This window comes from Heteronotia binoei, chromosome 4 (assembly GCF_032191835.1).
Source record: "Heteronotia binoei isolate CCM8104 ecotype False Entrance Well chromosome 4, APGP_CSIRO_Hbin_v1, whole genome shotgun sequence".
Classification (NCBI taxonomy): Eukaryota; Metazoa; Chordata; class Lepidosauria; order Squamata; family Gekkonidae; genus Heteronotia; species Heteronotia binoei.
The window spans coordinates 87,803,356-88,344,988 of NC_083226.1; the positions used below are offsets into that span (position 1 = coordinate 87,803,356).

Genomic DNA, 541,633 nt, shown 5'->3' on the forward strand with positions numbered 1-541,633 from the left:
CAAAATATTGAAAGATTGGCAAAAGATAGATAAACACATTTATATGAAATGGCAAGAAACCAAGGGTCAGATTCAAAGTTCTACAAGATGAGAAAAAAGAGGAGGATTCCCAAACAGGCTTTATGTTAGCTCTCTCATAGATCATAATTCTCTTATGAGGTGGCCAAACAGAGCTCTCCCATTGGCTCAGGGGTGCATTCCATATACTCCATAAACCATTGGCCCATCATGACTCAGTCAGCATCTCTGGCCTCCCATTGGCTGACTCCCCTGACCCTGCCTACTGCAGGCCCAGAAATATTGAACAAACCACAAAACAGTCTTACCTCAAAGACAGACACATCTCCAACTCTTCTTTGTGTCCTCTCTGACAACCAGCCTCATCAAAAGTGTTACCGGCAACAGACCCCTGCCACTCCATCAACGGCTCACACAGATGGCCTCCCAGCACACACAACCTCTGAAGGCCATAGGAATAGCCAGCGAGCCACCACCATCGTAATGCGGCTAGGCAGTGAGGACTGTCCCCACTGGGAGCATTTCCTCATAGGCCATGGCTCTTTCCTGTCACTCCCTCTTCCCCTCAGCCTTGACCCTAACCAGAGGCTGCTGCTAGGCAACCAGCTTCTGTCAGTAAAGGGAGAAGCCTCAGTGAATAGAATGACATACAGTTTACCCTCCAAAGCAGTTCCCTTCTCCAGGATGGGGAGAGAGATCTGTTGTCTGGAGTTCGGTTGTGATCCCAGGAGATATTCAGGCTCCACCTGGAGATTGGTTACCCTAGGCCTGGCAGCACACTCTGGGTGATTTCATGCCACATGACTGTCATGACATAACTAGGCCTGGCTGCTTGCTCCTGTTCAGCAGCAGCAGCACCCCTATGACAGCCAGTGTGACTCCAAGTTGGCAAATTCCTGGAGATTTGAGGGGTGCAGCCTGAATAAGGTGGATTTAAAGAGGGGTGGGACCTCAGACAGTTATAATGCCATACACTTGACTCTCCAAAACAGTCATTTTCTCCTGGCGGACCATTGTAGTCAATCTTCACCTGGAGATCATTCAGAATTACAACTGCTGTCAAGATGGCAGAGATCAGCTCCCTTTGAGGTGCCTTCACTTGAGTGGGTGGGAAGGCAAGGAGGGGTGCACTTGCCCAGAGCCACTTTCTAGAGCCTATTGCATTTTTCATCACAAAGGCCTTATTCCTAGTTGATAATAATTCCCAAGAACCTTTCTAGATCAACTGACCATCCTGGGTATAAACAGAAATGAAACATGAAGCCACAGTTTACTGCAGTTTCATTTCTCCTGAAACATTTGTATTCTTTTGTATTTACCTTTATATTTCATTGCATACTACTGTATGACTCCTGCCACTGTGAGAGCTACTCTTTTCAATGCAGAACAAATATTTTGCTATAGTTGTATAGTATGATAAATCCAATTCTAGTACTATATGACATAATTGACAAGTGAATGTTCTGGTTTTCTCAAAAGGTAGACATAATTTCAACAAAGAATTTGATATACCAGAAGTATACCAGAAGTCCTCTCGCTTCATGACATTATATCAATGGGTCTGTCCTTGGACAAACACCCAGTATGATATGCAATATTCTTAGACCTCAAAGAGAAAGAGTGGGGTGCTAGTCTAAAAACATCCTGGAATAAAATTTTCTGCACCTTTAAAAAGATGAGCTTCTTATACCCTGCTTTTCTCTACACTGAACAGTCTCAAAGTGGTTTACAACTGCTTTCTCTTCCTACAACAGGCACCTTTTGAGGTAGGTGGGACTGTGAATTTTCTAGTGTATCTGTTTATTTGTATGTATTACTTTGCTTTTACTGCACAATTTTTCTACTTCTCTAATTGCATACTTTGCATTGTTTTTTCATAACCTGTCAGACAATTTTTGAATTGCTTATAAATTCTGTAATTGTGTTCTGTTGCACTCTTTCACATGGCATTGTTTCACATGGTGTAATGCATCTCGGGTATTAATGAGAAAGACAGGCTATAAATAAATAAAATAAAGCATCCTACTGCCCAGCAACAGCACAGAATGGAATCCAGCTCAGGAATTCCAGAGCCAAAAGAGAAGTTATGATCCTAGTTTTGGAAGCAGGAGTAGAATACAATTCCTGTGCTGTGTATGCCTTGGCCACTGATGTAATGGGAGGAAAGCAGCCATGATATTTTGCATAAATACCTTACAAAGGATACTTTCAGATGAGCCAGTAGGATGCCTCTTCAGTTGCTGAGGTATAAAGCAGATGCTCATACTTCAATAATTAAAATGTTAAATCTTTTACAGTGCAATCCTAAACCAAGTTTCAGTCTTCTAAGCCTGCTGACTTCAATGACCTCAGAAGGGTGTAACTCTGTTTAGGGCTACACTGCTAATTGTTACAGTGTCAGGAAAACTGATAAACATCATGATCAATATGAGTAGTTGCAAGAAAACTGAATTTAACATGTCTAGAGTACATTCAAAACAGACCTGTTCTATGTTAAAGATCTATAAATATAATAAAGCGGGGGTGCGGGGAGATTCAGATGGCTTCAGTTGACAAACAGTCCAGAGCTCTGAACTAAAAGAAAAAAGAACCCAGACAGGAGAAATTTGTACTGTGAACAAGCGTCTTTTGGATCATTGCTAGAGGAGCTCAGACAAGTCTGCCCTGCTTGAAGGGGAAGAATTTCAGCAGTATTTGCTCAAATAAACAGAACATTGAAGGAGAGCCAAGAGCTCCTGTGGTGATGAGTCATAGCAGCCATTTCTTCCCTTGCACGTGTGTGTGTGTCCTGTGTTGCTAATGTTTGTGAATTACCCATAAAACAAACTTTCAAAACATTATATTTCCAATTCCACAATGGAAAATAACCTCATATAGAATTTCTGAAATTAAATGAAATTCAGTTTCCAAAGATTCCTGAAATTGTATTTCCTTCACCCTGTCCACAGATGTCTCGAAACATGGAAAGGAGTACCTCATGAGTGCAAGTTTACACTGGTTAAGTTCTAGATGTGACACACTTTCCCCCTTTTTGCTATAAATGTTCATTAAAAGATGCTCACAGTAAAAACAAACGATGTTAAGATATGGCCACAAGTAGAGCAGTTTCCCCCCAAAAGACTTGAAGTCTTCTGAGTGAACAAAGATCCTTGTATCTCACTGTAACCGGGGGGGGGGGGGGGGAGTGGAGTAAGCAGCCAAGAAAGCAAACATTCTAACTTAACTTTTACAGTAAATCACATAATTTCACAGTTACAGATTCATCTGAGAATACATCATAGTTCTGAATGGGTGCTTACAGACTACCTTGTGATAGCACCAATAGGTCTTTACCCACTGGAACGTCACAGTTCATGATTTAAGACACAAACTCAGGCAGTAAAAAAATATTATTTTTTAGCCATAAATAAGTGGAAATTTTTAACAAAGTAGAGATGATTAATAATGCCATTTTTAAGGTTTAATATTGGTGACATTTGAATGTGAGAATACTTTTATGTAGTCAGAAATTGTGGTCTGTGGCTATGAGATTTTGTATATTGTTATTGCTGGTCAACTGACTGTAATAAATTGGATTTAAGACACAAAAAGCAGAATGAACGCTTCATTTTCCCCAGGACAACAGGCTGCACATCAGTAAGGTTTAAAGAATCTGAAAATGAATGTTGATTTTACAATAAACAAGTTATGAACAAACTGGAATGCCATTAAAACTTTTCTCTAATTTTGAAGGCAAAAAAGGCAACTGAACTATATTCAGTTCTAAGGTAGTCTTTTATGGACACCTTATAGGAAATATTGTTCTACAAGTGTTCAGTTGCATACATAATTTGCATGGAAGAAGTTAAGGGAGTGATGATTTACAGTTTATTAGAATCATGTGTTATTGAAAGAACATCATTTAGTGATGTATAGAACAGATTAGACTGCAATTCAGCATGCATTTTACAGCTCTAATTAGTCCATTCAAGTGGCCCAATTCTAAATTATCAAAAGGAATGTCTTCTTGCATCCATTCTGATTACATCACTACTTCTATTCATAATCTGTATGTCATGGTCTCTATGACAAAATAAGGATGCACAATCTAAGCCTATACAGAACTTTTAACAAACAGCCAGTTTGAAATGAATGGAAATGCACAAAGGAAACTTCTACCGAAAAAACATATAAGTAAACTTTTTATGGGCTTCTAGAAGTTAACAATATCAATATGGGTTAAATACTTATTTAAGGGGGAAAATTTTCACTTAGTAGGTACCCCCAAAAGCTTACAATATAAAAGCACAATGTAAACAAACAGGGAAAAGCTACCCACAAATTGTGAAGTAGGCTTCCCGATCCCCAGGTCCCAGCAGGGGATCCCCCGTTTTTACAGGCTTCTTGCCACCCGCAGCCAGCTGACCGGTGGGGGAAGCCCCACCCTCCACAATCTCCATGTAGTTTTAGAGCTCCTGCAGGTCCGTTTTTAAAATATGTGCCTTTAAGGCTGAGCAGGAAACAGGAAGGGCTTCAGAGAATGGCCCCTCCCTTTGTTTTGCTTTGTTTTCAGATCAAGTAAAGTTCTGCAGGAACAAGACCCAGTAAGTATTTGTGTGTGAGAGAGAGGAAGGGGGCAGGGGATTCCCTGGTTTGGAGGCCCTCCCCGTGCTTTAAAAAGCGGGGGGGGGAGGGAAATGTCTACTGGGCACTCTATTATTCCCTATGGAGAACGATTCCCATAGGAAATAATGGGGAATTGATCCGCGGGTATTTGGGGCTCTGGGGGGGCTATGTTTTGAGGTAGAGGCACCGAATTTTTAGTATAGCATCTAGTGCCTCTTCCCAAAATACCCCCCAAATTTCAAAATGATTGGACCAGGGGGTCCAATTCTATAAGCCCCAAAAGATGGTGCCCCTATCCTTCATTATTTCCTATGGAAGAAAGGCATTTAAAAAGGTGTGCTGTCCCTTTAAATGTGATGGCCAGAACTCCCTTGGAGTTCAATTATGCTTGCCACACCCTTGTTTCTGGCTCCACCCCCAATGTCTCCTGGCTCCACCCCCAAGATCTCCTGGCTCCGCCCCCAATGTCCCCAGATATTTCTTGAATTAGACTTGGCAACCCTATTGTGAAGTCTGACAATAGTGTGACAGAGTACTGAATAGATACTCTAAAGGAGACCACTCTGAAACAAAATAAACTAATGTGTAAATGATGAAACATACACACAAATTTGAAAGATCACCTTTCTTCATGCCTCACAGAAAACAGCCAATAAGGTCATATCACAACTGGTATCATTACTGTTTTCCCCATTTCATAATTATTGTAATTAATAGTTACAATAATAGTTAAAATGTTTAGTTTAGTTTAGTTACAATAATAGTTAAAATGTCTCAGTTCATGAAAGAAGGGCTCATGTTAAGGGGAAGCCAAGAGAAGCATTTTTTTTTTTTTGCTTAAGAGCTTTAGGTATGTTTTGTACATAAGCAAGATTTTTTTTTTAAATTAATTTTAAAAGCCATCTTGTTAAACTGAGCTTCTGCCTGAAATGTTGAAAACCTACTATCAGAATTATACCTCATTCCCTGACATTTTGTGCTTGGCTCTACCTCTCATGGAAATCAGCAGCAGATCATCAATTCAACTCATGGCAACACCAATCAGATTAAGCTTTAATTTGAAAAATAAATAAATTTGTAATTTTTTTATTTTGCTTATTTCATTCATATCCCAAATTTCCTTTCAATGAGGGTCCAAAGCAATTTGCGTTGTGTTTTCTTCCATTTTACCTTTACAATAATCTTGTGAAGTATATTAGGCTGCTATTCTGTTACTGGCTAAAGGTAACCTAGCAAGTTTTCATGGCAGAGTAAGGTTTTGAACCTGGGTCTAACAAATCTTAGTCTGACTCTCTAACCACTAGTCTGCATTGTCTTGAAATAATTTTAGAGACATGATTCTTAAGAGACATTAACTGTATTATTCATTCAAATTCATGATTAATGATGACTTCACCTTTAAGACTTCAAACTGAGAGTTTACAAAAAACAAACTGACAATTTGGCATAGAATTAGAGAGTTAAAGCCTGAAACCACAGTGAAATATTGAAAAATCTGAAATAAGAAATTAGAAAGATCTGATAACATTTTTGGACTTTTTTTTTGCCAGGTTTCTGCATATAAAAGGGAGGTGATTTCAATAACCATTCAGAGTAGCACCGTTTCATCACCACTGCAAAAGGGTGAAGAATATACTGTAATTATTCAACAGTACGGCAACAGGCATATGAAAAGAAACATGACATTTTACTATCAACAGCAATACTGATATGTGTATTAAACAACTCACTATGAACATATAGCACATAGGGTTGCCAATCCCCAGGTGGGGGCAATCGTTTTGAAACTTGGGGGGTACTTTGGAGAGAGGCACTAGATACTATAATGAAAAATAGGTGCCTCTACATCAAAAAACAGCTCCCCCAGAGCCCCCGAAACCTCCAGAACAATTCCCCATTATACCCTATGGGAATCGATTACATAGGGAATAATGAAGACGTTTCCCTCTCCCCCCCCTTTCTAGCGAGTCTGAAGCAGCGGATTGGCCCCTCTACTCACCAGTTGCTGCCAGCTTCTTCACAGAAACACAGAAACACCATCCTAAATTGAAGCCTTTCAAGTCAAGCCTCCGGAGGTGCAAAGGCACATGGTCCTTTGTGGGTGGGGCTCCCTCTCCCCCCCTCCAGCCAGCTGATTGGGGGCGGGAAGCAGCCTGGGAAAACTGAAGAAAGGCTGCTGCGATCGGGGCTGGGTGGGAAGGGAAGGGCAAGGAGAAGCTGCTGGGATCAGGGCTGGGTGGGAAGGGCCGCCATTCCCCCCCCCCCCACTTTCCAGATTTTTGGCGAGCGGGGGGAGAAGGCTTCAAATCGGAGGTCCCCCAGCTAGGCAGGGGATTTGGGAAGCCTAGTCAGGACTAGGAGATGCAGCATCGGGAGGCCTCAGAAGAGACAGTGACCTCTGCAGCAGCAAGGAAAAACAGAGGCAGGCCACTGACAGAGGCAGGTCACAAGAATGACTTCACCCCATGCCAAGAGTAGGGGTGAGGGGGTGATGCCAATAGGGGCCAGAGGCTGCCCATTGATGTTGCTGTCACATTATTTATTTTTAATTATTTTTATTTATCATATTTATATCCTGCCCTCCCCTGACAGGCTCATGGCAGGGAGGGATGGAATTGGTGGGCTTGGGGGTGAGCCAGAGGGAAATTTAAGAATTCAGGATTCAGGCAGGCTGGGAAGGAAGAGAGTGGGACTCTCAGAGGAATACGTGGCAGTCCAAAGAGACACACTCTGAGAGCCCATTAGCAGGACACAGGTACAAAGGTGCTACAGCCCCCCATCTCCTGCAATGTCTGATGCCCAGCCAGACTCTACCTCCCAGAAAATGAGCCTTGGAGGAGCATGCCCTCCATAAACTAAGACCCAGGAGCCCCGGATCTCAACATCCAGGTTCCAACTCCCAAAGAGCTATAAAGCTCCTGAGGGTGAGCACATCTCACAGAGGTCTGAGAGGAGCAGAGCAGAGCAGCTCTCATAGCTGGGACAGCTGGAGAAGTTAATGAGAATTTCTGAGTTTTGAAAGACTTCATTCTGAGGTTTGTGGGGCTGCCTAAATTCTGAGGTGTGATAGCTGGGGAACTGCTGTTTGTTTGGTCTTTGTTTGCTCTTTGGTTGGTTGAGTGGGCTAAAGGAGAAAGAGATTGAGAGTGACTGAGAGTGATTGCTGCTGATTGCTGAGGAGTGCCTCTGCTCCACCCACTTTGCATTTTAAGCTGCGCCTTGCCAAAAGCGCAAGCCTTTGGCACGAACCGAAGGGTGAGAGCTAAAGGGCTCTTGGCCTGTGGCTCTTCGCCTAGGGGCTCCCTAAGGACCAGGAACCCAGATCCCTGATTTCCTTGTTCTCCCAATAAGGTAAGTTGACCCTCCAGAAGCAGAGCCACTTTTTTTTTAATTTGATTTATATCCCACCCTACCCCAAGGAAGCGGGCTCAGGGCGGCTCACAACACAAAAGTTCTAACAATGAAATTCAAAATTATAAATACAATAACAATTTACATAATTAAAACATTAGAAACATTAAAAAACATTAAAATCAGTACATCAACTTAAACAAACAGCATTTAAAGAGGACTGTATATTTTTATATATATATATATATATATATATATATATATATATACACACACACATAATGAAGATAGAATGCCAGCAGGGGGTTGGGGGCTTTCCAGTGTTCTGCACTGAGTGTCACATGCACGACTATCTGCCCAAAGGACAGAAGTCTCGGGTGTGTGCTCGATGCAAGGAGCTCCTGGTCCTCAGGGAACGAGTTTGTACCTTTGAGGCCGAGGTAACTGCCCTGGAGAAGCAGAGACGGTCAGTTAGGCACTTGGGGAAGACTCTCGGGGGCGTATTAGATGAGCCCCGCTCTGAACGTAGCAGCCCCGTTACTGCCAGAGAGCATGAGGGTCGAGAGGGAACAGGCACCGTGCTGAAGATAAGGGGAATGCGCCCTCAGAAGGGACCTCTTCTTCGGTTGGTGAGCGGGAATCCTTTCGCACCAAGGAACCATCCCTGGGCAGGGGGAGAGGGAGGGTTTTGGTAGTTGGTGATTCGATCCTTAGGCAAGTAGACAGCTGGGTGGCGAAACCGCGTACTGACTGTATGGTGACTTGCCTGCCTGGTGCGAAGGTAGCGGACATTACGCGTGTAGTAGATAGGCTGATAGACAGTTCTGGGGAGGAGCCTGTGGTCGTGGTGCATGTTAGCACCAACGATGTCGGGAAATGCAGTCGTGAGGTCCTGGAGGAAAAATTTAGGCTGCTAGGTGGGAGACTTAAGGCCAGGACCTCCAAGGTAGCCTTCTCAGAAGTGCTACCTGTTCCACTTAAAGGGCAGGAGAGACAGGCACAAATTAGAAGTCCCAATGTGTGGATGAGACGATGGTGTAAGGAGGAAGGGTTAAAGTTTGTTAGGCGCTGGGATGCTTTCTGGAACAAGCGAGAGGTGTACAAAAGAGACGGTCTCCACTTGTCCCCGGATGGAACCAAGCTGCTGGCGCTTAAAATCAAAAAGGTGGCAGAGCAGTTTTTAAACTAAATCTTGGGGGAAAGCCGACAGGAGATGAAATGTCACTGGTTCGGGAGGACTCGTCACAAAGAGATGAAGGGTTGGCTGCTATTTTTCTACCGGGTGAAAGACCAGAGTTGTCCACTGTGATGGTGACAAACAGTATGGACTGTCTGCCAGAGTCTCAAGGCGGCAGGAGGAAGGTGGCGGGCCTAGCTTGCCTGGGAAATTATAGATGTTTGTATGCAAATGCTAGAAGTGTTCGAAGTAAAATTGGTGAATTGGAATGTTTAGTGTTGGGAGAAAACATAGACATTGTGGGAATTTCAGAAACTTGGTGGAATGAGGAGAATCAGTGGGACACGGTGATTCCTGGATATAAGTTATATCGGAAGGATAGGGAGGGAAGGGTTGGAGGTGGGGTGGCTTTGTATGTCAGAGAGGATATACGGTCCAGTAAGACTGAGGTCAGAGAATTAGATTCACTTTTAGAAATGCTTTGGGTTGAAATAGAGGGCCCAAAAGGAAATTTAACTATGGGAGTTTGTTATCGCCCACCAAATCAAAAGAGAGAGGACGATTATAATATGATGGAAGTCTTAAAGATAGTGGCTAAACGTAAAAACTGTGTCGTAATAGGTGATTTTAACTACCCGCAGATTGATTGGGTCAATATGTGTTCTGGTCGAGAGAAAGAGATTGAGTTTCTTAATGCTCTCAATGACTGTGCTATGGAGCAGATGGTCTCAGAACCTACCAGGGGTGGGGCGATCCTGGATTTGGTCCTAAGTAATGCCCAAGACTTGGTGAGAGATGTAAAAGTGATTGCACCGCTTGGGAGCAGTGACCATAATGTTATTGATTTCACCGTTTGTATAAATAGGGAGTTGCCCAAAAAGACCTCCACAACCACGTTTAACTTTAAAAGGGGTAAATACACTGAGATGAGAAGGTATGTGAGGAGGAAACTGAAAGGAAAGGTAAATACGGTCAAAACCCTTGGGGAAGCTTGGAGACTATTTAAAACTATAATCCTAGAAGCTCAGATAAAATACATACCACAAGTTAGGAAAGGCACAAACAGGCATAAGAAAAGGCCTGCATGGTTAACAAACAAAGTAATGGAAGCTGTAAAACGTAAGAAGGACTCCTTTAAGCGGTGGAAACCAGTCCAAGTGAAATTAGTAAAAGGGAACACAGGCTGTGGCAAATCAAATGCAAGACTGTGATCAGACAGGCAAAAAGGGACTGTGAGGAGGATATTGCAAAAAACATAAAGACCAACAATAAAAATTTCTTCAAATATATTAGAAGTAGGAAACCAGCCAGGGAGGCAGTGGGGCCCTTGGATGACAATGGGGTAAAAGGATTACTGAAGGAGGACAGGGAAATGGCTGAGAAGCTGAATGAATTTTTTGTCTCCATTTTCACTGTGGAAGATGAGAACTTTTTGCCCACCCCAGAACCACTAATTTTGGAAGGGGTGTTGAAAGACGTGAGTCAGATAGAAGTGACAAAAGAGGAGGTCCTACAACTGATAGACAAATTAAAAACTAATAAGTCACAGGGTCCGGATGACATACATCCGAGACGTTGAAGTTGTGGATCTTCTAAAAAAAATCTGTAATCTTTCATTGAAATCTGCCTCCGTTCCTGAGGACTGGAAGGTAGCAAATGTCACGCCCATCTTTCAAAAGGGTTTCAGAGGAGATCCGGGAAATTACAGGCCAGTCAATCTGACTTCAATACCAGGAAAGTTGGTAGAAAATATTATCAAGGACAGAATGAGTAGGCACATTGATGAACATGGGTTATTGAGGAAGACTCAGCATGGGTTCTGTAAGGGAAGATCTTGCCTCACTAACCTGTTACATTTCTTTGAGGGGGTGAACAAACATGTGGACAAAGGAGACCCGATAGATGTTGTTTACCTTGACTTCCAGAAAGCTTTTGATAAAGTTCCTCATCAAAGGCTCCTTAGAAAGCTTGAGAGTCATGGAGTAAAAGGACAGGTCCTCTTTTGGATCAAAAACTGGCTGAGTAATAGGAAGCAGAGAGTGAGTATAAATGGGCAGTCTTCGCAGTGGAGGATGGTAAGCAGTGGGGTACCGCAGGGCTCGGTACTGGGTCCCATGCTCTTTAACTTGTTCATAAATGATTTAGAGTTGGGAGTGAGCAGTGAAGTGGCCAAGTTTGCAGATGACACTAAATTGTTCAGGGTGGTGAGAAGCAGAGAGGATTGTAAGGAACTCCAAAGGGATCTGTTGAGGCTGGGTGAGTGGGCGTCAACGGAGCAGATGCAGGTCAATGTGGCCAAGTGCAAAGTAATGCACATTGGGGCCAAGAATCCCAGCTACAAATACAAGTTGATGGGGTGTGAACTGGCAGAGACTGACCAAGAGAGAGATCTTGGGGTCATGGTAGATAACTCATTGAAAATGTCAAGACAGTGTGTGTTTGCAATAAAAAAGGCCAACACCATGCTGGGAATTATTAGGAAGGGAATTTAAAACAAATCAGCTAGTATCATAATGCCCCTGTATAAATTGATGGTGCAGTCTCATTTGGAGTACTGTGTGCAGTTCTGGTCGCCGCACAGAACTGCACACAGCATTATATTATAGCATTGGAGAAAGTCCAGAAAAGGGGCAACTAGAATGATTAAAGGGCTGGAACACTTTCCCTATGAAGAAAGGTTGAAACGCTTGGGACTCTTTAGCTTGGAGAAACATCGACAGCGGGGTGACATGATAGAGGTTTACAAGATAATGCATGGGATGGAGAAAGTAGAGAAATAAGTACTTTTCTCCCTTTCTCACAATACAAGAACTCGTGGGCATTCGATGAAATTGCTGAGGTTAAAACAGATAAAAGAAGGTACTTCTGCACCCAAAGGGTGATTAACATGTGGAATTCACTGCCACAGGAGGTGGCGGCGGCCACAAGCATAGCCACCTTCAAGAGGAGTTTAGATAAAAATATGGAGCAGAGGTCCACCAGTGGCTATTAGCCACAGTGTGTGTGTGTGTGTGATGATGATAGGTCCTTCTGACCCAGTTATCTTGAAGTCATGACGTTCAGATTTAAGGAGGGATTAAAATTTTCCAGAGGTTTGTGCCTTCCATTTTTAAATCTCAAGAAAGTATTAACTCAGTTGCTAAAACTGTAATTGCTGGAGAAGAGGCAGACGTGATCTGGAACAAGTAGTGCTTTTCAATTCATTATTGCAACTTGAAACACCAGTCAAAGTCTTTTTGCTGCCAAAAGCTTTTAAACAGATTGTGATGTACCTCAGTTTTAATAAGCCTACTTTTATAACATTTGATCAAGCCTTTTTTTTAAAAAAAAAAAATTGCAACGCCAGAAAATGTACATACTATTACTAATAGCCATGCTCAACACTATCAAGCAATGGGATACAGAACAAGCCAAGAACAATGATTGAAAATTATATTGGTTAATGGTAATAGAAGTAAGAGAAAATACAGTAAAATTAATTACATTCAGAGCTTTTTTGTAGCAGGAACTCTTTTGCATATTAGGCCACACACCCCTGATATAGCCAATCTTCCAAGAACCTACAGGACTCTTAGCACAGGGCATCCTGTAAGCTCCAGGAGGATTGGCTACATCACAGAGGTTTGACCTAATATACAAAGGAGTTCCTGGTACAAAAAAATTACATTATTTAATGGATCATATGGTCTACTAGCCCAATTTTGCACACAATCTAGTCTACAATTCAGATAACTAAGTACACATATCTAACAGGGTTTTTGACTTCTGAATTCCACTTTCCCATCTCTCATGGCAAGCACACTGATTTGCCATTCCGGCTTAGAAAAAAGAATAAAAATTATATACTTCTTCCCCAGCTCTCCCTCTACCTTAGCCACAGCATTCTCCTCTTCAGAACCTCGTACCACTGAACCTGAACATCCCTTACCAGTCTTGATCTGTCCACCCCCCGCACCAAAAAAAAAAAAAAATCTGGAGTTTTTGTGTTATTGTCATGGATGTACTTCAACAAAATTAGCTGTGGGTGGGACTCATTTAGGTATTACTGCTGCTTGTTGAATATTTTAAAATATCTCCTTTATTGCTTTTTCTATTTCTTTGAAGTAAATGTTCTATCTAGAATGTCTGCTCACAGACTTAAAAGATCCCAACCCCAATGCTGAAAGTGGCAAGTGTGGACAGCACTTGTAGCTGTTGTTTTCTGGGTAATATAAGGAATAAAACACAGACCTGTCAACTGATATTCCAATCAATCTATCATTACAAGGGTGTCAAACTCATTTGTTATGAGGGACAGATCCTGGCATAAATGAGACTTTGTCGGGCAGGGTCATGTGTGTGCCTATTTAAGATTAGGGAGCAGTGATATAAACTTTTTAAATGATATAGACAAACATGATTAACGATTTTTTTTTTAAAAAAAAAAACACCTTAAAGCATGCTTAAAACATTAGCACTTGTTGATCTTAAAGGTGCTTTCTTTGTATTTCTCCCATGGGATCCAGGGAACTGGACAAAGGAAGCTCTGACTCTTTTCCCAAGGGACCAGGTGGAGGAGGAGCCTCAACCAATGGAGAAAACTGAGGTTTTGCTCTGTAGCTCCTGTGCAATTGAGCAAGCCTTGAAAAGCAAGCTGAGATGCAGAAGGAAGCAAGAGAGAGGGAGAAGGAAGCAGACCTGATTGGGGACCTGATAGGAGTCCTCCAGGGACCTGATTCAGCCCCTGGGCAGCATGTTTGACACCCCTGATATATTAGGTTTAAAAGCTCATAAGCCATAACCCATAAAATTTACAAATTTAAAATTACTGTAAAACAGAAATTTGCCACAACTACTATATAGTCATGACAGAAGCTATTTAACAAGAGTTTCAGGCTTGTAGGTTCAGAAAAGGGTGAAAATTTTGATAACCATTTCATCAGAAATGTTTCTCTTCCTGATTTAAATTTGGAGCAATGAAAAAAGATACGTGCAAGAAAATCTAGTCTTTAGTGGGCAGTCACAGAAATGCTGAGTTGCAGGAATACCCAGGATACGGCCCTTCATCTGCGCAGTCAGAAGTGCATTACAACAGGCCATCATATAAGCTCTTCTTAATTTGGGGATAGTCAACACATAGAATGGTTCACATTTTGCTGGAAATTGGATCCCTAGGTGAATTGGCAAGAATGTCCGCTTTGTATCACCTAAAGAGTGTTTTCCAGTCTTGATCTGTAAGTTTCTGGGTAAGTGCCACTCTGTTTTTCGGTGTTAATTTCTTCAATGGTATCCAATCAATCAGCTGGAAAGATTTCAACAAACTTTTTTCTGGAAAATCTTGTGCTTGCCACCATCTGTAGCTTCTGCTGTGATTTGTCTGGGAAAATGTCATCAATTATAAATATAGACTGTTAACAGAAATAATCTTCCAAATTTCATTATTTTACTAGTAAAGAAGCAAATTAGGCTTAGAAACATCAACTGATATTGTGAGTGGTTTTTGTTTGTTTCTCTCCACACAGGGCAAGGTATTAACAATACTGAGGTAAAATTACCCCATTTGCTTTTCTAAAAAACAATAATCTAAGAAAACACTGTTAAGTGTTCTGGACAGATGCAGCCACTTCCTCTTTACACATTATCTTGAATGTAAATGGACTAAATTCACCTCAATAAAGAAAAGCAACATTTCAGTGGATTACAAAGGAAAAATGCAACATAATTTGTTTACAAGTTCATATTAAACAAATGGATTATAATTTTTTATGGAATAAGCAATTGGGTCTGGAATTTTATTCACTGGCTAAACAAAAAAAGAGAAGTATACTTTTTTATATTAAACAGGAATTGGAACCAAAAGAAATTTTTAAAGATAATGATGGGAGATATTTAGCAGTGGAAGTAACATTAAATACAAAAAAAAAACAACACTGCTGCTGGGACTATATGCACCAAATGGTGTGAAAGACTCTTTTTTCAAAGAAATAATGCAACAGCTTGATCAAGTGTCATATGAACAAATTATGATAATGGGAGATTTTAATGGTAAAATTAAAAATACATTGGATAGATCGGGGAGGAAAAAAAATAATAAGGAAGGGAAATTGCCAAAATCTTTTTTTGAATTAGTTAAACAAGACAACTTGGAGGATTTATGGAGAAAGTTCAACTCTGAGGTATGGGACTATACCTTTTTCTCAGCAAGACATAATACTTTTTCAAGAATCGATATGATATGGTGTACAAAAGACTTAGGACTTATAACTAAAAACATAGAGATTCTTCCTAAAGTAAGAGCACACCACAACCCATTAATGTGGTCAAATAAGTCGATTAAAAAAAAACAGAAGGTGGAGGTTAAATGAAGATTTACTACAAAACTAACAAATAGGGATATCTCTAGAAAAAGAAACTAAAGCTTTTTTTCAAATAAATGAAACTGAGGACATGGAATTTCAGATGGTATGGGATGCATATAAAGCAGTGATGAGAGATATTTTAATTACATTGAATAATAAAGATAAAAAACAAAAGAAAAACAAATGCTAGACATTCAAAATGAAATAAAGAAAAAGGAAATGGAAAAGACCCGGGACGAAGAAAATTATTAGAGAGATTACAATGTTGCAGACACAACTGGGACTTTTGTTGAATAAAGAAGTAGAGTGGAACCTGAAAAGACTGCAACAGAAAGATTTTGAAGGAGCAAATAAACCTGGTAAATATTTGGCTTGGCAATTGAAAAAAAAGAAAATAGAAGCTAAAATTATAAGTAAAATAAAGGTTGGTGCGAAAAAAATTGTAGATCAGGAAGGAATAAAAAGTACATTTTTTAAAATATTACGCCAAATTGTTTAAAAAATCGAAACTAAGTAAAGAAAAGTTGGAGGTATATGTGCAAAGAATTAATGTGGCTCCATTGACAGAAAATATGGAAAGTCTTAAAAGAACTGATAGAAAAAATGGAAATTGAAGCAGCAATAAATGTAATGAAAATGGGAAAAGCACCTGGTCCAGATGGATTTACAGTAAAATTTTATAAAGTCCTCAGAGAAGGGTTAATACCCAAACTGCACAAATTGATGAATATTGTAAGAATAGAGGGGAAAGTACCGAATACGTGGAAAGAAGCAGTGATTTCTTTGATTCCAAAAGAAGATAGAGATGTCACAGATGTAAAAAATTATAGACCAATTTCATTGTTAAACATGGATTACAAAATATACACGAGAATACTAGCAGAAAGACTTAAACAATTTTATCGTAGTTACATTGAGAGCATTCTATCTTATTGCCTCTGCGTGTGGTTTGGGAGCTGCACGGAAGCAGAGAGAAGGGTGCTCCAAAGAGTGATGGTAAGAGCACAGAAGATTTGTGGATGCTCTCTCCCCTCATTGGTGGATCTGTATAATATGGATGTAAAAGGAAGATACAAATGATCTTAAAGGACCCTTCACATCCGGGCCACTTGCTATTTGAGATCTTACCGTCGGGCAGACGATATAGAGTGTTGAAGGCTAAGACAAATAGATTTAAGGGCAGCTTCTATCCAAGTGCTGTGGTTAGGCTAAATGCAGGGCTATGAATGGTTATTTGTTTTAGATGTAGGCTAAATGTAGGGTTATGAATGGTTATTTGTTTTAGATGTATTTTAAATGGTTTATGTATATGTTTTTTTTCTTTAGTGTTGATGTGTTGGTATGTTTGTGGAAGAGCACCTCATTTCGTTGCTCTCATTTTCCTTTTTTGAGAACAATGACAATAAATTTATCATATCATATCATCAAATTCAGGAGATATATAGAAAAAGAATGGAAAGTAAAAGGACATTGGGTGATTTTTGAGAATACCACTTAGGTTTTTAGAAGAAGAAAGAAGATGAACTATAATAACTGGGTGGGACTTTATAAAGTATAAGAAATGTGCTTTTTATTTCTCTGCAAAATGATATATATATATTTCTTTTTTTCTTCTTATTAAGATTCTTTTAAAGTTAAAAATACCTTTTGATATTAGAATATTAGGCAATTGGCACCGGCGGAAGAAAAGATTTGGGGGGAGGGGAGGAGGGGAAAGTGTAATGTATGGGGAAGGTAGTAAGTGTTTATTAATATTTTATTAGTATTGGATATAATTACTATATTACCAAATAAAATTGTTTAATCACTAATACATTCCACAGTGTGAATTATTAAATATGCAAAGGGCAATAGTGAAGTAATAAAATTACCCCATGAGTCTAAACAAAAGAAACTATCCACCTCATGTGAAAGTGCATTAAACTGACTGGTCACCAAACCCAGATTTTTTGTTCCTGTGAGACCTTTAATACCTTCAGATACAATGGAATTGGGCTGAGGAAAGTCAATACAACTTAATAATATTGTGTAAGTTCACAAAGTTCTCCGAGGGTAGAGAACAAAGCTTCTGCACTCTAAAACTAGTAAGCTTGGAAAACACACATTAACAACAAACACACATTTTATTTAGATTGACAGAATATTCTTCTTAAGGAAGGGGAGGTCAAATCTGAACACTTCCAATCAGGGTTGAACATGGGAGTAGGCCAACTAGGTGGCCACCTGGGGCGCCACCTCCCAGCGCCTGCTGCCTTCCCATCCCTGTCCGCCTCTCTACGCTCACCGCAGCCACCTCCCCACACCCGCCTTACCTCGCCTGCTGCCGCTCGCCTCCTCCCCCCGCTGCCTCCTGCCACCATCCCTTGCCTGCTGCTGCCTCCCCACCGCCGCCTTCCCTCACCTGCCACTGCCTGTCTCCTCCCCTGCCACTTCCTCCCCTCGCCCGTTGCCACCTCCCTGTGCCTGCCACTGCACACCTAGGCCCCGAGAGGAGCCTGGCATACAAACAGGGCCAAATCCGGCCCCATTTCGCCTCCTTGTGCTGCGGGGAGGGGGAACAGGGTCGGGGATCTGGCCTTGCAGCATTCAGAATTAGTGTGTGCTTGTGGTGCAATCTGGGGGGTTTTTTGGTCTGGCATGACTGTGTTATGGTATATTGTAGAGTATGTGCCTCAAGACAGCCATTTTCTGTGGTGGAAGTGATCTGACTTTAGTTTTCCATTTCCTCCCCCTTCCCTGCACAATCTTTCTCCACAGTGGGGACCAAACAATGAGGGAAGCAATCTCAGCAGAGCATAATGATACAGAGTCCACCCTGCAAAGCAGCTATTTTCCTCCAGGGGAGCTGATTTATGCCATCTGGAGAGCAGTTGTAATTCGGAGTGTTCTCCAGCCCTCACCTGGAGATTGGCAACAATGGTTCCCCAGGAGAAAATGTTTTGAAGGTGGAGTCTATGGCATTGTACTCATCTGAGGTTCCACCCCTCTTCAAATCCACACTTTCCAGGCTCCACCCCTCAAGTCTCCAGGAATTTCCCAACATGGAATTGCCAACTGACATGTCACACTGGCTGTCATGGGGGGGGGGGGCTGCTGTTGAACAGGAGCAAGCAGCCAGGCCTAGTCAAGTCATGCCAGTCTGGTAGCATCAAGTCACCCAGAGGGTGCTGCCAGGCCTCAGTTAGCCAACTTCCAGATGGAGCCTGAAGATCTCTTGGTAGCACAACTGAACTCCAGACAACAGTTCTGTCTCCCCCTGGAGAAAATAACTGTCTTGGAGGGAGGGCAGTGGCATTATATTCAGATAAGGCCTCTCCCCTCCCCAAATTCTGGCTTCCTTAAACTCTACCACAAAATCCTCAGTAATTTCCCACCAACTTGGAGCTGGCAACAGTAGTCAAGATTGGGCCCAATGAATTCTCCCTCAAAGGCTAAAACAGGCCAGGAAAGAGCCTCCTCCCCTCCCCTTTTACTAACACTTAGTTGCCATTTACCCCATTTTTGCCTCTATTTTTGATGGTGCAACTTTGCCCCTGCTATGGTGGGGGGGGGGGTGCTCCCCAACTGGACATGCTTGGTGAGTCAACTAGCTACTTGTCCACCCTCTGGCACACTCACATTTCTGCCAGTACAGGGGGTTGTGCGGCTCAGCTGCCAGTGTGATTGTGCGGTGTAGCACTCCTCATGGCCAACGATGCTGTAAGCCCCCCTTACACCGGTGTATCTCCAACTTAGATTGGGTCAGTTGGCTCACTGTTCTTATTCTGTCTCCCCTAAGGGTCGCTTTGTTAGTTTTTTTTTTAATCCTGGAAATCAAAGAATGCAGTGTTGTAACTAAAATTTTATTTTCAATTTCCCTGCCTTTTTGTCACGACTCAGGGGGATCTTACCAATTGCTGCCACCACTCTAGGTTAAGGGTTCCCCTTGAGAAGGCCCAGAGCTCCCTCTCAAGCCCTTCAGGCAGAGTGAACAACAACAAAAAGGTTTATTTTAAAGTCAGTGCAATATAAACAAACACGGTGCATAAAACAGTAAAAGGGTTGAAGGGAAAAATAACCAAATGTCCAACGCATCTGAACTTACTGTCCCTACTTGTCAGTCAGACCTGGGCCTACTCACCTTTCCTCACAGGGCAAGGGTCTCTTCCTGGCAGCAGCTCTTCCTCAGCTCTGCCTCCTAGGAAAAGAACACCCACTTCCTGGGCTTGGCCCTTTTATCTCCTCCTCCCAGGCCCCATCCCTCTCTGGGCCAGTTTCCCTCCAAAACCTGGCCATCCAATCAGAGGGACAGGAGGGATCCTGGGAAATGTAGGCTCTTCCCAGTAACTCCTAAGTAGGTTTCCTTGGGGCCTGCAGGCCTTGCTAGGCCCAGGATCATGACACTTTCCCTGACTGAGTTTTGTTGATTCCCCTGACCACTGCTCCAAAATAGCCCCAAGTTAAAATATGCATAGGTTATATTACATTAAATAAAGACTTTGTTAAACAGTTTAAAAGTACACAAGTGTTGAAATGCAAGCATTCATTAAGTTAAGAGCTTCAATATGAACTTCTTAAAACACTGTTAACTATACAAATCTGTTTTCAAAATGCACTAAGTTACACAAAGATGGAACTTCAATACACGTAATTTCTAAATGTTATCAAATGATAGAACATGTTGGTCCTTGTTTTAAAGCTACACTAAAATATATTAAATAAATTCCAATGGATATTCTAAAATGGCTTAACTGAAGTTGCAATGTGAATAAAATTAGAAATTAGAGTTGAGAAGGATAAATTTTTCTCCCTCTCCCAAAATACTAGAACTTGAGGGCATCAAATGAGGCTGATAGCCAGTAGATTCTGGACAGGCAAAAGGAAATACTTATTTACACAGAGAGTGATTAAAATGTTGAATTTACTGCCAGAAGATGTAGTGATGGCCACAGAAATATACAGCTTTAAAAGGGGATTAGATAGATTCATGGAAGATAGGTCTATCAGTGGCTATGAGCCACGATGACTGAGAGGAACTTCCACATTCAGAGACACAAAACCTCTGAATCCCACCTTCCTGTTGAGATAGACTCCCAGGTCGGCAGGAAAGAGCGGAGGTGGATGGAAGAAGAAAGGATAGGGATGGTGACGCGTGCTACCGAAAAGTCAAAGGCCCTGCTTTTGAGGGCGAGTGCCCTTGGACTTGCCAGTGCTTTGCGAAGTGTAACAGTTTCTATTGTTCCCCCTGTATGGAGACCTGCTCTCCTGTTGAGTAGAGCGAGGTCGCCACTGTTGTTCTGGGGAGAACTTCTGGTAGGGTTTCTTGACCCAGGGTTTGTGCCACTGCTTGGATTTGGGAGCTCTAGAAGGGGCCGGGACTCCCAGGTTTCTAGATGTTTTTAAGCTCTTGTCAATCTCTTGAAGAGCAGTATCAGTCGTGGTACTGAAGAGGCCTTCTCCCTCAAATGGCAAATCCTCCACGAAGGCCCTGGTGTCTTGTTGGAGGGCTGTTGACCTCAACCAGGAGTGGCGACGAAGGCAGATGGCCGACGTAATAGTTTTTGCAGAGACGTCCACCATATGTTTTGCTGCAGCCAATTGCTGCTTGGCTACAGCAAAACCCTCCTTCTGCAACTTCTTAGCCGCCGTTCTTTTCTCCTTGCTCAGGGAGGACAGAAGAGGGGTAAGTTGATCCCATACTGAGTATTGGTATCTAGCCATGCATGCGGCATAGTTAGATACCTTTACTCCCAGAGCCCCTGCAGAATAAAATTTCCTCCCTACATTGTCCAGCTTCTTCCCTTCCTTATCTGGTGGAGAAGAGTGAACCTATGAGTGTGAAGCAAAGAGACCACGAAGAAGATGCAGCCATACTGGTTTGTATAGCGGGTACTTCTTTGCATTTTTCATAACCCTGAACATGGTTTTCAGAGCTTCTCTCTTCCTCCTCTGTGCTTTTACTGCCTGATCTTGTGCTTGGTTTTGAACCAAAACACATTGCAATGGATTCTGGCTTTTTAATTTTCATGTTTTTCTGGTGTGATGGTCCTTACGCAGGAGACTGCACAGCTCCAATTCTTATATTACTTAGTCCAAAAGTTTTGTAGTACACCTTTGTATTTACCTCCAGTGACTGATGATAGCCATGGAATGAGCTCAGTTGTTGCATATTAACAACTATCCTCTTAAAAGCCATATTCATAATGTAGTTCCCAAGGAAGCCTTCCACAGAAACGATTGCTTGTCTGGCAAGTAGGAGTTTTCTGAGGCTGGAACTTTCTATGTTCCAGACTGTGTAATTAGTAAATCAGCAGCAAGGAAGGAGGTGGAGGCAGTGGACATCTGATACGATCTGCTCCTCCTGCCATACATTGCCCAGACCTGTGTTTTTGGCTGTGTCATGTGTCAAATGCCCATGACTAGGGATGTGCAAAAAAAAAAAAAATCGGTATTACACGGATTTGGAAGTATACAGGGGGAGAAAATTCGGAATCCCCGTTTACTGTCGAATACCACATTCGGAATAGCCGCATATACGGTAGATGCGCGGCTATTTCCAAATATACGGCCCTATTATACCGTATGGGCCATTGAAATCAATGGCAAATAGGGTATATTTGAAGCCGCCTGGAGGTGAGGGGGTTTGAGGGAGAGCCCCCAAATTTGCAGGGGACCTGCAGGGGACTCTCCCCTCCAACCCCCCCCCCCAAGTCCCAAAAAGTTTGGGCCAGGGGATCCCATTCTAGGGGCACCCAAAGAGGGTGCCCCTATTCCATCATTATACCCTATGGGCCATTGACATCAATGGCAACATAGGGCATAATTAGAGGCTACTGGGGGGCAGGGGGGTTGAGGGAGAGCCCCAAAAACTGCAGGGAACCCGCAGAGGACTCTCCCCTACAAAACCCCCAAGTCCCAAAAAGATTGGGCCAGGGGGTCCCTGTCTTTGGGCTCCCCAAAAGGCCCATTGCCAACAATGATGCGGAAAGCCCAATTAGCCACTTCCTCACTGTAATGGTTGTGGGAAAAGTGGCTCTGGGGAGCAGGGGGTTTTGAGGAGAGCCCCCCAAACTGCTGTGCAGCTTCAGGGCACTGTCCCACACAAAACCCACAAGGCCAAAAAAAAATTGGACCAGGGGGTCCAATTCTTGGGGCACCCAAAGCCAAACCTAACTTCACACCAGAGAATCTCTATAGGACCCAAAAGCACTACATCCCTCTATCTACTCTATGAACCCTGCAGGCCTGGAACCAATATAAACTCAGTTGCCAACATCACTGCCACAGAAAAAAAACAATCGGCTCAAGGTCTGCTCTGCAGACCTGGCTGCAGCAAACCCAGATGCCAGCTCTCCAGCCCTGCCCCAAACAACACGGGGAGAGCTGGCCAACCACAACAAGCCTGCTGGTTCTGGGTCTCTCACCCAGGTGCCAGCTTCCCTGCAACAGAACACACAATCTACAGATGCCAGCTCTCCAGCCCTGCCCCGAACAACACGGGGAGAGCTGGCCAACCACAACAAGCCTCCTGGTTCTGGGTCTCTCACCCAGGTGCCAGCTTCCCTGCCACAGAACACACAATCTACTCTATAAAAACAGGAAAGTGACCCAGCCCACACACACCCTCACCAACCCCCACACCAACCAGAGGTAATTTAAAAAAACCAAAACAAAACCAGCAGAATCACAAAAGGCCAAGTGAAAAAAGTGGCCTTTTCATCAACAAGAAAGCTCAGGCCAAATAAGTCAACAACACCCCCCCCCCTAAAACCTGAGCCAGGAAAAGGGGGACAAAAGTGGCCTTTTAAACAATGGAAATTAGGCCAAACAGCACCCCCCCAAGAACCAGAAGAGAAGAGTAACAGCAGCAGCACAATACAGCAGCAACAAATCAAACAGTAAACAAATCAAACAAATCAAACAGTAAACAAATCAAACAGTACTTTTAAAACAGTAAAAAAAAATTAACTTTTAACAATCCAGGAACTTAGGAAATTAGGCCAAACAGTAAACCCCCCCCCCCCCCCCAAGAACCAGAAGAGATGAGTAACAGCAGCAGCACAACACAGCAGCAACAAATCCAACACTGAATACTTTTAAAACAGTAATAAATTCAACTTTTAACAATACAGGAACTTTGCCAACCCCCCCCCCCAAAAAAAACCCCTTCACCCTAACCCCAAGAAATCCAAGCCACCCAAATCAGGAGAAGTTAAAGGACACTGCACTTTTAAAAGTCCTCTCACTAAATTAAGATATGGGCAAATTAGCAAACCCCACCCCACCCCAGGCCCCCACCCCCAGCAGAACCTAACCCCAACCCCAAATAGGCTACCCACCCAGTACTCACCCACCCAAATCTGGATAAGTAAAGGGACTCTAGTCCTTTTGCCAACAAAAACTAAAACAAGAAGAACCCCAAAACTGTCTTACCTTGTCTTCTCTACTCCAGGGAAGTCTGGTAAGGCTGAGTGAGAGAGCAGCAGGCAGCAGCTGAAGCCAAGGGCCAGCCAGCAGCAGCACAATCTCTCACACCAACCAACATACACCAACGCAGCAGCAATGGAGGAGTCCAGCCAGGAAGACTCCTTAAAAAGGTTCTCTGGCCCTACAGAGAGCAATTTCAAAAAATAGCACTGCTCTCTGATTGGCCAGACAACAGTGCTTACTTGGATACCCAAGTAAGCAAAAGATCAAAATAACAACAATGTAGCACAACAGCCCTGCAAAGCATGCATTTCCAATGCATTTTGCAAATGCATGCTTTGGATTGGCTGCTGGGGCTCCTCTTCCCCCTCCCCCCTCCCTGATCCCAGGGAGGCTATGGGAGAGGCGGGAAGAGGCTACTAAAGGCGGCAAAATAGGCAAGCAGCTCCCCTGAGGCTGCAGAAGCTACTTTCCCGCCTTTTGCATTGGCAGCCGTATACTTCCGAATAGCTATTCGGCAGTATCTCTCTCTCGGCTTGGCTTCGCGAACGAAGATTTAAGAAGGGTGCAATAGTCCACGTTTGCTGCAGGCTCGCTGGTGGCTGACAAGACCAATGTGGGACAGGCAGGTCCGGCCACAGCGGCTGCAGGGAAAAGTCTGATTTAGGGTTGGTCCTGTAGCAGTGCGATTCTTCCTCAATCTCCTTTTGTCCTCAAGACCAGCTATGCGTGTGTTCTCAAAGGAAGAGACAGCCTGGTGGATGGTGTGCCTCCATGCTTTGCGATCTGAGGCTAGGTCAGACCACTGGTGATGGTTGATGTGACAGGTGCTAAGGGATTTCTTCAAGGAGTCCTTGTACCTCTTCTTTGGTGCCCCTCTATTTCGATGGCCGGTGGAGAGTTCACCATACAGGGCAATCTTGGGAAGGCGGTGGTTTTCCATCCTAGAAATATGCCCTGCCCAGCGCAGCTGCGTCTTCAACAGCAGTGCCTCGATGCTGGTAACCTCTGCCCGCTTGAGGACTTCAGTGTTGGTCACAAAGTCACTCCAGTGGATGTTGAGGATGGTGCGAAGGCAGCGCTGATGAAAGCGCTCAAGGAGTCGCAGGTGATGACGGTATAAAACCCACGATTCGGAGCCATAGATGAGGGTTGTCATCACAACCGCTTTGTAAACATTGATCTGTGTGCCTTTTTTCAGATGCTTGTTGCTCCACACTCTTTTGTGCAGTCGGCCAAATGCACGGTTTGCCTTTGCCAGCCTGTTGTCAATCTCCTTGTCGATCTTGGCATCTGAGGAGATGATGCACCCCAGGTAGCTGAACTGCTGGACTGTCTTCAGAACTGATTCACCCACAGTGATGCAGGGAGGGTGATAATCTTCCTGGGGTGCAGGCTGGTGGAGAACTTCTGTCTTCTTCAGACTAACTTCTAGGCCGAATAGCTTGGCAGCCTCTGCAAAGCAGGACGTCATATGCTGCAGAGCTGATACCGAGTGGGAGACGAGTGCAGCATCATCAGCAAACAGTAGCTCTCGGATGAGTTTTTCCATTGTCTTGGAGTGTGCCTTTAGTCGCCTCAGGTTGAACAGGCTGCCATCGGTGCGATAGCGGATGTAGACACCATCGTCCTCATCTAGATCTACTGCGGCTCTTTGAAGCATCATGCTAAAGAAGATCGTAAAGAGAGTTGGCGCGAGAACGCAGCCTTGCTTTACACCTGTGCCTATTGGGAAGGGCTCCGAGAGGTCGTTGCAGTGTCTGACTTGGCCTCGCTGGTCTTCGTGTAGCTGGATGATCATGCTGAGGAACCTTGGGGGACATCCTAAACGTTCCAAGATTTGCCACAGGCCTTTCCTGCTAACGGTATCGAAAGCTTTGGTAAGGTCGACAAAAGTCACATACAGACCCTTGTTCTGTTCCCTGCATTTCTCTTGGAGCTGCCTGAGAACAAATACCATGTCGGTGGTGCTCCTGTTAGCTCTGAAGCCGCACTGGCTCTCTGGGAGGAGTTCTTCTGCAATGGTGGGCACCAGTCTGTTCAGGAGTATTCTGGCAAGGATTTTGCCTGCGATGGAGAGCAGGGTTATCCCCCGGTAGTTGGAGCAGTCTGACTTTTCCCCTTTGTTCTTGTATAGGGTGATGATGATTGCATCGCGAAAGTCCTGTGGTAATTTGCCTTGTTCCCAGCAGGTGACAAGTACTTTGTGAAGTGAGCTATGTAGTACTGTGCCCCCATGCTTCCAGATCTCTGGTGGAATTCCATCAACTCCTGCTGCCTTGCCACTTTTCAGTTGCTTGATGGCTTTAACAGTCTCTTCTAGGGTGGGGATCTCATCCAACTCTGTTTTCACCGGTTGAAGTGGGGTGAGGTGGATTGCTGAATCTTGAACTACGCGGTTGGCACTGAAGAGAACCTGAAAATACTCTGACCACCGGTTCAGTATGGATGCCTTGTCTGTGAGGAGCACTTGGCCGTCTGCACTATGCAAGGGACTCTGAGCCTGATATGATGGACCATATACTGCCTTCAGGGCTTCGTAGAACCCTCTTAAATCACCAGTGTCTGCACACAGCTGGGTTCTCTCTGCAAGCTTGGTCCACCACTCGTTCTGAATGTCTCGAAGCTTGCGCTGGAGGTTGCTACATGCAGCGCGAAAGGTTGCTTTTTTCCCAGGACAGGAGGGCTGAGCAAGATGTGCTTGGTAGGCAGATCTCTTTTTTGCCAGTAATTCTTGGATCTCTTGATTGTTCTCATCAAACCAGTCCTTGTTCTTCCTTGTGGAGAACCCGAGGACTTCTTCAGAGATCTGCAGGACGGTAGTTTTTAGGTGTTCCCAGAGTGCTTCTGGAGAAGGGTCTGTGGGGCAACTGAGGTCCTCAATTCTTGACTGGAGTTTTGCCTGGAAGGCAGCTTTAACTTCGGCTGACTGGAGGCTGCCAACCTGAAACTTCCTCCGAGGGATACCTCCTCTCCTGGGTGTGGGTTTAAAGTGAAGACGGAGATTGCAGCGTACAAGACGATGATCCGTATGACATTCTGCGCTGGGCATTACTCGGGTGTGTAAGACATCTCGAAGGTCTCTCTGGCGCACCAGAATGTAGTCGATAAGGTGCCAATGCTTGGACCGTGGGTGCATCCAGGTTGTCTTCAGACTGTTCTTCTGCTGGAAGATAGTGTTGGTGATGGTGAGCTGGTGCTCCATGCAGAATTCTAGCAGGAGGCGCCCGTTGTCATTGCAGTTGCCAATGCCGTGTTTGCCAAGTACTCCTTTCCAGGCTTCCGAGTCTTTACCTACTCTGGCATTGAAGTCGCCAAGGATGATCACCTTGTCCTCTGTAGGGGTTTTCCGTACGAGGTTGCGTAGATCAGCATAGAACTTGTTCTTTTCTGCAGGATCTGCTTGAAGGGTTGGGGCATACACACTGAAGAGTGTTGCATGCTGCTTGTTTTGAAGTGGGAGGCGCATGGACATGATGCGATCTGAGTGACCTGTTGGAAGGTTTTCGAGTTTGGAGGCAATGGAGTTCCTGACCATGAAGCCAACGCCAGAAAGGCGGCTCTCAGCCTTTGACTTACCCGACCAGTAGAGGGTATAGCCAGCACCGTGTTCTTGAAGACTACCTTCCTCAGGGAAACGGACCTCACTGAGAGCTGCTATGTCGATATTCAACCTGAGAAGTTCGTGGGCAACTAGAGCAGAGCGTCGTTCAGGGCGACCACTGCCTACTGTGTCAAGCATGGTTCTGATGTTCCAACACGCAAGCTTTAGTCTTTGCACACTTTGTGAGGCAGGTGCATGCCTTTTCTTTGTTGTTATTTTTCGACCGCAAGTAAGGATGCCCGTTGACCGCGGCTAGCCAACTGGGGTGGGGGAGACGAGCTTTGTTTAGGCCACCTTTTCTAGGCCCCTCTCCGTGTGGAGCAAGCAGTGCTGTCCCTAGATAAGGCTGCTTGGTCGATCAGGGTGCTGCCGAAAGATGCTTTCGTCTCCGGGTTAGCATCAGGCGACCAATATCCTGAACCGCCTACATGCAGGATCGGGACTGCGGCTTCCAGTGGCACCTTCCACCTGCCGTTTCGCCCCTTGCCTATCGCTGCAGGACTTGATGCGTTGTGAGTTGTGTGTGTGGATATGCCCTTCAGGCCTGCGCAGAGGAATTTTTTAGGTGAAGCGCAGTGTGCGCGGTACTGGCTCCACCCTTTCACCTGGGGGTCATCTGCCATGGCCCAGTAAGCCGGGACGCCGGCAGTGAGTCCTCCAGGTGGTAGGTGTTACATTAACGAGCTCTATCTGCCCGGGTTTGATGTTAGAGTTTTCCTTCTCTTAGGCTGACGAGGTTGGTGGGCCCAGCCTGCCCATCCGGTTATACCGCCGGACAATTCGGTCGCACCATGACGTAGCAAACTCTGTGAAAACGGGGGGGACCAGCGAGAAGGTGTTGCTACGGATGCAGTAATGCAGGAGAGGCCATTGCAGTGACCATCTGCCAGGCATAGCCAGACAGTGACCACGCGGCGTTCACTACACCGGGAGAGGAGAGGCTATGTATTGCGCATGCACTTTCCCTGGGGGGGTAGGATTCCCAGAGGGAGCCCACCCCCCACCACCCCCCGGCAGTATACTGCGAGCCGTATTTGGCTGCCGCATAATAGGCTTCAATGGGAATCGGCTACAGCAGATTCCGTATACAGCCGAATCAGTGGTGATTCGGCTGTATATACGGTTCGGCTGAACCGAATGCACACCCCTACCCATGACTTGAAACTGATTATTAGAATGCACTGTGCAGATTCAAGAATTACCACCATCTTGTGTTTTAATTAACTGTTGTTGTTTTCATTATTAAACACTGTTAATTGACGATGTTGTGATTTTATTGAAATCTTGTATATGTATTCATGTTGTAACCCGCCCTGAGCCTGCCTTGGTGGGACAGAAATCCTAGAAATAAATAAATGTTTGAAGACCATTTCTGCAATCCATCAGAAGCAGACAAAGCCATCTGCAACCTTTATATTTGGGAGATGTCAGGGGAGTGGGAGTGAGAGCAAGAGCTTGTTCTCTGTAAATTTCAACAGGAACAGACAAACCCTATTTGCAAACTTTACTTTGCCTAATGCCCCGTGGAAGCTGTTTGTTCACTGCAAAATTCAAAACCAGTAAAATTTTCAAGCTTTTAATTTAACTCAACTCTGAGTTTAGCAGAAGCAAAAGCTCCATCTCATATATATCATTCCCCTTCACAATCCCAACACATGGAGTAGCGTGCTGTCTGAGTTTTGTTTTTGGTTTTTTGTGTGGAGGGCTAGGAAATTGTTAACCAGGGCTTTTCTTCCTGGGGGAATGCAGTGGAACAGAGCTCTGGAAGCTCTTTGTAGAAACAATTTTTTTAAAAAAAATGTTTAAAAGTTCATGAGGGGCACCCATGTGTTTCTCCTTCATTTCCTTCTTAAGAGTTCTGGCACTTCTTTTTCCAGAAAAAAAGCTGTGCTGTTAACACATGCATAACACTTTCTTTGAACCTTGTATATAAGGTAAATGTAGTACTACCAAGAATGTTCTGTTACCATGAATAATTTGCAGGTTACACTGAGTTGTTTAAATGTCTTGTGCTGCAGCTAGTGGGTGTTCTTAATAAGGGCCAGAAACACATTTTACAATTGAATTTGTGGCAACTCTCAGTCCGAAGTCCACTTTACATTAACATAAAATACTTCTATCAGCTTTAGGCTAAGACCCTCAAGTGGCCAACAAGAAACATGCTTAGATACAATGCTCTGTAAACTGGAAATTATTGCTTTCTTCAACATCAGGAAAAATAGCTTGATGCTTTTTTTCTGTTGACTATTTTTGTCATCATCTTTATGTAAACTGATTGTCTAATGTCTGTTTCTTGACAGAAATGCTGTAATCTCCTTTCTGTAGAAGTAGAAAAGAGTTCTGCATGCTAAACAGTATATTATAGAGTGTTTAAATTACAATTTAAAATTAACATTTTAGAAACAGTATTTCTTTTATTAACATAGTTCTGTATTATAAAGTCTGATTTCTATGTTGAGAGTAGTATTGTGACATGCATAGACTTTACAACTGGACAGAAGAAATAAAGTACAAGTGGCCAACTTGACAAAATAGTTCCATCTTCAAATCAATTGAAAGAGATTCCAGTTTGTTTAAATACAAAGAAATTGAAAGAAGTCATTCAGCTTATCCATATACTCAGGGCCTTTTTTGTAGAAAAAGCCCAGCAGGAGCTCATTTTCATATTAGGCCACACCCACAGACATCACCATTGTTTAGCATAGGGCATTTTTGTAGAAAAAGCCCAGCAGAAGCTCATTTGCATATTAAGCCACTCCCACTGATGCCAAGCCAGCCAGAACTGCGTTCCTGTGCATTCTGGCTCAAAAAAAAAGCCCTGCATATACTTGAGGTGAGGGCAAGATGGCGGCGCATGATGAGCTTTGGCGTTAGGGCTCCCGCCTTTACACTATTTATACCTAGAATTGCAAAGCAAGTGACTTACTACTGTACATCTGTAAACAAGATGAATGTGGGCAATTGCTGTGGCATTATTACATCTCTGCCTCTGCTGCTATACAGACCCTTGAGGTCCTCTGAGGACATGAGAGACAATGGGTAGCCGTGCTGAGAACGCTGTTGCCGCCACCGCAAATACTGGCACTGTGATCGTGGCACAGCATGTTATTACGGTCCTTGTCGAGCGAAGAAAGTTGGGGCTCGTTGTTGTACCCCTGAGACGTGAGTCTGATGCTGATGGGAAGAGCTGCTGCCCAGCATAGTAGCAGCATGGGTGAGGAGACTCGAGGCATTACCAAGCATTGCCAAGCAGACAGAGACAGTCAGGGTGCAGGGGCACTGTGTAGCTTTGGCAGTGATGCCAAGGAGAGTCAGGGCACAATGATGCCAGCGAGGAGAGCTGCAACTACTGTGTGAGGGTAAACTGTCTTCAGGAACTGCCCAGACCATTGTGGGCAAACCGATCCTGTTTGGGACTGATGCCTTCTTACCTGCTATCATCTGGACTGGCTGGGATGTGTTGTCATCTGGCTGCATCTGAGAACTCGAATATACAGCTTTCCTTAGAATCCAGTGGCGAACTGAGAAGAACGCAACTCTGGAGCCATTGGTTGACGTTATCATAGAATCATAGAGTTGGAAGGGATCATCTAGTCCAACCCTCTGCATAATGCAGGAAACTCACAAGCACCTCCCTCCTAAATTCACAGGATCTTCATTGCTGTCAGATGGCCATCTAGCCTCTGTTTAAAAACCTCCAAGGAAGGAGAGCCCACCACCTCCCGAGGAAGCCTGTTCCACTGAGGAATCGCTCTAACGGTCAGGAAGTTCTTCCTGATGTTGAGTCGGAAACTCTTTTGATTTAATTTCAACCCACTGGTTCTGGTCCTACCTTCCAGGGCCACAGAAAATAATTCCACACCATCCTCTATATGACAGCCATTCAAGTGCTTGAAGATGGTGATCAAATCACCTCTCATCCATCTCCTCTCCAGGCTAAACATCCCCAGCTCCTTCAGCCTTTCCTCATAGGACTTGATGTCCAGACCCCTCACCATCTTCGTCGCCCTCCTCTAGACTCGTTCCAGCTTGTCTATATCCTTCTTAAAAATGTGGTGCCCAAAACTGAACACAATACTCCAGGTGAGGTCTGAGCAGAGTAAAACAATACCATCATATCACATGATCTGGACACTATACTTCTGTTGATACAGCCCAAAATTGCATTTGCCTTTTTAGCCACCACATCACACTGTTGACTCATGTTCAGCGTATGGTCCACTAAGACCCCTAGATCCTTTTCGCACATACTAATGCTAAGACAAGTCTCCCCCATCCTATAACCATGCATTGGATTTTTCCTACCTAAATGCAGAATTTTACATTTATCCCCGTTAAAATTAATTTTATTGATTTTATTGATTTTATCACAGTTTTCCAGCCTGTCAAGGTCCTGTATCCTGTTTCTATCTTCTTCTGTGTTTGCAACCACTCCCAATTTAGTATCATCTGCAAATTTAATAAGCGTTCTCTCTATACCTTCATTCAAATCACTGATAAAGATGTTGAACAAAACAGGTCCCAGAACAGATCCTTGAGGCACTCCACTTGTCATTCCTCTCCAAGAGGATGAGGAACCATTCACAAGAACACTTTGGGTGCGATCTGTCAACCAGTTACAGATCCACTTAATGGTAACAGAATCCAAACCACATTTTACCAACTTGTCAAGAAGGATAGTATGGGAAACCTTATCAATGAAATCAAGATAAACGATGTCTATAGCATTCCCCTTATCCAGCAAGGTAGTCACTTTCTCAAAAAAAAAGAGATAAGGTTAGTCTGACATGACTTGTTCCTGAGAAAATCATTCTGGCTCGTAGTAATCACATCCATTCTTTCTAAATGTTTCAGGACCAACTGTTTGATGATTTGTTCTAAAACTTTTCCAGGTATAGACATCAAGCTGACGAGTCGGTAGTTCCTGGATCGTCTTTTTCCCCCTTCTTGAAGATAGGGACAACATTCCCCCACCTCCAATCTTCCGGCACCTTTCCTGTTCTCCAAGAATTCTCAAAAATAATAGCCAGGGGCTTAGAAATTACATCCACAAGCTCTTTTAGAACCCTTGGATGCAATTCATCTGGCCCTGAGGACTTAGTTTCATTTAAAGAAACTAGGTGTTTATGTACTACCACTATGCGGATCCTAGGTTGGAACTTCATATCCTCCTTATATGTTCTGTTTTTGCCATGTTGATCACCGTTCCCCTCAGAAGAGAAGACTGAGGAAAAGTAGGAATTGAGCAGTTCCACCCTCTCTTCATTACCTGCTACAATTTCCACCATGTCCTTGCTCTTTTTTCTTACTCTGAACATAAGAAAAGAACCCTTTTTTGTTGTTTTTAGCAACTTTGGCCAGCCTAAGCTCATACGGAGCTTTAGCTTTCCTAATTTTTTCTCTACAAGCACTGGTGATTTGTTTATATTCATCCTTGTTTATAAGAACTTTCAACTTATACCTTCCCCTGTTTGGTTACTGCATCTATCATGTGTTTTTTGGACCATACTTAAGCCACTTGCACTTTACTGAATAGCTGTTATTATCACTAGAGGACTGAGTTGTTATTGGATTTTAGCAGTTACTCTCTGTTTTTGGAATTATTGATTATTAATGTGTGCTCTTTGATTGGTAATGTGTGTTTTTGTTGGTTCCTGTTTTAGATATTGATCAGTGATTTGAAATTGTGAGTCTGTACTAATATTTTGTAGTAACATTGAATATATATATATACCGATGGATAAAGAGCTAGATGGTAAGGTTGGGAAGGTGGGTACTTTTACTTTAGTGTCTAGGGTTTAGCTGCCTCCATTCTTGTACAATTTTTAGGGCCTGTTACCCCTGGTTGGCTGAGAGGGCATGTGGACCAATAGGCTAAATGGGGGAAGCAACATTTGGCCCAGGGATCCCAGTCTTCATGGGGCATGGGAGATATGGCGGTGGGAGAAGGCATAATATGGGAAAGGGGCAGAGATATGGACATGCTTGGTCACGTTCCCCCGAGCACTGAGGTCGGTGACACAACATCTTCTTGTGATCCCCAGTCTTAAGGATGCCCAGCTGGCTTCAACAAGGCCGGGGCTTTTTCAGTCTGGGCCCCTATCCGGTGGAATGAGCTCCTGCTGGAGATCTGGGTCCTGCAGGAATTATCTAAGTTTCGCAGGGCCTGCAAGACAGAGCTCTTCCACCAGGCTTTTAATTGATCCAGCAAGTGTCCTCTGAAGTCTTCGCTTCCCTGATCACCCCACTTCTCAGAGATGTGAAAGCCTGGGAAAAAACAAAAAAAATGGGAAAAAAACATTTTCCCCTTTTTTTTCCTGAAGCCTTTTTTGTTTTTTTCCAAAAAATTTGACAAATTGAAGAAAAGAAAAGAAATTGATTACGGAACATTTTATTTTAATATGATAAATAAAATATTTTAAGACAAGTTGTTCAAATATTTTTCAAAACATTTCTAAAAAATATGCATGGTATCAGATTATTCTAATTTCTGTGCATGGAGAAAAAGCAAGTCCTAGGTCATGCCCATTCATTGAAAATTAGTCCTACACTCCCTTCCGCCCCCTCTTCAATTTTTTTTTATGAGAATGAGGGTTTTTTTTAATTTAATGTGGAGAGGAAATATGAATAATTGTTAGTTCTGGATTTTTAAAAATTTTGTGGAGGTTTTTTGTCTGTTCCACATAAACGAATAAACAGTTCAGGAGATTGTTGTTCCATTTGTTACAATTACAAATAAATATTATTTAAAAAGTAAATTCTGTTTGTAACAATTCTTTGCATACACTATATTTTTAATATGCTAGTTGTGATAATTTCATGCCAAGTAAAATTGTCCATTGTCATATTTTATGTTCCTAAATTAACAGAATGACTTTCAATCTGGAAAAGAAAAAAGAAGTACTAATGCAGAATTGTTTTTCATTTTTTTCCAGAAATTTCCATTCTCCCACCCCCACCAAAAAAAAAAAAAAAAAAAAAAAACGGAAAAAGAAAATGGTTTTTTTTTCTGAGCTTCAAAATTTCAGGAAATTTTACATCTCTACTACCTCTAGGTGCTAAAGTTGAGCCAATTGTGTGGATTATGGTCTTTTGATTAATTTGACTCCTCTGTATTTATGATATTGCTTAAATTTGATGTGCTTTATTTAATGTTGTGATGTTCTAATGTTGTAAGCCGCCCTGAGCTCATTTGCAGGATAGGGCAGGGTATAAATAAAAATTAAATTAAATTTAAATTAAATTAAAATAATGCTATCTCTTACAGATTTATTTTATTTTGTTTCAAAATCATATAATCAAATTATGGAATTATTACATTACATTATATGGAATCTTTATATTGATATGTGATCTAAAAGAGGTAAACAAATTTTACAACAGAGAGAGACCACTGGTAAATGAATAAACACAAAACCACAAATGGTTATAGTGACCAACAATTACTAAGACTATATAGCAACACAATAATGTGATAATGGTGAGAACACGGAAATACATAGAGACATAGATAAAGCTCTCAAAGAGTGCCTTCATGGAAGATAGTAGAGCACCAAAGTACAAGGAGTCGACTTGTAGCTGTCAACAACCTCTTCGATATAACACTAAAGTAATCTCACAATGTTTCATCACAGAACATGTAGTCTCAACTAACTTCAAACAGGCACCAGTTCAGAAATGGCTCAAGGCTGTGATGAAACATTGTAAGATTACTTTGGTGTTATATGGAAGAGGTTGTTGATACTGATTAACTGTGAAGCTGTATGAATTGTGGTTCGTGGATTATTTGATTTGAAGGAAAATGGAGTAGAGCTTTCCACTGCTTGAAGATTTGTCAAAACAGGAGCTACAAGTCAACTCCCTGTACTTTGGTGCTCTACTATCTTTCATGAATACTCTTTGAGAGTTTTGTTTATGTCTCTATGAATTTGTGAATTCTCACCATTCTCACATTATTGTATTGATATATAGTTTTAGTAACTGTTAGTCACTATAATCATTTGTGGTTGTGTGTTTATTCAACCTCCAGATGGGGCCTGGAAAACTCATGGAATCACTGCAAAACCCCAGACCACAGAGACCAATTTTCCTGGGGAAAATGGCTGCCTTGGAGGATGGTTGTCATGGCATTATACCCTGATGAGGCATCTCCCTTCCCCAAAACCTGCCCACCCCCAAAATACTAGAACTTGAGAGTCTCCAATGAAGCTGATGGGCAATAGATTCAGGATGGACGAAAGGAAATACTTCTTTACACAGAGAGCGATTAAAATGTGGGGTTTCCTACCAAAGGAGTAGTGATGGTCACAGGAACAAACAGTTTTAAAAGGGGTTAAATAGATTCATGGAGGATAAGTTAATAAATGGCTACTAGCCATGGTGGCCGAGGGGAACCCCCACATTCAGAGACATGAAACCTCTGAATCCTAGTACCAGGAGACAACATCAGGGAAGGCCTCTGCCTCTATGCCCTGTTGTTGGCTGTCCAAAGGGACTGGTTGGCCACTACGTGTGACAGGATGCTGGTTTAAATGGATCACTGGCCTGATCCAGAAGAGTTCTTATGTTCTTATTTTAACTCCAATAATGTGTTTGCCTCCCCCTTTTCCTTCCCCTTTGGGAAGTTGTTAATAGTTGTCAACATATACATATCCAGGGAGTTCCCAAAATGTGAAAAAACTGATTTTGTTCCATTGTCTTGATAAGCACTCAGACCATGATGCTATTCAAGGGAATGAGCTAGGGATCTGAAAAGATTTGGGGAGGTGGTGTTAGTTAATTATACTCTCCCACACATACATTTCTCTCCTCTCTTCAGGATTCTATAAAATCTCAGAGATGTGAACAAACTAAATTTCCTCCCTTTAATCCCCTCCTCCTCAATTGGTTTCTAACTACTGTCAACATTCTTTACTTTTTGTTGGGGGTTTTGATCCCTCCACCTTTTCTTTTGGTTAATTTATGAAGTCAGAGGTTTTCTTTTCTTTTGCATTTCTCAGAAGTCCTCCAAGTATGCAGAAACCCTTTCATTTGTGAGTGGCCAGCTATATTTGCTACTTCAGTGACCAACAGAAACTGCCTACTCCCCTTGTTATAGTAATTATAACATATGTGACAACTAGATATCAAACATATATTATTGTTTTATGCATTAGTCTGATTTTTAAAAGTAAAATATTCCTTACAAATCAATGTTTGTTTACTTAATAGATTGCTGAAACTGTTAGGTGCACAGGAAATCCCTACAATGATGTTGCGCAAAAATGTATTTTCTCAGAGGTACAAGATAATGCTGATACAGAGTCGTGTGATAGATACACTTTCCAGTGCCTCCTTTTCTAAAACACAAAAGTTAATTTGTAAGTTTTTATTAAATATAATTAATCAAACACAGAGGAAAGTTAGTTTATGATTAATACGTTCTCCAATAAAATCAGCCATCCAGACAGAGAGTAAACTATATGTCAACAGGAGAAAACATATACATATATAATAAACTTTATGGAACAACTTAACTATTATTTGTGAATATGCCTTTTGTACCACAGTATCAGGAAAAAATGGTTGAACTATTTGATAACAATGAGGGCCGGATTTAGATGAAGAGAGGCCCTAGGCTACTCCACTTGTGAGGTCCCTCCCAATCCCCCACCCTCACGACTAGAAGAAAATGGAAAAGTGTTATAAACAAAATTGAGTGAAGCCAAGGATGATGACGGGTATTTAAAATTCTGCAATTCACAATGTATCCTCTAAGGACATAAGAAGTTATTGTTAAATACCATAGTGACTGAAAAAAATGCATAAATGTTAAAATTGACACTGAAAAACTTTGCAGTAACTGAACTTTGTAAACCTTTTGAGGAAAAAGCTTTTTTTTTTTTAGGAAAATGAAGTGGTAATGTTATTCTTAAAAACAAACAAACTTGAGTTTACAAATTATTTTGCCTGGGAAGTGTAAATAACATGATCATGATTACCTGACAGTGTGGCACTTTTAGAATTTACTTTATGTTGTCATTAAGCAGTCAGTTTTAAAATACATATTAAGAAGTAAACTACAACCATCAAATACTTTAAGACTAAAATGTTTTTTTCTAGCCTTCCTCATAGCAAAATCATCCAAAACCTCAACAAAATTTGTTTGTCTAAGTTTGTCACTTTCAATGTACAGAATGCTCAGTGCGGACAACCTCTCTTGAGACATCATGGCCCTTAATTCATTTTTAATTCCTTTGAGTCTTGAAAAACTCCTCTCTCCTGAGCAGTTAGTGACCTTAAAGCTAAGAAATAGCCGCAGGATTGCTTCCACATTAGGAAAGGCCATCTGAATTTATTCCTTGTATATAATTTGATAAAGGTCTGTATGAGACAGAGAGTGCTCTTCTGTAAGCCTATGGTTTTGTCTCATGCACAGGTAAAAGTGCAAAAGTCCATCAGTAAGTTTCAGGTCAATATCTTCTGGGTATGCTTCCATCAACAGTTCAACACCTTGCTGAATTTCTTGCTTAGATGTTGTCAGATTAGCAAGAATGGAAAACAACTGTGCAACACTGCACTTCTTTTTAAATTGGCTTCTAGTGCATCTAATATAGGAATAGAGGATTTTATCCTAAACTTATCTCTTGAAAAAAGTGCATCTAAGGCATCAGGTGCACTTCTGTCATTTCTTTTCCATTCCCTTACTCTTTGTCTCCCTGTTTTGTAGTTAGCATTTGGCAAGGTGGCTTTTGCTTGTTTCTCAAGCTCATCGAAATCTTCTCTAATTTTCTTTTAAAAATCCAGAAGTGAACTGTACAAACATGCACAAGAACGCAATAAAAGGTCTGATTGCTGAAGGACTTTGCTGACCTTGAAGAACTTTGGTTTTCTCCTGGAGGGTTGGCACCTGCACATTTTTGGCACCTGCACATTTTTGGGCTTTTTCCTTCCCAGGACCCATTTTAAGGCACTGGTAATGGGCAAAGTGGGAGGCACTTTGTGTTCAGAACATCAGACTGGGATTTTAAACAAAGAACAAAGATTTTATTGACTATTTACAAGTAAGGATTTTAAACACAAAAATTTACAAGTAAGGATTTTAAACCACCGGGCACAAATAAAACAAAACAAAATGCAGTTCCTCTGTTCCTGAACTGATCCCTATACTTATTTTCCCTCAAGATGAGGTTTAGTTACCAACCTGCAGCCTGGCCTCCTGCCTTCTACAGGTAGTTCTGGATTCCTCCAAGGATCCCTTCCCACTGCTGCCTTCCCTGATCCCCAAGGCCTCTCTCTGCCTGTGGGCAATTTGCAGCAAGAGCCTCCTGGCCTCTCTGAGGGTTACAGGACAACTCCCCCCTCCCAGGCTGGCTGGAGCATTTATATCTTCTGACTCTGCCCCCTGGCTTTCCTGCACTTTTTGGCCATAAAGGCATCTGGAATTTGTAGGCCTACCCTGGAGTTTTGCCCTAATTCCCAGGGTGGGTGGCCATTTTAACTAAACTAAATAACCTAAACTGAAGCAAACACAAGATGGAGTATATTCTGTCACACCCAACAAGCCAACCCTATAGCACAACATCATTTTCCAATCTAAACATTTTCAAAAGTTTAAACTCCCAAAATTGCCAAAAGGATTCAAAATATTTTTTTCCAAGACACATACAATTAGGAGGCTTGAAAATGATGCAAAAACATAGGTTAATAATTAACTATAATTTCTCATCTAATAATTCCAGCAGCAGCAAACATCCAACAATCAATACTAACCATTTAAAAGAGCCAAATGCCAAAAAATGTTACATAAAATAAATATGTAAAACTTTGATTAGATTCTGCAATGGCTTTAGAACAATTAATCTACTATTAATGTATGAAGCAGTATTATTTGGATTTATTGCCATGACAATTGACACCTTCAATATTTCTTTTCATAGCCAAGAAGTTCTGTGAAAGCAGGTTGCAAGTGCATGCTGCAGGCACCGACAGGGCTCTGTGAAGTTTGAAAGATAGATTTCCCTGCCCGGGAGGGGTGAGGTTGGTGCCAGTCACATGTGCTTGCTCTGTTCAAGCCAAGGAGGAGGGAAGGAATGGAAGGGACTTGAGAGAGCTTGCTTGTCTGGTTTATCTGCCCCAGTCAGCCCCCCACTTGCACTCTCCCACTGATTAAATTGCAGCATGTACCACTACTGTCCTAACCCTTGAGCTGGGGAAGGCTGTGCAGCTGGTTGTTGGCTCTGGCTGCTGGCTCTGGAGTCCTGGAGACTGTACTCTGAATACAGGGGAGACTGCCCGCTTGGGGGAGGGCAGGGCTGTGGAGGCCCCCTAGATTTAGAGGCCCTAGGCTTCAGCCTACTTAGCCTATACATAAATCCGGCACTGATAACAACACTGAATGATCAAAGGTTTTTAAAAAACAGCAACCTGATTTTAGTATCTTTAGGGTGCAACTAGGTTACCACATGCAACAAAATCATGATGTTTGCCTTTGTTAAAAGCGAAGCCATTTTGCTCCCTGCCAGCTACATTACTATTGCAACTTCCCCAGTAGGCTAGCAGACACACATTTTCCTTAGCAAATATGTCTCTGGAATCCTATAAAAGAAAGAAATGTCCTGGTTATGTACTCTGTTTCAAAATGGATTGCTATGAATAGACTGAATTTTTATACAGACTAGCCAAATCTCCAAACTTATTCCATTAGCTCAAATGCCAGAGAGATGGATTTACAACTTGCAGAAAGGAAAAAAAGCATTTGATATCTGCCACTAAAGACAAAATGAACCAATGTTATAGTCTGTCATTTTTATTTGTAAAGTTTGGATTTTTAAAAATAAAAAATAGGTCAACTACTTCTGTTATTTTACCAACAAAATATACTCACTAAAAGAGGTAGACACATCACTAGGCAAATAACAGCACAAAAGGAATGCAGTTGAAATCTGAGGAGCTTTAAAATTCCTCTAGTACCTTTTAGTTTCAGAAACCACTTGAAAACATGTTTGAAATAAGATAAAAATATCACGAAATGAACTCTTCACGCAGACACTTTTCCAACCCTTTATGGCTGTTTTCAATTACCAAACTTGCTGCTGGAATAGAGAAATCAAATGACACTGCTAGCAGAAGGGCCAAGAACAGCTCTCTCTTTGCTATTCATGAAGCAGCCATACAATAATTACTATCAGCAAATTATAGAAAAGAGTAAGAGTCTAATAGGCTGGGGCTAGACTGGCATTTTGTGGCACAAGTGGAACAACCCTCGGATGGGTTGGGGACAGGAGCAAGATGGGTGGCAGATGTGTGTGTTTGGTTGCGTTTTGGTCTGCCCACGTCCCGTCCGTGTGCTGGCTCAAAATGCTGGTCTGAACCCAGCCATAGATTCTTTTTTCTAGTGAGACAGGAACACAGCCTATAGACTTCTTGCCTATCTCTGAGCATCTGGCTACCCAACCCTTGGCTTTACTTTGGATTCTTCCATCCAGCCAGCCTGACAATACATTGACTGTTCTTGATATAAACTATACAAGTATTTATAGGTATTTATACCCTGCTCCCAGTTCTCCAGCTTTCATTTAATTTTCATTTCATTTTATTTAGTTTATATCCCGCCCTTCCCACTAAAGCAGCTCAAGGCGGCTCACAACACAAAAGTTCTAACATAGGATTAAGTTTTAAAATACATCAATTTACAACATTCAAACAACAAACCAGTAAAAACAGTAAAACAGTAAAACAAATCCATTTACCAAAGTACCATACTACAGCCTTCTATTCGAAATTTTCAAGTACCGATCAGTTGTATGCCAACCGGAAGAGGACTGTCTTACAGGCCCTGCAGAACTGCCCAAGGTCCCGCAGGGCCCTCACCTCTTTCGGTAGCTGGTTCCACCAGCAAGGAACTGTGATTGAAAAGGCCCTGTCTCTGGCCGACTTAAGTTAGGCCTCCTTTGGCCCAGGGATTGCAAGCAGGTTTTGAGAACTCGATCTAAGCACTCTCTGGGTAACATGTGGGGAGAGATGGTGCCTGAGGTAGGCAGGTCCTAGGCCATATAGGGATTTAAAGGTAATAACCAGTACCTTGTACCGAACTCGATATATTATTGGCAGCCAGTGCAGTCCCCGGAGCCCTAGATGGATGTTAAGGTGGCCATAATTTCTGCAGGCCAGCCAGGGACACCTTGAGGGGGGAAGGAATGTGTGTGCGCACGCGCAGAGCGCATGCGCTGCAGGAAACAGGAAATGACGTCACTTTCGGTGATGTCATGCCACCGCCGGAAACAAGAAGTGATGTCACTTCCGGTGATGTCATGCCACCGCCGGAAACAGGAAGTGACATCACTTCCTTTGACATCATTTCCCCCGCGCCACCTGCCGGAAACCGGAAGTGACATCACTTCCTGTGACATCATTTTCCCCCGCGCCACCTGCCAGAAGCAGGAAGTGACATCACTTCCTGTGACATCATTTCCCCCAAATATCACCGCCGGAAACACCAAGATTATTTATAGAGAGGGAAAGGGGGAAATAAAGTTAAATAAAACACTTTTTTTACTTTTTTCTAAGTGAGAAGACTAGAGAGAACGGGTTCCACGCTGAGAAGCCAGTCGGATTCCAGTGAGATTCCAGTGAGACTGTGCTGTATAATGCAGCCTATTTATTTTGTCCTGTTTGCTCTGTTGGCTCTATCTGCGCCACCTTCATCACTTTCGGGGTGTGGATCCCCCAGTGGGGTGGTCTCCCGACTCCCTCTGCCGGCTTTCTGATAGCCCTGCGCCCCCTCTTTCATTTGATATGTGTCCCGTGCGGGTGCCACCCTCCCGCCGGGAGATACCGCAAAATGAGCCCCCTTGAGGCTTATGGTGGCAGGGCTCAGGGGAAGCGAGCTAGACTGCTGTTCTTTTGAGGGGTTATAGAGTGTTTCGAGCCCGTCCCTGTGGCATCGGTCCCATCGTTGTGGGGCCCAGGGGGCCGGCGCAGCAGCATGCCGAAGCAGCCTGTCACTAATAACACAGGTCAAGATGCAGGACAGGAACCCGGAAGTGACCGACAGGCTGCTTCAGCGGGCCGCTGCGCCGGCCCCCTGGGCCCCACAATGATGGGACCGATGCCACAGGGACGGGCTCGAAACACTCTATAACCCCTCAAAAGAACAGCAGTCTAGCTCGCTTCCCCCGAGCCCTGCCGCCATAAGCCTCAAGGGGGCTCATTTTGCGGCATCTCCCGGCGGGAGGGTGGCACCCGCACGGGACACATATCAAATGAAAGAGGGGGCTCAGGGCTATCAGAAACAGCCGGTGGGGGGAGTCGGGAGACCACCCCACTGGGGGATCCACACCCCGAAAGTGATGAAGGTGGCGCAGATAGAGCCAACAGAGCAAACAGGACAAAATAAATAGGCTGCATTATGCAGCACAGTTGAGAAAGTGCCTTATCCCATATACTGATGAAGTAAATACAGGATCTGAGAACAAAATTGCACCAGAAGACACAAACACAAAGCTCCCTTACACTGAATCAGTGCTTGGGTCCACCAAAGTCAGTATTGTCTACTCCAGTCACAAGAGCAACACAGAATAAAGGTCAGATGTTTGAGAGCCGCAAGACATGAACATCGGATATTTGAGAGCCAAGGAAGGAAGGAAGGGAGGGAGGGAGGGAAGGGAGGGAGGGAGGGAAGGAAGGAAGAAAGAAAGGAAGGAAGAAGGAAGGAAGGAGGGAGGGAGGGAAGGGAGGGAGGAGGGAGGGAGGGAAGGAAGGAAGAAAGGAATGAAGGAGGGAGGGAGGAAGGAGGGAGGGAAGGAAGGAAGGAAGGAAGGAAGGAAGGAAGGAAGGAAGGAAGGAAGGAAGGAAGGAAGGAAGGAAGGAAGGAAGGAGGGAGGGAGGGAGGGAAGGAAGGAAGGAAGAAAGGAAGAAAGGAAGAAGGAAGGAAGGAGGGAGGGAGGGAAGGAAGGGAGGAGGGAGGGAAGGAAGGAAGAAAGGAAGAAAGGAATGAAGGAGGGAGGGGGAAGGAAGGGAGGAGGGAGGGAGGGAGGGAAGGAAGAAAGGAAGGAAGGAAGCAAGGAGGGAGGGAGGGAAGGAAGGAGGAAGAAAGGAAGGAAGGAGGGAGGAAGGAGGGAGGGAGGGAAGGAAGGGAGGAGGGAAGGAAGGAGGGAGGGAGGGAGGAAGGGAGGAAGGAGGGAGGGAAGGGAGGGAGGGAGGGAAGGAAGGAAGGCCGGCCACCCCCTCCCGCCAGCCGCCCCCCTCCCGCTTTCGGCCCTCTCTGGAGGCCCTCCAGGGGACCAGCGCCGGCCTCTCCGCGGCCTCTACTGGTCTCTAGAGGGCCTCCAGGGACCAGCGGTGGCCTCTCCGTGGCCTCCGCTGATCTCTGGAGGCCCTCCAGGGACCAGCGGCGGCCTCTCCGCGGCCTCCCCGGCCTCTGCCACCGCCGCCGAGCCCCGCGCGAGTAAGGGAGCCAGCGTCCCTGAGCGTGCGCACGCGCAGGGACGCTGGCTCCCTCACTCACCGCCTTCCCCACGCGCGCGGCCCGCCGGCTCTCCGCTGGCTATACCGGGACTTCTAATGGTCCCGGTATAGCCAGCCCGGGAGCCGGGAATTGGGGGCCAGAACTGGGACTTTCCCAGGAGACCAGGACGGTCTGGCCACCCTAATGGATGTGCTCCCATCTAGGAAGCCCTAATAGTAGCCAGGCAGTGGCAGTCTGCACTAGCTGCAACTTCCAGGTTCGGCACAGAGGCAGCCCCATGTAGAGGGCATTACAGTAGTCCAACCTCGAGGTGACTGTTGCGTGGATCACTGTTGCCAGATCGTCATGCTCCAGGAAAAGGGCCAACTGCCTTGCCCGCCAAAGATGAAAGAATGCAGACTTGGCAGTGGCTGCTATTTGAGCCTCCATTGTCAAGGAAGGCTCCAATAGTACCCCCAAGCTCCTGACCTTGTGTGCCGTTGTCAGTGGCGCACTGTCAAAGGCTGGTAAGGGGAATTCCCTTCCCGGGCCACAACGACCCAGGCAAAGGACCTCTGCCTTGGCTGGGTTTAGCTTCAATCCACTCAGTCTGAGCCATTTAGCCACGGCTTGCAATGCCAGGTCCAAGTTTTCTGGGACAAAGGCAAACTGGCCATCCATAAGTAGATAGAGCTGGGTGTCATCAGCATATTGATGGCAACCCAACCCATACCTTCAGGCAATCTGGGCAAGGGGGCGCATATAGATGTTGAACAACATCAGGGAGAGCACCACTCCCTGAGGCACCCCACAATCAAGCGTGTGTCTCTGGGACAGTTCACTCCCAATTGCCACCCTTTGTCCCTGACCTTCAAGGAAAAAGGAAAACCATTGTAAAGCCAGCCCCCGAATCCCCACGTCGGCGAGATGGCAAGTCAGCAACCGATGGTCGACCGTATTAAACACTGCCGATAGGCCTAACAACATCAGTACCGTTGAGCCGCTTCGATCCAGATGCCGTTGAAGATCATCCACCAGGGCAACCAACACTGTCTCCCTCCCATGACCCGGGCGAAAGCCGGACTGATGGGGATCAAGAACGGAAGCATCCTCCAGGATACTCTGTAGCTGCAATGCCACTGCCCTCTCAATGAGTTTACCCAAAAAGAGTTTACCCAAAATTCAAGACCGGCCGGTAATGTGCCAATTCGGCCGGATCTAATGTTTATTTTTTCAAGAGAGGGAGGATCACCGCCTCTTTGAGGGGTGCTGGAAAATGCCCTTCCATCAGGGATAAGTTTATGATATCCCGTACAGGATATCTAAGCTCCCTCTGGCAGGTTTTAATTAGCCAGGAGGGGCACGGGTCCAGATTACAAGTTGTAGGGTGTGCAGATAGGAGGATCCTCTCAACTTCCTCCAGGCTGAGAGCACTGAAACCATCCAGAATATAATCCAAAGACAGGCACGAGGCCTCGGGTTCACATACTGTCTCCAATATGGCAGGGGTGTCGTGGCGGAGCAATGCGATCTTATCTGCAAAAAAATTCGCAAAAGCCTCACAGCCAATCTCCAATTCCTTAGAATTTGGTCTGCCTTGTGGCAGCGTTGTAAGAGTCCGAATTGTATTGAACAATTGTGCTGGGCACGAAATTGCAGATGCAATCTTAGCTGAAAAGTATGTCTTCTTTGTGGCTTTGATTGGCATCTCATAGGACCTCATAAACTCTCTATAAGATGTTCTAGTCGCTTCGTCTCGAGTACGCCACTATTGCCTCTCTTGTCATCTGAGCCCTTGCTTTAATTGCCGCAAGTCCTGGTTATACCAAGGTGTTGGCTTTGGACGAGGGTGCAGAGAACACCTAGGTGCGATCTCGTCAATGGCTCTGGAGAGTCTATCATTTCAAGACTCCACCAGATCATCTAAAGAGTCGCCAGGAGGCCAGGGATCCCGTAGAGCCATCAGGAACCATTCCGGATCCATCAGACTCCGCGCTCACCGCCTAAACAGGCTTGGGGTGGGACATCCACACGAGCCTTGAGGGCATAGTGGTCCGACCATGGCACTGCTTCAGCAGTAATATCGTCCACTGAAACTCCCACCGTGAAGACCAAGTCTAACATGTGCCCTGCCTGGTGAGTGGGCATTGTAACAATTTGGGAGAGTCCTAGTGTCGCCATGGATGACACTAGGTCCATCGCCTGATTGGAGGCTGCGTCGTCGGCATGGACATTGAAGTCACCCAGGATCAGAAGCCTTGGGTACTCCAATGCCCAGCCTGTTGCAGCCTCCATCAGGGATGGTAAGGCACCAATTGGTGCGTTAGGCGGTCTGTACACCAGCCAGATCGCCAACCCCTCCCCAACGTCCCACGCCAGACCGGCATATTCAATGCCCTTGATCTCCGGGGCCGGGAGAGCCCGAAAGGAGTAAGCCTCTCGTATGAATAGGGCCACCCCTCCCCCCGCCCGCTAGTCCGCAACTGGTGAAAGATCGAGTATCCTGGGGGGGGGGTCATCTGGGAGAGAGCTACAGTCCCCCATCACGCACCCAGGTCTCGGTCACGCATGCCAGGTCCATATCCTGCTCAAGCAGGAATTCTTGAAGGGTAGAGGTCTTATTATTTATGGACCTGGCATTGCATAACACCAGTGATGGAGGTGAGTAATTTAACCCGGCCCCACTACCTGCCACTGTCGGGATGGGACACAGGCTGGAAGGGGGTCGAGCACCGCCATGTCTCGGCCTCCTTCCCTTGTGATTCCGCCTGTTCCCACCATCATATCTTCCCCTCCCCAGTAGTACTGGAATCCCCAGGCCAGTCATCTCCTGCTGGTGTCCACCAGCCCTTCAGACTGGTGAATAGCTGGATCTACTTCCTCCTCAACCTTTCTCCAGCTGATCTATTCAATATTCTAATCTGCCAATATATCTAATAGTTATTTAATTTACAACCATACCCTATCAACCCCTTAATTCATTAGCTAACATTAATTAATTAATTAATCTACAGGCTCCTTAAATATAAAAACCCTCCCAAACAATTTCTCTTCCCTAATTAATTTGCCACAAATACGCTTCCTCAAATTAGCTAATCATTAAAACAATCTAACTTAAATAATCAATAAATTATCAACTACAATCTAATTCTCATAAAATTGGCAGTTAAGATCCCCTAGAGATAAATAGGGTTAAAAAGGGATTTAAAACTGAATAAAAAATGCTGCTGTTTTTTAAAGTGTCGGTGACCGTAAAGTGCAAATGTTCTTGTTCTTGGGGAGCGCCGGCATCCGTAAAAGTTCAGATGTTCTTACTTCTGAGGCGATAATCATGGAGTGCATGTGTTCTTATTCCGTGGGGGCGTGATCGTGTCCAGGGGTATGGTAAGCTATCGTACTATCTGGCAAACCTGAAGCCACCCACCATGCAACCTAGGGGGCCCAGGGAGGCACCAACCCCCCTGTGTCCCTCCAGGTGCGCAGTTGATGCCCTCAGGGACCCAGAAAATCATGCACGTGCCTGCCGATGTCTCATCCCCCCCATCAGGCGGTCTTCCAGCCACACTACTCGCTGCTGTTCTTCACGGCCTGCTCCGGCTTCCCCAGCTCTTTGTCCACAACCCCCCAATCACAACAACACGGGGGGGGGGAGAAGATAGGGGCCGTCGTCCCGTTGGTAATCCAAGCTAACCTCAGTACTTCGCACTGTCAACTCTCTCACAGCTCGGCCAGCACCGCCTCCGGCCTCTCACTGACGTCCTCTGGCTTCCCAACCCCGGCTTCGTACACTCCACTCTCCCCCGTCCTCCTCTGCACCAGCCCATCTGGTAAGCGTTCTTACTTCTCTCTCCTTAATGGTGGTGGGACAAGTTGCTACAAAAGTTATTCATCAAATGGTCTAAAGAAAAAACAATCACATTGTGGCAAACATTTGTTCTGAGCTAATTACATCTGTTGCTGCAACAGAAGCAAAAAATGGGCTTTTGCCAAACTAAAGAGTTACAGAATAAGTGATCTGTTCCCACCATCTGAAGCAAATAAATAAGAAATTAAGAGGAAGAAAACAACCTAGCTAACCATTTATTTTAGTTCTGTAAAATGGAAAGCATATCCTTGGTTACCCACAGTAGCTGCTGCCAACCATAGATTCTACTGTTTAAATACAGGGAGGCCCAAGATTTATTTATTTATTTTGAGGTAGAACAACAAATTATGTTCCACAATCCACAGTTTGTGGGAAGCTCCTGATATCTTTGTGAAGCCAAAAGATAAGTCTTTACAACCTGAACAATTTTTGCTGGACTTTTGTCAATTTCTCTATGATTTTTCCATGACAAAAACTAGTTTCCCTGGGAGAAACGTCTGTCCCCAAACCCCATATATCACTGTTTTTCTCCAATGGGTTAATACTAGGGTTGCCAGGTCCGACTCAAGAAATATCTGGAGACTTCAGGGGTGGAGCCAGGAGACTTTGGGGGTGGAGCCAGGAGCAAGGGTGTGACAAACACGATTGAACTCTGAAGAGAATTCTTGCAACCACATTTAAAGGGACCACACTGCTTTTAAAGGCTTTCCATCCATTCAGAAATAATGAAGGATAGGGGCACCTTCTTTTGGGGCTCATAGAATTGGACCCCCTGGTCCAATCTTTTTGAATCTTTTAGGTGGTTGTTTTGAGGAAAGGCACCAAATGCTATGCTAAAAATTTAGTGCCTCTACCTTAAAAAAACAGCCACCCTGCAATGTTCCCTTTAAGTTGCAGAGTCTTGTGAGCAAAAAGTCTACTTTGTGAGCTATTGGTGTTAAAGTTGTGAGCTACTGGCATGAAAGTTGTGAGCTGCTGCATAAATCATTGTGCTCTGGGATCATCTTTCTTGAGCTAAGACAAAAATCTGTGAACTGGAGGCTAAAAATCTGTGAGCTAGTTCATGCAACTCAGCTTAGAGGGAACACTGCCCCAGAGTCCCCAATACCCACAGATCAAATCTCCATTATACCCTATGGAAACTGGTCTCCACAGGGTATAATGGAGTCCCCAGCAGATATCCCCCCCACACACACACTTTCTGATGACCCTGAAGTGGGGGAGGACCTCCAATCCAGAGAATCCCCTGCCCTCAACTGGGGATTGGCAACCCTAGTTAATACTTCCCCATTCATCTGGTGTTCACATACTGACCCTCCTTCCTACTCTTATGTTTTGCTTAATTGCTGCGGCCCATCTGGCTTCAACCAGAGTCCAAGCTTTTTCTGTTGTGGTTTTGGCTCTTTGGAATAGGCTCCCAGAAGAAGAAGTGGAGGTGGGCCTTCCTGGAGATCTTCAGGAGGTTCTGCAGGGCCTGCTTGTTTGCTAGTGTTTTTGATGGGGCCTAAACAGCAAGCACCTGTTATAGAGGGAAGGCAGAGAGATCTAGGATTTGCTATTTTATTTTGGTTTTAACTGAAAATGTGTTTAACTATTACTGTAGGCCACCCTGAACCATGAGGAAAGATGGGATATCAGTTTTAATAAATATTTTTTCTGTATATACACATACATACTGACCCATGACAATATTAAAGTAAATTTTAATATTTTGATGGTTTGCTGTCTTGACGCACTAAATTGAATGGAAAGGCAATAATAAAAATGTTTTAAATAAATAAAAGTTTAAAATTCCAGTGAAAATTTTTCAACTTAACAACAGCCTAGCTATATTTATTGTCTTACTAGAGCCAAAAGAATATGTTATTTGCATGGGGAAGAAACAAAAAATGACATTGAACTCATATGAAATATAAAGGGCTGGATACTACCAATCCATTCGGCTAGCTCTAGCATGCTACTCCAGCACAAGATACCTTTCACCAATGTAAAAGGATCTTCCAGCAGCAGAGGGGACTCTTGCATCAGTGCAGTGCATCAGTGCAATATGTCTTCAGTGCATCAGTGCCCTGAAGACATATTTTGGTGCCAACAGCGCAGACTGGTAGGATCCAACCCATTATTTTTTAAGGGAACACGATTCAAATCTAGATCGATATCTACTGTGATAACATGAAAAATATACTGAAAATAGCAGAACTGCTGCACCTATGAGCACAATGAAGGAGGCTTTTTCATTTGTAGAAGGAAGTTTCACTGACTTCCATAAGTCACTCCCTAGAATTCCTTTAAAAATGAAGCACTGGTCAGAGACAGAGGTTGATGAAAAATCATTTTCACAAAAAGTGGACTGTATTTGTCAAGAAATGTGTTTGATTTATTTAAAATTCATCATTATGTCTTTTAATATTTTATATCTATGAACTGTTAGAATTTAAACATCATAAATATATATTACTAGGGATAAGGTCCATTGTGAATAAAAATACAATGGGTTCTAGAAAGAGGCTGCCATCTGGAAAGCAGTTGTAATTCTGAGTGATCTCTAGCCCTCACCTGGAGATTGGCAACAGTGGTTATCCTGGAGAACATGGCTGGTTTGGAGGGTGGTGTGTATGGCATTGTACCTATCTGAGGTCCCACCCCTCCTCAAATCCCACTCTCTCTAGGATCTACCCTTACATCTCCAGGAATTTCTTAACCTGGAGTTGGCAACCCTATCTCCTTTATCTGCCCCTTTGACTTCAGATTTCTATCACCTCCCTCCTTCCTGCAGCCTCTACATAGGAAAAGGACAGTCTTTCTCCACAGTGGGAGGGGACCAAAGCAACTTACATCACTCTCCTCTTTGATCTGCACCACAGCCCTGTAAGGTAGGTGAGGATGGAAGTGTGTGACTGGTCTGAAATCACCCAGTCAGCTTCCACAGCAAGAACCTGGTGTCAAGAAATGAACATCCCATGCTCAATGTATAAGTGTTTGCATCAGTTAGTATCATCATGTCTAAGTAGTGTAAAGATTTGTACCTTTAAGTGTGCTGTGCCAGAAGGTAATTACCTAATCAGGTACAAGGTTGATTAGTCTCACCTGTGTAGTATCTAGATCTTAATTTTGACAGCAAGGCATCTAGAAGCGAGACAACTCTAATTAGATCCTGTTTGGGATTGGCTAATGAGTTAAGCCTGTTAATGTAAGAACTAGAATATAGTCAGTTCAGAAGCCACACCAAGGGAGAGTTTCTTTATCATCTGAACGATGAGAGGGAGCTATGTCTGACCCACATCATGGTGTCTGACCAAAGAGCATCAAGTGAGTTAGGGTAAGCAGCCAGGAGATACTGCACAGTTAAGTGCAGGAGGTAGTTGGCCAGCTGCCAATAGTCTTTTGTTTGAGTGTTTCTCTTCTGTGTACACTGTTCTATCTTGTGTTTGTTTTATGTCCTTTTATGTTTTCCCTTACCCTTTTGTAAAAAAAATCCATTTATATTTTTGTATAATTTGACTTAGTGTCTTGCAGACCAGTAACCATTTAAATGCCCATCAGACCATAAGAGCCCTTAAGCAAACGTTTGTAAATTATAAGTTATTTTCTGGGGGGGTTTTCCTCCCCTCCCTTCCTAAGTCTAAGGTGGCATAGCCCAAACCCCCTCGACCTGTTTGACACCTGGGTCTGACAGAACCACTCTGAAGCCCTAACTCCTATGCCATCCTCAAATTCTACCACAGAATCTCCAGGCATTTCCCACCAACCTGGAACTGGCAGCCCCAGTCAGGACTGGCCCCAATGAGTTCTCCCTCAGAGGCCTTTAGTGATACCTTTCAGAACAACACTCTGTCTAATAATGTTGATGTCAATCTCTCTCACTTTCCCTCCCTATCGGTCTCTTTCTGAATGTAGCTTACTGTGACAGGACCATTTCCCCCCTTTCACTGGGTGTTTCCTTTCCAGAGGGGGATAGGAACAAATCCTTAGCCAATCAAGGGAGTCCTCAGCCAATCGAGAGAAAGCCTTCCCTTCTCTTCCTTCCCTCAGCCAATCATGGGAAGACTTTCTCTATGGCTCTTTCCCTCCTCCTTCATCCCTCAGCAAGTCAAGGGAAGGCTTTCTTTCCCTCATCTGCAAAGTAGAGTGACAGGCAGCTTAGTCAATGGGAGTGTAGGTAGAAGCAGTAACTGCCAGAATTAAGTTTGGTTGTCTTTTACTGACAGAATCAGCTTGGCTGGCTTGCAACACTCAGGTGGGAGAGAAGAGTAGAGTCAGCCAATGAGTTCTCCCTCAAAGGCCAAAATAGGACTTGAAAGGGCCTCCCCCACTGCCTTTTACTGAGAGAACCAAGTTTGGTTGTTTTTTATTGACAAAAGCAAGGTAAATTGTCTTGCAGCAGCCACTGCCTAGTAGTTTCCCCAATGGATCAATCCTTGTCTGCCTGGGGCCAGTAGTGGGTGGGAGAGAGCAGAGTCTGCCAATGCAATGCAAGAGCAGGTGATTGATGGTTTGATGGGGCAACGGTTGATGCACCACAGTCCCGCCTTGTTCCAGCCAATGAGGGAGCTTGGATTTGCCAAGACAAAAGGGGAATTATATATAAAAGATGATAAAATGTTTAAAAGTTGAATAATTTCTCATACAATTATGAAGAGTTTGGTGTATATATATTTCAGGAAAAGGACACTATTCAAGTACTTAAAAGAGCAAACAAGCATTGGAGTATGTACCAATTAAAAGAGCAAACAAGCACTGGCGTATGTAACAATTAAAATTAGTCTTACTATAAATGAATTGTAACCCAGCTAGGGTTGCCTGGTGTGTGTGAGAGGTTCTCCACTTCAGGCTCACATCACAGTAGGAGAAAAAAAATAAAAATGGTCAGACAATGGTGTGATGTCAGTTCCAGCAAAAATTTGTAAATAATATCAGTCCTCTCTCTAGGAATTTCCAGAAAAACTGCTTTACCGCAGAGTTTCTAGTGGTTCCTAGAGACAAGATGTCACGCCATTGCTGACAGGCCCCCTGGCCCCTCTGGTTTCCTGCTGGTAGCCACACTACATCTGGCAACTGTAAATTCAATTCATCACAGATTTGCATCCTACACCTACCCTGTTGTTGTTGTTGTTGTTGTTATTATTATTATTATTATTACAGTGCCATCATTCAATGATAATTGTGTTTATTATTTCAGGGGTGGAAAACACTCCTGAAGAAATGGTAAAAATAATCAGATTCCTATCCAAGCTCAGAAATCAAGTTATACTTGCATAACATATTTTTCAAGAACAAGTTTTGCCATTGGAAGCTAAAAGAGAAATAATGCACATTACATATTAATGAGGTATTACAGTGAAACTTTGTCAGTTTACAGGACTTTTCAGTTTGCAACTATTTTGGTTAAATACAACTTCAATATAACTTCAATGCTAGAGCACAAACTTCAAAAAAATGACACAGAGAGGGAGAGACAGAGACAGAATAAAAAGAACACATACACACATTCAAAAAACTGAGAACATTTAGGGTTGCATGGATGTTGTGTCATATTTTCCCTTGCACTTATTCTTGTTAGGATACAATTATTAACTCGTGGAGCCAGATAGTTTGCTTTAAATGCCCAACAGAGATATATTCTGGATAACGAGACTGCATCCACCATGAAAATGTATATAAAATATGCACAGAAATGAATCTGTAGTGCAACATTTTCAAGAATGAGAGCACAGTTCAATATAAAAGTGGTAATATAAGGGATAAAACAAAACAAACTGATACTGTTTATCAAAGAGGTAATAGTGTTTGTTGGTTAAAGTTCTCCATAACTCCGTTATCTTTGAGACTACAGATAATTTTATTTACTTACATTATTTACAGTCTGCCTTTCTCACTTGGACTCAAGGTAGATTTCACAGAGTAATTCAATACAAGCAACATGATGGGATATTCAATAAACTATGCAATTGGATTGGGGTTGTAGAACCAACCAAAAGTCTAAAAACAAAACTGAAGCAAAGTATTATATGATGTGTGAAATTATACAGAACTCCACAGGATCTATGTGAGCTCTGTGAGGTAGCACACTCTACTCCAGTGTCTGGAACAAGAGAATTAAAAAGGCATGTTTAGAAGACAAGTTAGTTCAGCAGTAGGGTAAGGAAGCCAGGGCACCCAAAAGGGTAAGTGCACTTTCCACAAACAGATCTACATTAATAGGAAATCCATAAAAAATTATGAAGGTAGAATGCAAGCAAGGGATTAGGGGCTATCCAGTGTAATGCACTGAGTGCAACTTGCATGACTACCTGCCAGATGGGCAGAAGTCATGAGTGTGTATTCATTGCAAGGAGCTCCTGGTTCTCAATGAATGAGTTTGCATGCTTAAGGCCAAGGTGGCTGAACTGGAGAAGCAAAGACAGTCAGGCATATGGATACAACTCTCAAGAACTTGTTTGATGTGTCCCACTGAGAATGATAGCCCCACTGAAGAGGGACCCCTGAATAATTAATGAATACCCCTATAATAATGAATGGAAATGTTTTTTTGGCCTTCAGAAAAGAATATCTGATGCAACGTTTAAAGTAACTGTTAGAGGCCACACAGCCCAAATGGATAGTGGTGTGGATAGAAGGTTGTAAAAAGTAGATAAAAGAGGCCCCTCTGAGAAGCATCTTGCTAAACTGATAACACAGAGGGAAAAGGAATGGAAAAATACTAGAAATTATGGGAAGGAGGGGCATGTGGAGTAGATAAGGCTGAAGGCTTGGCTGCTTGTTTTGGAGTTGAATAAAAGTCTGTTGGAGAAGAACTCTAACTTAGTCATTTCGAAGGCTTATGCCTTGCTAAGTTCTGCTTTGGTGCCAGAGTAAAAAAATCATTTCAACACAGCAATGTGCGGACCTCGTTATTTTCCTGCTACACCACCACTGTCAGAGAGCATGAGCATCAAGGGGAAACAGGGAACCATGCTGAAGAAAGAGACCCCTTGGTGATCAGTTATACTTTTGCACAAAGGAACCATCCCTGGGCAGGGAGGGAGTGGGGCTCTTGAAAGGCGGTGATTCAAGTCTTAGGCATGTAGATAGATGAGTTGTGAATCTATGTACTGACTGCATGGTAACTAACCTGCCTGCTACAAAGGTAGCAGTTGCTACACATGATCTAGGCAGGCTGGTAGACAGTGCTGGGGAGGAGTCAGTGGTCATGGTACATGTTGGCAACAATGTGGAGAAATGTAGTTGTTTTGGTGGGGGGGGGGGTTTGCATAGGAACTACCTACTGCAGTTGCTGATCATTACCCTATTCTCCCTGTGTCTCTCTCAATTTTTTAATATAGAGCTGTCATTGGCATGCAGCAATCACTAAGAGAGTCCAAGGAGATACTCAATCTCTGTCTCTTGTCCACACACTGGCTATTTGAGCACCAGCAAAAGTAAAGAAGTAGAACTCCAAAACTCACAATTTGCCAGGATACTGCTGGCATGATAAATCATGCAGTTGAGCTGCAGGAAACAGCAATAAGCGTGTAGTGAGCCTGCTGGGATAACAGCCAGAAAACACTAATAGAACAGGTGAATGCACTACTTTAATAGTGTAACAAAGCTGCTGTGGAACCATAAGCAGTGGCAACCAGTTGGCAGCTCTTCATTATAAGCACATAGTGGAAAAGTGAATTTACTTGTAATTTTACAATTGCAAGTGACTGAATAAAACTGTTCTTCCCTTACATAAGCATGACACTTCAGCAGGATGAGCAAGAATTTTTATTTTATTCTGGATCATTAATTCTGAAAAAAGATAAAGTGTACAATTACTCATACTCTGATAAACAATTCCATATATGTAGCGAAATGTCAGCACCAATTTGCTAGCCTCTATACTTCAAATTGGGAGGGATGGTGGCTCAGTGGTAAAGTATCTGCTTGGTAAGCAGAAGATCCCAGGTTCAATCCCTGGAATCTCCAAAAAAAGGGTCCAGACAAATAGGTGTGAAAAACCTCAGCTTGAGACCCTGGAGAGCTGCTGCCAGTCTGAGAAGACAATACTGACTTTGATGGACCAAGGGTCTGATTCAGTATAAGGCAACTTCATATGTTCAAATCACTGAAATTCTTAATTGTTTCTGAAATATCTGCTGTGTTAAAGTATTCTAGTAACCAAGACCCCTCTTTATAAATCTCTCTACCATATCAATGTAAAACGTTTTCCTTGCATTTCATTAGCAATTATGATTTTACCATGTTAAAAAGGCTATAGATTTATAAAAAGCCATGCATGCATAATTAAATCATGCATTAAAACTAAACTGTTAATCACTGATTTAATCTTCTCACAGATTATTTGCTGCTTTTTCTACTTGTCCATTGGTGAAGAAATTTATCTAAAAAATTATCTAGGAATACAGAATATAATCAAAAGGCAAAGCATTAATGTTTTAGTTTGTATTTAACCTAAGCATGTCTTCCCTTGTTTGGATAGGATTGCCAAGTCCCCTGCTTCCCAATGAAGTGCACAACACAATGACTTCACCCAGAATATTAGGGATATGGACTAATATGCTAGTGAGTTCCTGCTGGGCTTTTTTTACTAATAATAATAATAATAATAATAATAATAATAATAATAATAATAATAATAATAATAATAATAATAATAAATTTTATTTATATCCTGCCGTCCCCGCTGAAGCAGGCTCAGGGTGGCTAACAGGACATGGTATATACCATGATTATTATACAAAACAATTGTAAAACATGGTTAATAAATACATTTAAAACAGTTACATAAAATTTTTAAAACTACAATAAGTTAAGGTGCTACATTCAATAAGGTATATTCCGATGGCTAGTTGTCGCTTTCAGGGTTCCTTATAAACTTGCAGAAAGAGGGAGGTTTTGCAAGCTCTGCGAAACTGGTTAAAGTCCCGCAGGGCTCGCACTTCCTCTGGTAGCTGATTCCACCAGTGGGGGGCCATTATAGAGAAGGCCTGCTCCCTCGTTGCTTTCATTTTGGCCTCCTTTGGTCCAGGGATCTTTAGAAGACTTTGGGAGCTAGATCTTAATGCTCTCTGGGGAACATGTGGGGAGAGGCGGTCCCTAAGGTAGGCAGGTCCTCGGCCATATAGGGCTTTAAAGGTAATAACCAGCACCTTGTAGCGAACTCGAAATATAATTGGAAGCCAGTGCAGTTCCTTCTGCCCAGGCCGCATGTGTTCCCACCGAGGTAGTCCCACTAGCAGCCTGGCCGCCGCATTCTGCACTAGCTGCAACTTCCGAGTTCGGCGCAGGGGCAGCCCCATGTAGAGGGCATTACAGTAGTCTAATCTCGAGGTGACCGTTGCATGGATCACTGTTGCTAGGTCGCTACGTTCTAGGAAGGGGGCCAACTGCCTCGCCCTTCTAAGATGAAAGAAGGTGGATTTAGCAGTGGCTGCTATCTGTGCCTCCATTGTCAGGGAGGGCTCCAGTAGCACTCTCAGGATCTTAACCCTGCGCACTGGTATCAGTGACACACCGTCAAAGGCCGGTAGGGAGATCTCCCCCCCCCCAGCCTGCCGCGACCCACGCAAAGGACCTCTGTCTTCGCTGGGTTCAGTTTCAGCCCACTCAGCCTGATCCAATCCGCCACAGCCTGCAACGCCTGGTCCAAATTTATAGGGGTGTCGGCGGTCCGGCCGCCCATCAATAGATAGAGCTGAGTGTCATCAGCGTACTGATGGCAACCCAGCCCATGTCTCCGGGCAATCTGGGCAAGGGGGCGCATAAAGATATTAAACAACACTGGGGAGAGAACTGCCCCTTGAGGCACCCCACAATTAAGTAGGTGTCTCCAGGACATCTCTCCTCCAACCGCCACCCTTTGTCCCCGACCTTCAAGGAAGGAGGAAAGTCACTGTAAGGCTAACCCCCGGATTCCTGCGTCGGCAAGGCGGCGGGTCAGCAGCCGATGATCGACCATATCGAACGCAGCCGATAGGTCTAACAGCAGCAATACCGCCGAGCCGCCTCGATCCAGATGTCGCCGGAGATCATCCATGAGGGCGACCAACACCGTCTCCACCCCGTGGCCCGGACGGAAGCCAGACTGATATGGATCTAGGGTGGAAGTGTCATCCAGAAAGCTCTGCAACTGCAACACCACAGCCCTCTCGATAATTTTGTCCAAAAAGGGCAAATTTGAGACTGGCCGGTAGTGAGCCAATTCGGCCAGATCTGATGTAACCTTTTTCAGGAGAGGGCGGACCACTGCCTACTTCAGGGGCGTTGGAAAATAGCCCTCCAAAAGAGATCTATTTATGATGTCCCGTATAGGACATCTTAACTCCTCCCGGCAGGCCTTAATTAACCAGGAGGGGCATGGGTCCAGATCGCACGTAGTTGGGCGTGCAGTTACAAGGATTCTGTCAACCTCCTCCAAGCTGAGTGGGGCAAAGCAGTCCAGAGTCAAATTAGAAGACACGACGGAGCCTCGAGTTCACTCGCTGTATCTAATAAGGCCGGGCAGTCATGGAGGAGTGATTGGACCTGTCTGCAAAAAATTTCGCAAAAGCCTCACAGCCCATTTCCAATTCCTTAACATTTGGCTTGCCTTGTGGCAGTGTAGTAAAATTCTGAATTATCCTAAATAATTGTGCCGGGCGCGAATTTGCAGACGCAATCTTGGTCGCAAAGTATGTTTTCTTTGCGGCCTTGATTGCCATCTCATAGGACCTCATAAACTCCCTATAAGATGTTCTAGTCACTTCGTCACGGGTGCGTCGCCATTGCCTCTCTAGCCGTCTGAGGCCTTGTTTCAGCTGACGCAACTCCGGGGTATACCATGGAGCCAGCCTACTCCGAGGCCGTAGAGGGCATCGAGGTGCGATCTCGTCAATGGCCCTAGATAGTTGAGTGTTCCATATCTCAACCAGGCCATTGAGGGAATCGCCAGTGGGCCAGGGATCCCGCAGGGCCAATTGGAACCGTTCTGGATCCATCTGGCTCGGCGGGTGAGCCATAATAGGCTCATCGCCTAAACAGGTTTGGGGTGGCATATCTATACGAGCCCTAAGGGCGAGGTGGTCCGACCATGGCACCACTTCAGTGGTTATATTGTCCACCGTAACCCCGGCCGCAAAGATCAGGTCTAACATGTGACCGGCCTGGTGAGTGAGGGCTGCAACAAACTGAGAGAGTCCTAGTGTTGTCATGGATGACACCAGGACCGTCGCCTGACTAGAGGCCGGGTCATCAGCATGGACGTTGAAGTCACCCAGGATCACCAGCCTTGGGTGCTCCAGCGCCCAGCCTGTCGCCGCCTCGAGTAGGGACGGTAAGGCGCCGGCTGGTGCGTTAGGCGTACGGTATACCAGCCAGATCGCCAACCCCTCTCCAGCCTCCAATGCCAAGCCAGCACATTCAATGCCTTTGATCTTTGGGGCCGGGAGCGCCCTAAAGGAGTAAGCCTCATGTACAAATAATGCCACTCCTCCCCCCCGCCCGCTAGTCCGTGATTGGTGAAAGACCGAATAACCTGGTGGAGCTGTTTGTGAGAGGGCTATTGTATCTCCCTCTCGAACCCAAGTTTCGGTCACGCATGCCAGGTCCATGTCCTGTTCGATTAGGAATTCTCGAAGGACAGAGGTCTTATTGTTAATGGACCTGGCATTGCATAACACCAATGACGGAGGCGGGTTATTCTTCCTGGCCCTACTCCCTGTCACCATTGGGATGGGACACAGATTGGAGGGAGAGCGAGCACTGACTTGTCTCGGTCTCCCTCCCTTATATCGTTTGATCCCACTGCCATACCTCCCCCTCCCCAGGAGCATTGGAATTCCTAGACCAGCTGGTGGTTACCGCTGTCCTAGCCAACACTGGTGCACAGAAGTCACAACGCTCTACAAGTCACACCGCCCTACTAGATCCCAATATTCGAATTAACCCAATAAACCTACCCCCCAATTCCCTTGTATATAATTGGTCAAATACATAATCTAAATCTGATGGCTAAAATTAATTGTAAATCCCACCCCATAGGTTATCCTCAATTTAATCTGCCAGTAAAATTCATAAATTCAAATCCAATACATACAATAAATATCTAATAAATTAATCAAATGAGCTAATTCCAAATCAATTTTTAAACTAGTAGTTCATGAGTGAGGTAGAACGTTACTAAAGTGCAATATGAGTTCTTCCTGGTCGAGGTAGTACGATGTGGTATGAGGTGGTAAGCAGAGTGTGATAAAGTGACAAAGTGATAAAGTGCGGGTAGGCGCAAAGCCAGCGTTAATGGAGGGGGCAGTGCCGAGCCAGCCGTAGCGCCGGGTAGCGATCGTCGTGCCGAGTGAAGATCTAATGTCTTCTACGCAGCCAAGTGAGCCTGGGGGGAGGGGGGTAGAGACCCCCCTCGCATTCCCCGCCACACTGCGAAGCTCCGCTGCTCTCCCCGCAGAAAGACCAGTCCACTCAGTACCCGGCAATGTCGGGACCGTCGTTACAGCTCTCCTTGGTGGCGGCGGCACCCACGGCCCTGACTGCCGTCACCCCCAAGCCTCCCCCGGTGATACTCTCCTCTTGGCGCTCGGCCCCGCTAGTCACTCGGTGCCTCCGCACTCCACCGGCAGCTCGTGCAAACAGCAAACGGCACTCCACCTCGCTTGTGCAGGCGTCTCCAGCCTCGCGTCCTGCAGGTGTCCCCGACCTTGCGTTGGCTCCGCTTGTCGGCCCCGCGTCCTGCAGGCGTCCCTGACCTCGCGTTGGCTCCGCTCACCACTCACTGCTCGTCACTGACTCAGCCGCCTCACTCCACTCATTCCATCCAGCGATACCGGCCCTGCTCGTCATTCGGCCGGTCGCCTCTCACTCCACCCCGCCACCTCAGCCGTCTCCGCGTTAGCTGCAGGCCGCACCCGGCTTGTCCAGAACAGCACTCCGCCGGCCCTCCAATGGCTCACCTCCCTCTCCAGGGTGAAAGATCGGCCTGGTTGGTTTTCCTGTCAGTCTCCACCAAACTGGGGTGACTGGTGGGCAGGTAAGGCTCCCCGGTTTAGGATTTTTCCAGGATTTTCCAGGAGCTCTAGCACATCCTGTTCTATCATTCAGTAGGATTTTCTTTCTTGCTGGTGTAAATATTGCTACGCCAGCCCAATCCTACATTCTGAAAAACTCAGCCACAGTATAGTGCACGGGTGGCCAAACTGTGGCTCGAGAGCCACATGTGGCTCTTTCACACATATTGTGTGGCTCTTGAAGCCCCCGCCCTCTACTGACCCATTACACATTACTTTTTCTATTTGGATCACAGAAGTTATCCCACATTTCCACAACTTAGACCTCATATAACTTGCTAAAATACTGCTTTATTTAATGCCAGAAACATATGAAGATGCATTATTTTATATGCAATACAATACATAAATGGTTTTTAAAAGCTCAATACAGTCTTATAGTTGAGGTAATTTAAGTAATGAAGGAATTTCAGAGATGAAACTGAAAACAGGAATGTCACAACCCAGTTGTTCATTGTCAGTTATTGACTATACAGTAGACTATCCATTGTGAGAAGGAAGAAAGCAGGAAGGATTTGAACTTCTGTTCCCTGAGCTTCGTGGTGTCATTTGAGAGCGCTGCAAACTTTGATGTTGCAAACATTAACCAATTTCGCACTCACCCAAGCCGCTCTGACATTCCTCTTTTCAACGCAGCATCCTTCCAATTTCCCACTATCAGCCCTAGGACTTCAGCTTATGTTGCCACTTTTGCGCGGCAAAGAGAAACTGCTAAAAACCAGTTTCTCTTTGCTGCCCAAAAATGCTGATCTTTGCTGAAGCCCCAGGGCAGATAGTGGGATATCAAAAGGACGCCCCGCTGACAAGAGGAATGTCAGAGCAGTGTAGGGTGAGTGGGAAATCAGTCATTATCTACAGCAGAATCTATCCCAATGATGGAGCTCCTTGCTTAACTGTAAATTGAGACCATAGTCAAATTGCCTTAATGTTGCTGCTGGATGTCCAAACTGAACCTGAGCAAGAAACTTTGTGAACACAAAGCAGTAATTTGTGCTACAGGCAACCTTGGTAGATAAATTTCATTTATTCCTACAGAGGTCTAAGGAGATTAAAAATTGGGAAATATTATTCTCAGGTATGGGTTAATATTGTTGCTGGTCTGATTGTATTGAGATAATATTTGATTACATTATATGTAGTTTTTAAATCAGCCTTCTTCAAGCTAGCTGACAAGTGGTGCAAGCTTTGAGAGCCACATAATATGTGTGAAAGAGCCACAATTTGGCCACCCCTGCTCTATATACTCCCAAAGGTTGGGGATCCCTTGACAACCACAAATTCAACTACAGATATTGCTTTACAATGAACTAGCACAGAGCCCCACTCTATTTTTTAACTACTCAGTAGAATCATGTCATCAATATATTCTGAAAATATGAAGTGCTTGATATAATTTACTGTATTAGGCTAAAGGCACACAGCCAATGAAAATCAAGGTGGACTGAACAGTGCAATCAATAGGATAAGGCATCCGATAAGCAATGCAATAGGATTAGGATGAGGACATTAAAAACAATATCTTGACAAGGCTGAAACAAAGCATCAGTATAAACATGGCATATTAAAGCAATGCAAGTATTACCTAATAGGATAATACATACAGCAACAGAAGAGTACATACAGCAACACCATAGTAGTATAGTCCACCCCCTTTATCCCTTTACTAAAATTTAAAAGTTAGGTTTTTATCCCACTTTTCTCTACTCTAGAGAGTCTCAAAGCAGCTTACAGTTGCCTTCACTTCCTCTTCTCACAACAGGCACCTTGGGTGGGGCTGAGAGAGCTCTGAGATAATTGTGATCAGCCCAAAGCTTTATGAGGAGGAGTGGGGAATCAAACCCAATTCTCAAGTTCATAGTTTGCTGGTCTTAACCACTACACCACACTGGCTCTCACAGTCTAAAGCATTCTTCTCGAATCATTCCATTAAAATGGAACATTACCTATGTAAAAATGCTCTCCTAAAATGCACTGTTTGCGAAATGTCAGTAGAGTGAGAGAGTTCCAGACATCATCAGAAAGACCAGAGAATTCATGTTTATGGGCAGTTGTTGATCTTTTTCACAATGTTAAGGCTGGGGAAGGGGCCATGAAATGCCTTCCGGACTCTGTAAGGGCCGACCCCCCCACAATCAGCTGATTGGCAGGGAAATGGAGTGAAACCATGGCAGCAGGGGCCAGTGGCCCACAGAAAAAGCCTTGCTGCCCTTGCCTCCTTCCCACTTCCTTCCTGGGCGGGGAAAGAAAGTGGGAAGGAAGCAAGGGCAGCGCAGCTTTTTCAGTGGGCCACTGCTGCCACAGTTTTGCCTGGTTTCCCTGCTGATCAGCTGATCGGTGGGGGAGCGGTCAGCCTTTACAAAGCCCAGAAGGCACTTCACAGCCCCTTCCCCAGCCCCCATCGTGAAAATGGAGGGAGGAGGTGCCATGGGGGGCGGGGGAAGGGGCGAGGTGAGGCTTTGCACCACCGAGGGGGGGGGTGTGGAGAGGCCAAATTCAGTGCCCCCAACTCGCTGGCCCTGGGGCCATGGTGGGCCAGCCAGCCCTGGGGCCATAAAGGTTGGGGATCACTGCAATAAAGCACACAGTGGCTGGATTCAGATGGGCAATTTGGGGCAACGCAACCACACCCCACATTCAGACTAAAATGGCATGTTTAAACATGCATATCTGGGTCCCATCACACACTCGCCCTCACCTCGCCTCCTGATGCCTTTCTGCCATCTCAAAAAACCAACCAGTACTTCCTGGTGGCAAATTGTGGAAATGCTTCTCTGTCACCTTTCCTGGCTGTCTGAATGGCCTGGGCGCACCAGGGAAGCACCTGCCATGTACATGAATGGTGTGACTACTCCTCCGGGCCGCGTGCAGCCCGTGCTTGTCTTGGCAGCTGAGTGTGCACCGTTTGAGTGCCCTGGGGAACCTCAAACTGTGCTGGCTTTTTTCTGAGCTGGAAAGCTGCCGCTGCAAGCTACGGGTCTGAATGCAGCCAGTCATTGGCTTTTCATTCCACCCATGCTTCCTGAGCCTCTATGCGGACTCTTGCCCGGATTGCCTGAAGGTATGGGCTGGGGTGTCACCAGTACGCTGATGACACCCAGCTCTATTTACTGATGGATGGCCAGCCGGTCTGCGCCCCGGAAAATCTTGATCGGGCACTACAGGCCATGGCTGAGTGGCTCAGACTGAGTGGACTGAGACTAAATCCTGCGAAGACAGAAGTCCTTTGCTTGGGTCGCCGGGGGCCGGGAAGGGGAATCCCCCTACCAGTTTTTGACGGTGCGCCGCTGACAGCGGCGGACAGGGTCAAGAGCTTGGGGGTACTATTGGAGCCTTCTCTAAAGATGGAGGCTCAGATAGCAGCCGCTGCCAAGTCCGCATTCTTTCACCTTAGGCGGGCAAGGCAGTTGGCCCCCTTCCTGGAGCGCGACGACCTAGCAACAGTGATCCATGCTACAGACACCTCGAGGTTAGACTACTGCAATGCCCTCTACATGGGGCTGCCCTTGTCCCGAACTCGGAAATTGCAGCTGGTGCAGAATGCCGCGGCCCGGCTGTTACTGGGTCTTCCAAAATGGGGACACCTTCGGCCGGGTCTTCGGACCCTGCACTGGCTTCCAGTGATATACCGAGTTCGGTACAAGGTGCTGGTTATTACCTTTAAAGCCCTATATAGCCTGGGACCTGCCTACCTGAAGGACCGTCTCTCCCCACATGTTCCCCAGAGAGTACTGAGGTCGGGAACTCAAAATCTTCTCGCCATCCCTGGGCCAAAAGAAGCCCGCTTAAAATCCACCAGAGATAGGGCTTTCTCTGTTATGGCCCCTACATGGTGGAATCAGCTGCCGGAGGAGGTGAGGGCCCTGCGGGACCTTGTTCAGTTCCGCAGGGCCTGTAAGACGGCCCTCTTCCGGCTAGCTTACACCTAGCTAAGATGAAAAACTCAATGTAGCTTGCCAGACTCCTGTTTTATATGTATATTTTTGGAATGTTTACTGGTTTTTAAGGTTTTAACTGTTTTAAATGTTTAACTGTTTATATATTTAAATATTGACTAATCTTATGTTTGACTAATTGTTGGGAGCCGCCCTGAGCCACTTGTGGGAAGGGCGGGATATAAATCTTAAATAAATAAATAAATAAATAAGCCATTTTCCTACCAGCTGAGGTCACTTAAAATTTCAAAGATCCATCAGGAGGGGAGAAGAGTTGGGCAAAAAGAAACTTCAGCAAAGAAATTGTAGCTATGAAGAGTCTCAGATTCCCATTCCTGTCTGCCTATCCATGCTCTAGTTAAAAGGCCTCCACCCTGTCCTGTATGAATTTAGCAGTGATCTGACACTTGGTCCTCAAGAAATGAGCAAGCCTTTTGCAAGCATTCTTTACAAAGCTTTGAGCATTGACTCACACCTTGCACCTTAACAAGATTATCTTGTTGAGACTACTTTAAATTTTCAGCATTTCACCTGAAGTTATAAAAGGAGTCTAATATTAGAAATAGAAAAATATCAAAGGCAAAACTGAAGCATATTTTCACTACTTAGAGGTTCTTGGAAACTACATATTTATGCTCAGTTGAATCCAAAAACATGGCAAAGAATTATTTAAAACAACGGTAGTACACAGGAACAAACATTCCAAGGAGTACAAGATCTGTCATATGAGGCAGGAAAGGTGGAAGCACAACTGTTTGAGAATGGGCTGCCTAAACCTAAAATGGAAGAGGAAAATACATTTTTGCAAGATGAAGAGAAATCACAAGCCATCAAGACAGAGAACTGGGAGAGGTCCTCTTGTGGATCAAAAACTGGCTGAGTAATAGGAAGCAGAGGGTGAGTATAAATGGGCAGTCTTCGCAGTGGAGGACGGTAAGCAGTGGGGTGCCACAAGGTTCGGTACTGGGTCCCATGCTCTTTAACTTGTTCATAAATGATTTAGAGTTGGGAGTGAGCAGTGAAGTGGCCAAGTTTGCGGATGACACTAAATTGTTCAGGGTGGTGAGAACCAGAGAGGATTGTGAGGAACTCCAAAGGGATCTGTTGAGGCTGGGTGAATGGGCATCAACGTGGCAGAAGCGGTTCTATGTGGCCAACTGCAAAGTAATGCACATTGGGGCCAAGAATCCCAGCTACAAATACAAGTTGATGGGGTGTGAACAGGCAGAGACTGACCAAGAGAGAGATCTTAGGGTCGTGGTTGGTAACTCACTGAAATGCCAAGACAGTGTGCGTTTGCAAAAAAAAAAAGGCCAACGCCATGCTGGGAATTATTAGGAAGGGAACTGAAAACAAATCAGCCAGTATCATAATGCCCCTGTATAAATCGATGGTGCGGTCTCATTTGGAGTACTGTGTGCAGTTCTGGTCGCCGCACCTCAAAAAGGATATTATAGCATTGGAGAAAGTCCAGAAAAGGGCAACTAGAATGATTAAAAGGCTGGAACACTTTCCCTATGAAGAAAGGTTGAAACGCTTGGGGCTCTTTAGCTTGGAGAAATGTTGACTGCGGGGTGACATGATAGAGGTTTACAAGATAATGCATGGGATGGAGAAAGTAGAGAAAGAAGTACTTTTCTCCCTTTCTCACAATACAAGAACTCGTGGGCATTCGATGAAATTGCTGAGCAGACAGGTTAAAACAGATAAAAGGAAGTACTTCTTCACCCAAAGGGTGATTAACATGTGGAATTCACTGCCACAGGAGGTGGTAGCGGCCACAAGCATAGCCACCTTCAAGAGGGGTTTAGATAAAAATATGGAGCAGAGGTCCATCAGTGGCTATCAGCCACAGTTTGTGTGTGTGTGTGTGTGTGTATATAGCCACTGTGTGACCCAGCGTGTTGGACTGGATGGGCCATTGGCCTGATCTCACATGGCTTCTCTTAGTGAGCTTGACATGGTTCCCATCCTTTCTGTGGAGCTAATGAGAAATAGAAGGGAGAAGTTTGCCAACTCAATACAAATCTGCAACACTATTGCAAGAATCAAGAGAATTAAAACCTGGAAGACCTTCAAAAAGAAGAGATAATAAGACTGTGCCATCTAATCAGCATAAAATTTTGGGATTAATATTTTTCAAACTGAATTGGATTTTTGATTTTTAAGGGATTTATGATTTTTAAATTCAAAATTAAGGTTTAGAAAACTAGGTGATATGAAGAAAATTAAATCTGACAAGGTCTTAAAAAGTCTTGTTAAAAGGGGTATTGTGATTTGCTATTTAAAAATTTTTTTGATGGTGATGTTAGAAATGGGAGAATATAAAGGTTTAATTGTAAAAGATTATGGGATTTTTCATTATATTCATATTTGTACTTTTATTATCAATTGAATCAGAATCTTGACCCTTTAGGGATCTATAAAGTTTAAATTCAAAATGCAAGTCTAATAACTATGTGGCATAAGATAATTTAAATTTGATAAAATGAAATTGCAAGGAATTTTAAAAAAGAGGTTTTATGGTTATTATGGTTTATCTTAAAGGTAAAGCTTTATGGTGTCACCAAATAAGATGGTAAAACATTAAAAGTAATATTATAAAAGTAAATGATCCATGGGTAGAAGTATTGGATGGATAAAATAATACTTAACTATAAATGAACATGGAAATTTAAAAATCTGTTTTGGATATGGATATCTACTAGTTTATATTCCTAATGAATTTGAAAGCTTGTATTATTGGATATAAACTCTCTAATTGATAACAAGGTTAGGTATATGCACATGACTAAATTATGCTATAAGTACTTAAGATGCTGGTTACTAGTAATTTTAGATTGAGATCTTAACATATTTAATTATGTATGAGACTGTTTAAGTCTTTCCTAAATTTTTAAAAGTATGTGTGTGTATACATACAATATGACAGAAGTGACTACACCCGCTCACATTTTAAGTACCGTATATCTTTTTATGTGACAAGAAATGTAATGAAGAAATGACACTTGGCTGCAATGTAAAGTAGTGAGTCTACAGCTTGTATAACAGTGTAAATGTGCTGTCCCCTCAAAATTACGCAAAACAAAGCCATTAATGTCTAAACTGCTGGCAACAAAAGTGAGTACACCCCTAAGTGATAATGTCCAAATGGGGCCCAAGTAGCCATTTTCCCTCCCTGGTGTCATGTGACTCGTTAGTGGTACAAGGTATCAGGTGTGAAGGGGGAGCAGATAATCGCTCTCACTTCCTCATACTGGTCAGTGGAAGTTCCACATGGCACCTCATGGCAATGAACTCTCTGAGGATCTGAAAAAATGAATTGTTGCTCTACATAAAGATGGCCTAGGCTATAAGAAGATTGCCAAGACCCTGAAACTGAGCTGCAGCATGGTGGCCAAGACCATACAGTGGTTTAACAGGACAGGTTCCACTCAGAACAGGCCTCGTCATGGTTGACCGAAGAAGTTGAGTGCCCGTGCTCAGCATCATATCCAGAGTTTGGCTTTGGAAATAGACGTATGAGTGCTGCCAGCATTTTTACAGAGGTTAAAGGGGTGGGGGTCAGCCTGTCAGTGTTCAGACCATACGCTGTATGCTGCATCAAATTGGTTTGCAGGGCTGTCATCCCATAAGGAAGCCTCTTCTAAATATGATGCACAAGAAAGCCCGCAAACGGTTTGCTACAGACAAGCAGACTAAGGACATGGATTTCTGGAACCATGTCCTGTGGTCTGATGAGACCAAGATAAACTTATTTGGTTCAGATGGTGTCAAGCGTGTGTGACGGCAACCAGGTGAGGAGTACAAAGACAAGTGTGCCTTGCCTACAGTCAAGCATGGTAGTGGGAATGTCATGGTCTGGGGCTGCATAAGTGCTGTCGGCACTGGGGAGCTACAGTTTACTGAGGGAACCATTAATTCCAACATGTACTGTGACATACTAAAGCAGAGCATGATCCCCTCCCTTTGGAGACTGGGCCGCAGGGCAGTATTCCAACATGATAACGACCTCAAACACACCTCCAAAACGACCACTGCCTTGCTAAAGAAGCTGAGGGTAAAGGTTATGAACTGGCCAAGCATGTCTCCAGACCTAAACCCTATTGAGCATCTGTGGGGCATCCTGAAATGGAAGGTGGAGGTGCGCAAGGTCTCTAACATCCACCAGCTACGTGATGTCGTCATGAGGAGTGGTGTCAGGCTCTGTAACTCTAATATAAAACAAATGTAGAATACTAACCATATGGACTCTTTCTACTAACCCAAAGCTCTTTGTTTTGATGTAGTTAATGTGCATATCAAAAGGAACATCGAGTGATGTGTAAACTTTGTTGATGTTACCAAAGAACAAAAGAATGCAGCCGTTGGTAGATAACACGGCCGCAAGGCATCTTCTCAAGGCAAGAAGATAAGCTGAAGCCCTTGTGTGAAAGTTTGCACCTTCACCCCCTTGATGTTATGAGAATGGGAGCTTTGTTTAGAAAGTCTTTGATGTAGAATCTTTAAGAATAGTAACCGCCTGATTCCAGGCATTAGTTTTAATCTTTGTATCCAGCTATGAGTTTCCAATAAAGTATACATTGTTTCAAATGAATACTGCCTTGAGATTCCATCGCCTGACAAGTGGAAGAGGACTCCAGTGGTAACCTCTGAAGCTCTGGTGAACTCTATGCCCAAGAGGGTTAAGGCAGTGCTGGAAAATAATGGTGGCCACACAAAATATTGACACTTTGGGTCCCATTTGGACACTATCACTTAGGGGTGTACTCACTTTTGTTGGCTGTGTGTTGTTTAATTTTAAGGGACAGCACATTTACACTGATACAAGCTGTAGACTCACTACATTGTAGCCAACTATCATTTCTTCAGTGTTGTCACATGAAAATATATACTTAAATATTTACAAAATGTGAGGGGGTGTACTCACTTCTGTGACAAACTGTGTGTGTGTATATATATATATATATATACACACACACACACATTGATATATATTAGACTAATGACCAGGTTTACCTTGCTAAGAAGATGAAGATGTAAGAACTTGGTAATGAAAAATGATTTATGAGTTATAGAAACTTGGTAATTTAGAATGATGAAGTTGTGATATGGAAGTTGTATTTAAATATCTGGTAAAACCACAGGATTTCGTATTATTAATATAGAATGCCTACAGAAAGTTAAGGTACCAATTTTATATTGCTTAACTATTTGCAGGTATTGTGAAGCAATTGTTTTTTTCTTTTCTTTCTGTTCTGTTTTTTTTCTTGTATGTAATTATGAAGCTATTTTAAGTAGAAAAATTATATTGTAAACTGTATTTTACTCCTTTTGCCACTTTCCCCATGTCCTTCCTTTCCTTATAAATTTAATAAAACTTTGAAAATGCAAGCGTGGGGGGAGAGACAGTGTTTTTATACTAACTCAGAAAGGAACAGTGGAATTTAACCAGGGCTGTCTTGGTAGTCAGCATGTTTTAAACTCTTGATCAGCAAAACCAGCTAGCTTTCACTAGATAGAAATCCAAAATGTTGCCCTTTAGATATAGCTCAGTGATTTGAAAATACATTAACCTGAGGAAACAGAGACTTAAGATCAAGTTGTAGGCACTCTTATGCCAGTTCTAATATTCTTCAGAAAACCTTTAATTTTAAGATAGTATACCAATAATGCCAAAAATACTCATTTTAAAACTTTTTAATAAAAAATGTCCCCTTTATATCTCAGTTGCATGGTGCTGGCCACAAGTCTCAAGCCCAGATGAACCTCTGTCCCCCCCTTTCTAATCCGACACTCAGGGCCGGCAATCCCCCTAGGCAGCCATAGGCGGTCGCGTGAGGCACAGCACTGGGGTCACCAAATTGTGTGCCCCCTGGGAGTGTGGGGGCCACCCCGGCTGATCAGTGGATCCTTTCCTGGACACCCTCCCCATGTGATTTAAATCACTACGGAGGGAGGGGGCAGCCCCCACCCTCCAGCCTAGGGCACCAGCAAGCCTGGTACTAGTCCTGCTGACACTCTAACCGTTATACTACATTGGCTTTCATGCAGTGGCTGCTGTGGAAAACTAATAAGCAAAAAGGGCAGTGTGAGTCATGGAACCAAGGTGTTAGCAAGTCACCTGGTGGCTGCTGCTCAATCTGGTCCCAATAAGTCTGCTCCCACAAAGGCCAAAACAGCCCAGGAAAGGGCCCTGGCTCTTCCCCCTGTCTTCTATTGACAAGATTTGAACACCGGCAATACAGTTGCAGTTGCCTAGTAATGGCCACAGTGGGCTTTGTTTCTTAAAGCTACAGAAGTTGTTTTTGTTACCGGGGGGGGGGGGTCGGGGGGAGTTAAAATTCAATTTTTAAAAACATTTCTAATCTTTGTGCAAACTTGAGTTTTCTCAGTTTTACAGACAGATCTGTCTTATCTGTTTATGGCTCTATGTGCCAGATTTGTATCCACAGATGGCACCATGTTGAGAATTAGATATATTAATTACACAACATCAAGTAATAATAATTCATTACGTTTCTGAAAAAAAGTTAATTGTATTGTTTAATGACAACGATTAAATTTGTTTCGGTAAACACTTACCATGAAGTTTCCTTCTCGGTGGTTGTGGAATGGGACAGTCCAACACATTTGGGAAGCAGGCTCCTCCTTCGAAACAAGGTCAGTTCACCAGTCAATCCAGGCAGTGTTACTGAAAGGCACTGCCTGATAAAAATGGAGTTCCCCAGTGCAAATAAAGAGAGAGGGTCTCCTACTTCTGTTAAACAAAATAGAGTCTGACCAAAAACAGGCCAAGAAAACATTCCATCTAAACAGGTGGAGTGGATCCAGTAAAGAGCTTGTTTTGGTTGGCACCTGGAGCCTGTCTCTCAGTATGGTTTCACTCATTCCCCCTCCAGAACCTCTGCCCAAACGGGATGCATAATAACATGGGAACTGCAGGTAAGTACTACTCTCACTCTGATCTTCTGCTACTTGCCAATTGTCTCTTCCTCCAGCCTATCACTTCTACCTTGCTAACACCAATCAAATGCATAATTTGATTGATCCTACCCTTAAAGGTCTTTGATCCCTTTCTGAGTGTCAGCCAAAAACCGGTAACAAATTATTCAATTGCCCCAAGCTTAACATCCTAGCAAAAGGTGCAAAGTTTCCCAACATAGCGATTCAAGATAGCCATCAATGGAACATCAAAGCCCCTTTGTAACTAACAACCCCATCCATCGAACCCCTATATAGTGAGGTTGAACCCACCTTGGTGTGCGTTCTGTAGGGCGCCATTTGCAGTCTGTACCACCTGTTAATTGGGTCTATAGAGCACGTTACGCTGGTCATTTGCATTCCTCTCCGTGTACTTCCCATTGAACGGACGACTCCTCTTCTGGATCAGGTGAATATTACCCGCTTCAACAACCCTTGAATTCCCCTATCAATAACCTCTGTTTTCTTAGTCTCTTGGTTGCTTGTACATGGATCTGTGTGTGTGTAAATCCTCTTGCTACATAACCTAAGTAAACATTATAAAAGTACAATTGCTTAGACTACTCTTTGCTAAAAACCCGAACTCCGTATCATTGAAAGAAAAGATCTTTGCTCCTAAACTCGCTCTACTTAGTTTCTTAGCTAATTTCCCCATCAGAATTAAGAGACTTAAAAGCATTGCCTGTAACAAATTCATGTTCGAACGCAGGCATTTCCTGAATGTCTGAATTACATGAGTGCACGCGTGTCTTTCAGCGCTCAGAATGTAGAGGGAAGATTCTCAGTGGAATAGCTCCAGAATTTGGCTGTAAAGACTGATATTAAAACAGTGTGAGTGGCTCTAGTTGAGCAAATCTGTCTTGTGGGTTGGCTTCCCCATTCATCTCTTGCAAGGATCTTTAGCAAGACGCCCCGACTATTCCACAAGGATTGTGGTCTGCCCCAATCCGTGAGTATAGTTCAAACGCAAGTGGCTAAAGATCCCCAAGTCCCTGGCTGCCCCGAGACCTTCTAAACGCAGCTATTTTGTGGGTGGAAACAGACTAGGAAAACCTGCACCAACACATGAAGGCATATATAAAAGACTGTAAAAGAAGCACTATAGCCCCCTTCCCCTGCCCACAGTTTTAAAAGAAAAGAGAAAAGGAAAAGCTTGCAAGAAGTATAGCATTAAGTCCTCCTAGGGTTGCTCCCACAGAGGAAAGAGGCCAGAATTATTAGCTCGCCCTCTTTTTGGTGTTGTTAGGGTTAGACATTTTCCCCTGGACTGTGGAGACTGGTACCCCTCCCAGCTGAAAAACCTTCCAAGCTCTCTGAGTAGTGTTTAGAAATTGCATAGCACACACCTGAGCTGGCGCACAAGTCAAAATGGTATGACTGCGGTTGGATATGAGGTTAGATTGTTGCTAGACTGCTCCCATGGATTCTTCCTCCCCACCCTCTTCCCAGCACCTGAGCTGACGCGCAAGTTGGAAAGGTGTAGTTTTAAGATTGAGAGTTATTTCCATATCCCCCCCTTGCTCCCCCCTTGGAGCTGACATGAGGTCAGAAAAAGGTGGACCCTCCCTTAGAAGTAAGAAGCAAAGTATTGTCTAGAGCAAAATTGTAAGCTTTGTGAAACCCCTGCTGGAAGTTAGCATGCAAAGTGGAAAAACAGTGAAAGGTTTTGTTTGAACTGTCTCCTTCGCACTGGAGCTGGAACAGGGCCGGAAAAGAGTGGAGAGCAAGACTTTGTACAGTAGTTTACTGGATTATGTTTGAATTAAAGTATAAGGATAGAACTGTAAACCTTGGGTTTTGGGAGTAAATTGGGTACAGTAGATTGGAACATAGTGATCGTGATTGAAGTGTGGAAAGATAAGTCAGAAACCAGAGCTAGATAAGTTTGGAAAGCGGATGGCAAAGCAAGGAAAGAACACTTGGGAGGCTGGGTCCTTCAAGAGTCCCGACCCCCTCCAGACTTTTAGGGAAGCTTTCCAAAAGTCTTATGAGAAAAGAAAAATTAGACAAAGAGACAGGAGTTGGCCACCTGGGGAATGTTTATTGCACTCCAGGATGCCACCTCCTTTATCGCAGGCATGCTTGCACGAAATGAGGAATTAAGTTCCAAGCTTACCAAGATAGAGAAGGAGATGACTGTGCTAAAGGAGGAAAAGGATAGAGAGATGGCCATAAAGGAGGAGAAACACACGGCTGAAATAGAAAGGAGAGACAAGAAATTAACTATAAGGAATTTAGAAATGGAGTCGCTCAGGTCCAGCTGTAATGCTCGACTTGAGGCCATGCAACGCCATGCAACGCCAGGATCTGAATGCGGAGCTAGGGGCACGGCTAGATGCTACCCAGAGGGATCTGGAAGTAGATTTTGATTATCAAAGGGGAGCCCTAATACAGAAGCTGGAGCAACTCAGAGGTGCTGAAATTAATAACCAGATGGAGCGAAGAGTCCTTAACTTGACCCTCCTGGCTCATCAACAGAAGAATGAAGAGCTATTTATGCAGCACAGCAAGGCTAAGGAACACACAGAAGGATTGCAGAGGAAACTGGAGGATGCAGAGAGGCTGGCAAAGCACATAGCTCAGAAAAAGATCAATGTCTACGATGAGGTCAATCTCGATAAGTGCAAAGCCGAAAAGGAGGAACTGGAGGGAAAACTTAAAAGGCAAGCGGCCTTCATTTCAGTTATCAAACCTAAACATATGTCATCAAAGGGTATAATGGAACTAATGTCAGAAGATGTGATATCCCAAGATGCCCAAACGATCTCCCCTTTCAATCCCGATTGGAAGCCCAGGAATTATGAGGTCCCCCAGTCTGCCCCCATGGAAAGTGAAGAGGAAGCAGGAGTGCCCTTGAGGCCAATTCATACAAAGATAGTGAACACTCAAGTGGGACAGGGGAGAGTCACAACTCAAGAAATCACTGAATATGCCCCTTGGAAACCACATGAAGCGAAGGCTATAGCCGACTCCGTGGGCTCCTTTAATAGAGAGAAATGGAGTTTAGTTATGGCTTATCCTACGGCTACAGGGGCAGACCTAACACAACTAGCGCGCATCTATATAAATGGGGCTAATGCTACTATTTTTAATGCAGGGGTCAATGCCCATAATTTAACTACACAAGACCAAGTGGGATGGATACAGGCTGTCATCCCCCTAATGTGGCCCAGAATGGATACCATGGCAATCTATTTTGAAGACAAGCAACACCCCAGGGAGAGTCCAGAGAGCTACCTAGGCAGGAAAAAAATGCTAGCTATCCTAGCCGATAGAATCCTGGCTGTAAATGGAGTGTATAATTTTGATCAGCCAGACTTTAAGGCAGCAATATAAAGGGGGACTGGATCAAAAAACCAGAGCAGCTATGGGGCATATCCAGCACAATTTAATGAGAGGAAGCAGGAGTGCCCTTGAGGCCAATTCATACAAAGATAGTGAACACGCAAGTGGGACAGGGGAGAGTCATAACTCAAGAAATCACTGAATATGCCCCTTGGAAACCACATGAGAAAAATCCGATATGTGTCAGACTTAATGAGGGAACGTGCACCCAAAACCGGCTGCAAATCCTCCCATAGAATACAAGAGACTAAGCAGGCTGAGCTCATACAGGCTATAACATATGCCAACAACAGACCACATTCTAAGCCAAGGCATGAAAGAAATAGAGTTCATCCAGCCCGAGCAGAATGGAACAAGGACCAAGGAGAAAATAGAGGATAACAAGACTTTAGACAAAACCACAAAGTAGGACCGTCAGCCCCGCATATGCCAGCTCCCCCTTCTCTTCAAGCAAACCAGCACAGCCACCCCAGCCAGAATGGATGATATGGGCCGTCTCCAATCCAGGGTTAATACATGCAGCAGCCGAACCCATATAATCCTCATGTTCCTTCAGCCCCGACATCTCCTCCCCAAGTAATGTATGCACCTCAGCAACCCTCAGCAGCTCCAGCGGTGCCCTTGCCTCCCCATCCTCCTCCCTCCCTGCCTCAACCAAGCGGAAGTACAGGCTTCCAGGAGTACACTCCAGACACCTCTAGCATAAGGAATGACACATGGAGATGGCTTAAGGATATGGGAGAGGACATGAGCCTATATGATACGAAGCCCACCCACGTTCTCCTGGCAGGAATGGGAAAAGAAGCTCGGTATGCAGCGGGCCCATGCGAATGCCCCTCCCGTGGTTGCCATTACCACTTCTTCCCCTTCTCAGTAGCTGTACCCTGATCTGTCAGTATAAATAGAGGTTCCCCAGGTCCCATCCTCTTCCCACTGGAGTCGTGGCATGTTTTAAGCCTGACAACTGGGGAAGACCAATGGTACGAGCGGGCGTAGGGACCCTGGGGAATATTCAAATTGCAGATCTTTTAATAGACACTGGTGCTGCCTTAAATGTACTTCACCCAGATCTTCTTGTAGCTGGAAACCCTGCCCATGTGCCTGTGACCCTTTCAGGCTTTGCTGGAGAATGTTCTCCCAAGCTCTGGGAGAACATTCCCATTAGTGTTGAGATACTGCATACAAGAATACAAGCTTGTGAGGACGAGAAAGAGCCTGGAATTCTGGGAATGCCTTTTCTGGGAATAAATAGGCTCACCATAGATTTAGCTAATGGACTGCGGTGGCAGCTGGAAGATGATCCTCCTCTCATTAATGCTGTGCATAGATGCGCCACCCTTAAGGCACCATTCCCATTGGCGCCTATCACTTCAGACCCATGGACAATCGAGTTTCCCAGTGTTTGGACTAAAGACAAAATGGCATAGTGTGGCTGGGCGTGTTCTAACCAGGACCGGCCAAACCTGGATTACCCATGTCAAGGGACATCAGATGGACTCATCCCCCACCAAGCCAGTGGAACAACAGGGTAGATGAGTTAGCAAAGGCAGCCGCTTATGCAGACCTGGACACAGAGGTAGTGGAAGAATTCTTCCTAGTTTGTGCAGTTACCACTAGGCAAGCTTCCCGATTTTTCCCGTACCTGGACCTGGCCATCCTTCAAGACAGAGACCCCATGATAACGCAGCTAGCTGATGCAAGGAAGGATCCCACTGGCTGGTATGTGAAAGAAAAAAAGGAAAGTGTGTATTGGGCCATAGACAGTGAAGGGAATCCTCATTGGATAGTCCCTGCTGAAACGCAGGGAGATCTGATCCAATTTGTCCATGAACAAGGCCACAAAGGCAAAGATGCCACCCTAGAAAGAATAAGAGAAACTGGATAGTGGCCGGGCATACACAAGGACGTAGAACAATGGGTCTATAATTGCCTCTCCTGTGCTATGGTATGTGCAGACTCAGCCGGCACAAAAGCCCCCATTCAGCATCAAAGGGCCATGGGCTCGGATCCAAATTGATTTCATTGGCCCTCTTCCTGGCACTCCACGAGGATACAAATACTTCCTGACTGTAATAGATCCATTTAGCAAATGGGTCGAGGCATTTCCCTGCTGCAACACGGCAGCGACCACGGCCAAAGTTTTGTTTAACAACATCTTTAGCAAATTCGGTATCACGCGTGTAATTGACCAATTTGGGTTCACACTTCGTTGGGGAAGTTACCAGAGAACTATGTAAGTCTCTGGGAATAAAACAGAGATTTCACATTGTTGCACACCCGCAGTCATCCGGAGCCATAGAGAGAACAAATCGCACCTTAAAGGAAGCTCTCAGGAAAATGGTGCGATCCACTGGGAAGGACTGGGACGAGAAGTTGCCCATCATCCTCATGGTCCTTAGAGGGACAAAGGCTGTACATGGTTTCTCCCCACACCTGGTTATGACGGGGCAGAAAATGCTGCTGCCAGAAGCATTCTGGATAAACACACAAATCCCTTCTAAACTAGAGCCTGCCTTGGTCATGGATCAATGGGTGCACACATTGATCAGTGAGCTAAGCAAGGTCCACTGCCAAGTAGCCTGCCAGTTAGGAATTGCCCAACAGAGAGTGGATAAGAGATTGGGCTGGGTTCGAAATCCCCAGCAATGGAAAGTGGACAACTGGTTATGTATCGCAAACTGTTTCAACAAGAATACTCTCTGGCTGCTAAATATCAGGGGCCAGTAAAAATCACACAGAGGATAACCCCTGCTGTCTATCAAGTAGCCATCCCTAGAAGGGGAGTGGAGCCAAAACGCAAGTATTTCCATTGTTCCCAGTTGAAGGAGTGGAAAGGGAAGGCACCGGAGGCAACCGCTCCTAGCAATCCTGCTGCCCCTATAGCCACGAGGAGATCTATACCTGAGATAAATGTAAAACAGATCTCCTTAAGCGCACAAGTGCAGCCCAACCAAGTGTGCCTAGCCGATACTTTCATGACCCTTTCAGAAGACGCCCCCACCCTCCCAAGCCAGCCAAGGGGGGAGGATGCCGTCACATAAATAAAAGCTGTGGGAAAAATGTGTCTGGAAAAACATAATTCCTTTTGCAGGTTGTGCCCCAGTTGAACAGATCGCTGAATATGATGGCAAGTATATTTTATTTTGTGCTGCTTACAGTAAGGATAGGCGCACCCTTAGTACAAGCAGAGCAATTTGGGACACAGCTGCAAATTTGGGACTGTTATGGACGCTCAGAGTCTCTAGAGAATCCCCCGTGTTCAGGAACTAGACACGGAAAGTTCACTAATGTGTACAAATGTGATGGAAAACAGGATCCCGGAGAGGCCATGACATGTTATTTAGCCTGGAGCCCAGAAACGCTTGCAGTTTTGAAGAGGAACACAGTCCTAAGAATGACCAAGGCTCTGCAAGTCTGCCCCTCAGAAAGGATTGTAAATTGTATTTTTAAGATGTCTGGAAAGATTGAACAGTTCTGTCACCAGCCTAAGCTAACGTCAAAACTAACTATCCCCATAGTTTGCCAGCTCAGGCCCAAACTCTCCAAGGTTCCAAGCACAGAATCCCCCAGTACACAGATAGCGCCCTGCTCGATAGCCATTGCATCTGCCGCTATTTGGAACATCGGCAACCCACTAAAAATCATTGTATCAATTGGAACAGACCATTTCCTCCCCCCATACTACTGAATTTCCTATTACGCTGACAGACCCAAATGGGGAAAAGCACCAATTTGCCTCTATAGAATGCAATCCGCTAAACTGGGCCGTGGAAAGTAAAGCGATGTCAAGGCAAGGACCCCTTGATTGGATCGTTAATTTAAACAAGATGAAATGCAGCAATACGACGAGTGATCTAAAGTTTATTATGCTTGGCACTCTCGTTATTGTTACCATCCATGTTGAAGGAAATTACTCATTAGCACTAAGTGACCTGGCCACCTTAGTCTTCTACCCATTGATAGATAAGGTAGAATGCCTCAGAACTCTCCAATATCCAGTGGTAGGGTCCCATGTTTTGAGACGGTCTTAATTAAACAGCAAATGTCAGCCAAAGAAGCCAAAATTGACCTAAAGGGACTAGATACCTCACTCCATCTTGAGCAATGTGCTTCCTATATTAGGTCTGGTGAGATAGGCGTGGAAAAATGGATAGATATGTTACAGTTCAAAACGACACCCACAAGGTCAAAACGGGGCTTTGCTGACTGAGTAGCACCCATGGGAGCTAATAAATTGTCTAGGAAATTTATTGTCTAATAAATAGCAGTCCTAGATGCAGCCAATCTGGAAGTATTGTCTAATAAATTGTCACGATCTGTCGCAGACACATCCAAATTAGGAGAGCCTATCAAACAATCTATGCATTCTTTGGCTGGCGTACAACATGCTATCAGTTCAATGTTAATTACTTGGGAGCAAGTAATGGAAGGAGACTTTCACCTCTTAACGGACAACCGTCTTTCCTTCCAGGAAAATGTCTCCAGGAAAATGTCTCGTTGGACCCAAGCACAAACTCTTGACTCAGCGACTGCTATGGGTGTAATTAGGCAAACCATGAACAGTCATATCCCTTGAGAAATTTGGCACCTCCTCAAGGTGCACATGACCAAAAGAGAAATGCAATTAGAAAGCTGGTGGTTCCTAGAGAAAACTGTTTTTGATAGGGCTCTGCAGCAGCTAACTCTGTTAATTACTACTGTGGATACCAGCAACATTTTTATCGCATATCCAGTTGTCCCTCTTAGTCTTCAAATGAACTCAGATACAGTACTCTATGCCCCGGATAGTAACCGATGGGCTAGAGATACCCCTTTTGGTTGGAAGACCATTAATTTCCAAGACATAAGGAAAAGTTAGGATTTATATGTGAAGATGATGGATTCGAGGAGCACCACCCCTGACTAAACTGGGAAATAAAAGTTTCAGGACAGTGCCAATATGACTCCATGAACGAGTCCCAGTCAGCTTTGGTGTATGTGGGACAAGCGTGCATGTGCCTGAGGACGAGTTGCAATTATGCTATTCTAAATTCTCTTTATGTGCAACCTATGCTCCCCAAGATCAATCCATGTTTTTGCAATATTTCCACTATACATGGCTGCGACTTTAATTTTTCCACCCCAATATGGACGAAGAAAGAAATGTTTTTGTTCCCTGCATTATATCAGTCTATTTCTTCCGTCTCCGTTGGTCTTGGTTTAGAACTCATTTGCAGCCTGCTCACTCACCCCCTCTTGAGTCAAGCATTGCAAAAGGTAAAAGAAGCAGGGGAAGATGCTGTCAAGTAGATGGATTCAACAAGGAGTCAACGTTGAAACAAGGACTTCATTTATTGATTAACCGTTACTGTGGCTCAAGCCGACAGCTTGAGTGGAATGAAACCAATACATTGATACAGGAGTTATAAGATACACTTCAAATAAATTCCTACGGGAAGGGTAGTGAGGGAACATTCACACGTAACTACAAAGATATATTCCCAGGCTAGTTATCACAATGTAACTACAAAGATACATTCCCAGGCCAGCTATCACACCGTTTGGCCTTGTTTTCTTTGGAAGGCTTTCACTCCCTCACACCACTGTCTGGGAAGGAACAATTTACTTGATTCACAACAGTTGCCAGTCATAAAGGAGCGAGGGGTCATTACATGGAAATAAACTAGCAGCATTTGGTCCAGGATGATTTTAACCAGGCCTGCTCTGACAGGCTGGACCCATCAGTCTTTGAGCAGAATCAGTCTATCTTGACAGATGCCGCACTCACTGTTTTGCATAATGGAGCCCAAATAGCAAAAATCTCCGCCAACATCATTTCTGATGCAAAACATTCTTGGTGGAAGATATTTCTTGGATGCAGCCCAACGGCCAGGGGCATTCTTAATGTTATGCTGCACCCCATTATCGTAATCTTAATTTTTCAGATCGTGGTAGTGGGAGCATTCATAGCCATGGTCTGCTGGGTTCGTAAGTAAATCAAACGCATTGAACGCTTCTCATACTCCCCAGTCCTGGAACTGCTGCAAACAAGGAAATGATACTGTGGGGAAAATAACCCACCAGTTTCATCCCCCCCCCCTTTTTATGTTTATGTTCAAAACCTTTTCTTTACTATATTGGGTGGTTGGGATCCCAACCTGAAGACTGAGTCTTTGACAAAAACTGGGATCATTGTGATTGACCCAGTGCAGTTTCTGTATTGTAGTGGCTCCACATTATAGAATCTGTAATCTCTGACCTTCAAGTGGTCTATGCAGAAAACTTAGACTGCTCATATGCATGGCCACACAAGAAAAAAGTCACCGGTTCGACAGGCACTCCTGCTTTCCTGTTGGGCAAGCCCAGGTCAGGATAGACTCACTGGAGGCCATGGCCCCAGATACCAAAACATCGCTGATGCTCAGAGCCTACATTGCAGAGACCTACTTTCATAATAACATGCTAATGTGAATCTGCATAATGCTGCTACCAATCAATAATGAAACAGCGCACCTTCACATATTCAATATATATGTATTGTAACAGTACCTGATAATAAGGATTACCGCCAGAATAAACCTGGAACATATTCCCCATGATGCCTTTAGACAACTGTTTCACATATGCACAGCCCCTGTAAAAGATGGAGCATGCTCCGAAGAGATAAGGAAAGACACTGAGGGATTGTGGGAGTAAGGTCAGGAGGCTCGGTTATGCAAGGAACCTCCAACCCCCTCCCGAAGTCATGTAGATGGGACTGCCTAAAGCACATTTTCTTTTACAATTTGAAGGGAGGAGAGCCTGATGTCAGGGTCTCCTGGGAACAAAAGGGGGGAGAAGCGGGCCTTCCCTGGCCTGTTACTGGTTAGGATTCGGTCCGCGTTGGTTTTGGAAGCCCCTGTCAAATTGAGACCCAACCGATGGCGGGGAAAAGTGAAAAGGTGCAGGCTTGCATTGCCGAGACTCAGCCTTACAGTGTTAAGTCCCTTTTGGTTTATAATGAATATGGATATGTTGCACCAGCACCAAAAGAGGGTTGGGAACCAAGGGAACCTTGTAAAATTGGATTTAGTTGTTGTGTCTTTCAATGAATAAGCTAGGGGTAAATTTCTTGTGCTCTTCCAACAATGTCCCCATGATGCTCTTGTCCATTTTAGCATATTAGGGGTCTCTCGCCCTATCAAAGTTTTCTCTCATATCTGTGTATTATTGCTGAGCAAGACTCCGTGCTGTTGGGGAAAGAATGCAGCACAGCTTTACTGATGGGCCCTGCAGCCTTAAAAACTGGGTTTCCCCTAAAAGCTATGCTTTCTCTGAAGATGAGCTAACCTCTGAGTTTGCTTTATGTTTCCAAGTGCCTTTATGCAGGGTCGTGATTGTTCTCCCAGGAACCCGGGGATCCGCATGTGCTCGCTCCCCATACTGATCATGAGGCCTTAATATTCTTCTAAGAGAAAGAGCAATTAGTCACCGGGGCAAATGTTCCAAATCACTGGGCCTGAGCCTCTCACCCCAGTGCAAAGACAATGTATTATGGAAAAAGAGAAAGACGTCGCTGTGCCAACAGGCACAAAGGAGTATGTAAAGAATGAAGAACCGCAGATATAGGTAGAAAAAAACAATGTTAGATAGAAGAGAGAGACAGTCTGTGACTTTGATAAAGAAATGTATAGTTGAGTGTAACCCATACCCAAACACAAAGCTTCAGATGATGTCATTCAATGGCTATATACACAGATTAAACAGCACAGAAGGCACAAAACTGTGTGAAACAGCACAGGATAAGTCCCAAAGTGCAGAGACAAAACGACCATTATCCATAATTATACTACAGTAGTACATTCCATAATTTCCTGTAATTTTCATATGACAATTAAGAGACTATGTTCAGCAAGAAGAAATTAATTGTGCCTTTTGTTGTTGTTTTTAAATTTATGCTAAGACCAAGTCAACTACAGCAGGTCATGTATGATAAAAGTAAAAAGTCAGGAAATGATAACAAAGAGATATGTCTATTATGTAAGCCATTTTTCTTGTCCAGTAAGTGTTCTCCTGATAGCAAGTATCAACACATTCAAACTCCTCCACAAGGTCACAAGAAAGGCCATACAAGCTACTTTAAATGTAACTTTTCTATACATGAAATGCAAATTATCAAGGCCTAGTTGTTACCAAGGTGGTAACACTTTTGTGAGAGGCTAGTCTTCTCAAAATTATTCTATATAGAAAATTTAAATGGCATAATCCCAATACTGATTTGTTATCTCAGTGACAACTAGGCTTAATATACTTATAAGATATACTTTTAAATTTAGGAGTGCACTATATCAGCCAAAAACCTTGCTTAACAGTTTGTATATTATCCCTAACAAACTGATAGAGTGCACTGGCTCTAAAAGACAGCTGCTTACTATTGAATCAGTGATGCAGTAGTGAAAACTCATCCAGAACATTTTCTGTTTTTTTCTGTTTATGAAAACTGCAATTTTTACCTCTCTGCCCCTTTCTAAAACTAAGGTGATAATGAGAAATGCTTCTCAGCATTTTTAGACTTTAGCTGCCACTCAGTGAACAGCAAGCTAAAAAAAAAAAAAAAAGGCCAACACTTTTTCAGAACACTGTGAATTAGGGCACATATAATGTCGTAAGTGGTTGTATAATTAATCCTTATTTACAGTCATGGAAGTTAGCAGTAACCCTGAAAATGCACTACAAACAAGAATCTGAATATTTTTATATAAATAATGAAGTGTAAATAGACATGCATACAAACAATCAAGCTGAACTCTAATAATCCCCACGGTGTATGGAAGGCGAATCCATCTTCATGACTCTTTACTCTGACTGGTTGTTAGCACAATTCTATTTTTTAAAAGTTGTTATTTAAACCATTTATAAGCCTACTTTACAATACCATTGTCTGCTACACAGAAGACTTGTTCACATATTAAACCAGGTGTGTCACTCATGTGTTATGAGGGCCAGATTTGACATAAATGAGATCTTGTCAGGCTGGGCCATGTGTGTCATAAAATGCAATGCCAGGTAGCAGAAACGTAAACTTTATAAAAGACACAAACACAAAGATTTTTTTTTTAAATTACAAACAGGCTTAAAACATTAGCACTCTTGCAATATTTTGCAGAGGTCCATCAGTGGCTATTAGCCACAGCATATTATTGAAACTGTCTGGAGCAGTGATGCTCTGTATCCTTGGTGCTTGTGGGGGGGGGGGGGCAAAGTGGAAGGGCTTCTAGCCCCACTTGTGAACCACCTGATGGCACTTGGGGGTTTTTTGGCCACTGTGTGACACAGGGTGTTGGACTGGATGGGCCATTGGCTTGATCCAACATGGCTTCTCTTATGTTCTTATGTTATGTTTGTTTATTTAACAGTCTTTGATAACTGACACCTCTTGCTCTGAATTATTGCATCAAAAACTGAAGACAATGATTGTGCTGTAGCAATCTTGAGTATGCTGTTCAGGTGTATATCTGTAAGCTGCAAGCCTACTTTTGATTTACTGACATTAATTACAAAAATCTCATGGTCATTCTCTGAGCCTAGGACCTTGGGAAAAACATGAAATAGCAGGGCATTGTGAGCCTTCATACATAAATTGCTTTGTGTGCTGGTCAAGAACATGTGAAGGCATCATGACACAGAATGAAGGCTATGTGTTTGTCTACAAAGATATAGTTTCCCCCATAAAACTAACTACAACTCCTATAAGGCAGTGCAAGATTAGAGAGACTGCAATGTATACTGATCTGGATCAGCTTACTATCTGGGAAGCTTAGGTTCAAAATCCCCAGTCTGTCAGCTCCTGAGCAGTCCTCAATAATCAAGCCTCTCTGGTGTTCAGAAAAGGTTCATTTTATTGTTAGACACTACACAGCAGTATGACTCGCTGTGTCAGATCTGGCTTTTACCACTGGGGCCAGATCTATATACCCCCTCCCAGGCTGTTATGAGCCCAACAAAATTCAGAGTAAAAAGCCTACACAAGGCAAAGGTGTATGTTTCTGCCCCAGCCCCCATTGTGTGTTAGCAGGTGCCAAAATAGTCTGGGAAGAGAAGATAGTATGTTCTTGCAAACCAGATACAAGCATCTCTGCCATGGCAGAATTACTACTTTGTAAGGACAGAAAAAAAACAAAGCAAGCAAGGCACAGTAGAATACACCTCCCCCAAACATTCCCAATACACTTACAGAGAATATAGAAACCAGCAATATTCATGACAAGGACCCTTGACATAGTCTACAAAGTTAATGTTTTGGGTGAACTTGGTCTGGACACACACTCTCAGCCTAATCCACTTCACTGGCTTGTTGTTATTCCTCATCTAAACAGTTCACATTGCTTTTTTACTGAGAAAGACTAGATCATGAGAGCATGAATAAGTTAAAAGGAGAGGTGAAGGGAAGGCAAACCCAACTGCACCTGGGAGAGTCAGGGCATAACAAGCCCAACAAAACATGCACATACAGACACAGCAGCAGTAATGCACATGAAAGCTCATACCATGAATAAAACTTTGTTGGCCTTAAGGTTACACTGGACTCAAACTTTTGTTTAACATACACATGCCCATGGTAGCAAGGGGAGGAGAAGTCAGAGCCTCAACCAGTGCATGAAAGAGAGGACTGCCTTTGTATCCTGCATTATTGAGAGAGCCAACCAAAGCAAGCTACAATTCAGCAGTAGCCCCAAATTAGGAAGCAGAAGAGAGTCAGTTGCTTGTAGGAGGGATCTGAGCCCTGCAGGGGCTGGTTCCAGCCTGCAGGCCATATGTTTGACACACACACACACACACACACACACACTTTAAAAAAAAATCAAGGGAGCAAGCATAGAACTCAGCATTGCAGTTATATTTGCTTCAGCACTACTCAGACATATTTTAACTTCTCAGCATAACAAATTTAGTTTTCCAAATATTTAGTACCTTTCACATAAAACATTTATATTACGTCTTTAATCTTTATTTAATTATTAATACTTAAGCACATTTTGAGCCCCGTGGCGCAGAGTGGCTTGTTCTTATTCCTCAGTACTGCAGGTCTGAGCTCTCTGCTCATGACTTGAGTTTGATCCCAGTGGAAGCTAGGTTCAGGTAGCCTGTTCAAGGTTTACTTGGTAGTCAACCTTCCGTCCTTCCAAAGTCGGTAAAATGAGTATCCAGCTTGCTTGGGGGAAAGTGTAAATGACTGGGGAAGGCAATGGCAAACCATCCCGTTAAAAAGTCTGCCATGAAAACGTCATGATGCGACGTCACCCCAGAGTCAGAAATGACTGGTGCTTGCACAGGGGACTACCTTTACCTTTTTAAGTATACTTCATATATCAGTACCGGTTATTTAATGAGATATATAAATATTATCATATTTGGGTAAATACTTATATTGGGCTTCATTTACTTAACTACCAAGACAAAAGCAGTAGTTTTTACACAAGCAAATACATGCAGCAACAGAAACAAGTTGTTATTTTAATTCATGTATCCTCTTTTTCACTGAAAATAACCCAACAGCTTTTGACCTAAAACAGCTTAGAAAGTTTCCTCACTGCATATTGTTTCTCTAATATATGAATAAAGCATAAGCCTGCTTAAGCTGTTTCCATCTGAGAAATGTAGCACATTTGACAGGAAAGGCAAAAATTGGCATTAACAAGCATTCTAAAGATGGAACAACTTCTGCAGTGTTTCATCTGATAACAACCCTTCTGACAGATGATATTACCAACTAGGCCACTCTTATTTGAAATAAAACATCACAGGATCCATCTGAACTCATTTGTTGGGAGAACAACTTTCCTCCATGAAATAAGATAGAAATTATTGTTTATTTCTGTTTTCAAATGTATGTTTAAGAAGAAGACGACATTGGATTTATATTCCGCCCTCCACTCAAGAGTCTCAGAGCGGCTCACAATCTCCTTTATCTCCCCCCCACACAACAGACACCCTGTGAGGTGGGTGGGGCTGAGAGGGCTCTCACAGCAGTTGCCCTTTCAAGGACAACCTCTGCCAGAGCTATGGCTGACCCAAGGCCATGCCAGCAAGTGCAAGTGGAGGAGTAGGGAATCAAACCTGGTTCTCCCAGATAAGAGTCCACTACACCAAACTGTCTCTCCACCAAACTGACTGTCCACCCAAATACCAGTGCCTAAATTAACAAAAAACAAAACAAAACAGAAAAACCCAGGAATTCTCATTTGTACTTTCTAATTTCTTTTATTTTTTGAAAATCACTTCCATGCTAAGTAGGCAATAACATAATACTGGAGCTTAAGCAAAAATGAAAATGAAAAATGCAATGTTTCTTAGTGCTTAGTTGATGAAAAATGCTTCTATTTAGCAACTCTTATCTGATTTTAATGCCCTTACCTGGATGGCCAAGGCTATCTTGTCAGATCCCAGAAGGTAAGTAGGGCTGGCCCAGGTTAGTACTTGGATAGCAGGCAATGGGAAACCATCTCTGTTCATCTCGTGCCTTGAAAATCCTAGAGGGTCCCCATAAGTCAGCTGTAAGGTTCTGCTAGTTATTGACCCAACTCACCAATTCTCATATTAAAATAGTAAAAGGTTTATTAGATTCAAATACAGAGCATTTGCCTTGTGCTATGAATAGCCAAAGCCAGGAATGCTGAAAGCAGGAACAAAGTATACAGTTATAGTAAAAAAAATGCATGCAAAAAGTCTCCTGCCAACTCAGGGCTAGTTCCTACAAGTGGCACTGCATAGAGCTATTTGGAGGATCAAGGTCAATGGCCGAGTTCTCCTTAAGTGTTACCAAGCAACATGATAAGTACCAGTTCTGTCTGGACTACAATGGATTACACACATATCTTCCTCCCTCTTCCACCTGCACATTTAATAGTGGTTACATAGATATGTCCGTTACGAGCGGCCAGGATTAAAAGTTAGAGTCTGTTAGACAAGCATTGTAATCAGGTTTCTCATGAACCAGGAGTCATGTCAGAATACATATAGAATAACACATTACAGAAACAGCATATCAAGACTCATTCTGACATCAGTTGCGATGCCATTTTACACACACACACCTGATTTCATATCAGCCCTTTATACATTAAATTCAGTACCAGGCATTCCACCACATACATACAGAAGAAAAGTAAAGGAATCTGTTTCCAAATAATACATGAGATAAAAATTAAGTGTAAACCAAATTTTGACATTACACTTATAGATGCAAGACTGTCAATGGCATTTGCACAAAATATGTCAAAACATGGATAATGCTGCTTTGGAAACAAATGGTGATGCATGTACATATGATTACACAATCAAATCTGGGTAGCTATTCAGGCATTGCACTTTTACTGGATATAATAGAAATCAAGAATCATTCCTGTATCTGCGGTATTTGTTATAGAATATAATGGAACAAAACCGGGTTTCCTGAATATTTGCCAAATCCAAATATCATACTGGTATTGGGATTTGGGAATATTGGAAAATACTGATTTTGGGGGGTTCAGCATACCCAAACCAGAAAAACATCTTTTTTTTCCAAATCCCTATACATAAAGACAGCAAAAAGAACTCCTCTGGGGACTGAATACATATAGGCAAAATGAGCAACATCCGCATCGTGATCTAAAGTACTATGGCCTGCCTGGAAACCAATTTGCTCTGGACCAAAAATATTAGACTGCTGTACCCAGTCTTGCAATTTGTCCAGCAAAAGGTAGGCATAAAGTTTCCCTAATACAGACAGCAAATAATTTGCTGTCTCAACCCTAAAGTCAGTTTTATAAACTAGGACAATGATGCCCTCTCACCATGATGTAGGGATGTGCCCTAGGCAGTTACTTCTGTTTTGTACAGAAGCTGAACAATAGATAATACAGTAGTTGGCTTTTGGCTTCAATCTCCTCCGACTATTTCTGTTCAATAAGCAACTCAACTTTATTGCCTTTATTAATCACTTTAAAACATGACTAAACATGCCTCATCTCACTTGGCATTTGATACTTGTTTACTACAGAATCAAATATCATCTAGTTCACCTTCATTTCTTTTTTGAAAAGCAGTATATTTCAGGTTTTTCTTCCCAATCTTCAAATACCATCTGCTGTGCTGCGGCTTTTTGTAAGTACACAGGATAATTCCTTTAATTCCTTAAAGGCTAGCTACTCTCAAGATCAGCTAAGCAGTTAATATGCAGTTTACCCCATATATCTTTAAATATCTTTCTTTTCAAACAATTTTTTAGCATCATTCCTCATTTGTGCTCTTTAAATCCACTTTTAATCAAATTTAAAAGAAGTTATTTCAGTACAATCCTAAACAGATTTTCATTTTTCTGAATCCACTGACTTCAATTACTCTGTTCAGGATTGTGCAGCAAGTAAATTTTCTGCAAAAGCTCCCTTGTTCTATATACATATATGCCTATATACATAACAGTTTTTTTAAAAAAATTACACAACTTATTCATAGCTATTTCACAGTTATACACTGAGGGGCAATGAGGTATTGTGTGTATGTATGTGGAAGGGAACTGGTAACACCAAAATTCTGGACTTACTCCTGACTAGGGTTGCCAAGTCCAATTCAAGTAATATTTGGAGACTTTGGGGATGGAGCCAGGAGACATTGGAGATGGAGCCATAAGCAAAGTTGTGACAAGCACAACTGAACTACAAAGGGAGTTCTGGCCATCACATTTAAAGGAACCACACACCTTTTAAATGCCTTCCCTACATTAGAAATAATGAAGGATAGGGGCACCTTCTTTTGGGGCTCATAGAATTGGACCCCTTGGTCCAATCTTTTTGAAACTTTGAGAGCATTTTGAGGAGAGTCATCAGATGCTATGCTGAAAATACGGTGCCTCTACCTAAAAAAACAGCCCCTCCAGAGCACCAGATAACCCCAGATTATACCCTATGAGAATCGATCTCCATAGGGAATAACAAAGTGCCCAGCAGACATTCCCCTCCCACACCCCGCATTTATGATGACTCTGAAGCAGGGGACTGGCATCTCTACTCATGAGTTGCTGAACTTCCAACATCTTCAAAGTAACACAGAGCAGCCAAAGGTTCAAGTTTACCTTTTCTATGCAAATGACTCTGAAAAGATTGTGCAACCAACAGAGGGGCTGGGCTGCTTTCACAGTCACTGGGAGCAGCCATGTTCTTCTGCATGCTCCCCCTGTCCCCATTCAGCCTTAAAGACACAGACACACCATCCCAAGAGGAAGCCTTTCCAAGTGGAGTCTGAAGCCTCCAGAGGTGGAAAGGCACATGGTGGCTGTGGGGGTGGGGCTTCCCCCTTCTGGCCAGCTGACTGGGAGCAGGAGCGAGCCTGAGAAAGTGGGAGAACCCCCGCTGGGACATGGGAATTGGCAAGCCTACTCCTGACCACAGAGATAAATTCTCCTGAAGGAAACAGTAACTACAAAAGGCAACAAACTCTATAGCCCTCCCTTCCTCAAACCTCACCCTCCTAAGGCACCACCCTCAAACCTCCAAGAATTTCCCAAGCCAGAGTTGGCAACTCTATTCTTTACACCAACTTCTGTTCTGTCCTTTCATTCACATAAGCATATGATGGCTATGGAACATACATATATTTTTTCCAATGACAGCCCCCATTCTGTGGAAGAGATTTTCCAAAATGCATAGAAGTCCCCCTTGCTCTTTGTTTTTAGAAAGGCTCACAAAACTGAGCTCTTAGGCTTCAGGGAAGGTTTGCTACTGGGACACAGCATTTAATGCAGGCATTATTATTTTTCTTGTTTTCTTGTGTAATTATGTATTTATAGTTTGGGGTTTACCTGCCTTGAGTCTCCAGGGAATAAAGTTTACATATTTTAAATAATAACAGCTTGCTCTGTATTTGAATTTGAATTTCCTTGAATAAAGTTTGTAAATTGACACTCTAGAGTACATAGTGAATCATGACAATCTAAATTTCAAAAATATTTCATAAATATTGATACTCTTGTTTGGTACTTAGCTCAGCTGTATGACACAATCAAAAATACAGTTTCTAATAACAATTCATCCTATTACCCTATCAAAATAGGTAAAAAACAGCTGTGCCCTATCAGTGATACAAATACACTTTTTACACTGTTCAGGTTAAGAGAAACTGTCACTTAATTACTGCATATTGTTCTTTATGTGCAGTTTTGTTCTCAAGTTAATGTGTTCAGTAGGACTGTGCACGGTTACTTTATCACAGGACTGGAAGGTCCAATGCTTTTATCATTGCTACTTTCAGATTTTTTGGGTCCACACAGTATATAGCTTTGGTGCTGCCAGCAACTGCAATTCGTCTCTTATAGGATATTTTAATTTAATATCACATTTTGACATACTGGAATTTGAACTTTATTGAAAGCGCTGACACTAACAGACTTTCCTATTTTGTTATATGATTACTAGCTGATACACTGTCAATTTGATAGGTGGTGTGTGGGTTGTATTTTGAGTAGAGGGAGGAAACTGCCACATAAGGCATGTGCATTTTATACCTAAATACAGTATGTGTGCCAGAGTAAGAAATAGCTATTAAAAGTTATCATGTGACAAAGAACTCAACTTCTCAAAACTGCAGGTACTTTCCTTGGTTTCTCACCAAGGAAAAATCCAAATCAAGGAAAATAAATCTTAGTCCCCAATTGAGAGATAATAACCAGGCCTAACATAGCAATGAATATACAAAGCACATGATGGACAGCACTCTAGTATAGGGTTGCTTAAACATGTGCCAGTGTGCTACTTCCAGTCACTGGAACTGATCAACCAACAGGCTGTTAAGGTGTTTGCAACTTGTTTGTGCCATTTGGCAGCAACAGACTAGCTGCAGCAGGGGATCTGAAATCTGTTAGCTGTGAGTCAGTTTCTGACATCCCGCTGAGGAAACTCAGCTGGATGCTAGTGTTGCTACAACCCATGGAAGTTAGAGGAGAGGATTAGAAGCTGACTCACAGTGGATTGCAAGTATCAGCTGAGAGTCTGCTTCTGATGTCCTAGACCCAGAAACTTTACAGTCTACTAACCTGCTGTTAGGACATAGCAAAAACAGTTTTATGGGGGAGGGGAATCAGAAGCTCACTTCTGACCACCACTCCAATCACTGCTGCAAAGTTTTCAGGGCTAAGAGATCAGAAGCCAACTCTTAGCTGATCAGCTGGTGGTCAGTTTCTATCCCCCCCCCCCCAACAGATTCCTTGCTGTCTCCTAGCATATCTAGGACAAACTGCAAGCCAATTCAGAGTTGACTTCTGAACAATCCTGTTCAGCAACTGTTCTTTGCTGAGCTGGAGGAAATATCTGTATTTGGCTCAAAATCTGACAGTGTCAAAACCATATGCTCTGCTGCCGAACAGATTCACTGTCAGTCAAGTTTAATACGGTCATAGACCAGTCAAATTAAATACAAATAACTTAATAAAATACAATCAGGTAAAACAATAATCAGAATAAAACATACACAGTATGATATAATTTTCCTCCAGAACACTAGTTAGGTTCCATCGCCAAGGCATTCAGTTGGATATTTCCCTTAGGAATTGCTTCCGGAGACTTATAGCTTGAGAAGCAAATTTTGCCACACATAAAGTGGTTCTTTTATTCCTGTCCGCCAATAATTTGTCTAACTGATATCTAATATTTCTCCCAGGGACACTGGAACAGATCGGGAGTATATAGTCGGCCCTAATACACTGATATAATTTACATTGGAATAATACATGTTCCCTATCTTCCGGTTTCTTGTCCCCACAAATACACAATCTCTCCTCGTATGGTTGTCCTGCGTATCTGCCTTCAATAATAGCTGACGGTAACATAACAAGTCTGAGAAGGGTAAGCTGACGGTAACATAACAAGTCTGAGAATGCTCTCCTATACTCAACTTTATCAAGATTATGCAAGTATGGCATTGGTGTTATTTTTTGTAGCTCCTCTATTCCTGGTAAATAACCTTTAAGCTGATTCAAATCATGCTGTCTTTCGACATCCAAGATTCTTTGTTTAAGAAAGGGTTTAACCAGATTGTACTCCATGTTGAGCAAATATTGTTTAGATAGTCCATAATAACCCAACTTGGACTCCGTTTCTCTAATCCACGGAGGCATAAACGCGTCTCTTGCTATCAGCCCCACCAAACTGGTGGGCTGAGTCATTAGTTTATACCAGTAAAGAATAGCAGCAATCCACAGTCTTGCTTTCACAGTGACCATACCCGTTTCTACTCTGATAAATGAGTTGGGAGCACATGGAGGGACTTGTAGTATATGCCTAAGGAACTTTGATTGCACTTTCTCCGCTAAATACCAGAGATGCTGATATGATGTTATACTCAAGGGTGCCCCATATAGAATTTGGGCGAGGGCCTTGGCCTTAAAGACCTTAACTGCAGCCGCCACGTTCTGCCCCCCGGAGGTCAAATAGAATTTCTCTATTGATCCTGAACTTTTTGCTGCACTTGTTGTAACATATTCTACATGTGCCTTCCTGGCCCCTGAGGCCTGAAAGACTACCCCTAGGTACTTAAAGCAGCGTGTCTGTTCAATGGCCCTATCGTTTATCTTCCAATGATGTACCTTGGGTCTATTTGCAAAGGCTAAAATTTTAGATTTTGAATAATTTATTTCAACCTGATTAGCTTGGCAGTAAAGCGCAAGAATTTTCATTGCTCTCTTTAGCCCAATTGGGGTCCTAGAGACCAGCACTGCATCATCCGCATATAGCAGGAGCGGGATATGCCTATCTGCAACCTTTGGAGCATGCACCTCTGGACCACTTAATGTTCCCCCAGATCGTTTATAAAGAGGTTGAACAAAAGTGGCGCCAAGATGCAACCTTGCTTAACTCCCTTCCCTACTTTAATGGCTGAGAAATCTACAATAACCCTACTCTAGCAGACTGGGTTATTGAAAGTCACTACACAAAAGTCACTAAACAAAAGTGAGTGTAATTATCAGGGATGGGCAAAGACCCGAACACTGAACAAAATCTGGCCCGGACTTTACCTTGTTCGAGGTTTGGACAGTTTGGTTCAAAAGTCACATGTTTGGTCCAGGAAGTCTTCAAACTTTCTGCCCGGTTCAGAACCTCTTGAGCACTCTTGGCAAAGAAACCACCCATGGAATTTTGTGCTGAAAAGTGGGTATGGGTGGGATATTTCCTGCCATCAAGGGACCAATAGTGACAGTCTGAAGCTGACAGGCAAGTCTGATTTTCAATGACAGGCATTGATCTGACTTCCTTAGGATGGGGGGTGGGATGTATATAATCACTGGAGGCGCATTCCTGTCCTCTGTTTGCATCTGGTTTTTGCAAGTCTTGTTCTCCTTGTGTGTGAAATAATATCTTTTGGTGGACTGAGGGGGGGGGGAGAAATTCCTGGGGTGGGTGGAGAAACCTGTTGAATCTCCTGGCCTCTATACAATCTGTCAGAGTAAAAGCATCACACCTCTTTTTTCTCCTTTCCTTGCATTCAGAGCTACATTTCTTCCCCCCCCCCCCCCGCCCAGCCTTTTTCTTTGCTGTGAGGAGTGGGAAACATGGATAGATTTTTTTTCTTTTAAAAAATGTTTTTGATTTGATTTGGGGGTGGACTGTTCACTTTTGGGGGTTCTGAACACCACCCTTTCTCTGCATGCTGGCTGTGGTGTCCCCTTTCTGCTCCTGCAAAAGGCACTCCGTTTCTTCTTGCATTGCTTGAGTCTCTGCCTGGGGGGGTTTCTCTCTCCCCTTCCACTCAGGCACCCAAACTGTCCACAGATTTCAGGGGGGCTTGGCTAACTGCCCTTTTCCCCAGCTGTGGGGTACCCTTTCTGCTCCTCCAAAAAAGCATCCTTTCTCCTCTGCCACATATTCCAACACATTCCCTTAGCTAGTCCACGAGTGCCCCCTCCCACAGCTGTGCAATGAGTCCCAGTTGCCAGGCTTGGTTGCCCCTGTCACCTTCCCAGGTAGGATGGAAGGTTTGGCCCTAATCAGTTAACATGTCGCCAGGGCTGGTTGGCTAGTCCCAGGAAGACACAGCTACCTGCAGCCATGTGGGTAGTCCCTGGGGAGGTACTCTGGGAGTCTGATGCCTGTAGCTCAACCAGGTCCACGCTGTAGTGTCTCAAAACAGCACAGGACAACTCTCCCAAAAACAGTTTCTTGGAAACATCTTGCTTGGTGGTCTGCTACTTGGATCCCCCCAAAATGACATGCATGTAACATGTGGGCCATGTGGAGGGTCACCCCAGGGAGGAATTGTGTGCGTTGAAGGCCTCTAGCTCACCTAGATCAGTTTTTGTCACTACTGAACCAGCAGAGGTGACATCCCTTTGTAAAGCATTGCAATGAATTACCTTTTTTTAGGGGTCTGCAACTCAGCCCCCCGAAGTCCAATGTGGACCAAACTTGGTGGGTACACTGAAGAGAGTGATCTGGAGACAACCTGTCATTTTGGAGCCTCGAAGCCCTGCATGGGACTTTTTAAAAACTGGACCAATTTGCGAACCAAGCTGTGGTTCGGTTCACAAACTGGTCTGGGAACCGGTCCAGTTCTGTTTGTGAACCAAACCAGCATTTTCTGGTCTGTGTCCATTCCTAGTAGTTATAGATGCTTACTAGAACATATGAAAACAGAAGCAAGAAGACTGAGATAAGACAAACAAACATTGTGGAAATCAATCTGAGCCTGGGATGAAAAGTACACAGAAATACTAGCCAGGTTTGGCAGCTATATATTTTAAAAGTCAGGAATAGCTGTAGCTCAGTAGTACAGCATCTGCTTTACATGCACAAAGTCCAGGCCCTGGCATCTCTAGTTAAAGAATCAGGCAGTAATAATACTTGAGAGCTTCTGGCAGTCTGATTAGGCAATACTGACTTTGATGGGCCAAGGGACTGAATCAGTATAAGGCAGCTTCACATTGTCCACCTGACTGATCAACTGCAGGGCACTCAACCAACGTTCCCTCTAAACTGCAGAGTCTTGCGAGCAAAAAAATTACTTTGTGAGCTACTGGCATTAAAGTTGTGAACTACTGGGGTCTGGGGTCATCCTTTCTGAGTTAAGACAAAAAATGTGTGAGCTGGCGTCTAAAAATCTGTGAGCTAGCTTACGCTAACTCAGCTTAGAGGGAACACTGCACTGAACACACATACATATGATAGCACACACTGTGGAAGAAAAGAAGGAAACAGTGTGCAAACACTGCGTGAAACATCTCTTCCATTTCCAGACAGAACACCCCTGGAACTATCTATGTGACATGAAAAACGAATTTAAATTTAGCATTTCCACATGCTTTGTAAAATAACTCTAATTTTACTGACTCACCACATTTTATTAAAGTAATTAATTGTATTAATTCACCAAGACAATTATAGAAAGCAGTATATTCTTAAAGAAAATATACTCTGACATCTAAAGACACCAAATTTCTCTGCTTAATCCCAATTCTACAATGGTCAAACCACACAGATTCAGTTGTTCTCCACCCACAGACAGATTTCTCTCAGATGTGATTATTAATACTTGAGATATAAAAGCACTATTCACGCTGCTCAAATAAAACCGCAATACAAGAAAGGAAACTTTGCCTTAATGTGTATTTCTTGCCTTCCATATTTCATACAGCTGTCTCTTAGACAGACACACAAACAGATAATAAAGCGATAAAATAGCCACACATGCTTTTTGGTTTTCATTATCCTCACAATAGTTGTTTTCATACTATTTCCAAGTTACATATATTTGATCAACATAAAAGAAATTATTTTGTAAATTCAGAAGTATCTGAGACGAAAGATCTCAATCCTAAAGAAAAATTGAATTCTCACCTCTTCCCCAATTCTTAATCATGGGAAGCATCATCAAATGAATAAATTGCTATAAATTTGTGTGAAAACCAATGTTCCCTCTAAGCTGTGGAGTCTTGTGAGCAAAAATTCTACTTTGTGAGCTACTGGCATTAAAGTTGTGAGCTACTGCATAAATTGGTTTGCTCTAGGGCCATTTTTCCTGAGTTAAGACAAAAATGTGTGAGCTGGAGGCTATAAAATTGTGAGCTAACTCACACTAACTCCTTAGGGGAAACACTGGTAAAACCTAACAAATGCTTGTTTTCAATGCTTGGCGATTAGAACATCCCAACAATAACAGTTTGGTTACGGCTACACCTGCTTCATATCTACACACAATCTGCTTTTCACAAAGCAGACAACTGCTACTAACCCAGGTAGCGTGCCCTAGCTAGTTAGTATTATCTTTAATGAAGGGGGGGGGGGGGAGACACAACATTTATTGGCATCTTTACAATTATCACATATGCTCTTCAAACTCTTCATGGTTGAAAATAACACTGGCCTTCAAGGTGGATAGACCGTCAACAGCCAAGTTGTGCTAGATTGGAGAAGGAGCTCTCTTCACCCTGTCCAAATGTACATACAGCAATTTCAGCAACATATTCTGTGTAATGTGCTTAGCAGCAAACTCCCATACTGCTCTTGGCTTAGCAACCCAAGATGAAGTAGACAAGGAGAGGACTTTCATGGACTCTTGCACCATATCTCTACAACTTTCCCCCCCTCTCCATAATGTCACAGTTGACTTATGGCAACTCCTGATGGGGTTTTCAAAGCAAGAAACAATTAGTTGGCTTTCCAATGTCTGTCTCTGCAAGGCAGCCTTGGTATTCCTTGGTGGTCTCCCATCCAAATATTGATAAAGGCTGATCCTGCTTAGCTTCCAAGATCTGACAAGATTGGGCTAGTCTGGACTATCCAGGTAAACCCAAGAACAGGGGAGGGCTCCTATCAGGCCTGCAAGCAACTCACTGTCATTTGCTCCCTTTTTTTTCTCTCTCTCTCTTGTTTCCTTCTGCATCACAGCTTGCTTTGCCAGGCTTGCTCAGTTGCACAGGATCTACAGAGCAAAGCCTTTATTTGCTCCATTGGCTGACCAGCACATGAAACAACTTATGTACAAAAACTCAGAATGCCCAGCCATTTCATGTTTTCCCCTGGGTCTTAGGCTCAAAGCATTGACCATGAGATTTCTGTAATGAATGCCAATAAATCAAAAGTAGGTTTGCAATTTACAGACACACACCTGAACAGCCTACGCAAGACTGCTACTGTCTCCAGATTTTGATGCAATAAATTCAGAGCAAGAGGTGTCAGTTATCAGAAACTGTTAAATAAACAAAATATTGCAAGAGTGCTAATCTTTTAAGTTTAAAATAAAAATTGTAATTGTGTTTGTCTGTGTTCTTTATAAAGTTTGCATCTCTGCTACATGGCATTACATTTTATGACACATATGGTCCAGCAGGCCTTGTAGTTACAGTGGGGCCTGTGAGGGGCCAGGCCCATCCTTTCAACCCCCCCCCCTTCCGATTATATGGCTCCTCCACTGGAGGGCCCCCAATCTGTCCCCTTTGCTCACTGCCCCTCTGAACAAGTAGTAGCATTGCTGCTGGGCTTTTCACCTTTTCTCCTCCCTTCCCTAACACCTTGCAAAGCAAACAGGGAGGGCAGGGAAGAGTCAAGAGATCTCTGCCTCTCTGAGAGATGGGCACATAAGAATGGGGTGGGGGGAGAAGAGCTGCAGTGACTGCCCAGGCGAAGGGGGTTTAGCTTGTGGAACTCAAGGCATCTTACAGTGCCAAGAGCCCTGGGCTGCCAAACCGGGTGACCCTCCTCCCAAACAACAAATTCTGCTGCGGGCCCCACCAAACATGAAATCCTGGCTATGGCCCTGTAGCCCAGCTCAAAAAGGTCTCATTTATGTCAGATGTGGTCCTCATAACACACTTCTTTGACACCCCTGCCCTAGAATGTATCATTATTGGAATTCCACTGATCACCTCCTCTTCACAGAGTATTTAGAACTCTAAAGTGTGTTCTAATCCCCTCTTTCCTGAGTGCAAACAGGCATCTATTAGAAAGGGAAGCTTAAAAGTCAAATTTAATAATAAATATTATCAGGAACTGTAGTCATTAAAAACATTAAGACATAGATTTCATCACATAGTTTGAATCCATCCATGATCTGCAGAATGTGGAGATTAGGATGACTAATTTTCAAAAGCTATTTGTCAATCTAGATAAGAACAAATCTATAAAAGTGGGTTTAAGAACAAAAGAGAAGCCATGTTGGATCAGGCCAATGGCCCCTGCAGTCCAACACTCTGTGTCACCCAGTGGCCAAAAAAGCCCAAGTGCCATCAGGAGGTCCACCAGTGGGGCCAGGACACTAGAAGCCCTCCCACTATGCCCCCCCAAGCACCAAGAATACAGAGCATCACTGCCCCAGACAGAGAGTTCCAACAATAAACTGTGGCTAATAGCCACTGATGGACCTCTGCTCCATATGTTTATCCAATACCCTCTTGAAGCTGTCTATGCTTGTAGCCGCCACCACCTCCTGTGGCAGTGATTTCCATGTGTTAATCATCCCTTGGGTGAAGAAGGGTTTCCTTTTATCCGTTCTAACCTGACTGCTCAGCAATTTCATTGAATGTCCACGAGTTCTCGTATTGTGAGAAAGGGAGAAAAGTACTTCTTTCTCTACCTTCTCTATCCCATGCATAATTTTGTAAACCTCTATCATGTCACCTCCCTGTAATGTACTGAGAACCAAGACGGTTTGAAGGCAACATAGTTTATTCAGTAGCACATTACAAGACAGCGAACACACGGGCCGGGCCCCGCTTATAGAAATTACCCGGAACAGCCCCCTCATCCGACCAGGCCAATCCTGGTAGGTCAAACTTCCCGCAACAGATCTTGATGGGCGGGGCGACAGGCAAGCTCCATCCAGGGACCCGGGGGTCACCTTCAGTAGCGAACGCCATGCGGCCTGGTCCCTTATGTTCAATACATAACACTCCTCCCCCCTAGCTCAGGACACATAGTCCCGCAAGTATGCGGGGGCCATGCGCTCCAGGATAGACCACCTCGGGATGGCCAGTGGAGTCGGAGCGGTCACCGGAGCTGCCGGGGCCACGGCTACTGCCTCAGACGGGCGACTGTTTCCCCTCGTGGGAGAGACGCCGGTCTAGGGTTGTTTGCACCTAGCAACTCGTCCGGTGACCCTGTTTCCTGGGAGTCGCCCTCACTATGATTGGGCTTTACCTCCTGATTGGGTGGAGCCGTCAGTGGTGTTGGGGTAGATCTCTGTGGGGGCACGGCTGTGAGCTCCTCTTCGCTCCTCTTCGCGTATTGCGGTCGGTTCTTCCGGCAAGGTGCGGTAACGTATCTGGTCTATATGCCTCCGCAACACACTGCCTCCCACTGTGGACACCTCGTAATGGCGGGACCCTATTACTCGCAACACCCAGCCTTCTACCCACTCGGGGCCGCACCCATAGTTCCTAGCGTATACTGGATCCCCTGGGAAAAATCCTCAGGCTGCTTCTCTGATCTCCGTGGAATTGCGGACGTCGGTGGCTCGGTCGGGGTGCAGTCTATCTAACCTAGTGATTAGCTTCTGCCCCATTAGAAGCTCGGCTGGGCTGACCCCCGTGACTGGGTTGGGAGTTATCCAGGGCTTCCTTCGTGGTGCGCACCATCCGCTCGGCTTGGCCGTTGGTGGCCGGATGGCCGGATGGAAGGGGGCGAACCTGATGTGTTGTATCAGGTATCTCTGCATGAACTCCCGAAATTCCCGGGAGGTGAAGGCGATCCCGTTGTCCGAGACTATGGTGTCCGGGATGCCATGTGTGCTCAGGGCACTTCATAGCGCCTGGATAGCTGCCGCCGTCGAGGTTGAAGCTACCGGGATGACTTCCAACCACTTGGTGTATGCATCCACCAAGATGAAGAATATTTGGCCCTGGAAGGGCCCTGCAAAGTCTATGTGTAGTCTTGACCACAGCTTCCTGTGTGCTTCCCAGCGTTGCGCGGGGGCGCTGGGCGGTTCGGGTCGTGACTCCTGGCACGTTTTGCACCTCCAGACCCACCCCTCTATTTCCTTGTCCATCTCCCGGCCACCATACATAGCTGTGTGCTAAGGCCTTCATTCGTACAATTCCTGGATGTGTTTCATAAAGGGCCCCCAGCACTTGCTTTCGCAGCAGGGGGGGGAACCACTACCCTGCTCCCCCATAACAGACACCCCTTGTGAGCGGATAGTTCTTCCTTGCGTGTTGTGTATGCCCTGAACTCTTCGTCCTGTTTTCCCTCTGGCTAGCCCCTCACCACCCAGTCGAGGACCCACGCGAGTACTCTGTCTCGCCCCGTGGCTTTCGCTACCTCTGTTGCGTGTAGGGGTCTCTCTGGTAGTGTTTCGATGAGCATCACATGGTGGGCTAGGGCAGGGTCGGGGTCTATCGAGGGCAGCAGTAGGCAGCTGAGGGCGTCTGCGTGTCCCATCGCCTTGCCCGGCCTGTGGACCAGGGCATATGTGTAAGAACTGAGGAACTGATTCCACCGCAAAACGCGCTGTGAAAGAATCTGGGGCAGTCCGGGGCTAGGAGGCCCAAGAGCGGTTTGTGGTCTGTGGCTATGGTGAAACGTCTCCCATACAGGTAATCGTTAAACTTATGCACCCCTGCCACGATTGCTAAGGCCTCCTTATCTATTTGGGCATAATCCCGCTCCGCTGGGGTCAGGGTCCTCGAGTAGTAGGCTACCGGGACCTCCCTCCCGTCCGGGAGTTGGTGACCCGGGACCGCGCCCACCCCGTACGGTGACGAGTCGCATGCTAAGATCACCGGTAGGCTCTCATCAAAATGGTGGAGCACATTGTTGGATACGAGCAGCCTTTTGACTGCTTGGAACACTGCGTCCTGCTTCTTTCCCCAGACCCACGGGGCATTTTTGTCTAGGAGTCTGTGGTGGGGTTCAGCTAGGGCGGCTTTGTGGGGTAAGAATGAATGATAGAAATTTAATAACCCCAAGAAACTTTGTAGCTCCGCCTTGCTCTTGGGGGTGGGGGCTTCCACTATGGCCCTGGTTTTGTCCGGCGTTGGGTGGATTCCCGCAGCGTCCACTGCGAACCCCAAAGACTCCACCCTCGGTACACCCAGGGAACACTTTTCACGCTTGACTTTCAGACCGGCCTCTTGGAAACGGCGGAGGACTTCTCGCAGCCGGTTGCTAAATTCCTCCGCATCCGGTGCAGCAATCAAACGTCGTCGAAAAACAGTTGCACCCCAGGAATCCCTTTGAGGAGAGAATCCATCAGACTCTGAAACACCCCCGGGGCCACACTCATCCCGAACTGCAACCGCCACACTTTAAACGCCCCCCTGTGGGTTACCATGGTCTGCGCTTCTGCCGTGGCGGCGTCCACAGGCAGCTGCTGGTACGCCTAGGCCAAGTCAAGTTTCCCAAAGATCTTGGACCCCGCTAGTGCTGCCAGAACGTGGCTGATTACTGGAACAAGGTAGGGGTTGTCCTGTAGCGCCCTGTTAATGGTGCATTTGTAATCGGTGCATATGCGCACCTCCCTGTTCGGCTTCACCGGGGTTACTATTGGAGTCTCCCACGTGGTGTAGGCCACAGGCTCCAGCACTCCCTGGGCTGTGAGGCGGTCCAGCTCTGCTTCGATTTTGGGTTTCAGAGCGAATGGAACCCGCCAGGCCTTCAGCCTCACGGGTCGCACATGGGGATCTAGAGGTAGGGATATGGGAGGCCCCTTGTAGCATCTCAGGGCCCCGTCAAACACCTCCAGGAACTCCCGGCACACGTTTTCAAATCCCCTCATCCCCAGCTGTTGTACCCCCACAATCTTTATTCCCAGCGGTCGGAACCAGGCCAGGCCCAACAAGGTGGTGAGCTGACTCCTTTTAACCACCAAGATGTCGAGTTTATCCCTAAACCCGTTGTACTCCACCCCCACCGTCGCCCACCCCAGGATTTCCACGGGATTTTTTTGAAAGTCCCGAAGCACGAAGCTTACCGGTCACAGTCTAGGCAGGCCATGTGGGCACAGCTTCCTTAAGAATTCCTCCGAAATTATGGAGTTGGAGGAACCCAAGTCCAGTTCCATCAGGCAGGGGTTGCCCTCGATCCTGACCGAAACCTTGACCTTTTGGGGGGTATCGTTGGGCAAGTTCATTACCTGCACGGAGGTTGAGGCAATCGAGTGGTCCTCGGTAGATTCCTGGTGGGTGGCCTGGCAGTGGCGGGTGCTCTTGGCCCTTCAGTCCCTTGCGATGTGGCCCATCTTGCCGCAGCTTCTGCAGACCACATTGCGGTAGGGGCAGTCCCATCGCTTATGTTGGTCTCCACAGCTGGCGCACTTGGTGGCGGCTGGTCTGTCGGTCGCTCGGGGTCGCTGGGGTGCTCGTGGACCCATCCCCATCTGGCGGCATAGCTGGAGTGCCTCTTCCTCATCTCGTTGGCTGGGGCCCATCTCTTCCTGATGGACGGCCTCAGCCCTCATTTTGGGGAAGGTCTTTGTGGTCCGCTTGAACGCAACGGCCTCTTTGAAGGCACTCTGGAGGGTGAGCTCTTCCCTCGCGAAGAGCTTCTGTTGCAGTCTTTCGTCCCTCAGCCCCCAGGCAAAACGGTCCCTCAGGGTCTCTTCCAGCTTTTCATAGCTGCAGTTGCCCGCGATTTGGTGGAGGGCGGCCAGGTAGTTTGCTGCCGATTCTCCCGCCTCTTGATCCCTCTTACGGAAGAGGAACCTGCGGGCGACAAGTGAGGGTTGGGGCAAGAAGTGGCCGGTGAGGAGTCTGATTATCTCCTCGTAGGTCTTCTTCGTGATCCTCGCGGGGGCCGAGAGACCCTTGGCGATCTCGAACGTGGCCTCTCCACAGACGCTCAGGAGGACATCCCTCTTCAGGCTGTCCTCCGTTATCCTGTTTGCTCGCAGGTAGCACACAACCCGCTCCGTGTAGGTCTTCCACCTCTCCAGGGTAGCGGGGTTGAATTCTTTGAGCCGGCCCATGGTTCCGCTCCGGTTAGCCATGGTGGCTGTGGCGACGGGCGCGGTGGTCTACAACCGCTTGCCTTCGACGTCTCCGGCTGGATCTGTGAAGCCCCTCTGGAATGGGCTCGCTAGTATCCCATCCTCGTCGCCACTGTAATGTACTGAGAACTGAGACGGTTTGAAGGCAACATAGTTTATTCAGTAGCACATTACAAGAGAGCGAACACGCGGGCCGGGCCCCGCTTATATACATTACCCGTAACAGCCCCCTCATCCGACCAGGCCAATCCTGGTCGGTCAAACTTCCCGCCACAGATCTTGATGGGTGGGGCGACAGGCGAGCTCCATCCGGGGACCCGGGGGTCGCCTTCAGTAGCGAACGCCATGCGGCCTGATCCCTTATGTTCAATACAGAACACCCCCAGTCGACATTTTTCCAAGCTAAAGAGCCCCAAGCATTTTAACCTTTCTTCAAAGGGAAAGTGTTCCAACCCTTTAATCATTCTAGTTGCCCTTTTCTGTAGTTTTTTCCAATGCTATAAGATCTTTTTTGAGGTTTTGTACAGAATTGTACACAGTATTCCAAATGAGGTCGCAGCATCAATTTATACAGTGGCATTATGATACTGGCTGATTTGTTTTCAATTCCCTTCCTAATAATTCCCAGCATGGCATTGGCCTTTTTTTAATGCAGTCACACACTGTCTCACCATTTTCAGTGAGTTATCTACCATGACCACAAGATCTCTCTCCTGGTTAGACACTGCCAGTTCACATCCCATCAACTTGTATTTATAGTTAGAATTTTTGGCCTCAATGTGCATTACCTTGCACTTGGCCACCTTGAACCTCATTTGCCATGTTGATATCTCCTCTGGAACCCTTTTTAAAGATGAGGGTGACATTTGCTACCTTCCAGTCCTCAGGAACGAAGGCAGATTTCAATGAAAGATTACATTTTTTTTCAGGAGACTGACAAAAATATGTAATCTTAATTAAGGAAAGAAAGCAAGAAATTGCACCAACATATTTCGCACTGATATTTTGAGTTGTATATGAAATGTTACAATGAAACCTATAGGTCCTTTTCAACTTCATTTTTAAAAAATTCAAATCTCTTTTAAAAAAAAAAAGCAAAAGCTAAAATCTGTATTTCCATTTTTCTAAAATCGAACAAGCCTCATCCACAATGAGCATCACAGATGAAGCTATACAACCACACAACTTTTCTTCTTCAATTCTCAGTAGTTACCTGTAGAGGTAAAATGTGGACTCTCATTCAAAGGAAAATTATATCTCAGGTGTTCTTTCAGACTTTCATATCTATATATCTAATTCCCAATTGTGTCCCCTATGTGTGGACACCTTCCACAGACAGGGGGCACGTGAAGAGTAAAGAGATTTTTCTGTACATTTGGGTAACCTCCTAGGTTTGCAAAAAAATCTGAAAACTTAAGCAAATACATAGAGGGGGTTAAATTCCCCCCTCCCAATAAAAAGTGTTCTCTGCACATGTGTACACAATGCAACTTAACATTGAGGGCCAGGCTGCTCCTGCTCCTGTGGAACCAAACCAGGCTGAGCTGCAGGGGTGGGGAATGCTGGGAGCCACTCTGGGCCCAGCCATAGTGGTGAGGAATGCTAGGAGAGGCTCCAAACCCAGCCACAGCAGCAAGGGATACTTGGAGCAACTCAAGGCTCAGCTGCAGCAGTGGGGAATGCCAGAAGAGGCTCCGGGCCCAGTTGCAGTGGTGCAGAACACCAGCAGATACTCTGGGCAGAGCAGCCATGACAGCAAAGAATGCTGGCAAAGACTCCAGGCCTGACCACAGCAGACATCAGAAGCTACTCTGGACCTGCTGCCCCAGGCTTGGAGCAACTCCCAGGCACTGCAACCACCACCAGGCTCAAAGTAGGGGAAAGGAGGAGGGAGAAAGAAGGGGGGAATTGGCTTGGGGGGAAGACAGAAAGGGAAAGATGGAAGTATTGGCTTGGGGGGGTGAGAGAAAAAGAAGGGGAATTGGCTTGGAGAGAGAGAGAAAAAAAGAAAGAGAAAGGAGAGGTAGGCTTGGTGGAGGGTTGGAAAGAAAAAGAAGGGGGAATGGCTTGAGAACAGAAAGCCGAAGATGAGAGGGAAGAAAGCATAGGGGGGTTATGTTCCTTCCCCACAGGTATCTTGCAGGTCCCCACTTGTAATTAGCCTAATATTAATAACTGAATCAATTACTAGTACTGCCCAATAATCCAGGTATCTTGCTATGGATGCATATTTTTGAGCAATATTTAAGACATTACATGTATAATTAGAAGAACAAGCTACAGTACAACAACACAAAATTCAGCCCCCACTCTCAATAGATACCAGCTGCCTACCAATCTGGTTTAAGCTATTTCTGAAACCTTAGTTACTGTGGCAACTATACAGCTTATTTGAAACATATCAGTGTTGCCAACAGTGGGAGAAGCCTGCCAACATTCATGAATAACGCTTTATTTTCCATTAAAGACCTTATAGCTTCTTTTAAAAATGTATTTCATGTTGCATAAAGGCACTGATTCACTATAAAAATCCACACGTGTGGAAATATTTACTATTTTAAATAAAGTAGTTAACTGTAGTACAATCAATGCCTGAGCAAAAACACAAAATCCAATCGCACAGACATTGCTATTTTCATCAGATTGATTGCACAATCAATAGGATGCTTTTTCTAAACCAAATGAAAGACTTGTACAATTTCACTAGCAAAATCAGTATCAAGATATTTACCTTTAGTCAGAGATAGGAGTTAGAAAATGTTCTAGTGCTTTATTTTTCAACGGAAGAGTGATCGGGAGTGAGTGTAAAATCAAAACTAAAGCTAACGATTTTATTTATATATTTCTTCTCACATGAAGGAAGGACAACTGTAAACACCAAATCATCATACCAAGAGTGACATGAAACTGATGTACCACAGTGACTTCTGTGAAACAGAGTTAAATTCTGGAAAAATAGTTGAGTGAACCATTCTTTGGGTATGCAAAAATGAGTGCTGACCACAATTAGGGATGGGCAAAGACCCAAACACTGAACAAAATCGGGCCCGGACTTTACCTTGTTCAAGGTTCGGACAGTTTGATTTGAAAGTCACATGTACGGACCAGGAAGTCTCCGGACTTTCTGCCCGGTTCAGAACCTCTTGTGAACTCTTGGCAAAGAAACTCCACCCATGGAGTTTCACGCTGAAAAGTGGGATATTTCCAGCCATCGAGGGACCAATAGTGACAGTCTGAAGCTAACAGGCAAGTCTGATTTCCAATGACAGGCATCAATCTGACTTCCTCAGGATGGGGGGTGGAATGTATATAATCACTGGAGGCACATTCCTGACCTCTGTTTGCATCTGGTTTTCGCAAGTCTTGTTCTCCTTGCACATGAAAGAATATCTTTTGGTGGACTGAGGGGTGGGGGATTACTGGGGTGGGTGGAGAAACCTGTTGAATCTCCTGGCCTCTATACAATCTGTCAGAGTAAAACCATCACCTCTCTCTTTTTTCTCCTTTCCTTGCATTCAGAGCTACATTGCTCCCCCCTTCCCACCACCTTTTTCTTTGCTGTGAGGAGTGGGAAACATGGATAGATTTGTTTTCTTTTAAAACATGTTTTTGATTTGATTTGGGGGTGGACTGTTCACTTTTGGGGGTTCTGAAAACTGCCCTTTCTCTGCATGCTGGCTGTAGGGTCCCCTTTCTGCTCCTCCACACCCCATTTCTTCTTCCTACCTTGCCTGAGTCTCTGCCTGGGGGGTATCCTCTCTCCTCTTCCATTCAGGCACCCAAACTACCTACAGATTTCTGGGGGCTTGGCTAACTGCCATCTTCCCTGGCTGTGGGATCCCCTTTCTGCTCCTCCAAAAAGCACCTCATTTCTTCCTGCGCTGCTTGAGTTTCTGCCTGGGGGATTTTCTCCCTCCTGTCCCACTCAGGCACCCAAACTATCTACAGATTTCTGGGGGGCTTGGCTAACTGCCCTCTTCCCCGGCTGTGGGGTCTCCTTTCTGCTCCTGCAAAAAGCACCTCGTTTCTTCCTGTGCTGCTTGAATCTCTAATCTTGCAAACTGAGGACCATGGCTTCCTTGATTGAGTCAATCCATCTCATATTGGAACAAAGCAGTAGACAAGTGCATCTTTATGACCAACTAAGTTTTATTCAGAATGTAAGCTTTCGTATGCTCTTAAGCAGACTTCATCGGACAAAATTTTGCTTCAGACCAATACAGCTGCCTACTGGGATCCATCTCATATTGGGTCTTCCTCTTTTCTGCTGCATTCAGCTTTTCCTGACATTGCTATCTTTTTTGAGTATGTCTTCTCATAAAGTGACAAATAACCTCAGTTCTAGGCTTGCTTTGCTCTAGAACCCACCTGTCTTCTTGGCAGGCCACAGTATCTGTGAAACTCTCCTCCAACACCACACTTCAAATGAATTCACTTTCTCACTTTTGATTTTTTTTTTTCACATCCATACATAATAATGGGGAATACCATGGTATGAATTATATTGATCTTAGTCGCCGACAACACATCCTTCTTACATTTAAGGATTTCTTTGAGCTCGTTCATGTCTCTCCTTTCACTCTCAGTATCCTGATTTCTTCACGGCAGTCGCCCTTTTGGCTGATGATTAAATCAAGGGATAGAAAATGTTTAGCAATTTTAATTTCTTCATCTTCAACTTTAAAGTTGTCTAATTTCATGGTAGTCACTGCTTTTGTCTTCTTGATCTTAAGCCATGAAATCACTTTGACATATTCTGCTTTAACCCTCACCAATAGTCATTTCATGTCTTCTCTATTTTCTGTCAGTAATATGTCATCTAGGAAGCCCTGTGGTGCAGAATGGTAAGCTGTAGTACTGCAGTCCAAGCTCTGCTCATGACCTGAATTCTATCCTGGCAGAAGCTGGGTTCATGTTCAGCCAGCTCAAGGTTAACTTAGCCTTCCATCCTTCTGAGGTTGGTAAAATGAGTACCCAAGCTTGCTGGAGGGAAAGTGTAGATGACTGGGGAAGGCAATGATAAACCACCCCATAAAAAAGTCTGCCATGAAAACGTCATGATGCAACATCACCCCAGAGTCGGAAACGATTGGTGCTTGCACAAGGGACTACTTTTACCTTTAAAAAAAATGCCATCTGCATATCTCAAATGGTTAATGTTCCTTTCACTAATTTTCACTCCACCTTCATCTAAATCCAATCCTGCTTCAGATAGAATACATCCTTGTCTGACACCTTTGCCAACTTTAAACCATTCTGTTTCACCATATTGTGTGAAACATCCGAACAGTAGTCTCTTGTCCAGGGTACAGGATCAAAGCAAGAGCAGCCACCCCATTTCTCAGAGAGGCATTAACCATCTCCCATTGTACCCCTCCCCTGATTTAAGCGGCCAGGAGGCGGCAAGGGGTTATACAAACAGGTAACTGATCTCAAACTGCCAAGAGTCCTGTCCACAGACTCAGAAGATACAGGCTAAAAGGTATCCCACACAATTAAGCAAATTGGCATTCTGGGACTATTTGAACCTCCTACTGCTAAGCCAGGTCCCAGCTGGAAGGATGAAGCAGATTTTACCCACAGTGTCCTTAGCAAAATGATCACTGTAGTTTGCAGAGCAGACTGCTCTGCCAGAACTCAACAGGCCCTTGACCACTCAGAAGAGTTCTGCTGGTCTATATTGTGCAGATGCAATAATGGTGAAGAATTATTGCTTCTTTGCCGCCATCTCTGCCATCATGTAGGCTTTTAAATGAGCTCTAGCCCATACCTTGCCAGATTCATATTGAGTCTGTCTTTATTGTCACTGTAGCCATCTTTTGTGTCTTTTCATTGCCTACAGCCCCTCAATAAACAAAGGGTGCTTTGACATGACACAGGGTGCTCAGGTGCAATCCTGTCAATTGCCAAGGCTATTTCCCCTTCCAGAATCAACCAGGGAAATGACAGAAGCACCAACCATATCCACAGGAATATCCCCCAAAGCCACCTGAGAACTTACTGAAACTTGGTAATTCCTTCTGAGTTGGCTATGGGTGTGCCAACCAAATGAAAGTACACAACTACTCTTAAGCACACATTCTAAAATATTTTTTATCTAACTGTAACTGGCAACTACATAGGTCCTATTGCACAGGAGGACTGGATGTAAACATTTGAAAGATTCCAATAAAGTAATTTGTGCTAGAAAGTCTGACATTCTAGTCATTCATTCGGGCCACAAGTAAAATCCTCCCTGTGCTATAACTGGATAAATTTTAGCTTTTATTACTAAAAAGATGTTAATCTAAGAGTGACTTAAGATATCAAAGTAAAAATAAACATGTTCAATTAACCAAATATTCCAATCACCAGAAGAGAACCTAACAAATTGACAAGTTGGCATATACCAGCACATTCCTTTTTGCCTCTAAAGGGAAAGAAAAAAATTACAGTTGAAGTTTATAAAATCCTAGCTATGCTCAAGGACTAGTGATCTGTAACAATCATCTGCCCTAATTATTTTAGCTTTCAAATACCTCATCTCAGACTTAAAATCCAAAGGTGCCAATCTACACTAATGTATTTATTTATTTATTTTTAACAGAACAGACCTTCTCCCTCTTTCACAACACACTTTTTTCAAATTATATATGTTATTTAAATCAAACATTTAAGCAATTTTATATTTTACAAGACATAGGGCCTTTTCACACTTACCGGTGGAAACCGGAAGGGAGTCGGTATTGTGCAGCCTTGCAGTAATCCAAGACAGGGATGGGAGTTTTCAGACATGTTTTTTTTCCCGGTAGGGTTCCGTGATTGAAGTGAGCCATTTCACACTGTTCCGCTTTTATCTCGCTTTCACCAGTGCCAGCCGTTTTCACCTGCCGGCGCACAATCTCCGGTTTTGTTTTGTTTTTGGAACGTCGGCAAAGATCGCTATAGTGATGTTTCACAACAGCAACACTAGAGCAGCAATAGAGATGGCTAGGCTCCATTGAGATGCCAGAGATCGCCGCCGCTGAAACTTGGTAACAGGTGTTCCATTGGATACACAGTTCATAGGGAGATCAGGGCACCAGGCATTGGTCTGTCACCTGTTGCTATCACTTCCATGCCCACACGGGAGTCAGGGGGCTGCGATTGGTTTGTAGGTGACTGTGAGGCACATTTTTTGGGGAGGGGGGCTGTTGCCACCTGGAGAGAGGTTTCGGCGGGAGAGCAGACCAACAGTGATTGGTGAGACAGATGTTGCTAACCCAGCCTGATGTGCACCCATCCATGCCCACAGGCTATTGGCTGGAAAGTGACTTGTGCCAAGCTGCAGCAGGTATAAATGTCAGGGGGGGAAGCCACAGATTTCTGTGGGTTGTAGTTGGTGAGTAGATTGTCTGGTTTAATAGGTTGGTGAGTGGTTTGTCAGGAATTGTGAGGAGGATGAGTGGGTCAAGAGGTGTAGCTTGGAGTAAGCAGGAGATTCTGGATCTCCTAGTAGTATGAGGAGATGATGGAATCCAAGCAGCTCTGCAGACATCCCATAGAAATTATGCTTGCTATCAAAAAGTCTCATCATAGATGGCGAAACGTGGCCATGACAGGACAGCAGAGGAATGTAGGAGTAAAACGAAAAGTCTGAGAGCAGAATACAGGCAGGTAATTGCACATAATTCCAGTCCTGGAAATAAAAAAGTCACATGCCCCTTTTATAAGGAGCTTCATAGAATATTGAAGGGGGAAGGAAGCGTTAAGTCAAGAAGGCTGTCTTCCATCACCTTCTGGGTGATCAGCCATCAGACCATGGCAGGACTGTGGGCATGGATGGGTGCACATCAGGCTGGGTTAGCAACATCTGTCTCACCAATCACTGTTGGTCTGTTCTCCCGCCGAAACCTGCTGCCCTATGGGCAACCCCTCTCCAGGTGGCAACAGCCCCCCTCCCAAAAAAAATGTGCCTCAGAGTCACCTACAAACCAATTGCATTCCCCTGACTCCTGTGTGGGCATGGAAGTGATAGCAACAGGTGACAGACCAACACCTAGTGCCCTGATCTCCCGCTTGAACTGTGTATCCAATGGGGCACCTGTTACCAAGTTTCAGCGGTGGCGAGCTCTGGCATCTTACTGGAACCCAGGCATCCTATGATGATGCTTTTGTGATACGTCGCTATAGCGCTTAGCCAGATGTTCAAAAAAAAAAAAAAGCCGGAGATTGCGTGCTGGCCGGTGAAAAAGGGCGCGAAAACTGCTCCCAGATTAGATACTGGACATTTCACACAGCGCCCCATACCAATTTCAACCCGGAAGGAGGGGTTAAAAACTAGAAGAAGCTGCTCTTTGTTAGTAACGACTCAGGCATGCCTCACTACCGGGACAGCCGCGGGACTGTGTGAAAAGGTGGCAGTACTCCTGTAGCAGCCAGTTACTGAGTCGGGTCTGTCTGAAATGCCAGCAGGAACCCGTTACTGTTCAGTAACTGACCACCTTCCATACCGGAATACATAGGCTGTGTGAAAAAGTCCTTTATATCAGAGTGAACCACTGGTTATTTAGACCTAGAATGCCTCAAAGCAGAGGAGTTCATAATTTTACATCACATATTTCTTCATGGAATGAGCTAGATTCTTCCAATTTGGCTTACATTTAGAACAAGCAAGCAGAGCACCTGCAAAGACTTGTAAAGGCATCTCATTTTCCCTTCCCCCACTGTTCCTTCTTTCCTTTCCCTGAAAGCTCCAATAGCCTCTTCCCTTTTCCTGCTTCCTTCTTTCCTTCTCAGCACCAGTCAATCTGTCTTTTATCTGCCCCCCATCTTCAGCTACATTTATTATTTACTTCATTTGTATTCCTCTGTCTGCCACAAATGGCAACCCAGAGCAGCTTGTATCATCCTCCTCTCCTGCATTTTATCCTCACAACAATCCCACAAACCAGGTTACATTGAGAACATGTAACCAGCCCAAAGTCACCCAGTTACCTTCCATGGTGAAGCAGGGATTCAAACTTGGGCCTCATGAATCCTAGTTTGAAATTCTAACCATTACACCACACTGGTTTTTGCTGGGTGGCTACTGTTTAACAAAAGCTAGCAGCCAGGTCTGGGAGAGTCATGCATGTTGAACAGCATCAAGTTGTGCTCAGTGACTGTTGCTAGGCCTGCTCCCATGAGCCATTCCTCAAAGGCCTAAAAGGGCCCTGCCCCTCACTCTACTTTATACAGATAGGATCCAAAGCTGTTCTGGTTGCCTGGCAATGGCCACTTAGGGTGTTCATTTCTTAAAGCTACAAAGTGCTGTTTTTATTATTGGAGGGGGGGTTACAATCCAGCCCCCATATATTTTATTTTTTCTTTTCAGATTTTTTCCACACATCTGGTTTTTGTCTCAGGTTGGGGGGGGAAATCTGTCTTGTCGATTCAAGGCTCCAGATTTAAGTATACATAGTTTTTGCCTCTTTGAGAATTAGATATATTGATTAAAGATTCCATTTTTGGTGTTTTTTTTCTGATAAAATGATAGCACATTTTGGTTTTCTGATGGGAAAGTCCACCACCCCACCCCCTCTGGCTGCTGTGTCTGATTAATCAAGGACAGGGTGAAAGCACATTGAAATAGGTTAAGGGGATACGTCTGATCAGAACTCTACATTACAAAAAATACAAAATAAAACCCTGAATCAATTAGAAACAGGCCACACTGGATCAATCTGCACATCTGATCACAACTTATATTTAGTCCACTGGAATGACAACATACTGTTTCATTCTGAGTCTTAAGCCATAGATGAGTGTAGCTACACTACAATGGTTGCACTTGGACCTCTGCATCACAAATTTTGAAACAGCAGCCTGAAATGAAGCTTCCCAAGTATGACAAGGCCCTCACACAGCTACTTCCCACAGAAGTAATGTTATCCTGTCTGAAATGTCAGGCAGCCCAGATTGGGCAAAATGTACCTACGCACTGTCCCTATGACATCACAACATTTCTATTAATTTGTGCCATTTTTACTACAACTAATTTTTTAAAAAACATTTAATTTAATTTAAATTACGAAGCAGGGAAGACAATTAAGGCTACAATCCAAAATATATTCACTTACTTGGAAGTACACTGTATTAATTTTAGTTGGCCTCATTTCTGGTAATCAGCATCAGGATTGTGCTGTTCCTATATAAACTGATGTCCTGTTAGGACCTCTTCCCACCAGCAAGGAACAAACATGTTAGGACTCCAAGGATTTTTAAAAAAAAAACATGAAGTATTTACTACACCACTGCATAAAAGCTGCACAGATCTAGGCCTGGCAAGTTCACAAAGACAAAACTGCCTGGGAACTCCATGTACATCACTCTCAGACCTCAGAATAAGAGAAAGACATAAATAAAATACACTACCTCAGCATCTGTACAACCTTCCATAATAGTGGCAATATCAGGTTGTACCTGGACATTTTGTCATTTTCTCCTTTTCTCCAACAGTTCAAAGTAGTGCATATAGACAAAGCCAAGATTTAAATTTGATTACACATCTTAAGAAAGCAATAACAATTTTTGTTTTAAAAGTATTTCAACGTATTTGAACATGGAACATATGAAGCTGCCTTATACTGAATCAGACCCTTGGTCCATCAAAGTCAGTATTGTCTACTCAGACTGGCAGCGGCTCTCCAGGGTCTCAAGCTGAGGTTTTTCACACCTATTTGCCTGGACCCTTTCTTGGAGATGCCGGGGATTGAACCTGGGACCTTCTGCTTACCAAGCAGATGCTCTACCACTTTGAACTATACCCACTGTATTCCAAACCTACATTAAACTGAGTATGTGACACTGATATTTTTTAGAGATGAAACACAACTGTTTTCAGTCACAGAGAACAGAACAAGGCCCACCTTCACTTCTTGTTGCTTCTACATGACACAATCAGAAACAATCCCTAGAGCAAGCAATATCACCACAATATATTCTTGCTCTAGTGGGAGAAGCTAGCAAGGCACACTGCGCATCAAGCATAGGCTTAAGATTCTTATGCCAAGTTCATTGCTAGAACTCACAGTGCTGTCATTTGCTTTGTTAATAAACAAGTTATTTTGAATGAAATGCTTAGAAACCATGTTCATCAATACAATTCAATACAAAAACTATCACCCAAAATACAACAAGATGTGTTCTTGTCTGAAGCCTTCTAGGTAATAATTAATTATATTTTAATAGTGAAGTCAGCCAAATCTTTGGATACTTAAATCTGGTGACTGGAGCTGTTGAAGGGGGATCCCTGAATAATTAATGAATACCCCTATAATAATGAATAAAAGCATGCTTATGCCTTCAAAAAGAGAGTGTCTGATGCAACCCTTCGTTAGAAGCACAGACAGCCCCAAGTGGGTGTAAATTCAAGGTTTTATATTAGATAAAGAGACAGTGACCTCACTGAGGCCTCTGGATGTGTATTAGATAACAAAGGGGCCTCAGAGAAGCTTCTTGCTGGAGCTGATAACGCATGGAGACAGGTGGTATGGAAAAGTACTAGAAGTTACAGGGGGGTGAAGAATGTTGAATCGGATAAGCCTGGGGGGGGCTGCCTGCTTGTTTTGGGTGTGGATAAAACTGGCTGTATGTGGAATAATTTTAACTTAGTCATTTTCGGGGCCCATGGCCGGCTAAGTTCTGCTCTTGGTGCCAAAAGTAAACCTCATTTCATACCAGTAATGTGTGCAGACTTCATTATTTCTCTGCTTCACTGTGAACAGGCAAGAGAGATCTTTCAACAAACCTGAAAAGGGCCCCAGGTTTGCAGAAAAGTGTGAAATCTAAAAATACACTGGGAAGTTTTTAAAAACCTAAAAATGGTAAATAGAGTGCCTGTAGTTAGCAAGCAACAACAGCATTCCAGACGTCTGTTTTTGTGAGAAAAAGTAAGGGGAAGGGCCATTTCCAGGCATATTTTGGTCTTTGATGCAGGATTCATTGAAGCCAGGCCTGGCTAGAGTTGCCAGCTCCAGCTTGGGAAATAAGGGATATAAGGATGCTTATAAGTGTCTGGTGGCTACAGTTATAACTAACTTTCAACAGCAACCTTGTAATCTTTCCTGTACATTAATTTATTACAGGGCCCAGAATTCCCTATAAAGTGAACAAATGTGTCAATTAGTGGATATTTTAACCTTGTTCATTTGGAATTCAATTCCCAACCTGGAGCTGGCATGCAAATCCCAGGCCATATGGGACTTTAAAGATCAACAACAGAAGCAGACTGGAAACCAGTGCAGATGGAACATGACTAGAGCAATATGATCCTTACACCTTACTCCAGACAGCATTTTGGCTGCAGCATTCTGTACCAACTGTAGTTTCTGGTCACTCTTCAAGGGCAGCCCCATGTGGAAAGCACTGCAATAATGTAATCTCAACATTACCAAAGCAGGTACCACAGTGCTAAGTTCTTTCCAACTCAGGAAAGGCTACCTCTAGCTCACCAGTGAAAGCTGGTGAAAAGACTGCTGACCACTGCTACCATCTGGCCAAGCCACTGCTACTAAAAGATGGCCCTATTCCAGCACTACCCCCAGACTGTGAATCTGCTCTTTTAGTAGGAGTTCAACCTCATACAGAACAGGTGACACATCAAAGCCAGAAGTAACCTTGTTGGTCTTGTCAGGATAAAGCTTCAGTTTATTGGCCCTCATACATCCCAGATCACACCAAACCATAGTTGGCACAAGCTATGTTTTACAAAATCATTTTAAACCATGGGTCTTGATTCTATTTTGCAAGCAGATCACAAATCAGGGTCTGTCAGTCCAAAGAAGGCATAAAACCAGATAACAAGTTTTCAGGATATTCGAATTGACTGAATTCCCTGCTACAGATTAGTTTTCACAGCATGTTGATTAGAGTAGACATAAAGGCATTTTTAAACCTCTAAAAGCCATTTTCAGAAGAAAAGGAAGATCAATACTACTATCCGGTGAGGGGCATCTGAAGCCCCATGAAGAAAAAGTGATATTGACAGGTCTCCCCTCTTCTGTTACCAATGTGATGGCTTAATGAAACTTTTAATTATGAACCCATATAAACACAGCTTACATATTTCTGGATACCAAAACAATGGCGATACCAAATGGGCATTTAAAGCCACCCTGGGGACAGGAGGCAGGAGGATCAAAAAAGCGCATCCACATGTGCACATCTGCCTGCTGGCCCTGTCCGTCCCCAGTCCCACCCCAGGCTTGCCAGGAGCCAGCTCAAAAAGATACCACTTGCAAAGTGATACCTTTTCGCTGGGGCACCTCTGAGGCGCCTCTCCAGCCATCCGGAAAGCCAGGAAGTGCCTGGAGAGCACCCAGGGAGCCACTGATGGGATGTGAGAGCCTTCCAGATGCTCCCTGCATGCCCACAGCCCGCCCCTTTTCTGAGCGCCATCAGGAAGCTCCAAGGTGCTCTATTTCCAGCTGGTTTTCTTTGGGGCGGCTTCAAGCTGCCCCGAACCAGCTGTCTGGTATCAGCCAATGTTTCCAGTTCATAAGAATCAGACTATGGGTTAGATTTCCACACTATGGGCTGGATTTCCAAAATCAAACTATGGGTTGGATTTCCTCAATTTCTGCCATTTCCTCCCGTGTCTTGTTGCAGACCAACAACTTGTTCCTGGGAACAGCAGCAGTGCTTCAGAGGGCAGTTTTGGTTGCAGCGGGGGGGGGGGGGGAGAGCAAAGAATAATAGAATAGAAACATAGAATCATAGAGTTGGAATGGGCCTCTAGGGTCATCTAGTCCAACCCCCTGCACAATGCAGAAAACTCACAAACTCCTCCCCCTAAATTCACAGGATCTTCATCGCTGTCAGATGGCCATCCAGCCTCTGTTTAAAAACCTCCAAGGAAGGAGAGCCCACCACCTCCTGTGGAAGCCTGTTCCACTGAGGAATCACTCTAACTGTCGGGATGTTTTTCCTAATGTTGAGCTGGAAACTCTTTTGATTTAATTTCAACCCATTGGTTCTGGGCCTACCTTCCAGGGCCACATGTCATGCTTCATGGAAAGAAAAACCCTTCTGCCCACCGAAATTTTTGAAATCTTCCATGATATCTAATCATATGGTTATATCCATTCAAATGTAACATCAGTTTGGCTGAAGACTTGTACATTTATATTACAATTCTAACACTTACTGTAATTTTTTAAAAATTGATGGGGTTTATCAACTTTTAAAAAACAATTTTGTATCTCAATAACATGATGTTGTAGAATAGATGCAGATTTCTAGATCATGGTACAAAATTAAATATTAAAAAAAAACACTGAAAAGAAAACATATTGTAATGAGGGGGAAAACTAGAATCCTAAAACAACTACTTCAAGTTAAAGGCAGCTAATTTATCCCTTCACAGTTCATTGAAATCCTGTTGTTTGAAAGGGAAAGAAAAATCAGTTTCTGAAATTAAAATAAACAGAGGGTTGCAAAAACTAAGAGAATACATCTTGCCCCTCAGATATTAACATGCATCCCCCAGAAATTTCCTGTGACAGGAAACAACCATCTCAGGATGAAGGCAAAGCTAGGCAATTTTTAAAACAGATCATAATCTAATGCAATACCTCAGCCTTATTTTTGGAGAAGGCACAGATCACACTAAGATGAGAAAGGACTTACTTTCTCTTGATATTAAAATATTCAGCCCTTGAGGGAAGGTCACAAACAGAACAATAAGTACTTTCATCAAAGCTATCACTTCAAACCTGATTTTGTGAGACCAATAAGATAGACTTTTGCACATGGGTGATAGTCCATGTGGCAGGTTTCTCACCTCCTGGCTGTATCATTAATCATTCCCACAATTAATCCATGTCATTGTAGTAAGTTCTGCTTAATGACACAACTGGGGGATAGAAAACTCAGTACAATAATGCCAAACACAATGGCAAAAATAACATCCACACTGTCATAGAAATCACATTACAGAGAAAGGTACAAATGAAGAAGTATCATGATCCAAGGAAATAATACAGGACAGAAGTCTTGGGTGTGTGCTCGATGCAAGTAGCTCCTGGTACTCAGGGAGCGAGTTCGTACCCTTGAGGCCGAGGTGACTGAACTGGAGAAGCAGACAGTCAGTTAGGCACTCGGAGAAGACTCTCGGGGATGTATTAGATGAGCCCCACTCTGAACGTGGCAGCCCCGTTGCTGCCAGGAAGCATGAGGGTCAAGAGGGAACAGGGCACTGTGCTGAAGATAAGGGGAATGCGCCCTCATAGGGACCTCTTCTTCAGTAAGTGAGCGGGTATCCTTTTGTGCCAAGGAACCATCCCTGGGCAGGGAGAGAGGGGGGATCTTGGTAGTTGGCGATTCGATCCTTAGGCAAGTAGAAAGCTGGGTGGCAAAACCGCGTACTTGAGGTGACAAGAGATGAGGTCCTACAACTGACTGATGAATTAATAACTAATAAGTCACCAGGTCCGGATGGCATACATCCAAGAGTTCTGAAAGAACTCAAAGTTGAACTTGTGGATCTCCTGGCAAAAATATGTAATCTTTCATTGAAATCTGCCTTCATTCCTGAGGACTGGAAGGTAGCAAATGTTACCCCCATCTTTAAAAAGGGTTCCAGAGGAGATCCGGGAAATTACAGGCCAGTCAGTCTGACTTCAATACCAGGAAAGTTGGTAGAAACCATTATCAAGGACAGAATGAGTAGGCACATTGATGAACACAAGTTATTGAGGAAGACTCAGCATGGGTTCTGTAAGGGAAGATCTTGCCTCACTAAACTGTTACATTTCTTTGAGGGGGTGAACAAACATGTGGACAAAGGGGACCCAATAGATGTTGTTTACCTTGACTTCCAGAGAGCTTTGATAAAGTTCCTCATCAAAGGCTCCTTAGTAAGCTCAAGAGTCATGGAGTAAAAGTACAGGTCCTCTTGTGGATCAAAAACTGGCTAATTAATAGGAAGCAGAGAGTGAGTATAAATGGGCAGTCTTCACAGTGGAGGACGGTAAGCAGTGGGGTGCCGCAGGGCTCAGTACTGGGTCCCATGCTCTTTAACTTGTTCATTAATGATCTGGAGTTGGGAGTGAGCAGTGAAGTGGCCAAGTTTCCAAATGACACTAAATTGTTCAGGGTGGTGAGAACCAGAGAGGATTGTGAGGCAATCCAAAGGGATCTGTCAAGGCTGGGTGAGTGGGCGTCAATGTAGCAGATGAGGTTCAATGTGGCCAACTGCAAAGTAATGCACATTGGAGCCAAGAATCCCAGCTACAAATACAAGTTGTTGGGTTGTGAACTGACAGAGACTGACCAAGAGAGAGATCTTGGGGTCATGGTAGATAACTCACTGAAAATGTCAAGACAGTGTGCGATTGCAATAAAAAAGGCCAACACCATGCTGGGAATTGTTAGGAAGGGAATTGAAAACAAATCAGTCAGTATAATGCCCCTGTATAAATCTATGGTGTTGTCTCATTTGGACAGTGTACAATTCTGGTCACTGCACGTCAAAAAGGATATTATAGCATTGGAGAAAGTCCAGAAAAAGGCAACTAGAATGATTAAAGGTTTGGAACACTTTCCCTATAAAGAAAGGTTAAAACGCTTGAGGCTCTTTAGCTTGGAGAAATGTCGACTGCGGGGTGACATGATAGAGGTTTACAAGATTATGCATGGGATGGAGAAAGTAGAGAAAGAAGTACTTTTCTCCCTTTATCACAATACAAGAACTCGTGGGCATTCAATGAAATTGCTGAGCAGTCAGGTTAAAAAGGATAAAAGGAAGTACTTCTTCACCCAAAGGGTGATTAACATATGGAATTCACTGCCACAGGAGGTGGTGGTGGCTACAAGCATAGTCAGCTTTAAGAGGGGATTGGATAAAAATATGGAGTAGAGGTCCATCAGTGGCTATTAGCCACAGTGTGTGAGTGTGTGTGTGTGTGTGTGTGTGTATACACACACACACATATTGGCCACTGTGTGACACAGAGTGTTGGACTGGATGGGCCATTGGCCTGATCCAATATGGCTTCTCTTATGTTCTTAATACATGTATTCATATTTATCATCACAATCCAAGATTTTTTGACAGTGGAAGCTGATGCCTTGAAAAAGTGGTAATATTATTCCACCCACACTGTCAAGCTACCATCAATAGAAACTGGTGGATCAATACATATGGCCTGGCAGGCCACAAGACAAAGCCAACCCCCACTGTTCTTCTAAGTTATTGCTATTATTTATTTATTTATTTATTTATTTATTTATTTATTTATTTATTTATTTATTTATTTCTATTCCAGCCACAGCCAAACCTCTGTTAGCAGTTTACAACAAATATAAAACAGTAGAAATACAGTAAATATATAAATACAGTAAATATATAAAAATAAATACAATAAATATATAATATATAGGAAATTTTTGGCCTCTGTAAAAAGGCTGCCTTAACCTGGTACCAAAAAGATGTCATATAGGCACTAGGCAGGCCACAATGGGGACATTGTTCCAGAGACAGGGAACCACTGTGAGACCAAGACACCCTACTCCGTCTTTTTAAAGTTTGATTGCTTGGGCCTAAGTTCACAAAACCCTATTCCTTGGTTTTGGAATGGAAGGCACTGAACCGCATCCTCCACAGCTGTGCCACCTTCCAACACAAGCCACCCAAGCACACCCCAATAACAAGGACGCTCAGTCTGTCACCGCAGCCATGCAGTTCTTCTCGTGGAATAGAAGTGTGAATCATGTGGCAACCATGAGCTGTCCAGCAGTCGCACTTCAACCCTACTGTTCCCAATGGGAAGCCATGCCAAAGATTGTTCCAGGGACACTGTCTTCGGATTTCTTCTGCTATTCCTGGATGCCATTAGAGCGAAGCGAGAACCCCATGTACATCGGGTGTGACTAGGGTGTTGCTATTGATTAAACAATGTTATCTTGAGACTGATCTGGCCAGCCATCGAAAACCAAACTTCACTCAAAGACTCTGCCATACAAGTTGAGTGGCTCATCCGGATTTATGAACAGCACGGGGACTGTCACCTTTGTGTAATTTTGAGTCACTTTAGATAACAATTTGGCCCTAAAGCATCCCATCTGTTAGTATTGTTAGGTGATTTAATTCTACCAACACCCTTAATCCTTTCCAAATGTCACCAAGGAGCCTCCACCTTTTTGATTACATATACCACGTGTACTAGCATCAGAACACACCTGAACACAGTGTCACAGGTAACCTGATCTCACAGCCTGAGGGTGTATGGTCATCCTTAAAAGGTCTGACACATGGATCTACAGGTATGTGTCATACAGTACCCCTACCTTGCTGTACCTACCACCCTCAAAACCTGATCAGTTTCGGGTTCCCATAGTAAGATACACAGGCCGTGTCTTGCTCCCCCTTCCTTTTTGCTGCTATTGGATGCTTCACCTGAAGACTACGATATAGTATCACCTTGTCTATGTGTTATCCTTGTGTCACCCCTATCAACTTCATCTCTATTTTTCCTAGGAACTGTGTGTTTGATGAATGAATTTGTTATGCTTGTATGTTTGAATATATTTTCTTAATAAAATAATCTTTTAGATTACCAAAAGAATATCGCTGCTTTATTAAGCGGGAAATTCTTGGGAGATTGCCTTCTGTATACACAGGTTTTGATCCTGCTTCAGTTGGTCATCTTTGCCCACCACACTAATTCCCCCACACCTTTTTTGAGGGCAATTTGACTAACACCACCACTGAAAAGGTCCTCCCCTTAGTTGCCCCCCCTCTTAATCTCTTAAAGAGTTGGCATCCAGATGAAAACCCCAGAAGTTTTGCATAGCATCTGGGCAGATTGAGGCTGGAAGAGGCACTCCGACAAGTGTCATGGTCCCAAGCCATAGACGCCTTTCGAGGTTAAAACCAGCACCTTGAATTGGGATTCTAATAGGAATCTATAAGATACATATAACCAAGCAATACTATCCTCAAATGATATCAAGCCATTACAGATCAGCCTAATACAATCTACATCTAGTTCCATTATCAAAAAGCAGCAAACAAATCTGCAGAACAGATTCTTCAGAAAAAACAACTATAATCAAAGACTCTAATACATTATTTTACAAAACAATGAACTTTCTATCAATTCTAGAAATGGAAAATTTTACACCAAATACTGAGAAATGGAAATACTGAGAGCTCTCTCTCTCTTCTACATGCACATAGACAGAGCTCATACAACCCGCACATATCATGCATTCCTCCACACACGAGGATGCAGGAGTTAAGGAAGAAGAATGCTTTTGTCGTTGTGGCCTGCTTGAAAGGTTCCCAGAAGCACCTGGCTGGCCACTGTTGCAAATCAAGTATTCAATAAGATAGAACCAAATACAGCATATTTAATAAAAGACATATATAAACTTATCCTATTCAGAATTTGCATCTTTTGAAGCCAGTGGCATCAACACATAAACATATTTGATTCCCTGCATAATTTATTCCTAGGATTATGAAAAAAACTGTGAAAGTGAGAGAAATGAAACAAACCAACAAAAACAAATACAAAGACTCTCACATTAGTACAATAAAGGGTTTAGGGAAAAGGGCTTCGAAACTATTCTTTGTTACCCCCCAGTCCTAGGAACAATCAAATGCATCTCCCAGTGGCACAACTAGCTACCCAACCAAAATCTGTGACACACTTGCATCCCAATCAAGTCTTTGTTCTTTGACTCTCTAGATCTCCTCACACTAAAGTCAAAATGAAAGATTAGTATTCACAGAACAATAGCCTTATAAGCCACTCCACTTACGAGTGTTCTTATGTGATGAACTGCCAAGGGTTAATGCCTAACACAGTCTGAGAACCTTTGAATGGCAGGCTGTTCAAACAAAATTCTGTTGAGTCATTTTAGGAATGAAAGCTGGGAAATGACAGTTGAAGAAGAGACAGTTAGGCACTGACTGTGGACTGGCAAGGAGGTTAAGAAAGTGAGTGACTGAGGAGGGTCATCATTCAAGCCAAAAGAAGGAAAAGGCTTATAGTAAAGAGAATTGATCCCTGCCCAGTTAAGAAGGGACATAGCTTCTAGAAAAGAAGAGTGATCCCTAGTCTGTATATAAAGAAGGATTTTGGGAACCTGCTTGTATATTCTGCCTTCTAAATTTTATCTGTTGGTGAAAACCTATGCTTGAGTGTTTTAACCACTTTGTTGAATAGCAGAAACATTTAATTGTGGGCAACAAATTATCTGGTGTTTACATGAATACAAAGCTATCTCACTTTTATTATCTGCTCAGCTCATACATCTTACACCTGATCCCACCTGACTTTTTCTCATCCAAGTTAAATAAAACATTTTGTTTATTCTGAACTTTCAAAAGCTTGTGTGCCATTTCAAAAACAGAAGATAATACAGTGGTGGTGACTCTTCCCTCAGTTCCCTGGGCTGAGCCAGCATCTCTCTCTCTCTTTCTCTCTGAGAGCCATAAACAAATGAATAAAAAGAAAATAAATGAATTTCTAAGCAAGAAAGAAAATCCTGCGTGTGAGGGAGGGAAGAGGGCGAGATCCTAAGCAAGGGAAAATCCTGTGTGCGAAGGAAGGAAGAGGCGAGATTATCATACTTTACAATTAGGGTTGCCTGGTCTGTGCTGGAAATACTTGGATGGTATTTAGGGGTGGATCCAGGAGAGAGCAGATTTTGGGGAGGGGAGGGACCTCAGCATGGTACAATGTCATTGGCTAGGTCCAGACCGACAGCTTGGAGTGGAAGCATCCTGGCTCAGAAGAAAGCCAGCACAGTGGAAAGCAACCCCAGGGCAGTCAGATGGTGTGCGCCCAGCTGTTGGGAGAAGGATGGTGTGTGTGTGCTCTGAAGGAGTCATCAGACTGCTCAAGCGCTTGAGTGCGGCTTCCCAGGTGCTCCCCGGCTGTTCAGACGGTTGGAAAAGGCAGCAGGGAAGTGCTTGGGAGACCTGCTATTCCACTAACAATTGTATTTCAACAAATGCACTGAATCTTGTGATCTAATTAATTATTATGCAATTATCATAGGTGATCTGGAAATGTCAGGATAACTGGCATTCCACAACAGTAAATATATAACCTATTTATCTGAAAGACCATTTTTAAGATGACTGATAAATAACTGCAAATGCTTAATGTAAATTAGCTTCAGTGAGTTCACTGAGGAAAATGGAACATCATTAGAGTATGTTTGTGGCAAATCCAAATATAAAATCTAAAACATTTATTTTAGAGATGCTTTAAATCTAATGTTTAAAATCATCTCTAAAATAAATGAAATTTACTAGTTACAAGAAAGTTTTTAGAATCAAGGCATAATACATTAATTGCTTCTAAGGCTCACAACAGATCCCTTGTTAGTGCTCTGCACAGCAGCCAGCTATGGCAGAGCAGAATATAGGGTAAGTAACTAAAATTAGCATTGTTCTCCCAAATGACAGAACCCCAATTAAGAGGTATCACAACAATAATTATAAATGAGTTATTTTTCCGTATTACATTTTAATACATGCTGCTGTTTTATTAACTTTTAATGAATTAAGATATTTAAAGCTAGATACAATTTCTTACTTTTTACATAAAATATTTTATTTCAAAATAACATAGCACCTTCAGTCAGAGCTTGATGTATAATGTATACAATCTAATTACTCTTCTACATTTTTCTTTAATGGAACATAACCTCTTTCATTGGCCTATTTAAATTGATTTTCCTGCTTAATGAGATGGTGATATTAGGGCAAGCATATTTTACTATTAAACCACCAGCAACAATAATTAGGATCATATTCCTAGCAACAATTATAACCTTTTATGCTATTAATGAAGTCTAAGAGTGTCACATACTTGAAAAGCAATGGGAGGTTAGTTTTTAGTCCTAAACACATTCATGTTTCCAATTTTAAAAAAAATGCCTGAAAAGAAAATTAATGACTGCAGGCTTGGGACTGATTTTTACAACCATCCGGAGGTGATGATATGTGGTAGGATTTTACTTGCAGTCATACAATTATATCATCACACCACAGATTCATCTCATTACTACAACACTGAAAAGTGGACTAACAGTGTAGATGGAAGGGTGGGTGACTGGAAAGCAAGTCTGGAATGAAGCAGTCATGCAACCACTGTGCTGTTCTCCCAGTGCACAGTGGAGGGGAAGACTCAAGTGATGTTTGCTCAAAATTTACCATACCACTTTTAAACACTTATGAAAATATAAATCTTATTTCTGTTAACAATGCTTATACTGCTAACCTATTACATACCATATAGTTCATTAGCACAAAGTGTTCCCAAGCAGTAAATATGCAGAGTATTTTTACACCAAGTTAATTTAATTCTGTAACAATTCAACTGGCTATTTAAAATTTACTACATTTCAGTGGCAATGCTAATAAGCCAAGTAGGGCCCGGATATCTGTAGGAAGCTGATTCCACCAGCTGATTCCACTATCTTATTGACAGGTGTGTGCACATCTTCCTTTCCTGAATGATCTACCTGAATGTGCATCCTTACCTAAATTGCAAAATCAGGATCACATGGTGGGAGACGAGAAGGAAACCTTTTGTGATTATTGCTATGCTGTTACTCCTTAAGCCAAAGCACCTGGATGTAAAAGAACTTGCACAGTGATTTCCTACAATATATAGATCACTTCCTGGGAAAGCAATAGAACTTAAACAACAAAGTATTTTGTGGTACCAATGGAACTTAATGTCAAATAACTATACTTATGAGGTTTCACATGCTAGTCTCATTCTGATCCCAGCTGTGGTGTATTCACTTCTGTCCTAACCAATCCCTGCAGTATTGGCACAACATCAAGTTCTGTAATACTGTTCTAGAGCAGCAGCTAATGTATCTTGTTCTATGCATTCATGTTCATGAGCGTAAAACAAATATGAGCTTAAAACAAATATGCTTAAAAACATCTGGATACCATTAACAGAAGTTTCATCAAGATAAGAGGAGCAGTACAAAATCATATCTCTATCCAATTTAACAGAATAACATGCACTTAGCTGAGTTAACCCAGAATGTTTCCTATTACAAAAAGTAAAGAATACAATGATCCAAAACCTAATTAAGTATCTGGTGGTGATGGTTATAACTTGAATAAATACACCAAAATTATTAATAAACAGATTAATTAAGGCAAAGCATATACTAGAATAACAAAAATATTATATACAGTAACCATAAGCTCTGTCTTCTATCAAAGCATATTATAGGCTGTATTATCCAGGAATAATATTCCATCATTATTTTTTTCTTGCATCATTAGTATGTATGTCCTGATGGAAATACTTTACATCTTAGTTATATAATTATGTTGACGGAGTTTGGGTGGGGGGAATTTTTTATTGGTAGTCTCTACAAAGTTCCAGCCTCCAAAATGTATTCTGAGGCTACACTTTTGCTTTTAGCATGTACTAAGCTCAATGAAGATTATCTATCAGTATTCTGCCACAAAAGTCCAATTATGTTTGATTAGCACAGTAAAAGCCAAAGAACAAAGACAGAATATTTCTAACAGTAGCCTGTAATTAATGGATTGCAAGACCTTTATTAAATAGTTAATATTTTTGCATACAAAATCCTTCCTATTTCTTACCTCATATGACCAAACACACTGAGTTCCACCAAACCGGCGAACACATCGACCCACTTCTACATCTTCATGAGTAGTATACATTTCTTGAAGACATTCACCTATGTGTGGCACCATCCTCCTAAGAACTTCACGACTGAAGATCATTCCAGGTCCTCCCATGCAGAAATTCTCTCCTGGCTCAAGAGCCAGTTTTCCAAGTTCTTCAATGTTTCCCAGTCCTGTCTGCCCCAAATAGAGAGGCTTACTGCTGTTCAGTGGCCTTAGGAATTCCTCTAATTTTTCTCCTAAAAGAAAAAAATTATTATTAATACCATATTATGTACATTTTGTTTTTCCACAGTACAACTACAATTCAAACCATAACTCTACAAATCACTTTCTCTAATATAGCCATTACCTCTCTCTGCTCAACAAACAGCAAAAAAAAAAGCATGCAAAGGAATGTGCTTATAAGCCTTGCAATCTTTTCTGTACATTAACATATTACAGGGCCCAGAATTCCCTATAAAGTGAACAAATGTCAATTAGTGGATATGCCCATCTTTTAACCTCATTCACTTGGAATTCAATTCCATTGATTTCAGTGGAATTTACTTTGAGGTGAGTATGCTGCATTTTAATTAACACTTGCATTTTCCAGACTGAGGCTTATAACAATGAAACATGCAAGAAATTAAACAGCAGCTGCATATTTATCTCCAAGTAGAAATAAAATTTAATTCCAAATGAAGGACTCTAAAAATGGGACATGCTAAATTTAAAAAGAAGATAAACATTATATTGGGGGATTAACTTTATAGACCTTTTGATTCTATTCAAGACCTCTGTACACATACTGTTGCATTGCAGAACACTATTTTTAAGATTTAAGATATTTAAATCTGGCCAGTATGGACAGATAGCAATTTAAACTCTCAATGAATCCCTGCATTTTCATAAATAAATGTATTTTACTATTGGCATTTACAAGCAAAATGAAATAAAGTTATAATTAGGGATGATTAAGAAATCTCTAATTACTTTATCTCATTTTGGGTGGATTTCTAGCATGGCCCTCAATCCACCCATCCCAGACTGCACTTCTGATCTAAACCAATTTACAGGACATCCAATGAGTGGAAGGCCAGTTTGTGTTTAAGGGATTTTCCCTAATTTTGTTGGGGCTGTTGAAGTTGGAGCTTTAGAACCATTATTACCAAAGGCAATGAGAAATGAGGAGTGTTTTCTCTTTACTCTTCAGCTACTACACTTCAAATTGAAACGAAATTCAATAAAAGATCATCACATTGAATCCTCAGCAGCAAAGATAGACTGAACCCCATTCTCTCTTAGGACACAACTAGAAGAATCCACTCTTCCCTAATCAGAGCATTATATACAAAAGTCACCTCATCCCAAGGATAGGGGAGTATTGACCATTATGGGCTACAATAATATGTAAAAAAACACACACAGAAATTCTGTACATCAGAATTTTGATTTACATTAAGCAATATTTTATTCATTATTTTCATTTTTATCTGACCAACCATGGTTCAGTTGCTGTCTCAAGCAACTGGTCAAGTTTATCTATTCCTTCAAATGAAACAGACTTTGACTCATGAAAGGTTATGCTATGATAAATGAAGGTGTCACAAGACTCCTTGTTGTTTCAACTGAACATAACAACTGGTGTCTTGATATGGATGCACATTCACATCAAAAGCTATCCAGCAAACTCAACTGGGCTCAGATGAGCAGATAGGAATGTATACCATAAATGCACATACAAGGGTGCTTATATACAGGGATTTCTCAGGATGGACAGGGAAGAACATTTTCAAAAATATCATGCAAGTTCATGTAAAGGGTATGTCTGGGGGTGGGCAAGAATTTAATTGCATTCTTAAACTCAAAAGGAAGGTAAGAATACAGATAAAACTGCCATTAAACAATCAAAGTTTTACATTACTATTTATAAGCCAAATTCTATATTAACATAATGTGGGAAGATAATATATAAGGATACCTGTATGCATAGAAAGGGTAAAATAAGGACGGACTGCCACCACTAGATTGGAGAGCTGAGTAATGCAAGAAATTAAACTGTAGCATATGGTACATTACAGTAGAATTCCCACAAAATGTAAGTGAATATCTATAACTTAAATTGTACTAATGGGTAAGATATGGTAAGATAATTTTCTTCTAGTGGTAAGGCCAAATAGTCCACAATCTTGCTAAGTGAACTCAGACAACATTCTAGTTTACAACACTTTGTTAAACCTGCTTTAGCTCTTGGCTTTTTCTGCTCCACACTTACAGCTCTACTGCTAAAATATGAAATATGCAACATTTCATAAAAGTATATTTATTAAAGTGTTTATTACTTTAATTTATTAAAGTATATAGTTCTAATCTTGCACTTTAGTTATACAGTGAGTGGATCTAAGAAGAACCAGAAGTCAAACCCTCTGCCCTAAAGACCTCAGATATGATGAACTGACTGTGATTACTTAACAGCTGCATTCACTAAATACTCAGTGCTGCTAAGCCTCCTCTTAGAATCCATTTCTTGGACTAAAAGTGTGGCTCAAATAAGACAGGGTTCACTGAGGTCATCACCAATCTTCATAAAACAAGAAATATAAAATTTAAAATTAACAAATTATTCAACTGAAATAAACCCTTATTTACATTGACTGCATGCCTTGTTTTCTTTTAAAATGACCTATAAAACTTTTAGAGTTTGACAAACATCAATAAAAGTATATTTTAAAAATTGCTGAGAATGCAGTAGTTGTCCACTAGTTGTCCACTTATATCCAACCCTTCCATTTGGTCTCAGATACCACAAATGAGTAGAATCATCATTCTTTCAATTATAAAAATATAAAAAATATATGATGTATAATACTTTTGCCATGTATCTGAAGGTAATGCCAAATAAAGAAATGTAATCACCAAAACACACAAACATGAAGATCAGTGAGAATAAACAAACTCTGATATTCTGCTAAAATGCCATCCTAAACACAGTTACATCTTTCTAAACACACTAGACCATTAGGAAACTATCACTGTTTCCCTTGTTACCATTATCCCTATCAAGCTTACTATCCCTATCAAGAAGAAAAGTACCAGTGTTTGATGCTCCTAAAGTATTGAAGGAATGGGTTATATTAATTAGTATGTTACTTCTGAAGCAGTAATTCTGTACCGTAATCTAATGCAACCTTTTTTGTTGGCATTATACTCATTTATTTCTGTATTGTCACAATCCTAACATTGCTCTGACATTACTATAATAGTTTATGCAGTTATACATACAAGTGACATGAGTACCACTGCCTGTGTAACCTGTTGGTCATTGGGCAAGGGCAGATGAAAATTAGAAAAAAATAATAAATAAAGCCTACACTAAGTTCTTTTATTAATCAATACCAAGGACAAAAATTCTTATACAGGATGGAGAAAAAAAAGAACCTCACCTCAAACAGGTACACAGAAAGTTCTTAGCAGTACCCTAAAAAAAAGCTTGTCTACTGAGGAGGGGGAATGCTCTCAAAAGGGGCAGAGGAGATGAATAGTGCAAACTCTCATTCTTCCTTAACTTGGCAGGCAGACAAAAGCATATTTATTGGTGTAACTTTCCAATAAACTGTGCCTAGGCAGACAGGCACAGAAGGCTGAAAGAAACAGGTGAGATTTTAAATTCCTTACTCAGAGACCCCATTTTGTCAGTGCTTTGACAGCCTTCCAAAGTAGACAACACCGATAGGACAGATTCTAGTTTTCCCCACGTGAAGCATGCATGAAGTTGACAGTCCATTACAGTGAGCCCAAAGGGGCTTGATGCCTGCACCTGATGAATGAGATTTCCATAGGCCCGCCCTGGGACAACACTGAGAATGCAGTGCCAATCCTGCCTCCTGCTCACCAGGTCCCTTTCATCACAAAGCCCTTTAATTCACTGGCCAAATACCCTCTATTCCTGTTCCGAACTGATTTCTTTTATTAGTACTTTGCCCACTGCGAAGATGAACCTCAGCAACAACAGGTGCTGGGGCCAAGCGCATCTCAACGCTGCCACCACCACTCCTCACCTTTGATATAGACATCGTCGTCCGCCCGCATGAACCACTCGTAGGTGTCCAAGTAGTGATCGTGCATATACTTGAGCATCATAAAGGACTTCTTCTGCGGCGGGTACGAGTCGTCCACTCCAGGCAAAGCGATGACGGGCAGCGGCTGCTCTCCTGGCAAAGCGGGCGGCGGGACTGAGCCCTGGCTGGAAAAGAACTCCACGCGGCCGGAGATGGAGCGCGCCCAGGTCCGCTGCGCCGCCAGCGCTCGACTGCTGAGGTACTTCTGGGCAGTCATGACCCCCACGTAAAGGAAGTGGCGAGTCTTGGCGCAGCCCGGGGCGCCCGCATCGTCCCCGCTCCCATTGTGGCTGCTGCCGTGGCGGCCGGCGCCTTCTTCCTCCTCCTCCTCCTCCTCCGGGTCTCCTTCTGCAGCAGCAGCAATTGGAGGACTGGGCACAGGCTGGTCCTCCGCGGCGGGAGGCGGCGGCGGCGGCTCCTGTTCCCACAAGCTGGCGCCCCCCAGCCCTCCAGCTGCGGCTGCCGCCCTGGCCTCGGGTTGCAGCTGCTGCCTCTTGCCCCCGGGCAGCCCAGCCGCTCGGCCGTAGTAAGAACAGAGACTGCTGCCGCCGCCGCCAGCAAAGCCGCCGCTGCCTCGGCGCCTCTTCCTCTCGCTCAGTTCGGCCACTTTGGGGGCAATTAGCCAGGAGGCGACGGTGAAGCCAAGCACCAGCCCCAACATGACGCTGAGCCAGGGGCGCCGAGCCCGCGCTGCCATGGTGGTGGTGAGCCCGGGACGGGGCGGCGGGCGAGCGAGCGAGCGAGCAGGCTCTGCTGACCAGGAGACGCCCACCGAGCTGCTGGTCCCCCCGCCTCCTCCCCCTTCGTCACTCTTCCAGGCGGCAAGCGCGCGAGGCGTGGGCGCCGCAGCCGCTCCGGGCTGTTGCTCCGAGTGAAACTTCTCACCCCGCGGCGGTGGCAGCGGCTTCTGGAAGAGGATTGGCCCGTGCACTCTCTCCCACTCTCAGGGTTTCCTGGCAGCACCTTGTCGGCGCCGCGCCGCTGGTCCCTCCCCGTCCCTCCCACTGCACAGGCTCCTCCATGCAAGGGCGGCAGAAGGGAGAAGCAGCAGCTGCGGGAACCTGGGAAGCAGCCTTCGCCCGCTGCTCATCCCGCTCCCTTAGGGCCGCCGGTGGCTTCCGAGCGCCTCATTCCGGAGAGAGTGGCAGCAGCAACCCCTACCGGGACCGCTGCAGGAAGGCGGAGGGAGCCGAGGAGCGGCAGACTCCGCCTGAACAGCCTCTCCGGAAGGAAACTCTTTTTTTCCACGGGCCGCCCCCTTTTGCCCCCACCAAGTCTTGCTTTCTTCGAGATCGTCCGCTGCGCGCAGCGCTGGGTTCCCCAATGCTTTCTTTCGCACCCTCTTTCTGGCCGCCTCTGCGTTTTACCAGTAACTTCTGGCAGGAAAGAATGTTCTCCTGTTTAGAACTACAGAAGTGGGGAGGAACTATGATGGGAGCAGAGCTATAAATTTATACAACCAGAGTATCAGAACAATATTACATTTACTCCTAAAGATGTCCAGGAGCAAGGGAAAAGTTGGCACCCTGACAACAAAAGAAAAGGCTGGAATTCTAATCTTATAAGTTTACACTTGGGAAGGTAGAAAGGCATAATTAAGGTACAATCAGCTATCTTTCTGGTACATCAACACTACTCACTTATATTAGGAAGGTGGTAAGTAAAATGTTATTGTGTGTGTCCAAAGGCCAAAAACAACTGTCCAAACAAAAATCAAAAACACAACAAAATTTTTAAAAAGAGTTTAAAATTTTTCTGAACCAGAACATGGATTGCAGACATACGCCAGGATGATAGTTTTGCGCTAACCTTGGTAGCCAATGCATCCACTGACATCATACAGGTGATGTGATGAACTTCAGCTAAAAAGAAAAACAATTTTACCTGTCACAGTGCAGGGCTAGCCTAGCTAGAATAGCTGCAAGAAGCTTGGCCCTGGATCACAAGACAGGACATAATGAGGAAGATCCTCCAATTCCAGGGCTCCACAGACACATACTCACTGGACAACTGGTGTATGCTGATAACGGCCAACTAGAATGGCAGTTGTCATTGCTTGAAATCTAAGGGCTTTAAAAGCTTCTCTGTGGGAAGTAATACTGGACAAGTAGGAGACTCTGTTGTGATCCCATTGTCAAGCAATGTGGATCTTTCTTTCAATAATATAATGCTAATAGTATGATGCTAACTGAATGTATCTGTAAAACTCCATGAATGTTACTAACCATAAACCAAGCCAGGCACATCAAAGCAAGAAATATCTAGAGTGTAGTTCACGCCTCTTTTGCCTCTCTCACTTTCACTAACAAATGCAGGAATTTGCTCTTTGAAGATAAGCGCCTCCAGGGACTGGTTCTCAGGCCTGATCCCAGGGAAGGAAACCACAGGGGAGATAAGGGGTTGCTGTGTGAAGATTCACACGTGAATACAGCATTGTTTAGAGAATGTAGCTTTGTTTAGAAACCCTTTGATGTGCCACCTTTAAGTATGCCTTCCACTGTTACTATGTATCAGTTCCAATACCTGGCTCAATAGAAGCATCTTGGATTATCAATAAATCATACTTTGTTTCAAATCAAGGACTGATTTCTTTGAGATCTAATTGCTTGACACCCATTTGAGTAGTGTTATGTATGTGGACTCAATTGAAGACTAATGGGTGTTCCTGCCTGGCTCATTGGAGCCATATGGACTGAGCGTTGGGACTTGGGAACAATAGGCAGCATGATCCAAATCTCTGCTACCCTACACCAATCACAAGCCCCCACCAGTTGGAATGATCCAATAACGTGCTTGCGTGGGACCCGGAGTTGTATATAAGTTTGGCCCTATTGGCTCAGTCTTTACTGTGCAGCCATCTACAATGCTGTACCAAATAAAGTGCTGTTGTTCATTACTACCTTGCCTCTTCAGTGCCTAAGAACCCACTATATTATAAGTAGCTTAAATCATGGAGAAAATCTGGAGCTAATAATGGCACCCCAATCTAAGGCAGCATCTATATTAAATATTAGACCTTTAGTTTTAAGTCCTTCCAGAGGGAAGCCCTAAGAGTCAACTGATATTGGATAGAGGTGGAATAGCCTGTGACAACTGGTGACCAAAAGGTATATTTCTGGAGTTGGATAAAGTACCACCTGGCAAGATGTCTAGAGGGAGAGTTCTTCAACTTTCCCCCAGTAATTAATTGGCAACGTAGACTCAAGCCCTAATGGAAAGCAAGCCAGTTTCAGCTTGCAGCTGGAGTACCCTGAGGCAAGGTCAAGATTCTTCTTAGAAAGGAGTTTTGTGTTGTCTCCAGGCTTGATACTATGTTGTTGTCCTGACCCTAGATCTCATCCCTGTACAGGAGCTGAAAAAGGCAAATAAATAAATAAATGGGGTCAGAGTATAAATACATACTAAATACAAAGCATAATCACTGTGATATATATGCTACTATACTTTATTTGGTACAACTACATCTGAATTTCACAATAATCATTATCATAAAGAAATAACACTAACAACCATTAAAGTTATCTTAAATCACCATTCTCAACAGGGCTCGTCCTTATGTTATTATAAAACAAAACAAGTTGAGTAATTAGCTGTAGACTTGTTTAGTGTGATAACTTCTTCAGATATTTTCATTTCTTTTTGTTGCTCTGTGGTTATTTTCCTATTGTAGTATTTCAGCTTTTACAAGGAGTAAGTCAGTCCCTTTTGATAAGCAAGTACAAAACCTCCTATTCCTTCTGACAAAATGCTCTCCCAAAGTGCAAGCTACTGAACCTTCATGAAGAAACCTCCTGTAGTTGCAATTAAACTTTTATATTAGGAGCAAGTCAGTCCCTTTTCTCAAACAGGTACTAAACAAGTCCCTTTTCTCAAACAGGTACTTCTGTTCCATAGCTGGCAAAACACTTACCAGATAAGTCTTCACAAAGGAAAATGTTTCTGTAATTTTTAAAGAGCACTCAAATCTAATTTCTTAAGCAGCAGCAAATACTTTTGTTCTACAGCTGGCAAATAATGCTACAATAGCAAGATAACTGCAGAACAGGAAGAAATGAAAACATCTGAAAAAGTTCTCACACAGAACAAGTCTACAGCTAGTTACTCATCTTGTTTTATATTCTTTTATATTAACGTAAGGATGAGCCCTGTTGAAAATGGTGATATAAGATTATTTTAAGAGTTGTTATTGTCAGGGCTCTTTTTCTAGCAGGAGCTCCTCTGCATATTAGACCACGCCCCCCTGATGTAGCCAGTCCTCCTGGAGCGTACAGTAGGCCCTGTAATCAGAGTCCTCTAAGCTCTTGGATAATTGGCTACATCAGGGGGGGCATGGCCTAATATGTAGAGGAGCTCCTGCTAAAAAAAAGAGCCCTGGTTATTGTTATTTCTTTATGTTAATGATAAAAGTGATATTGAGATGTAGCTGTACAGGAGCTATTGGAACAATTTAAGGGGTGGATCTATCAAGAAGCCACCTTTTGAGTGATCAAATTTAGGATTGGCTTCATTCAATTGGCAACTGAGGACTTTATTGTTGCCTCGTGAGCCTTCCAGGAAAGATTTTCAATAGATTACCCCAAGGTATTTCAGCACTTTCAGACAAGCTGTATAATGTATTTTCAATCCACTTTCAATGCATTTTCATTATTTCACACTGTAAAATCCAGTTGCAAAGTGTATTGAAAGTGCCTTATTCAGTATGTGTGAAAACACCACCCAGAAGACTGATCTACTGGAGTGTTGTCTATATGCCACTGGAACTTGCAGGACTTCTTTCCAAAAATGATCACCTTGGTCTTAGAGCGATTAATATATAAAGAGTCTTTTTTGCAGAAGTTACTAAGCCTGTGCAGCATCCTCTTAAGGCCAAGTTGTATAAGAAAAAGTAGAACCATGTCATCTGCATACAGAATCATAGATATTTTCTGTTGGCCAAATGAAGGTGAGATAAACCCTTGGCTTATAAGTCTCTCCACTATATCACTGATGAATAGGTATAGGTTGAAGAGCAGGGGAACTAGAATTCACTCCTGTTTTACCCCTCTAAGAATTTGAATTTCCTTAGTTAATGATCCAAAATTCTTATTTTGGCTGTTAGGTTATTCTGGAGTTCACATATCAAGACTACTAGCTATTTATTGATGTTAGTAATAGCCAGCTTCAATCAAAGCCAGTTCCTATCCACTGAATCAAAAGCAGTTTTTAGGTCCACAAATGCTGTAAACAAATGTTTGGTAAGGCCTGTGGCAGAATGTGCCTGCTCTGGCCTGCAGGATCTATTCCCTGCCCTCCTAGGGGTACCCATCTCTCTGGAGGGCCTGCTGCCACCACTTGACCGTTGTTGGAATTTCCTGCTGGGAGGGTCAGGACTACCAGTTTCTTTTCCACATTCTGAGACATTGCCTCTGTGACTCCTGCTGCCCAGTGCCTGGTCACCACAGATACAGTTTACAGCCTTGCACAACCCTGGAGGAATAGCCGCTTGCCAACTGACTGCCTTCCTCCCTGGCACCTCTTTTAAAATAGCATGTCCAAGATAATGGAAGTCTATGTTGCACAAAGAACCACTGCCAGCATCAAAAGTGTTTATTAAAAAGAAAATTTTATAAGCATACTTTGAGCCCAGCACCTGATTGAGTAAGGCATCCAAGAGAACTTGGCAAAGAAGCCAGTCTTCTGTCCTTTTCTCTATACATGCCCTATCAGCTATAAAAATATAGGGTGGACTCTTCAGCTTAGATGTTCTAGATCTCTACAGAGGGCCATTACCATAAAGCTGGCTCCAACTTTTCCAGGTGAACACATGGTCAATGGTTGCCTGCTTGCAAACCATAGCATAGTTTGATTAAAGAAAGAGAGCTCCTTCCTGCACCAAGGGTATTTTTTTAATCATCTCTGTTTCTCCCTCCCACTTGACCTGGTCAGGCCAGGTCAGAGAAGTGTTTCTTCCAGCCCCTTCCTGAGGATTATCCCTGGAGCTTTTGTAGCCTGAAGTCCTCCAAACTCTGTTCTCTGCCTGAAAAGGGGGGAGGGAGAATGGGGAAGTTTAGCTATCCCATTGTAAACACTTATTAGCATTTGAATCAAGATGGGCTGAGGTAAAAGCAAACTGATTTTCTCCTCTGCCTAGAGAAAAGAGAACTGTTAAAATGCGCAGTGAAGGCTTATATTCTTGCCAGCCTTCCAGGAGAAAATCTGTTTCTTCACAGGGCCCCAGTGCATTTTAGGGTGAGATGGCATAGGATCAAGCAATGATCAATTGTACTTTGCCCTTTGCTGAAGCCTGCTTACTCTGGACAGATAATTTGATTGGAGGCTTCCCAATCCTCCAATTTACCCAAGAGATGTTTACTGTACATTAAGGAGATTATATCCAGCAGATTAATTGGACAATAATTGCTGGGCACCCATTTTTCCTTATTTTTAAAAATTGGGATTACAATGCTGTGTTTCCACCCTAAGGGGAAAACCCCTCTTGTGTTTCCTTGAAAAGTTCCAGGGTATCTGAACCATCCTTGTTTCTTGGGGCTGAGATTGCAAGCAAATAGCAAATAGCAAGCCTTTATTGGTATAAAACAGATTTAGCAGTAAAATAGCAATATAAATAATATAAAATCCTAGATTATAGAGTACATAGGGAGCTAAAATACATAAAATAAGTAAAATATATATGAGTCGAGTTTAGCCAAATTAAATAATTAAAACAAATAAAATGTGGTCATTCCAGAACCATTCTCTGTCGTATTTCCATGGCCTGTTGGAGAAATCTAGCCATCATTAAAGTTACCTCAGAGCAAGTGTCATTTAAAAGTTTGTGGACTTTGCCTGAATCAGCACAGCCCAACATATTTGCTAAGATATCTTTCAAGTATATACAACGAATATCATCATAAAGAGGACAGTTCAGTAATACATGGGAAAGAGTTTCAATACACTTGGAATTACAAAGACAGTGTCTATTAGAGTACTCAATCCTGTTAAATTTGCCAAATAGGATAGCAGATGGTAATACATTACATCTCGTTAACGAGAATGCACGCCGTTGCTGTGGAGCTTGCAAAGAGGAGAAATACGACGCTAGTTTCCCTACTGAAAGAGGAAGTTCAAAATTCAGCGGGGAGCAAGACTTGTTGGCCAGGCTATATAATGTTTGCATTTCAATATCTAGAATTCTGAGCTTAAGTTTCAAAAAAGCTTCTTTTAAGGATAGCATAAGAAGTGAATCCAAATCAATGCCCATAGATTTTATTTCCCTCTCAATAAATACTAGCCAATTTGACAAATTAGATTCTGAGAGCAGTTGATATAAAAGGCTCTCTGAGTCAGAGTGGAAATGTAGCCGTAGCCAGTATTTAAGTGACATTAGCCATGCTTGTGTTTCCATAAGATTCGTCCTTGTTTCTAAACACAAAACTGCATATGGTACACACTTTGGGAATCCCAGAATTTTCCATAGGAATTTTGATTGGACACCTTCAATGTTATTATCCAAGGCTGTGATCCACACTGGAACCCCATATAAAAGCTGCGGTATCACTTTAGCCTTAAAGATTTTTAGCACGGCTGGGATAAACTGATTGCCTCTGCTGTAAAAGAAGCTCTGGATAGCTGCAACACTAACATTGACTGACTTAATTATACAGTTACGATGATTAGTCCAAAGTGTGTTATATTGAAAATGAATTCCTAGGTATTTGTAGTATTTTACTTGTTCTATCTCTTTGCCGCCTATTGACCATTTAGTTGGTTTCCAAGATTTGGAAAAAACAACAATTTTAGATTTGTCATAGTTCAATAGGAGCTTATTGTTGTTAAGGAAGGTGATACAGCGAACAAGCAAACGCTTTAATCCAATTCTGGAACAAGATAGTAAGACTGTATCGTCCGCATATAATAGTAAGGGAACATGTCTGGCACCAAGTTTTGGATTATGATGGTCAGTATCTGACAAAAAGGGAGCAAGATCATTAAGAAAGACGTTAAACAAAAAGAGGACCAACACACAACCTTGTTTAACCCCCTTTCTTAACGGGATTTTTGACATAAGATTGCCTGATAAAGAGCATTTGACTTGACAAAAGTTGAAAGTATATAATTTTTTAAATGAGCATAAGAAGTCTTTTATCAATACTTGTTTGTTCCAGTTTATCCCACAACAGGTCTCTGTCAATTGAATCAAATGCTCCCTTTAAGTCTAGAAAGGCTACATACAATTTCATCTTTTTCCCAATAGTGTATTTGGAAATTAGATGGGACAAAGTATTACAATGATCGAGAGTAGTTTTGCCTTTACAAAAACCCATCTGTTCCGGACCAAGAATTTTTTCTCGTGTCATCCATTGTTCAAGTTTTCTCAGCAGATACTTAGAATATAATTTACCATTGGTGGATAGGAGACTAATCGGCCTGTAATTATTTGGAATGGCGGGATCTCCTTTTTTATAAATTGGAACCACTATTGAATTAAGCCAGGCTTTAGGAATTATGCCAGTTCTGTCAATGCTAGTAAAGAGAGATGCGAGCGGAGTAGCCCACCAATCTGGATCTAACTTTAGGATTTCAGAGGGAATAACATCTGGTCCTGCTGCTTTACCTGATTTCAATTGCAAAATTATATCTTTAACTTCATCAGAAGTCACAGAGGGCCACTCCAGAAGATCTACCTGAGAAAGTTCGAAAGGTCTAGAAGTGTATAGTTTTCTTTGGGCTGAGATTGAAAAATACCATCTTCCCAAATATGTACAATTTTAAAAAGCAGGCAAGCAAACCACCTGATTCTCCTTGCTCCTTGTTGGACCTATTCAGGAAGGTCCTGAAATCTATAAAGAAAAATTGTGTCTGAGAAGCTAAGTGACACACTTAAGAAGCAATGCTCACTCTCAGCCCTTTTACCTACCTCCAAATGGTGGATATATTGTAGCAACAATGATGAGACCAAGATGTAATCTACTGTGCTATAAGTGCCATGAGAGGAGTCATACATGGTTCCAAGGAGGCAATGCAGATGATGGGAGGATAGTATTTCAAGAAACTTCAAACAAGGCTTTGTTCAGGAGCATGTCCTAAGATGATCCAGCCAAATAACAGGCTTGTAAAGCAACCTGGTTATTTGAGGCACCATTCCTTGTATTAAAATCACCCCATAGGATAATGTGGGATCTGAGAAACTGGGAGTCTAGAACATCCAGGGTAGTGGACAGATTAGCCCAGATAGGATCTATGTTCAAGGGCTTCGAACTTTTAGGTGGAATGTATGTATTCACACAGAGAAGAGATCTGATGTGTTTGACTCTAATTTCCAGTACCTGAATGATTCTGGGCGCTACTGTTCAGGGCCTGGATATCAACCTTGAGATCAACTGAGACAAAGATTACTAGATTCCCACTGGCACAACCTTTAGTGTGCGTTTTAACAGCAGGGACAGCAGATACTTGAAGCCCTGTAGAAATGGAAGGCTATTCTCCTGGGACCATATTTCCTGCAGACACAAGTATGGACAATATGGGGTTTACTTGAGGCCATCTTTGTACTGGCTGTTATTGAGGCAGAGATAGAGAGGCTGGAGGTAAAAATGTCCTTCTTATCCAAGAGCCTGGTCTTCAGTTGTTCCAACCTGTCAGTGAAGGACTTTTGCTCATAAACTGGAAAAGCTTTGAAAGGGTTAATTAAATTTGCCTCAGTAGAATCACTGAGTGAGATTTTACTAGTTAAAATGTTGCATGTCTTGATCTCCATGTAAGTGGGGGGGGGCTTCCCAGCTTATCACCCAATCAGATCACTGTGACACTGGTTGTATCATATTTCCTGCCATTAGTCCTGGCATTAGTTTTGGGACATGATATCCCTGGGTTCAGGAGAGGTATGATACATTGCTGAAGACACTATATGGAAAGATTCCCTTAAAGTTCATGAGATTTTTCTGTTGCATTATCAGAAATGGAATAGAACCAAACGTTAACAGCAACCTGATTGACCTATGAGAGCCGTTTAGATTCTCAGCTGACTTTAGATAAATAGGGAGATTTCAAATATTTAACAGGGCTTTCAGGTGTTGCACCACACAAAATTCAGAGTTCCAGGAGGGAGTTTTGTCACCCAAAAGGATGTTCAAACAAATCTGATGGTTCTGAAGAACTGATTGATACAAGTTGTTTTCTCTACTGGAGACTGAGGGCTTTGGGGCATTTTGGCACCACTGCTTGGTAGAAACATCAACAGGGAGTTTTGCCTGTGATGGGGTTGTGTAAAAAACTTAGGCATCAAGGCACTACTGTTATTAAGAAGAAGACCATAGATTTATACCCCGCCCTTCTCTCTGAATCAGCGTCTCAGAGTGGCTTACAATCTCCTTTATCTTCTTCCCCCACAACAGACACCCCGTGAGGTGGGTTGGGGCTGAGAGAGCTCTCCCAGAAACTGCCCTTTCAAGGACAGCTCTGCAAGAGCTATAGCTGACCCAAGGCCATTCCAGCAGCTGCAAGTGAATCAAAACCAGTTCTCTCAGATAAGAGTCCGCACACTTAACCGCTACACCTAACTGGCTCTCTTTAGAGTCCACTGTTAAATTAATGAAGTGATCCAGTCATTTATATGACATTTATTGTATATCATTTTAATTGTAATACTTCTACTGCTTCAAGAATTCTGAAAAAATTTGTTGGATAAGAAGATGAGATTTTTTTTTTAAATAGATCTCCTCTGCATCCCTTAAGTTAGTATAATTCACAGGCTTCCAGATAACTAGCTTAAGATACTGCTGTAAACATGCCTTCTGGGTCTGCTCATGGCACATATTTTGCACAAGGCTTAATATGAACCAGCAGTCGGCCCCAGAATCATTTGCAAGGCCAAGGACTAGCTTTGGTGTGCATGAAGTAACAATAACAAAGCAAGGAAGAATCTTGCAGCACCTTAAAGAGAATGAATGCATCATGGCAAAAGCTTTTGTGAGACAGATACCTGTTTGTCAAATGCAACCATAATAAAGTATTTCTGACACATACCTTTTGGTTGATTGCTGAGTAATCACACCTATTGGGGTGTGCATTGGGGGAACATGCCAGCCTGCCCAAACATTCCAGGATATCAGTTTAAACCAGAGGCTTTGGCTTCCAGTTTCTTTCTCCAGTCACTCAATGGACTTGCAGTAGAAATAACATAAGGGGTTGGACCCCACACAAGATTGCTACTGATGGAAGTGACCCCCTCCCACTAGAGCCCAAAATGACTCCCCAGTGCTGCTCCTGAGGAACAGGGAACTGCCCCCCACAGGGGGGAGCTGGAGGTCTGTGGCAGGAGAAGGCAACTGATTAAAATCCATACCTTAATGTCAGTGGAAATTACTACTGGATCCAAACAAAGAGCCACCGGTATTTCACTAGGAAATGTACACACACTGACAATCTGTTCTTTAACTACGGAGCACTGCACTCAAAACTCTCTCTCGTGCGCCCACTAGCCTTACATAGGTTCACAGAGCAGGGCAATGCTGGCAGACTTCAAGTACTGTGTTGCTTTATATGGATGGAAGAAATCCTTATTTCCCAACACTTTTTGTTTCTTCACACCTGATTTTTCCTACTAAATTTATGCAAGTTTTAAACATTTATGTCAATTCCATATAGAGAGAACACCAGCACTAGGGATGTGCATTCGGTTCGGCCGAACCGTATATACAGCCGAATCAACACTGATTCGGCTGTATACGGAATTGGCCGTAGCCGATTCCCATTGCCGCCTATTATGCGGCAGCCGAATACGGCTTGCCGTATACTGCCGAATAGCTATTCGGAAGTATACGGCTGTCAATGGAAAAGGCGGGAAAGTAGCTTCTGCAGCCTCAGTGGAGCTGCTTGCCTACTTTCCCACCTTTAGTGGCCTCTTCCCGCCTCTCCCATAGCCTCCCTGGGATCAGGGGGGGGAGAGGGAAGAGGAGCCCCAGCAGCCAATCCAAAGCATGCATTTGCAAAATGCATTGCAAATGCATACTTTGCAGGGCTGTTGTGTAGCTGATGGCCCAGCCATCAGCTACATTGTTGTTATTTTGATCTTTTGCTTACTTGTCTGTTGTCTGGCCAATCAGAGAGCAGTGCTATTTTTTGAAATTGCTCTCTGTAGGGCCAGAGAACCTTTTTAAGGAGTCTTCCTGGCTGGACTCCTCCATTGCTGTGTTGGTGTATGTGGGTTGGTGTGAGAGAGATTGTGCTGCTGCTGGCTGGCCCTTGGCTTCAGCTGCTGCCTGCTGCTCTCTCACTCAGCCTTACCAGACTTCCCTGGACTCAGAGAAGACAAAGTAAGACAGTTTTGGGGTTCTTGTTTTAGTTTTTGGTAAAAGGACTAGAGTCCCTTTACTTGTCCAGATTTGGGTGGCTGAGTACTGGGTGGGTAGCCTATTTGGGGTTGGGGTTAGGTTCTGCTGAGGGTGGGGGCCTGGGGTGGGGGGGTTGCTAATTTGCCCATATCTTACTTCTCCTGATTTGGGTGGCTTGGATTTCTTGGGGTTAGGGTGAAGGGGTTTTTTTGCGGGGGGGGGGGGGGAAGTTCCTGTATTGTTAAAAGTTGAGTTTTTTACTGTTTCAGTGTTTGATTTGTTGCTGCTGTGTTACTTTTCTCTTCAGGTTATTGGGTGGTGGTGGTGCTGTTTGGCCTAATTTTCATTGTTTAAAAGGCCAGTTTTGTCCCCCTTTTCCTGGTTCTGGTTTTAGGGGTGGGGGTGTTGTTGTTGACTGATTTGGCCTGAGTTTTCTTATTGGTGAAAGGCCACTTTTTAAACACTTGAGTTGCTTGGCCTTTTGTGATTCTGCTGGTTTTGTTTTGGTTTTTTTAAATTACCTCTGGTTGGTGTGGGGGTTGGCGAGGGTGTGTGTGGGCTGGGTCACTTTCTTGTTTTTATAGAGTAGATTGTGTGTTCTGTGGCAGGGAAGCTGGCACCTGGGTGAGAGACACAAAGCCAGCAGGCTTGTTGTGGTTGGCCAGCTCTCCCCGTGTTGTTTGGGGCAGGGCTGGAGAGCTGGCATCTGTAGATTGTGTGTTCTGTGGCAGGGAAGCTGGCACCTGGGTGAGAGACCCAGAACCAGCAGGCTTGTTGTGGTTGGCCAGCTCTCCCCGTGTTGTTTGGGGCAGGGCTGGAGAGCTGGCATCTGGGTTTGCTGCAGACAGGTCTGCCTCAAACCCCCTGCCCCCCAGTAGCCTCTAATTATGCCCTATGTTGCCATTGATGTCAATGGCCCATAGGGTATAATGATGGAATAGGGGCACCCTCTTTGGGTGCCCCTGGAATGGGATCCCCTGGCCCAATCTTTTTGGGACTTGGGGGGTTGGAGGGGAGAGTCCCCTGCAGGTCCCCTGCAAATTTGGGGGCTCTCCCTCAAACCCCCTCCCCTCCAGGCGGCTTCAAATATACCCTATTTGCCATTGATTTCAATGGCCCATAGGGTATAATAGGACTGTATATTCGGAAATAGCCACGCATCTACCGTATATGCGGCTATTCTGAATACGGTATTTAGTAGTATACGGGGATTCCAAATTTTTTTTCCCCGTATACTTCTGAATCCGTGTAATACCGAATTTTTTTTTTTGCACATCCCTAACCAGCACTGAAACCAGAATGAAAGACTCACAGCAGTAACATATGAAAACAAGAACATATGAAATATACATTAGTATATCCCCCCCATTTTCTCTATAAACAGCTGCAGTTGGTAAACTAACCTGAGTACTACTAGCTACTTGGTAATCAGCTTATCAACCAGAAGTAGATCCAGAGGCTTCAAAATCAGGGACACAATCCCTCAAAGAGAACAACTGCTTCCAGAATAGGGTGTCAGCAACAAAATAGCCCAATAGGGGAGGGTGGGATATAAATATAATAAAATAAATATATAAAATAAATAAATAAAATGATAATTTATATAAGGAAAAGGAAAGCTCCCCTTGCAAGCACCAGTTGTTTTCGACTCTGGGGTGACATTGCTTTCACAATGTTTTCACAGCAGACTTTTTTATGGGATGGTTTGCCATTGCCTTCCCCAGTCATCTACACTTCCCCCCCCCCCAAAAAAAACAAGCTGGGTATGCATTTTATCAACCTCGGTAGGATGGAAGGCTGTGTCAACCTCAAGCCGGCTACCTGAAAACCCAGCTACCACCAGGGATTGAACTCAGGTCGTGAGCAGAGGTTAGAACTGCAGTACAGCAGCTTTACCACTCTGCGCCACTGGGCTCTTAATTTATATAAAGATAACTACAAAAAAGTCCAGGCAAGCATAACTGAAAATTTGCAAATGTGGAAAAGACTGAAAATTTCATAGCTGCGAAGAATTTGTGCTATTAAAATGAACATTTTTCTAGAAAGTGGAGAAGAAAACAAAGGGATTTGCAATCTTGGACTGCATTCTCACCATCAGGGAAGAACTGGTTGATGAAGTGGTAGTAGTGGGCACCCTGGGTAGTAGTGACCATGTGATTTTGAAATTATGTATGTAGTCAGACATATAGGCTGGACTTCATGAAAGCAAATTTTGACAAACTTAGAGTTATCCTGGATAAAATGTCATGGTTACAAGTGAAATTGTAACAGGTGATGAAGGGCAGAACTGCTCAATTCCTACTTTTCCTCAGTCTTCTCTTGTGAAGGAAACAGTGCTCAACATGTCAAAAACAGATGATGAGGGAAGGGATTTGCAGCCTAGGATCAGAATAGGGTTAGTACATAAATACCTAGTTTCTTTAAATCAAATGAAGTCCTTGGGGCCAGATGAACTGCATCCAAAGGTATTAAAAAAAATTGTGGACAAAATTTCTGAGTCTCTGTCCATTATTTCCTAGAGAACAGATGAGGTGCCAGAAGACTTGAGGCGGGCAAATGTTGTCCCCATCTTCAAGAAGGGGGAAAGGAGGATCCGGGTAACTAGTGACCAATCAGCTTGACATCTAAACCTGGAAAAGTTTTAGAACATATAATAGTCAGTCCTGGAACATTTAGAAAGGATGGCTGTGAGCCAGCATGAGTTTCTCAAGAGCAAGTCATGTCAGACTAACCTGATCTCTCTTTAAAAAAAAGTTACTACCTTGCTTGATCAGGGGATTTGCTGTAGACAGAATTTATCTTGATTTCAGTAAGGCTTTTGATAAGGTTCCATATAGTATTCTTGTGGACATTGGTAAATATATATTGGTGTGTATATATATATATATATATATATATATATATATATATATATATATATATATACACACACACACACACACACACACACACACATACTGTGGCTAATAGCCCCTGATGGACCTCTGCTCCATATTTTTATCCAATCCCCTCTTAAAGCATGTTAATCACCCTTTGGGTGAAGAAGTACTTCCTTTTATCCGTTTTAACCTGACTGCTCAGCAATTTCATTGAATGCCCACGAGTTCTTGTATTGTGAGAAAGGGAGAAAAGTACTTCTTTCTCTACTTTCTCCATCCCATGCATAATCTTATAAACCTCTATCATGTCACCCCACAGTCGATGTTTCTCCAAGCTAAAGAGCCTCAAGCATTTTAACCTTTCTTCATAGGGAAAGTGTTCCAAACCTTTAATCATTCTAGTTGCCCTTTTCTGGACTTTTTCCAATGCTGTAATATCCTTTTTGAGGTGCGGTGACCAGAATTGTACACAGTATTCCAAATGAGACCACACGATAGATTTATACGGGGGCATTATGATACTGGCTGATTTGTTTTCAATTCCCTTCCTAATAATTCCATTACCATTAGGTGGATCTGTAACTAGTTGACAGATTGCACCCAAAGAGTGCTTGTGAATGGTTTCTCATCCTCTCAGAGAGGTGACAAGTGAAGTGCCTCAATAATCTCTCCTGGAACTTGTTTTATTCAACTTCTTTATCAATGATTTGTATGAAGGAATAGAAGGAATGCTTATTAAGTTTGCAGATGATACTAAATTGGGAGAGATCACAAATACAATAGAAGACAGAGACAGGATACAGGCTGGAAAACTGGGCTAAAACAAATAAAATGAATTTTAATGGGAATAAATGTACTGCATTTAGGTAGGAAAAATCCAGTGCATAATTATAGGATGGGGGAGACTTGTCTTGGCAGTAGTATGTGCAAAAATGAGCAACCAGCTATCACCCACACTGCATCAAGGGTGGGAAGGAGGGCCGAGCACGAGTGAAAACTGAGAGGAGCTCGCAGAGCTCACCTCTAAGCGTGCCTGCTCCTCCCCAACTCATCTGCTGCCCAATCCGCTCCTCCTCCTTGCGAGGAGGCAAAACGGCCCCCAGAAGCAAGGCTGGGCAGCCTGCTTCTGGACGGGAGCTGCAATATGTCCAGATGACGGCAATGAAGATGATGAGGGGTCTGGAGACCAAGTTCTATGAGGAAAGGTTGAAGGAGCTGGGTATGTTTAGCCTGGAGAGGAGACGACTGAGAGGTGATATGATCACCATCAAGTACTTGAAGGGCTGTCATATAGAGGGTGGCACAGAACTGTTTTATGCTGCCCCAGAAGGCCAGAACAGAACCAACAAGTTGAAATTAAATCAAAAGAGTTTCCAGCAAAACATTAAGAAGAACTTCCTGACAGTTAGAGTGGTTCATCAGTGGAACAGGCTTCCTCAGGAGCTCTCCTTCCTTGGAGGTTTTTAAATAGAGGCTGGGTGGCCAAATGACAGAATTAGGCAGATCATGAGAAGGCGGGCAGGAAGGATTGCATCAGTGATTAGTCCTTGTGGCCCTTTCTTACACAACCAGGGAAATGTTGATAAATACTTTGGGATCAGTCAGCAGTTTTTCTCCATACCAGTTTGGCCAGGGATCCTAGAGGTTTTTACCAGTTTCTGGGCATGGAGCAAGGGTCACTGGGGATGAATGTGCAGGGGGCAGGTATTTGTGAAGTTCCTGCATTGTGCAGAGAGTTAGGCTAGACGACTCTGGAGATCCCTTCCAACTCTATGATTGTATGATATTACTAAAGTTGACTTTTCTGTTTCAAATGTAACCAATCTGTATAGATGAAAAATACTCTCCTTCCTTGGAGGTTTTTAAACAGAGGCTAGATGGCCATCTGACAGCAATGCTGATCCTGTGAATTTAGGGGGGGAGATATGTGTTAGTTTTCCTGCATTGTGCAGGGGGATGGTCTAGATGACCCTGAGATCTCTATGATTCTACTTTTTTAAAATGGCAGAAAATGATAAATAATTACATATGGAATGGGAAGAAGCCAAGAATAAAATTAAAAATATTTCAGAAAAAAAAGGAATTTTGGTGGTACCACATGTTAAATTGTACTGCCAAACAGCTGCATTGGTTTGGATTTCAAATTGAATTATAAATCCAAATAGAAGGAACATCAAACCGGAAACAACAGACATCAAAGAGGCAATCCACTATTATTTATGCACTAAGAATAATTTAAAACTATTCAAAGATAAGGTGGTAACCATATTCTGAGGAGTGGAGTATTAAGAATATGATTTCAATGCAAAAATAGAATAAATCCATCAATCTGACAATTGACATCTCCAGCTGATGCCAACTGCGACACTAGTACAAGAAAAAACTGACCATATAATTTATGAATATATGATGAGACAAGTAGAAATTAAACCCTGGCAAGAAGTATAAAATGAAGGAAAAATGTTTTGTGGTTGTTATATTACCAAATGGCATCCAAATACAAAGAACAAATAGCAAATGAATGGGGTCTGTTAAGAGTGGAAATGGTCTTTAAACAATTAATCACTGAAGATTCAAAACACTTATTGGGGAAATCTTTACAGTCTTACTGCAATATGATAGAGAAACAGAGCAAGTAAAAATGTATGATAAAATGGATGCAAAATTTCAGAGAGAATATATGTGTGAACCAAAGGGAAAACTTATGGACTCAAGAAAGCAGATTTACTAAATCCCAATTATTAAGGGAGAATTGGTATAAAATGTTTTTTAAGATGGTATATCAAGCCGAAAGACATTGCAAAAACGAATAAAGGATAGTATTGGAAATGTCAGAACATAGACACAACATTCTATCATGTGTGGTGGACATGCAAGGAAGTAAGAAAATATTGGATAGAGATGCATGAAGCAATGCAAAATATACTAAAATGTAAGTTTGTGGGACCCTAAAAATATGTTATGGCATATTCTGCCAAGCAATATCACAAGAATATACAGTGGATTGTTTAACTACATGGTGACAGTGGCAAGGGTAACATCTGCAGCAAAATGAAAGGCAGAGAAATGCCCAGAACTGAAGGAATGGAAAAATAAATTAAACAAATATGTGACAATGGCAATTATATGCATAATAGACCAATTTAAGAATTTCAAGAAGAAAATTATTTTTCAATTATATAGTTGAAAATCAGGACTAATTTGTTAAAGCAGAAAATGATAAAAAGATAGAGTCAGGCAAAAAGATAGAGTCAGGCCGCTGCCAGTCTGAGAAGACAATACTGACTCTGATGGACCGAGGGTCTGATTCAGTAGAAGGCAGCTTCATTTGTTCATATGTTCAATGTATGTTTGTAAAAATAAATTGTCAGATATGAAGTTATTTGGAAAAGACAGAGCAAAGTTTTCCAGTGGGAAAAGTTAGAGTATATATAAGTTTTAGGCAAAAAAGCTTTGATTGACAAATGTATGAAATATATTATTGTAGTTTATTTTTTGTGTATGTAGGTTATGTACTGTGTATGTATGATTTAGATATTATAGAAGATAATTTGTGACTATATTTATTCAAGAAGACTATGTCATATGCATGTCTGTAGTTGATCATTGTATTATTGTACATGTTAATGCCTATTTTTGTGTTTGTAAATTAATAAAAATATTAAATTAAAAAAAAACAAAATAGGGTGTCATCTTGTTGTCAAATCAACTGCATCCCTAATCCCAAAGACTTCCATTTTGTCTGGATTAAGTTTCTGTTTGCCTATATCCACTTTCTTAACTGCTTCCAAACGCCAGTCCTAGTATACCACTACTGTCCTGAAATTAGAGCAAAAAGCAAGAGCAGGACATAATTAATGTTCTGGTGACCCTGTACTCCAGTTGATTTTTTTCTAGTGGTAGATGTGAAGTATAAAGCTATTTTTAATTGTTTGTTTGTTTATCTATTATTTATTAACATGTTTGTTTGTTTATTATCTATTTATATCTCATTTTTCTTTTAAAAAAGAACACGTATTTTTATTCATAAAGCATCCTAACAAAATTAAAAAAGATTATTAACAAAATAGTATCTAAACTATTTATTCATTTATATCCTGCTTTTATTCCCAATTGGTACCCAAAACAGCTTACATTATTCTCTTTTCCATTTTATCCTCACAACAACCCTCTGAGGAACATTAGGTTTAGATTTTATGTCCAGCCCAAGGTCAACCAACAAGCTTTCATGACAGAAGGGGAATTCAAAACTGGTTCCCCAGATCCCATTCTGACACTAGCTCTCAAGGATTTCAAGTCAAGCACTGAATCAGACCATTGGTTTATCAAGGTTAGTACTGTCTATTCAGGCTGGCAGTAGGTGGCTCTCTAGAGTCTCAGGTTGAAGTCACCTCCTGCCTGATCCTTTTCACTGGAAATGCTGAGGGATTAAAACTGGGGCCTTCTGCTTGCCAAGCAGATGCTCTACCATTGAACCACTGGCCACTTCCCATTGTCCTTTTTACAGGTAAATAGGTAGGGTTGAGCAAACAGAAAAGCTCAGCCCTAGTTAGCAAATTCTCCCCCAAGCCGAGAGAGAGAGCTTTGTTTTCCCCCTCTTTTTATGGACAGGATGGGAAAAGCAATAATACCTCTTTGAGAGTTGGACACTAGCAGTTCAGAGAAGGAGGCTAGGATTGGACAATTATGACTGCCTCTCTTTCCTGCAGCAGTGTCCATGACAGCACAAGTGGTCAGTAGGCAGTCTCCATAATTCTGTATGTTCCTTTAAAGAAAAACAAAACAACAAAACACCATGATTTCATCAAGGTATTGGTTCCCAAAGTGGTTTTCAGCAATTAAAAATCCAGAAATAAATAAAATGTAATTTAAAAAGTTCTCAGGAAAGCTGTGAGGTCTGATCTACTTTTACAAATTATTTTAAAGTATCTATATCCCACCTATACCTAGAGGATTCACAGCTTCAGACATAGTAAAAAAGTGCCTCATTTCTTCTTCTCTCACTTGTCCCAAGGAGGAAGGAACTTCTTTAGCAGTGAGAGAAATCATATTGTGGGGTAAGTGAACATGACATGCTGTTGCCTATAAAACTACAATTGGTCAAGCCTGTTGTGGGCAGAGTATTCTGAAGGGCATTGAAGGGCACTGAAGAGCTTGTGATGGTAATACTTCCGCCCTGGCACTTGACAGGTAGGAATCCAGCCAGTCTTTTTATATCTTAAATGTGAGCTTTATTCTCTTAGCATAATAGTAGAAAGTGCAAGCGGGAACCCATGAGGATTTGCGGGAGGCATCTCACTTCCCCATCTCCCACTATTTCTTTTTCCCTCTCCTGAAAGTCCTCATAGCATCTCCCTTTTTCCTGCTTCCTTCTCTCCTTCTAGGCTTGTCAACCTCCATGTGGGAGCTTGAGATCTTCTGGAATCACAACAGATATCCCAACTACAGCGATCAGTTTCTCTTAGGGTTGCCAGATCTAGGTTGGGAAATCCCTGGAGATTTGGGGGAGGAGCCTTAGGAGGCCAAGGTTTGGGGAGGCAAGGTATAATGCCATAAAGTCCACCCTCCAAAGCAAATATTTTCTCCATGGGAACTGATTTCTGTCATTTTGAAAGCAGTTGTACTTGGGGGTGATCACCAGCCCCACCTGGAGTTTGGCAACTCTAGTTCCCCTGGAGGAAATGGCTGCCTTGGAGGGTGGAGATGATGGCATTATACCCCTCTGAGATCCCTCCCCTCCTAAAACCTACCCAGGCTCCCCCCAAAATTGGGAATTTCCTGATCTCTTTCCCTCCACTAGGCAATCCCAATATTATTTCCCTGCCTCATTCTCACCAACCTACCTTTTATATGCCTCCCATCTTTAGCTCTATTTATTCTTTATTCATTTCACTTAAGCCTTACCTTTCTTCACAGTGAGGATCAAAGCAGGTTATATTATTCTCCTCTCCTTTTAGCCACACAACAACTTTGTGAGATAGGTTAGACTAAAAGTATGTGACTGGCACAACATCATCTACTGAGCAAGATGGGGATTTGAACCTGGGTCTAGCAGACCCTAATCTGAAGCTCTAACTCAGGGGTGTCAGAGGGGTCCTATCAGACCCCCAAGCAACTGGCTGTCATCTGCTTCCTTCTCCCTCTCTTGCTTCCTTCAGCATAACAGCTTGCTTTGCAAGACTTGCTCAATTGCTCAAGAGCTATAGACCCAAGTCTCTATTTTCTCCATTGGCTGAGGCTCGTCCCTTGTAGGGGAGGGGGAGCTTGCTTTGCCAGAATCTCTCAATTGCACAGCAGAGCTTCTGAGCCAAGTCTCTCTTCCTTTTATGAACTGAGGTTCTTCCCCCTCCTGGTCCCTGGGGAAGGGAGGAAAGAGCCAGAGTTTTCTTTGCCCAGTTCCCTGGATCCATGGGAGAAATACAAAGAAAGCACCTTTAAGACCAATGAGTGCTCTTTTAATCATGTTTTAAGGTTTTTTAAAAAATAAATTAATTGTGTTTGTCTGTGTCCTTTATAAAGTTTATATCTCTGCTACCTAATCTTAAATAGGTACACACATGGCCCGGCCCAGCATGGCCTGGCTCAACAGGGTCTCATTTATGTCAGATCTGGCCCTCATAACAAATGAGTTTGACATCCCTAACTGCTACCACAGACTGGCTTTCATAAGACAGTTTTTGTTGAACAGTAGCAAGCAGCCAGTTCTACTTGATTCATGCAACTCAGATGACATCAAGTCACCCAGACGCTGCTGCCAACTAGTGTTGCCAACCTCCGGATGGGAAGGCAAAATATGTAACCCAAAGGTTCTGTAATAAACCAGTCTCAAAACTACTCAAATGTAATAAAATCTCATGAACAATTCTTATTACAGATTTTCTGCTTGTGCACTTGAGAGCTGATTGTGCTTTGAAACATTCTTGCCATGTCCTAATTATGTGGATGTCAAGCTGAATAAAGCTCATGTGAAATGAGGAAATTAAGAGCACCACCTTATCGCATTAAGGATTTTTTGTGTATAACTTTGCACCAAGAATTTTGTGCTAAGCTGCATATTTGGAGGACTGAATCTTACTACGACATATTCTGAATATATACTTTGAAGATATATTCTGGGTGTATATTTTGAACTTTTCCTTATGAAATAGGTTTCTGAGTCATCATTTATATGCCTGGTTTGCTTTGTAGTATTTATTCTAACTTATTTTGTATATTTATTTCATTATCTTTAATAATTGTTCATTATATTTGAGTTGTTTTGAGGTTGGCTTATAATAGAACCTTTGGGTTACATCTTTGCCATCTCATCTGTGTGGAGATCCCCTAGAATTACAACTGAACTCCAGGCATCTATTCCCTTGGAGAACATAGTTGCTTTGGAGAATGGATTATGTGGCATTATACCATGCTAAGTCCTCTGCCCCAAACCCTGACCTCCTCAGGCTTCACAAAATCTCCAGGAATTTTCCAACCTGGAACTGGCAATCTTAGCCAGGACTGACCCCAGTGAGTTCTCCCTCAAAGGCCAAAATACAGTTGTAAGCACTCCTTTTATTATTTTCACATTTTTCTGCAAATCTAGGGCCTTTTTCAGGTTTGTAGAATGGTCTGCCTTGCCAATTCACAGTTCCAGTCACCATATTTAAGTATCCAAAGATAACCTGACTTCACTATTAGAATATAAGATACAAGCTACAGAACATGTAAGTTTCAGTAAATGAACATTTGCTCTCCTCCACTTAGGCTTCCCAACCCCCTGATTAGCAGCCTCATCCCCCACTCTCAAAAAATCTGGAAGCGGTAGGGGGGGAGGGGGAGGGAGGAGAATGCAGGCTCTCCAGGCAGGCTTCACTTTGCTGTCGGAGTTTGGGGGTGGAGGATACTATCAGGCTCGCTGCTTCACTGAGGCTGGGAGGCTTGGGAGCTTTTATTTTGAGCTATGTGCTCACTCGTGGGTGGCTAAGTACAATCGGGAAGAGTTGGGACTTGCCTGCCTAGTGCGGCTTTTGGAGCAATAAATTTCCCCTGCTCCTTTAAACAGGTTCCCTAGCTTTCTCCCCCCACCACCACCACCTCAGCTCCTCCCTTCCCAACTCAGTTTCACTTTGGCACTTGCTCCTCCCAGACTCAGCTTTTCCTCCTCCTTCCTCGGCTTCCTTCCACATGGTCTCCCAAACAAACTTTTCTTCTTCTCTCCCAACTGCACTGTAAGTTGTAATTTTTTTTCTGAGTGTAAAGGTGGGTGTGGGGGAGAGGTTTGGACCTGGACAAAACAGGGCTCCAGCAACAGGATTTCAGGGCCAGTTTTGAATTTAAAAATAAAATAAAATAAAAGGCACAGAAGAGGATTTTCCAGGGGGACAGTGGAGGGGTGGAGAATAGAAAGAAGCAAAAAAGCAAGGAGCTAAAAAACCAAGAACAGAAGCCTTTCTGCAGCATATCCTGGAAAGATGCCAGCCTCCAGGTGGGAGCTGGGGTTCCCCTAAAATTACAGGTCATCTCCAACCTACAAAGATCAGAAGTGGACAAGAGCTATTCTGTGCTAATCTCCAGGGGAACTGAAAGGATAAGGTATTTCTCTGTTTTAGAACCAGTTTGCTAAGTACAGTCATGCAACATATCAGAGCCACGCATAGTTACAAATGTTTTAAAACAGCCTGTTGTGAAGAATATTTTCCAGCTATGCAAATATGTCGGGGTTTGGTCCTTGATGGCCCACAAGCCTGTTTAAAAGGTAGACATGAGACATATGCAAAGAAATAGTTTTTCATCTTGGATTTGGCTGACAGAGGTGCTAAGAGATTTCTTTATGCCAGTTATGGGATTGCTTTGGGACTGTTGTTGTTGCGAATCTAGTTGTGCCTTCCTTCTTTGGCAGCCTGTAATAATTCCTAGCAGGGGTCATTTTGTAGAAAAATAGGTGATGGAGCTCATCCAGGGATTGTTATGTAGCTGCACCTACTATTCAATGGACAAGGAATGTAGGTGGGGAGGAGGAAGGGGAACCCTCAGAAAGGTTCAAAAGCTGTGCTCCTGTGAGCTCCTGCTGAATTCAAGGCCTGATTCCTAGACATTTGTGAACTGATTACAAAGCAAAATAATATCCAGTGGATGCTAGTTGTTCAAACCAGCAGCTGGCACTGTAAAGAAGAGGGGCTGGAACGCCCTATGACAGGAGTGGCGAACGGTAGCTCTCCAGATGTTTTTTTTGCCTACAACTCCCATCAGCCCCAGCCAGCAAGGCCAATGACTGGGGCTGATGGGGGTTGTAGGCAAAAACACCTGGAGAGCTACTGTTGGCCACTCCTGCCTATGACTCAGGGAAGGAGATGTGTGAAACACAGTTATACCCTCAAGTTTTCAGTTGACAGACTTAATTTGCAAAGTAAACAAATTCAGTAGTACTTTTAGTTATATATCATAGTTAAGATGCAGGCAGTTTCTGCTAGGAGAATAAAAGTATCAAAAGGCTACCTTCCACAGAAAAGAAATATAGGAACTCCTGGCCACTGGCAGGGAATGGGGGAGTTGGGTTGCCATATCCAGATGAGAAACTTGTGGAGATTTGGGGACATAACCTGGAGAGGAAAGGCACCTCAGCAGGGTATAATGTCATACGGTTCTCCCTCTGAAGCAGCAGTTTTCTCCAGTGTGTAGTCTAAAAATGAGCTGTAATTCCAGGGGATTCCCCAGGTCCCACCTGGAGGCTGGCATCCCTAGGTTCATACAGTTTTCTGTTGTGCATTTTGCATAGTGTGAAGTGTGCAGTTCAGTGCACAGAATCATTGAACCTTAGAGCTGGAAGGGCCTTCAGGGTCACCTAGTCCAACCCCCTACACAATGCAGGAAATTCACGAAGAAGTTAACAGAATCAACATTGCATGCGTCTCTTTCCTACTAAAGTCAGTGTAAACGGCTTCATTTTTGGCAGAACTTTTATGCCATGCTCTAGACAAGGGGTGGCCAAACTTGTGTAATGTAAGAGCCACATAGAATAGATGTCACATGTTTGAGAGCCACAAGACATGAATGTCAGATGTTTGAGAGCAGGAAGGCAGGCAAGCAAATAGCTGAGGAAAGGGAGAGGTGGAAAGAAAGCAACTTTAAATGCATTCCTCAAGCCACTGGTTGACTAGGCTTGATTTAAAGAGAGAAATACCTTCTCCAAGTCAGCTGACAGGGTGGTGTGGGCTTTGACAGCCACACAATATGTGTGAAAGAGCTACATGTGGCTCCTGAGCCACAGTTTAGCCACCCCTGCACTATACTGTTTTTGAATATTTTACCAAGTAATTCATTTGAATTGTTCTCCACTTCAGTAATTGTAGTCCTAATACATTGTTTATTAAAGGCTCTTGCTGTCTGCTTGAATTGCTTTTCATTTTTTGTATTCTGTCCTGAGTCTCAGTGAGGAAGGTGGGCTATAAATGAACCTGATAACAATACTAATGTTATATGTTGGATAGCCTCTGTGTGTTGTATATATCTTCTTAAATTAGTTGTGGAGTCAGGGAAAGTGTATGCGCAATACATAGCCTCTCCTTTCCCGGTGTAGTGAACGCCGCGTGGTCACTGTCTGGCTATGCCTGGCAGATGGTCACTGCAATGGCCTCTCCTGCATTACTGCATCCGTGGCAGCACCTTCCCGCTGGTCCCCCCCCCCATTTCTCACAGAGTTTGCCACGTCATGGTGCGACCGAATGTCTGGCGGTATAACCGAATGGGCAGGCTGGGCTCACCAACCTCGCCAGCCAAGAGAAGGAAAACTCTAACATCAAACCCGGGCAGATAGAGCTTGTTAATGTAACACCTACCACCTGGAGGACTCGCTGCCGGCGTCCCGGCTTACTGGGCCATGGCAGATGACCCCAAGGTGAAAGGGTGGAGCCAGTACAGCGCACACTGTGCTTCACCTAAAAATTCCTCTGCGCAGGCCTGAAGGGCATATCCACATCCACAACCCACAACACACCAAGTCCTGCAGCGATGGGCAAGGGGCGAAACGGCAGGTGGAAGATGCCACTGGAAGCCGCAGTCCCGATCCTGCATGTAGGCGGTTCAGGGTATTGGTCGCCTGATGCTGACCCGGAGACGAAAGCATTTTTCGGCAGCACCCTGAATGACCAAGCAGCCTTATCTAGGGACAGCACTGCTTGCTCCACACGGAGAGGGGCCTAGAAAAGGTGGCCTAAACAAAGCTCGTCTCCCCCACCCCAGTTGGCTAGCCGCAGTCAACGGGCATCCTTACTTGCGGTCAAAAAATAACAACAAAGAAAAGGCATGCACCGGCCTCACAAAGTGTGCAAAGACTAAAGCTTGCGTGTTGGAACATCAGAACCATGCTTGACACAGTAGACAGTGGTTGCCCTGAACGACGCTCTGCTCTAGTTGCCCACCAACTTCTCAGGTTGAATATTGACATAGCAGCTCTCAGTGAGGTCCGTTTCACTGAGGAAGGTAGTCTACAAGAACATGGTGCTGGCTATATCCTCTACTGGTCGGGTAAGTCAAAGGCTGAGAGCCGCCTTTCTGGCATTGGCTTCATGGTCAGGAACTCCATTGCCTCCAAACTCGAAAACCTGCCAACAGGTCACTCAGATCGCATCATGTCCATGCGCTTCCCACTTCAAAACAAGCAGCATGCAACACTCTTCAGTGTGTATGCCCCAACCCTTCAAGCAGATCCTGCAGAAAAGAACAAGTTCTATGCTGATCTACGCAACCTCGTACGGAAGACCCCTACAGAGGACAAGGTGATCATCCTTGGTGACTTCAATGCCAGAGTAGGTAAAGACTCGGAAGCCTGGAAAGGAGTACTTGGCAAACACGGCATTGGCAACTGCATTGATAACGGGCGCCTCCTGCTAGAATTCTGCATGGAGCACCAGCTCACCATCACCAACACTATCTTTCAGCAGAAGAATAGCCTGAAGACAACCTGGATGCACCCACGGTCCAAGCACTGGCACCTTATCGACTACATTCTGGTGCACCAGAGAGACCTTCGAGATGTCTTACACACCCGAGTAATGCCCAGTGCGGAATGTCATATGGATCGTCTTGTACGCTGCAATCTCCGTCTTCACTTTAAACCCACACCCAGGAGAGGAGGTATCCCTCGGAGGAAGCTTCAGGTTGGCAGCCTTCAGTCAGCCGAAGTTAAAGCTGCCTTCCAGGCAAAACTCCAGTCAAGAATTGAGGACCCCAGTTGCCCCACAGACCCTTCTCCAGAAGCACTCTGAGAACACCTAAAAACTACCATCCTGTTGATCTCTGAAGAAGTCCTCGGGTTCTCCACAAGGAAGAACAAGGACTGGTTTGACAAGAACAATCAAGAGATCCAAGAATTACTAGCGAAAAAGAGATCTGCCTACCAAGCACATCTTGCTCAGCCCTCCTGTCCCGGGAAAATAGAAATCTTTCGCGCTGCATGTAGCAACCTCCAGCGCAAGCTTCGAGACATTCAGAACGAGTGGTGGACCAAGCTTGCAGAGAGAACCCAGCTGTGTGCAGACACTGGTGATTTAAGAGGGTTCTACGAAGCCCTGAAGGCAGTATATGGCCCATCATATCAGGCTCAGAGTCCCTTGCATAGTGCAGATGGCCAAGTGCTCCTCACAGACAAGGCATCCATACTGAACCGATGGTCGGAGTATTTTCAGGTTCTGTTCAGTGCCAACCGCATAGTTCAAGATTCAGCAATCCACCTCACCCCACTTCAACCAGTGAAAACAGAGTTGGATGAGATCCCCACCCTAGAAGAGACTGTTAAAGCCATCAAGCAACTGAAAAGTGGCAAGGCAGCGGGAGTTGATGGAATCCCACCAGAGATTTGGAAGCATGGGGGCACAGTACTACATAGCACACTTCACAAAGTATTTGTCACCTGCTGGGAACAAGGCAAACTACCACAGGACTTTCGCGATGCAATCATCATCACTCTACACAAGAACAAAGGGGAAAAGTCAGACTGCTCCAACTACCGGGGGATAACCCTGCTCTCCATCACAGGCAAAATCCTTGCCAGAATACTCCTGAACAGACTGGTACCCACCATTGCAGAAGAACTCCTCCCAGAGAGCCAGTGTGGCTTCAGAGCTAACAGGAGCACCACCGACATGGTATTTGTTCTCAGGCAGCTCCAAGAGAAATGCAGGGAACAGAACAAGGGTCTATATGTGACTTTTGTCGACCTTACCAAAGCTTTCGATACCGTTAGCAGGAAAGGCCTATGGCAAATCTTGGAATGTTTAAGATGTCCCCCAAGGTTCTTCAGCATGATCATCCAGCTACATGAAGACCAGCGAGGCCAAGTCAGACACTGCAACGACCTCTCGGAGCCCTTCCCAATAGGCACAGGTGTACAGCACGGCTGCGTTCTCGCACCAACTCTCTTTACAATCTTCTTTAGCATGATGCTTCAAAGAGCCGCAGTAGATCTAGATGATGACGATGGTGTCTACATCCGCTATCGCACCGATGGCAGCCTGTTCAACCTGAGGTGACTAAAGGCTCACTCCAAGACAATGGAAAAACTTATCCGAGAGCTACTGTTCGCTGATGATGCTGCACTCGTCTCCCACTCGGTATCAGCTCTGCAGCATATGACGTCCTGCTTTGCAGAGGCTGCCAAGCTATTTGGCCTAGAAGTTAGTCTGAAGAAGACAGAAGTTATCCACCAGCCTGCACCCCAGGAAGATTATCACCCTCCCTGCATCACTGTGGGTGAATCAGTTCTGAAGACAGTCCAGCAGTTCAGCTACCTGGGGTGCATCATCTCCTCAGATGCCAAGATCGACAAGGAGATTGACAACAGGCTGGCAAAGGCAAACCGTGCATTTGGCCGACTGCACAAAAGAGTGTGGAGCAACAAGCATCTGAAAAAAGGCACAAAGATCAATGTTTACAAAGCAGTTGTGATGACAACCCTCATCTACGGCTCCGAATCGTGGGTTTTATACCGTCATCACCTGCGACTCCTTGAGCGCTTTCATCAGCGCTGCCTTCGCACCATCCTCAACATCCACTGGAGTGACTTTGTGACCAACATTGAAGTCCTCAAGAGGGCGGAGGTTACAAGCATCGAGGCACTGCTGTTGAAGACGCAGCTGCGCTGGGCAGGGCATATTTCTAGGATGGAAAACCACCGCCTTCCCAAGATTGCCCTGTATGGCGAACTTTCCACAGGCCATCGAAATAGAGGGGCACCAAAGAAGAGGTACAAGGACTCCTTGAAGAAATCCCTTGGCACGTGTCGCATCAACCATCACCAGTGGTCTGACCTAGCCTCAGATCGCAAAGCATGGAGGCACACCATCCACCAGGCTGTCTCTTCCTTTGAGAAGGCACGCATAGCTGGTCTTGAGGACAAAAGGAGATTGAGGAAGAATCGCACTGCTACAGCACCAACCCCAAATCAGACTTTTCCCTGCAGCCACTGTGGCCGGACCTGCCTGTCCCGCATTGGTCTCGTCAGCCACCAGCGAGCCTGCAGCAGACATGGACTACTGCACCCTTCTTAAATCTTCGTTCGCGAAGTCAAGCCGAGAGAGAGTTGTAGAGTATATGCAGAAAGTATTCTGTTGGTATTATTTCTTATTGTTAAAGTACAATCTGATGGCAGTATAATTTTCAAATTAACACTGCATTTTTGTGGTGGTGAGGGGTTTTTTGGTCTGTTTTGAAGCTATGAATTATGCTTGGTATGTGTGCTGAGTGAAATGTATCTGCTGGAGTTCCCTATTGGTGCTTAAGTCAAACTCTCTTCTTTTGGCCTTCTTTGTTTTCTGCTGAAATTTGACCTTCTTTAAAAACAAACCAATCCAGAGTGCTTTGGTTAGGTTATTTATTTTGGTACAAGTAAATATATGTTTTGCTTTTTCGTCTATAACTCTCCCCATCAGTAAGGTTCTACAGCATCCTTGATGCTTTATGCAAAATTTTTGTTCTTTTTGCACAGTCAGGAGGCCTAAAAGTCTAGGGCAAGGGCGGCCAAACTGAGGCTCAGGAGCCACATGTAGCTCTTTCACACATACTGTGTGGCTCCCGAAGCTTCCACTGCTGCCCCATTGGCCAGCTTGGAGAAGGCATTTCTCTCTCTCAATCATTTTTCCAAGCCAGCTGGCAGCTTGGAGAATGCATTTAAAGTTAACGTTGCTTTCTTTCCACCTCTCCCTCCCTCCTCCCCCATCCAGGGGCTATTTTGTAGGAAAAAAGGTGTGGGAGCTCAGTAGTATATCTCATTTGTGTGTGCCCTGGAATCTGTGTGCAGTGGGGAGAGAACTGCCCACTGCATACAGACCCTGACTGGAAATTCAGGTGCTGTGTTCCTGTGAGCTCCTACCAAATTCAAGCCCTGCCCCCATCTATTTGCCTATGTGCCTGTTTCAAACAGCTGATGTTCATGTCTTGTGGCTCCCAAACATCTGATGTTTATTCTATGTGATTCTTAGCATTAAGCAATTTTGACCACCCCTGGCCTAGAGGTAATGTAAAATGGGGAAAAGGTGGGGGTGCGAAGTTATATACGACAGTATGCTTGAAGTTTGGGGGTGGGAAGAAGTTTCTTCAGAGGAAAAGGCAGGTTTGGGAGAGTGCCCAGAAAGTGATGTCAAAGGAGGAAGTGGGGTTTTAGTGGAGTGTGCTGGAGGTGACATCATCGAATGAGTGAAAGTGACATCACTTGATCTTTGACCTGGAAGTGTCATCACAGAAAATGACATCACAGAAGTCTCCTGGCTCCACCCCCAAAGTCTCCTGGCTCCACCCCCAAAGTCCCCAGATATTTGTTGAGTTGGACTTGGCAACCCTACCCCCACTCCCCCTTTGGAAGGTTCAAATGGGGGTAGAAAGATGCTGTTCTTGCCATAATCACAGTCCCCACACAGGAAGGAAGGAATTTTTTTTTTATTTCTCCCTAAGTGTAAAAAGGTCTTGGCCAGTTTAGGTCTGGGTTTCTGACAGCCTAGGCCACCAAAACTCATCCAGCCAATAGACAGGTGCTAGTATAGGGGCCTGCTAGTACAGGCTGTGTTGGAGGACTGTTGCTCAGCCCTGTGGCATTTACATCTTATCCTCCGTGCTATTTAACATCTCTATGAAACCAATAGGAGAAATAATTTGGAGTGTGGTGCCATAAACATGTAAATGATGCTTCTGTTTTATGCTGCTTACGTTCTATATCTTGGTTTTTAGTTGTAAGCTGCCTCAAGCAGAGCTCTGAAAAGGTGGAATAGAAATAATCTAAGTAAATACATACATAAATCTCTGTAAGGCAAACACAGTCTAAGTAACAACTTGAAACTTAGATGATCTGCTGGTTAGAGGAAATGGGAAAAACAGCTTTGTTTCCATCAAACAACCTATCTCTAACATATCCGCTTTCCCTTTTGACACACCATAATTCAGCCACCAAAGGACTGAGCTGTGTCTAAGGAGACCTGTACGCAAACAGGAAGGGACAAACAACAAGCATCCTTCTCTCCCAAACTGATTTCCAAACTCAGTGAGTGAGCCTCATATACATATAGACAGAACAAAGTTGAACATTTAAAACCTCATACCCTGCTTCTGTATTCCAGTGGATGACCTCCCAAATCAAGCAAAATATATGCAATATTTGTCTGCAGAGTAGGTGGCTAACGGGCTGACTCACTCTACAAAATTCAGCAAGCCCTTTACTTCTTGAAACAGCTGCATCAAATGACACTTTGCAAATGCAATGGCAGCAGAAAACAATATTGTTCATCACTGCCACTCCTACTCTTTTTAGAACTGTATGTCAGCATCTGTTAGCTTTAGCACACTCCTGTTCTCGAGCCCAATGTGCGTTTTCATTTACTTATTTCACTGTCAGTATAACTCAGAAGGATGTGGAATGATATAGTACCGCTTGATCTCATCAGATCTCAGAAAGTACGCAGGGTTGGTAATTTGGTGGGAGACTATTGAGGAAGACCCTGCAGAGGAAGGCAATGACAAACTACCTCTGATTCCCAGTTGCCTTGAAAACTCTGAGAGCCAGTTTGGTGTAGTGGTTAAGTGTGCAGACTCTTATCTAGGAGAACCGGGTTTGATTCCCCACTCCTCCACTTGTACATGCTGGAATGGCCTTGGGTCAACCATAGTTCTGGCAGAGGTTGTCCTTGAAGGGCAGCTGCTGTGAGAGCTCTCTCAGCCCCACCCACTTCACAGAGTGTCTGCTGTAGGGGAGGACGATAAAGGAGATTGTGAGCTGCTCCAAGATTCGGAGTGGAGAGCAGGATATAAATCCAATATCATCTTCATCATCTTCATCTTCTTCTTCTATGACTGGATACAGATAGGGAGCTTGGGGTGGCAGCCACTCATCACAGAAGTAAGCTGACACAATGTAAAGTGCTCCGGGGTGGCCAGATGGCATGCAGCCCACTGCCAGAATGGGGACAGCCTGTGCCAGTTTATGTGTGTGTGTTTGGGGACAGCCTGTGCACGCCCTGGAGAAGCAGTCACACTGCTCGTACACTGGAACACTGCTTTCCTGGTGCTCCCCAGGTATTCAGATGGCTAGAAAGGTGCCTGGGAAGTGCTTTGGTGATTTCCAAAGTGGTAGCTTTTTGGAGCAGCATGGTGACAGTGAGGAATGAGGTAAGGGTAGGAGCAAGGTGGGACCCAGATGTGCACATTTGGACACCTTTTTGATCTGGATGTGGGCCATCCCTGTAGCAGCTTATACTGGCTATCTGTACACAGCCTATGTGATCACCATGAGTTCGCTGTGACTTGATGGCACTTTAAACACAAACACACACACATAAACTGGCACTAATGGAACAGTGGACAAAAATGAAACTTTCTTGAGAGTCAAGATCAAGACTATATTCCATGGACCAACCAGGCTATTGACTGAGAGATGATATTCTCAATCAAAGAACCAGCTTGGCACAGTCTTTTTGAGATTTTTTTTTAAAGAGCTTTGTGCACTTGGAAAACTAGTATATATGGTGGAGGAAGTTCTCTCTCAGGTTTCTACCTGTTGTGCTCATTTCTGTATATGAGTTGTCTTTTTAAGCAAAACTGTGCTGTACTGCATAATTATTCTGAGAAGGCATGAACATCAATGCATAATATCTTCCAGAAAGGTCTGTTATTCAGTTGGCTGCCCAAGACTCTTGCAGTTTATTCTCAGGATCCATGGGTGAGGCTGCTAGAAGCATTTGCATGGCTGTGGCTCCACTGAGAGACTTTGAAAACAGTTTCTCATGCTATATTCTTTGCTTGTGCAAAGACTCTCCAAGGGGCACTCTGGCTATTCACAGTGAGCAGCTTTCAAACTTACAATACCTCAGAGGATGCCACAATCATTCTGATCAAGCATTTCAGAAGTCCACTGAAATTTTGAATAAAACAGAAATTTGTACATGTTTGCTATAACTGAACCAAGACAAAATAGTTCAGAAGCAGCTCACATGCCTCAGACTCTTTTGCTCTCCAGTCTTCTACTCTGTGCCGTCTTCCACCATGGCCAGTCCTGCTTTTACCCTCTCAAGCCAACTGATTATCCTCTTTTTTAATCATTTCTTAAAATTACTTTGGACAACTCTATTTGCAGTGCATTATATTTAAGCAGCTCACTTGCACCGATCCCCATTAATGTTTCAAACCTTGTCTGTATATATATCCTGTTCCTCTTACTACCAGGTCCGTAGCTATGAGGGGGCCTGTGGGGGCACAGCCCCCCGACTGCTAGGCAGGGCCCCCTAACCAGCCTCCAGTGCCTCGGCTTCATCCTTCTCCATTCTGCTGTCATCATACACTGTTGCTTCTGCTTGCTTAGGAACCGGAAGAATTCTCTGACCCCTCAGCAAGCAGAAACAATGGGGCACTTTCGGAGCCCAGGACTGAAAGTTAAGTTCCCTGTTGCTTCTGCTTGCTTAGGGGCCGGAAGAAATCTCTGACCCCCCAGCAAGCAGAAACATCTGGGCACTTTCAGTGCCGAAGACTGAAAGTTAAGCTCCATGTTGCTTCTGCTTGCTTACGGGCTGGAAGAAATCTCTGACCCCTCAACAAGCAGAAACAACAGGGCATTTTCAGCTCCCAGGACTGAAAGTTAAGCTCCACATTGGGCTGACATTGGGCTAGATGGTGCCTGCAAGAAGAGGCCGTTCTGGCCCTCAAGTGGGGCGGCGGGGGTGGGGGGCGAATGGCTCCATTGCAGACAGGGCAGGGCAGGCTGGCGCACACAAGTGGAGGCCCCAGCTACAGTCCGGGGCTGGGGATCAGTGGAGAGGAGATGTTCACCTGCAGGGGGTTTCTGACCTGGTTTCGCTGGCCACCTGAGCGAGGGTGGGAACTGCGCTTGGGCAGCCTCAGCTCGCCTTCCGACAGGAAGAAATCCGAATTGGAGGTCTTGTAGCCCCAGAAGTCAGTTGGGACTTGGTGGCACCTTCCACCACCACCCCACTTTGACCCGCCGGGCTTGCCTAGCTGGATCATGTTACAGGTAAGGCAGGAGACTATGCGGCACATATCTAAATCTCTGAGTGGCTCCCCACCAGAGCTGCTGGAAGAAGGGTGGAAAGGGGCAGCTGTGGGGAAGGGGGAGGCTGTATGGCAGCGAGCTGGCATCTTTCATCCTCAGTGGTAGTATGAGAGAAGGCCATGGAGGTTGGGGCCACTATGTGCCTCCTGAAAAAAATCAGGGCCCCCCAATTCTTCAAATCCTGGCTACGGGGCTGCTTACCACTATATTTAGCAATGCAACCAACATACATTTCAGCCCTTTGTTTAAGACATTGAGTACTGCTGATGCTTGCTTTTCAATATAGTAATCAAGCTGGGTTTGGCCATCAAGCATTAATGGGTAATGGAATGGCCAACTTCAGCATTAGACCTGTGTTAGGCCTGGTAGCTTTGGCCCTAGCCTACCTCCTGCCTGATTTCTCAAACTGTCAGCTTGTGTTCAATTGCCTGCTATTGATACTAACCAGGCTGCCTATATTGTTTGTTTGTTTAAAGACTAACACCACTGCACCTCTGTAGAATGTTAGACATGTTGGGGGGGGGCAAAGGAGGAAGGGAGGGTAGCCCTGGGCACCAAGAGCAATAAACGGCTGGCAGAACAGAGAGAGACAACGATGCTGTTTCCCAGGCCCCCCAAGGCCACTGGCCAAAGGGAGGAGAACGAATGGTTCAGGAAGATAGATAACAGATGTGTGAAGCTCGTACCTCAGTGAGAGAAAAGTAACTTTGTTTTGAGAATGATTTAAAGCCCCCTTTGATGTACTCCCATATATGCCCCAAGCTATTCAATGTATGTTATCACTCTCAAAGCTCTTCAACTGCAGAGACATTGTATTTCTAATAAAGAAACTTATTTCATAAAGAAAAAGTTCTATTATTCTGGAATTTCGATGAACCCTGCGCTGACATTTTGAGAGTGATCCCTTAAAAGGGGCTTATCGGCGTAAGTTACTTCTAGCGAATGGCTACAGAGGCACCAGACGACCGAGAGCCTTATCTTCCTGACCTCCCGGGATCCCTGGCGTGGTATGTTACCGAGAAACGCAAACCAAAGAAAGTGAGCAGTCAGGTGCTCTTTATCACCCCGAAGGAGTGGAAGCACCGCATGTCCACCACCCTGATGGACGAGGCCATGCAATGCCACGCCAACATCCTCCGCAACCCCGGGGACCCGGAGGCGCCACCATGCTCGCCCGAGCCGGCGGACGAGCCGACGGGTGAAGAGGGTCCCAGGGGGAGCCCGGGGCCGAGCAGAGGGAGAGACCGCTGCGGAGACTCCCTGGACGATGACGACGGGGACTCGCGAGCCTCCAGCCCGAAGGCGGCCACCCTGGACGAGCTCCGGAGAAAGGTGGAGATCCTGGGGTGCGGCCTCCGCTGGGAGATGAATCTCACCATGACCCTCACTCTGAAGGAAGTGCAACGGCAGGTCGACCGTGCGATCGCGGAGAGAGCACCCGGAGCGCCGGCCCCGATCCCAGCCCCGCCGGCTGCTCTGGCTGCGCTGGCGGCACCAGCAGCACCAGCGGCACCAGCAGCACCAGCGGCGCCGCCTGCCCCGGCGGCCCCAGCCACCCCCCCAGCTTCGGCGGCCAGGGTGAAGACCCGGGAACTACTCGTCACCTTCGACGGCAGCTCGGACAAAGTGGAGTACTTCATCATCCAAGCCAATAGCTACATGCACTACTGGGGAGCGTCCTTCCACGATGAACGCAGCCGAGTAGCCTACCTGGGGTTGAAACTCGAAGGGGAGGCCCAGCTGTGGTACGTGACCCTCTTCGAAGCCAACGGACCGGAAATCGCCACCATAGCCGGGTTCCTGCAAGTGCTCCTGTCCCAGTTCGAAGACCCCTTGAGGGAGACCGTCGCCATCGCAGCGATTGAGGGGCTGTGCCAGGGGGGAAAGTCGATCCGGGAGTACTCCCTGGAGTTCCGGAACCACAGCCGCAAAATATGGGGATGGAGCGAGGCGATGAAGATCCGGGCGTACAAGAAAGGGCTCAACCCCGCCATCCTGGATCGGGCCCTGGGGCAAGTCCGCCCCGACACTCTGGTGGGCTGGATCCAGTTGGCCAGGGAGATCGAGAACAACCTGAAGGAGGTGGCCATCCAGCGTCAGGGGCTCCAGCCGTGTCCTAGCCGGGATGGGCGACCAGCAGCTAAAGCCGAGCCCAAGAAGACCGGAGGGGGGGCGAGCCCCAAAACGACGCCGGGACCCCGCAAGTGCTACCAGTGCGGGGACCCGAGCCACTTGGCGGCCAACTGCCCGGAGAGGATGCGAGCCAGCACCCCAGCGACGAAGGGGCCAGCCAGCGGCGTCAAGAAGCCGGGCAAACCAAAGGAGTCGGGCCGCAGCAGCACCGCCCTGTCGATGGTGCTTGACGAGGATTCTATAATGATGGAGGAGCTAGGGGACGACACCTGGGAAGCCGAGCCGGCGGGAAACGAGGATGACCTGCACTAGAGGGTGCCCAGCGGCAGGTCCCAGAGAGAGCGGCACCACTACGGGTGAGAATTGTGGGGGAACTGATGTTCATCCCATTGACTTTACTAAATGTCAAGCTTAAGCGCTTTGTATATGCTCGGGCACTCATAGACTCGGGGTGTACGCGGGAGCTAATAACCCCGCGCTTTGTGGACATGCTGGAAACGGGGCGCGAACGGCTGCCCCGACCCCTTGAGCTCGAGCAGATGGACGGGACACGAATGAGGGGGGAGCCCTGCGTCGAGCGAACGCAGGAGATTCTCATGGGGGTAGAGGACCACTGGGACCTGGAGGTGTTCGTGATTGCCCCCTCCTGCTCCTTCGACATCGTCCTGGGAGTGGGGTGGCTGGCCAGGCACCAGCCGGACATTCAGTGGGGGGAGCACACCATTGACTTCCTCGACCGGTGGTGCACGTCACATCTGTGGTGGGAATCCTGGGGCCCCCAGCCACCCCCTAAAAACAAAAAGATATGCGTGACAATAGAAGAGGTCAGGTCCATCCCAAGAGAATACAGGGACCTAAAAGGGGCCTTTAGCGAGACTGAAGCGGATGAGCTGCCACCCCATCGGGCCACTGACTGCGCCATAGAGCTCATCCCTGGGCAGCCGCTCCCAAAGGCTAAGCTGTACTCCATGGGCTGGGCGGAGAAGGAGGAACTGCGGAAGTTCCTCGACAAGAACCTCCACCGGGGATTCATCCGCCCAGCCACGGCACCCCACGCTGCCCCCATTTTATTCCGCAAGAAGAAGGATGGCAATCTTAGACTTTGCACAGATTTTCGCGGGATTAATGGGATTTCAATGTCCAACGCCTATCCCATCCCCCTCATCAAGGACCTACTGAGCACGGTCTCGGAGGGGTTGATATTCACCAAGCTGGATCTGTGCGATGCCTACTTTAGAGTTTGAATCAAGGAAGGGGATGAGTGGAAGACGGCGTTCAACACGCTGATGGGGCAATTTGAGTATTTGGTGATGCCGTTCGGCTTGCAGCGGGCCCCGGGAGTGTTCATGAACTTTATAAATGAGGTGTTGCGGAAGTACCTGTACCGGGGGGTGGTGGTTTACCTTGATGACATCATTATTTACTCGAAAGACCTGCCCTCCCATGTCAAATTGGTCCGGGAGGTGTTGACCACCCTCTACGAAAACAAACTCTATGCCAAACTGTCCAAGTGTGAGTTCCATAAGGAAGAATTGGACTACTTAGGGTTCCGGGTCTCGGGGAAGGGACTAGCCATGGACCCCGCCAAAATTCAGGCCGTGCTAGAGTGGGAACCCTTGAGGACATGTAGACAGCTCCAATCTTTCCTCGGGTTCGCGAATTTTTACAGAACGTTCATCCAGGGGTTCGCCAAGGTGGCCCTCTCCCTCACCAATCTACTACAGACGAAGGGGAAGGGGCCGGAGGCAAAAAAACCGGGGGCGAAACTAAACTGGACTAGCCAGTGCCAGGAGGTGTTCGATACCCTCAAGCGCCTCTTCACGAGCGAGCCGGTGCTAGTGCACCCGGACGAGCTCAAGCCCTTCGTGGTTCAATGCGACGCCTCCGACACGGCCGTGGGAGCTATACTCATGCAGAAGGATGAGGGGGGCTGCTTGAGACCCTGTGCCTACATTTCCAAAAAGTTCTCAGGCGAGCAGAGAAATTGGTCCGTGTGGGACAAAGAAGCCTACGCCGTCACTTTCGCTTTAAAAACATGGCGGTCGTGGCTGGAAGGGGCTAGAGTCCCCTTCGAAATTTGGACTGACCACAAAACCCTAGAAGCCCTAACCGGGCGCCGAAAATTGACTGGCAAGCAGATTCGATGGGCTGGGTTCTTCGCCAAGTTCGATTTCACCCTCCGCCACATTCCCGGTCCAAAGAACTTTTTAGCCGACGCGCTCTCGAGGCTCCCACAACATGAGAGCAAGCGAGAGGAAGTCATAGACTCTCATCCCCCCCCGAAGCGGTGGCAGGAGCAGTAAAGACGCGCTCACAGGTGGCCACCCCCCCGAGCGGGCCGTGGGGGGGAAGCAAGCTGATCTCAGAAGCCGAGGCGGAAGGGAAAGACCACCCGGAGGGAGTGGAGAAGGGGGAAGGAGGGTTCTGGTTCCACGAAGGGAAACTCCACGTCCCTAAATCTCTGCGGGTGGAGGTGCTCCAGCATTGCCACACGAATAAACCCTCCACATGGTGCATAGGCAGTTTTGGTGGCCCCAAATGAAAAAGGACATTTCGGAATTTGTACAAACGTGCCCAACGTGCTTGATGGCTAAGCGGAGGGGTGGGAAAGTGCCGGGCTTGCTCCAACCACTCCCCTCCGCTGAACGGCCCTGGTCGGTGATATCAATGGACTTCATTGTAGAACTACCTCCCTCGCAGGGGCGAACAGTGATCCTAGTGGTCGTAGACACGTTTTCTAAGCAGGCCCACTTCATTCCCTGCCGTAAACTCCCCACCGCCAAAGAGCTGGCCCATCTATTCTTTGTGCACGTGGCCCGGATCCACTCGTTCCCCGACAAGGTCATTAGCGACCACGGGCCACAGTTCGTTGCCAACTTTTGGCGGGAGTTTTGTAAACTACTCGGGATGGAACAGGGTTTAAGCTCTGCCTACCACCCGCAAACGGACGGCCAAAGCGAGCGGGTGAACGGGCTTCTCGAGCAATACTTAAGGTGCTATATAAACTTCCAGCAGTCTAACTGGGTGGAACTGCTGCCCTTTGCAGAATACAGCTACAACAACAGCCTGCACGGGTCCATCAAGGTTTCCCCCTTCCAAGCAGTGCACGGCTACAAGGGAAAACCTCTTCCAACCCTCCCAGGGGGTGACCGCCCTGCCCTTTCACCGGAATGCCAGCAGTGGTGGAAATCTCTAGAGAGCTCCTGGAAAGTCATCCAGGAAAATTTGGAAGAGGCAAAGAGAGACTATAAAGCCCAGTTCGATAAGAAACACAGCCCGGGGTGGGACTTCAAAGTTGGGGACACGGTGTTTCTATCAACGAAGAACCTCCCGCTTCCCCAGACCTCCCGGAAGCAGTTTCATATGTTCACATGTTCCCTGACTTGCTTAACTATGTATGCATTCTTTTAGACTTGACAATGCTTTTCCTAACCTGAGGAATGCATTCCATAGGATAAATGTATAAATAGGGTATAGTATAGTATATAATAAAAATAGCAATAAAAGAGCCAATGACATTATCATAGTTTTAATTAGGGTTATTAAATATATGATTATTTGTTTAGTTAGAAGAATAATTCCACATGCTTTCAGAGTCATTAATGAAAATCATTACAGAAGATGTCCAAAGAAGAGGTTTTATATCAAAACGGGGGGGGGGGGGGTGAGATGCCAAATGCCCATGGCATTTGTATAATAATTGCAAACAATTTTGTAACTTTGACACTTATTCTGCATAATTACTGATACTTGAGAATAGATTTGGTATGTTATTTTGCATTGTGTAACTGAGCTTTGGTTGATATTACTATGGACAATGTGTCTGGAAGTTTAGTTCTATGTTTACTGTTTTTTGTTTTCATTTTAACTTGAAAAATTGCGGTGGCTATTAATTTCATTTGTCTCCATGTTAGCTGGAATTGTGCAACAGAAAATATTGTGGTCCTCTCAATAGCTGTGATCAGACGTGCAGCTTGATCCAGTTTGGCCTTGCTTCTAATTGATCCGGGGGTGGGGGGGGGAGGTTGTAACAGAGTTCTGATCAGACTTATCCCACTTTCACCTTGTCCTTGATTGATCAGGTGCAGCAGACAGGGAGTGGGGCAGTGGACTTTATTTATTCATTTGTCTTCTGAGCATGTGCAAACTCCTGGCAGAATGGTGGTAGCTGGTGGCCAGTGGGATCACTGGAGCAAGCCACTGGAATATGTAGTCCAGTCAGCATGAGGAAAGTGTTTTCTAATGATGTGTTTGAAAACTTCAACGTTTTAAACATTTCAGAGCTGGGGGAAGAAAATAGAGATGCATCATCCTGGTTCTGTGGGCTGCTGGCATTTTTATTTAAAAGCTTGGAGCAAAGCTGGAGTCATAGGCAATACTCCCTCTAAGCTGTGGAGTCTTGTGAGCAAAAATTCTACTTAGTAAGCTACTGCATAAGTTAGTTTGCTCTGGGGCCATTATTCCTGAGCTAAGACAAAAAATGTGAGCCAGAGGATAAAAAAGCTCACACTAACTCAGCTTAGAGGGAACACTGGTCACAGGCATTGTCCTCAAACTGCTCCCTTCCCTCCATCTCTGGAAAAAACTCTTCTCTCTCCAAGTAACCCCTTTCTCCCATCCTGTGTGCTGCAAAGCACAGAAAAAAGCTGCAATACACAGAGGTCTTTCTTTGGAAGTTATTTTTAAAGAAAACAAGCTCCTGTGTGTGAGAGACCTAGAGAAAGAGAGCAATGTGGGAATATGCAGTTTTGCACAGATCGCTAACTAGTAAAAAAAAGGCAGACAAAAAGCAGACGCTTGAGGCTTTGAAAGCAACATTCACACCTTGAAGGAGTTCAGATATCTGGAAGTGGCTTGACATTGTGTCAGGAGGGTTCAGACAGAGAAAACTGCAGCGTGAAAATGCACATTTCAGAAAACACCACAATGAAACAGATACCAAATTAATCCAATTTGAAGAGGGATTAGACCAGGATCATAATGACTCAGCCGCCCTGAGCCTGATTCGGTGGGGAGGGTGGGATATAAATCTAAATCTAAATATTATTGTTATTGTTGTTATTATTGTTATTGTTAATAACAATAATAATAGGCAGATATTGCTATCTGGTAGGAAACAGCAATGACACCTGATCAAACTGCATGTCTGATCAGCACCTTTACATATTCAGGATCTTCAATCATATTCCTTATTTTATAGGGTGGCCCAAAATTGGCATGGTGGAGGTAGTACACCTTATGGCTCCTTTTAGCAGCTAGCCTGGGCACATCAATCCATATCAGTGGAATCTGGGTCACAGCCATAGTAAATATTCATAATTTAATAACTGCCAGTGCACAAATAGCTCATTGGCAATTCTTGAGTAGACAGCATCAGTGCAGCAGCTTCCATTTTCTCATTTTCTAAAGTGCCATCCACCTTGATTAGAACTGTGTAAACTGACATAAGCAATGCTAAATAAATCAAATATTCTGATTGTATTTCTGCATGAAATGGGTTGCCTATACATTCATTAATGCATTATAGTGTTTGGAGTGGCTTTAACAGACATATGAATACCTAGGCATTCTTTCTGCTTGGTTTGGTGGTTGCAAAAGAGCAGCTGAAAAGGCCAGTCACCAGAGAAGGAAGAGCAACTGCACCACCTTGTGAAGCAAGACCATGGCTGCAGCTGTTGTTTTCCAGCTGCAACGAGACTGGCTGTCTTTCTCATCCTAAAGGTGAATATATTCCCAACACCATTCAGGGAAGGAGACCTGGTTAAAATGGTCTCCCCATGGAGGATCATCAATTCTACTAGATAAAGGAATGCTTTGGGGGATTTTAGTATTTCAAACATGTGCTCTGATGAATCAGCAATGTTTAAAATGTGGCTCCTTGAAGCAATTGACAAGGTTACCCCTTGTTGACCTGATCTGCCCTTTGGATAGAAAACAACCCCTTGGTTTATCATGGAATTGGTTAACCTGAAAAAAGCTGGGAGATGTCTAAAATGGCATTGGTGGAAAACTGAATCTAACAGAACATGCTATAGAGCCAGGGCTTTTTTTTGTAGCAGGAACTCCTTTGCATGTTAGGCCACACACCCCTGATGTAGCCAATCCTCCAAGAGCTTATAGGGTTCTTAGTACAGGTCCTATTGTAAGCTCTGGGAGGAATGGCTACATCAGGGTGTGTGTGGCCTAATATGCAAAGGAGTTCCTGCAACCAAAAAAAAGCTCTGTATAAAGCCCATGATGTCAAGGCTAACCTACCTTGGTCTGAGAGAGCTGTTCCCTTGTCTCCAACCTGTGAGCCCACAGCAAGCCTCTCTGTAATAGCATAACCAAGCTTATCCTGTGTTTGGACCAGAAGTCACTGCAACATACCATAAAACAAAATAAAACTTTATTGGAAAGAAAATAAAGAAAACAATATAATTAAAAACAATATAATTCCAGTGGATAGTTTAAGCACACAAAAATTATAAAATTAAGTTTCTTAAATGCACTTACTGGAAAGGTTTTCTGCAGCACAGGTCTCAACTTCTTAAAGCTCTGGATCGAGGCGGTGTAGCGGTGCTGATGTTATTAGATCTGTCGGCTGCATTTGATACGGTCGACCATCAGCTACTAATCCACTGCCTCGCCGACATTGGGGTTAAGGGGTCTGCTTTACAATGGCTCTCCTCCTTCCTCATGGGTCGGGGACAAAGGGTGGCGATTGGGGGAGAACGATCCCAGAGGCGCACACTAGATTGTGGGGTGCCTCAGGGAGCAGTCCTCTCCCCGATGTTATTTAACATCTATATGCGCCCCCTTGCCCAGATTGCCAGGAGGTTTGGGCTGGGTTGCCATCAATATGCTGATGACACCCAGCTCTATCTGCTAATGGACGGCCGGCCCGCCTCCGCCCCGAGAGACCTGGATCGGGCGTTACGGGCTATCGCAACGTGGCTTAGACTGAGTGGGCTGAAGTTAAATCCGGCAACGACAGAGGTTCTCTGTGTGGGTCGCGGTGCTCCAGGAGGGGAAATATCCCTCCTGACCTTCGACGGTGTGCAGCTAAAGGCGGCGCAGCGGGTGAAGAGTCTGGGTGTCCTGCTGGAGCCTTCATTATCAATGGAGGCCCAGATAACAGCCACTGCCAAGTCAGCATTCTTCCATCTGAGGCGGGCGAAGCAGTTGGCCCCTTTCCTGGAGCGTCGGGACCTAGCGACGGTGATCCATGCGACGGTCACCTCACGACTGGACTACTGTAACGCCCTCTACATGGGGCTGCCTCTGTGCCGGACCCGGAAACTACAACTAGTGCAGAACGCGGCGGCCAGGCTGCTGCTTGGTCTCCCAAGATGGGAACATGTACGGCCGGGGCTACGCGAACTGCACTGGTTGCCGATTGTATACCGGGTCCAGTACAAAGTGCTGGTTATTACCTTTAAAGCCCTATATGGTCGAGGACCGGCCTACCTGAAGGACCGCCTCTCCCCGTACGAGCCCCAGAGAGCACTGAGGTCAGTAGGAAAAAACAGACTGACTACCCCTGGGCCAAGAGAAGTTAAACTACAGAACACCCGCTCACGGGCCTTCTCGGCTGCGGCCCCATATCTCTGGAACCAACTCCCAGAGGAGGTGCGGGCCCTGCGGAACCTTGATCAGTTCCGCAGGGCCTGCAAGACCACTCTTTTTAAATTAGCTTTTATGAACAGCTGAAGTACATTTTACAACGAAGAAAATCCGCCATTAGCACTAACTAGAATAGCGTCAATGATAATGTTATAGTTTGTTTTAATTAATGTTCTACTGGTTTTTAAGGTTATATTAATGCTTAATTTAATGTTCTTAATGTAATTGTTTTATTAATGCACCATTGGTTACTATGTTGTTTATTAATGTTTTATTTATTAATGTACCATTGGTCACTGTGTTGTTAGCCGCCCTGAGCCTGCTTCGGCGGGGGAGGGCGGGGTACAAATAAAATTTATTATTATTATTATTATTATTATTACAAACTCAGTCTAAAGCAAGCAGTAAAATCCATTTGAGATGTAGTATAAGGTAGTGGTGGCCAATGGTAGCTCTCTAGATGTTTTTTTGCCTACAACTCCCATCAGCCCCAGCCATTGGACATGCCAGCTGGGGCTGATGGGAGTTGTAGGCAAAAAACATCTGGAGAGCTACTGTTGGCCACCCCTGGTATAAGGCAAAAGCAGGTAGCAAAGATGGGGAAGGGAAACTGGAGTGGGATGGGATATGACCACTTATGTAACCTCATTTTATACAAAATATACCTCTTAGTAAACTACATATGACCACTTAGTAAACTACATTTTATACAAAATATACCTCCTGACCTCCTTCAGCATATTGCCATGCTATTTCAATGGAATCTCTTGGAAAATGAGCAAATTCATCCTTCTCATCTTATCCAGCTGAGCTAGTAAGCTAATTTACACTGTTTCTGGGCAAAGTCTAGAAACCATCTCCAGGTTTTCTTCAGAAACAGTCCCTGCGAGCTTGGGATGATGACATCTGTTTAAACATAGACAAAAGCCGTGCTTCTTTGTTGCTCTTAGTGGAGTTTTCTGTAGCCTTTGATATAGTTGCTCATGCCATCTTGTTGATCCATTTGAAGAGATAGAGATAGGTATTCTGGACTGGTTCAAATCATTCCTCATAGACTCAAAAGGCTGCTGTCAGAAACCAGTTGTCATCAATGTGGGACCTGTCTTGTGGGGCACAGTCCTATTTCCTCATTCTATTCAACCTATATGTAAACTCCTTAGGACATATATGTAGTTTTGGGGTTGATTGTCATTAATAAGCTGATAACACTCAACTATACTTTGCCGGATATGGTAGAGTTCCTGAACCACTGTCTGATTGCAGTAGTTAAGTGGCTAAGAGTGAACAAATCTGAAATAAATCCTGAAAATACAGAGTTAATGCTTGTGTGGAAGGCAGAGATCTTGAAGGACATTGTGGTTCTTACCTTTGATGGGGTTCTTCTGGCCCAGTCAAGAGTTTAGGGGTTATACTGGACCCAGCATCAATGAACATAAGAACATAAGAGAAGCCATGTTGGATCAGGCCAGTGAATTGCAGATTTATACCCCACCCTTCTCTCTGAATCAGAGACTCAAAGCGACTTACAATCTCCTATATCTTCTCGCCCCACAACAGACACCCTGTGAGGTGGATGGGACTGAGAGGGCTCTCACAGCAGCTGCCTTTTTAAGGACAACCTCTGCCAGAGCTATGGCTGACCCAAAGTCATTCCAGCATGTGCAAGTGGAGGAGTGGGGAATCAAACCTGGTTCTCCCAGATAAGAGTCCACACACTTAATCACTACCCCAGACTAGCTCTCCACTTAGCCACTATACCACTACACCAAAATAGCTCTCAATGGCCCATCCAGTCCAACACTCTGTGTCACACAGTGGCCAAAAAATCCAGGTACCATCAGGAGGTCCATCAATGGGGCCAGGACACCAGAAGCCCTCTCACTCAACCTCCCCTAGCACCAAGAATACAGATCATCATTGCTCCAGACAGAGTTCCAACAATATGCTGTGGCTAATAGCCACTGATGAACCTCTGCTCCATATGTTTATTCAATCCTCTCTTGAAGCAGTATATGCTTGCAGCTGCTACCACCTCCCGTGGCAGTGAATTCCATGTGTTAATCACCCTTTGGGTGAAGAAGTACTTCCTTTTATCAGTTCTAACCCAACTGCTCAGCAATTTCATTGAATGTGCACAACTTTTCATATTGTAAGAAAGGGAGAAAAGTACTTCTTTACCTACCTTCTCTATCCCACGCACAATCTTGTAAGCCTCTATCATGTCATCCCTCAGTTGATGTTTCTCCAAGGTAAAGAGCCCCAAGCTTTTTAACCTTTCTTCATAGGGAAAGTGTTTCAACCCCTTTAATCATTCTAGTTGCCCTTTTCTGCACTTTTCCCAATGCTATAATATTTTTTTTGAGGTGTGGTGACCAGAATTGTACACAGTATTCCAAATGAGGCCACACCATCAATTTATACAGGGGCATTATGATACTGGCTGATTTGTTTTCAATTCCCATCCTAATAATTCCCAGCATAGCGTTGGCCTTTTTAAAACTGCAGTCGCACACTGTCTTGACATTTTCAGTGAGTTATCTACCATGACCCCAAGCTCCCTCTCTTGGTCAGTTTCTGCCAGTTCACACCCCATCAACTTGTATGCTAGAGAAGCAAGTTATAATGCAGCTGCAAAAAAAACTTTCTACCAATTTAGATGGTTCCCTATTTTTACTTGACTGTTATGGCTATGTAGATTCATGCCACAGTAACACTGGGACTTGACTAGTGCAACAAAATCTACATAATGTAACCTGCCCTGAGCTTGTTCTACTGGAAGGGCAGGCTAAAAATGAATAAAATAAAAGTAATAAATAAGTCTCCCCTCCCAGTCAACTCAGAGACTTCAGCTGGTGCAGAATGCCATAGTTTGGTTGTTGCCAGAAGCTAGGTGAAACATTCATAGTAGCCCATCAGTTTCCAGCTTTATCACTATCACTATCACTTTCACACTATCACTAGTGTGAAAATATCAAGCAGTTGCTGTCATTGCATTAACATATTTACTACTTGCTGCCACATCCGAGCCCCAGCAGCTACTGATATAGAAACAGGACCTTTCCCAGTCCTGGAGAGTTGCCTAATTTACCCTTTGACCAACCCACAAAAGGATAAATAAAACTGGGTAAATAAACTAAGTAACTGCGTTCGTTTGTTTGGTGATATATTTAATATCAGGTAGCTAAACTTTCTTCCAGTACTTAAGGACAAAAGGAGAGATCCCAATTAAAATAGAAAAGCAGTTTATTTACAGAAATAGTTTAGGGGTTAAAAGAACAGGTATAGATGTACAAACAAAACACAGAAAACACAAAAACAATAAACATGTCTAAGCTAGCCTGGGCTACACTTGGCACAATACTTGCTTGCTCAAAGGTTGCTCCTGAGAGGAGTATTCTTACAGCTGCACAGCTTTGTGGGAATGAATGGAGAGTTCTGAGGTAAATTATACAGACCTTTAAACAAAGAAAATTGGCTCCTTATTTTTGGAGTAAACTGGAACAAATTGCCTCTCTCTGACAGCCTTCTAGAAGCATTCTCTTATTACATCAGTGGTTATCCCCTTCCTAAAGATTATGACATCTCTTCTTGAATCACTATGCTAACTCGTAGCTTACTTATTCTTGGTTAGCTGTCACACAATTAGCCACTAGCAATTGGCTTGCAATTTAGCCCCCAGGATCTAGATCTTTCTGATCTAAGCTGTCACCCTGGCTGGCTAGATGGAGTACTGTCAATGGGGTTTTGACAGCACGAGGTGTTGCTATTTAGCCAGGTGGTCACCCTTAACCCAGAAATCTCATTGGCATAGGGGTAAAAACTGACCCAACAAAGACTCACAGACCAGGTTTAAGACATTACAACACAGATTCTGCCAAGACTTATGTCTTGGGACCTCAATTTCCTGACAACTAGGCCACACACCCCTGATGTAGCCAGTCCTGCTGGAGCTTATAGTAGGCCCTGTACTAAGAACCCTGTAAGCTCTTGGAGGATTGGCTACACAGGGGTGTGTGGCCTAATATGCTAAGAAGTTCCTGCTACAAAAAAAGTCCTGGCTATCACATAGAAAGGCCTCCGACTTTCATACCTATGGGACTGCTTTTCCCTCCACCACAAGAGCTTTGTTCATCTGATCAGGGCCTTCTGCAGGTGCCAGCCTGGAAATGGGCAAGATCAACTACGGCTTTTACGTATGCATTCTCTGTTGCAGCCCTTACCTTATGGAATGACCTGCTTGATGAGGTCAGAAGGCTCCCAGTCTTCCAGTAATTCATAAACTATGCAAAACTGAATTATCCAGGAAGCATTTTTACAATGATAACAGGATTTTCTTGGAATGATAGAAGAATGCTTTGATAAAGGGAAAGAAACCATAGACTATACTAATGTGTATGATATGTACTGTCTGTTGCTGTGTTTTATCCCCTTTTATAATTTATGCTTTTTTATGTGCCATGTTAATACTTACTGTTTCAGCTTTTTTCAGGATTTTTACTTGGTTTTAATTTCTTCATTTTAATCCTACTGCATTGCTTTTTGGATTGACTGTATTAACTTACACTGTATCCTATTGACTGTATTGATTTACACCGTGCAATCTGCCTTGAGTCTCAGTAAAAGACATGTGGACTACAAGTAATTAAAAAAAAGTAATAAAAATAAATACCCTTGCCTTTTGACATTGGTGGGTAGCTTTTGTTTCCACAGGATCATTTCAAATGAGGAAAAAACCTCCAAGACCACTGTTGAGGTTTATGTGCTTGTGAGATTGGACCAGGAGGGAGGGGGTTATACAACTATAGATACTAGTCTTGCTTTAGCTTAGCTCTTTTTTTCTGCACATCACAACACAAATACTTTCTTAGGAGTTAACCCAACATCAAAAAAGTGAATATGAGACAATTGCTAGATGAATAAACAGGAGATTTTCAGATTAATCATTTGCAAAAATAGTAACTTCAAACTCCAAACTTAGTAGTGCCACTAGGTGGCAGAAGAGTAATGCAGATTGGAGCTAGCTAAAAACAAAAAAAAATCAGAGTCTTCTTGCCCTCATACTGAAAGCACTGTTAAGAAATGCTCATTATTGGCTACTTTCCTGGAAACTACAGAACTTTTGCTTTTAGGACCCCACCCACCAACCTCAGTAATGTACACAAATACATTTCTTTTTGTGTAGCTTGCAGTCCACTTTAAAATAAAGGTACTAGGGCCAAGGCGGCGGGGGGGGGGGGAGCAGTTTAAATAGCTCCTTTTTAAGGGAAAATTAATGCTCCAAGGTATGAGATACTTACTTTATAACATTTTTAAAAACACTGTCATGGAGTGTGATCTTTCTACATTGCTGTAATAGATAGCAGCTGCATTATTGCTTGTCATCAAGCATGTTACTTATAAATTATTATTAAATTTCCTTCATGTGGATCCATTCCAGATTCTTGCTGTGGAATTCCAATTTCTGTGTCATGTTTTTGCTCAACTCAGTTTGATGAGATAGAATACAGTGGCAAACAAAAGACTCCCACCTAACTGTTAGCAACCCAAAAGACGTTGATGATATGACGAGAAAGAATGGATTTAGAATGTACTGTGGCAAACTGGGATATTATCACAACATTTGCCTCAAAAAAATGCCCTGTTAATGAAGTCCATACTTGGATCAATGGTATTTTCATACAACACAATATCAATCAGAGTTCAATGTCACTGAAAAACCTCAAGTGCCACAGGTGTGTTGTATTCCAAAGACACAGGTCACCTATCCAAGGGTTGCCTAAATAGATATTATATAATTATTAGATTTATTCAGTAGACATCAAACAAATGTTCCCTGCAAACAGAAGCATTATATCACTCATGCCAACAGAATCACTGACAGAAAAATACTAGGGAGAATTGCAACCTTCTAGGCTATTGACTTCAAGCGACTTCTAAGTATAACTTTTTAAAAAGGATTGCAGTGTAATATATGTTCCTGATAAGACAACTTAATCCATGTTAAGGTATCTTGAACAACTTTATCCCCAAGTACAGATTTTCCATTCTAAGTTTTATTACAAATATCAGAATTTACAAACTACACAGTGAATGAATAATCAAATATTTTGGTAATAATGATAACTATCTATATCCAGTTCTAGGAAGAACCTGAAAGAAATTCTATCCATAGCAATTATTATATCTTCAGAACAGAGTAATATTAAATAGTCCCAACAAATTTCATTTGTATCTCAACATTGCTATTTGGGTCATCTCCTTCCATTTTAATTCTTATGAGCAACCTAGTAGCAAGAGGTAACATTTTAGCTAAATGAATATGGAATAAAAGGAATACCTATTAATTGCAGATAGATAAATTTCAGGCCACCACTTCCACACAAATTCTCAAATTGTAGCACTGAGCATAAATGTCAGTTCTCACCTGGGCATGAATGCAATCTTCCACCAGTGGCAGCTCCCATGTCTTAAGAAGCAGTTAAGTAGAGATGCCTGTAAATGGGAACCACCTCAGTGTGAACTGAAGCTAGTTATTTTAAGGGAGTGGGGGGGGGAGGGGAGGATGGAAATCCCTAATGTGGTGCAGTAATATAAAAGGTTTTGAGAATTTCTGTAAGAACATATTTTTAGATTATTTTTAAAGGCACGTGGTTGACTGACATTTAACACTGCAGTCTAGGCTCCAGTCTGAGCCACCACTGAGTGAAACAAGTCAACTAGCTGAGTAATCACTATGAAATCTGTGTTAAACAGGTTCACTCAGGAAGGTGCTGTAGCTATCACTCTGGATATCTTCTTAAATTAAATAGGTTTGACACTTTCTACCTAAGAGCTGCCACACTTGAGTATTTATATCTTTCAAAGAGGAAACAAATATTTTAACAAACATTAAATGAAACATAGGGATGCAGTGGGAATTCTCCACATCTAAATGGAACTCTGGAACTTATACTGAGTACTGTGTGTGTTCTGTTTGCCAGCTTTCAGTACCTTCAGTCCATACAGGCTTTTCCCATACAGGCTTTTCTCTTCTACACTGTGATAAAACAAGCTTGATGTGGGTTTTACACACAGTTGGATCAAGGTTTCTTTAGTGCTGTGTTTTACCCATGTGCAAGAGCATCAGTTTAAAACAGTTTTGTAAAATAATCTTTTTATTTCAACAATCAATTTACAATAATGATGACGATTAATAAGTAACAACTATAATATCAGCTTGCTGGTGAGTAACAAAAGTGAAGAAATATCAGTACAATAACTATATTGAATACATCAAATGATTTAAGAATATCATTACAAGACTGACAACTCTAACAAAATAAAAAGTAAGCATCTATTTCTAAAGTTCAAGATACAACAACTACAGAAGTACATTATAGGCATAACACATGTTTTGTGTGATAGAGATGGAAAACTGATTCATTATTTGTGCTGAAATCTATGACTGGGTACCAGATTTCAGCTAAAGTCTCTGAAGAAAGACCAGGGAACACATAAATCTTTCAAGTTTTGTATTACAATTAACCTTGGGATTGGGCAAGCTCTACAGTATTTTATTCTGGTTCTGGCAACAGGGAAGTCAGCAATTATGTCTTGTAAAATGAGGGTTGTTTACAAAGCTGATTCTGTATGCTTTATTAATGAGAGGTGCAACACCATTGTCCAGATTAAATAAAGAAGATAGCTAGGATGCCAGAAAAATGGGTAAGTCATACTAGCTTTCTTTGCCCTCTGCCATTTTAAATGGGATTATTTTGTTTTATTTTTCAAAATCATTACTTTTTCTGTCAGCCAAAGCTCTCATTCTTGAAGTTGAGGGATATCTTTCTGCATTGTGATTTCCATTTCTAATGCCATTTCACCATTCTGGTCAACTTGTTTAGAGAAGTAGTAATGTCAGCTAACCAATCTGAAAGTGGTTTTATTAAAGAAGACAGGAGATGGGAGATTGGACTTCAGATGTCCATCATTCTAGAGATCAATGCTGGAACTCCAGTTTAAAACAAGTCTGGACAATTCCTTGCAGGGAGGGGCAAAATATTTTAAGCATTTGTTTATTCATTTATACCCTACCTCCCCCCACAGTGAGGGCCCATGGTGGCTTACCTTGTACTTTTTCTCCTCCATTTTCTCTTCACAATAATCCTGTGAGAGAGGTTAGACTAAGAGTGTGTAATTAGGGATGGATATGAACCAGGAAAATGCAGGTAGGTTTATGGTTTGGGACATGCCTGGTTCACAAACCATCACAAATTTTTAGGGGCCAAACAAACAGATTTGGCTTGTGAGGTTCATGAGGCAGTAGAACAGGCCCTGGCATGTTAGAGGCACCAAACTCAAAGGACATTTCTAGCCTACTTTCCTCTACCAGCCTTCCAAGTTTGATGAGGATTGGATTTATGGAATCTGAGTTATGAAGGTGCCCCCAGGTGAATACTTTCTGAGAAAATGGCAGGAGTATATAGAATGGATCCTGTGCAAGTTAGAGACATCAAACTCACAGGGGACTTTTCCAAGATGTTCCTCTACATTTCCTCCAAGTTCTGCCCCATCTCTGTTAGTTTAAAGTTTGACAAACATTTAGAATGTGCAAAGACAGGCTGTCTAGAAATGTATCATTTCACAAACTGCCATATAACTCCATGAACAGCTTGCAAGTTTGTGGAAGGTTTATGCTGGCTGACTTGCCATGAACTTCAGTTTGAATTTGAACTTCAAAATGAATTTTAGTTCATGAGCTAGTTCGTGCCCTATGTGTAACTAGCCAAAGGTCACCCAACAAATTTTCATGACAAAGTGATGATTCAAAGCTGGGTCTCCCAGATCCTCGTCCGACAATCTGACTACTACACCATGCTGGCTTTCATTTCACATGAACACTATGGATGCATGCATTTTTTTTCTTTTCTATTTGATTTTCTTTTTTAAAAACTTGATTTGGTTTTATCACTTTCATTAATAATGCAATTTGGTGGTTGTTCTTTGATTGATTTTTCATTTCCCTAGCTTTAAATAGGAAATTTCCCTGCTGTGTCCCATTAGGATGAAGTTTTCAGGGGTTGTTGCTTTCCCTAAGAGATGCTCCCTAAGAAATTTTAAACAGGTTGTAGAAAAATATTCCTGTTCTATAAGCAATTAAAAAGAGAATTTGGCAATACAAGAAAACAGAAGTTGGTACAAATTGTGTGTGTGTGTATTAAAAACAAAATATTATTTGACACTATGTTCACATGAGCATTGTGCCCAGGGGTCATTTTGTAGAAAAAGAGGTGCTGGAGCTCATTATCACAACTCATTTGCATAATTCATTTGCATATGCCACACACTCCTAACATCACTGGAAGATGTACTAAATTATATTAGCTCAGCATCTACTTTAAAATGCTTCTTGAATTGTAATTGCCATAGTAAAACCTTACTCTCATCATACTTTTAAAATTAATGTCTCCCATTTGGCTACAGTGGCATGGTAAAGACTTCCATCTGTCTGCTTTATATATTTTGGTTATGTTCCCATTTTTTGTGGGGGGAAATATTAGAAAGTTTGTCAAATCTTAGAGTTCAACAACATTCTTACAGGGAGTTTGAACTATGGAGCCCAGAAGCAAGTATTGCTGGGAGGGTGGTGATAGAAAGAAAGAGCACAATAAAATTTAGAGGTTCAAGAGCTCTGCTCCTATGAGCTCCTGCCCAAAATGAGGCCTGATTGTGCCATTTCTGACATGGGTGTGGAGAGCAGTTTGCAGAGCTACCACTTAACCCCTCAGACCACTCTCTGGTTAACCCTGGGGTGATGTTTGTGTAATCATCTGAGTGTCCTCCCATTCACTTTTAACGGGCAGGGGGAGGTCTGATTTTAAACAAAATGGAACATAGAAGGTCAACTCCAATGAGAAACATGCTGAATGAAATGGAGTACAGGTACAGGAGAAGGGAGAATCTCCATCACCTGCACATTCCATTATTGTTTAAAAACAGCTCCCCCATATTCACCAACCATTTGAATAAATAATATGGAGTCTCCTGTCATGTGTAGTTTGTCCATAAGTTTAATTAACTAGAAAGGCTGTCTATTTTGTTTTTCATAGCAGGAGTGGAGGGATTTCTCTATGAGAAATGACCCTACTGCTGCAGCACCATTTCCCTGATCCAAATTGGGAAGAGGAGCTGGAGTTGCTTTCAAGGAACAGGAAAGACATCATAAAATTTGTTCTTATCTATCATGATCTAACTGACCTGGCTCTAACTCTGTATTCCTCTCTGTTGTATTACTGATTGCAATATGAATGCATGTATTATTAAGATGATGTTGTCTACCAGGCATCACCATCAGGAGGTGCAAGAAAGCTGTTTACCTTTCTGCCCCTGTTTGCAAGTACACTGCCTATCATCAAGGAGGCAAGCATAGCAATGATCGATTCCCTGATAATTGTCTTATTCCTGCCGGCAGAATACCTGAAAACAGACAAGTCAAAGAAACAGGTGCCACACTGTGTTTTATCTATTTGTTTAGAGCATCTTTTATCCTGCTGTTCCTCTAAGGAGTTCAGGGTGGCATACAGTGTTCTCCATTTCTTCATGTTATCTTTACAACAATCCTGTGAGATTGTTAGATTAAGAAAGAGTGACTAGCCCAGAATCGCACAGTAGGTGGGAATGTGAACCGAGGTCTCCCTGGCCCTAAGTATCTTTATATTACACTCGTTCTCTTCTTGTATAGAAATATTGTTTTCCCCAGCCAATGATTTATTCGTGCTAATGGAGGATTCACTCTGCAAGCAAATATTCACCAGGAAACTTCTGTTATACATAATTCTAGCTATTAGTAAAATCCCTGTTACTTTTATGTCTGCTGACTCATGCTCCATCCTCTGACCTCTGAAAAGTCTAAGTCCACAGAACCAGGTTTCAAAATGATGCACATATTAAAATATTTCTGAATGTCACCATCATTTTTGCCTCAGTTCAAAATAGATATTTATTTATAATTTAGATGTAATAACAACCCTTTTCTGAGTACACATTGCTCATGGCAGTGAACAACATTAATATATATGTGTGTGTATATATATATATATATATATATATATATATATATATATATATATATATATATATATATATATACACACACACACACACACACACACATACATACATTAATTAAAAAACAATTCCAGTGAATAAAATAAAAAATAACTAAAACATTCTTAGATGGTGTTGAAACTTCAAAGTTCCAAATTGTGTCACTGTCTCATGGAAGAGAAGCAGGATGAATGGGGTGGGGAGGAGAGGGAGTGCCCGATAAGATGGTCCCTGTTGCTGTCTTCAATCAAAAGCCTGGTGGAACATTTCTGCCTTGCAAGCCCTATGGAACTGCATTACATCCTGCAGGGCATGGATGCTATTCAACAGAGTGTTCCACCAGGCGGGAGCCAGGGTCAAAAAGGCTCTGGCTCTGGTAGAGAGCAGATGGATGTCTTTTGGGCTGGGGATCACCAATAAGTTGTTCTCTGCAGAGCTTAAAGCTCTTTGAGGGATGCAGCACAGATTGAATATGTGCTGTCTGTGACATTCCAGTCAGGACCTGTACCACCACATTCCGGACCAGTTGAAGTTTCCAGTTTCAAGGGTAGGCCAGCATAAAGTGAGTTACACTAGTACACTTTGGAAGTGACCATTGCATCGATTACTGTGGCTAGTTTGGGCTGAGACTGGAAGAGGGTCAGTTGGTGCAGCTGAAAAAAATGCCTCCATTGATAAGGAGGCTTCCAGAACCACACCCAAATTCCTGACAGTTTGTACTGGTGTTAAGGGCACACCATCAATAGTAGGAAGTTGGCATCCCAACCTTGAGTCCCTACGCCCCCAGCCACAGAACCTCCATCTTGGTTGGATTCAGTCTCAGCCAGCTCTTTTTCAACCATCTCACCATGGCCTTCAAGCACTTTGGGATGGTGTCCAGATGCCCATCAACAGATACAGCTGGGTGTCATCATCATACTGAGACATCCCAGTTCAAAACTCCACATTAGCTGGACAAGGGGGCACATGTAGATTTTAAACAACATTGGAGAGTGGATTGTTCCCTGAAGGACCCTGCATATTAAAGGGTGTCTAGTTGACACCCTTTCCCCTACTGCCACCATCTGTCTCTGACCATGGAAAAATGAGGTAAGTCACTTTAAGACTATGTCACAGACTCCTGTGTCAACAAGGTGGCGAGTCAGAAGGTCATGATCAACTGTGTTGAACACAGTTGTAAGATCAAGCAGTAGCAACAGTGCCTTGATCCAGCTCATCCATGAGGGTAACCACTCTCCTTCCAATGGGTAGAAACTAGCCTGGTACAGGTCCCGTGCTAATGTGTCATGCAGGGAACTCTGGAGCTGTTGGGTTACTGCTCTCTCAATTACATTACCCACAGATGAAAAATTTGAGAGTGGGACTCTGGGAGTACTTGAAAGGATCTGTAGGATCCAAAGCTGGCTTTTTCAAGATTGGTATATAGCATACAGTATAGTAACTATATCAAATTACAGGGCATTTAGTGCTTGTTTTTCAAATAATTCATATCTTAAAGTACATTTTGATTTCCATAAAGTATACAGAACTGTGTGTGTGTGTGTGTGTGTGCATGTGTGCACATGCAAATGAACTGAAGACACTAAAACCTGCACATGTCCCATACCAGAATTAATTTTAGACATTTCCTCGTTAAAACAGAATGAATAAGCACTATGCAGCACACACTTCCAAAACAAAAGAACAGAAATCCACTCACCTCTACAGTCATAGCATTTGAAACTTAAATAATACAAAAAGGAATTGGTCAAAAGTATCTATGGCTGAATTTGGCTGTATCAGATAAATAGAATGCAAAGAGTCACTGTAGCTATCAAGATACAAAGAAGCAACACTAGAAGCAGTCCAATGCGGCAGTATCTGGAGCGTTTTCTTTCTCTCTCTTTCTTTTTCAACAAGGTGTCATATCCTGGAGTGTAAAGATCCTCCAACCAGTAGTGTAAATCATTTGGATTTTCCTACAAGAAAATTAGTTTGATTCCTGAATTTCATAGAAATAATAACCATTCTTTACTGAAGAATAAATAGAAAGAACAAAAACAGGAGTGCATCAGCCTGTAACTGTTTCTGTGCTGGGGGATATGGTAAACTGCACACATCATCCACAGAGAAGTTTTCCGGAGTGTGAGGAGTTCGTTCCCTCCCAATGAACTTTTTAAATCTTTCTGTAATGTGATCAGTTCCTTCCCTCAGTTTTCCCTTGCCTCTGCAGAAGTTTCTGAGGAAGAACTCACAGCAGGAAGTGGCAGGTGCACAGAAGATAAGTCCTTGTACAAAAGCGACAAGTAAGCACAGCCTGTTTTCATTGTCATGATGACTTCTGTACAGTTTCACATTGGAAAGAACTGCAGACTGAGTTACTGAGGAGACAGGTGTGAAACTTTCAGGTGAGTAAACTGTGGAAAACTGCCTGCAGCTGATCTTAAGAACATAAGAGAAGCCATGTTGGATCAGGCCAACGGCCCATCAAGTCCAACACTCTGTGTCACACAGTGGCAAAAAATTTTATATACACACATACACTGTGGCTAATAGCCACTAATGGACCTGTGCTCCATATTTTTATCTAAACCCCTCTTGAAGGTGGCTATACTTGTGGCCGCCACCACCTCCTGTGGCAGTGAATTCCACATGTTAATTACCCTTTGGGTGAAGAAGTACTTCCTTTTATCCGTTTTAACCTTTCTGCTCAGCAATTTCATCGAATGCCCACGAGTTCTTGTATTGTGAGAAAGGGAGAAAAGTACTTCTTTCTCTACTTTCTCCATCCCATGCATTATCTTGTAAACCTCTATCATGTCACCCCGCAGTCGACGTTTCTCCAAGCTAAAGAGTCCCAAGCGTTTCAACCTTTCTTCATAGGGAAAGTGCTCCAGCCCTTTAATCATTCTAGTTGCCCTTCTCTGGACTTTCTCCAATACTATAATATCCTTTTTGAGGTGCGGCGACCAGAACTGCACACAGTACTCCAAATGAGACCGCACCATCGATTTATACAGGGGCATTATGATACTGGCTGATTTGTTTTCAATTCCCTTCCTAATAATTCCCAGCATGGCGTTGGCCTTTTTTATTACAGACGCACACTGTCTTGACATTTTCAGTGAGTTATCTACCACGACCCCAAGATCTCTCTCTTGGTCAGTCTCTGCCAGTTCACACCCCATCAACTTGTATTTGTAGCTGGGATTCTTGGCCCCAATGTGCATGACTTTGCACTTGGCCACATTGAACCGCATCTGCCACGTTGACGCCCACTCACCCAGCCTCAACAGATCCCTTTGGAGTTCCTCACAATCTTCTCTGGTTCTCACCACCCTGAACAATTTAGTGTCATCCGCAAACTTGGCCACTTCACTGCTCACTCCCAACTCTAAATCATTTATGAACAAGTTAAAGAGCATGGGACCCAGTACCGAGCCCTGCGGCACCCCACTGCTTACCGTCCTCCACTGCGAAGACTGCCCATTTATACTGACTCTCTGCTTCCTATTACTAAGCCAGTTTTTGATCCACAAGAGGACCTGTCCTTTTACTCCATGACTCTCAAGTTTTCTAAGGAGCCTTTGATGAGGAACTTTATCAAAAGCTTTCTGGAAGTCAAGGTAAACAACATCTATCGGGTCGCCTTTGTCCACATGTTTGTTCACCCCCTCAAAGAAATCTAACAGGTTAGTGAGGCAAGATCTTCCCTTGCAGAACCCATGCTGAGTCTTCCTCAATAACCCGTGTTATCTTTCCTTCATGGAATTTGCATCCACCAAACAGTGTTTAATAAATATGGAAGTGAAAGACCAAGCAGTCACTCTGCAGATATTAGAGATGTGCAGCTCAAAAAAGATCAGATTTGTTCAGATATGGATATCAGCAGGCCTCAGATTCAGTGGGAGGTCACAGGAGCACAGCTCCTGAACCTTTCTGAGAGTTCCACCTCCTCCTTCTGAGAGTTTCTCTTCCTTGTCCATTGAATGGTATATGTAGCTGCATAACAATCCCTGGATGAGCTCCACCACCTATTTTTCTATAAAACAACCCCTGGATATCAGGGAACCAAAAATATCAGTATTCCTGTTTTCAAAGGTTCCATATACTGGTTTGGTATTTGGATCTGGGGGGGGGCGGGTTGAGGGGGGGAGATTACTAAACTCCTATATTCCCTATAGCAGGGGTGGGGAACATCCATCCTGAGGGCCATTTCCAGCCCTTGAGATCACTTGGTCTGGCCCTTGGGGATTGCTGGGTTGAGCCAAGCCACATGGTGGCCTCACTGGGGCCTGGGTGACTGGCCAAGGTCGCTGTGGGGCCTGGAAAAGTCACTGTCACAGATCAGATAAGTTTCTCCCTCATTTTTCATTTCCCTTTCTTTCTTCCCCCCATTTCTTTATTTTCTTTATTTCCCTTTCTTCCCCCCTTCTCCCTCCCTCTCTTCCTCTGTCTCTGTTTCTCTCTCTCTCTGGAGCCTGTGTGGTGGGCATTGTGAAGGACTGCTGCTGGAGTATGTGGGTGCCTTTAAAGATCTGCTGGGAGCAGCTGCAATTTCCGCATGAAGGGAGGGAGGGGTGGCAAGAATGGGAGTGGGAGCCAGCTACCACCAGTTCAATTTGCACTTCATTATCCCAGATGGTGTAGCCTAATATGCTAATGAGTGTGTGATATGGTCTAATATGCTAATGAATTCCTGCTTGGCTTTTTCCTACATAAAAAAGCCCTGGATTTAGGCAATTGTCTAGGGGGACGGGCTGGTGTGTGTGTGTTTGTGTGTGCCAAATTACACTCTCCCCACATGACTTCAAATAGAAAAACAATTATTTGCATTAATTTTGCCGCTCTGAATTGTTCTCCCTTGACGGAGCACTGTTTTTTAAGCTGATAATTTTGTATGGTCTGCAAATGATGTTATAAATATCCAAATGGCCCTTGGCAGAAAAAAGTTTTCCCACCCCTTCCCTATGGGGAATATTTCTGGAGAGATTGTCTTCCAAGCAAATTGGACCAAAATGTTTAGCAGAGCTGATACCTTTAATAACCCCAAAATTTCAAGGGGATTTCAAGAGGTACTCTTCTATGGACCCCTGAACAAGGTGCCCCAAGCCACCCTCCATTTTTTACTATGGTGGGGGGAATTCTGTACCTTATCCAGGGCAAAAAATACCCAAAGACAAAAGTACAAGCAAAGCAACTCCTGACCAAAATCTTCTTAAAGCAGACAGAACCAGCAAATGCAAAGAATCAGTGCAGGACCAGGGAATCCCAGCAGAATCATGGGCCAATATGGTAAGCCTAACACAAAAAATGTAAAACCCCTGACTCCAATTTAATGTCAAAACAAAGAATCATCCATGCCAATCATTCACTCTGTGTGGCAGAGTGCCAGATATGCCATACCCATGTCCAGAAGGGTGCAAACCTTCACCACTTGTCTCCCTCCATCTTCCACAGGCATTTGCAAAGGGTGCACCCCAATATGTTGCCATTGGAGAAAAGAGTGCAGCCAGTGGGCGGAAGAGGAGGCCCACTCCTTCTTAGCAGGGAGAAGCAGAGGGGGAACAGGAGGCCCATTTAAAAAAGGCTCCCTGCATTCAGGACGCTGCGGGTGGTGGAACATCAAGGCAGGTCAGCCTCCAAGAGGTGCTTCCCCTGGGGATACCAACAATGCCATAGAGAAAAACTATGTGGAGGGCCCAGGTAGCAGTCACTCACCTCATTGGTAAAATGATTGCTATAAATGACCAACTCTTCTATCTCATAGAGAATTTTGCTGGCTGCTGCAAGATCTGGCTACCTGATGTTCCATCCCTTAATGGAGGACCATGAGCTGACAAGAGCCAGTTTGGTGTGGAGAGCCAGTTTGTTGTAGTGGCTTAGTGTGCAGACTCTTATCTGGGAGAATCGGGTTTGATTCCCCACTCCTCCACTTGCAGCTGCTGGAATAGCCTTGGGTCAGCCATAGCTCTGGCAGAGGTTGTCCTTAAAAAGGCAGCTGCTGTGAGAGCCCTCTCAGTCCCATCCACCTCACAGGGTGTCTGTTGTGGGGCGAGAAGATATAGGAGATTGTAAGTCGCTTTGAGTCTCTGATTCAGAGAGAAAAGCGGGGTATAAATCTGAAGTCTTTTTCTTCTTCCTCAACATGCACTGCTCCACAGTAGCAATGGTCAAGGGTGAGTTCTCCTGAGAGCATGGCAGAACGGTGAACTTCTCAGTAGACCTCTGGAGCAGGTAGCAGCAAGGCTAGATTTCCTTTATCACCCACTGGTGACAACCAGAGAACCTCGCTGTCCAGACTGTTGGGGCATGGCTAGGACCCAGGAGGGGACAGTCCTGCCACCAGGCTACAGAGTGATTCTGCTCAATGTATGAGAGATGGGTGTGGACCACACAGCACAAAACATAGCCATCATGATATAGAGTAGCCTGACGGGGTGCGTGTGTGTTGGAAACCTCATCTGTGACTACATAGTCATGGACATCAGCACCAACATGCTGGCAGCAGTGAAGGCTGCCCATCTCAAGGGTATAATCTGCCTGACACACATGCTTCAGCTGGTGGTGAAGGATGCTCTGGGGCTGAGGAGCATTCTCAGGGCTACCTGGGATACTGCCACCCTTGAGGTGTGGGCCTTGCTGGTGCCTTGCCACCCACTTATCACTCATCATCAGATCTGCTTCTTTGCTGCACAAGAGGCAGGGGGACAGGGATGACCCTGAACACCAGTTTATGCCAATCGTATACCGGATCCAGTACAAAGTGCTGGTCATAACCTTTAAAGCCCTATATGGCCAAGGACCGACCTACCTGAGGGACCGTCTCTCCCCATATGAGCCCCAGAGAGCACTGAGGTCAGTGGGGAAAAGCAGACTGAATATCCCTGGGCCAAAAGAAGTTAAACTTCAAAGCACCCGCACTCGGGCCTTTTCCGTTGCGGCCCCACAACTCTGGAACCAACTCCCAGAGGAGGTGCGGGCCCTGCGGAACTTAGACCAGTTCCGCAGGGCCTGCAAGACCGCCCTCTTCAAACAGGCGTTCACCAATAACTGAATTAATGTTTACCGCCAGATTAATAACGTTTACCGCCAGTGTTGATTTAGGAATGTTTTAATTAATTATTGATTATTGACTGATTTTAATGTGAATTTTAATGTGAATTTAATGTTTTTATTACTGTATTGTTTACTTGAAATGCTGTTAGCCACCCTGAGCCTGCTTCGGCAGGGGAGGGCGGGATATAAATAAAATTTTACATTACATTACATTATCCTGGACTTACGTGCTGGAACTCCACCTATGCCATAATTGCATGTTTGGTGGAACAGAATAGTGCAGTGAAGGATATCATCACCTCAATTGTAATCCTGCATGGAGAAGAGTTGCTCAGCATAGAACTAGGAGGTCCACAGTGGTGGGGGTGTCAGCCATGCAATGGCAGAGGATTTGCCAGAGGTGAGGGAGTACCTCACAGGGTCTCCTAAGCCCACTGACACTATTCCCCTGGAGTACTGATCATGCAAGGTTGCCATCTGGCCCAACGTCTTTTGAGTGGTCTTGCATCTCCTCCTTTGCCCTCCCATCAGTGTCCAGAGTGAGCAGGTTTTCTTCCACTAAGCCCCCAATGCTCCTGCCTGTACCCAGCCAAGGTTGACTAGTTGGCCTTCTTCAAAGTCAACCTCCCCCTGCTGGGCTACTCCTCTCTGGACCTCATGGGGTAAGATTCAGATCTCATGTTGTCCCCCTATATGTCCACACATTCCTTCTCCTCTATGGGTGATCCAGCATGTGACTTGCGGGTTGTGCTCTTGAGTTTGGGTGGGAGGATGGCTACCTCTGCCAGATGGGATGGGCTCCCTCACCAAACACCTACTTCATGAAACAACATCTATCTTATAATACAACTTCCCCTTCACAGGGGGGGGGGGAAATCTGAATTCCATTGATCTGGTGGGGCCCTGTCCATTAAACTGTGAAATTGCTTCAGAAAGCCCCTATCCTGTTGGATGTCTGCCATTCTGTCATGGCTGGCATCACTAATTACTTTAAGTGGAAAACTCTGGTTTCCACTGTTCTGGTGCAGCTGAGGTGCCCACCAAGCTGTTGTGGCACAACTTCAAGGAGCCCCTTGTTGCCGTAGGCAATTAGATATAGAATTTATTAATAAGAATTGATATGCAATTTCAAAAGTGTAAGAGATTTTAAAGATGGAAAAGTTTTTAAAAAATGTTATACAAATATATAGTTAATTTGGATCAATTGTTAAGAAGGCAGACACCGCAATTATTTTCTAATTTAGTAGATTTGCTTCTAGTATTTTTGTTTGAAGATATCGCCTATAATGAGATAGATAAATTATTGTGTCCTATTTTTAGCTTGTTAAGGATAAAGATATTTGTCTTAGATTGTATTAAGGAGAGAGAAGGTGCATCTTAGCCATAAATTAGGAGATAGAATTTTTTAGGAAGAAGGGTTTTTGAATTGTCTCTCCCTCTCTTTGTGAGTAGTTGGATATGGAACACTTAATAAGAATTGATATGTGACTTTTAAAGGCTAAGTGAGATTTTTGGGTTATATTAAGTTGCTTTTCCTAGAGCACGGGTGGCCAGCGGTGGCTCTCCAGATGTTTTTTGCCTGCAGCTCCCATCAGCCCCAGCCAGCATGATTGATGGCTGGGGCTGATGGGAGTTGTGGGCGGAGGGCATCTGGGGAGCTGCCGATGGCCATCCCTGTCCTAGAACTATAAGGATATAAGAGTTAGATCGAATATTAAGAAGGCAGACAGCACAATTACTTTGCAATCTGGCAGATCTGCTTTTAGTACACTTTTCTGGAGAAACTGTCTATACTGAGATAAACAAATTACTATGTTGTTTTTCTATTTGCTTGTTAAGGATAAAGATATGAATTTTATACACTTATTTTAAAGATGATATTGTTAAACTAACAAGTTAGTCTGTGCTTTCAATATGGTTAATCTCAGCCAGCAAGTTTTGTGTTGAGATTGCTCTGACTCTTTTTATACTTATTGTCAAGCATGGCTAATTCTGATCAATAACTGATGGGTTTATGGTCTGACAAAAGCAGGCCTGGGTAAGATCATATAGAACCAAATGCTGCTAGTTTATTATCTTTTCCTGTCTCCTCTTTGTTTTATGACTGCTACTTAGTGGGAACAAAGCAATCAGCACCTTCCCATGAATCCTCCTGCGGGAGGAAGCGCCATCTGGGCAATGCAAGGCCGAATGCCCGATAACGCCCTGGGAATTTATGTAGTTTTGATATTCTATGTGTGAACGCTCCCCTGCTTCCCCTCCCCATAGGAATCCCTTTGAAGTGTATCTTAAAACTTGTGTATCAATGTATTGGTTTCATTCTTCTCAAGCCACGGCTTGAGCCAAAGTATCGGTCTATCAATAAACGTAGTCTTTGTAGCAACCCAGACTCATCATTGAACCTGCATGCTTGACACTTATATGTGTTGAAGAAGAATTGTTTAGACTTGTATTTCAAGTAATAGTCTAGTAAAAAAAATATTATGAAAGACTAAGATGGTAAAATATATGGAGAACTTCATACTTGCCGGTAGAAAGAATTGGGTATTTTATTTTGAGGTAGAATTACAACTGATATATTTGTATTCTTCTTTGTTTCTGTTTCTCCCATTCTGTACACAACCCTTCCCCTCTTTATGTATCTATGTTTGTGCTTCTTTTTGTAGTTAAAATCAATTAAATTATAAAAACTCAAGGTCACATCAGCAAGTGCATGTGGAAAAGTGAGGAATCAAACCTGGTTCGCCAAGATTAGAGTCTGTGCTCTTAACCACTACAGTTTGGTGTAGTGGTTAAGTGTGCAGACTCTTATCTGGGAGAACTGGGTTTGATTCCCCACTCCTCCACTTGCACCTGCTGGAATGGCCTTGGGTCGGCCATAGCTCTCATAGGAGTTGTTCTTGAAAGGGAAGCTGTGTGAGAGCTCTCTCAGTCCCACCCACCTCACAGGGTGTCTGTTGTGGGGGAGGAAGATAAAGGAAATTGTGAGTCGCTCTGAGACTCTGAGTGGAGGGTGGAATATAAATCCAATGTCGTCTTCTTCTTCTACACCAAACTACACCAAAATGAATCAGGCATTGGAGTAGACTGCACCCAAGAAGTAGCTGGCTCCCATCTTGGAACTAACAGAAGCAAAATGTGTCTGGAACATTGCTCTGAGGCCTTGTCAGAATGTTGCTCAGAACAAGCATTCATAGCAGTGAGAGCTTACTTCCCAGAAAGTTGCTTTGGGTTAGAAATTCTATCATTTGATGACTTGGTGGTAAACTGTTTGCAGATCAGGCAAGCAGTAACATTGTGAACTTCCCCAGTCCCAACTCAGAGGATGAAGCATAGTGAGTTGCCATATGTCTGCACCATTTTTATGCCACAATTTGCACTCTTTAAAAATGCCTCCTGAGTCATTTTGGTGAGGTCACAACAACAAATTATATTTTTAATGTTCACAAATACATGTTTATTTTTAAAGGGGGGGGGGGACAGAACATGTTCTTTTCTTCACAACAGCAAAAAGAACTGAGGGAAGGACCACTCCTCCCTGATCACGTGACAAAAATGTTGAGAAATTCTGTTGGGAGAGGGAGTACTCTTCACATTATTCAAACTTTGGAATACTACTTCATGGCTGACTTGTGTCATTGACAGGATGGGATTGCACCTAGTCATGATGATGAGCTGGAGCTGTCTTGGATACACTTAACATACAGAGACAGAACCAGATGTTCTCTACATGGCACAAATCAGGCCCTCTCCCTCACCTACTGCTTCCATGTGCTACCACAGAATGCCAGTGGGTAGCAGGAAGGGTCCACATCATGCCAGGACAGACCCATTGTGGCATAATGGTTCAAGCATCAGATCACAACAGGGGACACCCCAGTTTAAATCCACCACCTGCCAGGAAGCTCAGTGGTTGACCCTGGAGTAATCACTTTCTCTAAAACTACCCTGTCTCACAAGCTTGTCATAGAATCAAATAGAGCATGGGAAAGCCAAGTGTGTCACTTTGAACTCATCGGAGGAAGGGCAGGATTTTAAAATGTAGGGGAAAGTTGCAGGTTTCATTGAAGTATTTGCATATTGTATTAGAAACAGGCAGGCAAAAGGCCTGAGACCCTTTGTCTCCATTTCAGACATTCTGTTATCAAACCAGTTATCCAAAATACATCCAGAATCTCCCAAACAGAGCAATCTGGAAAATCAAGATGTGTAGCAGATTTGCTTCTCTAATGAGCCTTCCTTCTCTGCTTATATTTTAAGTTCTTATCTTAATGTATTCCTATTCTTTGGACATTTATAAAAATGTAGAGTAAATAATAATTTCTAATGGCTTGTTTCTAGTGAGGTAGTCCAGAATAGCTGATACTATTTGAACGAAACCATAGGAGAAATGACTGGGAACATAATACTTCCAGGGCTTGTTTGGGTTTTTTTTGGTAGCAGGAACTCTTTTGCATGCTAGGCCACACACCCCTGATGTAGCCAATCCTCCTGGAGTTTACAGGGCTCTTAGTACAAGGCCTATTGTAAGCTCCAGGAGGATTGGCTACATCAGGGGTACGTGGCTTAATATGCAAAGGAGTTCCTGTTACAAAAAAAGCCCTGAATACTTCCATATTGGTTATAGTCTTAAAGAGCAGATAATTTCCTCATCAATGAGAATATTAATGTTAGAACCGACATTGAGTAATAGTGTTACATCCCCTCACTGGCAGATCTATTGGCCATTTCTGAGGAAAGATGGCAGTAGTATGGTAACTGTAATCTTTGGTAGAAGTGGCCAGTGTTGTGTTTCTTGTCTATGCCTGACGTTTTTTCTTCCCCTTGCTATCACCTCCTCTGATGTACACATCCTTGGATATTACTCACCTTGATGTCAATAGGCAAGATTTACTTACAATAGTAAAATAATGAGTGAATTTAGAAAAGTTAGTAACTGTTTCCAGCACAAGCCCAAAATTGCTGTATTTAGGCAAGTGTGATCTTATGGAATGGTACCTTCAGATAGTGAGCCAGGGTACAGTTTAGGAAATGTCTGTCATAGTCCTGAACTGTCCAAGAGGGACGATTTCTCCTTTCTTCCCAGTTTTCCTCACTGAAGCTATCATTGTACAGAGGATTACTCTTGATGGTGGTTTTCAAGGTAAGAGGTGTAATGTGTTTTCCAAGGGCTTTTTCAATCACTGCCGGCTGGACCACATTCTGTTTTATGACAGGGCAGTTGCTCACATTTCTCTTTTCTCTCTAGAAAATAAACATAATGTGGCTCTCATCAACTTTTAGCTTAGAAAATTGGCACTTCCTTACAGATTGTGCCTTGTGTATAAAACCATTTATAGTAATTAACAGCTAATACTTGTAGCTTGAAGTGCTCATTCAAAGAATCCAACATAACCAGTGCAATATACTATTCCAGTAAAAAGAAATAAATAAGTGGATCTCTACTATGGTGTAATTATTATGAGGATTCTGAGTAAAGTGCTGCTGAAGATAAAGCAAACTGATACCCAAAGAAATATGTTAAAGCATTAATTTGATGTAAAATAAAGGTAGTCCCCTGTGCAAGCACCAGTCATTTCTGACTCTGGGGTGACATCGCATCACAATGTTTTCACAGCAGACTTTTTACGCGGTGGTTTGCCATTGCCTTCCCCAGTCATCTACACTTCCCCCCCAGCAAGCTGGGTAATCATTTTACCAACCTTGGAAGGATGGCAGGCTGAGTCAACCTGGAGCTGGCTACCTGAACCCAGCTTCCACCAGGATCGAACTCAGGTCATGAGCAGAGCTTGGACTGCAGTACTGCAGCTTTAACCCAGAGCAGGCAGAAAACTTCTTTATGCATCACCTCTTTGACAGCACGAGGTGGTTTGCGGCCATTGTTCACACAGCAGATTAGAAACTGAGACAGCAGAAGTAATGAAACAGGTGGTTCAGCTTATAGATCTTTGTAAGCAATTTTTTAACAGAATGTTCAATTATTTCAGTGATTTCCCCCCTTTTCCACTTCAAGATAAGGATCCTCTCCTGACTTCTAGCCTCAATTCTAATGCATTGCATGTGAGAAGAATTCTTTTCGAAGGACCCTAGTTTATATTATCTGAATGTCTAGGTTTCTGGGTGAATGCTTGTGCAAAAGTTGAAAAATGTCCAAATGTTTACAGATATTTATACTGGTAAAAGATAAGAGCCCCGTGGCACAGAGTTGTAAAGCTGCAGTACTGCAGTCAAACTATCTGCTCACAACCTGAGTTTGATCCCAGAGGAAGCTAGGTTCAGGTAGCTGGTCAAAGTTGACTCAGCCTTCCATCCTGTTAAGCAAATTGCCCTAAAAATAGGATTATGGGGAATTTAGAGTAGAGGGCAATCAGTCTTCCAGTGAGATCTAAAACCTATTTATACAGAAGGTGTCTGCTTTGGAAGTTACCCAGTAATGAGACAATATAATGTAATAATAAAAGGGGTTTATTATGAAATAAAGGCAAACATAAAGGGTATAAAGTCACACAACACAAATACAGTCCTAATAAAAATACGGTAGAAATAGACAGGGGTAATCAAAAGGATTGACGAACAGGGTAATAATTACCCATTGTAGTCTTCAAGGAAGGCTCCAATGCTGACGAAAAAAGAGATGGGGGATGGACCCTCAACTGATCAGGTATTGGGGGCGTATCTAACAGCGGAGTATGTAGTACTGTCAGATGCACACGTGTGGTATGTAGGGTCAGAGCTTATAAAGTCTACCTTGACCCCTAAGGGGGTAGGAGGTGCAGGGGTGGATGACAAGTGGTCAGATGGTACATGATGCTGGCCCACATGGTACATTACCTCAGAAAAGGGGAGGCTCCGAAGTGACCATAGGGGTTTGACTTGTGTGGTGGGCAGTGGCCAGTCTATTCTGGGTACCTGATTGGATGCCCATATCCAGCCAATGAGCGGACCTGGCCCTGGTTACCTGATTGGGTTTCCAGGTAACAATGGGAAAGGGGGAGGCTCCAGTGTGACAGTTAGGGCAAGGCATGGGTGGAGGTAATTAAACAAGCTATCCAAACTTATCTAAAAGTGACAATAGAGGGCCTAAGGAGACACCCGATTTATACAACAACTATGGCTCTGAGTGAAGCTGTTCTTTCTCTTCTTTACTTCTCTGCTGGCACCATCTTTTGTCTTGGGTTCCATTGGACAAAAGCTTAGGCAGTCTGGCAGGATACATGCCTAAGATAAGCTTGATTGCCTTATGCAGAAGTAACAGCTGTTGAGTACGTGAGCCTCTTGCTTCACTGTCATGGAGTCTGGCACTGCAGGAAGATGGTCACTGATGATGTTAGCCTACCAACATGGCTTTCATGGTCAAGGCTGGAAACCGCTTGCCTGGACAATTCCTGGCGGTGCAACTTCTTCCACTGCAACGGCTGAGATGGTGCATGCACGGAGCAGTTGGAAACCCATCTGTACTTCTGGCTGTTAGTACTCACATAAGTCTCTTATAAAATGGTAGATAAACCCACATTTTCACAGCACATTTAGTTAGTACTCACATAAGTCTGTTAGTACTCACATAAGGCTGTTAGTACTCACATAAGTTTCTTATAAAATGGTAGATAAAACCCACATTTTCATGTGTGTGAGCTGAATCTCCAGGCACCCTGGCAACCAAATGGGTGATTACGATGTCCATATATAACTGAAATTAGGGGTCTCTTGCTCACAATCCTTCTGAGGTCAGTAAAATGAGCACCTAGCTTGCTGGGGAGAAAGTGTAGATGAATGGGGAAGAAAATGGCAAACCACCCTGTAAAAAGTCTGCCATGAAAATGTTGTGAAAGCAATGTCACCTCAGAGTCGGAAATGACTGGTGCTTCCACAGAAGACTACCTTTACACTTTTTTAAAAAGATATACTTCCACATGATGAATTTAATTTTTAGTCTGCCTTTCTCACTGAGACTGAAGGTGCGGATTATACAGTGTATGACAATGCAATGAACAACATGAGATAAGCAATGTGATAGGAATAGTATTATAGAAATCGGAAGCAAAGCTTGAATTATTAGACAAAACACAGGAAATGATTTAAATTAATATAAAACAATGCAAAGAGAGCAGGGTAATAATAGCAAACAGATAATATGCTACACAGTGCAACCAAAAGAAAGAAATATCTTACTAACAATGTATAAAGCAATATGGTAAGAGCAGGATGACTCATATAGCAATCTGATAAAATCTTCTATACACTGTTCATACTATAGTTCATACTTCTGTTCCATTTATAAAAAGCATCTTTCTCTAAGATGCCATAAATTGACAACAATAAAATATACACTTAAAAAGTTATTCAAAATTGATTAAACCTTCTTGGAGGCAACATATACCCAAATGCCGTAGTTCTTATAGAAAGGAAAGAAAGAACAAGAAATCCTAATCTGCCATATAGGTTTATTTACTTCCCAAGGAAGAGAGAATACAAACTCCACTAAATTATTTTACCCAAACTGAATAAGGAAAATCTCTAAAAAAAATTCTTCACATGATTAAAAGTTCCTCTAAATTACTGAATACTAATAAAGGTGAGATATATATTTTTAAAACTATTCAAATTGATTTGAATTATTAGGGACAATACCTACCCAATTTTCATACCATATGTAGAAGAAGAGGGTAAAAAAGAAAACACATTCAAAAATATACAGAAACAAAAATACTTCCAAATTATGAGCTTGGCTTCTAATTTGTGAGATTGTAAATAACTTTACACTTCTAGGTTCAATGAGGATTTAGCCTATAAAAAGTTAAATATAAAATATCCCTTATTTACCTATTTAAAATATTTAATTATCCGTAGTTTATTATTAAATATTGTTTTGTCCTTTTAATATTTTCTCTCCAGTGTACCTTAAGTTTTAAAAGCTCCCATCTTTCTAAAAATGCTTATAAACCTTTCCTGTATCTTTAAAATTACCAATTCCTAAACTCCAACCAATTTGCCATTCAATTCCCTGTTTTAAATTTACTGTCCATATAAAACTACAAATCCCCTGATTTAAGCCTTTATTTATACCATCCAATTGAAAAAAATGTAAAAAAAAAAAATGAGAGAGAGAATCCTAAAGGTCCAAATAAAGAAACCAGAGTTCATGGTCCTTTCTTCTTAAAAGCCTTCCAAGTTTTAATTCTCTTGAAGTTTGCCATAGAACTGTGAGTTTTTGTTGAATCTGCAAGTTCTCTCCTTAAGTGACACCTTATATACTGAAAATCTTATATACTGAACGCCATCAGAAATGTAATATTGTCAATTGATATTAGCATCAGACTGTTTTACCTTTTTAAATTGTTTATTTTAATGTATTATGCAATGTATATGAACTGTTCTGATTTTACTGATTGTGAGCCTGCTCTGGTGGGGAGGGTGGGATATAAGTCTAATAAACTCAAACTCTAAGTCGCTCAGCAGTTCAGCAAGAAACGTTGAAGCCAAAACAAAGTCACTCCCCTTTGTATTAATCTTGATAAGTTGTGGTTTCCATTTCTCCTGCAAAACTATGTATGTCACCTCCATTTTGAATTCACACAAGTCATTTTCAGACACTTGTTTATTCACTTTTCCCAGCTCATTAGAAAAATCTTGAATGCCTTGATCTGTTTGCTCCTGTATAGCTTCAACTTCGTTACATTTCACCAGAAGCTTTTGCACCTGATCTATTATCAACTCCTTTAAGATACCGATTTCTTGTTTTATAAAAGATATGGTAGCCATAAAGTCCTTTAGATCATCCATTTTTGCTTGCTGTGCCATCTTCCTCACAAAATAATTCAGTCCAATAGTAAAAGCTGAGTAATAGCACAAAATCCCAAATTAACAAATCCTTCCAGATCTCCACATAAAAGATATTTCTCTCTTACATTACAGTTTAAATCAGTTCAATCCCGATAAATCATCAAGCACACTTTTCTCACTTATGTTTATGTTTAATTAAATTTATATCCCACCCTACCCGCCAAGGCGAGCTCAGGGCGGTTTACGTCAAAGTCATAGCGTGCTATGATCACAGGCATAAAACAATAAAACCACTTAAATATATAAGTTAAAACACATAGATCAAAACAATATACAGCTTGGTGCTAACACATTAGATGTTCCTCATAGTTCCAGGATGGCGGTTATTCCAGAATTCTCCTAAAGTCACAGTCCGCCTTTATTCAAGTTGTAATATAATCTGTCCATAATCCAATTAATATTTGTTTATTTTAAACCAAATCTATCCAAATATGTATGTTCTTTTCTCCTCCTCCCCCTCTTTTGGAACAGTCAAATTTGGCTTTTCTCCTTTCTCCAGTGCCAGGGACAGAGAGTGGTGATTGGGAAGAAACTGTCCCAATGGCACCCACTTATGTATGGTGTGCCACAGGGGGCAGTTCTCTCTCTGATGTTATTTAATGTCTATATGTGTCCCCTTGCCCAGATTGCTCAGAGGTTTGGGCTGGGCTGTTATCAATATGCAGATGACACCCAGCTCTATCTGATGATGGGTGTCCGACTCCTCTCCAGAAGATCTGTCCATGGCCCTACAAGCTGTGGCAGAGTGGCTCAGGCTGAGTCAACTGAAATTGAATCCAACGAAGATGGAGATCCTGTATCTTGGTTGCTGTGGTCTGGGACTGGAGGTCCTTTTACCAACCTTTGATGGAGTGCAACTCACGCTTGCACCTAAGGTTAAAAGCTTGTGAATGCTCCTGGATCCCTCCTTAAAAATGGAGGCCCAGGCAGCAACCACTGCCAAATCAGTCTTCTATCACCTTCGACTGATAAAGTAGTTGCTTCCCTTTCTCAAATGCGACAACTTGGCAACCTCGAGGTTGGATTACTGTAATGTCCTCTGCATGGGGCTGCCCTTGTCCCAAATCCAGAGGCTTCAACTAGTTCAGAATGTTGCAGCCAGGTAGTTAGTGGGGCTTCCTTCACAGGAACACATTCAACCTGTGTTGAAAGCACTGCACTGGTTACCTATTGCTTACCGGATTCACTTCAAGGTGCTGGTTATTACCTTTAAAGCCCTATATGGTCAGGGACCTGCATACCTTAGGGTCCACCTTTCCCCACATGTACCCCAGAGAGCACTTCAGTCAGGGTCAAAGAATCTGCTTTCAATCCCTCGCATCAAAGAGGCCAGGCTCAAGATGACCAGAGCCAGGGCCTTTTCTGTTGCGGCTCCTGCCTGGTGGAATGAGTTGCTGGAGGAGGTTAGGGCCCTGTGAGAGTTTTCACAGTTCCATAGGGCCTGTAAAACAGTGCTCTTCCACCAGACATTCTTAATGATCAAGGTGTCTCCCCTGCCAGGTAAGTATTTCCACCAGACATTCTTGAATTAAAATTGATAACAGGAAAGCAGAAATTAATCCACTTGGCCCACCTCGATTCTTCTGCTGTGGTGGCAGTTGCTGCCAAAGCAGGTTTTAGAAAAAATATGTACAGCCAGTTTGGTGTAGTGGTTAAGTGTGTGGACTCTTATCTGGGAGAACCGGGTTTGATTCCCCACTCCTCCACTTGCACCTGCTAGCATGGCCTTGGGTCAGCCATAGCTCTGGCAGAGGTTGTCCTTGAAAGGGCAGCTGCTGTGAGAGCCTTCTCCAGCCCCACCCACCTCACAGGGTGTCTGTTGTGGGGGAGGAAGGTAAAGGAGATTGTGAGCTGCTCTGAGACTCTTCGGAGTGGAGGGCGGGATATAAATCCAATATCTTCTTCTTCTTCAGCCAATAAAATCTCCAAAATCAGAGGCCTTACTGGGTAAAAGCTCTACGTGACCCCACCCACAACCTAGAAATACTTGGCAGGCACCAGAAAATATATTGGCAAGTGTCATATGCACCACACTGGGGACATATGATGTAGACCTTCTATTTGGTGACAGGTTCCAGGTGGGATATGGTGTCCTCTTGAAGCAACATCTGCATATCCTTTGTATTATTTTGGAAGCCTAACAAAAGCCTGTTTGGGAAAGGGGCTGACTTAACCCTAAGCTTTAATTCATGTTGTGTGTGTTTTTAAATATATAAACTCTCTGTTGTTGTTTTTTTTTAATTTGGCTGTCAAGTCACAGTTGACATATGGTGACCCTGTAGGGTTTTTAAGGCAAGAGACATTCAGAGTCAGTTTACTATTGTCTTTCTCTATGTCAGATCCCTGGTATTGCTTGATGATCTCCCTTCCAAATACTAGCCAGGGCTGACCCTGCTTAGATTCTGAGACCTGACAAGATTGGACTAGCCTGGACTATCCAGCTCTGGGCCATTTACAGTTATTTGCTATTTATTTATTTATATATTTATCCCGCCCTCTCCACAAGCGGACTCAGGACGGTTAACGGTCAGTTCAATCGGAACATCTACAATTACCGATTAAAAGCAACAAAATACAATTAGAACAGTTTAAAACATTTTATGGTGCTGTTTAAATACAATATATAATATACAGTAAGGCGGGTTCTTCCTTCCTAACAGTGATCCCATAGTGGTCGTTATTCCTCAGCAATGTAAGGTGGCAGTCCTCTCCCAGTTTAGATGTTAAAGGCCTGTCAAAATAATTCAGTTTTGCAGACCCTGCAGAATTCGGAAAGATCCCGCAGGGCCCTTATGACCTCTGGGAGTGTGCTCAACAATTCTGGTGCTGCACTGAGATGGCTCTGGCCTGTGTAGAACACAGCCTGGCCTTCCTTAGCCCAGGGATAGATAGTAGATGTTGTGTCCTTGAACGCAATGCTCTCTGGGGAATGTGCGGGGAGAGAGGCAGTCCCCTTAGATAGGTGGGACCTCAATCATATAGGGCTTTAAAGGTCAATACCAGGTTTATTAAAACCTAGCTGAAATTTAATTAAGAGCAATTAGATATTTCAAAACCATCAGGATACCCAAACCCCACAAAATCACTCCCTCCAAAACCCAACACAGATTTTTAAAACTACTATAGAGGAAAAACTGTAAAACCAGAACCAGAACAATGCTAAAACAGTTTTAAAAAACCCCTAGAAAATCCACCCTGAAGCACAACTCCTTTAAAAGTTAAAATTCAAAGTAGTTAAATGTGATGTGAACTGGCAGAGACTGACAGAGAGAGATCTTGGGGTCGTGGTATATAACTCACTGAAAATGTCAAGACAGTGTGCGTTAGCAAAAAAAAAGGCCAATGCCATGCTGGGAATTATTAGGAAGGGAATTGAAAACAAATCAGCCAGTATCATAATGCCCCTGTATAAATCGATGGTGCGGTCTCATTTGGAGTACTGTGTGCAGTTCTGGTCGCCGCACCTCAAAAAGGATATTATAGCATTGGAGAAAGTTCAGAAAAGGGCAACTAGAATGATTAAAGGGCTGGAACACTTTCCCTATGAAGAAAGGTTGAAACGCTTGGGACTCTTTAGCTTGGAGAAATGTTGACTGTGGGGTGACATGATAGAGGTTTACAAGATAATGCATGGTATGGAGAAAGTAGAGAAAGAAGTACTTTTCTTCCTTTCTCACAATACAAGAACTTGTGGGCATTCAATGAAATTGCTGAGCAGACAGGTTAAAACGGATAGAAGGAAGTACTTTTTCACCCAAAGGGTAATTAATATGTGGAATTCACTGCCATAGGAGGTGGTGGCAGCCACAAGCATAGCCACCTTCAAGAGGGATTTAGATAAAAATATGGAGCAGAGGTCAATCAGTGGCTATTAGCCACAGTGTGTGTGTGTGTATATATATATATATATAATTTTTTTTGGCCACTGTGTGACACAGAGTGTTGGACTGGATGGGCCTTTGACCTGATCCAACATGGCTTCTCTTATGTTCTTAAAAATTCTAAAACAAGCCAAAAGAAGAGATCCCCAACAAAATAGTGCAAGACTTTTAAACCTTAAACAGTACAAAAGAAAACCAAAGAACCAGAAAGAAACAAAGGTTCCCTTCTGTCTTACTCTTGCTACAACCCACTAGGCAAAAACAAAACACATAGGAAAAACTTGGAATAATATTTTAAATATTATTTAACAAAGTGTATGTTTGATATTATAACTGCATGCTAGAGAATCTGGGAGATAAAAGGGTTAAAAGAATTCTCTCACTGAGGTACACTTGGCAGATGCTGAGCCTCTTTGGTCCTTGCTTGCCTTCTGTTTCATCTTATATAGGATCTCTCTTCTCACCCACCGCTGAGGCCAGGCAGTCCCTAGCAGTGGCAGTGGCAATGGAGCTATGCCAGGCAAGCCCTGGCAAAGGAGGAGATCTCTTCTCTCTCTGTAGCAAGTTAACCTTTTTGAAGTTCATAAAAAGTTAAATGCACCTACATAAATATGTCATCTAAGATGTGCTTCTATTTTTGTATATAACATTTCTCTTATCACCATTGGGGTCAGATCATCTTTGCAATTTGTTTGAACAACATTTTCTCCTTAATCTTAAATGTGGAGAATCAGTGATGCTGTGAAAAAATGATAACTTTTTTTTTTACATTTAACCCAATAGTGTAAACCACTTCTGGAACAAAAAAAGAGGGTCTTTCCAGGTGGGCAAGAGAAGAATTAACCCAAGTAGGGGCACAGCCATGATTTCTGAAGTTGGAGGGGGCATTATAAAAAGTCAGGGGACACGACAAGAAAAACTGACACCTTTCAAAGAAAATAAAGAAAACACTGCCCAAAAAAGCAACCCTTCCTCTGGGCAGTTTTGGAAGAGGAGAGGGGGATACCCAGACCAATTCCTTGCTGGGCTTGTCCTAGTGTTGTAATTCCCCCCCCCCCTCCCGGCGCTTCCATCCGATTTCACACAAGCTGCTTTGGGGCTGCGACTTGCCTTGCCTCTTTTCCATGGCAAGCAGAAACTGGTATTCAGAGGATCTTGCTTGCTGTGGGAAAGAGGTGGGGCAAGTCGCAGCCCTGCCACAGCTTGTGCAAAATCGGATAGAAGTGCCAGGGGAAAAAGAGCTCTGACACCGGAACAAGCCTAGTGGGGAATCAATCCCAAAGAAAAGCTCTGCTCCCTGGGGAAGCCCCACCCAAAGCTGAGGTCCCTAGCAGTGGTGGTGGCAATGAAGCTGTGCGAGACAAGCCCTGGCAAGGGAGGAGATCTTCACTTCTGAGGCAGGAGTCGAGGAAAGTGCTTCTCCTGTGCCCAGAGACAGGAGTGCCAGCTCAGTGGTGCTTCCTTTCCCTGATGTTTCAGGGCCCCATCCTGCCCAATGCTGTTGAGCTATGTTCCAGGTCCGGTGAGGCTTGGGCGGGTGGTAGTACATCTGCCATCAGCATTCCAGGTGATCAATGGAGCTGAGCTGCATCCAGGAGGTGGCTCAGGCAACAGTGGCATCAGGAGCAACCCCAAGTGCCACTACAGGAACTGCTGGCCATTATGGGGGTCTAGCAGGCAGGGAGGCAGCAACAACATGCAGAGTGCCTGGCCACTGCCACCTCCCTCCTGCATCAGGAGAAGCTGCTAGCCTCCCCTCACAATTTAAAGGGGTCTGCTGATCAGCTTGTCTATGGACCCTTTAATGGCACAGGGTGGCTGCCAGTTGCTTCTGCACACCCCTTCTGTCAGAACTTGTAACTTTCCTGTGTGCTGAACTTAGTGCTGTTAGCCTGACTGACTCCATATTGGAAATGTTTACTAACCAAGTGCTTTCGCCTTTATGCCTACTAACCAAATGCCTTTGCATTTCAAATGAACTCAAATCACTGGAGGGTGACTGAGAGACTCTGGGAAGCATCTGCAGGTGTCCTTTGAAGCCGGCTTGCCAGAGCCAAGCAGCAGGGTTCCTTCCTCCGCTTTGGAGATAAGGGGCCTGGGAACAGACAACTGTCTCCCTGAGTGTGAGAAAAGGTTTTATTGTTTCTGTTACCCCTGTATAAAGAATGCGCCAATAGCCGTACCGGTTATCAGAGTCAATTTGTTTCATTGCTGCATGTAGTTCTCAATAAACGCCTTAACTTTTGAAACAAAGTAGCGCGTCTCATTTGAAGTTCCCCAGTTCTGACATTTTGACTCTGATCCCTTGGAGCTTATCCGAACTGGCAACTTGGCTGGATGGCAGCGAAGGCTCCAGATAACGGAGAGCCCAACACCCCACCTAAAGAGCAGCCGGTCGACCCGGGGGTAACGGTGGTGAGGTGCAAGGTGAAGGACCCGACGCACTTCTCCACGCTCCTCCATACCCTGAAGAGCTACGCCCCGTGCAAGTCGACTGTACTCATGGATCAGGCAGCTGACCAGTACGTGGCACTGATACCGGGCACCGGAGTGGAGGCCGGGGCGGCCCCAACGGCCCTAGACCGTGAGAGGAAGGAGGCCCCAATCCCCATTGGAGGCGAAGATGTCCGCATGCTGCGAGACGAGATGTTCCTGTGGGCGAGGGAGCTCCATGATGAGGTCCAGGCGAGCCACACGCAACTCGCCGGGGAGATGCACCGCCAAATGGACGCCATCCGGGAGCAGATTCAGACGCTACAGGGGGCCGGGATCCGCGGAGGGGGGTCAGTGGTCAGACCTCCAGGCGGAGCGCTGGACCAGCCGGCGGCGCCACCCGGAGAGATACCGGGCCAACCAGCGGCGCCACCCAGAGGAGGGGAAGGACCGGCCGGCCCACCGGCGGGGCCACCCGACGGGGCCGCCGCCGGGGCAACCGGGGGTCCCGCCGCTGGGGCCGGGCCCCATTCCTGCGGGCCCGCCTGGAGGCCCCGTGGGACCACCCGCCCCGGCCGCCCCAGGCCAGTGGGAGGGGGCCCGGAGCAGAGAGCTACAGATCACCTTCGACGGGAACCCGGAGGAGGTGGAATACTTCACCATCCAATGTAGCAGCTTCATGACCCACTGGGGAGTGGGTTTCCCATCCGAGGCGAGCCGAGTGGACTACCTCGCGTCTAAGCTAAAGGGGGCCGCCCGAAAATGGTTCATAGGCTTGTACGCCGGGAGGAGACTGGAGCTGACGACCGTGGTGGGGTTCCTCCAGGCGATGCTACGACAGTATGGCGACCCCCTGCAAGAAGTGAAGGCGGTCAAGGCCCTCAGGGGCATCGAGCAAGGGACCCGCACCATCCGAGAGTATGCCACCGAATTCATGACACACTGCTTGAGAATGCAGTGCTGGAGCGAGCTGATGAAGTACTCCGCATTCAAGAACGGGCTGAATGCCAACATTCTCGACTGATGTTACCACCAAGGGAGACCCGACATCCTGGTGGGTTGGATCCAGCTAGCGGGCGAGGTGGAGACGAACCTGCAGCACGTGGGGATCCGCCGCCAGCAACAACTGACGAAGAAAGGGGGAAAACCAAGCACGACCCCCGCGAAGGCCGAAGGGAAGCGAGCCCCAGCACCCGCGGCGGCCCCGGGCACAATGGGGGGGAAGGAGGTGCTTCCGATGCGGAGACACGGGGCACCTGGCGGCCAACTGCCCGGAAAAGCCACAGATCGCCACCCCGCCACCCAAACCCGTGGCCACGGCCCCGAAGAAAGCCTGGGGGAGAGCCAAGGAGCCCAGTCGGGGCGCCGTCGCCACTTCCATGGCGAGTGACGAGGATATTATAACCATCGAGGAATCAAGCGAGGAGTCTTGGGACCCCGAGCTGACGGGCAACGACAGCGACCTGCTCTGATGGGTGCCGCGAGGCAGGTCAAAGAAGCGACAGCACCAATGACGGTGAGAATAACCGGGAAACTTTTATTTATGGCCGTGACTCTACTAAACCCCAAATTAAAGAGATTCATGCACGTCCGGGCCCTAATAGACTCAAGGTGCACCAGAGATATCATCACCCCCCGCCTAGTAGAGGCACTAGGGTTAGCCAAGGCACCACTACCCCTCCCGATTCAATTCAAACAAATGGACGGGTCGGTGATGAAGGGGGAACCCTGCATGGAAGAAACACAGGCAGTGCCAGTAGGGACGAAAGAGCACTGGGGGGTAGAGGTGTTCGTGGTAGCCCCCTCTTCCTCGTTTGATGTGGTGGTGGGAGCGGGGTGGCTGGCAAGGCACCAACCAGACATACAGTGGGAGGCGCAGATTGTTAACTTCCTCGACTGGAGGTTTGAGCATCACCACTGGCGAGGGGAGTGGGGCCCCAACCCGCCGCCGCAAAACGAGAGACTGTGTCTGACAATAGAGGAGGTCAAGTCAATCCCCAAGGAGTATCGGGATTTGAGACGGGCGTTCAGTGAGGAGGAGGCCAATGAGCTGCCGCCCCACCGCCCCACTGACTGTGCGATTGAGCTCATACCCGGGCAAGAGCTACCGAAAGCCAAACTCTATTCCATGGGGTGGGCAGAGAAGGAGGAGTTGAGAAAGTTCATAGACAAGAACTTAAAATGGGGCTTCATTCGCCCCGCCACCGCACCCCACGCGGCCCCGGTCCTTTTCCGGAAGAAGAAGGACGGGAGCTTGAGACTTTGTACCGATTTTCGCGGGATAAACAGGATTTCTATGTCCAACGCCTACCCGATCCTGCTGATAAAAGACCTGTTGAGCACTTTGGCCGAGGGCAAGGTGTTCACGAAGCTCGACCTCCGAGATGCGTACTTTAGGGTGCGGATTAAGGAAGAGGACGAGTGGAAAACGGCGTTCAACACCCCCATGGGACAATTTGAATACCTAGTGATGCCATTTGGGCTTCAGGGGGCTCCGGGGGTGTTCATGAACTTTATAAATGAAGTGTTGAGGGAATACTTGTACAAGGGGGTGGTGGTGTACCTGGATGACGTCATTATTTATTCTAAAGACTTAAAGTCACATGTCCCCCTGGTCAGGAAAGTGTTGACCATCCTGTACCAAAACAAGCTGTATGCAAAACTGAGCAAATGCGAGTTCCATCAGACGGAACTAGATTACCTCGGGTTTCGAGTATCCGGGGAGAGATTGGCGATGGACCCTGCCAAAATACAAGCGGTACTGGATTGGGAAGCCCCCCGAACCCGACGGCAGCTACAATCTTTCTTGGGGTTCGCAAATTTTTACAGAGGCTTCATACAGGGGTTCGCCCGGGTGATGCTGCCGCTCACGGAACTACTCAAAACCAAAGGGAAAGGGGAGGAGGCGAAAAAGCCCGGTGCGCGCCTAGACTGGACGCCCCAGTGCCAAGAGGCGTTCGATGAGTTGAAAAGACTGTTTACCAGTGAACCCGTGCTAGCCCACCCAAATGAACTCAAACCGTTCGTGGTGCAATGCGACGCCTCCGACGTCGCAGTGGGGGCAATATTAATGCAGAAAGACGAGGGGGGAGGGTTAAGACCCTGCGCATACATCTCTTGAAAATTCTCAAATGAACAAAGGAATTGGTCGGTGTGGGACAAGGAGGCGTTCGCCGTAACGTACGCCCTCAAAACATGGCGCTCCTGGCTGGAGGGGGCGCGGGTCCCCTTCGAGATCTGGATGGACCACAAAAACCTAGAGGCACTGACCGGCCGACGTAAACTAATGTCCAAGCAAATCCGGTGGGTGGGATTCTTCGCCAAATTCGATTTCGTGCTGAAGCACGTCCCCGGAACTAAAAACTTTTTAGCCGACGCCCTCTCGCGCATGCCCCAGCATGAGAGCCAGCGGGAGGATGTTGTAGACTTGCTTATACCCCCATCACAGATCGCGGGGGGGGGGGTCACGACTCGATCCGGGAAGAGCACCGGCCTCCCAGACCCAGAAGAGAAAAGGCGCTTAGAGATAGAAACTGATAGGGAAGTGGGGGAGAGGCCGGATGGTGTGGAAAAAGGGGAAGGAGGGCTGTGGTATTACAATGGGAAAATATACGTACCGAAGTGCCTGATGGGGGAGATTCTTGAGCAGTGCCACTCAAGCCGATTGGCCGGGCACTTCGGGTATGTAAAGACATTGCACCTAGTAGCACGCCAATTTTGGTGGCCGCAGATGAAGAAAGACATTTTCGAGTTTGTGAATTCCTGCCCCACCTGCATCATGGCCAAGCGGAGGGGGGGGGGGGAAACCTCCCGGACTATTACAGCCACCGCCCACCGCCGCGAGGCCATGGGCGGTAGTGTCTATGGACTTCATAGTAGAACTGCCACCTTCTCAAGGGAAAACCGTGATCTTGGTGGTAGTCGATACTTTTTCAAAGCAAGCCCATTTCATCCCTTGCAAAAAACTACCCACAGCCAAAAAACTGGCCCATTTGTTCTTCCATCACGTGGTCCGCCTTCACTCGTTCCCAGACAAGGTGATTAGTGACCGCGGGCCACAGTTCGTTGCCAACTTTTGGCGGGAGTTTTGTAAGATCACTGGCATGGAGCAAGGATTAAGCTCCGCCTACCAACCCCAGACAGACGGACAGACGGAGAGAGTGAACAGGCTGTTAGAGCAATATTTAAGGTGCTACGTCAATTATCAGCAAACCAATTGGGTGGAGCTACTGTCCTTTGCCGAGTATGGATACAACAACAGCCTGCATAGCTCCACCAAAGCATCCCCCTTCCAAATTGTCAATGGCTATGAAGGAAAGCCTTTTCCCCTACTGCCGACCTCACAAGGGGGGCCAGCACCAACCTCGTGTCAACAATGGTGGGAGGGGATCAGAGAGGGATGAAAGGTGATACAAGAAAACATGGAGAGTGCCAAAGAGGACTATAAAAAACATTTTGACTGGAAGCACTCTCCCCAGTGGACATTCAAGGAGGGGGAGAGAGTGTTCCTGTCAACTAAGAACCTTCCTCTTCCTCAGGCGTGTCGCAAACTGACATACAAGTATCTGGGCCCGTTCAGAATAAAGAGAGTGATCAATGAGGTTACTGTAGAGTTGGAGCTACCTAAGATGTTTAGTAAGATCCACCCTGTTTTTCATTGCAGCCTTCTTCGCAAAGATCCTGGGGCTACATCTTGGCACCCTCGCCCTCCAGAGCCACCACCTATTCAAGTGAAGGGCCAGAGCCACCAGGAGGTGCAGGAGATTTTGGACTCTAGGGTCCAACGGGGGGTATTGTACTACCTCATAAGATGGAAGTACTTTCCCCCTAGCTGTGACGAATGGGTTAAGGCCAGTGATGTGTCTGCTCCTCAATTGCTCAAGGAATTCCACCTGCTGTACCCGCACAAGCCCAGGGCGAAAGCTTAGGGGGGGCAGTATGTCAGAACTTGTAACTTTCCTGTGTGCTGAACTTAGTGCTTTTAGCCTGACTGACTCCATATTGGAAATGTTTACTAACCAAGTGCTTTCGCCTTTATGCCTACTAACCAAATGCCTTTGCATTTCAAACAAACTCAAATCACTGGAGGGTGACTGAGAGACTCTGGAAAGCATCTGCAGGTGTCCTTTGAAGCCGGCTTGCCAGAGCCAAGCAGCAGGGTTCCTTCCTCTGCCTTGGAGATAAGGGGCCTGGGAACAGACAACTGTCTCCCTGAGTGTGAGAAAAGGTTTTATTGTTTCTGTTACCCCTGTATAAAGAATGCGCCGATAGCCGTACCGGTTATCAGAGTCAACTTGTTTCATTGCTGCATGTAGTTCTCAATAAACGCCTTAACTTTTGAAACAAAGTAGCACGTCTCATTTGAAGTTCCCCAGTTCTGACACCTTCCCATTATTTGAATTGTGTGTGTGTGGGGGGGAGGCTGTGGAAGGCTGCTGTGGCCAGCAGGAGGAAATGCCAAAAGTTGGGGGTCCTGGATTGGAGGATCTGCCAGGAAGTCAGGGGGCAGGACCCCCACAGGTCATCCCTGTAGCTATGGACCTGAACCCAAGGGACAGATCAAAGTCGAGATTTGAGCACTTCAAAAAATCTCACCCTGAAACGAATTCAAGCAGCTGACAGGCCTGCTTTTTATTCTCTTTGTCCATGCTTAGAAAACTATGGACTATGAAAGAACTGTTGTGATTGGATAGACCAGGGGTGGCCAACGATAGCTCTGCAGATTTTTTTTGCCTACAACTCCCATCAGCCCCAGCCATTGGCCATGCTGGCTGGGGCTGATGGGAGTTGTAGGCAAAAATCATCTGGAGAGCTACCGTTGGCCACCCCTGGGGTAGACAGTTAGAGCTCCCCTAACTTGAAATCCCATTTGCCTGAGAGAGCTGCCTCTCTCCCTGTTAAATGGAAATAAACTGTTATAACAGCGTGCCTCGCGGTCTCACTGGATCGCTTCTATATGCGGCTTATGGCTACCCCAGCCCCTCTTCCGCCTCAGTTCTTCCTTTTGAATTTTACCTCATGACTAGGAAACTCAAGGGGTGGGTGTAATATGGATTTCTCACTACTAGTCTCTTCAGGGGTTTTTGTTTTGCTTACAGATGGATATAAACTCAGTTTGTGGGTAGGGGACCACAGCGGCTTTGATAGCTTTCCCAATATACTGGCACCAGAGAACTTTAAAGTAAACCACAGAAATTTATTAACGTCCACACACCATCTTCAACTGGGGAATGGGAAATATATACATGGGCTATATTGTATCTCAAGCAGTTAACAGTTTCTTTGTAGTTCAGGCTTTATAATATCAAGTTCACTTAGGTCTCTCAGGTTTCACAGATCATACAGCTTTCACTCTCCAACACTATTCTGGGTTGACCTCTTGGGTATAATGTGCCAAGTCCCTTAAGTCGACTGGTGTCTCTTCTCCCAGCCCTTCAGACTTCTAGACCCACATCTTTCCCTCAACCACCTCTTTAGCTCTTAAGAGAAGTGTATCTGTGTCTGTGACCTCTCAGGTCTTTTACTGTGACTCTTCTCTAGTCACACACAGCCCCGTGGCTGTCTTTATAGAGTGAACAGTGAGCTTTGCTTCTCTCGAAGACTCCTCAGCTCCTGTCTCAGCTCCTTCTCAGACCAACTGCTCTCTTCAGCAGTCTCCCTCAGACTCTGTCTGACAGCCGTTAGCTGTCAATCACCTCTGAGAGTTCTGAGCACTCTGGCCCCCACCCTCAGGTCACCTGACGCAGGCTCTATGCGTCCTTAGTTTTCTTATTAACCCGTTTATTACCATCACAACTGTCCTGGAATTATTAACATACCAACCCCATATGTTCCAAAATATTTCCAAATATTTCCAGAAATAGTTGGGATAGAGAAATATTATTACCAAGAATCCCAAATATCACCTGAATATATCCAGAAAATACCACAATATGGGGATATATATTAAGACCTGATATATTCAAATACACATCTCTATAGGTGTTAGTATCTACAGGGCCAATATGCAAAACAGCTGATGCATGCCTTCTGTCACACACCTTCCCCAGCACACCAGAAGCAGGGCCCGTGCTAGGAATTCTGCCACTAAAGACAGACTCCTGCACAGTGCCCACCCCCACTTCCTCCACTTCCTCCTGGAAATTGATGTGTGACATGATCAAGCAGGCCAGGGACAAGGAGAGCTGAGGCTTGCATATTGCAGTCCTGCAAGGAGCACGGTACGTAAGCCTCTTCCTCCCTCCCAGGCTTCTTGCTTAGCTAGAAGCCTGATCAGGGAGGGGAAGCCGAGGCTTGCATATCACGCTCAGGAGCGAGTGTGGTATGCAAGCCCTCCCCCCCCCCCCACTCAGGCTTCTTGCTTAGCTTTTTGCAGTGGGAAAAGATGAGGCTAGCTTACATATTGCACTCAGGAGTGAGTGCAGCATGCAAGCTCCCCCCCCCCCCCCGCAGCCTGATGGGGCAGGGAAAGCCAAGGCTTGTGTATCGCACTCAGGAGCAAGCACGGTATGCAAGCCCCCCCCCCCCCAGGCTTCAAGCCTGACTGGTTGGAGGACGCTGAGGCTAGCTTGCATACTGCATTCAGGAGTGAGTGTGGCACGCAAGCCCCCCCCCCCCACAAGCCTGATGGAGCAGGGAAAGCTGAGGCTTGCACCCCACCAAGAACTGGCATCCAAGGCAACTGTCAAATGTTGCCTAATGGACATACCGGTTCTGACAAGAAGAGTTGAAACAGCATGTCTAATGGAATTTATTTATTTATTTATGTTCAGTTTCTATCCTGCCCTTCCTGTGAGCAGCTTAAGCTATTTCCATGGTGTTCCAATGGTATTCAGTTAAGAGAAAAGATGGTAAGTGCTCTACTCTCAGCGGTAGTTACAAGTTCCAGAGTGGTGACTGACTATGATGTTGATTTTCACAACTTTCTTAGTTTTAAAGGTGCCACTGGACTCAAAGTCAAATTTTGATCCATGACTCCCTCCAATTTCCCTCACAGCTTCCAGATCTCTAAAAAACAAGAGCAGGGAGCCATAAGGGAAATTGGAGGGAGTCAAAATGTGCCCACCAAGCAACTGGTGGTGAATTGATTGCTTGAATTGGGGAAAGCAGAAGCCCGAGGTGGAGCAACTGCTTGTGAGGAACTGGAGCCTGTTTTTTTAGTGTGTAACAAAACAAAGTTTGAGTCCAGTGGCATCTTTAAGACCAACAAAGTTGTGAAAATTGGCATCACAGTCAGTCACCACTGTGGAATTAGCTTACCAGACAGACAAATCACATAAGCAACTATTTTAGAGGGCAAAGTCCAAATCAGGAGATCAAGCATAAAAAAAAGAGGAAGTTTGTTCTCATCATATATCCATTCTCCTGGCATTCTTATTACAAGAAGAACTTCCAGGAAATTATTCCTCTGGATCTGAGAATCAGGGTTGAATACACATTGCAGGTATCCCTAAGGGTCCTGCCCCCAGCAGGTGTAAACAGCTTAAGGGTAGCATTTACAATAAAAAATGATGGGGGAGGAAAGGGTTAAAAGGTCTCCTCCTCCTCCTCCTCCTCCTCCTTCCCACCATTGAGAAGCACCCTTAGTGGCTGCATTTGAAAAAGAAATTAAAAAAACCCCTGTCACAGAGCTAAATACAGTACTGCCCTCATATCATACAGTGGTGGGACGTTTGGGTCTGCCTTATGCAGTGCATCTAAGGGCTCATCTCCTTGACACTTATAGCCAGATCCTCAGAACATTTTTGAAAGTAAGCCTTCCTATGTTTAATGGGGACTGCTGCTGAGAAAGTGTGTCTAGGAGTTAAAGCCTTATTTGGACAATCTTAAAAGCTTTTTTATTGCTTCTATTCCCTACAATCCAGATGTGCAGCCTTCAGCCATTCCAGTCCTTTCCAGCCAGCCCACATGGCCTAACTTTCTGTATTCACCAGAACTATGACCTGTAGAAGAATCTGTACTCTCAGCTATTTGCTATCAGGCAAGCTAAACTCATCTTGAACCACTTAGGACCTGTCCTATATTAGATTTAAAGGGATTTCATTGATGACTGCAAGATAAACAAATTTGGATCACAAACTAAAGAGAGAGTGAAACAAAGTGGAGGTTTTACAGCACTCCATATAAGTGACATTAAGAGCCAGATGAAACATTGTGAGATTGTCACCTCTTTCAATCCACTTTCAATGCATTCTGGAGATTGTTGCCAAATGCATCTTGTTATTTCACAAAGTAAAATCCAGTCAAAAAGTACACTTAAAGTGGCCTGAAAGTGAATTATTCAGTGTGTGTGAAAACTTCTGTAATTGCTGTTGGATATCATGCAAACAACATGTTTCGCTTCATAGGATAAACAGCAGTATGAGAGGAGGACTTCTGTCATACCCCCTCCCCAGCATGGTAAGGAAAATGAATAGGGAGTTTTAAAAAAAATGATTTCCCTGTTGGCATTGTCATGATTCAAGATCTCTCTCTAGGTGCTATTTACCAATAGAAACAACAGAAGGTCCATTCATGGATCTTCCATATCTGTGTCTACACTTTTGGCTCCAAGCAGCTGAAGATTCACTGCCAAAAATGTTATCTTCTGGTCCTCTCAACAAAAAACCCCCAAAACACCATAGGGATAGTTAACCGCCATCTCCTTTGTTCCCTGCTGCTTTTAGAAAATATGCCAAGGAACTGTCAGCATGAAGGGAAAATCCAGAACCATCTGCTTTCACCTAACCATTATCCTTTGCCAAGAACAAAGAATTCCTGAAAAAGTCAAAGGCTGCAATGATAAAAGTGCCAGGTCTAGAGTGATGCCAATTATTTCATCTTAAAAGTTCTTTGACAGCTACAGTAACAGATTGCAGTCTTAATGAATAGATTCTCCTGAGGCCAACACTGTGACATAGTTCTTTTGTTGTTGAGATATGAGGTGCCCCTAAGTAAAATTATCTCCCAGCAAGTTTGCAATCTAGAAAATTACGATAGCACAGTAGCAGCTGGTGAAGTTTGGAGTTGGTAGGCCAATTCCTTTTGCTCATGAATAGCACACACCACTACAACAGTTATAGCAGTTGCATAGTGCATGTGTTCAACATACATGTACGGGGAGGGGGTTTGTTTATGTGTATGCACACATTTGGATAACCACTGTATGCCAAACAAAAGCCCTTCACTGAAACTTCCCTCTGTAATATATTTTGAAAAACATTACCTGGGAAATGGCAACTGATATATATGATGGTTATTCCTTATTCATTTACATTTTTGTAAATTACGTTAGGCATCCTGAGACAAGGCTACAATATACCTCTGGGACTGCCAGCTCCCCTCTAAAATAAAGAAAATATGTCCACTTACATTAAAGATTCAAAACAACAATGATTGTTTGAAGAACCTAACATGCAGCTAACCTGATATTGTTTAACTCAATTTTCAAGAGTAACTTATGTATGTACATAAGTGCTATCAATTTGCTGCCGACTTATGGCAACCCCAGCAAGGGGCTTTGAAGGCTAATGAGAAACAGAAGTGGCTTACTGTTGCCCTCCTCTGCAGAGTCTTCCTTGGTGGGCTCCCATCCAAGTACAGATCTCAGAATTTGTTTAGCTTCTGAGATCTGATATTAGGCTATATCATGCTGCCTTCCCTCCCATTCTATGTTATACTACTCTCATCATGGTTAATGAAATCATACCAATTAAGTACTTCATTATTAATGCATTATTAAATATTATTATTATTCTTTGTACTCAGTACCAATTTCCATGGCTCTCATATACGAAGCTACCCTACAAAATAAATATAAGAACATACAAACACATTTCTACTATACCATGGCCAGGTCTACTGTTCTCTGCAGCTGAGTGTCAAACTACACAATACATTTGTTTATTCATTTACATTAGTTTGGGTTGTGTTCCTTGCAGCCACAGGGCAGCTGCTGGGAACTGCTTTTAAAAAACAAACAAACAAAAAGAAGTCCATTTTAAATGGGCTTGGATGGAATGGTGCTGGGGGGGTGGGCTCCTGCCTCTCTCTGCAAGCAGTATTCTCATGTGAAAACCATGGTGTGGAGAGGGTTGGTTCACCGATTTTGCTGTTCTATGTGAAGCAGATATTCCATGTGGAGCAACAATCCCCCCACCTGTACAGTTTTCATGCAAGAAAACACTTGGGAGGGAAGCAGAAGCCCCCCCTCCTGGTGCTGTTCCAAGCCCATTTCGGCTCTCATTTTTGTGGCTGAGGAAAACACACTGGAAATGGGCAAGCAAATGCATTGTGTAGTTTGCCCTTGAGGATTTCTGTGAGATGAGGAACCAGGCCTTCTGCAAAGAGGGTGGGAGGAATATGGTCTTCAGAATTTGCCTTTTCTTCCTAATATGGCAAATCTGAAAGAAAAGGGGGGGGGGTTGTCTGAAATGCACATTAGTTGTTGGCATAGGGCTTCTAATATAATGGAAATAAATGAAAACTTTTCTAGGTGGAGGGACCTGTCACCTGAGCACACAAGGACACATGAGTCTGGATGATCTTTCAATAAAGATCTTGACAAGGTCACAAACACTTCTCTCATGTAGCAAGCCCTAAGAAGCAACTGTTTGTTAAAAGAAAATGAGTTCCAGGACTGGGAATTTAGGCTAGTCTCAAGGTTTAATGACTTCAGGAACCCAGAGGTCACTCACATCTCTTCTGAAAAGGAACACACACCCTACTCCTGTTCCAGTATTAACTAACCCTTAACCTCATTAGCTCTCTTGTCCTAAAACAAAACACACCATTCATTCACTCCACACTGTTTATTTTATTGCCTGGAAGTTGTCACCTTTCCAGCTTCTCTCTCTTTATTGTAGGGTTGCCAATCCCCAGGTGGGGGCAGGGGATCTCCCGGTTTGGAGACCCTCCCCCCGCTTCAGGGTCATCAGAAAGCGGGGGAGGGGAGGGAAATGTCTGCTGGGAACTCTATTATTCCCTATGGAGATTTATTCCCATAGGAAATCATGGAGAATTGATCTGCGGGTATCTGGGGCTCTAGGGGGGCTGTTTTTTGGGGTAGAGGCATCAAATTTTCAGTATAGCATCTAGTGCCTCTCCCCAAAATACCCCACAAGTTTCAAAAAGATTGGACCAGGGGGTCCAATTCTATGAGCCCCAAAAGAAGGTGCCCGTATCCTTCATTATTTCTTATGGAAGGAAGGCATTGAAAAGGTGTGCGGTCCCTTTAAATGTGACGGCCAGAACTCCCTTTGGAGTTCAATTATGCTTGTCACAGCCTTGATCTTGGCTCCACCCCTAATGTCTTCTGGCTCCACCCCCAAAGTCCCCAGATATTTCTTGAATTGGACTTGACAACCCTACTTTATTGATAATTTAAAACATACAATAAGACTGAAATCTTAAACATGATTTGAATGTAAATTGTACTGAAATTAATCCATCTTACTTCTGAGTAAATATAATTTAGGATGAGGCTGTATGCTTCACTGCTGTATCAGAACATATTGGGGCCATGAGAGAGTAATTTCTTTTAAAATGGACCCAACTGGGTAGCCATTTTGGTTTGAAGCAGCAGAACAAATTTTGAATCCAGGGGCACCTTTAAGGCTGACAAAGTTTTATTCAAGCTATAAGCTTTTGTGAGCATGCACACTTCTTCAGATACAATGGAATGGAATGACCAGGTGTCACTGGACTCGAACTTTGTTCTTCTTTTAAAAGCATTTATGAGGATTTTATAATGTGATGGATTGGGGGATACAAGGTTGTTTTAAAAGAGGAAACTTCTTGGAGGAAATAGAGATGTGACAGATAGATTTAATACACCATTGCTCCCTAGTGACTGTGAGACACAAAATAATGTAATGCAGGTATTACCATATCTGCTCTGGTGTTCCTGTATTTGTTTGTTTATGGATGAGTGAGGAATGTCAAGATCCAAAGAAGGTATCTAAGGGATCGATTTTGAGGCCAGGCTATGGACTGTTAACTATGAACAGCTACGCTCCTATACCAGCATTGGTGTATCTGAGATGCACTTAGAATAATAAAATCATAGAGTTGGAAGGGACCTCCAGGGTCATCTAGTCCATCAGTAGCTATTAGCTACAGGGTATTGATGAAACTGTCTGGGGCAGTGATACTCTGTATTCTTGATGCTTGGAGGGAGCAACCGTGGGAGGGCTTCTAGTATCCTGGCCCCACTGATGGACCACCTAACGGCACCTGGATTTTTTGGCCACTGTGGCACAGAATGTTGGACTGGATGGGCCTTTGGCCTGATCCGACATGGATTTTCTTATGTTCTTAACCCTCAGCACAATGCAGGAAACCCAGAAGTACCTCTCCCCACACCCCCAGTGACCCCTGCTCCATGCCCAGAAGATGGCAAAAAAACAAACAAAAAAACCCGACCCAAGTGTATTGCTAATATCATCATAAAAATGATAGATATGCTTATTCATAGTTGATAACCAACTCTTAAAACACAAGTAATCATTTTAAAAAATGTGTTGCACAGGAATTCCAGGGGCAGAGCAGTCATCTATAGATACCCTAAGCTTCTCAAACCTGTGTCCCACCCCTGGCAACAGTGTAAACTTACTGTATTAAGAATCCTGATGGATATAAACATTCTAAACTCCCCAGAGGGAGGTTTAAGAGTTGGGAGAGGACTCCGTGCAGAATGCCTAAGGCTGGGTACAGATGGGTAGCTTGGGGCGGCAGCCTCCCATCTCAGAAAAAAGCCAGTTTAGTGTAATGCACCCTTGGGGTGGTCAGACAGCCTACAGCCTACTGCTGGAACAGGAATGGGCTGTGTGCCCCCCAGAGGAGGGGTCACACCACTCAAGCACATGAGCAATGCTTCCTTAGTGCTCCCTGGCCGTTTAGATGGCTGGAAAAGGTGCCCCGGAAGCGCTTCAGCAATTTGCTACCACTTACTACCTGGTGGCAGAGTGATGGCAGAGATGTTCATATTTGAATGTGCCATTTAAATCCGGATGTGGGCTGTTTCTGTGTTGGCTCAAATTGGCCATCTGAATTCAGCCTAAGTCCACCTGCTCTTTGTCTTTTCTGGTTCTTTGTAGGCAGCCATCCTATTAGTGTAGAGAGCCCCGTGGCGCAGAGTAGTATGCTGCAGTATTGCAGCCCAAGCTCTGCTCACGACCTGAGTTCAATCCCAGCAGAAGTTAGGTTCAGGTAGCCGGCTCAAGGTTGACTCAGCCTTCTGTCCTTCTGAGGTTGGTAAAATGAGTACCCAGCTTGCTTCAGGATAAAGTGTAGGTGACTGGGGAAGGCAATGGCAAACCACCCCATAAAAAGTCTGTCATGAAAATGTTGTGATGTGACCACCCCAGAGTCGGAAATGACTGGTGCTTGCACAGGGGACTACCTTTACCTTTTGTCTATTAGCCAACTCCTGGCAGGAGCCAAGATGGACTCCATTCCTAGTGCATTTGCCAGCCTCCTGCTAACTCTGCAACATGAGCAACAGGCACTGTGACCAACAGACAACTAATTGCTCTGCTGTTAAGCTCCCAATTCCAGGGCCGGCACTGGGGTTTTGCTGCCCCAGGCAAGGCTCCAGCCGCCACCTCCAGTGGGGGAGGCCCCCCAGCACCAGCCCAAATTGGGCCCTCTTGAGGAGCCCTCCGTGCAAATGCCCCCTCGCTTGACCTTCCTGCAGCACAGGAAGGCCAAGCAGGGCCAGATGGCCTCATTTGCATGGAGGGCTCCCCCCCCACTCGACCCTCCCGCAGTGTGAAAAGGCCAAGCAGGGTCAAATCGTCCTGTTTGCATGGAGGGCTGCTCTTGAGGAGCCCTCTTTGCAAACACCCCCCCCAACCCTTCTGCGGTGTGGGAAAGACGAGTAGGGCCAGATCACTTGGTCTTTCCCTTCCCCGGCACCCTTGAAGGATGCTGGGGAAGGGAAATACCACTCTTTTGGCTCTGAGGGATTGTGGGAGCTCCTCTGATACCTCAGAACTGAAAGAATACTCAGCCCTTCACTTCCCCAACACCCTCGGAGGACACTGGGGAAGGAAAACACAGCTCTTTCTTGACTCTGAGGGATCAGGGGAGCTCCTCTGATCCCTCAGAGCCAGGAAAAAATGAGCAGAAGGCTCAGGGACAGTGTGAGCAGGGGGGGGGGCGCTACCCCCACCCCTGTCAGGAGTTGGTGCCCTAGGAGTTTGCCTAGTTTGCTGACTCCCACACATTGGCCCTGCCCAACTCTTTTGTTCTAGTCTGGTCCCTGCATTACTGCAAGCTGTTTAGTTGCTGAACCATCCCAGTTGAACCTGTGTAGAAATGCAGTCATAGCTCTGCAGTTTGTCAGTGCAGCTGTCAAAGGCTCAGAATTCTTGCTAGAATTCATATGTTTTGCATTAGAAATTTATTCTGAATTCCATTCAAGACATGTAGGTTGTTGGTAGCTATGTCTATTTTACAGGTGTTGGACACAGCAACTGATCCCCAACTTCAGCTGTCTTCACAATGGGAGGAGGCTGAGAAGGCACAGGTATGCTCTTGCAAGGAGGAGGGGCAAGGTCCTCCATGTTCACAACCCCCCAATCACTGCTGGTATATTATAAACTATGGCAGATTATGTGATGGGGGAGAGGAGATGGAGAGCAAAGGTTGGTGAGATGAACAGAGGCAGGTGGCAGCTATACATTTCATGAATGCAGTAGATGGATGCATCCATGGGGAAGTGCAAACCCGCAAATGGTATGTGGGGCAGCCATTCAGCATGAGTGTCCTCTCCCCAATCATAGGGAATAGTGCAAAATGTCAGCTGTCTCTGGGAGTCTTAGAACAAATGTTGAGTCCAGTGGCACTTTTGTTCTACTCCTTCAGACCAACACGGCTGCCCACCTGGAACTATCTTCCTGGGAGTCTTGACAGAGCTATGCAGTACGTGGCTATCTGTACGACTTGAACAGGAGGCCGCAGGCATAAGAAGCCCATGCTGTTCTGCAACACTGTGCCATCTTTCCTGTTCTGATATATACAGTGTGAGCACTAGGAACTCTGGTGGATTCCAAGCATATCCAGATGTGTGTTTGTGGCTGGCTTCATCTCTAATGTGCAAAGTGCAGATTCTACTCCTGCTTTTTTCATTTTTGTTGCTGATTGGCTTGTAGCTGACAAATGGGTTTTATTTTATTCCCCCCTTCCCCTTGGTGAGATCTGAACTAATTCACTCCTGTTTCTCATACCAGTTCTTATTCCTAGTGAGTTATTGGGAAGCTGACAGATATGGTTTTCATAAATGTGTAGTGACTGTGTGTCCTCTTGCTGCTGCCCTTGTGCTTTTATACCCTTTGCTTCGCAAAAAGTTGTTCTTAGGGGCATTTCACATGTACCTAAAACTAGAACTCTTTCTTTGGAAAGGCCATGACCTTTCTGTGGGAAATCTCTCATCAAGAGTTCCTCATCAAAGGCTCCTTAGAAAGCTTGAGAGTCATGGAGTAAAAGGACAGGTCCTCTTGTGGATCAAAAACTGGCTGAGTAATAGGAAGCAGAGAGTGAGTATAAATGGGCAGTCTTCGCAGTGGAGGACGGTAAGCAGTGGGGTGCCGCAGGGCTTGGTACTGGGTCCCATGCTCTTTAACTTGTTCATAAATGATTTAGAGTTGGGAGTGAGCAGTGAAGTGGCCAGATTTGCGGATGACACTAAATTGTTCAGGGTGGTGAGAACCAGAGAGGATTGTGAGGAACTCCAAAGGGATCTGTTGAGGCTGGGTGAGTGGGTGTCAACGTGGCAGATGCGGTTCAATGTGGCCAAGTGCAAAGTAATGCACATTGGGGCCAAGAATCCCAGCTACAAATACAAGTTGATGGGGTGTGAACTGGCAGAGACTGACCATGAGAGAGATCTTGGGGTCATGGTAGATAATTCACTGAAAATGTCAGGACAGTGTGCGTTTGCAATAAAAAAGGCCAACGCCATGCTGGGAATTATTAGGAAGGGAATTGAAAACAAATCAGCCAGTATCATAATGCCCCTGTATAAATCGATGGTGCAGTCTCATTTGGAGTACTGTGTGCAGTTCTGGTCGCCGGACCTCAAAAAGGATATTATAGCATTGGAGAAAGTTCAGAAAAGGGCAACTAGAATGATTAAAGGGCTGGAACACCTTCCCTATGAAGAAAGGTTGAAACGCTTAGGGCTCTTTAGCTTGGAGAAACGTCGACTGCGGGGTGACATGATAGAGGTTTACAAGATAATGCATGGGATGGAGAAAGTAGAGAAATAAGTACTTTTCTCCCTTTCTCACAATACAAGAACTCATGGGCATTCGATGAAATTGCTGAGCAGACAGGTTAAAACGGATAAAAGGAGGTACTTCTTCACCGAAAGGGTGATTAACATGTGGAATTTACTGCCACAGGAGGTGGTGGCGGCCACAAGCATAGCCACCTTCAAGAGGGGTTTAGATAAAAATATGGAACACAGGTCCATCAGTGGCTATTAGCCACAGTGTGTATATATATGTGTGTGTGTGTGTATATTTGGCCGCTGTGTGACACAGAATGTTGGACTGGATGGGCCATTGGCCTGATCTAACATGGCTTCTCTTATGTTCTTATGTTCTCTGCCAGATGAACTGTGGTGGTGTTTGGGTGGAGTGACAATACTCTCTCCCTGTGTGTTGGTTTGTATCATACAACAAGGAATTCAAATCCCATCTTCCGATCTCTCAGAACTGGGGATTTCTGCTGGGGATGCCTCAGTCCTGCCTGCAGAGTGGTGCTTTTCCTATGTTCTTTTGTTATGTTCCATGTGTGGGTGAAGTATGGTGATATCAGAAGCATGCCACCATCAGTGTGCATTGGTTGGCTGCTTCCACATGTGGTCGAGATGGCATATTAGCATGCCACACTGTGATTGGTTAGACTTGACAGAATCACTGTAAAATTAACTGCAGTTGCAAATGCTCTCACCTGCCTGGAGACCTTTTTATAAGTGTTTTTATAACATCAGGACCTTTTTTAAGTGTTTGTGCCCTCATGAAACAACATCAGCTTCACTTTTGTGTAATCTGTACTGTTTTTAGGATTTCTTTGTCCATCTCTGTAGTTTAGGTTTTCAAATGATGACAGATAACAGTGAAGATTAGTTTTATTGTGTTGTAACTAAAGTAACTGAATGGGGAATAAGATCTAAACTATCAGTGAAAGTAGTGGGGAATGCCTATGTATATATTTGCTTTTACCTGGGACTGGGGATTTAAATTGCTGATGCATTATCTTTCAGCCGGATGTTAAACTTGCAATGTCTACAAATAAATGCTTAGAAGTGGGTAGTCTAACAGTTGGAAGGCATGCATCATAATTATGCTTTTGCAGAAGAATGCGGAAGTTTAGAATGTATGCCATCAGTATTTTCAGTACACGAAAGACAGCAGTGTGGGGTGAGGTGGGTGTGGGAGGAAGTTATTTATGTAGATTTCCTTTTTATTTGCCAGTCAGCATTGGAGAGAGTTACTGGAAATCCACATATACAAATAAAAGTTTAAGAATTTGATATTTTTGTTGCAAAGACAACTACATGAAACCACATGGCCTGCAAGACCATCCTTTTCAGGATGGCCTTTGAGGATTGCTGATTGAAGGACTGCTGGATTCGCCTAAGTGACTTTCGCCTAAGTGACTTTCGCCATCATGTTAACTGACAGAATAGCACCAGAAATGCCTACTGTTATTGTTAATTTATTGTTAACTGTAAATTAGAATGGTTTTAAGACTAATGTTGATTTTAAAAGTTTTGTATAATTATTATATGGACATGTTGTTAGCCACCCTGAGCCTGCCTAGGCAGGGAGGGCGGGATATAAATAAATTATTATTATTATTATTATTATTATTATTATTATTATTATTATTATTATTATTATTATTATTATTATTATTATTATGCCTGAATCAGATCAGAATGATAGTAAATACCTAATAATGCATGTGTTGAGAGAGGGGAAGCGAAGACCAATGTCTAAAACCCACTGAGCTTACTAGCAGGGGAAAAGGATGCCTGTATATCTTGGAGGGAAAAATAGAAAGCTAAGCTTTAACATAGGTTTCCCTGTGTATGGATAGAATCATAGACTCACAGAGTTGGAAGGGGTCATAGAAGTCATCTAGTCCATCTCCTTGCTCAATGTGGGATCAGCCTAGAACATCCCTGACAAGTGTTTGTCCGGACTCTGCGTAAAGACTTCCAGTGATGGTAGCTACAGGGTAAAGGCTTAGAAAAACTGTACTCTACTTCCTTTTTCAGGCTTCAGCATATATTGGCATGTGTTGGAAAAACAACACTTGCTGATGTGAGCTGAATGGTGGTAGCTGTGCACAAGCTATCTGTGGAATTATTAAATTCAAGTATTTCCTAAAGGCATCATAGACTGAGATATCAGTCTGATAAGGCTTCAAGTGTTGCTCTGGGAACCAAAATACACACATAACTCAAATGGACTGAACATACCGGTAATCATTCAAATAATCTCTGCTTTTAAAAACATTTATTTTATCCCTTAAGAAGATACGCTGGATCTGACCCATGGTCCAGCATCCTGTTTCACACCAATGAGATGCCATCAGAAAGTCTAAAACAAGGGCAGAAATGCTAAAGTTTTCCCTTGCTAATGCCTCCCAGCACAGCTTTTTAGAGAATTAATCCCTCAAAACATGGAGATTCCATTTAGTCTTTGTGGCTAATAGCAGTTGATTATCCTGTTCTGCATGAACTTGTCTAATCCCTTTTTAAAGTCTACTAAACTAGTGGCTATCACCACATCCTATGGCAACGAATTCCACAAACCAGTTACACATTGAGTGAAGAATTTCCTTTTGTATTTCGAAAGCTATGTCCCATCAACTTCTCTTGGTTTCTGAAAGTTCTAGTGTTATGGGAGGGGAGGGGGAAATCGCCATCTACTTTCTCCATTCATACTTAATTTTGTAAACATTTTCATGCCCTCCTAGTCACTTTTTTCTAAAGTAAATTGCTGCAAACTATTTAACTTTTCCTTCATAGATCTAAGAAGGGAATTACAATTCTGGCTGTCTTGATTCAGTCCCTTTCATACCAATCCCTAGTATGTATTTTATGGGCAGCAACCACCAGGTCGGAGATCCTATATCCCAGCAGCATGTATTTAAAAGCAACCTATGGCCTCAGTGTCTATCATTTTACATTCAACCTCATTCACCATGGTATCAGCCAGTAATCCAGTTTAAAGGATTTTTTTGAGTACCCTTCTTTTGTTCTCTTGAATAATTTGGCATTATCCATATACTTGGCTGCTTCAGTTTACTCCCAATTCATAGTTTGAGAGGTGGCAGCAACTAACCACAGCCATCTTTGAAGGTTCATTTTCTTTATTCCTCAATTTTAAGATGCATTGCTGATAAAATTTTCTGTGGAGTGTTCCAGATGGCAATGTCCTCCTCCCCCTAGTATGCTATCATTACCACATAAACACAGTGAAATACTGACAGTACAATTCTAAACATAGTTGCACTCTTCTAATCCCATTGACTTCAATGGCTTTAGTATCATTCTGCTAAGGACTGCACTGAACAAAGTTAGTCAAAAGCAAAGGAGCAATAGCAAGCAAAGGAATCATATAATGGATTTCCAAGATGAGATATAAAGCATCACACTTTTTAGTTCTATAGTAGCTTAGTAAAGAAATAAGTCTGCTCCTGCAGCTACTCACTTGTGAATAGACTCTGTTGTGCCATTGTTGTTCCCCTGGAAAATGTGTTTCTGGGAAATTTGTTAGCCAGGTTTGTAAAAATATTGATTTTTTTGCTAAAGATTTCACATCTAGCTGTAGGAATTTATCAGGATGGTTGTTGTTTGGCAAGGCAGAGAGATCCATGTTTCCTGAACACACTAGTGAGAGGAAGCTGTTGTTCCCCAGAGCAGCTACTTGGCTTTTCTATAATTAATTAGATGAACAAGGATACCTCCATTCTCTACCTGACACTATATCTCACCCTATTTTGTGCCAGGTAGGCTCATTAGCTAGTGTCTGCACATCAGGAAGGATTAACTCTGTTGCTGCCTTGCCTTTAGAAACCTAGGTTTTGTTTTCAAACACGTTTGAAGGGTAAGGAAAGTTCCCATTAAACACAAACAATTGGTTTAATATCTACGAATCCTTGCATATACTAAAGCAGACACATTTTATGTGTCTGGTATTTTAATGAAGGTTACAGGAAATGGGAACAAGAATTTCCTGTAGCAAGCAGGCACAAAAGTGCCAGTGGTATTTACAATGTGAAATTTAGTAATTTTTATTGCAGTTTTATTGCTAGTACCGTATATCTCAGATGTTCATTGAAAATATCCTTGTGGTGATTCAGGTTCAACTCTTTTCATCTCTTGAGAAAAGGATCTTGTTTAACGGTGATGAGAAATACCTTCCTTTTCCATGAATCCTAGAATCATCCAATTTAACAGTTTCATATATTCAGTTTGATGCTGTCCATTTCATTTGATTTGTGGGAGTCAAGGGTATATAAAAATGAAGACAATTGTATATATTTTATTGATGTTATAAAATCACGTGACTCATGTACAATATTTTCTCATAAGGAAAATGTTAGCCGTCTTGTTCACATTTCACAAAACTGTAAACAGTATCTTTATAGAGATCTTAAAAAAATAGAACTTTGTCACAAAATTAACTTCTATTTTTTTTTCTAACCTGAAAATTTAATCCAATTCATATTAAGTAATACGATGTTTCCCATTTGTAAAATGCCATGAGGACACTCACAAGCACCGAGAGCTAGGTATGGATTTCTTATTTGAAACATTTATGACATATTAAAACAGTACAGACTTCTTTCATCAGTTGTTATGAACTCTAGAATGGTGTTTCTCTACACTACATCAAACAGTGCAACAGAGATTCAGTGTAAATCTTTACAGTGTTTAATTGATTCAACACTTGTGTTCAAGTATGTGTTCATGTACATGACTAAAATTCCCATTTTGTTATTTTTGTCTGCTTTTGATTATTAAGTAGATTACAGTAGATCATTTCCTACAGTATATTTCTAAGGACATAGCTAGTCCCACCCCTGTGAGATGTCCTAGCAGTCCCCAGGTGCGTTTATCTAGAGAATGTATAGTATCTACACCAGAGGTCCCCATCCTTTTTCAGCCTGTCAGCACCTTTTGAATTCTGACACAGGGTGGTGGATGCAACCATAAAATAGCTGCTACAAGAAATAAAGCCAATCATAAATGTCAGGGAGTGAGGTCATACATAATTCTAACAGTAACTCTTCAACATTTCAGACAGAAGCTCTGTTTAACAGGATGCCTTTTTAAATGAGCGTATTATTTTAAAATATTTTCTTACCTACACACAGCTTACCTTCAGTCACATTAAGACCCATGTGCTGTGGTGGCAAATGCTGCCAGCAACTTTTTAAAAATTTGCACACCCAATCAGATTTCTAATGGCTAATCAGAAGCCCTGATGGACAAAGCCCCACACATGTTCTAAAAACACTTAGCAAGCACCAGAAAAAAAGTGTTGGTGGGTGCCATAGTGCCTACATGCATTCCTGATCTATACAAAACATGAACACTGATGGAACCTTCCCAGGAGCAATTCCCATTATTGTGATGGCTAAAAAAATGGTTGTCAGGTAGCTGTGCATAAATGTTCTGGATCACATTTTTCATTTGCCATATGAACACATTCCTGGGAAGAGTTAAGCTACATTGCATGGTAGAGTCTGGATATCAGAGAAACCCCTTAGTAAAACTTTCTATTCCATGTTGATAGCTCACCCCAAAATCTGTTGCAAAATTATCAGTCATTGAGCACCAATAGTTATAATAAAATAAAGCAGTCATTTTCTGCATACAGCAAAATTATTCACTTCAATAAAAAAAAGTTCATGATTACATGATGGCTTGTTTTTGGAACAATGCAACGGACAGTTAAGCATGCTCATCCCAGTGATTTCAAGTTATCAGGATTAGCACATTTAACTACACACAGTACTGTACTTTCTGTTTTGGTGTGGGTGGGGGAAAGGCATATTACCCTACTGAATATAAACATTTAAAATAGTATTTTTTTAAAATCTGATAAATGTATCCAAAATAATTCATATAAAATTAATTATGGAAACTCTGGAATAAAACAAAAAAATGCTATTTAACCAAAATAAAAATGTTTTGGCAGGCAAAAATAAATTAATTTGATTAAATTACATGTAATCTGATGATATTTGGTCTGAAGAAGCGTGCTTGTTTGTGTGTTTATAAATAATGTGACTGTGATGAGCTCAGTGCTAGTCAGGCTGCTTGCCAGTGGTCAACTCTTTTGTTGCATTTTCTGCGCATAGAAGTCTCTGCATGTCTCACAGCACCGCTGATACCACCTCATGTCCTGACAAAGGTTCTTCTCTCGTATTACTCTGCAATATACAGGCCACTGGTCTCCGAGGCACTTGAATGTTAAAGCAGCTGTAAAGAAATACAAAAGCGAAAGGCTACATTAGTATGCATATATATGTTAAAGATTCCAAAGTGATACACATTCTCAACCATATGATGGATATATAATTTGATTTATGAAAAGGGTGTAACTCTTTCCTATACGCATAGTTAAAGCACAGTTTTTAGCAGTGTGTAGTGTGTATACTAGTGCTGAAAAGAGCTGCCAAATGATAGAGATTAATTGGTTAATTGTTGTATGAATTTTGATAAGCAACAATATCTGAAAAAATATACAGTGTATTCCAGAAAGTCCCAGATCAAATCCTTATGTGAAAGTATATCTCATTAATTCTATATAATATACATATCTCAATAGAACAGATAATTCTCCTTCACTCTAATCTCTTTGAGCATAGGTCAAGAAAGAAGTCTTTTGACAAGCATTTACAACTTGAGTCTGCTGAACATTACTACCGATTTTATACTGTATTTTCTTTGACATATTTTGAGATGTTTTATGACACTTCTGTAATGAATGTTTGAACTACTATAAACTGCTATGAAAGCACTGTTGTACAGCAGTCTATAAATTATAGTAAATACATGTAGTTCCATGAAGTGTAAAATTCCAAGAGTTTCTCATTGTAACTTCAGGATAGTTCTGCAGCCCACAGAGCTGAAGCTTCACAGTGTCTATGGGACAACTACATGAGGTCACATAAATACTGGACATAAGGAGGAAGTGACAACCCATAGCATGAAATGAAAGAATTCTGGTGGGTCCAGAGTTTTGTTTCTTTGGAAAACTGAGGGAACAGAATGCATGAATATGGCTTAGTGTATATTACAGTACCAGAATAGAACAGGTGTTACTCCTGTAACTTTAGTTATAGAAACATCACCTCCATATGCTATTGCTGTTACTTACCTAAGCGAGGAGATGTAATTGTGTTCACATTAATTTTTTCATTGCACGGCTGCAGGTGACAAGGTCTGTAAGCTGCAGGCTTTTCAGATGAAAAACATTCATTGCCATGCCTTCCTGTGATCTTGTGCATGCATTGGATTACCCGTGACTGCATTCCTTTGCCACAGGTGATGGAACACTGCAAGGAATATAAAAAATCAAGATATAATCCTTTCTTGTCCACAAGACCATATTTAATTCAAGCTGGTTATTAATGGATTTTTAAATAAAACAAGTTTAAGTCCTTTTGTTCTTATGCTTTGTTTTAGTTTTTTTGTTAAATATTGAAGAACAGAACTGGTAGATGGGGGCTAGAAGAGCAGGTATATACTACAATTGTCATTGAGCTTTCCTTGGATCCCTATTTTTATGGCTACAGTAGTAGATTAAAGTAGAATGGGATTTACTACTTTGTAGGTAGGGGCTTATATTTTTGGCTGTTCATCTAAGTAACAGACTCACCACATGTACAACATTTACACAGCAGGGAGCAGACTGGATTAGACAGAAGGAAGCAGACTGCATTTATCCCTGATTTGCTGATTTGTTTTTATTCACAGAAATATTTTTACACCTGGAAGCATTAAAAAGTGATACTTTCTACTTGCAGTCTAAAATGGTACCATCTATTCTATCACTTTAAAATTCTGTCACCTGATTCCATGTGTAGACATGGCCCAGCTATGTAGAAGAGTGTATAGACAGAAATACAATGTACATGTTTTCACTTCCAAAACATATTAATATGTTTGCCTCCAGTTTTCAGAGCAAAAGAATGATTTTCAGGAGTGCAGAGTACTTGTCATACCCCATAGCCTTTAAAAAAATTAGTACCTGTTCACCTGAAAGGAGATCAGTTTTTTCCCCTATATATGCCATTTTAAATTCTCATACAAGTTATAGATCTGTAAAGTAATTTTTAAAAAGCCTTCTGTGTATAAACCTTTTTAGGGACATTGTTTTATATTCATTGTAATCATTTCACGAAAATATGGCACCAACTTACTGGTTGCTGTACATTGTGGTTCCAGAAGGGGGCAAAGCAAAGGAAGTGTGGTTTTGCAGCCTCAAGCTACCTGCAGACTCTGAGGGGTGGGACTGGCCGCATTGGCTGGCCAGCAGCATCAGCAGAGGTAGCCTGGAGTGGTGTGTGCTGTGATGCCCCATGGCTATCTAAGCCCAGCACTGCAGCTGGCTTGTCTTCAGTTTGGCATCATCAGCTTGAGTTTGGAGCATACTAGGAGTGCCTCCAGAAGGTGACCACATGCTCCAGCCCAGCAAAAGGAAAAGCAGCTGTTCTTTGTCAGTTTACTTTGTTCCTGATTGGACCTTAAAGGGAGCTCCAGCTGACCCACATGCTCATGTGCATCAGCTGTTCAGCAGCAAGCCAGCTTGCTTTTTCAATCTAGCAGAACATGCAGCTCTTTTACCTTTACTCACAGTTTACCACAGTTCCAGACGTTTTCCAGTATGAACAGCCCTCATTTTGATCTGTCCAGATTCTGAGTGTCCAGATTTGCACCATCAGCAACTTTTCCTTCAATATGTTTACAGCATCTGGGATGCTGCACTGGCAGGGCCTGAGAGTACCAGGCTTCAAGGTGTGGTAGCTGGGTCCTTGGGCACATTGCTTTCCAGGGCCTCTTAACACCAGTTGATTTTTGCCATACCACGTGACAATACAGGGTTTTGATGGAAGAAGCATCTAGCAGGCCTGAGGCAATCCTGCTTTTGCTGCCTGGCACCCCCAGCCTTATTTAGCAGATCCCCTACAGGGTGGCTGTTTTTTAAAAAAAATTGGGCTGCAACAACCACACTCCCCACCCTTGACTTGGCTTTCAATGCCAGGCTGCATCCTTGGTTTTGTTACAGAGTTTATTTAGTCTGTTGCAACACAAGATGTGTGTGTGGAGTACAAACAAAATCAATAAACAAGCTTAGCAAATGAAATTAAAGGTAAAGGTAGTCCCCTGTGCAAGCACTGAGTCGTTGCTGACCCATGGGGTGATGTCACATCATGATGTTTTCTTGGCAGACTTTTTATGGGGTGGTTTGCCATTGCCTTCCCCAGTCATCTACAAATAATACTTACCAAATGAATGAATGAATGAGATATATAAAGTGCTGGTGCATGATTATTAAGTCATAGTAATTTTAAGAACTGATGTTTGTTAGTAGCATTTAATAATATTAATAATTCCATAATTAGCTAGCAGTGGTTTTTTTAAATAAATGCAAATTTAATGGCTGAGGCTATTGAGGGTCTGCATTTCTCCAGGGGCTGCTCTGTCTGCAGTTAATTCATAAGTGGGGAGAGAGACATACTAGTTTTGGACTCTTACTCAGACCATCTTCTGTCCACTGCCACAGATACATTTGTGTTTTTGGCCATGTCTCCAAAGTTGTCCACTGCTATCAGGAAGCTCAAGACTGGGCTCTAGTCATGGGAGCCAAACACAGCAAGGCCACTGCTATAAGGCAACCCCATGGGGTCACATGGCAGTAGTTGTGCCCCCAAGGATGCCCTCTATGGCACTCAGGCACCTCTCACCAGGCCAGGACCCTGGGCACTACCTCCAGGGGAAAAGGCGAAGAGCCTCCACACCTCCTGTTCACTATAAGGTGCTGGTCATTACCTTTAAAGCCCTATATGGCCGAGGACCTGCCTACCTTAGGGACCGCCTCTCCCCGTATGTCCCCCAGAGAGCACTGAGATCTAGCTCTCAAAATCTTTTAAAAATCCCTGGGCCAAGAGAAGTTAGACTGAAGACAACCAGGGAGCAAGCCTTTTCAGCAATGGCCCCTCGATGGTGGAATCAACTTCCAGAGATGATGCGAGCCCTGCGGGACCTGAATCAGTTCCGCAGGGCTTGCAAAACCTTTCTCTTTCAGCTTGCCTTTAAGACAGAATCTGGCTAAATTGAAATTGACCTGTAGCCATCTAGCCATCTTAGGTATGATTGTGACCTATAGCACCTTATAGCACCTGTTTATCTATGTCAATTAATTTATATAATTGAATTGTATTTTAAACTCTTGTTTACATTATATTTTATTCTAATCATGGTGTTCCATGTCTGTGAGCCGCCCTGAGCCCGCCTTTGGCGGGGGAGGGTGGGATATAAAAATAAATTTACTTTACTTTACTTTACTGTCCCTATGGCTAATAAGCCTTTTTTGCAAGGCATATCACAAACATTAATACAGCTATGAGAATGTCTGGGGTCTTGCATTATGTCACCAGATCCTTCCACTGCTCCTGCTCCCACGGGGTGAAGATGATCTCATTTCCCAGCAGAGTCCAGATCATCCAGCAACTGTCATGGCAAGCCCCCTCCCCCCATGGAAACCGTGTGGTTGGCATATTGACAATCACATGGGGAATGTCTTCAAGGCTCATTCATTGGCAGGTGATGCCCTTTTGAAGTTCTCTACCCTCTGCCAGCTCTAATAGCAAAACAAGATGAAAGGTTGGGTGCTGCTGGAACCTCAGGCTCTTCTTCAACTGAACAGTTCTAAAATTACTCAGATTTTGGACATGCGCCTGGCACTAACCCATTTCTTTTAAGGCACTGGCATTCCTGCTGACAATGTACTCTAACATGGCCACTGCCAAATATCTTCAGCATGGGTTTGCAAAGCATTCTGCACACCATTTATGGGCCCTTGTGTCCCAATGGACTGTGGTAACCTCAAGTCCACAAAGGACCTGCCAGACATAGTTGTCTTCAAGATAGCCAAGGAGTGCAAAGCAGCTAGGGTGGCTCACCCATTTACTGCTCCACCACTTCCTAACCTCCGAGTTTCTGATTTCAATGTGGTACCTAAGAAGGCTTCAGGTGAATTCTGCCTAATTCATCACCTGCCCCATCCCAAAGGCTTCTGTAAATGACACCATTGCTCCTGAGTTATGTCCTGTGTTGTATGCCTCCTTTGATCAAGCAGTTAGCTTAATCAGGTCTTGTGGCCCTCTTAGCCAAGTGTGATATCCTGTTGGCTTTCCACCTGTTGCTTGTTTACCCTGGGGATTTCTGCCTGCTGGGTTTCAAATCTGGCAGCAGTTTGTGCATTGATGCTGATGGGGTGCTCAATAGCTTTTGCCACATTGTAAACCTTCAGTATCTTCCTGGAATGGGTGGTTAAGGATTGCGTGGGCTGCCTGCACATCACTCACTGCCTGGATGATTTATTTGTAGCCCCCACTGGCACATCAGCATGCACAGAATGCCTAGCTGTTTTACAGACCCTTTGTAAGGAAAAGCCCCCTACTTTTCATACACATGGACATCGTGATCACCAGTATGGTTGCCAGGGTGCTTGGAGTTTTGACTCGCACACATCTGCTCTAAGAAGTGGACTTTGCCCACGGTTGCTAAGGCTTATGTGGATACTATAAGCCTTAGCTTTGCAGCAGCATTCTACATCTCTGGATGGGTGTTAGCCAGAACTACAGACGAGCTTCCAGCTGTTCCTTGTGTGCCCAGTCTTGGACCGCTGCAGTAGAAGAAGCCACGCCACCATGAACTGTAAAGGCAAACAGTTTCCAGCCTGTTTCCATGAACCAAAGGCTAACACCACCAGAATCCATCTTGTTTTCCTGACTCCATATCCAACAGCTGCTTCAACTTCTGCATAAGGCAATCAAGCATATCTTAGGCATGGATCCTGCCAGACCACTCAAGCCTTTGTCCAACAGAACTCAGGACAAAGACTGGTGCCAGAAAGAAGACTAAAGAAGAGGAAGACCATCTTCAGCCAGAGCCAAGTTCCTTTGTGTAAACTGGGTGTTACCTAGGCCATGATTTGACTCTCTATTGTCACCCTTTCAGATAAGTCTAATAGTTCTAAGCATCTCCCCACCCAAGTAATCTCTCTATTCTTCTCCCCAACTGTCATTTTGGAGCCTCCCCCTGGTCCATTTCAACCTGAAAGTTCACTCAGGTATCCAGAATCCAGGCAAGTCCATTGGTCAAGAGCAAGCACCCAATTAGGTGCCACCAATGAACTTTCTATTGGTTGTCGCAGTAGTCCAGCCCTTATGGTCACTGCAAAACCTCCCCTTTTCATGAGGTCTCATACCAGCTGACCACCTGTCATCCACCCCTGTACCACCCATCCCCTAAGGGCTCAAGAAAGTCCTTATAATCTGTGGACTAGCTACCCACAGGTGTGCATCTAGTAGTACCCCAGTTCCGCTGTCTAGAACCATCCCTGATTCTGGCCACAGTTTTGGGTCCATTTCCCCCATCCTCTTACATCGCCATTGGAGCCTTCTTGAAGACTACAATAGGTAAATATCGCCCTGTTTGTCTACCCATGTGTTCCCCTATCTCTCTATGTTTCCTAGGACTGTATGTATGTTTCATGAGCACATTGTCTTGTATGTATGCCTATATTTTCTAGAATAAATTTAAATTGTTTTACTTAATTAGAGTCCCTAATATTATTTAAGCATTACCTTTCTGGAAGGTTAATCCTGTATACTCAGGTAAAACGATCCTGAGTGAGCCAGGTACCCACCTGACAATTCCCAAACCTCGTTTTGAGGGCATTTTGGCTTACAGATATTGGTGGAGTAAGCATTGGGCAACCCTGACTGTGTGAATACATGCGTGTCTTCAGACAGCCAGACGTGGGATTTGATCATTCAGAAATTCTTGCTAGTTAGGCTGTTGTGTGAATGAATGAGTGATTGTGATCTGTGTGAACGGCTCTAGAGAGCATTTCTATATTTTGGGTTGGGCTGCTCCCACTCTATCATTCAGCGCAGACTCTCCAGCCGCACCTAGAGAGCCAGAAACCTTGCAAAAGGACTGAGCCTGGCTAGAACGCAAGGGGAGAGTCTCGTGAAGTCCGGCCGTCGTCCCGAGGCCTTTCTAAATGCGTCTGTCTGGGGAGGGAACGTCAGGATAGGTCAGGACTGTTTAAGATCGGATAGAGAACCCTTCCCCTTTTTTTCTCTTTACTTGGACCTTAGTGCACACACGCACACTCACTGTACATGCACCCACACACATAGAAGACCGTAGAGCTGGGCAGTTAACGGATCATTCTGGGCAGCACATACATTAAGTCCTTATACTGTCTAGGACAAGACCAGTTTAAGGCACTCATATAAGTCCCGAGGATCTGCTTTCATGCGCAAGAGTCCTCAACATAGGGCAGTGAAAAAAGTCCAGGAGGAGACCCAACAAGAGTTGGCTCCCCAGGCACCAAGCAAAGTCCTAGGCTAGCCACGGTTGTTTTCCTAGGCACCAAAAGTCCCGGGGTCCGCGATTAGCTACTGCAAGTGACCTTAGTATCGGGCACAAAAAGTCCCTGGGTCTGCTAAGCACATTGGAAAGTGACCTTAGTGTTACGGCACAATTTTCCCCCAAGAAACCAACCCAGAGCCAGAGAACACCAGGAAATATGCTGCTAGTTCTTTCTCTTGGCTGTGCCTTTAAGAGAATTTAGTGACAGGAGTGAGAAGCTCTCCCTTAGGGTTAATAATGTGTCTCGGGTCTGAGGAGATAGTTACTCTTCCCAGCTGAAAAATTTCCTTTTTGCTTAGGGCCAACTGAGGAAAAGCTCAGGCTCTGAGACTTTTAAAACCTTTTGGTGAACTCAGGACTACCCCACTAAGGAAAGGTGCAGGGGCAGTGACTTTTGATTGGTTTGGAGGCAGAGGCTAGAGAAAAACCCCTCCTGAGGAGCCCAGCAATGTGTGGAAGGCCATAAGCCCATGCCACACACATTTGTTAGTGTTGCAGAGGACTAAGAAAGGTCCTGCAACTCCCTCCTTCACTTGTGAGACACACAGAGGTGTCCTGCAAGTTCTTTGCTCCCCAATAGGCAGGAAAGTGCCAGGGAAAGCTCCTGCATCAGTTAATTTTGGTGGACTGTGGCTAGGCACCTAACAGTGCAGGAAAACCAGCCCTGCAAGTAAAGTAACAACTTTGAGAGGAACTAAAGTGTAAACCATGACATTCCATGTTAAGAAAGAACAGGAGCTTCCCAAGCTAGAGAAGTGGCTTGTGAAGAAGGGTCACAACCCTTGGAAGTCGGGGTCTTTCACAGATCCCAACCCCCTCCAATTCTTCCGGGACACGTTCCAGGACCACTGTGCTAATAAAAAGATCAGCTCAGGCAAGAGAGATCTTGCATCGTGAGGGTTGTTTATATCCTTGCTGGACAGGCTATAATTAAGCAGCCCAGGGAACAAGTTAAGCAGCAAAAACAAGAAAAAGAGCAATTCCATAAAGGACATGAAATATATGTTAAGGAGATTATGGAGGAAAATAATATTCTGAAATGGGAGATCAAGGAATTAAAGGACAAGGTGGAAGAGCTTAAGCTTGAAAAACACACCTTAACCTTGGCCCACAAAATACACTGCCAGCCTTACAACAGGAACAAACGCAGGTGGCCACATTAGAACAAGAATTGGAAGGAAGCCAGGCACAAGTCAGCAAACTGCAGTACGCTGCCAAGTACCTGTCTGAGAAAAATCGGAAGGTCCGTGATGCGGTCAGTCACGAGGCTTGCCAAAAAGAAATAGCTATGCTTAGGAAAAAGTTGGAAGTTAAAAAGATCATGATAGCAACCATCTCCGCCCCTGCCCTCTATGACTTTTTGTCAGACAAAGAAAGCGAGGACGAAAAAGTTGTAAATAAAAGCAAAACAAGCCAAGCCCCAGTCTGTCTGGTAGTCACTAAAAAGACCACTACCAGGGCAGGAGACGGATCTGAGACTGTTAAAATAGTTAAGGAGACTAGAGGATGGAAGATGGAGGATGTTAAAATGGCCCATCAGATTCTTGGCCCATACACCTGAGACACCTCCATTATGTGGATGGCACAAGTCCGCAAGGAGTATCCGGGTATATCGATCAAGGAACTGAATCAGGTCTTGAAAATGGCCGCAACCGGCCAAGACCTGAAAAAGATAGTCCAGGTGATACAGCACTGACGTCCTCATCACCACTCTAGAATGGATGGCTGAGGTAATATCCTACACGTGGGATGGGGATACCATAAGGCACATCTACTACCACCATGTGCAGAGCCCAGATGAGGCCCCTACTGCATATTTAACCAGGAAGAAATTCCTAGCAGCAGCATCTAAAATAATATTACCCAAAGACAGTGGGGAACCAGATTATGAGAATCAAGATTTCATATCTGATGTGATCACAGGTCTCAATATATGCACCTTGGAGTTGTTAGGCATAGCAGCCATGAGAAAAACCACCTGGAAAGATCTAGAGGCTAATCTCTACCAAGTTGACAAATTTATGTTAAAAAGAGTCGAATGAAAGCTGACTACGCAAGAAGGGAAATATTTCATGAAGACGACACAGCTAGATTAAGTAATTATGAGAAGGAGATAGAAAGGTTCAGGGCTGAGAAACATGAGTACCTAAAAGACAAACAAAATCTAACCCACACTCTCCATGAGGTCAAATGCAGACTGGAGAATGCTTTAAAGCATGTCCAAGTCTCTGAACAGAAAGTCGCTGTTTTAGAAACACAGCTCACTCAGGCACAATATAAGAATAGCAGAGGTAGGCACCCTGCTTACTGGGATCAAGAACAAGATGGGCATGGAGAAGAAAGCCAGAACTGGAACTTCCAAAACAATGGCCTTGGTTCCAGCTCTTCTTGCCATCCCCAACTTGCCCCAAGGGTTCCCCTCCACAGGCAGGCTTATGCTCCAAGGCAGACACAGTCAGCCTCAGAGCAACCCTGTCCTCACTCGGCCCAGCGGACCCCTCGAGACAAAGTCAGAATGGCAGCTTGGTCCCAGCTTAAAGCCACTGGAGCAGAACTGAGGCAGTTTGATAAGCAGCCCACACGTGCTATTTACTGCCCTTTCAGATGCCATGAAGCCACCAGGGCACATGGCTCCCAAAGCCACAGGGTTTGCAGAAAATGGATGTAGCTTCCCCAAGGCTACTGCTTAGGGGCCACCCTTGACATAGTGCATCAGCCTACAGGACAACCACTTAAGCATATTCCCACTCCCCCCCCCCCCACAACCTAGGGGTAGGGACTGCTTTTCAGGGGCATTAAATGTTTGTGAAATTTCCCCCCTCCCTCTTTGATCACCTGCCATCGCCCCAGATATTAAAGGTGTGCACTTGGTATAAACCCAATAAATACCTTATTGGAATTTATTGAGTATTTTCTCAGTCAGTTGCCAAGTGGGCTACTGATCCAGCTATCTGAAAATGGCTCCCCATAATATCTCAAAAATGTTCAGGATTCTTTGGGACCACCAGAAAGCCACAGTTAAGGGGCACTTAAAGGGCTCTCAGTCCCTTTAAAAGTCTTCACAGTGAACTCTCAGCCTGGAGAAAACATTGAAAGGGACTGTGAACCCTTTAAATGCCTCCCCCTCTCCACTGGAAACAATGGAGGATGGGGGCAATTTTGTTGGGCAGTCCAGTTTAAACCTGGCTGCCCAGCAGAGCCCCAACACAGCCTGTGGGGAGAAGTCTCCTTGCAGGATCAGCTTTTGGATTTATCAGCCAGGGAGATATGGAGCTAACATCCTCATGCTGCCTTGGCTGGGGCTGGATCCTTTTTGCTTTAAACTAAGCTGCAAAGAGCAGCCAGCCCAGCATCAATAGCTGGCATCTCTCTGGTGCCTCAGCTCTCAGCTCCCACATCCCCAGCTGATGCTTTTTAAAAAATCTTTCTTGGGTCCACTGGATTTGAAGAAAATTGGGAATCCAGAATATTTACTAAATACAAATACCATGCCAGTACTGAGATTCAGGAATATCGGGAAATACTGATATTTTTCAATATACCACTCTCCCTCAAATACCTTTTTCAATATACCAAGCCCCCAAATACCTTTTTTGCACATCCCCAGCTATTATCATTTTCAGTCCTTCAGATCTGAAAACCTATTACTAACTTATGATCCCCACTAGTTTTATTATTTACAAAGCTCCACTTGAAATCTTTATCTTTCAGTTTCTTCTCTCTATTTTTAAAAGTCTATTAAAAGTGGAAAACTAGCACTTTCCTTAATAAAACACTGATATGTAAGAAGAATGCACCCCAGCTATTAGCATCTTAATGTTGTTGGTTGCTATTTCCTCATTCTGTTAAGTGGTTGTACTTAACCAAAACCAATATAACCAAAAGCAGAATGTGGGAGGTCCTCATAGAATATCTATAAGGACCAAATCACTGGATTTCTGTTCTTGCATTGATCATTCATTATATAATCCTTGGACTTTCCACATGGATCTGTATGCATGCAGGTACTTCCAAGCATCCCCATACATGGATATATATGAAATGTATACAGCTCTGTTGATGGAAAACTAAGCTGATTCTAATTTGATGCATGATAGAAAAACCAGATCAAATCTAAGCTTGAATTTACAAACTGAAAAACAGCCCTAATGTTAACATGCCTCTTGTGTATTCTTGGACATAAGACTGGTGATGTTAACTCAATTTTCCGTCCATGTGAAACTGGATGACTATTTATACACACACAATTCTTTACTGCTGTTTCTGAGATGATTTTTTTTTAAAAAAATCCTCTATAAAAACAGTTTTAAACAGAGATTAAATGTTCTAATATTTCAAAGAGGTTTTGGTTTTTTTTAAACACAATTACTTTCTGTCCTCAATGCAGACCTAAAAATACTGCAAAATTGTTCAAGTGCCAAATCAAGCATACTATTCTTGTCAAAGACACTCCCCAAATGAATCCTGGTTGAAGATAGCTGAAAGCATTTTTCTTAAAGATGGGAGGTTTTCTACAAAATATCTATATTACATGGTGATGTATTATGAACCCCTTGTCTGCTTAATTCAGTAATTTATATTGCATACAATCTTTAACTTGGCATATATATCTTTACCCAAGATCTTCATTCCTTTGCCTGTCAGAGGCATATATTCTGAAGCAAACACAGAATTTGTAGACCAACAGCTGAAGAAGGTTCTGTAATGCTCTAGTTACTTCCAGCTGGACTCAGTAAGAATTCCTAAATTAAGGGGAAATTGTTGCTGGCAGACAGCAATATTTAAACTGTGTACTTCAGCCAAGATAATAGGCAATCACTGCTGAGCTTGATAAAAACTGCAATTGGAAGTGCCAATCTGTAACAGTGTTAACAACACAGACTTGAACAATTTCTTCCAAGAACAAACAACCACTCCAGTTGCAATCCACAAATTACATTTTCCAGAATTATTACACAAAGAACACAAGAATTGCCTTGCTGGATTACACCAAATGCATCTTGAACACAAACCAGAACACAACCTTAAAAATACTGGAAGTTACTGGTTTAATATTAAGGGTTTGCCTAAAACCAGAACTGATATGGTGTATACTCACTGGACCATATTTCTGACATGGATTATTTTTTTTAAATTCCCCTATTACTTAATTATATGCTTTTTCAAAGACAACTACTGCCTGAGAGGGATTAATTTATTTAATTTTAATACCACTTTTTCTCACAACTTAGGACTTTTAAAGTGGTGAACAATCAAAAATATTAAAAACACCATTAAAATAGACACACACATAAAACGACTAAAGCAACAAATAACACATATACAGGAAGTAGTGAGATTTGATTGGAGAAGTACTGAGAATAATAAAGGAGCTGAGATGTAACAATGAAGAGGGAGAAAATATGGAGCTCTTGGGAGGCAGTTACAGGTTTGGGGCAGGATGACAAATAGGGATAGGTCTTCTGTCCCTCTTTCTGATATTTTTTTCACCTATAAATCAGTAACTCTACCTGTTTTTAATTATCTTCATTTTGTCACTTCAGTTTGTCAAAGGCTGTGGCTTAGTAAGGAAAAGAAGAATACTGCAAATAAATCACTGGCTATGTAGATGGTATCATTGGGAAAGGTTTGGGTTTTTGGATCATGGTGTACACTTTTGAGACGAAGCTCTTCTATCGGGATATGATTTGCACCTCACAAAGGTGGGAAAACATGTATTTGGTGCCTTACAAACCTAATAATGAAGGCTTTAAACTAAATCCTGTGGAGTGAGTGAGACAAAAAAATCAAAGCCTAGTATAATGCCAGTAACTGTCAAGAACACTAAAGATTTGTGGGGAGTGACACATATGCTAGGATATGATAACTTGCAGTAAAGTACACAAATGAAAACCTCAGGGCACATAAACCATGGACTCTGATGTCTCTACAATGATGTCTCGCAGAGTGTGGGAAACAAGCAGGAGGAAATTGAAGTTCTAATACAGGAAGGGGACTATGACCTAATAGGAATTACTGAAACCTGGTGGGATGACACTCACAATTGGAATATTAAAACTGAGGTACAACTTGTTCAAAAGGGATAGACAAATAAGGAAGGTGGAGGAGTAGCTTTATATGTAAAGGAAGTATATGCTTGTGAGGAGATATGTGAATCTGAACATGGAAGTTCAGTTAAGAATGTCCAGGAAAAATAAAAGAATAAGAATAATAGTGATATTATGGTGGGGGTCTACTATAGACCACCAAGCCAAGCAAAGAACTTGGATGAGACACTCCTAGAACAGATTCAAATGTGCTCAAAGAGACAGGACACAATGGTTATGGTAGATTTCAATTTTCTGGATATCTGTTGGAAGTCCAACTCTACTAAAAATGAAAGGTCAAATAAATTCCTAACTTGTCTTGCTGACAACTTCATCTTCCAGAAACTGGAGAGGGCAACAAGGGTCTAGGTAAGGTCTAATCAGAGCAGACTTGGACTTGATTCTCATCAAAAAGGAAGAACTGGTTGACAAGGTGAAAGTAGTGGGCACCCTTGGTAGTAGTGACCATGTGATTTTGGAATTTGCAGATTTGGGGAAGGGAAAAGCTTTACATAGTCAGACATATATGTTGGGCTTCAGGAAAACAAATTTCAATGAAGTTATGCTAGGTAGAATCTCATGGTCAGAAATACTTTAGGAGAAGGGAGCTGAAGAGGGATGGAAGCTTTTTAAAAGCAGAATATTGAAGTCACAATCACAAATGATTCCTATGAGAAGGAAAAATGGGAGGAGCCTACAGAAGCCAAGGTGGGTCCATAAACAGTTTTCTAAAGACTTAAGATTGCTTGTGAATGGTTTCTCATCCTCTTGCACAGGAGTGACAAGTGGAGTGCCTTAGGGATCTGTCCCGGGACCTGTTTTGTTTATAATCATCTTTATAAATTATCTGGATGAAGGAACAGAGGGAATGCTTATTAACAAAGATTTCAGGTTTTCATGGCTGGTAACATCATTAGGGTTTGTAGAATCTTTCGGGCTCAAGTGCCGTGTTCTACTGGAGAAAGTTTTTCTTCCAGATGTTTCGTTCTCGGCTGCGGAGATCATCCTCAGTGGCGTTGCAGCCGGAGCAGGCGCTCTGACCTTCTTGGCTGCTGTGCATTGAGTGAGGCCAGGGCTGCTGGAGAGCTGCTATTTCTAGGCTGGAGGGGGTGTGGTGAAAGGGCAATAGGTTTGTAGATGTGCCCATTGTTTGGTGGGGCTTCCTGGAAGGGTAGTGATAAGGAAACTGGCTGTTGAATGTGACCATTGTTCTGTGTTAATTCCTGGGAGGGTTGGAAGGGGTGTGAAGAAAAGGAAGATGGTTGTTGACTGTGCTGATTGTTCTGTGGAAAGTGCTGGTTGTTCTGTGAATTTCTGCAATTTATAGTCTGTAGGGTGTTTTGCAGAGCTGGATACCAAGATTGGTGGATGGAAATGCCTTCTTCCTTTCTGTTAAAGTTGTGCTGGTGTTTGTAAATCTCAATAGCTTCTCTGTTCAGGCGGGTATGATAATGTGAGGCCGTAGAAAGGACTTCAGTTCTTTCAAAGTGGATGATGTGGTCTCCTTCTTGAAGTGCATGTTCAGCTACAGCTGATTTTTCTGGCTGAAACAAGCGACAGTGTCTCTTGTGTTCGGTGAGGCGGGTGTTGAGGCAGGCACTTGAGCCTGAAAGATTCTACAAACCCTAATGCTTATTAAGTTTGCAGATGATACTAAATTGGGAGGGGTAGTAAATAGGGTAGAAAACAGAGTCAAGATACAGAGTGATCTTGACAGGCTGGAAAACTGGGCTAAAACCAATAAAATGAATTTTAACAATAAATGTAAAGTTATGCATTTAGTAGGAAAAATCAAATGCATAATTATAGGATAGGAGAGACTTATCCTGGCAGTAGTTTGTGCGAGAAGGATCTAGGGATCTTAGAAGACCATACACTAAGCATGAGTCAGCAATGTGATATAGTGGCTAAAAAGGGAAATGTAATTTTGGGCTGTATCAACAGAAGTATAATGTCCAGATCATGTGAAATGATGGTATTGCTTTACTCTGCTCTGGTTAGACCTCACCTAGAGTACTGTGTTCAGTTTTGGGCACCACAATTTAAGGATACAGAGGAGGGCAACAAAGATGGCAAGGGGTCTGGAGACCAAATCCTGCAAGAAAAAGTTGAAGGAACTGGGTATGTTCAGCCTGGAAAGGAGATGACTGAGAGGCGATATTATCACCATCTTCAAGTACTTGAAGGGCTGTCATATAGAGGATGGTGCAGAATTGTTTTCTGTTGCTCCAGAAGGCTAGACCAGAACCAACAGGTTGAAATTAAATTAAAAGAGTTTTTTGCTAGACATTAGCAAGAACTTCCTGACAGTTAGAGCAGTTCCTTATTGGAGCAGGCTTCCTCAGGAAGTGGTGGGCTTTCCTTTTTTGGAGGTTCTTGAAGAGAGGCAAGATTGCCATCTGACAGCAATGCTGATTCCATGAACTTAGGCAGATCATGAGAGGCAGGAAAGGAAGGGTTGCATCAGTGCTAAGGGTTTGTGTTTTTTTTCTATCTTCTGGGCATGGAGCAGGAGTGTGAGGGGACTTTCTGTGTGAATTTATCTGTGAATTTCCTGCATTGTGCAGGGGGTTGGACTAGATGACCCTGAAGGTCCCTTCCACCTTTATGATTCTTTGATTCCGTGCTGCTGCACCCAGTCTCTGTAGCCCTATTATTCCCCCTGACATCCTCTTGCCATTTCACTCCAATGACACAATTATACTTTATTCTTTTACATCCACTTAAAGCAACCTGTAGATACTGATACTAGCTTTGGTGTTGTCATCCTCCTCCAGAGGAGAAGGACCAGAACTTAAAGTACTTAAGCAAATTATGCTTTGTTGCCAACAGGTTCCCTCTATATCATTTACAGGAGCTTTAAATTCCAATTTCCATATGTTTAAATGTGTAACTATTAGCTCTTTACTTAAACAAAAAACAAATAGGGGACCCTAAAGGACTCACTTGGGGCGATCTCACTTTCCAGCTCCCTCTCTTTCTTTTGTTTTTATTTTTTGCCTCTCCATGGCAATGCCTGCAGCCTTTCTTCCACCCACCCACCTACCTTTTTATTTTTCTTCTCCTGGCAGCCTGTGACCCCATTCTAAACCTACTTTTTCTGTTCTCCTCTCCTATACTCAGCTTTTAAAAAACTTTGCTGTTCCTCCACCTTCCAGCTTTACCTTCCCTCCATCTCACTTTTCAAAATCTTCTTAATGCTGCATCTCCATCCCCCCCACACACAAACTAAATGAGGTTTGGAATCCATGCTAATGTTGATTGTGGGTTGCCTAGCAACTGCCAAAATGGCACTGAGATTTTATGATGTAGTCTTGGTCCCACTGTGTTGATTTTTTAATTCATGCTGTATGGTCCAGTTCAGAATGAAATATAATGATTATCTTCATTTTAATATGCTAATCTGTACTACGCTCCAATTTCCTTTTGTCCTTCCTAAATTATATAGCACTTATCCAGGTGGGCAACTGTGTTGGTCTGAAGCAGTAGAACAAATTTGAGTCCAGTAGCACTTTTAAGACCAAAAAAGTTTTATTCAAGGAATGAGCTTTTGTGTGCATGCACACTTCCTCACACTTCAATATATCTGAGAGAGATGGATCTGCATCATTATCTTCCCCACATACACATTCACGTGAGTGATCTTGGTTACAATTAAAGAAATTTTCTAGCTTCTTCATGCCTTACCTTTCCAGGATCAGTCTCATTTTGATTTCTAATTTGCAGTCTCTCTTTTGGTTGAGCCTGGAGCAGCCTGTCACTCAAGGCTTTCTGGCTCTGTAAAGAATTAACCCTTCACAGTCCTTTAGTTGTTGGTACAGCACTTCTAAGCCTCTCAAAAAGTGCAGTCTGTCACAGCAACACTGGGACAAGCTCAGATATTTTTCTTCCTTGCTTTCCTCTGTATCACTAAATCTAATCTTAACGACAGATACAGAACATGGATACATTAATTTCTACCATTTATTGTTTAGAGCCAATTTATTCACCATTAAATCTATGAAATACTACAAATAAAGTTCTAAGGTTTTGATGAAACTGATGGGCTAATTGAGCTTGATGAACTAATCATTTTATCACTGTTTCAAATTTTATATTCCTGTTTTTGTTGTAATAACAACCAATGAAAAAAAATATAGGCTTCTATGGATTGTTTTGATTTAAAACATTTCAGCTTTGTTATGATTACTTCTATTTTCTTTCAGCAATTCCTGCTTCAGATCAAAACTAATGACTGAGATGTGCACAGTGAACAGAAACCCAAGAAAGTTCATATTAATACTCCAACAAGGCTTAATATGACTGATAATTGTATTTACATTCTGAAGACATTATTTAGCAGTAGTTTGAAAATTACTGGACAGTTCAAAAGAACAGCCTCCTATCAATGGCAAGATATTTAGTAAAGATCAACAATAGTGAACGCCAAAGTGATGAATGGCAGCACTAATTACTCTGCATCCCAGACATCAGCAATGAGTAAGAGCTGTGTTTACAAGCTCCTTGCCTAATTACAAATACATCACTTAGTAGCCCATTAGAGGTGTGCAATTTTTTCCCATTTTTTTTGTTTGAGTCTGTTGGACCCCCCAATATTTTGGTATTTTCAGCTCTTTTCTACAGCTTCAAATCAAGGTGCAGAAGCACTTATACTGAAGGTGGGCATTACAAATCACTAAGGTTTATATTCCAAGCCAAGGAATTATAAATATTGGAAGTATCACAAATAAAATATAATAAATGATATCTTTATTTTAAAAAAACTATATTTGACCCAAAGAAGAGAAAAAGTAAGAACAAGTAGCAATCACAATTAAAACTCTTTTGGAAAGTCTCATCTGAAAAGAGTAAAATGTATGTGTCTTTTAAATAGCATTAGGACTGCTTAAGGTGATAACTGTATGAGCAGTACTAGATGACAGACAGACGATAGATAGATAGATAGATAGATAGATAGATAGATAGATAGATAGATAGATAGATAGATAGATAGATAGATAGATAGATAGATAGATAGATAGAACGAGCTAGCGTTAGGCTCTTACAAGATTCCTGTTTTGTTTAAACTCAAGATTTCAAATTACAGGAGTAACTGTAGCTTGTCTATCATGCTGTAACTTTTAGCATACAGTCTTTTCCTTGGTTTATCCCCATCACATAGGGCTGCATCATAGCTCCTAGCTGTTTCACAAATACTCAAAGTTCATTCTGTGACATAACAGGTAGATTCTATGGCATTCTTTTGGTTCAGTTTGTGAAATAATTTGTGCCAATGGTTGTGTATTTGGAAGAAGATTTCTGGATTTAGTTTTTCTCTAAAGCAATATTCAAGGATGAGGTCCTTCTGTGAGTGGAAGTTAACTTCCACATGGAGAAGGGCAACTTTTCATTCATCTTAGAATACTATCTGCACTTCTTTATTGAAATAAAATGAGGGATATTAAAAAAAAAAAACCCTGAGTATCATTAGTAGAAAGCATGCTATACCTTAGACCAGTCTCCCATTCTCCAGATATAGCATTTGGAATAGTCTTCACAGTCTTCTGCTTCTTTGGGTCTTGTAGATAAGACACACTTCTTTCGGGGATTGGTACACCTAACAGTTCGATGCCGTACTCCTTTGCCACATTTTACAGAGCACTATAGAAATATGTTAAACATTAAACAAAATTCACACAAATATAAATACTAATGTTTCACAAAGGGACCCACACCTACTGCCTCTACATTGCACAGATTATGTAAAAAGACAGTAAAATGAACAAAGTTATTTTTTAAAGCTTACAAAAGAACACAGTGAAGATATAAAGAACTGTACACACCAAGCAGGATAGCGAAAGAGTGGCTTCATGATGCTCCTGTTTGCTCTCAAATCTCATATAAAAATAACCAGTATTTTACAGTTCTAGTTCAGGAACCTGAAATAGTTTAGGCTGTGGACTAAGGAAAACCCCTAAGTCCTGGCTGAATTGCTAAGGAACACTGCTAACCTTCCTAGCTATTACACCATGCCACAGCTGTAGTGTTGCTGATCTCCCACCAGCAACTCTCCCTTTCTGAGTGGCGATGGGAGAACAACAAAGAAAGAAATAGCTGTCAGGCAACTGGCATGATATCACTTCCAGGGAAAACCGAGAAATGACATACCAGCCCTCTCTAGAGATTGTCTTAAATTCTAGAGAGGCATGATGTCACTTCTGGGTTTTCCCTGGAAATGAGAAAATGTCATTGCTTCCCCCTCTGGGTTCCCCCTAGACTGGCAATTCTACTCAGCTGTGAAGGAGAAGATGAGGTGAAAGTGGAATTGCTGGACTACAGGGGACAGGATAGCATCAGGAGGGAGTGCTGAGGTCATCTCCACTTGCTTCCACTGTACTTGTTATTGCTTCTATACCAGGAGTACCTGTATGGAAGCGGCCTCAGTCACAGAAAAACCACAAATTGAGGCTTTATGTCCCCCCTCCCCTATTTAAGCCCTGACCTGGATGATCCAGGCAGCCCAATCTTGTCAGACCTCAGAAGCTAAGCAAAGGTGACTTTGATTAGTACTTGGGATGAGAGACCAACAAGAAAAGCCAGGGTTACTATGAAGAGGCAGGTAATGGCAAACCACTACTGTTCATCCCTTGCCTTGAAAACCACATGGGGTTAGTATAAATTGGCTATGACTTGATGGTACTTTCTATCACCCTTGATTTTATGTCAATGAATCCCCTGAATTTGGATCAGTTGAATAAATAGTAAAGAATTGGTACAAATACCGCACCTCAGACCACACTCCAGCTTCCCACACTGTCATGCAATCTTGGCCTTCACAGCGCTGAGACGAAGTAGGTTTTGGTCCAAGACAGTCTTTCTCACGTGCTCTGATTAAGGTTCCATTTCTGAGTTGCTGAGTACAGGCTACTTGTCGGTTCTGGGTTCCCTTTCCACATGTCCTTGAACATGGAGTCCATTCTGTCATCATCCATCTACATTTTAAAACACCGGAAAATACATATTACGTACTTACTACCTGTACCTGCCAAAGCAGATTATTTTCTAAACAGTTTTTTCTTGTATAGTTTGTTTTAAAGAACATTTTAAAACTGCTCTTATTAATGTGACTTTCTTAACAATTTCCGGAGCATTCTCATTGAAGTAATCGTTCCATTGAGGCATTGCAAACTTAGCTTGGATGCCAGAGCTTTAATTCAGTTTACAATTAACTGCAACTGTATATTTTATAAAATATTTAGGCTAAGTAGGAATCAAAAGATTTTCATGTATTATGTGTTTCTTAAGATAATTATTTAAATCCTGAAATTACAAGCAAGCATTTAATTTACAAATTATAAGTACACTAGGAGTAAGGCCCATTGTAAAGAAAAACAGGCTCTAGAAGGAGATTCTTGAATGCCCTCCACCCCTGCTGTCTTCCCACCCACACAAGTGAAGGCAAAGAGGAACTTGACGAAAGCAAAGAGGAACTTGACGAAAAAGCAAAGAGGAACTTGACGAAAAGGAAAAAGAGAAACTCAAGCGGCGTAGAGTTGACAGAACCTGGGCCAACTGGCTGCCGGGTTTTCTTATTTACGCCGGGGTTATAGCCAGGGCACAGCCCAGTAGGGCCGCCACCTTATTCCAGTACTGCGACATTATCTACCGGGCATACACTGATTTTGGGGGTTCTGCCTGGTTGCAGTATGACGAAACGTTTCGAATGAGGGCGGCTATTAACCCCCTACTGCCGTGGGACCAAATCAACCAACAGTTGTGGTTGCAATTGATGGCCCCCGCTAAACCCAATCTGGGGGATAGGGCTGATAGTGGGCATTTGGTCCATAGGCAAGCAAGCACTTCAACAGCCCGCTCTACGGCGGGCCAGCCGGTTCAACCCCGGCTGTTGTGTTGGGAATACACCTCCCAAGGTGTCTGCTCAAGGAAGGCTTGCAAATTTAAACACGAGTGCCTGCTGTGTGGAGGTCCTCACACCTTTTCAGCATGTAGCAAGGCGAAACCAAAAGGCGGACCCAAACGTCCTGGGGGCAGTGGCGGTTCCCAGTCAATGGGAAAAGGGCCCCAGCCCCATTCGGCTGAGGGCCCTTGAGCACTTCATTCGGAATTACCCGCGGGTTGTGGACAAGTTGTATTTGTTAGAGGGTTTCACGTTCGGTTTTCGCATCCTGTACATTGGACCCAGGGTCCCTTGCGTTGCTGCCAATTTGCGTTCTGTTATTGGTTTGGAGCACGTGGTCAGGGAAAAGATTGCTAAGGAATGTGCTGAAGGGCGAGTCATCGGCCCATTCCCTGCCCCTCCCGTTCCCAATTTGAGGGTATCCCCTTTGGGGGTAGTCCCTAAGAAGGTGGTTGGTGAGTTCCGGCTTATCCACCATTTATCTTACCCTGCGGGCGGGTATTTGTGTTCTGTCCGTTATACGTCATTTGACCAAGAAGTTAAGGTCATACGGAGCTGCGGGCCCGGCGTGGAAATGGCGAAATGTGATATAAAATCTGCATTTCGACTATTGCCGGTTCACCCGGAGGACTTCGAATTGTTGGGTTTCCAGTTTGAAGGTAACTTTTACCTAGATAGGGCATTACCCATGGGATGCTCAGTATCCTGTGCCGCCTTTGAGCATTTCAGCTCCTTTTTGGAGTGGCTGGTCAAACACAGGTCGGGCTGCCGCGAGGTGGTGCACTATTTGGATGATTTTCTGTTCGCAGGCGCATCCGGTTCTGGCAATTGCGCCCGTTTACTAGACCTTTTTACGAGGTTAGCGGCGGAGTTGGGCGTGCCACTCGCTCACGAGAAGACTGAGGGCCCTGTCACCTGTATCACTTTCCTGGGTATCGAATTGGATACTGTGCAACAGTCCTCCCGGTTGCCGGATGACAAGGTTGGCCAGATTAGGGCCAGACTCCGGGCAATGATGGGCAGGCGCAAGGTGTCACTAATCGAGCTGCAGCCTGAGGAGTGGCTCCACAGTGGCCTTTGTAGAAACTTGACTTTGTTGGAATTCTTCCCCATAGTTGCAGCAGTTTTTATTTGGGGCGCACAGATGGCGGATAAGGTTGTGCACTTTTGGTGTGACAACCTAGCTGTAGTGCACGTGGTTAACTCTTTGACATCCAAATCCAAGCCAGTTATGTCGTTTGTTCGAGTTTTTGTCCTGCGCTGTCTACAGTTAAACATTATATTCGTCGCCAAGCACATGCCAGGCATTAATAATGGGGTGGCGGGCGCCCTGTCTCGCCGACAGATGGAGCGGTTCCACCTTCTCGCCCTGGAGGCCAATGCCCATCCGACTCGGATGCCACCCCACCTTTGGCACCTTGGCTGGCCGAAGCAGGTAGGGCAATCCTTCTAGCGCTGGCCCCGAGTACGCGGAGGGCTTACGATCGTGTGTCATCGCTGTTCAAGGTATTCCGCCGATCCGCCGGGTTGGGCGAGGTATGGCCCATCCCGGTGGCCCATTTGATGCAGTTTTGTGTATATCAGAAGTCTAAGGGTATGAAAGTTAAAACCATCAAGGGCCATTTGGCAGCGTTGTCCTTTCTCAGCAAAGCCCAAGGCTTCCCTGCCGTTGGGGAGGATTTTAGGATTAAGAAGATGCTCGAGGGTTGGTCCAGGGAACAGGGGCAGAGAGTTGATACCAGGGAGCCCATATCTCCCTCCATTCTACAAGGTTTGGGAGGGGAGTGGCCCAAGGTTTGTAGCTCGGACTATGAGATTGTGTTGTTCCATGCTGCAGCCCTTTCCGCCTTTTTCGGAGCCCTGTGTGTTAGCGAGCTAGTCCAGTCCTCGTGGAGGGACACAGCTGACACCGCTTTGCAGATGGGTGATGTGTCATTTAAGCATGGGCAGGTACTGTTGCAAGTACGGCGGTCCAAAACGGACCAGCGAGGCAAAGGCACTACCATCAAGTTGGGTCCCTGCTCTGTGCCTGGGCTCTGTCCGGTCCAGGCGTTACGTGCATACTGTCAAGTACGGGGTTCTGAAACGGGCCCCTTTTTCCGGCACGAGGGAGGTTCTCCCCTTACGAAGTACCAGTTTTGGGCGGTTACCACCCGGGCCTTGGGTAATCTTGGCCTGAGGGGTTTCTGCTTTGGGACTCACTCTTTTCGGATTGGCGCAGCTTCAACGGCCACAGCCATGGGATACCCTGGACCGGCTATTCAACAGGTCGGGCGTTGGAGGTCCCCGGCCTATCAGTCTTATGTTCGCCCATTGTTGCTCCCCTGAGTGCATAGGGGGAAGGTTGAGTGTTGTTTTCTGACTTTATTTTCTTGTTTCAGGTGCTGTGGCTCAACATGGGAGGCTGAGGATCCTCGTATGCGGTCACAGCATGGTCTTTTGGGCGGCCCATTTCGCAAGAAGTTCATCGCTCGGGTTACAGCTCGGACTGAGCGAGTGGGCCACGGTTGAATGGTTGGGGCGACGGGGGCTTCGATGGGCCCAGTTGTTGTCGCTGTTGTTCGACAATCGGCCTCGTTCCCCTCCCCATCTGTTGGTCATTCACCTGGGTGGGAATGACCTAGGTTTGTTACAAGGCAGGGCACTTTCCCTGCAGGCGATCTCGGACTTGTGGGTCATTGCGAGTAGGTGGCCCGGAGTCCGGATCATATGGTCAGCCATTTTGCCTCGGAGGAGGTGGCAGTCTGCCTGGAACCCCGCTGGGCTCGAGCGGGCCAGGAGAAAGGCAAATCGGGCCCTGCAGCTGGCTCTTGAAGGAGGTCTGGGCACCTTCCTCCCGCATCCTAGCATTAATGTGCATAATGCTGAGCTTTATCGGCCAGATGGGGTACATCTGTCTGATGCTGGGAATTGGGCCTTCTTGACAGAGCTGAGGCAAGGTCTTCAGGAGGCTTTGGGCCTCCCGGGGGTCGCTAATGCCTAAGCAGAGGCTTGGCATTGCGGTTGGCGGAATTTCCAAGGGATTCTGACCTTGCCGGCGAGCACCCAGGCCTCTGCTCCTGTGGTTGTGCGTACGATCCGTATGGAAGGCAGATGGGCTTTACGGCTCAATGTACTGAAATGCGGATCGGGTCCATGTATCCCCTTTTGGCGCCCCTTTCTGGTGATCGGGGTGGGCACTAGGGGATGACATGTTTGGTCTGCCGCCCGGTTACAGCCATGGGGGCATGGCTGTGACTGGGGGTTGGGTGGCTCGCCCTTACAGGACTTGGCGGGGTCATGAGTGACCCCAGGGCTCGTCCTCTCAGTTCTCCTTGCCTAGTTGTTTTCTGTTAAATAAAGTGGCCTATTTCCCAACAACTGTTGTCTGCCTCTTTATTCCGTTTGGGGGTGCAATAAAGTTTTGTGTAGAATGAAACCTCAGTCTCTCCCTTGTCAGTGGAAACCTCTGTGTTCCTGAAATTCAACTCGTAGGGATCAGTGGCCAAATGAAGAACAAAAAGGAATCTTAGAGTCCAACCAATGCATTACTTTCACATTCCTGTTATTATTTATTTCTTATTATTCCTTTATTTTGACTATCAAGTCACAGCTGACTTATGACAACCCAATAGGATTTTCAGGGCAAGAGACATTCAGATGTGGTTTGCCATTGCCTGCCTCCTTGCCACGACCCTATTATTCCCTAGAAGTCTCCCATTCAAATACTAGCCAGGGCTGGCTCTACTGAGCTTCCAAGAACTGACGAGATCAAACTAGCCTGGGCTATCCAGGTCTATACATGTGGGAGCTTTAACATCTTGTGTATACCTAATTTTTGTTTTTTTGATGCCAGTTTTTTTCTGATACTTTTTCTTTTTTGAGAAGTATCTTTTTAATAGGATAATTTAGGCATATCACATTCTATAACCTTTAAGGCCCTTAATGGTCAGGGACCCATGTACCATTACATAATATTATGTACCATTACATAATACATGACTGAATTCATGTATGTCATGCATATGAGTCTATCTTACTTCTTTGTTTTCTTAGTCTTCGCCATGTATAAGCAAATGTTGCCCCCAAATCCCAAGACTATTCAGCAATTTAGGGAGCAATACTAAGCAGTTCTACTTTGAAGTATGTTGTATGTTATTTACTAGGGATTATTACCAGGACAGTGTCTTTTGGATTGCAATATAAGCATTTTAACTGAAAATTGAGGCTCACACAGACAAGATAAATATTCAGGCAGGGTAAAATCCATTTTAATGTTCTCCCATCAATGGTGCTATATAGGATATTTAAGAAAATTCCATATTCAGACAGGATGTATCCAAGTGGGAGATTGAAGATAATGATCATGTTCTCTTGCATTGTAAATTTATGGTGATCTTTGTGCTGTTTTTAAAAAGACTTTTCTGCAGCCTTTAGAGAGTCGATCTGATGATCACAAGACCTTCCTACTTTTAGCCTCAAATAAGTGCAAAATCATTGAATCTGTAGCAAAATTCCTCTACTATGCTTGTAGGAGGAGAATCTGAAATGTGTGTGCCATGTCATAGGTCAGAGTGTAGTTTAATTGTTAGAGATATCCCAGTGATGTCAGGGATTTGTGGCATACGCAAATGAGTTGTGCTAATGAGCTCTGACACCTCTTTTTCTACAAAATCATCCCTGATAGTAGTGGTAGTCAACTGGTTTTTGGGTCACAGCTTCCCCATCCCAAATTTCTGCAGCCCTCATGTCAATGACCTACATATTCTTAAATGTTGGGACATTTCATATATTCCTGCAGAAGCCTCTATGATATATTGTAATGTAAGGAATCTTATAGATGAGAACCAGGACCTTGAGGGATGTTCCTTTTCAATCTAAGCAGAAATTAAAATGGTAATTGTTTGACTCGCTATCACCTTGTCTGGCACGGCTGTTCATTGCACTTTCGGATTTGTGGTTCAGGTTTTGTTAGATATTTGCATTTCTTGTTGTCCACAAAACTGATATTCTTATTCATAATCTTTGTGCAGGATACTGTTGTCTTTCTTTCTCCTGATAAGACACAAAACAGAAGTGTGTGGAACTGCAAGATACTCTGATTTAAAAGGTGGTTTCTCAAACAGCTGTTTTCATTAAAATTTTGGCTATAATCAAGTTATATCCACTGGGAGAGTTAAATAAATAAATAAATAATTTTAAAAATTGTTTCAGGCATGCCAATGAACTTATTCCTTTGACCAGCAGAGCCCTTGCCAGTCCACAAAATGCTTTTATTTTATTTTTCAGATTTATATTCCACCCTCTCCACAAGCGGGCTCAGGGCAGATCACAGAAAGTTCATCCAGTTTTAAAACTGGTGTGGAAGGCTGCCATTTGAGAAACATCAGCATAATGCTTCCTTGAACACAGGAAAACAATTTTGTGATTCTTTAGATCCAGTCAGTATTGTTTATGTCTTGTCAACTGAAAGTAGGAAAATAAAACACAAAAAGATACAGTAACTGAAAATTCAGTTCCCACAAGTAAAAGTTGAACAAATCTACAAACATGTGAATTGTTGAAAGAAAACCTGGTGTCTTCGATAGAAAAACAGTGAAGCATGCTTTTTCATGCAATCAAATTTTCAAAACTAAGAATCAATCTAAGTTGGAAATATACTCAATGTACATTGTAGCCAACTATGCACATGAAAAATGGTTTCTCCTCTTGGTTTCTCCTCTCCATTGCAATATATTGTTCTACACCTTTGAAAGCTTTCCTGGCATGACTACAATGAATCAAAAATTTGTTTAAAATGTCTTTAAGATGACGTGAAAATATTCAAAAAATATTATTTTCCCTAAATATATCAATTATAAAGATGGGAAATTATGACAAAATCTTTGCTAATTATTAATCTGTGTTATACATTATAATTTTTGTCTACTGAGTCATTTATAATAGAAATATATGGCACAGTTTTCATGTGCCACAGTAGATGATGCCCTGGCTCTTCTAAAGTAGCTGATCCAAACAGTAGTATGTCAAAAGGAACATCAGTGGCTCTGTTCAGACAAAGGAGATCACTAAAAGCAGAATGCAGTTATAGAACAGAATGATAATTTAAAACTATTGAGTTTAACCAGGTCACACTGGAATGACACTGTGTGCTGATTGTACTGTGCATTGACTCATTACCTGGAGTGCCCATGAAAAGAAATGCAAAAATAATTTTAACGAACAATAAATCAATAAACAATAAAAATCTATGTATACAAAAATTGTTAGTCACTCCAAATCAATATGTGAAATTCAGCATCTCTGCCCTCATTGACTCTTAAGACCACAATGCTACAGAAGAGGGTAGAAGAATCACTGCTTAACTGTCCAATCCCATTTCTCCACTGAATTTAACAGGGTATAACTTTGCTTAGCATTACACTGCAATTATCCCATTTATGTAATTCTTAAAAACAGGGGGCTTTCAATTGACACCATGTTGATTCACTTGTCCATCATTCTCAGGCCTTTTCTTCAAGCCTCTGTCTCTCTCACTTGCTTTTTCCTTACACTGATGTCCAGCTACTTTCTGGAGACTCTTCCAGTTCCTATTCCGATCCCTAGCCTGCCCCACACACCTCCTCCAATATGAATTAGTCCAATTCACAGAAATTGTATTGTGAATCTTTGTTGTTTACATAGCTAGTCCTGGAGCAGAAGGAATATACATGGATATTCTGTGATCATATATTAACTAATCAGCAAAGGCTTCACTGCAGCAAACAAAATACAATATTGACTATGAACTGTGCAGGAACAGTGTGTAGTGCAGGATTCATATCAAGTGAAGAAGTGCACAAGTATATGTTTTCCAAATCCACTGAAGAATCCACATATGCTCTGATATGAAACCATATGATCTGACATGAAACCAAAGAAATACATTGGTCATGGTAAAAGCTTAAAGGCTGTAAGTATAACTATTATAACAGACATTCTGAAACTGAAAATTTGGTTTTGTCCTTCCTGCAGCAAGGCTCTTGCTCAAGTGGCATTGACAGCACTAATATAACAAGAAACATTAACTCACCAAATAGTTACCATACTACAGATTTTAGAAAACCATTACCTCCTCCACAGATAGCACCACAATCCTCCCAGCCTGAATGAGTCCACATAAAAAGTGGCTCAGATACTTTTGAGCTCTGATTATCAGGTAGGGGGTCCAAGGGAATAGTGTATTCATAGTGTAGACCATAATTTTGATCTTGAAAAAGCAGGACCTGTAACACAGAATTGAGATTTGAAAACCTAGTTATTACAGATTTTAAAAATGAAGTTGATATGCAAAATCAGTGACGTATAGCTCTATGGCAAAGCACATAATGTGTATGGATATGGCCCCAAGTTAAAAACCCTTAGTTGAAAGGATGCCAGGTAGTAGAAATTAGCAAAATCTTTTTCTGAGGCCTTAGACAAAAGCAGGAATCTCCAATGTTGTGGGTCCTTCGGAACTGAGGACAGTGTGCTCTATCACAAAATGTTCTAGGATGAGGGGATCACAAAATAGCTATGATGGAGACCGTCTGCAAGCAAAGCAACTTCTATGGTGTTGGCAGCTGTTTCTGAACAGGAACTTTCTGCAGCCTCCTATCTTCTTACTGTATTTAAATAATTTACCCAGCTTAGATTTCTATTGACAAATCAGGACCCAATACAGGTAAAAGCTATGTAATAAAATGCATTTCCAACTTCAATGAGGTAGAGAGAAAAAACTAGAATTGACTCTCTGTCTTGGAGAAAAGACACTATTGTTAAAGCAACCAAGAAATCTACTGGTGTGCACTATGGAACACACTGGTATCATGCTGGGGATTTACAGAGCAACTACTAATTACTGTTGACAGTACTGGTCAACAGTACGAACTTCTCAGGTTGAATATCGACATAGCAGCTCTCAGTGAGGTCCGTTTCCCTGAGGAAGGTAGTCTTCAAGAACACGGTGCTGGCTATACCCTCTACTGGTCGGGTAAGTCAAAGGCTGAGAGCCGCCTTTCTGGCGTTGGCTTCATGGTCAGGAACTCCATTGCCTCCAAACTCGAAAACCTGCCAACAGGTCACTCAGATCGCATCATGTCCATGCGCCTCCCACTTCAAAACAAGCAGCATGCAACACTCTTCAGTGTGTATGCCCCAACCCTTCAAGCAGATCCTGCAGAAAAGAACAAGTTCTATGCTGATCTACGCAACCTCGTACGGAAGACCCCTACAGAGGACAAGGTGATCATCCTTGGCGACTTCAATGCCAGAGTAGGTAAAGACTCGGAAGCCTGGAAAGGAGTACTTGGCAAACACGGCATTGGCAACTGCAATGACAACGGGCGCCTCCTACTAGAATTCTGCATGGAGCACCAGCTCACCATCACCAACACTATCTTCCAGCAGAAGAACAGTCTGAAGACAACCTGGATGCACCCACGGTCCAAGCATTGGCACCTTATCGACTACATTCTGGTGCGCCAGAGAGACCTTCGAGATGTCTTACACACCCGAGTAATGCCCAGCACAGAATGTCATACGGATCATCGTCTTGTACGCTGCAATCTCCGTCTTCACTTTAAACCCACACCCAGGAGAGGAGGTATCCCTCGGAGGAAGTTTCAGGTTGGCAGCCTCCAGTCAGCCGAAGTTAAAGCTGCCTTCCAGGCAAAACTCCAGTCAAGAATTGAGGACCCCAGTTGCCCCACAGACCCTTCTCCAGAAGCACTCTGGGAACACCTAAAAACTACTGTCCTGCAGATCTCTGAAGAAGTCCTCGGGTTCTCCACAAGGAAGAACAAGGACTGGTTTGATGAGAACAATCAAGAGATCCAAGAATTACTGGCAAAAAGAGATCTGCCTACCAAGCACATCTTGCTCAGCCCTCCTGTCCTGGGAAAAAAGCAACCTTTCGCGCTGCATGTAGCAACCTCCAGCGCAAGCTTCGAGACATTCAGAACGAGTGGTGGACCAAGCTTGCAGAGAGAACCCAGCTGTGTGCAGACACTGGTGATTTAAGAGGGTTCTACGAAGCCCTGAAGGCAGTATATGGTCCATCATATCAGGCTCAGAGTCCCTTGCATAGTGCAGACGGCCAAGTGCTCCTCACAGACAAGGCATCCATACTGAACCGGTGGTCGGAGTATTTTCAGGTTCTCTTCAGTGCCAACCGCGTAGTTCAAGATTCAGCAATCCACCTCACACCACTTCAACCGGTGAAAACAGAGTTGGATGAGATCCCCACCCTAGAAGAGACTGTTAAAGCCATCAAGCAACTGAAAAATGGCAAGGCAGCGGGAGTTGATGGAATTCCACCAGAGATCTAGAAGCATGGGGGCACAGTACTACATAGCTCACTTCACAAAGTACTTGTCACCTGCTGGGAACAAGGCAAATTACCACAGGACTTTCGCGATGCAATCATCATCACCCTATACAAGAACAAAGGGGAAAAGTCAGACTGCTCCAACTACCGGGGGATAACCCTGCTCTCCATCGCAGGCAAAATCCTTGCCAGAATACTCCTGAACAGACTGGTGCCCGCCATTGCAGAAGAACTCCTCCCAGAGAGCCAGTGCGGCTTCAGAGCTAACAGGAGCACCATCGACATGGTATTTGTTCTCAGGCAGCTCCAAGAGAAATGCAGGGAACAGAACAAGGCTCTGTATGTGACTTTTGTCGACCTTACCAAAGCTTTCGATACCGTTAGCAGGAAAGGCCTGTGGCAAATCTTGGAACGTTTAGGATGTCCCCCAAGGTTCCTCAGCATGATCATCCAGCTACACGAAGACCAGCGAGGCCAAGTCAGACACTGCAACGACCTCTCAGAGCCCTTCCCAATAGGCACAGGTGTAAAGTAAGGCTGCGTTCTCGCTCCAACTCTCTTTACGATCTTCTTTAGCATGATGCTTCAAAGAGCCGCAGTAGATCTAGATGATGACGATGGTGTATACATCCGCTATCGCACCGATGGCAGCCTGTTCAACCTGAGGCAACTAAAGGCCCACTCCAAGACAATGGAAAAACTCATCCGAGAGCTACTGTTTGCTGATGATGCTGCACTTGTCTCCCACTCGGTATCAGCTCTGCAGCATATGACGTCCTGCTTTGCAGAGGCTGCCAAGATATTCGGCCTAGAAGTTAGTCTGAAGAAGACAGAAGTTCTCCACCAGCCTGCACCCCAGGAAGATTATCACCCCCCCTGCATCACTGTGGGTGAATCAGTTCTGAAGACAGTCCAGCAGTTCAGCTACCTGGGGTACATCATCTCCTCAGATGCCAAGATCGACAAGGAGATTGACAACAGGCTGGCAAAGGTAAACCGTGCATTTGGCCGACTGCACAAAAGAGTGTGGAGCAACAAGCATCTGAAAAAAGGCACAAAGATCAATGTTTACAAAGCAGTTGTGATGACAACCCTCATCTACGGCTCCGAATCGTGGGTTTTATACCGTCATCACCTGCGACTCCTTGAGCGCTTTCATCAGCGCTGCCTTCGCACCATCCTCAACATCCACTGGAGTGACTTTGTGACCAACACTGAAGTCCTCAAGCGGGCGGAGGTTACCAGCATTGAGGCACTGCTGCTGAAGACGCAGCTGCGCTGGGCAGGGCATATTTCTAGGATGGAAAACCACCGCCTTCCCAAGATTGCCCTGTATGGCGAACTCTCCACCGGTCATCGAAATAGAGGGGCACCGAAGAAGAGGTACAAGGACTCCTTGAAGAAATCCCTTAGCACCTGTCACATCAACCATCACCAGTGGTCTGACCTAGCCTCAGATCGCAAAGCATGGAGGCACACCATCCACCAGGCTGTCTCTTCCTTTGAGAACGCACGCATAGCTGGTCTTGAGGACAAAAGGAGATTGAGGAAGAATCGCACTGCTACAGGACCAACCCTAAATCAGACTTTTCCCTGCAGCCGCTGTGGCCGGACCTGCCTGTCCCACATTGGTCTTGTCAGCCACCAGCGAGCCTGCAGCAAACGTGGACTATTGCACCCTTCTTAAATCTTCGTTCGCGAAGCCAAGCCGAGAGACTAATTACTGTTGACAGTACTGGTCTAGATGGACCAGCAGTCTGACTCAGGCAATCAATGACAGAGTTGCTATTCTGATACCCACAGAATATGTTTAAGAGTAAACACAAAAGATATTTCAAAACTTTACATGCAAAATCATAACGAAATCAGAAACTTATTTCTAGATAAAACTATGAATCTATTCCAATGATACTCATTCAGTGGCTTAGGAGTTACATGGGGTTCTCTGACATTCCACCTGTAGCTCTTCAGAGTACTGTTCCTGAATGTGGGACTGATCCCATGTTCCAGGAAATTGGAACAGGCCATTAGTGCTTCTTACTTATTAGCAAATGGCTTCCACTTTGAAAAAGCCACTGCTGGGAAGATAGCTAGCTTTCCCGAGTGATGTACCTCATGCCAAGGATAGAAGTAAAAGCCAATCTTCTTCAACAACCCCCACTCTGCAGTCTCTGACTATAGTAATATATTTAATATTAGTAGTTATATTATTGTATGTATGTGTTGGTAGGGTGGTGAACAGGGCATGCCATAGGCTTGTGGTTCTTTTGGTTAATGGCAATTACAAAAGTGGCTCTTTGTGATCCATTAAATGAGGGCCATTCATCTATATACATAGTTTATCCTGACCCAAAACCTTATTTTTGCTTGCAAGCTTCAATTGAAATGGTCACAATAAACCTGATAGTTCTTATAAGAAATTCCTCTTCAAATTAAAAAACTTTTAAACAGAAAACATGGTCACCATGCTACATACAACACAAAAGAACTGTAATTCCTAGGGCATACTGATGTAAATAAATTAAATTACTTGTGTCAATTAAGTAAATAATTAAAAGTTTTTCTGAGATCATCTACCTATACACTGTATTATTTATTACTTTTACTTGTGTCTCCTTCCAATCTGCTGGAGTAATTCTGTCATGTGTCTGTGAAAAATCAGATCAGCACCACCTAATGTACCTCTGCTGAGCCATGACTCTGGGCTTGCCTGCTTTCAATCAGGATAAATGTGAAAAATAGTGAATCAGAAACTCAGAGTTGTCTGAGAATAGATAATTCTCTTTCATAATTTAAAAACAATTCATCTTGCATATAAGAAAGAAGTATAATTTTTTTAAAAGTGTGCCTGGGTTGTCAGAATGAAAGTAAGTTTAATTTTCATTAAAAGGAATTTTCTGAGGAAGTGATTTGTATTAAACACCAACTGTTAGAGGAAAAAAAGAGCCACTCCAAAGCAATCCAACATGACTTTGTTAAAAATAAAAATGTATGTGTATGTGTGTTACACCACGTGTACACATGTCAGGAGACTGATAGTCACTGGAATGTTCTCTGCAATAGTCATTATACAAATGTAATAGTATAACAGATATATATTGTGGTTACTGCTGGCTCAGCTATTTAAAGCATCCGGTAAGTCTATATTGTTATAAATAAATTTAAATCATAAGATGATTCTGCTTGAAGACTACAAATCCTTGGAAAAGACCATCAAAATAATGATCAACATTATTCTTCAATTTCTCAACTGTTTTGCAGACTTCATCCCATCCAAGAGAGATGTCCAGCTGCTGACGTGCACAGAGAGATTTCCTCTATGTGAACTGGTTCCCATTCACTTAAATGGAGGGTGTTTATTTGCATGGATAAGTCTCCTCCATGAAATGACAGGGAATTTGTTTTAGAAGGAAAAATTTCCTGATTCTCTATGCATACTTCTCAAACCTAGCACAGATCACTGAATCAGGTTGATAACAAACAGCTACTTTTATGTGCTATCGTAATTACATTTTTCGCCAAATGAAGGAATTTCACATGTATCTAAGAGTCACAATAGGAAACACCTTTCATTTATTAATGTGGCCTGGAGCATATCTAGATTTATTATGGAATTACTTTATAGATTCAAAAGGGATTACTTTATGGATTCATAATCAGTCCTTAAATTTTCAAGTTCCTCCGTAAATATAAACTGAGGTTAATTTGTTATATGAAAATTTCAAAAATTTCTTTCTTGTAGGTAGCTTTTTCCAAAAATACATTTGTCTTCACAATATCACCCATTTGGAGAACATATGTCCATATTTTAAGTGTATATAAGTACACCATCTTAGATTTAACATGCTTTATACTTTGAACCAGTTCTAATTATTATCCATGTTACCATACCAATAAATGTAATGGTGATGTGGTGGGACCTTTAGCAGAGATTTTCTCCCACAGTCCTCTCCTAACATAATGGACAGTGGTACCAGCAATGTTGAATGATCCAGAATGTTCTATCTTCCAGTCACTATTAATAGACTGTTTGCTGGCATCTCGAAGAGCTGCAGATATATTGGAAAACAGTATAGAAAGATTTTGTCATTTTTTACATTTCCTCGTTGTCCAGTCAGAATATTTTTGTTCATGTTGCTAGAGCCACCAATCCAAGCAATAAAGTTACCTATGATTAAGAAATAAAGTCTCAACAACCCAATCTTTTAGCCATTTCCTATTTGGGAAATGTTTAAATATTATTTGAATTCCTAGCACATTCAAGACAGATTTTAGTAAAACAGAGAAGGATTAGGGGAAAAATGTTGCATGTACATATCCATACTTTATTATATAATTAATATGACATACACAACATGAATTCATTGTTTGTGTTAAATGAAAGAATTTGAACATGATTTCTTTATAATCTAACAATACTCAGGTGAATATAATGACTTATTTCCAAAACTCAATGCAAACCTCTCAATCTAGTTTTGAGAATCCTCTCAGTCTGAAATCTGTTACAGGAAATACTAGACCTCTGAATTTATTAACTTCTATGAGACCTACTGAGGGCAAACAGTACAATGGTTTAAATGTCTCATACCAAGTAATGCCAATCAATATAAGTTCAGTGCACCAACCACCGCATCTTAGCTTATATCGCCTGCTCAGGAACTCCATGTTATACTACTCCATTAAAAGCCAAAGCTACAACTGACAGAACTCCCATTCTATGCAGCTCTTAAACACATAACAAAACTGTCTATAAGCTATCTATACCTGACAACTTTATATCCCTAGCTCACAATCAGAAGCTTTCCACAACCCCCACACTTATCTGTTTTTTTCTAGGTCATTAGCTTCTCCTTTCTTACATTTTCTTTCCTTTTACTTCAAACCTTCTTTAATTCACTTGCCTTCCATCTGTTTCTTGATTTACACTCCATTGCCACATCTGCATCCTTTCTTTAACCACCTGAACTCTGTTCCTTTTTCCAGCTTTTCTACTTCATGAAATCTCAGCTTGCTCTTTTTCAGTGAGGTTGTATTGTAGACAAGAGGGCATTCTTTGCTTCCTAAATATTTAATCATAGTTTTAGAAGCTCCTCTCTCCACAGATATGAGAGGAGAAACAACACAAAAAATCACAGAGGACAGGGCTATCAACAGCTATTAGCCATGAACTCCTGCCCCATGGCACAGAGTGGTAAAGCTGCACTACTGCAGTCCAAGCTCTGCTCACGACTAGAGTTCGATCCTGGTGGAAGCTGGGTTTAGGTAGCTGTCTCAAGGTTGACTCAGCCTTTCAAGGTCAGTAAAATGAGTACCCAGCTTGCTGAGGGTAAAGTGTAAGTGACTGGGGAGGGCAATGGCAAACCACCCCGTAAAAAGTCTGCCATGAAAATGTCATGAAAGTGTCACCCCAGAGTCAGAAATGACTGGTCCTTGCACAAGGGGATTACCTTTACCTTTACTTACGTTTACAATATACTTCATAGAATTAGGAAATATTTGTTAGGGGACTAAGAAGAGCCATGCTTTGATGCTTCCTAGAAGCCTAAGACGTTCTTGTTTGAAATAGGTTTCACTAGATGAATGTTGGTCAGATTTAGCAAGGCAGCTATTATCAGAGCTGCAAGAAAAAAGGAACTGTTAGTCTTGTCCCACAGCCATTTAAAGTTATTCATTTATATGGGGGGAAACTAATAAAACTACAATTCAATTAAAATAACTTGTTCTCCATTATCTTTGTTTTCAGACTGGCATTTTTACCAGGAATCTGTGCCATATAAAGTACCTGTGAGAGCTGCATTTCTCAGTGTAAGTATGCTTATGCATATCTGAGCTACTCTTGTCTCATGCGTTAAATATTCCCACTGTTTTCTTCAAGTTCTTAAACTATGACTTTGCAAATAGGCAATAATGTGGTCAACTTTTCCAAATATATATTTTTGTCTTACTGGGTGCTATCAATCCCCATAAGATTGAATGAGATCAAGGAACTGAGGTTACATAACAATGTCATTAAAGGAAAGAAAGGAAAGGTTCCCTATGCAAGCACCAGTCGTTTCTGACTCTGGGCTGATGTTGCTTTCACAACGTTTTCACAGCAGACTTTTTACGGGGTGGTTTGCCATTGCCTTCCCCAATCTTTTACACTCCCCCCCCCCAGCAAGCTGGGTACTCATTTTACCAACCTCGAAAAGATGGAAGGCTGAGTCAACCTTGGGCCGGCTACCTGAATCCAGCTTCCACCGGAATCGAACTAAGGTCGTGAGCAGAGAGTTCAGACCTCAGTACTGCAGTACTGCTGCTTTACCACTCTGCACTACGGGGCCACTAACAATGTCATTACTGATACATAAATTCTTCCTTCCCCCTAATGTGAAGTTTGAATGCGGCAGTGCCTTAATCAAATATATAAAGTCAAATAGGCTTGAAGTCATCTTCTGGACAAGTCTGCCCTAAACATTCTTTCTCACTGAAATTCCATGCTTGGCATCAGTGATGTGAAAGGCCTCATTCTCCCAGTCCTTGCCCAAATCTCTTCATAAAGTTGTATGTTAATGTGAGTCATTTCTGGCAATCAACTGCACTCCCAACCATACTTGTAATGTTTTGTTATGTTTCTATGGGAAACAATGGCAATAGCACCATCAATAGGCAATAATATAATTGTATTATCCAGCAATCATGCATGCCACAAAAGCACAGTATAATGAATGCAAATAGTGCACACATCATTTCTAAGAGGTAACCAACAGTTCTGGTTTGTTTGTTTTTTTGCTGTCAACAGTTCTAAGAGGTATTGTAATATCTCAGCATTTGAAATTATTCTATTTAAAAGTTTAATGAAAATGGTAATCCTCTATTCAATGAACAAATATAATAAGAACACTCATTAGACTACATGAAACAACAGCAGAATGCTTGCTTTATAGTCACTATAACTTAAACTGCCTGGGTTTCTAACCAGTTATCAAGAGCACATTCAGTAGGTGTGTTACCACTGCAAAGTCCTGTTACTAACATAAAGAAACACCAGGAAAACCAGATCCCATGGTATGTCAGTCAACAAACCTGACATTTCAAAGGATACACAGACTCTTCCTTAACAGGTACTTTTAGAGCACATTTACGACTTATTTATTAAGAAATGTGTACCCCATAATTCTAAACAGATTCTTAAAGCAGCTTTCAACATAGGAATAAAAAATAAAATTACAGAATAAAGCAATTTAAACAGCAACAATATAATAAAATAGCCATAAAATTAAATAACTTCAGTACCTATTATAAAAGCAATCACTGTATTGTAGACACCCTGATCTGGATAGTCCTGGTTACCCTGATTTTGTTAGATCTTAAAAATAAGCAGGTTAACCCTGGTTAGTACTTGGATAGAAGTTGAGAGTTGCTGCACAGAGACAGGCAGTGGCAAATCACCTCTGAATGTCTCTTGCCTTGAAAACCCTATGGGGTTGTCATGAAGTTGGCTGTGACTTGACAGCAAAAAAACAAACAAACCAGTTGTGGACAGAAGGTAAGAACACAACTAACATGTGCATGAACACTGTACATGAGCAATACAAACAGCATAAGCAAAACCAACTAAAAGCTTGAGAAGGAACATTTTCATCTGGTACCTAGTATCATACAGACTAATTGCCCTATGAAAATTTGCGGGCAATGAGTTTTATAATTAAATAAATATAAATAAATATCTTTATTGCATTACCAAATATTGCCATAGCAACCAACCAAATACAACAATAAGATAAAAGGGAACGAAGAGAAAACACAAGGCAGCATCCAGTACCTCATTCCATACTACGATAAGAAATCATACAATCCTAAAGTATCTAGAATAAAATGTCAATAAAAATTTTAAAACCTAAAAATCTATACATTCTAAACTTTTAGAACCTTAACAATCTAAATTTAAAATTTAAAACATCAACAAAATTTAACCAGGACTACACTAGAAAAGAACAGAGAGTGATAATAGGGGGCGATCAATGAGGCGCGGTCTTCTTTTTCTTTTTCTTTTCCATGACGGCAGTTCATAATTAAAGCAGTACTAGAGAAGGCTCTCTCCCTCACCCTAATGCTCACCTACTGTTGTGTCCTAGGTTCAAATGGAGAACTGTTGCTTTTGGAGGGAACTGTTACTTTTGGAGGGAAGCTGAACAAGCCAAGCTTGTACTCCACACCAGGGTTCCAGAGAAGGCCTAAGCGTGCCCAATCAGGGGAAGGATTGAAACATAAGTAGCCAATCAACATCTAGGCTCACACTGTACCCTGATAGGCCCTTAGGCCTCTGTAAATAGCCAATCCATGTACATAGTTAAGGTCCAATCAGAAGGGGGCAAGAATTGTATAAAGGAGCGGGAGGTTTGAATAGAGCTCAGTCTGTGTTGGTGTTCCTGAAGTAAAGCTTGCTGAAATCACTCTCCGACTCTGGTCTCTTACTGCGCCGACCCCAGTACTTTACACCTACTTTACTTCCGAAAATGGGTGTGATGGAGAGGGCCAAATCCATCTTCTTTTCCAGTAACTGCTAATTCCTTTTGCACTTTGGTTGTCTGGACAGAAAGCTAGAAATGACCAATCAAGGCCCTTGCAACACACAGAGGGAAGGGGAAGAAGAGACTCAAGCAATTTGAGGAAGCTTGAGTCAGTTTTCAAGCAAGGTCTCCAGTCTCTTAAGGTGAAAGTGGATTGTTTAGTGTGGTGGCAAGCACTGGTATTTGGATCTCATATAGATGATTGGGACAGGCTAAGGTCTGTGTTTTAAAAAAGAGATATATATCCAGAGGTACAAAATTGTTCTTCAACATCCCCTGTTTACGTCCCTCTACAGTAAATAAAGATTTCTCTTGTGTTTTATTTCTGTTATCCTTCTTGATATTAAAGGCAGAAAAGGTTATAATCATGTTTACCAAGGCAGGAGAATAGTGTACCTCATCACAATTTACATTCAGGGTGGCTAGAAGTAAACAGCAAAGCACTGGCAGACAGTAAATGAACATTGCTTTCACAGTTATGCTCAGTGTGACTGGGAAATGTAGCAGATATTCTTCAATTAATCCCCAAATCAATATATGCTACTACTGTGAGAACACTGGCACTGCTCTGTTTGTGCGTGTGTGTGTGTGTGTGTGTGTTTGGGGGTGGGGGTCCCACCAAAAATATTTTAGTGCCAATCCTGCTGTCCTAAGAGATCACAGTGGGAAGCACATGGAGAACAGTCATTCATGAAGATCCTAACTGTTAAGCAGGTATATGAGAGAAGACAGCCCTTAGAGAATTCTCGTCCCAAATCTATCAGGGAATTTAAATATAATAATCAGCTCTATGATCAGCCTGGAAGGGGATATGTAACCAGTGAAGCTCTTTTAAATAGTCTCTGCAACTAGCATTAGATACATGGACTGCAGTCACCAACACTGCTGTTTCTAGCTTCACCTTGAGTTTGACTGATTCTTCACTAGCAGTTGCTCTGCCCTGGGCTTCTGCTTTCCCTGGCTCAAGTGATTAGTTTCCTACCAATTGCTGCACGGGTGCATTTTGATCCATAGCTCTCTTCATTTTCTCTTGCAGTTTCTTGCTCTCCAAAAAATAAGAGCAAGAAACTATTAAGGAAATCTCAGCGAGAGCTGTGGATCAAAATGCACCCATGCACCAACTGGTAGTGAATCAGTTTTTTTTTTTTTTTAGCAGGAACGCACAGGAATGCAGTTTCAGCTGGTTTGGTGTCAGGGTGTGTGACCTAATATGCAAATGAGTTCCTCCTGGGCTTTTTCCTACAAAAAGCCCTGAGTGAGGAATTGATCACTTGAGCTGGGGAAAGCAGAAGCCCAGGGGCAGAACAACTGCTAGTGTGGAATTGGTCTTTGTTTACCATATTCGAAACTTATGCATGATTTCTCATTGTGACTTCACACAGTTTTTACACAAAGCAGGAAATAAAACTGAAACGTATTACAACCTGAGAGCTGGTACAGTCTTCAGATACCAAACTCTGAGACCACAAAATGAGGCATAAGAATGCAAAAAGCCCTACTAGATCAGACTAGTCATACATCTAAACTGATTCCCATTCGTCTTGTTCTGGTCTCATTGCTCCTTTTCCCACAGCGCTTCTGCTGGATTTTGCACAAGCTGCCCCAGGGCGGAGAGTTGCACCAACCCTTTCAAGTTTCCTCCATGGCAGGCAGAAGAAGCCTGTTTTCAGAGGATCCTGCCTGCTGTGGAGGGAACTTGAAGAGAGGTGGAGCAACTCACCACCCCAGGGCAACTTGTGCGAAATCCAGTAGAAGCGCTGTGAGAAAAAGAACAATGAGACCGGAACAAAGTGAGTGGGGAATCGGTCCTAGTCTAATAAATGCACTTGATTCACTACTATTCCTTTAGCAGTGACACACAATACTTAGCAAGTTGTTTTAGTCTTACAAATTGTAGTACCATCATAGAAGAACCCCTCAAGGAAGAGTAGGTAATGATGTTGACAGGGAACCTTATCTGAGCTTGGAACATACTGGAAAGGTTCCATTCAAGTGCCTGCAACATCAAGAGAGCCAGTTCAATGTAGCTGGAGAACTGGGTTTGATTCCCCACCCCTCCATGTACACCTGCCGATGTGACCTTGGGTCAGCCACAAGTTCTCTCAGAGCTGTTCTGCTCAAGAGCAGTTCTGGAAGAGCTCTCTCAGCCCCACCTGCCTCACAGAGTGTCTGTTGTGGGGAGGGAAAGGGAAAAGAGGTTGTAAGCTGCTCTGAGACTCCTTTGGGTAGAGAAGTGTTGGGGTATAAATCCAATTTCCTCTTCCTCCTCCTCCTCTTCTTCTACTACTACTACTCTCTTCCTAATAAGGGAATGTCAGATGCTAGTACTGGAACTTGACTCATCATGCCTGCCAGGTGATACCCATGCTAGGAGGCCATACCTAAGCAGGCTATAAAAAGGGAAGAGGAACAGTAACAAGTGGGCTTCACTGGAGACCTGGAGCTGCTCAGTACTGTTTTGCTGTAAGATGTGCCCAGCGACTGAAGGGATGAGAGAACTTTATGTATATTGTGTTTGTTTTATTTTCTGCAATTAAAATATTTATGTTACCTTACCACAGATCTTGCCTTATTGAGCATCCTTTGATTACCCAAATCCATTAGAAAGAATCCTTGCCTCAGGCAAGAAAATGGCCCCTGGCAAAACAGCAGCTTGATCTTATTGATGTTTACTTAAAATTAAGATCCACTGGCAACCATAGGCTACCAGTCTTTATGACCAGAAAGAAGCCTCCTGAAGGGGAAATTTTGCCCCCCCTTGGAGGGAGAGCGGAACCTTCGGCGCGCTTTTGAGTGCGTCCTGAGTGGGCGGGGCTTCAGCGCTGTTGCTGAAGCCCCGCTGGACGCCGCAGCAGTCTTCCCGGCGTTTTCGGAGGGCTCGGAGCGTGTGCGTGCGCTCTGGTTGCGTCTGGGCTGTCTGGCAGTCAGTGGAGCGTCGGGTGGATCGGCTCTGAGCTGAGCGCGTCGAGGGACCCTTCCTTTAAAGTTTGATAGTCAGGGCTTGTGTGTGCCCTGGAGCACGCTGGTTTGCGGGCTGTGGGCTGTTGCAGGGTTCTCCTGGGGCCATAGGAACATCGCCTTTAGGGAGACAGAATGGTCCATTTCGATCCCCCTCCCCCCCCCTATTTTCCTCTGGCTGACTTACTACCCCTTTTTGGAAGCTGGGCAGGGTCAGCCCTGGTTGGCACTTGGAGGGGAGAAAACGAAAGGTTTCCTCTGTAAGCATCAATTGTTTCTGACTCTGGGGTGACGTTGTTTTCGCAACATTTTCACAGAAGCCTTTTTGGGTGCCTTATTCTCGACCGGGTGGTCATTTTGGCCAAGGCTGTGGGGAACAGCTGGGCAGGGCGGCCGTTTTTGAGCGGCTGAAGTTCAGGGGTGTTGTAGGAGTCCTTATCCCTGAGGCTGGGTGGCCATTTTTTGCTTTGCTTCTTCTTCCTCAAGCCGTGTGCTGGGGCGGCCATTTTGAGGTGCTGCACTTATCCCGGGTGCTGGCGGCCATTTTGGCCTCGCTTCTTCTTCCCCACACCCTTTGCTCTTGGGGCAGCCATTTTAGGTGCTATTCTCCCTAGTGATTTTATTATTCTTGGCTCTTGGCGGCCATTTTCTGAAGAGTGAGGCGGCAGCCATTTTAGAGGGCTGTAGGGCAGCGGCCATTTTAGAGGGCTGTAGGGCGGCGGACATTTTAGAGGCAGGTTGGCCTGTTCTCCAAACCACCCCCCCTTGGTTCGGTTTCTGGCCTGTTTGTTTGAAGGGCTAGCTGCCTTGGGGTTGTTCATTTCTCTCTTTGAGTTTTAATTCGTGCTGCGCTCTTCAGCATAGCATGTCGGGCCGCAAGGGTTCTGGTAAATCCAAGGGGAAGCAGCCGGCCCCTAAGGCCCCTAAGCCGCCACCGAAGCGTCCACTGCCGCCCTCATCTTCGGATGATGAAGGGGATGACGACGTCAATGCAGTCATTTTTCAGCGACTGCAGGCTTTGGAGCGGGCATTGGGTTTGCCACCTTCCCAGATGCCCAACAAGGGGCGGGTTTCTAAGAGGACACTACAGGCTGATATACTGACCTGCTTGTCTCTTTTAGAGAGCAGATCTACAGCTGCTGCTGGTGGAGCTGTGGGGCTTGTTGGCCCTGATGTTGGTGCTGGCCCATCGTCCGGTGCGGGTGGTGCTGGGTCCGCTTTGGTGCCTGCTATACCTTCCGGTAAGTCTGGGGATGGCTCTCTGCCTCAAACAGGGCCTGTATGGCCGTGGGGGGCATGGGGGTCTGCTGGCCCTGGTGGGGTTGGTTCTCCGCTAGGGGCCGCTTCAGCTGTGGGCTTTGAGCAGCCAGGTAACTGGATGGGGCTCCAAGGTCAGTGGGGTGCGTTTGGACCTTGGCCCGGGGCAGGGCAGCAGGGGTCAGCAGGGGCTTGGCCTGGCCCCTAGGGTTTCCCTTCCCCTTACGGGGTGGTTCCGTTCAGTGCTATGCCTTTTGGTGAGGTCGCCTTACCTTTAGGTGATCACCTGCTGCCTGCCACTAGGGAAAAAATCTTAAAGGGAGAATATGTGGATGTATTCTCCCTTTTATATAGAGAGCTGGGGAAAAAGGACAAAGAGGAGTTGGACGACAAAGAGAAGGAGAAGCTTAGGAAAAGGAAGGTTGACCGGACCTGGGCCAATTGGCTTCCTGGGTTTTTGATATATGCGGGAGTGATTGCGTGGGCGCAGCCCTGGCGGGCTGCTGCCTTGATTCAGTATTTGGACATCATATACAAGGGGTATACAATGTTCAGCGGCCCTGCCTGGATCCAGTATGACCAGGAGTTCAGGATGAGGGCCGCTTTGTACCCTTTACTCCCGTGGGATCGGATTCACCAACAATTGTGGCTGCAGGTGATGTCACCGGTGTGGCCCAATTTGGGGGACCAATCCGACAGCGGTCACCTTGTATCTAAGGGTTCCGCTTCTCTTTCTAGTACGTCCTCCTCCTCCCGCAGTGTTGCGGGGCAGGCGGTTCAACCCCACCTGCTCTGCTGGGAGTTTGGGTCCCAGGGGGCATGCAGTCAAAAAGACTGCCACTTTAAGCACGAATGCCCCTTGTGTGCAGGCCCACATGCCTTCAACAACTGTCCTAGAGTTCGACCACGCAAGGGTCAGAAAAAATCAGGCAGAGGTCCTTTCCAACCTGGAAAAGGGTCCCAGCCCGATAAGGGTGGGGCCTCTTAGTGAATGGCTTCGCAGGTACCCACGCAGGGAGGACAGTTGTTATCTTTTGAATGGTTTCACATTGGGTTTTAGGATTCCTTTTCAAGGTTCTCGTGTACCAACTTGGTCCAGGAACCTTAGTTCAGTTGTGGGTTTTGAACATATAGTTGAGCAAAAAATTGCTAAGGAGTTGGCGGAGGGCAGGATTTTGGGCCCATTTGCCAGTCCTCCTGTGTGTAATTTTAGGGTTTCCCCGTTGGGGGTCGTACCAAAGAAAGCACCTGGTGAATTTTGTTTGATTCACCACCTTTCTTATCCCAGGGGTTCCTCTGTCAATGATGGCATACCTGAGGAGCTCTGCTCCATTAAGTATACCTCATTTGACCAGGCCGTGGGCGTCGTGTGACGCTGTGGTCAGGGAGCTGAGATGGCAAAATGCGATATCAAGTCGGCATTTCGCCTTCTCCCTGTCCACCCGGATGATTTTGAGCTGCTGGGCTTTTCGTTTGCAGGGCAATTTTACATGGACAGAGCATTGCCTATGGGTTGCTCTGTTTCATGTGCCGCTTTTGAGTGCTTCAGCACCTTTTTGGAATGGGCTGTGCGCGAAAAAGTGGGTTTGCAGGAGGTCGTTCATTATCTGGACGACTACCTGTTTGTGGGCCCTGCCGGCTCGGGCCGCTGCGCTCAGTTGTTAGCCGGCTTTATTGAATTGGCCGCGGAGTTGGGTGTGCCATTGGCCGAGGAAAAAACTGAGGGCCCGGCTCAACGCCTTGTATTTTTGGGGATTGAGCTAGATACTTTGGAACAGTCATCTAGGATTCCTGATCAGAAGCTGGTGGATTTGAAGGAGAGGATTAATTCCTTCCTGTGTAGAAAGAAGGTTACGTTGCTCGAGCTGCAACAGCTGGTGGGGCACCTTAACTTTGCTTGCAAAGTGGTCGCCCCAGGTAGGCCTTTTCTGCGCAGGTTCTGTGACGCTATGGCGGGCCTTCGCTCGCCACAGCACAGGACCAGGGTTACTAGCAGCATGAGGGAGGATCTCCTTATGTGGCTGGAGTTTTTGGAGTCCTTTAACGGGATTTCTTTTTGGCAAGAGGACATGAGGCTTGAGGCTGAGCTTCAGGTCATGTCAGATGCTGCTGGGTCCTTGGGTTTTGGGGTCTACTTCCGTGGACATTGGTGCATGGAAGAGTGGCCGGAGTCGTGGGTGCAGGCCGGTTTGAGCAGGGACCTTACGTTTTTGGAATTCTTTCCTATTCTAGTTGCGGTTTGGCTGTGGGGGAATGATATGGTTAATTGCACTGTTCATTTTTGGTGCGATAACATGGCGGTTGTTCATGTTATTAATTCCCTCTCTTCCAAATCGCAGCGGGTTATGAGGTTGTTGAGGGCCTTCACTCTGCGTTGCCTGCGGCTTAACATTTTGTTTTTGGCCAAGCATGTTCCTGGGGTGAATAACGGGGTGGCTGACGCTCTCTCTCGTAAACAGATGGAGAGGTTTCGTCAGCTGGCCCCAGACGCCGATCTGGATGCGGCGCCTATGCCCCAGGAGCTATGGCTGATTGGAGAGTCGAGGCCTGCAGAGTGATAGGCTTAGCCATTGCACCCAGCACCAGGAAGTCTTACGAGCGTGCCGTGCGGCAGTTTGAGGACTTTAGGGCTGAGGTAGGGTATCGCATTGTTTGGCCCCTCCCAGTGGAGCAGCTGCTCCATTACTGTGTTGCATTGAGAGGTAAGGGATTGGCCGTGCGATCAATTCGGGGACGCATGTCTGTGCTGGCCTTCGCTAGCAAGGCCTTGGGGTTTAGGGAGGACACACCAGGTCTATCCTGATGCATCACCGAGTACTCCATGGAGTAGAGCTAAGAGAGGCCAGCGCCTCCCTTTCCCCTCAACTAGATCTCAGTGATATATGCCAGGTCAGCCCTCATGCAGCATTAAATCTTGGATGGCTGTTTTTCCTCCCCCTGTAACTGACAGACTTAAAAAATTGTACAGAAAGCTGCAGCCAGAGGGACCATATCTTGCCAGTCTTTTTCTATCTACATTGGCTTCCATTGTGCTTCAAGGTTCTAGTAATAGCCTTTAAAACCTTGTACAGCCTTAAGGACTGCTTTCACTTGGTCATCTTTGGTGACCCTGCTTCAGGTATTACCTCCTTCTGAAGCTAGAAAGGTCCTTTTCAGTCATGGCACCAAGTCTTTGGAACGTGCTAGGGAGATTCATCTCTTTCCCTGTCTTTTGCTAGCAGGTGAAGACTTCTTTATTTCATCTGGCATATTCCCAATAACAACTATCGACCCTCCTTCTAGAGTTGTTTATGTATTTTAATTGAATTAGTTTATAATTTTTAATTTTTTTGTGGGGTGGGGGGGATTGTGTGTGTATGTGTTTGCATGCCAGGAAGTTATGGTGTCTTCTTTCAACCCCTAGTGGAGCTAGGATGTTTTTGGCAACTAGGATATTTTTCAGAGAGGTGGCCTCTGTTGCCTGCATCTGCATTCCGGCCCTAGTATTCCTTGGAGTTCTTCCAAGTTCTTGCCAGAGTCATCCCTGCTTAGCTTCCAAGAGCAGGCTTGCCTGGACCATCCAGGTTAGCGCATATTTTTAATTTCTCAAATTGCTCCACACCGTATTGCTTATGGCACCATTCCTCACACATTCTGCTCTCCCCAGATAAATCCTCAGCCAGCAGCTGAGATAGGGGCAAACAACCATACATCCAGATAGCAGCTCTCACCTGGATCTGAGCAGAACAAGCAAGTTAAGAAACTTCTTCTCAACTGACTTTGGACAATACAAAAAGAGAAGACAACCAGGTCTCACTTGGTGTTAAACAGCAGAATGGCATACATTCACTTTTCTTCCTACACATGATAGAAGCCCAATTATTTTCTGATGGGCTGGCTTCATGTGTGAACAATGGCATAATTCCTTCAGCTACTGCAGCTCAGGATTCATCCTGGGCTTTGTGTCTTTATTAGAGCCATGGACTAAGACCCACAAGGAAAGAACCCTTAGGTTCTCACTGTTCAGCTAGGGTTTAATTAATGCAGTGTATTTATGAAGATTTTCAAAGCTCCACATTGAGTCTTCAGATGCAGAACTTAAAGGGCCAGATGGTAGATAGGCTGCAATGTTTTCTCTTGCCATCTGACATAGGGTTGCCAAGTCCCATTTTTAAAATATCTGGGGACTTTGGGGGTGGAGCCAGGAGACTTTGGGGGTGGAGCCAGGAGACACTGGGGTGGAGCTAGGGGGAGGGGGGGAAACGGCGCCGGGGAGCGTCGCTGCGCTGCTGTGGCTGCTCCTCCGAGATGGGCTCAGGCTGGGCCCATCTCGGAGGAGCAGCTGCCGGGGGGGGGGGGGCGTCGCGGCAGTGTCCTGCGCTCCGCCTCTGCATTGGAATGGGGGGGGGGTGGAGGCGGGCCAGGAGCGTGGCGAGCCGCGAGTCCGGGTCCTAGAGGGGCCCGGATTCGCGGCTCACCATGCTCCTGGCCTGCCTCCACCCTCCCCTTCTCTGCTTTGGCTGCTCCTCCGAGATGGGCTCAGCCTGGGCCCATCTCGGAGGAGCAGCTGCCGGGGGGGGCGGCGCGGCAGCGTCGCGCGCTCCGCTCAGCCTCTGGGTTGGAATGGGGGGGTGGAGGCGGGCCAGGAGCATGGCGAGCCGCGAGTCCGGGTCCTAGAGGGGCCCGGATTCGCGGCTCGCCATGCTCCTGGCCCGCCTCCACCCTCCCCTTCTCTGCTTTGGCTGCTCCTCCGAGATGGGCTCAGCCTGGGCCCATCTCGGAGGAGCAGCTGCGGGGAGGGAGGGGGCGGCAGCAGCGCGGCAGCGTCGCCCGCTCTGGGATGGGGTGCCCGCCGTTTCTCCCCCTTCCCCCGCTTCTGTTTTTGGGGGGAGCGGGGGAAGAGGGTGGAAAACCTGGCATCCCCCGCCAGAGCGGGAGGGTTGGGAAGGCTACCCTGACAACTGTGGGCCTGTCTCAGGCCCAATGCACTATACAGCAGGTCAGACTCTTGATTTGGTATTCTCTAAGCAGGAACAAGATGATCTGAAGTTGAAGCAACTTAAGATGGTCCCCTTGTCATGCACAGATCACTACCTGCTAGGGTTTATAATTACAGAAATACCAGAGTTGGCAACTATTTAAGATGATCTGTCCCAATAGCATGATAGATCCAACTGTCACTGGAGGATGTCCAGTAGATATGGCTGGTGTTGATGCCCTGGTTGACCTTTGGAATGTGGAAGTGAACTGAGTAATTGACACAATCACTCCTAGGCTCCCTCTCTTAAGTCTAATAGCCCAAATAGCCCTTTGGTTTACTGAGAGGCTGCCGGTGATTAAAAGACAAGGGAGATGGCTGCAGCAGCAGTGCAGAAAAACTGACAAATTGATGGGCTAGAGTACGTTTTAAAGTCTACTCCATGGTGGTGATGGCAGGGAAGAAACAGTATTTCTTTGCCATCATTGTAGACCTGGACTTCTTCATTGGACTTATGATTTTGGCTCTGCTTCAAACCACTAGTTCTACATCTGGAGTTCATCCACACACCTAACATTAGCTTAACAGGAGGGTAGCTGAACATCAGGAGAAACTTTAACTATCACAGCAGTTTATCTATAACAGTGGGTGATTTGTCCTTCAGTGGAAGTCTTCAAGCAGAGATTGAACTGCCATCTCACAGTTGTACTTTAGCTTTGGGTGCCCTGCACTGAGCAGGAAGATTGACTATCAGTCCCCTTCCAACATTATAATTCTATGAACTCTATAAAATAGGTCAGTATTACTATTCACATAATACAAAAAACCATCACTTTCCCACCCAAATGTAACTGAGGATGCTCAAACAATTGCCTAAAACTATTTTGCCCCCTTAAGATATATGATTTAGTATATAACTGAAATCCTTGCTATTGTTTAATTCCATCAAGAATAAAATAATGTTTAGCTTTCATTTTTGTATATTAATTATTGCCAAAATACAACTTACCCAAGTAGCTATGAGCTGGTTTTTCTTCCACAACTTTTATTCTTCTTGCTCCTGCAGGTATCACCAAAGCTTCCACATAACCTAATTTCAAGATAAAACATGAAGAACATAATGAAACCCTTAGGCATTTGATTTTTAAAATATATATAATTTCCACTTCAGATTTGAACTTGCTTGTTCATCAGTTCTTGAATCTATTGCTCTGGTTTAGTTTGAGTTTGAATACATGTTTTGATTTTAGGACTAAAATAACTGTCTTGCTATTAGACTTTTTCATTGTCATTTGACAGTTTTCTGCCCATGCTAAATTGCTAAATTGCTGCTACATGATGACCACCATATTCCTCTCTATTGCTGATTGTCCACTCACACACAAACACCAACTGGACTAAAGACCTAGTAGAGGACTAGGCATGATGTGCTACTAAATTGAATCATACTTAGTATCTCATACCAATTTCAAATTCCTCAGGAAGACATACAATAGTTAAACTTTAATGTTCTGTAGATGGTTTTTTTTTCACAACTATTTAAATTTTGATTAGATTTTTTGTTTAGGAGTAAATCTGTAAGGAATTATCCATATTTTTTATTTTATTTTATTAGATATCTAGCCTGTTCTCCCCTGCACAGTAAGGCTCAAGGTGGGTTACAACAGTAAATATATACAAGAAATTTAGAACAATTAAAATATAATTAAACAATATCAAAATCCACACAGAATGATGCAATCCACAAAAATGGTGAACAGGCACAAGTTAACAAGTGTGCCCAAGATTAAACTGGATACTGGGCAAGTAGGCCAAAACCCACAACAGTAGCGCAAAATAAAACATCACAAAGCAGGGGAGGGGAATTAGACCTCCACCACCTCAGTCATAGGTCTGGTGGAACATCTTCATTTTACAGGCCCTGAAGAATTGCAACAAGTCCTGCAGGGCCCTGATCTTACTTGGAAAAGTTTTCCATCAGGTTGAAGCCAAAGCCAAAAGGACTCTGGCTCTGGTTGAGGTTAAGTGGATGTCCTTTGGGCCAAAGACTATCAGCAAATGTTGATCTATAGAGTAAAACTCTTTGAGGGACATACCGGGAGAGACAGTCCTGCAGATATGTTGGTCCCAGGTTGCATAGGGATTTAAAGGTTAATACCATAACATTTAACTTGAGCAGAGCAATGGTTGTATGTGGGCACTCAAAGGTATCCCACTAAGGACACATGCCACTGCATTTTAGACCAGCTGAAGTTTCTGGGCCAGCTGAAGTTTCTGGGTCAATCTCAAGGGCAGCCTCACATTGAATGAGTTACAGTATAATCCAGCCTTAATTGCATGGATCACTGTGACTAAATCACAAGGGAAGAAATAGGGAGACAACTGCCTGAGCTGCCGAAAATGATAAAATGCTGATCCATCAACATTTGGGCCTCCACTGAGTCATCAAAAATCACACTCAAACTCCTTACTGGTGGCATTGGCATTAATAATGATCCAACAAGGGATTCCCATCCCCATCCCCCTGCTTAGGTACAAGACCTCCATCTTGGATGGATTTAGTTTCAGTTGACTCCACTTAACCTCCAAAGCACTGGTCAAAACATCTGGAGTGGAATCTGGCTGTATCAACAGATACAGCTGGATGTCATCAACATACTGATGACAGCCCAGCTCAACCCCCTAGACCAGCTAGGAAAGGGGCACATATAGATGTTAAATAATATTAATATTCTGTAGTAGTAATAGTCACCAAAATCTGGACAATTAATATTTAGCCCTTCAACAATTTCATAAGAGTAATCAAACTCATTATCGAAGTATATATTCAGTATGTGTATAATAATCTCTCTTAGGATATTTGCTCTTCGTATTTTTTTTTTCATTTAAAGTTTGAGGTTTCATGAGATGCTAATCCAGATAAATATTTATGTTCATACATAGTAAAAAAATACATTTTGGCAGGGCTTTTTTGTAGCGGGAACTCCTTTGCATATTAGGCCATGCACCCCTGATGCCAGTCCTCCAAGAGCTTACAGGGCTCTTATTTCAGGGTATACTGTAAACTTTTGGAAGATTGGCTACATCAGGGGTGTGTGGCCTAATATGCAAATGAGAGTTCCTGTTACAAAAAAGCACTGCATTTTGGTATTATGTATACAAAAGGAAACAGTAGGATTTACTAAATCCTAGTTTCCATTTAGGAGCCCCGTGGAGCAGAGCAGTAAAGATGCAGTACTGCAGTCTGAGCTCTCTGCTCATGACCTGAGTTCAATCCCGGTGAAAGCTGGGTTCAGGTAGCTGGCTCAAGGTTGACTCAGCCTTCCATCCTTCCAAGATTGGTAAAATAAGTACCCAGCTTGCTGGAGGGGAAAGTGTAGATGACTGGGGAAGGCAATGGCAAACCACCCTGTAAAAAGCCTGCCGTGAAAATGTCGTGCTGCGATGTCACCCCAGAGTTGGAAACTACTGGTGCTTGCACAGGGAACTACCTTTTTTACCTTAAGTTTCCATTCCTATTCATGCATTTCTTAGCATTAACAAGTTTCAGACATGTAAAAATAAAATGCTTTTCTGCGCAACACTACTTGCCATGTATGTCATTCTATAATTTCATCATCATAAAGGTCAGGAAACTATCAAACAATTTCTCTACTGAAATATAAACATCTTTATCATCCATCCATCCATCCATCCATCCATCCATCCACCCACACTTTTCAGAAAATTAACTGGTTAAGAAAAAATTAGTTTACCTGTTCCTCGAGTGTGATTAAAATCTCCTTTAACAACTCTGCATGACTTCCCATCTCCATTGCAGACACCACAGTGATCTTCCCACGCTAAAGATCCTAATATGCCATCACATCCAAACTTCTGAGATAAAAAATAAGAGTAAAAACATTTTACATAATTATCTAAGGAGCAAGTAAATCTAAAGTTTTGCTGGTAGTCACCTCAGCCAATTTTACAACAGGGAAACAATTTTCCTTTATTTTTCTTTTGTATGCTTTTTGGGGATATATGTACAGCAAATAATGACCTTTTAATGGCCCTGTCCACTTTCCTCCCTCAGAGGCAGTTTATTTTACAGCTGGCTCAGCTCAAACACCTCAGAAAAGGGTCAAGATTGCCATTTAACTTAAACCACTGAAAATGGAACTTGAGATGTTTTGAAGTTCAAAATTAACAAAATATTTTATTCAACATAGAGGGGAAAGTTCAGGTGAAATCAGGGGCTGAAAATTTCTGAGATAAAATCAGTGCATGTACAGACCTCTTATGTTTCAGAATAATTACAGATTTGTATGCTATTCAGTTACTTATATCTTTAGGTTAAGAGGCTTTTGTTCTAGTTTCTTCACATACAGTCTAGTACACTTTGAGTATTCTTTGACTATTTCAGTTTCCAGAACGCTGGTCCACTCTTTACAGCACCCAAATCTCTTCCTTTTGAAACACCAATACTCATCTTGAGTTTTTAACTGACTCTTATGGTCTCTAAAGGTAGTTTCTAACCACACCAGGGATCTCTGCACTCTTCAGAGCTAAGTCCCTGTATGACTGGGTAGGGAATTGTTTCTCTAGAAGACCTATCCCCTTTCCTTCACCTGAATGGCAGTCTTTGCCTGCTTCCCAAACTTCCTTGCCAACTTTCCCCCAGTTCTCATGTTAAACTGCTCTCAGTCAAGACTGAATTCCAAAACTGTCAGTACTCAGCTCTTCTCAGGACTGAAATTAGACTGAATTCTCCTCAGCATCCAACTCAGAAGTTTTTCTTTGTTCAGCTGCTGCTAACCAAGATTTCTTTGAATAGCCTGTCACTAAAGGCTCGTCAGCTCTGTGAAGAATTAATGCTCCACAGTCCTTAACTTTAAGCCTTTAAAAATACAGTCCATCAAAACCTTCATGGACAAAGTTCAGTCTAAATCCAGTCAGACAACACCAGATGGACAGGATACTATCAGGGAACATCAGAGTTCTGGAAATGAACTTTTGCTGGTGATAGATGGAGTGACTGTTAATCCTATTGAATTAAGAGGATATATATGGTTGCTTCTGGGTTCTCATCTGGTTTTTTTCCAAAGCAGAGCTGTGAATGTTTCAATCTACATTTAGTGAGTGAACCCTTCATCCTTCTAAATAGATTTGACCTCACTATAGTTTTCATGTTTCTGTAACTTTAAACCTTGACTATTGTAATGTGCTTTACATAGGACATCAACTTGGATGTTTTAACCAGTGCAGAAAGCAATCCCCTGATTTTTATCAGGTGCTGGGTAATGTGCACATATACAACCTGTTCTATACCAGTTACACTGGTTATGCATTTATTTTAATCCCTTCACCCCAATTCCAGTTTAAACAAATCCAGTTTGTTTAAAAGTTTGTTAAAGCTAAGACCTGAGAGCTTGAAAAGCTTGGATAAGCATAGCACACCTGATAATGGCACATTAGACACATTAGTCCCTGACTTCTCTCTTTTCTTCTTCCCATTTTATCTGCTTTGCTGATTGGGAGCAATAGGGTGGCAAGATGAGGCAGCTGTGAGAAGGAAAAATATCTGAAGCCTCTCCTGCCTTTTCCTTATTCCCCAGTGCATTCTGGGAATTGTAGTGCCTATAATAAATGCCACACATTCTGGGAACACAAGGGTGTTGTATGGGCAGAGACTACAAGTATATTCCATCCTCTAAACTGTCTTAAATCACCACCTCACATCCCTGGAACCAGCAAGTAGCTCAAGAGGGAAAAGGAAATTCTTATTTGGCTCAGATATACCATCAGGCAGTAATGAAATTTCCTTTCCTTTGAAGGGCTTTCCAAGCTTCTGGTACTCTGAGTTGAACTTTATCTGCTTTTCCTATTTTAATCTGTAAATCCTTTCACAGCCTCGCACCACATATCTGAAGGATCCTCTTCTCTCAAATGAGTCTACCTACCAAGATCTGATGCCATCATTTACAGTGAAACCCTGAGAATACTTTCCTGAAAGTAAGCCTCACTGAATAGATCTAAGTAGGATTCTGAGTAGACCTGTTAAGGATTCCTCTCTTAAACATGTGAAAATGGTAGAAACTGTGTCTAGGTCTTTTGGGGTGGTGGCCTCAACTCTCTTACCAACATTGAACTTCACTTGCCACATAGTTGTGCACTCAACCAATTTAGTTTACAGGGGCAAAACTATAAGAAGTCTGAGAATCACTCTACAATAAAATAGAAACTGAAAGTTGATTCACCTGGCATCTGCCATTTGCGCATATATCTAGGTCGTGAGGGCCACATGAAGTTCCATCCATCACTTTTTCTGTTACCAGTATAGGCTGATCTTTTCCATTTGGAGAGCAAAATAAGGTACAAGGCTTTTCTATAGGAAAAGGTTTAAAAAGTCAGCTTGACCACGATACTGTTTTTGAAGTAGTAGCCTCCTTATACATTCCATAATACCTAGCTATATTCTTACAATATTCCTGAGAAGAATTAAGCATGCATTCCAAAGGGAACTTTATCTGGATGCATCCTATTAGATTGACTGAGAATTGCACAAACCTTGGCTCTCTGCCACAACATATAGCAAATTCTTTCTTGCTCCTCTAAATTGAGAGGTTAGAAGAAGAAAATGCTTTTCATATTCAGCAAAAGAAGCTGAAGTTCTCTTCCTAAATTTATTTAGTTTTTCAAAATGAAGGGTGATCTTTCCATCAACAGTTGATTGACTTACTAGCCAGATATTAGGTTGGATTAAGGCTGAATTTTCCAATGGCAGAAGAGAACTTTTTTGCCATCCCCCTCCCACTGCAGCCCACTCATCTCCACAAAGTGATGTTCTGCAGCATAGGAGACTCTGAGGAACGTCATCAGGGGGGTCTGTAGTGGAATGGGATATCAGCATAAATTGCCAAGTTAGTCTAACCCATTAATAACCCAAATCCAAATCTTCGATGCACACAAAGCTCAGGGACAGGCATGGTATTATCTTTCGAGCAGCAATAAGGGAAGAAAACAGGAAGAATCTTTTCAAAACAATATTATTATTGTTTTCTTCTCCAAATCTTCTCATACATGAAAAAATGCCCTACCTTTCCCTGTGCCTTCCAGCACATACAGAGGGCTTGGAAGAGACAAGAGTCATGTCTAATTTCTGCACAGTATGGAGAATATAGTATCAAGTATAAACGTATCCTGTTGTTCAGACAAGTCTGTAGCTGTCTTATCTTTTCTAAACCACAAAAAAGACCTTCAGAATTAGAAAGGCTTTGTGTGCTGCTGCAGATCCTAAGTTTGCCATATAGTAAGAAATATTTGAAAGATACTTTTGACAAAGATTATGTTAAAGTTATTCACTATATGAGGTTGGAAACTGCAGTGCAGTTCTGCTAATGATAGGGAATGAATTTCACTGATTCCACCACCACCTCTAGACTGCTGACATCAGTGCTGTTGCTGAGTGTGCCCTTTCCCCCAGGAAGAATATTTGGGGGAGTTATTGCGGCTGCAACAGGAAGGGAGAGGTAAGGAAGCTGTCAGAAAAAAATGTTTGATGAGATCCAAGCCAAGTTCATAATTAACCTGAGAATTAAGCTAAGGGATTTTCATATCCATCTGCATAATATCCATATAATGTAAGTAAACAAATCTAAGAACATGCGTGTAGGAGATAAATAATATTTTGGCTGCAATGCATTCATTTAATTCAGTAAACATTTCCTGTTCATAAAAAAGGCATTTTGAAAATTTTAAATTATGAAGATCAACATATTTCTACCAAAGTCAAGCAACAATCAATGCAATATTGTAATGTTCCAATTTTTAAATAACAATCTTGATAACCATAATAGTATCATGAAATATCTGACTCTTATCCACAAGATCACAATGCTAAGAGTAACAATGTGGGTCTTTCTTACCTTCATCTATAACAGCCTGCCACTGTTGCACATGTTTCTGATATGATGGCCTGACACTCAAGATCTGACACTGCCAGTCCCTGAATGTAGGTACTCCAGGAGGACAGGAGGGATTCTCACATATTTTATATTGTAGTCTAGAACTGTGACATTCCCTCCCTTCATGAACTGGACTAAGGAAGACAAAATAATATAGTTACTTATTTGAAGAGGATGTGTTGAACAGAGACAGCATGCACACATTCTTCTTCTATGCATTGGTTTCTGTAGCAAGAGGTAATACCAGTGAATACCACCAGAGATAATCAGAGTGCTTTATTTAAAAGTTATTGAAGGAATGTAAGGTAAAACGAAACAAAGCAGGAGATTGTGAATATAATAAGAACAGGTGGCAACAGTTCCAGTCTAACACTAAATTAATACAGCTCAGAGATGTGGAATTCCCTCCACCACTGAACAGATAACACTGAGTATGTGAATAAGACTATATCAAAATAGTGAGATCCTACAATTACAACAATAGGTGAAAAGCCTATTATTGTATCTCTGAATTGGGGCATGGAGTGTTTACATAAATCAGACCATCAAATGTAGAAGATTTTCCTCCCCACCTACATATGCAAGGTGTAGAATGTTTTCATGCATGGATTACCCATTGCTAGATCACAGTCAATTAGTGTACAGCCATGTGACTATAAGTCTTTTATTTTAGTCTATTAGTACAATCCCATTTAGGGTTTGATTCCTCTCTATTACTAGAAATTCAATCTGAAGTCCTTCCTTAGAAGTTTGAAAACTGACAGAGCAGTAGTGCGGGAACCCCCTTCCCTAGGCCCTGCCTTTTAAAACACATTTTCCTCTTCAATGTCTGCAAATATTGCAGAGAATGGAAGAGAGCTATTTTAAATGCTATGAGAATGTACTCGTGCAATATTACAATATAATAATCTTGACAAATATGCAGCCTTACTGAATTGTAAGATTGCACAAGAGCACTCCTAAAGCACTTGTTCTCAGAGTCCACAATATGCTCTCAGCAGAAATTCTGGCACTAATACAAGCCTCTATCAGTGCCAGAATCTCTGCTAGGAATGCAATGGTAGGATCCAGGAATCCCAGTAAGTGGCACAATTGATTATTGCATCCTACAATTACACTTTCCACAGAGATTCCAGCTCTTAATGCAGTTTCTTCAAGTGCCAAAATCTCTGCAGGAAGTGCAGTTTGGGGCTAAAAAAAGTTCTGTAAGTGAAAAAAATCACTTTCTCTAGCCTACAATTATTCACCCAGCAAAGGTGGCACTTACAGAACCTTTTTAAAGTACCAAATTCTGTTCTAGAAAAAAAACATTTGGGATTGGAGTGATCCTGTGGAGGCTTTCTAAGTGCTATGGGAAGGAAGCATGTTTACCAAACCCAGGGAAATCATGAGGCCACATTTGTCACAGTCAATAATTTGTGAGATGGCCCTATAGCACTTGGGGAGAAATCCTCTAATGCCCGTGGTATTCGCAGACATCAGGGTGCAGGGTATGAGTCCTCCCAGGGTGAGGATGCTGTGCTGGCTAACCTTGCAGAACTTGAAACCCTGCAGACTCTTCAGTTCCTGGAACCTCTGATTCCCAGGATGCATCAGAAGATAAGCAGCCAGCCAAAAGCCCAGATGGCCCAAGAGCAGGCACTATAGTCAGAGACTGGTGCTGCTGAATAACTCACTAACGAGATCCATTTATTATCAGTCACCCCCATAATTCCAGGAGCAGGAAGACAGAAAGCCTGGGGAGAAGCTCAGCTGAGATGGTGGAGTGCAAGGCTGGCTATCCGGGCCTCCTATGACCACCAGGTATCAGAAGTCCTGTGAAGGCTTGAAGAACGCTGGACAGGATCCACATGTAAGTCCCTTTAGATTTCAAGACACTATTATAGCTGCAGGAAAACAGGATTGTATTTACCTGTAACTGTTGAATAATCACATAGTTACCTGTACAATTCCACATGGGTACTAAGCATGTGGAGGGCTGCCACAGAGAGGTTTTTGAAGCTCAGGGCTACCACAGAGAGGTTTTTGAAGACTGAGAGTACTCTGCTCCCCTCCCCCATTATGTTTCCTGAACTTTTGCTGCATGATATAGAACGGGCGGAGCACTCTTCCATCAGTTTCTCTCTGGTGCTGCAGAACTGAGATAAGTTTATTTTAAGAGCTCACAGCAGCACAGGAAGGAGGGATATATGACTGTACAGGTGACCACTCAAGGAACAACAGTTACAGGTAATTGCAACACTGTTTTCATCATTGTGGTACCTGTGCAGTCCCATGTGGGAGAGTAGTGAGCTGACTTACCAGAAGGTGTGTGTGAGCTCTCAGTTGAATAGAGATTGCAGGACCACTCTTCCTACTGCTGCATCTCTTGTGGCATCTATGTCCATAAATTGCTGCTTTGTGAAGGTGCATGAAGATGACCATGTTTCAGCCTTGCAGATGGAATCAATGGAGAGACCATAGCAAAAAGCAGTTGAGTCAAACTAGGCTCAGGTAGAGTAAATGTGAAGCTGCAGCAATAAACTTTCAATAATTTATAACTCAATTAAATACAGGTGACTATCCATCTAGATATGCATTGTGCTTACTGTTTCTTGTCCAGATTAGAGCCTAAAAAGTAGGAGATGAATAAACTACTCTCCTGCCTAAAGGGTTTAGTTCTGTCTAGAGAGGAAAAAAGCACTCTACATATATCTAAAAAATGCTTCATTTCATGTTGTGGATGTCAATATACCCTACCCACTCTACCAGTGGGTAGGATGATAAAGGTAGTCCCCCTGTGCAAGCACCAAGTTGTTACCAACCCATGTCACATCTTGGCAGACTTTAAATGGGGTGGTTTGCCATTGCCTTCCCCAGTCATCTACACTTTACCCCAGCAAACTGGGTACTCATTTTACCAACCTTGGAAGGATGGAAGGGCAGGGTGCTGCATTCATTTAAATAAAATTTAGATGTTACTTTAGGAAGGAACTGGTGTGATATATGAAGTACTACTCTACTTTCAGATAACGAGGGCCATGTTATAGTGCCAGGAGTTCAGCGACCCTTCTAGCTGATCTGATGGCAGTCAGAAGAATGTTTTCATGGTGAGGAAACAGAGACAGCAAGTGGCCACAAGTTCAAATAGTTTACCCATGAACTTTGAAAACACAAGTGATAGGTTTCACTGTGGGACCAGAGGATGGACGGGGGGGGGGGGGTAAATGATTTAGTAACCACTTAAGTAACCCAGGACTGAACAGGGATATTGGATTTTTTTATCTTATTACATATATTAAACCCACTTTCACCACTCTGCTTTGTTCTACTGCTTCAGACAAGGCTGCCCACCTGGATCTATCCACTTAAGGAATAGTTTGGATTCTTGGGCAAAGAGGGATTTCATCTTTTTATTTACATAGAAACATGCCGTTATGGAGGTGGATGTCTAATAGAAAATTCAGACTCTTTTATTGGTGGTGAAGGAAATTGAATGCCCTGATTAATCGTAACTGAATAATCACACATAGAGCATGACTTATGTGGTGGAGGACATTAATCCTACCAGCCTTTTAATTAATATGGCAGGTTGGAGCATAGTTTCTGGTGATGAAGTATGTTTAGTTTTTTTAGGACTCTGTCGAGAAGTGGAAACATTCTGCCCAGAATGGAATCTAATGTAATGCCTATGAATGAAACTTTTTGCATGGGTTCCAATTTGCCATTTTGCATAGGTTCCATCTTGCAGTTGGCAGGGGTTTAGTTCCTCTGTTGATTAGTCATACCAGGCATGGGCTGTAGTTGTTAAAAGCCTAGAAGGTTGGTGGGGTTTCAGCAATGGGATCTGGTCTTGCCCCTCAGGGTAGGAAACCTATTGTCTTGCTGGGCAGAAGGTTGGATGGGAGGTGTATAAGTGGGCCTGTTGGAATATCTTCTTTTTTAATTTTAAATTTTGATTGTTTCAGTATAAAGGGGAAGGAATGGTGCAGGGATACAGAAGCAAAAAAGGGGAGGGAGTTGGGGGGAAAGTAAAGTAAAGTAAATAAAGCTGTTATATTTCTACCTTCCAAACGTGATCCTAAATTCTTTCTACCTGCAAGTCTTAAATTTTAATCCAATCCAACCATTACATTCTACAGTCTTATTATTTTATTATATATTTTACTAATTATTATTTATAATGTAAATCTATACTATTCATCTTTAATGTCCACAAATAAGAAAAGGAAAGAAACCAATCACAAAATAAAACCCAGTAGCTTATTTTAACCATATTAGGGATAAGTACTAACTTTAACCATACTAACAATAATCATAAGAAGAGAAGATGAATATGATCTCTTTATCCTTAACACTATCTTAATTATTTCCACAGAGACAAAAATAAAAACAGCAAAGGACCAAAATAGAACCTAACAGATATTACTTTATCTGTTTCAATATCAACAGAATCTATTGCTAAAAAGAAATAAAAATAAAAAATAACCAAGAGCAGATCTTTAAAGTTTTTAAATACCTATGTTGTCTATCTTATTGTAAATTGACCCTAATCAATTAATTATTTATTTGTCTAGATTAAGTATTTAAATATTTAACTTCATTAAACTTTTGGGAGACTCATATTGCTCTAAAAACACACACACAAATTTAATAACCAGTGACAATCTCATTTCCCATGCTTATTATTTTTACCTAGGTAGAAAATCATACAGTCTCTATAACCCTCTCTCTATTAACTTGCTCCATTTAACTTTATAAGAAAAAAGTAGAATCCCTAAATAAAAACAGCCTCCTTTCTCTCACTTATTTCTTACCCATGGAAAAAATCATAAATCTCTATAACCCACTCTCTATTAAATTGACTAGTTTTAAGAATATGGAACTCATAAGTAAAAATAACAAACAGGAAAAAAACGTTCTGATTCTAAAAGTCTCATTTGCCATTTCAAAATCATGCATCTCTAAAAATCACGCTTGTCATTTCCAATCCTTTTCAAGGCCTCACACCAGTTCCCTTTTGTTAATTCCACATTAACCGGTTACAAGAAAGAGCAACAGTTTATAATCTTTTCTTTTTAAAAGTTTTCCAAGACTTGATCTTCTTGAAGTAGTCTGCCTTTTCTCATTTTAGCATATATATCCATTTTATTAAAAGTGATGGGATCTCCACACTGTCACTTCCTCCTGCAAGAACTTTAATCAAGCTTGATTTCTGCCTCCTTTTTGTAACTGCGCACAATGTCTCCATTTTGATTTCTTTCTACTCCTCTCCCACTGGATCTTTCTCTGCCTCTCTCATCTCCGTAGACATCACTGGGATTCCTTCATCATTCCGCTCATGTAGATTTTCAGTTTCACTGTGTTTTAAAACACAGATTTCCATCTTGTCCTGTATTAACTCTGCTAGCAGACCGATTTTCTGCTTTAAGGAGGATATGGCAATCATAATATCTTTTTTATCAAGCGCTTCAGGTTGAATCGCTATCTTCTCTGCAATATAACTCAGTCTGATAATCAAAGTTAAAAAAAAACAAACACTCAAAGTCCTAGATAATCTATCTTTCTCAATCTCCTCCAGCCATGAGCTTTCCTCTTACAGTTCGGTTGTAATCATTTCAATTCCAATGAGGTATTTCTCTTTAAAGCATTTCTCTTAAAAATATAGCAGACTTTTGTTCAGACCGTATTAAAATAAAATAATGCTCTCATTATAGCTTGATTAATTGTAAGCCAAATCCATTCCAATGTCAATGTTCAGTCCAATTTAAGTTATAAAGAGTTCTTAAGTTTTTAGGGTTTGTAGAATCTTTCGGGCTCAAGTGCCGTGTTCTACTGGAGAAAGTTTTCCTTCCAGACGTTTCGTTCTCAGCTGCAGAAAACATCCTCAGTGGCTTTGCAGCCGGAGCAGGCGCTCTGACCTTCTTGGCTGCTATGCATTGAGTGGGGCCAGGGCTGCTGGAGAGCTCCTATTTCTAGGCTGTTCTTAAGTTTGTTCTTTGTCTTCTTGAAGCCTTCCTTGAGGGAAAAAAGGGGGGATATCCTCCTCTTTCCATTTTTTTTTGAACAGCACAAATTGGCATTGTAACAGAAGATCCATTAATTGCTAGTAGTAAAAAGAAAAGCTTACTTGCATGATAGCATTTCAGTGATTAAGGTAGAAATATGATATAGTAGAAGCGTGTTAAAGAAGGAAAGCAGTCGGGCATTCATCTCTTACTGCCATCATGGCAAACGCGATGGTGGAGCTGCCATTTCCCTGGCTCCTGCTGAGCCCCTTGCTGTCGGAAGACCCCTCCAGGATCTTCCTCAAGATACCACAGCTGTGGCACCCCCCCCCCCCACGATCGGGTTTGGGGGGGTCGCTGAGAGTGAGCTCCGTGCACCCCACCTAGCTTGAGATGTCAAAACCTGGAAGATCCTGTTGGAATATCTTCATGAGCCATAGTGTGACCTCTTTTTATGAACAGAGAATAGTAAGGCCTGCAGTAGGATCTGAAGAATGGAGGGAATCACTCCCAAGGTCTTAGCAGTAAGCTTACACCTTCTCATTTTATTGAACACCTTATAGGTGTTGAAGCTAAGGTTGCCAGTCCCCAGGTCCCAGTCGAGATCCCCCAGTTTTGGGGGCTCCTCTCCACCATGGACCAGCTGTCTGGTGGGGAAAACCTCTCCCATAAACCCAGAAGTGATGTCATTGCATCATGGACAATGCATGGGGGTGCTCTGGCCTTTGGGCAAATTCTGTGATTTTGAGGGTGAAAACACCATAGAGTTTCGCACAAACCCCACAGTGTCCCTATGCAACATCCTTGCTCAACCTCAGAATGCCCCCCAAATCCCACGCCAGATGGCAAGAGGATTTGGCAACCTTATTTGGAGCTGAAGATGTCTGTGGCCTGAAATGGTACGTTCTTGATTTGGCACATATCTTGGGGCAGCATGTTGATCTTAGCCACAAGTGGCAATGAAGTGTAATTATTGTGGAAAGGCTGCATGCTGCACAGTCAGCAGAGTGTTTGCACAGCTTAGACTAGCTTCTAAGGTCAGTAATTTCACCAGTTTGTGTTTGTTATCCAGAAACATCTCCAAGTATAGTGTACTGCCACCCCACTGGAAGAGTTAATATTGGGTTATTAGGCATTCATAACACGTAGTCTAGAAACTAAGAATAGATATTTCTGTCTACCCCATCCAGTCTATAGCCTTTATCAATCAGGGCTGTGTGTCGAATGCTTTTATTTTCCCCTTAAATATGGTCCAATACCAAAAATTTAGCTGTGGGATCTTTCCTACTTGGTTCTGTATTGATTCTCAATAAGCCTAGAAGGAAGGGACACTGATGCGAGGCATAGCCAAGGTCAAATTGTGACTTTCAATAATCTGTCTGCTACAAGGAAGGTATCAGGTCCTGTGTTCCCAAGATGTATAACTCTGAATACTGGATCCATCACCAGAGGAGGAGCACAAGGTACATCTATTTTGAGGGATCAAGCTATTTGAATGAGTTGTTTATTACAGATGCAAAGGTTTTGTTCTTGGAGTATATACAGGGTTCTCATATAGTACCATCAGAAGAGGGTACAGAGGCAATATCTGGCTCTCTGTTCTCTTAAGCAGGTTTGTCATAGTCGAAAGCCATTTCATTGAAGGACTATGGAAGAGGAAGAGAGATGGACTTTCTCTTGTGGAACTGGTAAAACTTCTGGATTGTCTAGAGGATAATGAACTGCTTCTGTTTGATCAGAACTGAGGGGAATGCGTAGATTCCAGACCTGGCCATAACAGTCACACTGGAGCTCTTGGCACAACAATCAGGATGACATCAAATATAAATCTGTCCGATCCAACTGTGGTGGTGAGGTCCAAACAGTAGGCTGAGGGGTTGGATTGATGACCAGGAATAGATGGTCCTGAGATGGAACAGGATGAGTATGGTGAGTGGTCCAGCGGAGAGGGAGTTTTTGGAATGGAAACTGCCTCCTTGACTGGTTCCAATAGTGGCTTGAGGAGCCAGGTCTTTAGGGTGAGGGGTGGACACTGACTTTGACTTGGAAGGCTTCTCTATGAGCTTGTGTTTATGCTGAGACTTTTTAGGTGGTGGTTCTGAGGAGCTACATTCCAGGGATACAGAAGCAAAACCTGCAACTTTTCCTGTGTTCTCTACCAGGCCTGCTGTGATTGGAATCAGCCTTGGAGCAATGTGAGACATCATGCACTTTGCTGAGGTAAAGGAGGCTTTTTCATGGTTCTGCATTTTTTTTTTTTTTTGGAAAAGTGCTTATTATGCTGTTTCTCAGATACTTTGCTTTAAGGAGGCAGTAGGACAAGGTAGGAATTGATGACAGTTTTATGCTGGTTGAAAAAGAGGCAGAGGTCCTAGTAATGGCAATGGAGAGAGAACTGTGAGAAGGATGCTCCACACCATCTATATCATGCTGCAAAAGGCAGGAAACGGCTTGGGGAAGGGGATGGAGCTCCCTCAGGTGTTTTTTGAACTTCAAAAACCTCTGTGCAGTAGGCCTGAATGTGTGTATTAGCTATGTGGGATTGCACAGGTACTACAGTATTGAATTAGCTCCCATAAATAGCCTCAGTCCAGCTCTGGCTGTTATAGTGATTGCTATCCTTGCCTGCCTTGACTCCTGTTTGCTTCTGGGTCCTTGATGTGAGCATTTCCCTTCCCCCTCCCCATTTTCTGACAAACCGAAAGTGGACCTCCAAACTGGGGGATTCTCTTCTCACAACTGGGGATTGGCAACCCTAAGAGGAAGTAAATGGGTTGTCATCTGAGGTACAGTTGAGGAGAAAAGGATATAATCCCTCTTACCTGAGACACAGATACAACAATAGCTAGAGTAGGTGGGAGACTAGTACTCTCCCCTTAATTCTGCTCAGTTGTATCTATTTACATTTTGTTATTCATGACATTAAGTAAATATGTTTCAACTGACAAGGCTGATAGCATTTGTGCAACAACTATATCAAACAGTATATGGCACTTGCATGTTTCTGAGAATACAACAAAAATATACCGGTTTGTATTGCCCCCCCCCCAGTCGGAAGAACGAGACAACACAGTATATGGATATAAAACAGGGCAACTTTATTGAACCAAACAGCCTGGGGCAACCTAACAACTAACCGGACAGGCCAAGGGAAAACACCCAGACCCTTCCCTGTCCGGATGGAGCGAGCCACCCAGCCCCCAGCAGCAGCCCATTTAAACCGGCTGCTGCCAGGCCGGCAGAGGCCGGGTATCCCCCCAAATGGCTATGCCGCCCACCCAGGAACGGCCTGCCAGATGAGGTAACCCTGTAGCGGGCAAGACAGCAGAGAGCCGTACAGCCCCGCTCCCGTCCGTCCCCCGCTACTTCCCTTGAACTGGGAAAACCATGGGTGCACACCAAATCAGAATACCTGAATTAAAATCCCGCCAAATAAAGTTACCTAACAGAAACCCAACCTCAAGGCAAACAGTACAAGGTAGGCGAAAAACATCCCAACCATGGCCAATTAGTTAAGATGAAAAAATTCCTACCTGGCCCCATAAAAATCGGCGACCGGAGAAGCCTGTACTATTGCCGGGTGGGAGGGTGGGCCAAAACGGCCGGCAAACTGCACAGTGCCGGGTGTGGCTGGGCTTATAAAGCCCCCAGACCATGCCCAGCTAGTCCCCGGATGGGAGAGGCTCGTTTGCCTCGGCTCCATCCAGGGAGGCAAACGCAGCCCCCGCCCTAAAGCCACCTAACGTCGGCATGGGAGGGAAGGGGCCGGATTCTATATAATGATAACAGATGGAAAAATTATTTTTAAAATCATTTTAGTTCTGACTAACAAAGCTGGAAAAACCATGTCACTTGTCTACAAGAATCAATGCACAATTTAGAGTATGAAATTTAAGGAGGGGAGTAGTGAACATGATAAATCCTCCTCAATAATAGCAAGCTTCTAGCTATTGCTCAGTTTGGTAATGAGCTACAGGAATTTCCCCCTATATCATACCGTTGCATAAACAGGCTGAAACAAATATTATTAATTCAAATAATATACAACCAAAAAGGAGAAACTAATTTTATTTTACCCAGAGCATCTACGCTGTCGACTACTGATTCCAGTGTTGCAGGTTCTGCTACAAGCACTCCATGCACTCCATTCCCCTTCCATATGTCCAGCCAATGACATCTTACTGGTACATTCGCCAGCCTTACACCACTATTACAAAAAATAGTTTTTATGTTATTGAGGCTCACCCAAGTTATCCATTTCCCTATGTTCAATCAGAACTCCTTAGAATGTATTAGATTATGCAAATGAATAGCAACAGCACAGATTTTCTCCAGACTTCAGTTTCTGCACTCTAGAGTCACTACCACTGAACTGGACCAGAAGTGTAATTATTAGGAAAAATAAAGTATCTTGAAAAATGTGACATCTTTTAATTTTTGCTTTGTAGTCTGCAGAGGTTCCTGGTAATGCAATTGCCAGAGAACCTGGGGCATGCATGACTGGGGCTGCTGAGGGTCATGCATGGTTCGCAGTTCAGAGAAACCATAAATTGCAGAGACTAAGCTACATGCAAAAGCAAATTCCTTCTTCCCTCAGTTTCATCTTGAATGTACTTGTAACAGGCCATCCAATTCCTGAATTTTGGATATCACATATTGTAAGAAATTTTAGATTATAATTTTTGTTTACATTTTGTGTATTTCTGTGGGTGCGGAAAAAGATTTGTTTGCCACAGTTATAGTTTAAGGACTTTTCCATATTTTTCCCCTTGTCAGTTCTGGCCCCATACTGCTTTGGTTTATCTACTTCATGGGTTAAGTGTTTTGGTAGTGTTATGCCTTTTTCTTTTAATAAAAGGGTTAGATGAACATTTCCATACAGATACCATACAATGCAGAATGCTGCACATTTATAACATGAACAGTGAAAGTGTAAGTCCTAAAGTCTTTCAGAAGATGAAATTTTGTTTTTGAATGTTTTGAAACAGCATTTTGTAATTAACTTTATATGATATAGAGAGGGCTCATGTATTACTATTTCACTTTTGGCCTTAACCTACACCTTATCTCATTATGCTGGAGAATGTGAATATGTGTAATATGTGTAATGTGAATTTGTGTAATATCATATGGATTAACAGTGTTGCTTGAAATAACAGCACTGAACTTTGACATTATGAAAATAAGGTCCATCAAAAGAGCTGGCTGCTTTTGTATCTTATAGCAGCTACTGGAAGTCTCTAGTAAGGCCTACTGACTTTCAGCAGCGACCACAAAATTGATATAATTTATGAAGTGGGCCTAGATTGTAGAGACATAATCATTACTCTATCTTGAAAAGGCATGCAAGATAAAAATAGGTATTTCAAACTGATTTCCATTTGGAGCTTTGCGCCTGTTTGTCCTTTTGTTTCCATTGAAAGTATATCTGGGTTTTCATCTTGTGTACTTTATGATTGTGCATAATCAAAAAGAATCCATAGCTTGGGCAAAAGTCATGAATATTTCTTGAGTTATTTTATGCTACCCTTTTAAAGTCATTTTTGATAAACCAAGACAGTAATTCAGGAGGAACAGTATGTGTGTTGAGTGTTCTTAATAGGCACTTGAGAGTTATTTGGTAACATAAGTTTTTTAAATCTTTAAATTGAAAGTCATACAAGTGCAAAATCCATCTGAGACACACATTATGAGGATATAAAATATGTTGTGCAAGATTTTGGTAATAGAAAGCAATAAACTTATTACAATTATCCAGAATAATTTTTTTTTGTCAAATATGTGTTCAGCATCTCATTCAAGTTGTATAGGAGAGCCAGTTTGGTGTAGTGGTTAAGTGTGCGGACTCTTATCTGGGAGAACTGGGTTTGATTCCCCACTCCTCCACTTGCACCTGCTAGCATGGCCTTGGGTCAGCCATAGCTCTGGCAGAAGTTGTCCTTGTAAGGGCAGCTGCTGTGAGAGCCCTCTCCAGTCCCACCCACCTCACAGGGTGTCTGTTGTGGGGGAGGAAGGTAAAGGAGATTGTGAGCCGCTCTCTCTTCGGAGTGGAGGGCGGGATATAAATCCAATATCATCTTCTTTTATTTACAATGTATTATTACCATTTTTACATTTCACACAAAATAGTTTTATGAGTGGCATTTTTATTCTAACAATGTTAGTTTCCACTATCAAGAAATGTGCCAGTTTTTTATCCTGCACTATCAGTATGTCAATTTTATTCTATTATAACTTGCAATTGTAATGCACAATACACATGCAGCTGAATTTCAAATCAGGTGATGGCTAAAGTAGTAGGGTAAGTTGTATGTATTGAAAAAGAAAAATTAATTTCTTGCACTCTAAATGTGTGTGATCATGAAGTTCTCATCTTATTGTTTTTCATCAAGGGTCTATAGTTAAGAAACAATTTTGTCTAAGAAGACACAAGTAATTCCTGAGGAAAGTATAAGAGTGCCTGAACCGTGCATATTAAGTAACACAATGACTGGTATTAATGTGTAATTTTCACTGTACACAGACACTTCTAACATGGCAGCAGAACAGAAGGAACTGTCCCACTGTCACTAGTGACGGCTTTGTAGAAAGTACCTCTGTGCCGTGAACGCTTGTGAATGAGACATTCTGGAGAAACAATTTATCTTGGAACAGTTACAGCTGGTGTTCCAACAGCAGAGAGAAGAACAGTGGAAGAAAATTTGTTTGCGACTGCAGACCCAGCGTACTTGAAAGTTAAGGGAGGCTTGTAGCAGCTATGGAATTACAACATGAGGGATAAAGAGAATTGTGCTTTTTCAGCCAGTCAAAACTGACCCAGGAGCCCAATTGTAGTTTAACCCAGGCAGGGGTGGCTGTGAAAACACAGATGGTAGATGAGCAGCTGATGGTCCTGGATATAGAATTGTGCATTCAGTAGCTGAAAATCAAGGAGTTGCTCTGCCCTACCTGTCAGAAGAGTGGAGTGAAAAGCTACAGCAAGCCCCGCAGATGGAGAAAATGTCTTGAAGGAAAGTGGGCTACAGTCTGCAATCACAGGGGGAAAATGTCTTACAGGCTTCATCTTGCCTATACCCATGGAAGAGAATATGCACGAGCAAAAGCTAAATCTCTGATTCAGCCACAGTGCTACCCCCATATGCTTTCCTGAAGCTAATGAAGCCAAAGATGTAGGCAAATTGCATATTGGATTACACAAATAATTAATGCAATCAAATGTCAACTCATAGCAAGACGGTCAGGTTCCCATAAGGTTCCTGTGAACAACTGTCACATCCCTTTATCAAGGGCTTGTGTTTTCTACAAGGAATCTTCCTCACACCCAAACTGAATGATTGACCGCTACTTGTGGGGCACTAATGTGACATTCTGCTCTTCTCTTGGATGGCACTTGGTCTTTTCTTGGCCACTGTGTGACACAGAGTGTTGGACTGGATGGGCCATTGGCCTGATCCAACATGGCTTCTCTTATGTTCTTACTCAGGAAATGCCAATACTATTTTCCTTCTAAATAAAGTATTTAAGTACTTAATCAGACATGATAACTTCATTTTCTGTCCCACTAGCGTTCTCCTTGGAATAGTTCAAGTAACAAGACACTTGTTCCCACTACTGAAAGGAAAAGGTGCAACATTCAGATATAAAAGACCTTACTTTTAGCCTCAATTTGGGCTGTTTTTCCCCAGGTGACACATACCAACCCACCCACTGTGGTTCATTTGGGAGCTTTTATGTGATGCAGTGGATTTTGTGAAGATTTCCCTTTTAAATATTCTTTGCTCCAACTTAAAGGGGAAACAGCACACTGCAAAGCCTCTGTGAAAGTTCTTCCTGCAGTCAATCTGGAGGGGTCTTAGCTTTGGTTTTCCCCTCTTTTTCAATTATTTAACAGAGCTTTTTAATAGAAATAACGAGTTCAGCTGTCAATGGGAGGGAAAGTTGTCAGGCTCCACGGAGGGAGGCTTGTAAGAATGTTGTCAGGAAATGAGGCGATGCCAGCAGTGAGTGGTGAAGAGACAGGGCATGTGAACACTGTCCTTGCATGTCTCAATCCCACTTGCAGCTTTTCCAACCCCCTCCCCCATGTGAAAGCAGCCTAGGTTAGGTTCAGTTTTACCCCAGGACTATCCCTACAGCACCATGACTCTCGACAATATTCATGCTTCAGCAAATCAGGCAATGTATGAATCTTTCTCTTCTCTCTTGGAGGAAGAGCATATAAATAATACACTGCATTGCCTCATCAAATTTGCCTTCTCTTTCTTACCTACCTTTCTTTTTCCTAGGGTGATTACAGACCGGCACTTTGGGCCGACTCAGAGACAGCTCTGAAATTTTCCCAAAAAATCCTTCCACACACAAACATCTGCTGCCTATCCCCATCCTGTACTCACCCTGTCCTCTGGCCTGGTCCACAGGCTGGCTCAAAAAGCTACCACTTCCGAAGTGGTAGCAAATTTTTGAGCTGACAGCCAGTCGCCCCACCGGTGTCTGGAAGCAGAAAGGCACAAGTGAGGTGCCTTGACATGTGAAACCACCAAGCTATCCGAAGCCACTTCCAGCTCCCCCCCCCCACTTAAAAACTGTCGGAAGTGCTTGAGCACGTGAGACCTTGAGCGCTTAACTTATTTTTTGGGGAAAAGAGTGATCCGGCTTCTGAGGTGCCTCCACTCTTTTCCAGCCAGCCTAATTTGGGAGACTTCCTAACTGCCCCAAACTGCTTGTCTGTTATCACCCCTATTGTCCTAATTATTTACTAAGGTTAATTTAATTCAATTAGAAATCACTCCTCTCTCTCATTTCCCCAAATATCATCCCAAGGATATGAATGCACATATGTACACTTATTTATTTATTTATTTAATTTATATTTGGACTTATATCCCGCCCTTCTCACCGAAGTGTCTCAGGGCGGCTTACAACTTACATTGCCATCCTAGATAGAGTTACACCCTTTTAAACTAGGCCTGCCACCAGTCTCAAAATCTCCCAGCATTTGCCAAGGCAGTGAGGGTAACCCTACTCTAAATCAATGGACTTAGAAGGGTGTGACTTCGTTTATGATAGCAGGGTCTCACAGGCCATGGCTTAGGAGGTACATATGTAAATAACATATGTGAGTATTCCCTGTTCCCCGGCTTCCCTGGGTGGTTTGACTAACAGAAGCCTGGAGTGATGGGTAAGGAAAAATCCTTTGCAGAGTTTCTTTGCCCAGTGTTGAGCTCAGCAAAACCTTGCGTGGGGGCCAGGCTCCTATAGCTAACGTGTCTAAGAGAGATGCCCTTCCAGTGGTAACCAACCTAAAGTCTGTGAGTTATGTGAAAAACAGAGACTGAGTCCATCAGCACCATTTTGAATCCTGCCATGTTTATGTGACTATGATGACAGCCGGAAAGAAATTTAAGTCCTGGCTTGAGAGGATGAGCCTCAGTGGTTCCATAGAATATGTCACCAGACAAAGACTTGTGGAAAGACTTTGATATCACAGCTGATGTTGAATAGGTCTGGAAAACAGTTCAGAAGTAGCTAAAGGCCATCTTTTCACAGACATTTCAATCAGAAATTTCATTTGCTCTTTTCAGAGATGTGCCTGAGGGAGGATCCTTTGCAGAGTTTCTTTGCCCAGTGTCGTGTGGGGGCCAGGCGCCTATAGCTAATGTGTCTGAGAGAGATGTGCTTCCAGTGGTAGCCATCCTAAAGTCTGTGAGTTATGTGAAAAACAGGAGCGAAGCCTCATTCATAGCTGAGAGGCCCAGCCCATATTAAAGCGGGTAGGGCCAATTCTAGCAGCACTCATCCTCCTACCTCCCTTCCCCTTCTGCAACGGCGTGCTCCGCTGCCCTCGCACGCTCACAGGAGTGCTGCTAGAATTAGCCCTACCCACTTAAACATGGGCTGGGCCTCTTAGCACTAAACCAGGCTTCGCTCTGGCGCGAAGCCTCGTTCAGTGATGAGAGGCCCAGCTTGTATTTAAGCGGGTAGGGGCAATTGTAGTGGCACTCCTGTGAGCACGGTGGGGGGCAGGCGGCAAAGCTCACCACTGCAGAAGGGGAGGGGGGAAGGAGGCGGCAGAGGTACTTTTGGAGGGGCTTTACAGAGCCCAGGAAGTGCAGCACTCCACCTCCCCTTCCTGGGCATCCTGGAGTCTGCCCGCAGAGGGGGACCGCAGGCATCGAGTCTGTTTTGTCTGGGGCACCATGTGCCTCAGGGCCGGCCTGTGTTCAGTCTTGAAGGCTTGTGGGGTGGAGATGCACTTGCTATTAACTGTTTTATGACTCCCCTACAGTAAACGAGAATTAGAGACAATCGATTTTTGTAAGAGAGGCAAGGTATTTTGAGTTACAAAAGTGCTGTAATCACAACAATTTTGGCAATTGTTGAGATTTAGATTTCTTTAACTGCAAAGCTTTATAGTAGATTTGAATCCAGTGGCATTGTAAAGACTAACAAGATTTTCAGGGTATGACATTTTAAAAGTCAAAGCTCCCTTCAAAGCTTTATGTTTGGTTCAATTCTATGTGCAAGTATTTCAGGGTGGAAAGAAAATGGTGAATTGCCTGAAAGTGCATACACAGTTAAAGAAGGTTTAATACCTTAGATTAACCACTAGATATCTTTCTGGACTGCAGCTGTTGGGGCCAAAATGGAATTTTGCACAAAACCTTGCACAACACCAAAATTAATATGCTAAGAAGCAGGATGAATACTCCTTTCCAGTGAGTGGAATTAATTGATCCAGTTCTAAATTTGTACTAGAGCTCTTCTGCAAGCAGAAATGCAAGAAAAAAACAGCAGTATCCATACAAGTCAAAACTTACTTTCTTGTCACTTTCAATGTAACTAAATCTGTGGATGCTTAAATCTAGAAACTGAAGCCATGGACAGGACAGAACATTCCATAAACCTGAAAAAAGCCTCAGGTTTTCAGTAAAATTTGATATTTACAGAAATACATTGGGAGGTATTCTTAAATAATGGAAGCAGTGCTTTTAGATTTATGAAACAAATGGCCACTTCTAGACAACCTCTAGACAACTACAACAGTACTGCCAGCCATCTAGCCTTGGTTTCTGTCAGTAAAAGGCAGGGGGTATGGGTCTTTAAGGGAAGATTAATCAGGGCCAGCAACAACCAACAGATGGATCACTAACACCTAACTTGCATGATTCACACAAGATTGGCTGCTTGTTACCGCTTAACAGCAGCCACTCCACAAAAGCCAGTGTGGTGAAGCGCTGAGAGTTTTAAAATAGGAAGGAGACCTATGTTCAAACCCTCATTCTGCCGTGGAAACTCAATAAGTTATCTTGGGCAAGTCACACACCCTGAGGCTAATCTACCTCGCAGGTTTGCTGTGAGGATAAAATAGAGATGAGGAGAATTATGTAAACTGTTTCGGGCCCTCATTATGGAGAAAGTAAATAAATAATAGATATAGCTGAAGATGGAAGGCAAATAAAGGATAGGTTTGTTGGTAGAGGGAAGGAGAGAAGGAAGTAGGGAAAGGTTAGGGGATAGGGGTTTCCTGGAGAGAAAAGGAAATAATGTGGGAGATGGGAAATGAGGTATATTACACAAATCACTGTAGGTTCCCCGGCTCATGTCTGAGCCCAACCCAGCAGGCTGCTGCATGCAACTGGTTTTCCTGAGTAAAGGCTTCCTGCGTGAACCACAGAAGGAAAGCTGAAGATAGAGCAGCAGATAAAGGTAGGCTGCATGGGGGGGGGGGGGGGGGGAAGGAAAGAAGGAAGTAGGAAAAAGAAGCTTTGAGGTTTTTAAGTGAAGGGAACCAGGAATTAATGGGGGAGGGGAAATTGAGATGTCACCCATAACTAATTATGGGTCCTGTGCTTGAAAATTTCTAGTGATAGGCCACTAACCATCAATTTTAGTAGTGAGCTGGCCACTTACAGTTTCTATTTAATTTGAGAATAGTAATTAATTAAAATATAAAAATACAGTCTGCTGACCATAACCAAATGAAAGAAGATTATAAAATTTTAAATAACAGACTGGCAGAATCAAGACTGCAAAAACAAGTCAATTCCCAGTTATTTTTGACAGATAATGTTATATGGTACCTTTCCAATATCACAATCAGTTCCATCCATTGGTGGATCCAGTTTTGTTTTACATTCCTTTTCCCCTTCCACTTTACACCACAATCCAGTGCAAATAACATGCTGGAAAGAAACAGACGCTGATAATACAATAAATATTAATAAAGAACTGTTCTGCATCAATTTATCTATTTACCAGTTGTATACATTTAGAATGCTTCTGCTCATGCAAATCCATGGTTTCCCAGGCAAGCTTTCCCTTCCAGTGCTGTAGCAGTCCATACTGGTCCTAAACTTCAGGAGACTCTTAATGGATAGCGGAAGATGGAATGCCTTAGCTGATTTTTATGTTAAACACATATATTGCACTGTGTCAGGAGGTTCACCTAATGGGTATATTTTAGATAGATTTACAAAGAAAAAAATAGGAGACACCGGGCATTAGATCAGTAGGGATATCGTAGGGAAACACACCAAAGATTAGAAAGACAGTGGTCCTAATAAAAGAAGACTAGAGATAAAGTTGAGTTAATAAAGCATCAAGTAGTCTAAATACAGAAATTCTAAAACTGAAACAAATTGATGGTAACAATAATGCATTCAGCTAACAGACTGATTGAGCTAACAGAAACATTCAATATAGATAGCACATATTAAAGAGGTAATCTTATTATCTTCAGTAAACCTAACTGCTTATGTAAGATAAGTGAATAGTATTTTAGGACTGAAGATTAGATGCTTTTAAAATCTATTAGATGATGAAAACACTTGGAACAGTGACAAAGCATTACAATTTTTCCTTTGAAAGTCAGCCTGACATGTACAAGCTTGACATTGTTTTGTACCTTTCCAATTTAAACTATCATATGTAATCTAATAATAATTGAGAGTGCACCAAAAAGGCCTCCAGCAGTATTTGCAGTATTTTAGGAATCCAGTATTTTGGGAACATCATCCAGAAAACTTTAAGATTATTACAGTCTAGGAACAATGGCAGAAATTCTAGTTCAGTCTTTTCTAAAACAACATAAGTAGGAAAAAATCAGTTGTTAAAATATAGTTCAGCAGCCACAGTGTCAGTAAGGGAACATTACAGGGCCCCTCTGTTAATGTCTCTTCCATCTTGGTGCAGGTTCCAGCTTTACTCAACATTTTGTATCTAAGTCAGTAAACAAATCTTCAGCACCTACCAAGCTCCCGGGCTGGGCGGGCATTCTCCTGCATGGGAGGCTCCTAACCTGCTGGCCTGCATTGGGTTGGCAGGGGTATCATCTCCCGATGTCACTGGCACAATGTCACTTGCAAACGGTACCATAGAGTTTCCCTCCCAAATTGCTGGAGCATCTGGGAAAACCATAGAGCTTCCTCAGAAGCTCCTAGAGCAGCCGGCACATGATGTTGCCAGTGTGATGACATCACTTGCAAGTGATGCCATTGTACCATGCGCATGCAAAGAAGTCCCTCATTGAAGGCTGCAGGGGACTTGGCAACCCTACCTAGAATACATATGTTCAGGTTACACATGGTATCAACAGGCCAGATGTTAATCAGGACCTTAAAGTTCATGTGTATGTATATATGTATAATTCCTAGTTATAAGATGGAATGCCCCAGAAACTATGGAATACTCTCCCTGGAAAAGTTTGCCATGGCTGTTCCTTGCTGGCATTCACCATCTTCTGGTCTGGCCAAACACCTACAAGTTGTTGAAGGTATTGCTTATGTAGTAGAGCCATTGCTTTGGAAAACTGTTTATGAGACATTAAGATGCTTTTGATTTGGCAGATCCAGGACTGATGCTGGCAGATTCAGGACTTTTTTTGTAGCAGGAACTCCTTTGCATATTAGGCTACAAACCCCTGATGTAGCGGATAAAATCGCATCGCTCCGTTCCGACTTCCCTGCCACATTAGATACAGTTAGTGAACCTGAGGCTCCGTGCCTGTCTTCGGATTGTGTCCTGGACGGCTTTGGCGCGCTCAGCCTGGAAGAAGTTGACAGGATCCTCCTATCTGCACGCCCAACAACTTGTAAATTGGACCCATGCCCCTCCTGGCTTATTAAGACCTGCCAGAGGGAGCTAAGATATCCTATACGGGATATCATAAATAGATCCCTACTGGAGGGACATTTTCCATCAGCGCTCAAAGAGGCGGTGGTACGTCCCCTCTTGAAGAAAACAACGTTAGATCCGACCGAATTGGCACACTATCGGCCGGTATCAAATTTGCCCTTTTTGGGCAAACTTATAGAGAGGGCAGTGGCGTTGCAGCTACAGAGCTTCCTGGAGGATGCTTCTGTCCTTGACCCCTACCAGTCTGGTTTCCGCCCGGGCCACGGGACGGAGACGGTGCTGGTCGCCCTGGTGGATGACCTTCGGCGACATCTGGATCAAGGCGGCTCGGCGGTGCTGATGTTGTTGGACCTATCGGCAGCGTTCGATATGGTCGACCATCGGCTTCTGGCGTGCCGCCTTGCCGACGCAGGGATTCAGGGGTTGGCCTTGCAATGGCTTTCCTCTTTCCTTGACAGTCGGGGACAAAGGGTGGCGATTGGGGAGGAACTGTCCCGGAGACACACGCTTGATTGCGGGGTGCCTCAAGGGGCGGTGCTTTCCCCGATGTTATTTAACATCTATATACGCCCCCTTGCCCAGATGGCCCGAGGGTATGGGCTGGGTTGCCATCAATATGCTGATGACACCCAGCTCTATCTGCTTATGGACGGCCGGCCTGCCTGCGCCCCAGAAAATCTGGACCGGGCGTTACAGGCAGTGGCTAGGTGGCTTAGGCTGAGCGGGCTGAAGCTGAACCCGGCGAAGACAGAGGTCCTTTGCTTGGGTCGCTGCGGCCCGGGAAGGGAAATCCCCCTGCCAGTTTTTGACGGCGCTCCGTTAACAGCGTCGGGCAGGGTCAAGAGCCTGGGGGTGCTGTTGGAGCCTTCATTGACGATGGAGGCTCAGATAGCAGCCACTGCCAAGTCCGCTTTTTTTCATCTTAGGCGGGCGAGGCAGTTGGCCCCCTTCCTGGAACGTGACGACCTGGCAACAGTGATTCATGCTACGGTCACCTCGAGGCTGGACTACTGTAATGCCCTCTACATGGGGCTACCCTTGTGCCGGACCCGGAAACTGCAGTTAGTGCAGAACGCTGCTGCCCGGCTGTTATTAGGGCTCCCAAGACAGGAGCACATTCGGCCGGGGCTCCAGGGTCTGCACTGGCTGCCAGTAATATTCCGAATCCGGTACAAGGTGTTGGTCATTACCTTTAAAGCCCTATATGGCCTAGGACCTGCCTACCTTAGGGACCGTCTCTCCCCACACGTTCCCCAGAGAGTACTACGCTCAGGTTCACAAAACCTGTTGGTAGTCCCCGGGCCAAAGGAGGCCCGTCTAAAATCCACCAGGGATCGGGCCTTCTCAATAACGGCACCTTATTGGTGGAACCAGCTGCCGGAAGAGGTGCGGGCCCTGCGGGATCTAGGGCAATTCCGCAGGGCCTGTAAGACAGTCCTCTTCCGGCAGGCCTATGACATTAACTGACAATGAAAAATATCTTGGATGGAACAAAATGTATCTATAGGCCGCCGGTTTTATTCTATCTTGTTTTTATTAATTTATGGTTTAATTGTATTTTTAAATGTTTTAAACTGAAGTTGTTTGAATTATTATGTTGTAAGCCGCCCTGAGACACTTAGGTGAGAAGGGCGGGGTATAAATCTTAATATAAATAAATAAATAAATATAAATAAATAGCCAATCCTCCTGGATCTTACAGTAAGCCCTGTAAACTCTTGGAGGATTGGCTACATCAGGGGTGTATGGCCTAATTGCAAAGTAGTTCCTGATACAAAAAAAGTCCTGGGTAGATCAATACAATTGTTATACAGGCACAAGTAATTATAATCTATATTGAGGATGGGAAGGTGAACCATAAATAGTTTTTAATAAATAAACATTAACCCACACAGGCAGAGATTTAATTTCTAGAGCCCTTAGGAGGGAGTTGACCCCTATGAAGCAATCAATACTTACTATTTGCACTAACAAAAATTTAAGAAGTTATGTTCAGAGGCAAAATAGGTATGAAATAGTGAAACTGTTTACAAGGGATAGGTATCAGACTGATCCTGGTAAACAGAAGCAACATTATAATTAAGAAAGTTTGCTAAGGAAAACAAATAACTTATTTCTCACATTTTGTATGATACACATTTGTGAGTTTCAAGTTAGCAAAGTAAAGTATTTCCTTATGGAATATTAGGTATTTATCCAGTGATCTCCAACCAAACATAAATATACCATACACATTGCTTCCATTTAGGTGGTTTACTCTGCACAGGGACAAAAAAGTGCTCATTCTCTGTGCTTTGGAATCTTATAGGGCTGTCAGATTGGTAAAGGATTTAGCAAATATTTACCAAATAGAAGCCTTTTTGGTAAATATTCAGAAATGGGGATTCCATATAGGCTTTTGAGCCTGTTTTGTATTTCCGAATACCTGAATTCTGAATATGGTATTATTCGGAAATATTCGGTAAAGCTATTGCTTACATAGAAAGCAATGGGGAAAGGCAAAAGGCAGTCTGTGATTGCATTTCCCGTCTTTCCCTGGCTTTTTCCCACCTCTGGCTGGGGTGAGGGGGAGGGGAGGGGGGGAGGCCTCTGACCAATGAGCCATTCATTTTTGCAGATTGCAAATGCCTGACTTTGCAGGACCCTGCAGGGCTATTTCTGTTATGCAAAGTAGAGGGAAGGTGTCAAGCTCGACTGATTCTGACCAAAGACTGTTGGGTTCTGCCCTGTCAAAACCAGGCCTGGGTAAAATCATGATGAACCAGGAGGGAAGCCATCCTCACACGTGACATGTGGCGGGTGAAGATGGCCAACGCAGAGGCGGCTAACCCGGGGCCAATGGAGCCAGAGGAAATCGACACAATCGTGGTCATCCCGGTGCCCGATGAATGCCCTGATTCGGATGGGAAGGACCCGGAGGCGCCAAGCCCGAAAGATGAGAAGGACGAGGTGCCCAAAAAGTTCTGAGAGATGGTTCTGAAAGATGAGATGCAGGCCATGACCAACAGGATGGCTGGGGAGATCACCAGAGAGATCTCTCGATCCTTAGGGTTGCCAGGACCCCGGAGGGTCCCACAACATCTACCGGTCCTCCCGCCGGTGGCTCCGGTGGCCCGGGCAGCACCATCTCTGGCTGGACCGGCGCCCAGGCCAACCACACACACCCCGGCGCCTAGAGATGGGGGTCGGGGATGAGAGCTGGATGCCATGTTCGATGGGACCCAGAGAAGGTGGAGTACTTCACGATCCAGGCAAACAGCTACAAGCACTACTGGGGGAACATGTTCCCGGATGAGTTCAGTTGAGTGGACTACCTGGGGTCGAAGCTGAAAAGGGCTGCCAAAAGGTGGTACGTGCATCTGTACGAGTCCATGAGCCCGGAACTGGACTATGTAGCAACGTTCCTTCAGGCTCTGCTGGCTCAGCACGAAGACCCTCTCCAGGAGACCCAGGCATTGGTGGCCCTGAGAGACATGCAACAGGGGCCAAAATCAATCCGAGAATATGCTGCAGATTTCCGGGCCAACGCGGCAAAGGTGAGAGGGTGGAGCGAGCTCATGAACATTGAACACTTCATCCAGGGTCTAAATGCGGGCATATTGGATCATGCCCTCACCCAAGCCCGACCCACTACCTTGGTGGGTTGGATTCAGTTAGCAGCTGAGGTGGAGACCAATATGAAGCATGTGGCCATGCAGCGCCAGCAGCAGAGCGGGAAAGGGGGCCAGGACCCAAAGACGACCCCCAAAGCAGAGGCAAAGAAACCGACGGGGGGAAGCGGCGGGGGAAAGGCCGGGGGCCCCCGCAAATGTTTTCAGTGTGGAGATCCAGGTCATCTGGCGAGCAGCTGCCCCAACCCCCCATGGGCACCACCGAGTGCACCCAAACAAAGCACCCCCATCCCGAAGAAGACCCCGAGTCGCCCTAAGGATACGGTGAAAGGCAGCGTGGCGACCATCAGGGAGTCGGACGAAGACGCTTTCCTGGTGGATGAGCTGAGCGAGTTGGTGTGGATGGACGAGCCATCGGGAAACGAGAACAACCTGCTCTGAAGGGTGCCAACCAGCAGGTCACAGAGGAATCGGCACCACTGAGGGCGAGATTGACTGGGTCGCTATACTTTGTACCAGTGAAACTGTTGAGCCCCAAACTTAAAAGGTTCATGCAAGTGAGGGCCCTGATTGACTCTGGGTGTAATCAGGAGCTAATTACCCCCAAACTAGTAGAGGCCTTGGGCCTGGCCACCACGGCCCTCCCCTTCCCGATACAGTTTGAACAAATGGATGGGTCAGTAATGTGGGGGGAACCCTGTGCCCTAGAGACCCAATTCCTGCCGGTGGGGATCGAGGAGCATTGGGACCAGGAGTCGTTCGTAATTGCTCCCTCTTGCTCCTACCTGGTGGTTCTGGGAGTAGGGTGGCTGGCCTGGCACAAGCCCAGCATTCGGTGGGGGGATCAAACCATAAGGTTTGTGGACCCGCTATGCAAGACCCACCTATGGAGCTTAGAGTGGGGACCGAGACCCTCGCCATCGAAAGAAAGGGTGTGCCTGACGGTGGAGGAGGGCCCTGTGATCCCGCAGGCATATCGGGACCTAATGGGGGTGTTCAGTGAACAGGGTGCAGACGAACTGCCACCCCATCAAAACACTGACTATGCCATAGAATTAATATCCAGGCAATCATTGCCAGAAGCCAAACTATATCCAATGGGATGGGCAGAAAAAACCGGAACTGCGCAAATTCTTAGACCAGAACTTGAAGCGGGGCTTCATTTGGCCGGCAACAGCCCCCCATGCTGCCCCGGTCCTGTTCAGGAAAAAGGATGACTCGCTTAGGCTTTGCATGGACTTTCGCGGGATAAACGCGATTTTGACCTCTAATGCCTACCCCATCCCCCTCATCAAAGACTTATTAAGCACAGTGTCTGAAGGGAAATTTTTTACAAAACTGGACTTGAGGGATGCGTACTTCAGGGTGCGCATAAAGGAGGGGGATGAGTGGAAAACGGCTTTTAACACTCCACTGGGACAGTTTGAGTATTTGGTGATGTTGTTTGGGCTACAGGGAACCCCGGGGGTATTCATGAACTTTATAAATGATGTGCTGAGAAAGTTTTTGTTCAAGGTGGTGGTGGTGTACCTGGATGACATCATTATTTATTCGCAAGACAAGAAATCCCATGTAAAATTGGTGTGAGAGGTATTGAGCCCCCTGTTGAGTCACAAACTGTATGCCAAATTGTCAAAATGCGAGTTCCATAAGACGGAACTAGACTACTTGGGATTTCGAGTGTCTGCGAAGGGGTTGGCGATGGACCCAGCAAAAGTGCAAGCCATTCTGGATTGGGCTCCCCCGAGGACACGTAGACAGCTCCAATCATTCCTCGGGTTCGCAAATTTTTACAGAACCTTCATACCGGGGTTCACTCAAATCATGCTTCCCCTCACTGAATTGTTAAAAACAAAGGGGAAGGGCCCAGAAGCTAAACAGCCGGGGGCCCGCCTTAATTGGACACCAAAATGCCAGGCGGCGTTTGACAAACTGAAGCCGCTGTTCACAAGTGAGCCGGTCCTGAGCCACTCTAACGAGCTCTGGCCCTTCATTGTGCAATGTGATGCCTCTGATGTGGCCGTAGAAGCCATTCTCATACAGAAAGATGAGGAGGGGAGAATGAGACCATGTGCTTATATCTCAAAAAAAAATCTCTGCAGAGCAGAGGAACTGGTCGGTGTGGGATAAAGAAGCCTTTGCTGTGACTTTCGCCTTAAAAACGTGGAGGTCCTGGTTGGAGGGGGCTAAAGTACCGTTTGAAATTTGGACTGATCACAAAAACCTTGAAGCCCTCACAGGCAAGAGGAAATTAAGCGAGAAACAGATTAGATGGGTGGGGTTTTTCTCCAAATTCGACTTCGTGCTGAAACACATCCCGGCACAAAAAAATTCTTAGCCGACGCCCTATCTCACCTGCCCCAGCACAACAGTCAAAAGGAGGAGGTGATAGATTCCCTGATTCCCCCCTCCCAGGTGGCCATGGTCATAACCACCCGGTCCCAAACAAAACGCAAGCTGGAAGGGTGGGGGACGGAAAAGATGGCGTCAGAAACTGAGAAGGAAGGGGATGACAGGCCAGAGGGGGTTCAGAAAAAGGAGGATAGGTTGTGGTATAAAGGGGAAAAGCTATTCGTCCCCAAGAGCATGAGAGCGGAGGTGTTGCAGTTTGCCATTCAAACAAACTGGCAGGGCATTTTGGATACGTGAAAACACTCCACCTGATCAGTTGGCAGTTCTAGTGGCCGTCCCTAAAAAGGGACATATCAGAATTCATCTCCTCCTGCCCCATTTGTATAATGGCCAAGCGAAGGGGGGGAAACCCTCCAGGACTCCTCAAGCCAATAGAAACGGCTGCTCGACCCTGGTCAATAGGCTCCATGGACTTCATTGTGGAGCTACCGCCCTCTCATGGCAAGACAGTGATACTGGTAGTTGTGGACACATTTTCTAAGCAAGCCCACTTCATTCCCTGCGCTCAGCTCCCCACAGCAAAGAAATTAGCTTATTTATTTTTCAATCACATGGTTAAACTCCACTTGTTCCCGAACAAGGTAATTAGCGACCGGTGCCTGCAGTTCATTGCCAACCTCTGGTGGGAGTTTTGCAAATTAACGGGAATGGAGAAGGGTTTGAGCTCAGCCTACCACCCTCAGACTGACAGACAGACGGAACGCGTGAACGCCTTGTTGGTGCAATATCTAAGGTGCTACATCAATCATCAGCAATCCAATTGGGTTGACCTGCTCCCCTTTGCGGAGTATGGCTATAATAACAGTGTGCACAGCTCCACCAAGGCTTTCCCGTTTCAAACTGTGAGTAGTTACGAGGGAAAACCAATCCCCTTGCTACCGGGAGGAGACACTACCAAAGAGCCTAGCTCCTTTGAGCACTGGTGGGGCACTCTGAGTAAAAGCTGGAAAGAGATCCAAGAAAATCTGGAGGCCGCCAAGGAAATATACAAAAAACAATATGACAAATCCCATGTCCCCGCCTGGGATTTCAAAGTAGGAGATTCAGTATTCATCTCAATGAAAAATCTGCCATTAAATTAACCTTCCAGAAAACTGGCGTACCGGTACTTGGGGCCTTTTAAGATCAAAAGGGTGATAAACAAAGTCACTGTGGAATTAGAACTACCAAAAATGTTTAGTAAAGTACACTCTGGGCGTTTTCGCACTCACCTTCAAGTGGCACGACCACCCTCTTCACGCCAGAGGATCTGCAGGGATTTCGCATAAGAAGCGCCGGAGCAGCCAAAAGAGCCAGAAAGTTCCGTCGCGAAACCCGCTCAAACGGAAACCGCCAAGAAGCAGGAAAACGTTTGAGCGGCTTTTGCGACGGAAGTCGCGGCTCTTTTGGCTGCTCCGGCGCTTCTTAAGCGAAATCCCTGCAGATCCTCCGGCGTGAAGAGGGTGGTCGCGCCACTTGAAGGTGAGTGCGAAAACGCCCTCTGTCTTTCATTGCAGTCTTCTTCGAAAGGACCCCGGTCCTTCTCCTTGGCACCCTCGACCAGCAGCACCTCAACCTATCCAGATTGGGAATCAGAGTCATCATGAGGTCCAGGAGATCCTGGACTCAAAAATCAAACATGGAAAGCTGTATTACTTGATTAAATGGAAACACTTCCCTTCTAGCAAAAATGAATGGGTAGCAGAAAAGGATGTATCAGCCTCTGATTTAACTAACAAGTTCCATAAGAAACACCCTCTAAGACCGAGGGGGTCAGATTGAGGGGGGCAGTATGTCAAGCTCGACTGATTCTGACCAAAGACTGTTGGGTTCTTGCCTGTCGAAACCAGGCCTGGGTAAAATCATGATGAACCAAATGCTGCTAGTTTATTACCCTTTAATTGCCCCCTTTCCTTTATGACTGGTAACTGTTGAGAACAAAGTAATCTGCGCCTTCCTAGAGGGCCTCCCAAGGGAGGAAGATTCGCATAAGAATACAAGGCCAACAGGCTTGATAACTGCCCTGGGAAAGTATCTTTGTAGTTATGTGTGAATGTTCCTCTGCTCCCCCCTCCCCGTAGGAATCTCTTTGAAGTGTATCTTAAAACTCCTGTATCAATGTATTGGTTTCATTCCTCTCAAGCCAAGGGATTGAGCCAAAGTAATGGTCTATCAATAAATGTAGTCTTAGTATCAATTCTGACACGTCATCGAATCCGTCTACTCGACAGAAGGGAGAAACTGCAATTCTCCAATGGAATTGCATGTTTTCCCCCTCAAGCCAATCAGAGAACAGAACAATTTATATTCACACTGTTCTGTCCATGGGCAGAGAGAGGGTATTTATTTACCATCTCTTGCCTCCTGGACTCCATTGCTGTTCCTGTTGCCATAGAGAGACTGTGAGGCGGTGTTGAGCCTCTGCTGCTTTGCTCTCTGTTGTCTCTTATGGTGATCCTGATCCTGAATCCTGGACCTAGACTTCAGCATCTGACTGGGTGAAATCCTTCCTTTTTTCCCTTATTGTGGGGAAGGGGATTGGGGAATTTTTATTTCCAACTTTTAGGAAACCTTCTGTTTTCCTTCTTTGGATGCCCCTGGAATGGGACCCCCTAGCCCAATCTTTTTGGGACTTGGGGGTTTTGTAGGGGAGAGTCCCCTGCAGGTTCCCTGCAAATTTGGGGGCTCTCCCTCAAACCCTCTCCCCTCCAGGCAGTTTCCAATATACCCTATTTTGCCATTGACTTTAATGGCCCATAGGGTATAATGGGAGCTGAATACGTATATATCTGAATATATTTATATATTCTGATATATCCGAATATATCCGAATTCCAAATCTGAATATTACCGAATTATTTTGTTGTTGACAGCCCTAGTCTCTTACTCTAATCTAAAGATCAAATATGATACTGGATCAAATTTACAGCATATCTGTTCAGGAAAAAAAACACATTTTCATATTAATTCAAAGTAAAGGTCCAGCCATTAGCTGGGGCATCATTTGTGCCTGGGTGGGGGTCCAGGATGAATTTGAGCAACTGGGCCGAGTACTGGCTGTCAGCCAGTCAGCTCTCAAGCAGCTTCCGCAGTTGGCCCCCACAGGTCAATCCATCATGGGATGGGTGGGTCATATAAACCTACAGGCTCACCTCTGTGTCCACAGCTCTGATTGAAAGAAGCAAACCCAAGAGCTGCTTGGCATTAAAAAACTCTTTTCTGGCAAACACCCACCCTCCAGCCCCATGTTTGTGGGGTCTATTTTCTGTGTGGCTTTGCTTTGCTATGACAGTAGTGGGGTGCTGGTTAACAGGGCTCAGAAAGAATTTCACCCTGAGCTAATTGGCTGATGATTCCTGGGATTCACCTACCCCATAGCAAAAAATATATTTACTATGTATGTTTGTTTGCATTGTTAAAATGAGAATGTCACAACTGTTTGCTGATATTTAGCACTGGCTGTGGGACAGGCTGTGCAGGGTGGGCTCCCTGCATGACCAAAGAAGAAGAGTTAAAGAGTTGGTTTTTATACACTACTTTTCTATACACTAAAGAGTCTCAAAGTGGCTTACAATCTCTTCCTCTCTCCACAAATTACTTATTTTCCTCTCTCCACAACAGTCACTTTGTGAGGCAGGTGGGGTTGGGAGAGTTCTGAGAGAACTGTGACTGACCGAAGGTCACCCAGCAGGCCTAATGTGGACAAGTGGGGAATCAAGCCCAGTTCTCGAGATTAGATTTCACTGCTCTTAACCTCTACACTACAATGACTCTCTCCTTAAGGGGCTTGAGAGGGAGTGCACAACAACTGACCTCAAGGCTGATGCATTGACTATGGCTCCAGGAGGATGTTGATGGATAGGAATAGTGGTTCTGCCATTTTCAACCCTAATACCAGACCTTTACCGTTGGCTACTCCAACAGTTTGGGTGAAAAAGGTGCTAATAGCAATTGGGCTGTCAGCCATACCCACTCTCCCTAGTATACGCTGTTTCAAGACCTGAAGAACCCATAATCAATACAGTTGTAGCTGATACTTCCCAGCCCATGTGTCTGTACTGCCCACCCCCCATTGGTTGGTCCCCATTCCTGGCACAGTTCTAATTTAGTGCAGGAGCTTTATGTTTTCGGGGTTTTAAAAAAGGCAACAGAGTCCGTGGGAAAAGAAATCTCAAATATACTTCATCTTGGATAATGTTAACCCTCTCATCATGGAACACTTTACATTTATAAATATGAAAATTACAGACAGGCTGGACAGAATCTGGGAATAAACACCAAAGAACCATTTATTCTATAATCCGCTTTCTTCTCTTTCAATAAAACTATGTAAAAAGGCTAAAAAAATATTAAAGGATAAATGATAGACGTTGAAGAAATGTTTAGAACTGGTCCCCTTATGGAAACAATCCATGAAAGGTCTAAGTCATTCTACACTGTTTTAAGCACTTAAAAATCATTTGATGCCTATAAGCCTGTAGATTTAGCTGCTAGAAGAGAATCTAGGTCAGGCAGAGGGTTTATCTAAGGACAATCTTGGATGTGAAACTAGAAAGGTATTTATTAAATGGAGATGGAAAAATTCAGATATGAGAAAAAAGTTCTCAGATCTTATCTGAGTCTAGCTTGAGATCCAAAGAGAGATGGACGTTAGCCAGTATGGGTTTTTTAAATTTAATTTAATTTTTATTTATTTATCTTGTACATTTATAGCCTGCCCTTTCCCATGAAGGGCTCAGGACAGATTCCAACAAGCTAAAACATTAAAACCAACAATAAAACATCAAAATAGTTAAAACAATTAAACCAATGCATTAAGTCAATCATTTAAGATGGCATGGATGGTATAAGCACTTGAGGCGTAATTATCGTGGGCAGCCTAAGTTGCCCTAAGTTGTCAACAGTATTGGCCACAAATAAAGTGGCAGTCATTGCTGGGAGGCCAGTTGGATGGTGCAGTAGGATGAGGACGTCTGATTGCCTCAACCATAGACCTGGTGGAACAGCTCCATTTTGCAGGCCCTCCATAATGGTAAAAAATTCAGAAGGACCCGAATCTTTGTAGGAAGCTCATTCTACCAGGTCGGGGCCAGAGCCAAAAAGGCCCTGGCCCTGGTCAAGGCAAGCTGGATGTCCTTTGGGCCAGGAATGGTCAAAAAATGTTGGCCGGCCAATTGCAATGGCCTTCGGGGCTCATATAGGAAGAGACAGTCCTGCAGGTATGCCAGTCCCAGGCTGCGCAAGGCTTTAAATGCTAAAACCTTGAAGCGGATCCGGTACTCTACAGCCAGTGAGCCAGTGCAGATTGCTCAGTATCGGCCAACTGCTTGCCTGTAAAGGCAATTCAGTTTAGCAGTTGTGCTGCTGCATTCTGCACCAGCTGGAGGTTCTGGATCAGTTCCAAGGGCAAACCTGCGCAGAATGAGTTACAGTAGTCCAACCTTGAAGTGACTGTTGCATGGATCACTGTAGCTAAGTCCTAAGGAGCCAGATAGGGTGCTAGTTGTTTGGCCTGCCAAAGATGGTAGAAAGCAGATCATGCAACAGCTGTGACCTGGGCCTCCATAGAAAGGGTGACATCCAGTATCACACCCAGACTCCTCACCTTCTGAGCTGGCACAAGAGGTGCACCATCCAGGATGGGGAGCTGGATGCCCAGTCTTGGCCCCCCGTGACTGAAGAACAGGACCTCTGTCTGTTGGATTAAGCTTCAGTCGGCTCAGTTGTAGCCAACCAGCCACTGCTTCCAATGGCCTAGTCATATGGTCTGGGGGCAGAGTCTGACTGGCTGTCCATCATCAGATAGAGCTGGGTGTCATCTGCATACTGGTGACAACCCAGTCCAAAACCTCTGGCAATCTGGGCAAGGGGGAGCATGTAGATGTTAAACATCATTGGCGAGAGAATAGCTCCCTGCAGTACACCAAATTCCAGTGGATTACACTGGGAGGTCTGCTCGCCAATTGCCACCCTTTGTCCACAACCATGGAGGAAGGAGGAAAACCACTGTAAGGTTGACCCCTGAACTCCAATGTCGGCAAGGCGGTGGGTCATTAGATTATAATCGACCGTGTCAAACGCTGCTGAAAGATCAAGAAGCAATAGCAGCGCTGACCCACCTTGATCCAGATGCCTTCTAAGGTCATTTGTGAGGGCGACCAGAGCAGTCTCCGCTCCATGACCAGGATGGAAGCCATCCATGGCTGCCCATCTGTATTTGCAGCTGGTGAGAAAATTGTCAGATTGACCTAGAAGAGAGATATTTATCAGATATAAGTGATAAGTTCTCATGATAGAGTCTATATAAGCCTTAGAAATGTCCCATTGTGTTGCTACCCTCTTAGAAAGCCAATGGGCTATTCTGGGGAGGTTAGCCGAAAGCTTAGTTAAAGATCTTTAATAAAGATTGGGCTGATATAATCATAGCTACTATGCGTAAGCAAACTTAGCCTCTAGCAGGTATAAGATTGAACAAGATTTGCTAACAGAGAAATAGAGTGTGTAAGCCTAACTAATAAAAATTATTTCAACTATGTAAGAATATGAAAAAAGTTGTAACTATAACAGCATAATGTGAGTTTGCTATCTAACTGGAAAGTGTTTTGCTTCCTTTATAAATAGCTTGAAAATAGTCTTGAGAGAATGCTGGAAAATAAAACCTTATCTGCTGTTTATGAAAAGCGTTTCTGGGTCTCATGTATTAGATTCTGGGAGCATTAGGATATTTTGGGGAACTGTGGTAACAGAAAGTGTTTATGAGTTATAAAAAGAGAAAATTCCCCAACAAGACTTCAATCAATACCTGCATTTCTTGGCAAAAGGAGGCACTTGGTCCAAAGAGAATCTGACACTGTTCATCTGCAGTATATGTCATCCCTGGCAGCTTTGAAGGAATAATCACAGAGCTGAGGCTCTGGGGATTTGTCTGCAACAAGCAGTTACTGGCCTTTGACCTGACAATATACAAATATTAAGAAAATGGTAAATAGTCACTGACACAAAAATATGCATTTCCTACAAAGAAGAAATTCTAGATCTTTAGATGAATTGTCCAGTTTTTTTAAAAAAATATTTAATAGAAACACCCTACAAAAAGTACCCTATAAAAATAACAAACCTAACACAAAAATGCATTGCTTTCAAAGATTCAGAGAATTCACCAGATACACAACTGCATTCAATTAGTATTTACTGCAAACTGGTGAACACACTAGCAACCCAAAGAAGTCAGAAAAACCATGAGTGAAGTGTTGCATAGAATCTCCCTTTCTGGATGGGACTGTCTCATAGTCTGATTTCAAGTATTGTAACAATGAGCGCTAAGTGCAGCTACATTGTCTTTTTTGAAATTTCAGTCAATTGCTCTAGTTTCATTCTGAGAATGTTAAACAGTCGCCATCTACTCATGGTCAAGAGGACCTCTAGTTGAACAAAGAAGTCCACCAGCTGGGTCATGCCACTATCAAGCAATGATTTTTTTCACTGCTTTTTCAAATTACCTTTAGTTAAGATACGCACATACAAAGCAGCGATGACATATCTCTTGCTTATTTCATCAAAGTTGCTAACAAGATGCAAGTTAGGTCAGCCAGCAAAGACGAGTTCCTTCATTTGTTCCACACTGATTTTGGAATGACTGAAGACTACTAGATTAAAACATTGGCATTTATTTTGCACAACAACAGAAATAATTTTGATGGCCCAGGTGATATGATTAGTCATTCTATTTTAGCCATAGAAAGGTAACAGGTTCCGGACTTCCAGTTTCGGTGACACGCAATTAGAAGCGGCTCGGACCGGTGCATCCATAGCCGCTTCTAAATTGGACCGTTTGAAGGGTTGCCCATGAAGCATGATTCGACTCTGAGACCCAGGAAAGGGTCCCAGAAGGCAGGGTGCTTGAGCGGTAGAAAGGGGGTGTCAGTGGAGGTAGCTGCCCCCCAATCTCGCTTGCTTCTAACCTCATCGCTCCGATCGCCATTTTTAAATGGCATGAGGATCAACTACCGGCTTTTCTCTTTCTTTTTGCACTCTGCATTCTGGACTTAAAAATGCTGCAATATCAAGACAAGCTACATCTATCTTGCTATCACTGTAAGTGTTCTTCATATTATTGATGCGAATGGCATTATCTCTGACAAGCAGGGCAATGGAGAACCAGGGCTGAAGCAGACTTTAAGTGGAGGCAAAAGACTAAGAAGGCGGGGGGACTCTCTCTCCTTCTTTTTCAAGGCTTGTAAAAGTTTCTGCCTATCCTGGTAACACCTGCATGAGGAGGATCACACCAAACTTTAGTTATACAAAAGACTTGATGGCTGAATCTAATTGACTTGCTTTAAACTCCCTTTAGGAAAAAAAAAGTTTTATATTTTGGGAAAGTTGCTTGCTTGCAAGTTTATATGGATGTGAAGGACAGCTGGCTTAAAAGTACTTAGAAGCTTAAACTGAAGTACTCTGAATGAATTCATAAGAGCTCGAACCTTTAAATTCTTTAAAGAACATTTGTGCAAATTTCCAAAGTGGATTTTTACTTATTCTTGTTGGATGTTATGGATATAACCCTTTAATCTTTTTTTCATTTTTTCCCCTTCCTTTTATCTGTGGCTGGAATATTTTTGACATGGTTTAAACATTTTTGGCTCTGGATTCCCTTTTTTTTACTCACCCTTCCTTTTTTGGATTATTAAATATGGAAACTTTTTCTTATTTTCTATTATTGGGGGGGGGTGTTTGGGGAGTGTCTTTTTATTATTTATCTAATTTTTAATTTTTGATTTCACTCCTGGATTCACAATAGGGCATTCAGCCCTGGATTACAAATTTACACTTTTGTTGGAATTTGAAGTTGTTGAAAGATGTTGTAGTGACTTAGATTTTAACTGAATTATCATTGCTAGAAGACTTGTAATAGTGAATTGCTTTTGTTGTTGTGAACGGAATTGTTTTGTCTATGTACTATTAAGTGTGGTTGGCTAAAAAGTTTTGTTATTATTCTTATCATTGTTTTGGGTACCACAAATTGTTGATAGAAGCTAGAAGGCTGTTTTCTTTTTAAAACTATTTCATAATAAGGGCATTGCTTGGTGGAGATTAGTTTATCTGTGATAAACAGGAACATAGAGTTCCAAAACAAACTCTGAAGAGGCATTATTGGACTTGCAGCTATGAGTGTGCTTATTCTAATAAGAATGGAAAATAAAGCTGGGATTGGTTTCAAAGAAACAGTAAAAAAAAAGAAAACCGAAAAGGAAAGCCACCAATTCCTTTACCTAGTGCTCCACCTGGCCCAGGGAAATTTACGACCATGCAGGGAGATATGAAAGAAATGCAAAGTGTCTTAACGACTGCTATAGCACAACTGACTAGTAGACAATATTGGTGAACAGATGGCAGAGATTAAACAAGAGCTTTTGGAAAACAGCAGACAGACAGCTGAGACCAACAAAGCCTTAAAAGTATTAGATGGCCAGGTGACAGAGAATATCCAAAAGGTGGAACATCTGGAAAAAGAACAGAATATACATTATTCTAGACTTTTGCAGTTGGAAGTAGACAAAGCTGCCTATATGCTGAGGTTTCAAAATATACCAGAAGAGAAAACAAGATTTACAGAAAAATTTAAGTGAAGCCTTGGCTGAAATTTTGCAGGTGACTCCTCAGAGGATGGAAGAAGAGTTTGATCAAGTTAGACAGGTGCCATCAAATTATACAAGACGAAATAAATTACCTAGTGAAGTTCATTTGAAGCTCACAAGAAAGAGGACTAGAGATGACATTTTGAAGCAAGTAAGAGACAGACCTATGATGATACCTGGAAACATGGTGAAAATTCTAAGAGGGTACCTTGGTCAGTGAGACAAAAGAGGAGAGAATACCAAGCATTAACATATTTTTTGAGAGGAAGAGAAATACCCTATATGTGGTTAATGCCAGATGGCCTTCTTTTTACTTATCAGGAGAACAGATACAGGATAAATTTCATCATCAAAGCTTAGAATTTTTTGGATAGAGTGAAGGAAAAAGAAGGCAAGGAAAAGAAGGATGATGATGTGGAGGAAGAAAGTTCTGGTGAAGAGAATCCAAATGAATCCAAATGAACCACGGAGATACCCCACAAGACAGCAAACCAAAAAAGATAAGAAAAGATAGTGATAAGCAAAACCCATCACTGCCTCAATAGTTTCAATTAATGTGAATGGACTTAACTCTCCTGCCAAAAGGAAGAAGACTTTTAGATACTTGATAAAAATGGAAATGGACATAATTTGTTTGCAAGAAACTCATATTTTAACTAAAGATCAACATCTTTTGAAAAATAAAAAACTTGGTAATTTATTTACAGCAACAGACATGAACAATAGGAAAAGGGGAGTGGCAATATATATTAGGGACAAATTTAACCCACAATTGCAGTATGCCTCTGAAGATAGAAGAATTCTATTATGGAAATTACAGTAGATAATAAAAAAAAAATTACTGGCAAATATCTATGCCCTAAATGACCAACAAGAGAAATCCTTTCAAGACTTGCGTCTTAAATTATCAAATTTGGAATATGTAGAATATTGTCTAATAGGAGATTTCAATGCAGTCTCTGACAGACAACTGGATAAAAAAAATTCACAGACTAAAAGCAAAAATCTTCAATTGCAAATAAGTTTTTGGAAATTAGCAGGAGAACTGGATTTGGTTGATGTATGGAGAACAAGATATCCAAACTCTAAAGATTTCACCTACAATTCTTCTAGTCATTAAACTTGGTAAAGAATCGATATGTGTTGACTTTCTACAAGTATGATCAAAGATCTAGTTGAGACAGAAATTCAAACGAGTTATTCCAGACCTTAGCCCTTTAATGATAAAGCTCAGAAGTACATGAATGAGAAGATCATGGCGGCTAAATATCTCAATTTTGAAAGATAAAGACTTCCTTAAATAATCTAAGGTGGAAATGGAATGTTTTTTTAAACAGAACATAAGACAAGATGTAAAGATGCAAGTAGTTTGGGACACTGCTAAAAGAAAGAAAGAACTGAAAATTTTCAAAATTTAATGTCACAAGCTGGAGAAGCTGAAAAGAATCTTAAAAAACAACCAAATTTCAAAAAAAGGTGAAAGAAATACAACACCAATTGAATTTGATACTTATGGAGGAGATGGAGATTAAACTGAGGTAAGCTAGACAAAAATTTTTTGAACATGCCAACAAGCCTGGAAGGTGGTTGGCTTATAGGATGAGAAAAGAAAAGGCCAAAAGAATAATTACGACCCTGAAATATGAGAATAATAAAGAGAAAACTCAAAAGCAAGAGATATGTCAAATCGTGGAACAGTTCTATAAAAAATTATATGAAAATCAGCAAACTCAGAAAATAGACTTAGAATATATCAACCAAAATAATTTCAATAAATTCACAGAAGAACAAAAAATTTAAATAAACCAATAACTATAAGGGGACTTGAAGACGCAATGGCATCTCAAAAGAATGGCAAAACCCCGGGTCCAGATGGATTGCCTGTGGAATTCTACAAAGTCTATGAGGAGTTTTTACTATTACCATTTAAGCGTCTTATGGAAAAGATTCAAGAGGAAGGCCAAATACCAGTTTCATGGCAAGAAGCTACAATATCTTTGATTCCAAAAGAAGATACTGATCTGAAAGATATTAAAAACTATCGTCCAATCTCCCTTTTAAATGTGAATTATAAAATTTTTTCCGCAATATTGGCACGACGTTTGAAGAAAGTTTTACAGTCTACAATACATTATGACCAAGCAGGGTTGCTTCCTAGAAGATATCTGAAAGATAATATCAGAATAGTTTGTAATATTTTGGAATATTATGAAGCTCATCCAGAGAAACAATTGGCTCTAATTTGCTTGGATGCTGAAAAGGCCTTCGATAATGTTCGTTAGCAATTTATGCTACAGCAATTGAAAGGTATGGAATGTGGTGAAAAATTTTTGAGAGCAGTAGAAGCAATATATTCTTCTCAAAGTGCAGTGACAGTGAACGGCGAATTAACAGATGTAATTAATATTCAAAAAGGTACACGACAAGGCTGTCCATTGTCCTCTTTACTTTTTATCTCTAGAGGTACTGAATAACCAAATAAGGGAAGATACAAATATCTAAGGAGTTGTGATAAAAGATGAACAATATAAACTCAGAGCCTTTGCAGATGACCTAGTTTTTATACTAGAGCAACCAATAGATTCAATAGACTGTTTTATAAACAAGATTAAACAATTTGGCTACTGGGCAGGATTGAAGATCAATTACCACAAAACAAAATTTTTGACAAAAAATATGACAATGGAACAAATTCAATCTTTTCAGCAAAAATCAGGGGTTTTGTATGAGAAAAGAATCAGATATCTAGGTGTCCTTATTTCAAATAAGTGTAGCAATTTAAAAACAGACAATTATGATAAACTACTTAAAGAAATTAAAAAAGACTTGGAAAAATGGCATTACTTGAATCTATCCTTAATGGGAAGAATAGCCTTAATAAAGATGAATATCCTTCCAAGGTTTCAAACTATTCCAGTATTTTTAAATAGTGGATTTTTTCAAGAACTGAACAAGATGGTCTCCAAATATGTTTGCCAAGGCAAAAGACCTAGAATTAAACTAAAGACACTGCAAGATTCCAAATTAAGAGCAGGTATGGGCCTTCCAGACTGGCAATTGTATTACAAAGCTTCTGTGCTTTTGTGGGTAAGAGACTGGATACTATTGAATGATAAGAGACAATTGTTGTTAGAAGGACATGATCTCACTATGGGGTAGCATGCGTATCTATGGTATCAAAGACTTGAAGGCCATTCCTATTTTAAGAATCATTGGTTTTGAAAATCCTTGTACCACACATGGTCATGGTTAAAAATCAGAATTTATCAAAAAATTCCAAGATGGGTCTCTCCAGTAGAAGCATTTACTCATCCAAATCTTCTAAAACCAAATCAGAATTATAGATATGATGACTTGTTGGGAAAAGATAATCAGTTGAAAACCAGAAAAGAGTTGGAAAATATGGACATCAAAATGAACTGGTGGTTGAGAATGCAAGTTGAATCTAGGTATGCCAAAGACAAGACAAGGTTTCAATACAGAACAATATCCATTTGATATAATATTTTGGGTCCACAGTTAAAAGCTAATCTCCAAATTATATGCATATCTACTTCAGATGAAGACACAAGATGAAGTTGTAAAAGATTGTATGGTTCAATGGGTGAAACATTTTGCTCACAATATCACGTTAGAAAAATGGGAGAGACTGTGGAAGTTCAATGTTAAATTAACTAGGTCAGTAACTTTTAAAGATAATTTGTATAAAGATGTTCTATAGATGGTACTTGACTCCACAGAAATTGTGTAAGATTTATACTAATATGTCTAACAAATGTTGGAAATGCACTAAACAGGTTGGTTCTTTTTACAATAACAACAACAACAACAAACAACAACAACAAAATTTTATTTGTATCCCGCCCTCCCCGCCGGAGCAGGCTCAGGGCGGCTAACAACATAATTCAGGTTTAGTTATACAGAAATAGATAAAATTACGTTTAAACATTATAAACATTTTAATTAAAAATTCTACTTAAGTTTTTTAAAATTAATTAAATTAAAATTAGTAAAGTGCTAATGCTATGTTTGCTGTTTATGTTCATGATGGCGGTTTCCTTAGCAATTTCCATTTTCATCAGCGAAAGCCAGTCGGAAGAGGAAGGTCTTGCAGGCCCTGCGGAACTGTTCAAGGTCCCGCAGGGCCCGCATTTCCTCTGGAAGTTGGTTCCATAGGCTCGGGGCTATAGAGGAGAAGGCCCGGTTACGGGTGCTTTGCAGCTTTACCTCTCTTGGTCCGGGAATAGTCAACAAGTTTTTCCCGGCTGACCTCAGTGCTCTCTGGGGTTCATATGGGGAGAGACGGTCCCTAAGGTAGACAGGTCCTTGACCATATAGGGCTTTAAAGGTAACGACCAGCACTTTGTAACGAACCCGGTATATAACTGGCAGCCAGTGCAGTTCGCGCAGCCCAGGCTGTATGTGCTCCCATTTAGGAAGCCCCAGCAACAGTCTAGCTGCTGCATTCTGCACAGCTGCAGCTTCCGGGTTCGGTACAGAGGCAGCCCCATGTAGAGGGCATTACAGTAATCCAGTCTCGAGGTGACCGTTGCATGAAGCACCATTGCCAGATCTTGGCGCTCTAGGAAGGGAGCCAACTGCTTTGCCCGCCTTAGATGGAAAAAGGCTGACTTGGCAGTGGCTGCAATCTGGGCCTCCATTGATAATGCAAGCTCCAGTAAAACTCCCAGGCTCCTAACCCGGTGCGCCGCCTTCAGCGGCGCCCCGTCAAAGACCGGGAGAGGTATTTCCCCTCCCCGAGCGCCTCGACCTAGACAAAGGACTTCTGTCTTCGCTGGATTCAGTTTCAGCCCGCTCCTCCTCAACCAGGTTGCCAAATCCTGCAGGGCCCGGTCTAAATTCTCTGGGACGCAGTCAGGCCGGCCGTCCATTAGCAGATAGAGTTGGGTGTCATCTGCATATTGATGGCACCCAAGTCCATGTCTCCTGGCAATCTGGGCAAGGGGGCGCATATAGATATTAAATAACATTGGTGAGAGAACTGCCCCCTGAGGCACTCCACAGTCCAGTGTGCGCCTCTGGGACCGCTCGCCCCCAATTGCCACCCTTTGTCCCCGATCCTCGAGGACCATACGTGGTGGACATGTGAGACGGTGAAGGGTTACTGGAAAATGGTACACGAAATACTACAGAAGATTATGAAGACACAGATTCAATTCAAACCAGAACTATTTTTATTGAATATACTTCTGAGGACTATTCCAAAGAAATGAGACATTTGTTGGCACATTTCAACACAGCAGCCAGAATCTTCTTGGCGCAGAGATGGAAATCTCAGGAAATTCCCACAAAAATGTACTTGGTGGGAAAAATTTTGGAAACAGCAGAGCTGGACTTTCTATCCCTGGACTTTCTGTTTGCTGGGAGATCTAAGGAAGAAGCAAGAAAATACTGGATGAAATTCTATGCCTGGTTAGACAAGTCTTTTAAGATTCTCTGGTGTGGATTACTTCTCCTTTTTTCCTGTATTTTATATTACAAAATTGCCTTTACTGGAATTGTCAAAACCAATAGATATCTTAACCAAAAGATTTATATTATAAAATATTAAGATGTTGATGATGTTTAGCTTAGAGATAATAATATGGGATAATTTATGTAAAGAAAGTATTGCAGATGTAGACTTGTACTCTTTGAAACTATCTTTATGCAGAATAAGCTCAAAATGTATTGTGCTCTCTATTCCCTCTATTCCCTACCCCTATTTTTTCTGCAACCAATAAAACTTTTTAAAAATCAGAAAGGTAACAGGTTCCAAATTTTAAATAATTCCTTTTTAACAGACATAATGAGGTTAACCACTTTGTATGCATTAAGATTTTGCATATTTCATGAGTCTCTCAGTAAAGCTGTCTGGACTCACAGTTGCCTTTTCATACATCTAGCATTCTTCTAAAAGTATGTTGTATGTTGGGATGATATCATCATTCCCTGTGGTGGTGGCCAAACAGAGCTCTCCCATTGGCTTACGAGTGTATTCCATGCACTCAACAAATAATTGGCCATCACAGCTCACTCAGCATCTCTGGCCTCCCATTGGCTGACTATCCTGTCCCTGCCTACTGCAGGCCCAGAAATGTTGAACAAACCACCAGAACAGTCTTACCTCAGAAACAGACACACCTCCAACTCTTCTGTGTCCTCTCTGACAACCAGTCTTACAAAAAGTGTTGCCAGCAACAGACCTCTGCCGCCCCATCAACGGCCCACACAGATGGTCTCCCAGCACACGTAGTCACCAAAGGCCGCAGAAATAGACAGGGAGCTGCTGCCACCATAATGCAACTAGTACAATATGTAATAATCCATGGCACAACTATAATTCAATAAACAGTATTTTCAAATATTCCATAACATTAACATTATTTATATAAGGCTCATATAAGCACAAAAGATTCGTAAACAGATTCATACAGCACAAAAACTACATAACTACAATATCATAATACATGCATACACCAAAAACCCCCAAGTACTCCCAGTAATTAAAGTCCAAAAACCCTTGTATAGCTACTCAGGTAGTTACTCATCCAGTGTTACAATGGGAATAGCAATCACTTCATCTGACCAGTGATTGATATAAATATCTAGTTTCAGTGTCTTGATCTACAGCTGAGTGTTCTGTGGAGAAATATCCTCTTAAATTGTACTCTAATCCAAAAAGGGAAATTCTGTGAACAGACCATCCAAGCCCTACAGAGCCATTGAAAAAGCCTGAACTGCAATCACTCTCAGACGTCTTAAATAATTAACCTAAATAATGAACTATTATGTATATCATAACACAGGGCAACTAAATTCCAGACTGCACTTATAATAATCATAATAATTTTTATTTATATCCCGCCCTTCCTGCCAAGGCAAACTTGAACTACAGTCACTCTCAAGTGTCTTAAAGGGACCAATACCACAAACCATTATATATTTCTATTAAAATCCCATATTATGCCTATACTGTCACAATTTACTTCATTCACCAACAGGCAGGATGTTCTTACTCATTAAGAACCAGTTTGGTGTAGTGGTTAAGTGTGCAGACTCTTATCTGGGAGAACTGGGTTCCATTCAATTCAATTCAATTTGCTTTATGACGGTCCATGACCAAATACGCAGTACAATGCAGACCAACAACACCCCCAGAAAAATTGTAAAAATCTAGAGGGACCTAAAAAGGTAAAACATATGATATAAAAAATACAGATAAAAAATTAAAACATTATACAGCTCTAGTAAAATATTAACTAGAATACACTGGTTAACATTTGTTTCAGTTTCAATAGCATTTATGGTAGTATATAGAGTACTCAGGGATTAGAATAAAGTAAAATACAAGCTTGGGAATATTCAAAAATAATTAAAAAACAGTTTCAAGACCCCTTCGTTACATAATCCTCATGAATTCTCCTAGCTGCCGCCAAGAATTTGGCACAATTAGATGTAAATTGGGGGTTAGAAACTGCTAACAGCATATTTTTGATTTTATAATCAGAGAACCCCAGGCATCCCTCAAACAAAGACTAGATGTACCTGGCGCATATGCCTTGGTAAAGGCCAAACCCAAGCAACACATGGTCAATCGTTTTCACTTTATCTGCACCACAAGGGCAGACCCGCTTAGCCATAGGCACCTTTTTAAAGCGGCCCTTGACGACTGCTGAAGGAAAGATGTTGCAACGGGCCATGGAAAAGTCCCTTCTGTGGGATGGTATTGTTAGATTTGAGAGATAGGAGGCTGGAGCTAGCACATATCTCCTTTTGGGGGGGGAGCTAAATAATCTGAGACCTTGGCAATATCATTCTGTCTCTCAATGTCTTGTAATCTCTGTTTGACTATGTCCCTGGCTTGGTCCAGGGCCATTATCTGGAGAGATTCAGGTGAAAAGCCAAGCATAGACAATTTCTGATGAATGGCTCTAGCCCAAGAGGAACAATATCTATCCTTTAAAATTAGTGATGTGATATTCGTGGGGCAATGGCTGAGATTGAGCCATGTGGTGATTGAAAGTAGGCTCACCCTAGCCTCTATCCTTAGAGAACTGGGTTTGATTCCCCACTCCACCACTAGCATCTGCTGGAATGGCCTTGGGTCAGCCATAGCTCTGGCAGAGGTTGTCCTTGAAAGGGGAGCTGCTATGAGAGCCCTCTCAGCCCCACCCACCTCACAAGGTGTCTGTTGTGGTGAAGGAAGATAAAGGAGATTGTGAGCCACTCTGAGACTCTGATTTAATTCCTTCAGTTCCAGCATTCCACACCTATAAACAAACTGTGCCTCCTGTCTCAATAAAATTTTCATGGAGTCCGACCTGTTGAATGGATGTTTTTTTTAATTCTGCAAAGAACAGCAAATTGTAATTGCTCCAGTAAATGGTTACACTGCTGGTAATGGCTCACAAGAGGAGCCTCTCCTATACCCCTCCTGATTCTCGAGACGTGTTCCGGCACCCTAGTTTTAATCGTTCTTATGGTGCACTCAATATAAAATTTGGAACAGGGACATCTTAGGACATCCAACACCCTTTTAGTCTGACAGCTGAAATATTCTCTGATCTGAAATGATTTACCATTAAAGAATCTAATGCAACTAGACAGCAAGGCCTGGCCCCACTAGGAGTGCTTCCTCAGATGCCATGGCTGCCAACTTTCCTGTCACTCCCTCTCCCCCTCTTCCTCTCAGCATTGCCCCTAGCCAGAAGCTGTTGCTAGGCAACCAACTTCTATCAGTAAAGGGGGAATCTGCGCTGACCTAAATGATAAAAGCACCCTCTGTGACTGGGAACAAGCATCAAAGAAATCTATCTCATGTAGATCAATCCAAGCCGTTTCCCCTGGGAATAAAGTTCTTAGATGTCTTTTGGATAGTTGCATAGAGTTCCACAAAGGGCCCCTCCCCTTGTAGTTGCAGATGGTTAAACAGATTTTGTTTGGGGTGAGGATGAGTTTATAAAGTTGCTCTCGCTCATCGGATGAAGATTTTAATTTGTAACCTGTTGTTGACTTTGTTACTTGCTTTGGAAAGGCAGTCTTGGGATAACTTTTCAAAAAGGGGCTTTTTGGAGATTCCATCTCTCCCAGTTCCTGGAGTCTCTTTCCAAAGTAAGAGATCTGCTTACTGGCATGATCAATTTTGCTATGCAGCAGTTTTAGTGGATTATAGATGTGCTCAACTGTTGATCAAGGCTGATCAAATCAGATGGGTCATTAGAATTGTTGCACTCAGTGCTGCTTAGAGGACTCCGCACTGCCCCCTCTGGCTTACTGCTGTTATTAATTACTGGGTGTAAATCACCAACTTTTTGTTTGGTTAAGGCTGATTCATTTAAAGCTGGTTTATTTAAATCATCATTATAGTCAGCCAGAATCTCAAAAAGATTGGAGGTTGGAATTTGTGCAGAGTAAAAGTCTCTAATTCTCTTTTGCTTAGGAGGAGGTAATAAAAGTTCCTCTTGGTCTCTTCTATGCTTAGACACACCCATATTAGTCTCAAAATGTAATAGCAAAAAGTAACTGCTTTATTTCTCTGGCTCAGGCTGATGTTAAACCGCAGGGATGCATCACCAAACACAGCCTCTTTCAGCCAGGGCAAAATTTAGCAACTTCTCAAGTTGCAAGCAATTACATTCTATTCCTCTAAAAACATCAGCTGGGAAACGAGCCAGTAAATACCTAGCGATCAGCTATTTATAAAACAAGGAGATAAAAGTCGGCCAAGAAGAATTAACTATGTTGCTGTTAAGCTACTTCCAACAATTAACAGCCCAAAGGAACAGAAAAAAGTAAATGCTGTTTAAAAGGCTAATAAAACAACTTAGTGTTTTTGGAGCTTCGGCGGCAGCCGACTTCATTCAACGCCTGGAAACCGGAAGAGAGTGTGATCACAGTCTTGGATAATAACATTGAAGGTGTCCAATTAAAATTCCTATGGAAAATTCTGGGATTCCCAAAGTGCGTACCATATACAGTTTTGTGTTTAGAAACAGGGACGAATCTTGTGGAAACACAAGCATGGCTAATGTCACTTAAATACTGGCTACGGCTACATTTCCACTCTGACTCAGAGAGCCTTTTATATCAACTGCTCTCAGAATCTAATTTGTCAAATCGGCTAGTATTTATTGAGAGGAAAATTAAATCTATGGGCATTGATTTAGATTCACTTCTTATGCTATCCTTAAAAGATGCTTTTTTGAAACTTAAGCTCAAAATTCTAGATATTGAAATGCAAACGTTATATAGCCTGGACAACAAGTCCTGCTCTCAGCTGAATTTTGAACTTCCTCTCTCAGTAGGGAAATTAGCATTGTATTTCTCCTCTCTATAAGCTCCACAGCAACGGCGTGCATTATCGTTAACATGATGTAATGCATTACCATCTGCTATCCTATTTGGTAGATTTAACAGGATTGAGTACTCTAATAGACACTGTCTTTGTAATTCCAAGTGTATTGAAACTATTTCCCATGTATTATTGAACTGTCCTCTTTATGATGATATTCGTTGTATATACCTGAAAGATATCTTAGCAGATATGTTGGGCTGTGCTAATTCAGGCAAAGTCCACAAACTTTTTAAAATGACACTTGTGCTGAGGTAACTTTAGTGGTGGCTAGATTTCTCCAACAGGCCATGGAAATACGACAGAGAATGGTTCTGGAATGACCACATTTTATTTGTTTTAATTATTTAATTTGGCTAAACTCGACTCATATATATTTTACTTATTTTATGTATATTAGCTCCCTTATGTACTCTATAATCTAGGATTTTATATTATTTATTTTGCTATTTTACTGCTAAATCTGTTTTATGCCAATAAAGGCTTGCTGCTGCTGCTGCTGCAGTAAAGGGAGAGGCCTCAGGTAAATAGAATGGCATATAGTCCACCATCTAAAGCAGTTCCTTTCTCCAGGATGGGGGAAAAGATCTGTTGTCTGGAGTTCAGTTGTAATCCCAGGAGAGCTTCAGGCTCCACCTGGAGGTTGATGAACCAGAGAGAGGTCACTTCTAGAGTATGTATATATAACAACCAAAGGTTATAGTGACCAAATAACTAAGATATAATTCACAGAATTGCAAAAGTTACAAATAGGGTGCTCTATTAAGTAAAATGTAGCAATAGCAATTTCCTTTATTAGGATTATAAAACTGTTAGTATAGAAAAGGGTAGGATAAAAGAAAATGCAGAAATAAAATAAACACATTTATAAAAGCATATTCCATCTTTCAGTTCCATTTTTAAAAAGTTATGAATTAAATTATTACAAAATAGCGTAGTTTACCATAGTACTATGTATAAGTAAAGCTGCCTTAGAGGAACTTTGCCACAGTTTCAGTAACATCATCAGCAGTGTTGTTTTGCAAAAAAAAAAAAAGAGCAATTTGTGTGAGTCAGGTAGGGTTGCCAAGTCCAATTCAAGAAATATCTGGGGACTTTGGGGGTGGAGCCAGGAGACATTAGGGGTGGAGCCAGCAGCAAGGGTGTGACAAGGATAAATGAACTCCAAGGAAGTTCTGGCCATCACATTTAAAGGCACCGCACACCTTTTCAATTCCTTTCTTCCACAGGAGATAATGAAGGATATGGACACCAGGGGCAGCAGGGCCAGGTCAGGGCGGCAGTGGTGGGGCGGCGTGGTGGAGAGCAGGAGCCCCTTAATTTTAGAAATTAAGACAAAATATTAAAAAATACCTGCCTTTGTTCCACACTGAACTTCTTTAATTGGGACAGGATGACAGCGCTTGAATGGATGTGAGCCATTTGCTGTGTCATTGAAGGACAGTTCCATCTTCATATCAAAACAGTGATTTTATTCATGTGCAGAGCTGGTCCAAGGGTTTTTTTTTGTGCCCTAGGTGAATTATGACTTAGCCCCGAGTCCCAAGGGCAGTCCCGAGGCCGCGGCCAGCAGCCGGAGGAGGCGGGCGGCGGAGGCATTGTGCAGGGCCGGGGCAGCAGGGCCGGGTCGGGGCGGCAGCGGTGGGGCGGCAAGCAGGAGCCCCGAGGCCGCGGCCAGCAGCCATAGGAGGCAGGCGGTGGAGGCATTGCGCAGGGCCGGGGTGGGGCGGCAGCGGTGGGGCGGCGAGCAGGAGCCCCACAGCCAGGCCCAGCAGCACCGCAGGCAGCCCCAAGGCTGCGGCCAGCAGCTGGAGGAGGCGGGCGGCGGAGGCATTGTGCAGGGCCGAGGCAGCAGGGCCGAGCCGGGTTGGGGCGGCAGCGGTGGGGCGGCGAGCAGGAGCCCCGAGGCCGCGGCCAGCAGCCAGAGGCAGGCAGGCGGCGGAGGCATTGCGCAGGGCCGGGTCGGGGTGGCAGTGGTGGGGCGGCGAGCAGGAGCCCCGCAGCCAGGCTCAGCAGCACCGCGGGCAGCCCCGAGGCCGCGGCCAGCAGCCGGAGGAGGCAGGCGGCGGAGGCATTGCGCAGGGTCGGGGCGGCAGCAGTGGGGCGGCAAGCAGGAGCCCCGCAGCCAGGCCCAGCAGCACCACGGGCAGCCCCGAGGCCACTGCCAGCAGCTGGAGGAGGCAGGCGGCGGAGGCGTTGCGCAGGGCCGGGGGTAGCAGGGCTGGGTCAGAGCGGCAGCGATGGGGCAGCGTGGCGGAGAGCAGGAGCCCCGCAGCCAGGCCCAGCGCCAGCGGCACTGCGGGCAGCCCCGAGGCTGCGGCCAGCAGCCGCCCGCGCCGTCCGAAGCCCCCCGCCGGCCCCAGCAGCCGCCAGTCGAAGAAGGGGAGGCTACCCGGGAGCGCCGTCAAGGGCCGGTTGGTGGCGGCGCAGACAGGCCACTAGCTGCTGCCTCCTCCTCTCCGTTCCGGGTCTGTTGGCTGGTGGCGGGAAGGCCCGGCCCAGGCGCCCCGCCCCCCCGCCCCCAGATGTTTTGAGAGCGGGGGTTGAGGCTAAAAATTCGGGGGTCCCCCGGCAGGGCGGGAGGGTTGGGAAGCCTAGAGTCAGGTAGGTCTAAAATACTGCCAAGAACTGGTGATAAAATGCTATGCTGTACCTTGATGTAGTAACAGCATTCAAGTAGCATGTGGGATACTGTCTTGAAGGCACCACTTGCACAGGGACATAATTTATTATGGAAAGGTGTGCCATTAACTCTTCCTGTTAGGATCGCTGAAGGGAGAACATTAAGCCTAGCAAGCGAAAAGATTCCATGTAGTGTTGAATTCTGAAGTTGGTAAAGGTAGCTGGGAGGATGACCCAAAATAGGTAATATTCCATGGTTGAAGGGAGAGAAAGTCTTATTGGCTGCACTGTACAATTCCACTAGTTCTGCCTCTAACAGTCTATCCCTTATTCTTTGCAGTGCCTCCATTTCTGAAAGAGGAAGGAGAGATTCAAGGGAAATACTCATTGTCTCCAGTTTCCTTCCTACATTAGACAGCCAGGATGAATGATTATATTCAGTTAATAGCTGGAAGCAGTAGCTGGAAGGGTCAGAGTTATAATGCAAACGCAGCCAATATTTGAATAACATGAGCTACGCCCTTGTGAGCATAAAATTCTGGCCACATTCTAGGCATAAAGCAGTATATGGGACACAAAATGGATGCCCAAGATCTTCCGTAAGAAGCCAGATTGTACCTGCTCAACTGCTTTATTTATTGAGTCAATCCAGATGGCGGCACCATATAATAATTGGGGGCCTATTTTCAGAGTGAACACTTTCAAAACAACTGGAATGTATTGATTCCCTCTTTCAGAGAAAAAAACCCTCAGAAGTACATTTACATTTGTTTTAGAGTTGTTAATTATTGCTCTGCGTTGTTGGGTCCATGTTGCAGTGGCTTGGAAATACAAGCCTAGGTATTTGTAGTGTTTGACCTGCTCTATCTCATGGTCACCCAGTCTCCAAGTAAATTGTTTCCTGGAGTTGGAGAAAACTAGGATTTTGGATTTCTCATAATTTAACTCTAATTGATGTTTTACAGTATTCTCTACACATGTTCAGTAAACAAAGTAATCCCACACGATGCATGAAAGCAGGACTGCATCATCTGCATAAAGCAAAATTGGAACAGTGGAACCTAGTAAAATTTCAAACCGGCACTATGCTCAAAAATGGCTCAAGGCCTCCAGTTGTATTGGAGGTTCTTGTGTCCCTATTATCCATTGAAAGTTTTGTGACAGTTGTGAAACACATTGGAAATACCATTGTAAATTCATTCTGAACTTTGACGTCTTTTGTAATTATACTTAATGGAGCACTCTATGCTGCAAGCGTGATTGAAGGAGTTTTCAAGTCAACTTCCTGTACATTGGGACTCCTTGTTGGAATTTATATTGGGTCTTGTACCTTTAAAAGATGTTGTTTGTAACTTTTGCAATTCTATGAATTATATCTTAGTTATTTGGTCACTGTAACCTTTGGTTGTTTTATATACGTCCACCTGAAGGTTGGCTACCCTAGGCCTAGCAGCACTCACTGGGTGATTTGATGCCACTTGACTGACAACTTGTTGACACCTTGTTGACTGACAACTTGACTTGCCACTTGTTGACAAGTTGGTAAAATGTGGTTTGTTAAATGTGGTTGGTTAAATTTGCAGATGCTACTAAATTGGGGGGGGGGGGTTGCAAACACAGAAGAAGACAGAAACGGTATAGAGAATGACCTTGACAGGCTGGAAAACTAGGCTAAAACCAATAAAATGAATTTTAACAGGGTTAAATGTAAAGTTCTGCATTTAGGTAGGAAAAATCAAATGCATGGTTATAGGATGGGGGAGACTTGTCTTAGCAGTAGTATGTGCGAAAAGGATCTAGGGATCTTAGTGGATCATATGCTGAACATGAGTCAACAGTGTGATGCGGTGGCTAAAAAGGCAAATGCAGTTTTGGGCTGTATCAACAGAAGTATAGTGTCCAAATCACATGATGTGATGGTATTGCTTTACTCTGCTCTGGTATGACCTCATCTGGAGTACTGTGTTCAGTTTTGGGCACCACATTTTAAGAAGGATATAGACAAGCTGGAATGGGTCCAGAGGAGGGCGACGAAGATGGTGAGGGGTCTGGAGACCAAGTCCTTTGAGGAAAAGTTGAAGGAGCTGGGGATGTTTAGCCTGGAAAGGAGGCGGCTGAGAGGTGATATGATCACCATCTTCAAGTACTTGAAGGGCTGTCATATAGAGAATGGTGTGGAATTGTTTTCTGTGGCCCTGGTAGGACCAGAACCAATGGGTTGAAATTAAATCAAAAGAGTTTCCGGCTCAACATTAGGAAGAACTTCCTGACCGTTCCTTAGTGGAACAGGCTTTCTTGGGAGGTGGTGGGTTCTCATTCTTGGAGGTTTTTAAACAGAGGCTAGATGGCCATCTGACAGCAATGAAGATTCTGTGAATTTAGGGGGAGCTGTTTGTGAGTTTCCTACATTGTGCAGGGGGTTGGACTAGATGACCCTAGAGGTCCCTTCCAACTCTATGATTCTATAACTGGCATTACTTAACTTGGCATGGCTGCTTGCTCCTGTTCAGCCAATGTAACTTGGCAGTTGTCAATGTAACTTAGCAGTTGTCAACTCCAGGTTGACAAATTCTTGGAGATCTGAGGATGAAGCTTGGAGAGGATGGGTTTGAGGAGGAGTGGGACCTCAGAAAGGTATAGTGCCATACACTCAACCCTCCAAACCAGCCATTTTCTCCCGGGAAACCATTGTTGCCAATATACAGGTATGGGCTGAGGATCACTCAGAATTACAACTGCTTTCCATATGGCAGAGATCAGATCCCCTGGAGTTGCGGGGCAGTGAATGCCTTCACTTGGGTGGATAGGAAGACAGCAAGGGTGGAAGGCCTCCCAATATTAACTCGTAGTATTGGAATCCTTATTGGAACTGGAGTATTTTGTTACCTGCTCCTTTGCAGTGTTTTTTGAGTTCTCTGGTTTCACCTCATAGTTTCCCCATCTGGATAGTTCTCGACCAACTTCCAAATGTCTGAAGGCTGTCCCGGAGCAAAAGGTGCCTCAGACATCTGGTTTACGGTTGCCATTTTTTTTACTACTTAGCGATATGTGCAAAACTGCATAACCACATAATGTTTAACCTATGCATCACCAGAAGTTAGCCTTGCCTAGGGCTCCAGATAGTCTAGGGCCAGCCCTGTCCATTATATCATGGTGCATGTGTGGTCCTGGGGGTTCCCTGACCTTTCTGCAATCATTGCCAAACCTGCATGCCGCACCAGAGAGGGCTTGGTGCCCCCAAGCTTTCTTGCCATGTATTAAGAATTTAACATTCAGCTGGAAGAAGCATCTGTGAAACAGGGACAACTAAGTACTTACCCATTCACTGAAGATATATTGTGTATCGCATATTGCTGCACTTCAAGAAATATGAGTGCTTTGCTGCACGTTTGGAGGACTGAGTCCTTCGGAATTTTTTTGAAAATTTTTCTGCTGGGTTCTTGCCCCATCTATTGTCATCCTTTTTGTCATATGGATTGTCTTTTATAAGTATTTGACTGTGATATGAACTACTCTGCTTAATACTATTTGCCTATAAATATTATTTATACATTTTGAATCTTGTACTTTTTGAGGCTGGTAGTACGGAACCTGTGGTTCTGCCTCTCACTTGGGTATTGGCAGCCCTATTAGGTAAACTGCAGTAGTTAAGCTCTCTGCTTGCCATGCCTTTTTGCAAAGTTTCCTACAAGGAGGCAAACACTTGCATATACCACTAAACCTGTCAACCAAGCCAGCAATGGAGCAGGACAAGTTATTGCCATGCTGCAGCCTTGTAACAAGGATGTTGCTTCCTGCAGTCTGTTTCCCTCTTTCTTTCCTTTCACCCTGTTCCATAGTTTTCACTGCTCAGCCAGATCTTCTCTGTTAGCATACTATAGAAAATACAGCAATCTTTCCTAATTTCTTAATTTCTCTTCCTCTTTTCCATACTTTTGTCCTCCTACATTTTGCTCTCTTTCTTTCATGATATGCCTTCATTTCTCTCCCCCATTCTAATCCCCCCAGCTTATTTGTTCATCTTGGTCTCAGTTCCTTCACATTCCTGGTTGGCAACTTAGAATGTACTTAGTATAGTAATATAGTATAGCAGAAATCTCTTGATAATATTATGAACAGGAATGGGGGAATTAGTTAATATTTATCCATGATCTGTCAAAAGAGTTAAAATAATTTACTATTTACTAATAATGTCTAATTGGTTGCACATGTGAAACAAAAGTGAGAACTTCTCCCTCATTAGAGTTAATTATATCTTAATATCCTTAGAAAATGCTACTTAAGTTTCATGAAATGACAAATAATCCTTTCAGAAAATATCAGAAAAATCAAACCTAATAGCACCACTACATAATCAATTTGCCTCCAGTTTTGTGCTAGGCAAAGGTACAAGGGTAGTCTTAAATATATTTCCTATTGATTTACTTACTAAAGATTTATTGTGATTTGAAGGTTTTGTGGACCACAGCTCACTTCATCAGATTTAAGAAGTGTGTTCTATATTGGTATGCATAGGCACATAAAATTACAAAAAACATGGTTTGGATCAGGGTCATGCAGGAAGGCCCAGATGGAATCTTTGTCTGTGGCTCTGTGTACATGGTTTAGGTTTCCTCATTTATACTCACTATAACATCCCTGTGAAGTAGGTTAAGCTAAGAGAGAAAGACTAGCCCAAGATTACCTAGAGAACTTTGTGGGAAAGGGAGCATTCAAACGCAGGTTTCCTAACTTCTAGTCTCGACACTCTAACTTGTCAAGCAGCTCAAACTGAACAACATCTTGAGGTATTTATCATATTTAGTTATGTGACTGGACAAAATGAGCATTTTAAAAAAGTAAAGCTGGTATATTTTCTTTAACCCTTGCAAAGTTCTGCAGAATAATCTCAAAAATACAAAAAACCCCTATAAAGATACAGAATGCAGTTTGGGAATCTGTTGCTTCTACATTGTATAGCATTGGCTAATCAAATCGTGTCTTTGAAGCAGTAGGTAACTTTAAAGAAATGCTTCTTTTAACTTTGATACAGAAGCTGCTACAATCTTGCTGAAGTTGCTGAGAAGTTGGCAGATCTAAAATGTATAGCCACCACAAATTTATGAAAAAATGAAATGACCAATAGGGTTTGTAGAATCTTTCGGGCTCAAGTGCCGTGTTCTACTGGAGAAAGTTTTTCTTCCAGATGTTTCATTCTCGGCTGCGGAGAACATCCTCAGTGGCGTTGCAGCCGGAGCAGGCGCTCTGACCTTCTTGGCTGCTCTGCATTGAGTGAGGCCAGGGCTGCTGGAGAGTTGCTATTTCTAGGCTGGAGGGGGTATGGTGAAAGGGCAATAGGTTTGTGGATCTGCCCATTGTTTGGTGGGGCTTCCTGGAAGGGTAGTGATAAGGAAACTGGCTGTTTCACAAACCTATTGCCCTTTCACCATACCCCCTCCAGCCTAGAAATAGCAGCTCTCCATCAGCCCTGGCCTCACTCAATGCACAGCGGCCAAGAAGGTCAGAGCGCCTGCTCCGGCTGCAATGCCACTGAGGATGTTCTCCGCAGCTGAGAACGAAACATCTGGAAGAAAAACTTTCTCCAGTAGAACACAGCACTTGAGCCTGAAAGATTCTACAAACCCTAATGATGTTACCAGCTGTGAAAACCTGAAATCTTTGAAATGACCAATGTTAAACAAACAAAATTTTTGAATAAATTACCTGAGAAATCTTTCCAGATCTTCTCTGCTGCATCGAGACCATGAAACATCTCCAAGATTCTGTCCTTTAATCCATTCTCCAGACATGATATGGAGACCATCTGCACAAGATGGGTGGTCATTGTCATGATTTATTCCCATGCTAAAAATGTGAAAATAGTGAAAATAGACCTTAATTTAAAGAGAAAATGTAATAAAAGTTTTTAAAAGTGTTTACAGAAGAGTATTTACCATTGGAGTGAGCAATTCAGCATGCCTGGACATTAGAGGGTGCTACAGCACTAGAGGGTGCTACAGCACAGGTATTATATCTTTGAATGGGATGCCGCTCTTTGTCTTAACTTGGGAGCTGCCTTCTGACCTCGCCTCTCTGTCTTGTTTGTTCTCTCAGTGATTTCAAATGCCCTTTCTTCCATGGAGACACATGTCTCCACAGGTTTCTCCTGTAGATTAGGGGTGCAAATTCAGCAATACTGAGCTGGAAAAATTTCCATAAAATACCTTATTGATATTTTCCAGATTTTTTTTTTTCATCTGAATATAAAGCTTGGTATTGTTTAAAGCTTTCTGAAATAGCCAAGCCTGAAAAATCCCAAAAACATTTGGGATTTTTTGGGGCCACCAGAGTTTAGAGGAATTGCCTTCCCTTTAAATATCTTTCCAGGTGAACTTGCCATTTCAGAGTTTACTTGTGTCATGGCTTACAAAAGGCATTTAAAGGGAATGTGTTCCTTTTAAATGTCTTTCCCTCCTCCACTGGAAATAATGGAGGATGGGGACACCTTCTTTTGGAGCTCATAAATTGGAGCCCCTTGTCCAATCGTTTTGAAATTTGGGGGATTTTTGATGAGAGGCACTAGGAGCTATGTTGAAAATTTGGTGCCTGCCTCAAAACAGCCCCCACAGAGCTCAGTTACCTCCAGATTGATTCTCTATTATGCCATATGGGACCATTGACTATAATGCTCCCATAGAATATACTGAAGCCAAAAAAAATTGGAAATCCTGAATATTTACCAAATCCAAATGCCATACTGGTATTGCGATTCAGGAATACTGGGAACCCTCCTCCCTTTTTTTGGTCCAATATACCTGAACCAAAAAAATACTGTTGTTTTGGTTTGGTTTTTTTGCACACACCTACTGTAGATTCAGTGCCCTCATATTCCCACACACATAATGTCAGAAAATCCTGCCATTTGCAATAGGGAAAGTACTCTTTAAATTAGGCTCTCCCTTCTTTTGACTGTGAACTGGATCTACTTGTATAGTTGTAAGTTTTCAGCTTTTGCAAGAAACTTCTTTGATTATTTGTTTACTGCATTCAGAATCACATTTCTATGGCTGTGTAAGACTGCTGTATTAACCAAATATCCCAATAGGATTATGAGTGAATTTTTAAAATTTGAAAGGAAGTTTTCTTATTTGTTTGTGTTTCTCTTGCTTGGATAAAAGAGCCACACCAGTCACAGGAGATAAAAATAAGTTGAAGGCCAATTATGCAAAATCAGGTTAAAATTAGTGTTAAATTTTTTTAAAAAAATGACCTATGCATTTTTCCAACTCTGATCAACTGCTCTTATACTCCTTTTGAAGAATTACTGCAAGATGAACAGCTTCCCCTTACAAAGCCTGTTGGCAAAATGCATAGGGAATCCCCCCCCCCCCAATTTTAACTAATAAATATATATTTTACCTGATTTTGCACAATCAGCCTTCACCTTATTTTTATCTCCTATAGGCTATTTCTCTTGCTCGGCAAGAACAAAAGATACTGGGAATTTTCTTAACAGCTGGTCCCAAGCTCTGCACGCAGAAAGAAACTCCCCCCCCCCTTCCTTTTGAATTGCTAATATGACACAATGATACACAACCCTAGAGAAACCCAGCAGAGATAATTTCAACACATAGTTTTTTAGCATCAGCTCGAGGAAAAAGCTAATTTTTCATTAACTGCTCTACAGCCTTTGGGGTCTGATAATGAGATCACAAGATAGGAGAATGCAAAATTTAGTTATTAGTACATTGGCTAATTCCCAATTGGTGTACATAAAAGGATAAGAAACTGCAAAAGGGAAGTCTTAAGAAAGGCCTATGGAGCATAAGACCAGGCTAACAAGAGTTCTTGTTTACAGAATTTTCTCAATTAGGCTACAAGAAAGTGGAAGTGCAGAAATCCATATAGAAACATTGTTAAATCTAATTGACAAACTTTCAACTGTTGGTAAAGTGCTAGATGAGGATTTACAAATTGGACTGTTTCACTCTGGGTAGCACTGTGTTTGAACAAGAACTTGGGTTATAGGTGGACCAGAAGTTAAATATGAGCAGCCAATGAGAAACAGCAACAAAAAAGGCTAATGCAATTTTGGGGTGTATCAACAGAGACATAATATCCAAATAGCAAAATGTCATAGTCCTGCTGTGCACTGCATTGGTCAGGCTGCACCTGGAATATTGTTTACAGCTCTGGAGGTTTCACTTCAAAAGGATGTGGACAGAATGGAGCGAGTGCAGAGTAGAGTGATAAGTATGGTCAGGGGTCTGGAGACGAAGCCCTATGAGGAAAGGCTGTGAGGCTTGGAAATGTTCAGTCTGGAGAAGAGGAGGTTGGGGCGGGGCATGATTGATCTCTTTAAGTATATGAAGGGTTGTCACTTACAGGAGGGCAGGGAGCTGTTCCTGTTGGCAGCAGGGGAAAAGACTTACTATAATGGGTTTAAATTAAGGGCAGAAAGGTACCAACTGCATATTAGGGAAAACTTTTTTTACAGTAAGAGTAGTTCAACAGTGGCATCAACTACGTAAGGAGGTGGTGAGTTCCCCCTCACTGGCAGTCTTTAAGCAGTGGCTGCACCAACACTTGTCAAGGATGTTCTAGGTGGATCCTGCATTGAGCAGGGAGTTGGACTAGATGGCCTGTATGGCCCCTTCCAACTCTGTGATTCTATGATTCTACATTTCTTATCTGAATCTTATTCTGAATTCATTTCAACATTTAACGGGAAAGACCCCAAGTTGGAAGATGTTCTGGAACTGATTGAGAACTGTAAACAAAAGGGATATCATGAGCAGAACAACGCGAGACTGACTCAAGTTACATAGTTTGAGAGGCCAGGCCAAGGGGAGCAGGAATTAAGACAACTGACAACAGAAAGCCCAACTCCAAAGACAAAAGAAATGTCCCTCACTGCTTCAGTTGTAACAAGGCACATCATTTTCAGAGGGAGACCTTGCTCAATAGAAGTGTAAATGCCAGCACCAGCAATTAACCTCACAAATACAGAGACTTGTTGAAAGAAAGTCTCTTATTAAAGCAGAGTGGGCAGCAAAAGTGATCTCCTGAGACTTCTTCTGCTGAGCTGAGAGATCTCCAAGATGTGCCTTTGAACGATCTAGATCAACAACAATATCTACCTCATTTTTCAATCTCCATTCACCCTCCTTTAATAAACTCGAATCTTGATAATACGATACCTACTCTTCCATCTGAGACTCCATCAACCATCTACCCTCAACCTGAAACCAGGCAGCCCTCGGAAAGGCTGGTTGTTGCTGAAATCCATCCATCACCCACCACGTTTATGGATAACTCCATCAATCTTAAGGATAAACTCATTTGGCCAAGCCTTTGTGAACTTAGCAAAAACATTTCTAGAAGCCTTGAAAACGAAGGTATGATTTTTACTTCTTTCTGTTTGTCAAACCAATTATTCCAAGATGACTGACTGAGATCCTCTTCATTGTCTTCAATTCCAAATACTTCTCTATTATCGAATATTAAGATCATCTCGTGGAATGTGGCTGGTTGGTGGAATAAAACCAACGACGCAGAATTCACTAGTTACCTTAAGAACTTTGATGGCATCTTACTTCAAGAGACTTGGTCCCAAAGTCCAATCTACCTTGAAGGCTATAAGCCCTTTCGCTACCAGCCTTTAGAACCAACTCAAGAGGTCATTTTCAAATGGGTTTGTCTATATTTGTGTCTCTTCTTTATAATTTTGTATGCATCCCCTTACAGGCTGGGAGCTATCAAGCTTGTTTATGGAAATCTTTCTGTGATTTTGGAAAACATATATATCTCTTCTGCCCTAGATAAATTGGCCCTTTTACATCATTGGGAACGTCTGAATATAATTATGAATGAACTGGAAACTAAATTTCCCTCTACTGAAATAATAATAGCAGGGGATTTTAAATCAAGAGTTGGCAATGACAAAAAAATCTTTTTTAAGGCCCTTAACCTCAAATTAGATGCTACTTTACCACCTTTTTTTCCCTATAGGAGGCAAGCTAAAGATAGCTTTTCAAACTTGGCAGGCATTTGCTTTGCCAAATTCTGTATCCAACACAATAGGGTCTGGCTAAATGGCCTGGAAAGGTTTTCTCATTCTGGGGATTTTACGTTCATTTCTAAGAAGGTTTGCAGCACAATTGATTACATTACTGTCCCTCCCTCACTAGAATCTTATATAAAAGATTTCTGCATAGGTGATCTCATTATCAGTGATCACCTTCCACTTATTTTGACCCTCCATGCAGAGTTTTCCCCTGACCTTTCCCTTAATCTCTCTCTACACTTGGTGGATTCTACGTTCTTACCAAAAATCTGCTGGAATAATCAGACAAAATGAGAAGCTCAGTTACTTTTAAACTCTCATTCCCTTTCGAATAATAATAATAATAATAATAATAATAATAATAATAATAATAATAATAATAATAATAATAATAATAAAATTTTATTTATATCCCGCCCTCCCTGCCTAGGCAGGCTCAGGGCGGCTAACAACATTTCATAAACATACAATATAATAAATATAAAACTTTAAAATTAACATTGTTTAAAAACCAGTCAATATAATTAAAATTTATAACTTAATCTGACAGTGATGATGGTATTTCAACGCTAGTTTCTGTCAGTTTATACAATTTACATAATGACACAGGTCCTTAGACAGGATCGTATTGGCGAATCCTTTGTTAGCAACCGTATTCAGCAGTCCGTATATGCTAGTTTGAAGAGGGTGGTCTTGCAGGCCCTGCGGAACTGCGGAATCTTAGAAGTGTTTTAACTAATGCAACTAATCCTTCAGTGCTAATAACAGCCTATGATTCCCTAATATCTAACATTCTTAGTTCATTAAATGCTAGACCTAAAAATGTAAAAAAGGAAAGAAACATTAAATCTCTGCAACCCTGGTTTGATAAAGAATGTAGAGCCGTTAAAACTCTGTTGCGCAATACCTATAGATGCTACCGTGACTCCGGGGCTTTGTCCTTACCATCAGAGTACTTTAATCTTCAAAATCAGTTGTCTCAGGTTATTATAAACAAAAAGAATGACTATGCTAAACTTCAATGGGAAGAGCTATTCCAGGCTGTAATCTTAAAGAACGCTAAAAAAATTCTGGTCTATTGTATCAGGTGCCCATAGAGTTGATGCCCCTTCTATGTCTGCTATCTCACCCAATGTCTGGTACCAATATTTCTTTTCTATGTTCTCCCAAAGTACTTTATACACTTCTGGACCTTTCGAACTATCTCAGGTAGATCTTCCGGAGTGGCCCTCTGTGCCTTCTGATGAAGTTAAAGAACTAACTTCGCAATTGAAATTAGGTAAAGCAGCAGGTCCTGATGCTATTCCTTCTGAAATCCTAAAGTTAGGTTCAGATTGGTGGGCTACTCCACTCGCATCCCTCTTTACAAGTTTTGACAGAACAGGCATAATTCCTAAAGCCTGGCTCAACTCAATAGTGGTCCCAATTTATAAAAAAGGAGATCCTGCCATCCCAAATAATTACAGGCTGATTAGTCTCCTATCTACCATTGGCAAACTATATTCTAAACATCTGTTGAGTAAACTTGAACAATGGATGACATGAGAAAAAATTCTTGTTCTGGAACAACTGGGATTTTGTAAAGGCAAAACTACTCTTGATCATTGTAATACCTTGTCTCATCTAATTTCCAAATACACCATTAGGAAAAAGATGAAATTGTATGTAGCCTTTTTGGACTTAAAGGGAACATTTGATTCAATTGACAGGGACCTGCTTTGGGCTAAACTTGAACAAACAAGTATTGATAAAAGACTTCTCATGCTTATTAAAAAATTATATACTTCTAAATTTTGTCAGGTCAAATGCTCTTCACCAGGCAAACTTGCATCAAAAATCCCGTTAAACAAAGGGGTTAAACAAGGCTGTGTGTTGGCCCCTTTTCTGTTTAACCTCTTTCTTAATGACCTTTTTTGTCAGATATCGATCATCATAGTCCTAAACTCGGTGCCAGACATGTTCCCTTACTTTTATATGCGGACGATACAGTTTTACTATCTTGTTACAGAATTGGATTAAAACTCTTGCTTGCCCGTTGTATCACTTTCCTTAACTACAATAAGCTCCTTTTGAACTATGACAAATCTAAAATTGCTGTATTTTCCAAATCTTGGAAACTAATTAAATGGTCAATAGGTGGCAAAGAGATGGAACAAGTAAAATACTATAAATATTTAGGAATTCATTTCCAATATAACTCACTTTGGACTAATCACCGTAACTGTATAATTAAGTCAGTCAATGTTAACGTTGCAGCTATTCAGCGCTTCTTTTATAGTAGAGGCAATCAGTTTGTCCCAGCTGCGCTAAAAATCTTTAAGGCTAAAGTGATACCACAGCTCTTATATGGGGTCCCAGTTTGGATCACAACCTTGGACAACAACATTGAAGGTGTCCAATCAAAATTTCTACGGAAAATCCTGGGATTCCCAAAGTGTGTACCATATGCAGTTCTGTGTTTAGAAACAGGGATGAATCTTGTGGAAACACAAGCATGGCTAATGTTATTTAAATATTGGTTACGGTAACATTGCTATTCTGATTTGGAGAGCCTGATTTGGAGGACACTCTTGGAGCTAGCATAATGTTGCCCAAAAGGCTATCAGCCTGAAAAATTGAGGGCAGAATCTACTTTTTTTGTCTTTTAATGGGTTAATACCAGCCTGGCAGATGGTGGTAACAACTAGTACTACCATGTAGAGATATAAGAAGAAGAAAAACTGCAGATTTATACCCCACCCTTCTCTCTGAATCAGAGACTCAGAGCGGCTTACAATTTCCTATATCTTCTCCCCCCCCACAGACATCCTGTGAGGTAGGTGGGGCTGAGAGGGCTCTTACAGCAGCTCCCCTTTCAAGGACAACTCCTACACGAGCTATAGCTAACTCAAGGCCATTCCAGCAGGTGCAAGTGGAGGAGAGGGGAATCAAACCCGGTTCTCCCAGATAAGAGTCCACTCACTCAACCACTACACCAAACTGGCTCTCCCATCTAAGATTCCATTTAGCATCTCCATATATACCATATTTAGCCTTAAAAAATATTATTCAGTTTAGGATTGCACTATAAAAAACTAGATTCAAGTCCAGTAGCATCTTAGAGACCAACAAGATTTGAGGTATGAGCTTTCAAGTGGTGAAGAAAAGCAGCATGGTTTCTATACTTTGCTCTTCACCACCTGAAGGAGTTTCAAAGCAGCTTACCATCAGCTTCCCTTCCTCTCCCCACAACAGACGCCCTGTGAGCAATGCTCCCTCTAAACCAGGGGTGTCGAACTCATTTGTTATGAGGGCCAGATTTGACATAAATGAGACCTTGTCGGGCCAGGCCATGTGTGTCATAAAATGTAATGCCAGATAGTGGACATATAAACTGTATAAAGGGGGCGCAAACAATTTTTTTTTACTTAAAACATTAGCACTCTTGCAATATTTTGTTTTACAGTCTGATGTCATCTCTTGCTATGAATTATTGCATCAAAAACTGCAGACAATGTCTGTGCTGTACCAATCTTGAATATGCTGTTCAAGTGTTGTTTAAGTGTGCACATCTATAAGTTACAAACCTACTTTTGATTTATTGACATTCATTACAAAGATCTCATAGTCAATGCTTTGAGCCTCAGACCCAGAGGAAAACATGAAGCAGCTGGGCATTGTGAGCTTTTGTACATAAGTTGCTTCATGTGCTGGTCAAGATTATGTGAAGGTACCATGGCACAGACTGAGGGCTATGTGCTTGTCTGTAAAACTATAGTCTTCTCCAGAAAAATAACTACAACTCCTGTGTGGCAGTACAAGAACAGAGACAGCCATGTGCAATGATTAGTATCAGCCTACTATCTGGGAATTCAAGATCCCCAATCAAAGGAAAATGTGAAAGAAAAATCAATGGAAATTTCCTGGGTAAACCTGGACTAGACACACATACACTCAGCCTAATGCTAGCTTGTTATTTCTCTTCTAAATAATTCACATACTTTCCTATTGAGAAAGACTGGAGGGCATGAATACAATGAAAAAGATGAGGGGAACCCAGCTGCACTCATAACAATCCCAACAAATCTCCCTCCCTCTCTCTCTCTGTAGCAAGGCAAAAAGCTCATACCTTCAATAAAACCTCACTAGTAAGAACATAAGAGAAGCCATGTTAGATCAGGCCAATGGCCCATCCAGTCCAACACTCTGTGTCACACAGTGGCAATTATATATATATATATATACACACACACACACACACACACACACACTGTGGCTAATAGCCACTGATGGATCTCTGCTCCATATTTTTATCTAAATCCCTCTTGAAGGTGGCTATGCTTGTGGCTGCCACCACCTCCTGTGGCAGTGAATTCCACATGTTAATCACCCTTTGGGTGAAGAAGTACTTCCTTTTATCCGTTTTAACCTGCCTGCTCAGCAATTTCATCGAATGCCCACGAGTTCTTGTATTGTGAGAAAAGGAGAAAAATACCTCTTTCTCTACTTTCTCCATCCCATGCATTATCTTGTAAACCTCTATCATGTCACCCCGCAGTCGACGTTTCTCCAAGCTAAAGAGTCCCAAGCGTTTCAACCTTTCTTCATAGGGAAAGTGTTCCAGCCCTTTAATCATTCTAGTTGCCCTTTTCTGGACTTTCTCCAATGCTATAATATCCTTTTTGAGGTGCGGCGACCAGAAGTGCACACAGTACTCCAAATGAAACCGCACCATCGATTTATACAGGGGCATTATGATACTGGCTGATTTGTTTTCAATTCCCTTCCTAATAATTCCCAGCATGGCGTTGGCCTTTTTTATTGCAAACGCACACTGTCTTGACATTTTCAGCGAGTTATCTACCACGACCCCAAGATCTTTCTCTTGGTCAGTCTCTGCCAGTTCACACCCCATCAGAAGGAACCATGAAAGGCTGCTTTGCTGGCTGACTGATCACTGGAGAGAAACACAAAATGGCAACCGAACACAGCAGGCAAGGTAAATAAAGCGGACGACAGCCAGCTGCTGGAGGGCCTTATTGGAGCCCTCTGTGGGCCAGATCCGGCTCGCATGTTTAACATCCTTGCTCTAAACTGTAGAAACTTGTGAGCAGAAATTCTACTTCACGAGCTACTGGCATAGCTGTGAGCTACTGCATAAATTACTTTGCTCTGGAGCCATTTTTCCTGAGCTAAGACATAAATGTGTGAACTGCAGGCTAAAAAACTGTAAGCTAACTCACACTAACTCAGCTTAGAGGGAACACTGCCTGTGGGGAAGGTGGGGCTGAGAGAGCTCTCAGAAAACTGTGACTGACCCAAGGTGGGCCAGTGGAAGAGTGGGGAATCAAAATTGGTTCTCCAGTTTAAAGCCTGCTGCTCTTAACCACCACAGTGCACTGGCTCTCTTTGTCAGATACTGTAAGAACTATTGGAAATCTATGGCATTTATCATATCTAGCTTAACTCTAGCACTTTAACTACTGTAATGTACTCGGAGACGAGACGTGTTGAAGGCAATGTACTTTATTGGCTCGTACATCACAGGAACTGAGGAACACGCGGCCGGGTCCGCTTTATATACATGCACCCGGGAACAACCCCCCCGCTGGCCAGCCCAATCCTGGCCAGTTGAACTTCCCGCCACAGATCGTGATTGGCGGAGGCTATCCCGTGCTGCACAGGGAGACCTGGGAATGCCCCCCGGTCACCGCCATTGCCTGACTGCGCGGTGCTTACCAAAACCCCCCAAAGACACTACACTCCTCCCCCCCTAGTTTGAGATACATAGTCCTGCAGGTACGCCGGCGCCCGGCGTTCCCGGGTGGATCACCTCGGGGTTGCTTGCGGTGCCGAGCCTGGCCCCATGGGGGGCGGCCACTCCGGGCAACTCGTTCCCAGAGGCTGGTGGGCCGGTTCTGGTTGCGGCTCCGGATCGGCTGGTCCCGGGGGATCGTAATTCGGTAGACTCGGCGCTGGCTGGGCCGCTTCAGGGGTCCCCGGGGCTGGCTCCTCCCGGCTCTCCGCTTCTCCCTCCTCGGTTGGATCCTCTGGCAGGGTGTGACAGCGCAGCTGGTCGATGTGCCTTCTCAGAACCTGGCCTCCTTCGGTTGCTACTTCGTATGATCTGGACCCTGTTACCCTCAGCACCCTCCCGGCCACCCACTCCGGGCCGCTTGTGAAGTTCTTCGCATATACTGGGTCGCCCGGGAAGAACCCCCTCACCGCTTCCCTGACCTCGGGGGAACCACGGATGTCCAGGGCTCCGTCCGGGTGTAGCCTGTCAAGGCGGGTGGTCAGTTTCCTTCCCATAAGCAGTTCCGCGGGACTGGAGCCTGTTACTGGGCTGGGGGTGATCCTGTTGTGAAGCAGGAAGGCTGAGAGGTGGTGGTCCCAATCCCCCTGGACAATGCAACCTAGGGCCTCCTTGGTGGTCCGCACCATACGTTCGGCCTGGCCATTGGTGGCTGGATGGAAGGGGGCAGATCTAATGTGCCTAATCATGTACCTCTCTAAGAACTCCCGGAATTCCTGGGAGGTGAAGGCGGTGCTATTGTCTGTTACCAGGGTATCTGGGATCCCGTGTGTGCAAAGGACCCTCCACAAAGCTCGGACTGCCGCTGCTGTGGAGGTCGAGGCAACCGGGATCACCTCTAACCATTTAGTGTATGCATCTACTAAGATGAAGAAAATTTGCCCCTGGTACGGCCCGGCGAAGTCTAAATGGAGGTGGGACCACGGCCGCCTGTTAGACTCCCATCTGTGGACTGGTGTGGAGGGCGGATCGGGCCGGGACTCCTGGCATGGTTGGCACCTTCTCACCCACCCCTCAATCTCTTCATCCATGCCTGGCCACAACACGTATCTGCGCACCAAGGCTTTCATTCTCACAATCCCCGGGTGGGTTTCGTGGAGGGCCTCTAATACCTGTTTGCGCAAGGGGGGGGGACCACCACCCTGCTGCCCCAGAGTATGCACCCCTTGTGGGTGGATAGTTCGTCCTTCCTGGACGCGAACGGCCGGAACTCCCCGTCCACTTTACCAATGGTCCACCCCCTTCCCACCCAGTCCAAGACCCGCGCGAGGATGCGGTCCCTGCCTGTTGCCGAAGCCACCTCAGCGGCGTGTAGGGGTCGCTCGGGTAGGGACTCTATGAGCATCACCCCATGGGCCGGGGCGGGATCTGGGTCTGTTGAGGGGAGCGGCGGTCAGCTGAAAGCGTCAGCGTGCCCCATGGCTTTGCCCGGGTGGTGTATCAGTGCGTACGTGTAAGAATTCAGGAATTGGTTCCATCTCAGGACCCGCTGAGACAGAATTTGGGGGCTTTGGCGATCGGGGGCGAGGAGACCCAGGAGCGGCTTGTGGTCTGTGGCGATAGTGAAACGCCTACCATAAAGGTAGTCATTGAACTTGTGCACCCCCACCACGATAGCCAGGGCCTCCTTGTCAATCTGCGCGTAGTTGCGCTCTGCAGGAGTTAGAGTCCTAGAATAGTATGCCACCGGAACTTCCCTCCCGTCCGGGAGTTGGTGTCCCCGAACAGCGCCTACTCGGTATGGGGAAGCATCACACGCAACGATCAGCGGCAGTCCCTCGTCAAAGTGGTGAAGCACGGCGTTCGAGACGAGGAGGTCTTTAACCGCCTGGAAGGCAGCGGCTTGGCGTTTTCCCCAAACCCATTGGGCTTGCTTGTCCAGCAGGCGATGGAGCGGTTCCGCTATGGCAGCTTTGTGGGGCAAGAACGAATGGTAGAAGTTCAACAACCACAAAAAACTCTGTAGCTCCGCCTTGCACATGGGTGCCGGGGCCTGGACGATCGCCCTGGTCTTGTCCTCGGTCGGGTGGATTCCGGCCACGTCCACAGCGAACCCCAGGAACTCCACCCGCGGTACTCCCAGCAAGCATTTTTCTTGTTTGACCTTCAGCCCCGCTGCTTGGAAGCGGCGGAGAACCTCTCTCAGGCGGCTGCGGAACTCTTCGGCATCGGGGGCGGCGATTAGAACGTCGTCAAAAAATGGTTGGACTCCAGGAATCCCTTTAAGAAGAGAGTCCATTATACTCTAGAAGATCCCGGGCACTACGCTCACCCCAAATTGTAGCCTCCTGACCCTGAACGCTCCCCGGTGGGTTACAATGGTCTGAGCCTCGGCAGTCTTGGCGTCCACCGGCTGCTGTTGATATGCTTGTGCCAGGTCCAGCTTTCCAAAAATTTTGGACCCTGCTAGTGCTGCCAGAACGTGGCTGACCACCGGGACAGGGTAGGGGTTGTCCTGGAGCGCTTTGTTGATCATGCACTTATAGTCAGCGCAGATCCTCACGTCCCCGTTGGGGTTCACGGGCGTTATGATGGGGGTTTCCCAGGTCGCGTAAGACACTGGTTCTAAGACTCCCTGGGCTGTGAGGTGGTCGAGCTCTGCCTCGATCTTCAGTTTCAGGGCGAATGCAACCCGCCTCGCCTTGAGCCGGATTGGTCTGACCAGGGGATCGAGCGGCAGCATGATGGGCGGCCCTTTATAACACCCCAAGGACCCATCGAAAACTGCGGGGAACTCTCGGCAGACGTACTCGTAACTGCTCGCCTGTACTTGGTCCACCCCCAATAGCTGGATCCCTAGTGGTAGGAACCAGGCCAGCCCCCAAAGGGTAGTGAGCTGGCGCTTCACCAGCAGGATGTCCAAGGGTCCCCTGAAACTCCCCCTCTCAACCCGCACCCGGGACAAGCCCGCGATGTGTACCGGGTTCTTTTGGAAGTCCCGTAAAACAAAGTCCGCCGGCCTCAATTGGAGGCGGCGATGGGGACATAATCTCCTTAGGGTCTCCTCGGAGATAATGGAGATGGAGGACCCGGTGTCCACTTCCATTAGGCAGGGGGCGCCCTCTATGAGGACCAACATTTTGATTTTGTTGGGGGCTGAGAGGGGCAAGTTCAGTACCTGTAAGCTTGTGGACGCGGTGGTGTAAGCTTCGGTGGAGTCATGGTGTGTGGTCGGCCGCCTGCGGCTGTTCTTGGCTCGGAACACCCGCGCGATGTGGCCCATCTTCTCGCAACTCCGGCAGTCCATGTTGTGGTATGGACAGTCCCTCCTTTCATGGGGATCGCCGCAGCTTGCACATTTGGTTGTTGGGGCCCTATCCGTCGCTCGTTGTCTCGAGGGGGCCCTTTGGTCTGATCCTGGTGGCCGACGGAGCTGAAAAGCTTCCTCTTCTTCGGGGCCGCCATGAGCTGTCTCTTCTTGGTGGACCGACTTGCCACGTGGGTGGCTGTACGCCTTAGTGGCTCTTTCGAAAGCCGTTGCCTCGTTGAAGGCTTGTTGGAGGTTGAGCTCTTCCTTGGCAAAGAGCTTCTGCTGCAACCTTTCGTCTAGTAGGCCCCAGACGAAACGGTCCCTCAGGGCTTCCTCCCACTTGTCGAAGTTGCAGTTCCCTGCAATCTGCCGGAGAGCGGCTAGGTATACGGCTGCCGTCTCCCCGGGCTTCTGGTCCCTCTTATGGAAGAGGAATCTGCGGGCTACAATGGAGGGTTGGGGTGAGAAATGCCCCATGAGGAGTTGGACGACCTCCCCATACGTCCTCTCTGTGAGCTTCGCGGGGGCTGAGAGTCCTCGTGCGATCTCGAAAGTCGCCTCCCCGCAGACGCTCAGCAGGACGTCCCTCATGCGGTTGTCATCGGTTATCATGTTGGCCCTTAGATAGCATTTGACCTGTTCAGTGTAGGTCTCCCATCTTTCGGGGTGGTCTGGGTTGAATTCGGCAAGATGACCCTTCGTTACGCTAGAGTTCGCCATGGTGGCGGCGGGCTTCTCCGATCTTGCAGTGCTACGCCTTCCTCGTCTCCAGCCAGGTCAGGTTCCTCTCGGGGATGCCTTCCTAGCTAGATCCCATCCTCGTCGCCAGTGTAATGTACTCGGAGACGAGACGTGTTGAAGGCAATGTACTTTATTGGCTCGTACATCACAGGAACTGAGGAACACGCGGCTGGGTCCGCTTTATATACATGCACCCCGGAACAACCGCCCTGCTGACCAGCCCAATCCTGGCCAGTTGAACTTCCCGCCACAGATCATGATTGGCGGAGGCTATCCCGCGCTGCACAGGGCGACCCGGGAATGCCCCCCGGTCACTGCCATTGCCTGACCGCGCGGTGCTTACCAAAACCCCCCAAAGACACTACAACTACTATATCTTCTGGCATCATATCTGGAGCCTCCTCCACAAGGCCTCTATAAAGCCAGTTTTGAGTTTAATTTTTTAAAGTTAGCATTTTAATAACTACAATATTTTTACATTATAAACAGAAAATGCCAAATCTGAATACTACAATTTTTGATTCATTTTGGTATGTACTGATCTCATAAGCATATCTTTGGGAAACTTCAGCTAAAATTGGCTATGTTACAATGTGCCACAATACTGAAAACAAAATTATTAGGCCTGTCTTTTCTCACATTTCCAGCTCTTTATCTCATTTATTATTGTTTTAGAATCTTTTAAATTAAAATTTGCAAATGAAATCAGATACCAATACAAACTAGCGTTTATTCATATTCATAACTAAAATTGGAACAAGACAGACTAGATTCTTATCCCTGTCTTAAAAAGTAATTGTAGGGGCAAACTGATAGGTGGGAGAGTCAGTATAAGTCCTTCCCTTAAAGATGTCAACACCTACAAAAACATTTTTTAAAACCCCAGAAACTTTCAGGGACAATTCCCAAGCACCCCTTTCCCACGTTTCCTATATATTTACTAATTTAAGTATTAGCCAAATAATATACTCAAATACCAGGGCTTAAGTTTAAATTTACATTTAGGATTGATGGATGACAATATAAACTATTGGTTCTTTTGTTTACTTACTTGTGACCCATCTCATGGGCAATAGTAAATGCAAGATTCAATCCATTGTCCTCTGCAATGATACATTTTCGTTTTTCACTGCACATCCCATTCAAATATGCTATGCCTAGGAAACACAACCACCACAATTAATCATCGCATGCTGTATTATTATTAATCTTGTCTATAGTTTCTATTTCTAAATGTTCTATAAGGGCAGAGTTCATCAAGTTCCTGTAAGTAGAGCAGTTAACTCCAGGTTTGAGAAATTGCTGGTGATATCGGGGTGAAGCCTTGAAAGGAGAGAGTTTTGAGAAAGATCTCAGCAAAGTATAATGGATTTTATTTTTACTTAAAAATGGAAAGGTGAGGGAATAGTGGCATTTGGGAATGCAATTTTTAAAATAAAACATCAAAAAAAACACACAAGGATCACAGCAGAAACTAAAAATATGAACCAAAAATATGAATGCTCTGGACTTAGGAAAAATGAACTATCTGGGCATTACAAGTTTCTCCCTCTGCCCCCAGGTCTACTCTGATTGGCAATGGCTCTTCAGTGTAATATCCTCCTTTGGCTGTGGGTTCCCAGGTTAGAGTATTCACTAGGCACCAGTTCTAAGAGGTCCATTCGGCAGAGACATGCTGGCTCAAAGCATCAAGCCTTTATTTGCAAGGTCACACAACTCCAGCAAGGAACCACTTCTAACTGGCCATATAAAGGCTGAAAAGTGAAACTGAGCTCCACTTTTAAAAATACATTGCAGCACAGACAAAGATGCTAGGAAAACATGGAATGGAGGTTCTATTAAGGTCTCTGTGCCCAGAGAGACTACTCACGGAGTAGTCTGTCTGGACACAGAGACCTTAATGGAAACTCCATTCTGCGTATTCTTTGCCGCTTTGCAAGCCCAGAATTGCTTCATGCTTCAGCCTGCAAAAACAAGGAAGGAGCTGGGAACTTGGGCAGCCTTGGAGCTTCAGATGATGATGTCAGGAGCAGGGAGGGAGGAGAAAAGAGCCCCACAGGCCTAATTAAAGCCCTGGGTGGGCCAATTCTGGCCCACGGTCTGGACATTTGACACTCCTGTATTACATATTCCAATAGGCTTGCCAATCCCCAGGTCCCAGCGGGGGTTCTTTCGCTTTCCCAGGCTCCTTCCCACCCCCAGTCAGCTGGCTGGTGGGGTGAAGCCCCGCCCCCAAAGCCACCATGTGACTTTCCCCCTCTGGAGGCTCCAGTCTCCGATTGGAAAGGCTTCCTCTTGGGATGGGGTGTCTGTGTTACTTGGAAGAAGTTGGCTGCAACTTGTGAGTAGAGAGGCCAATCCCTCACTTCAGAGTCTCCAGAAACAGGGGGGCGGAGTCTGCTGAGCACTTCATTATTCCCTATGTGGAGATCCATTCTCATAGGGTATAATGGGGTATTGATCTGGAGGTTGGGGGCTCTGGGGGAGCTGTTTTTTGAGGTAGAGGCACCAAATTTTCAGTATAGTATCTAGTGTTTCACCCCAAAGTACCCCCAAGTTTCAAAACGACTGGACCAGGGGGTCAAATTTTATGAACCCCAAAAGAAGGTGCCCCTATCCTTCATTATTTCCTATGGAAGGAAGACATTTTAAAAGGTGTGCTGTCCCTTTAAATGTGATGGCCAGAACTCCCTTGGAGTTCAATTATGCTTGTCACACTCTTGTTCCTGGCTCCGCCCCAATGTCTCCTGGCTCCCACCCAAAGTCTCCAGGCTCCACCCCCAAAGTCCCCAGATATTTCTTGAATTGGACTTGGCAACCCTATATTCCAAGAAGTTCCTAACACTGAAGTACATACACATACAAAAAGTACAAGCTAATACAAAATATACAAAATTCAGACACCAATAGTATAACATTCAAGGTAGAACAAATACAAAGCAAACAAATGATCCTAGCCTTAAAAGTAAATCTTAACCAGTTAATCACTGAAAATAATTCATACAAAGAAGACTCACTTGGATGGTCATCTCTACTACACATTCAACATCTAGCCACTTCTCACATTCACAAAAGCATCTCATCACATCCAACACACACTTTTGCTCTCACAATTATCCCCCAATGCATAGGTAATATCCCAATTTCCTTCTCTTTCTCCAGTATACCCCACTCATGTATCACACTCCAATCTCCTTCTTTCTCAGTCTCATTAGTTCAAGCTATATACAAGCATCTCGGTCTTTCTCCTACATTAATTCTACACACACATTCCATCGTGTGCAGAAGGACAGACCCAATCCCAGTTTCTGTTTCTCTCTCTCCAGTTGAGGCAGCTTGAGTGGACAAAGACATAACATTTAATGGTCTAGCAAATTAAAGATCAAATTCAACCAGGGGGCTTTCTACACACAGTTTTCTGTTTCTTCAGCTGCTAATATAGCTCAGCAGAAACAGAGCTTCCACATGGCAGGTTTCCCCACATTTTTTCTGCCCCAGTTCCCCAACAGTGATCATTCCCCCTCCCATGACATCAAAGGCTTTTCATAGGTTTTTAACTATAAAATTATAGCAATCTGTTGATTAAGTTCTCTGAATTTAAAAAATTCCCTTGCCACTTTTGTTGCATAGATACAGGGAGAAAGGCACTTCTATGAAAGAAGTCTTACTTTCTAAAAATGACATCTGGAAATGCAGAGAATTTCCCAGACAGAGGATGCTACAACACTAAAATGATATTCAACTGCTAGTTTTAAAAAAAAAGGCGAGGGAAATGACCACTAGAATAGGAAAAATTTGCCAATGGAGGCAGAACCAGGAAAATCCAGACCTTCATGTCCACAGGTATGCACTCCAGCTTTGCTTCAATCTTTCCCAAAATACTAAAGCAAAACAGGTTTGGGAAAGAGTACAGGAAAGATGATGGGTAACCTGGGAGGTGCATGGAAACTTCATGATGCTGTATGGGGGAAAAAACACTTCACAATAGCATCCAAGCTTGGAAAAACAAGTTTTTTTTTTTTTTTTTTTAAGAACTATTACAAAGAATGTAGGCAAGTTTTGCCTCCAACAAAATTCAAAAGAATTAAAAGATAAATATTCAGAGCAAAGGGGGATTCTGCATCCCTGTTCAACTCTTCAATACCACAGGAACAAGCCTACAAAAAGGATAATGCAGATTTATCCCACAGTAGTATCTCTAACATTACACACAGAAAACCGTCCCACAATGCCGCCATTGTTCATTGTACAGCATAGTTGCTGTATGATTAGAATTCATTCTGGCAAAAACTCTTGGTTTTTCTAGCAGCGGTATTACTGCCCTGTTGGAGCAAATAGCCTACTGGGGGCTGCGGTTGGAGAATGTACTTAAGAATTCTACCTTTGGATTTTAAGTTGTATTAAAGAGATTTGCCTCACAGCTATTGAGATATCTATATATTGGTTTATCTATTCATTAATATATTGTATTTCTTCCATTATGTAATAAAGTGCACACAGTGGCCAAGGGCTTTCTTATCCAGGCACTGACTGCTTAACTTTAGCAAGGTTGTTGAATCACTTGCCTTCCAATTGTGCCTAAAGACCTTATTTATTTATTCCAAACATTTTTATCAATAGATACTTGAAGCAGCTTAACAAATTGATGATTGAAAGATATGCCATACAAAACCAAACAAAAAACCTGTTTAAACAGCAGTTAAAGAATGCCAGTATTTTAGCACCCAGCAGAAGCTTGGCAGAACATGCTTCCTAAAATATGATGTTCAAAACAATCATCATGGTGCTTTGAATGTAACTGGCAATAGAATACACTAGGCTTTCCCGATTTGGAGCCTCCTCCCCCTGCTCGCCAAAAATCTAGAAAGCGGGGGGGATGGCAGCCTAGATCCCAGCAGCTTCTCCTCTCCCCTTCCCACTGATCCCCGATGCTTCTCCTCCTCCCTTCCCTTCCCTTCTCATCTCGGATCGCAGCAGCTTCTCCTTGCCCCTCTCCTTCCCACCCAGCTCCATTGCAGCAGCCGGAGCTTTCCCAGGCTGCTTCCTGCCCTGCCCCAAAGGACCATGTGCCTTTGCACCTCTGGAGGTGGTGAAAGGCTTCAACTTTCTGTGTCTGTGTCTTTGTTGCTGTGAAGAAGCTGGCTGGTGAGTAGAGAGGCCAGTCCCCTACATAAGATTTGCAAGAGGGGGGGGGGTGTGGAGGAGAGGGAAACGTCTTCATTGTTCCCTATGTGTAGATCGTTTCTCATAGGGTATAATGGGGAATTGATCTGGAGGTTTCGGGAGCTCTGGGGGAGCTATTTTTTGAGGTAGAGGCACCAAATTTTCAGTATAGTATCTAGTGCCTCTCCCCCCAAAACACCCTCCAAGTTTCAAAACGATTGGACCAGGGGGTCCAGTTCTATGAGCCCCAAAAGAAGGTGCCCCTATCTATTATTTTCTATGGGAGAAAGACATTTAAAAAGGTGTGCTGTCTTTTTAAATGTGATGACCAGAACTCCCTTGGAGTTCAATTATGCTTGTCACACCCTTGTTCCTGGCTCTGCCCCCAATGTCTCCTGGCTCCACCCCCAAAGTCTCCTGGCTCCACCCCCAAAGTCCCCAGATATTTCTTGAATTGGACTTGGCAACCCTGGAATACATGCCAGTAATGACATTCTCTGATACTAGCCCCTGTTAATACTCATGACAAGTTCTAAACTCATTGCAGCTTTCCAGGTCACATAGATCACACTGCATTAATCCAAACAAGAAATGACTGAGGTATGTTTGATAATAGCAACTTTCTACAAGCGAACCACCTAGCTGACTAGCTGAAGCACTCCTGCTCACCACCTTTTTAACCAGCTTCAGAACCAGGACTTTTTTTGAGCATAGATATTTTCAGAGTTCTTCCATAGGTGTTCCTACGTCTCCATTTGTATTTATTTATTAATATTTATTGCCCATTTTATCATTTGAGGTTTCACCACTTCATCTTTGTAGACCATTTCAATAGCAACTTATCCTTGAGATAACTACATCCTTGAGATCAATTTTTCATCCTCGCCAAAAAGCATTTTTTCCATTTCTTTTTGCTCACACCTTATACCTGTATTTCTAATATCATGCTCTATTAAGCTTTTAATTTGTTGCAGTTGATACCTGTTAAATTTATCCTGCAGATCTTCGACCGGTTTCATTTCCACCTTGCCTCCCTGAATTTTTAGCAGTTGTTTATATGATACCTATTTTTCTTCCTGTGGATCTGAAGACAACTTTAATACTTCTGTTGGCACAATCCAAAGTGGTTTTCTCTCATCACCATATTTATTATATTTTTTCCAAGTATTCAATGAATTCCTCCTTATATAATGATGTGAAAAAAAACATCCATCTTCTTTCCATAATACATGTAGGCATGCCAACCAAAAATATTTCCATGGCCTTCTAATGCCAATAATTTTCTGTTGAGCAAAGTTGTCCAGTCCTTGATCCATACCAAACAAACTGCATCATGATATAACTTTAGGTCAGGTAATTGGAAGTTACCCCTTTCTTTCGCATCTGTCAGAATTTTCATTTTGATTCTAGGTTTTTTGCCTGCCCAAACAAATTCTGAAATCTTTTTTTGCCAGAAATTAAATTGTTTCTTGTCTTTCACTATTGGAATAGTTTGAAAAAGAAACATAATCCTTGGTAGAACATTCATTTTAATTGCAGAGATCCTCCTCAGCATGGACAAATTTACTTTGCTCCACTTCAACATATCTTCCTAAATTTTACGCCAAAGCTTTTCATAGTTGTTCTTATATTTCTCATCGTAATCTCCACACCTACGTATTTTACTTTCGAGCTAACTTCACATCCAATTATGCTTTGTAGGTCTTTCTGTTTGCTTGGTGGCAAATTCTTGCTTAAAATTTTCAATTTTTCTTTATTTATATGGAAGCCTGCCAACTCTCCATACTCTTTAATTTTATTTAACAACAGGGGCATCACTTGTAATGGATTTTCATTATTAAACATCACATCATCTGCAAAGGCCCTATATTTGTAGGAAAAACCTTTCCGTTTCAGCCCCTCTATTTCTTTATCCTCTTTGACTTGCATCAGCAAAATTTCTAAAGTCATTATGAATAGCAACGGAGATAGAGGGCAACCTTGCTTTGTACCCTTGCTAATTATCATTTGTTCTGTCAAGTCAGCATTCACACAGAGTTTTGCTTGTTGTTCTGTATAGATTGGCTTGACCACTCTTATAATATTGTCTCCCAATTTCAATTTCTCCATCACTGCAAACACAAAGTCCCAATTAAGATTGTCAAAAGCTTTTTCTGCATCAGCAAAGAATAAAGCTACCTCTTTTTCTGGATGTTTCTCATAATATTCTACATCTATCACTGTTCTGATATTGTCTCTTATTTGCCTTCTGGGGTGAAAGCCTGCTTGCTCTTCTTGAATAGAAATGTTCAAATGCTGTTTGAGTCGTTCTGCTAGCATCCTAGCAAATATTTTGTAGTCATTATTAAGTAGTGAAATCGGTCTATAATTTTTGACATTCGTGGCATCTCTATCCTCTTTCGGTATCAATGAGATAACTGCTTCCTTCCATGTATTTGGCACCTTCCCATCTTGTCTAATACTATTCATCAATTTTTGAAGTTTTGGTACCAATATTTCTGCCAGGACTTTATAAAATTTTGCTGAAAAACCCTCAGGACCCGGAGCTTTACGTAATTTCATTGAGCTAATTGCTCCTTCAATTTCTACTTTTTCAATTGGTTCATTCAAAGTTTTTTCCATACTTTCTTTTAAGGGCATTACTTTTATTCTTTGCAAATACGCTTCTATTTTGTCTTTATTTACTTGTTGAACTTTAAATAGTTTAGCGTAATATTGTAAAATTCCCTTTTAATTCCTGCTTGATCCACAATATCTTTACCTTCCGATATTATTCTATTTATAAATTTATTCTCCCTCTTTTCTTCATTTGCCATGCCAAATATTTCTCCGGTTTGTTCGCACCCTCGAAGGATTTCTGCTGTAGCCTTTTAAGTTACAATCCACCTCTTTGTTCAATAAGTATCTCAGTTGACTCTGTAAAATTGTAATTTCCTGCAAAATTTTCTTTTTCCCTGGTATCTTTTTCAATTCCTTTTCATTTTTTACCTATTTCTTTTTGTAAGTCCACCAATTGTTTTTTTTAATCTCTTTTGTCTTTGTTGTTCAATGTAATTAATATTTCTCTCATTACAGCTTTATATGCGTCCCACATGGTCTGAATTTGAACGTCCTGATTTTCATTTATTTGGAAGAAAGCTTTAGTTTCTTTTTCAAGAGATGCCACTATTTCTGTTTTTTGCAATAAATCTTCATTTAACCTCCATCTCTCTTGTCTCTCTCTTGTCATCTGTTTTGTCTCTCTTTTGCCAACCATATTAATGGATTATGGTCTGCGCCTATTTTTGGAATAATCTCTATTTTATTTGTAATGAGTCCCAGTTCCTTAGTAGATCATAACGTATCAATTCTCAAAAAGTTGTACCTTGCTGAAAAGAAAGTATAGTCACGCATGTTAGGATTAAACTTTTTCCATACATCTTCCAAACTTTCTTGCTTTATTAGTCAAAAAATAACTTTGGCAACTTGCCATCTTTATTTTTTCTATTCCCAGATCTATCCGAAGAGTTTTTAATAGTTCCATTGAAGTCTCCCATTAACATTATCTGATCATATGTCACTTGATCTAATTGTTGCATAATGTCTTTAAAAAAAAGCATCCTTCGCCCCATTTGGGGCATATATTCCCAATAACAGCATTTTTTTTCTCATTCATCAGCACCTCCACTGCAACAAATCTACCTTCACTGTCTTTAAAAATCAACTTTGGCTCCAATTCTTTTTTAATATAAAAAAACACTCTCTTTTTTTTCTTTGGCTAATGAAAAAATTCTTCACCCATAAATTCCATAAAAATTTGTAATCCATTTGTTTAATATGCACTTCTTGTAGACAGACTATATTACATTTTTGTTTTTTAATCCAATGAAACGTTGCTTTTCTTTTTTGCAATGAATTAAGTCCATTTACATTCCAAGAAATTAATTTGTAATCCATAATGATTCTTCAATTATTCTGTATCTCCAAATTCTTTATTGTCTGCAAAAAATCTTTCCATGCCTTGAGTATCTATTATTGTAGTTCTCAGTCTTTTATACTAAAAGCTGAGACCTTCAGGTAAGATCCATCTATATCTTATTCCCTTCTCCCTTAGCTTGTCTGTCAGTTTCTTGAACTGTTTTCTGTCACTTATGACCTTCCTTGGCAGCTCCTTCATTATTTTTACTCTGCTTTCTTAAACTATTTTAATAGTTTCAAGTGGACTCTTGTTGTAATAGAGCAGGGTGGCCAAACTTGCTTAATGTAAGAGCCACATAGAATAAATGTCAGATGTTTGAGAGTTGGAAGACATGAACAAATATTACACACACATCTTTATTAAAACTCTTAATACTTTATTTGCAAAGAAAGATAAAATGCATACAGTATGTATGCCTTTACAATACCACCATGCTAGAAGATTTTTTTAAAAAAACCAAAAGCTGGGAATAACAGTCCTCATAAGACTATCATAGGGAAAAGTTAGCAATTATTTTTTGCACCAGTGGGAAAAGGAAACATAGAAGTGCCATATAAGCCACTGACCACCATTTGCATCATTATTCATCTCTCTTTGCCTTAACACCAAGGTTAGTAAATACGGCTCCTATAAGAGCTATGAAACTAACGGGGGGAACCCTGCACCACACTCTTTAATTATGTAACTCTTTCCAGTGGCTCCCTCAGCTCTTGTGCCTTCTTTTCCTGCTTTGGGTCTCCAGGTGACCTCTCTGGTGGAGAAGAGCTTGCAAGCTTGCCTATTTCCCCCTCCTCCCTCGCTTCATACACGGTGGAAATAGTCACCTACCAATGGGTCAGCACTCAGAGGCTGACTGAGCTCTCAATGCTAAACATGCTTACTTAAAAATAAGCCTGCATTAAGTTCCTCCTTGATGTCTTGGAGCCACACAATATGTGTGAAATAGCTGCATGTGACTCCTGAGCCACAGTTTGGCCACCCCAGTAATAGAGGCTAGTTCACCTTCTAATCTTAAGTGTGCAGAAGGAGTTCCCTGAGGGACACCCAAATTTTTTTAAAAGAAGAAATTATTCCAAGCTGGTCATGTATTTTCGTGTTCCACTCTCTTTTTTGTTTTCAAAGTATGGCCAGCTAATAGCCCTGGCCCTTAAAATATTCCTGGGATACTTTGAGGGCCAGGCCACACTTTGAAAAGAACAAAATTACAATAGTTAAGAACATAAGAACATAAGAGAAGCCATGTTGGATCAGGCCAATGGCCCATCCAGTCCAACACTCTGTGTCACACAGTGCCGCCCCCCCAAAAAAATGTGTGTGTGTGTATATATATATATATATATATATATATATATATATATACACACACACACACACAGACACATATATACACACTGTGGCTAATAGCCACTGATGGACCTGTGCTCCATATTTTTATCTAACCCCCTCTTGAAGCTGTCTATGCTTGTAGCCGCCACCACCTCCTGTGGCAGTGAATTCCACATGTTAATCACCCTTTGGGTGAAGAAGTACTTCCTTTTATCCGTTTTAACCTGACTGCTCAGCAGTTTCATCGAATGCCCACGAGTTCTTGTATTGTGAGAAAGGGAGAAAAGTACTTCTTTCTCTATTTTCTCCATCCCATGCATTATCTTGTAAACCTCTATCATGTCACCCCGCAGTCAACGTTTCTCCAAGCTAAAGAGCCCCAAGCATTTTAACCTTTCTTCATAGGGAAAGTGTTCCAACCCTTTAATCATTCTAGTTGCCCTTTTCTGGTCTTTTTCCAATGCTATAATATCCTTTTTGAGGTGCGGTGACCAGAATTGCAAACAGTATTCCAAAAGAGACTGCACCATTGATATATACAGGGACATTATGATACCGGCTGATTTGTTTTCAATTCCTTTCCTAATAATTCCCAGCATGGCGTTGGCCTTTTTTATTGCAATTGCACACTGTCTTGACATTTTCAGTGATTTATCTACCCTTGACCCCAAGATCTCTCTCTTGGTCAGTCTCTGCCAGTTCACACCCCATCAACTTGTATTTGTAGCTGGGATTCTTGGCCCCAATGTGCATTACTTTGCACTTGGCCACATTGAACCTCATCTGCCACATTGACGCCCACTCACTCAGCCTCAATAGATCCATTCAACAATCCTCTCTGGTTCTCACCACCCTGAACAATTTAGTGTCATCTGCAAACTTGGCCACTTCACTGCTCACTCCCAACTCCAAATCATTTATGAACAAGTTAAAGAGTATGGGACCCAGTACTGAGCCCTGCGGCACCCCACTGCTTACCGCCCTCCACTGAGAAGACTGCCCATTTATACTCACTCTCTGCTTCCTATTAATTAGCCAGTTTTTGATCCACAAGAGGACCTGTCCTTTTACTCCATGACTCTTAAGCTTTCTAAGGAGCCTTTGATGAGGAACTTTATCTAAAGCTTTCTGGAAGTCAAGGTAAACAATATCTATTGGGTCTCCTTTGTCCACATGTTTGTTCACCCCCTCAAAGAAATGCAACAGGTTAGTGAGGCAAGATCTTTCCTTACAGAACCCATGCTGAGTCTTCCTCAATAACGCATGTTCATCAATGTGCCTACTCATTCTGTCCTTGATATGGTTTCTATCAACTTTCCCGGTATTGAAGTCAGACTGACTGGCCTGTAATTTCCCGGATCTCTTCTGGAACCCTTTTTAAAGATGGGGGTGACATTTGCTACCTTTCAGTCCTCAGGAACCGAGGCAGATTTCAATGAAAGATTACATATTTTTGTCAGAAGATCCACAAGTTCAACTTTGAGTTTTTTCAAAACTCTTGGATGTATGCCATCCGGACCTGGTGACTTATTAATTTTTAATTTATCTATCAGTTGTAGGACCTCCTCTCTTGGCACCTCAATCTGACTCAGGTCAGATTTCCAATGTATGGTCAGCAGTTGATAAAATTGCATTAAGATGTGCCTGCCAATAAAATACTATGCCTAGATATTTAAAGAGGGTCATTGTTCTGTTTCATGAGCATGAGTGGTTGAATTTATTATTACCAGAGACTACAATTTTAGTTTTATTATAATTCTTAATTCCTCTCTATCACAGTAATCAGCCTACCTCACTAGTATCCTTCTGAACCCAATTCTGGCAAAAGACATGATTGCCATATTATCTGCATACTGCAAGACTGAAATTTTCAAACAAGCGAATGAAGGGGGGGGGGAGTTCTGGGATTCCACAGCTTGGACAAAATCATTGATATAAAAAATTAAACAGGAAGGGGGGGGTTCAACAAACAATCTTGTCTTGATTACTCAATTGAGTCAAAGACTGAAGTAAGGTCAACAAACGCAGTGTAGAGGCATCTTGTTTAATTTTTGGAGTATTTCTGAATCTGGGCCTTCATTGTCAAACAGTGATCAACTGTACTATGAGCCTTACAGAAATCTGCTTGAAAAGGTTTGATGATTCTGCCCAATCTTTCAACTTGAATAAAAGATGGTATGTATATAATTTAGAAGAAATTAGTCAGACAACAAGCTGCTCTTTATTAGCTACAAAAATAAATTGTTTTTCACTCTACAACGGCATTTTTTATTGTTTATTATTTAATAAAGTAACAATTCTTCAGGTATGAAAGTGGCGCACTTTTGACATTTAAATTTCACTCATACTTTAGGATGAAATTACCTTATTGACTCTATACACAAGAAACTATCAAATGAAATGACCGTTTTGTTACTTTATTCTCTATTCACCCTGTGCTTGAAAGCCACATCAAATATAAGCTACTGAATGTAAATCAGCCAATTACCAGTTGTGAACTAGCTTCAAAAAGTCTTGTCCTTTCCTATTAATTTTATGTGTTAAAAAGAAATTGGCTTCAAATGAGCACCTGCTCCTGCTTAGCCATCACAAAATTATGTAAGAGAATGGTTTTATGAATGGCAATTCTGACAGCTCCAATTTACCTGTTCATATGCAGCTGCCCCTTAGGATTTTGGTGGAGGGCCTGGTGAACCTGTGCGGGCCAAAATCTAGTCAGCCACAAAGTGTGGACTTTGATCTCCTGGTGGTTCATTCCCTCCAGGTTCTCACTCAGGGGTGTTAGGTGCCCTGTCTGTGTTGTGCCCACCACTGAGGTGCATGTGCACTTGCTCAAAGTCCTTGTGGAAGGAGCTGTCAGATAGCATTCTGCACCACATGTCCTACCTCTGGAATTCTGAGGAGACTTCCTGGAACCATTTGTAGGGTGGGGTGCTGTAATTGGTCCCAAGGAGGGGCATGGCCAGAGCAGGGGGGTGTTGATTGTGTGAGCATTTAGTGGGTATCTTGAGCCGCTTGGGGTTCCATGGGCATGGCCACAGGGGAGGGAGTGAATTTGAAGTTGCCATGACTGTCAAAGGGCTTTAATGCCATTTTTGCTGACACAACTTTGCACCTTCTCATGGGGGTGTTCACACACTGAAAACACATTGGAAGCTGCCTAATTGCCATTCCAGAGGAAGAAATGGCAATTAGGCAGCTTCGAATGGGACACCCACATCTATGCTGGTATTAAGAACATAAGAACATAAGAGAAGCCATGTTGGATCAGGCCAACGGCCCATCAAGTCCAACACTCTGTGTCACACAGTGGCAAAAAATTTTATATACACACATACACTGTGGCTAATAGCCACTGATGGACCTGTGCTCCATATTTTTATCTAAACCCTTCTTGAAGGTGGCTATACTTGTGGCCGCCACTACCTCCTGTGGCAGTGAATTCCACATGTTAATCACCCTTTGGGTGAAGAAGTACTTCCTTTTATCCGTTTTAACCTGTCTGCTCAGCAATCTCATCGAATGCCCACGAGTATTGTGAGAAAGGGAGAAAAGTACTTCTTTCTCTACTTTCTCCATCCCATGCATTATCTTGTAAACCTCTATCATGTCACCCCGCAGTCGACGTTTCTCCAAGCTAAAGAGTCCCAAGCATTTCAACCTTTCTTCATAGGGAAAGTGCTCCAGCCCTTTAATCATTCTAGTTGCCCTTCTCTGGACTTTCTCCAATGCTATAATATCCTTTTTGAGGTGCGGCGACCAGAACTGCACACAGTACTCCAAATGAGACCGCACCATCGATTTATACAGGGGCATTATGATACTGGCTGAATTGCACATACTGGGAGAATTCTTCCAGCCCTAGTGAGCCCAGAAACAACACACCTCCCCAAGAGCTGGTGCCCAAGGCAACTGCCAAATGTTACCTTATGCACATGCTGGCTGTGCCTGTACCTGCAGCATTCCTGCACTAGTGGGATTCAGCAGCTCATGCCATTAGTGCCCTGCACTGTCCTTATGCTGGCATATCTCCAAGTTATGCCAGCATAGGGGTCAGTCGGATTCCTATTCCATTTCCCCACCTTTAAGATTGGTCTGTTAGGAGAGGTAAATGTTTCAGATAGCCCCTGATTTTAAATAGCCCCTGATTTTCTCCACTCTCAAATGCAATGTAAACTGATTTGGATTGACTTAATACAATCTGAGAGGATACTTTATTCATCCATGAAAATTGTGAACACATATCGTGTTTAAACCAAAGTCCATAATCTTCAGGATAGCAAAGTTATTACACTACTGCTCATAATGTGATGACTATTGGCTTGAATTTATGGTGTTTATTTTGCTGGAAAAATTCTCTTATCTTGCGGTTTCTAAAGGGGCATACATTCTATACATATAGACACAACAGCTACTGTTGTCATTCACAGGTGCAGAAACACAACCTTCACCATCATGAACAAGCTGCAAAACACAATAAAACAACTAGAAAAAAATGGACTAGTGGCCAAAGAAATAGACATACATCCTGGGTCAACAGCTTAGTTAATAGTGAGAAAAAGAATGGCAACCTCAGAGTCTGCTTTGATCCCAGGGAGCTTAATAAAGCCATACTGAGAGAGCATCCCTACACCAACAGATGTCCTGAGCCAACTGGCTTGGAGAAAACATTCATCATTCTAGATTAGAAGGATGGATATTGACAAGTAAAGCTAAATGCTGACTCAGCTGAACTGTGAACTTTCAACACACCCTGAGGAAGAAACAAGTTTCAGTCTTTCAGCATCAAATCCATCAGTGAAGCCTTCCAGTAGAAAAACAACGAAGTGATTGGTGATCTCAGTAGTGTCCATATCATAGCAAATTACATGATCACAGCAGCATTAATGCAAGAAGAGCATGATCAAGTATTGAAGACTGTGATGGAAAGGGTCTAATCTGAGAACGCCAAGTTCAAACCAGACAAGATTCAGTTCATGATAAGCTAGGTCAAACACATGGGTCACATGCTTTCAGCAGAAGGTGTTAAAACAGAGCACAGTAAATTTCAAACTATAACTAGCATGATTACTACACAAGACAAAAACGTCATTCAGAGGCCTCTGGGATGAGCAGATTCCTTGCACAATATACCAAATGAAGCATCCCTGATGCCCCACTCATCTCCAAAAAGATGTCATGTGGTAATGGTCCTGGAAACAAGACAAGCTGCTGCAAAAACTAAAAGCAGTCCTATGCACAGCACCTGTACTCAATAATAATAAGTTATTAACCATCCAAGCGGATGTTTCCAAAGATTGATGAAGTGACTGTCTATTATAGAATGTGGGTTCTGTGTCACATGCCTCAAGAGCTTTGACTGCAGCAGAAAAAAAATATGCCCAAATAGAGAAAGAACTTTAGCCATAGTATTTGTCAATAAAAAAACCCCAAAAAACCCATCAATATATCTATGGGGTACAGGTAAAGTACAGAAAGTCAACAAGCCACTTGAAGCAGTATTTTCCAAACCACTCAGACAGGCACCTGCACGCCTGCAGTGAATGTTACTCCAGTTGCAGAAATATGACTTTCCAAAATGTTCCTGGCAAGGAAACACTTATTACAGATACATTATCAAGAGCAGCACAACCTCAACCCCAAACAACATCAATACAAAATAAAAAATAGTGGGATGGACACTATAAGCACAATTGACATGGATCTCATGACACAACTGAACCACAGCACAAACCAAGATCCTCAACCACAGCCCCTGCTTAAATTTACACACATATTCTGGCAGCAATGGAAGGTGCAAGTAGACCTCAGTCTGCAGTCATATTGGCCCATGCAAGGCTATTTCTTTACAGGCTCTTTCTTACATGCCCAGAAAAATGCTGATAGCCACTTTGGGGCCAGGAAGCAATTTTTCTCCAGGCCAGTTTAGCCAGGGATCCTAGAGGTTTTCTGCCATCTTATAGGCATGGTCACGGAGGGGAGGGGGTGCGAGGGGGGGGTATTTGTGAATTTCTTGCATTGTGCAGGGTGTTGGAGTAGATGACCCTGGAGGTCCCTTCCAACTCTATGATTCTATTATTCAACAACTTTACAGGATGGTCTCATGATGACAAGTGCCAAGATTATCATAGCCGCCAACATGAGAACAGAAATACTTTGTTCTCTTCACACAGGTCATACCAAGGCATTCAGAGGACAAAGGCAAAGCTCCCTTTGTCAGCTACCAATATCTGATTGTGAACCATTATTATATTTAACCAATTCTCTGTCTGCAATTCTGCATTTCAAAGGCTTTACAATCTTTTTTTTCATATACATACTTACCAACAGTATCACATGGCTCATCCTTATGCACACAGAAATCCTTCCTAAAATTGGAGGGGAGAAAAGACAAATCTTTATGAAAAACTTGCTGCTGGAACACTAATGGCTGTGTGACCTACTTTGACAAATGTTAACGTCTTAATACAGGACTCTTCAAAAGAACATAATGAACAAAAATCTGAAATTAGCAATAACTCTTTAAGTTTAAACCTACTTAAATTAGTCTTTCAAATAATAACAATTTTCTTTCCACACAAAGCATAGGTGGAGTCTGGATTGTAATCAACAGTTGGTTATTTACCCTTGCTATAACTACCTGAAATTCACCACATTGCCACATTCAATTTCTCTCTTCTCTTACTGAAAGTGAAAATTACACCTATCATCATTTATTTAATATGGAGCAAAGAATATCAAACTGAGATATAACCGACAACACTTTAAATTGTGAGGAGAAAATTTAATAATCAAAAGCAAAAATAACAATAAAATAAAAGGGCAATTTTTTAAGGTCTTTAAAACAAGGTGATATGTTATATCCAGTGAGTACCTTCCACTGTGAAGAGCCTTGCTATGGTGAAAACTGTATTTAGTAAAAGGTATTCATTTAATCCTGTCTTATGTGTATAAAGAACAACAAAATGGTAGATATCACTATAAAATGAACTTTAAAAAGTAAATGCATTTGACAACTCAGTTCTTTCACAGTTTCTTTAGGCACCTAAATTAAGGTTTAGGTTATATATAAATACACTTGATAAATAAATATGAAATGTAAATATATTTAAATTTAATTGCTAAACTACTGTGTTAACTTTGTAATGCCTTAAGGCAGGTGCAAATATATTTGCAGTTTGGTATCTAGGATCTATTGTATGCTAATTTTACAAAAGCCTCCCATGGCTGCATAAGGTCGTTAATATTATTATGTATTATATGAATAAGAGGAAAACAAATATTCTATATAAATATTAAAATGATACTTGTATTTTGTCAAGATAAGAGAGGGTTTATTTGTACAACAGTGAATTACAAGATATGAGCATGTATCCTATCATTCTGCACAGAAAAGTGTGAAGCCTTCCTCCAGCCTATAGAACATTTTTCTAATTTAATTGGCTCTCAAAGAATAACTTAAATTGGAGGTAAGATACTGTTATATGCAGACTGAGATGCATTATTTTTGGCTGTTTCCATCCAGTGAAATACAGTACCAATAGTTTAATTTTGGGAGTTTGAGGAAACAAAACTGGTTTGGCAACTGCAATGTGCACTTGCATCCTGTTTCACACTGAAACAAATGTAATGTGTTCTCTAATTTCCAAGAACAAGGACTGTATTCCTTTGAGTACAGGCTTCCCAGTAAAAACCTATGATACTCTAAATACATATATAAATAATTCATTATTTGTTTCATTGTCTCATTATGTAGCGTCTGAATCTTAAGTACATATTGGATTGTTACTGAAACAATCTTTTTCAGATCTTTTAACCTGATATGTTATTCTTGTCAAGTCATTTGTACCATAACCAGTACTTAATTATAACCAGTACCCTGGAATGTTGTTAAATCTAGAAGTACACTGAAGCGTATATTTAATTTTAACTTCTTACAAAACCATGCATATATGTGTATCACCAATAGGCTTCCCAACCCTCCCGCCCTGGCGGGGGACCCCAGGATTTCCACCCTCTTCCCCCGCTCCCCCAAAAAATGGAAGTGGGGGGAGAGGGGGGAAACGGCGCCGAGCCGCCGGATCCTGGAGCCGGCGAGGCCACCGCGCCACGCCGCTGCCGCCCCCTCCCCGCCCACCGCAGTTTCTCCTCCGAGATGGGCCCAGGCTGAGCCCATCTTGGAGGAGCAGCCAAGAGGCGGCAGCAGCGCAGGGGAGGGCGAGGCAGGCCAGGAGCATGGCGAGCCGCGAATCCGGGCCCTTCTAGGAAGCAGACTTGTGGCTCGCCACGCTCCCGGCCCGCCTCCACCCCCCCTCCGCTTCTGTCCCAGAGGCGGAGCGGGCAAGGCGGCAGCGGCGCGGCGGCCTCTTCTCTGCTCGCCGTGGCTGCTCCTCCGAGATGGGCTCAGGCTGAGCCCATCTCAGAGGAGCAGCCACGGCGAGCGGCGCAGAGGCGGCAGCTGCGGGCCGGCTCGCCATGCTCCCCGGCGCCGTTTCCCCCCTACCCCCTAGCTCCACCCCAGTGTCTCCTGGCTCCACCCCCAAAGTTCCCAGATATTTCTGGGGTTGGATTTGGCAACCCTAATCACCAAGCAGGACTTTTTTTGTCGAAAAAGCCCAGCAGGAACACATTTGCATATTAGGATGCACCCCCTGTCCCCAAGCCAGCTGGAACTGCATACCTGTGCGTTTCTTCTAAAAAAAAAAAAGCCCTGCCTCCAAGACACTTCTCAAAACTTTCATAGAAAGGCACAGTACATGGTAATATATGCCGTTTCCCCCTTATATTCTCCCTTCAAACTTTTCCTCCATCTCTCCCTCCATAATTTTACCAATCTTCTTGAATCCCAACAACCAATCAGCTTTCATCCTTACTTTTCTTCTCTTCTATTTCTCACAGTCTGGGTTGATAAGAAGAAGTATGTCTCTAGGTCAAGATAAGTATGTAGTTGTCATCGCTTCCCTTCTCACCTTCTGGGGAAGCATACAAGCATAGGTGTAAACTATGTGGGGGCTCGGGGGCTGGAGCCCCCCCTCCAGATTTTCCTGGCAGGGGCTAAGCCCCTGCCAGGCAACCAACACAAGACTTGGGGCTTCAAAGGCATGAATGGGGTGATAAAGGCTATGTGTGATTTTTCCTCTGAGCTGCAAAGTCAGTTTAATGACTTTACAACTTCAACTTCTTAGAAATACTAATTGAGCTAAAACAGACACAAATGAATTAGAAGGATGATGTCAATATGCATATTAACCAGTGTTGGTAAACTCTAATTGGGTAAATGAATACATTGGCAGACCTGAGCCAAGGGGGTGAGGAGAGGAGATCTGGTAACTTTCTTTCCTGGCATAGCTCTCGCAGCACACATGAGATACAGACTAATCTGGGACTTCCAGTTTCAGCGACCCGGCATTAGGAGTGGCTCGGATCGGCGCGTCCAGAGCCACTCCTAAATCAAGCAGTAGAGGGGTCTCCCCTGCTTGGGAGACTCAATTCTGGGACCCAGGAGGGGTCCTGGAAGGCAGATGGGAGTGTGGGACAGGGGTGACAGTGGTGGCTGCCTCCCGATTCCGGCTCGCCATAAGCCTCACTGTTCCGATCGCCATTTTTAAATGGTACAGGGGTTGACTACCGGACTTCTACTTTTCTTCTTTCTAACTAGCGACTCTGCATGAATTGAACAAGCTGCATCATCTTAATGAAGATTTTAAGTGCTCTTTTATTTCAAATATCGGATTTTGAGGTATACCTTCTCTAAGCAGGGAGAGTGGAGAGTTGGGATTGAAGAGGAACTTTGGCAGAGGCAAAGGTTGAGAAAATGGGAGGGAGGAACTCTCTCTCCTTCTCCTCCAAGGTTTCCAAAAGTTCCTGCCTAATCTGGTATGTTTATAACCCTTGCATGAGAAGTATGAAGAACACCAGTTAAAAATATAGAAAAGACTTGATGGCTGAATTGAACTGATTTGTTTTAAATTTCCTTCTGGATGACTTGGCTTTGGAAAAATTCCCTGTTAATATATTTGGATAAGAAGGACAGCTGGCATAAGAAGCAATTTGAAGGTTGTGCTGAAGTGCTCTGAACTAATTTTTGTGAGCTTCAAACAGACATTTAAACCTTTCTGGGCTGTGTATATCAGACTATAAAATATAATTAGATTGTTGGCTGAAGGAAGAATACCTGTGCAAACCTTTGAAGTGGATTATAAACCTCTGATGGTGGATGTTATGAATATAACCTACTAAATCTGGTTCAATTTTCCATATGCTTTGAATATTTTTGGGGTTTTTTATTTTTAAATTCATTTTTCCCATTTTTTCCTTGTTTTTCATATCATATTTGGAGTTTTTTCTTTTTTCTTTTCTGTTTCTGGGAGTATCTGGATTATTTTGCTCTGGATTATTCTATTTTTCTTCTTTTTTCTCTTGGGCTGTTTGGTTATTTTTTAATTATTGATTTCACCTGTGGATTACAAATGGGGCACCCAGCCCTGGATTACAATTTATGATTTGGAACAGTTGGATGAACATGTTACGTCTTGGATTTTTTTGAACTATCATTGTTAAAAGAGACATTATAGTGAACTGCTGTTGTTTCAGTGAGTGGAATTGTTTGGCTAGGAGGCACTAAGGATGTTGTGTTAAAAAGATCTTGTTTATTATAAGTTTTATCATTGTTCTGGGTCTGGTGAATTGTTGATACTAGCTAGAATGCTGTTCTCCTAAAATTATTGTGTAACACTGGTATTGTTTGGCAGATACTAGCTTATCTAATATACACAAAATACTTAGTTCCAAAACAAATCTTCAAGAGGCAGTATAAGATCCTTGTAGTTGTGAGTGTAAATATATTAATAAGGATGGAAAATAAAGCCATGATTGGCTTTAAAGAAACAATTAAAAAAAAGGACAATCAAGAAGGTAAACCACCAATCCCATCACCCAGTTCTGCATCTTGTCCAGGGAAAGAAGAGTTTGATCAAGTCAAGAGAGTACCATCAAGCTTTACGAGACGGAACAAACTGCCTAGCGAAATTCACTTGAAACTTACAAGAAAGAGGACCAGAGATGATAATTTGAAGCAAGCAAGAGATAAACAAATGATCATAGCAGGAAATACAGTGAAAATCTTGAGAGAGGTACCATGGCCAGTGGAACAAAACAGGAGAGAATACCAAACTTTGACAAGTTTTCTGAGGGAAAGAGAAATACCCTATACATGGCTAATGTTGGAAGGCTTCCTTTTTACTTATGAAGATAATAGGTATAGGATAAATTCTATTTTCAAAGCGCAGAATTTTCTGAACAGAGTGAAGGAAAAAGAGGGGAAGGAAAAGAAGGATAATGAAGATGAAGAAGAAAGCTCTGGTGAAGAGGACCCAAATGAACCAAGGAAATACCCAACAAGATTACAGACTAAAAAAGATAAAAAAAGATAGTGATAAGAAAAATTCATAATGGCATCAATAATTTCTATTAACATGAATGGACTTAATTCTCCTGTCAAAAGGAGGAGGAAGACTTTTAGATACCTGACAAAATTGGAAATGGACATAATTGCTTACAAGAAACCCATATTTTAGCTAAAGATCAACACCTTCTGAAAAATAAAAAAACTTGGCAATTTGTTTATAGCAACAGACATGAATAAAAAGAAAAAGGGAGCAGCAACTTATGTTAAGGATAAATTCAACCCACAACTACAGTATGCTTTGGAAGATGGAAGAATTCTTTTAGTGGAAGTCACGGTAAAAAATAAATAAATTCTACTGCCAAATATTTATGCTCCACATAACCACCAAGAGATTTACATTTTAAGTTATCAAATCTAGAATATGCAGAACATTGCATAGTAGAAGACTTCAATACAGTTTCTGACAGACAATTGGACAAAAAAATACATAAACTTGCTAAAAGCAAAAGTCCTCAACTACCAATAAGTTTTTGGAAGCTAGTAGAAGAACTGGATCTGGTTGATGTATGGAGAACAAGATATCCAAATTCGAAAGACTTTACCTACTACTCTGCCAGTCATCAAACGTGGTCAAGAGTAGACATGTGCTGGTTCTCAGCAAATCTGGTTAAAGATTTAGTTGAGACAGAAATTCAAACAAGAGTTATATCAGACCATAGTCCTGTAATGGTGAAACTCAAAGGTACACAAATGAGAAGGTCATGGAGGTTAAATATTTCTATCTTGAAAGATAAAGACTTTCTTAAAGAATCTAAGGTTGAAATGGAATCTTTTTTTAAAACAGAACATAACTTGAGATGTAAAGATGCAAGTAGTTTGGGATACATCTAAAGCATACTACAGGGGCCTTGCAATCAGATATAGTGCAAAGAAGAAAGAACTTAAATATAGTGCAAAGAAGAAAGAACTTTTTCAAAAATTAATGTTGCAAGCAGGACAAGCTGAAAAGAATTTAAAAGCACAACCGACAAGACAGGAGTTTCAAAATAAGGGGAAGTAGCATTATTCTTTGCGGATGCAGAGAAAGCATTTGATAATCTAAACTGGGACTTTATGTTTGCAGTAATGGAGAAAACGGAGTTGGGAGAAGAATTTATAAGGATGATAAAAGCAATATATACTGAACAACACGCAAGGTTATGTATAAATGCAGACCTTACAGAAGATGTGATAGTTAGTAAAGGTACAAGACAAGGATGCCCGCTCTCTCCACTGTTGTTTATAATGACACTTGAAATTTTGCTGATGAAAATTCAAGAAGACAAAGAAATAGAAGGATTAAAAATAAAAGGTTTTACCTATAAATATAGAGCATTTGCAGATGATATAATGTTTATAAATGAAAATCCAACTCATGTAACACCCTTGCTGTTAGCTAAAATACAAGAATATGGAGAATTGGCGGGATTTTATATAAATAAAGAAAAATTTTATGTAAGAATATGCAAGTAAGTAAGCAAAAGGAGTTACAAAAGCTAACGGTTTGTGAAGTTACTTCGAAGGTAAAATATTGGGTGTGGAGATAACAATGAAGAATATTGATTTGTTTAAAAATAATTATGAGAAGCTATGGCGTAAAATGGATAAAGACATGATAAAATGGAATAAACTTAATTTGTCATTGCTGGGAAGAACTGCTGCAATTAAAATGAACATTTTACCAAGAATAATGTATTTATTTCAAACTATTCCAATTGTGAAGGACAGTAAACAGTTTAACAGATGCTAGAGGAAGATCTCAGAATTTGTGTGGGTAGGGAAGAAACCAAGGATCAAAATGAAAATTTTAACAGATGCAAAAGAGAGAGGAAGATTCCAATTACCAGATTTAAAACTATATCATGAAGCATTCTGGTTAGTGTGGATAAAAGAATGGGTGATGCTACTAAACAAAAAACTTTTGGTGTTGGAAGGTCATGGAAATAAATTCAGCTGGCACGCTTATATGTACTATGGAAAAAAGAAGATGGATGGTTTTTTTCTCTCATCATTATATAAGAAATAATCTGTTGAATACGTGGATGAAATATAAGAAATATGGTGATGAAAGGAAACCATTATGGATAGTGCCAGCAGAAGTGATAAAAATAACGGCTGAAGTGGGTGAAGAAAAGTGGTTGTCATATAATCAGCTATTAAAAATACAAGGCGGTAAAATAGAGCTGAAAACTGTGAAAGAGTTGAACAATAAATATAATTGGTTTCGAATGCAACAAATAAAGAGTTTGGTGGAAAAAGACATTGAAGGAATAAGAAAAGAACAAACAGAAATGGAAATAGTTCTGCTTGGATATAACGAAAAATTAATTTCAAAATTATACAAACTGCTTTTAAAATGGTCTACAGAAGATGAAGTAGTGAAATCACAAATGATTAATTGGGCAATTAATGCAAATAAAGAAATACAGATGGAAACTTGGGAATATCTTTGGAAGAATTCTATAAAGCTTTCAACATGTCAAAGTATTAAAGAGAACTGTTTTAAAATGATGTACAGATGGTATATAACTCCTAAAAAGTTGGCAAAGATGAACAATAAGATGTCAGATAGATGTTGGAAGTGTAAAAAACATGAAGGTTCTTTTTACCATATGTGGTGGACTTGTGAAAGAGCAAAAAAGTATTGGCAGATGATCCAACAAGAAATATCTAGGATCTTGGGATACAAAATGAAGAAAGTTGCAGAGACTTTTCTGTTGGGATTATATATGAAAAAATTTCTGAAAGAAGATAGAACTATAATTTGGTACTTGCTCTCAGCTGCTAGGACATTGTATGCGCAATTGTGGAAGCAAAAAAGAATACCAGAGAAATGGAATTGAATTATAAAAGTTATAACATGGAGTGAAATGGACAAATTGACAAGAATTTTAAGAGACTATGATCTAGAAACTTTTAAGTTGGAGTGGAAGAAGTTTAGAAGTTATATAGAAAAAGAATGGAAAATAAAAAGACATTGGACAATTTTTGATAATGATTAAGTCTTAAAAGAAAGAAAAATAGATTTTTTTTGTTTTATTAGTTAAGGGTACCTTTAAATATTAGCATTTTAAGTATATAACACCGGCGGGGGTCAAGTAACAGATGGAGGAGGGGTTAGAAAAGTAATATATGGGATAGTTAAAAAGAAGTAATTAATAATGTAAGAATTGATTGTTACCATATGTTACTGGAATAAAATTGTTTTAAACGGAAGGAGTTTCAAAATAAGGTCAAAGAAACACAACATCAACTCAATTTATTACTTATAGAGGAGATGGAGATAAAATTGAGATTTGCAAGACAAAACGTTTTTGAATATGCTAATAAACCTGGAAGGTGGTTGGCCTATAGAATGAGAAAAGAGAATGCCAAAAGAATAATACCGGTTCTGAAAGACGAGAATAACAAAGAGAAAGTTCAAAGACAGGAGATATGTCAAATTGTGGAACAATTTTACAGAAAATTATATGAAGATAAACAAGTTCATAAGGCAGATTTAGAAGAATATATTAGTCAAAATAACCTTAATAAATTTAGAGAAGAACAATGAAAAAATTAAATGAATCAATAACAAGGGAACTGGGAGATACGATGGCATCGCAAAGAATGGAAAAACTCCGGGTCCAGATGCATTGCCTGCAGAATTTTACAAAGCTTATGAGGAGTCCTTATTGTTACCATTTAAACGTCTCCTTGAAAGGATTCAGGATGAAGCCCAAATACCAGACACTTGGCAAGAAGCCACAATATCCTTAATTCCAAAAGAAGTTGCAGATTTGAAAGATATTAAAAATTATCGTTCAATCTCTCTTTTGAATGTGGACTATAAAATTTTTGCAGCAATATTGGCACAATGCCTGAAGAAAGTTCTACAGTCCACAATACATCAAGACCAGGCTTGATATCTTCCTAAAAGGTATTTGAAAGACAGTGTTAGAACAGTCTGTAATATATTGGAATATTATGAGATTCATCTAGAAAAACAATTGGCATTAATCTGTTTGGATGCTGAGAAGACCTTTGATAATGACCGTTGGCAATTTATGCTGCAACAATTGAAGGGAATGGAATGTGGTGAGAGCAATAGAATCAATATACTCCTCCCAAAGAGCAAGCGTGATGGTGAATGGTGAATTAACAAAATCAATTGATATCCTAAGAGGTACAAGACAAGGTTGCCCATTGTCACCACTCTTTATGTTATGCTTAGAGATACTGAATAACCAGATAAGAGAAGACACAAATATTAAGGGCGCGGTGGTAAAGGCTGAACAATATAAATTGAGAGCCTTTGCAGATGACCTGCTTTTTATACTAGAGCAACCAATAGATTCAACTGACTGTCTTATAAATAAGATTAACCAATTTGGCTGCCGGGCACAACTGAAGATCCACTATCATAAAACAAAATTTCTGACAAAAAATATGATGGTAGAGCAAATTCAACTTCTTCAACAAAAGTCAGGATTTTTGTATGAGAAAAGAATCAAATATTTAGGTGTACTTATCTCAAATAAATGTAGTAGTTTAAAAATTGATAATTATGATAAAGAGATTTAAAAAGATTTGAAAAAATGGCAAGATTTGAATTTATCTTTGATGGGAAGAACAACTTTAATAAAGATGAATATTCTACCAAGGCTATTATTTCTATTCCAAACCATCCCAGTATTTTTAAATAGTGTTTTTTTTCAAGAACTGAACAAGATGGTTTCTAAATATATTTGGCACGGCAAAAAACCTAGAATCAAACTAAAGATACTGCAAGATTCTAAATTGAGAGCAGGTATGGGCCTTCCAGACTGGCAACTGTATTATAAAGCTTCTATGCTCCTGTGGGTAAGAGACTGGATACTATTGAATGACAAGAGACAACTGTTGTTAGAGGGACACGATCTTAATTTGGGCTGGCATGCATATTTATGGTATCAAAAACTTGAAGGACATTCTTATTTTAAGAATCATTGGTTCCAGAAATCTTTGTACCATGGTCATGGTTAAAAATGAGAATTTTTCAGAAAATTCCAAGATGGGTATTCCCAGTGGAAGCATTTACTCCTCCAAATCTCTTAAAACCTAATCTTTTCTGACAACCACCCAATCCCTGTAAGTAAGGGTTGACAAAACTGTTTTCAGTGTATCTGATGAAGTGTGCTAGCACAGGATAGCTTATACCCAGAATAAAACTTATTTAAGTCTTAAAGGTGTTACTGGACTCAAACTTTGTTCAACTTGTTCAATGATTGGAAAAGAAATTGCGGGGAAGACTAACACTGTATTGCTATGTTGCATACATATTGCTATAGTATTTGAGGGTTCTTTTGGCAGATAGATATTTTGTGTCTTCTTCAAGCCTGTGATTGTTTACATTCATTTAAGTGGGTGCTGAACCAGATCCTTTTGAAAATTAATGGCCCCTGCAAGCCTTTTTTTTTCTTCTCAAAGTGACTACACTCTTAGACTTGGTCAAGTAGGTGTGTATTGACAATTGTTCACCACCTAGGCATAGGGTTGCCAATCCCCAGTTTGGAGGCCCTCCCCATGCTTCAGGGTCATCAGAAAACAGCGGGGGGAGAGGGAAATGTTCCCTTAAAGCTTTTCTGAATTGCCTTTTACTGTCAAATTTGTGACCATTAGTTTGTTCTATGCACATGATATGTATATTTGCAGATCTTAAAGTGACTATTCTAAAAGTGAATTTCAAAAACAGGACACAGCAAGAGACCTCTGAGATACTACTATAATCACTGGCCAATTCCCACCCTTTTCTGGGTCTGGCCCGGTTCATGGGCATTGCTGGGAGGGGGGTGCTCCCTAAATTTATGAGGAGGGAGCTTCTCCATAAATTCATAGGTAGTGATAACAGAAGCCCCTCCCTGTGATGTCACTGGATCAAATATCTCTGGTTGAGCCCCAGCGCCCCCCCCCCCGAAATTGAAAAGTCTACGCCCGTGCATACAAGTGATTGTTCCTCACAATAGATTCAGTATTTTTTCCACTGACTAAATTTGCTAATGGAGACTGCAGTAGAAGCAGTTCTACTTCAAAAGAATAAAAATAACTTAGAATGTTTTCCCTCCTCACATTTCTCCTTGAAAGAGAGCATTGCTCTACTGGTTGTTGCTGTTCCTCAAACAGTAGGGAAAGGGAAGATGCCGAACTTAGTGCTAGATTTAGGGCTTTTTTTCTGCTGGCTAAATTTATAACAGCTTAACTTTACTCTGAGAGTTTGAGGGCTGATTTCCTGAATGGTGTTTTTGCACCATATACATGTCATAAGAACTTAAAGAACATAAGGATTATATTAAACCTCTAACTTTACCCAGAGGCAAAATTAATCTTGTTATCAGCACTGGTACTAAGAGTTCAACACAGGGTCAGTCTTAGATAATAGGCAAAAAATAGTAGTGCCAGTAGCTTCCATTAACCTCATATAGGATGAGGGTAGGATTGCCAAGTCCCTCTGCCGCTGTGGTGGGGGACTTGTTCCTTGCACATGTTTTGTGCATGCATTGCGATGATGTCACCTGGAAGTGACATCATTGCATCAGGGATATCACGCTGGGGACACTCTAGGATCCATGGTAAAACTCTATGGTGCCATTCCCAGTGCAACATCCCTGGTGTGATGACATCACTTCCGGGTGACATCATTGTGCTGGGGACACTGCATGCCAACGGGGCTCTTCGAAGGCAGGGATCCCCCCAGCGGCCTGCTCCTGACAGGTGGGCTGGGGCCCTCCAGGGCAGGGCATCCCCCAGCCCCAGTGGGAGCTTGGCAGCCCTAGATGAGGGCCAGCTGTTGCTAAGCCTTGGATGGGGGAGGTACCCATGGAGCAGCAGTATTTTAGTACCCCATCCTGGAGTTTTGCCCAAGGCCCCAGAATCACAAAGCATCCCTATGATTCATCATTATAATATATTTAAAAATGTAACTGAACACTAAAGGTTAAAGTATGCGATAAATTTAAAATTGTAGATCATCTATTCTTGAACACACTTAGCTTATAAAGCTACATAATAAATCACGAGTTGGATCCTAAGATTTGCTAGCTCTGCACATGGAAGGGAATTTCAAGCTTCCCCTTCCTACATAGCCCTGTTCCATCTGAAAAGTTGCTCTCAGATCAAGACAACCTTCTGAACTACATGGGATGCAGCATAAGTGGGACTTTATCTCAAGTAGAGAATAGGCAAAACTAGTGCCTTCCATTTGTTCAAGGATTCAACCTTAATTTGTTCTAAATTCATATATAGCATATTTGAACAGATTAAAAATTAAACATTGACTTAAGCAATACTAAAAGGTATCTTGTGCATAGTTTCAACATAAGAGGGTCCATTTGCTTTTAGCAAAAGCTATACATGACTCATCGAGCAACACTGCAATTTTATCAGTTTATAGATTTCATTTAGGCATCTCTGTAATAAAATATAGAGGACAATGCTAGCTCTGTTTGCTGTGGCTTCCATATGGATGGAAAGCATGGACATGTAAGATCCTGTCTCAATGCTGACTACTTAAAATTTAGATCTTGTTAAACTTTTTGATTGAAAAACATTAGTCTGAATTATTATATGAGAATGTACTTCACAAAAACATTTTGAATTATTGTCCCATTAATTATTTTTTTCGCTCTCACTCACCTTTTTTCCTTTTGTATCCTTAGAAGCTCATTGATTTATAAATTTTGAGCAGCAAACGACACTTATTTCTTCTTCTTTCTTTTTTTTGCAAAGGCTAAAAGGACTGAGAAAAATTTCACAATTGCTAGAGTGATCTTAGGATCCTTCTCACTGAGAAAAAACCCCAGGGTTTCCAGACCATGGGAGGGATGGTTGGTTGAATGAAACTTAATATAGTAATTTCTTTTAATCTCAAAAAAATCTGTATTCTAGCAGAGCATAGTGCAAATCTGTATTCTAGCAGAGCATAGTGCAGGCTACATAGATACATAGATACATTTAATATAAGTATTTAAGGTTTGATTTCAAGTGGTATGTTATTCCACTATAATTCCCATCTATCTATTATAATATCAGTAATATTTCATTTCCACATGCCTGCTAAAGTTAATTTAGCTCTGTGAAAATTGATGTTTGGCAACATGATAAGTGTTTGAATGACAGGAATAGTGTTTGAAACTGTGGATATTAATACTTAGAATTGTCCGTCTATTCTTTTAGTGACTTTTTTGCATTAAACTGGCATCTGTAGTCTACAGTGTTTCTCCCTTTGTCAGGACTCGGTTACCCATATTTGACTGTAATGTATAGTTAAGCTGCATTATATAGAATGTACATCTTAAGTTTTTGCTCTTTTCTTAATGTGCATAAAAGGTCAAATTACTTGAGTTAAATAATATTTTCAGCATTTAAAAAATTGCACACAGGCCCTGATTAAAGCTTTGCTCTTTTATGTTAGCATTTCTCCTCTATCATCTATGCATATGAAAACTTGGCTTAATGTTCCTGGTTGCTACCAGGGATCACGCCTTCTCAGTAGCAGCCCCCCACTGGTGGAACCAGCTGCCGGAAGAGATTAGGGCCTTGCGGGACCTTGCCCAGTTCTGCAAGGCTGTAAGACCACACTCTTCCAGTTTGCTTTTAGCTGACCTTCGAGACCTATATCAGCAGGAGGAATCCAGGAAATACTGCCATCATCGTAACTGAATAACACCAAAATGTTATTAGCACCAACTGTTTTAAATTGTTTTTATTAATTAATTGATTTTATTATTATGAGGTGCCAATGTGTTAGTCTTTTATTGTTATTATGACTAATGTTGTAAGCCGCCCTGAGTCTGCCTTGGCGGGCAGGGGGGGGTATAAATTTAATAAACTAATAAACTAAACTAAACTATTCGTAATAAAACCTGTGGCATGGTGGCAAATTCCAGCTTCCTCATTTGTTGGATGTGGGGTAGCCACTATTGGCTAATGAAAAGTCTGTCACCGTCTCTGGCCTCCCATTGGCTGACTTCCCTGCCCCCACGTACTGCAGGCCAAGGAATGTTGAACAAACCATCAAAACACTCTTACCTCAGAGAGAGACACATCTCTGATGCTTCTCTCTGTCTTCTCTATCAACTGGCCTCAGGTAGGACTGCCACTCTACTTCAGCCTCATAAAAGGAATCATAGCTGCCACTGGCAACAGACCACTGCCACCCTATCAATGGCCCACACGGGCAGCATCACACACACGCAGCTTCTGAAAGCCACTGAAATACCCAAAGAGCCTGACACCACCAGGCGTTTCCTCAGAGGGCATGGCTGTCCCACTTTTCCTTTCTTTCTGCTTCTTTCCTGTCACTTCCTCTTTCCCTCCTCCCCTCAGCTTTGCCCCAGGATGGTTGCCTGGGAAGGAGATTGGGAAGTCTCACAGAGTTGTTGTTCAGAACAAAGGGGGGAGGAGAAGAATGAGGAGAATGATGTAAACTGCTCCCCCCCCACACTGTGAAGACTGTTCTTTTCCCATGCAGAGATTGCAGGGTTGCCAACTCCAGTTTAGGAAATTCTTGGAGATTTAAGAAGTGGGGCTTAGAGAAGGTGGGGTTTGAGGAGGGGTAGGACCTAAGACAGGTGTAATGGAATTTCCTCCTGAGGAACTACTGTTGCCAATCTCCAGGTGAGGGCTGGAGTTCATACAGGATTACAACTGCTCTCCAGATGGCAGAGATCAGTTCCCCTTGAGGGGGTGGGAGACAGCAAGGGGGGAGCACTAACCCAAAGGTCTTTAGTGATACCTTTCCAGGTTGGTGGAAAATTCCTGGAGATTATGTGGTGGAGTTTGAGGAGGGCATATGAGTTAGGGTTTCAAAGTGGTGTCTGCCAAAACCAGGTTCTTGCTGTGGAAGCTGACTGGTTGATTTCAGACTAGTCATAGACTTTCAGCCTAACCTGCCTCACAGAGTTGTTGTTCAGATCAAAAGGGGAAGAGGAGAATGATGTAAGCTGCTTTGGTTCCCCCCACCACCACCACTGTGGAGAAAGACTGTCCTTTTCCCATTGAAAATCTGCAGGGAGGGGGGAGGCAATGGAAAGTCGAACTCAGAGGGGCAGATAAAGGGATGGAGATAGGGTTGTCAACTACAGGTTAGGAAATTCCTGAAGATTTAAGGGGCAGGGCCTGGAGAAGGTGGGGTTTGACGAGGGATGGGACCTCAGACAATGCCATTTCCTCCTAGGGAACTACTGTAGCCAATCACCAGGTGAGGGCTGGAGATCACTTAGAATTACAATTCCTCTCGAGGTACAGAGATCAATTCCCCTTGAGCTGTGTGTGGGGGGGGGAGTGAATGCCTTCACTTGGGTGGGTGGGAAGACAGCAAAGATGGGGGGGGGGGAATCCCCCAGAGCCTCCTTCTAGAGCCTGTTGTATGTTTCTTCACAATGGATCTTACTCCAAGTCTAATATAATAGCCTACAAGATATTAATCTACAACACTCTAATACAGAAAGCCCGGATTGGAAGCCTCAATAAAACAGCTCTGCTGTAGCATTAGGCCAAACATCCATCTTTCCCAAGTAGCTTATCAAGCACATAGTGGAGATAATTATATATTATTTCTGTATTAGACCCTTATTCAAGAGGGGCAACAGAACAACTTGTATGATTTATGACACATTTCTAATTTAGATGACTAATGGCAGAAAAGAATCTAAAGCAAGAACAGGCATCTACTAGTCTGTCATTTCCATAAATTATACTTTACTCATAAACTTTTTAAACTATTAAACACGGCCCTAGAAGAGGTCCTCGGGGCAACTCATATCCTAAATATTCAGTTTTTCCAGATAAAGCCTGCTATTATACAGGACTCTCTTCAAAGAAACGAATAAAACATGTATTTAGGTATGAAAGGAAAGACAGAGAAAATGACAAGGAAATGACAAGACAATTGTACGATCAATTCCAGCAGAAAGTCTCTACAGAACTGAAGTTAGCTATTTTGATTAAACTCTTCAGTCTCACATTATGTATTCTCCAATTACAAACCTAAACATACATACATGGAAATATGATCAGTTGAAATCACTTTCTTATACTTCCAAATAAATGTATTTAGGAATGAGTGCTTAACTAAATTGTGAGATACATGAATGGATCTCTGATGGAATTTCAAATGGCAAATACAGGCAGCAGGGTGGTATTCATGTGCTTGTGTGTTCTACCCCACCATGGGTAAACAATTTTGGACTCAGATCTATGTTGGAAAATGGCAAGGAAGGTTAATCTGAAATCTGAATTGATGGTCCCATGGCTCCTATTTACCATTAAAAAAAAAACCTTCACAACTTTTCTAACATTTCACCTAGTCTAATTCTGAAATGCCAGTATTTCTGAACCAATTGCAAAAATCTGGCTAGCAATCCTGTAACCATGAAAAGAATGCAAGAACCTGATATTCTCTATGATGGAATGGTACACACTGTGCTCATGGACCAAGAGCTGAGAGACCTGGACTCTGTTGTGATATGAGTATACAAGTGTTGTGTCTGTGGTGAACTAGATAAAGCTCTGTGCACCATTCAGTAAAAGTCAAACAAGCATGCTTCAGTCTTCTCTTAAATCAATGGTGGATATCCTACCGTCCATGCACAAAAGATAACCAAGTTTTTCCTCATTCTCTCCACTCCCACAGCCCCGTGAAGCCCAGAAAAATCATTTCTCAGGTTGCAGGATCTGTGAAGAGGAACAGCCTGTGACAGCTAAACTATGTGTTTTCTATCCAACCAGGTCAGCTGTTCTAGAAAAAAAATTAGCTGATCAAAAATTGCCATGAGAGCAGCAGGGTGGCAACAAGCAACCTTGTTTCCTTCCTTTGTGTTTTTTAAGGTGCTGAAGCAGCCATGGGGAGTGTTGATTCAGCACTTTAAAAGCCATGGAGAGAAGAAATAAGACTGTTTGCTGTCTTTATGCCATTGCAGTGATTTTTAAAATGCTAATTATTACTCTAAAATAGTGTGACAGCCATAGATTGAACCTGTGTCCACTTGCCTCCAAGCTTGCAAAAGAGAAAGGAAGATGTCTTTCATCCCCTTGTCCATCCTAACTCCAGCCCTTCAACTCATGAGCCTGTTTCTCCATGCAAGTGCTATGACCAGTGCTCCCTCTAAGCTGAGTCAGTGTGAGCTAGCTCATAGTTTTTTAGCCTCTGGGCTCACACATTTTTGTCTTCACTCATGAAGGATGGCCCCAGAGCAAGCTAATTTATGCTGCAGCCAAATCACTTGCTCACAACTTTAATGCTAGTAGCTCACAAAGTAGAATTTTTGCTCACAAGACTCCACAGCTTAGAGGAACATTGGCTATGACTGGGAATTATCTTTCTTTGGATCAGAAAAGGCTGCAGAAAAAGAGTTCTGTACACGGTGTGGTAAAGTGTCTCAAAATGTCTCTTACAGTATATATTTACTGTCAACTATAATTAAATTTGGGGTGGGGCATCTGTTGCAAAGATGGCAGAAGCACATTAGATGAACTCTCTCCCCTTACCATCTTATATCACTAACAAAAATTACCCTTGAGTGCTTCTGACTCCTGCTAGCTAATGGGGAAAACCACTGAAATCCGAGGGAAGCAATCCCCAACCAAAAATGCATCATTTAAGGCATTTCAAGCCTGACAATGGCAAGAGAGCTATGCCACACACACACAATTCAATGCCAAAATGGCCACCGCAGCAAACGAAATGGAAACAAACTCACCTGCATCATCCAAAAAAGATCTCCAAGATCTATTTGCTAATTTTAAGATGGACATGCTAGCAGAACTCAACTGACTTTTAAAACCCATGTCAGACCAATTGTCAGCTATACAATCTACTCTTCAAAAGGTCTGACACTTCTAATACTGCTTTTGAGAATAGCATGGCAAACAACAACAGTATTAGATACCTCCAGAAAAATGAAACTTGGGCTATGAAATGCATATTAGTGCTAGAACAGAGACTCAGAGAACCATCTATTAAGTTCTTAGGCTTTGGGGATCAAGCTGAAGGTAACTTGGAACTTTCCTCTTTTATATCCACCTGACAATCATGCAATTGGAGGGTGGAATAGAATGGAATAGCACCTATTATTTTAAACGCTTACAGAATTGGATCCTCACAATTCTCCAAAAAAGTGGACCTTGAGATATCCTTGTGGAATTCTTGGACATCAGAACAAAAAACATGGTATTAAGAGAAGCCAAATCAAAAAATGGTCTCCCTTTCAAAGATTCTTTGATCTCTACTTTCCCCCATTTACCTTCAGAGATTTTACAAATCAGGCATTCTCTTTAACCCATCACTACCCGACTAAATGAAGCAGCCATCAGATATCGTTGGATACTTTTAAATATTCAGTTTGATCACAAGAATGAGGACTCCCATGGTACTGATCAGCATCTTCACTTAAAGTGATTTTAGAACTATTTTACAGCATGCAAACCCCCGGACCATGCCTGGTTATATACAGTGAGATTCCACCCTACTGCAGACCCATAAGTACATTCAAACTTCTCCTCAGGCCCCCTATAGGTAGACCACGGCAGCCCAGCCAGCCAGCCTGCAGCTATTACAATCCTACCACTCTAGTGTCTATGCAGGGGTGTCAAACTCATTTGTTATGAGGGCCGGATCTGACATAAATGAGGCCTTGTTGGACTGAGCCATGTCGAGCCAAGCCGTATGTGTCCCTATTTAAGATTAGATAGCAGAGATATAAACTTTATAAAGGACACAGACAAACACAAAGTTTAAAAAGAAAAAAAAACCTTAAAATAAAACATGCTTAAAACATTAGCACTTGTTGGTTTTAAAGGTGCTTTCTTTGTATCTCTCCCATGGGATCCAGGGAACTGGGCAGAGGAAGTGCTGGCTCTTTCCAGGAGGGGAGGAGCCTCAGGCAATAGAAGGAAGAGAGGTTTGGCTCAGTAGCTCTGCTGTGCAATTGAGAGAGCCAGGCAAAGCAAGCTCTCCCTCCCCCCTTCCTCCCCAAGGGAGGAGTCTCAGGCAATGGAGAAAACAGAGACTTTGCTCTGTAACTCCTGTGCAATTGAGCAAGTCTTGCAAAGCAAGCTGTTATGCAGAAGGAAGCAAGAGAGAGGGAGAAGGAAGCAGATGACAGTCAATTGCTTGGGGGCCTGATAGGAGCCCTCTGAGGGCCTGATTTAGCCCCCAGGCCACATTGACACCCCTGGTCTACAGAGTTGAAGTTTATACATTGACACCCCTGGTCTACAGGGTTGAAGTTTATACAGTTCTAAGTTAATCAAGCCCAGACACAACAGCTACCTTTGGAAAAACTCTCAATGCGACACAACTCAATGCTTCTACAGGCTGATGATCTTGAATATGTTTATGACCTCCTATATGCTCTGAAGCTAGAGCTGGACACTGATCCACCAAGGAAAATCATCAAAAAGAAAACTGGAACTCACATCACCTCCCACAAGATGGAGCAAAATTCGCATTCCAGGGCAGCATGATGTCAGAAACCAAGTCAAAAAAAGTAGACTCTTAACTGTTCCTGAATACTGAATCAGTCAGTCAGTTTATTTATATGGCACCAAGCCAAAAAGAAGCCTAATCATTAAACAAATTTAAACGTGGCAAAATTATCCGTGGTTAATTTATTTATTTTATATTTATTTATATTAAGATTTATACCCCGCCCTTCTCACCTAGGTGTCTCAGGGCGGCTTACAACACAATAATTAAAACAATTTCAGTTTAAACAATTAAAATACCATTAAACCATAATTTAGTAAAAACAAGATAGAGTAAAAACCGGCGGCCTATAGATACATTTTTTCATCCAGGATATTTTGCATTGTCAGTTAATATCATAGGCCTGCCGGAAGAGGACTGTCTTACAGGCCCTGCGGAATTGCCCTAGATCCCGCAGGGCCCGCACCTCTTCCGGCAGTTGGTTCCACCAATAAGGTGCCGTTATTGAGTAGGCCCGATCCCTGGTGGATTTTAGGCGGGCCTCCTTTGGCCCGGGGACTACCAACAGGTTTTGTGAACCTGAACGTAGTACTCTCTGGGGAACGTGTGGGAAGAGACGGTCCCTAAGGTAGGCAGGTCCTAGGCCATATAGGGCTTTAAAGGTCATAACCAACACCTTGTACCGGACTCGGAATATTACTGGCAGCCAGTGCAGACCCTGGAGCCCCGGTCGAATGTGCTCCCATCTTGGGAGCCCTAATAACAGCCGGGCAGCAGCGTTCTGCACCAACTGCAGTTTCCGGGTTCGGCACAGGGGTAGCCCCATGTAGAGGGCATTACAGTAGTCCAGCCTCGAGGTGACCGTAGCATGAATCACTGTTGCCAGGTCGTCACGTTCCAGGAAGGGGGCCAACTGCCTCGCCCGCCTAAGATGAAAAAAAGCGGACTTGGCAGTGGCTGCTATCTGAGCCTCCATCGTCAATGAAGGCTCCAACAGCACCCCCAGGCTCTTAACCCTGCCCGACGCTGTTAATGGAGCGCCGTCAAAAACTGGCAGGGGGAGTTCCCTTCCCGGGCCGCAGCGACCTAAGCAAAGGACCTCTGTCTTCGCCGGGTTCAGTTTCAGCCCACTCAGCCTAAGCCACCTAGCCACTGCCTGTAACGCCCGGTCCAGATTTTCTGGGGCGCAGGCGGGCCGGCCGTCCATAAGCAGATAGAGCTGGGTGTCATCAGCATACTGATGGCAACCCAGCCCATACCCTCGGGCCATCTGGGCAAGGGGGCGCATATAGATGTTAAATAACATCGGGGAAAGCACCGCCCCTTGAGGCACCCCGCACTCAAGCGTGTGTCTCCGGGACAGTTCCTCCCCAATCGCCAGAATAGTAAAATTAGAATACTGAATCTTTTCTTGTTCTTTAACAGTTTAGTGGGCTGGTAACTGTTTAAATGTCGTTGTTGGCTTCAAGACTAATTAGTACACAGTACTGCTGGGCAAAGCGTAGGCTTCCCAACCCCCCCCCCCCGCCCTGCCGGGGGACCCCTGAAATTGCGCCCTCCTCCCCCGCTCTCCAAAACTCTGGAAGCGGGAGGGGGGAAGCGGGAAACTCTGGAAAGCGGGAACAGCGAGTCCTTCTCCGAGCCCATCTCGGTGCAGCAGCTACGGTGTGAAGCCGACAAGAGGCAGCAGCTCAGCAGCATCGCCTGCTCCACCTCTGAGGTAGAATGAGAGAAGGGGAGAGTGGAGGCCGGGGGGGGGGGAAAGAGCCACAGAACGGGACGAGTGTGAGCAGCTGTCCGCTCAACCGACGTTGCAAGTGGGGGAAGGGAGGCTGGGTCTGTCCTCCTCACCATCGCATTTGACCCAGCAGGAGCACTTTTAAGATCAACAAAGTTTTTTTTCTCTCTTCATCTGTGAGTGAGCGAGCGAGTGCGTGCTGGAGGTGAAGGGGAGCTATAAATGCCATCCTTTCTCACTCTCCTCGCAATTGTTTTCCCCAGCAGCACTGCATCTTTAAGATCAAGGAGGCTTCCCCCCCTCCTTGAGTTTTTCTGTGTGTTGGGGGTGAAGACTGTGCATGCTTCCCGCCCCCTTTCCTTTAAGATCAACCAAGTTTCCCCCTCCTCTTCCGTGTTTGTGTGTTTGCTGGAGGTGAGGGAAGGCTGTGCCAGCCAGTGTTTCACTTAACAGCAGGAGCACCTTTTAAGATTAACCAAATCCCCCCCCCCCTCTTCTGTGAGTGTTCTGGTGTGATGAGAGACTGTAAACATGGATGGTAAATTGTTTCAGTATATTTGGCTGTGTTCTTTTTTAGTCTCTCTGTGTTTTAAAAGTTCTATGTGTTCTGAAATTAGGAATGCTTATAATTTGTAGTTTGTACATTTTAATTTGGTAATTGGACTACTATATTTTGTGCCCTCTCAGCTGCCAGAAATAGCTGCTGAGAACACACCATTATAAATTGATGTTATGCAGGTTCCTTTATCTTTGTTTTTTAAGGAAGTTTTGTCCACAGATGAATTTGTTTTCTAGCCATTGTAAATTCAAATATTCACTAATGCAACCAGCCTTCTAGGAGAAACAACACCAAAAACACCCCAAGGTCTTGGTATGTACAGTAATTCTGTATATCCTTTTCAAGAGTTTTATCATTTTTGCAACTGAGTTTTCTGGTAATACAGTAGAGATAGGTGCCTCTATTTATGCTTAGAAGAGGAAAGTTTATTTCAAAATGACACCCTCACTCTCTACTATTTCATTACAAATGAAATGAACCTTTAAACTATTGGTTTCCCTTTTAAAATACCTATGGGATACTAATTATATATTTAGCATTTCTTAAAAGTTTGTTAAACTGAAGATGGAAATTTAAAAAATGTGTAACTGAAGAGCAATAGATTTTAAGCCATTCCTATATTTACTTCAACAGTATATTGGGTACAGTGTTAAGTCTATTACTACTGAATGAATTTAACAAAGTTTAAGCATATTGCAGTGGATTTCATTAAAAATGTAAAGGTAGTCCCCTGTGCCAGCACCAGTCGCTTTTCGACTCTGGGGTGACACTGCTTTCACAACGTTTTTATGACAGATTTTTTATGGGGTGGTTTGCCATTGCCTTCCCCAGTCATCAACACTTCCCTCCCCCCGCCCCCCGCCCTGCAAGCTGGGTACTCATTTTACCGACCTCCAAAGGATGGAAGGCTGAGTCAACCTGGAGCCGGCTATCTGAACCAGCTTCTGCTGGAATCGAACTCAGGTCGTGAGCAGAGGGCTCTGACTACAGTACTGCAGCTTTACCACTCTGTGCCACGGGGCTCTTAGGGCTCTGCTATGTCATCTTTTTCTCAAGATTTCACTGTCTCAGGAAACTTAGCAGTTCCTCTTCTTGCTTTCTTACCCATGCATACAAAGGTGTGACTTCTCAATCCATATAGTGAGAATCTCAGAATTAATAGGACAGCTTATTCTGTGGGCTGATGTCTAACTAGCATTCTTTGATTTCTTTGTTATTAAATGGCCTTCTCCATATTTCTGAATACTGTTTATAAAACATAAAGTGCTGGTTCAACACTCTAGTGTAGTGGTTTAGAGATTACCAAATCATGTGGAGAGGAGAAGGTGATAGGCATGTTTACCTCCCAGCTCACGCTTCTCCAGTGGCCAACAAAGATATGCCACAACCATTTGGAGAGGGGTGAGTGGGGAGAGACACAGTAAATCAGTTTTGCTAACTATCTGGAAACCAAAGAAGGGAACTACCTGGGGATCCTAAGCTTAAAAGGGTAAAGTGTAACCTAGAGTGCTAGACTAGGGTCTGGGAGATCTGGATTTGAATCCCCACTCTGCCAAGGAAACTTGCTGGGTAACATTGGAATACTCTCAACCTCTGATGGAAGCAGCTTTGGGTTCCCATGGAAGGTAGGATATAAATTAAGATTGCCAACCTCTAGGTGGTGGCTGGAGATCTGCTACTCAACAAATGTTTGAGTAGCAGAAAGCAATGTAAAGAGATAAATTTAAATTTGGAAGGAGGAAGTGACATCACAGGAAGGGAAGGGTTTGGGTGCAGTGTGCTGAAAGTGATACCATCGAAAGAAGAGGAGCGTGGAAGTGACATCACTTGATCTTTGACCTGCTCCTGGCTCCACCCCCAAAGTCTCCTGGCTCCACCCCCAAAGTCCCCAGATATTTGCTGAGTTGGACTTGGCAACCCTAGCAAAGGGTGAGATGCTTGTCTAACAACTCCCTAAACGAACAGTGGAGAGATTCCAGTTTTTTTCCTGTCGTTTATTTTTATTTATTTTTTGGTTTTGGTTTTTTTGCTTCACAAATGTTTTTTTTCTGGTTCATAACCAGGAATTCCTTTGTACTGGGAGGAGTCCCAGTTTCGATATTTTTCTTTTTCCTGTTGTACTACTTCTTCCTAAATTTGGCAGCATTTATGCATCTGCTTAGAAGGTTATTTAAGTTACAGATAAGTATATTGTTATGTTTTCATCCGTATAGTACTCTATTTTGGCAATATATGGCTTTACTTTTAGTTGGAGTACTCCCTAAGGTTTTTTCTGCATTGGGACGGGGGGGGGGGGAGGGGGATGTTGGATGTTTCCCTTGTATTCTACCATTTCTGATGTTATAGATGGGTTGGTCTTTAATAATTATATATGTTTTAGACACTAAATTAAAAAGGAGATCTTTCTCTTCTAGGGTTTTAAATTGTTTATACCTTTTTTCAGGCACAACACTTCACCATGTATTTTGTACTAAGGCATACTCTTTTACTTTAGTTTTAACAATGAGCAAACTATACCTAAGCTGGTATGGTAAAAACATGCTTTACTTCATTTATAGTTGCTTAGCTGGTGCAATACTTTTAGAGTTCTTTCCTTTATCTTGGGAACTCTACAGTCACGAAGATGCTTGGTTTTGGCACACTTTGTAAACCTTTAAGATTACGTGACAATAATTCATCTAAATTGCATTAGCACACAAATCTCTTCTTATGAAGGCATTATTATGGGCTAGTGTAATTTTACATGTCTTGTTTCAGGATCATATACTATAATGGATGCTAATTTGAATATCTATGCAATTAATTGCAGAAGGCTAAACAATATTATTAAAAGAAACCTTTTGAGTTGGCCATCTTAAAACAATTGCCCAATATTTTATGCTTACAACAGACCCATCTTAAAGCTTCAAATTCATAGGTTTTCCAGTGCAAGAGATTTCCATACCAATATCATGCAGCTGAAAAATCTAAGGCTAGAGAAGCGCCTATAATTGTCTCAGATAAACATTTGTTTACTTTTAGTGACATGATTTCTAACTCCAAAGGTCAAAGTAGGAGTCAAGTTGCACTTTTTAAGACCAACAAAGTTGTCACCCAACTTTCTTTATTTGCCACAGGCAAAACAATTATTGGAGCTGACATACTATATTATAAACTCAAATTTAGATTGGTCATTTTTTTCACCATTTACATAAAAAACTATTTAAAATTCTATATATTCCATTCCCTTAATAAATTCCACTACCTTGATATTTGGAGAGTATTAAATCCTACAAATAGATATTATACATTTTTTTTTCCACCAGACACCAGGTCCACACCAGAATTGATTATTTATTAGGCTGTTCAATCATAACATCTAACACTATTAAATCTGACACTAGCCCAAAGGTATACATTTGATCATGCTTGGGTGTATGCTAAAATTAAATGGAACACAGAAATACAAAACCACAGACACTGTGTTTTAGACTCATCAATTTTATTGCATGATCAAATCAGAAAAGACATTCGAGCTCTCACTGGATTCGTATTTCCAAGAAAATGACAAAGGGGATGTTTCAAATGCCATTCTCTGGGATGCAATGAAATCAGTATTAAGAGGCAAAATTATCGCTATTACATCCACCCACAAGAAACAGCAAGAATATTTAAGATCAAGCTTATTACTTAAAATTCAACAATTAGAACATCTCCATAAAATTACTAACAGTACAAAAGTTTATAAAAAAACTATTATTTAAGTGGAAAGCTTTAGAAATCCTTGAATTATCTTATATTAAGAAAAAAGCCATACAAACCAAACAAACTTTTCTAATCAGAAATTCATATGCTATAAGGAATCTAGCCTGGAAAGTTAATTACAAAGCTAAACATGAACCAATCAAATTAATCCAAGGTGATTCATATTCTTATAGCAATTAAATATTAAATCAATGTTATCATTATTATAATTCTTTATATCAGTCAACTTCTCCTTCTTCTGATTCTATAATTTCATTTTTCAAATTGATTAAAAACTTACCCACTATACATCATACACAAAGAGACCTTTTAAATGCTCCTGTTATGGACCATGTAGTTTTCAAAGCAATCAAAAGAACTAAAAATGGCAAATCCCCAGGTAATGACGGTTTTACTGATCTTATTCACATATTTTCCCCAATATCTAACAAGAGTCTGTAAAAATATCTGTTTTATGTTAAACCAATTTTATTATTTTTGCAACATATTGAAAGATATTCATCAACCATAAATTTAAAAATATCAACCAATACATTACAAAGTTTCCTCCTCCCTCCAACCCTCTTTTTCTTGACCTCCACCAGTGTCTAAAATAATTAAAAAGAAAAAAAGGTAAAATTCACGCTTATAGAATCTTCACTTCCAATTTACCTTAATACAAAATTAACCAAGATTATGTATTATTATTAAAATTAACCCTCTATTTATCTCAAAATCTAACCCTCTACTAAATTGCATATCAAATCAAAAATCCATTTTTACATCTTTATCTTCCCCTTTAAAGTTCAGAAAATATTATCAAAAACCACTAAGTGTCTCTTGACTTTCCATTGTTTTTCAACAAATTCTTGAAATTTCTTCCAATCATCCTTGATTTTTTCTTACAGTCTTTTAAGATTCTAGTCAATTTATCCATTTCACTCCAGTGTAACACTTTTAAGATCCAGTCCCATTTCTCTGGTATTTTATCTTGCTTCCACATTTGCGCATATAACGTCCTTGCAGCTGAAAGCAAGTACCACAACAATGTTCTATCTTGTTTCGGAAAACTTTCCATTTGTAATCCCACCAGAAAGATATCTGGTGCTCTCTTAATGTCATATCTCAAAATTTTCGAGGTCTCTTGTTGAATCATTTGCCAAAACTGTTTCACTTTATCACAAGTCCACCACATATGGTAGAAAGAACCTTCATGTTTTTTACACTTCCAACATCTGTCTGATATTTGATTATTCATTTTTGCTAATTTCTTAGGTGTCATATACCACCGATACAACATTTTAAAACAGTTCTCTTTTATATTGTAACACGTCGATATTTTCATAGAGTTCTTCCATAGGTGTTCCCATGTCTCCATTTGTATTTCTTTGTTCATGCTTATTACCCATTTTATCATTTGAGGTTTCACTACTTCATCTTCTGTATACCATTTCAATAGTAACTTATAAACTTTTGAAATCAATTTTTCATTTTCACCCAACAGTACTTTTGAGAGTCTGTAACAATATCTTAACTGAGGGTTTACTTCGAGCTTCATGGTCTGAATCAATTATTGTGATGATCCTAAAACCAGGATGAGAGCTAAATGATGTTAAATCTTATAAACCCGTCACTTTGTTGTATCAGGATTTCAAAAATCTTTCATTAATTTTAGTTTCCAAGTTAAACAGATGTGTTTATATATCTGTAAAGATGAAACTGGATTTCTCCCATCTAGAAACATGACTGATAACATCCGTAAATCTTTAGATATAATTAGTTATTGTAGTTCCTTTAAAATTGATTCTATTATTTTATCTCTCAACCTGGAAAAAGCATTTGATTCTGTTGAAATTAAATATTTAACTAACATTACAAATGATGGGCTTTGGTAATAATTTTTTGCTGGCAATCAATACGATATATAAGAATCCAAAAGTTAACCTCAACATCAATGGTCTTCTCTTGGATTCTTCTTTTCCTACTAGGGGCACCAGACAAGGTTGCCTCTTATCTCCTCAATTGTTTATTCTTGCTCTTAAACAAAATCTCAGGAGTTTCTATCTACAATAAGGAATTTAAATTATCTTTATTTGCTGATGACACAGCACTCTACCTTATTAAACCTTTAGAATCTTTAACCTCAGTCAACTCATTAATTAATGACTTCAGTACAGTTTCTGGCTTAAACCTCAACCATCAAAAGTCTGAACTTTATCCTATATACCAGGGGTGGCCAACGGTAGCTCTCTAGATTTTGTTTGCCTACAACTCCCATCAGCCCCAGCCATTGGCCATGCTGGCTGCGGCTGATGGGAGTTGTAGGCAAAAAACATCTGGAGAGCTACCATTGGCCACCCCTTCTATATACCTATCTCCAGAGTTGAAAAATTGGCTTTAACTAAATTTCTTTATAAATGAGTTTCAAAGTCTTGGAAGCACACTGGCTTATTAATCCCTATTCACTTCATAGATCTCTTACACCACAACTTCAAAACTGCTCAGATTAATATTAATACAGAACTAAAATCCTGGAGAAAATTATGCTGGATCCGGCAAGAAAGAATTGATCTGACCGGAGCCTTTATACTTCCCTTATATATCTTTTTGTTCGGAGCTCTACCTTTAGAGATACCAAAGTCCTCCCTAAATGAAGCCCAACAGGTTCATTTTCATTTTTTTTATTTCATATAGGAAAAATTGGGGAGTTGTGGGGAAACAGTAGGGGAAAGAATACCAAAAAAAGGGGGGGGGATAGATTACAATTATTTCTACTTGAAAAGAGGAAAAGGTATATAGCTTATTATACTTGCAAGTATACAGAATTATCACGTAAGTATTACCTTTAGATTCTACAAACATTTTGTGACCTTATAGTATTTTTAGAAAATCCTACTATTTTGCAAAGTATTTAATAACAAACTCCAAATTCACGTGTCATATTACAGAGCCAGATTCATATATGTTTAATATCTTTTAAAAAAAGGAAAGGAAAGGAAGGAATAGAGCAAGAAATTCTGGTCTTCAATACCAGCTTATTAAGAATCAAAAGAGTTTCAATATAATGCTGCTGCAGTTGTATTCCTTTGTCAAAGTTAAAAACAAGGACGTTTCAAGGCTAAAAGATAAGGGGAAAAATTCTTATTACTCCAGATAGATGATTGAAAAGTTCAATTATAATGTGCATGCTCTATGAGCTAATACAGATAATTTTGCACACCCTGTTTTGAATATTAGCTTATTTTAAAGAACACAGAATTTATATTTTAAAGGGGAACCTAGTGGAAACTAGGATAGTGGACTACTGCCTTTACGGCCTTAATTGTTTCCACCAATAAAAGACAGAGCAAAAGGAGATGACCATTCTTAATTGTCTTTGCAACCTTCACGCTAGATAGAGAAGGAACTTTCCACTTAGCAAGGGGGCCCACTTCAATCACAGCAGATTCCTCTTGCTAGCCTCCCTGGGAATTAAGAGAATAGTGGACCAGTTCATTGGTGAATATCTCAGTGCATGGGGATTTTATCAAAAGGATTTATCTTCTTCAGCTATTCAGAAAGGAGCAAATGTATTCAAGGTATATGTACGTTTCCTGCCTTTTTTTTCTCCACATATCTTTTTATGTGTGTGTGTGTATATATATACACACATGTGTGTGTGTTTGTGTGTGTGGGCAAATGTATGTTTAATTTTAGCTAAAGTACTCCTAATCATGTATGTAATATTGTAGATATATGTAATTGATTTGGTTATTAAAGAACTGTATAAAATATATTGAACAGCTTATCCTTTTAGCTAATTAGTTTAAGAAATTAACTTGCAAAACTTTCAGGTTCATTAAAATTATGGAGTATAGAGCAGGAGTATCAAACTCATTCATTAGGAGGGCCGGATCTGACACAAATGGGATTTTGTGGGGCTGGGCCATGAGTGTCATAAAATATAATGCCAGGTAGTGGAGATATAAACTTTATAATGGACATAGACAAACCCAATTAAAGATATTTTTTAAAACTTAAAATACATCTTAAAATAAAAGGTGGGGGACTAGTGGAATTTGGCAATGCAATTTTTAAAATAAAGCATCAAGAAAAAGCACAAGGCTCTGACTCTGTGGAAACAATGAAATGGCATTGTAAACTTCTCCCCACCAGTCTACTCAGATTGGCAAAGCCTTTCCAGTATAATATCTCCTTTTGGCTGTAGGTTCCCACATTAGAGTACTCACTAGGTTAGGTCCATTCAGGAGACATAAGCTGGCTGAAAGCATCAAACCTTGTTTGCAGGAAGCATGAGTTTCAGCTAGTTGTAGGAAAACTGAAAATGTAACCATCTCCACTCCATTTGAAACCATTGCAGAGTACAGACAAAGCTGCAAGGATAATGTGAAATGGATCTTAAAATCCTCCTCACATTTTCCTTGCAGCAACCAGCAAATAAAGGCAGGAAGAACCTGGGACTCAGCCTGCAAGCTTCAAAAGGTGCTTCAAAGAGCCTTTGAAGCTCCCAGGCTGAAACTGAAAGAGTCTCAGGCTATGAGCTTCTAAAATTTTGGGAGCTGAAAGAGCCTAGAAGCTTCAAAGGGTAAGGACAGGAGGGGGAGGAAGGGGGAGAAAAGAGTCCCATTGGCCTGATCAAAGTCTTGGGTGGGCCGAGTGTTTGGCACTTCTGCTATAGAGTATCCATATACATGTTTAAAATTTTTAAATTTTGCTTCCCATTATTGCTCTTAGTGTTTAATCGCCCTGTTTAGCATAAATAATTAAAGGCCCCAATTTTAACAACAATTATTAAACCTTCATTATGGCTTTAACATTCACAAATCCCTAAAAACAAAACAAACTTTCCATTCAAATTAAAATGTTAAATTAAAAAGTAAATACTCAGATAAAAATAAAAATTGCATAATTTTTTTAAATTTTGGTTTTGAAAAGTCCCTTGAAAATCAAAATTCTAGTTTGACTTACAAAAAAAAAGAGTTCTGAAGTATTATTCCAGTGTTTTGCCAGTTAACTAGTGCAGTCTTATAGTCTCTTCTTCTTAAAAGCCTTCCAGATTTTAATCCTCTTGATTCTTGCAATGGTCCTGCAGATTTTAATTGAATTAGAAAAGTTCTCCCTTCTATCCCTCACTGATTCTGCAACAAACTTGAGGACCATGTCAAAGTTACTCTTCCCTCTCTTTATCTTGATAGATTGTACTTTCTCTTTCTCCTGCAAAAGCACACGTCTCTCTTCCATTTTAAATTTAGACAATCCATTCTCAAGCAACTGTATATTCACCTTTTCCAGCTCGAAGGATAGCTCTTGTACTCCTTGGGATGTCTGATCCTGTATATTTTCAGCTTTGTCACATTTCTCCAGAAACTTTTGTATCTGATCTGTTACAAGCTCTTCTAAGAGAGTAATTCCCTGCTGAATGGAGAACATGGTAGCCATAAAATCCTTCTGAGTATTCACCTGAGTTTGATATGCCATCTTCCCCTCAGGATGAATCAATCCAGTAGCAAACCAGTCAAGACCAGGAAACCAACTAAAAGTCCCAGTTAGCTAATCCTTCCAATTTTTTACTTCTCCTGAATTCCAGTTAAATTTACTTCAGTCCAGACAGATCACAAATAAATTCCTCACATATTAAGTCACATTCAGCCTTTAATTATATTATATTGTATTGAAAGTCCAATTACTGCTTATTTCATTTTATACCAGATCATATATGCATACTCACTCCAATTTCTTCTATTTGAAATAATAACAAGTATTATAAGTGGATTCTTTTAAGTTTGAATGCCAATCTTCTATGTGTGTGGGGGGGTCCCTCCTCCCCCTCTTTCTGAACAGTTAAGTTTGGTATTGTAGAAAAAAAAATATCTGATGGGTAACATTTCAAAATAAACTTACTTGCAAGGTATATTTTCACTAAAAGTAGTAGAAAAACACTTGAAATCAGATTATTTTATTGCCGGTGGTCACAGCATGGTGCCAGTCAAAATGGCGATTGCAACAGCAAGGCTTCAGGGCAGACAAAGCACCCCAGGGTTCAGTTGCCACTAAGATCCCTGGAATTGTCACTCCCCCATGCTTCAGAGACTCCTCTTCTGGGGTCTCTGTGGATATCAGGGTATCCAGACTCCCTCAACCCATTGCAGGATCCTCCCCCCCCCCATCTTGCTGCACCAAAGCCAGAACAGGAAATCCCACTCTTTTGAAATGTTTATGGGAGTCTAAACACCCAAGAAGTCATTTTCAGATAATATGCAAATACGCATCTGAAGGTGGTTCTGGCTTTCCTAATCTGTTTTACTAATGATGCTGTTTATTTATCAAACATGCTTAGAATAATTAATACTGACAACACTCCTGACTGGGCTTTCATAGAACAATCTTCTGCCCCAATAGAATCTTATGCCCCAATTACAGATTATTTGGAACTCACCTATTTGACCTAGATCCATTTTTTTTAAATCCTTTTTTAACCCATACATTAAAAGTATGGGACAGAAATAGGAAAAAACTGGTTCCACCTGTAGTTACCTTTATTAATCAGGAATAGTTTCAATCTTCTTATAACAATTATTCCTTTAAAATATGGAACTTTTGGAAACTTAATAGATTATTAGACATTACTGTTGAGGGGTATTTGGTAACAAAACAAAAACTGTATCAGAAAGGCAATTTCACAATATTATGGTACCAATATTTACAACTAGAACACCTGATCACTAATTCTACACTTAAGCAATGATTGAAATCGAGTTTAACATCTTTTGAAACATTGCTTAAAAACCCTCTCTTAATTCAGAAGAAATCTATCTCTATTGTCTATAAGATCTTATCATCTACAGTACCTAGTTAAATTAAATATTGGCATAAGGATTTAGGCTGTCCTATTCCTTCAGAAAACTGCCAAAAACTTTGGAAGTCTCATGTTTTCACAGCCCCAAATATTAAAATTAGAACCCAGCTATTCAAAACTGTCTCTAGGTGGCACATTACTCTAAACAAACTCCACTATGCACAACACAACTTCTCCAAAACTTCGTTGGAAAGGATGCAGCTCAATTGGCAATCAGCTTCACTGTTGGTGGTAACGGCCACACGTTCAAGCCTTTTGATTCAACACCAAATATTTGAAATATTACACATTCACATTCCTTTGAAAATCAAATATTTTGTTATGAATATGTGGATACCACACTTACCAGATTTTACCAATTACAAGATATTAGAAAACTTGTGAGGCTGCACATTTAGAAATAGCATCTAAATGGAAATCTACAAAACAATTATCTATCTCAAATCAGCATATGCGTAAATGTAATTTAATGTAATTTTTAGATTTATATCCCACCCTATCCCACAAGCGGGCTCCAGGCGGTTTACAACAATAAAACAGCAGAGTTAAGAAATATAAAAACAGACATTACAAAACAGAAGCCTTACTAATACAATATATAAAATATTACAAAACAGAAGTACAAGAACTTTGTGTGCTGGATAAAATTACACACTCACTTAAGCATCAAGACTCAGACTTGTATAATTCTAACCTTCTGACAGTTTGGTTCCCTTATTTAGAATATCTTGCCTTGAATGAACAATACTCTTCTCAGTTGGAAGTGATTTATGCTATTTATTAAGAGATAGGACATAGTAAGAGTTATGCCTCACTTACTCTTTAGTTAATTCATCATCTTTGACTGTACAAATCCAGATATATCTTTTTTACTGTTTTGACTGTATTAGTTCTTGCTACAGATAACCATTTTTATTATTATTCATCCTAGCTATGTCTAGTTTTTTTAATTGTTGCAACTTTTATGTTTCTAAATAAAGAGGAAGTTGACAAAAATATAATTAAATTTAATTGAGGTTCATGTGTAAACACCACAGAATCAATCTGCCATAATCAGCCCCCCTCAGTCCTATGTCCAGACTAAGGGTTTAACAAATTGTTGCTGTGAATTCTAAAATTCTAAAATTTCTTTTTAACAAGACAGTACCTTTCACGCCTATATTGTATTGGTAAGGCATGGGCTGTAATGAAGTTAAGGCACTTGTTCATACTTCCAAATTTAAAGTCTTTTCTGCGAATGCACGTTCTTTACACAAAGGATCAGGAACCCTCTTCAAATATTGCAGCTGGTACACAACATTTGACAGTGGTAATACATTAAGAACACATTGCTTCCTATAACCATATTTCTGTCCGGGTTGATATAGAAATAAAACAAAACTCCAGCAGTACCTTAAACACTAAAAAACATATATTCCAATGTGAGCTTTCATAAATCTGAGTTCCAGATATGTGAAGAAGAAATCTTTTGGGGAAGCCTTACAGGTAATATTACAGAAAAGTAGGAGTTGAGGCAGAGAGTTTTAGGAGGAATTCCAACTAGATATATAAATGCAGTCAAATGCTCTACCACATTAAAAAATAGATGTATAAATGCCTTGAGCTCTCTATTTTTGTATGTTCCAGCTTTCCTAGATTCCATTATTAATATGTTCCATTATCATCTCTATGTTCTGAATCTCTATACCTATTTCTTCATGGAAATCCTGAGAACACAGCAGTGTCTGTAATTCAATGTAATGCCAACAATAAAGATCAGCAGCTGCCCCCAGCTGCCCCCAGCAGCGCAGCAATAGGGAATATCCATGATCTACATGCACATCATAGTACTTGCAGAAATTTATATCAGACCCATTTCCGTGAACGAGAACAAAATTTGAAACTCACCTGGTAATTAATATGGCTGCATCAACTGGTGATAGATCTTCACCCCAGCTTGTGGACATCTCTAAATGAATGTCATTTTTCTTACCAAATTCTTCATGTTGCCATTTGCAAAAACTCTCCAGCATTTTTTCACCATGATGTCCAATATACATGTCTGTCTGAAAGTTGTAATATTTAGTTTACTCATGTGTACATATAGCATTCTACTTTTTAAAAACAAGAAGTATTTCAAAAATATTATTTGTAAATAAATTGGAAAAAAACCCTTTGTTGTCATATAAACATTCAAATATCTGTTCCCCGTAATCTCAGTATTTATTTGCTGTTTTTATAAGCCATCCTTCAGCATTAAAATCACTGCATTCACACTATAATGCTCCCTCTTCTGAAACCTACTCAAAGAAAGATTGCATTTATCCAAACATTTTGATTTTCTTCAGGTTCTTTGGCAAACAGAATCATATTGTTTACAGAATGGTTGACCAAATTACAAACTTTGTTGTTCAAAAGATACATACACAGAATGCTGTATGCAAAAAAAAATTTTTTTTAGAGATTTATGCAAGTTAAACATCATTAAATTTAAAATAATATTCTATTTGGAATATTGTAAATCTATCCAATCACTATGTTTGTTTTAAGGTCATTATCTTGTTAACATTGCCTGATTTATCTCCATTGTGCATTCCAAGGTGCCCATGACAATGAACTCATTGAAGAAACCTAGTTACACAAAATGTTGTTGTATCTAACAAAGCAACTTAAAGAACTTCAGAAGGCAATGGGAATTTCAATACAGAATTCATAATAAATGATAAATAAAGCTAGGCATAGAACAAGATTATAGTATGGATCCATCAATCAGTATCTGAAGAAGTATAGATTTTTGCTGGTTCCTGGACAACCACCCCCAGCAGCAGATTTTTAGGGGGAGGCTTCAGTGAAGAAGAAATAGTGAAATTACCCACACCTCTCTCTTCCACAAGAAGAGTTCCACTAATGTAAGAGGGAGAAGGAGCAATTGCACTATTTCTCCACTCCTCACTGCAGCTCTCCTGATCTGCCCAGCTGTTTGTCCACTTGGGTTCCACAATTCTGTGAATCAAATTTCTGTGGATCTAAACAAAATAGGAGGAGAACATGGCAAAAAAAATCACATCTGTCAGCATCTTCTATTTATAAGTTACTGGATCCAACACAACAAAGGCTGAAGCAACCAATTTGCTGGCAAACATTAAGAATATCAGAAGAAGCCTGCTGCATCAGACATACATTCACTTCAGCATCCTATTTTACACAGTGCCCAATCAATTTTTCTGAAGGGCCAACAAGAGAGGCCAACGCCTTCCCCTGATATTGTCTCTTGGCACTGGTGTTTAGATGGGGTTGCCAGATCCCCCTGGCCACCACCAGCAGGTGAGGGATAAGGATGCCAGCTCCAGATTAGGAAACTCCTGGAGATCTGGGACTGAAGCCTGAAGAGGACAGTGGGGTAAAATGCTATAGAGTCCACATCCATTTTCTCCAGGGGAACTGATCTCTGCAGTCTGTAGATGAGCTTTAATTCCTGGAGATCCCTAGGTCCCACTTGGAAGCTGACATCTCTATTAAATGTTTTCTGCCTCTGAGCATGGAGGTACTTTTTAATCATGATTAATAGCCACTAATGGCCCTCTCCTCCATGGATTTGTCCAATCCCCTTTTAAAGTCATCTGTTCAAACATCTCTCTAATACCTGTTAGGATGAAAGAGATGCAATCCATTTCAGCAATCCCTCTTGCTCCTCCCTCCCACTTCCCACCACAAACCCCATGAACCTCTGAAACCATATCAAAGGTTGTAGGAGGGTCGTGGATAGAAATGGGCATGAACCTCTAATTTGTAAACCATGAACTGGCGATGTTCATCACAAAATTATGTTCATGATGAGGTTCTTGTAGACAGGATGAGCTCTCTTGTCCTGAAACCATTTGTTCCCACCCTATATCTCCTTGCTAGTAAATGGATGTTGTTTTGAACACACCTGTCTCTACTATGTGAAATAAGAGTAAGGACATTATATGTACTCTATTCCTGATTTGCAAGCAAACTGGAACATTGTAGTAATGTCTAAACATAGTCTATATCTCTGTTTATGTTAATTCTAAAATGACCTCATACAGAAAAATAGTAATGCAATACTTCCTTACTGGAGTTTCATGAAGTAGAACAAGTTTAGTCACACGAAGGTTCACTTGAACTCCCAGACTCTTGTGTTGAAAAAGATTAAACACCTAAAAACAAGAAGTTAACACTTAATAAAGTTATTACTAAGAAAAAATAGTTAATGAAGAGGTTGTTATCTTCCTTTAATTGTGCAGTCTTTGCATTTTTTGTATCCCTGATGCACCACTGGAATTCTAATATAGCAGGGCTGGCCAACGGTAGCTCTCCAGATTTTTTTTGCCTACAACTCCCATCAGCCCCAGCCATTGGCCATGCTGACTGGGGCTGATGGAAGTTGTAGGCAAAAAACATCCGAAGAGCTACCGTTGGCCACCCCTGTAATAGGGTGGGCAGAAGATCTGCTGAGAGATACCCATCATTCTGTAGTCAATTAAAAGTAGCTCTCTGCTCCTCCTCCAGGAGTGCTGTAATGACTTTCTTATTATTCCACAACAGCTTCTATCTCTGTTCTCTCTTCAGCAAAAGAAAGCACATGCATGAAAGCACCTTTGCTCAGGAGAGGAAAGTAACAGCCCCAGCACCTATTCCCATCTGCTTCTCCCCATCTTCTTTCATAGAATCACAAGAGTTGGAAGGGACCTCTGGGGTCATCTAGTCACACCTCCTGCACAAAAAGGGAAATTAACAAATACCTTTCCTACACACATACACCCTGTGACCTTTGTTCCATCCCCAGAAGATGGCAAAAAACCTTCCAAGATCTGTGGTCAACCTGGCCTGGAAAAAAAAATGATTCCTGACCCAAAGTGATGATCAGCATTTCCCTGGGTGTGTAAGAAAGGGCCATGAGAACTAAGCACTGATGCAACCCTTCTGCCCATCCTCATATGATCTGCCTAAGTTCATAGAATCAGCATTGCTGTCAGATGGCCACCTAGCCTCTGTTTGAAAACCGCCAAAGAAGGAAAACCCACCACTTCCCTTGATCTGCTCTAGCTGTCAGTGCTTCCTAATGTTTAGCTGGAAACCCTTTTGATAAAATTTCAACCTGCTAGTTCTGGTCCATCCTTTGGGGGCAACAGAAAACAACTCTGCACTATCTTCTATTTGACAGCTCTTAAATTATTTGATCACCTTTTAGTCATCTCCTCTCCAGGCTAAACATACCCAGTCCTTCAGCCTTTCCTCATAGGATGTGGTCTCCAGAACCCTCACCATCTTTGTTGCCCTCCTTTGGATATGTTCCAACATCTATATCCTTCTTAAAGTGTGGTGCCCAAAACTAAACACAATACTCTAGGTGAGGTCTAACCACAGCAGAACAAAGCAATTCCATCACTTTGCATGATCTGGACATTATATATCTGTTGAAATACAGCCCAAAATCACGTTTGCCATTTTAGCTACTGCATCAACACTGCTGACTCATGTTCAGCGTATGGTCCACTAAGACCCCTAAGATCCTTTTCACACATACTACTGCCAAGACAAGTCTCCCCCATACTATAATTATGCATTGCATTTTCCCGACCTACATGCAGAACTTGACATTTATCCCCTTTAAAATTCATTTTATTTATTTTAGCCCGGTTTTCCAGTCTGTCAAAATCATCCTATATTCTGACTCTGCCTTCTACTGTATTTGCTACCCCTTCCAATTTAGTATCATCTGCAAATTTAATACACATTCCCTCTGTTATTTCATCCAAATCATTTATAAAGATGTTGAACAAAACAGGTCCCAGGACAGATCCTTGAAGCACTGCAGTTGTCATTTCTCCCCAAGAGGATGAGGAACCATTAACGAACACTCTTTGGGTGAGAGCTGTCAACCAGCTCTGCCAACCAGTTATAGATCTGCCCAACAGTAGTAGGATCAAAAGTTACCTCCAAAGTAAAATATTTAGGTGTGGAAATCACAACAAAAAATATTGACTTGTACAAAAATAATTATGAGAAGCTTTGGCATAAGATTGATAGAGATCTGATAAAATGGAACAAGTTGGATTTGTCTATACTGGGCAGAATTTCTGCAATTAAAATGAATGTTTTACCAAGAATTATGTTCCTGTTTCAAACAATTCCAATAGTGAAGGATAATAAACAATTTAATAAATGGCAAAGGAAAATTTCAGAATTTGTATAGGTCGGGGAAAAAACAAGAATTAAAATGAAAATTTTGACTGATGTAAAAGAAAGGTGCTGCCTGATTTAAAGTTGTACCATGATGCAGTATGTCTGGTGTGGATCAAGGAATGGATGACGTTATTAAATAGAAAACTACTAGCACTAGAAGGTCATGGAAATGTTTTTGTAGGCATGTATATATGTGTTATAAGAAAAGTAAGATGGATGGTTTTTTCTTGCATCACTATATAAGAAGCAATTTGTTAAATACCTGGCCAAAGTATAAAAGATATGGGGATGAGAGGAAACCTCTCTGGATTGTGCCAACAGAAGTAATAAAGTTATATTCAGATACTAAAGAAGAGAAGTGGTTATCATATAAACAACTTTTAAAAATATATGGAGGAAAGGTGGAATTAAAATCGGCTGAAGAACTACAATACAAGTATAACTGGTTTCAATTGCAACAAATTAAGAGTTTGCTTGAACAGGACATTAAAAATGATGGAATTGTCAGCTTGTGTTCAATTGCATCCTATTGATCCTAACCACATTGCCTATACTGTTTATTTGCTTAGAACTAACCCTAGGGCCCTTTGATAGAATGCTAGGTATGCCGAACGGGGGGGAAAGGAAGAGCAGGGCGCCAGAGGCCATAAACGGCGGGAAGACCAGACGGAGGCGCAGCCGCTGCAAGGACATCGGCTGAAAGGGGGAGGATGGATGGCCCAGGAAGGGAGATAGCCAGCGTGTGAATCAAACACCTTAGAAAGTGAAAATAACTTTGTTTTGAGAATGATTTAGAGGCCCCTGCCTTTGATGTGCCCCCATATATGCTAGTGCCTTTTCAATGTATGTTATCACTCTCAAAGACCTTCTGCAGTAGTAACATTGTATACTCAATAAAAAGAAACTTATTTCAAAAGAAAGAGTTCTTTTACTTTGAAGATTCGATGAACCCTGCGCTGACATTTTGAGAGTGAACCCTAAAAAGGGGCTTATCGGCGCCAGTTACTTCTAGCGAATGGCTACAGAGGCACCGGACGACCGAGAGCCTTGCATTCCTGAACTACCGGGGTCCCTGGCGTGGTACGTGACTGAGAAACGCAAACCGCGGAAAGTGAGCAGCCAGGTGCTCTTCATCACCCCGAAAGCGTGGAAGCACCGCACCTCCACCACCCTGATGGAAGAAGTCCTGCAGCGCCACGCTAACCTCCTTTGCAACCCTGGAGACCCGGAGGGGCCCACCGGCTCGCCCAACATCTTAGATGAGCCAACCGGCCCGGCGGGACTGGGTGGGAGCCCGGGGTCCGACCACAAATGTGGCGGGGGAAGAGACTCCGGAGACGAAGACGACGGGGACTCGCGAGCCTCCACACCCCCGAAAACCGCCACTATGGACGAGCTCCAGAGGGAAATGGAAATCCTGGGGTGCGACCTCCGCCGGGAGATGAATATCACTATGAAGCTAATGATGAATGAGATGCAGCGACAGGTGGATCGAGCGGTCGCAGGCGAAGTGGGGAAGACTACCGGAGCGGCGGCCCCGATCCCGACGCAACCCACGGCTCCTGCGGCGCCGGCAGCGCCCCCTGCCCCGCCGGCGCCGGGAGCCAAAGTAAAGACTAGGGAGCTACTCGTCACCTTCGGCGGCAGTGCAGACAAGGTGGAGTACTTCATAATCCAAGCCAACAGCTACATGCACTATTGGGGGTCATCCTTCCACGATGAACGCAGCCGCGTGGCCTACCTGGGGTCGAAGTTAGAGGGAGAAGCCCAGTTATGGTACGTGACTCTCTTCGAAGCCAACGGGCCGGAGGTGGCCATGGTTGCGGGGTTCCTACAGGCCCTCCTGTCCCAGTTCGAAGACCCGCTGAGGGAGACCCTGGCAATCACCGCCATCAAGGGGCTTCGCCAAGGGGGAAAGTCGATCCAAGAGTACTCCCTGGAGTTCCGGAACCATAGCCGCAAGATCCGGGGGTGGAGCGAGAACATGAAGATCCGGGCTTACAAGAAAGGGCTGAATCCCAGCATTCTGGATCGGGCCCTGGGACAAATCCACCCAGACACCTTGGTCGGGTGGATCCAACTGGCGGGGGAAATCGAAACCAACATGAAAGAAGTGGCGATCCAGCGCCAGGGACTGCAGCCGCATCCCAGCCGAGACGCCCAGCCAGCGGCCAAGACGGAGACGGAGATGAGGAAGACAGGGGGGGACCACCCCTAAAGTGTTCTCGGGGACCCGCAAGTGCTACCAGTGCGGGGACCCGAACCACCTGGCCGCCAAGTGCCCCGACAAAACCCGAGCCAGCACCCCCGCAGCGAAGGGGCCCCCAAGCAACGTAAAAAAGCCAATTAAGCCAAAGGAGTCGGGCCGCAGCAGCACCGCTCTGTCGATGGTGCTTGACGAGGATTCTATAATGCTGGAAGAACTGGGGGACGACGCATGGGACACCGAGCCGGCGGGAAACGAGACTGACCTGCACTAGAGGGTGCCCAGCGGCAGGTCCTGGAGAAAGCAGAACCACTACGGGTGAGAATTTCGGGGGAACTGATGTTCATCCCACTGACTTTATTAAACGTGAAACTCAAGCGCTTTGTACATGCTCGGGCGCTGATAGACTCGGGGTGCACGCGGGAGCTAATAACCCCGCGGTTTGTGGACATGTTGGGGACAGGGCACGAGCGCTTACCCCGGCCCCTCGAATTTGAGCAGATGGATGGGACTCGAATGAAAGGGGAACCCTGCGTTGAACAGACGCAAGAGATACTCATGGGGGTGGAAGATCACTGGGATCTAGAAGTGTTTGTGATCGCACCCTCCTGCTCTTTTGACATTGTGCTAGGGGTGGGGTGGCTGGCGCAGCACCAACCGGACATTCAGTGGGGGGAGCACACGATCGACTTTTTGGATCGAAGGTGCACGTCCCACTTGTGGAGGGAGTCCTGGGGGCCCCAACCCCCACCTAAAAACACGAAATTGTGTGTGACCATAGAGGAAATAAGGACTATCCCGAGGGAATACAGAGACTTGAAGGGAGCCTTCAGTGAAACGGAGGCGGACGAATTGCCGCCCCACCGGGCCACTGACTGCGCCATAGAGCTCATCCCCAGTCAACCGCTCCCGAAAGCCAAACTGTACTCGATGGGGTGGGCGGAGAAGGAGGAACTGCGGAAGTTCCTTGACAAAAACCTCCGCAGGGGATTCATCCGGCCGGCAATGGCGCCTCACGCCGCCCCTGTCCTGTTCCGAAAGAAAAAGGATGGAAGTCTTAGGCTTTGCACAGATTTTCGCGGGATAAACGGGATTTCGATGTCCAACGCATACCCCATCCCCCGCATCAAGGACCTCCTGAGCACTGTCTCGGAGGGGTCAATTTTCACCAAACTGGATTTACGAGACGCTTACTTTAGGGTCAGAATCAAAAAGGGGGACGAATGGAAGACGGCGTTCAACACGCCGATGGGGCAGTTTGAGTACCTCGTGATGCCTTTTGGGCTACAGGGAGCCCCTGGGGTTTTTATGAACTTTATCAACGAGGTCCTCCGGAAGTACCTGTACAGGGTGGTGGTGGTGTACCTGGATGACATCATTATTTATTCAAAGGACATGCCATCTCACGTGAAATTGGTCCGGGAGGTACTGACCACCCTACATGAGAATAAACTGTATGCCAAGCTATCCAAATGCAAGTTCCACAAGGAGGAACTAGACTACTTGGGCTTCCGGGTCTCAGAGAAGGGTTTAGCCATGGACCCCGCAAAAATCCAAGCGGTGTTGGAGTGGGAACCCCCGAGGACCCGTAGACAGCTCCAATCTTTCCTCGGGTTCGCGAACTTTTATAAAACGTTCATCCAGGGGTTCGCCAAGGTGGCCCTACCCCTAACCAACTTGTTACAGACAAAGGGGAGGGGGCCCGAGGCGAAAAAACCGGGGGCTAAGCTAAATTGGACTAGCCAGTGCCAAGAGGCGTTCGACACTCTAAAGCGCCTCTTCACAAGCGAGCCAGTGCTAGTGCACCCGAACGAGCTCAACCCCTTCGTGGTCCAGTGTGACGCCTCCGACACGGCCGTAGGAGCAATACTCATGCAGAAAGATGAAGGGGGCTGCTTAAGACCATGTGCTTACATATCCAAAAAATTTTCGAGTGAGCAGAGAAACTGGTCGGTGTGGGACAAGGAAGCCTACGCTGTCACCTTTGCTTTAAAAATGTGGCGATCGTGGCTAGAAGAGGCTAGGGTCCCCTTCGAGATTTGAACCGACCACAAGAACCTAGAAGCCCTTACGGGACGCAGGAAGCTGACCGGCAAGCAGATTCGATGGGCGGGGTTCTTTGCAAAATTCGACTTCACCCTCCGCCACATTCCCGGCTCTAAGAACTTTTTAGCAGACGCCCTATCTAGGCTCCCGCAGCACGAAAGCGAACGGGAGGAGGTCATAGACTCCCTCATCCCCCTGGAAGCCGTGGCGGGAGCTGTGCAGACATGCTCGCAAGCGAGGGGCCCCCCTAAGAGCCCCTGGGGGGGAAGCAAACTCATCTCCGAGGCGGAGGCAGAAGGAAAGGACCGGCCTGAGGGAGTGGAGAAAGGGGAGGGGGGGGTCTGGTTCCACGAGGGGAAACTTTACGTCCCAAAATCACTCCGAGTGGAGGTGCTCCAGCATTGCCACACTAACAAACTGGCGGGGCATTTTGGTTACGTGAAAACCCTCCACATGGTGCACAGACAATTTTGGTGGCCCCAAATGAAGAAGGATATATCGGAGTTTGTGCAAACCTGCCCCACTTGCCTAATGGCCAAGAGAAGGGGGGAAGGTGCCCGGACTACTCCAACCCCTCCCCTCAGCCGAACGACTCTGGTCGGTGGTGTCCATGGACTTTATAGTGGAGCTACCCCCCTCCCAAGGGAGAACTGTGATCCTGGTAGTGGTAGATACGTTCTCCAAACAAGCCCACTTCATCCCCTGCAGAAAACTCCCCAACGCCAAGGAGCTGGCTCGTCTGTTTTTCATTCATGTTTTTCATTCCCAGATAAGGTCATTAGTGACCGCGGGCCTCAGTTCATTGCCAACTTTTGGCGGGAGTTCTGCCGGTTGATCGGTATGGTGCAGGGACTGAGCCCCGCCTACCACCTGCAAACGGACGGTCAAAGCGAGAGGGTGAACGGGCTCCTAGAGCAGTATTTGAGATGCTATGTGAACTTTCAACAGTCTAACTGGGTAGAACTACTGCCTTTTGCGGAATACAGTTACAACAACAGCCTGCATGGGACCATCAAAGTCTCCCCTTTCCAAGCCGTGCATGGTTATGAAGGGAAGCCCTTCCCAATTCTCCCCGGAGGCAACAGCCCTACGATTTCACCTGAGTGCCAACATAAGAACATAAGAACATAAGAGAAGCCATGTTGGATCAGGCCAACGGCCCATCAAGTCCAACACTCTGTGTCACACAGTGGCAAAAAATGTTATATACACACATACACTGTGGCTAATAGCCACTGATGGACCTGTGCTCCATATTTTTATCTAAACCCCTCTTGAAGGTGGCTATACTTGTGGCCGCCACCACCTCCTGTGGCAGTGAATTCCACATGTTAATCACCCTTTGGGTGAAGAAGTACTTCCTTTTATCCGTTTTAACCTGTCTGCTCAGCAATTTCATCGAATGCCCACGAGTTCTTGTATTGTGAGAAAGGGAGAAAAGTACTTCTTTCTCTACTTTCTCCATTCCATGCATTATCTTGTAAACCTCTATCATGTCACCCCGCAGTCGACGTTTCCCCAAGCTAAAGAGTCCCAAGCGTTTCAACCTTTCTTCATAGGGAAAGTGCTCCAGCCCTTTAATCATTCTAGTTGCCCTTCTCTGCACCTTCTCTAAAGCTATAATATCCTTTTTGAGGTGCGGCGACCAGAACTGCACACAGTACTCCAAATGAGACCGCACCATCGATTTATACAGGGGCATTATGATACTGGCTGATTTGTTTTCAATTCCCTTCCTAATAATTCCCAGCATGGCATTGGCCTTTTTTATTGCAAACGCACACTGTCTTGACACTTTCAGTGAGTTATCTATCATGACCCCAAGATCTCTCTCTTGATCAGTCTCTGCCAGTTCACACCCCATCAACTTGTATTTGTAGCTGGGATTCTTAGCCCCAATGTGCATTACTTTGCACTTGGCCACATTGAACCGCATCTGCCACGTTGACGCCCACTCACCCAGCCTCAACAGATCCCTTTGGAGTTCCTCACAATCCTCTCTGGTTCTCACCACCCCGAACAATTTAGTGTCATCCGCAAACTTGGCCACTTCACTGCTCACTCCCAACTCTAAATCATTTATGAACAAGTTAAAGAGCATGGGACCCAGTACCGAGCCCTGCGGCACCCCACTGCTTACCGTCCTCCACTGCGAAGACTGCCCATTTATACTCACTCTCTGCTTCCTATTACTCAGCCAGTTTTTGATCCACAAGAGGACCTGTCCTTTTACTCCATGATTCTCAACAGTGGTGGAAATCGTTAGAGAGCTCCTGGAAAGTCATCCAGGAGAACTTGGAAGAGGCAAAAAGAGACTACAAAGCCCAATTCAACAAAAAGAACAGCCCGGGGTGGGACTTCAAAGTCGGAGAGACTGTATTTCTATCAACCAAAAATCTCCCGCTCCCACAGACCTCCCGGAAGCTTGCCTATCAGTTCTTGGGACCGTTTAAAATAATAATAATAATAATAATAATAATAATAATAATAATAATAATAATAATAATAATAATAATAATAATAATAATAATAATAATAATAAATTTTATTTGTACCCCGCCCTCCCCTGCCGAAGCAGGCTCAGGGCGGCTAACAATACGATGACCAATGGTGCACCAAACAATAAAACAGTTACATTAGAACCATTAAATTAAACATTAATTAACCTTAAAAACCTGTTAAAACAATTAATCAATTAATCAATCAAAAAATCAAGCGGGTGATCAATAAAGTGACAGTGGAGTTGGACCTGCCTAAGCTGTTCAGTAAAATACACCCTGTTTTCCATTGCAGTCTTATCCGTCGAGATCCGGGTGGGTCGAGGTGGCATCCCCGGGGCCCCAAGCCGGAGCCTGTTCTGGTGCGGGGCCAGAAACACCACGAAGTGAAGGAGATCCTTGACTCTAGAGTGCACCAGGGGGGTTGCAGTACTTGGTGCGCTGGCGCTACTTTCCGCCCAGTTGCGATGAGTGGGTGAAAGCCTCGGATCTCAATGCCCCTCAACTGCTTAAACAATTTTACCTACTGCACCCAGACAAACCCCGAGCAAGAGCTTAGGGGGGGCAGTATATCAGCTTGTGTTCAATTGCATCCTATTGATCCTAACCACATTGCCTATACTGTTTATTTGCTTAGAACTAACCCTAGGGCCCTTTGATAGAATGCTAGGTATGCCGAACGGGGGGGAAGGAAGAGCAGGGTGCCAGAGGCCATAAACGGTGGGAAGACCAGAGGGAGGCGCCGCCGCTTCCCAGCCGCTGCAAGGACATCGGCCGAAAGGGGGAGGATGGATGGCCCAGGAAGGGAGATAGCCAGCGTGTGAATCAAACACCTTAGAAAGTGAAAATAACTTTGTTTTGAGAATGATTTAGAGGCCCCTGCCTTTGATGTGCCCCCATATATGCTAGTGCCTTTTCAATGTATGTTATCACTCTCAAAGACCTTCTGCAGTAGTAACATTGTATACTCAATAAAAAGAAACTTATTTCAAAAGAAAGAGTTCTTTTACTTTGAAGATTCGATGAACCCTGCGCTGACAGGAATAAGACAAAAACAAACAGAATTGGAGAGAATGCTGTTTGGAGATAACGAAAAATTGATTTCAAGAACTTATAAATTGTTATTGAAATGGTCTACGGAAGATGAAGTAGTTAAATCTCAAATGATAAAATGGGCGATAAATATGAATAAGGAAATACAGATGGAATCATGGGGGTACTTATGGAAGAACTCTATGAAGATATCGACATGTTATAATATTAAAGAAAACTGTTTTAAAATGTTATATAAGTGGTATATGACGCCTAAGAAATTGCCAAAAATGAACAATCAGGTGTCGGATAGATGTTGGAAATGTAAAAAACATGAAGGATCTTTCTACCATATGTGGTGGATGTGTGAAAAGGCAAAACAATTTTGGCAAATAATTCAGCAAGAGATTTCCAAAATTTGGGGTTATAATATCACAAAGCCACCAGACATCTTTTTGTTGGGATTACAAATTGAAAAATTTCTGAAACAAGATAGAACGATAATTTGGTGCATGCTTTCAGCTGCACGGAGATTATATACACAGATGTGGAAGCAAAATAAAATACCAGAAAAGTGGGACTGGACTTTAAAAGTTATGCATTGGAGTGAAATAGACAAGCTTACAAGAATCTTAAAAGAATATGATCTAGAGAAGTTTAAAAATGAGTGGGGAAAATTTCAAAAATATGTTGAAAAACAATGGAAGGTTAAAGGATATCTGGAGATTTTTGACAATAGTTGAACTTTAGAGGAATAATAAATGGACTACAGTCAAAAAGCGAGACTATGTGAACATATTTTTTCAACTTTTTTTATAAGAACTAAAGGATTATAATGAAGATGGATTATAATTATAACATGTGGTTTTTTCTTTTTGTTTTAAGAAGTTTTTTATGAAGATTCTTTAGTTGATAAAATTACCTTTTATTTTTTAGCAATTTAATTAAAATACACCGTCAGGGGTCATGAAAAGGGCGGAAGGGAGGAGAAAAATGTAATGTATTTGTATCAATTTTTTAATAATAGATAAGTATTATTACAATATATTGCAGTATAATAAAATTGGTTTAAACACCAAATGCTCAAGGATTGACTGTTCAATTATTTGTTCTAAAACTTTTCCAGGTATAGATAACAAGATGATGGGTCGGTAGTTACTAGGGGTTGCATTTGACATAACTGAGCTGAATAAATATAGAGGAGGGGTTGGTATCACCTAAGCTGAACACAGTGATCTGTACAGCTGATCTGTACAGTGATCTGTACAGCTGATCAGTACAACACAAGCTGATCAACACAGTGATCAGTACAGCTGACCCTAAAGAAAGCTGATTTTATTCAGAGCTTATTTGGGTGCAGTCAGCTATACTGAGCCCTGACTTCCCTTCTCTTCCCCAGCCTTTGGCTGGAAAGGAAAGACATTTAAATTTAACAGCTGATTGGTAGAAGGGAGTGAAACTGATAAGTTGTCAGTTTCACTCCCCTGCACTGGCCAGCTGTTAGATTACTGCCTTTCCCTCCCAGTGGAGGGAAAGCATTGTTAACACAAACCACAATTATTAACACCAACCACCTTCCAACTGGGGAAGGCTGGCTGAAGAAGTGAAGGGGAAGCATTTAAAGATGCCTCTTCACCACCCCAGCCAGCTGCAGAAGTGCAGGGGTGGGAGACCAAATAAGTTTTACTCCTCCTCTGCTTTCCAGCAGTGAAACTGACATGCTTTGCCAGCCAAATATTTTGGGCAATGCTGAGTGCTTTCCAAATCCCAATATGATACCAATACTGGGATTTAGGGAATACTCCTCACTCCCGCTGCCTCTGCTTCTGTAGGTCAGCAGGAAGGTGGATGGGGGGCAAATGGATGGACAGGCATAGCAGGGGGCAGTAAGGCAGAGCAGAGGGGGAGGTGAGTATGATTCCCTCTCTCACAAGAGCCTCACTTATGGTGTACTAATATAATAAGGCCAATGTGGACAGAGAAGCTGTTATATCTCTTAGCTCATAGCTACCTACCTAGCCGAAAGTGACTGGGCAAAAAAGGTTAGTTCTGCACCGGTAATGGAGCTGATATTGGATACCAGTGCCATCAACCTACTCCAGTCTTTGAACAGCCTTCTATTTCTAACAGCTCGCAGAATTTGGTACTGCTCTGAACTGCTACTATGAACCATTCATTTTCAAAATAAAACAATTATATCTTTTATTTTTTGAAAAATTACAAAGCTCCCTACCATGTTTAGAATTGTTAGAATAAATCTTCTGGCAGCATCTGATCCATGATAAGAAACCATAGCTGGATCTGCAATTACTACAGTCTCCACATTAAACTCTTGAGGTAATTTATAGGAATATCTTTTTCCTCGTCCACCTTCTGCTCCTTTTTGACCCTTGGATTTTCTTTTCTCTGCAACAGAAAAACAACACATAATTACGCATATTTTATTCATTTTTATCAGATGGGTATTGCTCACATTATTTTTCAACATTTTGTAATTGAATATGATTGAAATATTTTTAAAGCAACTATACAAGATGAATAAATCAAACCTCCTCATGCAATCTGATTGTATAACTGAAACATCAGCTCATTCTAGTCAATGTTTTATTTAAAGAAAAACTATTATTATTGTTGCCCTACACATAACCTACTGACCTCAGTATCTACTTTCTCTATTTACTTCAGAGTTCACAAGTGTGCTTTCTGATAGACTCCCCTTTTTCAAGACTAATGCTATATGTGATGGACTGCACTTTAAAAGCTCAAAAGTGCTGTGGAAACATTCAAAGGACTGTGAAGGGTAAATGTCTCACAGAGCCAGAGAGCTTGAGTTATAGGCTGCTCAAAGAAATTTAATTGGATAGCATCAGTTGAACAGAAAGAGCTGTGTGGTCAAGAGAACTCAGTCTGAGTCTAGCCCTGGCTGAGAAGAATTGGGTGCTGACAGCATTTCTATTTAGCCTTGACTGAGAGCAGTTTAACACATTTGGAGAACTGGAATTGTTGACAGGAGAAATCAGCAGATTGGCAAAGACTGCCATTCAGGCTATAAAAAGAGATAGCTCTACAGAGCAATGAAATTCCCTACCCAGTTACAAGGGGGAGATAGCTCCAAGAGTGATATGATCCCTGGTCTAGTGTGCTTAGAGACTGCATTTTGAAACCTGAAGAAAGTGTACTGGTGTGTTAAGTGAAAACATTTTGGAAGTGAATAGTGTACCCCTGCCTTCTGAGGACCAAAAGGAGCAGTTAAGCTCAAGAAAGTATATTGGATTAATTGCTCTAGACTTAATTCATTTAATAGGGTGTTTAAAATTGATTTTTATTGTTTGTGGTGATTAAGAAGGGGGGTATATATACAGTACTCCTGTAGTTTGGTGTCCTCTATCATTGGTTTATATTTGATTAACATCACATATTATAATCAATTTCCCAATCTACTCTGATTATCCTGTACCTCATTATTGCTGCATATTAATTTATCTGCTGCTTGATTATATTGGTGCTTTTATACCTTCTCTATTATGTTTTTGTTTCTTACTTTTCTTTCTTTTTTTTCTTCTTCCACTCATGTGCCTGCCTCATTTCTTGGCTTTTTTGCTCCCATGCTGACTACTCTACACTTTTCTCCTCAGTCTGCCTTTAGTCTATCAATATCTACCTACAACATGAGTCAGCCTTGGAACATTACTTCTCTTAATGTGCACAGTCTGCATACTCCTGTCAAAATAAGGAGAATTCTGAGCAACATATTTAAGCTTCATTCTGATGTCATCCTGCTCCAGGAAATCCATTTCAGAAACCTTTCTAGTGTATCACTGAAGGCTTCATGGATTCAATCACAATATCATGCCATGCGTAGTTCCAACTCTCGTGGAGTCACCATCTTGATCTCTAAACACGTTTGAGTCCAACATCAGGCAACACAAGCAGGTCCTCGAGGCTGTTTCATCATTGTGAAGGGTCTCCTAGATGATGTACAGGTCACGCTTGCTTCAATCTATGCTCTGAATGACAACCAGTTGCAATTTTTAAAAGAGACACTTGGTACCCTGCAAGCTTTCCAAGATGGCGAAGTAATTGTAGGTGGAGACTTCAATCTTATAGCAGACTACTCTATTGATCATTCACATCACACTCCTCATCTCACTCATGTCAACAAACACATCAAGAACTTCTCAGGACTGTTCCAGAGATTCAACCTAATTGATATTTGGTGTCAGATGCATGGAACGGAGAGAGACTACACCTACTACTCTCCATGATTCAACGTATATACTAGGGTTGACTATATTTTAATTTCCTCTCATCTTCTTAGCATAGTTTTTTACTCTGAAATCAGTCCCATAGTCTGGTCAGACCATGCTTGGGCTCAATGCTCCTTAAATCCTGATTCCATCCATCATTCACCCAAACATTGGACTTTAAACAAATCTCTTCTGCTTAACTCAGATTGCTCCTACCAAACCAAGACACAGATTAAACAGTATTTTAAAGACAACAAAACAACTGATACCTCATCCTCCATGAGACAGGAAGCTCTAAAAGCTGTGCTAAGAGGTAGTCTAATCTCCTTGTTATCCTCCTTGAAGAAACGTAGAGGCTCTTAAAACTGAGGTCTTAACCCACATTCATCAACTAGAGGCTCTTCACAAAGAATGTGGAGGTAAAAAGACGTAAAAGAAACTCATCGTGGAAAGAAAAATCCTAGAATTTTTGGAAAGTTCGCAAATACAGAAGAATTTGCTCTATGTCAAACAACATCATTGGACCAATTCACCTCGTTCTCTTAAGTTGCTCTCCTGGAGAGTTAAAGACAAATTCACCTCGTGATTTATTCACGCAGCACGAGATACCAATGGTGGTCTCCATAGTAAATCATCTGACATTGTGCATATATTTTCCGACTGCTACAAGCTTTTGTACATGTCCCATCGCTTTTGTACGTGTTCATCGCTACTACAAGCTTTTGTACATGTTCATCGCTTTATATTTTTGACTTCCTCTCTAGGCATCCTGGGATCTGAAAATGTTCTGATGGCCATCGCCTGTTCTTAGATCACCTTTTTGAATCATCTGAGATCATAGACATCATAAAAAATCTTAAAAACAAGCCCCCAGGAACCGATGGATACAACTCAGAATTCTACAAGACATATACTGACCTTCTTGTTCAGCCACTCACTGACACATAATTAAATCCTTCAGACTGAAACACTGCCACCCACATAGAATCATGCCTCCATCATAGTTTTACCTAAACCAGGCAAGGATCTCACAAATCCTACATCCTTTCATCCTATTTCATTACTGAACATTGACTACAAGACCTTCACATCAGCACTAGCCAAACGTCTCAACTCACTAATTATAAGCTACATTCATTCGGACCAGGTGGAATTCATATCTGGCAGAGAGATTACAGACAAAATTCATAAAACCTTGCATACCATCTATTCCTGTGAATCTACTAGATTGGAAGCTGCTCTTCTTTCTCTAGATATAGAGAAAGCCTTAGATTCACTGGAAACATCATACCTAATCTCTCTTTTAAAGCACATGTAATTTGGGTCCAATTTTGTGACAGCTATTCAAGCTATTTATTGCAATCCAAAGGCCTAAGGTCATTAATGGCCTATGGTCAGAAAACTTTGAACTTTAGAAAGGAACAAGACAAGATTGTCCTCTATCTCCAGCCCTTTTTGCACTTGCTATTGAACCACTAGCGGGCCTCATCAGACATAACAAATTCATGGCATTAAATGTGGTCCCTTTACAATGAAATTCAGCTTGTTTGCTGATGACATGCTGATATACCGTATTTTGGACCATAAGACGCACTTCCCCCCCAAAAAAAAGTGGGGGGGAAGTGTGTGCGTCTTATGGCGCGAAGGTACCTTCCTCCGGGGGGGGGGCAATCCGTTGCCTCCGCCTCTGATCCCAGCGCTTCCTGCACCTGCCTGGCTCCAGCTTCTTCCAGCAAGCGCTGGGATTGCTCCACACTGCCCCCACCGCAAACCCAGCGCTTCGCGAGCGCCGGCTGCGGATAGGGCAGCGTGCTTCCTCTGTGCCTGTCTGCCTGGCTCCAGCTCTGATGCTTACAGCAAGCGCCAGGATCGCTCCCTCCGCCCTCCGATCCCAGCGCTTGCTTTAAACATCAGAGCTGAAGCCAGGCAGATAGGCACGGAGGAAGCACCCACCCCCTCCACAAACCCAGCACTTCGCGAGCGCCGGCTGCGGAGAGGGCAGCATGCTTTCTCCATACCTGTCTGCCTGGCTTCAGCTCTGATGCTTACAGCAAGCGCCGGGATCGCTCCCTCTGCCCTCCGATCCCAGCGCTTGCTTTAAGCATCAGAGCTGAAGCCAGGCAGACAGGCACAGAGGAAGCACCCAGCGTTTCGCGAGCGCCGGCTGTGGAGTGGGCGGGTGCTTCCTCCGTGCCTGTCTGCCTAGCTTCAGCTCTGATGCTTAAAGCAAGCGCTGGGATCGGAGGGTGGAGGGAGTGATCCTGGCGCTTGCTGTAAGCATCAGAGCTGGAGCCAGGCAGACAGGCATGGAGGAAGCATGCTGCCCCTTTTTAAAATCGTTCGCTTTTCCAAAACTCCTGTATCTATTTTGGACTATTCCCATCACTCTCCCTTGGATTGGATTCTACATCATGAGAAAACAATGCTCATCTGGTGGACTGAATATGCCTGACATTTCAGCTTACTACAGAACAGCTATATTAGTCAATGTTGTTAAAATGGCATTGTTAAAACAGTGCACAATGGTCAAAAAACCTACACTTCTTTCCCCTCAAGACTCTATTTGGACTACCTCACACTTGCGATAATCGAAGATCAAACAAAATGCACTACTTAATGCCATTTTCAAAGTTTGGGACTCTCATAGACACTTCTTGCTCCCTGAATTTTCTTGCTATTCCTGTTTTTAACCAATCATGGTTCCCTTCTGGTAGCTCTTCCACTTTACTTGCAGCTGGAAGACTGCAAAGATGACTTGTATTAAAGACGCATCGTCAGAATCCGGTCTGCTTCCTATAGCCACCTTGGAACAAAAACTAGGCTGCCCTATTCCTTGGTTCTTTCATTTGCAGTTGAAGCATGCCTTTTCTTTGCTTGATCTTCAAAGAATCTTCCACTCTAATCCTACTGAATTTGAACATCTGTTACACTCCACGCCTTCTCATAATAAAGGACTTATATCTACTGTCTACAACGTATTAATCTGTTTAGAAGATAACAAACCAATGGAACATCAAATTGTTTGGCAACAAGATTGCAATACTTCTCTCTCTCCTGAGCAATGGTCCACATCTACTCCTCACCTCTTTTTTCCTCTCGTTATGAGTACCAGATTGCAATCATTTAAAATACTTAATACTAGTACTTTAAACCAATTAGAATTGCCTGCTTCTCCTTCTCTCTTATATTGGCAGAAATGTGGACAACTTGGAACTTATGTTCACTGCTGGTGGGAGTGTCCATTTATACAGAAGTTCTGGCAGGATGTTCTTCACCTAATTCAACTTATTACCACATAATTTACCTCTTCAACCTGGTTTATTTCAGAATCAGCGGGACTCTATCTCTATTCCAAAGATATGTTGTGAATTGATCACTAGTCTTCTAGTTGCTGCTAACACCTCCATCATATCTTACTGGAAAGCCTCCTAAGCTCCTACAACATATTGCTCTCAAACATCTGGGAGCATTTCATCATGGAAAAGCTCACTGATCGTCTGCTAAGCTCTTCCTCACCTCACACACAATCGCACTTTACAGACAAATGGTTTCCTTTTGTTGATTATGTCACTTCACAGGAACTTCCTCCTTACAATCCCTCACAGATGGCTATGATCTACTTCTAGTTTCTCTTCTCACCTTCTTAGCTCTCTTATTTATCACCATCCATCTCAATCTATCTTTCCAGGCACAAGAGTGGCTGTCTACAATTTTATATATTTTAACTTCCCCTTTAACTTTTTCTCTTATCCTACTTCTTTGTCCTTTCTCATTTCTCTTATCTGTTTTAAATCTCATTTAAGTTCTAGATTAATTGAATGTTTTTCTTGAACGATACCAATAGAGAGATCATCCAACTTGTTTTGAAATGTTGTTTGGCTTTACATTTTATTAACATACTTAGGTTTCACTTATATGTCTGTATCATTTGCTCTTGCATTTTATGTGATACCTTCTACATTGTATTGCACAATTTGTATAACTTTATTTTCAAATAAATTTATTTAATTTTTTAAAAAGTATATTCGAGTGTTTAGGAAACACAAAAGTTTCTTATCTTAAAGATTCTAATATTATGATAAGCTTAAACGGCTCTTTTGTAGAAAAAGGCGAGTAGGAACTCATTTGCATATTAGGTCACATCCTCTGACATGACCATTGTTTTGCACAGGACCTTTTTGTTTAAAAAGCCCAGCAAGAACTCATTTGCATATTAGGCCAACTCCTGACATCACCATTGTTTTGCGCAGGGCCTTTTTGTAGAAAATGTCCAGCAGGAACTCATTTGCATATTAGGCTGCACACCCTGATGCCAAACCCGTCTGAACTGCGTTCCTGCTCAAAAAAGACCTGAGCTTAAGAAACTTTCAATTGTTTGAAACATGAACTGTAGTTTGTGCCTATACCAATTTACCTCAGAGTTCATTATTGATTTGCCTCAGACATTGATTTCACATGACGTTTCCCCCTTCTATGTTGAATGAAATATTTTGTCATTATTGAACTTTAAAAAGTCTTTTGTGCAGGGCTTTTTTTGGTAGCAGGAACTTCTTTGCATATTAGGCCACACACCCCTGATGTAGCTAATCCTTCTGGAGCTTACAGTAGGCCCTGTACTAAGAGCCCTGTACGCTCTCGGAGGATTGGCTACATCAGAAGTGTGTGGCCTAATATGCAAAGGAGTTCCTACTACAAAAAAAGCCCTGTTTTTGTGTGCCATTTCAGTAGTTTTGTGTTTCACTTCAGTAGTTTAAGTTAAAGAGGTAATCTCGTCCCTTCCCTCAGGTCCCTGGGTTGAGTCAGCTGCAAAATATCATACTGTGACAAGGTGGGACAGCCATAGATCTTCGGAGAAGAAGAAACTAGATAAAAAAGGCTGTTTAGTCAGAAAGCTAGAGAAAAACAGCAGGAAAATTCTGTCTCTGAAGGAGGAAAGTGGCAAGGTTGTCATACTATACATATAATTAGGTATCTTAATACATGAAAATTATCTCACTAAGCGTTCAGTGTCAAAGCACATATTAAAGATCTGATGTGTACATGCTTTCTCCAGCTAATATTAGATAACTACAAATCTTTTTCATCATGGATATTTATTTATTTAATTTATTTCCTGCCCCCCTCGCCAAGGCAGGCTCAGGGCGGCTAACAATATGAGGGTCAGCAATAGCATGCCCAACCATTTAACAGTAAATATAAACAATATTAAGTATAAAAACGTTAAAACATTTAAAAAATCTGGTGCTAATTCAATGTATCTAAACAAGGTTTTTTGTGGTGGTAATCAGAATGGTCAATTTTTAAACTTCTGGAGGTCCCAGACAAGCCATTGGTGGTGTTTCTGGGCCCAATCCATTGCTGTAGATGTCATTATGAAAAAGTGTGATGGAATAGTGCCATTTTGCAGGCCCTGCAGAACTGTGTGAGCTCTCATAGGGCCCTCGCCTCCTCCGGCAACTCATTCCACCAGCTAGGAGCAGTGATGGAAAATACCCTGGCTCTTGTTGATGCAAGCCTAACTTCTTTGATGCTGGGGACCATCAACCGGTTTTGGGTTCTGGACCGAAGGGCTCGCTGGGGCATATATGGATATACCAAAGAAACATGCACTAAAAAGTTGGTCTAGTCACAGTTTATTACAGAGCATGTGTGCATGAAGTTTAAAACATGCACATATACATACATATACTCACAGAAAAAACTGAGATGCCGCTTTCCCTGTTAAAAGTGGCCATAGGTAAAACCTCATTGAAATTCAAAATTGGGCACAATATGAATTTCAAACTCATCTTAACTTTTCCTTCAGTTATAAAATACCATAAACAGATTTTTTTTTATTTCTTGGAAACCACTGTAAAACATTTATATCTATTCACTTTGGTATACAATTGTTCAGAAAATGGAGGAATATTAATAAAATATAATGCAGTATTTTCCACTCTCCCATCCCTTGATGCTTGCAAACCTAAAAACTAGTTACATTTGTTGTAAAAATAATGTAGGTTAACCTTTCTAAAAGTATGGTAAAATGTTAGAAAAAATACTTTTACTCTTTCAGTTCTTAAAGTCTTTTAATGTTGGTGTAGTTTTTGTGATTTTTAATTTACAACTGAAAGACGTGTACATCTGTCACATTTTATAGGCTACTTCCATTTCAGGAGATTACAGGTTCCAGAAACATTCTGTTTAAACTTATTTTGCTTCTCTTTGGTTTCTCAGTAGGAATCCTTGAAAACTGAAGAGCCTCTTTAAGTGCAACCACTGCATACAAAATAAGTACAACACAGACCACAGAGATGAGACAGAAAACAAGTAAGGGTTCTTTATGTGGCAGGCTTTAAAACAATAATGAGCCTCCTTAAATATGTTACTTCAGTATTCCACACTCTGAACAATGGATAAATACCATTTGTTTTTGATAAAAAAATAAATAAATGGGTAAAAAAAATGTTTACATTGAGGTTTCATAGACAGGACTATGTGGCCATACTTGCCACTTCTGAAAATTCAGGAGAAGAAAGGGATTTCTACAGCACCATCCTATGTGTACTCAGAAATAAGCCCCACTGTTTTTAACTATGCTTATTCCCTTATAGGTGCTTTAGGCTGTATGTTCAGTTTCAGAAGTTCCTGAAGAAATCAACAGGTTATATGTAGACCACACTTGATCACGGTCCCTCCCGCCCGACGATCAACCTTCTGCAAATCATAACAGACCTAATGTGCATAAAGCTGCATTCCTTCAGAGAACCTAATTTTGGGATCCTATCAGGAATCTCAGTTTTAAACATATTTACCTAGAAGGTTTTCTTTCATCAACTAAGTTTATTTCCAAGTAAAGCAGTACTTGGCCATTTTTTTTAATGGACAGAAGTCCTCAGTTCCATTGATTTCGATAAAACTTACTTTCAAAAAAGTGTGTTTAAGACAACAATTCTATCTACAGACAACTAAACCAACTAAGTTAATTTACATAGGATTGGGTGCTTGCCCTTTTAAGTAAGAGGACTCAGGTAACAGTGATTTGAGATTGGGGGTGGGGGTGGGGAGTAACTTTATTCTTAAAAGGACTCAGGGAACAAGAACAGTGATTTGAGATTAAGAACAAAAAGTAACTTTATTCTTATAAAGAGCACCTACTGATTTAAAATATGTTAGCAGATATTACATTACCAGTAAGAACAGCACAGTACTGACTGTGAGAAGTTGGCTTTTCAATTACTCTTTCAAGTATGGACCTTTTACGTCTGTATACACGGTGTGCATGACCTGTCACAGCTAAAGTATGATTGAGTGGTTCAATAAATATGAAGTCCTCGTTTATCTGCAAAAAGCCCATCTGCAGAAGAAAACAAAATGAACAGATATGGCATGTTATTTGAAGATGCAACATACAAAAATCTTAAAATTGCTTCTTAATGTTAAAATCTGTGTTATGAATACTTGTTGCAACACAGCAACAGTAAATGCTCACAAAGAGTCCTTCCTGCTGCTTCATCACTGCAGCACTGCAGACCATGATGCTGCGCAGGCAGGCAGAAGTCAACAATCCCTATCTGTTTCAGGAAAGATGACCATACTGTTTTATCAGCCCCTTTATTTCAAAATACTAAAATGAACTTCATTTACTTTGACTTAACCTGTGTGGTGGGTGGGTATGCCAATAGCAGATGCATAATGAAAAATATGCTTAGGGATACTCAGGATGTCACTGAAATATGTATAACCAACCTATACATTAGTTTTACAGTACAAGTAAACATGCCATTTTAAAAATAAGAAAAAAATTATTTAATAACATAGTTTTTTGCAGAAATAAGATAAGGGCATTTTAAATATTACTTTTCATCCTGCATGGAAATAAACTCTGTGTGGGAAAACACAGATAATGTCGGAAATACAACAGATGTGCTTTTTCATCTGTAAGTGCAGAGGTAAAGAAGTCCATGTGTGCATCGGTTATTCAAGTTCATGTGCTAGTGAAGGAAAAATAATGCCATACCTTAGTGACAGTACACTTCACTAATATATATATATATATATATATATATATATATATATATATATATATATATATATATATATAGACAAGTCTCCTGACCTACAAATCAAGCCCCAGCCAAAACCTTGGACCTAGAAACTTGAACATTGGAGAGCATTCCTTTCATGATGTAGACAGCCACCAAGAAAGAATTCTGAGAAATCTGCCCCTTAAGGGGGTAAAAAGAAGCAAAATGTGTTTCCCCATAAGGATACAGTGTGGCAACGAGGTTGCTGCTTCTTCTGCTGCTCACAGAGACAGCTAGAGCAAAAGGTTATTTGCATAATCCACTTGATTGGACATCACCCCCAACATTCTAAAGCTCACTAGGCTTGCCAGTCTTCCTATGTAGCCTGGCTGGTCTGAGTTACAGTTACAGGAAACTGCTGACAACATTCCATACATCATTCCGCCCCAGCCCCCAAAACAGTTGGAACACAGAGGTCATTTGCATATGCAGCCTGATGGATCCTCACCCACAACATTCTAAACAGTATGCATTTCCTATTGGGAGTCATTGAATGTGCCCTAAGGTAAAATGCACCTCCCAGTATTCCTCTAAAAATTCACTAGGGATTTTACATAAAAGCCATTACGGAAACTGGGGAAAACGGTGAGTGACCTTTCAAGGGCTTGTTTGGAAGTGAACCTCTCACATGAACATTTATTTATTTCTCACATTTATATCCCACCCTCCCCACCAAAGCAGGCCCAGGGCAAAACATGCCAAATTGTCCACCACATCACTGCTTCCCTCCAGCCAACTCCCCCATACATTTTTTTCTGTAAAAAAAAAACAATGATTTTTAAAGGTAGACTAAAACCTAACGTTTCATTTGTTAATCAGTTTAAACCATGGAATTGCCTTTTGTGCAAGATCACGGCCTCCCTTTGGATAATTTCTAAAATGAAAATGAACATTTATGGAATGCATTTTTGAAAGTGTAAGCCCTGATCAGTCAAGCCTGTCAAGATCATCTTGTATCCTATTTCTGTCTTCTACTGCATTTGTGACCCTTCCACACTTAGAAGTGCATAAACATTTCATTTTCTTTTCTTTTTTTGAAAATGTTCTTCTCATATTCAACACAGCTTAGAAAAAAATTGTACATAAGGTAAGATAAGTATACAAGTTTCAGTAACAGCATATTACATTTTCCTTATACATAAAATTATATAAAAACTAATAATAAATAAAGATGTTCTAACATCTGATTATATAAAGGGTTTTTAGGAATTATTTCCCGTACTGTCAAGTATTCAACTCTCAGAAACCAAATACGTACAAATAATTTTTCATTTCTGCTTGATGTTGAATGATCAGTGAGTTGGATATCTTGGCCATAACAAAATGGTCCCATAGGCGTTGTTGCCATTCTACAATGGTCAGTTTAGAGCTTGAAATCTATTTTGTTGAGATAGTGGGATGAGCTATTGATAATAATATATGCATTCTTAATTTACAAGGCACATTGTTATCTGGGGCTGACCATTTGCTCAGCAATAAATTTTTTGGTTCCAATGGCAGTTTAATGTTAGTAATATATTTTATTTCTACAATAATTTATTTCCAAAAATTTTATATAAATACATAGGACCACCAAGAGTGAATAAAATTGCCTTTGTTACCACATTTCTTTGTACATTGGGAGTATATTTACACCTATATGAGACATAATACTTGGAGGCAGGTACCACCTTGTAACTAGTTTTATAGTTTGAAGCTGAATGTTAAATACTTTAGATGTGTAACAAGGCGACTTCCAGATGCTTAACCACTCTTGTTCACTTAGGGTACCATCCTAGATCTTTGTGCCATTGTTTCTGATAATTTAAGATAGGGAAATTACCTGCTCTCAAAACTATTTTCTGTATTTTAGACAAAAGTCCTCTAGAATTTCTATCTAGTGTCCTCATTAGTTGTTCAAATTCAGTTAATGGTCTTGCCATTGCTTTTTTTATATCCGAAGATTCAAAAAGAGATTGAATTTGGAAATAGCGTAACCACAAAATTCTGATATTATATTTTTCCTTCAATTTTTGTTTAGTAATTACTTTCCCTTTTTCCAAGAAATCAATCAATTTTGTTAAACCCACTCTATGCCATGATAAATAAGCAGCATCATTCTGGCCAGGAATAAACCATTTCTGGTTTGTATAAGCAGACAGGAGTGAGATTTCCAGGGCTAACCGCTCCTTATATTTTTTCCAAATGTTTATAGCAGTTAAAAAAACAACAACCCTTTTTTGCCATTTGGTTGGTGAGATTAGTGTAGGATTCTATATAAACTCAAAAAGGTTGGTGAGATTAGTGTAGGATTCTATATAAACTCAAAAAGGGGGTAGGGCTCTAAATACATTTGTTCAATATGCATCCATTCTAATTCTGGGAATGTATAAACACGTATTAATGATGTTATATTAGAAGCTTCATAATAATGTTGGAGATTTGGAATCTCCAGTCCACCATTTTCAAGAGGTCTGTATAATGTTTTTGTTTTTTTTTAATTTATTCTTACTTTTTTGTTTGCCCCCCAAAATTTAAGAATTTCTCTTTGCCATTTTTTCAGGTCATTCATGGGTACTGTTAATGGCATTGTTCTAAAAAGGTAAGTAAATTCTGGTAAAATAAAACTATGACTCAAGTCTATTCTATCTAATATATTTAACATTAATAGTTTCCATTTGCTAATTAACTGTTTAATTTCTTTGAACAATGTATCAAAATTTGCAGAATATAAATTGGAAAGAGTAACTGGAATATTTATGCCTAAATAACACCAACTTTTAGTTGTCCAATTAAAAATAAATACTGTTTTAGTATTATTGATTGTTTCTTGCTTTAGCTGAATTGGATACAATTCAGATTTATTTTTGTTAAACTGGAGGCCTGAGACCTGAGTAAATTGGTCTAAGACATTTTGGACCATGTGTTGTTTGTAATATTCCTTTGAAAAATAATCCTGTCTGATCCAATTGTATATAGCATGGAAGAACTGGTTTTAAGCGGTTAGATAATATTTTTGTTAAAATTTTAGCATCGATATTCAATAGGGATAAACATTTCATTTTCAACTTATCTTAATATAACTAAATAACAAAGCAAACCTTTAGAAGTCTGGAAATATTTTCAGCTTCTTCTTTTAGTAGGTGCTTCCAAATAAATACCCACAAAGTATACAAATCAGATTGGGTTATATAGTAGAAGCTTCTGAGCAGTTCTCATCAACTTAGCCTCTTTGACTTAAATCAAATAAGGAGTTTATTGAATAGATACATGTTCACCAGTGTTCCCTCTAAATCTGATGAAGTGTGCTTCTAGCACACAAAAACTTACGTTCTGAACAAAACTTTGTTGGTCTTAAAGGTGCTACTTGACTCTGCTTTGTTCTTCCCTCTAAGTTGAACTAGCGTGAGCTAGCTCACAGATTTTTAACCTCCAGCTCACACATTTTTGTCTTAGCTCAGGAAAAATGGCCTCAGAGCACACTAATTTATGCAGTAGCTCACAACTTTAATGCCAGTAGCTCACAAAGTAGAATTTTTGCTCACAAGAGTCTGCAACTTAGAGGAAACATTGATGTTCACAGCAAAATATGTTTCTTGTTAGAACTGACTATCTAGGGTAGGCTCAGATACTTATATACTATGCGAGGCCGTTAATAACATAAACAATTGAATGCACAAAAAGAAAGCAGCAAAAGCATTTGAAATATATTTGTCCAAATTAGGGCTGTCATGTCCCCTCCACTCTCCGGCAGGGGACTTTCGCGTGCACAACGCGATGACGTCACCCGGAACCGGAAGTGATGTCATTGCGCTGGCAACGGCACTGGTGGCTGCTCTAGGCATTTCAGGGAATGGCTAGAACATCCAGGAAAACCATAGAGTTTTCTGGAAACACCTAGAGTGGTCGCTGCACACTGGTATGATAACGTCACTTTCAGATGACGTCATAGCACTGATGATGTCGGGGAAGATTTCCCCCACTGGCCCAATGTGGGCTGGTGGATTAGGAACCTCTCAGGCAGGGGAACCCAGCCCGGACCAGGGGCTTGGCAGCCCTAGTCCAAATCCCACCCACCCCAGTTGTTAAGTGTCCTTTTTTGAAAATGATACTCCAATCCATTCTCTCAGCCATTCTGATAAGCACCTGGACTCCAAGGTCAGAGAAAAGAGAGGCCATAGATCTCTTGTGAATCTGCTGTGCACTCTATTCCATCCTTAAGATTACATGTGTTAAACAGCAAGCAAAGCAAGGCGAAGCGAAGCGAAATCATATTGCTTACGTCCAGGAGCAAATATCAACATAAGATCATTGGCAAGAAACCCTTTCTTGACAGTAATATTTATATCTTATTTTTTCTACCTGGATTGAAGACAGGTAACAACACAATAAGATCATGAACAAAATAAAAGCACACAAACGTGTTCCCAGATTCCTATACAGAACTTATTCATATGTTGGAAATTGATAATTTCCATGTTTAGGTTATAAACAGTATACAAATAACTTCACATACACGGTCTAAGAATTTATAGTAACCCATCTTTTGAAGCAGGTTCATAAGGGTGAGCAATAATAGTTTCTGAGCATTCTCAGAAACTAACTCTAATAAACCATGACCCATTCTCTGCTATGGTTTGAACAATGATTCCATGCCATTTACAATAAATATTTACTTTATGAACCATTGCTTGCCACATGACATTAACTATTATAAATAGCATTCTTTAAAAATTAGAATATAAATGATATGATTATGGAAAAATAATTTTGAAGATGTAATTTATGAGAATGTTGTTACAGCCCAAACCAAAATCTGACTTGGTCAATAATATGTATTTACAAATAAATCAAACTATATATGAATTGTTATTTCCAAACAACAACAAAAAAACCCCAGAAAGGAAATGTGAATTTTGAATCCTTACATCTCTTGTATTAAATAGCAGTGAATGTTTACTTTGATGTAATTGCTTTGTATGTTCTGTATTAATAAAATAATAATAATAATAATAATAATAATAATAATAATAATAATAATAATAATAATAATAATAATAATAATAATAATAATAATTTTATTTATATCCCGCCCTCTCCACCTCGGCAGGCTCAGGGCGGCTAACAACATTTTATAAAACATACAGTAGTTAAAAGCCTTTAAATTTAACAATATAAAACAGTAAACACTAACTTAACAACATTAAAACCAATCCAATGAGTACAGTTATTCAGCGGTATAGGTCTTCAAACCGCATTGACAGATCCTTAATTGCCGATCTTCTTAGCAGTCCAAGTGTGCAAGCTTAAAAAGGGCGGTCTTGCAGGCCCTGCGGAACTGATCAAGGTTCCGCAGGGCCTGCACCTCCTCGGGGAGTCGGTTCCATAGGGTGGGGGCCGCGATTGAGAATGCCCGTGCCCTGGTATTCTGGTATTTAATCTCCTTCGGCCCAGGGATGGTCATTAGATTTTTCCCAACTGACCTCAGTGCTCTCTGGGGTTCATATGGGGAAAGACGGTCCCTCAGGTAGGCAGGTAATGACCAACAATTTGTACTGGACCCGGTATATGATCGGCAGCCAGTGCAGTTCACGTAGCCCCGGCCGTATATGTTCTCGTTTTGGGAGTCCCAACAACAGCCTGGCCGCCGCGTTCTGCACTAGCTGCAGTCTCCGAGTCCGGCACAGAGGTAGCCCCAAGTAGAGGGCATTACATTAGTCTAATCTTGAGGTGACCGTTGCTTGGATCACTGTTGCGAGGTCCCGGTGCTCAAGGAAAGGGGCCAACTGCCTTGCCCGCTTCAGATGGAAGAATGCTGACTTGGCAGTGGCTGCTATCTGGGCCTCCATCGATAATGAAGGCTCCAGTAAAACACCCAGGCTCTTTACCTGGCGCGCTGCTTTCAATAGCGCACCATCGAAGGCCGGGAGAGCTATTTCCCTTCCCAGAGCGCCGCGACCCACGCAAAGGACCTCTGTCTTCGCTGGGTTCAACTTCAGCCCACTCAGCCTGAGCCATGTCGCAACAGCCTGTAAGGCCCGGTCGAGATTCCCTGGTACGGGGTCGGGCCAGCCGTTCATTAGTAGATAGAGCTGGGTGTCATCTGCATATTGATGGCAACCCAGCCCAAACCGCCAGGCAATCTGGGCAAGGGGGCGCATATAGATGTTGAACAACATCGGGGAGAGCACTGCTCCCTGGGGCACCCCACAGTCCAGTGTGCGCCTCCGGGACCATTCACTCCCGATAGCCACCCTCTGTCCCCAACCCAGGAGAAAGGAGGAAAGCCATTGCAAGGCCGACCCCTCAACCCCAATGTCGGCGAGGCGGCGCGTCAGTAGCCGATGGTCGACTGTATCAAATGCAGCCGACAGATCTAACAGCATCAGCACCGCAACACCGCCTCGATCCAGTTGCCGTTGGAGGTCATCTACCAAGGCGACCAGCACCGTCTCCGTTCCATGGCCCGGCCGGAAGCCAGACTGACATGGGTCTAGGATATTAACAGAATCATCTTAAACCTTGGCTCAAAAAGATTTATAATGGAAACTAGTCCTATATCAATGTATCTAGGAGCTTAGAGGAAAGTTCTGCAGACATCACCACAGTACTTATGGAACCTGGGTGACATCAGGGTCATGTCTTGAGTGTAGCACAACACAGACAGCTTCCTAAACTCCACTAGCCTAAGGAATCCAAAGGTTGACAACTTTTAAAAATGTCCCTCTAGTTGTCCTTTTAATATCAGTTTGTGAGAAATGATTAGGAGACTTCATTTCCATTCATAAAAACTCTACTAAAAGGATAGTTTTTTCTTGCCCAATTGGCAACCTTAGGGTATACTCCCAAGACTGACACCAGGTTAAGGCACCTGAAACTCTTAAATCCCACAAAGTGAAAAATCAAGTGCACTCAACCTTCAGATCATCTCCAAGCACCAACACAGCTTAGGATACTATTCAGTTCTGTCACCTATCTTCAGCCAAACAACTTTCCAAAAGAACAACCCCAGCAAGGACAATGAAAGCTCGGATGATACGGCTCCATGACACACATTCTATCACTATGGCCTCAGGCCATGAACTTTTAGAACATGGAGGTGCATCTTATGTACAGAACCAAATGGAAAGGGCACTTAGCACAAAAAGGAAACGCAAACAACACTCAACAGAGGTGTAAGGACAAGGTATCCGAAACAGGAAGCAAGGGAGAGAGGCTTGTGACCTATGATGGACTGTAGGGATATGTAAAAAAATGGTATTTAGGCGGTTCAGGCATATCAAACCTACCCCCCCCCCCCCAGTATTTCCCAATATTTCTGAATCCCAATACTGGTATAGTATTCAGATTCAGGAAATATTCAGAAAAACTGATTTCTTTCAGCTCCATGATATCCTATGGGGACCACTGAATCCAAACACTAATCCCCATATGTTATAATGGATTATCAATTTAGGGCTCTGTGGGAGACATTCTTTGTGGCAAAGAGACCAAATTTCCAGCATAGTTGCTAGTGCCTCTCTTTAATCTCACCAGGTTTAAAAAGATTGGACCAGGGAGTCCAATTCTATGGGCCCCATTCTCTGTTACTTTCAATGGAGGAGGAGAATGAATTTAAAGAGACCGTGGCTTCTGAGTTCACTTGTCAAATTGCGCTGCCTCCATAGCAGCAGCACAACTTGGAGAAGGTATTTAAAGATGGTGTCTTTAAATGCCTTCTCCAACCTGTTATTGAGACTGTTATTGGGTCTCTCTATATGGGAGCACATACAGCCAAGGCTGCGGGAACTGCATTGGCTGCCAATAGTATTCTGGATTTACTACAAGGTGCTGGTTATTACCTTTAAAGCCCTATATGGCCAAGGACCTGTCTACCTTAGGGACCATCTCTCCCCACATGTTCCCCAGAGGGTACTTAGATCTGGATCACAGAATTTACTGTCAATCCCCAGGCCGAGGGAGGCAAGACTGAATGCTACCAGAGAAAGAGCCTTGCTGCCCCCCACTGGTGGAACCAACTCCCAGAAGATGTAAGGTCTTGCGGGACTTTGCCCAGTTCCGCAAGGCCTGTAAAACAGCTCTCTTTCAACTTGCCTTTAGTTAAACTACAGTATAAGTAGATGCCCAACATCACTGAATGTAATGATACCAACACTAGCACCAAAAATTGTTTAAAATGGGGACTTCCGGGGTTGAAGCTTGGTGAGCTGACCTGTTTCCTTGTGTGGAGCAGACCAAGATCTTTGTTTTTGGACAGAAAAGGCTTTTTAAAGCCTACTGTCTACTCTTTCCAGGAAAGGAACTTTCTATGGCATGCATGTTTATTTTGAGGGGGATTCACTTTGGCTGACGAACGATCCCAGGAGGGTTTTTTTTTTCAGCTTTGAAGATTCCCCCGATGAAGAATTGTATTCTATCGCCTACAAAGAATCTTTGGAGTCATTAAATTGACATAAACTCACTAAGGCTTCAACTTCCTATGGACTATAATAACATCCGAGATAAAGTAGACGGTATAACGAGAGAATAGACGTCATTAATAAGGTAAAGATCCTTATCTGCTACTCCAGGTTTAATCTAAGCTTGTTAAAAGGGAAGATCTGGGACCCAGAACTATTTTTCAAAGTGTGAAATCAAGGAGAAGTGGAAGGGGGTAGAAGTAGTTTTTTGGACTTGAAAGAAAGCAGAAAAGTGCAGAAAAATACTTGCTGTTATGAATTCTTGTGGCTTCGGAAAAAAACCCCCAGTCATAACAAAGCTGCAGACTCTCTCCTTAAAACAGGAAGTGACGTTTCCTGCAATCATTGAGAGGCTTGCAACCATTGAGAATGAGACTTCAGTGCTAGGGAGTCAGGAAGTAAGTGTGGAGTGAAGAGGAGCATCCAAGTATCTGGCTACTTGCAAGAGTCAGTAACACAGAGAAACATCGGAGGCCAATTACAGAAAGGCCAAAATATTTTCACTAAATAACCTGAAAGTGGACTTTAAAAAGATTCAAAACATATATAAACAATCCCCTAAGGGCTAAATAACATGGACTATGTGCTTGAAAATGGAAAATAAACTCTAGGGGGAAAAAGGAAAACTTTTTTTAAAAGAGAGGATTGGAACTTTAAAAATTAATATCTTGAGCTAGGAAGCTCTGAGGACGGCGATTTTAGGCTTGTTGGAAAGGGCATGCTCTGTTGTGTTGAATGCAACTATCAGATTGGGGATTGAAGATACCAACTAAAAATACATTATTTGCAATGGGCAGTCAGTAATGTCTGAGCAGAAGTTGGAATCAAGAGTTACAAGGTTAAGAGCTGCCTCAGTGGGAGAGGGGAGAATGTCTAAACAAGTTCATGAACAACTGGATGCTATGGAAGCAAGAATATTGAAGGCAATGAGGGATTTAATCACTAGAAGTGAGAATAAATTAACTAAGGAAATAAACTCCAGTGCTGAAGAGGTAAAGAAAGAATTTAAGAAGGAAATTGATGAACTAAGGAAAGAGTCTCAAGCAATAGCTAAAAAGACTGATGAGATAGAAGTGAAAATTAGAGATCAAGATGCTACCATTAAGAAAATGCAAGAAAAAGCAATACTACAAGACTGCAAGTTGATGGAGAACATGATTCGGCTAAGGGGAGTACCTGAGAATGACCAAGAGGATTTGAAGACTCATATTGCCACAATTATAGCTGAATTTTTGGAAGAAGATCCGGAGGAGATGGAGCGTTTATGTGACTATGCCAGAAATTTGCCAGAAAGCGTAAACTACCCAGGGATGTCGTAGTGAAGTTTACCAGGAGAGACGTGGTGGGAAGGATCCTAAGCAAGCAATTTGAAACCCCAATAGTGAGAGAGGAAAGCAGAGTACGAATAATGAAGGAGCTGCCGAGAAAGGTTATCAGTGACAGAAAACAATTTTAAAAATTGATGGACAAGCTAAGAGAGAAGGGCATAAGATATAGATGGATTCTACCAGAAGGTCTCAGCTTTGAATATAATAGACTGCGAAAAATAATAATTGACACTCAAGGAATGAATTAATTTTTTGTGGACAATAAAGAATTTGAAGGTACAGAATAACTGAGAAAACATTATGGATTACATAATTAATTTCTTGGAATGTAAATGGACTTAATTCACCGCAAGAAAGGGCAATTTTTCATTGGATTAACAAGCAGAAATGTAATATAATTTGTTTATAAGAAGTGCATATTAAACAATTGGATTACAAATTTTTATGGAATAAGGCTTTGGGAGAACAATTTTTTTCATTAGCTAAAGAAAAAAAAAGGAGTGGTTTTTTACATTAAAAAAGAACTGGAACCTAAACTGGTTTTTAAAGACAATGATGGCAGATACATTGCAGTGGAGGTGTTGAAAAATGAAAAAAACCAACATTGTTGGTGGGCTTGTATGCCCCTAACGGGGCGAAGGATGTTTTCTTTAAAGACATTTTGCAACAACTTAATCAAGTGACTTATGAACAGGTTATGCTAATGGGAGATTTCAATGGAACTATCAACAACTCTCTGGACAGATCTGGAAACAAAAAGAAGAAATATGGGAAGCTACCAAAGTCCTTCTTTGACTTAACAGAGCAAGAAAGTTTGGAAGACATTTGGAGAAAGTATAATCCTAATGTACATGACTATACCTTCTTCTCAGCAAGGCATAACTCCTTCTCAAGAATTGATATGTTATGATCCATGAAGGACCTGGGACTTATTACAAATAAGATGGAAATTCTTCCGAAAATAGGTGCAGACCACAATCCACTAATGTGGTCAGCAAAGGCTATGAGAAAGAGCAGAAGATGGAGACTAAATGAAGATCTGTTGCAAAAAGTGGAAGTAGTGAAGTCTCTGGAAAAAGAAACTAAAGCTTTCTTCCAAGCAAATGAAGACCAATAGGTTAAAACACAGACCATTTGGGATGCGTATAAAGCAGTGATGAGAGGATTACTAATTACATTGAACAACAAAGAAAAAAGAGCTAAAGAAAAGCAATTGAAAGACTTACAAACAGAAATAGGCGAAAAAGATCTAAAAAACGACCGGGGAAAAAGAAAATAATGTGAGAAATCACAATTTTGTAGAATCAATTGAGATATTTATTGAACGAGGAAGTGGAGTGGATGTTAAAAAGGTTACAGCAAAAATCATTTGAAGGTGCCAATAAACCAGGGAAATATTTGGCTTGGCAACTAAAGAAAAAAAGGGAGAAAAAGTTTGTAAATAAAATTTGTGTGGAAGGGAAAGAAATTGTAGATCAAGCTGGAATTAAAAGAGAGTTCTTTAAATTCTATGCCAAACTGTATAAAGGTCAACAGGTAAAAAAAGAAAAAAATGATGCCTATTTGCAAAGAATAAAAGTGAAACCCTTGAATGATAATATGGAAAAAATCTTGAATAATCCAATTGAGAAGGTTGAAATTGAAGCAGCGATTTGTTCAATGAAATTAGGGAAAGCTCCGGGTCCAGATGGCTTTTCAGCAAAATTTTATAAAGTCTTGGAGGATGTACTAGTACCCAAAATGCAAAAGTTGATGAACTATATTAGAGAAGATGGGAAGGTACCAGATTCATGGAAAGAAGCTGTTATTTCATTAATACTGAAAGAAGAAAGAGACTCCACAAATGTTAAAAACTATAGACCGATTTCACTACTGAATAATGATTATAAAATATTTGCTAGAATTCTAGCGGAATGCCTCAAACAACATTTAAACATTTCTATTCAAGAACAAGCGGGTTTTCTCCCTAGGAGGCAAATAAGGGATAACATCAGAAATGTAATAGACATTGTTGAATACTATGAAAAACATCCAGAAAAGGAGGTGGCTTTATTTTTTGCGGATGCAGAAAAAGCTTTTGATAATCTTAACTGGGACTTTATGTTTGCAGTGATGGAGAAAATGAAATTAGGAGATGATTTTATAAGGATGATTAAAGCAATATATACAGAACAACAGGCAAAACTCTGTGTGAATACAGACTTAACTGAACAACTGAAGATCAGCAAAGGCACAAGACAAGGTTGCCCTCTATCTCCGTTGTTGTTTATAATGACCCTAGAGGGCTTGTTGATTCAAATTAATGAAGATAATGAAATAGAGGGATTGAAATTGAAAAGTTTTTCCTATAAATACAGAGACTTTGCAGATGATGTGGTGTTCATTAATGAGAACCCAGTACAAGTGATGCCTTTGTTGTTAAAGAAAATTAAAGAATTTGGTGAGATAGCTGGATTTTATATTAATAAAGAAAAATCGAAAATCCTTACTAACAATCTGACACTAAGCAATCAGAAAGAATTACAAAACGCCACTGGATGTGAAGTTGCTTCCAAAGTAAAATATTTAGGTGTGGAAATGACGATGAAAAACATTGACTTATATAACAACAATTATGAAAAGCTCTGGCATAAAATAGAAGGTGATATGTTAAAATGGAATAAATTAAACATATCTATGCTGGGGAGGATAGCTGCAATTAAAATGAATGTTCTACCAAGGATGATGTTTTTATTTCAAACTATCCCAATAGTGAAAGATAAGAAACAATTTAACCTGTGGCAAAGAAAGATTTCAGAGTTTATTTGGGCGGGTAAGAAACCAAGAATCAAAATGAAAATCTTAACAGATATGAAAGAAAGAGGCGGCTTCCAGTTACCTGATTTAATGCTATATCATGATGCAGTTTGTTTGGTATGGATTAAGGAATGGATGACTTTGATCAACAAAAAATTATTGGTACTAGAAGGACATGGAAATATCTTTGGCTGGAATGCGTATATGAATTACGGGAAAGAGAAGATGGATGGCTTTTTTCACATCACTATATAAGGAGGAGTTTGCTGAATACTTGGAAAAAATATAGTAAGTATGGAGATGAGAGGAAACTACTTTGGATTGTGCCAACAGAAGTAATAAGTATGCCGCAAAGTGTAAGGGAAGGGAAATGGGTATCATACAAACAACTGCTAAAGTTCAAGGGGGGCAAAGCTGAAATGAATCGGTTGAGAGCTGCAGGACAAATGTGTTTGGTTTCAGCTGCTACAAATTAAAAGCTTGATAGAGGAAGACATTAAGAGTACAGGTATAAGACGAGAAGGGGGGAGGGGAAGGGGGGAGGGGAAGTGGGCTCCCTCTTGGGTATCATGCCCCCCCAGGAAAAGTACATGCGCAATACATAGCCTCTCCTTTCCTGGTGTAGTGAACGGCGCGTGGTCACTGTCCGGCTATGCCTGGCAGATGGTCACTGCAATAGCCTCTCCTGCATTACTGCATCCGTGGCAACACCTTCCCGCTGGTTCCCCCCCCCCCGTTTCTCACAGAGTTTGCCACGTCATGGTGCGACCGAATGTCTGGCGGTATAACCGGATGGGCAGGCTGGGCTCACCAACCTCGCCAGCCAAGAGAAGGAAAACTCTAACATCAAACCCGGGCAGATAGAGCTCGTTAATGTAACACCTACCACCTGGAGGACTCGCTGCCGGCGTCCCGGCTTACTGGGCCATGGCAGATGACCCCAAGGTGAAAGGGTGGAGCCAGTTCAGCGCACACTGTGCTTCACCTAAAAATTCCTCTGCACAGGCCTGAAGGGCATATCCACATCCACAACCCACAACACACCAAGTCCTGCAGCGATGGGCAAGGGGCGAAACGGCAGGTGGAAGATGCCACTGGAAGCCGCAGTCCGATCCTACATGTAGGCGGTTCAGGGTATTGGTCGCCTGATGCTGACCTGGAGACGAAAGCATTTTTCGGCAGCGCCCTGAACGACCAAGCAGCCTTATCTAGGGACAGCACTGCTTGCTCCACACGGAGAGGGGCCTAGAAAAGGTGGCCTAAACAAAGCTCGTCTCCCCCACCCCAGTTGGCTAGCCGCGGTCAACGGGCATCCTTACTTGCGGTCAAAAAATAACAACAAAGAAAAGGCATGCACCTGCCTCACAAAGTGTGCAAAGACTAAAGCTTGCGTGTTGGAAATCAGAACCATGCTTGACACAGTAGACAGTGGTTTCCCTGAACGACACTCTGCTCTAGTTGCCCACGAACTTCTGAGGTTGAATATTGACATAGCAGCTCTCAGTGAGGTCCGTTTCCCTGAGGAAGGTAGTCTTCAAGAACATGGTGCTGGCTATACCCTATACTAGTCGGGTAAGTCAAAGGTTGAGAGCCGCCTTTCTGGCATTGGCTTCATGGTCAGGAACTCCATTGCCTCCAAATTCGAAAACCTGCCAACAGGTCACTCAGATCGCATCATGTCCATGCGCCTCCCACTTCAAAAAAGCAGCATGCAACACTCTTCAGTGTGTATGCCCCAACCCTTCAAGCAGATCCTGCAGAAAAGAACAAGTTCTATGCTGATCTACGCAACCTCGTACGGAAGACTCGTACAGAGGACGAGGTGATAAACCTTGGCGACTTCAATGCCAGAGTAGGTAAAGACTCGGAAGCCTGGAAAGGAGTACTTGGCAAACACGGCATTGGCAACTGCAATGATAACGGGCGCCTCCTGCTAGAATTCTGCACGGAGCACCAGCTCACCATCACCAACACTATCTTTCAGCAGAAGAACAGCCTGAAGACAACCTGGATGCACCCACAGTCCAAGCACTGGCACCTTATCGACTACATTCTGGTGCGCCAGAGAGACCTTCAAGAAGTCTTACATACCCGAGTAATGCCCAGTGCAGAATGTCATACAGATCATTGTCTTGTACGCTGCAATCTCCGTCTTCACTTTAATCCCACACCCAGGAGAGGAGGTATCCCTCAAAGGAAGCTTCAGGTTGGCAGCCTTCAGTCAGCCGAAGTTAAAGCTGCCTTCCAGGCAAAACTCCAGTCAAGAATTGAGGACCCCAGTTGCCCCACAGACCCTTCTCCAGAAGCACTCTGGGAACACCTAAAAACTACCATCCTGTTGATCTCTGAAGAAGTCCTCGGGTTCTCCACAAGGAAGAACAAGGACTGGTTTGATGAGAACGATCATGAGATCCAAGAATTACTAGCGAAAAAGAGATCTGCCTACCAAGCACATCTTGCTCAGCCCTCCTGTCCCGGAAAAAAAGCAATCTTTCGCGCTGCATGTAGCAACCTCCAGCGCAAGCTTCGAGACATTCAGAACGAGTGGTGGACCAAGCTTGCAGAGAGAACCCAGCTTTGTGCAGACACTGGGGATTTAAGAGGGTTCTACGAAGCCCTGAAGGCATTATATGGCCCATCATATCAGGCTCAGAGTCCCTTGCATAGTGCAGACAGCCAAGTGCTCCTCACAGACAAGGCATCCATACTGAACCGGTGGTCGGAGTATTTTCAGGTTCTCTTCAGTGCCAACCGCGTAGTTCAAGATTCAGCAACCCACCTCACCCCACTTCAACCAGTGAAAACAGAGTTGGATGAGATCCGCACCCTAGAAGAGACTGTTAAAGCCATCAAGCAACTGAAAAGTGGCAAGGCAGCGGGAGTTGATGGAATCCCACCAGAGATCTGGAAGCATGGGGGCACAGTACTACATAGCACACTTCACAAAGTACTTGTCACCTGCTGGGAACAAGGCAAACTACCACAGGACTTTCGCGATGCAATCATCATCACTCTACACAAGAACAAAGGGGAAAAGTCAGACTGCTCCAACTACTGGGGGATAACCCTGCTCTCCATCACAGGCAAAATCCTTGCCAGAATACTCCTGAACAGACTGGTGCCCACCATTGCAGAAGAACTCCTCCCAGAGAGCCAGTGCGGCTTCAGAGCTAACAGGAGCACCACCGATATGGTATTTGTTCTCAGGCAGCTCCAAGAGAAATGCAGGGAAGAGAACAAGGGTCTATATGTAACTTTTGTCGACCTTACCAAAGCTTTCGATACCGTTAGCAGGAAAGGCCTGTGGCAAATCTTGGAACGTTTAGGATGTCCCCCAAGGTTCCTCAGCATGATCCTCCAGCTACATGAAGACCAGTGAGGCCAAGTCAGACACTGCAACGACCTCTCAGAGCCCTTCCCAATAGGCACAGGTGTAAAGCAAGGCTGCGTTCTCGCACCAACTCTCTTTATGATCTTCTTTAGCATGATGCTTCAAAGAGCTGCAGTAGATCTAGATGATGACAATGGTGTCTACATCCGCTATCACACCGATGGCAGCCTGTTCAACCTGAGGCGACTAAAGGCTCACTCCAAGACAATGGAAAAACTTATCCGCGAGCTACTGTTTGCTGATGATGCTGCACTCGTCTCCCACTCGGTATCAGCTCTGCAGCATATGACGTCCTGCTTTGCAGAGGCTGCCAAGCGATTCGGCCTAGAAGTTAGTCTGAAGAAGACAGAAGTTCTCCACCAGCCTGCATCCCAGGAAGATTATCACCCTCCCTGCATCACTGTGGGTGAATCAGTTCTGAAGACAGTCCAGCAGTTCAGCTACCTGGGGTGCATCATCTCCTCAGATGCCAAGACCGACAAGGAGATTGACAACAGGCTGGCAAAGGCAAACCGTGCATTTGGCCGACTGCACAAAAGAGTGTGGAGCAACAAGCATCTGAAAAAAGGCACAAAGATCAATGTTTACAAAGCGGTTGTGATGACAACCCTCATCTACGGCTCCGAATCGTGGGTTTTATACCGTCATCACCTGCGACTCCTTGAGCACTTCCATCAGTGCTGCCTTCGCACCATCCTCAACATCCACTGGAGTGACTTTGTGACCAACACTGAAGTCCTCAAGAGGGCGGAGGTTACAAACATCGAGGCACTGCTGTTGAAGACGCAGTTGCGCTGTGCAGGGCATATTTCTAGGATGGAAAACCACTGCCTTCCCAAGATTGCTCTGTATGGCGAACTTTCCACCGGCCATCGAAATAGAGGGGCACCAAAGAAGAGGTACAAGGACTCCTTGAAGAATTCCCTTGGCACCTGTCGCATCAACCATCACCAGTGGTCTGACCTAGCCTCAGATCGCAAAGCATGGAGGCACACCATCCACCAGGCTGTCTCTTCCTTTGAGAACGCACGCATAGCTGGTCTTGAGGACAAAAGGAGATTGAGGAAGAATCGCACTGCTACAGCACCAACCCCAAATCAGACTTTTCCCTGCAGCCACTGTGGCCGGATCTGCCTGTCCCGCATTGGTCTTGTCAGCCACCAGCGAGCCTGCAGCAGACGTGGACTAATGCACCCTTCTTAAATCTTCGTTCGTAAAGTCAAGCCGAGAGAGAGATAAGACGAGAGAAAACAGAAATGGAGAAAATGCTGTTGGGTGAGAATGAAAAATTGATCTCAAGGATGTATAAGCTCTTATTGAAATGGTCTACAGAAGAGGAGGTGGTGAAGCCTCAAATGATTAAATGGGTGATTAACTTTAATAAAGAAATACAGATGGAGACGTGGGAACACCTATGGAAGAATTCAATGAAAATATCAACGTGCTATAACATAAAAGAGAACTGTTTCAAAATGCTGTACAGATGGTACATGACACCTAAAAAGCTAATGAAAATGAGTAATCAAGCTTCAGATAGGTGTTGGAAATGTAAAAAACATGAAGGTTCTCTCTACCACATGTGGTGGACTTGTGGAAAGGCGAAACAATTTTGGACAATGATTCAAAAAGAGATCTCGAAAATCTTGGGTTATAATATTAGGAGAGCACCAGATGTCTTTCTGGTGGGATTACAAATGGAAAGCAAGACAGAACATTGTTGTGGTATTTGCTTTCAGCTGCGAGAACATTGTAGGCGCAAATGTGGAAGCAAGACAGAATACCTGAAAAATGGGACTGGGTCTTAAAGGTTCTTAACTGGAGTGAAATGGACAAACTTACTAGAATCTTAAAAGACAATAATTTGGAGAAGTTTAAAGAAGACTGAAGTAAATTCCAAAGTTCCATGGAAATACAATGGAGGGTGAAGAGAGATTTAGTAGTTTATGACAACATCAATTGAACTTTAAATGATAAAGAAGAATCGTGATTATTGCGTTAGTAGGATATAGTTACATGGTAATTATACATATATGAGTTAAGATAAGATTAAGACAGCTGGAATTCCAGAGTTGATTTTATAACTATGAGTTTTATGTTTAATAAGTACTAAGTGAATGTTAGAGAAAAGGTTAATGAAAGATAACTCTGTGTAAAAATTTTATAATGGCGAAAAGATATTTAGTAGTGTATGACAATATTAATTGAACTTTAAATGATAAAGAGGAATTGTGATAAAAGCATTAGTAGAACATAGTTATTTGGTAAATATATATATGAGAGTTAAGATAAGACTAAGATAGGTGGAACTCTAGAATTGATTTAATAATTATGAGCTTTGTGTTTAATAAGTACTAAGTGATTATTAGAGAAAAGGTTAGTGAATGATAATTCTTTCTTTCTAAAGATTTTATAATTGTGAATTTACCTTTAATATGCTTTTAATTTGTTTTAAGTACCGGCGGAGGTCATGAATAAGGGGAGTGGGGGCGGGGAGGAAAGTATGTAATGTATTGGAGAAGTATATTTGAATTTGAATAGATGAATTTATTTCAATATATTGAAAAAATAAAAAGTTTGGTTAAAAAACAGCTAAAATTGTTTAAAATTATTTTAAACTGTTTTAAATTGTTTTAAATTGTTAATTGGTAATGATTGTAAATTTTAATTGTTTGCTTACTGTTTTATTGTTTGGGTTTGATTGTTGTTAGCCGCCCTGAGCCTGCTTCGGCGGGGAGGGCGGGATATAAATACGAGGAATAAATAAATAATAAACCTGTGCCGCCGCTGCTGCAGTGGTGCAATTCCGCACAGTCTCTTTAAATGCCTTATGAGTTCACATTACTCATTACTGCCCTTGAGTCTCTTTGCACATGGCCACACAACAGGGGGACATGCTAAGAAAGATACCATTCCCAGTATGATCCAACCATCTGCTAAGACTACTACATGGTTAGCAACTGCAGTGATCTGTGCGCATCAAGCTGATTGTAGGGTTGCCAACTCTCTCATTCTACCCTAGCTCTTATACAATTGCAATCTACTTAACAGACAGCTGTGTGACCATTATAGAGGTATGAGTAGGAAAACTCTACCTATCACTCTATGGTGCATCAGTGCAGCTTGTGAAGATGTAGGAGACTTCCTGGAGCAAGAAGACTGGTGATTCTATTCATCTGACTTGCTTCCAGCATTCTTATATGGAGCAAATGTATGTATAAATGTATGGAGTGCTCTACAGCTGTGTCTCCATTTGACTGAGATTTGACAGTATGCTCAAGTATCACTTTTGGCTCATTCCTACTTTCACATTTCTCTAGGATCCATCTCACACTGGGGGAAGGCCAAGGAGGTGGTCCAATCCGTGTATGTGATACACTGTGCTGCAGCTCAGTTATTATCAGGAGCTAGACAGAACACACATGTTACTCCTATTCTGTAGTCACTCCAAAACAGAACCTGGTAAGTAATGGCCTTGGACCCTCATATCCACAGTATCACCTCTCCTCCTATTAACTGCTATGATTGCTTCATTCATTGCTGCAGAGCCTTCTGCAGGTGCCACACTATAACAGGAAAAATCAACAACATGCATTCACATGTGGCCTCCATCTTATGGAATGGCCTGCCTGATGAGGTCAGGTAGACTCCTATTTTGCAAACCATGTAAAACTTTAAAACTTTTTTTTTACATGGGTAATAGGGATGGACCATAACAAAATGATTCAGAAAGATGCTTTGGCAAAGCAATAGGGCTGTGGACTATATTACTGTGTATATAATGGTTGTTGCTGAAAGAATGATCCTACAAAGAAACTGTGAATCATTTCATGTGTAATGTTAATGTTTATGCTTTGTTTCGGCGCTGTTTCAGATTTCTGCTTGGTTTCCTATTTCATTCTGCCCAGTGCCCATTCTTCTCTGTCTGCTGTGTTAAGCAGAACTGATTCTGCCTAGTACAACTTATATAAAAGCCCTGAAGAGAGCAAAGAAAGAATTCCCCTTTCAGTCCACTACTGACAGCAGTACTTTACTAAATGTAAAAGCCAGTTAATCATTGTTCTTTCTTGCTTTTTTTTTTTTTTTAAAAAAAAATATGGTATAATATTATGCATTACAAACTGGATTGTTCTCCATCTAATAAAATCTTAAAATAGTAATTCACTATTCATTAAATAGCACTTCTAGCAACACATGTAGTTTTTACTGTGTACTACAGTGTATATTCTGTACTAGTTCTCAAATAAGAGCAAAATCTGCAGGCTAGCTATAGTTCCAGAAACTACAATACCTGCCTTCTCCCAAGAGGCGCCCCCCCCCCACCCCCACCAAGCACTGCTGGCCTAGGTTGATCTAGCACAGCTTTGAAGATCTGGTGAGAGTCCAAGGTAGCACAGCTGAAGTCATTAAATAAGCACATGCAAGCACTGGAAGATAGCCACATTTTTTTAAAAAATGAAGTCACTTAACAAGTTGGCTTTGAACACATTTCTAGATTTTTGGATATAAAACTCATTCAGAAAATAATTTTGACTTAAGTACTGGTGGACTCAAGAAAAACATTGTGTAATACACAGCATGTGCCCCAAAATTAATTTTTTTCAACTGCATACAAAGAGATATGTCATTAGCAACTTAAAGACTGAAATATAAATAATGCTGCAACTGCATAGCCCTATAATTATTTGGGGAAATATTTTAAAGATCTTTTTTAAAGAGAATGTAAGAACATCCAAACAGTCATACTAGATGATGGCAAGTCTATCCAGAATTCTGATTCACTCAGGGTGATTCTGCACAGTCACTTAGCACGGAGCAGCCTGAAAAAATAATTCGGAGTGTGCAAGAAATTCCCCACATGCAGATCCGGATCTAGCATTTGAGCTGGGGTTTCCAACAAGAAATCTGGGTTTTCTGAACACCTCTTTTTTTCAGGTTTCCCTGTTTTGATTCGGCTCTCAAACCGGGGCTGTGTGAGCAGAATTCTTACATTCGGGGTGATTTATTCCGCCCCTGTCCTGGTGATAATGCCCTTCATTCCTCCCTCTCTGACGTGCTTGTTGTGACATGGCATGGGGAGAGCCCTAAGACCTTCCCCAACACACACACAAATCCACACACCCCAGCCTTCCTCAACAGCAGGAAGCCCTTGAAGGGCAATGGAGCTGCGCTGCTGTGGGCAGCTGGCTCTCACTGTCTTCCCTCCACCCCTCCAACACACAAACACCCCAGCTTTCCTCAACAGCGCTGGCTGCCAGGGCTACTGTGCAGTGTGTGTGATTTTTTTAAGGAATCCTGTGCTGCTGTACGGCAGGCAGGTTATTTTCTCAGAACTAGTGTGGCTGCTGCTTCCCAAAAGGGGTGGCCCTGGGGGGTTTTGCTACGCATCGGTCCACCCAAGTTTTGAGTGGCCAAAAAGGACCATGGGGCGCTTATGCCTGGCTCCCGGGCTGTTTCCCCTGCAAAGAAGGCAGCTGGGAGTGGCCCCTTTCCTCCAGCCGACTCTCTGGCGGGTGAAAGGGGCCGCGGGGGCGTTTCTGCCTGGTCCCCGGGCTGTTTCCCCTGCACGGGAGGCAGCCAGGAGCGGCCCCTTTCCTCCATCTTACTCTCGGGTGGGCAAAAGGGGGCATGGGGGTCTTCTGCCTGGCTCCCAGGCTGTTTCCCCTGGAAGGGAGGCAGCCAGGAGCGGCTCCCTTCCTCCACCCGACTCTCAAGCAGATGAAAGGGGCTGTGGGGGCACTTCTGCCTGGTTCCTGGGGTGTTTCTCCTGCAAGGGGGAGTGGTCCCTTTTCTCCAACCAACTCTCAAACGGGTGAAAGGGGCCACGGGGGCACTTCTGCGTGGCTCCCAGGCTGTTTCCTCTGCAAGGGGGAGTGGTCCCTTTCCTCCAACCGACTCTCGAGTGGGCAAAAGGGGCTGCAGGGGTGCTTCTGCCTGGCTCCCAGGCTGTTTCCCCTGTAAGGGAGGCAGCTGGGAGCAGTCCCTTTCCTCCACCCGACCTCGGGCGGGTGAAAGGGGCCACAGAGCACTTTTGCCTGGTTCCCAGCTGTTTCCCCTGCAAGGGAGGCAGTCGGGAGCAAGGCCGCGTAGCCTCTTTCATCCGCCTGACTCTCGGGTGGGCGAAAGGGGCCACAGGGGTGCTTCTGCCTGCCTTCTAGGCTCTTTCCATTATGTCTGACTTAAGGGTTGCGAGAGCAATCCCCCCTCCCCTCTCCACAGAGTACATAGAGCAGGTTTTGTTTATCATGCATTTTTAAAATAAACTTTTAGTTTAATTAAAAATGTACAAGAGTTCTCTGACACACATCTGAGTAGGAACAAAGATGGTGATTTTCAGACTTTACTGAAAACAAAGCATTTCAAGTACTGGTGGCAATACAGGCAACCAATCAGCATGCTGGTTTTAAACAGTCACAAAGAAACATGCTGCCCATAAGGTTGCTTACTATTGGTTGTGTTGTCTTGCAAGAGGCATTCACTTAAAAAAAAAAAGTGGAGATTTCTGTGATGAAACACAGTGGGCAGGAGGAAGAGCAACAGGAAATGCTACTGGACAGCGTTAATGCGGAAAACATTGATGCGGATGAACATGTGGGGGGGAGGCTGTAGTGCGGAAATAAAAAATCAGAGCCGGGGAAAACAGAACCGCGGCAACACAGGGGCAAGCCAGTAGTGCAGAATCACCCACAGTGCCCACTACATGCTTTAGTGATTCCTATTAGCAGAGCAAGGAGCAAAAGTCTCCCCCTACTGTTGCCCTCTAGCATAGTATTCAGAGGGATATAGCTTCTGAAAATGGAGATTTCTTATCTTATTAAACTATCATACATGAATTTGTCCAGAATCCTTCCAAACAATCTAAACTACTGGCCATCATTCATCACATGGTCTGGGGTTTCTCCCCCTTCTAACTTTCAACACCACAAAAGATCTATGATAGTGTATAAGAAATTGCAGAATTTTAACCAAGAGGGTCAATCCTGAGCTGTAATTTAAAGCTGCCTAGGCGTGGATCATCATGGAAGATGTGGTTCTGCATTATGACAAATATGCAGAAATGCATGCAAGTGATGTCAGCTGTACATATCCAAGAGCCAAAAATGGGGATTTTCTTATATTTTGCCTTCAAGCATGAATCACATTCAGCTTGGTATTTTAAGATGATACAAGTCTTCTGAAGTGTTTGTGAGGGGGTGGGCAGAGAAAACTAAGAAATCAGTTTCCCAGATCAGCAATACATAAATCCATACAAGTAAGGTGACAAAAAATTGATCGAATCAAAGAAATATCAGTCATATTTATTTACTTCATTAAACCACCCACACACAATCTCTGCTTAATTTTTCTATGGTTCTTTCAGTTTAGCACCTATACACTAGGAAATCTGGTATGAGACACAAACCACATGCATGTGTAATAATGGAAGTTTCACTTTTCAGAAGTTTAATCAAATATTATTTTTGTGCTAGTTTGTCTCTCAATCTGAATCTAAATTACTCAGAACAGGCAACTTGAACTACAGGGAAAAAACTTCATTTTCACCAAATTTCCTGTTAAAAATCCTATCAAATATGGCAAATTTAACAGCAATGAACTACACTTACTTGTCACCATAATGTTGGCAAATTAATTTTTGTGTTTAGAGTTGAAATCCAATTTTGGAACAAAAGCCAATAATGTCTCTATAGTTATACACTGTTGTACAAATTATAGTCAGTCAACCAACTACGAAAAGCAGGATATGTTCATAGAAAAACCACTAGCTCTCTTTAGCATCACAGCCACTGTCAACAATTCCCAGTTCTACATGGTTCTCTAGGCATGCAATGAACAAAGGCTAAAAAAAGTGTAACTGCTTTGTTTTAAATCATTCCAGGACTTTATATCATCCCAGCTGCCAGTACACTCTCCACCCACCCTTAATTATCCTGTGACTTTTGTTCAGTTCAGAAACTATTAATGTTGTCACTGGATACTCTGACTTTCAGTTGTGCAAACCAGGATTAAACCTGTTGCAGTCATCATCGCCAAGGATTTTTTTTTATACAATCAAAGATTCAGAAGGTGTTTCAGGCATAGTAGATAGAGACAGCTGGATGTAGTGAATGGCCACATTTTCACTAGAACATAAAGTTCTTTGAGCATTCAATTACACAACTCCAGTTAGAATCTTCCTTATATTTATCTAAAACAGCAGCCATTGAGTTAGGAGACAGAACAGGCTGCTCTCCTCTTTTCCTCATCACTTTTCCAAAGTGGTGTGTTCCATTATGACTATATTTGATGTGCAAGAACAGAACATTCCAGATTATCATCATTCACCAGGGCTTTTTTTGTAGGAAAAAGTCCAGCAGGAACTCATTTGCATACTAGGCAAGATCCCTTTATGGCAACATTATTTTATGCAGGGCTTTTTGTGTAAAAAACCCTAGCAGGAAGTCATTTGCATATTAGGCCACACCCCCTTGTATCACCATTGTTTTCACACAGGGTTGTTTTTTTTAAGAAAAAGCCCAGCAGCAATTTATTTGCACATTAGGCCACACACCGTGACACCAGGCCAGCTGGAATTGCATTCCTGAGCATTCCTGCTCAAAAAAAAGCTCTGTCTTTCACATATTTTACCCTAGAACTTGCCTCTCATTCCCCCACTGTATTCAGGGCTTTTTTTGCAGCAGGAACTCCTTTGCATATTAGGTCACACACCCCTGATGTAGCCAATCTTCCAAGAGCTTACAGGGCTCTTAGTACAGGGCCTACTGTAACTCCAGCAGGACTGGCTACACCAGGGATGTGTGGCCTAATATGCAAAGGAGTTCCTGCTACAAAAAAGTCCTGAACTTAATTAGGCTGCCTGCTGGTTCCAGCATGGCAGATTCATCCCTGTTAGCTAGTTATCAAAGATCAATCTGTTGCTTTAATAGCTACTGAAGACTTCAATCTACTGTCTGGCCTGAATCTGATTTTAAAAAAGACTACCTCTTGTCACCCCTAGCAATATGTCAGGCTGACCCCAAATTCAGCCATGACATTCTATTTTTTTTTCTTGTCTAGACTCTACAGCTTTTTATTTCTCTTCTCTTACTGCTAGGATTGATGAAGACATATAGGAAACATGACCCAAGCCTAAAAGAGATTTGGCCTGAATCTACATTAGGGATGCCATATTTTTCCAAATTCTTGTTAGATCAGCATCAGGAATGGCTCATGGGAACTGAAAAGGGGTCATTCTTTCTCTCTTGGCTACTGTTTATCTTCAAAATTTCCCTTCAAGCTGTTTTCCCATTAGCTTGGGGGAATTTAGATTTTATTTTACTTTTTACTTACTTTAAATATGTACCTTGCCCTTTCCACAAGTGGTCTCAGGATGGATAACAACAGGTTAAAAAAGAGCAGCTGACAGGGAACTCTTCATCTTCTGATCACAGACCTTTTCTCGGGCAATTTCTCATGTTTTAAAAAGGTGAGAGAATGTGTCACATCTGGTTTCTCACCAAGTTCACAATGCATAGTAGCATAAGTTCAGAGCTTAGCTACATAAGCAGTTATTTCTTAAAAACCTCTTCAGTGATGTTGCTCTTTGGCCAGTTTGAAGCGGAAGTTAGCTGAGTGCAATGGGGCTTGGATACTTCCAGGCTTTTGGACACACTGTATTATTGACACTATTTGTTCAATCATTGAGTCTTTTTCTCCTAAGGCATGGAACTTCAGTGCTCTCTCTATTTTCCTTACAAAGTTTACTTAGTTTTTAATGCAGCTTCAGTACTGTCCTTTCAGGTGTGAGGTAGCAGACCAGAACTGCCACACTTGGTACAGAACAGGGGTTGGTGATCTGACTTCCGTTCACTTCTCTGCCATTTATCTACCTCTGCCAGTCTCATTAATGACTTTTATCTTTTTGAATAAGAAAAAGTTAAAATTCTAATATTCACACCAGGGATAATATGCACAATTCAGCTTTGAAGGAAAATGTCTACTTGGAAAGTCATTCAAACTTGCCTTTTACCAGCAATGATAGTTACTGAGAAAAAGAATAGACAGATGTTTTCCACCCACTGTCTTTTCTTCTTTTGGAAGGAAGCAAAGAAGAATTGGGAAGTCTTTAAAAGTAAGTTATTTGGGTCAGCTGGTATAGCAGCGCCCGCCTCACGGCTTCACTGGATCTCTTTCTAACAGTCTCTTCGGGGTATTTTACTTTATTATCTGATGAAAATATAATTCACTGCATAGGGGACCACAGCAGCTTTGTTTGTTTTTCCCAAAAATACAGGCTCTCGAGAACTTTAACTCAAACCACAGATTTATTATAACACAAAATCTTTAACTTGGGGATATGGGAGATATTTACACAGGCTAACACGTTGTTCAGTTGTTTCAGGCTTTACAATAACTTTTCCTTTCTTGAGTCTCTCAGCTTCACCGTTCACAGTTTCTATATAACACACTCTCCGCCTCTAGCAAAGGTCTGGCCTCTTGGGAATGATGTGCCAAGTCTCACCCCTCGACTAAAGCCTCTGCTCCTAGCTCTTCTGGTGTCTCAGACCCACATCCGCTCCCTCAACCACCTCACTAGATCTCCAGAGGTGTATACAGGTGTCTGTGACCGTTTCGATCTTGACTGACTCACACTTGTCCCACACACACACAGCCCTCTTGGCTGGTTTTGTCGAGCTTGTAGTCTCTGGAAGACTTTCCCGCCACTGTCTCAAGCTCCTTCACAGAATCAGCTGCCCTCTCAGCCTCGGTCAGGCACGAACTGACCCACTCAGTCTCTGTCAGGCTCCAACTCTGACAGTCACCAACTGACTGAATGACTGCCTCAGCAGTTTCTGTCACTCAACCACTTTCCCTCCCTGAGAGCTCCGAGCACTCGGCCCCCACCCTCAGGTCACCTGACGCAGGCTCTGTGCGTCTTCAGTTTCTGGTTAACCCCTAGCTTTCTATCACATGTCCCTCCCCCTTCTGAGACATTGCGCAAGGCGAAAGGTCTCAGCCTTTTGCTGAGCAATGGGACATGGGCACACTTGCTTGGGTTACACTACATTATAACTCCACACCTTTTGTTATAACACCAACCTCATAACTATATACATTCTTCATCAGTTATACAGACTAATATCTTCTATAACATTACCATACAAACAGACTTTTCAAAATTTACATTCTTCTTGACAGTGCATCTGCAATCACATTTTGCTTCCCAGGGATATGCCGTATGTCAAAGTTGTAATCTTGGAGCTGTAAACTCCACCTTATAAGCTTGCTGTTTGTATCTTTTACCTGGTTCAACCATTTCAGGGGAGAATGATCTATACACAGTGTAAACTTCCTTTCCCATAGGTATGGTTTCAACTTACCTATTGCCCACACAATCGCTAAACACTCTTTTTCAATTACTGAGAGGTGTTGCTCTCGGTCCAATAACTTTCTACTCAAATACAGAACTGGATGGTACTGTCCTTCCTCTCTCTGCTGACTTAATGTTGCACCTACCCCAACATTAGATGCATCAGTAAAGAGGGTAAACTCCTTTGAAAACTCTGGAGTTCTCAACACTGGTTCAGTGGTCAGAACCACTTTCAGATGTTCATAAGCTTTTTGACACTCTGCATTCCAGTTTACTGGATCAGGGTTTTTCTTCTTGGTGCACTCACATAGCGGTGCTGCTATCGCGCTAAACTCGGGTATGAACCTTCTGTAGTATCCTACTATGCCCAAAAATGCTCGAATTTGTTTCTTGGTTTGGGGTCTGGGCCACTCGTGTATGGCTTGCACTTTTCCCCAATCTGCTTTGATCTTACCTCCTCCTAGCACATACCCTAAATACTTAACCTCGGCCATGGCTAGTTGACACTTAGATGCTTTGATGGTGAGACCTGCATCTTTCACTCGTTGTAACACAATGGCCACATGCTGCAAATGTTCCTTCCATGTAGCACTGTAAATAGCAATATTGTCAATATAGGCAAGAGCAAATTCTTTCAGTCCTACTAACATCTTATCAATTAATCTTTGGAACGTGGAGGGAGCGTTCCTTAACCCAAATGGTAATACAGTAAACTCAAAGAGTCCCTCTTTGGTTACAAAAGCTGTTTTCTGCTGATCTTTAGGATCCATAGCTACCTGCCAATAACCTTTTGTCAAATCTAAGGTGGAAATAAAATTGGCAGCTCCAATCGTCTCGACCAATTCATCTATGCGAGGCACTGGATACTCATCCGGTACTGTGATCTTATTCAATCTTCTGTAGTCCACACAAAACCTCATGGTTTTGTCCGGTTTGGGTACTAGGACTACAGGTGAGGCCCACGGACTTTCTGATGGTACAATCAAACCCAATTTCAACATTTCTTCTACCTCCTGCTGTACATACTTGGCATTCGGGCCGGTCACTCTATACGGTTGGAGTGCTACAGGTCTTGAATCCCCTGTGTCAATCTTGTGACACGCTAGGTTTGTCTTATCTGGTACATCTGAAAAAATTGTTTTGTATCTTCCCAATATTGTTTGTAATTGGCCTCTTTGTTCTCCATTAAGAGAAGGGGCGAACTGAACCTCGTTAATGGTATCTTCCTGGGATATTTTCCCCCAACCCGACAATTCAGTTCCCGCACACACTCCCTTCTTAGCAATTAAAACCAAATTACCCCCATCAAAATAAGGTTTTAACATGTTTACATGGAACACTTTACATTGTTCACCATTCTCACTTAAGTTCACTACATAGTTCACGTTGGAGACCTTATGGGCGATGGTATAAGGTCCCTCCCAGGCCACATCTAACTTGTTCTTCTTCCTGGGCTTCAAAACCAGTACTCTATTTCCTGGCTTGAACTCTCTTCTCTGGACTTGGAGTAGTACCATTGCTTCTGCCGTCGTTGCGATCTTCTCATGTTGTCTGCAGCAGCCATCCTCACCTCCTGCAGATGCTGTTGTAGTTCGTGTAAATAAGAGATGACATCTGTCTCCTGGATGTCCTCGTTCCCGAACCACGCCTCTTTCAGAACATCAAGGGGTCCTCTGGCTTGTCTCCCATATAACAGTTCAAATGGGCTGAACCTGGAACTTTCTTGAGGTACCTCCCTGTACCCGAAGAGCAAATGTTGCAACCTCTGGTCCCAATCATTGGGATGCTTGTATGCGTAAGTCTTCAGCATATGGTTCAGGGTGCCATTAAACCTTTCATTGAGTCCATTTGCTTGTGGGTGGTATGCCGTTGTGGTCACATGCTGGATTCCACAAGCTCTTAACAATTCTTGCATCACATTTGACATAAATGTGGTGCCTAAATCAGTCACCATCTCTTTTGGAAAATCCAATCTTGCAAACACATTCAGCAGGGCTTCCGCCACTGTCTTAGCCTCAATGTCCTTAAGTGGAACCGCTTCTGGAAACTTGGTGGCATAATCTACGATGGTAAGGATGTACTTGTTTCCCCTTCTGGTCACTCTGGAGATAGGACCAACGATATCTACTCCTATCTTCCCAAAGGCTTCAGTGACTATAGGGGCTGGCTGTAATAGACCCTTGGTTTTATCCAGGGCTTTCCCCACCAATTGGCAGGCCTGACATGATTTACAAAAAGCACTTATGTCCTTGCCCATATTTGGCCAAAAGAACCATTCTTGCACTCGGTCCCTTGTCTTATTGATGCCAAGGTGAGAGGCCATGGGTGATGCATGAGCCAAATCCAACACTTGCATCCTATACTTTCTTGGCAGGACTAATTGCTTCTTTCTTTCCCATACTACGTTATGTTTTCTTTTTAAGGCCACCCGGTATAGTTTCTGGTCTATCACTTTAAATTCAATTGTGATCTCAGTATCACTCACCCCAGTTCTCTGCCATAGTTCCTTCAGGCTGTCATCCTGTTGCTGTTCTCTGAGGAATTCTGCAGCAGGGATGGTCTGCAACACTGTTTCCTCTTCTTCTGGTTGCTGTGCCAACACCTCAGGCCCTGGCTCTGGCCTGCTTCTTGTAACAATGTTTACAGGATTAGCTTGCTGTCTCTTTAATTCAGAAGCTAAATCATTGCCCAATAAAAGCGATGTTCCTATGTCACTCAGGTCTCCCACAATCCAATCACCTTGGAACTCTCTGTACTTGATAGGAACTTCTGCTAGGGCCACTTCAAATGCAGGTCCTTTAATGCCTTTTATGGTGTAGGATTTCCCAGGCAAATACTGATGACTTTTTACTAATCCTGGCTGTATCAGGGAAACCTGCGCCCCTGTGCCCCTATAAGCCTTGACTTCCTTGTCATTTACTGTCACAGTCTCAGTATACTCCTCACTTAAGCCTTCCTGCACCTTCCATACTTTCAGAACACTAGTGGGTCTTTCTGGCGGTGTGTTCTCTGGAAGTGAGGGGTTTGTTTCTACTTCTTTCTGTTGACACTGCACCACTTTAACTGCCTTAGCTGGTGGTGTCCTTTTCCCTTTTTTAATTTCTTGGGCAAGATCTGGCATAGTGCCCTATTTCTCCACATTGGAAACAAGCAGCCTCAGTCTTTCTGTATGGAGGTGGACTGTACCGCTTTGCAGGGTTGTTGTTACCCGCCCCAGACTTCTCTGGAGAGTTCCAGACTCGGGTTTTTTTATTTGGAACAGTCCACATTGATCTCCCTAGATCTGATTCAATCTCATCTAGAATCACAGCTGCTTCTTCTACTGTTTTCAATTTCTTGTCCCTCAGAACCCACCTATACTGAGAGGGGACTTGGTTATAAAACTGTTCCAAGCCCACTAAGTTTTTCAGGTCTTCTAAAGTGGAAACTTTACTCCCTTCTACCCATCTGTTAAGGGCTCTGTCTAACCGACAACCTAGTTGAGAGTATGTTTCTCCAGGCTTTCTTTTGATTTCTCTAAATTTTTTCCTGCTTTGCTCTGCTGTTAAGCCAAAGCGGACTCTGACCCTTTCCTTGTACAATTGATAGTCAGAGGTCTCCTCATCTTTCAGTTCAGAGTATATTTCACTCAACTCTCCACAGACCTGAGGTCTCAAATAAATCATTCTGTCCTCATCAGCAACTCTTAAATCTTGACATGTCCTTTCAAAATTAAACAAAAAAGCTTCTACATCATCCCCTTTTTGGTACTTGGGGAATTTCTTTTGTTCTACTGTGAGGCGCCTTTCACTTCTAGTATCATGTTGAAACTCTGGCCTCCCCTGAATCTCCTGGAGTTTCAAACTGTACATTTTTTTCCTCATGTTCTCTCTCATTTTGCCTTTCTCTGCATTCTCTGTCCTCTCTTTCTGATTCCAGCCTAGCCATCTGTATTTCTTTTTCTGCTTCTATTCTGGCCAATTCTAACTTTATTTTCATAGCCTCTATGCTCTGACTATGATTCTCCTCAGGAATCTCTTCTTGTGTCTGCCCATCCCCCGTGGCTGTGGTAGTTCTCTTAGGAGGAGCCATTTCTGAGAGGAATTTTTCACAAAACTGTCTTTTCCTTTACTGCAGCGTCCCTCTACTTTCTGTGTGTCTTAGTGACACTTATTTTGGGGTTTTTCTTCAAAATCCCACCACTGCCACCAATTATAGCAGCGCCCGCCTCACGGCTTCACTGGATCTCTTTCTAACAGTCTCTTTGGGGTATTTTACTTTATTATCTGATGAAAATATAATTCACTTCATAGGGAACCACAGCAGCTTTGTTTGTTTTTCCCAAAAATACAGGCTCTCGAGAACTTTAACTCAAACCACAGATTTATTATAACACAAAGTCTTTAATTTGGGGATATGGGAGATATTTACACAGGCTAACACGTTGTTCAGTTGTTTCAGGCTTTACAATAACTTTTCCTTTCTTGAGTCTCTCAGCTTCACCGTTCACAGTTTCTATATAACACACTCTCCACCTCTAGCAAAGGTCTGGCCTCTTGGGAATGATGTGCCAAGTCTCACCCCTCGACTAGAGCCTCTGCTCCTAGCTCTTCTGGTGTCTCAGACCCACATCCGCTCCCTCAACCACCTCACTAGATCTCCAGAGGTGTATACAGGTGTCTGTGACCGTTTCGGTCCTGACTGACTCACACTTGTCCCACACACACACAGCCCTCTTGGCTGGTTTTGTCGAGCTTGTAGTCTCTGGAAGACTTTCCCGCCACTGTCTCAAGCTCCTTCACAGAATCAGCTGCCCTCTCAGCCTCGGTCAGGCACGAACTGACCCACTCAGTCTCTGTCAGGCTCCAACTCTGACAGACTTCTGACAGGCACCAACTCTGTCAGACACCAACTGACTGAATGACTGCCTCAGCAGTTTCTGTCACTCAACCACTTTCCCTCCCTGAGAGCTCCGAGCACTCGGCCCCCACCCTCAGGTCACCTGATGCAGGCCCTGTGCGTCTTCAGTTTCTGGTTAACCCCTAGCTTTCCGTCACAGCTGGCTTTTCTTTTCAGTCAGCTTCCAACCCATCCTGGGCTTAGCTTCCCATCCCAGCAGTTAACTCCCTATACTCTCTACTGGCCTGACCTACTTGGATAGCAGTCTTCCACTCACATCAATAACCAACTGGGTGATAAAATCTTGTTAAATGGGAGGTCAGTCACAGGTAAAGGAGCAGTGATCAAGGAGGGCAGACCTGGCATGTATCACGAAGTCCAGAAGAGGGGAGGAGTAAACCTCTCTCAACTGTGTCCCTTTTTTGTTGTTGTTCAGTCACACAATTGAGTCCGACTCTTTGCGACCCCATGGACAAAGGCATGCCAGGCCCTTCTGTCTTCTACCATCCTCTGAAGTCTGCTCAAATTCATGTTTATTACATCAGTAACGCTGTCCAGCCATCTCATCTTTTGCCGTCCCCTTCTTTTGCCTTCTGTCTTTCCCAGCATCAGGATGTTCTCCAGTGAGTGCTCCCTTCTCATTTGGTGGCCAAAGTATTTGAGCTTCAGCTTCAGCATCTGACCTTTCAGGGAACAGTATGGGTTGATTTCCCTTAGGACTTTTTCTTGAAAAGATCTCTTGTCCTTCCCATTCTATTATTTTCCTCTATTGCTTTACATTGCTACTTCAGGAAGGCCTCCTTATCTCTCCTTGCTGTTCTCTGGAAATCTGCATTCATTTGGGTGAATTTTTCCTTTTCACCTTTGCCTTTCACTTTCCTTCTTTCCTCAGCTATTTGTAAAGCCTCATCAGACAGCCACTTTGCTTTCTTGCATTTCTTTTTCTTTGGTATGGTACTGACTGCTGCCTTCTGTACAATGTCATGAACCTCCTCCATCCATAGTTCTTCCGGCACTCTGTCTATCAACTCTAGTTCCTTAAACCTATTTTCACTTCCACTGTATATTCATAAGGGATGTGATCAAGGTCAAACCTGAATGGCCTGATGACTTCCCCAGTTTTCTTCAGTTTAAGCCTGAATTTTGCAATGAGCATGATCCTATTAGCTACTAGATAATACATCAGCACAGGCCTGGTGAGAGAGGAAAAGGTGTGGCAGTAGTCTACCAGAATTCTGTGCCTCTAAAGCTGTGCCCTGTCCAGGAATTCCAGTTTTGAAAATATAGACATTGTGCTGTGACTATGACAGATGACTGAGATTGTTCGTGTTTTGCCCACGCTACTGCCTAAATGTCTCCCTTCGTGGCCTGGTGGAAATAGTCTAAGGGTGATATTAAGAAACCCTCAGCTGGATGCCCTAGGGGACTCAACATTCATGATGAGGCTACCGTATTGGAACTTGGGATTTTATGGTCTCCAAGGCAACCATGGGTCTGTCTCAAGTGATAACTGTCCCTATGCACTGTGAAGGCCACCATCTTGAACTAGTATTTTGTTCTTGGCAGGAAGATGATGATCTGAAGGTTGAAGAACTGAGGGCAATCCCCTTATCATGGCTAACTTGTTGTGGTGTAGACTTCAAGGGATATCTGCAGAGATGAGGGATAGATTAAAATGATTCCCCTCCTAAACCAACTGAATCCAAATATTTTCATGATGGCTTTAGGGGGTTTTCCTGCTGTTATGTTTGGAATTCCTGATGATACCCTGGTTGATATCTGGCATGAGAGAAGGACCAGACAGTTGATATGATCATTCCTAAGTGCCCTATCTCAGGTCAAATCAAACAAGTTAAGGGCTATAGCTCATTTTAAAGCCTGAGCCATTATGGTGATGGCAACAACAAAATTATGCTTCTCTGCCACCACTGTGTCTGCACAATGTAGGCCTACAGAACTCTTCAGGGTGGTCAGGGACCTGTTGGAATGTGGCACATAAAAGGCAGTAGACTGCTTAGTGGCCTCCTGTGACCAGTTATCTGACATTTTGCAGATAAAATCTCTTGCATTCATACCAATTTGGACTCTACAAACTGATAGGGTCAGGTGGTGCTGGGGCTTGTCCAGTTGTGTAGGATACTTTTCAGCTTAATCACATTGAAGACATGGGCAGAATTCTTGTAAGAGAGTTATACCACCCTTCCCCATATTGGGGGGGAGGGGGGCTGATTGACTGAGTCCAAGAGACAGCAAATGCCTCCTTAAGAGAGGAGTTGGTAGTCTCTGCCTTAAAACTACTGTCATTCACCCATTCCTTAACCATTCTATTGTGCATCAAGGAGATTTGAGTAACTATCATCCAATCTCAAAAATACCCTCTTTGAACAAAGTAACTGAATGAGCTTCAACTGTATGACTTCAAGGATTCCTCTCATTGTTTGGCTCATTTCCAACCTGGTTTCAGGACAAGTTATAGAACTGAAATGGCATTGGCTGCCCTGGTGAATAACCTGCACTGGGAGTTGGATGGAATGTATCCCTTTTGGTTCTCCAGAATCACTCAGTGGCTTTTGATACCATTGATCATGGTATCCTTACAAACTGCCTTTTGGTGCTGAGCCTGGGAGGCACTGTTTTACATGGTTTTAGTCCTAGCTTGAAGGTAGGTTTCCTAAACTGGTCCTAGGAAATTGTGTCTATGAGGTCATCTTGTCCTGATGCTTTTTAACATCTACTCAAAACTGCTGGGCAAAGTCATTCAGAAATTTGGGCTGGGTTGTTACCAATATGCAAATAATATATGAGTGGAAGTGCTCTATCTTGCACTTTCAGCAAATTCCAGAGAGATTATAAAAACTTTAAACTGGTGCTTAGAGCTAACTGTGGGCAGAGGAGGGCTAATAAACTGAAGCTTAATCTTCACAAGACAGAGATGCTACTGGCATGTAGAAAGACTGACCGTACTGTTGAGATGTCTCCTCCTGTTCTGGATAAGGCTGCATACACCCAAAGGAGCAGGTTCACAGCTTGTGGTTTCTACTAGACCTGAGCCTCCTGATGTAGGTGGCAGCAGTGACCAGGAGTACCTTCACCAGCTTTAGCTAATGAGCCAGTTACAATTTTTCCAAGATACAAAAGAACTTGTCACTGTGGTGCATGCCCTGGTTAATACCTAGGTTAGATTCTTACAATGTGGTATACATTGGTTGCCCTTGAAAAGTGTACAGAAACCATAATTGATATAGAACACTATGGTAAAAATGTTTACTCGAGTGAGTCATAGGAACTATATCACTCTAGTTTTGTTCCACCTACCCTGGTTTCCAACTTATTTCTAGGCCAGGTTCAAGGTGCAGGTACTGACCTCCAAAGCCCTGTACAGCCTGGGACCAGCTTACCTTAAGTACTGACTCCTCTCATATCAATCTATCCAACTGTAAAAGTAATGTGCTGCGATCTGCTTCACATGGCCCCATTTTCTGAGGCTAGAGGACTGGCAACCTGAGAAAAGGCCTTCTTGGCCATAGCACCAAAACTATCAAACTAATTCTTCAAGGAGATTCATCTACTTCTACCATTAACTTCCACCGATAAGTGAAGACTCTGGTGTTTCCTTACTGATCTTCTTTCTTATGTTTTAAATTGCTGTTTACACATACACAGAGAGAGCCCACAAGAGCTTGTAGGGAAGTACAAAATTTCCCCCTGTCTCCCTCTCACCATGCTATTTCTTCTTTCCCTTTTCCTGGCATTTTTCTTACCCTCTCCTTTCCTGCCCCCCTTTCTCCTTCAGTTCTTCCAACCTACCATCCTTTCCTGCCCCTTTAGTCTTTGGCTTTCTATATTATTTACTTACAACCTGCCTTTTTCTTTTATAAGAACCCAAAACACTTACATTATTCCCCTCTCCTCGCTTTTTTCCTCACTACAACTCTATAAGGTAAGCTATGCTGCCAATGAGTAAGTGACCAACCCAATGTCATCCATTCATGACAGAGTGGGGATTCAAACCTAGATCTCTAGATCCTGCACTGTAGTTGCTGCTATTGGATACTAGTGAGTCAGCATGCAGCTCCTGGCGAGCCTGAATTAGTGAATCACATGGTGGTTTCTGCTGGCCCTGGCCCTAAGAAGTCCTCCCTGCTGGGGGGTCCTGCAAGAGCAGCTTGCAAGGCTAAAACATCCCCAGAAAGGGCACTAACCCCTTTTCCCTTACAGAAACCAAGCCTTGAAGGCTATCAATATTGTGGCTGCCCAGGGACTGCCTAACAAACCACCCCCCCCCCCAACAACCACTGAATCAGAATTTGTTAATTATACAGGCACTTCTGCTTTCATTTTGAGAAGATTGCAACTCCCATCACCCCCCATCCCCCTGTTCACATTTTTCTGCAAATGTGGGGATTTTCTCAAAGTTATAGAAAGACTGACGTCTGTTCAGAGTTGTAGTCCTCAGCTTTATCCATAGATTGAGCCACATGAATTAGATTTGTTGATGCATAGTTTAAGTTTTTTTAATATTTTTTTAGTTGTTCACCACCTTGTGGGCCCTAATTGAGTGAAAAGACAGGATAAAAATGTTCTTAATACTTTCTATCTTCTGCAACCACATTACTTCCAACTGGAGGATTTTTGTCACCATGGGTGGATTAGATGCATGCAGTCAACACAGATGAGGGCTAGTGTTCCTACAATAGCAAATCATCCAATTTGACAGAAACATCAACAGATACTAACAAAAAGTATGCTAGTGACATACTTTGTTGCTTTGCCTGCGTAAACAATGCCTTTAAACAACATCATAAAGAAATTATCTCTTAAAGGATCACAGCTATCTTTTATCAAATAAATAATGTCTCAGAGTTTATCCTCCAAGGTCACATTTGTATGAACGGTTGCAACAATAGTTATATACTGTTCTCACAGAAGTCACAAGTGCAAAGTTTTTGTGTATAATGCTCCAAAATGCATTTAGAACGTACAACACATTAATACTGCAATACTGCTGCATAGGAGATCCTAAGGAACATTAATGTACTGTTATGTATGTGGATTAATGATATAGAGTATTGTGGGTATTCCTACCGGGCTCATTGGAGCCAGGCGAACTGAGCTTGGAGAATGGGAAACAATGGACAGCTGGAACCAAATACCTGCTGCCCTGCACCAATCACTCGGACCTGGCCAGTTTGAATGATCCAATAATGTGCTTGTGTGGGAATCCAGAGTTGTATATAGTTATGGTCCCTTTGGCCGGTTCCTCAGTCTTGCAGTGCAGTCCATTACCATGCTGTATACAATAAAGAGCCTGTTATCGATTTAGCCTCATCTCATCAATGCATAGAACCCACTATATTATAGTGGCGACAAGGATGGGATCCAGATGAGCAAAGCCCAGAGCCAACCGGCATCGCCCAGCACACCAAGCTCCAGTGCTACTGCACAACCGGCACCACAGCCTGGCCCAACCATGGCTGCCACTCCTGGATCACATAGCTACCTTCCAGAATTTAACATGGCTCAGCCCAAGGTCTGGGAATCTGGGTCAAACGACTCAAGTACCACCTCATGGTCCAAAGAATCAGGGAGGATGAACCAGAGATGAAGACCATCTTGCTGAGTACCTCTGGCATTATCACCTTGAGGCTAGCAGAGAGCCTGGTTGCGCCACCAATGCTCAAAACATCCTCCTACGACCAGATCATCAAGGCGCTGAATGGCCTTTTCATGCCTCAGCCAACCTGCCTCACCCGACAGCTGCAGTTCCTGCACAGGAATCAACAGCCAAATGAAACGGTGGTGGACTACATCGCTTTCCTGCACAAAATGGACAAGAAAGAAGAATACAGCACCCAACTAGAAGACACTCTGCTCACGAAGTTCATTTACAGCCTCCGGGGCACTAAAGCCCACTGGAAGATCACAGCGAAGGCCAACCCCACCCTGTAGAAGGCTCTCCAGATAACCACAGCAGCCGAAGATGCAAGCAAAGAAAAAGGCTACTGTCCTGATGCAAGCACTCACCAGCTTCTGCCTTCCGCAGTGTCGAACAACTTTGACGGGGATGGCACACTCAAGCTACATCAGGCAAGCCAATGAAGGCCACAGCCACATGTGTTGAAACCAGCAAACCCCATGACCTGTGCCAGTTGCGGGGAGCCACACGAACACCGCTCCTGCAAGTTCCGCAACACGGTCTGTCATGCGTGCAGAAAGGCAAGCCATCTGGCATGAGTTTGCCACTCGAAGACAACATGCCTGGGGCAGGGCAGTTCAACGTGGCAGAAAAATGGCCACTGCCACGAGGTCACGTTAACATCAAGGCGTTAACTACAATGGGGGATCAGGTATGCCAACTCCCCATGCCTTCCCCTGATAAGTTTAAGGTGACTGTGCTTATTGAAGGCAAGCCCTGCCAGATGGAAATAGACTCGGGGGTAGGCCAGACGGTCATCTCTACTCGCACCTTCCAGCAGTTGTGCCTGGCGGGGGGGGAGGGAATCCCGGTCCGCGATTTCCAAAAAAGGGAGGTCACAGTGCTGGGGGTGGGGGCAGTTCATGTAAAATATGGGCTGTTCACGGGCAGGCTTCCCTTAATCATTGTGGAAGGGGACCTATGCAGTCTGTTTGGAAGGTCCTGGTTCGAAGCCGTGGGGATCCAGGTCACTGGGTTCCATCAAGCCTTCACTAGGAGGGACTTACAGAGTGTGTGTGAGGAGTTCCCTGCCATTTTTGATGGCACACCTGGAGCATACACCCCCCCCCCCCCCGGTAACCCTAGATCTGAACTCTAATGTGCAGTCCATAAGGCTGAAGGCCAGGCGAGTGCCCCTGGCCCTGAGACCAAAAATAAAAGAAGAACTGGATCGCCTAGTGGCCCAAGGGGTTCTAGAGCTGGTTGCTAATGTGAAATGGGAACCCCCCCCCCCCATTGTAACTCTGGTCAAACCCAATGAAAGCATTCACATTTGTGCAAACTACAAATGCATGATAAACAAGGTGCTGCGGGGCCACGCATATCTGGTCTCTGTGGTCAATCATGTGCTGGCTTCCCTTGCAGGGGCAAATATTCTTTCTTATAATGGACTCCTACTCGAAGTGGCTCGAGGTAGTTCTGATAGCTTCTACATCCACACGGGCTGCCCTGAGTGCCCTGTACAAGGTTTTTGCCACCCATGGCTTGCCTGACATGTCAGTCTCAGACAACAGGACGGCCTTCACATCAACCGAGTTCCAGGATTTGTGTAGCCATAACTTAATAAAATACATAAGGTCGGCCCCCTTCCACCCAGCCACCAATAGCCAAGCAGAAAGCCCATCAAGCCATTAAGAGTTCGGCTGAGCTGCAGCCAGTGACTGTCCTGGGAATGGAGTGTTGTTCTAGGAGACACTCTGGTGCATGGGCTTCCCAGTCACCCTGGATGATGGGCAACCAAGGAAACACTCTGCCACATCATCCAGGGTGACTGGGAAGCCCATGCACCAGAGTGTCTCCTAGAACAACACTCCATTCCCAGGACAGTCACTGGCTGCAGCTCAGCCGAACTCTTAATGGGCCGAAGGGTAGCCACACTCCTTGACTGCATGCACCTGGACTACACTCCTGACCTACAAGAGATGCCAGAGGTGGTCTGGGCTCCCTGGGGGTTCAACACAGGGGACTTGGTGTTCACTAAGAACTTTGGGGGAAGGCCCGCCTGGATACCAGCATGGGTTTCAAGGGTACTGGGTACAGTCACATATGAAGTGGTCTCAGAGGAGGGGTTCACTATGAGGTGACATGTTGACCAATTGCAGTCACGGGAGGAGGGAGCGGGGACAAGGGCTAGGAGGACCCACCGGCAGCACCAACTCCAACTACCCACGAACAGGAAGAAGCAGAAACCCTGGCTGCTGCAGCCCCCAATGCACCTGAGACCCAGGAAGAAAGTGAACTGCAGCCAGCCTCTGAGGTCTTGGGAGAACATATCCCACCGGCTGAGGCACCTGCATCGCCTACCCTGCATTAAGTCACAAGATAGATATAGACTATTGTGGGTATTCCTGCTGGGTTCATTGGAGCCAGGTGAACTGAGCTTGGGAAACAGGGAACAATGGACAGCCGGATCCAAATACCTGCCGCCCTGCACCAATCACAGGGACCTGGCAGGTTTGAATGATCCAATAACATGCTTGCATGGGAACCCAGAGTTGTATATAGTTATGGCCCCATTGGCCACTTCCTCAATCTTGCAGTGTAGTCCAAAAAAATGGCAGAGCAGTTTTTAAACTAAATCTTGGGGGAAAGCCGACAGGAGATGAAACGTCTCTGGTTTGGGAGCACTCATCTCAAAGAGATTAAGGGTTAGCTGTTATTTTTCTACCGGGTAATGGATCAGAGTTGTCCACTGAGATGGTGACAAACAGTATGAACTGTCTGCCAAAGTCTCGAGGCAGCAGGAGAAAGGCTGCGGGCCTAACTTGCCTGGGAAATTATAGATGTTTGTATACAAATGCTAGAAGTGTTCAAAGTAAAATTGGTGAGTTGGAATATTTAGTGTTGGGGGAAAACATAGGCATTGTGGGAATTTCAGAAACTTGGTGGAATGAGGAGAATCAGTGGGACACGGTGATGCCTGGATATAAGATATCGGAAGGACAGGGAGGGAAGGGTTGGAGGTGGGGTGGCTCTGTATGTCAGAGAGGGTATACAGTCCAGTAAGACTGAAGTCAAAGAATTAGATTCCCTTCTAGAAATGCTTTGGGCCAAAATAGAGGGCCCAAAAGGAAATTTAACTATAAGAGTTTGTTATCGCCCACCAAATCAAAAAATAGAGAATGATTATAATATGATGGAAGGATTAAAGATAGCAGCTAAACATAAAAACTGTGTTGTAATAGGTGATTTTAACTACCCGCAGATTGATTGGGTCAATATGTGTTCAGGTCGAGAGAAAGAAATTGAGTTTCCAGTTGCTCTCAATGACTGTGCTATGGAGCATATAGTCACAGAACCTACCAGGGATGGGGCAATCCTGGATTTGGTCCTAAATTATGCCCAAGACTTTGTGAGATCACACCGCTTGGGAGCAGTGACCATAATGTTATTGATTTCACCATTTGTATAAACAGGGAGTTTATACAAATGATCAGCACAACCACGTTTAACTTTAAAAAGGGTAAATTCTCTGAGATGAGGAGGCATGTGAAGAGAAAAATAAAAGGAAAGGTAAATACAGTCAAAACCCTTGGGGAAGCTTGGAGGCTATTTAAAACTATAATTCTAGAAGCTCAGATAAAATATATACCACAAGTTAGGAAAGGCACAAACAGGTATAAGAAAAGGCCTGCATGGTTAACAAACAAAGTAATGGAAGCTGTAAAAGGTAAGAAGGACTCCTTTAAGCAGTGGAAAGCTAGTCCAAGTGAGATTAATAAAAGGGAACACAGGCAGTGGCAAATCAAATGCTAGATTGTGATCAGGCAGGCAAAAAGGGACTATGAGGAGCATATTGCAAAAAACATAAAGACCAACAATAAAAATTTCTTCAAATATATTAGAAGCAGGAAACCAGCCAGGGAGGCAGTGGGGCCCTTGGATGACCAAGGGGTAAAAGGATTACTGAAGGAAGATAGGGAAATGGCTGAGAAGCTGAATGCATTTTTTTGCCTCAGTCTTCAATGTGGAAGATGAGAAGTGTTTGCCCGCTCCAGAACCACTAATTTTGGAAGGGGTGTTGAAAAACCTGAGTTGGATTGAGGTGACAAGAGAGGAGGTCCTACAACTGATTGACAGATTAAAAACTAATAAGTCACCAGGTCCAGATGGCATACATCCAAGAGTTCTGAAAGAACTCAAAGTTAAACTTGTGGATCTCCTGACAAAAATATGTAACCTTTCATTGAAATCTGCCTCTGTTCCTGAGGACTGGAAGGTAGCAAATGTCACCCCCATCTTTAAAAAGGGTTCCAGAGGAGATCAATAAATTCAAAAGGGTGAAATTTTTCACCCCTCCCCTGCTGGCTTCCCCCTTCTGAAGAAAAATCAAATCCTACTTTTAAACAGGTGATGGAGTCAGACACCAGAAGTTGCCATGACTTCCAGGTCCAAACACACATGCACAAAATACAAAACATCCATCCCCCCCAAAAAAGTAATGGAGTAAATGCTGTCAGGGCATGCTTACTAAGATATACCTCATGCTGTCAGATATCATGCTAGAATCACAGGATTTATAGTTTTACCTTCTGAACTGAATCAGGAATCAGAGAAAAAACTACAGTTCTGTTCTCCCTAGTCATCTTTTCCTGTCAAAAAGCATGAGAGCTTTCCTCTATCTTTCAATACACTTCAAGTGCCTTACACAATCACAAATCCCATGGTTCTAGGAAGAAAATAATTATCCAGACGATTTTTAAACGTGTCATTTCAAACTCAGAGTCCCAGTCACACGGTGTTTGTGTCTAAAGAGTCCTTCCACACTTCAAATGGTGGTGGGACTAGTACAGAGAGTGGCTGGTAACGTGGATTAACTCTACTTTGAGGTGACATGGATTATCATCCAACTCAAACTGGACTGAGTTGTTTGTTCTAATTGGGAATTTGTATTTAAAAACAACCCAAATTGAAGTTTGCTTCCTTCTGTAGTGAAGGCGGTACAGAAACTGTCTGAGCCTATAAAGAAGAAGTCACTCAAACAGCTTGACAAGCAGCCTCCAAACTGTTGTATTTGTTGGGGTTTAAGTATCATGCAATTCTACAAGTCTGAAAAAGAGAACAAAAATAATTACAGAGCTTCATATTAAGATTATCAAAAAAAGGATGCATTTCTACCCACTCATGTATTTGTAGTAAGTCTCACTGAACTTGTGGCACTTACTTCTGAATAAACAAACAAAACATCATCACCCAACACATAATAAACTTATGGCATTCACTAACACAAGATGTGGCAATGGTGTGAGCTTAACAAAATCGAGGAGGGTGGGTGAGGGGATCAATGATTATGAACCTTGACTGCTAAAATAACCTCCATCTTCAGAAACTTTCCATATCGGAATAACAGGTAGCAGAAACCCAGGATGGCATTCACACTCTGCTTCCAGGAGTATCTGAATAGTTGCTGTTGGAAACAAATGTTGACTGGTAGATCTTTGTTTTAACAAGCAAGGCACTTCTTTTTACACGCACTACATCAGGATAAATGTCTGACTGTATCCATTATAGCAAAGACCTTCTGCCCAGTATAGAGAGAAACTTTGAAAAACAAATCAGAAAAAATACTGTGGTGTGTCCTCACATTAATTGCAAATAAAGGATCATCTATTTGTTGTGAACAGAAAAATAAAGGCATACCCTTCTGAATAATTCATTTGATACTGTTTGCCTTTATTTAAGTGAATGCAGCTTACAGAGACAGACCAGGTATAGAAGTTTCCACAGCAAACTGCTGCTTTGGAGGACCACTGGCAGCCTGGAACAACCACAGCCAAACCCAAGCAGCTGCACGAGCAGCTTGTGGCTCAGGCTTTCCAGGAACAAGTAGCTATATCATCTCAGCAGTTACCTCCTCCTGCACTGCCACCAGAAGCAATGGGTGAGCTGATCCCCATCACTGGAACTGCTGGCCAGGTCTGAGAAGAATGGTCCCTTCATTGCTGACTTGTAATACCCAGGGGCTGCTCCACTTGGTTTATTCTTGAGCCACTTTAACTCCCCAGTCTCTAGAAACTTATCTTTACAATCCTCTGGTTCACAGACAACCTGACAATTAAGAAAAGCATGGCCTAACTGAAATCAATATTGAAGAAATATATAAAGAAAAAAGAGTAAGCAATTTTAAACAGATTTTTAAAAACTGGACAAAACAAAGTTAAAATAGAGACAAGAATGAGACAGAACAGTAAACAGGATTACAAATATGACTGAGACAACTATTGGGAACAGCACAGAAATGGCAAACTATGGAGATGAAAGCACAAAGTAAATGTAAAATAAAAATGTTTTTGCAAAAGGAGGAAATGGAGAAATGGACTGGGAAACTACTAATACTGCAAGCCTTACCAATCCACCACAAGTGCTGAAGGAAGCAAAGGAACCAGGGTAGTATAGAACAGACCCGCTGTAGTAACAGGATCTCTCTGTCTGAGTCTCAGCAGAGCTCGAGATGCTCCTCCTCTCACTCCTTAGTCGTTCTTCCACTGCAAAGCCAGGTGCCAGGAAGCGGCTGTCCCTCTTGAGCAGCAGGTAAAGTTCCTGAGCAAAAGCTGGTATCCTCAGCAATACCTCCTCCCCATCTTCTGAAGGAGATGACTGAGGTGGGGAAGGTGGTGGTTGAAAAGTAGCATTATATTCCAGAGGAAGAGGAGACCAGTGAAAGAACTCCTGAGATTCATATTCATCCTCTGAGCCCTCATCCTCTGAAGTCTCCTCAGCTGGCTGTAGCTGCCCATCAGATGAAGAAGAAACTGACCGGACCTCACGGGAGCTCCCCATCACCTGAGTGGATGCAGAAACCATGCTAATATTGCCTCTGATATCACCACAGTTTCCATCAGGGCTGCAGCTGCCTCCTGCACCACTCCCCACAGTAGATTCCTGTTGGATCCTGCTCCATAGTGCTGGGTAGACAATCTCCCACTCCTCATTGTCTCCTAAAGGTTGTAGACCTGAAGAAAAGAAAGAGATTGAAATATGGCAGAAGCAGTGCTATACTGAGTGTAACATTTGCTATTTGATACATCAAAAGAGGTGTGAGATTTAAGATGCATCAGTCTCATAGTAATACCCCACTTCCTTTGCACCACTGCTCAGCTACATACACTCACTCATATCAGATTCAGTAGCAACACTATAGTTGGCTTTATATGCAAAACATTGTTGCTAGGTTCCTTACTGCTATAGTATTCCAGACAGGGATGGATCTAGGGGGCAGAGGGGGCAATTGCCCCGGATGCTGACGGAGGGGGGCACCAAATTGGGTATGGAGTCCATTCTATTCTATGGGCCCATAAGATAGAATGAGCCCATAAAGGGGGCATCATTTTTAATCCCCTGCCACAAACAACATGTAGATCCGGTCCTGATTCCAGACAACACATGCTAACTCCTTTCTTAAACAGATATGGATATGTTTATGAGAAATCCACCCAGTACAACGTAACTCATACCTGCAGTGGTGCAAATTTTATATTTGTGAATTCTAAAACTTCATTAAAGCCTCATGTTGCAACATAATGCTCCCATTACTAGCAAATAGCTGTAAACCACTCTTTTGCACAATAAAACAAGTAATTCACTATACAAAGGACAAAAGGGGGTGAGGGGTAAGAGATTATCTGCTTTTCATAGAATCACAGAGTTGGAAGGTACCTCCAAGGTTATCTAGTCCAACCCCCTGCACAGTGCAGGAAACTCACAAATAACTCCCCCTAAATTCACAGGATCCTCACTGCTGTCAGATGGCCACCTAGCCTCTGTTTAAAAACCTCCAAGGAAGGAGAGCCCACCACCTCCTGAGGAAGCCTGCTCCACTAAGGAACTGCTGTAATGGTCAGGAAGTCCTTCCTAATGTTTAGCCAGAAACTCTTTATGATTTAATTTCAACCCATTGGTTCTGGTCCTACCTTCTGGGGCCACAGAAAACAATTCCACGCCATCCTTTATATGACAGCCCTTCAAGTACTTGAATACGGTGATCATATCACCTCTCAGCTGCTGCGTCTCCAGGCTAAACATCCCCAGCTCCTTCAATCTTTCTTCATAGGACTTGGTCTTCAAACCCCTCGCCATCTTCATCGCCCTCCTCTGGACCCATTCCAGCTTGTCTATATCCTTAAAATGTGGTGCCCAAAACTGAACACAATACTCCAGGTGAGGTCTTATCAGAGCAGAGTAAAGCGGCACCATCACTTCACGTGATCTGGACACTATACTTCTGTTGATACAGCTCAAAATTGCATTTGCCTTTTTAGCCACCGCATCACACTGCTGAAATGTTCAGCATATGGTCCACTAAGACCCCTAGATCCTTTTCGCACATACTACTGCTAAGACAAGTCTCCCCCTTCCTATAACCATGCATTGGATTTTTCCTACCTAAATGCAGAACTTTACATTTATCCCTGTTAAAATTCATTTTATTAGTTTTAGCCCAATTTTCCAGTCTGTCAAGATCATCCTGGAACCTGTTTCTATCTTCTACAGTATCTGCAACCTCTCCTAATTTAGTACCATCTGCAAATTTAATAAGCATTCTCTCTATTCCTTCATTCAAATCATTTATAAAGTTGTTGAACAAAAGAGGTCCCAGGACAGATCCTTGAGACACTCCACTTGTCACTCCTCTCCGAGAGGATAAGGAACCATTCACAAGCACTCTGGGTATGATCTCTCAACCAGTTACAGATCCACCTAATAGTAAAAAGATCCAAACCACATTTTACCAACTTGCCAACAAAGACAGTATGTGGAGCCTCATCAAAAGCCTTACTGAAATCAAGATAAACTATGTCTACAGCATTCCCCTGATCCAGCAAGGTAGTCACTTTCTCAAAAAGAGAGATCAGGTACTAGATCTCCAGTACTAGATGCTATACACAGAAGCAATGATTAGCCATGCAATCCCACCAATAATACAAATCTATGTGAAGTTACTTCTATTTAAATCCACTAAAATTAACAGATTTAGACTGGAGTAACTCTGCATAGAATTGTGCCAAAGCTTTTCTAGTCTATCTGTTGATTTCAATGCATTTAGGCTGAAGTGACTGCACAGGATTGTACCATAAACAATGAGTACAGTTTATTAAAATGCTGAATTTTAATGACTGGTCTTAATGCATATGCAAAAAAATGTTTAAAGAGCTCCTGTCTCAAGATAATGTGTATTCTGTCTCAAGAACTGATGGGAACGAGGCATTTGAGAGAGAGAGAAAGAAGAACTTGGCCAGTTACTTTTATAAGTTTGCAAAAATGTTGCATGCAATAAGCAAACTTCCACTAAGCAGACACCTGCTTACTTTCTTCACTTGCATTCTCCCACAACTTACAACAGAGCCTATGGAGATCTGAATTCCACCACATATATTCTTAGCGTTACATAAGCATATCCTGAGGAAATAAATACACAAGAACACATTTTTGACAAGTGCTCCAAGCATAAGACATTGCCCTGTTGGAGGGGAAGGGGAGAGACCTGATCATGGAGCATATCAAACCTGAGAGTTTTCATCATGAACACTGGCCAGAAAAAGGAGTTTTTCAGAGGGCTGAAAGCAGTGCCTCATATAACTCTGAGCTTAATTATTAAATATTAAAATGCCACCACATAAAGTGGGATATCATTAAAGAATGCCCATGTTATCTTCTAGCTAGTTGGGGAACTAACCACATCTGAGCATATGCAAAGTGCATTGCCCTCATAACTTCACTACCACACCCACCCTTCTCTCAGTCTGGGGTAAAGGGCCTAGGTTCCCAAGTAAGCTGTTCTCAAAGAAGAAAAAGTCTGTCTTGGCGAAAAGTTTGTGCATGTTCAAGATCCACTTCTCAAGCCCTATCGTCTAACACCATTCGCACACCTATCAACATGCACCCACCCCTTGCATTGCATCCCAATAGCCAACCAACAAGAGTAAATTCCGCTGAGAAAGACGAGATTCAAGAAAAGAAACGAAGGATGGCGCCGGATCCAAGAGAGAAGGTTGGATTTACCTGAAGTGATAGCATTTGACAGAAAACACAGCTGATAAAAGAGGCAGCAAATGTGGCTCAGGCGCATTCCCGCTTTTTTCTCCATCCACTCCTTCGCCCCACACGCAGAGGGAGGGGCAGGCGGCCGAAACGGTCTCCCTTTTCTGGGGCTGCTGAGCCCTTTGCCGCGGCTCTTCACAAAACGCCGAGAAGTCGAGCGCACCGATGTGGAGCTTGCAAAGCTGCTTTTTCCCTTGAGTTTGTGCTAGGGAGGAGAGAGCAGAGCGGAGCGGACCCAAAAATCTCCCAGCAGCAGCTCGGCAATTGCTGGAGCTTGTAGCTCTGGTTCCCAAGAGGCAGCCAAGCCCACAGAGGTCAACTGAAGAGAACAGGCAGGCGTCTGAGGAAAACCCCGGACTCGCCCTGTGTGAGGAGGAAACGTGAACTACTTTGGGGAAGGGACCCCGCATGAAGCGACAGCAGGAGGAGGTGGGAAGCGCAGCAGCCAGTCCTTACGAGGTGCCTATACCCACGCGCCCCCCGGCTGAGGCTGACGACTACGAGCGGCGGCGGCGAGCGCTCCCTGGGTGGGAAGTGGACCGAGGAGCGCTAAAAGAGAACGAGCGGGCTCCCCAAACCTCTGCTGCTGGGCCCTGATTGGCTGCTCGTGACGCTGTTATTTGCATAACGCCCCTTGCATAATTCCACTCTACTTCCTCTAATATTTCGCCTGAGGTGCCGGTAAGTATTAGCAAAGCTTCGGTGTCCCGTTGCCGAAGCAGCTGGGGAGAGACTGGAAGGTGGAATACGTTTTATTAGTCTTTTAGGTGCCACTGGTTTCCCCTGAGGGTGCTGAAAGATACGGTCCAAATCCTAGCGCTTTGGTAAACTGTTTGGATTAGCCTTTCCGCTGGAAGAATCCAGGTGGGGAGATAATAACGTGATTAATCCTGGCGGTTTTAGCTTTTCTACCGCTTGGAGTACCTAAACCTTTAAAGCCCATGCACTGAAGGACACGAAACACCGTATCCTGTTACTCGTGGTGTCTCCCCTGCCTTTTTGTTTGTTCTCCTGAGTGGATAAGACGAAAGGAAATATGTATATGTTTTTCAATACATATTGATGTGGAAACGTGGCTGGTCGGGACTCGGGTATGTGTACCCCAGGAAGCCGTGATCCAGCTACAGGACTGTAGGCTAGTTTTGCTGTGCATAGACTTCAGGCCATGCGACTCTGAGTAATTATGTCTTTAAAAAAAAAAACCCTGCTAAACCAATAATGCTAATTAACAAAATACGAGTTTCTACATACAGAAAGTATACAGGAAAATATGACCCTAAACTTTTAAAAGGCCGTGTGAGTGCTCAGTATGCTTCAGGAGGCACAAAATGTGGAGAGTCAAGGTTTTGGAGGAGAGGGAAGATTAGCCCCTGAGAGTTTGTAAAGTCCTAGACACAGAGAAGGGGGGGAGGGGTGGGCTTCCTCTTGGGTATCCTGCCCCCCCAGAGAAAGTGTATGCGCAATACATAGCCTCTCCTTTCCCGGTGTAGTGAACGCCGCGTGGTCACTGTCTGGCTATGCCTGGCAGATGGTCACTGCAATGGCCTCTCCTGCATTACTGCATCCGTGGCAACACCTTCCCGCTGGTCCCCCCCCCCCGTTTCTCACAGAGTTTGCCACGTCATGGTGCGACCAAATGTCCGGCGGTATAACCGGATGGGCAGGCTGGGCTCACCAACCTCGCCAGCCAAGAGAAGGAAAACTCTAACATCAAACCCGGGCAGATAGAGCTCGTTAATGTAACACCTACCACCTGGAGGACTCGCTGCCGGCGTCCCGGCTTACTGGGCCATGGCAGATGACCCCAAGGTGAAAGGGTGGAGCCAGTTCAGCGCACACTGTGCTTCACCTAAAAATTCCTCTGCGCAGGCCTGAAGGGCATATCCACATCCACAACCCACAACACACCAAGTCCTGCAGCAATGGGCAAGGGGTGAAATGGCAGGTGGAAGATGCCACTGGAAGCCGCAGTCCCGATCCTGCATGTAGGCGGTTCAGGGTATTGGTCGCCTGATGCTGACCCGAAGACGAAAGCATTTTTCGGCAGCACCCTGAACGACGAAGCAGCCTTATCTAGGGACAGCACTGCTTGCTCCACACGGAGAGGGGCCTAGAAAAGGTGGCCTAAACAAAGCTCGTCTCCCCCACCCCAGTTGGCTAGCCGCGGTCAACGGGCATCCTTACTTGCGGTTGAAAAATAACAACAAAGAAAAGGCATGCACCTGCCTCACAAAGTGTGCAAAGACGCACGCATAGCTGGTCTTGAGGACAAAAGGAGATTGAGGAAGAATCGCACTGCTACAGCACCAACCCCAAATCAGACTTTTCCCTGTAGCCACTGTGGCCGGATCTGCCTGTCCCGCATTGGTCTTGTCAGCCACCAGCGAGCCTGCAGCAGACGTGGACTACTGCACCCTTCTTAAATCTTCATTCGCGAAGTCAAGCCGAGAGAGAGAGAGACACACAGAGAAAGACAGGTGGTTCCCAGTTCTTCTTGCCCTCCTGCATTTTTTTGCACCACGCCAGCGTTTTGTGTGTGCTTGCTGATGGCTGGATTATAGAGTTTGGTTCAAAGACTTGGGGATGTATGTTGACAACATATGATTATTTCTGGATGTCTTATGAGAAAGGCAGAATAGTGCATTCAGTAAGTCATAGCATATACTCTGTGTACCTAAGCGGGCATTATTTGAAGGATGATTGATTGGATCCCCAGCATGTAACTTAGCCTAAAAAGCAGCCACAGAAAGGGGGGAATACAGATCAGGACTGTAGCATTAAGGAAGGGGGTGAGTTGATTCTGCCCCATGTGCCATTTCCCCAACCAAAGCTACCATCACCACAACCCTAGTTGCTTTTATCCTGATTTTTTTTTGGCGGGGGGGATAGAAAAGGTAAGGATGCCTTCTTTTGAACCTGTATACATTGGTTTATTTATTTACAAAATTTGTATCCCACCTCTCTGCCCTTTACAAAGGCCAGTAAGGTGGCTAACAATTTAAAAGCAGCAATTAAAACATTGATTAAGATGGATGAATGATTGAGGGAATGCCATGTCCATGTGAATACTGGAAGGTCCTGGAACAGTGCAGTCTGGGTTGATTCTCTCTGGAAGAGAAAATACATAAGACTTATGGGTTTAAAAATATTTCCTTTATTTATAAATATACAAGAGCACACATGAACAAATGGAGGCCCTCTTACAGGCAGCAGATCTGCCACCTTGCATCAGATCCTCAAGAGAGAAAAAGGTTCCACATACCCAAAATGATTTAGTCATAGAATCAGAGAACTGGAAGTGACCTCAAGGGTTATCTAGTCCAACCCCAAATTCACAAATACCCACCAACCCCAGATTCACAGGATTCGCATTGCTGTCAGATGGACATCCATCCTCTGTTTAAAAACCTCCAAAGAAGGAGAGCCCACCACCTTCCGAGGAAGCCTGTTCCACTGAGGAACTGCTCTGTCAGGAAGTTTTATCTAATGTTGAGCTGGAAACTCTTTTGATTTAATTTCAACTCGTTGGTTCTGGTCCTACCTTCTGAGGCCACAGAAAACAATTCAACTGTATGGTTTTCTCTGTGTGTCTTCCCAAACTCACAACGGCTCTTTCTTCTCCTCCACATCCCTCAGCTGGAAAGAAGTCCCCTTCTCCAATGGCTACTAGAACAGAACCACTAGGGAGGGTGACCATCTCCTAACAATTAGCTAGCATTGCAAAACATCTACAATGATTATGGAATATTCATTTTCTTTTGTCATAGGCCATGATTTCAGCTCCTTTAGCCTAAGCTGTTTCACATTGATCAGACAATAGACTCATTTCCTTATAAATGTGGAGCTTCATGTAAGATACATTGTGTGTTTCCATAAATATGTTATGTTACCAACAGCATTTGCATGTAGACAATATTTTCTATAAAATGGTGCACTATACTTACAAGATAGGTGCAGAGTAGTAAAGCTGCAGTATTGCAGTCCAAGCTTCTTTGCTCACAACCTGAGTTCAATCCCGGTGGAAGCTGGGTTCAGGTAGCCGGCTCGAGGTTGACTCAGCCTTCCATCCTTCCAAGGTTGGTAAAATGAGTACCCAGCTTGCTGGGGGGAAAGTGTAGATGACTGGGGAAGGCAATGACAAACCACCCCGTAAAAAGTCTGTCGTGAAAATGTCATGATGCGATGTCACCCCAGAGTCAGAAACAACTGGTACTTGCACAGGGGACTGTCTTTACCTTTATACTTACAAGGGCAATATTGTTAATATATATCTGTTCACATCAGTTTCTGTAAAGCATATATACAATGTACAAATATACTAACATAATATAAACACAAAGCTCTTTAATACTCAGATATAATGCATACCAATTTTTAAAATATTTTTGACAGCACTGTAAACATGATTGTTCACAGGACAGGCATTCCCCTCACAAAGGGAGATATTAGTAAAATCAATATGCTGTGTGTAACCAGTAAGAGAGCCAGCATGTGAGTGTTGGACTAGAAAAAATCTTAGTGTCTTTATATGAATCCCATACAGTTACCAAGGCAGGAAACAAACAGAGGTGCTTTGCCATTGCCTGGCTTTTGCACTGACATTAGACTTCTTTGATGGTCTCCCATGAAAGTACTAACCAGAACTGACCCTGCTTAGCTTAAAGAGCTGAAGAGATCAGACTACCCTGGGTTGCTTTATATGAATGTACATACAAAATGATATGCATCTGATGCCTAGCAAAACAAGACAAGTCGTAAAGGTATTGTAATAGAATATAATTTTTAAAGTCCCTAAGAACTTAGGACAATCCTTGCAATCACTGGTCAGAATAGCAACTGCAACTGTATTATGACGTAATAAACAGTCAAATAATCATTCATGCAATTGACCATATATCCATAAAAATATATATATTCTTATAGGCACTCACTTTATGAGACAAACTAAACATTTCACAGAAAATGCAGAAATATAAATATGTCCCCATAAACAAAACATGGAATTGCTTTTGAGAAAGATACAGTAACAAAGGGAATCACAAATACTATATATCTAGGGCTGGCAAAGCCCTCCTTGCTCTTAACTGCAACTCTGGGGGTTGGCTTGGAGGCTGTGGTGACCTGAGGTCTGGAAGAACACCCCCCCCCCCCCATGTATTCACCATTAGTTCCAGGACAAGGCCAGGCAGCTGCAACAAAATTAGCAGGGAAGGAAAAACCCTCCCCTCACTTATATGGCCTAGTAGAACAATGTTGGAAGGCCACAGTAGCAGCAAAAGAATTGAAGCAGCAGGAGAGGGTGGGCAGGCTGAGCTCAGTGACATCACTTCTGGCACATACCAGAAGCAGTGTAATCACATTGCCGGCAGCACTCTGGTATGAGGGCAAAATCTCTAACATAGAAAATCATTTTTACCATAGAGGTTTTGCCCAAAACATCCCTGCATCACTGGTGACATGGCATAGCCATATTGCTGACAACGCAGGTCTAGATTCTCTTTTGCTGCTGGTAAGTCTCTTGCTAGGCAGCTGACTGGCATCAGGGGGAGGGACCCTGGAGAAGGGGATCTGGCAATCCTAATCCGAAGCCAGTCTGGGAGGAGAGGCTCAGACATACCTTAGCAGTCAGAGGTTAGACCAAGGGCTGGGGAAAGAAGGCTAAGAGTGTTGTAAACCTTCCCCTGCCCATTCCTCCCCTGTGCTGAGACATGTGGGGTGTGCTGAAAAATGGAGAAGTTTGGAAGGTATACCCACCCTGGACTCTGACCCCCAGGAGGTGGAATCTGACATCATATATTTATATAAGCACAGAAGACATAAGTATGGTTGCCAGACACCCCACTCTGAGGGTTTTGATAACTGTAGTCAACAGAGTTATTGAAACTGCATTCCCTGGATGTGTATGCTTAACATTTTAAGAAAACTTTTCATACGGGCTAATTTTTTGCCACACAGAATATTTGGAATGTCATATAATCAGTCTGCCCTGGCACTAACACATGTTTATATGTTATAATGTATATGCATATACAATAATTTGTCCACTGAGGAAGGCCTTGGAAGCTGAAATATATTTGGTCCTGTTTTAATTTGTTTCAAGGTGTCAACATTTCCTCTCACCCCGAGCCAGGGGTGGAAAGATCCTTGGTTCAAGATGCAAGACAAAACAAATTACAAAACTACTAGATAAAGAAAAATTCTCAATACAATCAAAAATTGTAATTGTCATAAGTCTCTTCTTGACTATTTCCCAACAGCACCAGAGTGAAGAGACAAGGCTCTGGGTTTCTCAAGGGATTAACAGAAGGGTCAACCTGCAAGGTTGGCTTATAGTCTGAGTTTCCAAACTGAGATATTACAAGTAGGTGGTCAGGTCCACGGTATCTAGATTTAGCTTTTGAGGCTATAGGAGACAAGAAATTACGCTAGGTTAAGAATATAATTGTTTTATTGAAGTGCAAGGGTATTTCTTAAAGGACAAGACTGTGAAGGATAAAAATAATAGAACTAAGCATAACCAGCATAGCTAAGACAATATTCTTGCATGTGGAATGTTTGATGCATGTATACTTGTGTATTGATAGATTTCATTCACGCTATCCATCCATCCCATTTTTGCACTGGACGAGCAGGATGTATGAAGGGGAATGGCTACTTGCAGTCACATGCAAAAGTAGCTTCACACTATAAGGCCATTGTAATGTATGCAGACTCAAGTGAGAACTGAATGCGTGTTCCTGCCTGGCTCATTGGAGCCAGATGGCCAGAGCTTGGGAACTTGGGAACAATGGGCAGCAGGATCCAAAACCCTGTTGTCCTGCTTCAATCACAGCCCCCCTACTGGTTTGAATGGACCAATCAAATGCTTGCGCGGGAACACAGGTGTGTATATAGTTGGCCCTGTGGGCCCAGTTCAGCAGTCTTATGTTTAGCCTTACTATATAATCAATAAAGAGCTGATGTTTCACTACCACCTCGCCTCATCGATCCATAGAACCCACTATATTATAGTGGCGACGAAGGTGGGATCCTGGTGAGCGGCCCAGCCGGCATCACATCGCTGCTCCGATCCAGCATCGTACTCTGCACCGCCGCAGCTGACAAAATGGCTGCTACACCAGGCCCAATTCAAGCTTTCAATGTGAGCCGCCCAGAGAGATGGGAGACCTGTTTAGATCAACTGGAGAACCACATCGACTACAATGAGGTCACGGGGTGCAAGAAGAAGGTGCTGCTGCTCAGCTCCTGCATCATGGACATCCTGAGATGGCCCAAGGTCTAATGGTGCCCGTGACCCTCAAGGTGACCACCTTTGATGAGATCATCACAGCCCTCACAACGCACTTCACCCCGCAACCAACCGACCTGGCCCGCCGCCTCGAGTTCTCACCAACAACCTAATGAGTCAGTGGCAGATTTCAGTGCCACCCTCCATCAGTTGTCGCTCCGCTGTGACTTTCTGGTCCTCGATGAAGTGCTAAGGGACCGGTTCATCTTCGGCCTGCGGGACGAGAAACTGAGGCGAACGTTGGTGGGTAAGGATGACACTGACCTAGCCAAGGCCATCAAGGAGACTATGGCATATGAGAAATTGAGGAAGGAGCGAGCCACTGCCTCTGCGCATCGTGCTGCCGCCTCCTCATCTGAGTCAGAGGACTCTGGGGAAGATGACGAACTCAAACTATGGCGTGCAGCTCAGAAGAAACCACCAAGCCGTTCGTCCGAGACAGCACCTGCTCGAGAGTATGCCAGCTGTGGGGACCCCTATGAGCGACGTTCCTACCAATTCTGAGACACAGTCTGCCATCAATGCGGGAAAACGGGCCATCTCAAAAGGGTCTGCCATTCCCGGTCCAAGCGATCCATCCCGAGAAGTGCTGGCCGGTGGGATCTGGGCAGAAACCAGGGCACCGCCCTGATGGAAGACCTCCACTTCATTGCCACTTCAGATGAGAAGGTATGCCAACTTCCCCTGCCCTCCCCCAGGAAATTGCAAGTGACTGTTCTCATTGAGGGCAAACCATGCAAAATGGAAGTGGATTCAGGGGCCAGACAAACTGTAATTTTTCTTAGGAGTTTACTAAGGTTATGCCCTGGGGAGGAAGCCAAACCGCAGCCATCTTCTTTTGTGGTTCGGGACTATCAGAAATGGGAGATAGTAGTTAAGGGAGTGGGGTTTCTGAGGGTGAACATAAGAACATAAGAGAAGCCATGTTGGATCAGGCCAACGGCCCATCCCGTCCAACACTCTGTGTTACACAGTGGCAAAAAATTTTATATATACACACACACTGTGGCTAATAGCCACTGATGGACCTGTGCTCCATATTTTTATCTAAACCCCTCTTGAAGGTGGCTATACCCTCCTGTGGCAGTGAATTCCACATGTTAATCACCCTTTGGGTGAAGAAGTACTTCCTTTTATCTGTTTTAACCTGTCTCCTCAGCAATTTCATCGAATGCCCACGAGTTCTTGTATTGTGCGAAAGGGAGAAAAGTACCTCTTTCTCTACTTTCTCCATCCCATGCATTATCTTGTAAACCTCTATCATGTCACCCCACAGTCGACGTTTCTCCAAGCTAAAGAGTCCCAAGCGTTTCAACCTTTCTTCATAGGGAAAGTGCTCCAGCCCTTTAATCATTCTAGTTGCCCTTCTCTGGACTTTCTCCAATGCTATAATATCCTTTTTGAGGTGCGGCGACCAGAACTGCACACAGTACTCCAAATGAGACCGCACCATCGATTTATACAGGGGCATTATGATACTGGCTGATTTGTTTTCAATTCCATTCCTAATACTTCCCAGCATGGCATTGGCCTTTTTTATTGCAAACGCACACTGTCTTGACATTTTCAGTGAGTTATCTACCACGACCCCAAGATCTCTCTCTTGGTCAGTCTCTGCCACTTCACACCCCATCAACTTGTATTTGTAGCTGGGATTCTTGGCCCCAATGTGCATTACTTTGCACTTGGCCACATTGAACCGCATCTGCCATGTTGACGCCCAATCGCCCAGCCTCAACAGAAGTACGGCAACTTCTCAGGACGGCTGCCCCTGATAGTCATGGAAGGAGACTTGGGCAGCTTGTTGGACCAAACATGGTTTGGACCCTTAGGGATCCAAGTAACGGGATTAAATCTGGTCCCCATATGGCCCATAGACTTCCAGAGCATCTGTGGGCAGTTCCCGGCAGTTTTCGATGGGGCCCTGGGAACTTACACAGGTCCCCCAGAGTGCTTACAACTAAATCCGAACAACCAGCCTATAAGGCTGAAGGCATGGAGAGTTCCCTTCGCCCTCAAACATAAGATAGAAGATGAGCTAGACCTCCTGGTAGCTCAGGGAGTACTGGAGCCAGTCACTAACATACATTGGGAAACGCCCATCGTCACCTCAGTGAAGCCTGATGGCTACATCCACCTCTGCACAGACTATAAGTGTACCATAAACAAAGCGCTGCAAGGCCATGCCTACCCAGTACCGATGGTGAGCCATGTGTTGGTCTCCCTAGCAGGGGCAAAAATTTTCAGGAAATTGGACTTGGCTCAGGCCTATCAACAGCTCCCAGTGGACGCTGCCACAGCCGAGGCGCAACGATAGCGCCGCGTAGAGGCGCCTTCAAGGTCAAGCACCTCCAGTTTGGGGTCAGCGTGGCTTCGGGGATCTTCCAGAACCTAATGGACTCTTTTGAAAGATATCCCTGGAATCCAGCCATTTTTTGATGATGTGTTAATCGCCGCAGCCACGGAGGATGAGTTCGCCTCCCACCTCCGTGCAGTACTCCAATGTTTCGACTCATCAGGCTTAAAGGTGAAGAGGGAGAAATGTATGCTGGGGGTACCCAAGATCGACTTCCTGGGGTATTCGGTCAATGCAAATGGAATTCATCCCTCAAAGGAAAAGGTGGAGGCCATTTGTGATGCCCCCGCCCCCACTAATAAAGTGGAACTACAAGCTTTCTTGGGCCTCCTCAACTTCTACCATGCCTTTCTTCCCCACAAGGCGGCGGTAGCGGAACCCCTCCACCATTTGCTGGACAAAAGGGCCCCATGGGTGTGGGGCCACTGGCAGGCCGCCGCCTTCCAAGCAGTGAAGGCCTTTCTGACATCGAACAGCCTGCTGGCGCACTTCGACGAGTGGCTGCCCGTTGTCTTAGCCTGCAATGCGTCTCCTTACAGGGTAGGGGCAGTCTTAGCACATGTGCTGCTGGACGGCCGCGAATTTCCAGTGGCTTACTATTTGAGGACATTTCAAAAACTGGAGCACAACTACGTGCAAATAGATTAGGAAGGGTTGGCCATTGTAGCCAGTGTTAAGACATTTCATGATTATCTGTATGGCTGGCCCTTCACCATACTCACTGATCATAAGTCCCTCCTGGGCTAGTTTGCCCCTGACAGCCAAATGACACAGATGCTGTCGCCCCATGTCAAGGCGGTCTATTTTCCTAGCAGGGTACCAGTACGACCTGCAATACTGACCAGTTAAGGCTATGGGCCATGCGGACGCTTTGAGTCGGTTGCCGCTACCTTCCGGGGACCCGGATCCAGTGCCAGCGCACCAGATAATGTTGTTAGAGTCCCTCCCAGACCACCCAGTTCATGCAAAGGACATTGCTCGTTTCTCTGCCCAGGACAAAATCCTCTCCCGGGTTCTCAACTGGATGTGAAGGGGATGGCCCACAGACTGGGCAGACTCAGAGTTTGCAGCATTCGCTTCCCGCCGGGATGAACTATCAATCCGCAAGGGCTGTCTGTTATGCAGCAGTCAGGTAGTGGTGCCCCCCGCTCTGCGGCAAAGAGTCCTCACTGCATTACACAACTTTCACCCGGGGATTGTGCAGATGAAGGCCCCTTGCTTGCAGCTATGTCTGATGCCCCAGAATCGACGATGCCATTGAGTTAACCATGCCAGGAGACCTGGCCATCTCTGCCCAGAACGCCAGCCCAGCAGTGGGAGTCCACACGTAACCCGTGGTCCTGCTTGCACCTGGACTTCACAGGGCCATTCCAGGGTCAGCTATTTTTCCTAATTGTGGACTCCTACTCTAAGTGGTTGGAGATAGTCCTGGTTGCCTCCACTTCCTCCCGGGCCACCATTACAGTGCACCGCAAGGTTTTCACCACCCAGGGGCTCCCAGACACTCTTGTTTCAGACAATGGGACTGCCTTCATGTCAGGGGAATTCCAGGACTTCTGTGACCGGAATCTAATCCAGCACCTCAGGTCAGCTCCTTTCCACCCGGCTGGCGGCTGTTGACACTCCTAGACTGCATGAATACTGATCAGGCCTCAGACCTGCAAGAGATGCCCAACATGGTCAGAGTGCCCAGGGGTTTTGATATGGCAGACTTAGTGTATGCAAAGAACTTTGGGGGTGGCCCAGCATGGCTTCTGGCCAGATTCTCCAGAGTGTTGGATTCAGTCATGTACAAGGTCATCACTGAGGGGAGAGTTCACAATGCAGCAGCACATAGATCAATTGAGGTCACGGGAGGTGCCCGGGGATGAAGTCAAGGAAGACAGCGGGCTGCAAGACCAACCAGCGGTTTCGACTCTGTCAGCCCCCAGACCGGCTGCTGCTGCGATTCCGACCCCTGACTTTCCACCTGAGCCAGAAGCATCCGGGATCCTGGAACCACCAACAGAAGCTTCCGCATCCCCAGCCCCTCCATCCACCATGCCCGAAGCAGCCGCTGCACCTCCACCCTCTCCAGCACCCAGGTGGTCAACAAGGGATCACCACAAGCCGGCTTACCTAAAAGACAATGTATGTCAGGATTTGTGAACTAGGAGGGGAGGGATGTAATGTATGTGGACTCAAGTGAGAACTGAATGTGTGTTCCTGCCTGGCTCATTGAAGCCAGGCGGCCAGAGCTTGGGGACTTGGAAACACTGGGCAGCAGGATCCAAAACCCTGCTGTCCTGCTCCAATCACGGCCCCCATACTGGTTTGAATGGACCGATCAAATGCTTGCACGGGAACACAGGTGTGTATATAGTTGGCCCTGTGGGCCCAGTTCAGCAGTCTTATGTTTAGCCTTACTATGTAATCAATAAAGAGCTGATGTTTCACTACCACCTCGCCTCATCGATCCATAGAACCCACTATATTATGACCACTGCAAACCTCTCTTTTTTCAGGAGCAGGCACAAAAGTTACCTCCTTCTCTTGTCTGTTCCCAGGGCCAAACCAAGACTGTTTGGCACCCTAGGCAAGGCTAACCAGTTGCCCCCCCCCACACACACACTGTTCTCCTTCCTCCTCCTCCCCTCACTTTCTGTGGTCCCGGCCCTCTCATGGAAGACCACACTCCACAGATGAATGGAGAAACTGTCAGAGCCCAGTCCCCCACCTTCCCTCAGAGTCACACTCTAAGTCCATAAAGCCAATAGGCTTATAAGAGTGCAACGTTAGAGAACTGTAATGATAAGAAAGTAAAACTACACACTTTATTTTTAAAATATTTTTTTTACCTTTTGAAATACACCTTTTCCAGACAAAGATGCTGCTTCCAGGCAGCCCTGATGTAGCATTCCTGCAGCTTCTGCCATCTAGCAGTCCTGTCAAGGGAGGCCAGTATTTCTAATAGAAACATGAGGGATGTTCTGGGGATGTGATGCTTATTACCTTGAGAAATGTGCTTCATTTCTAAAACCAGTCTTTGTCAGGAATAAGCCTATGTAGGTATATAATTATGATTACTCAATCGATTGTGATTACTCAATGGAAGGAGGGATGGGGGGGGGGATTCAGCTTCAGTAATGAGATGCTTTTTTGTGGGGGTGGGGAGAGCAGCAAGTGGAGAGCATGTTCCTTCTCCCCATCTCCAACTTTCCTCAAACAGGCAGCTGCTTTCCTGTCTGCAGCAGCAGCCTCTGAGCCCAAGGAGGCACTTGTGACCTTTGGCCACCACTCTGAGCCAGACAAAGGTGGAGATGGGACTGGCGCTGCCCCTCAGCAACAAGCAGCCTTTCCCCCCTCCACCCCCTGGGTCTCACACACACACACCCTGCCTCCTTGGACAGCGCTGGCCCAGCGAAGAGCACTGGGCCACACTGCTGATGGGGAGACTGCTCATATACACATATACTCATGCACCTCCTGCCTCCCTGAACAGTGCTGGCCTAACAAAGAGCACCAGGCTGTGCTGTCTATGGGAAAAGGCTCTCTCTCACACACACACACACACACAGATGCATGCACCGCAGTATCCCCTCGACAGTGCCGGTCACGGCAGCCACCTCCCTGAAGGACGCTAGGGCTGCATTGGCAAGAGGAGATAGGCACCCATGGCCTTCCCTCCACCTCTGCCTCTTCCCCCTGTCTCAAACATATATGCATGTGTGCAAGCCACCTTCTTAATGCTGCTGGCTGTGGCAGACCCCTGAAGGGCATCAGGCTGCATTGGAGGGGGGAGGAGGGTGCAGGTGGTGGAGAGCATCAGGATTCACAGAGTTTCTGGAGCAATGCTCTAGAAAAGAAAAGTTTTAATGGGGGGTGCAATTCTGTGGCCCTGCTGGACCATTGCCACCAATGGCCTAATATGCCTAGCAAGGGGTCTGGCCCTATCTGTTCCCATAGTGCACATAGTGCAGTTGCAAGCTTTCTGCAGACTGGACTTGGTTTCCTCCCTGCTCAGTGAGATTTTAAATTCAAATTTTATCTCGGTTTAAAATCCCCGTTTGTGGGAAAAGAAGAGAACTGCAGCTTGCCCTGACACTTGGATCTGGAAATTGTGGCTGCTGGAATTTGATTGAAGGTTTGCAAACTAGGAAACTCTCACTCTTATGGCAGAAGGAGGAAGGAAGTGGGCCATCATGGTGTAACTAGGGTTGGCAAGTTCAACCCCAGAAATATCTGGGGACTTTGGGGGTGGAGCCAGGAAACTTTGGGGTGGAGCCAGGGGGAGGGGGAAACGGCGCCGGGTAGCGTGGCGAGCCGCCCCATCTCGGAGCGGGCGACGCCACCACGCTGCTGCCGCCTCTTCTCCGCTCACCGTGGGTGCTCCTCCGAGATGGGCTCAGCCTGAGCCCATCTCAGAGGAGCAGCCACGGCGAGTGGAGAAGAGGCGGCAGCGGCGCGGCGGCCTCGCCCGCTCTGCTCCACCTCTGGGGTGGAATCGGAGGGGGGGGAGGCAGGCCGGGGGCGTGGCGAGCCGCGAGTCTGGGTCCTAGAAGGGCCCGGATTCGCGGCTCGCCATGCTCTAGGGATGTGCATTCGGTTCGGCCGAACTGTATCTACAGCCGAATCAGCGCTGATTCGGCTGTATATGAAATAGGCTGCAGCCGATCCCCATAGGCGCCCATTACATGGCAGCCGAATACGGCTCACCATATACTCCCGAATAGCTGTTCGGAAGTATACAGCTGTCAATTCAAAAGGCGGGAAAGTAGCTTCTGCAGCCTCAAAGGAGCTGCTTGCCTACTTTCCCGCCTTTAGTTGTCTTTTCCCACCTCTCCCATAGCCTCCCTGGGATCAGGGAGGGGGGGAGGGGGAAGAGGAGCCCCAGCAGCCAATCCAAAGCATGCATTTGCAAAATGCATTGCAAATGCATGCTTTGCAGGGCTTTTTAAGGAGTCTTCCTGGCTGGACTCCTCCATTGCTGCTGTGTTGGTTGGTGTGAAAGATTGTGCTGCTGCTGGCTGGCCCTTGGCTTCAGCTGCTGCCTGCTGCTCTCTCACTCAGCCTTACCAGACTTCCCTGGACTAGAGAAGGCAAGGTAAGACAGTCTTGGGGTTCTTGTTTTTATATATTGTTGGTAAAAGGACTTGTTAAGACTCAGAGTCCCTTTACTTATCCAGATTTTGGTGGTGGTGGGGTAGCTTATTTGGGGTTAGGGGTTTCTGCTTGGGGAGGGGGCCTGGGGTGGGGTGGGGTTGCCAATTTGCCCATATCTTAATTTAGTGAGAGGATTTTTAAAAGTGCAGTGTCCTTTTACTTCTCCTGATATGGGTGGCTTGGATTTCTTGGGGTTAGGGTGAAGGGTGTTTTTTTTGGGGGGGGAGGGGTTGGCAAAGTTTCTGTATTGTTAAAAGTTAATTTTTTTACTGTTTTAAAAGTATTCAGTGTTTGATTTGTTGCTGCTGTGTTGTGCTGCTGCTGGTACTAATTTCCATTGTTTAAAAGCCCACTTTTGTCCTCCTTTTCCTGGTTAGGTTTTTTTTGGGGGGGCGGTGTTGTTGACTGATTTGGCCTGAGCTTTCTTATTGGTGAAAAGGCCATTTTTTAACACTTGAGTTGCTTGGCCTTTTCTCCTGTTGTCCCTTTACCTGGTTTGGGGGTGGGGGTATTGTTGACTTATTTGGCCTGGGCTTTCTTGTTGGTGAAAAGGCCACTTTTTTAACACTTGGCCTTTTGTGATTCTGCTGGTTTTGTTTTGGTTTTTTTTAATTACCTCTGATTGGTGTGGGGGTTGGCGAGGGCGTGTGTGGGCTGGGTCACTTTCTTGTTTTTATCGAGTAGATTGTGTGTTCTGTGGCAGGGAAGCTGGCACCTGGGTGAGAGACCCAGAACCAGCAGGCTTTTTGTGGTTGGCCAGCTCTCCCCATGTTGTTTGGGGCAGGGCTGGAGAGCTGGCATCTGTAGATTGTGTGTTCTGTGGCGGAGAAGCTGGCACCTGGGTGAGAGACCCAGAACAAGCAGGCTTGTTGTGGTTGGCCAGCTCTCCCCATGTTGTTTGGGGCAGGGCTGGAGAGCTGGCATCTGTAGATTGTGTGTTCTGTGAGGGGGAGCTGGCACCTGGGTGAGAGACCCAGAACCAGCAGGCTTGTTGTGGTTGGCCAGCTCTCCCCATGTTGTTTGGGGCAGGGCTGGAGAGCTGGCATCTGGGTTTGCTGCAGCCAGGTCTGCAGAGCAGACCTTGAGCAGATTGTGTTTTGTGTGGCAGTGACATTGGAAACTGGGTTTATATTGGTTCCAGGCCTGCAGGGTTCATAGAGTAGATAGAGGGATGTAGTGCATTTGGGTCCTATAGAGATTCTCTGATGTGAAGTTAGGTTTGGCTTTGGGTGCCCCAGGAATTGGACCCTCTGGTCCAATTTTTTTTGGCCTTGTGGGTTTTGTGTGGGACAGTGCCCTGAAGCTGCACAGCAGTTTGGGGGGCTCTCCTCAAAACCCCCTGCTCCCCAGAGCCACTTTTCCCACGACAATTACAGTGAGGAACTGGCTAATTGGGCTTTCCCCATCATTGTTGGCGATGGGCCTTTTGGGGAGCCCAAAGACAGGGACCCCCTGGCCCAATCTTTTTGGGACTTGGGAGGGTCGGAGGGGAGAGTCCCCTGCAGGTCCCCTGCAAATTTGGGGGCTCTCCCTTAAACCCCCTGCCCCCCAGTAGCCTCTAATTATGCCCTATGTTGCCATTGATTTCAATGGCCCATAGGGTATAATGATGGAGTAGGGGCACCCTATTTGGGTGCCCCTGGAATTGGACCCCCTGGCCCAATCTTTTTGGGTCTTGGGGGGTTTGTAGGGGAGAGTCCCCTGCAGGTCCCCTGCAAATTTGGGGGCTCTCCCTCAAACCCCCTCCCCTCCAGGCAGCTTCAAATATACCCTATTTGCCATTGATTTCAATGGCCCATAGGGTATAATAGGGCCGTATATTCGGGAATAGCCGCGCATCTACCGTATATGCGGCTATTCCGAATGCGATATTCAGGAGTATACGGGGATTCCGAATCCCCTCCCCGTATACTTCCGAATCCGTGTAAATCCGATTTTTTTTTTTTGCACATCCCTACCATGCTCCTGGCCTGCCTCGCCCTCCCCTTCTCTGGTTTTGCCTTTGCTGTTCTTGGCTGCTCCTCCGAGATGGGCTCAGCCTGGGCCCATCTCGGAGGAGCAGCTGCGGTGGGCGGGGAGGGGGCGGCAGCGTCACGGTGGCCTCGCCTGCTCCAGGATCGGGCGGCTCGCCATGCTTCCCGGCGCCGTTCCCCCTCCCCCCGCTTCCGTTTTTTTGGGGAGCGGGGGAAGAGGGTGGAAATCCTGGGGTCCCCCGCCAGGGCGGGAGGGTTGGGAAGCCTAGGTGTAACTCATATAATTTTTCTCTCTAACATGTTATTTTTTTTCCTATTAAAAGGGGTTAGCATTTAGGGCCTAGCAAGTAAAAGCTTATGAAGCCAGGACCGTTAGTAAAGTTGAAACTGTATTACTCACTGCAAGAACTCTACCCCTTAGTCACACTGGCCCATAGTATGAGAGAGAAAGCCTAGAGTGGAAGAAATTGTTACTTTCTTTGCAAGTATGTGGTGAGCCCAACTAAGGAGAACATGCATATTAGATTTTACACTTTTAGGAAGTATTATAAAGAAAGTATTGTCAAGCTGGTAGTTTCGTTAAGAATATAAGAGAAACCATGTTGAATCAGGCCAATGGCTCATCCAGTCCAACACTGTGTCACACAGTGGCCAAAAAACCCAAGTGCCATCAAGAGGTCCACCAGTGGGTCTAGAAGCCCTGCCACTGTGCCCCCACCCAAGCACAAGAATACATAGCATCACTTCCCCAGAGAGTTCCAACATAAGCTGTAGCTAATAGCCACCGATGGACTTCTGCTCCATATGCTTATCCATTCCTCTCTTGAAGCCATCTATGGTTGTAGCTGCCACCACCTCCTGTGGCAGTGAATTCCACATGTTAATCACCCTTCGGGTGAAGAAGTACCTCCTTTTATCCATTCTAACCCTATTGCTCAGCAATTTCATTGAATGCCCACGTGTTCTTGTATTGTGAGAAAGGGAGAAAAGTACTTCTTTCTCTACTTTCTCCATCCCATGCATAATCTTGTAAACCTCTATCATGTCACCCGCAGTCAACGTTTCTCCAAGCTAAAGAGCCTCAAGCATTTTAACGTTTCTTCATAGGGAAAGTGTTCCAGCCCTTTAATCATTCTAGCCCTTTTCTGCACTTTTTCCAATGCTATAATATCCTTTTTGAGGTGCGGTGGCCAGATTTGTACACAGTATTCCAAATGAGACCGCACCATCGATGTATACAGGGGCATTATGATACTGGCTAATTTGTTTTCAATTCCCTTCCTAATAATTCCCAGCATGGCGTTGGCCTTTTTTATTGCAATCGCACACTGTCTTGACATTTTCAGTGATCCCAAGATCTCTCTCTTGGTCAGTGTCTGCCAGTTCACACCCCATTAACTTGTATTTATAGCTAGGATTTTTTTGCCCCAATGTGCATTACTTTCCACTTGGCCACATTAACCTCATCTGCCATGTTGACGCCCATCTGCATAGCCTCAACAGATCACTTTGGACTGCCTCACAATCCTCTCTGGTTTTCACCATGCTAAACAATTTAGTGTGATCTGCAAACTTAGCCACTTCACTGCTTACTCCCAACTCCAAATTGTTAATGAACAAGTCCTGAGCCCTGTGGCACCCCACTGCTTACCATCTTCCACTGTGAAAATTGCCCATTTATACTCACTCTCGGCTTCCTATTAATTAGCCAGTTTTTGATCCACAAGAGAATTTGCCCTTTTAATCCATGACTCTCAAGCTTACTAAGGAGGCTTTGATGAGGAACTTTATCAAAAGCTTTCTGGAAGTCAAGGTAAACAACATCTACTGGGTCCCCTTTGTCCACATGTTTGTTCACCCCCTCAAAGAACTTTAACAGGTTAGTGAGACAAGATCTTCCCTTACAAAACCCATGCTGAGTCCTCCTCAATAACTTGTGTTTATCAATGTGCTTACTCATTCTCTCTTTGATAATGGTTTCTACCAATTTTCCCCGTATTGAAGTCTGACTGACTGGCCTGTAATTTCCCAGATCTCCTCTGGAACCGTTTTTAAAGATGGGGGTGACATTTGCTACCTTCCAGTCCTCAGAAACAGAGGCAGATTTCAGTGAAAGATTACATATTTTTGTCAGGAGATCCACAAATTCAACTTTGAGTTCTTTCAGAACTCATGAATGTATGCCATCCGGGCCTGGTGACTTATTAGTTTTTAATTTGTCTATCTGTGTTTATAATATTGTTATAATATTTATAATATAATAGTTGTGTTTATAATATTGTTAATACTGTTCCCCTTCCCCAGTCACTCTGGTCTGAAGCATGTGAGTGTTTGACTAAGGGAACTGCTAATTTCTTTGCAGGCCCAAGACAGAGAAATAAAGCATCTAGAGCAACAGCAGGAGCCCTTGAAGAGCACAGAGGTAAGAAACAGCCCTGCACTTCTTTAAGTTAACAATCTGGACTTGCTGTTTGCAGCAAGAGTTCCATTTGATAGGACTTGCCTTTGTTCAAAGTGCCCTTTCTGAAGGGCACTGAAGATCCTGTCACTGCAAATGTTTCTATGTTCCTAGCGATTATGATTCAGTTTTACCTGTTGGGTTTATGATAAATGTTGCTACTTTGAAAACTATGGTGCCTTGAATGTTTTCTTTTTTGAAACAATTTCACAATTGTTTGCCAAGCTACAAGGTTGCTGTCATTTATTGACCTAAATTCCTTGCTTGACCACTTAGCTCAGGGGTTTCAAACATGCAGTTCAGGGGCCGAATCAGGCCCCCAGAGGACTCCTATCAGGCACTTGAGCGACTGGCTGTCATCTGCTTCCTTCTTCCCCTCTCTTGCTTCCTTCTGCATAACAGCTTGCTTTGCAAGGCTTGCTCAATTGCACAGGAGCTACAGAGCAAAACCTCTATTTTCACTATTGGCTGAGGCTCCTCCCCCCCAGCCCCCTGAGGAAGGAAGGAAAGAGCCTGTCAAGCATGCTTATTTCTGGACTACATTTTGCTATGTAGAGAGCAGGTCATCAGCTCTCCATTTCCCCCCCTTATTTACAATCAGAGGGCAAGTAGTAAAACCATCTGGCCGTGAGATGTTTATATTACAGACTGGCCATTAGTACCTTCAAGTCACCTCTCCCACGGTTTCACACAGACAATCCTTATCTCTCCCCAAAGAAGTGTGAGAAGGTTTGATGTTTCCAATAGCCTAAAATTCCTTAGTAATAAAATAGATAGTTGCTTAGTAACCTTTGAATCCGTGACTCAAGTATGCATCTGTATTGTAACCTTTGGTGATATCCTATATAGTAACTGTGTAACTGTTTGTACTCCATTACTCCCAAGGCCTGTGTCCTTGGTACAGCTCTTGAGTGCCTAACAATAAACCTACTTTTGATTTAAAAACAAAGGACTTGGTAATTGAGAAATATCTGCGCTTGACAGAGACAGAACTTCCTTTGCCCAGTTCCCTAGATCCCATGGGAGAAATACAAAGAAAGCACTTTTAAGACCAATAAGTGCTAACATTTTAAACATGTTTTAAGTTTTTTAAAATATATATTTGCGTTTGTCTGTGTTCTTTATAAAATTTATATCTCTGCTACCTAATCTTAAATAGGTACACACATGGCCCGGCTTGACATGGCTCAGCCCAACTTGACGTGGCCTGGCTCCTCAAGGTCTCATTTATGTCAGATCTGGCCCTCATGGCAAATGAGTTTGACATCCATTATTTAGCTCTACAATTGGAATGATAATTTAGGAGATGGATCTACTGGGTTACAATGACATACAAACCGTGTTCATCACTGACAAGGATTTGTCCTAATGTCTGGGGATTATTATATTGGGGATTATTAGGAATGAAATGGAAAACAAATCAGCCAGTATCATAAAGTTCCTGTAAAAATCGATGGTGCGGCCTCATTTGGAATACTGTGTATAATTCTGGTCACCACTACCTCAAAAAATATATTATAGCATTGGAAAATGTGCAGAAAAGAACAACTAAAATGATTAAAGGGTTGAAACATTTTACCCATGAAGAAAGGTTAAAACACTTGGGGCTCTTTAACTTGGAGAAACATAGACCGAGGGGTGACATGATAGAAGTTTACAAGATTATGCATGGGATAGAGAAGGTAGAGAAAGAAGTACTTTTCTCCTTTTCTCACAGTAAAAGAACTCAATGAGCACTGCTGAGCAGTTGGGTTAGAACTGATAAAAGGAAGTACTTCTTCACCCAATATAATATAGTGGGTTCAACACAATGACAAGGCAAGGTGGGAGTGATCATAGCTCTTTATTAGGTACAGCCTATTAGAGGGCTGCACTCTAAGACTGGCTAACTGGGCCAATGGGGCCAACTATATACAACTCAGGGTTCCCGTGCCAGCACGTTATTGGATCATTCAAACCAGCAGAGGGCCCGTGATTGGAGCAGGGCAGCAGGGATTTGAATCCTGCTGCGCATTGTTCCCAAGTTCCAACCTCAGTCCGTATGGCTCCAATGAGCCCGGGAGGAACACACTTAAAAGTCTTCACTTTTGTCCGAATACACAACATCCCACCCCTCCCCAATTCACAAGTCTCAACAGACATAGGGCGTTTTTACACTGACAGTTTCTCTATCTCCGCATTGGAAACTCACCTTTTACACTTCAGAACATGCTCACAACTGTCTTGCATCATTGCTTCCCGAAACATCTACATTTGTTAAGGCGAAATGGGTGCCCACTCTGCTGTTTCCTCGTTTTTCTTGAAACTAATTTTGATCTGGACATTTCTCAAGAGACGTATCAAATGAATGGTTGTAGAAGTTTTCTTTATTTTTAAACCCTACTCCCTGTCCCTTTGAAAGCCACAGGGTGCCACCAATTTCCATGAGAATTGACAGCGCTTGAAATTTTTACATCTCATTCTTTGCCTCAATTTATATTTGTATGGTGATGATTTCTAAGCAATTGTATACATCCCTGTACTAAGCAATGGCATTTTGGCTGCCCTAATCACAGCTCATCTCACAAAGTTTAATTTTTGCTCACAATAATCCACATCATCGAGTAATACGGAAACTGTGAACATTGGAAAGATCTGCAGAATGTAGCAATCAGACTTCAGGATAAAATGTGATGTCTCAGAACCATATATCTGCAGTTCCTTTAACTGACATCAGCAGTCTGTGCATGAGCTGCAGTACATAAATTTAGCTCCACAAAATGAGTGCAGCAAATCCACAGATGTAAAAAGGAAATAATTAAAGCGGAACAGTAGCAGGTGATTTGAATACTCAATAACTCTGAATCAAAACTGAATGTAAAAACACCCATAATCTCTCAGGTAGGCAGGCTTGTGGTGCTCCCATGTATACTGCCTGAGCACCAGAGGGAGCAGAGGAGTGGTTGCTGCTTTCAGCATGGCAAGTGGAAGGCCCGGCGATGCTGGAGTTTTGGCCAGTGGTTCAGAGTCCCCAGGGGCCTCTGGCTCTCTCGGAAAGGCTGACGCCGGGGCCTCTGCTTTGGTTGGTTTGGTCAATGGGGAAGTTGGAACGGCTGACAGGTCATTGGGGCTGTAATCCTTGATCTCATCTCCAAGGGCTTCCTGTGACCTTAACTATTCAATGTACTGCCTCATGGTGTACCCGCCTTCCGTGGTGACCTCTTACATAACCAGCCCTAATACCCTGGCAACCCAGGCTGGGATCCAGGTTGGGCCACCCCAAAAGTCCTTAGCAAAACCTAAGACCCCTGTATCAAACCCGTGGGGCACCCAGATCACCTCAGGCACCTCCTTCAAGTCTAGGGCTCGATCCAAATGCAGCCAGTCCAGGAGTGTGGACAACTGCTGACCCATTAGGAGCTTGGCTGGGCTGTGGCCAGTGGCCATGCAGGAGATAGTGTGCTGGGCCAGAAGGCACTTGGCAAAGTGGGCCTCCCAGTCCCCTTGGATGATGTGGCAGAGCGAGTCCTTAGTCGACGAGGGTGTCTGGCAGGCCGTGTGTTGCAAAGACCCTGCAGAGAGCACCTATGGTGGCTTGGGAGGAGGTGGACTCCACATGGATTACCTCAAGCCATTTTGAGTAGGAGTCCACAATGAGAAAGAAAGTCTAGCCCTGGAAAGGCTCCGCAAAGTCCAAATGCATGCAGGACCAGGAGTTATGCGTGGACTCCCACTGTTGAACGGGCACTCGGGGTGGTGCCGGTTGGGTCTCCTGGCATGGTTGGCATGAGGCAACCCAAGATTTGATTGCATCATTGATTCCGGGCCACCAAACATAACTGCGGGCAAGGTCCTTCATGTGCACAATTTCCGGGTGGGTTTCATGCAGTGCTGAGAGGACTCGCTGCTGCAGAGGCAGGGGCAACACCACCCTACTTCCCCACAACAAACATCCCTTGTGTACCGAGAGTTCATCCTGGTGGGATGCATATGCTACAAAATCTGGGCCCACGCAACTGATGGGCCAACCCCTCCACACCCAGTCCAAAATTCAGGAGAGGGTCTTGTCCTTTGCGGAAAATCAGGCAATGTCCTTGGCATGTACGGGGCGATCTGGGAGGGACTCAATGAGCAAGATCTGGTGCGCTGGGGCAGGATCTGGGTCCCTGGATGGCAGCGGCAGGCAGCTCAAGACATCTGTGTGGCCCATTGCCTTCCCAAGGCGGAACTGGAGGGTGTATTGATACCCTGCAAGGAAGATGGACCACTGCAAGGCCTGTGGCAACAACATTTGGGATGTTTGGTGGTCGGGGGCAAAGAGACTCAGCAGGGGTTTATGTTCTGTAAGGATGGTGAAGGGACGACCATAGAGGTAGTCATGAAACTTCTTAACTCCAGCTACTATGGCCACACCCTCCTTATCAATCTGTACATCATTGCACTTCAGTTTCTGTAGGTTCCTGGAATAGTAAGCTACCGGGACATCGCAGCCGTCTGGAAGCACATGCACTAGGATCACCTCCACCCCGCATGGAGACCCCAGGGATACCTTTTAAAAGAGAATCCATTATTTTATTTTTATTTATTTATTTATTTAGAATTTATATCCCGCCCTTCCCACGAATGGCTCAGGGCGGCTCTGGAAAATCACTGGGGTCACGCTGATCCCAAACTGGAGGCACTTGACTCTGAAAGCACCCCTGTGTGTCACAATTCTTTGTGCCTCGGCCATGGCGGCTTCAACTGGGAGCTGCTGGTATGCCTTGGCCAAGTCCAAATTGCCAAAGTTTTTAGCCCTGCCAGTGATGCTAAGATGTGGCTGACCACTGGGGCCAGGTAAGCATGCTCCTGTAGCACCCTGTTAATGGTGCATTTGTAGTTCACGCAGATGCAGTCGTTGGGCTTTACTGGGGTGACGATGGGTGTCTCCCAATGTGCGCTGGCGACCAGCTCTAAGACCCCTTGCTCCACAAGGCAGTCTAACTCCTCTTCTATCTTGGGTTTAAGAGCAAAAGGGACGTGCTGGGCCTTCAGCCATATGGGCTGCATGTTGGGGCTAAGCTGCAACGCTACTAGGGGGCCCATATAAGTCCCTAGGGTCCCGTCAAACATGGATGGGAACTCCCCACAAATTGGCTGAAAGTCCATTCTTGTGTTGCTTGTATATAAGAGAAGTGACAGCTTATAGCACATGCTGTAAAAGTGAAACTAGATCTGGAAGCTAGATGATCTAGATGACAGCAGGTGGCTGGGTGCCAGAGGTCTTGCATCAGCCAGAAGCTCAGTCAGCATGACACAGCAAGATGCTAATTGGCTGGTCTATGTATAAATGTACAGAGTCACTATGGTGTGTGTGGGTTAATGGAGTTGGTGTTGCAGCGGAGCATACTGTCGGAGAGAAGAGTGAGTGGTGTGTAAATAAATGTATATAGTGGTTTTACAGCTACTGTATACAACCTTCATTCTTGCGTCGCTAAGACTCACCCTCTTGGACTCTAAGCGCATCGACAGGGTTATGGGCCCAGCATGCTTCCGCTGCGCCTAGAAGACCTGACAGAGGTGGTAAAGAAAGGACGCTGAGTTGCTCCAGAGGCTGCTAGGAGGTGAGACCAGCAGTGGCTGAAAGGAGTCTGAGCAGGATGGCTACAGCAGCAGCTACTGTGCTGGTGGAGAAGCTCACCACTACCAACTACAACATCTGGTCGCTAAGGTTAGAGCATTTCCTGAAGAGAGAGGGGCTTTGGGACTGTGTGTCAGCTCCTCCTGCTGATTCCCACGCTGGCAGAGGCCGTTCAGGACCAAAAGGCTCTAGCCACTATCATACTAAGCATCTCAGACGACCAGCTGGTGCATGTCCGTGGGCACCAGACAGCAAAGGAGGCTTGGAAGCTCTCAAGGCTGTGTATGTGCAGAAGTCAGCAGGTTCGCTGATATCCCTTACTCGGAGGCTCTACAGGAAACGTATTCTGGCCGGGAGTCGATGAGGGACCACCTCGACGGTATGTCTTTCTGTTTCCAAGAGCTAGAAGCGAGAGGGAAAGCGGTGGCTGAGGAAGATAAAGTCTACATAATATTGAGCTCTCTGGATGAGAGATATGATATGCTGGTGATAGCGTTTGAAGGGCAGGATGCCGACAAGCTGACTTTGCCTTACGTGACCGGCAAACTCCTGGCAGAAGAACAGAGGCAGCTGGAGAGCAGGAAAGAGCAGACTGACCGCAAAGAAGATAAGCAGAGGTCTGTGGGGGCTGGTTCAGCTGGCAATCCAAGGAGGAGGAAAGAGCCTTGCAAGTGCGGAGGAAACGTTGTTATTTATGTAACCAGCTCGGGCATTTGTGAAGGTCTTGTCCACAGCAGCAACAGAGGAAGAGCCGGCAGCAGTCTTCAAGGACACAGGCAACTCTAGTAAGAACTGGTCCGGGACTGCAGAGTGTGCCGTGGGTTGTTGACTCTGGGGCTACGCAGATTTTTTGCTGCCAGGAAGAACAGCTGCAGGACTGCAGACCAGCTGAGCAGAAAACAGTAAGCTTGGCTGACGGGCGACAGGCAGACGTACTTTGCCAAGGCACGGTCCATTTTCCTGGACTCAATTATACTTTTTGTAATGTATTGTGTGTGCCAGAATTAGAGACAATTTGTTGAGTGTCTCTGTCCTGGCAACAGCTGGGTTCACAGTAATGTTTGATAACAAGGGCTGTGAAATCTTAAGAAAGGGCAAAAGGCTGGCTGAGGGAAAACTAAAAGCAAATGTTTATGAGCTAGTGCAGACAGTGGGAAAGGCACAAACCGTGTGGAATAAACAGCCACACAGCAGATGCATTCACCGCTTGCATAGAAGGCTCGATCATGCCAGCTATAACACAATTAATAAGACCTTGGAAATATTGCAAGGAGAAAAAGTGGATAAGTGTAATGCATTCCTAGATTGTAATATCTGTAAGGAAGCCAAGTCAAGGTCATTTCCATCGTCTAAAAGAGTGAGCGTGTGTCTGAGAGGCCGCTCCAATTAATACACGCAGACATCGTGGGGCCGTATGCCCCTAGTGTTTCTAAAAATAGGTTTGCTTTGGTTCTGGTCGACGACCACAGCAGGTTTGTGTGGGTGTATGCTATAAAACATAAGAGTGATGTGTTTGCAACTTTTAAGTACTGGGCTAGAAGGGTGCAGAAGCAATTAAATGCCAAAATAGCCTCACTTCAAACAGATCAGGGAGGTGAATTCCTAAGCAGAGACTTTGCCAGCTATCTGAGGCAAGAGGGAATAACGCACAGAGTTGCCAACATCTCCTCTCCGTGGAGAATGGGGTGGTGGAACGCAGAGCAGGGGTACTCCAGAATATCTGCCACGCTTTACTTGAGGACAGTGGTTTAAAGCTGGCATACTGGGGTGAAACCTTGAAAACGTCCTGTTACATCTCTAACCATTTGTGGACTGAGGCTCTAAATGACATACCCTACAGGGTCCTGAATGGGAGAAAGCCAACCCTGATCACCTTAGAATTTCGGGTCTAAGGCATGGGTAAACATTCCTCTAGATAAGAGGAGGAAGGGAGGTGCTAAAGCCAGAAAACTAGTGTTCGTGGGGTATCAGAACGGCATGAAGTCCTATAGGTTTGTGGACGGGAACGATATAATAAAACTGAGGAGGTCTGCCTCATTTTGTGAGGATGAGAATTGGTCCAAAATACATGCCAACGAAATGCCCAAAGAAACTAAGCTGCAACTGTCTCTGACAAGTGAGGAGGGGCAAAAGCCAGAAAGCAAGCAGGCTCCCTCACTGAAACAGGAGGAAGACAGTGCAGGCAGTTCTGAAAGCATTAAGCAGCAGGAGACTTCTGAGGCTGTAAAAGGTGAGCCGGTTGAAATTAGGGTCTCTGCAAGAGAAAATAAAGGGGTGCCGCCTAAAAGATATGGCTATGATACAAAAATAAATTATCTAGGCAATGGAGTTTGTTTGCCTGATGGAAAGCCCAGGTGCTGTGAGAGTGCACCGGATTTAAACATGGATATCTCTTTCACAAAGGAGGAAGGAGGTTATACATACGTGTATGATGATAAGCCTAAAAGTTATCCTAGTTTGCTGGAACTGTTGTATGGCAAGTCTCCTAAAGAACAGGGGGACACATGAGCAAAAGCCTGGAAAGAGAGGCTGTAAGCAGTGACTGAATAAAAGGGTATTCAGTCTGGGAAGTGAGCCAACTGATAAGGATGTGCTGGCAGAGTAATTAGCAAGCAAAGGTTCAGAGAGTGAAATGCTGAACTGTAACCAATGCATATATGAGGAAATGTAACTGTATGGATTAATGTTAAGAAATGAACAATATGAATGTATAATATTGTGATGTATGGATTACAGCATCGGTCTATAATAATAACATAATAATAATAACTTTTTATTTGTATCCCGCCCTCCCCGCAAGCAGGCTCAGGGCGGCTCACAACATATCTGAGGAGGGGTGTTGCTTGTATATAAGAGAAGTGACAGCTTATAGCACATGCTGTAAAAGTGAAACTAGATCTGGAAGCTAGATGATCTAGATGACAGCAGGTGGCTGGGTGCCAGAGGTATTGCATCAGCCAGAAGCTCAGTCAGCATGACACAGCAAGATGCTGATTGGCTGGTCCTATGTATAAATGTACAGAGTCACTATGGTGTGTGTGGGTTAATGGAGTTGGTGTTGCAGCGGAGCATACTGTCGGAGAGAAGAGTGAGTGGTGTGTAAATAAATGTATATAGTGGTTTTACAGCTACTGTGTACAACCTTCATTCTTGCGTTGCTAAGACTCACCCTCTTGGACTCTAAGCGCATCCACATCTTGGAAGGGTCTGGTGGATTCCCGTCACCCAGATTCCCAAGGGATCAAACCAAGCCTGGCCTAATAAGCTACAAAGTTCCCCATCCACCACTAGCAAGGGTAGAGTTCCTGAGAACTGTCCATAATTTACCCAGAAAAACCTGACCCTTAGTACAGCGACCTCCCATTCTGGAAGTCCTGAATGATGACCGGGATGGGTGCAGCTGGGGTCCCCCCCCCGGGCACAGTTGTTGGAGGGTCCTGGACTGGGATGATGGTATAAGTGGCCCCTATTTCTATTCTGCATGGAGCGCCTCTATTAGGACTGTGGTTTTAGGTTTTTCCGGGGAGGGCATAGAAAGTTGGCATACCTGGTAGGTCATTGCTGTGTCAGATTGCAGTTCCTCTACGATGGGGCTCATGGGGCTCTCTGCAGCTTGCACACTCTTGGGCAGGTGCTGTTTCGGTGGCACATGGCAGAGGATGTTTCGGGGCCGCATGGTAAAGCTTGAGGGTGTCGTCACCATTGGAGTCTTTGGAGGCAGAGGTGGTGGCGGCCTGGTGTATTCCGGTCATGGGTCATTCCTTATGGGATTTCTCGTACACTGCAGCTTCGCTGAGCACCTTTGTTAGCATGAGGTCCTCGTGGATTGCCAGCTTCTGATGCATCTTTTTGTCCTGAAGGCCAGTCACAAAGCAGTTGAGTAGGGCTTCCGTGAGGTTCAAGAATGCACAGATTAGGGCCAGGTGGCAGAGCTCTGCAAGGAAAATGTCAGTGGTCTCTGGTTCCATTTGTGGAATTCGATGCACCAGGTCATGCGTGTTGGCTGGGGCAAGAAGTGGTTGGTTACCTTCTGCACTCTTGCCTTGTAAGTGGCCTCCTCAAGCATGGTGGGAGAGATGAGGCCCTCGGCCAACCACAAGGTTACCAGGCCACAGATGCTGAGCTTCTGCTGGTCTTCACTGGTGATCTTGTAGTACCAGATGAAGTAGTTCAGACACTTCTCCCAGGTGTCCCAGTCTTTGGGTTGGTCTGGGTTGAATTCTGGGATGTATCCATGCAGTCCGGGAGCTGCAGCCATGGCAGAGCTGTTGCACGGTGGCACTGGAGCTCAGTGTGCTGGATGATGCTGGTTGGTCCTGGGCTTCGCTCATCCGGATCCCATCCTCATCACCACTATAATATAGTGAGTTCAATGCAATGAAAAAGCGGGGTGGTAGTGATCATAGCTCTTTATTAGGTACAGCATATTAGAGGGCTGCACTCTAAGACTGGCTAACTGGGCCAACGGGTATATGCAACTCAGGGTTACCGTGCCAGCACATTACTGGATCATTCAAACCAGACAGAGGGTCTGTGATTGGAGCAGGACAGCAGGATTTTGGATCCTGCTGCCCATTGTTCCCGAGTCCTCAAGCTCAGTCCTTATGGCTCCAATGAGCCTGGCAGGAACACCCATATAAGTTTTCACTTTGGTCCACATACACAACACCCAAAGAATGATAAGCACATGGAATTCACTGCCACAGGGGGGGGTGGCGGATACAAGCATAGATGGCTTCAAGAGGGGATTGGATAAACATATGGAGCAGAGTTCTGTCAGTGCCTATTAGCCACAAGGTATAGATGGAACTCTCTAGTCTGGGACAAGCAATACTCTGGATTCTTGTGCGGGGGAGGGGCAACAGTGGGACGGCTTCTAGTGTCCTGACCCCACTGGTGCACTTCCTGATGGCACCTGTTTTTTGGCCACTATTGTGACAGAGTGTTGGCTGGATGGGCCATTGACCTGACCCAACATGGCTTCTCTTATGTTCTTAACAGGGGGTCATTTTGTAGAAAAAGAGGTGCCAGAGCTCATTAGCACAATTCATTTGCATATGCCACACACGTCTAACATCACTGGAAGGTGTATTAAATTATATCAACTCAGCATCAACCTTAAAACACTTATTGAATTATAACTGTTATTAAAAAACCTCACTCGCATCATACTTTTTAAATTACTTTCTCTTAGATGGCAACAGTGGCATGATAAAGATCTCCATCTGTCTGCTTTATATGTTTTGATTATTTTTCCAGTTTTTGTGTGGAAAAATATTGGAAAATTTGTCAGATCTTGAGTTCAGGAAAATTTTCACAGTAGTTTGAACAATGGAGCCCAGAATTAATATTGGGGGGGGGGGGGGAGAAAGAAAGAGCAGAATAAAATTTAGAGGTTCCAGAGCTCCAATCCTGTGAGCTCCTGCCACAAAACGAGGCTTGGTTCTTATACATTCCAAGCAAAAAAAAACAATATAGCGGTGTATGGAGAATCTTTTCTTTTGTACCACATTGGATGTTGAATCCTTTGGCATTGTTCAAACTGGCCATAGTGCTCTAAAGGCCCACTTCAGCATTCTCTTAATACATTTTAATGGTTTATTCTGTGTATATATTCTTTTGGATATAGGGTTGCCAAGTCCAATTTAGAAATATCTGGGGACTTTGGGGGTGGAGCCAGGAGACTTGGGGGTGGATCCAGGAGACATTAGGGGTGGAGCCAGGATCAAGGCTGTGACAAGCATAATTGACTCCAAAAAGAGTTCTGGCCATCACATTTAGAGGGACGGCATACCTTTTCAATGCCTTCCTTCAACAGGAAATAATGAAGGATAGGGGCAACCTTCTTTTGGGGCTCACAGAATTTGACCCCCTGTTTTGAACTTGGGGGATATTTTGGGGAGAGGCTCTAGATGCTGCACTGAAAATTTGGTGCCTCTACCTGAAAAAACGCCCCCCCCCCAAGTCCCAGATACCCGCCGATCAATTCTCCATTATTTTCTATGGAATAAATCTCCCTAGGGAATAATAGAGTTCCCAGCAGACATTTCCCTCCCCTCGTCCCCTCTTTCTGACGACCCTGGGGATTGGCAACCCTAAGTCACCAGCGGGGCCAGGATACCAGAAGCCCTCCACTGTGCCCTCCCAAAGTACCAAGAATACAGAGCATCACTGCCTCAGACAAATACGCTGTTGCTAATAGCCACCGATGGACCCCCGCTCCACAACGCCTATCCAACCCCCCCCCCCCGAAGCCGGCCATGCCTGCCAGCTGTCACCACCTCCTATTAATCACCCTTTGGGTGAAGAAGGACTTCCTTTTATCACACATTTAACTGCCCTCAGTGTGTCCCTTCCCAGGCATTGGCAATCATTCGAGAGCGAAAGACAGCAAGGCCCACCCTCCATATAGACCAGACCAGCAGCTGGGAGTCCTACTTGGGCCCTGGGCACTCCACAGATCTCTTGTGTGAATGGGGCACATGGCAGGTTTTGACAAAAGAGCCCCTCGGTGTGGCAGCATGCCAGCTGGCTCAAGCCCCTTCCCAATTGCCAAAACAGAGAATCTCCAACCTGTATTGGGGAGGTGCTGGGTTGCCAGCTCCAGGTTGGGAAACCCCTGAAGCTTTAGAGGCGGAGCCTGTTAAGGACACGGACCTCGGAGGGGGGGATGCAAGCCATGCCCTTGAGGGTGCCCACCCTCCTCCAAGCTGCCGTCTTTTCCCGGTGGGGGCTCCCTGCAGCCAGGAGCTCCGTGGCCATTCCGGGAGCTCTCCAGGCCCCACTTGGAGAAAGGTAGCCCTCCCGAGCGGGCCCCTGGCTGCGGGGAGGGTGTCTCCCAGGCCCGGGAGGAAAGGAGGGAGGGCGGGGTGCTTTGCCTGTGGGCTCCCCAGAAAGGCAGGCACTTGCTGGAGGGCTGGCCGGGCTGCGGTCAGTGGCGCTGGGGCTGCCCGCCTGAATGAATGAAACTTTGTTGGTCTTAAAGGTGCAAACATGACTCTTACTTTGCTCTACTGCTTCAGACCCAGCTTCACCCGAACTGGCCACTTGGATCTGTCTGCAACTCTGAAGGAGTTAAAGCAACCAAGCTGCTTCCTAGAGAGCGGAAGGGTTCTCTTTGGAATGGGTTCGGGTGAAGCCTGGGTCTGCTATAATGTTCCATTACGATGACTGCTGATTGCTGGGTCCTTATCTGTACGAATTCCTAAATTCTGTTTCATTGGATACGGAGAAGAAGTGTGCGTGCACACGAGAGGTGTACTTCGATTAAACTTTGTTGCTCTTAAAGCTGTCCCTTGACTCGATTTTCCTTCTGAATGGGGAAAGAGAGCGGGGTAGGAGGGATGCAACAGTAGAGAAAAGCCTTGCAGCCTTCCTTGCTCCTGAGGAGCCCCGACACCAGGCGAGGAGCTGCGGGCGCCGCCATGGCCGAGATCGGCATCGACAAGTCCAAGCTGCCCGGCGTCAAGGAGGGTAAGGTGGCGGGGCTCCCACCAGGCGGGCCCTGCACTGCTGCCCTTGCCCCGCGGCCCCTCTCCGCCCTGCCCTGCTGCACACGGCCCCGAGGAAAGGAGGCAGGGCAGGGCGGAGAGGGGCGGCGGGGCAAGGGCAGCAGTGCAGGGCCCACCTGGTGGGAGCCCCGCCGCCTTACCCTCCTTGACGCCGGGCAGCTTGGACTGGTTGATGCTGATCTCGGCCATGGCGGCGCCCGCAGTTCCTCGCCTGGCGTCGAGGCTCCTCCGAAGCAAGGAAGGCTGCAAGCGAGGTGGCTGCTGCCCGCGCCCCGTCGCCCTCCTCGCGAGCAAGATGCCGCTGCAGCCGCTCCAGCTTCCCTCCCTCCGGGGACAGCCGGCGCTCCACCACCAGGGCGCGGAAGAGCCCCCAGCCGGGCTGAGGTGGGAAGGGAAACTGCGCGGACCGCCACCCAAGAGAAAAGGGCTCTGAGAAGGAGCGCTCAGCTGCAGCCCACCCCGCCGGCGCGGCGCGAGACTTGGTCGGCAGTCAGAATCCAGCCAGAGGCCTGCTCCCGCTCGGCTTGTCTTGTCTCAGGCAGGTGGGAAGGGCCGCCATTTTCCCCCCCCCCGCTTTCCAGATGTTTGGCCAGCGGGGGGAGGAGGCTCCAAATCGGGGGTCCCCCGCCCAGGCGGGGGATTTGGGAACCCTATTTGGGTATGAGGCACTGCAAATATGTTTGGGCTATAATTTGATTCTGGCCTCCCTCTTTGTCACCCCTACACAGCTCTCCGTGGAAAACCTTGCACACCTTACCCACAAATCAGTCTAAGAATGAAGAAGAGGCTAGCAAGACTGTTAAGTCAGATTGTTAAAATCAGAGAGATAAATGCTGCCATCTATGATGGAGGGTTCTTTTTCTAAAAAACCCACTTTTCCTGGTGTATTATAAATCATTATTATACTTTAAACGAAAAACTAAAATGGGCAGGCAGGTTTTTGGGGTTTTTTAAAAGAAAGTGCTTCCTTGGTAATTACATTTACAAAAAATAAAATGACATTTTAATAAAAACCAACTACGTACCTTTGCTCCTGTCTTTAAAAAAACATGTTTAGATACAATTACCTCTTGCTTGAGGCTCAGTTTTTGATCTCTGTTTTCCATAGCCACTTAAAATATTCATCAAGGGTCTGTTGTGTCACATTCCATAGTTCTAAAAATATTCATTATTAGTGTTTTAGGTTAATGAAGTAAATTACTACAATTTCCATGGAGGAATTAATGGCACAATTTTTTAAAGCTAGAAAGAAACATTTTTGCAAATGATATGCTTGTTAAGATCCATACCATAATAATATATATAGTAGTCTAAATGGAAAAGTAACATTGTGGGGGGGAGAAAGCTTACAGGAGTGGAACTTTGGGAATTCTAACAGCTGACTTGCACCCCCAAAAACCTTTTTGTTCCCCACACACACTGTCAGCAGCCCTGCCTAAAGAGGCCCTGGAGGTCCCTGCCTGCTTGCACTCTTGCCTGCTGCAGCTTGCCTGCTGCACTCTTTTCCTGGCTCCTCTGTTCCAGCATCTATTTCTACCTTTTGATTCTGGTCTCCCTCTCTGTCACCCCCACACAGCTCTCCATGGAAGCAGGTGCTCACTTCTGCTCTGAGGCTCTCATAAACCCCCAAGGTTGGGCTTCAACAGAAGGGCTCCCCACCACCCTCCCATCCCATCCTACTGCACACCAGAAGCTGGCCTTGGGGGGCACCTCACTGGCTTCCTTACCGTCACTGATCCAGAAGGCAAGGAGGAGCAGCATCAGGAGTCACCTGAGGCTGGGAATGGCACAGGAAGGTGAGGCACATCCAGCTGGTCCCCCATTGAGGGCAGCCATCATGGTCCGGACTGGAGTCATGCCTGCAGCTGCTCCACACTGGTCTCCACAGAGGTCGGTTTGGCCAGGGGTGACCAGGGGTCAGGCAGTCATTCCCCCCATGCACCTGAAGGGGCACCCAACTGGCTTACTCATGGCCAGCAGCCAGTGCTGAGCAGCTGAAGCTGGGCTCAGCTGGGGCACTGAGGTTACCCACCCACCAGGCTTGATGCAAACGCCTTCCCTGGTCTGGTTTGATGCAGACTTTGGGGGAAAGGTGCCAAGACTGAAAGCCTGGTGGTCTGGCACTTCAGTGCAGGAGCCAGAGACTGGGAATGGGGCAGGGAACCCTCCTCCCTTGTGCATCCCTGGGTGCCATCCTCAGGGAGGCCCCTCCCTGTCGGCGCAAGGCAGGCTCCAGTTTTTGCACCAGAGTGACAGGATGCCAGAGGGACTTTCTCTCTTTACATACAGCCTGTTGCTGCTCCTTCTCCACTCCCTGGGCTGGGTGGGACACATGGGGGGCTTTACATGTGAGCTCCATATGTGTAAATTGAATTCCATGAAGACCATTTTCCTTTTTGCTGTCCTTCTGCTCTGAAAGCACTTGTAGTGGAATGCGAGAATCTTATGCATAGCAGCAGATCCACAGGGCTCATTTGCTGAGAGCTGGAAGTTAATACATCCCAACAAGCTATTGAAAAGAACAAAATTTAAATTGGCCTTATCTTATCACCATACCAAATTCTGTCAAAAGTTATGAGAACATGATTACAGTATGGAGCACCACACCTCAAATCCTACAAGGCATATTGCAAATTTCATCTTATCATCAAGATTCTATAGCAAGAACTCACAAAAACAGTATGATTGGCAATTAATTCAGAGAAAGTGGGATAGAGGGGAATGGCCTTTACTTTATTAGAATTAACTTTCTAAGTCCTGATTTTGCTATAAATTTCTCACATTATTATATTTTAATTTAGCAGAGAGGTAACCGGATCTGCTCATTAGTCCCGAAATACATTAAACAATATACTTTTCTAACAATTTGTATAAAAATAACTGAGATTAAATATCAGTTAAGACCTACTCAACTGAAAATATTGTAAATATGGATACAGGAAGTTGGTGACATCTCCAAAGACTGGCACCTCCAGCTCCTTCAACGTTAAATTTTAAAGTAAAAAAAAATCACTATGTGCACTTTCAACTAGAGTGATTGATGCTTTTATTTCTTTTATTCCTTTCCATCACAATGCTGACAGCATTCCAGTGATGTCAGGAGTTTGTGGCATATGCAAATGAGTTATGCTAATGAGCTCCAGCACCTTGATTTCTACAAAATGACCCCTAAAAAGTGTAAGATGTTATCTCCCTGGATAGTAACAGTCCATGGAGGCAGGGAGCATTGAGAAAAAGATTTTAAAATGTAATTCACACTGCATAGATCAAGAAATGTGGAGACCAGTGTTCCCTCTGAGCTAGTGCAAGCTAACTCACAGATTTTTAGCCTTCAGCTCACACATTTTTGTCTTGACTCACAAAAAATGGCCCCAGATCAAACTAATTTATGCAGCAACTCACAACTTTAATGCCAGAATTTTTGTTCACAAGACTCCACATTTTAGAGGGAGTATTGGTGGAGACCTATTGACTTTCAAGGCTGATGTAGAAAGTAGGTCAACGAAGGTTTTGTGATTCCACAAGTGAGGGATTTGGTTTTAGTTTTTGTATCATTCTTTATTTTTTTCTAATGCATTATAATTGATTGTTAAGATTTTAGGGTGATTAAACATTTGTGAAAGTTATAATATTAAATGCTTAGGCTGAAAAGAGTCATGTGAGAATGCTTCATTTTATAGGTTTAAATTTTTATCCATAGGTGCATTTTTGCATTTCTCAGGAATCATTTTGTACCATATTCTCCAATTAGTTTGTTTTTGAATAATTTTGTGTTGGCTCTAGCAGTAGAATTGCCAAGTCCAATTCAAGAAATATCTGGGGACTTTGGGGGTGGAGCCAGGAGACATCAGAGTGGAGGCAGGAGCAAGGTTGTGACAAGCATAACTGTACTCCAAAGGGAGTTCTGGCTATCATATTTAAAGGGACCACACACCTTTTAAATGCCTTCCCTCCATTGGAAGTAATGCAGGATAGGGGGGCATTGGAGGCTCATAGAATTGGACCCCCTGGCCCAATCCTTTTGAAACTTGGAAGCTGTTTTGAGGAGAGTCATCAGATGCTATGCTGTAAATTTGGTGCTTCTACATAAAAAAACCCCACCCTCCCCCCAGAGCTCCAGATACCCATGGATCAATTCACCATTATGCTCTATGGGAATCAGTCTCCATAGGGAATAATGGAGAACCCAGCAGATATTTCTGTCTCTCCCTCACTTTCTTATGACCCTGAAGCCAGGAGAGGACCTCCAAACTGAAGGATTCCCAGCCCCCACCTGGGAATTAGCAACCCTATCTAGCAGTGAGATGGAATCATCAGCACCCTTATGACCAAATAGAGAAGGAGTGAAGAAGAGATATCAAGTCACAAGGGCCTTCCAGTCAAAGTTAGCTAAGCAGCATGGCTTCTTCCTCACTTACTGTGTGAAAATAATTGTGTTGAATGTGAAGTATGTTTAAAGATAAAAACTGATCAACTGTAGCCATACTTTGATAGGACAAAGAAATAATTGAAATGCTGTGTGTTGGTTCTGTTATCTCACTTGCTGTGGGTTTCTTTTCAGTAAAACCAAAAGTTATGGAAACTTTCCCTCAGTTGTCAGCCACAGGTATCTTGTCAGCCATCACAACTCCTAACAAAAATTTCCTTGTTTAATTATTGCAAATTAATTAGTACCACTTCATTTAAAAACACTATCCCACTTTTCCCCACCAAAATAATAAAGATGGCTTGCCACATAGTAACAATAAACCATAATTTTAAGTAAAAAAAAATAAAATTCAGCATTATTGGATTACTGACCTCCAGATGGTGGCTGAACATCTGGGATTACAACTGATATCCAGGTGACAGAAATTGGTTTATTGGGAGAAAATGGAAGATGAACTCCATGGCATTATACCCTGCTGAGATTCCTCCCCAAATCACACCGTATTCAGGCTCCACCCCTCAAATATCCAAGTATTTCTCAATCCAGAGTTGGCAACTGTCAATGTCGATCAATGGAAACAACAGTACAAGCTATATATAGTAAAAAGCCAAATCATTAAAAATATTTATGAGACAACTAGGATGAAATCAATAGAAGACAAAAGCAGCATTAGCAGGATTCAACACCAGCCAATGATATGAAATGAGTAGTAAATGTCAGCAAATACCTTGAGGAAATAAAGCCATATTAATACTCATAACACTAGATGGCAGGTCAAGATGACAATCTAAACTGAAAAGGGCCTTGCCACTATTCCTTTGAATGTGCAGGTATTTAAAGCCAAACCTAAGAAGATTATCCCAGTAACTTGCAAATTCTTCCCATCTCACCATTTTAATCATTTTTTCATTTAAACCAATTTTATTATACTGCAATATATTGTAATAATACTTATAAAAATTAATACAAATACATTACATTTTTCTCCTCCCTACCCCCCTTTTCATGATCCCCGATGGTGTATTTTAATTAAATTGCTAAAAATAAAAGGCAATTTTATCAGTTAAAGAATCTTCATTAAAAATTCTTAAGAAGAAAAAAGGAAAGAAAAAACCATATGATAATTATAATCCATCTTCATTATAATCCTTTAGTCCTTATCAAGAAAAAAAAGTTAAAAAAATATGTTCACATAGTCTCGCTTTTTGACTGTAGTCTATTATTCCTCTAAAGTTCAACCATTGTCAAAAATTGCCAAATATCTTTTAACCTTCCATTGTTTTTCAACATATTTTTGAAATTTTCCCCACTCAATTTTAAACTTCTCTAGATCATATTCTTTTAAGATTCTTGTAAGCTTGTCCATTTCACTCCAATGCATAACTTTTAAAGTCCAGTCCCACTTTTCTGGTATTTTATCTTGCTTCCACATCTGCGCATATAATGTCCGTGCAGCTGAAAGCATGTACCAAATTATTGCTCTATCTTGTTTTGGAAATCTTTCCATTTGTTTACAGTCTTGTAGCACTGCTTTCTCCTGCATTTTTTTTATAGTGGAATCCACTGTATCAATTCTTGAGTCTTGGTCTTTCACCTTTTCTTCTACCTCCTGCACTTTCTTTAACGCTGCTTGGGAGTCTTTCCTGAAATCTTCAATTTATTTTTTAATTTCTTTTTTAACCGCCTCTGCACTGGATTCAATGTCTTTTTTTAATTCCTTCTTACTTTCTGTTATTGATTCCTTTATTACTTTTGCCAATCTTGCCTCCATAGCTTCTATTGCCTCCTGCCATTTAGCCATTTTTGCTTCTTCAAGTGACCTAGCCCTCGTACGAATCTGCTTTGCTCCTGATTTATGCACAGACATCACTGCCTGCCCATTGCTAAAATAGGCTCTGAAGTTGACCTCACCAAATTGATTTCCAATTACACAGTCTTATAGATTAAAGCATGCCCTTTTAGATGGGCCCAAAATCGTCGTTCCCAGAGGCTCCTAAGTCAAGATATTATTTTTTAAAAGTTTTATTATCTTCAAAATGGCATCCACAGCTTTTCTTTCCCTTTAAATTTTTTTTCCCCTCTTTCTCCTGGAATGCTCCAAAATTAGTTCAAAGCATATAGTCCAATAGATTTCACCTTTTAATGATAATATCTGCCAGCTCCACTATTTTTTAAAGTTCCGTTTTCTTTTAATTTTTTTTTTGAAATGTTGACCTTCTTTTAATGGCTGCTGGTACTTCTCTATGATTTATGGTCCTAGAGAGGGCTAGGAGGCATGCAGTTTTCCCTTCTTTTAATGGCTACTTCCTTCCTTTCTTGCCACAAAGTCTCATTTTTGATGGTTGAGAAGTCTCGCATTATTTCTGTGATACCATTTCCTGTGATGTCTTCACCAAGTCAGCTTCTGTTTCAGAGGGGGTTGTCTGACCCAACCACAGGTATTCAAAACAAAAGTTGTTTTTCCTCTTTTAACCTTGTTATCTCAAATTTCATTAGTCCTAAATTTACCCCCTCCTTTATCTTCTTTACTTTAAAATAACATAGTTTGATCCAGACCTTTGTCTTTATTTCAAATTAGTCTTATTTTAGTCCCGGAGTGATAGATAAAGATCTTCTACCTTTAAAGTCGCTATCCTTTTGAACACTGTTCTCTTAAAAATAGATGTTAATCAGTTCCAAAGAAGCTTTGAATCCTGGTGAATTTAAGTCAATTTAATGACCCCAGAAGTCCTCTGTAGATGTTGGAATGCAATCCTTCTCCGCGGACTCTTCAAAGCCAAAAAGGAACCCACTGGGATTCCTCGTCAGTAAATCCCCTCAGAATTTCATATGCATGTCTTGGCCTTCTCCCTGCCTGGGAGAAGTAGGCAGCAGGTGTTAGGATCACCACCTCTGCCCAGAACAGAGGTTCTGGTCTGCTCCTCCGCTGAGAAGCAGCTCAATCCTCATGACCCAAACCCAGAAGATCCCCTCACCATTTTAATCATTAACACAAAGTTCATAAATGTTTTATCTAAAATTATGTTCCACTAGCTAAGCCTGGGAGGGTGGAATACAAAACCAATAAAATAAATAGTCTCTGCAGGTTTTTAATAGACTGTGTTTTGATTAAGTAGACAAGATCATTCTTTACCACATATTAATCAAGTTAACTGTATACCAAATGGGGTTGATTTAAGTGTTTCAGCCCTTTTTCACTCATACACACACACACACTGCTTTTTATCTTTGAATCCAAAATGCAACAAGATGGGAGCAATGGGTGCTTGAGCTGAGTACACTGAGGTGGCCTCTTATGTCTCATACAGGGGTGTCAAACTCATTTGTTAAGAGGGCCAGATCTGACATAAACAGGACTTTGATGGGCTGGGCCATGCATGTCATAAAATGTAATGCCAGGTAGCAGAGATATAAACTTTATGAAGCACACAAACATACATAAAGATTTTTCTTTAAAAACTTAAACTTGCTTAGAACATTAACAATTCTTAAATATGTTGTTTATTTGATAATCTCTGTTAACCACCACCTCTTGCTCTGAATTATTGCATCAAAAACTGGAGACAATGTTTGTGCTGTAACAAACTTGAGTGTGCTATTCAGATGTTGTTCAGGTGTGTATCTGTAAGCTACAAACCTACTTCTGATTTATTGACATTCATTACAGAAATCTCATGCTTTGAGCCTAAGACCCAGAGGAAAACATAAAATGGATGAGCATTGTGAGCTTTTGTGCATAAGTTGCTTCGTGTGCTGGTCAAGAACAAGTGAAGGCACCATGACACAGACTGAGGACTATGCGTTTGTCTACAAAACTATAGTCTTCCCCAGAGAAATAACTCCAACTCCAACAAGGCAGTGCAAAAATACAGAGGCAGCAATGTATAGTGGTCAGTATCAGCCTACTTACCTGAGAAGCCTAGGTTAAAAATCTCAAGTTTACAAATGAAATGTACTTGGTGAACTTGGTCTCTGGACATATACTTTCAGGCTAATCCACCTTGCTGCCTGTTCTTTTTCCTCTTCTAAATAGTTCACATTGTTTTCCTACTAAGAGAGACTGGATCACAAAGGCATAAATACAGTGAAAAGGGGGAGGCAAACCCAGTTTTACCCGAGACCACTAGCATAATGAACCAACAAACACACACACATACTCTCTCTCTCTCTGTGTAGCAAGGCAAAAAGCTCATGTCTTTAATAAAACTTCGTTGGTACTTTCTTTGTATTTCTCCTGTATGATCAAGGAAACAGGGCAAAGAAAGCTCTGGCTCTTTCCCTCCCTGCTCCTCCTCATGGAATGAGGAGGGGGAGAAGCCTCAGCCCCTAGAAAGAAAATTGGCTTGGATCAGTAGCTCTGCTGTGCAATTGAGAGACCCTGACAAAGCAAGCTTTCCCTCCCTGCATCCCCAAGGGAGAAACTTCAGCCAATGAAGAAAATAGAGGCTTTGTTCTGTAGCTCCTGGGAGATTGAGCAGACCTTGCAAAGCAAGCTGTAATGCAGAAGGAAGCAAAAGAGAGAGAGAAGGAAGCAGACAACAGCCAGTTGCCTGGGAGCCTGATAGGAGCCTGATCCTGTCCCCAGGCCACATGTTCAACATCCCTACTCTAGGCCCAAATACACAACATGTAACATTGAAACAGCATCATCAAATCTATTTAACTGTAGTGAAATCTTAAGCTTGTGTTATTATATATATATATATATATATATATATATATGGAGTGGACTATCAAGAGATCCCTCTAGAGCAGTTTGGTGTGGAGAGCCGGTTTGGTGTAGTGGTTAAGTGTGCGGACTCTTATCTGGGAGAACCGGGTTTGATTCCCCACTCCTCCACTTGCACCTGCTAGCATGGCCTTGGGTCAGCCATAGCTCTGGCAGAGGTTGTCCTTGAAAGGGCAGCTGCTGTGAGAGCCCTCTCCAGCCCCACTCACCTCACAGGGTGTCTGTTGTGGGGGAGGAAGGTAAAGGAGATTGTGAGCCGCTCTGAGACTCTTCAGAGTGGAGGGCGGGATATAAATCCAATATCATCATCATCTTCAGCAGGGGTGTCAAACTTATTTAAGATTAGGTGGCAGAGATAAAAACTTTATAAAGGACACAGATAAACACCATTAAATTTTTTTGGAAAAAACCAAAACCTTAAAATAAAACATGCTTAAAACTTTAGCACTCGGTCTTAAAGGAGATTTCTTTGTATTTCTCTCATGGGATCCAGGGAACTGGGCTAAGGAAGCTCTGGCTCTTTCCTTCCTTCCCCAGGGGACCAGGAGGCGCAGGGCTGACTCTCTCACTAGGCAAACTAGGCCTAGGGCGCCGGGAGGGGGTGCGCCAAATCGGGCTCCCAGTACCCAAGGGAAAGGAAAGGGAAGGTCCCCTGTGTAAGCACCAGTTGTTTCTGACTCTGGGGTGACATTGCTTTCACAACGTTTTCACAGCAGACTTTTTACGGGGTGGTTTGCCATTGCCTTTCCCAGTCATCTACACTTTCCCCCCAGCAATCTGGGTACTCATTTTACCCACCTCGGAAGGATGGAAGGATGAGTTAACCTCAAGCCAGCTACCTGAAAACCCAGTGTCCTCTAGGGATTGAACTGGAGTCGTGAGCAGAGCTTAGGTCTGCAGTACTGCAGCTTTAACACTCTGTGCCACGGGGCTCTTTCAACCATCTGAATTTGCCTCTCTCCCCTGCTGCTGCTGCCACCACCACCAGCCCCCTCCCTTTCCTTCCACCTGTTCCGCACCGCCCCCCCCCCCCCCGAGAAGCTCGCCACGATGAGGCTGGGCCCTACCCATGTTGAACATGCTTTGAGGCAGTTGGCATCTGCGTTTTTCAAAGAGAGCACTGGAGGAGGCTTCGCTCCCTCCTCACTTACGGTCTTTTCAAAAAACACACAGATGCTGTCTGCCTTGAAGCCGATAGGGCCCAGCCTCATCGTGCTTCTCTGAGGGAGGGAGGGGCAGTGGGGGCGGTGGGCAAGGAGCCTGCCTGGGGTGCCATGCACCATAGGGCCAGCACTGAGGGGGAGGAACCTCAGCCAATTGAAGGAAGAGAGGCTTGGCTCAGTAGTTCTGCTATGTGATTGAAAGAGCCTAGCAAAGCAAGTTCTGCCTCTCCCCCTTCCTCCCTAAGGGAGGAGCCTCAGCCAATGGAGAAAATAGAGGTTTTGCTCTGTAGCTCCTGTGCAGTTGAGCAAGCCTTGCAAAACAAGCTGTTATGCAGAAGGAAGCAAGAGAAAAGGAGAAGGAAGCAGACAACAACCAATTGCTTGGGGGTTTGATAGGAGCACTCTAGGGGCCTGATTCTACCCCAGGGCCACTTGTTTGACACCCCTGCTCTAGAGGGTAAGTATCACTTGAGAAAATATAACTGTAACCAGGGGTCGTTTTGAAGAAAAATAGGTGGTGCTCATCCAGGGATTGTTATGCATCTGCACATACTATTCAATTGGCAAGAAGGTGGAACTCTCAGAAGGAGGAGGTAGAACTCTCAGAAAGGTTCAGCTCCCACTGAATCTGAAGCCTGATTGTAAGTGTTATTCATACAAGTCAACATTTGGTACTGCATGTATCCGATAACTTGTATAAGTGAAGCAGTTAACTGAAGCACAAAGATTTGTTTCATTCATGGCTGTAATAAAACCAAAGGAATATCTTAAGGTAAACCTATATGACATGATATGATGAGGATATGATGAGGAAGAGCTGTAAGGGATGTTAGACTAGGAAGTGAGAGACCCAGACTGAAATCCCCACTGTGTCATTGAAGCTTGATGGGTGACCTAAGCAAATCACACACTGACAGCCTAACATAACTCATGGGGATGTTGTGAGGATAAAATAGAGAGGAGAACAACATTAGCTACATTGGTCCCTATTGTGGAGAAAGACAGGGTATAAATGAAGTAAATAAATAATAAATGTTCCAGATGTTCCAAATATTTTTAAAACAGAGCTACTCAATATATATTTTTTAAATTATAACATTTCCCAAGCACATTTAATTTATTTTGTTTTATTGTTTTAATAGCAAATAAAAACCATGAAGGAAGTACTCTGTTTGCTTTTAGGGAATGCATGCTATTAAGCAGAACTCCTACTGATTTAATTAGTTTTAACAAAGAAGCTGGTCATAGGTTACTCCTAACCACACATTGACATTGCTACTGTGAGACTAGTGTGTTTTAAGATAGTATGCAGGAAACCCACCACAATTGCTCTCTGTCATTATTATTGAACACAGAACATTAAAATACTCACATGGAGAGCTTTAAAAAAAAGAGCTTGGAGGCAGTGTCTGTTCTTAAGATTCACAGTGCCCATTCTATGTTAGTAGAGCAGTTGTATTAGGATTGCCAGGTTGCAATGGCAACCCCCGCTACCACTCTGTTGGTCACCAGGAGAAAAGTTAAAAATCACCATTGGCATGATGGGGTTTTGTCATTTTCCAAGCAAATCCAGAAAAGACATCATGCATCTCTAGGAATTGCTAGAAACTCTACATTACCAGAGAGTTTTGGTGATTCTTAGAGTGGTATGACATCACTCCTAGGTTTTCCCTGGAAGTGACATAATGCAATAGAACTGATGGCACCCCCCTCATGTCCTTACCTTCCCAGAGTCCCTGGCTTGCTACTCTAAGCCATATTAAGGTGCAGTTCTAAACACCGTTACAGTCTTTCATGGACTTAGAAGTGTTTAACTCTGTTTAGGATTGCACTGCTGGTTTCTTATTAGCATCTGTCACACTTGTTAAGCTTTCCTGGACTAGAATCCACTTCATCTGTTGCATGAACTGAAACCTTTGTCCACAGATAAGCATGTGATGAAATGGCTTTTTTAGAGGAAGGACTCCACTGTATTATATTCTGCTGAGCTCCATCCCTCCCCAAACCCTAGTCTTCTCAGACACCACCCTTAAAATCTCTGGGAAATTCCCAACCTGGAGTTGATATTTGGTTAATTTGGCCGAGTTTTGCCCGGTCACAGAAAGGGATACTGAATTCAATGTAGTAAATAAATGTCCCAAGAAATATATTGCAAAAAAAGGAAAGTTTCAGTTTATTCAAGTAAATCCAGTTCACATTCAGCTTGCAGTCAAAAGAAGCTAAAGAAGCATAGTCTAAAGAGTACTTTCCCTATCACAAATGGCCAGCTTGTCCAGCATCATGTGTGTGGAAATATGATAGCATTGTATTTACAGGAGAGACTTGCAAGATGTGTTTCCATGGAAGGCCATGTGAGTGAGAGGATACAGTGAGTGAGAGAGGAGGGGTCAGAGGACAGCTCCCAGGTTAAGACAAAGAGAGGCATACCATTCAAGGAGATAACACCTATACCAACTTAAAGTGATGTAGTACCCGCCAATTTCTAAGCATGCCGAGTCACTTGCTCCAACAGTTGGTAACCCTAGGCTTGATCCTTATTAGTACCACAGTGAAAGCCTTTCCTTTGTTAGGGTTGCCAGCTTCCCTGGGGATCTTCTGCTTTTACAACTGATCTCTAGCTGATAGAGGTCAACTCCCCTTGAGAAAATGGCTACTTTGAAGAGTGGCATTGTACCATGTTCTCCCCCCCAAAAAAAACCCCTGCCCCCTCCCAGATCCTCCTCCAAAGTCTCTAGGTATTTTCCAACTCAGACCTGGCAACCCTATATTCTTAACATGAAATGGCTGTGGAGTGGCTGCTGAATCAATAATCTACATGTTTCACTAACAGGGCAAACAGAAGCTCCATGGAGCCACTTCAAGTCAAGAAAGGGATGTCTGTTGGGTGAGAGGACTTAAATCTCTCTTTCCTTTTGTGCTATAGTCCCAGTTTGAATTAAATCATTGATGTTTAAGTGGGAAATTCTGAGAGTTTAATTCATACCTGGTTGGATCTGGTAATGGTGTGAACTTTGAAACCAACCTGCACAAAAATCAGATTTACCTTTTTCACAATGCCCATTTTTTCTCATGCCAAGCATCCACATATAATCCAATAATTTATTTACAAATTTGAAATATATTTGCAATTTCAGCTGTGTTTTTTGCAATATTAGTTATTATATAGGCAATTGGATGACAATTATGTAGGCAGTTGGCTGATAGTTGCTGATGGTACAGCCTGTGCATTACCAGATTGATTACTTGATGAAAATGGTTTTTACTTCCAATTCAGTTTGGGAATCTATAAAACTATAACTGTGATAAGTCATGTTAGGGCAAGTTAATTTAGAAAAGATATAAATCCTAGTTGGAGATTATCCTCTTATTCATAGACCCGTCTCCTCTTGTTGGTTACTCTAAAGGAGAGTGGAGGAAAGCATGTATACATGCATTGTGGAAGAGTTCCCTTGAATATTCACAAATATGGTATCACCAATTTGTGAGTACTTGATAGTGATGATTGTAAAAATGCAAGTAGTTTCAAAATGTGCTTTGGATAGGTTTGTCCATGTCTAGCTCTGTCCCTCCTTGTAACCTGCCCTGTCTGCAAAGCAGTCTGGTGCAATCATGCTATGATAGCTTCCGGGCTGTCTTGCATCTTCTGTAATAATAATTCTCCTGCCGGGGTGGCAAATCTGACCATCCTGATTGGTTGGAGCTCGGTGGGACTGTGGAGTATCAGCCTTTGGCCTGTCAAACTATCAGTCAAGAGTACTTGCATGCCATTGGGTGAGTCTGCTCCTTTCTCCCACCCAAATGGGTATTGCTAGCTAGCAAAGCTGATTCTGCCAGTAAAAGGCAACCAACCTTAGTTCTGGCAGTTACTTCAGGAACACACTATTGGCCCATCACACATTGTTCACCATCTCTGGCCTCCCATTGACTGACTCCCCTGCCCCTGCCTACTGTGGGTCCAGGAATGTTAAACAGCCAAAAGCAGTATTACCTCAGAAACAGCCACATCTCCAACTCTTCTCTGTGTCCTCTCTGTCAACCAGCTTCAGAAAGGTCTGCAGCAGAGCTATTGCAGCCTCATGAAAGTCTTCTCAGCACATGCAATCTCCAAAGGCCACAGAAATAGCCATGGAGGCCATGCCACACTGGGAGTGTTTCCTTAAAGCCCATGGCTATTCCCTGGGAAGTGCTAGCCAGAGGCTGTTGCTAGGCAACCTGGGCTGCTTTTGTCAGAAAAGGGAGAGGCCTCAGGGGAATATAATGCCATACAGTCTGTCCTCCAGATCAGTTCTTTTCTCCAGAATGGGTAGAGAGATCTGGAGTTCAGATGGCAGAGATCAGCTCTCCTTGGGGGGGGGGGGGTGAATGCCTTTATTTGGGTGGGTGGGAAGACAGTAAGAGTAGGAAGGCACCCAGAGGCCTTTAGTGATACCTTTCCACATTGGTGGGAAATCCCTGGAGATTCTGTGATGGAATCTGAGGAGGGCATAGGAGTTAGGGCTTCAGAGCAGGGTCTGCCAGACCCAGGTTCTTGCTGTAGAAGCTGACTGGGTAATCTCAGAACAGTCACAGACTTCCAGCCTAACCTGCCTCATGTTGTTTAGGTCAAATGGGTGGAGGAAAATGATGTAAGCTGCTTTGGTTCTCCTCCCGCACCCCCCCCACACACACACACACTGTGGAGAAAGTCTGTCCTTTTTCTATGTAGAGGCTGCTGGGATGGGGAAGGCAATGAAAAGCTGAAGTCAGAGGGGCAGATAAAAGGAAGAAGATAGGGTTGCCAACTCCAGGTCAGGAAATTCATGGAGATTTAAGGGGTGGGGCCTGGAGAGGATGGAGTTTGAGGAGGGATGATGAAGAAGAAGAAGAATTACAGATTTATACCCCACCCTTCTCTCTGAATCAGAGACTCAGAACGGCTTACAATCCCCTATATCTTCTCCCCCCACAACAGACACCCTGTGAGGTGGGTGGGGCTGAGAGAGCTCTCCCAGAAGCTGTCCTTTCAAGGACAACCTCTGCCAGAGCTATGGCTAACCCAAGTCCATTCCAGCAGGTGCAAGTGGAGGACTGGGGAATCAAACTTGGTTCTCCCAGATAAGAGTTGGCACACTTAACCACTATACCAAACTGGATGGGACCTCAGACAGGTACAATTCTATTTCCTCCTAGGGAACTACTGTTGCCCATCTCCAGGTGAGAGGTGGAGATCACTCAGAATTACAACTGCTCTCAGATGGCAGAGATCAGCTCCCCTTGAGATAGGGAACGAATGAAGGGTGGGAAGATAGCAGGGGGGGGGGCACTCGCCCAGAGCCTCCTTCTAGAGCCCATTGTATTTTTTCTTCACAATGGGCTTTACTACTAATCTTTACAATATCTTCTGGACTGGAGGAAGAGGCAATTTGCTACCTTTTCCCACCAGTAAAACAATGCTAGGAGATAAATATATTATTCTGACAAGTTGGAAGCATTTGTCATTTCAGGTCCCCTTCATACACACTGTTCCTGCAGCCTGATGTTAATGCAAAATGGCTCTGAAACCATTGTGGTGTGAATGTTGGTAGCTTTTTAGCAAAATGTTTAAGAGTTAGCAAACTTTGGAGAGCTTCACTGGCAATAAAATCTGGTGTGCAGAACAGGGCTTTGACTCCAGTTTATTATAAGTCTTGCCTTGGCCAGAAAACTAGTGCTGCTTCAATGAGTTGCTAATAGCCCCATAAGCAAATTCACATTAAAGAAGCACATTGTATGAAGTAGAGGCTGAACTAGAGTTTTGTTGAAATTCACACAGAAATTAGTTGGTATAGCTGACTAAATTACAGCCTAACTTCATTCACCTGAACTTTCTATTGCATGTTCAATTTAAAGTGTCAATGTTCTGTTGAATGTTGACTCTTTAAATGTGAATGTGCAGGGTTTCCAGAGTCCATGGGTATTTTTGGTCAATCTAATATCATATATATTAGATTCTCTGATTTTTTTCAGTCTTCACATTTGTATCTTTAAGTAGTTAATTTCTTGAAAATATCTGTGACAGTTATTTAGCATCAAGGTACATTTTCCTTCACTTTGGAAAAGTTTAGTGAAAATATGCCAGAAATAAATACATGAATTTTACTTGCTTGAATTATTCCTGGTACTTTAGGAAAAAAAAAACATATCATATGTCTGTCCAGATTAGAAACAGAAGTGCATTACTTTTGTTTCCTAGAGAGCGTTGGAAATAAATAGGCCTTCATATAAAATTCAAGTTGAGCTATGTGCAAATGTGAATAAAGAACATTTATAATTCCTTCAAAAGCAGATTTTTTTCATTCTTTAGAAAGTTATGCTTTCTTTCTGAACAGTTAATCTTTAGTACCAGCAAACTCAGTTTAGATTGTAATACTATACCACTACTAACATGCACAAAGTGAAAGACTTATACAATGTGTATGTATTCAAGACCACTTCAAAAAGATTTTCTTCAGGGAAGCTTGCTTTAGAGCAAATCAGACAGTAATAATTAAATTCAGTAGTGGATTTCTGAAAACCTGTAGGGCAAGGTAGCTGTCAAAACTATCATGAGTTTAATTCTTTATTCTGAAAGTGTTGGCATTTCTGATTCATGGGGCTGTAATTGTAAATATGCTGTGTTAAACCTCACAGCAGTGTGATCCTATCACATGGCTCCAAGGCTTTTGCAATGAAGTTTAAATAACACAGTGGGATTTTCTCTTTGTAAATATCCTATAAGCTATTTCCCAAAGTCATACTGTGAAGTTAATCTAGGTCTTTGTGGGTGGTAGCTGTGAGTAAAAATACATTGACAGCACATACTATTTTTGTACCATATCAACAGAACTTGAATTGAGAGTACTCTTTCATAATATATTCAAAGTCCAGTCCTAAACAGAGTTACTTTCCCTCACCCATTGAAGCCAATGGGATTGAATGGCTGTAACTCTGTTCAGGACTGTACCACCAGTCTCCATTCATAGAGGTCAATATAGAATTCTCTTTGTATAATTGAATCAGAACTCCATTACAGAACTACAGGTTTCTAGTCAGTGACATATTGATATTTTACCTAAATAATTGAGTGAACCAGCTACCCCTGTTATATTTCAGATACTAGGACCTAGTTCTGCAGACCCAGTAACATGTGGCATCCTATTGACACATGGAAATCAAAATATTGCATCCACAAGCTCTATTTTGACACTAGAAAAACCCTGCCTACTGCACATATTATGCTTGCTGGATAACAGCAGAAATGTTTAAAGTAACAACATTTTTGTTGTCTGTCGCTACTAATAGTGGCTTAAATTATTAAATTAAATTGACTGCTCTTTGTAAATTGTGCAGCTTGGGATTCTTGTTATTTTACATGTACTATGCCGGGGGTGTCAAACTTATTTGTATTGAGGGCTGGATCTGTCCTAAATAAGATCTTGTCAGGCTGAGCCATGTTGGGCCAGGCCATATGTGTACCTGTTTAAGATTCGGTAGCGGAGGTGTAAACTTTTAAATGGAGATGAACAAACACGACAAGATTTTTTTTAAAAAAAAAACAAAGCTTAAAATAAAACATGTTTAAAACATTAGCACTTGTTGGTCTTAAAGGTGCTTTCTTTGCATTTCTCCCATGGGATCCAGGGAACTGGGCAAAGGAAACTCTGGCTCTTTCCCTCCCTTCCCAGGGGACCAGGAGGGGGAGGAGCCTCAACCAATGGAGAAAATTGAGGTTTTGCTCTGTAGCTCCTGTGCGACTGAACAAGCCTTGCAAAGCAAGCTGAGATGCAGAAGGAAGCAAGGGAGAGGGAGAAGGAAGCAGATGACAGCTAGTTGCTCAGGGGCCTGATAGGAGCCCTCTGGGGGCCTAATTCAGACCCCAGGCTGCATGTTTGACACCCCTGTAATATGCCTTTAAATAAGCCATTGTGCTTTTCATATAATGTTGTGCCTGGCTAGTAGCTGTCTATGAGTGGCCTCTCATTTGATATTTGTATTTTCCCATCTACAAAATAAGGTCAAATGAGGTATATCTTCATGTGCCCCCTCTCCTTTGTCCCTGTGTTCTCTCTATACTTGTAATTCCTCTTAATTTCAGTACACCTGGGTCTGCATTACAGTGTGTTAGCAGAGAGTTCAGTTTACATGGATCCTCTATGGCTTTGGCCCAAAATGGAAAGTGTATCACTTTTTTATCTTTTGTATCTGTGTATCACTATTTGTATCTTTTGTCCATTCTGCAAACATAGGAGATGAAGTATATTTTTAAATTATAACTGAATGGTGCATGCTTTTGAAGCCTTGCTAAAACAGTGATAGAACAATACAATATCCAAGGTAATATTTCCAGTTTTAGTCTGTTTCCATCCACTTCCCACTGGGGGGCAGGATGTGGAGGAATGAGGGGGGAGGTAGGGGTATGAGAGTCCCAGACCATTGCTCTCCTCAACCAAATGCCTGATGGACCTACAGAAAGGGAGTAAATCCCATAAGACATGGCTTAATTATTTTGTAACCTTGTTTGCTTACAGCAACCTATTTGTAAATTGCTCTTTGTAAATTGTGCAACTTGGGATTCTTGTTATTTTAAATGTGCTGCATCTTTAAATAAGCCATTGTGCTTTGGTATAATGTTGTGCCTTGCTTTCACCGTGATCCATTGTGAATAAAATATAAATACATATATGAATGCTTGTATGCACATTTTGAATATTTGAATAATTGGCAGTTCTACTCCCCAGTGGTTTCTTTTTTCTACTGGTATTTACACTGAGGTATCTCTTTATTTGATCTATTAATTCCCCAACCTGGCAACCCTCTTCTGGGGCTTAATTCCCCAACCTGGCTACTACCTTCTGGGGCTTCTTTCTATGCCCTCTGAGATGGGCTTCCTTCTCCCCACTGCCTCCCTTTCCCTCCTCCTGTGGCTTCCTTCTGCACTGTTTTCCCTCTCTTCTGGGGCTTCCTTCTCCATCCCAGCACCTTCCCCTTCAGGAGGGGGTTCCTTCTCCCCATTGCCTCCCATCCTCACTCCTGGGGCTTCAGTCCCATCTGCCTCCCATCAGCTTCCAGGACTTCTTCCGCACCACCTCTCCTTCCCTTCTGGGGCTTCCTTCTCTACCACCATATGCCCCCACACATCCTTTCCATTTCTGAGAACCCCAGCCACTGAAGTCCCTGTCCTCTTTGAGCCTCAGGGCTGCCCACTGAGCCTGCAAACCTTGGCAGCAGCTGCTGAGGTTTTGGCCTGTCCCCCCAGGGGTCCTTGTGACCCCAGAGGCCAGGTCACAGTGGGCCTCGGCTGGCTGACTGAGGAGGCTGCTGCTGGAGGAGGCATTGTCCACAGCCAGCAGGCCTGGGCAGCAGCTGCTGAGGTCCTGGACAGTCTCCCCTGCCAAGGCCCTTGTGACCTCAGAGGCCACATCACAGGGGGCCTTGGCTGGCTGGTCAGCTGGGGAGGCTGCTGCTGAGGTCCTGGCCTGTCCCCCCACAGCCATTGTAACCACAGAAGCCAGGTCACAGAGGGCCTTGGCTGGCTGGCTGGCTGGCTGGACAGCAGCTGCTGCTGCTGGGGGAGGCAGCATTCATAGCCTATAGGCCTGGGAAACAGCTGCAGAGGTCCTGGCCTATCCCCCCCAGGAACCAGCCAGTCCAGAGGCCCTAGTGATCTCAGATACCATGTCACAGAGGGCCTGACTGACTGGGGATACGCTGCTGTAAGCAAACAAGGTATATCCCGGCCTGAGAACATATCTACTCATCTGGATTGTGCCCCCCCCCCCAAACTCTGGCCTCTGATGAAAAGGTCTACCCTGGTTGACAGCAGGTCTACCCAGCTGGAGCAGCGCCCCCTCCCATTTGGTAGACCTGGCATCTGGAAAGAAGGTCTACCCTGGCCTGGGGTGCGACACTCTGTTAGTGGGGAGCAGGTTTACCTGTCCAGAGTGCTCTACTGTGCACTCCTTTCCCTGTGCACTCCTCAGGGCATGTCAATCTGGAGGGAAGACCCCCGCATCTGAGGTGGGTCTGGGCCATTCAGCTGCCACTGTCTGCCTGGGTGGGGCCACAGCATCAGGCCCAGGCCATCGCACACTGCCATTCTTCGCTGCCCCCCAAAGAGGAGTGTGTTAGAGGCACAGGCCACCAAAGGTGTGTCACCTGCAGGCCTCCCACATGCATAGCAGCTGCCTGCCGGCAGTCGGTTAGGAGTGGCTGATCCTTCTCTGGCTGCCGCTCCTCCCTTCCACCCTCAGGCAAGGCATGGACTGGGCACAGGTCAGAAAGAGAAAGTGGGCCGCAACTGGTAATGATCCTTCTGCAGGTTCACCTCCAGAAACCTTGTTACAACTTTTACTTTCTGTAGATAATCAAGTTCAACCATCTCAGCATTCTGGTGGGGTCATTCTGAGGACCTCACTAAACCATCCAATCAGTAGTAGCGATGGGTGGTGTATACAAAGGGCAAGGACTTAACACAAGCTTATGACCCACACTTACTGGGAATTCTGCATTTGTAGGAAATAATTGCAATCTCTGATCCCCATCACAAATGGAATTCAATGGGTTATCCACACCTGTTGGTGTAGGGTATACACACAAACAACTTGCCACAGTCAGCAGACACATTCACATCATATATCACAGCCATTCACAAGCCCAACTCATAAGCCATTTAATATATTCCATTAGATTTCAATGCCACAGGAGCAGAAGGTTCCCAGCACATTGGAAGTACAGGTAACTTGACAGCTCTGTGTTGTGACATTTTTAGAGATTTTGAGGTGGAACCTGGGGAGGCTGGGGTTTGGGAAAGAAAAAAACCTCAGTGGGGTGAAATTCCATTGAGTCCAGTTTCCAAAGCAGCCATTTGCTGCAAGGAAAATGTTTTACCTGGAGATGAGTTGTAATTCCAGGAGATCTCCAGCCACCACCTGGAGTCTGATAAAGCCTAGAATTCCACAAATTGGGAATGAAAATACAACAAAATACTGTGGAAAAATAACAAAAGAATCCTGAAAATACTTAACAATACTAATAATATATATTCAATTGTGATTTACCAATATTATCATACAATTCATTACACTCTACAAAGGTTCATAAATCTCAAATTCAATGTGCAAGGATAGAAATAAAGTTTGTAAAAGATTCTCAGTTCATATGTTTCAATTTCTTGACTCTGAAGCACTAAAAGACGTTCACCCGACTCCACGGGAAGAATAAAGTGCTAGTGCAGTTCGAATTTCGAATGCAAATGTTTTAAACGTTAGAAATCATTTCTTCAATCTTGCAGATGTTAAATTGAAACTTTCATCAGATGTAGAAATTCTGTAAATAGTGGTTCATAATAAGCCTCAGCAGTAAAGCTGCCTATAGTACTGTTTCAGATTCCTTTGTCTAAGAGACTCCTTCCACATTCCTGCAAATAAAAACAATCAAACTAACATATATTTCATTCAAAACAATGAATCCAATGTGTTATAGGCTATTACAAATTCTAACCACTCACCATCATCCAATGAAACGCTTCTTACAGCACTAGCTCTGGAGAAAACTCTCAAAGGTTTTCCCGCACAATCTAACCCTTATTAGCACAATTGGAAACAGCTGGTAAAAATGTAAAGTAACCATAGTCAAAAAGGGCTGGAAATCCTAAGCCTCAATTATAAAGTATTCTAACTTATAAATAGCAAGATAAATCCAAGACAGACTTTAAACTCCAGGGTTCTAGTGCATTCATTTTAAAGATAAGAGTCACCTCTACCCTAAGTAAGATCTTCTGAATCTCGTCTTGAGTTTTATTTACTCCTTGATATTTATATAAAACACAAAACCTCATGTCCCTTTCAGTGTAGTTTTTGGACATAAAATGCTCTGTGAGAGGAGCTTCTACATTTTTTAAACGAAATCAAGATTGGTGCTCCAGGATCCGAACCTTTACCTGTCTAGTAATATTGCCTATGTAAATTCTTGGACAGCCACACAGGATCGCGTACACAATATTACGTGACCAACAGGAACGGAAATGTCTTAATTTGATTTTTATATCATTGGTAGAGTGTCCAAATTCTTTGCTTTGTATTGTTAAAGGGCAGACCTTGCACCTGCCGCAAGGAAAATTTCCAACCACTGACTCAGTGCTGGCTTGTTCATTGCCCTTGTACTTTTTAAAGTCTGAATGTACAATTAAATCCCTTAAAACTATGAGTTCTCCGAAGCCCTATATAAGATTTAAGTTTACATCCTGACACATCACTTAAAAGGTGCCAATGTTTATTGATAACAAATCTAATTTTGACAAGGGAGTGTAGTCAAAGGAACACGTTAGTTTTTCTCCCTGCCTATCTTCCCAGTTCTCAAAAAGACGTGTTCTAGACACAGAGTCTGCTTTCCTGATGGCTTCTTCCACAACTGTGGTTGAAAAGCCTTGTTTCACAAAATCCTGAGCCAGATCACCTACAGTCTGGCTCAGGATTTTGTGAAATGAGACTTTCCAACCACAGTTGAACTAGGCCCATGCTGCAGAGGAAAACTGTCAAGTATTTTTCCTTGGCTTTAAGGGGAGGAAGGAGCCCCCCATCCCTTAAAGCCAAAGAAAACCAGCAATTCCCCTCTCCTGCACTGGCTGAACTCGGCAGTGCTGCAGAGGGAAACTGACAAGTGTGTTTCCTCGGCTTTAAGGGGTGGGAGAAACCCCCCTTTAAAGCCAAGGAAAAAAGGGTGATTCCCCTCTCCTGCACTAGCTGAACTCAGCCCGTGCTGCAGAGGGAAACTGACAAGTGTTTTTCCTTTGCTTTAAGGGGTGGGGGGATTCCCACCCTTTAAAGCAAAGGAAAAACACTTAAAGCCAAGGAAAAACGGCGATTCCTCTTTCCAGTGCTGGTGGCAGAACTCCACAGGCCGGGCCTAGTGGCAGGGAAGGAAGAGACTGCCCTCCCTTCCCTGCCACTCAAATAGTGCGCATGGGCTGATGGGCAGCAGAAGCAGTCCTAGCCTTCCGTGCCAGTTAAAGGGCCCGTGGATCAGCTGATCGGCAGGTGCTTTAACTGCCTGGGGGATGCTTCTGCCACCAACCCCTACATAGGATTTGGGTGCCAGGGAAGGGAGGGTAGCGGGAAGGAGACCAGAGGCCCTGGGGGCTGGTGGGGGCCCAAAATTAGGAGGCCTCATCCAAAAGTGGGGTGGCTGTGCTCTCACAGGCCCCTCATAGCTACAGGCCTGGTTCTGAATAAAGACAATATGCTATATTTTCTTTATATAGGTTTATCTAAAAATGTTTTTTTTGCCAAAATACACCAAATTCCCCCAATATTTATATTTATTTACCATAAAAATTTTTTCGTATACTGCAATTTTAGTTATTTATACCCCAAATTTTCCCTCAATTATCCAGTTTTCCTTCTAACACCTAATTTTTTTTCTTTTTCCCTTTTGAAAACATTTATTGAGAAATTTTAAGCCCTTATATAGCATAGAAATATTAATATTTGATGGACTGCTACACTTATATAGCTAAAAACCACATTTCGTAACCAACAGATCCATTAACCAAGAACACAGGAAAATAAAACCATATTTAATACTATTATGTTAAAGACTTACTGGCAAAAACTTGAAAGGTGACAAACAGATGCAGTGGCTATAATTTCTCAAAATATGGTATACTGATCTGACTAGAGGTCTCGTGAAGTATTTACTAAAAATTCCAATAGTCTCCAGATTTCAACATGATGCAGAGGCAGGAACTTGGAGTGCCATTTGCCAGCATAGTACCACAGCCTGGTCAATCATAAATAAGTGAACAGTGCTTCCAAAGGGACCCATTTCAGGTACCCCCTACCACCCTCTTGCCTCTTAACACCCCCTATGTTAATCTCACCCCTTATGGGGGCCATACCACCCACTTTGAAAACCACTGGTTTGCTGTCTATGAATATGAAGGTTCCTGTACTCACCATGTCTAGCAGCCTTTAATATACCTACCTGCCAGAAATCTATTTAACTCCCTTTTTAAGCCATCTATGCTTGTAGCCATCACTACATCCACTGGCAAGGAATTCAGAAAGATTCTTTTTGTCTGTCCTGAACTGATAGCCAATTTGCCTGTCAACTTCTTCAGGTGCACCTGAAATCTAGTATTATGGGAGAGGGAGAAAAGCTTGCTCTTACCCGCCTTCTGCAACCCATACATAATTCCGTAAACCTGATCTGGGCTGCATTGCCACCAATATGAAGGTGAGGCACAGGTATACTGCACTACCAGCGGATAGCAGAGAGGCCATGAAAACCGTGAAAAGGTTGTCTGGAGGCAGTTTTGGAGTGGATGAAGACTAATGATCTTAAACTTAATCCTGACAAGGCAGAGGTGCTACTGGTGCGGAGAGTGTCTGACCCAGGAAATGGGTTAATCCATGTCCTGGATGGGGTAATATGCCCTCTAAAGGAGCAGGTTTGTAATTTAGGGGTGCTCCTAGGCCTCCAGCTGAATACAGTGGTTACAGTGGCCAGGTATGCCTTTCCTCAGCTTCAACTCCTGAGCCATCTGCAGCCCTTTCTGGGCAGAAAAGAACTTGCCACGGTGGTATATGCTCTGATGACATGTAGATTAGATTACTATTCTATGTGGGGCTGCCATTGAAAGCTGTCTGTAAACTACAGTTGGTACAGAATGTTGCAATGAGATGGCTAACTGGAGTATGTTGTAGGGACCATATCATTCCAGTAGGGATGGGCACAAACTGGGGAAATGGTGGTTCATTTCATTTTGTGATTCATTGATTTCTGACCCAATTTGTGTTTTGTTGGTTCATTTGATTTAGGAGATGTAAAACTCACTGAGAGCCTTCAGCAGGCTCTCCTCTTGCTGCCCTCCAAATATGATGAAAATTGGTTTTTGAATATCCGAGTTATATCCCTCTAGGTGCCCTCAAGAAAGCTGAGCTTCAGCTTGCACAACAACTATTCATGCTGCAGAATAGGAGCTCTGTGACTGACTCATGGATCTGCCTATCAAGGTGCTATGGGTTCCAGAAGTCCACCCCCAGTATTGCTTGGAATTGATTGAATCAGCGCCAGGCTGTCTGGAAAAATGAATTGCAAAAACGAACCAAACAAAGCGCCAAGGTCCAGACTGGTTTGGAATGCATGAATTGTGATTTATAGTTTAGTTCATGCCTATGTCTACACTCCAGTCTTGTTTCATCTACACTGGCTTCCAATTTGCTCCTAGGCTCAATTCAAGGTGCTGGTATTGACATTTAAAGTCCTGGTTGGGCTGCAACCAAAATCCCTTATGTATGATCTCCTCCCGTGTGAACTTAGCTATATGCTCCAGTCATCTTTGGAGGCTCTGCTTTGATTGCCCCCACCATCTGAAACTAGAATGGGCCTTCTTGGTCATGGCATCAAAACATTGGAACTCCCTCTCCTTCTTCTATTGGTGTCTTTTTGTTTTATCTGGCATACCCGCATAACATTTAGTACCCCTCCTAGTAGGGTTGTATATTTATTCCTAATTGAATCTTTTTATAATTTAATTATTTAAATTGTTTACATTTAAAACATTTAAACTGTTTACATTTCTTATGTTCACTGTCTTGCATACCAATAGGGTTCAAAGGTGGCATGAAATATTTTCAATAAAATAACTTATTCCTAGTTCAATCTTCTGTTAGCATTGTATTCTAAATTTATACACATTGAATTTTCTCTTGAAGAAAATATATTTGGCACAAAGTTTGTATTTTTTTAAACTATATACTTTTTATAACTTATCTCTATGTGCTATGTAAGTGGTTACATAGAAGAGGAGGGAATATAATCCTACCTCTTTCATCAGGTCTTTGATGATTTCTGATTTTTTTTTTTAGATTGTTTCAGTCACTATCATATTGAGTTGTATTGGTTTGAATGATATCTTTTATTTCATTAGCTCTTATAGTTTATTTATTGTGAACCATTTGGAGGACTTCTGGAACAGAAAAGCAAAGTATAAATTTAAAGCAAATTAAATAAGTAGCACCCCAAAACTAGTCAAAGGAATATTTCCTGAAACATGAGCATCTTAACCAGATGGTTCCTATTAAACTACCATTGCTTCAATGTCTACAACAGATTTTTTTAAAATAAAATACATAATTACACAATTTTAAATGTATAAGAAAAATCAAACTATGCCAAAAATCTGACAAAAGTATTTCTACAGACTTAAAATGCCTCCTTCTTTCACCACTCTCCAGTTTCTGGCTGAGATCAAGTTACCTTTTCTTTTTGCTACTGTAGAAATAGATAGAACCATTTTCTTCAATGGGAGATTTGTTGTAGAAGCTGTTTTTATAACTTCTAGATGTAGGCCTAATTCCTGCACAGTGTGAGTCTAAACTGAAAAATGTTTAGTTTTAATATCTTTCAAATATTCAGAAATTCCTGGTTTACCAAGGCATGTTCCAGAAGCTGAGACTACCAGTTAGGGTGGCCAGACCGTCCCGGTCTCCCGGGACATTCCCGGATCTGGCCACCCAATCCCGGATCCCGGGCTGCCTATACCGGGACCATTAAAGGTCCCGGTTTAGGCAGCCCCGGAGCCGGTGGGCCGCGGGCGCGGACGGGGAAGGCGGGGAGTGAGGGAGGGAGCGTCCCTGCGCCTGCGCAGGGACGCTCCCACCCTCACTCCCCGCCTTCCCCGCCCGCGCGCGGGGCCCGGCGGCAGTGGTGGAGGCCTCTCCGTGGCCTCCGCTGGTCGCTGGAAGCCCTCCAGAGACTCTGGAGGGCCTCCAGCGACCAGCGGAGGCCGCGGAGAGGCCGCGGGGCACCCGGCGCTGGTCCCGGAAGGCCTTCCAGAGCCTCTGGAAGGCCTTCGGGGACCAGCGCCGGCCAGCGAAGGCTTCCCCGCGGCCTCCGC

At 43.4% G+C, this 541,633-nt stretch overlaps 3 protein-coding genes across 4 annotated transcripts in view; all 3 read right to left on the reverse strand.

Moving 5' to 3' along the window:
- Positions 1 to 132,465, reverse strand: part of CHSY3 (chondroitin sulfate synthase 3) — a 196,065-nt gene extending 63,600 nt beyond the window's left edge. Inside the window, exons 1-2 of the mRNA XM_060235517.1 lie at positions 131,675 to 132,465; positions 127,590 to 127,873 (exon numbers count right to left, since the gene is read on the reverse strand). Of these exons, the coding sequence (XP_060091500.1) occupies positions 127,590 to 127,873; positions 131,675 to 132,431 (1,041 nt within the window). The 5' untranslated portion in view covers positions 132,432 to 132,465. The remainder of the gene's footprint in view (positions 1 to 127,589; positions 127,874 to 131,674) is intronic.
- A 56,465-nt stretch (positions 132,466 to 188,930) lies between these two features.
- On the reverse strand, positions 188,931 to 231,334 carry MINAR2 (membrane integral NOTCH2 associated receptor 2). Its single transcript, XM_060236418.1, has 3 exons — positions 231,170 to 231,334; positions 199,303 to 199,548; positions 188,931 to 189,224 (listed from the first exon to the last, which is right to left on the reverse strand). Exons 1-3 carry the CDS (start codon positions 231,332 to 231,334, stop codon positions 189,045 to 189,047), a joined length of 591 nt encoding a protein of 196 aa, XP_060092401.1. The 3' UTR covers positions 188,931 to 189,044.
- A 2,068-nt stretch (positions 231,335 to 233,402) lies between these two features.
- On the reverse strand, positions 233,403 to 482,279 carry ADAMTS19 (ADAM metallopeptidase with thrombospondin type 1 motif 19). Of its 2 annotated transcripts, none has more exons than XM_060235511.1 (23): positions 482,053 to 482,279; positions 478,402 to 479,006; positions 433,312 to 433,453; positions 424,101 to 424,273; positions 411,973 to 412,056; positions 409,784 to 409,941; positions 375,456 to 375,499; positions 359,736 to 359,841; positions 344,558 to 344,698; positions 323,046 to 323,196; positions 308,189 to 308,290; positions 300,185 to 300,315; positions 290,083 to 290,255; positions 288,415 to 288,542; positions 285,931 to 286,051; positions 283,185 to 283,265; positions 268,343 to 268,500; positions 262,217 to 262,370; positions 260,025 to 260,160; positions 253,996 to 254,200; positions 252,717 to 252,869; positions 234,851 to 235,028; positions 233,403 to 233,949 (listed from the first exon to the last, which is right to left on the reverse strand). In XM_060235511.1, exons 1-23 carry the CDS (start codon positions 482,135 to 482,137, stop codon positions 233,798 to 233,800), a joined length of 3,561 nt encoding a protein of 1,186 aa, XP_060091494.1. In that variant the 5' UTR covers positions 482,138 to 482,279; the 3' UTR covers positions 233,403 to 233,797. The 2 variants fall into 2 exon arrangements, with proteins under 2 accessions (XP_060091494.1, XP_060091493.1); XM_060235510.1 differs by having other exon boundaries at positions 433,288 to 433,453.
- Positions 482,280 to 541,633: the final 59,354 nt, after the last annotated feature.

Excerpts from the sequence above, each read along its gene's own strand:
- MINAR2 (XM_060236418.1), bottom strand. The coding sequence starts at position 231,334 with ATGGATCTCTCTGCCTTGCCAAACAACAACCATCCTGATAAATTCCTA. Across the intron at positions 199,549-231,169 it reads ACAACAGAGTCTATTCACAA|AGAGAAAAGAGAAATGTGAG; the intron begins GTGAGTAGCTGC and ends TTTATTTTCTAG. Across the intron at positions 189,225-199,302 it reads CCCTGGCTCACTATCTGAAG|GAAAATCCAAATGATTTACA; the intron begins GTACCATTCCAT and ends ATTTTCTTGTAG.
- ADAMTS19 (XM_060235510.1), bottom strand. The coding sequence starts at position 482,137 with ATGGAGAAAAAAGCGGGAATGCGCCTGAGCCACATTTGCTGCCTCTTT. Across the intron at positions 344,699-359,735 it reads GCCCATGAGATGGGTCACAA|CATGGGAATAAATCATGACA; the intron begins GTAAGTAAACAA and ends TCACATTTTTAG. Across the intron at positions 288,543-290,082 it reads GCAGGCTGTTATAGATGAAG|AAAAGCCTTGTACCTTATTT; the intron begins GTAAGAAAGACC and ends CTTTTCCTATAG.